The 441,651-nt window shown below is 32.6% G+C and overlaps 21 protein-coding genes and 1 long non-coding RNA gene across 48 annotated transcripts; 10 read left to right on the top strand and 12 right to left on the bottom strand.

The window, feature by feature from the left end:
• The first annotated feature begins 6,633 nt into the window (after positions 1 to 6,633).
• LOC123689136 lies at positions 6,634 to 13,882 on the top strand. The gene is made up of 3 exons (XM_045628002.1): positions 6,634 to 6,921; positions 7,761 to 7,908; positions 13,695 to 13,882. Exons 1-3 carry the CDS (start codon positions 6,634 to 6,636, stop codon positions 13,880 to 13,882), a joined length of 624 nt encoding a protein of 207 aa, XP_045483958.1.
• Positions 13,883 to 43,951: 30,069 nt separating this feature from the next.
• LOC111001295 (glutathione S-transferase theta-4) lies at positions 43,952 to 45,772 on the bottom strand. Its single transcript, XM_022271148.2, has 5 exons — positions 45,548 to 45,772; positions 45,379 to 45,466; positions 44,813 to 44,963; positions 44,566 to 44,746; positions 43,952 to 44,205 (listed from the first exon to the last, which is right to left on the bottom strand). The coding sequence occupies exons 1-5, from the start codon at positions 45,657 to 45,659 to the stop codon at positions 44,042 to 44,044; spliced, it is 696 nt and encodes a 231-aa protein (XP_022126840.2). The 5' UTR covers positions 45,660 to 45,772; the 3' UTR covers positions 43,952 to 44,041.
• Positions 45,773 to 48,728: 2,956 nt separating this feature from the next.
• LOC111001296 (glutathione S-transferase theta-1) lies at positions 48,729 to 50,181 on the bottom strand. Its single transcript, XM_022271150.2, has 5 exons — positions 49,759 to 50,181; positions 49,584 to 49,671; positions 49,317 to 49,467; positions 48,987 to 49,167; positions 48,729 to 48,914 (listed from the first exon to the last, which is right to left on the bottom strand). Exons 1-5 carry the CDS (start codon positions 49,868 to 49,870, stop codon positions 48,772 to 48,774), a joined length of 675 nt encoding a protein of 224 aa, XP_022126842.2. The 5' UTR covers positions 49,871 to 50,181; the 3' UTR covers positions 48,729 to 48,771.
• A 6,826-nt stretch (positions 50,182 to 57,007) lies between these two features.
• LOC111001036 (ubiquitin carboxyl-terminal hydrolase 5) lies at positions 57,008 to 71,727 on the top strand. The gene is made up of 18 exons (XM_045634815.1): positions 57,008 to 57,246; positions 59,395 to 59,514; positions 60,189 to 60,386; positions 60,960 to 61,066; positions 61,368 to 61,533; positions 62,154 to 62,321; positions 63,061 to 63,222; positions 63,884 to 63,987; positions 64,514 to 64,697; positions 65,127 to 65,338; positions 65,982 to 66,104; positions 66,706 to 66,820; positions 67,377 to 67,490; positions 68,044 to 68,191; positions 68,331 to 68,537; positions 69,156 to 69,265; positions 70,017 to 70,124; positions 70,789 to 71,727. The coding sequence occupies exons 1-17, from the start codon at positions 57,118 to 57,120 to the stop codon at positions 70,083 to 70,085; spliced, it is 2,436 nt and encodes an 811-aa protein (XP_045490771.1). The 5' UTR covers positions 57,008 to 57,117; the 3' UTR covers positions 70,086 to 70,124; positions 70,789 to 71,727.
• LOC111001037 (28S ribosomal protein S18a, mitochondrial) lies at positions 71,509 to 72,965 on the bottom strand. Its single transcript, XM_022270705.2, has 3 exons — positions 72,787 to 72,965; positions 72,420 to 72,713; positions 71,509 to 72,258 (listed from the first exon to the last, which is right to left on the bottom strand). The coding sequence occupies exons 1-3, from the start codon at positions 72,887 to 72,889 to the stop codon at positions 72,116 to 72,118; spliced, it is 540 nt and encodes a 179-aa protein (XP_022126397.2). The 5' UTR covers positions 72,890 to 72,965; the 3' UTR covers positions 71,509 to 72,115.
• A 1,821-nt stretch (positions 72,966 to 74,786) lies between these two features.
• Positions 74,787 to 99,295, bottom strand: LOC111001043 (perilipin-4). Of its 19 annotated transcripts, XM_022270713.2 has the most exons (26): positions 99,170 to 99,294; positions 99,042 to 99,084; positions 86,537 to 86,716; positions 84,853 to 84,987; positions 83,665 to 83,730; positions 82,876 to 82,962; positions 82,444 to 82,530; positions 80,615 to 80,701; positions 80,301 to 80,399; positions 80,146 to 80,232; positions 80,013 to 80,078; positions 79,563 to 79,649; positions 79,398 to 79,496; positions 79,241 to 79,327; positions 79,074 to 79,172; positions 78,855 to 79,007; positions 78,683 to 78,769; positions 78,509 to 78,607; positions 78,346 to 78,432; positions 77,886 to 77,984; positions 77,733 to 77,819; positions 77,563 to 77,661; positions 77,385 to 77,420; positions 76,628 to 76,735; positions 75,977 to 76,170; positions 74,787 to 75,250 (listed from the first exon to the last, which is right to left on the bottom strand). In XM_022270713.2, the coding sequence occupies exons 2-26, from the start codon at positions 99,058 to 99,060 to the stop codon at positions 75,161 to 75,163; spliced, it is 2,424 nt and encodes an 807-aa protein (XP_022126405.2). In that variant the 5' UTR covers positions 99,061 to 99,084; positions 99,170 to 99,294; the 3' UTR covers positions 74,787 to 75,160. The 19 variants fall into 19 exon arrangements, with proteins under 19 accessions (XP_022126405.2, XP_022126413.2, XP_045484070.1 ...); XM_022270721.2 differs by lacking the exon at positions 77,563 to 77,661 and having other exon boundaries at positions 99,170 to 99,295; XM_045628114.1 differs by lacking the exon at positions 77,385 to 77,420.
• Positions 99,296 to 99,602: 307 nt separating this feature from the next.
• On the top strand, positions 99,603 to 111,570 carry LOC111001048 (centrosomal protein of 131 kDa). Of its 2 annotated transcripts, none has more exons than XM_045628078.1 (16): positions 99,603 to 99,853; positions 99,968 to 100,076; positions 100,468 to 102,475; positions 103,089 to 103,178; positions 103,644 to 103,773; positions 104,559 to 104,666; positions 104,849 to 105,007; positions 105,673 to 105,717; positions 106,791 to 106,996; positions 107,404 to 107,540; positions 108,317 to 108,405; positions 108,610 to 108,821; positions 109,473 to 109,585; positions 110,213 to 110,271; positions 110,526 to 110,668; positions 111,352 to 111,570. In XM_045628078.1, the coding sequence occupies exons 1-16, from the start codon at positions 99,683 to 99,685 to the stop codon at positions 111,485 to 111,487; spliced, it is 3,915 nt and encodes a 1,304-aa protein (XP_045484034.1). In that variant the 5' UTR covers positions 99,603 to 99,682; the 3' UTR covers positions 111,488 to 111,570. The 2 variants fall into 2 exon arrangements, with proteins under 2 accessions (XP_045484034.1, XP_045484033.1); XM_045628077.1 differs by having other exon boundaries at positions 99,968 to 100,079.
• Positions 111,571 to 112,348: 778 nt separating this feature from the next.
• On the bottom strand, positions 112,349 to 114,125 carry LOC111001040 (hairy/enhancer-of-split related with YRPW motif protein 1-like). The gene is made up of 3 exons (XM_022270709.2): positions 113,997 to 114,125; positions 113,756 to 113,851; positions 112,349 to 113,511 (listed from the first exon to the last, which is right to left on the bottom strand). The coding sequence occupies exons 1-3, from the start codon at positions 114,075 to 114,077 to the stop codon at positions 112,513 to 112,515; spliced, it is 1,176 nt and encodes a 391-aa protein (XP_022126401.2). The 5' UTR covers positions 114,078 to 114,125; the 3' UTR covers positions 112,349 to 112,512.
• Positions 114,126 to 122,303: 8,178 nt separating this feature from the next.
• Positions 122,304 to 133,401, bottom strand: LOC111001038 (centromere protein F). Of its 2 annotated transcripts, XM_022270706.2 has the most exons (11): positions 133,167 to 133,401; positions 132,967 to 133,078; positions 132,728 to 132,859; positions 132,428 to 132,486; positions 130,776 to 130,932; positions 130,051 to 130,219; positions 129,113 to 129,295; positions 128,290 to 128,437; positions 126,984 to 128,066; positions 125,248 to 125,335; positions 122,304 to 124,724 (listed from the first exon to the last, which is right to left on the bottom strand). In XM_022270706.2, exons 1-11 carry the CDS (start codon positions 133,195 to 133,197, stop codon positions 124,535 to 124,537), a joined length of 2,352 nt encoding a protein of 783 aa, XP_022126398.2. In that variant the 5' UTR covers positions 133,198 to 133,401; the 3' UTR covers positions 122,304 to 124,534. The 2 variants fall into 2 exon arrangements, with proteins under 2 accessions (XP_022126398.2, XP_022126399.2); XM_022270707.2 differs by lacking the exons at positions 132,428 to 132,486; positions 132,728 to 132,859; positions 132,967 to 133,078; positions 133,167 to 133,401 and adding an exon at positions 131,390 to 131,464.
• A 627-nt stretch (positions 133,402 to 134,028) lies between these two features.
• Positions 134,029 to 142,477, bottom strand: LOC111001047. Of its 2 annotated transcripts, XM_022270747.2 has the most exons (13): positions 142,304 to 142,477; positions 141,974 to 142,132; positions 141,396 to 141,508; positions 140,417 to 140,561; positions 140,082 to 140,270; positions 138,308 to 138,434; positions 137,948 to 138,057; positions 137,403 to 137,600; positions 136,737 to 136,923; positions 136,084 to 136,199; positions 135,304 to 135,483; positions 134,511 to 134,615; positions 134,029 to 134,216 (listed from the first exon to the last, which is right to left on the bottom strand). In XM_022270747.2, the coding sequence occupies exons 1-13, from the start codon at positions 142,370 to 142,372 to the stop codon at positions 134,118 to 134,120; spliced, it is 1,797 nt and encodes a 598-aa protein (XP_022126439.2). In that variant the 5' UTR covers positions 142,373 to 142,477; the 3' UTR covers positions 134,029 to 134,117. The 2 variants fall into 2 exon arrangements, with proteins under 2 accessions (XP_022126439.2, XP_022126440.2); XM_022270748.2 differs by lacking the exons at positions 140,082 to 140,270; positions 140,417 to 140,561; positions 141,396 to 141,508; positions 141,974 to 142,132; positions 142,304 to 142,477 and adding an exon at positions 138,555 to 139,252.
• A 259-nt stretch (positions 142,478 to 142,736) lies between these two features.
• Positions 142,737 to 150,005, bottom strand: LOC111001035 (arginine-glutamic acid dipeptide repeats protein). Its single transcript, XM_022270702.2, has one exon. It carries the CDS (start codon positions 149,608 to 149,610, stop codon positions 144,118 to 144,120), a length of 5,493 nt encoding a protein of 1,830 aa, XP_022126394.2. The 5' UTR covers positions 149,611 to 150,005; the 3' UTR covers positions 142,737 to 144,117.
• Positions 150,006 to 150,822: 817 nt separating this feature from the next.
• LOC111001041 (zinc finger protein 568) lies at positions 150,823 to 160,856 on the top strand. The gene is made up of 10 exons (XM_022270710.2): positions 150,823 to 151,415; positions 151,836 to 153,087; positions 153,561 to 153,782; positions 155,046 to 155,218; positions 156,368 to 156,527; positions 157,495 to 157,688; positions 158,234 to 158,334; positions 158,995 to 159,105; positions 159,716 to 159,870; positions 160,198 to 160,856. The coding sequence occupies exons 1-10, from the start codon at positions 151,084 to 151,086 to the stop codon at positions 160,663 to 160,665; spliced, it is 3,168 nt and encodes a 1,055-aa protein (XP_022126402.2). The 5' UTR covers positions 150,823 to 151,083; the 3' UTR covers positions 160,666 to 160,856.
• A 5,935-nt stretch (positions 160,857 to 166,791) lies between these two features.
• Positions 166,792 to 195,789, top strand: LOC110995584 (von Willebrand factor A domain-containing protein 8). Its single transcript, XM_045627927.1, has 21 exons — positions 166,792 to 167,115; positions 167,316 to 167,439; positions 167,885 to 168,020; positions 168,235 to 168,402; positions 169,135 to 169,299; positions 182,655 to 182,813; positions 183,907 to 184,246; positions 184,515 to 184,761; positions 185,511 to 185,651; positions 186,057 to 186,192; positions 186,597 to 187,488; positions 187,945 to 188,150; positions 188,809 to 188,996; positions 189,715 to 189,874; positions 190,113 to 190,268; positions 190,501 to 190,609; positions 191,342 to 191,462; positions 192,489 to 192,669; positions 193,792 to 193,937; positions 194,665 to 194,766; positions 195,678 to 195,789. The coding sequence occupies exons 1-21, from the start codon at positions 166,926 to 166,928 to the stop codon at positions 195,784 to 195,786; spliced, it is 4,176 nt and encodes a 1,391-aa protein (XP_045483883.1). The 5' UTR covers positions 166,792 to 166,925; the 3' UTR covers positions 195,787 to 195,789.
• LOC111001042 lies at positions 169,714 to 171,695 on the bottom strand. The gene is made up of 2 exons (XM_022270712.2): positions 171,606 to 171,695; positions 169,714 to 170,829 (listed from the first exon to the last, which is right to left on the bottom strand). Exon 2 carries the CDS (start codon positions 170,744 to 170,746, stop codon positions 169,805 to 169,807), a length of 942 nt encoding a protein of 313 aa, XP_022126404.2. The 5' UTR covers positions 170,747 to 170,829; positions 171,606 to 171,695; the 3' UTR covers positions 169,714 to 169,804.
• LOC123689121 lies at positions 173,558 to 177,672 on the bottom strand. The gene has a single exon (XM_045627928.1). The coding sequence runs from the start codon at positions 177,327 to 177,329 to the stop codon at positions 176,565 to 176,567; it is 765 nt and encodes a 254-aa protein (XP_045483884.1). The 5' UTR covers positions 177,330 to 177,672; the 3' UTR covers positions 173,558 to 176,564.
• A 10,742-nt stretch (positions 195,790 to 206,531) lies between the features above and the next one.
• On the top strand, positions 206,532 to 339,920 carry LOC111004123 (calmodulin-A). Of its 5 annotated transcripts, none has more exons than XM_045627912.1 (9): positions 296,274 to 296,403; positions 301,974 to 302,015; positions 322,128 to 322,212; positions 324,126 to 324,283; positions 330,605 to 330,638; positions 331,329 to 331,430; positions 335,370 to 335,505; positions 335,896 to 336,044; positions 336,783 to 339,920. In XM_045627912.1, exons 1-9 carry the CDS (start codon positions 296,314 to 296,316, stop codon positions 336,812 to 336,814), a joined length of 828 nt encoding a protein of 275 aa, XP_045483868.1. In that variant the 5' UTR covers positions 296,274 to 296,313; the 3' UTR covers positions 336,815 to 339,920. The 5 variants fall into 5 exon arrangements, with proteins under 5 accessions (XP_045483870.1, XP_045483868.1, XP_045483867.1 ...); XM_045627911.1 differs by having other exon boundaries at positions 324,114 to 324,283; XM_045627914.1 differs by lacking the exons at positions 296,274 to 296,403; positions 301,974 to 302,015 and adding an exon at positions 206,532 to 206,665 and having other exon boundaries at positions 324,114 to 324,283.
• On the bottom strand, positions 304,401 to 315,799 carry LOC111004124 (troponin C). The gene is made up of 6 exons (XM_022274985.2): positions 315,693 to 315,799; positions 315,598 to 315,628; positions 314,726 to 314,869; positions 310,310 to 310,426; positions 305,582 to 305,713; positions 304,401 to 305,001 (listed from the first exon to the last, which is right to left on the bottom strand). Exons 1-6 carry the CDS (start codon positions 315,693 to 315,695, stop codon positions 304,973 to 304,975), a joined length of 456 nt encoding a protein of 151 aa, XP_022130677.1. The 5' UTR covers positions 315,696 to 315,799; the 3' UTR covers positions 304,401 to 304,972.
• An 11,559-nt stretch (positions 339,921 to 351,479) lies between the features above and the next one.
• Positions 351,480 to 377,644, top strand: LOC111004122 (membrane-bound alkaline phosphatase). Of its 2 annotated transcripts, none has more exons than XM_022274982.2 (8): positions 351,480 to 351,552; positions 359,173 to 359,474; positions 365,877 to 366,069; positions 370,076 to 370,245; positions 372,885 to 373,055; positions 373,781 to 373,946; positions 374,453 to 374,773; positions 375,551 to 377,644. In XM_022274982.2, exons 1-8 carry the CDS (start codon positions 351,504 to 351,506, stop codon positions 375,850 to 375,852), a joined length of 1,674 nt encoding a protein of 557 aa, XP_022130674.2. In that variant the 5' UTR covers positions 351,480 to 351,503; the 3' UTR covers positions 375,853 to 377,644. The 2 variants fall into 2 exon arrangements, with proteins under 2 accessions (XP_022130674.2, XP_022130673.2); XM_022274981.2 differs by lacking the exon at positions 351,480 to 351,552 and adding an exon at positions 353,712 to 353,829.
• Positions 377,645 to 382,210: 4,566 nt separating this feature from the next.
• LOC111004135 (membrane-bound alkaline phosphatase-like) lies at positions 382,211 to 393,620 on the top strand. The gene is made up of 9 exons (XM_022275001.2): positions 382,211 to 382,348; positions 385,087 to 385,166; positions 386,311 to 386,484; positions 387,136 to 387,328; positions 388,835 to 388,998; positions 389,745 to 390,078; positions 390,945 to 391,150; positions 391,625 to 391,733; positions 392,197 to 393,620. Exons 1-9 carry the CDS (start codon positions 382,279 to 382,281, stop codon positions 392,382 to 392,384), a joined length of 1,518 nt encoding a protein of 505 aa, XP_022130693.2. The 5' UTR covers positions 382,211 to 382,278; the 3' UTR covers positions 392,385 to 393,620.
• Positions 393,621 to 395,000: 1,380 nt separating this feature from the next.
• On the bottom strand, positions 395,001 to 403,685 carry LOC123689154. The gene is made up of 2 exons (XR_006750194.1): positions 403,419 to 403,685; positions 395,001 to 396,065 (listed from the first exon to the last, which is right to left on the bottom strand). It is a non-coding gene; the product is annotated as an uncharacterized LOC123689154 (long non-coding RNA).
• A 4,835-nt stretch (positions 403,686 to 408,520) lies between these two features.
• Positions 408,521 to 410,311, top strand: LOC123689156. The gene has a single exon (XM_045628083.1). The coding sequence runs from the start codon at positions 408,662 to 408,664 to the stop codon at positions 410,309 to 410,311; it is 1,650 nt and encodes a 549-aa protein (XP_045484039.1). The 5' UTR covers positions 408,521 to 408,661.
• A 3,743-nt stretch (positions 410,312 to 414,054) lies between these two features.
• Positions 414,055 to 440,891, top strand: LOC111004131 (receptor-type guanylate cyclase gcy-1). Its single transcript, XM_022274996.2, has 16 exons — positions 414,055 to 414,058; positions 416,177 to 416,373; positions 418,447 to 418,544; positions 419,337 to 419,471; positions 424,607 to 424,729; positions 428,085 to 428,198; positions 428,957 to 429,082; positions 430,944 to 431,072; positions 432,714 to 432,843; positions 434,869 to 434,991; positions 435,593 to 435,682; positions 437,249 to 437,372; positions 438,326 to 438,414; positions 439,288 to 439,417; positions 439,727 to 439,818; positions 440,362 to 440,891. The coding sequence occupies exons 1-16, from the start codon at positions 414,055 to 414,057 to the stop codon at positions 440,515 to 440,517; spliced, it is 1,860 nt and encodes a 619-aa protein (XP_022130688.2). The 3' UTR covers positions 440,518 to 440,891.
• The last annotated feature ends 760 nt before the right edge of the window (positions 440,892 to 441,651 follow it).

Here is a 441,651-nt window from a genome sequence, read left to right as displayed (position 1 = left end):
TAAACTTTAAGCTGGAGCCAGAGCTTAAGCAAAGAACTTAGTCTTAGTTGAAATCCTTCAAAAACATAAACTTTAGTTAAAGCATATCTGGCAAATTACTTTTAAATATTATGAATAGTACAAATATTGTGAAAAAGGTATTTTACCAAAAGATCTGCAAGTAATTATGTAAGTGTCGTTAAAGTAAACATACATTTTGCGTATTAAGACAATTATTTATTTATTAACACTTCTTTACATTACATAAAAATTGAAGATAGTTAAATAAAAAGGAGAGCAACTGGCGACCTTACTGCTTTCGAGCGATCTCTTCCAGGCAACGACTGTAAGTGAAGAAAAAAAATGTATTAAATTACATAACTACCAAATGCAAGAAGTGCAAAAATACATATAAAGAAGAAACTAAACAGGAACAAAAAAAACAAAATAAACTAAACTATAACTGATATAATAAACTGTCTATGCTTGAAAACTGCTTTAACGAGGATTTCTACAAAAAATGAATACGTTTCGGGCAAAGAATCAGCCTAGCTATTCAAAGGGGGAAAGCTTCCAGTACTTCTGTTCAGGTCTTCGGAGCCTTGCCAAAAGAGACTCCTTTTAATAATACATTTTAGTCATGATATTATATTTTTTAGTTGTAGGGTTTGTTTGTACATTGTTTGAACAATGTTAGATTAGAACCTTGACTATGAAAAGATAAATATAAAAGTAGTTTATATTTTATTATATAACAGTATTGTATCGTACAGCCCGGACATACAATGACCACTATTTAAGCCTTGACTTGTTTAGGCTATCGCGGAATGTGGTTAAAAAGGGTATTCAGAATATCCATAGCGCAAAATACACACCATCACACAACACAACCAAATTAGGCTTAGTTAAATAAATTGAAACACAATTAGTTTGTTGAAATTGTATTGAATACTTTTTGTTTGTTTGTTCCCTTTTGTAAATCTTTGAACCTTTTTGTAGTAAAATAATGTATTCCATCTTTGGCTATATTTTCAGTGTATTTGTTTGTATATATATATATATATAATTTATGTAAGCTGTAGGATTACGAAATAAATAAATTTTACATATAAAAATCTTATAATATAAACGTAGACACTCAGACTAATTAGGGTGCTTCCAAGAATTCATAAACGAGCTTAACAATGTTGAAGATTTCATAGAATAAAAGCTTTTATCGGCTCATGTTATCGAGATAAGTAGCTTTGAAGCAACAAGTATCCGTAATTGTTTATTGAGTGTTTTCTATATCAATATTTTGATTTATATTTACAAATATATGTATATATACTAGCTGACCCGGCAAAAGTTGTTTTTCCATGTTTTTGTGCCAAAAACTTAAAGTATAAACTTTATTTTATTTAATTAACAAAAAAACATAAGAGATGATTGTAGAGGGGTGAAAATGTAGGGTTGCATGTATTTTTGTATGGTGTATCGTAAAAAATAAAAACGAAAAATTTTGTCAAAAAAATAAATAAAAAATTTAGGGGTGGACCACCCTTAACATTTAGGGGGATAAAAAATAGATGTTGTTTGATTCTCAGACCTACCCAATACGCACACAAAATTTCATGAGAATCGGTCGAGCCGATTCGGAGGAGTTCGGTTACTAACCCCGTGACACAAGAATTTTATATATAAGATTTAAATAGCATTTTTCTTATTAGATAGGCCAAGCATCTGCAATCATAAATTTTTAGATCTAACGTATTCACGATATGTTCCTTGATTGAAATACACCGCAGCTTCTAAGTTTAGAGTCGCTCATAGATGGCGCTACAACATTTTTAGGTTTGATCCTCCGATTTCCGTATTTGTTCCATGATCATTTGTTAATCTAAAAGCAAGTAGGTGATCGGCCTCCAGTGCCTGACACACGCCGTTCACGTTATGAGTCTAAAGGTCTGTTTCACAATGTCCGGATAAGTTCCAAATAAGTTATTTATTACTTATTGGTAGGATAAACAGTATTTTTGCGTTTCACGACTGTCAGATAGCGCTATTTGTCATGAAATACGAACTATCTTATTCGGAACTTTTATCTTACGAATAATTTATGTGTTGCATAGCTATTTGGTACTTTATCCATACATTGTGAAACAGGCCCTTAGAATAGTTTTCTCACGATATTTTGCCTTCACTGTTAATAATAATAATAATAATAATAGCCTTTATTTCCAAAAAACTATAAAATTTAGGGATGATAAAACGTAATTCAGTTAAGTTTTGGTTTGTCCACCGTTGGACATAGGCCTCCTCCTTCCGGTTCCACTCGCGTCAGTCGCGGGCCAGGCGCGGCATATTCATTTATCATATCTCTTATTTTTTAAGTTATAATATAGTTATTTCTCTTTATCCCTGGTCTTGTTGGTAAATTTCGATACTGGTTTTAATTCGATGTATAATATTATTATATTGTTCTTGGATATTCTTAGATTTTTCAGTGTGTTGAACCGAAAAAATATTCTTTAGTGTTTCCTTGTTCTAGTGGGTTCAGTCCTGATTGTCTGCCTTTAAATTGTTTTTTACTTTTATTTTTTGCTGAAATTTTCACTGTTGCCCGAACCATACGGTGGTCTGTTGGGTGGGTGGTATTAATTATATCTATATTTTCGACGGTATGATGATAGGGCCTTTAATAATAAAAAAGTCTATTTCATTAGCGGTTCGAGTACCTGGTGATAACCATGTCCATTTATTTTTGGTGTTTTTTTTTTCTTGAAATAAGAGTTCACAATAAACAGTTGTTTTTCTAAACAAAAGTCAATAAGTCGTTTGTCTCGCTCGCTTCTCTTACCGTGTCCCCATAAACCCATAACCAACTTTTCATCTGGAGTGGCTCGGCCTATTTGTGCGTTACAATCTCCAAGCACAATTGTATATGGGAGAGAATCTACTAGTGCATTATTTAAGCTATCATAAAAAAATATCTATGTTTTCTTGGCTTGACTTCGTTGTGGGGGCATAGACTTCAATTATGTTAATCTTATAATTATTAAAGGACATTTAAACTTTTGTTTTATTCTTTGTAAAAATTCGTGTGTCTTGAATATGGCGAGAGTGTTTTTCTATTTTTTCGGTGGAGGGTGGTGGTCTACTGCCCCCACGGGGACCAGCCGTATTGGGGGAGATTGTTCTTATTATTTTATTTGTTTTCTGGGTACCAACACATGGTTGCTATGATCTTTTATCAGAGGAAGAAGGTTTAGAAAGAGAGTTCGATCTGGCCCTCATCATGTCAAAAGCACTTGTTCGATTAGTTTTAGACGAAAGAAGTGCCTGTTGTTTTTTTGGTTGAGCCATATGTTCAGCTTGTGGAGAAGCTGATAATTCTCTCTTCCTTTTGTCTGTGTTAGAAACATTTTCCTTGACTATAAGTTGGTCGTATTTTAAATATGCAATCTTGCCATTCTTTAGTTCTTCTATTAATTTTAGTTTCAATAATTTTCTTTTTTCTAACACTTCTTTGGAAAAGTCTTCAGAAATAAACAATTGCTTGAACTTTCTCTTATTTTTTAAGATTTCCTTCACTGTTAGCTAATGATAAATATATAGATATAAAGGAAGTCCATTGGTGCATAGCCGGGGATCGAACCTACGACCTTAGTAATGTGAGTCGCTCTCTAAAACCGCTCAAAACTAGGTCTATACCATAATTAATATTTAATAAACCAGCGGCCTATCCCGCCTTCGCACATTCGAACATTTATTTTTCAATTTTTTTTTGAGAATATGTTCTTTAATATTGTGAAACATATTTTGTTCTATGATCAATAGTTTTCGCAGCGCATGCGATGAAATATTTTATAGACTTATTTTTACACCTTGGGTAACATTATTATAGTTTTAGTATCCTTATTTCATGGACCCTTATTTTTTCTTGCAACAAAAATAACTTATATTCATCAGTGATAATGTAGCATTCAAGTGGTGAAAGAATTATTAAAATCCGTCAAATACTTTTTGAGCCAATTCGATGCAAACATACTTACACACAAATCTTTCCCCTATTATATTAGTATAAATAGATTATCATTTTACTAGTGCCGTTATTCTGTTACAATTATTTAATATATGTACTGAAAAACCTTCACAGCTTAATGCTTAACTTAGCGTAAAATTCGGTCCGTTTCTAAATAAAATATTTTCGGATTTATCGGAACGCTATTCACTCGGCATACAATTATGAATGTAACAGAAATAGAAATGTGCCACAAGCAATCTGAATATCAAATAATACATTAACTTACGCCGAATTAAATCTGCCCACGGCTTCAGACTTTTATTACTGAATACTGAATGATTTCGTTAACAAAGGATTTTCACATGTATAGGTGTTTTATAACGCCCAAACCCAATAAATCTCAATACATTTTTGATCATCTAATATAGACATCTTAATCCAAATATTGATAAAGGTGTGCCAATAACCAATCGACGGATTGTAATAGCCATCTATATAAGCTATCCATAGATCGGATCGGTGTAACTTTTTATGATAATCTTAAGATTTTAACTTTCAACAGATTTTTTTAAATCAATTAAAAAGTTATTTGATATGCTTTAAACAAGTACATGAATATTTTAATATTATTTGTACGGTATTATTTACTTTATTTGGTTCATATTGTTTATCAAATATGAGTGTAAAGAGCGAAGAGATTGCATTCTATCCGTCGCCAAAAATGGATTGTCTTCGTAGGGTTTGGTTATTGGGATGCAGATAGGATTCGATCGACTGTCACGGTCTGATAATTTAAAAGATTGATAACAATCTGAGATTGTTAATTAATTATTGGGTTCGGGCGTAAATCTTTTACAGAAAGGGATAGACAGAATTCATCTTATGATCATTATACCGCTTCATGCACATCAATTTCTTGTGTTCGCTTGTCGATGCACTAGCTAATCTAATAAATACGCAAGTAAAATCTCTGAACCGTTTTAAGCACTCCGTAAAATATTAAATTTTAATTGAGTAAACATGGAGAGTCTAGACTTGCCATTTGATAAATTTGATACAATTTTGACACACGGAATTTGTCTTTGAATATTACCAATATCAACGATCTTCAATTGTTTGTTTCGATTTCAAGAACTTGTGAGTTGAATATTTAAATTACTTTCCATTTATCGAATAATTATTATAACACTGCGGAAATAACATTGGTATATGCTGGCACAGGTCATAGTGGATATGATATATATATATATATATACCGGCAACGCACTAGCGAGCCCTTTAGCATTAAGAGTCCATATCACTAACATCACGTGAATGTCCTGCCGTCTCTGGTTCTATATAACACAATGTGTCAGGTGTTAGGTATGTACCCTAACATAAGTTAGGTTACATTTATGTATTTGAGTTAATAATAAGAAGTGCCACGTTGGCGTAGGCTTCAACGTACGACTCTCATCCGTGAGGTCGTAGATTCGATCTCCGGCTGTACACCAAACTTCTTTCTATGTGCGCATTTAACATCCGCTCGAATGGTGAAAATATCCTATGGAAATCGGCTTGCCTTGAAATCGACGGCGTGTAACAAGGATAGAAGGCTAATAACCTACTTGCCTATTTTATTCAAAATAATTAAAAACTTAGGGTCCTTCAAGAAAAGAGCGTACCAATTTTTTAAATGGTACGCTCTATGGGCGGCGGTATCACCCCTCCAACAATCGCCAACGAAACAGGCGTGAAAGTTAAAAAGAAAGCCTGATTAGTTTGTAATTTGAGTAATCTTTTCATAATCACTATTACTTCTGTGCATCGTTTATAATTTCATTTCTAAAGGAAATACAGGTATTATTAAAAAATGGATTGAAATTACAATATAAATTGTTTGTAGATCCTTTGTTTTAAAAACACAACTTCAAATTTTCCTGAATTTTCTTTCAACGTCGACGGAGGACGTCAATGTTAATGTTCTGTATGAGGTTCTGACTGTTCTGTAGTTGACCGCTTAACAATTTGGATATGAACCGGCTCCAACATCTCCGATCTTAGATATTTATACATTTGATAGTGCAACTTATAAGAATGATAGTTGGACATTAACAGTAAACTTTAAATATAGATTAAAAGGCCAATTCTTAAAAGGCCGGCAACGCACTCGCGAGCCCTCTGGCATTGAGAGTGTCCATGGGCGGCGGTATCACTTAACATCAGGTGAGCCTCCTGCCCGTATGCCCCCTGTTCTATAAAAAAAAAGATTATTATATTATTTTTTTACAGCATATGGAGTTATAAATATGGAATACTGTTCAAATGCGTTACCAAACAACTCGGTGAACGAATTGCATATAAAACAATTAACTGACGAAAATCTCCAATGTGATGTAAACGTAATATGTAATAATACAGAAATTTGCGCTATACGGGAAGAAGGAGAAGGATACAGAGTTAAAAGATTTCCAAATAGATGTGAGCTGCATAAACATAACTGCAAAACGAATAACAAATATACAGAGACAGAGCTATTCATTTGTGAATCCGCACATATAGATAAACAAATTAAAAATATAGATAATAGGGAAAAGCAAATTAATGATATAAATAATAGAGAAAACCAAATTAATGATATTAATAATAGAGAAAACCAAATTAATGATATGAATAATGGAGAAAAGCAAATTAATGATATAAAGAACTTAGTTATAATCAATGGTGGTATGTTAGGCACAGATAATGTCAATGAAAGCATAGATAGCTTCTTCGCTGCTACCCATGTATTTGATTTGCCTGTGAAAGAAATGGATCCGTTTAACACAAGGAGACGTCTAATAAAGAATGCTGGCCCAGTAAAAATCTTCGTACCATTGATTGTGATACCGAAAGAGAAGAAAAATGACACCTATCATCGTCCAACACTTTCTACCTGCTATCATACTTGTCCTACTGTAAGTAACCTGATAAGACATAATTATAAATTTGTATGACGTAGAATATTTATATAACTCGACGTTTGAATGGTTAAATTTCGAAGATAGAAATTTTATGATTAAAATTTTACAATCTTATCATCCCTGAACCCTGAAGCTCTTTTTTTCACCTGATTTTAAGTGATGGACTCTGGGGATAAGGGACTCATCAGTGCATTTCCAGCATTTTAAGAATTAGTACGTTCTTTTCTTGAAAGACTTTAAGTCGAGTTGGTTCTGTGTGCAGCTGGTTCCACATACAGAAACTGCCTTTAAAACAAGTTCCGGGTCATCTGAACACTCGGTGATATTGCAATTCGTTAGTTAGTATTTTGGATGTTATTTTCTAAAAAAAAAACATTGCCATAAAGTAATTCTTCGGTCTCAAGCCATGAATCAATAACGCACATTAATAATTTCAAATTCAAACGAATCTATAGTTAAAAGAAACTTCAAACATCTTAGGAATCACGATTGAATCGGCCATTTCTTTAATTACCACGTCTTCAAAAAGTATGTTCTTCGTCAAAAGATTCCGAATTAATCGTATTAAATTCTAAATATAGAAATGAGACCAGATATCATCCTACGTAAAATACCTTTCAGCACCGACAATTCAAACATCTATACTATATTACATGCTCCACCATACTCAGACTACATTGTTATTCTAAAAAGGCCGGCAACGCACTTGCGAGCCTTCTGTCAAAGTCCGTGGGCTATCACTAAATATCAGGTGAAAAAGAAGACTATAACAATAATGGTTGCATGATCAGAATAAAACAAATTTAAATCCAGTGATACGATTTCTGTTCCAGAAATGTCCAGATACCTATGCTCCCGTGTGTGGTGTAGCCGGCATAATGGCCAGGGAACCAGCCCTGATGTTCAAAAACCACTGTTTCATGGATGTCGCGCAGTGTAAGATGTTTTGGGAGAACAAAAGTAGTACTTCACACAGCTCCTGTAAGTATCATGTTATGTCAAATGAAAACCATAGGCTATCTAGATCTAATAAAATTCTCGTGTCACGGTGTTTGCAATTAAACTAGTCCGATAGGGCTCCACTTGTGTGAAATTTTGTGTGCATATCTGCGAAAAGGACCATATCGTAATCTCTTTTTCATTCAAATTTTTATTATTATTATTTAGACAATTTTTATTTAATATTTGATACAGCATACTAAAATACATACAACCCTTATAAGCCCTATCTATTATTTGTTAATAAACCAATTACTTGAACCCTAAGGTTCATATTGTGAAAAATTCAAAAAGAAAAACCGATCAGTCCCTGGGTAAGCATAGCAAAATGTTCCATATTGGTATGTACTAAAAAGGTAGACGCGGGGGCAGCTAGAAGCTGACTAGTATACTACAGTACATATGGGTGAATTACAAATATATTTAAAGGATTTAAAAGCAAATATTTATCTCGAAGTTTTGATTACAATTGTCAGGTAATGGCAAAAACAAGAACATTACTCGCGACAAAAAAAAACATTAAAAACTCGATTTGGAACTGTAAAAGAATAAATTTGATTCATTGATTACTGTACAAATTCACTTTACCTATATATAGAAAGGACAGTTTTATTTTTAAATTCTCTTAAAATATTATTCTTGGTAATAACGCTCTCAAAGGAAAGCTGACTAGTTTTTAAAGGCGAATCTGCTATTACTAGGAAATTCTTTTATTCCAAGTTTATTTCTTTATAGGAATAAACTTCTATATTTTTGTACACGTGTCTCTAATAAGCCATCATGGAAAATTACGATCTAGCCAAACTTAAGGGCCTGTTTCACAATGTCCGGGTAAATTATATACTATTTACTGGAAATAAATAAATAAAATAAATAAATAAATAAAAAGTTCCAAATAAGCTATTTATTACTAATTGGTACTATAAGCAGTATTTTTGCGTTTCACAACTGTCAGATAGCTCTATTCGTTATGAAATGCCAAGTACCTTATTTGAAACTTTTATCTTTCGAATAATTTATGTGTTGTATAGCTATTTGGTACTTTATCCATACATTGTGAAACAGTCAACCTAATTTACTAATAAAGATTTTTATCTTAAGGAAGTGCCAATGACACTGCTAAAGGAAAGACACTCTGTTCTTGTGTTCTACTTTTTCACCCACAACTCTCATAAATAATATAATTGTTTTATTATATTTAGATATTTGCATGCTGAACCCTTTCTTATATACAATATTCAGCTGAAATAAAATGTTATTATTAATGCAATTTCACTCATTTATTTGACTCAAGACTATCTACCTATCTACTACTACTAAACCTATCTTTGACAAAGCCTAGGCGTATTTAAATGATGAGGCCGTGTCTATATCGTCGGTTAAAATGCCGGCAACATAGCGATGTTTTAAATTATCTTAATAATCGATGCTGATAAAACTACATATAAAAATATAATAAAATAAAAATATGTGTTTATAATGAAACATAAGATAGACAGGTATCACTTATTCCACGTCATTAAATTTGTACCTGTGGGCATCCCTACTTACGGCAAAGAAGAGGGTAGGCCGAGAGAAAAAGCCGGCGTAAAAAACTCTCGGTACTCTTTTATATATTATAGACATTTCTCTTTATACTATAAATATAAAGTATAGCACACGTTAGTCATGGATAATGGACAAAGAAATAAAGCCGTTGTTTACAAGAAATAGGACAATTAAATGAAAAACAAAACAAATGACACTAATTTTTTCTATAGCAATCAGTTCTGTCGTCAAGATGTCTTCTGATATATGCCTTTAATTTCCCAATTTCTACACATTCTGTAAACAGACATAAAAATAATTGAATTGAAAGAAATTCAGATTAAGGTATTGAAACATATTTAATAACCTCTAATGTTTCTCTATTTCAGTTAAAGTTTTGAAAACCTACAAATGTCATTATTTAGTCTCAACAGTAATTAAAGGTTCTTTAAACAATATTTAGTCCACACCTTTTTGCACCTTTATCACAAACAATTTCAAAGAATTAATGACATTATAACAATAAGCGTGGCGTGACAACCCTATTTTGCTGACCATGATCAGCCTTCCGTACCTGACACATGTTCTCAATTTTGAGTTTTGAGATATGCCGACAATAAGTGTTAATTGCGCATACAGAAAATTAGATTAGTGCAACGTGTTCGAACACGCAGTTCAAGGGGGCGCTGCGAACCACTAGGACAACACAACTGATAACATAACACTATCACTACATATTATAAAACAAAGTCGCTTTCTCTGTCCCTATGTCCCTTTGTATGCTTAAATCTTTGAAACTACGCAACGGATTTTGATGCGGTTTTTTTAAATAGAGAGAATGATTCAAGAGGAAGTTTATAAGTATAATAACATCCATTAAATAGTGGAGAAGTACTGTTATTTTTGAGGTTTCTAATGTGATGTCGTAAAAAATTACATTTTTTCCGCTTACATTGCAAACGCAGGCTGAACCCTACGAGTTTTATCAAAATAATGCACTAAGTATTGTACACATTGAAAAGGTCTACAGAAAAGTCCATGATGGTATAATATGTCTATCTCTTATGGATAACCCACATTTTTATATACAACGTTCACAGATTTTCTGTAATGTATTTAGTATCAGCATTGCACCCGTGCGAAGCCGGGGCGGGTCGCTAGTATAACAATAATTCAATAGAATACGTGGTAATAAAGACGAATTATACCGCGTAGGCGGTTCAAGGTTCTGAAAAGGAAAATAATAAGTAACAAGACGTCAAAATCTTCGCAAATTTTCTTACAAATCAATACTGTAGGTGGATAGTGGGTCGCTTATTTAGGCTGGCAGCATACGTACGGTTTCCTCATTAGGTTTCCTGATCCGAAATTCCGATTCGGAGACACGAATGCATACCTTACATACAAAATATTCTACTCGGCGCAAATGTTCTTGTTTAGCGCCAATAAAAGTGCTATGTAAAGTGATTCCGGATCAAGAAACCTAATGAGCAAACCGTACGTATGCCGCCAGCCTTAAAGGAGTCGCTTTATTAAGAGATGATTATTTATTGCGCAATTATCAAGTGAAGACCTATTTGCGTCTAATTCGTTTATATTTTGAGAGACGGCTTTGTATGACACGAAACTAGTACGGTAAAAAAGCTGGTAAAATGAAATGTGAAACCACTGATTCATGAAGGTGGTTATTAGGTAGCATCATCAAAGGACAAACAGAAAAAATCCATCACAACTTTTTTTTGGCTACATGCAGGGGTGCAAACATATAGCTATGATCTTATATCTCAAAGCCGTATGATACAAAAATATATAAGGTATGCCAAAGTATAAATTAATTAATATTGTCAAAACCGTGTACGACGACATCGTTTATAACAACAGCTGCTGAATTCTATTGTTTTAATAACAACAACATCGGCTGTTATAATGGTTTTTTACGACCACATATGAGTAATCCCTTCGATGTCGTTATATCAAACTATGACGTTTTTTTATCTTATTTTAAGCTTTAAATTATTTCCTGATCCACTTATATCAGTTTCATCTATGTGTTAGTAAATATTTTTAACAGTTAGTATGTATCAGTAACCTTCTCCGGTAAAGGCCTGCTCCAAGGCTTGCCATCATTCTTTATCCCGAGCTATTTGCATCCATTGGGGACCTGCAATTTCTTTATATCATCATCCCATCGAGCGTAAGGTCTGCCTCTCTACCGTTTACCTGGTGGGCCTCTCCATGTTACTGTTTTCGTCCACCTGTGCGCTACATGACCCGCCCACTTCCACTTCAGTTCTTTGGGTGGTTTAGAGAATCAATTGCTTTGGTCTCTGATCTTATTTTATTATATAGGTAATATAAAATATAATAATAAACGAAGAAAACGTGTTTTTAACAAACAAACTTAAAAACATTTTTAAACTAATAGATTAATTAAGTTAAGTCATATGTGTTAAAGTAAATGTTAAATATTAATAATAATTTTGTGATGTAGGCTTTTCCAATATAATTGTATAAATAATCTAATAATCTTTCTTCTTTCATAAAGCTTTCAACATAGATTACGTTCGTAACGAACACTTCTGATTCCGTTGTTCTATCCGCCAATTGCATGTAATTAGTAGTACCCTCTCATACCATTTGTATATCCCCCATGCCATTACACGATACTGTGCCCGAAGGCAAAGCCCTGTTGACACATCGTTCAATCCCAGCTCGCTGTAACATGTCAACGTCAAACGTGGAATATCGGATATTAATTTGACACATCGATAACTATAGTAACATCAAACGTTCGATAACAAATATAAGCTGATATTGACCACTATATGTTATGATTGGTTGTTTTGTTGTTACGCCAATATTAAATGTTTGTTTGTTAATGTTTATTTGTTATTTAAGTATAGATTTGGAATTTTTACATTACAGTTCTTATATCGCTGTTAAAATGGTGGGTTATAGAGAAAATTAATAAAGAAATTAAAAAAACCGAAACGATTGTTGGAAATATTGTTGATGAGAATTTTATATATGTATATTGATTGATAGTTTCTCCAATACTACTTGCATTGTTTTAATAATTTTACTAACATAGTTATAAGTCTTATAAGTTTTACTATACTAACAACATATGGACTTGTTGATTGGTCTGAAATATATGTTTTTGTTATGTATTGTTACAAAATGAAATAGGTCTATAATTTGCAAATATAGGACTGTATAAATTAAAGGAAATTACTAATTTGAACTTGTAAGTGATCTGTTCTAGGCACAGGGCCTGATTAACCCTAGGCTAATTAGACAGCAGGTTAGGGCGCAACGATCTATGGGGGCACGGGCGAGCTAAATCGCGTCTTTGCTAGCATCATCACCTGCATATTTCAACTAGACCGAGACAATGAATGAGTTGTGAACTGGATCTACAAGAAGATGGTTAAGTATCCAAATTAGATAAAGAATCGACGTAACTAAAAATTCTGTAAAAACTCGAAAAAACCAAATTGAATACACCAAAATAGAACAACTATTTGTAACTGATTGAGAAGAAATCTTTGCAGAAGTATGCTTCCATTTGGCGCAGTTTTTAAAATCCGACACTGAGGCCAAGCATTATATTTCTGCCAGAGGGTTTGGTTAATGAAACGGTTTAATATTTCATGCATGCTCCCGAATGCGGAGATTATATTAAGATTTTTTTTGCCAATGAGTGTTATTGGCGAAAGGTTTTTCAGCACTTAAAAGAGTAATAAGTTACTTAAGCTCCACATTCCGCCAGCAAGAACTTGCATCGCTCTCGCTTATAAGTATACATAGGAAGTGATTTTTACAAACTTTAAATTTGAAGAAAATAATAGGGGCGCATCCTGATAAAAGCCTAAAACGGTCAGAACTTTCGATCAGTCCCTGTCAAGGCTACAAATAAAGGAATCTCAGGAGGACATATTGGTTCCAATAAGAGAACCCTAGTGTTTGAACCACAACAATTTTAACATGATAAATAATCTTTATGACGGCAGTTCTTTCTGTCCATATTACCTACACGATTTCCGAAGCTAACTTAACTAACAAAGCTCGATGGTATCGAATATGCCTCAATTTCTATTATATATTATTATTAATATTAAAATATTTAACGATATATAAATATAATATCGGCCTTTACTAAAGATTTAATTTAATAGTATTGTTAAATTAAGACTAGGGCAATGTTTAGACAAATTATTATTGTTAACACTTGTTTTCAGCCTACATCGAATCCTCCTTCCTATTCTGTATGGGAGACGAAATGAATGCCTTATACAGATTCTTGCCGGCAATACGTACTCTCCAACGCATGGGTCGACTGAAGAAGAAAGGGAAATTTCGTTTGAAAATGAAAAACTTTAGATTTATAAGCGAATTTCGTTCTGGACGTCCTAATTTTATGGGATAAATGTATTTCTGATACGAAATTGTTATTATATAACTTTTTTTTTAATTTTCCACTTCTGTTCTATTTTAATAACGTCAAAATCAATTAATTAAATGGACATTGTGGGTGACATCCAGTAATTATTTTGGGATGGCAACTGGTAAATTAATGTAGGCATTCGTCGAACTTATTAAAACCATACAAAGCAAAATTGATGTGATTTTCACGTGAATTTTCACGAAGCGGAACCTGCATAAAACACAAAGGACAGCTTTCCTGGAAATCCGTTTACAAAGAGGAATATTGAATTAGTATTTGTTGGAAATTCATTGTACTAGGGTTTTTAATAAAGGCGTATTCGCTTTTTGGAATTTCTCAAATTACAGAGTCATCTATCGACAACAGCATTTAATTATGTTATCTTCCTAGCGTTATTACTGAAACTTACACTCATCTATAGATACAAATATATCTGTCAAGTTTATATTTTGTCTATGGTATACCTCAGTTGTTATACTATAGTCTGTGGAGGGCGTGTAATAAAAGCGTGTACCTTCCTAAAGAAGTTCGCTAAGAAAAAAGGGTGTAGTTAAAACTGCTGAACTGAATCAGCATTTGCAAAGTTACTCCGCGCGCTTAGGAGTTTTTTATACTGGGGAAAATTGCATTATGTTATGTGATACTCGCGATTTTGCTTATAAACCTTGCGACTGCCTCTCTACGCCTGTTGTTAGTTTGTGCAGATTATTTTTTTACGTAATAGGAAGTTAGGATAATGTTAAAGATAACGCCGCACATGGACACCCACATTGCCAGAAGAATCGCAAATGCCTTGCCGGCCTTTAAAGAATTAGTCATTGATACGTATATAAGGATATCATTCAACCTTAGCTACTGAGGCCTGAATCAATGTTTAAGCTTTAAGTTTAATCTTTATGTGTTTAGGTTAATCTTTAGTTTTATATATCTTTATGACTCTTTGTACCATCTGTTGTAGACAAAATTTTCAAGAAAATGTTTTTGTTGAGATAAGAAAAAAGTAAAAAAAAATTCATCAACAAAATATTTGTTTAGAAAACAAAATAGAATCGTTAATTAATTAAGGTGAACGGGAGATCACTTTTACAGGCGAAGACATAAAAGTATTTTCAAATCCTCTTATAATTGGCGCGTTGGTGTTCAATCGATGTAAAAAATTCTTTGATTTGTTAAAAATAGGATATATCCTTACAAATTAGAAAAAATTCCTGCGTAGCGACTGGCTATAAACGTCATTATAATCGAACACTTAATTAATAGATTTTAGTATAGTTACATTCATATAATATAGTGTGATTTCTGATATATGCAAACGTGTATAATTCAATTTGGTTTTATGTAAATTGACTGAAAGTTACAATTTTTGTTGAAGAGGTTGCAGGAAATCTTACATTATGATATGAAATGATATCGTTTATATGCTGTGGTACATTTAGATATATTAATTATCCTAAAAATCCGCACAATCAGCATGCAAATGTCACATTAATTTTATAATGTCATATAATAAGAACATTAACATAATGTCATTATAATAGGGTCAGTTATTTAGAATTACTGTCAAAGTTATGATCTAAACTATATTTAACAATAATAAATAACGATAAAATACACGAGAACATGGAGGGTAAGGGCGGAATCTTGTTAAATGCATATGGAAGATATAAAATCTTATTTGTCAATAAATTTGTAACCTACGGAATAGGAATAGTTTTAATCTCCGGCCAACGGATGGTGCCTTTTAGATGTATTTTCTTGACAAAAATAATATTTCATAACCATCACAAACACACTGGAAGGATTGGCGATATGAATCATATATTATGTAGCGATTTTACTACACTAATAATAAAACGACTTTGCGCCAAAATCACTCTTTTTTTACATAGATACGAGTTGAATAGTCTGTGAATTTGATGTGTCAGTTTATATTTATATAAAAATGTTTAAACGTTTATATTTTACTATAAAGGTTTTAACTAAAAACTCCTTTTAAAACTTTAAATAATACTTAAATACTTAGAACTTTATAATAATAATTAAATATTTCAAGAAAACAAAATACAGAATCAGTAAATAGTAATGATTGTGAAACTGATACAATATTACTAGTCTGTGCAATTGACAAATGTCACATTACAATTTTGCATGAAATCAAAGTGAGAAACTTAAACTAATAGAGGTCTGACGATATGCGATCGAAGTTTAAGATGTAAAATAGGCTTATGTAGTACGATACAGGGCTAAGAAAGAAAATTTGAAGTTCTTCTTTTCGCAATATTTTAACGATGCGGTCGCTCATCGTCACAAAAAACCGACACCCGAAGTTAGTTATATTGTGAACGTTTTAGTTTTTTGTGATATTTAAATAAACTTAATTTTATATTTAAGTTTATTTTCTACTGTTAGTGTCGCTTTTCTATACATGGAGAATATTTTTTACGTAGGCACACGTTTTTTTAACAATATTAAACCAAGAGTCCTCAATCTGTCAGCCGCTTACCTCAAGATAAAATATTAATTATATAATCTGTATCTAAAAATTATTTCAAACAACATATCAATAATATTTAGCGATAAAATATAATTGTAACCTGGAGTTTTCACTCTGTAAAGCAGATAATACTTCGCAATGTATTATTTAATTAATTGATCGTAACATTTTAATTAAAAGCAATTAACAATATAAAATTTATTTTAAAATAATTGTTGATTCACAAGTGCGCAACCATAAATTGAAAGCTTGGTTGTACTAGCAGTATGTACCGGATTCACACGGCTTTTTGTTTTTTTATTAATGTAATTAGTAATATAGCTAATGTAGTATTCTATTATTATGTACTAACGGTAAAAAAATGCTTGAAATCGTCTTTACTGGCCTTTTCCAGATTATCCATTAGCAACAAAAAAAAATTCGTATGTTTGTACCTAATTAGTAAGTCCCGTTAGGAAATGATAGGGTTGACCCTATATGCATTATTATATACTATCCAAAGGATCATTTTTGAGTTATAGTTATGTTAAAATTTACAAAATGTATATGTGTATTTTTTTGTGATTTAAAAAACGATTAAACACTGGCCTTTACCAACATTAACTGTATTATTAACGAAAAGCGACATTATTTCAATATTTTTTGGGATTTCTTAATAAAAACCTTAAAAACAAAAATGTTATGAAACTTAACTTGTTCGACTAAGGTCTCCAACAATACACAACTAAGAACTTATTTCTAAGAAACTGAAAGAGGAGGAAAGTCGTATTCGAACTAAACTTACCTTAAGTTCCCTCTAGTTTACAACGTCTCGCTTGTATTCCGCGGAACAACTCAAAACAAGAATTATTAACGGAGCAAATGCGATGCGGATTATTTTGAAATAAACATTTGTTATTGTTTTTAATTAATTTGGTAGAAATATTAAATTTTCAAAGTATAATGCCAATAGATTATATAAAGTAAACAACTCTCGAGTCACTGACAATATTTACAAAAACTTTTTCAAAGCAATATTGTAACTTTGTAAAATTCATGTTGCAAAAATTTAAATGCTTTTTACACAAGCGTACATGTCTCATTATTGGTACAAAGTGTAGCCTTTGCTAGGCAGCTATGAAACACGCGAATGTCAAATAATTGCTAATGGCCTAAATATTAAATACCAAATTCTAACATAAAATCAATGAGTTCTATTTATCTAATATTTCTAGGCTGTATGAAATTATATATCTGGCAACCTCGATGAAACATAAAAAATGGTTTAATTTACAAAAATCCTGTATGTATGTATGTTGTATGCAATATGTAAAAATTTTAGCACTTTCTCAAGGTTGGGAAACGTATATTTCCAATTCTCTTTGAAGGAAATAGTAAAAAGGTTAGTAGACAGGAGACCGAAGAGCTGGCAGCTACCTCGGACAAAGAATTAGTCTAGCTATTCAAAGGGGAAACGCTGCCAGTATCTTCTCAATCTTGCTTAACTCCTTCTTATAATACATTTTAGTTATTATATAATGTTGTTTAAGGTTTTTTATTTCAGGTTAATTTTTCTAGTATTGTTATAAGTGTACTTAAAAACAACTAGACGTAATATGTTGAAAGAATTTCTCTTTTTTATCGCAGGAACCAGACATCAGACAGAGATATAAAAAATGCTAAATCGCGCGCTCCATAGCTTTGCCGGGGTGTTACTGTGTTGAACTGGACCAGCTTATGATATTTCATTTCATAATTGAGATATCAGCTACCCTTTCCTGTAAATCCACCCCACGCTTTGTGCCTTTGTAAAGTGAGTTTCAATTTACTCTCGCGAATGCAATATTTGAACTCTAATGAGGATAAAACTGTTTGTTACGTGTAAGGAATGCTTTCACAAAATACATGTGGTTTTGTAAAAAGTTTCTACAACATTCTTCTTAATCGAATATTTCTTTTTTTTTTTCCAGCCAGCTACATTCCTTGCGATTCCGAATTCAATATCGGGTTTTTGTACCGCGTATTTTCTTGTGACACCTTATATTAGAAGAATTATATCGACATTGTTAGTGAGGTTCATTGTTATTGTGATTGACACTCGGCCATTAACTAATTAGTCATCATTAAAGCTGGTATTAAGTTACACCGATACAGAGTATGTAACGCCCACGTGAAATACGTCAAATATGATATAACAAGGCGCAAAGACAGCAGGGACGCTGCAAAGAACTGATTAAACTTAGTAGGTTTCAAATCCGTTTTATTAAAAGTCATTCGTTTTCCAATCTCCTTTGTGAGAAGTCATCATTTAGCGTGCCCCATTTAATTCACTGCTTACTTTTTACTTACTCAAAATAATTAACTTATAAGCGGCGTTTATCGAAAAAAAAATCATTTTTACGTTATTGTAAACCTCCTTATGCCAATAATTTGCCTCTAAAAAATCGTATCTATATACAAAGAAATATATAATATTACATATGATAATGATGATTTTTTGAGCGTATATACACAAATATATAATTATTTCAATAAGTTTTAAGCGTTGCACGATGCAAATATGCCATACTATGTGCGAGCCATGACTTAATTAATTGACTGGATTTTAGCTGACGCCGACGAGATCACCATCGGACATAATCTAAATGGACCATGCGCGCCACACCCGCGAGCGAAAAGAATAATTGACTTATCATGTCGGCTAATTGGAAGTGAAATTCGAATTTCAATTTAGCTTTTTTTCTGGTCAGGTGTAGGTTGCTAGTGACGTGAGTGTATGAGCTGTGTAAATGATGGGCAACCCATAGATAATTGTTATAGAGTCTGTTACACTATGAATAAAATCATGGCGGATGGAATTTGATGGTAACATATGGAAATTTGAAATTTGTATGCAATTGTATGTATGAAATATGTATCTGAATTTATAAGCCTACATTGTATTCTGTAAACTGTCGCAAGTGTAGTACATGTCTTGAAACTATTTGTAAGGTAATAAATAAAAGAAGCCTGGATTTTTTGTCTCGCTGTTTATTTATTTCAAAACAATTATGACAAATGTCGATCACAAACTATCACGTAAATGGTTGCAAAATATATTAATTTTTACAACAGTTGAAAGAAAGAGGTGTAAAAAACAGTTTAAAAAAAATTACATGAAAATAAATTATTTTTCTTTGTGTAATGTAAGAGTTTTGAAGCGAACAATCTTGTAGCTAATCAAAATTACCTTCCCTTAGCAATCTGTCTTAGCTTCCTGCTTATAGAGGCCATAATTAAATTTCTTTGCCTTTGATAATGATATTTTATACAATATCCTAATATTCCGTACAAAAACTATGTTTCATTTGCTTTTTATTACGTATATTATGTAATAAAGTTATTATGTGTTTGAGTTAATAAACACAAACACATTATAACTTAATTCATATAGGCAACCTGACAAAATTCCACCTTGCTCAAAATTCTATTAACAAAATGTTTATGAAATTAAACTCTATTCTGATGTCTAACTCATACACGTTGTATATAAAAATTCGAGAGTATTTTATACGACGAACTATAGAATTTTCTTTGTGCGTAACAAAGGAAATGCTGAAAAAGGATGACGCCGTAAGCAAACCTGCCTAGACATCGAAAAATGGGCGACGTATGTCTGGCATCTGATCTACTGACCTTTTAAGAAATTATTATAGATACATCATTGGTAGAAAATTATAAAGAGATAGAATTATTATGTGATACTACCCGGTGTTCGCAGGAGAATGTAAGTGCGTGTTCATATTTGACCATGCCTATTGCTGATAGAGAACAAATCTTTGTTTTGTGACTAAAAATAGTTAAAACATTCTAATTACTACTAACATGGTTAATAATTGCAGCTACTTACAAGCATTATGTAATACAAAAAACTAGGCGATCAAAAAGAGTGCCAGAGAGTTTATTGCCAGTTCTTCTCTTCCGTTCTACGCTCTTGATTTGAGAACTGGCAGTAACTGTTAAATAAGAAGCATTTAGCGTTTATTGTTTTATTTCTTTATTGGCGTTCATAAGTGTACATTGTGTTACTTATTTTGACTTCGACTGAAAGATTTCTGTATCAGTGTGTCTGGAAGACCGCGATATATTTTTGGTTAGTAAATATACATACGGTTTTCACGAATAAAAGCGTGATTTAATAATTCAGAATTATAGCTGAAGATGTCGCTTATTATCTTGAAGTACACAAACGCGGGCTTAATATCAGTGAACACTACATGGAATCAATTCTAATTAAAAGAAAATCCCCTCGCTCCATACGTTCACAAAAAAATTACATCGCGTAGTACAGTACGCAATATTGATTTAGTATACACTCGCCGCATTCTGTATTCCATTTGTTTACACAACTACCACATATCTAGTTTATTTGTTTCGTTACTTTAGTATTAGCCGAGTACATCAAACATCAAACTTTATATTTAAGCTCCATACCAACAAGCCGAAATAACAATGTTTTGCTTTCATAGAATTAATGTTTTGTCATATTAATTGCATATGTATACAAATAAACTGCTTACGTCTTGTTTGATAATTTTTTTTAATATATATAATTGATGAGTTTTTGATATATAAATTTGCCACCTTGTAATTTATTTTTATATTAGCTATATTTTACAACTTTCTTGACTTAATTAATATATGTACATGCACTTCAAAGCTCCAGAACAGTTCTTTTCTTTGTCAACTGGAAACAAAAAAATAATTACTTAAACGAAAACGATCTTCCAAACACTAATGGATAAATTGTTGTATTCATTATCGTTAGAACAAGGATTAATAAAGGAATAGAAAGACTTGAGATCTTCGAAATAAAAAAAATAATAAATGGAATTAAAAGTGCCCTTGAGTAGTTTCAGACTAAAAAATACAAAATAGTTATCAATCCTTCGTAATATCGAATTTATTGTCAACATTAATGAAATGTTTAATTTCCCCAATACTCTGAAATGAATTTATCAGTTCCGGTAAACTTTAATAACGTCATTGACATACCCCGAAACTCCAGTGCAAATATTAAGCTATACAAAGGTATTCATCAAATACAATATTGAACAGTACTAATGTACGTAAAATTGGTAACTTGAATACTTGCAGGGAAAAATAACCTTAATGACTAAACAATAAAGGTGAGTCTGGCATGTAGGCAATGTTGTAATGGAGGATTACGGATGTGCACCTAACTACATCCAGGGTTCCTAGAAGCAGGGAGGCAGGTACGCTCGCAGCCTGGAGTTGCCATGGTAACAGCTGGGATGCATTTCCCGGTCACCTTGTGAGCGGGTGAGCTCACTCTATTAATAAAATTGTAAACTCCATTATTGAATATGAATTTTGTGCGATATTTAAAGGAAAATATTTTCAATATTTTCATTTCACGTCTCTGCTTCAACGCATTTGTATAATAACTTATATGAGATAAAGAATTGATGTTTTGATTAAAGTATTGTTTACATGTAAATTCAATATGGAGTTTTTAGTAATTAAATGTTATTTCAATAAAAGCATTTCATACATTATATCCATAGATACAAACGTACCTGGAAAACTAAAAAAAAAACCATCAACTTCAGGATTACATGATATTTCGTGAGCTTGAAGAACTTTTCTTTAAAGTAACTCGCGGATGGTATTTCGCTGATTACAAAAATATAAGGGTCATTATTATGATTGTATGCTGTAGTAATGTAAGATAGCATACATATATATAAGAAAAGTGAAAACATATGTCACTCGTCACACATGATCAAAGTCTATCTACCAAAAACCCTCGGAACGTGTCCCATTCAAATTTCTCGTACCTCAATTCTATTGTAGACTCGTTCTAAAATAAGTTTTACTTTTGCCACCCTATTCGGTACTGGTTTTTGTGCATTTGATTAGTTTTGCTGGCTACTTATTTAATGTTAACAGAATGACACTAATATTATCTTCTTAATATATATAAATCTCGTGTCACAATGTTTGCCCTCAATGGACTCCTAAACCACTTAACCGATTGTAATAAAATTCGCACACCATGTGCAGTTCGATCCAACTTGAGAGATTAGTATAACAACAATACGTAAGTTTAAATCTCAAATTATAGTCGCAATTTTATTTTATTGTAAATTATTTGTTTATTATATGATACAATTCTAACAGATGGCGCTGTGTTAAACGTACCAATGTTTGACATAATTTCTCCTACCGTTTCCCTTAAAGAGTTTACTTCTATGTAATACATATAACAAAAACCTTAGCCACAGCAACGCTTGGCCGAGTCTGCTAGTAAATAAATAAATAAAGCCTTTATTGACAATCTTGTATTTATCAAACATGTCAGTATCAAACATTATCAACATTTTATCTTATTCCCTTTATATGCTACATTAATATTAAATGTATTTAAAACCTAAAGAAATCAAATATACAGTATTAACAATTATCTTAATCTACTTAATAAATAGAAAATTACAACAAATTTAACAAGTTTCGCAGGATTTCCTCGCTGTATTGCTATACTTATTCGTTGAGCGAAGAAAGCATCAGTGTCAAAGTAACATTTTCATTAGCTTTAAGTCTTTGTGTTATAATACAGATTGGCTACACAAATAAACGAATACGAGACTCCCTTCTCATAACATGTTTTACATGTCTAGATATGGTTCGACAATCGATCGGCATTCAATGACTAGTGCCGTCAGCTACGGATCGCAACGCCTACGCCACAAACCCCACGAAGGCCAAATAACCGAAATTAATTAATGATAATTTTGCAATTTGTTTTACCATGTGAGGGGTATTGTTACAAAGAAACTGTAGGCTAGTAAAAATTTAATTTAACATATATGGTAGATATAATATAATTTAATTTGCAGCTAAGTCAGTTTAATTTATGTTTAATTTTAGATTGCGGACATGCGGACGTTACTTGCAATTAATATTGAATAGCAGTGTCAGTTTAGTAATTAAGCCTGTAATTGTCAACTCTAAGGGCGGGCGATCAATTTCCGGGTATGCAACAATATCTTGCTATCTAACTATGAAAATATATAAGCTGGAATATCTTCAGCCATAAACTTAATTTTGCTTGACGTATGCCGTATCCTTTTGTCTGTTATGGTTTTTAAACATCAATAAATGTAAAATGCTTGTGCCACAGTATTTTAGAAATATTTGTATGGTATACTATATAGTTTGCTTATACTCCAAAACGGTGATTTTTACATTCCTCACGTAATTTTTTTGACGATGTGTTTCTGCATTAATAAATACATATCATATAATCCTGACTTTCACCTCTACCCCAACCCCGCTTTGTATTAGTAGTGTTCCGCTTCCTAGTAATCGTTTATGAGTTACCCAGTCATTGATTGCTAGTAAAACACAATTTGCTATAGAAGTAGAAAACTAACTTTGCTGTAGGTGGGATACTCAAGTAAACCTTATATATACTACGTATCTTTAGTATAATTTGTTTTTTATTATATATAAGTTAGCTCGCATAGAGCTCATTAAAATAAGACGCCATTAACTCGCTAGAATTGAGAATGCCGAGACCACGTAGTGAAATTGTCTAACCAGTTTCCTGTAAAATTGATAGCGTAATGCGATCATGTGATATAGACGCACACATCCTGCGTATTACAAGCCAGACAGAAATTTACCTTTCTTTCTATTGATACATTTTTTAGCTACGACAATCTTGTAGTATTCTGTATGAAATTATTATACTCTGTATGTATTAGCGTTTCAGCGCACGACTTACATCGCTGATGTCGTAAGTTCGAATCCCAGCTGAGACCGCTAGTACGATGAAAAAAAATCGTGAAATCGACATGTTTAGGATCAAAAAAGTCGTGTGTGGGGCACAGAAAGCTGATCTACTTGTCTCTTAAGAAAAATAAACGATCCTTACGAATACAGAAACCAGCTTTATTTCACTTGAGACTAGATATTAAAGTATGTAACAACAAAAAATCACTCTATATTAACTTAATTCGAATTGGAAAATTATGACTGTATCACTAGAACCGTGGATCGTTGAACAATGTTGTTGAAACAACCCCAAGTCCCAACCGATTTTGCCAAATTTAAAAAAATAAACCACAAAGCTTCAAGTTTTGATATAAGATAGTAATAGGAAACGAAAATAATATAGACGTCAAATTAAATTAATTTATTCCTCGTAATTACATGTTTGTGACAATATAATATAATAACTAACGTGATATTATTTTTAATAGCCCGCTGTGTGATGGCAGGTTTCTTCATTCATGAAATAAGCGCGTTCAACTAAAACAAAAGTGTGGAATACGTTTTCAAATAATATAGAACATGGAAGGGTGTTTGTGCGGAGAATTGTACAGGGCTGTGAAAAAAATGGACACGCGGGATTTTTTAATCAAATAAATATATTTATTCTATTTCAACAAGCTATTAGTATACGCTGAAAATAAACATACAAGAAACACGTATCATTCGTGCTGGTAGGTTTCCATACAGTACGTAACATTAAAGAAATCTCCAAGATCATCAGAGCTGGTGCGTCTTGTGATGCGGCTGAAACATCTAAAGCCTGCAAATACAGGGGTTTAGGCTCCGAATATGATTTTGTCTCATTCGGTGGCGAGACCCTTGGTCCGTAGGGTCCCAGCGCTATAAGGCTTTTTAGGGAAGTATCAAAAAGGATAGTCGACATCTTTGGAGACCGAAAAACTGGCAGCTACCTCGCACAAAGAATTAGTCTAGCTATTCAAAGGGGGAACGCTGCCAGTATCTTCGGAACCATGCCCAATGGGACTCCTTTTAATAATATATTATAGTTATTACATTTTAAGGTAGTTATTATATTAGAATTAATTATAGATCATCTTAACATGATCATGATATCGGGTTGTATCAAGCAAAATTGAAAAAGTATCGATGGAACGGAGAGCTAAGCTAAGATCCTTTGAAGTTAAAAATATATAAACATTTCTACAATTAAACTACTAAACTTAACTAAGAAAAATGCAACGAACAAATTGAAGAAGCCATACTAAAATCCAAGCTTAAATCTTTTTGCCCCGTGAATTCCCTGGTAAAGTTTATATCAACAGGTGCCGTTTGCCACCCTTCCGCCCCCTGGGTGGTTTTGCCGGTACAGCGAGGCTACTTGAAATGTTTTGACGGCTAGTAAAATGTTTTTAAAGCTTCCGCCGGAGGCTTCACAGCAAAAGTGAATCATATCCTGTAATAATAAGCATCCTGTGCTGAAAGCGTAGTACTGGGGAAGAATTGAGTTCTAAAATTTTTATTTTTTTTTATAGAAACGGGCAGGAGGCTCACCTGATGTTAAGTGATACCGCCGCCCATGAACACTCTCGATGCTAGAGGGGTCGCGAGTGCGTTGCCTTTTAAGAATTTCAATTTTATGTCACTATTTTTATCAATGTCTAAATAATAAATGTTCAATAAAGGATTTCAGGTCCACGTAGGATCATATATCATTAAATATATTTGTTATTAAATAATTTTAAGTGATTGTTCTCTACACATGATATTTTATGTAAAATAGACTGACTTATTAACATAGCTTTTACACAATTAAAGAAACAACTCAGAGGAAATAAATACAGATAATACAACTTTTACAGCTGTGATACTTTTTTGACATTCAACACTGACATCCTTCAGTCACCGTGACCACGCACAAACAGTCGACGTCGTGTGTCAGGCACAGGTGGCTGATCACTATTCCTATTAGATTGACAAAAGATAATGAAACAGATACAGAAATCTCAGGAGTTATAGGCACCACTGGTTTAATTTTTTTACTAATAATTAGTTGCTAGTATCAAAATCATAGCTTATCGGAAATCTTTTTTTTTATAGAACAGGGGGCAAACGGGCAGGAAGCTCACCTAATGTTAATCTAACTACTATTGTTGCTTGGTTGATTTAATAATTAGTCATATAACTCTTTTCGACTAATTATCCATTAAATCCGGACCCAATTACGACAAAATCTTAAATTTGGCTTATTCCAAGTCAATTATCGAGATAAAAAGTACTGGAAATTGCTGGCTATTAGAACGCGATTGATTCTCAGTGGTAAACTGAGATGTGTGGGTGATACTGAGGTAGGAGGTAGGTACAGACAAATTACTATTTGTGGTGGTTTAGGGTGAGAATCCACGAGGCGGAAGCCGATCATACGATTCACGCAGACACTTGCATACACATACATATCACACGGACTCAAATTTATGTCTGTATATTAATGTAATAGTAAATGTTTATTTAAACCTAAACATAGAAATCAAATCATATAGTATAATAAATAATATATATGTTAATAAAATTGTGTAAGTTGTAGGATGTTGGTATTCGCTTTGTGGTTGCAATACATTTTGAACTTGTAAAATCAAAAAAAAAATGCAATTAATAAATGTATAAATTAACATGTATTTTTACTTTAAGTTTTTAACACTTAACTTCACTACAGTTATCATATACAATATCAGGTAAGTAAGTGGTCTACCCAACACGGAAAAACATGGCAAGGAGTCTAAGACACAAAAAAGTTTGGGAAACACAGAACTAAAGCGAAATAGGAAGGACTGTATATAGGTATTCGAGATGTTTATTAATATCCGCCTGCTCAGCGGCCCCAAAGTTTATTTACTTGTTCGCGGGAGATAAGACAAGAAAGTATTTATATTTGCTTTTCTTTTACTGTTTATTTTTAAGTATTAATTCATTAATTGTGAATGTTTTACAGCCTGTAAAACAATACAATAATAGTAGACTTTAGTTTTTTATTTCAATCCGTCCATTGTTTACCTCTCTACTAACTCAAACTCAAACACAAAATATCTTTATTCATATAGGTAAACAAGTACACTTTTGAACGTCAAAAAAAATTCAATTAATTGTAAATTTACATATAAATATACATTTATTTTTATAATGTTAGTATAGATTCAATAAGCCTTTTTTTAATTAAATCCTGCATACCTGTGCCCAATACCATATATGGGCCATATATACCATATAGATTTAATTGGCATGTTTTTCAGACTTCGACAGACAGTTTCAAACATTTTGTTTTTTTTTTTTCAAATAAAAATATATTCGTCAAACCAGATACTAGATTTATTAAACTTATTTGATCAGTGTTCGTTAATGACATTTTCAACCAAGTTAAAGTATTAAATCATAACATAAAAAAGTACGCATGTCAGAAGTAAAACTTCTTTTTAAATTAATTAATACTAAGGTAAAAGCCCCAATATATGACCACTCCATGTATTTGTATATCCATATTCACACTTTTTACACACTGTATACGTGCTAATGATAATATAAATAAATTAGACTTCATTGACTGCACAAGACGCTATGCGACAAAATTGCTATCTAAAGTTCTAATACCTCCTAAACGATTACATCAACCAATATGTGTATTTTTTATCGATTCTCCCTTTCTCACTCTATCTCAATTGGTCTCAATCGGTCTCTCCTTTTTCTTCGAAAAAAAAAACGCTGCACATGTTCGTGACGTTTCATCCGCAAAAAACATACTCTCATGCGTCTGAAGAAGTTTCACTCATATTAAGGCAAAACGAAATTCGCGAGGAAAGTTAGTGGGTGCAAAAAATAATAATAAAACAATTTTTGTTTACAACCATTTATTGTTATATTGACATATAATAGATTACAATTTTATTATAATCAGACCGTCACAGATAAAAACAAGAGCAAAAATTCTTTAATCTATGTTCCTAAAATAACAGAATTCCAGGTTTATATTTTAATTATTATTACTGTTCTAGATTCACAGACATGTTTAATAAAAATTACAATATTTGCATACATTAAAGGTAAGTGTGAGTTCTCACAACAACATTCATTATTTCTTTCACAGACTACAATGTCCGTAAGTAAGGATTAAAATTGCGATATTTTAAATAGCTATTCTAGATCTTTCAATTTTGTACTGACGACACCAAATTGTTGACGGTTGCTATAGATTGATCGCTAACGCCCAAACCCAATAACCTATGTCAATCCATTTTTGACCATCTGAGATAGACGTCTTAATCCAAATATTGATAAAAGTGTGCTAATAACCAATCGATGGATAGCCATCTGTTGATACAAGCTATCCATGGTACGTCGGATCTGTATGAATATGACAGTTCAATTTCAGATTAATTATTGGGTTCGGGCGTAAGTCTGTGTAGCGTTCCGTTTCAATAATAAAATAAGAATAAATTTACAATGTTTTTTTACTATAAATAGTAATTTTCAAAATAAACTATGTTTACTCCTAATAATCACAACCTAATAATAATATATTAGTTCAATTTGTGTCTCACTATTGATACAAATAAATCGCAAATATTTCCAATTACATTTTAGACTAGATGTAGGCAACGCAAAACTTTAAAAGTCCTCGTTGATTTTATTAATTATGCACAATGATAAAGGAGAATGTAGATATTAATTTCTTTGACGATAACAGTATTACAATTACACACAACACATAAATTACAATTACTTCTATTAAATATACCAATCAGAGCCTGTTTAAATATGGCAATATTTCATGTTTTATGAGAATAGAATAACAATTTATCAAATTTTATCATTCTGAAGGAGTCAAATATTTGTATATCTTTATTATGCGAACCCTAACACAGATAGATAGACGAAGACACATATACCAGAGGCACTTTAACCTTTCGTCTCAGTATCGAGATTACGGTATTATCAGATTACAATTCTCTTGACTTGGTTTAAAGGCAAGTTAAGCTCTGAAACACGTCTCGTTTTTTGAGTCTTAGGGTGCGTCCACATCTGGCAAATATGCCGCGAATGTACAGCTCGCGAGCAGTTTGCGAGCGCGTGTGCGTTTTTATTTTAGCGCCGGCGGTGCGCAATTTGCTTGCAAACTAAGCGCCGTACCCCGCCCACGCCAGTAAACGGAACTATAAGCGCGAGAATTGAGTGCGCGCCGCACGAACGCCTGAGTTGTGCTAAAGCGGCGCAGCAAACTATTGCCGTGACTGCACGCGCGCAAATCACAAACGGCTCGCGAGCTGCACATTCGCCAGATGTGGACATACCCTAACAAATGTTTTTCAAGATGAGGTGTAAACGTAGCGACTCAAAGTTCTTAACCTTACGCGCGCAAATCACAAACGGCTCGCGACCTGCACATTCGCCAGATGTGGACATACCCTAACAAATGTTTTTCAAGATGAGGTGTAAACGTAGCGACTCAAAGTTCTTAACCTTACGCGCGCAAATCACAAACGGCTCGCGACCTGCACATTCGCCAGATGTGGAAATACCCTTACAAATGTTTTTCAAGCGTGGAATCTATTGAGTACAGATGAGGTGTAAACGTAGCGACTCAAAGTTCTTAACCTTGTAGTAGGTCACTGTACAATAATTTAATTCCACCTTAATTGGTAAAAAACTGTATTAACCGTATTTCGATTAGGATAACTTTACAATTTTGAACCTAAAATAATCATCAAAAGGCATCCAGGCATCAAACATATTCTAATATTTCGAATTCATTTTGTAGCTTTTTGTTCAGAAGAAGCCGAAATATGTAGTTAATTTTGGTAGCTTTATTTTAATTTTTAAACATGTTAATAATCTTAAGTAAAGCCACAGATGGCTAGATTTCTAATAATTGACTACAGGGCGTTATCTAAAATATTGCTAAAGGTAGCACAGATATTCGAGTAAAATATTGATTACGCTGTAAATTATACGCGTTAATTTTTGGTAATCTGTGGAACAAATTATTTTATAACTGGGATTTTTATACACTAAAATAATGATTTTTCTAAACAATAGATACAAGTGGTATTTTATTAGCATAAACTTTTTTAGGCCATTCATTTCAGGATTAGAGCACGCTCCGTCCACTAAGACTTTTATACGATTAAAGAGATCACAGATTATACTACTTAACTTTTGCCGCTTTGACATTTATTATTTATCTAGATCTACTCCTAATGGACCAAAGAATGTGAGCTTAGCGAAGTTAGAACTAATATTTTAATTATCACTTAATAGTTCTAGGCAGTGCTTAAGGGATTGGCTAGTTGTAATTTAAAATATCCTATTTTATTTTTATATACATCTACACTAATCGTTTTACGATTTACAAATATCGACAAGCATTTTTATATGTGCCAACATACTATCTACGGCTGACGGATATACTGCGTTTTAGACAACTACATACAGATACTGAAGTACTCCAAAAGTTATAACATACATTTCATCGAATAAATTATATGTAATAGTTTGAATTATTTTGAAACTTCGCACCTTGTTATTATGGATTCAGGTACCGTGTGGCTTATTATTTCGGTCGTACAATGCGCAGAGATAATAACAACTTGAAGAAACGGATCAGAGTTCGTAACACAGAAGACAAAAGATCACGTGGTTGTACACTAACCAGATGGACCGATCAAGTAAAAAGCTCATCGTCCTCAAAACTCTACATTGCCATAAAGGAGGCGCTAAACAGAAACCGATCATACATGAGCTGCCGAATAAAGAGTAACTGTAAGACGCATAACTCTGCCATTGATAATAGATCTTTATATAGGACTTCAAAAAAGAAGGTTATTAGTCTCACCTGTATGTGATAATGTTGGATTTGAATGCTTTGAATTGTTCTCCTGGTACACGAACCTTTTGTAAGTCTACTATGTTTATCAGAAAATTTGACTTAAAGTAAAATTCATTTCAAAATGATTATTTATGATTTAAATATTAATACTCGCGGAATAGCTTTTTATAGGTGGCAAACGGGCAGGAGGCTCACCTGATGTCTAGTGATACCGCCGCTCATGGACACTCTCAATTCCAGAGGACTCGCGAGTGCGTTGCCGGCCTAAACTCGGTTCAGTAGTTTTTAATTAATTACGACCTTAACATTACTTTCAATTGATTCGATTGATCTTGGACTATGACTTACGACTTTTAAAGTGTAAGCGCAAGAGTGCAGAAAAATTTTGGTCCTCGCGAACCGCTACCGATGAGTCATACTCAGAATAAAATCTTAAGCAAAGCAACGCTTAAATTAACTTTAAGCTTATACAAAGTTGAAAACCCTGTTAATCCTTAACTTTATTTACACAATTAATTTATTAATTTGATCCAATGCGCAGCCAAATTTAAATCTACGATGAGTGTAAGTTATTTACACACACATAGGAACTATTCTTATAGTTTAGCTTTCGTGAAAATGATTTATACAAGCTTTCATCCTCCTCAATACAAACACTGTTTACGACAAGACTTACATGCACGTTCTATTTATCACTAACCTATTCCTACCCATCAGCAATTTTAATGAGAATTGGAAACACGTTAAAAAACATATAAATACAAATGATTATAAACGAAAATATGCCCAAATCCATTATAAAAAAAAATATATGTATATATATCGCGTTTAATACGTTTAATAATTTAGTTTATCTACACTAATATTATAAAGAGGAAAACTTTGTTTGTTTGATTGTTATGAATAGGCTCATAAACTACTGGACCGATTTTAAAAATTCCTTCACCATTCGAAAGCTACATTATCCACGAGTAATATAGGCTATATTTAATTTTGAACAAAAATAGGGTTCCATAAGATATTAGGGTTTTTCGGACACAAGGTGTAAAAAATCAACCAAAAAAATAAAATAAGGGGGTAGCATAGCAAAATGTTCCATGTTGGCATGTACTAAAAAGGTAGGCTTAAGGAGAAACGAAGTTTGCGGAAGCAGCTAGTTATATATATTTTAATTAAATAATTATGTATTTAATTCTCATTAAAATTGGTGGAGAGCCCCAGCCTCGCCCTCCACAGTGAACCCCATCCATAAACACTACGAAGAGTCCTCCTCAATACAATCTTAAGCTACTCCCTTAAACATGCCAAGCTTTTTTTTTTCTTTTTTTTAATTATTTATCTAATGAAAAGCAGAATGTTATTATCCTATTTTTTACATTTATTTACAATAACTTTTCATGCACTGACTCCCGACTGATTTACATGCACGTTATATTTATCACTAACCTATCCTATCTATCAGCAATTTTAATGAGAATTAGAAACACGATAAAAAAAATAATAAAAATACAATGAATTTTAAATAAAAATGTATAAAGAAAAGCATTATATGCCCAAATTTATTATTTTTTGATATATATCGCGTAAAAAAACATTAATGATTTAGTATATAATATATATTTTAATTAAATAATTATACATTTAATTCTCATTAAACTTGGTAGAGAGCCCCAGCCTCGCCCTCCACAGTGAACCCCATCCATAAACACTACGTAGAGTCCTCCTCAATACAAACTTAATCTACTCCCTTAAACATGCCAAGCTTTTTTTTCTTTTTTTATTATTATTCTAATGAAAAGCAGAATGTTATTATCCTATTTTTTACATTTATTTACAATATCCTTTCATGCACTGTTTGCGACAAGGCTTACGTGCATGTTCTAATTATCACTAACCTATTCCTATCTATCAGCAATTTTAATGAGAATTAGAAACACGATTAAAAAAAAATATAAAATATACAATGTATTTTAAATTAAACGCAATATATGCCCAAATCTATTATTAAAATATATATATATATATATATATATATATCGCGTTAAAAACCTTTAATAATTAAGTTTATAATATATATATTTAATAAAATAAGTGTGAATTTAATTCTCATTAAACTTGGTAGAAAGCCCCAGCCTCGCTCTCCACAGTGAACCCCATCCATAAACACTACGAAGAGTCCTCCTCAATGCTAACTAAACAATGCCAAGCTTTTTTTTTATTTATTTTTTATTAATACATTATGAGTAGCAAGAGTGCTATTTTTGGGATTTTTTAAAATTTTATAATCAAAATCTAATGTATTATACGATTATTACAGTGTTAGTATATTACACTTTGTTGACTAGATTTAATATAAAATAAAACGTATGTACACTGGAAGTTAAAATATAATTAATTAATTTAACTATATTGAAATCAGATAAACCTAAATAGGGTCAGAAAAAATTAACAATTTTTAATAACGGATAAAATTCGATATCACAGATTTTTTAACTTTAGATAAATGATTAAGCTATACTTAATTTTATTATGTACAAGATTATTACAATTTAATAAATGGCAATTATTTACACGTTAATTTCTACTATAGCTCAAATTCATTAATTCATATGAGGGTTGTAATAATCGCTCTTCACGGTGAACTTCAACCAAACGACTAGTGTACGACTAGTGTGAGTTATTGAGCCAGGCAAAAAATATGCCAAAAATTAATATTTTATTTATTGTTTTGTCCTTCACGTCGCAACTGTGTTAATCTCATGAAATTATTACAGCTTAAAACCACGTATGCAAAGCTGGAATTAGGTGGAATATTGAATCTAAAGATTAAGATTTTTTTTAATTTTTCTTTTGTATTTTTTTTGTTTTTTTTTTTATATTTTTTTCTGTCAGTTTATCTACTATAAACGCTAATCTTATTTAAACTAATATATATTTTCTCTAATAAATTTTACTATAAATCACAATTTTAATTCAAACGCTTATTATTAAGACTGAAAATATTCTACTGTTATTTACAAGTGACCTTATTTACACCACCTTCTCATGAACTCAATATAAAGAGCTCATGAAAAGTTTTAGGAAGCTCCTTCCCCGCTTCCTAACGTGGGCTTCAACCATAAATTAAGCCCCCCGGCAATATTGGACACTTTTAACATCTATAGAGCGGTTTTTGCAATATTATATTCAAGATAGCTTATAACTTCTACTCATTATATTTTTTCGTCGAACTTTGTTAGAACTACAAAATTATTAATTGTGTTTAATATTTATAAAACTCAATCAATTCAGTCATTGTATGAAATTTAAAATAAAACCAATACAATTTAAATTTAAAATTTTAAGTCTAATTTTGCATTTTTTTTTTATTGGGCTCCGAATGTTCAGACACTGTTATTAAAGTAGAAACGGCTATTACGTAAACGCAGATTTAACCTGGTTTTAAAAAAAAGGAAACTTTGAACATTACTCGATTGTGACTCGTCAATCATCTCCCAATTACGCAACATGGCCAGTCGTTACGTTTCGCATCTTTACAATTTTAGTGCGAGGTGGTGAATTAAAAAAGAACTGTCGATCGACTGACAGTGACGTAATAAAGGTGAAATCGTCATGATATAAATTTTATTAGATCTCAAAGAGTATTCAAAGTAGCTTTTCCCCCTTTTTTTTAATATAAAAGTTATTTTGTAAATTATATATTTAGTATGTAATTTGTTTTGGTAAATTATATCTTTAGTATGTAATTTGTTTTTTGTTATCTATGTATAATTTATGATACGAAAAATAATTAAGATCTTTAAATTCTTTAAATTCGTACAGAAGAACATGAACCGTAACGCGTAGTTCAGTTTAAGTATGGCGTTAGATCATTTTTAATACTTACATGTTTTTTTATTGATTTTTGTGATTTTGATTTTTTGTAATTTTTTTTATTTTTTAATTTTCATATACATATTTTTATTTTATTTTATTTTATGTTTTTTTTTGTTTTGTCATTTTCATTATTTTTATTTTTTTGTCTTTTTTATTTTTTATTATTTTTTGTCATTTTTATTTTGTTTTTTTTTAATGTAGTGAACACATCTGGTGATAATCTATTATTTTACAAATCTATTGTAACTTACAGCATCTTAATTATATGATACCTAAACAAAATTAAAGCTTGACCATTTTAATTTTTATTTACATTTACAACATTATTTACTGTCAAACTAACAATCATATACACAATAGTTAAAAAATTTAACTTGAATCAATTTCTTTTATTAAATCGGTTATGGGTATATGTTATCGAAGCTCGTTTATTTCCTCTTGCCACACAGCAATTAATTTGTATTCTTTAAAAATAAGGAAACTTTGAACATTACTCGATTGTGACTTGTCCATCATCTCCCTATCACGCAACACGGCCAGTCGTTACGTTTCGCAAATATACAATTTCAGTGCGAGGTGGTGAATTAAAAACGAGTGTAAAACGACAGACAGCGAAGTAATAAGGTTGAATGGGTATAAAAATTTAATTAGATCTCAAAGCGTATATTCAAAGTAGCTTTTCCCCAATTAATTCAACAATATTATAGTTATTTTGGTAATAAAATAAATAAAAATTTAAATTGTTAATGTATACCGTAGATGTGTGATCTGAGTTAAATTTTAAGCCAGATTTGTACTTATCGAAAATAGGTTATCACTACTGTTGCTGTTAATTTGACGTATAATCCTTGTATTACATTGTCAATTGTACCAAAAAGAACACGAGAAAAAAACCTTTTTAAATAAATAATATTCCTAACAAGTACGTTATAACTCTCAATAGCAGCACCAAATTCGATTTTGAATTTTTTACCGCGATATTTGTTAATCGCTACGCAAATGGAACGCGCGAATTCAACGTGGCTATACGAAGTTACAATGTACGTGCATGCATTTATACAAAGCCTAATCTTTAAGAATTTACGAGGTACATAATTTTATTATAGAGAATCACAGCCAAATGATAATGATTTTTCAGACATTTATTCAATACATTCACAACCTACAGCCTTCGAGTGCACATACATACTAACACAGGGCAAGTTATACATATGTTAATCCTGACATATACGTATGCTTGCTAAATTATTTGGTTTAGAGTTTACAATATTTATGCACATTTTTGTTTGATTATTGGTCGGAAAATACTTGCTTTTTTGAAACTTTATTAACGAATATAAACCCGAAATGATTACATAACATAACTCAATATTTCATGTGGTGTTAAAAAATTGTTGTCAACGAGAGTCTTATGTTAATAACAAATTCGCGATTGTATCCTTTAATAAGTATTTAAAACTGCTATTTGTTACAAGTAAAATTCTTTCATATAATATAGTACAGTTTATAGTTAATAATAGTTTATGTCATATGTCGATTTTTTTTAATATACTTTTGTGATTTTTCGTCGTCTTACGGTAGGGTATATATTTTTTTGTTTTCTCCTAAAAATTACATAGCCTTGTAGATTTAGCGTGCGTGTAGCTCTCAATCTTAAGATCGTATATTCCATTCCCGGATGTGCATCAATTGTCTTAGGGCCCGTACACGTATGACGTAAGCCCTATAAGGGGCAGGGGGTTCTTTGATTTACTTATTTGGTGATGACGTCAACAGTAATTATTTACTTTTTCACACATATTACCCGCACATTGTCTATGCTTGAAAATGAAGTGTATTTTCGAGAGTTCCTACAAAAAAATAAAACGTTTATGTACTTTTTTAGAGAACTTCCTTACTTTTGCTGACAAGAGCAAGGGGCGGGGTAAAATGCAGTAAATCTTCTTATATGTAATACTTTAACGGCCCCTTAGAGTCAAATGTTACTTCTATTAGCCTATTAGAAAAATTACAACGAAACAGACAGAAATATGATTATCCAAATCTAAAAGCTTAGAGAGAGCAATTGGTTTTAATTTAAAAGAAATTACAAACTGAAGTCATTAAATGTCATTAAAAAATGAATTGTCTGTATTTAGCTAGCACAGTGAATGTCAGGATTAATTTATTTTCTAATTAATGTGACATTAGCTAATGGAGTCTTATATTAAATATAATTTAAAGATTAATTATTTATAATTTAATAGCACGTGACTTTATTTACATACCTATTCAATTTGAGCAAGTAACTGTAAAGATGATTTTTGGTTCTGATAAAGATTGAAGTGATTTGGTACTTTTTGGTATTGATATTCTTGTCCTAATATCTTTTTTGAACTTAATTTTTTTAATCTTTTATTTTTTATTTCACTATTAAACATTGTTATATGAATTAATACTGTTATTGTAAAGTTGGTATTGCACAGCTAAACTCGTGTATATGGTAATTTTTATGTGTCCAATTCTTTAGTAAATGATGCTTGAAGAGTAAATTTTAGAAATAGAGCAGGAGTGGAAATATTTTTAGCGTTAAATAGATTAAGGATACAAATGCCAGTCTATAATTTAATAATACACTGGCAAAAAAGCATGAGCACCATAAGATATACTCTTAAGTGTCTTATATACAATTCACAACTATATTAATATACAATATGCGAAAATAAGATTCTATTAAACTATTATTGTTATTAATTTAATTAGAAAAACAAATATATTGAAGACGTCATTATATTTCTCTACGCTTTTATGCTACGGCGTAGCGCGTAGCATAGGCGTATTATAATGCCGTAGTTAAGAAAGCTTTGTGTGGCTAAAAAATAATGTATGTAGAAATAAAATATAACAATTAATATTGTAGCAGTTTTTAAATAACATTTATTTTTCTCTTGGTCGTTTGGATTATTTTTTTTATAATTGACAAATATTATTTTTGAATTTCCAAAGAAAAGTTTTGTATTTTGTGACGAAGAACACAAACTTAAGGATCGAATTTTTTAATAAGCTTGCTCACCTTTGCATCAAAATATTAAAAATAATACAAAGATGGGGCTATAAATAATTAAAACTAATTTTATAAATTAAATTGTTAAACGGAGTAACGATATTCTAGTATATCTAGATTTACATATACAATGCACGACTTACACATGCGTCTACACTACTATAGCTCCCGTATTTTCCCGTATTATGTATTGTACATATATTTACTCATAATATTTTCTTTAATTTCCTTAATTATTGTGGACGTGTTATTACCGAATAAGGTTATCACTCAAGACTATTAACCATTTAAAAATTCATGACCTAAATCAAAGATGCCTGGAATTGCCATATTGTTTCTGCCAAGCTAATTAAATTAATGATCTGTTTAATTGCCATAATATCCTGTTATATTCAATGTTCTTGACTACATTTTTAACCTGGCACAGTGTTAGTGGATAAGCATGTCATACTAATAAATTTTAGTGTCTATATATGCAATTTGTTCGCGTACGGCGCGGGATGCGTTTAAAAACCGAAAATTTACGACTAGATCACAGCTTACCTTGCTTTTACATGAGCTTGATAATTGAGACCCACAAAAACGGTTATAGAGCCTCTGTATATATTTTTTTAATACAGACCAAACGCCTAGTCTATTTATAAAAGATTTTCACTGTCTAATAAAAAAGTAAATTTGTCTCGGAAGTCAGATTTTTTATAGAATAGAAATACAAAAATTCATTCGTCATTTTATAAATGTTTGATAAAAGATAGGCTCTGATTGGTATATACAGACACACTCATAGCATAGATCTTACATCTTTAGTTTCAATTTTAGCCAATAAAATATATGTATGCGCAAGCGCACCTCCTAATTAAACGGCTAATATAGACACATATTTTGAAATACATTTGCTGTGACATACGATAAGAAAAATTCTAAGTTTAAACAATAAAAAATTGTTTTCCATCTAATTACCACATATTGTTTTTTAATTACAAAAATCTAAACATTAAAAAATTTGGATTATTTAAATTAAAATTCCTTCTTCCTGATGTTGAACTCGACGTTCTTGGGTTTTAACGAAAATAAACATGCGTACTGACCTGATTTCTTCTGTCATTGTTTACCTGTAAAATTCTAATATGTTAATTATATATATTAATAATTTACTACATTATTATTAAGTATTTCCGAACCAATTCGACTTATGGTCCTGCAAAAAAGAGGGTACCAATTTTTAAAAGGCCGGCGACGCACTCGCGAGCCCTCTGGCATTGAGAGTGTCCATGGGCGGCGGTATTACTTAACATCAGATGAGCCTCCTGCCCGTTAGCTCCCTGTTCTATATAAAAAATATATAAATATATTTTTGTAACACGCAATAAAACTTCCGTCTAACAAACTTACAGTTTTGTAATGTTCCCGTTAATGTAATAACAATTTTTTATTATATTTTGTAGTATGAAACGAAGAAATTACTATTTTTAATAATATTAAAAAGGTTTTATATATAATATTTTTTAAACTTACCGTATGGTTAAATTTTCGTTTATACTGTCGTTCAATGTGTTATTTATATATTGAATTAAATAGATCGTTAGCCGCTTCGCTATACGATGCAACAGTCCCAAACCAGTAGTCTGGTAGAAGACGGTCGCAAAGACTTTTATGTACCAAGACAAAATGTCGAATCTATTACGCTCCATCCTTGGCAGCCGCCTGTAAGAATACATAGGGTCATATACTAATGAAAAACGTTGTAAAAAAATCTATTTTCGCCATGGTCTAAAAACATTTGAAACACGAAATCATGTTTTGACGAGAACCAAACGCGTATTACCGAGTCAAAGAAGATTTTTGAAAATATTATGTGTGAACAGTTAGCCGGTTTGATTTCTGTGAATGCTTTGTTAAATTTTTTATTTGATGATCGATCGATATTTTTTAGTTCATTTTGCTGATATTTAATCATTAAGTGATCGCAAGAACATAAAATCATGAAAAAATTATAAAAGACGGATACAAAAATCTAAATATATTATAAATTTGAGGCAAGATTTTTTTAATTCACTGAAATTTAATCCACTAATTTATAACTTTCTTAACGTTTTGTCGGGAACTGAACCCAACTTTTGAGTTTTACGCGCCGAGCCACAATCGTTTTACCGAGTCAAAGAAGATTAAAAAAAAAATATTTGTGAATAGATTTTTGATTTGTGTGAATTAATAAACTTTTTATTTTATGATCTTTGGATATATTTTTATTAAATTTTGCTGATAGTTACTCCTTAACTATGATTTTTAATCGCAAGAACAATTATCGTTACAAATGTATAAAAGACGGATACAAAAATCTAAATATAATATAAATTTGAGGAAAGCTTTTTTCATTTCGATTACGGTAATGAATATAATAATATCTTGATTAAAAGCCTCATCACTTAAATAGAACTACATATAAATATTCTACATTATACACATTTATAATTATACTTATTTAAAAAAACACTACACAAATTTAAAAGAAACGAAACACAAAGCTTCATTATTCGCTCAGAGCAACGCAAAATACTAAACTAAACATTTAACAAAGTTTACTATTAAAATAATATATACAGTTGAAAAATTAAGGGATTAAATTAATGGCTGTAGTTAAAAAAGTAATAATTTTATAAGCTATTAATTAAAAGAAAGAAGGGAAATGGCACTAAGGGAATGAACAAAATTTAAAATATTAAAAAAAATAAAGCAATGTAAAATACTTACTGCTCGATCCCAGGAACTCTTTTCACCAAAGCTACGCAAGATAAATTTTGGAAATTGTACGCCGTAAAATTAAAATGGCTTTAAATTCAAAATAATATCAGCTCAATACCAAAAAATAATATTCACTGGATAGAAAGTTTGCAACAAAGGAGACTTATTCAGAGAAATACTTGTTCGTAGTCTGAGGAGCTGTGATAGACTGGCGGGAAACCGGGCAAACCTAGCTTTTATAGGTGCATCTACACAGGGATGACGTAATTACACGCCCAACCTGTAGCATTGCACCCAGATTTTAGGGAGGCCACCCTTTTACACCCACTGGACTTTAGCTAGCTAGGGTTGCTAGTCATCATTTAAAAATTCGATAATTTCTGTAAATTTAAATTTCTCTAACCAAATAAATCTAAAGTTACAATATTAGCATTTTCGTCAATATTTTGTTGATTGATCGCTTAATCGATCGAACTGGCAGTAAATGTAAAATTAGATTCATTTAAATTTTTTTTGACGTTTTTAAGTGTACATTATGTTACCTATATGAAAAAATGAATTTTGACTTTTTTAATGGACTTTAAATAGAAAGTATACTTACATAATATATATCGTTGTATATCTTATGTATAAGTTACGAAAAGTATAATTATTAATAATGACGCTTTGCGAGATAGGAATACCTTTGACATATAATTTGTTGTACAATACTACTGACTGTAAATATAATAAAATTTATTGATCTAAACTTATTTCTCTCTTTTTACCTGTGGTAAATTGTCTCAAACTTTAAACATTTATTAAAAAATATATCTAAAACAGATAGAGTCAAAACAATCATAGTATTGATTACTTATTTTTAACACAACAACAGCAAAATATTTAACGATAATGGCGACTAGCTAATTAGTAGGGATTACATCACCATGGTTACGGAACGTGTCAGATTGGGAAAAGGAAAAAGTATTGTATAAACAAATCACCTATACATCACGTGTATTTTGGAAGGGTCGTTGTACGAAAATCTTTTCAAGGGTATAATATACCTTTTAATCGTTTCTGAGATATATTGATTGGCTTGAGGGTTTTACTAAATATAACTGAGTATTCTATAAAACCAAGTACGAATATATGGGATATTATTTTGTTACATCTAATGCATGTAAATATATTAATAAAATATATCATTCATACCGTTGTCGACAAGACGTTTTGCACTCAGCACAATGTTCACGTATTGCAGCGACCATTAATTTATCTTGACAGATTAACTGATCATCTTCGAGCTTTACAAGAAATACAGTAATATATAATATGCAACAACCCTTAAATAAATAACGATATACCAACTGCGCCATTAATTGATTTTTGGTTATTATTGTAAGCATTTCTTGGTTAAAGTTTACAGATATACGTATAAAACACTTTTCAGATTGTGAAAATCTACATGTAGGCGTGGCTAGCTACCACGCCCATTCAAAGACCACGCCTCTTACACCCAACCCATTCCAAGATTTTTTTTATTTTGAATTTAGATTTAGATGCGATCGTAAACAATTAATTTCAATAGAATTACAAAAAAGCCAGAGTGAGCTTAAATAAATTGAACATATGGCTTTGACAGTTGAAGAATAGATAGCCAAGTCCACATTTCAAGGATCGTCATGCTCTCTTAAATGTCATTGCATGTGGCGGCGTCCATGCGTCGGGTTGTGTATCTCCCTAAAATATGGCAAGGGGGCCGATGGCTGGCCATGCGTCATACTCGTGAACGGGTTCTAATTGTGGTGATTGGTCGTACTTGACTTCGTGTATGCGGTGGTATTAGTTGTTTCTACTACGTATTTGCGTGTTATTACCACGATTATGTAAGTGCGTGCTCCTATTTCACCATGCCTCCTGCTGATAGAGGAAAAATCTTTGTTTTTAATTTATTATTCTTTACTACTCAAGATGTCATATGGAACATGGTGTTATGGTTACAGCTCCTAACAAACGTTGTGTAAAAGAAAAAACTTGGCGATTAAAAAGAGTAGCGGAGTTTATTGCCCGTTCTTCTTTTCCGTTCTACGCCCTTGATTTGAGAACTCGCAGTAAATGTAAAATTAGAAGCATTTAATGTATATTTCATATCTTGACGTTTATAAGTGTACATCATTTTACCTACATGAATAAATGATTTTTGAATTTGAATTTGATACTATTATAGCCTCATAATATTATTCTCAATCCTTGATAAAAGATTATCAGCAATCTTATAAGAAATTACTACAGGAACTAATTACTGTATGTATATATAAATCTAAAGTGGTTTCTTATATACTTGTCGTTAAATAAAATATATATTTAAACTTAGTTTTTAATTTAGTTATTACTGATATAATCATGAAACTCCATACGTTTGTAATACAATGATAATAGACATACTGACCCAATGAACACCGTTGACCTAGTGGCATAATGCGTCTCTGAATTCGAAGGTCATGCGAGTTTTCTATCTATATCCACAAGTAATATTTATTTAGGCAAACACGAACGAAAACTGTCTTGTACTAAAACTAAAATATGTGTCAGGCATAAATAACTGATAATTTTAATCCAAATGAATTAAATAATAGATACAATCCGTTTGTTCACATCCAAGGCGTAGGCTGGCTAACTTGTAATAACTACTCAAACATGAAAATAGTAACGAACTTTTTCGTAGCGCACATCGTAGCACGTCAACGACACGTAGGTAATTTATAATTTTTGGATTTGATTATAGATTAACAGTAGTTGTGTCTCTTTTTATTCCTCTCTACTCTATTCCACTATTTGAATTAAGGCAATTTAAATGTCAGTCTTATTTTAAAATATTGTAATTAAAAAACTTAATTGGTAGGTCAGCGACCAATATCAATCTAATAAAATTATCATCATTAGTATGCAATAAAATCTAGTCTTGCTTACATTTAAAAGATTTTTGGTCGTGGCTATAAAACGACACCCTAGCTAGCTAGGGAGTTGGCGAAAAAATAATTATTAAACCCGCCGGCGGATTAAAGTTAATCAATGAAACACAAAAATGTGTCAAACCTCTTGGTCTGACAGTTCGCGAAACTAGATTTATGTTTGTTTGACCTATTAGATTGCGGGCAGGACTATTTTTGCAATCTAACAAAAGCAATTTTATGTATTGCATTTTTGTAACAGAAAATTGTAGAGGACAACTACAATCTTAGTTATGTTTCAAATTAAAAACGATTCAATCCCAAAAACTTTAATAAAATATATAACATTAAAAAAATATATTACATTATATCAATATATAATCGATCTATCTCTTTTAACAGGTCATTGTGTATTTTTGTTCACCTTAGAAGCATTTGACTTAATAACTTTATGTAAAACAACATGTGCTTCTTCATAACACGGATTAAAATGCTCCCGAACTTTAGGCCACCATTTTGCTATGTTCGGAAAGTCCGCCGCCGGATCGAAATTGAATTCGGGTAGTTCTGTAAAAAAAAAAAAAAATAATACCTACAGTAAGCAGGTGTAACTGAATCTATTAACTATTTTCATCAACTGACAAAAAAAAACATTAGATATTAAAGAACTAATAAAATCAGTAGTCCTTCAAACATATTACAACTTGAGCTCAAATAGCATCACATTCTTTGATAACTTAAATTTTTATAGACAAGTAACCTGATTATTCTACAAGTGTAAATCGGATTCAAAAGACTAAAGGAATATGAACACAAAAGTTCATGACTGAGATTTGTATGCTTAAAACACTAACCTTTACTTTAAAAATCTTTTTGTGACTAAGTCTGCTATTAACCCAAAATGTATAGTTCTATTCTGCGACTTACTTAGTTGTTCTAGGTCCACTGCAGCAAAGAGGTCAGCAACATTAATAGTGTCACCTGTTACAAACTTATTATATCCAAGCCATAGCCTATCAATCTCCTCTAAGGCATTTATCACTTTCTGTTTGTAGCTGTCTACTTGCTTGGGGTCCGGACTTTTTCCAGTCATAAGAGGGTTTATAAACTAAAAAATGGAACAAATAAAAAGAAGCCAATACATAAAATGTATTGAAATAATTCAAATGTATACCGTAGTCATAAAGAACAGGATACTAGGTAATTTTAAACCAACGTGTTGCCATGCTAAATATTCATCCACTCTTGCTTGTGCTTTGCTGTCTTCTGAATATAAAGTTTTGGGTATCATTTTCTCTCTAGCAAGATATTTTGTTATGGCAACACTGTAATAAATTATTTAAGAATACTATTAGTAGTAAAACATTCCAGAAGTCTAATAAGCTGATGCATGTCAGCAGATTAGACAAATCTGTCTGACAAATTTATAACCATCTAGTTATAAATATATAGGTAGTCATTTAGTTCTAACCTATTAATATGGCAGTTACATATGTTTGATTATTTTGACTTCAAATGTGCCTTTTAAGAGGCCTAATTGAAATGGATTTGACTTCGAATTCTTTCTCTGAAATCACTTTCTTTGGAAACAGGGACTCTATTAGGCTTAGTCTAAAAGAGGCTTAATAAGTTTCATCAAATCATCATATTAATAGAAATTAATATTTTTTATCCAAATTGCAAGCTGCTTATTAAATAATGAAAAGCAAAAAAATTATATTAATATATAAGAAAAAATACCTTTCCATTAAAATAAAGCCATTGTGATCAATAGCAGGAATCTTTTTGAATCGGTTTATCGCTCCATATTCAGGCCTTAATTGATGTCCTTAATACAAAAATTAGAGTTTTTTATTTCTTTATTAATTAATTTTAATTAAATTATATTTTTATATTATATTCTGATTACCTTTTCCCATGTCTACCAACTTCGGTTCAAAATTACACTTCGATGTTTTTAACAAAATATATAGAGCCCTACAGGGTGGTGACATAGAATCATAATACAATTTTAAACTCATTTTATATTAACTATTGTAAAACTAAAAAAAAATTAATGCAGTTGGAAGGTTATAGAACTAAGTTCAAACTTTTGAAGATGGAAGTTGGAGCAATGAACTATGGAGTATGGACTTAAAATCATTGTAAATTAGAACCACAGATATAGGTTGTCATGTGTAAGTTGGCGTGTGGCAGAAAAAGGTACTAATTTTGACAGTTGTGTTGACAGTTCTAACAGCTTGGTAGCCTCACGTGTGTCGGTGCTAATAATTTGTGTTTTAAAGTGTAAAAATCATTACGAAACATGCCAAAAGTAGTGCGGAGTGCAGCTAGAGAAATTATTCTAGCTGTAAAACGTTTTTGTGAAGAGGAGAAACGTAACAATGGGCCGATTATTCCATTTCAACAAGTGAATGCTCGAACAGCGGCTTTGACAGGTAAAGTATTGCCAGTTAAAAGTGATATTTATATCCCCAAATTTAGGGAAAAATAATAATTGCTTTTGAAAGTAAATGTGATTGATGGATAACTTAAAATATTTTTTGTTTTATTTAAGGTGTTTCTGAAAGAACCGTGAACCGTATAGTTTCAGAGGGAAAAATCATGGAAAGTAATTTTACAGCGAGAACTGAAGTCCCTAATCAAGCAAGAATTAATTGATGAAATATTAAAGAAACATGGTCATAAGGCTGTAAGACTTCCGCCTTATCATTGTGACTTTAATGCAATAGAATTCATTTGGAGTTCGTTCAAAAGAATATTTGCAGACACAAATGTTACTGGCCTCTCTGAAAACATGGAACAGAGAATCCATAGTGCATTTTCCAAAATAACTGCTGAAGAATGGCAGAAACACTGTAATCACGTTATAAATGTTGAAAATAATTATCGTATGACAGACAACCGCCTTGAAACAGTAATGGAACCATTTTTAATTGATTTGAATAGCAGCGACTCAGATTCTTCTGACACAGATGACTCTGAAGAATTCATGGAAGGAATAATGCCTCTAACAGACCATAATTACTTTAAAAAATAATTTTTTGTTATTGAGTTTTTTATTTACCTTTAATGTAATATCTAAGAATATCCATCAATCCAAACTAAACAAAAAAAGTGGCAACACAGAGGGTTGTAGGAGGCGCCGCCACTGGAACGCCAACTTATACTTGACAGTCTATACTTAATATTTTTTTATAACAATCAGTTGTTTTTTTATAGATAATATTAATAACTACTTATAAATATTTATATATAGACTACAGATAGGCAAGTTATTTGAAGGAATTATTATAAATTCCAATTAAATATAATGAGAACACTAAACAGATATCCCTTGCGTTATATTAGCAATAAACATAATTAATTATATATATCAGCGTACAATTATGTAGATTGTAACTCGCTACTTAAAAAATATAGCTATTATTATTATGAAAAGAGAGAGAACTGAGATTATGAGATATTATTAGTAGGTACTTTAGAAATTAGAAGAGATTAAATTTGTAAAGCAAAAATTAACTTAAGTCCATTAAGTTATTATTGTGTTAGTTATTATATTGTCCTAAATCCTATTTTTTTACCGTTCAAGTACAGTCCATTTCAATTAGGTCAATCTAGATTTCCCGCAATTACCGCCAGCATGTTGCTAGGGCTAGCGAAGGAGCCTGACCAATACTACAGCTCGCTTGCGCATATTTGAGTGGGATAGTCCACACCTGAAGAACCAAACATTGTTGACGCACTGCAATATCGAGGGAGTCCCATCAACATCCGGCACGCATTATTGAACTGAACAAGAAGGTCAATTTATGCTTTTTTGTACGCTCTAGCTCAACCAATAGTTCCTGAAAGAGTGAAGAAAGTAACACCGCCTAAAGATCTCCAATCATACAGACATATTAAATATCTTAAGTCGCTAATGGGAGTGTTGTGTCAAATCTGGTAATAATGAAAGCTAGGTGTCGAATAAAAATTATTTGAATGCTTTCATCTCATTCGCAACGTGATCGCATATAATGGATTCCGTATAATACTGCTATATTCAAGATGACTGCGGACCAGAGCGTTAAACAAAATTGTTTTAGTCATGCGGATGTGGTGACTACTCCATTAACTTGAGATAAAAACGTTAACTTTTTGGGCTGCAGCGTTAAGCCGCCAGTCTCCACAGAAAACAATAGGCGATATTTTAAATTAAAAAATTATTGTCCAATCATAAAGTTGTAATCCCCGAGATTAACAAACCCATAAAGATGCGCATCTATAGAACGAAACGGGGAATTCCCCGTCGTTTGTTTTAGGTGGGTATTGTTACGCGCGTGCGTCTATTACGGAGAAGTGCCCCATTATAGAATATTCAATATACTATATAGCCCAGAACCTCACAAATGATTCACCATCCGCCCATGCCCAAGATTTTTTTCTTGTTTATTTAATATGAAAGCACTTGTTTATATTGAGGATCATGCCATTTAATAAGCACCAATGTTTTATACCATTAAGGTCACTTTAAACAAGAGCAGCACCACTAACAGTAATAATAATAACTTTATTAATTTTTAAATCTTCAGCATATAATATATCTTTAATAATCAGTATAAAGTGGAGGCATGTTACCTCTTCTGGTCTGTGAGTTTATAGACTGACTTTTTTACCAATGTATCAGCCATATAGCTCTCACATATTTTCTGGTGAAGTCCACAGACCTTGGCACTCAAAAGCACCATGTCCCTAGTATAGCTTATATTATTGAAACAAATAACATCTATGTAACAGCCGACATCCTGAGCTCTGATCAATAGGTCTCTTAATATACAGATTGCACAAGGAGTGAGAACCAAAACATCCCGCTCCCCTGTCTCTCTTCACATGCTAATCTAAGTGAGTCCTTAGCAGTAAGGTCAACTGCCATAACATGTGCACTTACTAAGGAGATTTATGATTCCGTAAACTATAGTAACTTGCAACATTCTTATATTAACTTGCCATTTACAAAGGGGTAAATTAAAAATGCATTATTCAACAACCATTATATATAAATTTTGTACAAATTGATTACACCTGAATCATAAAAAAATAATTAATAATTTCTTACATACCTAATGGAATTTAAAAATTAGTTTATACTTATTACAATTTAGACATATTTTTCTGCACAATTTTATTTAAAATAACATGTGCTTCATCATAATATGGATTATAATACTGTTTAACTTTTGGCCACCATTTTGCTATGTTGGGGTAGTGAGCAGCTGGTTCAAAACCCGCCATTCCTATAAAATAAAATATATTGTCATAAGTTTAAACTTGCAAAGTTAATTAGTCAGTTTTCACATAATACTTACTTGGTTGCTCTAATTCAACTGCTGCAAAAAGATCTGCAACAGTTATATTGTCTCCTGTTACAAACTGATTCCGTCCTAGCCATAGAGTATCAAACTCTTCAAGAGCATTCAGCATTCTCTCTTCATAGCTCTTAACTTGTTTGGACTCTGGCTGTTTGCCTGAGAATATTGGGTTTAAGTACTAAAAAAATTAAAATTGAATAAGCTCAGAACTAAAAAAGTATATACTTATATCTCTATATCAATGTACAATACAAATATCAAATAATTCTTGACTCCAAAAAATAAGAATAAAGAAATATGATATTTATTTTTATTTTTGTTATTTACCTTAACCCTGAAAAACATGGCACAATGTAATCTTAATCCAATTTGATGCCATTCTAAGTATTCATCAACTCTTGCTTGCTCTTTGTTATCTTGAGGATATAATATTCTTGGTATAACATTTTCATTTGCTAGGTACCGTATTATTGCCACACTGCAAACATAATTATATAGCTAATGTTTATATTACATGTAGTGATCATTGAATTTATTATCAAAATCGTAAAGTAATAAGTATTTTGAATAATATACATTTTTCCTTTTTGTTACCTTTCTGTTAGTACAAAGCCATTATGATCAATAACAGGAACTTTTTGGAATCGATTTATAGCTTGATATTCATCTGTGAAGTGCTCGCCTAAAATACGTGTTGTTTATATAGTTCAATTTATTAAACATATTTTCGATACATTTAGTACAATACAACCTGTTTTTTAAACGTTACCTTGTCGCAGATCTAAACATTTTGGTTCAAAATTACACTCCGATGTTTTTAATAAAATATACAAAGCCCTTGATGGTTGTGACATAAGATCATAGTACAACTTTAATTTCATTATATTGTATTTGTGTTTAATGGTTTGCTTTACTTTACTTAAATTATTATTTATCTTATTACTTAGAAAAAGCTAAAGTAGAAGCACAGGTAAGAATTAAAAACACAGCTTAGAAACTTTACTACTACTTCGTCAGACACCGCGGTAAAATAGTAATAAAGATAATAATTTTCTATTGCTGTAAAAACAAGATAAAACTATGCTTTATCTAGTTTTAACAGAGTTGTTCCAAATTACGTATAATCCATGCTACGAGTAATACAAAAGTCATAGTCATCCCGCTGATAAGTGATATTGATGTCACAGCCAACTAGCTTAATTAGCCGTTTAATTAACAGTCTAGCCGTTTAACGAAACGGCGCCGTTTAACTAGCAGCCGAAAACTTGAAAGATGTTGTGGGTAGTTGCAAGTCTTAAAAAATAAGATAAACAGGAGTAGGTAAGCTAGTTCAAACTTTTTCATAAATTGTTAACATGTTACTAAGCTGAAAAAAAAGTAGTCGGCTGCATCGTGGGGAGGGGATTATATTATGTTAGCTGCTCGCATTAACTAGTGTAAAAAAAAGAATAAAGTTATAGTACGCCGGATGAAACTAGATCACTGCTCTAATAATTGAAAATACGAAAATGGTAGTCATCTAAGTGGGTAGAGGTGAAAAGACCGTCACCTCATGCAGTCAAGATTAAAAATATGATATAATATTTCTATTATATTTCCTTTTAAACACAAGTTTTGAGATAGATGAGACTTTTTCAGCTCGGAAACAAACGCTCAACTATTGGATGTAGACGCCTGTTTTGAAAATATAAATTTTGAGGTATCATCAATTTGTGCTAAGACCAAAGACAAACAAGACAACATAGACATACTAGACCGAGAGATAGTGACACAAAATATTGGGTCATTTGTACCAGAATTGCTTTTTTTCTGGGGTCTTATTACGCAATGAAAAGGAAGAAAATAGATAGTCATAGCGCTGGTACCGGCATACCAATCGCGTGGGCATTAGTCGAACTCGTCGGATTTAGTACGAGTGTCAATCAATTTATTCCATAAAAATTTAAGTATTAACGATACTCCATAAAAAATAAGAGGCGGTAGTTTTTCAATTACGGCAGTACTTTTTCCTCCTACTAGAAATATGGTACCTAAATATAATAACGGTCACATTTTATCAAATACTTAAAAAATTGCTGATTTGCGGCGGTATGCCGGTACCAGCGCTATGACCATAATTTTTCATTTTTTCATTGCGTAATAAGACCCTGAAGAACAGCCACACTGGTACAAAATATGACCCAATATTTTGTGTCACTAATTACTATCTTTCGGTCTATACCGAATGACGTTCACGTCACCTGACGCTTGGTTCACTTGTTAGTCAGATGAGATTTATTGATAATGATGGCAATCGATCGACGTCAAAACATTGGCTAAATCATATCTCCCCCACTAGTAGCGTATTACGTGAACATTTTTTATTCAGACGATAGCGATAACTACTATTTTAATCTCAGAATTGGTATATAGATTTGGGTAATAAAACAAACATATTAAGAGAAAGCAATATAAATTGTCGTAATACATAAACCTTAGTACTTTGTTCTCCTAAATTGATTTAATATTAATTCTTTATGATGAATGTTATCTTAAACAATTCTTAATAACTCATTTTTATCTTTTAATTTCTGAATGGGTATGTGGGGATTGCACTTAAAATAAAGTATATTTACCGGATTTAGAATTAAATTTCTGAACAGCATCCATTATAGAATATGATAATTTATTAGGTAAAGTTTCTTGAATAAAAATGTTCAGTTCTCTATTGATTTAGTGAAATTAAGTAAGGTTTAATCTGTTTAAACCTTCTTTTGACTTACTGATGGAAGTATTAGTTGTTTCCGCTTTAGTTTGTATTGAAGCATTACGTTAATAAAAATAATTTATTAATATAAGCAGACATTATAATTTTGTATGGTTTATTATTGTGTTAGTTACAATATTGTTCTAAATATAGAATATACAGAATAGTTTTGTGTTAACGCATATTCAGTCATAAAAATAAAAAATCTCCCGCACAAATATACGCAATATACCGTACTTTCACCGTATAGGAACATGACGTTTATTGCCTTGACCCATGTAAGGGTAAGGTAGCCTTCCCGCTATTGGCGCCAGCTTGCTATAAAGGTTCGTCCACACGCGCCTCGTCGGTGATGTAGCTCGCTTGCGCATTGTGACATAAAAACAGGACTGGACAACCAATCAAAAAAAAAACAAAGGGATTGTACTTTTGAAGTGAACTTGATCTTTTTGAAGTGAATTTTTTTGTGAAAATCCGTGTTTTATAGAATAAAAGAGAGAGAGAGAGAGCGATTGATAAAGAGTGAGAAAGGGCGAACGTAGTATTAAGCCATGGAGCGAGAAAGTAGGGAGCAAGGGAGAAAGATCGAGAGAGTGAGTGAGATAGAGCGAACGTTACACTATGCCAAAGAGTGAGAGGTGGACAGAGCTATATTGACAAAGATTGAAACAGAGTAAGGGAGAGCGAGAAAAAAACACGTTATTGATAGATGTTTTCGTTTAATAGTTACATATTAGAACTTTAGATGGCAATTCTGTCGCATAACGTCTTGTTCAGTAAGCGCAGATTTATTATATTATCATGCAAGTATACAGTGTGTAAACATTATAAATATATATAAAGAGTTGATATATACTAGTACATAATCATCTCTTGGGGATTTTACCTTAGAAATACATAATTAATTTACAAAGATGTTTCACTTCTGACACGTGTACTTTGTACGCACGCACTTGACACGACAACAGGCTACAGGCGTAAAACGATGTACAATATTATGTTCTTAAAAGAGTGACTTACTTCTCACGAATACCGTGCAAGCCGCCGAATGACTAACACACAGCAACTAGAGGTAACAAAAAAGGCCAGGGACTTTATTCACCAAAAAGGTTAATTCTTCTCAAAATCATGTCTCATTCACCCAACACCTGTCATGGCCCGTTTGGAGCGTATGGAATAGCGACCATCTTTATCTTACACGGTTTATATGGTTAAAATTTGGTTCATTTAAAAGTTTCCTGAAGCTTGGCGCTTTCTTCGTGTAATATGTCCACAGAACATTCAGATCGGTTAGGGTTGTTTGTCGCTAAGACCATAAGTACTTGACACAAGCACCGACTATGTATTTGACACATTACAAATGACAATTTTGTTTTCTGACACACTTAAAATTAGTGATGTGTCGATCAAAATCGAATTTGGGGTAAAGTCGATTGAAATTTACTTACAAAGATGTATAGTATATTATGCAATTTTAATTTAGGTACGACGATAACCAAATCTTAATTATTTTTTTATGTTATAGAAGGCAAATGGGCAGGAAACTCACTTGATGTTAAGGGATACCGCCGCCTATGGGCACTCTTATTTCCAGAAGGCTCGCAAGTGCGTTGTCGGCCAAAAGTGGCTTTCATATACAAAGGTTTGTATATGTATTTATATTAAATATTAGTTTATAAATACATAAACTACCAGTTTGTAAATCAAAGGCATAGAGTCAGCAATATATATATATAAAAGAGTGAAATTCTCCATTTGACAAGAAACTCTCCGCTAGTCATTGCCAAATTTTTGGAATAGAAAAGATTTTGGAAGAAACTGCGACTATTGTACCATATTATTCCATCTGATATCAGAGATTTGTTGCATGCCTCCTGAATGTTGATGATAAGGTTTCAATAAATAGTTGATCAGGCACACTCACATTACGACCGCGACGTATGAGCAGCGACAATGACAGTTTAGTCAGCATGACGACCCATGTGTGAACTGTTCACGCTATAGACAAACGAATAAAATAATATTTACAGCATTTGCTGAACGACAGCCAGCATCAATAAATTACTTAGCAATATGAACAAAATAGTTAAAGAGCCTTGCGAAGTAAATTAACTTGTACATTATTATCAATTTATCAAAAACACCAAAATTAAATATTGATTATAATAGATTAATCATTTAATACAAAATAATCACAGAATAGTCAAATCAACGATGAGATAGCATACTTGTAGAAAATATGTTTCGTCTGTTTAGTCTAAAAATCATTTTTCGAGTTTTATATATCGGAATGTATTATAAATTGTGAATGATTTAATTTAAAACAGACCCATGCATCACTTGATCTTTAAGTTTACAGGCTTGGTACGTCTTAGGAACCGGTGCTTAGGGCAGGGTTTTGGTGAATTCATGAAAATTTATTCAATGATAATTCCTTAACTTTTGCTTAAAAAGCGTATACTTAGATAAAGTTTCCCTAGAAGGAGTAAAACAGGACTCTATATGAAAGGCACCTACCTAAGTTACTTGAGGGTCGCTGACGCCTTTGCTTTGAGAAGGTAGTAGATGTAACATTAGAAGCATTTAATATTATATCTTTTTTTTTGACGTTCATAAGTTTTATTTAAGTCTAAATGAATAAATGAAATGAAATGATACTTCTGTCAGAGACAGTCAACGAGATACAATTTATGATATTATAATCTCTACAACAAGCGAGTGCGGAAGTAGGATTGGAGATGAATCTAACGAAGACAAAAAATAATGAATAACGCACGAATAAGACCTATAACCTATAACTATCAATGGTAACCCTTTAGAATATGTAAAAACTAAACTTACCTAGGAAAAAGAATAAGTTTCGAGAAAAACAGCCACATTTTAACAATAGAGAGAAGGGTCCTACAACCCTAGTATAGGACCGACAACAATGGGCATCTTTGGAGGGGGCCTTTACCCAAACCGGGATTCCTGTTAATTTGTAAATAAATAATATATATAGATATTACTAACATAATCTAAGCTAACGTACTAACAAAATATTTTTTTTTTTAGTTACTGTAAGATAACTACCAACCAAAAAAGGCTTATTATTATTATTATAGAAGGATTAGTTCATCTTTTGAAGCCCTGTTGGACGTAATTTTTGCTTAGTGTTTTCCGTGTATTATCTATACAGGTGAAAGTCTAAAAAAGTTTTAAAATCGTTTCTATTTTCTGTACATATACTTATACATACATATATATATATATATATAAATATATATATATAAAGCTTTATATAAATACAAATATGTATCATCGCTGCAGAGTTTAAATTCAAATGACTCTATGTGTAAAAAATAACAAAAAACTCTTTGACAAAAACATAAGTTTTCTTTTTGTCAAAGAGTTTAGTTTGTTTTATTAATGGTAGGGGAGCCCACGATGCTAAATGGGGATTTATCGAGCGTCGTGGAGACCTATTGGGTTGCAAAGCTTAGATGATAAGAAGAAAAAAATGTTATATGATATATACCTTTTCAGCGGTGGGGAAAGCGGCTATAGATGTTTAAATATGTAAAAAAAAACTGTTGCATGGACATACTCGAGCGCGTCAGATATTGATAGCATCAATGTCCTACGTATTTTTAATAATGTACGTATGTTAATCTGATCATTTGCATGATGGGGGTGGTTGTACGTAAGGGTTAAAAATGAAAAAAAAAATTTAATCGAGCGCGTCAGGTTTTCTAAGGGGGTGTTAAGTGCACCAAAAAAAAAGCTCTCATTCAATAATCTGACGATTTCGATCTGACGCAAACTCGCAGCCATTATTATAATGTGCAAAAAAATTCGCCATTTTGAAATACTCGAGCGCGTCAGATTAAGATATATATGGTTCAGATTTATATTCTAAGCATACTGTCTCATAATCTGACGATTATCTAGAGGGATTTGCCTGATCTGACAAAAAAAAATATTAGAAAAACGGTTCACCCTAAAGGCCATCCCTGCAATTCCATTCCTGGGCGCTTAAAATTGTACTTATGAGCTCGCTGAGTTCAAAGAAATAATATTTCTATGCGTTTTAGTTCTCCCAGCTCGAAAGTCTGATAGAAGTTTCATAGAACACTATTTTTGAAATTTTCAAACCCCAATTACTTTTGAATGGATCAAGCAATTTTCCCGCGGTTGACGGCGATCGACGCATTTTTTAAGCTCTAATTATTTAATTTCATCAAAAACGATAATCCGATATGAAATGTCGAAGTTATGTGATAGAAATACTTTTTTCGGTTTTCTTTCGTTCACGATATCTCTCGAACGAATCAACCGATTTTGACCAATTTGGTGGCGATCGACGTCGTTTTTCAAGCTTAAAGGTGGATTTTTTGAAGTTGATGGATAAAGCCGTTTAAAAGTTATTGCAAAAAAACACTTTCAAAAAAACAAATTGTTATTTTTTTAGATTTTTCAAAATTTCTCAAAATCTATCGGTCCGAATCGGTTCAAATTCACATGAAATCTAATTTTGAGGGAAACGCGGAGAAGGAAATGTGTGCATCACGCAGCTGCACGCGTTTATCGCACGAACTTTATCGACGAAATTTTGTTATTTCGGCTTGCGGAAATCGTCAGATTATATATTTTTCAATATTCTTGAATTATTTCATTCAAAATAAAAAAAAAATTAGCTAAGCTCGAGAATGTCAAGATGACGTTTTTTTTTACAACTTTGCTGCCCTCCCCTCTCTTTACGTCACTCTCAAATTGTCAGATTAGTGGAATATACACTTTTTAGGATGTGATTAACTCACACTACCTTAATCTGACGCGCTCGAGAATGTCTGATGACCAATTTTTTTACTAATCTGATCCTGTATCCTTCACGGGCGGCCTTATATATGGGCCTCATATTTGGTAGAGGTACTTAACCGGGTACAAGGTATCCCCCTGTATATTAATCTGCCGCGCTTGAGTAAATCCCGAAATCCCCTCTTGGGCTCCCCTACTATAAAGATTAGCGCAATGAAGCTTCACAATATAAATTATAAACCTAATGACTGACTTTTATTTATTACTGATGTATAATATTATAGTTTATTATAATAATACATTATTACAAAACTAAATATATTATATCTGATTGTATTGTACAGCCTACAGATAAGCAATGTTTAAACCACTTATTTGTAATTCATCAGCTCAGTTTGTATGGATACGATCCAACCTGAAATCTGGTTTTGATCATACATCACTATGCGAAATTTGTTTATTGTCACTAATCACTTGTGTCTTGTATATACTGTCAAATTTGAATTCTAATTCACAAATTAGATTTACTGTATTCTTATTTCTTATTGTTAATTAATATTACCATTATTACTCTTGATTTGGCCTATGCATGAATCTTGTGAAGAAAGGATGGTGCCAATAGAACTTTTAACGCCGCATTTGTCCACAATAAAAATACCAACATCGCAACAATTAGTCTATAAAGATGAATGTGTTCTTTCGTTCGACAACCCGGTGAGTTGCATTTTGTTTCTAACCTCCTTAGATTTAGTTTTATAAACAAATTACAATATTGAAATACATTAGTATCTCCCGAGGCATACTGTTTTAAGAATTAGATAAACCAAAGCAAAACTTCAATTGTGTTAATATGAAAAAATACATCTTTATTTCCTATAAATATTTATAATACTACATTAAATTTGTACTGTAAATTGTGCATTTGTTATGCCGGAACTATGGTGTTATCGTTAAAATGTTTAGTGTTCATAAAATTTTTCACTGCTTGATAGAAATTGGCAGCTGTACTAAATATAGAAGTCCTGGTACCTTGCATTGAAAATGAACATAATATCAATGACAAAAATGTATCAAACATCACTGGTGACCAAAAAAGCACATTATATAGTATATCTTGAGTCACATATTTTTTTACTGCACCTTTCTTTACATTCATTGTATGTATTTTGGTCAAAATTACTAATGATAAAGTTATTGGAACAAAAAAGCATATAAAGGATATGATTACCATATATAAAAGAATATTCTTGTTATTAATTATACAAATTTTCATGCAGTCATCAGATTTTGGAATTCTTGCTGATTTAGTTTGTGCATAGTAAAAATCTGAGTTGTTATTGTAGTTGTTTAATATGTTGAACACATTATTTAATACTACTTCTATTTCATCTGTTGTATTTTTGTTAAACTTCAGATCCAGCACCTCTGAAATGTTTGGTCTTAGTATATATTTATGAATAGGTAGAGTAAAGTTTGATTCACAGTCTCCATTTCTTAGGTCCAATAATGCAATACAGTTATCATGCAGGTTTCTCATTTTATTGAGAGATACCTCATGAACATTCATTGGGTACAACATTAATGCTGTCATTATTGGCAGAATCCATTGTATGAATATTGTTATGTAGGTATAATTAGACTTCACAAATGACATCACTGCATTTAAATTTGTGTTTTGGTTTCTTGAATCTTCTCTTAAATCCTGAACACTATCTCTACTCTTTTCTTCTTTAACATTTTGATAATGCATATAGTTATCAATTACAAGGCTCAAAAAACTATTCACCAGAGATGTAACCAAAGGTCCATAGCCAAGTAATAAAACAGAAAATCCACACGGGATTTTTTCAGTATGTGGCTTCAGAACTCTTGTATCAAATTCTTCCATGTTCAAACTTGCTGGTTCAAGAGAAAAGACTGCACGGCATAAAAATGCTAATCCAATACAGATAAGAATAATATTTTGTGACAGTAACACATTGTAAAATTTACCATTCCGACTTAACACTCTTCTTAAATTCAATAAGGCAATACCAAAACCACTTACAATAAGAAGTATTCCTAAATATAAGTCAACAGATTGAAACATGTTGGTAATGTGACGGCTTGTTTAAATGTGCCGACAGTGGCCCCCATAGCTTGCAAAGTTTCTTGCCAGTGATAGCTTATCAGTATGCAAATTATAGGGGCTTTTTTGAATCATCAAGTAACTTTTTCTACTTGAATATCTAATACTGTTATGGAACTTGTGTGGTAAAAGTTGTTGTTGTTCTGAATTTGATTAAAATGGATTAGTTTTTTTTTGTTAGTTAAAAAAAAATATTGAGATGATCAAGGTATCACTTATTCGACGTCATTAACGGTTAGTTAGTTGGCATGAGTATATTAGGCCACTCAATTTTCAATTGGAGTTTGTCTTATTGTATAAGTTCCCTTAATAACGATACTTTTTAATTACATCAAATATCTAATGGGACAGATACAGATCTCCATCTATTTTATTGATAATTTATATGCGATCATTGCCAAATCAAGGCAGTTTCATCACTGTTTACCTTCACCATATGGGCAAGTGTTATTTGCTCATATACAAAGAAAATCTACTGACATACAGTCAGAGTTCAACTGATAGGTTTAAGCGTTGTTAACTTTACCACTGGCTAACATTACTGGTCTTCTATTCTGTGAATTTTATTTTAACCTCGGCTCTGTTTTTGTTATGATATTAATTATGATAATCCAGATTTATATGTTATTTATCATGTATTTAATATTGGCCAAATTTTTAAAAATTCAGTCTCAGAACAACATAATCTTAGGCTATCATTATATTATTTTTGTCTCAAATTTCTATGATTTCAGGAGTCCGAAACAGGACTTTACGTGTCACTGACATCTTTCCTTGGCCTTGGTCGTAATTATGTGGATCTTTACTATCAGAAGACGAAAAATGCTGTCTTCTTACATATCACGAGAAGCAAAGTAAGTAACATAACAAACTCAATTTGTGTAACAATATTTTTTTTATGATTAGGGTACCATGGGGCTTAAACACATGTTGATTAAAATCTTCGATTCGATTTTTCCACCTCTATCTATAGTTTTAATGTCTTATATTACATACATAAGAAGACATCATTAAAACAACTAATTCACATCTATAAACTGTCAATTTGTTTTGTTATTTCAATGCGTGTCAGCTGGATTTTTGGATTTCTGCTGAAAAGATATTTATTTATAATCTGAAAATATATATATAATATAATAGCAAGTCAAAAATACATTAAATGCCTCTAGTTTTACGTTTACTGCCAGTTCTGAAATGAAGGGCGTAGAACGGAAGAGAAGTATAAACTCTACGCCACTCTTTTTAATCGCTAAGGTTTTTTTTTCTTTTACACAACGTTTGTAAGGAACTGCAACCATTACATGTTCCTCATGACATCTTAAGTAATAAATAATAATAATATAAATTAAAAACGAAGATTTGTCTCAGATTGTCAAAGATGCTCTATCAGAAATAACTTACAACACCGCATACACGAATTCAAGTACGACCAGTCACCACAAGTAGCACCTCTTCACGAGTACGACGCATGGCCAGCCCTCAGCTACCGTCACCACGAGATACCAGACTGAAATTAATATTTTTACAGGCTTTAGCAGCTCACGAGGATGCAGAGGAAACCGGCGATGGACCTGAGAAGAAAATTACTCGACTTGCGATTGGAGTTGAAGGCGGCTTCGATCCCGAATATGGAAAACGGAAATACATATACACAGACCACTATAATGTGGTGGTGTTACCCGACTACCACTCGTTCCCGTGGCCTAATGATGCATTACCAGAAGTGGTGAGTTGGAATAAAGGAAGGACTACGTTTGTTTTAGTAGAAAAAAAAAATCATATGTTGAGGTCGTGGATTTGTTGTATTCTCTCAAGTCGGTATAGAATTAGTTTAACATTGTCTGGTCAATATATTCTACAAGCCTTGTTGTCTGTACAAAAAAAAATAAAGTAGTATAATAATCGAAACAACAAATCTAAGGGTGTGCTCGCAGATCGCAAACGGCTCGCGAGTTACACATTCGTGGCGCATTCGCCAGATGTGGACGCACCCTAAGAGTATAACCAACCACTCACTGTATTCATTTTCACAACAAACTCCCAATTGAAATTACACAATTATCACTATATAACTTTAAAGCTATTAAACCTAATTTAATCTATAAAGCTTTTTATACATTTGAGGATTATTTAAATCTTAATACAAATTGAACTGGATCAAATCTGTCCCAAGGATTAGGATCAATCATATACATATACAACTGTAATAGTGTTCTCCTTTTTAAAATAACTATGTGACATAAGTACTTGGAAAATCAAAATATGTTTGGACGGCATAAATACTAAAAGTAATCTCCAGGTCAAGATGTCGGTTCAAGGCATCATAGATGCGCAATCTCCCTTCAAAATAGCCGAAATGGCTGCTTTACAAGGCACCTGGGATGGAGAGAAAAGAGAAGTTTCCGTGTAAGTCAATAAAGTTTTTTTAGGGATAACTGGTTACGGATTGAACAACTTATATCCTGCTTGGAAGACTATATGCTGTATAGAATAAGGAATGAATATGACCATTAAATAAATGTGTGTACGATGCAATTGTGAACTTAAAATGTCCTTAATCCTTTTATACACAGCATACTCCTCCCGGCAAGAAATTTTGAGTCAGATTAAATAACTCTTTCTATATATACATTTTTATTATATACATAATTCGGCCACATCGTTGCCAATTATGGCGATTCCGCGTCATCTAATATTTCAATTCCAGACACTCGGTCAATCTCAAACAGCTGGATAATGGCGTGAAGGTCCCACCGTCTGGTTGGAAGTGTGAAAAATGTGACCTCACCACCAATTTATGGCTGAATCTCACTGATGGATCTATTCTGTGTGGCCGAAGATTTTTCGACGGTTCCGGCGGAAATGATCACGCAGTGAGTTTTGACGCTAAGCGGTTATTACGTAATTAAATTAGGGGGGGGGGGGTCTTGTAAGCGTAACGGCGCGTTACAGGGGTAAGGGGCTTTGAACTACTCGTTACGCAACATTGGTTTTAATTATAACGACGGTCAATTATGCCTCAGATTTGAGATATTAGGTAAAAATGGTGAGTTAGGTAACGATCTATAATAAATGGATCTACCCTCCATTATCCAAGCCTCTTTTTTTATTAAATAATTTGTCAAACAATTTAGTCAAATTGAATTTCTTTGGCATCACAGTTGGGTACTCAGGATTTATATGGGGTGAATTTTTTTTTCTTCAACTACTAAACTGGACCTAATAAAAAACTCTTCTGGCATTTTAAAGTCTTTAAAAGTTTTGTGTTTCTTGAAATAATACAATCAGGATAAAAGCATTTTGATTCAACGTTTTCCGCGTGGATCTTATATTTTTTTCAAACTGTCAAACTTCACAGAGCATAGAGATTGCACAATTCACAGATTATAACAAACAATAGTAACCATAGAAGAAATTTAAAAACTTATTCACTAAACACAATTGAACTTGTTAGCGATTTCCTTATAAATATTAAGTTTTTATAATTAAACAGGTGGAGCATTATCGAAAGACGGGCTACCCTCTAGCGGTGAAATTGGGAACTATAACCATAGATGGCAAGGGGGATGTGTTTTCATATGCTGAAGACGATATGGTGGAAGATCCCTACTTGGCTGATCATTTAAAACACTTCGGAATTAATGTGCAACAATTGCAGAAGGTATGCTGGAATTAATTTAAATAACAAATTATTAATATTCAATAGTCACATATATATTTTGTAAAATCAATTCGACCTACCTTTTCTTTGTAAATAATACTGTACATATTGTTCGAAACTAATATTTTATAAAATTTATTTCGTTTTTTTTTAACTTAACTTTTTTTAAAACCTACATTTTCTCGCTAAATTAATATAATTCTTTGAGAAATTAAGTATCTTTGAACCGAACCATAGTCGTCATTAGATATGCCCGTATACTGCTATATTCTTTAAACTTGAAGATTCTCGGCCAGTATCTAAATAAAGTATAAAATACTAATTACTTAATTAATAACACTTATGAATTTAGAAAATATGTGAAATTTTCTAAATTAAGGCTTACTACCAGTTTGCAAGTCAAGGGCGTTGAGCGGGCAAAAACTGGCAAGAAACTCCCTGCCACTTTTAATCGCCAATCGATTCCAAGGATAAGAATCATTCAAATAATCGTCAATAATTTTAAACTAGCAACCCACTTTGGAGCCCTCTGATATTAAGTGGCCATGGGCGGTGGTATCGCTTATATATATACTTAATATAACGTGATTCCGTTTGATTGAAAATAATTGTTAAAAAAGGGATTGAAATTGATACTTTTTTCTTTAATTTGAAAATAAAAAAACAACTGAAAAATACACAATAACATAATGCATAATATGTACTTGTCTATATTAAGATATTTACGTTTTCTGTTTAGACTGAGAAATCAATGGTGGAATTGGAATTAGAATTGAACCAGAAAACCGGTGAATGGAATACGCTTCAAGAGAGTGGGAGTGAACTGCAACCTTTGAATGGGCCAGCTCTAACCGGATTGAATAATCTGGGAAATTCGTGTTATATCAACTGTGTGATGCAGGTGAGTGAACGAATTATACAAACGATAAGGTTTTTATTTATTTTATGAATTAAATTTACGATATTGAAAAAACAAAGAACTGTGTTTGGCCAACGCTTGATATGACTGTAACACAAACACACTGCACGATCATAACATCTTTCAGCTACACTCTCAATTCAATTACATGCGCATACACACCCATTCAGACTCACTCGTTCACTCATTCTTAATTTTTAACTCTAAAATTATTATTTTGATACTAAGTACTTTATTTAAAACTGTTTTAAACATGTACATGTACCACGGAATAATGTCTTCTAGTTACCCACGACACAGGGCCTCCCTAGTGTGGAGACTAGCGATATACAAACCTTTGGGGAGCGATAAAGTTTTACGTCACGCCATTTTTGGGAACCCCCCCCCCCCATGTAACGCGCCGTAGCCCGTAACGTTCTTCTGTACCAAATAGTAAAACGTTTCGTTACCATCCAGGTACTTATTACATACCTTAAAGTTACCATCGGATTGTGTAAAGTAGCGCATAATTCCATCCCCGCCCCGCATCTTAACGTTTTATCCCAATCCCCCCCCCCCCCAAATTCGTTACGTAATACCGGTACGCTCCTGATAAATAAAGTTGATAAATAAAGTTTTTTATTTATTTCTCATTAAATTCCAGGTTTTATTCCGGATGCCAGATTTCGTCCGACATTTCGTGGATGGCGTTGGGGATATTTTCCTAAATCTCCCCGAAGATCCGGTCAACGACTTCAACGTACAGACGTTAGTTATTTTTCACCTAGAAATATAGCTTAAGTTATGAAATATAGTCATAGGCATAGTCATAATATCTTTATTGATTTAGGTAAACATGTACACTTATGAACGTCAAGGAAAACAAATTAAATTAATCGTAAATTTACATTTACCACCAGTTCACAAGAACTTATAACTTTATTTAATACTTATATTATGAAGATATGATTTGAAACAGTTGGTTCATTAGAAACGATATGAATGAGTTACACATAGAAATAGCAATATTATTAACGAATCACACACACACAAACACGAAATAATAACAAAATGTTATGGAAAAAAAACCCGGAAAAATGTGTGTATGTGTGTGTGTGTGTGGTTGTAACTGCATTTGTGTTACTCAGCATTATGCTGTGGGGCAGACGTTCCTCAGCCATATTCCTTCCATATCACAACACGAGTTTAGGAGTAATTATAGACAAACATTCACATTTTTTTTTCAATTCCGACAATATCACTTTGGAGGTTAATGATGATGGGCACTCTCTAGGGCAAAAGTTGGCGTAGGCCTGATATCTGGGCGGTATTCGTTTCCCGGGGATGATAGCGGGTTTCAGCCGGGAATATCTCTCCATATGTTCAGACAGCTTATTGGCAAAGGTCACCCTGAGTTTATGACCAAGAGGCAACAGGATGCGCACGAGTTCTACCTGCATTTCCTTACTCTATTGGAGGTAAGACCACAGACAATTATTTCCAATTTAGAGAACGATTTACTAAAAATGAACCTAAATTCACTTTTCGACTATACCACGACTAATTTTTTTTATTTATTTATTTTTTTTTATTTTTTTTTTAAATTTGGAAAAATAAATTTTTATTTGACATTAGCTACTGTCACGCTCTTACCTGAGCAAGAAAAGTATGTGGCACTGTATAATATATTTTGTCTTTTCAAGTATAAACAATCACATACTACCACGCTATACCTAGATTCTTTTTTAATTTGTCAATCTGGCTTCAAATCGATTCAGAATATTAGATAATTCATAAACTAAATTCTCAATAAAAATAAATCTATTACTTTTTGTCTGTACTTGCAAAATGCTAATAAATTTTTTTCCGAAATAAAACTGTTATCTAATTTTATACTGATTTTTCAGCGCAACAGCAGGCACAAACCAAACCCCTCCGACTGTCTCAAGTTAGTCGTCGAGGAACGTATACAATGTACAGAGTCCCTCAACGTGAAGTACGTTAGAAGACCGGAACATTATTTGCCTTTGCCGGTTCCGGTCGCGGCGGCCACTAATGCCGCTCAAGTTAGAGAATACGAGGCAAGACGGGTGGAGGCAGAAGCTAGTGGACAGAGATTGTAAGCAAACTTTGAATTTTTTATAAATTCGATTTTCATATGGGCGTTTAAAACTCTTTAATCTTTGTTTACTTTATGGATAATGAGCGTAAACGACATTATTTTTTGACATGTCAGAGCATATTTCAATATCAATACATCTAAACATTTGAGCCAATACATACATTTTATTTGTTAGTGACTGTATCCATTTTATTAAGTGCGGGGCTTAACATTAAAAGTGGGCGAGTTATAATTAGCAGCCTTTTATCACAAACAGTAAAAAAAGCACAAGTTAAGGTAACATTTTTAAAAAAGGTTCACATAATGTAGTACAGGCAGTAGTAGGAAGTGATGCCAGCTAAATAATAAAATAAATAATAAAGTTTATTCCATATATTATATTAGTTCGTGATATTGAAATATTTGTCATTTTAGTAAATTGAGTAACTAAATATTGAAATTTACCTTTTTGTAGGTAAAACATAAATACTTAACATTTAATTATTTATTGCTCTCAAATGGGTCAAATTTTTCCCCTTTTTTCGGTGAATTTTTTTAGTAGCAACACTCATCAAATGTCAGAATTGTATGGAATAAAAAATCAGAGTACAATCTACAAATCCTTCGATCTGACCTTTGACGTGTACGAATAAACTTTCAGAGACCCATCACAAACAGTCCGTCCGAACATCCCATTCAAGGCTTGCCTCGACAGTTTCATGAGGGAAGAGTCCATTGATCAATTCTTCAGTTCCGCTGTTAACAAGAAGGTCACGGCTAAGAAGTAAGTAGATTATCAGGCAAACAGAAACATAAAATTTAATTTGATTTTAATAATGATAAGCTTTTATCCACAGCTTATTTACTTATAAAAACTCTTTTCTTGTAAGAATTACTAATTCTTATAAGGCCGGCAGTGTGAGTGTCCATGGGTGGTGGTATCATTTAACGCCAGGTGAGCTTCGTACACTCACGCAGAAGTTATACTTCTTTGACGTAACACGATAAAAATGTTTTCAAAAATATTATTTTTCGCCTTATTCTAACAATAGAAAAAAGGTATTTAACGAATGTTTTATTATAACCCTTTATCTAGTGAAATAAAGTTAATTTAAATATCAAAAATACTAAAATGTTGACTATAGCTGACTTCAGGGCATATAGCTTGTCCGTTTCGTGCGCGCGCGTATTGTAAAAATTTTATCTCATCATTTTTCATGCATTAACGCGCCAAAAGAAGTATAACTTCAAAAATGTATGTCATACAAAAATAAATATTTACATTTTTTTTTGTCAATTTTGGCCCTTTCATCGCATCGCGCCCATCGGTCTTTTGGTCTATCCTTGTCATCAGGATCAAAATTTTAATTATAAATTTCTTTCAGGATCACACGTTTAGGGACTTTCCCGGACTTCTTGTGGATTCAGCTGAAGAAATTCACCATCAAAGAAGACTGGACGCCCGCAAAGCTTGATGTTGAAGTGGATATGCCGTGGGAGGTAATTTTTACTTTTATTTTTACATGCTGTTTGTTTGTCTCGATAAAGCTCAGAAATGGCTGGATAATGATGATCTTGAAATATTTTATTTTTATAAATATCAAAATAAAAAAATATATATTAAAAACAACAAATGAATGTTCCTATAAATACTTTTCTCAGCTAGGAAATAATAAAAAATTAAAATGTTGTATTTCATAGCTATAGTATTGAGGTCCGATCACTTTGGTGTGTTATAAAAAAATGCATTAAGTTTTGACACAAATATATGTTTGTGACGCAAAGTTCACAGTGTCATCTAGTTATATGTTACGGATTACTTTTAATGCAGCAAAAGTATTATAATATTTACAAACTAATATTTTTGTATGGCAAGTCCATACAAAAATAGTGTGGTATTTGTTGCTGATATTATTAGACCTTTTGATTTTAATTCTAGTCATTTTAGGCGAATTCCTAATAACTATTTTTTTGCTTATAAAGTAACAAATACTGTTCAAAGGTTAGTTAGTCTAAGTTGCCTAGAATTTTGGATAATTACCTTGTATCATTTTAGATAGACCTAAAGAGTTTACGAGGTCATGGACCACAACCTGATGAGACGCTTTTACCGGAATCAAGTCCAGACACTCCCGCGCCGGTCTACGATGAAGCTTTGCTGGCACAGTTAGTGAGTATGAAGAACTTTAGTGATAGCAGCAGATTTGTCCCCCCCCCCCCTCCTCTTTTCAGCAAAACTAAGCTCATTTATTAACACTATGTTGCATTACAATATACAAACTAAACATAATTAAATGAAAAGGAGGGCAACTGGCGGCATTATCGCTTTCGAGTGATATCTTCCAGGCAACTACGAGTAAAGAAAAAAATGTATTAAATTACATATATATATATATTTAATAATAGTACATAAACATCTTAATGTTTAGAAATCCTCGAAATCGCATTTCTTTTTCAAGCATAGACAATGTGTGTGAAAAAGTAATTAATTGAATAATATAAATATAATTAATAAAATAAATAATAATACTGTTGATGTAATCACCAAATACGAAACGTAAACGTACGTACGTAAAACTTTGACAGTCCCCAAACAGAGGTTTTCACTTGAAGTGGAATATGGGCTTAAAAAATACGGGCTACATTTTTTACTTACATTTAAATTTAGTACCGCCATATTTTTTTTTAATTTTATGATTTAAATGTGCGAATCTTATTTGTAGTTAGACATGGGTTTCCCAATAGAGGCATGTAAGAAGTCGCTCTACTATACAAATAACTCCGGCATGGAGGCTGCGTCTAACTGGCTCATGGAACATATGACTGACTGGGACTTTGCCAACAAGTTTGAGCCGCCCGGATTTAAATCAGGTAATATGGCAATAAATAAAAAAATTTTTTTTGTATACCTGCTAGGAAAATATTATTTTTCTTTTTTTTTTTTGCGTAATAACCTTTATTTACAAACTTTTTTTTTTAAAAAAAAACGTTTTTTTTGTACTTCCCATAGACAATGCGGTGACAGTAGACCCAGCAAGCGTGGAACAGATAACTGGCATGGGTTTCACAGCAGCCCAAGCGGCCAAAGCTCTCCAGGCCACGGAAGGGGATGTTGGCAGAGCCCTGGACTGGATCTTCAGCCGGGCAGAACAACTGGATGTTGACGAAGAAAGTGTTCCGAAAGACAATAATTTCGGATGCAGGGATGGTGAAGCGAGTAAGAATCTTTCTTTTAAAAACTAAGGTTTATTTCTTATTAGTCTTAAGTCAGGCTTCAAAAAATTGTGAACTTAATTTTTTTACTAATATTATTGTTGGCTGTGGTTATTACTTAATCCTTCTGTGCCTGTTCGTGACTTTTTGGCTCTAAGGAAACCCGGTGTTCTCATGATATTTTTCTTCAATGTAAGAGATTTAGATGACAAGGGTAGATGCCAACACGGCATTAATGTAATGAATTACATTTCTTAATAAAATGAGAAATTTTGCTAAAAATTAAACCAGAGTAGTGATCATGAACAAAATCTTAAATCATAAAAAATATTATTAAATAATATTTTTTTTCCAAATGATAAAAAGTCTATTTTTAAAAACATTAATCGGAAGATCTTTTAATGATAAATTCCAGATAAATTTTTGGCATAGCCAATTTCTCCCCATGTCTATTTCAACAGATTTTTAGACCCGTTGACTTAAAATATGTATGTTTTTGAGAACGAATAAATTATATATGAATTAACTGACCTATATAAATAAACAATATTTTGATTTTTATTAATTATTTTAACTGACGACTCTTTTTGCACTGACTATATGTTACTAATATATCTTTTAGGGTACAAGCTGGTGGCGTTTATATCTCACATGGGCACATCGACAACAGTGGGCCATTATGTATGTCACATATTACGTCAAGACGCATGGGTCATATATAATGACAATAAGGTAAGTTTTGGCCAGTTTAAACATTATATTGACAAGATGTTGAAAGATATGTCTAGTTATAATGAAAGCAAGGTCAGACGGTTGTATGTTATTTAAAAAAAGTATTTACATGTGACCCTTAAGTAAAAACTATCTATAATATCTAAAATAAAAAAATTCATTAATAATTAAACTATAGACTTATTAGTAATTAAGCTACACCACATTCTAATTGAGAAAAGTTATGAAAAGGAAATAATTTTTTAGATTTTTTTTCTTATTAGCTCCTATTCATAGCCATGTTAAATAAAGTTATCATTTTCATTTATCATCAGTTTTAGTGAAAGAATATTTTAAAATTTGTTTTAGTTTGTCTTTTAAAAATAAATTTATATTAATAATGTAGATCAGCAAATAATAGTGATTTAGGTCAATTGAACATCGCCGCTGCCTATTCCCATAATTTAAATAAATAGTCAATCAACAATTATATAAGATGGGTTATCCCACACAGCCATATTTATGTTCTCACCCGACCTAAAGGGTACAAAAACACTAACCTGGGACTACATGTAGGTGAATAAGACAGTTAATCTAGTAGTAGTCGCATTTCTAATATTGTTTCACTAAGTATTTCATCTGCAGCCATAAGTATATATCTGAGAAAGTTATTTACAACTATTCTAAAAACATATTTTAATAAATCAATCCAGGGAAAATTATAAATTTGATTTGTTGAGAACAGATTTTTTAATTATATTTCCTTCACCAGGTGGAGTTGTCACTGAATGCACCAAAAAATCTTGGATATCTTTATCTATACCAGCGTATTGAGCCTTAAGTTAAGTGATATGACATGAGCGAATACTTTATTTGAATATAAGAGCTAGCGCGCACCGGTGACTTTTGTCAACATGACAAAAAAGTTTTTGTCGCTGTCACGTCACGCCTCCAAAGCGAGGTGCGCTCACGAAAGGTGACAGTGACAATTTTTTTTTAAAGCTTCATTTGGATTTCGACCGTCTCGGTCGTCATCTGTGAGCTTATAAGGAAACTCAAAAGAGAAAAAAAGCGAAAAGAATTTTAACCATGTTTCATAAACTTCGGGAACATCCAAAGAAATTTATTGGGTATTTTCGCATGAGTGTTAGAAGTTTTGATGAATTAATTCGCAACTTTGGACCTGCGTTGATATACGAAAATACAAACATGAGATTGTCATTATCATTATCGATATCCTCTTCATGCACTTTCACGTTTTGCGTAGACGTTGACGCCATTTTTCGTGCGCTAAAGACGACGATCCGAATGCAAATGGCGGAAGAACTACGTGTTGAGTGACAATTTTGTTGCCCGTGCGCGCGCTGCTATAAAAACCTACCGGCGCGGTGACAGTTTCGTCACGGGCTTGTCCGCCGGTCGGCGGACAAAAATGTCACCCAATTGTTACGTCGTAACGTGCGCGCACCTCCATACATACTCATAGACTTGATGTGAGTGACGAAACAGTCACGGTGACAAAAGTCACCAGTGCGCGCTAGCCCTAACTTAAACGGGCAAAAATGTGAATTTATTTTTTGAAGTTGTCTATCTGTAGACAATTGCTTTGTCAAGTTTTCTTAAAATGTCATAATTCAATTGACATAAAATTCAGTGTTGCAATAAATGTAAAAATAAATTTAACTTGACGCTGCCAAAAAGTATTTTAATATTTATAAATCTACTTGCAGTGCTATGATACAAAACATACATGCAAAGAATTGTCTCTGATTTTGCAAAAAAAAACTTTTTTACTATGTGTATAAGAAACCCCAGATGACTTATCTAAATCATAATGCATTTGTGTATTAAAATAAAAATACTAATAAATTCTAGTGTTTTTTTTTCTCTAGAGTCACGCACTGCTTTGTTACTTGCATTTAATTGAAATAACAGTCCCAATAATTTATTTAACTTATTGGACAAAAATCTTTAATATATATATATATATATATATATTTTATTCATTTTTGGACTGTGCTGCCAATGCCTTCACAATAATATATTTACATGTATTCATAAATACAAAATCAGTATACTGTACGTATTTAAATAAAGTATCATTTTGCAACACATTTTTTTGTAATCACAATGTGAAAGAAAGGGATTCAACTAATTACTAGATTGTGTGACCAAAGTAATATATTTCTACTGTTTCTATCCCTTTGCTGTTATGTGTATGTACTTATTAAAGTAAAATAAAATATTTTTTTTCATTCATGCAAAAAATGTAGTAGTAGCAGTAGCATAGATCTATATGTTTTTTACAAAAGTTGGCAATTAAATTAAATAAAAAAATAAGGGATACTTATTGTCAACAAGTTTTGAGCTTATAAATAATAATACTAACATAATTGCATAACTGTACTTTTTTAGGTTTATCAGTTCACCTTTGTTAATTCCAGAATCTTGTGTAAAAACAACAAATAAATTATTGTCTAGAATTTGTTTTTTTTTATTTTATTTACAAACAAATCTTATATATATATGTAAATCTTTAAATTATTATAAGTAATATTTAAGTGGGAATACACTTTTATGGCTCAGATGTCTGTATGTAATGGGGGATGATCACTTCTGAACTGAGACACATCTTCTATCTGATCTTTGACTTGCCAGTTCTCTATTTTTATTTGATTGACCAAGCAAGTGTTAATTGTGCATTTAGAAAATTTATTTTGCACCCATAGGCAAATGCCTGACCTTGGTTGACTGTTTACTTCAAACAGTTTCTTTAAGGCTGCCAATGACACATAACAAACTTTTTTATATTTTTTGCATAATTTATTTCCTAATTAACTACATATTTCTTACATACAATAATTTCTATACTCAACGCTTAAACCTGTCATTTTGGTTTGGAATTCTCTTCCAAAAAATGGTCTTCTCATCATAGTAAGTATTAAACTTCTTATAACCATACCTTTTCCTTGGGTCTTTTTTACAATAAGATGGTGTAAGGTTAATCATAAGACCTGAAAAAAACATATTAAGTAAAATACAATGTCTGCTGATCACTATATATGTATAGAATTATTTGTCTGTATTTACCTTAGAAAAACAATTTTTTTTAATTTTATTTATAATAATATTTTATTTTTTAAAAACGTTTAATTTTAATTAATTTAAAACAAACCTGCTTTTTGAGCCATTGTAACCATTTTGCCAACTTTTTTCTGCTGCATACGACATAACCCTGTAATTCGACGCGGTAACATACATCCATCACTGCGAACGAACTGGCTTAGTATCAGAACATCTGTGTGTTTAACATCCAGATCTAATTGACACAAGTAACACAAGGATTTTTCACAGTCTTTGGTTGGTACTAAATCTGGAATCTTCTCTGCTCTAACTAACAATTCTGATCTTGGTGACGGCAAGCTTACACCTTCAATAATTAATTTATTTCCCTCTTTGTATTCACGTACTGCAAGAAACAAAAAGTATAAGGTTATAATTTACTACACAAATACATAGGTTTTTCATTTTTTCTAACTTACTTTCTTTTATATTTAAGTTACTAGTTACTGATAATGCTCGAATGTAGGGAGTAGTCACTGCATTTTTAAGAATAGAAAATGCTTTAGTTGATAGTAAAGACATTATCACCAATATAAAATAAAAATTACAGAGCAAGATTATCAGATCCAAAATCTCAAATTCAAGTCAAATGAGTCAAATCATAAATGATGATTACGGACTGTCATAGTCATATCGCTTATCGTATCTGTGGTTTATTATTGTAACTGACGTTTGACTAGAGAGTCCGTACCACTAGACCCGCAGCGAAAAATATACTAAATTTAAAAGATCGCGAGTAAAATCGCTGAGTTTCTTAAATAGTTAGTAAACATATCCACGCGGTCGTAAAATGACTGTCGTATCATTGCGAGGCAAGATGCAAAAATAATCTTACATTAACGGAAGCCAGTTTAAAAAAAATTCAACCTAGAGACCACTTTTTTTGCTACTTTTTCTAACGCCATCCTAAGCAATTAAAACATGTGGACGAATATTAAATAAAAATATGGTTAATCCATTTGTAGTTTCGACAGAAATCGACAGCAAAGCAGATTCTGACAAAAATGAGTATAGTGACTGCAGTATATCTGGAATTAAACCGTTAAGAGACCATAACTATTGTAAATTTTAAATTATAGCTTGCTCTACTCGAGACAGCAAATTTTAGTAAACCACTAGTTTTTTTTAATCGAAAACTTATTATGGGTAGAAAATTGATGCGAATTATGTTGGCAACATTTTGCTTTGTGCTTTACTTAGTGAATAATTAATAAGCCCATGGAGCTCTTCTTAATGTTTTACCAAGTTAATATTCTATAAAGAGGCTATTCTTTTTCCGTATCGATCCATCCCTTATTATTTAGAGACTAGGTTGAAATAATTCATTATGCAAAATACCCCTATAGTTTTTTTTCTTAACAGCAACATATGTAAGAGTTTGAAAGATCTATTTTTATTTATCGCTTATCTAGCGTAAACAACTACTGTTCGAATTAAAAAAAAGTAGTTTTCACTTAGCGATACTTCAAAACAATTCTTTTTTAGTGGTGGTGCGTGGCAAAAACTGCGTTACTATGTGAGCGTTCACAATTATGTTAAGTTATGTAATCAAGGTGTTTTTTTTAAAATTAATTATTAAATTTTAAACCAAATCCCCTGACATCATTTTAAATTAAGACCTTAGGAAATATATTTTATTTAAAATCTCGGCAACGAACACAGGAATTTATCAAAATAATTATATACACAAATAAAACCAAATTGGGATGACAATGATTTATTCAACAACAAAGATCAATGTAATTTGCTTAACTAATCTTAAATAATTTCCAATAAAATATATAACATAGAAATTTAACATAAGATACATAATTGTATGCATAAATTGTAAAATACAGACGCATATAGGTAATATTATATAGTTTGCGTAAATGAATGAAAAATTAATTGTTCATAATTAAGGCATGAAACAGTAATTTAGCATTTAGCTTATTTTTCAATATTTTGTAATTTATATGTTATGACTATTGTGCAAGTATCGGGAAGGCATCATTGGACGGCATTTCTTAAGCCAAGCAAATTTATAAAATGCATACAAATGCTTACAGGTCCTTATAACTAGCTTAAAATATGACTTGACAGCGTGTAATCGTCAATATGTTAGGCAAAACTGAGTAACTAATGTTAAACACCTAAGAGATTAAATTAACTGAGACACAAAGGGAAATCTAACAAATTGCAACCCCATTTAAATTGCCTAAACTTGAACAGTTAATAAATTATTATAAAGGTTTTGTGCTTCGTCGAAGGCTTTAGCAAGAACAATACGCAATTTCTAACTTCTAGAGAATTTAAGACTTGATCGGTTTGAGAGGTAATTTAAAATATGCATTAAAAATCCATTGAAATAGTATAAAATAGCTGTTATTTGATTTTGTAATAGCCTTAATATTTCAATTATAGCTACGCTTGGAGTTAAGTTTCGTTTATGTTTGGGTGGTTCATAATATAAACTACATAGAATCGTACATAACACCTGGACATCTTGATTCCCTTGATTTGGTAGAAAAACCCGCAGGTTGGCAACATTAACGCAAAATCGAAAAGCTATTGAGAATAAACTACAAATTCCATACTTGACGCTGGCTAATGCACAAACCGTGTTAGAGCCAAAAAAAAAACTACAAATTGTATGAACGATTTCGAGCTGTCAGAAACTGACATTATCATATTGACGTAACGTTCGTGCTAGGGCCTCTGTGGTTTATATAGTCTGTGTATAATTATTTTTATTTACAATGCAGTCTGTCAGTTTCCCGAATGAATACAGCAAAGGAGTACATGTAATAAGATTTACTTAGAGAATTGAGTCAGCCCTTTGCTAAGAAGACCGGCTGCCGCGTCAGCGCCATCTTTTGCTGTTGATGACAAGTTTGAGACCAGCTGTAATAGGAAATGTAAAGTTTGCGTTAAAGTCGACATTTATAGTATATATATTATTTACAAGCTTTTGGTGTTTTAATTTATCAACTGATGTTTTTTTATAAGCCAGCAGCGCCAACCCGAAACAATTAAAACACCGGATTATAAAAAACGCGGTTTAGTATAAAGAAAGTTAAAAATATTAAACAATTTTTATTATATAAATATTTAAATTATTGAAGTTATATATATACTTGTTTTGGCGCGATGGAGTAAAATGATGAGAGAATTTTTACGAGGCGCGCGCACACCAACACCTTACTTCGACATCGTAAAGTTAGGTCTAGGTGGCATGGAAATCGATAACTATGTTCAAGTTGTATATTCTAGTATTTTTATATTAAGAACACATGTTTCTTAACAGTACAATTAAACAGTGTGAATAAATAAATATTATTTTGGTGTTTTTAAATCAATTTCATATACGACGGTGATAGTATTTACTAATAATTTATTTATTTAAATAAAATCTTTTGATTAATTTAAATATTTATTATTAATCACTACTGCATTTTATTTATTTTTCCATACGCCAAAGAAGTATAACTTCTAACGCTTGTAAATAAGTACACACATTCTTTTTATAAGGTAGCACATTATAAGGAAATCTCTCATAATTAGTTTCCCTATAGAACCTCTTATATAGGAACGAAGGCTTTTAACGTCCGTCATACATTTGATACTTACATTTTCACGTTTCTCATTGAGGTACTTGTCGGCATCCTTAATTTTTTCATCAACGACGTGGCCAGCATTCTTCAGGCCTTCATCAGCGGCTCCTTCCATACGTTTTAATGTGTTGTCCACGGTACTGTGAACAGCATTGCTTGCATCTGCTGCAGCCTTTTCTGCTGCCTTCTTGGATTCCTCTACTGCTGCATCTGGTTGAATGTTATTAGTTTTATAATTGTCTCGTGTGAGTAGAAGTGCTAGCAGATGTTATACAAGGGACGAATAGATAACTTGTTTCTATATTATCTTCACACATTTAGACAACAATAGTTGAGTTTTAGCGCTAAGTTAAGTGTGTCAAATTAGCGGATCAAAAATTTGTCATATATTTTAAAAACCTATGGACAAAATAGCTGAAAAAAAATTTCAAACTTTATAGACAAAAAAATTTGTTGACAGCGACTAGTTTGTCGTTAGGTGAACAGAAGATTTATTTCATAATGCACTATCGGTTAAACAAGTATTAAGCAGACGGGCTTTGAATTTGTAATATACAATAAATTTGGGCATGTTATGGTTATTTCATTAACATATTGTAAGAAACAAATTTAAATAAAATGACCATTTCCAGAAAATTCTAGATCATTGTTAGCACATAAAACTTACTGGCAGCTCGTTTAGCCTCTTCCTTTGCTGCCTCCGCAGCCAACCTTGCCTTCTCTTTTGCTTCCTCAGCAGCCTTCTTGGTGTGATCTACCGTCGTGTTAATTGTATCTATTGAACGTCACAAAATTTCAGCTACATGTAAAGCGACGATTATTTCTCCCAAATACACAAACACATACAATGTTAGAAGTAAAACACAATCGGTATTAAATAAAACCATATAGATTTCCTTTATATTGACATTAAAAGTTGTTAATGTTTACTACGGTACTACTCATACTTAAACTCAAAATCATATATTACGTAATAATAACTTTAACAATAACAATATTTTAATTATATTATTATACAATTACAAACTAAAAATATATCTAATAACTAACCTTAAAATTTAATTATTAAAAAATATTATTAAAAGGAGTCCCTTTAGGCAAGGTTCCGAAGATACTAGCAGCGTTCCCCCTTTGAATAGCTAGACTAATTCTTTGTGCGAGGTAGCTGCCAGCTCTTCGTTCTCCTGTGATGTCGACTAACCTTTTTGATAATTCCCTAAAAAACTTTAAAGCGCTAGGACACCACGGACCAAGGGTCTCGACACCGAATGGGATTTCCTTTTACTTTGATATTCCTATACTAAGCGTACCTCGACACATTTTTAGAGACACTAATTCCACAACAAAATTCACACAAATCGGGTTAGACACTTTAAAGCCTACAGCGACACCTGTCTTAATGCATTTAAAACCCAAAACCTTACCATTGGAATCACCCGACACCAAACTTGACACCGTATCTATAAAAAGTTAGCATAAATTAAAAAAAAGTTAGCATGCAAAAGAATAATAAAATAAATGAAAGGAGAAGAAATGTTTAAGAACTAAGTTTATGCGTGCAAAGTGGGGGAATAAAACCTGATAACGATTTCAAAGAAATACCTTTTGCACCCGTAACTAGTGACGCACTCTTGTCGTAAACTGCGCTAGCTACATTTTTCGTAGTGTCTACTGTATTTTGGACTGTGCTTGATACTGAATCTATAAAATAATTATATGGTTTTTATTGAGCTAATTAAAAAAGATTTAACGATTTAACGCAATTTGGATACCTTTTGCACTACCAACTAAAGAAGAGCCCTTTTCTACTGCCGATGACGCTACGTTTTTTGTTGTATCAAGAGTGCTTGCTACCGTATCTACAAATGAATTAACTAATGAGCATACGATAGAAAAAATATACGACGTACGAAATGTTCAGCTACCTTTTGCTGTCTCTACTAATGAGGATCCCTTTTCATACACGCATGAAGCCACATTCTTACTAGCATCTACTGTACCGTACAATGTATTTGTAACTGAATCTACAAAAATGATAAAAGTGAAATAAAAATACATGCGCGTACTTATGTACACACGTTAGAAGTTATACTTCTTTGGCGTATGGCTAAAGAAATTTAATTATATCTTTCGCCTAATTATACGTTTATTTGATTTTTTTATTTAGTTGTTTTGTTATAACGCACTATCTAGTTAAATAAAGTTTATTTAAATATCACAAAAAAATTTTTTCTAGATAATTGAAGAAATGGGACGGAGTTCGCGCGAATCGTAAAAATTTACTGTCATACATTTTTCATTTCATATAAGTTTTCCCTGAGGCGCCAAAAGAAGTATAACTTCAAAAATATAAATAAAAAATAACGAAATTTGTAAAATATCTACCTTTAGCACTTCCTACTATAGAAACTCCTTTATCGACAGCTGACGCTGCTACATTTTTAGTACTATCTATCGTGCTAGATACTGTGTCTAAAATTAATGACAATACATAAATAAATAAATATTGTTAAGAATATAATGTAATCTTTAACATAACTGAGTGTACCTTTCGCCGAGTTAACGTAAGAAGTTCCTTTATCATACGCAGATGTTGCTACTGATTTAGAAGTATCAACAGTAGAATTGACTGAATTTGTAACTGTTTCTACAAATAAATTCAAAGTATAAATAATTGATAAATCAATAATAAAATAAGAAAAACCAAAAATGTAATCTGTACCTTTAGCACTATTCATTAAGCCAAATCCTTTATCAGCTGCTGATGCTGCTACATTTTTGGTAGAATCAACAGTGCTTGCTACGGTGTCTACAAATTAATAATAATACTTATTGCTTTGGCAAAATAAATGTATTTTGAAACAACAAAAACATAGATAAGCGCACACGAATACCTTTAGCAGTGCCTACTAATGATGTACCCTTTTCTACAATATTTTGTGCCACAGATTTGGTCGTGTCCACTGCACTTTGTGCTGCAGTTTTAGTTGAGTCAACTGCACCTTGTGCGACAGACTTTGTCGTATCTACAGCATTTACTACGGAGTCTAAAAGCGAACATAAAATGTTAGGGGCTAGCGAACGAGTCTAATCAAACGCACGCAAAAAAATACCTTTAGCGGTGCCTACAAGAGCAGTGCCTTTTTCAACAGCGGCTTGAGCAACATTCTTTGTAACATCTAATGTGCTTTGTACGGTATTAGTCACAGTATCTAAAATGAAGATGTGATGAAGCGTAACGAACAATTTGCTAAATACAATTAATTTACGTCAAGTCTACCTTTGGCTGCACCAATGTAGGATGACCCAGTATCGACAACTGACGTGGCAGTATTTTTGGTATAATCTACAGTGTTGGTGACAGAGTCTATAAAAATTAATTTATATTTAATTTCTAATTTTAATACGGCAACTACATGATCATCTTTTCTATTTACCTTTAGCTGTATCGATGTAAGATTTTCCAGTTTCAACAACAGAATTGGCTGTGCTTTTGGCTGTATCTATTGTGCTCTTTAATGTGCTTTGAACGGTATCTATGAGACATAAATTGATTAGCTGCCAGCTTTTGTAAGTTACAAGATACTAAGTATGTGAAATACCTTTAGCAGAGTCGACATAAGATTTTCCGGTTTCCATTGTACTTTGAGCAGTTTTCTTTGTACTATCAACAGTGCTAGTAACAGTATCTAAAGGCAACATAAAAAATAATATCTCTAAGAATTGCCAAAGAAAATGTAACAAAATTAATTGCAAAATATGAAACTATATGCGAAAAAACACTCAAGGTTATTTACAAGAACAACAATGATTGGATTGGTTGTTTATTTTATAAATTTTTAATGTTAGAAAGAAATCCTAAATGAGTTTAGCGTTGATGTAGACTCCAACTGCGTTGATATGCAATGGAATTAGATTAAAGATTAGAAGAAAAAGATGTCAAAAAAATAGCACAACAAACTCTATTCTATACTCGTTCCATCCACATGTTAAGATTAATCTAAAAAATATTACGTTAAATTCAATGGACTACATTTCACATTCAACAGTACCTTTCGCAGAATCTATATAGGCTTTGCTTGCTTCGACGCTTGCATTTTTGTTGACCTCTACGGTTTCTTTAAAAGATTATCGATTATTATAAACAAAACGATTTTGTTTACTAACTCATTAATATTTAATTACCTTTAGCAGTATCTACGTAACTCTTTCCATTATCAAAAGCAGATTGTGCTGATTTTTGTGCAGCTTCTACTGTGCTTGATAATGTATCTAAAATAACATAATTACTTAGATATGTTATCGTTTTATTACTATTTTTCGATAGGTGAAATAACTACCTTTGGCACTAGTGACATACGATTTTCCCGTATCAACAGCTGATTGAGCAGTTTGCTTTGTCGTGTCTACAGTTGATTGAATAGTATTTGTAACAGAGTCTAAAAAATATTAATTTTGTTTAATTCAACTATTCCAATTTTTCTAATTTCCAAGTAAGTTTTTGTGTGCGATAGCTAAGTTTATAAGCTCACATTAATCTTAGTACTGGGTATTGTACACTTCTAACTGGATATAAAAAAATCAGTTAAAGTGGAAGGCACATCGCCATAGTAGAAAAAGAATGTGTCTCGCACGAAAATAGCATTTATGTTACCTTTTGTTAAATCGACGTACGATTTTCCTGTTTCTAAGGTACTTTGTGCAGCCTTCATTGTGCTGTCTACAGTACTTGATACAGAATCTATGGAGCGATAGAAGAATCATTTTGAACAGTTAACATTGACGGTCATAGTGAGAAAACGCTTAACATAAATAACCGTATTAGGATGGGGTAGTATGAGTATAAAGCACGCGTGAGGAATACATAAAGACACAGAATTTTGTTATTAGCACAGTACAGCACAAACATTTATCAAATATTTTTTTTCGTTTTGGAAATAAGAATATTGCACCGTACCGTTAATAATACATCATTTTGGCACAAAACGAATATTTCTGTCGATCGGCCTATTATTAATCTTCAAAATTACAAGTATCGTTCGATGATTTAACTTTCACTATTGAAAACAATTATTTAACATCGAGGTTCCAAATTATCGCTACTGTTACAATATTTATTAACGTATAAGCTACAAATAATAAAATAACGTTTTGCCGTGTTGATATTTCGTGTCATGCCAATGAAAGGAAAATCATCTTCAACTTTTATCATTTGCATTAATTTGACTATTACCTATACTAACTATATAAAATTTACTTGTATCATATACTGATGAAACTGTTCTGAACAAAATATATATTCAATAATGTATCTAAAATAATAAAAAAAGAATTAATTATATTTAAAAAGGCTTTAAATAACTTTCCAAGTTTACCTTTCGCGCTATCTAAGCAACCTTTGCCACTGTTATCCTCCTTAACTGTTACAATAAATATATTTTATTATATTTAATTAACATTAATGGTAACTTCGAAAACATTGTTTGTTTATATACCTTTAACCGCGACTACCCGTCTGTCTGTGTCTTTATCATCGTTTCTAAAAATAATTATATGATAAGAGTCGTATTTCTGTTGCTAATGGTCAATGTGTTTACCTTTAGCAGTATGAAAGTAACTTTTACTACCATCCTTAGTGTTTTCCATTGTATTTGATGTATCATCAACTAAATATATTTTACTAGTATCAAAAGCGGAGTGAGCAGTTTTTTGGACAACTGTGCTGTGCTTGATAAAGACACATTTTTATTACCTTTCACATTATTAAGGTAGCTTTTGCTGCTATGCACACCTGTTTTTATAAATAAACCTGTTTTTTTACCAGTGACAATTTGTTTTTTAATAAGAAAAATACGTTTATTTTGAAACAAAAGATCATCAAGGTATCACTTATTCCAAGTCATTAAATTCGAACCTGTAGGCAACCCTACTCATCGTCAATAAAGACAGAGGGTGTAGGCCGAGAGAAAAAGTCGGCGTAACAAACTCTTGGTACTCTTAAAAAAGCAAATCATCAAACTATATCAAACGATTATATAAACATTAAATATTAAGAAATTAAATGTATTCAATATTGTTAGTAAAGTTCTGTGTTGATAATAAATACATTAAATATGTATTAAGACTTGTAATGTTTTATACTTTTTTCAATAATCCCGGTTTGGTTTGTGCTTGATTTTTTTTATTTGCAATTGCATCTAAAATATTTATAAATATCGATTTGTTCGTAAAAACTTCATATAAAACTGACGTAAAAGAAGTATTTAGTTCTACACAAAAATGTTGGTATAATTTATACAGCATTACAAATTTTTAATGTGTGTTAAAGAAAATACTTTGAAAAGTTTAGACGGATGGAAATGGCTATCTGAAGACATTGAAATCTGTGGCTTTCTTTCATTAATATTACTTTTTACTACACTTTTTAATTATATATACTAGATATTATAAAGTTGCGGTAATCAATTATTATTTCTATCTTACCTTTTACACTAGAGACATATTGTTTAGTTGTCTCTAAAAACGAATCACCACTTTCCTTGGACATTTCTAATGAATTATCAAAGTTTTCTACAATAAAAAAAACAAATTAAAATAATCTAACGACCGATCGTTACGAAACTTAAATATTGATTGCCAAACGAGATTTTTTTCGATTAAGATAATAACGATAAAAACAGATTATTCTGTAATCAATGCTTAATTCAGTAGACAGTAGAACTATCTGATTAAAAACTATACGTAATATTTAAAAAAATGTTTACTGTACTGTGCTAATTTCAAATTTGGAAGAATAAAAATAAAAAAAATAATAGAGTCATGCAAGTTGTAGAAATGTTTGTAAGCCATAACCATTTGAAAATAGAACTTTAAACAAAGAGTTTGTATATAAAGCATAATTAGTTTTAAAAATACCTTTAGCCCCAGATGCGTAACTCTTTCCCGTATCCACCACAGACTGTGCTGTGCTCTTAGTAGCGTCTACTGTACTACTGAGCGTACCTACAATACATGCATTGTTTTAAGGTCCTATATGATAAACAAGGTTAAAAAGCGCTAACTTTTCAAGGTCTGTAAACAAATATAAATTTAGCGGAAAATATCGTTATCTATATGAACTTATTTTTAACATTTTGTCATCACAATTAAAATCTCAACACCACTGAGCCAAATATATCTGTAACTTTCCTATGTTTTTGACTGATATATATTTTTATAGGGATTTGACTGTAAAATATAAACTTTAATTCGATGTTGAATTGGTCGACCGCGTCAATTAGTAAAAGAAAGGTTTTATTTGCGATATTTTTTTTATAGAAGGGATGGGACGATAAAAAAAATGCTTAGGAATTTTGACATATTTGATATCGAAACCAGATTGTGACTTGAGATACTAATTAGGACATGGGCCTAAGTTGCTGTTGATAATAATAATAAATGTATAGATTTATACTAAATATTAATTATTCAGGCATATTTATTTTATTAATCATGTAATTTAAGATGAATCAATTGGCTTTATTTAGTATTATTAACAGTTTATAGCAATACATGGTTTTATACGGAATTATACTGAATGGGGGAGTTAATTTATAGGTGACCCGAATAGTCTTCTCTCTTACTAAAAATGTTCTAGAAATTTACTATATAAAAATAAATATTCCTAAAAGATAGCGCTTTTTAAATAATATCTTAAGTACTTACCTTTTGCTGTGTTCAGTGCTGTTTCCGCTGCTTTCTTTGTGTTATCAACTGTCGTAGCTAACGTATCTAAGGAAGAAAATAAGCGAAATAAAAAACTACATAACTGGTGCATGGGAAATATAAGTTGTAGAAAAAAAACCTTGAATAAAATGATTCACTCAATAGTGTGGTAATAGCATAATAAGACAAAGCATAAAAAAACATTCTACAAATTTTTACCTTGATTAAATAAATTGATTTACCAATCGATTTAATCGTCAGCATCTGGTTTCTGGACCATGGTTATGCTATTTAAATTAAGTAATAAATAGTATCAAACATTACAAATATAGGGAATTGTATAATCTCACTGGTACCTATCAAATGTAATTCCTGTAAAAAGCCGTCAGATGTCGCTCTAGGTATTCTACCCTAAGTTAAGATTCTACCAGTGAGCTGCACAAATGTTTGGGTCGACTCATTTAAGCGAACGAAAAAAAATTGTTCTCGAATATTCCAGCACAGTTCGCTCACAACTGTAAACTTGTGTGCGTTCGTAGTTGGCTCGTGTTGAAGCACACACTCGTCTGATTCTTGCTTCCGCAAAAACAGCAGCATTTAATTGTGCGCGCACTATGTCTAATATTTTTTTAATGATCAAGAATATATTAGGGGAAGCCCAGTCAAGACGCTATGTTTGTTTATAGGCTCGTGAACAATTGTGCGCTCACAAAAGTCAGACACAGCATTGCCGAAGACAGAAGGAGTAGTTCTACTATTGTTTTGCACATAATGTTTGTAACAAATGTGCTATACGCTTTTTGTAGAATCCTACCTGTTTACCCAGAGAAATAATTTAGCCTCTTTTCTCCAGGACCACAACAACTTCAACCTGCGATCTGATCGAATATGTATATACTCCAGGAGTGACAAACCCTCGAGAAACTGTTTAGCTACTGTCCCATTGTTTTACTTTATTTTTTGTCGTAAAGTAATAAGCGAGAACATCTTAAAGTTTATATATTAAACATCCACATACCAGTATAACAATATATAATCATTTTCACAATACTTCAGCTGTTTCTTCACACAATTTAACCCATCAACCGTTGGTTTAGAGAAATAAATATTCTTTCGTTTGATGATGTGATGTTTCTATTACATAAGATATAAACATTAGAATGTATTTCAACCTACAATCTATATTACCTTTGGTGGTTTCAACGACCTTCTTTCCGTCAGCTACAGCCTTCGTTGCAGCATCCTTTGCCTCACCAGCAGCCAGGGACACCTTCGACAGCTCCTTGTCAAGAGCATCGATCGCCGATTGCTTCGTTTCAGTTGCTGGAAATGGTTGTAATTAGCACGTCTGTCTGTCTACCTTATCAGATGTATTTATTCCATAATCATTTTTTAAAATGACGGTAATGCTATTAATAACTCGGTTGCGCTCTTATGACTTGGTCACTAGGATATGGCATTTAAAAAACTGTCATCGTCTGTGTGTGTTTTTACCGCTACCAACTCGTTCAAATAATTATACTGGGTAAAATGTAGGGAAAACGGCGTACTAGAAGGCAATAATCATGGCTTCGTAACATTAGGTTACTGGTATTGCGACCCAGGGTTGAGACTCGAACGCTGAAGACACTAGGCCAACTCTGCTCTTTTAAATTTAATAATATTGTTAAATATTTATTTCTTTACAACATTGAAGATAATGAAAATACGTACTATTTTACTATAACCAAAGACATTGTTTCATAGATAATTTTGTTTCTCATTTGTTATATTAGTAATATGAATATAAAAACTAATGTTAATATACTTCTTCATTATCATAATGTTTGGTGTGACCGATAATTGCCCTACATTAGTTAATCGTTACGAAATAATTATGGAATAATACAGCCATAGATAGCGTAGACAGTATTTATGATAGTATGTTTAATAATAAACAAAACTATCATTAGAACTTCATATGTACAGTACACTTTTTGAAGTTATCCTTATTTTAGGGCGTTAGGGAAAAAATATGAGAGTTAGGGCCTGTTTCACAATGTCCGGATAAGTTCCAAATAAGCTATTTATTACTTATTGGTAGGATAAATAGTATTTTTGCGTTTCACGACTGTCAGATAGCGCTATACAAGTGACACACTTGACACCCTGAAGTTAGCTATTATATAGTCAACATTATAGATTTTCTATTTTTAGTGTCGGTTTTTCTACCAAGTTTTTACATTTTTTAAAGAGTATACATATATATATATAATATATATATTAATTTACATTACTACTTTTAGCAATCTTTGTGTGCTAATAAATAAATTGTGAGACTTTTAGTTGAATCCAAAATTGTATTTAAAACAAAAAAAAAACTTGTATTTAAAAAAAATATATTTAGTTCAAAATTGCTTATCCATGAATATCAATAACTGCGTATAATAAATAACGGTTTATTTTTTAAATGTATTATCTATATTATATCTATTAAATTAAAAATTAAACACATTTGCTGTATATTATTGTTACACGACGTGGAGGAGGGCCTGATGCAACTGAAAGCCAGAACAAAAAATCCTACCGAACAGGAAGCAGTAAATGTTCCTCGTTTCAGGCCAGGACACATTTTTGGTCAAACAACCAGAGGATCTTATCAGACAACAAAATTGAATGCAGGTGAAGTTTTGCAGTAACTTTTTTTTTATAGGACAGTGGGCAAACGGGCAGGAGGCCCCCTGTTCTATCACCTGATGTTAAGTGATACCAAAGCCCATGGACACTCAATGCCATGGGCCTCGCGAGTTTGTTGCCAGCCTTTTAAGAATTGGTACTTTTACTTCGAGATAAATATAATCTTTGTATGGAAATATTACATTACTAAAAATACCTGAGTTAGCAGCATCATTAGCGCTCTTCTCAGCACCAGCGACCAGTTCACCTGTTTTTTTCACCTGCTCCTCGACAACGTGGGCGGCCTCAGCTACTTTCTCTTGGGCGAGCTGCTCGGCATCCTTCTTCTTCCTCTCGAAGAGTGATGCTGTTTTCTCTCCGATGCTTCGGAACGCGCCTAGAAATTGACAGTATGATGAAACAAGTATGTATCGAAATATTTTTTTTGTATACTATTTATTTTTAAACCTAATAATAATTATATCCTTATTTGTATATATATATATATATATATATATTTGTAATGATATAAAATAAGCATAATAAATGCGTACAATTACGATTATATTTCTCATATTAACTAATTGCTGCCTCCGCGAACTTCGTTTCGCCTTAACATGTTTAATAGCATACCTTTTTGTAGCTGCTACATACCTACCGAAATGTGAAACATTTTGCTACCCCATACAGACTGTGCTCTTTTCCGAAATAAAGGCTTAATAAAAATATTAAGTTCGTTTGAGCTCATTGGTGCCCAGTCGGAAATCGAAACCTTTCTGTATATGTGTGGTTTTTACACTCGCTGAAGTACGGTTTACGGTGAAGGAAAACATCGTGAGGTACATGCCTTATACCCAAAAAGACGACGATCTATGCAAAGAAGGTTAGTCACTTTGCCTTTAAGAAAAGATCACGGAGCAAATACAGAAATCTGAGGCTCAAACCGAATAGGTTGTATTTATAAAGTCCAGGGTAAACGGCGTCATGTTAGAAAATCATGGCTTCGTAACAGGGAGTGAACGGGTATTGGGACTGCAAAAGATTTGCTGCATCTGGTACGCCAAAACACGAGACGTCCAATTTCCAGTTATGGACAACCAAAAGAAGTTACTCGCAATAAAATATGATCAACAATCATAATAATAAACCTATAAGTATATGAGTCTCCCAGACAGCCAGTGCCAGGGTTATCGATTACCTCAAGCGGTCAAGGTGATCGGCTTGCGATTGCCAGTAAAAACAGGCATTACGAACTCGCTACTGACTTTAAAAGGCTTCGTGTATCAAAAATGTATTTTGGGACACTCTATTATATAGGTAATAAAGTAAGGAGTTGATAGATTTTATCATCCGTACTGCTGTGGCACCTGTAATGCGATCTCAAGGGTTTAAGATGCGGTAATGTTCATACGTTTTTTGAGTTATTTTTTGTATCTTTTCAAATGTATTTCATGCCAAAGAAGAGGGAAGTACTGTCAACCCGTACCAGCTCGATGAAACCCTTTATGAGTATTCGATCCTGAGTTCCTGTTTTTGTGACAACGTGACGCACTAACTGTATAGGAATGAAAGTTCACTGAGTGTTCGAACACGTCTGGCGTCACGCTTATTGCAAAAAAAATTCTATCAGGCTCAGTCGTAGTCATGCGGGTAAGATTCAGAAATTAGACTTAAAACAAAAAAATATATGTTTAGTATGGAACATAAGATAGACAGGTATCATTCATTCCACGTCATTAAATTTGAACCTGTAGGCATCCCTACTCATCGGCAAAGAAGACAGAGGGTGTAGGCCGAGGAAAGGTACTTATTTTCCTAGAGATTACCTGCATTTTAAATTATAGATTGCACGAATAACCCTCTTCTGCAGGATGTATAATATAATATATGTAGAGCTAAGCCTCCCGTGCGACAAAATTGTATTGGAGTTTGTTTTAAGTAATAGGAGGTATACGGAAAGGAGGCCCACCAAATTAAGTGATACTACTGCCCATGGACAATCACAGTGCCAGAAGGATCGCGCCCTCCAATATTTGGTACGCCCTTTTTTGAAGGACCGTCAGTCGAATTGGTTCGAAAATACTATAAATTGACTGAAGTCATACTTTCGTATAGAATCTCGCACTTATGGGTCCAGGCTTTTGATATGACTTAATATCAACGTATTAGCCCTTATTTTATTTTATTAACATCCGAAGATGCATAGATTATATATTCTATTTGAGTTCTAGTTCTTGTATCATGTATAAACAATTTCGAATTCATAAGAAACAGGTTTCATGCGTACGCTAATATGGTTTCATTATAAATCTATTTCGTTTAGTTGAAACAGGAAATAATGTTACCCAACATAATTATTTTCAAGGTTTACGCTACGAATTGGTGGTAAACAAGGAGACAAACAAATTAAATACTGGTTATGGCACTCACCAAGGTTCTTGTCTGTCAGCATTGTAACATAGAAAATATAATTGAAATATATTCTTATTATGTCTACTTAACTACCATGCCATATGAATCATGCTACAGTATCTACATTGTGAGAATTATGATAAAGTAGCAACTACGTGATTAAGTACGACTTGTCTAACGGAATATCTTCTAAGTGACAGAGATTTAAGCTTGATACTCAAATTCATCCACGAAGAAAGAAATTTTACTGAAATACCTTAAATATTTTAACAAAAAAATTGTATAAATAATCTCGTAAAGTATTTTTGATGGTCGAAGTATTTTTTATAGAACAGGGGGAAAAGCTACCAGGAGGCTCATCTGATGATAAGTGATACAGCTGCAGCGGCTGTATGGGCGTTCAAATTCTTAGAAGACCGGTCTAATAATTTGTACGTTCTTTTCTTGGTGGACTTTAGCTGGTTCCACATGATTCCGTGGGGGGGGGGGGGGGGGAAAAATGCTTAAAAAACGCTCAGTTCTGGAAGGACGGTTCGTCTGCTATGGTATCTCCATACTATGAATGTTTTTTCAAGTATTTTTCCAGATTTTTCCATCTCAATCAGATTACTACGGGCTTATGATTAGGTGAGTTTAATATATGAAGAATGATTTGTAACTAATCTAACTAACAATAAAACTACTCAATAATTATTACTCCTAGTAAATTTCAATATGTAAATATTATTTAAAAAAATAATAATATAAATGTATTTTTCTTAGATATGGATATAAAAGCATGCAACGATAGTCGATACTATTTAAATTTTTTATTGAGTTTATTGTGTTCAAATAGCATAAAAAACGTAACAGATGCAAACCTCATATAAAAATAGAATGTCCGAGTAAATAATTACGGAAATGCAAATAATTAGCAATTGCGGTGTTTCGATGAGATTAAAGTAAAATATCATTTATTTATTTACACTTATGAGCATAAAAAGTAGTTTAAATTTATATTTACTGCCACTTCTCAAATTAAGGGGATAGAAGACGAAACTGCAACCACCCTAAAAGGTACACTTTATATTTACATAGTCCAACCAGAGCTACGCCTATGGCTATTCATAAACTATAAAGTTTAGTGTAGATGATGACTAACTAACACTAAACTTTATAGTTTAGTGTATATTCTCTCCCGATATTATTATCGGAAGAGTATATACAGGCGTTTATACATCACTATTTTTAAGCTGTTGCATAGATTTTATCGCGGGATTTCTTGATTCGGAAATTGAAGCGAGTGTTTTTCATTAAAAATTCCAATCTTTTCCCACTCTCAATGCCAGAGGGCTCGCGCGTGCATTTCTCTTTTCTTGAAGGACCCTAAGTCGAATTGGTTCGGAAATACTTCAGTGGGCAGCTGGTTCCTTTTTGGCTTGCCCACTCTTATTTTTCCGCGTTCCATTGTGTCGTCTTTAATGATACAAGACAAGCCCATTGCCAAATTTCAAGCCTAAGGTTTGATAGGACTTAACGTAAAACAAAAAGTTTTTGATACAATTGCATTCTTGCCGCTCGACGATAATGTAAAACACAGATTGAAAATCTTTTTTTTATAAAAGTTAAATCAGGTTATTTGTATTTTAAAACAGCGCAAGATTCTTGGCTGTGATATTAGATTTTATTGGTTTCTTCCTATTGCACCTACGCCGATCACTATGGACCAGTGACCGGTCATACTAGTGCAATGATCTAGATTGTCTTGGTTAAAATAGATCAATCTAATTTAATAACTGTTGTAAATAATTTCCGTATCAAAGATATTAAAATAGGGTTAGGCATTTTAATAAAAAAACTCTGAAACTTTTAAAACATGTTTAAGTTCAGTACAGATTTGAAGTTGGTTTAATCCCAAGAACTAAAGATAATATTCGAGGTATTCGATTTACAAGCCCTGAAGATGCGGTGACAGGGTACAAAAATGCCAAAGAAGAGACCCCTAAGGAAGAATGGGCCCACTTATTTTCTCAATAGTTCCATCGAATGGGACGATGTGTAGAGAGGAACGGAGATTGCTTCGAAAAACAATAAAAGTATTGGCAACTTTTAGACCAGGGTCGAAAATTTTTAAAACCAAAAAAAATAATAGTGGGATGAAACCCATTAGAAAAGGAAGGGAATATTATAAAAATGAAAGGAAAAATAAATTACGGGCGATCTGAGATCGGTAAGGCGATGGGTTATTTCTACATTAAGCCGTTTGTCATTTTCTAAACATTTTCAGTGTTACCTATTATTGTTTATCTATGTAATCTTTTTTGGCTTCGTATATTGTCTAATTGTTTTGTTTTATATGTAGGTTAGGTGTAAGATAAATTGACAAATTTACAATGATTATAATAATCTATCATAATCAGTTTTTCGTAATCCGACCTTGATTTTAGCTCAGATTACTCAGAAAATATACAAGATAAGCATAATTTGGCGGGACGTGGTGGCCAAGCCATGACCTTACAGATTTTGTACTATATTCTTGTAATAAATTATTATTATTATTAAAGCCATACTCAAATCTCATAACATTTTTGACATTGAAAGATATTATAAAAAATGTGTAGTGTCCCTTTTTGTCTTATTGAATGAACGCTGTAATAAACAGAGACGCATACTTCATACGGGGCTATTAGATTTATTTTTGAAGTTACTTTTTGTGCGTTAGGGAAATATGATGAGAGTATTTTTTTAAGATGCGCGCGCACACCGTCACAAAAAACCGACACCCTGAAATTACCATAGTTAACATTTTAAAATAAATAATGTACATTTCTTGAATTATGTAGAAACATTTTTGTGATATATAAATAAAATTTATTTATTATTACGCATTATCTAGCGTAAAACTTTGAATGCATATATTGTTTTATTTATTGTATTTTCAATGTATTTAATACCTTTTTTCTATTGTAAATGTCGTGTTTTTATCATTTTATCTTCGTACGCCAAAGAAGTATAACTTCTAACGCGTGTACATAAGTTTTATGAACAAGGAGTATTTTAGGCGAATTAATAACTATACTATTCTTGGCGAGTGTTTAGTAAGGAGGTGTTCAATATTGAATACAATTGTGGCGTATAGCTATGAAGCAGTGTTTCACAACGCGCCACAAGGGGGAATTTGATTGTTAAGGGGGGCAATCGAAAACAGCTGGATCATAACAACGTGGTGATTTCAGATTGAAACTTGGAACGTAATATTAAATCTCTAAGCAACAGGCATCAAGCGATAGAATCTCACTAAATAAACATTAAAAAATCTTTATTAAAATTATTTGGAATTTGATTTATGTTTTGATATTTTAGTTATAATGACAATTTTCTAGTCATTTTTTACTTAAACCCATCATTTAAATTAATTAGTAAAAAAAGTATTAAGTGAATAATTCAATTTAAACGGTTATAATCGTAATTATATATGATAGTAGTCCGTCTTGGCTTAGTGGTTTCGGCGTGCGACTCTCATCACTGCGGTCGTAGGTTCAATCGGCTGTGGACTTTCTATGTTAAATTAGCATTCGACTAGTGAACATCGTGAGGAAACCCATGCCTTAGACTCAAAGAATCGTAGCGTGTATCAGGCAAATAAGAGTGATCACCTACTTGTCTATAAGAAAATACTAATCACGGAAACATAAATCTGAGGCCCAAATCTCAAAGGTTTGAGTTACCAATAAGATAGGTCTTCAGTCGTCATCAGTATCTTTTTTAATTTATTGATTTTTTTTAACAATCACAGTCATAATGTCTGTTATATAACATATGCCCGAATACTCAAACGCCACTCGAACTATACTATAAATACAGCCGGCTCATTTCATTGGAATGTATACAGGAACATTGTAAGTTCCTAAACATTGTATTTTGCGTAAACAGAATGCTTGTTTTTTTTGTATTGTACGATTCCTGGGTCTTTGGGGTACTTCAAATAATAAAGGCTTTTTTTATTATAGGCAAGCAAGCCTGCGGGTCGCCCAAAAAGTGCAGTCATCGCAACCCATTTTTAGTGGGTGCGTTGCCGACCTTTGAGGGATAAGTACGCTACAATTTTGAATTGTTGGATGTCATATCCCTCAGGGACGACCGCCACCGGGAGTCGATTCCACAGTTCACTAGTTCGCAAAAGAAAATGCCTTGTAAAACGGACTGTGAAAGATATCCAGCCATCAAGGCGATGTTGGTGAAATTTAGAATTCATACGGCTCGTACGATTGTGAAACGAGGCAGGAGGGATCACCCCAAACAATTCTTCCGAACAATCACCGTGGTACATTTTATAGAAAACGCAGAGACGCAATGCATATTATGTATATATTCGCGTACAATAGAATATAAGCGCATAAATGTAGGAAGAATAAGACTGAAGAATGTGCAGGCAATGCAGCATATTATCGATACTTAGCTACCTGCGCACGCTGGGTCGATGAGTCAACGTGACCTTCATTTTTGAAGAACTAAGAAATATAGCTAAAATATATAAAAACGGCCCTTTTCAGGGCTACAATACGGTATATACAGTTCCCTATGATTCCGTCAAATCAAACATTTTATTACAAATTAAAAAAAATCATTTCTAATCCAATTAATACTTGAGAGAATTTAGGATATCGATCGTATCTATGATAGAGATGCAACTCTACAATTGTAACGCTATTCACTAGACCTTTCCAGAAGGCCTACAAGTGCGAGCGAGACAGATACATATGAGTTATGACCGAAAGCCTCGGTTCTTAATGTGTCGTCTTTAGGACTAAATCATTATGAATAAGGCTATCAAAGATTTATTAGGGATTATGGCGTCGTTACTTGATTGTACACTGGGACAGTTTTGATATAACTTAATATTTTCATAATAAACTTACAATAAAGGGAGCGTTGAAGTATTTTTAATTTTTTTTTAAATTTTTTTTTTTAAAGAACAGGGGGCAAACGGGTAGGAGGCTCACCGGGTGCATTGCCGATGTTTTATGAATTGGTACGCTCTTTTTTTGAAGGACTCTAAGTCGAATTGGTTCGGAAAAACTTCAGTTGGCAGCTGGTTCCACAAAGTGGTGGTGCGCTGAAACTGCCTTGAAAAACACGTAGTTTTCTATTTGGTGATTACGTCAACAGTAATTATTAACTTTTTTACACATAGTACCCGCACATTGTCTATTTTAAATTCATTGTCATTGTCTATATCTATTTGAAAACGAAACCCATTTTGGAGGATTCCTACAAAAAATTAATACGTTTATGTACTATTGTTTTTCAGTGCTTTTCTTACTTTTGCTGACAAGAGGAGGGGGGGGGGGGGAGGATAAACAGTAAACCTGCTTACGTAATACTTGAACGGCTCCAAAGTTTGCCAAATGTTAAATACAGAAACTTTATAAATCTAATTATAATCTAGTTAAATGAAAGTTTATAAATAAAATAGTCGAAGGTCATACAATGCAAAACAGTGTATAAGCTAACATATTGTGTGTAAAATGATACCAGAGTTCCTGTTTCAACAATTGATACATTTCACATACATGAAAATTCTTTGAATAAATGATTAACCCACAAGTTATCGTTCAGCGTTAGATTATTTGTAGGTGAAACTAAATGAGTTGAAAAGTTAATTTAGTTAAAAAATCCATTGCGCCATTATTAAGATGTCCTAAGCCTCGCTGCCGAACTTCAAAGTTGTATGATAAAACAAAAAATTGTTTAACGGTTATATATTCACAATAATAACACTAATCATACACAACACAAACATATATGCTGCCCAAAAAACCTTCGCCCAACGCTTTCTCTTTCAGGAGCCCTTTCATCTTTAACTACTTCCTAAAAACCTTAATAGATTCAGTCACAATCATCAGGAACATCTTCTCAACCTATCCTATGCTGAAAAAGTATTCTTCTTGTCCAACACTAGTATAAATATATGTATGTATTTGTAAGGGTCATTTATAACGTCTAGTAGGTAAATCATTAATATATCAAATGGAAAAGACTAGCTGTCCACGACGCAGGAAATCCTAGAGGGGGGAGGTGCATTTTCTCTTTAAACTACACATCTCTTTTTATTATCTGTAGTTGATTTTTTTTTGCTTACAGTTGGTTATACGCGTTTGATTCATTCACATGCCTACTCGGTAATGACATTGTCAATTGTACTTTAACTAGCATGCAACTGTCAAAACATAATTAAAAACTTTTAATGATACTTTGTATGTCAAATTTGGAATGGCTACTTCCAAAAAAAAAAAAACAGGATAAGAAGAGCAAACGACAAGAACAGCGTTTAGCCTTATTTATCAGATTAAAGAAAAAAACGATTCGTTATTCAATTGTTTTTAGCAGTATCGAGAAAAAACAATCCGATATTCAATTGTTTATAGCAGCATAAATAAAAACAATTCGTTATTCAATTGTTTCTGAAGCGAAAGTTCTCAAATTGTGCCGTCACCTTGTCTGGCGATTTTATGACCCAGTTGGTCTAGTTCCAATATCGATCGTGTTTCCTCAGTTCTAGGAATTCCACGGCATACCTATGTTAACTATGTTGCAAATATAGTACATATAACATAAATACTTCTAGTGACTATTCTATCGCAATGTAAAATGAATTCTACAGTTTTCATTAAAAACATAACATGTCTCTATACATACATTTTGACAGAAAGAAAATTAGTAATTAAGTTACTCTTAATAAAGTTTAAAACACACGTTTATATAAAATACAAGTGTGAAACCCTATCAACAGAGAAATATAACGTTTATAAATGTGTCCAAATTCCGCAGGCACCTGGAGTGGCTACCTATTCGACTCAGACGCGATGCTCATCTTCTTCACCACCTCCAACTCCCACTTCACACCACCCGTTGCTTTCTTAATATTTTTTATGTATTGTATTTTTAGTTTTTTTTTATGAAGTTTTGTATATTATATATTCTTTACCTTTAGTATCATTATTTTTTGTTATATATAATTAGTTAGTCGTAGAAGCAAGAATGTAATAAATGACAAGAAACACTTTAGTTTAATAAATAGTGACTACACATGAATGATGTCATTCCGCCATTAGGAATCCCGGTTCGCCTACTGCGTAATTGTGTATAAACGAAGAAAAAGAAAATAAAGAAAAAGTACAGCAGAAATGTTGGCATAGCGCAGTGTTATCCAACATGGGGCGCACGCCCCACAGGGGGGCAATTTTATTATTAAGGGGGGCGATAGATATCAGCTGAATATAACACAACGTAGAGGCTACAGACTGAATTTTGAATTTCAATTTACGTTTTTCATTACGTATTGCTTCGTTAAGTGAATAATTCAATTTTAATACATTATTTCCTTTAAATTCGTCTGTAAATTGTATGCCCATAGCTTTTTCAGAGTTATACTTGTCGTATGCATACATTGGACAGTGGATCAGAACATGTAACACCTTCTCGAAGAGCAAGGGTTTTAGCGGCACTATTTTTTAATAATAACACAATACAGCACTATCAGATGGGCATAATACATTGTTTCTTAATAATGCCATGGTACCATGCACCACGGAATAATTGTTTTCTTGTTTCCCGCAACACACGCTAGGAGGTAGCGTGGTGACTGGTGAGCGACATATGAATCTTGTCACAACCCTTTCGTCATAAATATTTATTATTATTTTATTATTAATACTTCCATATTAACCTATTTAAGTAATTGCAGCTATAATAGGCGCATTAGAAAAGACACTACTATCGCGACGACATGAATCATTAATGTTCTAGATTTTTCCAGGTATTCGTATAAAAATAAATACTTAAATCATTATGTATCACTACAACCTTTTAAGGGCATCAGATTTATGTATCGGTTTCATGATCATATGTTAATCTAATAGGCAAGTAGGTGATCCTTCTGTGCCTGACACAGCCGTCGAGATTTCGGGTCTATGGCAAGCCGGTTTCCTCACGATATTTTCCTTCGCCGTTCGAGCGAATAGTAAATGAAAATTAAATCACTTATTAACGAAGCAACGCTATCCAAACTATGCTAAATAGAATTTGCTTATTTTAAATGTCAATAGCCTTAATAATGTTTTGTTACATTTATTAATATAGAAGAGTGATAAGGAAAAACACTGTTTATGTACGTTAATTGAAGTAATTTTTTAGGGATGAAACGTCACGAAGATGTGCAGCGTGTTTGTCTAAGAAAAGGGAGAGAGCGATTGAGAGAGTGAGAAAGTGAGATCGAGAAAAAATGCACGCTATTAGTTGATGTATACGTTTAGTAGTTACATATTAAAACTTTAGATGGCAATTCTGTCGCATAACGTTTTGTGCAGTAAATGCAGATTTTTTATTTATTTATAAAACCATTAGCACGTAAACAGTTAAAATAAAGGAATACAAATACATGGAGTGATCATATATTAGGATTTTTACTTAACCAATAATTAATTAACAAAGAAGTTTCTTCTGACATGTGTGCTTTGTACGCACGCACTTTTCTCATTGTAGTTCTCTTACCCAACGAGGTGTTAAATTAAGTATTGCACTGTATTAAAAAAACACGTCTAATGTAGCCAAGGATGTATATAATCTAAGGCCCAAGATCTACTAAGGTCGTAGTCAGCTGCTAAAATAATTCTGAGTCACCTGCGACCAATAAAGACTATAAGCACGCGAATGAAAATTACAGATTACAAATCTAGTACCTATGTAATTAATTGTTTTATTTTGTACGTTTTTCTAGAAACTTCTACTAACTATTTTTATGAAAATCCTTTGTTTACTAGGGAAAACTGCTAAAAATTGCACTAACATCACAGTTAGTTGACACGAGAACCGCATGCAGATACGCCGAGTCAAGAATGTTCGGTTATAGGTTACATTCCAGCTAACGACCTGTTAATGATTAACATGAACTGTAAAGTATGGAGTATACATGACGAACCTAATAATGAATAGGCCCATCTCGTTCTTACACTATAAATTCGAAAAGGATATAGCTATCTGATTCATAGACTGGGCGACCTTGGCGTTACCTCACTCAGATTACTGTGTAGTCCAATATTTTGATTTTAAATAGCAATACAGTAATTGTTTAAAATTACCTAAGAAAAAACGATGAAATTATTAATTTTCCCAAACGTCATGTTATATTATTATAACTAAGGTAAATATTTCGGTGAATTAATGTGGAAATATTTTTATATGAAATTTTATTATGTAAAACTATTTTAAGATTATTTATAAATAAAATGTACGAATGGTTATCGAAGCAATATTTAATTATTAACGTTTACGTGTATTTTTTGATATAAACATATTAATTGTATTTTTACTGCGCAAATGCGTTATTGCGTTTCAGAATCACAAAGCTCGCGTCTGTAGGAACCGAAATTATTTTCAAGGATCACTCCACTCACTAAACGTAAAAATAGACGCAACATATTTACATTTTGCGTAATTGTTTATATAAAGGAATAAGAGCTAAACTGAAATTGTATCACAGCCGATGGGTAAACAAAACAATTACCGTAAATTAATGTACAGATAAAAAAATTCTATAACAAAGAAAAACCTAAACATAAAATTATTTCATGTATTTATTTATAGAATTCCAGATGTGTTAGTATGAATCCACGCTTTATCTCTATAATGAGTATGATGGTATAATAATAAAATTATTTATAAACATCGTAAATATCAATTAATTAATAGTTTGTTTGTCACGTTAACTGGGCATGTTAGTTTGATCTACCTATTAAAACTTAATTACCGATAAGATGATTTTTAATGGCTGTTCACGAATTTGTCTGCGTAGAAGATAGAACTCGTACATAGAAATGTAAATAAGAAGAAGATATATACATAATACTAAAATGAGAGCTTTAGAAATTATAGCTAATACTTTTGTTAGGAATGTTTAGTTTCGTAGGTATTTGTTTAACTCTTCTCTTCTCAGTAGGACGCAGTTTACGAAATGTCTTAAAATCTTGCTTATTTCAATGTTAAAATTCGTTACAATTGTAATAAAAGGTATAATAGTTATTTGCGATAACAAAATAGTGTCTGCATACAGTAACTACATGGCATCGTCATTATTATATATTTACATATTTTACTTACATGCTTTCCAAACTTTAAAAATGTTTGCTACTTCTAAAGTTATAACTACCATTAATTACTATAATTAACTACGTATCTGTATTAAAAAAAACATGCTAACTCACCGTTTTAATCATTATTTGCATGAAATACAATTTAATCGAGAAAACAATATTAAAATTAAATTTTCTCACCTGCGATTCCGCTGAACATTTTTCTAGTTTTAAAGAATCGTGCCTGGGCAAAAAATCACAATCAACACAAATTAAATATAAGTTATAATAAAGTCCTAGTTAAGATTTGACCAAAATAAATCCCTAACCTTCAGAGTATGGAATTCGAGCACAATTTGTTCACTGACTGAGTAACACACAGACCACAAGGACGAGCCGGGCAAGTTGAGCAAGTACCAAGATGATCAATTCCAGTTATTTTTATCTCTGACGTCATTCCTAAAAACGTTTCGTTTTAACGTTTAAAATAACTATTGTCATTTAAATCAAACCACTAAATAAATAGTAGTATGATAAAGTAGCTCATAGTAAGATTTTAAGTAATAATTTGTATTGAACTTAGGACTGAATATGATATGCTGAAAATTTTAAATTCTATGTACGGCGTAACGAAACGTAAATCTAAACTAAGTATCAAAATATATCAGCTTTGATTAGAGGTTTGACAGTTCACATTTTAAAGTGATAATGTGTTCTGTCATCTGTGAACGGTTGCTTAGCAACTAAATATTTTACTTCGATAAACACCAAACAAATGAAATATAAAATCGTTACTTTGGCTTTTGTGAACAATTTGTAAAAAACACTTATTGAATATGTGAATGGTGAATATTTTATTAAATAAAGATTTAGAGTTTGTAATGTCGAAAGAAAATAATAATTTGCGGTTACTTGGTTCACCTGTTAATTTATCATATAGAAATAAAAAGCGAGAAGATAAGAAAAATAATAAAGGCCGGCCCCGTTCAGCTCTACAAAATTCCTCTGTTTCGGTAAATAAATAATGCTATTATATCCGACGAATTATCTCTTTAAACACTTTGAGTTAATTAAATTTTAGTCACCTCAATGTAATGCCATGTGTTATTAATTAATTTCTTTTACAGGATAACCAGGATCATTACAAGAGACCTTTCTCTGCTGACACAAAGGACAGAGCACCAACAACTAGGTCTTTTTTCAAGGCTTTTAGTGCTGAACTGCTTCAGTCCTACAGTAGTAAGTTTTTAAAGTTTAATTTAAAAAAACACTAATAAATTAATTTTTTTTTTTGTTAAAGATTATTTATTTTTCCAATAACATTTGCTATGAAACTCAAAGATACCTTAATTTAAGTAAGCTTTCTAAAAAGGATTTTTTCATGACTATATTTTTACTGTAAACCATCTGTTTTTGGAATTATTTTTTATCCAGAACAGCAATTGAATGAACTGATTTGATTTATTGAATTGCATGCTTTGAAGCAATATATGTTGTCCCGTCAAAAAAATCTAAATATATAAGTTAGTATAGTATAAGTTTTGCTGTCATAAAATAATTATAGGTATCTGTTGAGAGTACCTTATATTTATGTACATTATTTATGTTACTTTCTATTCCTTTTCAGATTCACCACTGACTGTAAAAGTGTTGCCACCAACAGAGCAATTGCTAGGAACTTCTAAAACATGTGAAAAAAATGCTTTTAAAAAGAATAAAGAAATATGTAGCAATGCCTCGGATATTGGTTCAGAGGATACATTTATAAGCTTAGGTACTAAAATTAAAGCCAAAGCACAATCAGGACCAAAGAACAGAAATTCGAATCCAAAGAATGCTTTAAGATACAGAAGCATAGCTAAGAGAAACAAAAAAAATATAGATGACACAAATCATTGTTTGACTAATGACAATTATGGAATGGAAATAACTATTACAGAACGGCCAAGATCTACATCACCTATTAGATATAGGGATATATATCAACATAGATCATTTTCACCTCCTTTAAAAAACCAATATGAATCATATTTTTTAGCCTTCAATGAAAACTATAAAAACACTAACGTGCCTAACTATACGTCTTCCCTGAGTGTAGATGAGGCTAATGCATTGGATGTTTTTGACCGTCGGCAGCTGCAAACAAAACCACAACTGTCTTTAGTGGAGGAAGAATCTACACAAGATCTCGATAGTAATGTTTCACAAAATATGATTAGCTTGCCACGTGACAGTAGTTGTCTAGATAATAAGGATTTAAAACAAAATGACACTAATGGTTTTAAATTAACAACAAACTATTTAGAGAATAGCAATAAAGAGAAAGAAGATTTTACAAGTGAATTACAAACTTACAGAACATTTTTAAATGATTTCCATACAAATTTAATGGACAAAAGTAAAACAAGCTCAAGAGTTCACACAGATTCTTCTTCTAAGGATTCTGGTTACCCAGAGAGTGCTGTAAAAGAAGATAAACAGTATCATCAAAATCATTCACTGCCTTCGACATCCTTCAATATAATATCACATGAAAGCAAAGAACCAAGAAGCTTTGATAGTGCATCATCTCAAGATAATAATAAAGAAAATTCAGATAAATGGGTGGAACCCTTAAACCACAGTAGATTACTATACAAAGATTTTTTTCTTAAGAAAGAAGGCAATTTAGCGTTACCACCACAAAATACACCTAAAAACGATAAGACACCGAGTACCAGTGAAGATTCTGCCAGCTCAAAATTTGATGATAATGTTAATTTAGAATATCCATCATATCTCCTCAATAGTTCTACTAAGGCATACACTTCTAAGGTTATTGAAGATTACAAAAAAGAAATAGCTGCTATAAATACATTGCACGAGCTTACTTTAAAAGATATAAAAACCGACGCAATTTCGCCTACACCTCTCAACATCAATGAAATGTTTGACCAATATTCTACCACAAACGACAAATCAACCTCTAATAATGACGATTCTAAAGTAATTGATAAGACGTTAGACGCAAAGAACAGCGATATATCAAAGGTTTCAACTAAGGAGTTAATACAAAATTACCTGAAGGTGAAGAGTGATTATAAACCAGAAAACCTTGTAAGGAATACAAAAAAGTTTGATAAGAAATTTAACAATATACAGTCTAAGAATGAAGAAAATTCGGGATACAAAAGATTTTGGAATAACAGAAATGCAAAGAACGTAGAGAAAAATGTATCAGCAAATACACAAAGCAATGCTTTTACAACACGCACTCCATTAAGTGCGCGTATAGACAGTGTTCAAACAGACAAAGATATAGAATCTTGGATGTCACTGTCTGCTTCATCTCCGAGACTCCTAGAGCTAGATAAAGAGGATACAATAGATATAACACAGAAAAAAGAACTAGCACAAATTCCAAACAGTCCACTACCCAAAGAAATTGAAACAGAAAAGACTGAAACTCCAATTAATACTGATATTGAAAAGTCAAAGGAATTAAGTGCTAATTCCACAGTACTTGATATTTATTCAATGCTTAAAGAAATAGAGAGTTATGGTGACAATCCAGTCACTTCTATAGCTGATACGCAAATGTCTAAATCAGAATCTAAAGAAGAAGAAATAAGTTTCAGTCCAAAGGATAATTTTATGTAAGTTCTTGCTTTTTTCCGCTTTACTATTGAAGGAAACTTAGTGGTCTGAGATCCCATTACCCGATTGAGCAGCTATCTGTTTTTGCCTTAACAGTAATGTAGGTAGAATGTCGAAAAACTAAATTTGTACCTAAATGACAGTTCTTGTCGACAGATTTTCATATAAATGTAGTAGCGAGAATCGTTTATTGAAAGCATAGCAACCTCTGCGGCCATTTCAAGTGTCAACCATTATATATAGGATATATAATATTTAATATAAATAAAAAATTCAAATGATATACCTGGAAAACGATGCGGCTGACATGCGGCAATCATATTTTTTCAATTCTTTTAAAATTACGTAAGTTTAAAAAAAATAGGAGAATTGAGCAGTGGGATTATGTACTACCTATAGGGACATGGGTATGTTTGCTAGTTTATTTTAAGTTGCTTTTTATATGTTTTTTTCTATACTTATTATTACTTATCATCAAATAACTTAAGTTATTAATATTTATGTTATGTTTATTGTTCTCTGCCCAAATATTTCCTTATTCAACACTATATCATAAAAGAGATATAGTGCCCATTTCGTTCAAAGATTCTTATGGTAATTTTATGCTTTTAGGGAAATATTCCAGTTTTTGGAGAAAGTGGAACAAAGTGCGAACGACGCGTTATCGGTAGTTACAACGACAACACCTCAGACAATGCCTAAGTAAGTATTTTTTTATTAAATTTTAATTATTAACGTAAAACCTTTTTTAAACAAAAGAATTTAGATTCAGTGTACAGTTTTAACTAAAACACTTATTGCCTCTTTTATCACAGTGTAAACACAATTTGACAGAAAGAGACAGAAGGAGTTTTATCGGAGTCCATACTTATTTTGACGATCTCCCGTCAAACGTTTTTATTATAGAACAGAGGGAAACTTTTAGAATAGTATCCTTAAAAAACTACCTAACAATGGTTAAAACTCATTTCTAGCCTTCTGGCAGTGTGAGTATTCATGGGTGGCGGTTTCTCATTAGGTGTACGTGGGCGTGTGCGCGTTCCCTATATTCTATAAAAGCATATGAAAGATAAAAAAAAGAAAGGCTAATAAAAATGTTCAGTACAAAGACGTCACTTTTAGTCTTGTCTCAGAAACCTTCATTGTGGAATACTTGAATCTTTCCAGACTGGAATCACTACTAAAGTTGCCACAAACGGAGCTCGCTCAGCGCTTAGTGACGGCCTCTTTACAGTTGGAAGAGAGGTCTTGTTGTATTGCCCTCTTGCAGGAGAGCCTTACGAATCATAAAGAACAGGTGCGCAGGATGAGTAGAGTATTAGCGTGGCGATAATGTGACCTTAATTGATTTTAATAAAGCATACTTTTAATTTTCACAAGTATCAAATGATACAGTCGAAGTATAATGACGTAGGGTTGTCATCATAAAAAGTTATTTAACACGCGCCCAAATGTCGCGATGCTTGTTCAGCATAGATTCTTATTGACTTTTCAATATTTCAAATTAATTTAATATGCCAATAATGTTTTTTTTGTGGCTTTAATTTGTGCCAACTGGGAGTAGTTTTGTTTCACCACATTGATTAAAAGTAAACTGTAATAATGTCTTTTTTTTGTCAACTTTAGATCCACTTTTCGTGTCAAATAATTTTTCCCTAAAGAAATAAATTGATTCTATGTTTGATGATTGTTTATATTCATTCGCTTTTATCATTGTTTTGGTGTCTATGGAGCTAACTGACAGATGTCAAACGTATTGTAATCTTTTAAATAATCTTTCGTGTCTGCTGAATTGTTTTCACGCAGGTGAAAATATACAAGCTTAGACTTGTTGTTTAGTTGCCAAGAGGTGGCGTTGATTTCAACTTAAAATATGTTTAGTGAATTAATATTAACGTTAACAATAATGTAACTAATCAATATTCCGAATATTATTGTTAATTTTCCTCACGCGTAAGCCTATAGGACTATTTGGCTTTTTCGACTTTGCATAATTTTTATTTACATATATACATTTCGCGTTAAAGTAATAAATAAATAAACTACTTACTGATTTTATTGATTTTATCATTTTATTGACAGATGATTTCGAAAATAAGTAATCTTGAAAAGCAGTCGCATCGTAATATTGGTAAGGTTAAGCAGGAGTGTGAAGAGACCATCAAAAGGCACCAGAATTTTATTGATCAGGTTATACTCTTTTTTATTATTCAAATGTATGTAATTAAAAAATTCAAGTGACTCACTTGAAAATAAAAATAAATACTTTTTAAACAATTAATTCAATTATTTCATTATTAAAAAATTTAATAGGTATAATCTGGGAAAGATTCCCTTCTAAGAGTATTAAATAAAAAAATCTGAATTTTCAGTTGATAAACGACAAGAAAACACTAAACCACAGAATAGAGGAGTTGGTTAACGAGCGAAGATCTTTAGAGGAAAGGTGGAAGAGATCTGCGCAAACACTCGAAGAGAGATATAAACTGGAACTAAAAAATCAACACGACAAAATGGCCGCTGCACAACAGGTAAAGCGGGAAATAATTACGTGTCTAATGGAGTCAAGAAGTTCAAAAACACTAATGGAACTTCTTCGTCCTTCAAGAAATGGATATTAATTCTTGAAAGGCCAGCAATGCAACGAGCCGACTGGCTTTGTGTCCATGGGCGGTATCACTTAAGATCTAATGATTCTATCTGTTCTTTATTTATTAATTAAAGTACACCACATCATAACTAATTATTCTAAAATAGATGACCATTACGGTGAATATAAATTTTACCGAAAAATAATAAAAACTTCCAATTTTTTTTTACTAGTAATTTATTACTTATTCGCTTAAAAATGCGAGTTTGATACGCGATAGGTGCTTACAATAACAATAAAAAAAATAAACTAAAATGTAAATGGGCTGGGCAAGAGGAATAGAAAAGTGCAAAAAGTACTAGACCAAGACAAAAACTAACCAAGTACAAAAAAAAGAAGAAAACAACTTAGACCAAAGGTGGGTAGACCAAAAATTCTAGAAAAGTAGCGTTTATTCTAATTCTAATACATTGAAATGAACGATACTTAACGCGAAGAAGTTTCTATAACGCAAAAAAGCTCTTGAGGTCCAAGGTGTACCTGGTAAATCAATTTTCATGATTGTTATTAGACATTACCAACTAATAACTGAAATTTTTTTTTCAGGTCGCCAGACAACGCTGGGTTCGGCAGAAAGCGGAAAAAATCAAGGTAAGAATTTCCATATAAAATATCCGATAAAAATGATAACTTTATATTAATTGGCAGGGGGTAATTGGGCTGCAGTGAAGTGATACCGACGCCCATAGTCATTTAGCTGGCTAGAATGTCTTATAAGTACATGTTTTCTTAAAGGGTAGTCTTTTTTTTCGGGAATACTTCAGTGAATATTGTGATAGATAAAAAAAACAATATTAAATCGGGTTTCCCACAAAATTGATTTATTTCTTCTCTCTAATATATAAAATTCTTGTGTCACGGGGTTAGTAACCGAACTCCTCCGAAACGGCTCGACCGATTCTCATGAAATTTTGTGTGCGTATTGGGTAGGTCTGAGAATCGAACAAGATCTATTTTTCATCCCCCTAAATGTTAAGGGTGGTCCGGTCCACCCCTAAATTTTTTTATTAATTTTTTTGACAAAATTTTTCGTTTTTATTTTTTTTACAATACACCATACAAAAATACTTGCAACCCTAAATTTTCACCCCTCTACAATCATCCCTTATGTTTTTTTTTTGTTAATTATAAACTTTAATTTTTTGGCACAAAAACATGGCAAAACAACGTTTGCCGGGTCAGCTAGTAAATTATATAAAATCTAACAACATCTTGAACACGAAGAGCATTATAGTAGTTAATACGATAATTATATTAAAACTACAAGCTAGAGGCGTAAAATTATGTTACACGCATAAGTCAAATAGGCACCTCTCCAAGTGTCATTATCGCCTAATCAGGTGCCAAGTTGATTTGTGCGTGTAGTACAAAATGCTCTGAGAACAGTGAGCATAGAGTTTTAATAGAAAATAAGTGGTTGTCTGGAAGAAAACGCTCTAAAGCGATAAGGCCGCCAGTTGCTTTTCATTAAATTATGTTTAATATTTTCCTTTTATGAAATGCAACGAAGTGTTAATATATAATTAAAAAAAAATCATTCAACCAGTAACATCTGAATTAAAATCGGAAATATTTTTCCGATTATTTCTTGATATTATATATTATATATTATTCTTTGATATGGCAACGGTAAGCCATCTGACAGTTAAATAATTTACTTTCAGGAGCTAACTGTAAAAGGTTTAGAGGGGGAATTACGAGAAATGGCGGAGAGGCAACAAAAAGAAGTGTCGGATTTGAAGATGTTTCATGCGGAACAAATTGGCAAGCTTAAAGCGCAATGTGCGAACGAGATGGAAGAACTCAGGCGTACTCTTGAGAGAGAGAAGGAAGAGGCCCTCGTTAAAGAGAGACAGCTAGCTAGTACTAGGTTCGTATTTTTTTTATATATCAGGGGGCAAGCGGGCAATGGGCTGTATAATAGGCAGGTTCAGTTATAACGCCGCCCATGGACACGCCCATGGAAGAAATGGCACGCTCTTTCTTTGGCCTTAATTCCTGGTCCGGACATCCTTCAGTGGGACGCCAATTCCACATAGTGATATTGAACGACGGACATCGAGGTGATACGGATGAAATTTCGTATTTTGCCTCAACGTCCGATGTAGAAACTCACTTGCAAGTACTAATCCGAAAAGTGGCGTTGTTGATCACTAATGCAGTAAAAGATACAGAGTGACCCCACTCCCTCACATCTCTATTCATTTATATTTCCTTTGAACGTTAAAATATTGACAGTTAATAGGGTTTTAATCTGTGTTTTTGATGTCTTAAAAGAATGGAGAAACAAATACTGGAATTGGAAATGACGTATCAAGAGCAAAGAACGAGATTAATCGCGGAACTGCGCGCTGAGAACGAACGAGTTGCGCACGAGTTGAGTGAAAGAGATAAACTGCAGAAAGAGGAGTTTGGTGAGTTGAAGTAGATATAAGGACAGATGGGGCATGGGGCAGAGAGGGAAGGTTTAAATGGTGGGAAACGTAATAATAATTTTAAAAAATACTAAAAACGACAATAGGATTTTCCAATAAACTGTTCCTAGCTGGAAAATATTGATATTTGGAAATGAATAATTTTCACTTGGTTTCTTCAGATTTATTCAGAAATTTGTGTTTCTGAAGTCTTTGTGTTAGCTCTAGTATGAGGTCCGATCTCTTTGGTGTGTTATAAAATATGTATTGAGGTTTGACCACCAAAATAATCTTGAAACAGATTCAGAGATTTGGCGTTTTATTCCAACTTATCTCTGCATAAATTCTAAGAGTTAAGGGAATAAATAAAAACAAATTACTCCAAACGTATAATTGATCCAAACTTCTTCGATGTTAGCGCTTAGTATGAAATGTTTTGAGATTAATTTTTACTTAAGATATACCGAAAACAGATTCGTGTCAATAGATGGCGTTAATTTGTATTTTTAGCAATCGAATAGTTATGTCAACTTTAAGCGACAATATCTCACTGAATTAATTCGATCGAAAATAAGACTTGGCTGTATGGATTAAAGTCCTTTGTCTTTCCCATAAGGGATAAATTGAAAAAAAAAATATAATAATAATAATTCGATCGAACCCTTTTGTTTATTTCTTTACGCTTTTTGTTTTTTCGACAGTGCTTTTTTTCATGGCTTATAATCGCAGTCTTGAATATTTAACTAAATTGATTGTTGGTTGTAATTTTTTTTAAGAAAAATGGCGAGAGGAGCAAGAGCGTTTATTGGAAATCCAAAAGCAAAATATTGAACTTGAAATAAAGAAGGAAAAAGAAAAACTTGAGGTAAATATATTTTTTTTATTTAATATCACTCTTTACAGAAGTAGTATTTCGTCCCTTTCTGTCAATATGTGATTATGCTGTGGTGAAAAAAGACAGATGATGACTGTATTATTTTTGGACCTGCACCTGTCATTTCTATAAATTAATGCTTCAGACTGAATTTTAACGTCTCTGAAGTGTCAAAAATCATTTTCATAATTTCAGGAACAAATGAACGAGAAACGCTTAGAACTGGACGCTGATTTTGAGAAACACAAAAGAGAGTTCGAAGCAGAACAGCAAGTATTGTTCAAGAGGAGAGTGACAGAGCTATCGGCGCAACACAAGTTGGAGAGAGATAGAGAGATTGAGAAGGCCATAGAGAGTTTGGAAGCGGAGGCTCAGACGGGAAGGAAGGAGTTGCAAGATGCATTAAGGTAATTGAAAAATTTATTTTTTATTATTTATTTACACTTTATTACCTTTATAGAAAACAAATAATATAACACATTAAAATTATAAGGGATGGAACAGGCGGCCTTATCACTTACAAGCGAATCTCTTCCAGGCAACCCTAGCAAAGGGAAAAAACAGAAATATGATGGGTAACCGCATTGCTCTACTGCTTTATTTAAATGCAAATTTTGTGTTGACATGTTTTGTTTTCTTTTGTTTTTCATATATACTTTGAATTCGAGTGGAACTTGACTATAAATATTTGATTTATTTTTTATTTGAGCCTTTTTAATGAATCCATACAACAATTGGTTAGTATGGTAAACATTTTTTAATATGAGTCAGAGTCGTTTTAGTATTAAGTTATAAATTTTTATTGGTCTAGTATTGGCCCCTTTTACGGCCAAAGCCTTCTCCATATTTTTCTATTTCTCTTTCTCTCTTTCTTTTTTCTTCTCTGTTTTTGCGTTGAAAGTGCGTAATTTTAATTATTGTCATGTTCTTCGTATTACATATTATGTAATGGAGGGTGGAGAATTGGAAAATATTATGTTTACGTAATAATTTTTTATTAGTTTAATTAATTATCAGACCGCAAACTAAGAGTGAACTCATACAAATCTTTTTTGTAGGAGAAACAAAGAGCACTATGAGACTGAATTGAAGGAATTGGCAGAGACTGAAGCAGCGACGTTGAAGCGTTATCAGGATGCCCAAGCCAGGGTTAGATTGCAGGAAGATAAATGTCAGTTATAATCAAATTAAATATATCTCTGAATCTATCTATAACGCTACATTTGAGACACCTCTAATTTATATCCCCCTTTTTTTAATAAACATATAATTTTTTTGTTGCTCACTGAAGTATTTCCGAACCAATTCGACTTAGGGTCCATCGAGATAAAATTCCATTTTTTTTTAAGACTGGCAACTGACACTCTCATGTCCATGGGCGGTGGTATCACTTAGCATCAGATGAGCCTGCCCTCCATTTTCGATTTATTAATTTAAGTACACCCCATCTTATAAACTTAATTTTCTACAGTATATGTTGCAATCTATCTCAGACAGAATTTCCATCTAAAGTTTTAATATCTAAATACTTAACATCATAAAAAATAATGAGGGTATATTTTTTCTTGATCTCCCTTTCTCACTCTCTCTCAATTGGTCTCAATCGCTCTCTCTCTTTTCTTCTACAAAAACGCTGCACATCTTCGTGACGTTTCGTAAAAAAATTACCCTCAAGCTCCTAAAGAAGTTTCACTAAAAAAAAATAGTAATAAGTTTTTAATCTCAAAAAATTGTTTTTAAATACTTGACTATTAAAACACAGGATCTTTAACGTTTCATTATTCTCGTTTGGTTTTAGGTGCAGAGCTGGAAGTGAAAATAAGCCAATTGGAAACCAGAAATAGAGTTTTAACAGAGGTATGAAATTATTAATTAATCTTCGCTTCCTTCACAGAAATTCACCGAAATTTGTTAAGCGTAAATAATGTTGTATTGTTATTTGTATGAAATTATAAAATAATCGCATCTTTTTTTAATTCAATTATAAATAGGTGCCTTTATAATTTTTATAGTGTAAAAAAAATTGTAAAAAAAAATTTGATTTTATTTTGGCGGTTAAGTTTTCGAAGGTTCAAAGATTGTATTTTTTAATACTTTTTTTTTATTTCTAGAAAAATATACAATTGGAAGGACGCGCTGAAGAAATAAAGTCGAGCTGCGAAGAGGCTTGGAAGAATAAAGTTGAAGCATTGCAGAGAGAGATAGAAGAGATGAAGAAGACACACGAAGAGCAGATGCATCAGCTCTATGCCAAGTTAGTTTTTAATATCGGATTTTTTTGTTAACAATGTTTAAAAATTATGGTCGATAAAGTTTATTTCCTGATATATCGTTCTATTTATAATCATGCCATGTTTTTATATTTTTGTCGGGAAAGTTTTTCTATGCTTAGGGCCTGTTTCACAATGTCCGGATAAGTTCCAAATAAGCTATTTGTTACTTATTTGTAGGATAAACAGTATTTTTGCGTTTCACGACTGTCAGATAGCGCTATTTGTCATGAAATGCCAAGTATCTTATTCGGAACTTTTATCTTTCGAATAATTTATCGAATTATAAGATAATTGTACTTTATCCATACATTGTGAAACAGGCCCTTAATGTTATATGTTGTATAAGAATATAAAACACACAGTTTACTGTGCCTGGAAGACTGAAATGAGTGGCGGAGACTTTCTTGCCATTTATTCTTGCTTGCCCTTGACTTGCGAATTGGTAGTGAATGTAAATTTAGAATCTTTTCTGTTGACGTTCATAAGTGTACTTGTTTACCTATATGAATAAAGTAACTTTAGGTTTGAGTTTCATTGACTATAGACGCGTCCTATTAGATATCCTAAAAAATAAAAATCCTAAAACCAACTAAGTTTTAGGATTAACAGAATAAGATAAATTTGGTTATTGTTCCTTCCCCATTTATGAGAAATCTTTTTGCAGGGTGAAGGTAGCAGTTGCCAGAAAAGACTCGGCGATCCAGGCCTTAACCCGAGAAAGTGCTAAATATCAGGAGAAGGTGACTCTACTGGAACAAAAATTACAACAACAGAGGAAGGATTTTCTCAAATCTAAATAAATATGAAATTATATTATTCCGTCCGAAACTAAGTGTGAATATTGTGTGAAGTAATTTATTAAGTTCTTCGGTTATAATTTTAATAAAGCTTTTGAATATTATTTTGCATTATTTTAAATAAGTGAGACATCTTTGATTATTTAATCTTAATAGCAAATGATTTTTCAGAATGTTTCAATATGTTGTCAGTAGCTTTGTTCATAAAATTCGAAACAGGTTTAAGCTTGGTTTTGGCAATACTTGGTTTAAGCGAAACTGTTATAGCAGTATATTTTATATTAATCACAAAATAAGCTAAGCGCAAGACAGCAGACTAATTAGATTTTTTTTTATTCCTTGAATTCTGGGGTGTTTTTATAAAAAAATTTAAATATAGTTTTTATTATCTACGGGGTAACCAAATTTCTTCATATGTTGGTATGTTAACACTAAAAAGCTAGGCTGTGTAAAAAAATATTAAGTCGAATTTAAGTTTGTGGGGGCTGGTAGGTACAGCATTAAGATATTTAAAAATCCTTTTTGAGTTCAATTAAATCATATCACAAAAAACCCTGCAGTTAACTATAGTCAACATTTTAATTTTTTGAAGTTATTCTATGGCGCGTAAGGGAAAAATTATGAGAGTACATTTTTACAAAGCGCGCGCATACCGTAACAAGAAATCAACACCCTGAAGTTAGCTATACTCAAGATTAAATTTTTTTCTATTGTTAGTGTCGTTTTTTCTATAAACATAGAATATATTTTTTTTAAAGATTTTATCTTGCTACGCCAAAGAAATATAACTTCTAACGCGTGTACAAACTACGCACGTTTTTTAAAGAATAATTTGATTGGTGTCATCCATTAAAAATGCAAACAATAAAAATAATATCTTTATTAAGAATACCACATAGGTAAATTCTCGCTCTATATAAATTCTAACTATATATATATACATTAAAGCTTGTATGTTACAAGTAAACAGCACCACATATAACGACCATATTTGTACACCATTCCAATTGGAATCATATTATCACAGTTCACCAAGGTCGCCACATTTCAGTACTCGTCCCTTGAACGGGAGATTTTGAACTTGTATCTGCTTCTGCCTTATCTTTTACCATCTTACTCGTGCTAGACTGTGCCAAGGATTTTGCAGTATGGCTTATAACCGATCGGCTTTGCGATGGCACCTCCATCGGTACAGGGATACTTTGCGGAAGCGATAACTTTTTTTCAGTATGCAATATCCTTTCTGGTACTCTTCTGAACGATTCTAGCGTGACGTGTTCTTCTTTCTTTTGTGGCGTAATTGACTTCTCATCCAACCGTAAGACTTTAGCTGATGGTCCTAAGCTGTCAGCGTGGCGTTTGTATTTGTGTCTGATTGAGTAGTCCACCGCGCGTTTTGGCGATGCATCTATCCCGATTTTGTAGTTCTCAACATCTATAACTATTGATAGTGGTTCCATAACCTTCTTATTTCTCAAGGCTTCTTGTTTGAGCATTTCTGGAGAAATTGTAGTTGAGGAGACCGTTGCTTTTTGTTCAGGACTTGTGTCCTGGTCTGACGCCGAATGGCTTGGTGGTGTTGGGAAAGGATATGTTTTAACTGGCCGAGGAGGAGTTTCTAGTTCTGTTGAGGAGTCGCATGCTGAGTCACACGATAGTGGGCTTAGTGGTGGGCTGGTTGGTCTCGTGGATTTGACATAGTGGAAGGCGCTGGGTCTTTCGTCGTCGAGTCTTAAAGGGTCTGGTACCAGGTGCGCGTATTCTGAGGGATGTAGGTGTTCAATTCCGGAGATACATGAGTTGAGATGGTTTCCTAGTCGGTAGCGGAGTCCAGTTGGAACGCTTGCTAGTCTTGAAAGGTATCTTCGTACTTCCACTGCGCAGTCTCCGAAGCCGGCTTTAAAGCGATGGAGGACTCCTGGGTCGGCTGCTATTGCTGCGGCGAGCTGCTGTCTTTGAAGAGTCTGAAGATGCTTCACTGTCATTTCTAAAATATCTGCTTTTTCTAATTTTGAATGGCGTGCCGGCTGAAAAAAACAAAATCATTTTGTTAATTTATGGTATACTTTGTAATTTTTTTAATTGTATTTAATCACACAACAGTTAAAATTATATTATAAGGCAACCAATGATAAAGTCAAAAGTTAATTTCAACTACATATACAAAAAAATAAAATTTGCATTTCTTTTAATGTATTTTAAACAAATAGCTGTTAGAAATATAAATAATATTATCAACGAAAATTTAATTTAAAAAAGACAAATACTTACGTCTTTGTCCATAGAGTCCAATAATAAATCCTTCAGTTCATTGAGGCAATTGTTGATGCGCGCGCGCCGCTTCTTTTCCATTATTGGCTTATTTGTCTGTAAAAAATAGCCTATAAATAACACTGACCTTCACATAATCTTTCTAATTTATTTTAAAATTTTATGGATTTTTGTTGTCGCACATTTTTTAAACATTTAATATTCCCGTATTTTTTTTAATTATCACAATTTAAACACACACCTTCCTCAACTCTGCCTTAGATAATCCTTGAGTCGTTTCTGAAAAACCATTTTGGGAGTCGTCGTCTTCACTGTACTGCATTTTAGGTCACTTTACACACGACCTTCCTTGACAACGTCGAATTACTTTATGAACTCACACCGTACTCGACTCAGGAGCAAGACCCTATGTCCTTTTTCATCCTGCTTTAAAGTTGTACTGACAACTCGTTCTATCTCGCTCCAACTAAGGGTTTTAAGTGGTGGGAAATGTATCGGAATGTTTTGTTTTGGTGCTGTCTCTGTCGCTCGCAAACCTGTACTTTGATATTAGTGAATGAACGCGGCTTGGCTGGTGATTAATGGATTTGGTAGTTTTTGGTTCGACCATTCTTAAGAGGCTGTGAAAAATCTTTTTTATGTATAAAATGAATTAAGTACGCGAATATCTTAAATGTGGACTTTTACTTTTTCTTAGCAATTTTTCAAAGGCAACATAACATTATTAAACACTGTCGAAATATTTACCCAAACAATACATACTATTTTCTTAAATAAATTAATATAAATAAAAGGCCGGCAACGCACTTGCGAGCCGTCTGGCAATGTGAGTGTTCATGAGCGGCGGTATAACATCAGATGAGCCTCCTGCCCAAATGTCTCCTATTACATAAGAAAAAAAAATCACTATACTGTAACCTTATATTTTAATTAAAATAAATAATTTCCCCGATATATTCTAATTATTTACCTAGATAAACTATAAAACAACCCCACTCCATGAGAATGTGCTCTTTAAAAATTGTATAAAACATTTTTCATAAAGTACCACAAACAGCGTCTTAAAGCTACTTGCAATACGATACACAAAACTCGACGCTTCATGCGCGCACCGTACCGTGAAGGCAGTTTTTATGCGTGTTTCGGTCTAGGGTGTGTTTCTCACGATGTGTGGGAATTTCACAAGGTGTAAGGGGTTGCTTTTGTAATTATTTGTTCATACTTGTATGAATATGTACTGTTATTTGAATTTCTAAGGTAGAGGACTTTGATTATATAGTATTTAATTTGGAGGACTCAAGAAATGTATTTTATTTGGCTAGAAATTGTATGAAATTGAATCGTGAAGAAATTTATAAGACAACATTTGAGTTAAAATTACATTACTATTAAAAAATATTTATTTATCAATAAGAATTACATAGAATACAAAATATTAAAAAAAAACTAAATAAATCATATAAGTTCTTAAGTGTCCTTTTCAAATTAAATATATAAGTTTGATAATTTTATATGTTCAGATTAGATAAAAACCTAATTGTGTTATTACATATCTATGTGGATGGACCCTCGGCAGTTCGGATTAAATAATTTCCCGGGCCGTACTTTGTCCGTCTCTGGTCTTGTCGGACATACCTAAGAGGTTATAAAGAAAGGACAAGTTTAAATGTGAATGTCGTGAAGTGGATAGAGAGACAGAAGTTTGTTAGGACGTAGAAAGTGGAGATCTCTACCTACCGCTTTGGAAAAATTATTTAAAAAAAAAACATATAAACACAAAGTTATTATTATTATAAAAAAAGTACCCAAACATATTCAAAAAGCATATCTAAAAGATAACGTTTCAGAGAAAATTATTTTAAAAGTAACATAAACTCCCATATTGTGTTTAATTTATTATCAGTTAATATAAATAAAATATCAACCATCAATAATGACCCTAATTATCATACGTCCCTTGGACCCCAGGTGGGCACTGTTTGTTCCCCACATACCGAAACATGTCCCATTTAATATTCAATTTTCAATTCTCACGGTCTCCCCTATATAACCTAGTTTTCATAAACTTTATTATTTAATCTGTGGAACTGAAATGACCTTCTCGAACGCATCCAAGACTATGTTGGCTTACAAAAAAATCTTGTACTTTGCCACATATTTTCTTGGCCGGTGAGTGAAATTGCTATTTACGTCGCCATTTTGGTGCGTCAATAAATAAATTTACCATATACCAACATCTAATAAAAATTCAACTAAAATGTATTTATCTTTTTTCCTTGCATTATTAATTACACTGGCAAAGTTTGTGTCACATTTATTGAAGCCTAGAACTGTATTTTGTAGATACTAAGCATATCAAAGCGAAACTTTTCGCCACTGGGAACCTTTATAATAAACAATTTGGGTTAGTTTATTTTTATCCTAGGCTATTTTAATCATAAGATCTCTTTTAAGTCGCAAAACTCCTCTTAAAATCTATTGAAACAATTTTTTGATAATCGTTAAACAAAGAAACGGACCCGATATTTTTTGTGCCTAAAACGTAACTCCACAGTGATTGACACCGTATACCTTGGGAATAACAAAAAAATACGTAACACGATCTCTTTCTCTTACGATTTTGAATAGAATTTTCGTTCATTGAAGCAACGGACACACGCAATCGCGTGATGAAATCGCAAAAGGTTAACGAACCGACATATGTCGTTGACGTGCTAATGGGATGGGAATATTCTAAAATTAATTATGAGATAAAATTTTAAATTGGGGTAGGTTTGAATCATCCCACTAATTTGGACTCGCAGAAAATATAGAAAGTGAAATTTTTTAATTATTAATATGTTTGGTAATTGATTATAGTATCGATTCGTGATCCAGCTACACTATTGCATGAGCCCAGTGAATATCGTAAAAAATTAAAATCATTATATTGAACCTTATTTATTTGCAATTGAAATTCATCCCTTTACAATACGTACTTGCTGTAGACACAACATAAACTATATTTAAAATATATATATTGCTGAATGCTTTAGATTTTTACGTATAACTTTACTATAAAGAAACCGAAGAGCCTCTAGATATCACAATTATAATATACCTTCAATGATCGTCTAAAACAACCATTCCAAGTCAAGAAAAGAAATATTATGACTTTTATACGTTAAGAAAGATGTCACAAAATCACGTCATATTTAAATTAATTAAAGAACGGAAACAAAAACAATAATAAAAAGCATCCTGCGTCGTATAATCGAAAATGCAAGTTGTTATAAAAACAATTTCTCACAATATATCTTACAAGGGTCGTGTGAACCGGACAGATCGAACTAATCTCGCCCTAGTTCTTCCGGACTACTGTAGGGCGACAATACAATCAAAAGTAATACGACAAGGCTTTCGATTTATACTTGCAACCACTCAAATTATGCGCATTTTTTAAGTATGTAAATAAAAGACTTCCAGTTTAAATTATTTTTTCATACAGTTATTTGTAAACTTATTCGACCGCCATTGTTTCATGTGAAAATGTTCCTGCTTTCCTTGACTATAGCCGAGTTCACATGTCAAGAATGCATGTAGGCTAATTACATGAAAAAAATTAACTTATCTCATACATACAAACTTCTTACATATAAAATAATAAAAATGTACAACAACACTAGACTTTGTCTTATAAAACTAGAATACTATTTTTGAACAAATATCCTAATTAATAACAATTTTTTACTAAAAAAAATTCAAGTCGTAACCGAATTATGCGTTTACTGAATAATTTAGTCGATAAATTCTATCTTAATGAGCATAACGTAAATTAGTATAATAATGTTTGTGATACGTATTAAAAATGACAATTTTCAAAATATCACAGAAGCGTCAAAAGCGTGGATACTGTAGTGACAGACTGAAGATTTATAAACCCTTGGATTTGCAATCGCTTAAGAGCGATTTCTTTTAAGCTATAAAAATACATCTTCGACAGACTTTGATTTAAGGTGATCACAAAATTGCGATAAAATCAGAGCCATTTTTATTACGTGATAATGTATAAGATTTGTGGCTTATTGTTTCACATGTAATTATTTAAGTCATTTTTGTTCCTATTTCATTTAATAACACATAAATAATAGTGAAGTAAGATAGTAATACAAATTAGAAGTTAGAAACTAAAACAAATTTTAACAATTTGGTACCTATACCAGCTTTAATACAGCATCCTTGCTGCATTGCGATAGGTACTTGTTAGTTGAGCGAGGAAAGCACTAGCTCTGTGGCAACCAGTCTATGAAGTCTTTACTCAAAAGGCAGTTGTTTAACAGCTCAAACATCGAACCACAGACTACACATGTACTTTATTTAACTAATATAATAGATAAAATACATATGTCATTATACTGTCCGTTTGTTTCTCTTAGTATATTAAACGCTGTACGTAAATAGTTTGAAAAGTGTATTACAAAAAATATAATTTTATTACTACGATTTCTTATCGCACTCAAGGACTCCATATGTCCGCATAGTTACACTTTATCGTTTTATTTACAAATATTGATTGTATTGAAGCTATCCGGAAGCCATCCCCGGATGTAACTGCGGATACGATGTTATAAAAACGAGTTGATAGGGCGCTAGTTTTTGTAAACACCTGTTTCTATGGGAACTATGGGATTTACAAAAAATAATGAGATGAATAAAAGTAAGAGAGGGGTTTGGAGATGTTTTTTGTTCATTAAATCTCTGTTTCTCGACTACAGAAGACGACTTTTTACATGGTGAATTTCATCTTTTTTTACATACGTACGTTTTTAAATAAGTTTTTACTACGACTAATTAATATTGTCGGAAAGACATTATTATCGCCGCTCCTTCTTAACTATAGCAGTCGGTAGCAATATCAGGGTAACTTCCATGTTACCCAGATATTGCTACCGACTATCTATATGAAAGACTTGATGGCTTAGTGCTTAGTGATCAAAAATATTCTAGAAATTTTACTTGCCATATTTTTTTATTAACTAACAGTAGACATAGACATAACATTTATAATTAACAAAAATATACATAATGAAAATAATGAGAGATAAGAATTTTATTTTCCTTTAAAGAACCAGGTACGTTTTATGTCTATAATGCGTGTGTGTGTGGTTGTAATTGGACCTCGCTCAGCATTCTGCTGAGGAGCAGACTTTTCCACAGCGCTGGTCATCAGTAAGTGCTTGCTCCTATTTCACCATGCTGATACAGGACAAATCTAAGTTTTTTATTATTAACATGAACAGGGTGTAATGGTTACAGCTACTTACAAGAATTTTGTAAAATAAAAAGCTTGGCGATTAAAAACAGTGGCGGAGAGATTATTGCCAGTTCTTCTTTTCCCCTCTACGCCCTTGATGTCAGAACTGGGAGTAAATGTAAAATTAGTATTTCTTTATTGACGTTCATTAGTATACATTACAGTTACTTAAATTAGGTAATAAATGTTTTTGAATTTTGAGCCTCGATAATGCCCCGTTTTGTAACATAATATGAATAAAGGTTATATGAGGCAAAAGTTCATATCAAATATATTTTTTTGCATATAAATTAAAAACTATTCATACTAATAAGGTGTTTCCCGTTAAGCAATACGTCATACGTATTTATTAAATCAAACGGCTCCTTCCTCCCAGGACTAGGGCCCTATATTCTCACGGTCGACTGTGGACGACAGGTGGGCTTTTGAGTAAAATAAAACGCGAAATTGAACCTTAATTCAATTGAATAGGGCATGCAATTTTTATTGCGTGATGGAATGACCTCTTTTCTGCATTTCGATAGTTTTATTTTAATAGAGCCGTGTGAATTTTTGCGACGAATTTAATTTTAAACCGACGCACGTTATTAACTGACCGATCGTTGTTGAACGTTACAAAAATGTATGTAGTTAGTATTATTTATCTATTAATAGAAATCAAAGTTAAATCATTTATTTCAATTTGACCACCTAAAATGGCACTTTTGAACGTTAAATAAAATATAAAGAGGATTCTAGTTGCCCCTTCCAAAAGGTTTCGTGTGGAGAAGAATGGGCAAGAAACTCCACGCTCGTTTACTTTTCTACTCCTTGAATAAAACTACTAAATAAGTAAATTATTTATTTGTTGTTGTTATGTAATGTTTTTCACATATTTACCAATAAATTTAAATTTCCCAGCGATATAATAATTGTGTGTTATTAGAAAGAGAAGGCTGATTCGTTCTTAATACAATGAAAATCACATAAAATTGTTTGCTTATAACAGCTTAGCTACAACTCTTATTACGGAAAATTTTAGAAACATTCAACAACCATCTATTTAATGGTCATTGAAAGAACATTTACGTCGTCATAATTTTAATAGACTGATCAATCAATAGAATTCATAGCTAATCTTGTTTGGATTGACCATAAAAATAGAAAAAAAAAGTGCAATCTTGTGGGAAGCTTTTGGCGAATCTTTTCTCATTGGGCCATTGTAATCTTACCACCTTGACTTCGTAAAGGTCTTTTGTTATGGGGATTACATTTTTTACGGTCACTTTTAGTGAAACTTTAATACGTAGTAGACATAATACCCTAGTAATACATGGGCGCGAGTTTGTTATCACTATTAAAAAGTTGAATGCCATCAACAACGTAAAAAAATGATTTAAAGAAAGATTCAAGCTGAAGTTTCATTCACAACGAGGTTATACGGGGCCAAAGAAACTGTTTCGAGAAAAGGAAAAGAAAGTTATGGCCATGCCGCTGTTCTGCTAGATTTGGCCGGGGATTCATAAATTAATTTTAGAAAACCTTATTATTTTACGTTTATGTAGGTGGTTATTTCGTTAGTCTCTTTATCTTTACTCAGTATAAGGGTGTACTTTTAAATATACCTACGTATCAGTGGCGAAGGGTGAAATATTGGCAAAGGGAAGCCGGTCCAAAAAAATGTTGAACAGCACTCTATATGAATTAAAGCCATAATAACAAACAAAATCCATAGTATTTAACCAAATCTGCGATTAAATTACCTTACAGAATCAGTCACAGTTTAAATAACACAAATATTAAAATATAACAAACGAAATTATCACGCACCAGTGGTATAGGAACACATGTCACATACTAAAAATAATCTATTTTCAACCAAACGAAATGGAACGCGAAAATATGCCAAAATAAAAAGAATATGACTTGCGAAGGATTTCATTATAACGCTAATTCTTTTTAATTTTGTCGTATTTTCTTTCTCCCGTGCCGTGGTTCAATAACAATAATTTCTTTGTCTCTTTCTAATAGAGGAGAGGAGAGAACTGCAAGCCGGTCGCGATCAGCCTTATATTTCTTTAAATTTTACGTACAGTTAGCGAGCATTAGAAAGAGATGGTTTGACACGCTCTGTCTCTTTTCGCCTCATAGTAAAACGTTGGCCGAGATAAGCTGTAATTCGTCGAGTTACCTTTAATGTAATTTAGGTACGAAAAATTGACGCGCTGATTAATTTACGACTATAAAATGAAATGTGATACTTAGGGTATTGCTAAGAATTACTATTGCTATTGTAAATCGCGCAGGCATTTAATTAATAATACTTTGTTAATGAAATAGAATGTAAATACTTTTGTATGAATATGGAACTGATTTTTGAAAGGTAACCCGGTGGGAATCGGCTTGTATGGACTCTTCGCCACTGCTACGTATTGTTTCACGTCATTAATGCGATTAGGGCTGGTACTAAATAACTCCAATAGCCATCCTAATATAGGGGTTTTAATCCGCGACATTTAATTTTTTTGTTTTCGAAAGATTTACAGTTTATAACTAACTTACTAAGGGTTTGTTTCACAATGTTTGGATAAAGTACCAAATAGCACTATAAGACGCTATTCGTTATAAAACGCGAAGTTTCTTTTTCGGAACTTTTATCTTCCGAATAATTTAAGTGTTGCATAGCTATTTGGTACAATATCCATACATTGTGAAACAGACCCTTAGAGTAGTATAACTAATACACTATTTATTCCACTTAGAAACTCAGATGTCACAGCTCTCGTTGATACCACACTAGAGTCGAACATGTCTATATGACCAGTTTGTTAAACTTACCCGCCTCCCTAACCATAGGTATAAATGTACCCTCTGTAATTGGTGTTGACTTTTGGTGTATACAAAAGGTACAACTTTTTTAGTCTCATCGTCACTCCATGTATCAGTCGTTAATATTTGGAACTTACAACTAAAATAAAAAACTACTTAAAATATTTTGTTTATTAAAATGTTCGAATAAATGAATTATACAATTAAACAATTATAGATTTAACATTAAAATAATTCCACATTTAAATTAAATTAAGAAAAATAGTTCACAAATTGCTTTAAAATGTACCTCGACTTTATGCTTACTGGGTTATGAGATAGAGACCCGATGGAGGCTATCGTTAGTCGTTACATTGTCATTGGTCAACAGTATATGCAGTCCACAGACATGAACTGTATTTGGCCAATCACAACTGGTTACCCCACAGATAAAAAAGTGTATAAAAATTTTTGCGATGCAGTAAGTTTATCTACAAATTTAAACACTGGCATAATCTTGTCCCATTAATAGAGCTACTTGCTAGTTAAATTTAAAAAGGCACCAATGTATTATAATCAACATAAAATATTAATTTCAACATTACAAACATCACAACCTATATCTATTAAAAATAAATGCAAAATCATCATCGTGACTGATAAAAGGAAGACATTTTAAAACATAAATTACAGAAGTATTTGGCATAACCTTTATGTATAATCTATGTATTTTCTAACGTCAAAATCTGTAACTGCCAAACTGTAGTCTATTGACATAAGTATTGTTACAATATTTTATATTAATAATGACTGAATTTTAATATTTACTTTTCGTTGCGATGATATTTAGAAAGTCAGTCTAAGAGTACTCAGAAACGAGATTTAGCGATAAATAACATTTAAATCGCGTTAATTTAGAGCCGAAGCAAACAAGCAACATTTTTGCGACTACAAAAAAATTATTCCTAGAAAACATTTTAATAGAAGAAAATGAAACTTAGTATGTTAGAGTCAACTTAAAGTATTTTTGGTATCAACTTAATACTTTTTAACCTAAAATTATAGTCTAGATTTACCTACAATTATTTTTAACAAATTTCCTTTGTATTAGACCGAGATGTTTTTGCCTGTCCAATCCTATTACTGTCTGGGAAACATATTCTTATTTGTATCTCAAGTCACTGTCAAATGTCAAACTTCACACGGACACTTTTTGACAGCTCTTGAGATTAATTGACGTTCCATAATACCGTAGTTTTATTCCGTCGGAGATTGTTATTGATAGAAAAATATATAACATATAAAAAATGATGCAGTCCATATGACTGGTGCAACGCCATTTCGACTAGAGAAGTGTTTTGGCAGGTTCTTGTATTATGTTTATTTTAATGTCTTTACAGAATTATTAATTTGTGAAGATTGAAGTATTTATATTACATCTGAAATCTGATCTGAATCTTGACAAGTAAGACTATTGCGATTTGCGACCATATTGGAAAAAAATGTCCCCAGAATTGTATTATGGTAAAACATTGAAAACTTTTAAAAACCCTAGTTATTTTCGGATATAAAAATAATTGTAGGCCCTTAAGTTTATAGTCAAAGTAAGGCAAGAAATAGATGAAATACACAAAGCCCAGACAAACCACATTCAAATATTTAACCACAGAATTAAATGCAAATGAGATTCAACTTTGAATGTCTGCATTTGGTATTATTGTTTTATTAAAATAATGTATTACAAGCTGCTCGAAATTCTACTTAATATATACCGTCTCTTTTCGTCGTAGCATCTACACTGCGATCGAAAGAGATATTAAATGGGATTTTGCCATAAATTTTCTTAACTTTTTCACAAATTTATCAATTTGCAACGTTTTGTAATTTTATAAACAGACGGATATTCACTCGTAAGACCCGAAACGGTTAGGTTAGCGACTTATTAAACAAATTAGAGCGCACATGCCGTTTGCTTATGGCTGACTGATTATTTAAAGTGAGAGATCGGTAAGTTTATTAATTTCCTAGGCACTTTATAAACTTGCGGATTTCGTTACATATACACATACACTACTCATTTCTTTTCCCTTAGCGTTTTGTATTAAGTATTTTCGTAATCATCAGAACAAAATCGGTCCAGCCGTTTTGAGGATTCGAAATATGCTTACCAAATAAATGGTACGTTTAGTATATTTTTACTTTTACTGTAATATTAATCAGAAGAGATATTACTGGCGATTGATCTTTATTAATGTAACTGGCACTAGTTTATCACAGAATAGTAATCTGTACTATTTTTGTATGCAAAATTTGAGCGAGAATTTGGAAAACCGAACATTCATAGTTAACAATACATATTGTATGGTAAATGGATGCCAGTCGAACCAAAAATTGATTTTTTTTTAAAGTATTCATTCAAGTCTGTTAATATAAATTAAAGGAAACAAACGCGTTTAAATCGATAATTTGGATAAAAAATCTCAATTTTGGTTACGCAACCAAACTGAAATAGATAAAAAACGCACTTTCTTCCCTCGTATTAAGGTGCATTTTGGATTAAAAAACCTAAAACTAACTAACATCGCTAGTGCGCCCGTAATCTAAACACAAACTTCACTAACAACAATGACAGTTGACAGTTGACATTTGACAATTGACAATATTTCACCATATATTTACCAATTACAACAAAACTAAGTCTACATAGGTACATCAGCTATATACTCGATACGGAAGAACAGATCCATGAAATCGTGAGGCTGCAGCCAGCTCCATGGTGCCAGGGGAGCGCACGGAGATTGCCAACGCCTACTGACGCCGTATAACGCGGAGAGTGCGAATATAAAGCAGATGACAGCGAACGCTTGGAAGAGACACTTCAACGGGTCCCTGGAAATAGGCTGAATGAGAGCTTTAAGCATATTTTGGACCTACCTAATAGATAAATATACTCCTATAAATAATAAGATTAAATTTACTACGCATTTAAATTGCTTTTTTGTTGAAAATATGAAAGATGGAGATTTTTTATCGAAACTATTCGAATCCATCCTACAATAAGGGAATGTAGCGATTTTTAAAATGCCGGCAACGCATTTGCGAGCCCTTTGACATTGATAGTATCCATTTGCGGTATCACTTATGAATTGAGCTTCCCAGGTAAAGGGTGGGAAGCACACAAAATGGCTATGTAATTAAAGACATTTATCACAACACAATTAACGTTAAAAACATAGAGTTTACAAGGAAAACCGTTATTTAAAGTTATATTTATGTACTTTTTTAAATACATTTTTAACTTAATATGTTTTCCCGCGGAAATAAATGATGTGATTAAGGCTGGTTTAGTGATAAGTATTTTGCTAGAAGGGAGGAAAATAAAAAAAAATAAATTAACTATAAAAATACTCACCAAAGATACCTCCTTAAGCGATGAGCTCCGTTCCGTTTAACGCAATTGGAACAAGGCAAATCTGTTTGTGAATACGTTGACACTTGTTCTGAAAAATAAAATATTATTTAATAACAGTTGGGTATGGAAGTATAATATATATAAGGCAAATATAGAATATAGAACGAAGAATATATAAGGCAAAAAATAGTTTTAATGTTGTCTGAATTCAATGAAATCGTGACTATAATTTGAAACTTACAACTTTGATTTGTGTAGAATACACAATTGTCATTTTTTTTACTTTTAAAAGGACATTTTTCACAATATTTTCCATTTAACGAATTTAGAATTATAAAATCCAACAAATAGATAACCAACAATGCAGGTCATGCAAAATTCCTTGATATTAATAAAATATCCTTGTTTCTTCAAGATATTGAAAGTTGGCTAGCTGTCTTAATTTTTTTATAATCATTATCTCTTTGAGACTAACATAAGACTATTCAATAATTTAAACATAGCCTAATTCACTTAAAAAGATATTAAATAAAAGAAAGCGTCCAAAAACACTACTTACTATTTTAGCTATATCAAATCAGGACGAACATTACTTCTAACATCAAAACTTATGGTTAATAAACTTTACGTACTACTACTAAGAGTTGTAACTACAATATACACTCAATCCCATTCATAAACGTACCATAAACTTTGTAATACATACATATTGATAATTATAAAATAAGCTTCCTCCGCGTTTGTCACTTTGTATTACACGATAAATTCAAAAATTCCCAACGAATTACTGTTCCAATAAATAGTGACTTTGAGAAAGGTTAAAGTGTTAAATATTATGATTTTTTTAAATATAATTATACCAAAAGATTGTCAGCTGTTAGGAAAAGGGTACAAATTATGGGAACAATAAGAAGGGTAGACTGAAATACTATATTTTCAGTACTAACTGATAATTTACGGTTAAATATTTCACCAAAATTCACACAACAATTACTAAATAATTTTTCCCGTAAATAAACTGAGGGCGTAACTTACAAATAAAATTGGCAAAATCCAATAATATTCAAGTACGTTTAGCATAACCTAAGCGAAACAAAAAGTAAAAACGTATTTCTAACATTATTTATATACTAGCGGTACCGACAGAAGTCCGGTACACACGTCTTAAATACAAAATAATACCTAAAAATGTAAATAATTCTCGACTTCACTTGAAGTCATAAGATTTCATCAAAATCTGTCCAGCCGTTTCAAAGTTTAATTACGAACTCATGTGATTTCAATCGAAACCATCCAGGGCGCCACCCAAACGTATACATAAAACTTTAATCAAATCGGTCCAGGCATTTCATTGGAGTCCAATGTGTGTATGTCAATACACACGTACAGTAGTGAAGTACTGTGTGAAGTGTACCTTATTAAAGTAATTAGTCACACTATTTTGTTTTGTGTTTAATAAGTGAATTCCGGTTAATAAGTGTTTTCAAATTCCTTATTAACTTATTTAGAAATAAAACCTTGAAGTAATTCTACGGCATTTTATATCCGATTCCCTCATAACAATATATATAAAGATACGTTTATAAATAAGACGTGCAAATTAATCTATTACCTACAAGTTTCTACATTGGACAACACAGGACGCTCACAATACTACATTTTCAACACAAAAACTACGATATTTAATTAAATATGAACAAATTAACCTCAAACCTCCTACAGATACTAAAACATACCAAATTCAGTTTGCACTTCAATTGAAGACACAGAACAAGATAGTTTCTCTATTTCTTCATTTTGTTTAGAACATGCCGCTTCTAAAACGCTCAAATTCCCTCTCAACCCATCGACAACAGATTTCAAATAGATATTCCTATCATTTCCCTCGTCAACAATGTTTTTAAGGACATTTAAATTATTCTCATATTTCTCGATTTCATTTTTCACATCTAACAGCATGATACGGGAATTGTTATAGTCTTTTTCCAATTGAATTGTATATTTATCGAATTTATCGCATTCCAAACACTTGTTGACATTATTATTCGTATTTATATCTGTTTGTATCGCTGCGTCTTTCTTTGTTCGCCTTGTTGATTTTATAGGAATTTTAAAATTTCGAATTTTTGCTTTGTTTTCCGTATTTTTTGGTTTCATTTCAGTTTGTGTTTCAACATCGATGGTAAGAGTTCTAGTGTCATTTGTTTGTACTTCAGAATTAACTAACTTATTTGCGAGATCAGTTTGTACTTCGGCATTTCTAGTTTCATTTTGTTCTATAATTGTTTGGCTTACGACATCACTTGTTTGATTAGACACTTGAATTGTTTCTATTTCAGCGTTTTTAAAGTAATTTTGTTCTTCGCTGGTTTGTGTTTCAACACTTTTAAAGTAATTTTGTTCAACAATGGTTTGTGTTTCAACATTTTTCAATTCACATTGTTTCAATTTATTTTGTGTTTCACCATTACTTCTTGACATAAACCCTTCAAAAGTTTGTATTTCAGCATTTAAGTCATTATGTTCTAAATTTGTTTGTGATTCAGCATCACTTGTTCGCTTATACTCATTAATATCAGTTTGTACTTCAATATTAATATATTCCTTATCAATAACACTATCTTTTTCGTTATCTGTACTGTCCGTCTGTGTAGCGATCTCAGAGTTAGAATTATCAAGATCTTTATCATTCGTACAAATATCAGTCATATTATGATGGGACATGTTACAAAAGCTAAGTCTAATTTCGTCAAAGAGAGACATATTAGTTGTTCGGCCTTCGTCTTTGAAAGTAAATGAGTCATCTACAATCCGTTTATCTATGAAAAATAGTTTTAAATAATGTCAGAACGCATATGAGAACCATTCTCTAGATAAAGCTTAGTACACAAAGCGATTATTTTTTAAAAGATCATCAATCGGATCACAACAACCGAACGGATTAATTTAGATTTAGATCTTTAAAACTAAATTATACAAAACAATAAAGAACATATAATAAAAAGATAGGAAAATAAATCGAAATCATTCCAAAATACTCACCGGTACAGAACCTGCTATCAGCATTAAGACTGTCCAGTGCGGTCAAAATCTGATCCTCGGTGTAGCTGATGTCGAAGGAGCGGTCCAACCTCAGCTGTGTCTGGTTTGTTTTATTTAACATCTCCTTCAACTCCATCTCCAATTGAATCTAATGACATATACGGTTATATTCTTGTTAATATGAACACATATACAATTATTGAAAAATAGTATTTTTGGTGATTCGTTGATAGCTGGACCAATACAAGTACTTTTCCTTGACCTCTGAACAAGGTTTTCATATATTGGTAAAATATTAATTAATAAAAATATAAAATTTAAGTTTTATTAAGTACTTAGGTTTTTATTCTGGATAAGCAAACAGTATTTTAGTAGTAATATATGTATATTACCCCATATAATATACATAAAAAGGTAGGCTAAGGGTCTGTTTCGCAATGTATGGATAAAGTACCAAATTGCTATTCAACACATACATTATTCGAAAGATAAAAGTTCCGAATAAGATACTTCGAATTTCATGACGAAAAACCATCACTTTTCGTAATTTTTAAAAACAATAAATTACAAAATAAAAAAACAATTTTTTATAAAATCATGTTCGTATTTTAAAAATAATGTGCACTGGCACATTATGACAGAACTTTGGTACCAACTACGTATATTAAATTCAAAATATCTTATGGCAAGAATAATCTTACGAGAAATTGTGTTAATTGGGTTGAAATGCATTGCAAAAAAATCTGTAAAATCTCTAATAAGTTTTAAAATAGAATATTAAATATTTTTTAGCAGATGAATATATCACATATAAATCTGTTACCTTTTCCTTTGAGAGGGTCTTCATGACCTCATCATGGTCTTGCAGCCTTACGCTCAGGTCAGCATGTTCGCTTCGCAGGCGCTCGTTTTGCTCCAACAACGCACTTTGTCTACTCGCGTATCTGTCATTTATACGGTGACATTCCTCCTTTGATTTCGCGAGAAGCTCGGTCAGTGTCAGTTTCTGCAAATATCATTAGAAAAATTAATGTAAAATAACCTAAAAATATTAATTATAAAAATATATTAGATTGCTCCAGTCTGCTTCGTTATAACTTCAATTAGAACAAATTTAATTTAAACACTAGATTTTTGAAGCCCATACTAAATATATATATACAAAACAGATTTGAAGGTCTATAAGCGATATAAATGTTTTGTCAACTTCAATTTTAAGACACTATAGAAAAGAATACAGTTAGATGTAACATTACAGCATTATAAGAAAACTTGTCATTTCAAAACAATTTCAATATGAATGTCGCAGTAAAGTAGTTAAACCAGAGAGTTAATTGAATCTCTAGACAGTTAATTAAAGATCACCTTGTTTTACATTATTAATCAACACACTGGCTTTCGGTCAGACAGATTGTTAAACGTTTCCGACGCTGTTTTGTTTAAATCAAAATGCTTGCGACTTGATTGAATATCGATCTTTAATTAACTGTCTAGAGATTTAATTTACTCTCTGATTAAACTACTTAAATGCGACATGTATTTAAAGAAAACTTGGGAAAAACTCTCCATAAATTAAACTTAACAAAAGACATATAATCCTTAACTTTCATCTTTCTACATCAATGTTTGCCAGTCAAATAGTCATACTATGTTGAATTAAGGAATATTTTGTAATATATATTATCAAGTCAAAACTGTATACTGATCTACATACAGAGAAATACAACAGAATGAATACATTAAAGTATAAAAATTCAGTACCTCGGTCTCAAGTGTAGAAACTTGTTGGGTCATCACTCGTAGCTTCTTCTTGCTACTCTCAACCTGCCTTTTAACATCATCCAATGCCCGTTCACTATTACATAATCGCTCACATACGTCTTCATAGTCGCGTCTGACGTGCGTTAATATCATATTCTCCTCGCGAAGCCTGTAATATGTAATAATAAGTATAAATTAAAAATAATAGGCCATAAATTCATGCTTGTTTAGTCTGTGGTAGAAAATAAAGCAATAGAAAGCTAGGGTAGCTTCTGAATATTTGCTTTATAAAGATTAATTATAGGGAAATAAAAACTTTGTGGAGCAAGTATGTATAATGTTTCTTCTACTTAAAGGCAGCTCCCTCAACCAATGTTACCATTGACTGGCCTGAAAGCCTCATTGACAAAACCGAGATGTATATACAATAAACATCCTTTAACTTTAATTTAATAGGAGACGAGCGAGCAGGAGGCTCATATGATGTTAGTGATACCGTCGCACACACACATTGCCAGAATACTCGCAAGTGCGTTGTCGGCCTTTCAAATTCGAAATACTTCAGTGTGTAGTGTGTATGCCATATAGCGGTGGTGAGGGCAAAAACTGCCTTAAAAAAGCTCAGTTTTCATTCAACCCTTAGCGGAATAACTTCGTAAGTACGTCTTCGTAGTGATTCGTAGACACAGATTGTAAATGTCGCTAGATTTTTTAACAGAACTTACATATTAAGATGCGATCGTAGGGAATCCCGCTCGGCAGAGAGAGCAGAGACCGCTTCTTCGTGCTGCCTGTCCGTGAAATCTAGTTGGCTGCGCAGCTGATGTACCAAATGGGATTTTTCTCTTAGCTCGCATTGTAACTCCTCTATAAGTTGAAAACCTGCAACATTTATTACATACTCTATCAGACAAGAAGAATATGCTAGTTTTGTATTAGTTGAACATTCAAATTATAATATCGAAGAAATGTAAGGGTGCGTGCTGTTTTCTTTCTTTCTTTCACTAATTTCCTGAGCTAAAGATGTGAGCTTGAAAAAGATTTGTAGTTTAAAAAGTAATAACAAAAGTATTTATAGTGATTATTTGCACCATATAAATACAGCAACTTGCAAATTACTAATAAAGACTACATATATTTTAATTACTCTCTCGTAAAATGCGCAATTATTTGCGCATTATTTATAAATTCACAAAATAATCTACTGATGCAAACTGGGGCTTGAACATACCAAACATTTTAAAATCACAGTATTGATATGCACAAATCTTTGCCAGAATAACAAATTAGTTTTGTATTTACCATAACTACATAACACAAAAAACTTATTCTTACATACCATAGTAAATAAACAAATCCATCAAATAAATATAATAACTAACAGCATTCCAAAAAACATATTTAAACACAAAAACACTTGTAACTTTCGCCATTTTTCAAATATTGCCACTTTGGCCCACAAACAAATTTACTGCACTTGCTTATCACCAAATAAAATTAATATTTGTTTTTCGATAACAGTTGTGCATACAGATGTGTCCCAAATCTACATATGTTTGTAATATAATATGTTAAGATATATCTATAATATAAATGTGAGCATCAATTAGTTAAGTAATTTTAAAGGTTAAAAGAGGTCACAAGAACATTCATTTAAAAATTTTAACTAATTAAATAAATATATAAAGGTAAATAAAAACAAATTAATGTTAATACAAATTTACTAAAAAAACTTATGAATATTTATTCAATTTTTTATTCATACTGTGGTAGTAGGGTCAACAAAAAAACAAATGAGCAAGAGTAATATTATGGCTCATTTGTTTATAGTAAAAAATTGGAAGTATGATTAGAGCAGAAATTTAATTTCTAAGAAAGAAGGAGAAAACATTCGCAAGAGGTTATATTAAAATATTTATCAAAGACTCAACTGCTGTCCTAATTTTTATTGACTTTACACCCGACTCTTTAAAATAAACTCAACAGCCTGGAACTTCCTTATCTCAATTATAATCTAAATAATTTAAAATACAAGGTCACTTGATAACCTGTAGACAAGAGATGAAGTCATCTCATTAATAATAATTATCCTTACTTATTAACTGTGAATATATGCTTATTACGGTTTAACACTTGGTGTATGACTTGGTTCTTTGTCTTTTGTTCTTTGGTTCTCAATAAATTTTGTAAAATAACTACTAATACTAGTGTTCCAAACGCAAGAAGTCTAATCAGGGGCTAAGACAATAATACTTTAACCTGCTATCATAGTATAATATTTTAAGGCAAGCTTACAAATTTATTTGGGATTCATGGATCACCCGTCACAGGTTTCTGTCTAGTTACTGTTCAATAATTAAATAATTGGCATATTTACCATCAGTTGAAATTCCAGAGTCTGAATCATGTGGAGCCTGTCCATTTCTCAAATTAAAGCTGCAAGAAATGTATGATTATTAATATTAAGTATTTATCTTTACTGAAACTAGGAATTACTGTAATGTTATTGATAACTATTATAACTTTACCTTAACTGATTCTAGATTTATTATAGAGAACTTTAATTTAGTTCTAAAGCAGTGGAGGCCTAGAACTATTTTAATTTTATTAAAAAAATATATTTAAGCTACATTCCAACTCTTAATACCCTTATAAATACCTAACATAAAAACCTTACCTTTCTTCCAGATCCACCTTAACTTTTTGGCTTTCACTGTACTTATTCAAACTTTCAGCCAATTTGGTAACTGTTATTTCTGGATTATTTTGATCTGGATCTAACAATGACTTCAGGTAACTGTATTCAGATCTAAAAATAATTTTTACGATATTATTATAAATTCTTTACAATAAATAAGTGTTGGACTTCTGTGGAGTTCGATTCATTATAATTTTTGACATTCTGAAAATACTTACTTGTTAGTTTTAACGAAAGGCGCGAATTTGTCCATAAGGGCATCCACCCGTAACGAGCTAGAACTATCGGCTCCACAATACTCGAAAATTTGAAGGGCTGTGACAGCGTATTCTAAAAGTACAAATAATGCTTTAAATAGGTGAACCAGGAAACATACCAACGCGGTGAATTATAATTGAACCAATTAAATAACACGAACCGTCCTGGATTCCATCTCCTTCAAGGCTCATTTTACTTTTCTGTGTTAAACTGAAAAGTTATTTATGATTGTTAGATCACGTTAACGGCCTCGGTTGTTTGTTTATAAATATGAAATGAATGAATTCTCATTTAACTCGTTACATGCTACGACCGGCTAAAAATAGTATTTTACAATCGTTTTTTTTAATTTTCAAGCAAGAAACACAAAACTTGAATTAAAACGGTCGAACCGTGACAGATGGTAGAATAGAGAAATAGTCATTGTCAAATTGACAATGTAATAAGAAATGTCAACAATTGTCATGCGATTAATTAATTTTTTTTTAATTTATTTATTAGCCGGATACAAAGTCCATTGGCACAATGTCATGCGATTGTTGTTTTAGTGTTGCCAATGCCAAGTGCCAACTAGTTGGAAAATTTGAGTAATTTGGCAAATGATGCTTAAAAGAGTCCTTTTCAAATAAGTACAAGCATAAGTTCTTGTGTCTTAAAGCACATTTAAACACTGACGGTAGTAATAGATTTATAGGCTCAATCAATAATTTATTAAAAATTACTGTGAGGAATCCTCGATTAATCTGCCACACTAGCCCTAAAGGGCCAATAGCTATGGTCGAGAAGTTTTATATAATATCCTTAGCTGCCTGAATAACTTGCGAGTTTTAGAGTATGACATGATCGCGGTCATTTGTTATTATATTAGAGCTTAGTCTCTGTGTTTTCAATGTCTTAACACTGATTGTCCATTCATCACATTCTATTTTTTATTCACATCACATTATTCATTTTGGCAGTTTAAAAAATCTAATTCATACAGTGTCTTTAGTTTGGAAATTAAACCAAAACATGTTTGTAGTCAATATTTAATAGAAAACTTATGTACATGCCTATAAAATACTTTATTCAATAAGCTAAATCAAAATAAAAACAACATTCTTATAATTCACTAACGCCTGCATATTGTGTTCAGAATTTCTGCTAATCCTGGGTGAATTTTCAGGTTGATAATTTTTGTCTCCACCATTGAAAAATCGCTGAGCTCCATCTGAAATAATGAACATAATTATTACATTTTAAGAGTCTATTGACCAAAATAAATTTTTGACTTAAGGATACGGCATTTCTTCTCTTTACATTTCATTTTATTCTTGTATGTGCTTAATACGGTCAAAAATATAATAGAATAGCGAACCCCATAGACGTTGTCCAGCATGATATTACAAGCTATTAGAATATTATATAACATAAGTATGAAAGTACCGACTGCAGCGAAATCGTTTAAGTAGTTAAAGAGTCCATAGTGGACAAGCAACAATAACAACAATATTAAGATAATTACCCCGTCTGGAGAGTCTTTGTCTTTAGGAGGAAAGCGACCATACATCCGTTCACAGACGGCACATAGTCCGCACCAAGTTCTATACTTTATTGTATTAACATCCACCTGTCACAAGAAAAATCAATCAATTCTTATTATATCATTATTAAAATGTGTCATTACGTTAATAGGAGGAACTATAACTCCCGTTATGTCAATATGACATGTTTTTGACATACGGGAGTTACGTTCAGAGATTCTTATTATATCATTATTAAAATGTGTCATTACGTTAATAGGAGGAACTATAACTCCCGTTATGTCAATATGACATGTTTTTGACATACGGGAGTTACGTTCAGAGCTAAGTCGCGTTTCTAATATCAGCTTCGGTATCGTCAACATTAAAAATGACAGCAGATAAATCTAACGTTTATTAATTGAATTTAGTATGTAATTATATGAAATTAAAATATATTATACACCTTACACATACAGTAATTAATCCCCCCCTTCCTTTTGTCACCAGAAGTAAGCAAAGCTCTCTATAGTTATAGTACTTAAATAAAAAATAATAGTCTTAAATTTTTGTAGGAATCCTCAAATATGCATTTTTTTCTCAATAATCAGTCACAACCACCAAATAAAAAAATAAAAGAAACGCCCCCCTCCCTCTATAGTGCGTATTACTTGAATATTGCCCTAGTTAATAGACTAGAAATACCACGACCTTACGTTTTTATATAGTAAAATACATAAAAAAGGGAGGCAGTCTGTCTATAATTGCTTACGGGGTGTTATACGATAAAGTTACCTCTCCATCACCACCTCCGCTATGCCTTCTATAGCCTGTGTCGAGCAGCGTCAGTTTGATTTCATCTGGAAAATTCTCTTCGTCTTCATAGTGATCCCACTCCATGATAGTTTGAAAATGACTCACTTGTTCATTGGTTAGAACACCACCCATCATGAGTTTTAGACCTTCGGGGATATCCTTGAACGAAATTGTGAACTCTTTTTTACTTAATACTGTCATATTTTGGTATTTTCATGCCTGATTCCAAGCAAGCTGCTTTAGAGCCAAATAATCGTTGCGTTAAAAAAGATCAAGAAACACACAGAGGTCAAGAGCAAGGGTTGCGGGCAGCTTTTTTGGTATTTTTACAGGGTTATTGGTAATTCGACCATTTACCCCCATATGCATGCAAATCATTTTTGAGTTATAATGCGTATTAGCTTTTATCAAAATAATTAAAAAAAGCAGCATCAAAATATTTAAAAGCTGTATAATTTTTTATTGAATTTTTTCTCTTATAAAAACGATTAAACACGTAATTTTTCATAAAATTTAATTTTAGCTTGCAGATTATTTATAAATAAACTTATTTTACATTGGGTATTGTTGTTAGGTAATTAATTTTGTGGAAATTGAATAGAACCACTAATTTAGTTCAAATACCTATTACCATTTGCGTCCTCTCTGTTAATTTGTTGTTTATGAACAAAAATCGCATTCGACACTATATCTATATCTAATGTAACAATTAAAGAACTTATGTTGGCAGAAATAAAGAAATTTACAACAACACCTTACCTTCAACGGAATCCTGTAACCATTTGGCTTGAATTTGCGTAACACGGTTAAATAAAGCAACTGTTTCGACTTTTTGATAATTACGAACCTGGCTGCGTACTGCATTGGAGTAAGTGCTAAAAAAGTATATTTTTATTTCAGAAAGAAGACATTATCTTTACAGCCTATGCCAATACGATAATGTCAAAAAACATTTAATAAAATATAATAAAGAACATAAAAATTAAATACATAATATACAGAATATCGCTACTGTGAAGAAGAATCCCTGTATACTCTTTGAACTTTATAAGATATGTGGAGGAAGGAAGGTATATTATTTATAAAGGTATATAACATGACATTTTCTCGAACGGTGAAGGAAAACACCGTGATGAAACCAGCTTGCCCTAGACCCAAGAAGTCGGTTTCTGTCAGGCACTGGAGGCTAACCAACTACTTTCCTATAAAACTAATGATCATGACAGAGATGCAGACTGCTTTCAAGACCTAAAAATATTGTAGCAACACTGATGTATTTATTTAGAATATTGAATTGCAGAGGGGCTCCAAAAATTCAAAAGACTACTGGCGGCAAAGGTCCCGCTAACGACTGGTTTTATGAAAATGCTAAAATTATTTTAAATACAAAAAAATGATAAATAGTTTCTCACTCTCAAGATCATTAGTATCAATAGGCAATTGGAATTGCGCGTTCTGCCTTGAAAACACTCGTGGTATGTGCAACCAATCACCCAAGCTGACTGCTGGGACTCGCATTTCGCGAAGTAGGTTTTGCATTTCCTCGCCGTAGGGACGCTCTGGACGCGTTCGTAGTGCCTCTTCTAAGACGTAACGACGCTTAAATAATACACAAATCATAGATAAAAACTTCTATAAAACTGTTTTTTACAACAATAAACACTCACAATGCAAGAAGCCTTGCGTGTGTTGCCAGCCTTTGAATAATTGGTATATTTTTGACGTATGGGTTCGGAAATACTTTCATAACATAAGATACATTAGGTTCCACATAATCACGGCAATTTTTAGAATTATAATCACATTAGTCATTTAAAAAAAACTATTTTTTATGGCTCCATTGGCATAAGTATGGAGACCGAATGGCGAATACATTAGCTCTACAGGAGCAATTCGCGGAGAGAGTGCCCATGGGCGGTGGTATCACTTAAGATCAGTGATACTCCAGACCGTTTGCTCTTGTAGAATAAACAAAAGATTTCTTCTTTGATTTGACCGTGCAAAGAGCGCGCTTGGGAACGTATAAAAATAATATTATTATTACAAAAATTCTGCAGCTTAAACAATAAAACGCATACTTTAACGTCAAATTCAGTTTCGATAGCCTCTTCATCGACCTCTCTGTGGAGATATTTGAGCATGTCATCATCGAGGAACGAATCCGTTTTCCTCGTGACTCCAGTTTTGACAACCGGAAGTATAATGTCAACGTCATTTATCGGCGCTATTGATGCGCGGGAGCTTGGGTTTTGCGAATCTGTTCCTATTCCCGCGATCTGTGTAAAAAATATTAGCAAGAGTTATACAGAATATAAACAGAAAAGTAATTTAGGTACTAAAGATAAACTACATTTATAAATTTGTAGGATAGATAAAGAGATTTTTTAGTAAGAAAAAGAGTTTCAGGAATACATACGAAATTATTTTTAAATAATAAATATTTGCAATTTAATCTATATTTCCAGGTATTTAAAATCTTTTGAAGCATCCCATTTTCTTATATAGCAAACAAATATTATACATATAAATGACGAAACCGTAGGTATTAAATGACATATATGTCACGACTATGTTTTCAAAACTCACACAAATACTCTAAAAAATATCTTAAAAAATATAGGACCTGTGTTTCAGGGTCTTGTTGCGTCTGCGCCGCGAGACCAGCAGACGTGAGGCGATCACTACCGCGGCCCTTACGCCGACGTTTGCCACGCCTACGCATTTCCAATCCCCCTAAAAAAGGTTTGAATATAAACATTGTAAGCCCCTTTCCGGTTTACTAGATGACTGCAAAATTTTATTAATGACCAAGATGAATATCACTTTAAGCTTGTAATAAGATTCATACATGTATCAATAAAGAGAGAATTACAATGTAGTTAAAATCATTAAAAGTAGGTAAGTCTATGGGCAACTTCTTACAAACGAAAGAAGTAAAGTGAGTATCTGATGAAAAGGATACATAAATAAATATAAGCTTTACCGTCATCCATTGGTGGCATCTCATCAGGATTATCAGCATCCTTCTCGCTCTTTGATCGTTGGGATGGGGGTGCATCATTCTTTTTGTTTCTTGGAGTTTTGCCAATATTCAAAGCTTTCAGTTGGTTCTGTAAAATTTATGTATTTAAAATTTAACAAAGTTACATACTCAGAGGTCGTGTATAATTTCTCAATTAAAAACAATTATATTTGGTCGGACATTTTTTTAAAAATTGTGATAAAAATACCTCTAACTTCATAAAAAATTCCTCACTATTACAACATTCGTTAATAGATTTGGTTTTCTTTTTCTTGGCAACAGTTTTAACGCTAGGCAACCTCATCCGTTTTTTCTGTCCAGTGCCCCACGTCACAGAAAGGACTATATTTGATGCGTCTCTTTTTCTGCTTTTTGGGGCATAGCTAACAACGATCCGGGTGACATGCATTAAAGAACAATCACAAGATGGCGCTATAATCGACGGAAGTGCTAGCAATTTCCGTTTCACGCGTTTAGATTTGATAGATGCCAAATTTTCGCGCGAAATAACGATATTTTTTATCTGTGCATCCCTCTTTGAATCTTCTTTACGCTTTGGTTTTAAATGAAAATCTATCGGCTTATCTCTTTTGATTTGTTGTAACTTAGATTTTGAGATTATTATCGGAAACATGTTTAATTTACGGCGACAACAAAGTGACTGGCATTTACGTGTTTTATTGATTAGGTCTTATCGTGTAATCTGTTGATAGCCGTCTAGTTGGATTTGAAGTGGATAGTAATAAGCTTAATTGATAAGAGATAAAGGTATATTGATTACGATGATATTATACAATGTACATCAGCGTTTTTTAAACAACTTCGATCTCCATAGTAAGAAAAAAAGTGCGTGCGTACAGAGAATACATGTCAAAACTCAAAAGTAAAACTTCTTTGTAAATTAATTATTACTAAGGAAAAAGCTCCAATAGATCACGTACCAGTATATGATCACTCCATGAATTTCAATTTAGTGATCATATATGTAAATAAAAATCTGCGTTGACTTCACAAGACGTTAAGCGACAGAATTGCCATCTAAAATTCTAATATGTAAGTAGTAACTACTACACAAATACATCAAACCACAGCGTGTATTGTTTCACGATCTCCCTTACTCTTTCTCTCTTAGTTTTTCTCCCTGTATCTCTCTCCCACCTCTCGCTTCATGGCACTGCGTGATGCGACGTTCGCTCTATCTCACTCTGTCTCTCTAAATCTTTCTTCACTTGCTTGATTCATCCGTAAATTTTTTATCCTCATGCGCCGCGATTCACGAATTTTTGTACAAACCAAATATTCAATACAACACATGCATTAGTATTGAATTTAGACAAATACATAAATTCTTATTCAACATGTCGCCATTCGATAACATATGTTTTATACTTATATCGCGTGATCCCATTACCGGCTTGAAAAATCACAAGTGAAATGACCGATTTATTAATCAAAATATCTTTATCTAAAGGATTTAAATTTTTATCAATTTTCTTGAGAACTTAAAAATTATGACTTAATATATATACTAATCACTAGTTAACTTACTAATAACTATATCACTATTTTATTAAATTCTCTAATGTTAAGCTTTGGTTTACCTAAGTACTATTGGTTAGACTAAGAAACATAAGATATACCTAACTTTTCCAAATACAGTAAATAGTTCCTACAAATTCTATTCCTATATTAAAGAGTACTATGATGAATGATTATATATTTGTTTAAACCCTACCTTTTTAGCGGGTTCTCGGACATCTCTTTTAGATAACACAAGGGGAGAAGCTAATGGGGGTAATTGCTCACATTGCCCCTTTAAAAGTTTATGAGCACTTTCAGATAGGTTAAGAGAGGGAAGTGACCTCTCATTGGTGGCTGCTGCGGTAACCTCTGAGGTTGTATAGCCATGATAATAAAGGGTTTCCTGTAAATTAAAAAAAAGGTTTAATTTTCATATTATCATTGTTTAGAGATAAGACGTATGAGAAAGATTAAAATTTATTTTAATTTGCATTTTCTTCTTTTTCTTTCATGTACTTAACATTGTATGGGTCTCGCTTTGATGGATACCTGACTATGACTCCTGCGCAGGTCTAAAACAATGGTAGTCTTCTGCCTAGGCTGGTCTGGGGTCAGGCACCTTCTAGACCCTCGGGACTTGCCACTCGCTAAGGTAGGAGCTGGAGTCAGTGGTCGAGAATCAGTTTCGGTGTATCTAAAACGTTATGCAAATTAAAAATAATAATTTATTCGAGAGATTCGTTAACACTTGGACACAGTCACGTGATTTCTGTCCCTTTATCATAAATGTTATATATTAAACTAGCTGCTTCCGCGAACTTTGTTTCTCCTTAATGCCTAGCCTACCTTTTTAGTACATGCCAACATGGAACATTTTGCTATGCTACCCCCTTTTTTTAGTTTTTTGGTTGATTTTTTACACCTTGTGTCCGAAAAACCCTAATATCTTACGGAACCCTATTTTTGTTCAAAATTAAATATTACTCGTGGATAATGTAGCTTTTGAATGGTGAAAGAATTTTTAAAATCGATCCAGTAGTTTATGAGCTTATTCATTACAAACAAACAAAGTTTTCCTCTTTATAATATTAGTGTAGATTAGTTGAAGCTTCTCGCTTCTTTGCCGTCAGTGATAACTTTAAAAAAATACGATTCAAATTTCATTAAATTGTCGTGAATATTTACCACTAAAAGGCAATAGCTATTGGCAAAAAGATATTTTTTTGTTATATGAATCATAAAATATTAAGGACTATTTTATTTTTACAATTCGATGAGTATATCTAGTCTCCCGTCTTCCATAAGTTTGTTACCAAAGGATCTCGTTCTTCTTTGGACTACAACAACTTGGTCTCCAAGTAGCTTGCTTGCTAGCTTGTGGTGAAATGCACGAGACCCCAAAGCCGATCCCCTAGTCTCTGGACCGACCACGTAAAGGTTCGTTCAGATCTTCGACACGTACTTCAGTAACAAAGAACGCGAGAGAGAAAAAATTAAATTTGAGTAAAAATGTATTATCGAAACTTGCCTTCTAAACATTTCCTCTGTGACAATATCATGCGGTGTTCTAGTCTTCTCTTTATCCTGATCTTGAAACTTGGACAAGTCCTCTTGGAAGTGATGTCCTTTTCCTTCCAAAACCTGAATATTGTGTATTGATGTCTTACGATTAAATATGTATGACAAATTATATTTCGTATTGTAGCATTATGTGAATAAAAAAATATAAAATAAAAGGCTTAATTTCGGACAAGCCCTCCCTTTGGGATGAGAAAGGGCAAAATGGAATACAGATATATAGGCAAATTTAAATCGCAACGCAATTGATTTCAAATTCAAAAATTATTTATCAATTAAAGTAACGAACGTCAATAAAGAAGTATACATTGAATGCTTCTAATTTTACATTTACGACCAATTTTCAAATCAAGGGCGTAGAACAGACGAGAAGAACTGACAATAAACTCTCCGCCACTCTTCTTAATCGCCAAGTTTTTTTAGGACTGATGAAGCTTTAATCAGCACTTAGCACTCTTGGTCATGGATAAACTTTATTTGACATCATAGTAATTGAATTTAAATTTCTTAAAATTGTATGAATCTTACCCATGCATCCTTCGCTCGTTTGACGAATTCTTTTGTGGTAGTGTCAGCGGGATGGTTGCAGAGCACGGAACACGTATTGGAGAATGGATTGTATAGGCCTGCATATGGCCTCAGCATGAATGGGGCAGCTGTCACTTCGCATCGTAACTCTATTGTACTCTGTAAAATATAAGACTACCATTAAACTTTTGTAAGAGAACTTATAAGGTTAAACTTACATCTTAACCGTTCAATTGATTTTAATGCATTGTTTATATGCAAGACTCCAATAGTAAAAAACTTTCGACTCGACGCGTCTCGACTTGACCGCAGATTTAAGAAGTTACTTACCCGGTCTTTGAGTAATGTAATCTTCTGTGGAGAACTAGCGAGCAATCCTGTGTGACTTGTGAGACCCATGACTCTAGTTTAGTGTGTAGTAAAAGTAAATAAACATAAAACGTGAGGCGAGTCTCATAGAAAAACTTGCGACATGAAACCTATAAATTCTTTATTGATCAATCTATCACATAGATACGTCAATCAAATTTTGAATCTTGCGTTTGTTTTTATCTTCTCTGCGAAGGCTGAACTATATAAGTAGTATAGAAAAATCGTAAGAAAATCAATTCAATAATGCATACTCGATGTATTGATACCAATCTTTTACTAGAAATTATTAATATTAATTTAAGTACCCACTCGAAATTCAAAATTAGAACAAATAAGTCATTACAAGCGAGTTTTTGTTAAGGTATGACGTGTTAATGAAACAAGAACAAGATGAATTTTTCCACATATATTATTCAAAAAAATTTACACAAAAGCACTAAGACATCCATTTACCTTATTGTCTAAATAAATGACGTTTTAAATCGACACGCAACTTCTTAAAGATATAATTTGTATCTAAAAATAATACTCATTTCTCTTTTTAAATATCAGAAGTAACTATGGCATTATAAACATAACACCTACAAAGCATTGTTAATTTATTACAAACTATGATAATCTTTAATAACTCTAACAGTTCTATATTTCGTTAGAAATGGATTTTTTTACAATGCAGTGCATTAAATTACTTGAAAGTGTACATTGGGCGAGAACAAGATTTACAAAAAAAAAATTACATCATCGTTATTATCTAAAGACTACTTACACATGACAGAAAACTAAGGATCAAGAAAATTATCGAGCCATGTGTCTTAGCCTTTAGTAAATAGCTAATGTTAATTCGGACTATGCAACTTATCTTTTATATTGTTTCATACTTGTTCGTGTCTATATGAAAAAATTCAAATAGTTTGTACTCGTTCTAAATATCCACGCCGTTTCAACACTACTCTACACTATAAAATATAATTACAATAGAAATTCACATAAGTATCGCGTTACACATTAACTGGGTCTATTATAATTAACAATAAATTATTATTCAAAACAATTTGCATTAATAGTCTCATTAAAATTATGTTTCTGTTAGTGTGTCATTATCAAATTTAATGAGCGTTGTACCCACAGACAAAGAATTTAATATAAAATTAAGTAACAAATAGGATAGAATTTTATGCTCTTTTTCTACTTCATTTATTCGACACAAATTTCAAATTGATATGTAAATATAAATATTTAAATTAGTAGCCAACTTGAAGTTAACAAATTGTAGAAATATTGAAAGTTACTCGCACTTTACAGTTTGTTAAAAAATATATTTGCGTCATGAACGTAATCATGTTGAGATTATTAATTATATAACTGCATGGTCCATTCGCATGTATGCTGCCAAGCACCTTTACTGTTACATAGTACGTCTAAAATGTATAAAACAATAAAATAATAATTTAAAACTAACAGCACTCTGTTATTAATAGTAATGTGTGACTCATTTATCTGTCTACAAATAATATTTAATTATGACTAGGAGATATAATATATAGATTTGAGCATGGAAAAGAAGATACTGTACTGCCATGCTATAAAAATATAAACTTATGTGTGATTTAATTACAGATATCGCCACACTTTAAAATTAAATAGTTCGGTCCTCAATCCCGTATCACTACCGCGTGAACACTTGACAATATTTATACAAGGCATTTGCGTCTGTTGAGCGTCCTTTACTCGATCAAGACTACGTCGTTGTCGGGCTTAGGGCGCGCGGCGTACTAAGGGCGGGACGCTCTAGCGGCTTCTTCGAGCGCCCGCACCTTCAGCTCCCTCTCTCTTTGCTGTCGTAAAAAGTCTTCATGATGCGCAGGATGTAAAAAGCCTCGCTCACGCTCCAAAAGCAATTGTCGCTGGAGTTGCTCATGAGCTGCTGCTTGTTGGGCCAATTGCTCAGCATAGGGCCTCCCGAGTAAGTCGGGATGTGGCAGCGGTCGGTATGGGCCGCTTCCTCCGAGCCCAAGACTTAAAGCATCTTGCTGCGCTTGTGCCGCTGCTTGCTGTCCAGGATGTAGGTGTAAATGTGTGTGCGAATGTGCATGGGTATGGGCGTGCGTGTGCGCATGGTATTCAGGATTGATACCCGCCATTTGCAAGCGCACCATTGGATCGGCAGCTAGAGCTAGCCTCTCAGCAGCTTCCAGTTGGGCTGCAGCGACCCCGGGATGAGGATGGTGCGGATGATGAGGGGGCGCACCACTAACGGGCACATTTTGTGGTGGCCCGCCTGCACCCCCTGGAGGAATACCCAGTCTTTCCAGTCGTTCTCGTTCTAATTGGGATAATGCACCCGGTCCATGACCTGGCGGATATAGTCCAAATTGAACTGGTATCGCACCTTGAGGAGGAGGTGGAGGCATCCCGTATCTTCGATGCATCTCCAACCAATGAGGATCTAAAGCTCTCGGTCCTACATTATTTTTCAGTAGCTCTTCTTTTAGCCTGTCGTTCAATTCTCTTTCTCGTAACTCTCTTATTTCTCTATCTCGTTTTTCTCTTTCAAGGTGTTCCAACTCGAGCCGCTCTCGCGCCCCAGCCGCACCATACATTGAACTAAATTGGTATTGAAGCATAGGATCCATACAATGTCGAGGAAGATTTCCAGGGCTAAATCCAGCGTGCGGTCGAGCATATTCAGATAACTGCCTTAAAGATGGCGAATCAGGGTACCCAGGTGGGCGAGGAAATCTGTCATATGGAGAAGATATTGTTTCTATAGCCCCTCGTGAAGGCGGTTTTGTGTCAGGTTTTTCAGGTGTTGCTATTTTTCTGTGCGCTTGTTGAGCAATTTTTTCTCGTTCTTCTCGATCTCTTTCTGCCTGTTTTCGCAAACGCTCTTCCCGCTTGCGTGCAAGCTTTGACTCAGGCACCGGCTTAAATATAAGGTCAGTCCGTGTACACGAATTATAATCACCACGATTCCAGTGTCGTAAGAATATAGCTGACTGTGATCTATGACACTCAGTATCTTCAATTTTAGGTTCTGGGCTGGGGCCATGAGAAATATGGGCTGGGCTTGGAATTTCTTCTTCTTCTGGTACTGATTGAGTTTCTAATTTTAATTCTGGGTTATCTTCAGGCATTGGTCGTGGAGGCCCTCTTAAGTGTGGATGTCCTGGGCCAAGTTGATGGGGAGATCCAGATCTAGCATGAGCTGCTTGTAGCCCAGCTGCAGCCTGAGCATGCAGCCTCAAGCTTTCGATCGAGCTAGGTCCCGGGCCTGGTGGAAGTGCTAAGCTCATAGGGTGGCCCATAGATGGAGGTGGAATCATTAAGTGGTTTGGATTGCCTGGAAGCATCTTAGGGTGGTGCCTTAAGAGCATAGAATCTGCTGGAGAGAGCCTTTCGGGATGGTGAGCTAAGTGATGTGAGTGGTGATGTGTGTGATTATTCGACACATTAACACTTGAAGATGAACTTGTTGTTTGTGACAGACTTGCCGCCAGATGATGGGGCGAACTTGAATGGGCACTACTTTTTTGTTGAGTGTTTATTTTATGTTGTATAGACTGCGAAGAACTGCTTGATGTTGAATGTGAAATCGAAAGAGTATGATTTGTTCCACCACCCACATGACTAGGCTGTTTTTCTGTACTCGTATGCACTGCACTATGGTGACTTGTAGAATGATGATGTGTCATAGTAGTTTCATGCAACTGATGCCTTTCTGTAGTTGCATTTGGATTTCTAGGATCTTCTGATGACTCTGATATCTCCCGCAAGGACCGCGTTGTAACAGATGAACTGGTACTATGATGAGCACTTAACATTGTTGTTGATTCAATTGTACTTGGTTTTATTGGTTCATGCCGCCCTGGAGTACTTGCCGAAGGGTGCATGGGAGGTATGGGATGTGGTTGAGGAAGTGGCCCATATGGATATGGGTAGGGCATTGAATATCCAGGATGTGGGTGTGGGTAATAGGGATGCATTGCATGAGCTGCAGCAGCAGCTGATAATTGAAATATTGATGATGGATGTAGTAAAGGGTGGTGGGGATGATGAAGGTGAGATGCAAATGGATGTGGTGGGCCATGTTGCTGACTTGAGTGTATAACTGGACCTGCCATTGTAGATGGAATGGACAATGGTGTTGGATTCATCAGACTTAAAGCTGAATGTGAAACTGGTGTATTTGGCTGCACAGGAGATGCCGATATTTGTCTTGGCTGAGAAGGGCTTGTAAGATGTCTGGAGAATGGTGATGTAGTAGCAGAGGGATGGGGATGATTGGGTGTTCCATTATGGCCTGACTGACTCTTAATTGGTGTTGGAGTGTGAGGACTCTTCACAGGAGGAATGGCACTAGCGGAATCTGAGCTGCTCCCTTGATGTGAGGAAACTGGCGTTATATGAGGCTGATGGAGGAAATCTGGTTCTTTTTTTATGCTCTCTATTCTTGGTCCCAAGAATGCACTCTGCATACTTGAATTATCATTTGTAGGTTGACTTGAAGGTCTGCTATTGTTTTCAACACTTGACATCGAATCTCTATCCCTTTCAGAACTTAAATGTTGTGCTATCGAACTTCCAATGGGATACCCAGGCACTTTTACTTCTTTAAGTGATTGTAAGGGATCTGTGACATTTTGTGTTGAAAGATTAGCTGGCATGTTATCTGGCACTTCCTGTTTTATTTTCAAGTCTTGTGGCATTGAAGGATCATTCTGATTGGATTGAGATTGCATTAAACTAGATCCAGCTAAGCTATGTGATGGAGGCATTTGTTGCATAAGAGGTGGCAAGGAATTTGGTTTTTCTAATCCGGGATGTCCATATAATCCCGCTGGCATAAATCCGTAAGGTCCAACATTAGTTGCACCTCCACTAACTGAAATTAGAGGACCAGGAGGTAGCAGGCCAGATATTGAGGGCTGACTTAATGGTGGTGGCATACTCTGTCCAGACACAGGTACAGTTGGTGCTTCTGAAGGCCTTAATCCCAAATTTTCTGGTCTTATTGGTGCAGGGAACATAGGTGGTCTAGTATTAATATTTTGGCTTTCATTTTTAGGCATTGGTTGAGTTTTTAAGTCAGTAGGCTGTTTTTCATCTGGATCTGATTCTTGTGCTTTCATTTCTTGTGTGTTAGCCGGAGAAATGGGTTCTGTGTTGATTCCTGAAGGATGTTCTATATGAGGTGGTGATGATCCACGGGCACTTGTTGGAGATGGACTTATCCTTGACAAAGAATCAAGTCGAGGTATATTTGGAGAATCAACTTTATTCGCAGATATTGTTGCAGTAAATATTTCAGGTGTATTCTGGTTTTTCATTTCAGATGCTTCATCTCTGGGTTCTAATTTTATAACTGTTTTTAAGGGGTTGATTAATTGATTGTGTTTATTGGGATCATTAGCAAAATTTATATTTGGAGGGTATGAGAATGGAGGCATACCACTTGAAAAGTCTTTAGCACTTCTAATAATAGAATTACTATCTTTTGTGATGTTAACAGGGTTGAATATTGAATTTGAAACAGGCTCTATTTTGATGTTATGGCTAAGTTTAGGATTGTAAATATGACTATCTTTCACAAAGAAGTTTGTGTGCTCTAGATTAAGAGGCTTGTTCACTTGATTTATTGAATGTGGTGGATAATTTTGAGCAAGAGGGTCTTTTTGGAATTCTTCCTTTTGTAAGTTTAGAGACTGTTCATCTGTATCGATCTCTTCCTTGATTTTTATCTTCTCCATACTCTCTGTCGGCATATTGACTTTAGGTATAATAAGTTCAGTCTTTGGAAACACTGTGAGTGGTCGAGGCTCTATGTTCTCAAGAGGTTTAACTAAATTTGAATCTGTTTTAAGATCTAAAGCGCTTCTATCTTTGTCGGAAACAGTTTTAAATGCAGAAGGCAAGGACTCTTTCTCCATTTTTATAACAGGCTCAACATTAGGTTCTACTTTGACTTGTGCATCTACAGGTTTAATTGATTGTTCTACTTCAGCCTCCTTATTTTGCTCAATATTCTCTTTATCATTTTTGTTAAAGCTATAATCACAGGCTTCAGGTTCAGCCTCAGGAGTTTCCGTTTCATCCATAGCTGGGAAGCTGTCATTAGTGAGACTCTCAGATGGACTTTCAGGAGGTTCAGCTGCTTTCTTTTTCTTCATTTGCACATCACCATCCATAATTCCTTCGATCTTAGAATCATCAGGAAGTCTCTTCTTAACTTTAGAAACATCCACCTTTCCATTTGAAACCTTTTTCTTCAGATCTTTACTAACTGGTGAAGGTGGAACTTTTTCAGGTGGATTAATTATTATATTTGTTATCTGCGCACTTGGTTGATGATTTGTCGATTTGGTTGGTTTTTTAACTTTGACATCAGTATCACTTTCCTCTTGACTCTTTTTATTGGGTGTTGTTTGTTCCTTTGACTTATTCCTTGTCCTCATTCTACTGGGAGAATCTTCAGGGTTATCCCCACTTCTACCACTATCAGCTTTGGCAAGATCACCTGCATCTCTTGAGTCACTGTCATCCTCGGAGTTTTCATCTTCTGTTACTGAACTCATTTCACCACCCTCTTTTGGATTTGGAGATGGACGAGAACCATTTGTTTCTGGTATTGGAGGTGTGGTTTCTGGTGTTTGTTCTTTAGGAGTTCCAGCTCTAGAATTTCTAGTATTCCGAACTCGTCTCAAAGCCTGGCGTCTTCTCCTATGAGGTCTATTACTGCTAGCACCTGGGGTCTTTTTCCACAAATAATAAAATTCCACTAACTCTGCAGTATCTTTATGGGGTAACAAATCTTTTTTTATTTTAAAAAAGTTCTTACCAAATTGTCTGATACCTTTAACAAACCTTTTTGATTCTTCTTCAGACCATTTTTTCTCAATTCCTTTAGGAACCGGACATTTCACCAGCGCTTGTAAAGCCCGACCTGGGTCGTACCCAGAATCATGGAGTACGTCAAGTGCGTTAATAGTAGTATCATCGCGACTGGCAGCTACGCAGCCATCATCGGGTGAACCGCCGTCACACATACCAGCAAATGCTGCCATAGAACGTGCAGCTCTTAAATACATAACCAAGTCTCTATCAGTAGCCTGCGCAGGCAACCATCGCAATTCTTCACCACCAGGACACGGTTCATCTGGTCCCAAAGGACCATTGGTTCGTATATCAGGTAGGCAAGCATAAATATCCTTGTCTTTATTAACGGGTTGATTCGGTGTGACCTGAATCTCCCCTTGATTCTGGGCCATCGTAAGGAGACTATTTACACTGAACTATAATCACTTACACAACGCCGAGTAATTGTATATTTACATTGTGTTTGATCTTGCAAAAAATAAATGCACAACACTTAACTCTTAGTCAGTTATTTGGCAAGTAGTACACCAATAATATCCATAATTATTATTGCTTATAATGGCCACCATTACACGATGCATTTGAACTTCATCTTACAAAGATATCTTATATCACTGTATGCTTAACATTGACATTAATTAAAATGTGGATTAAAATTATGCATTGGTAGTTAAAATTAATTATTATTTAACTAATAATTTAGTAAATGTTATCTACATTCTAGCCTTTTGTTTAGCTTCACCTTTCTTTGGATTTGCCATAGACAATTTCGTTTCTATAAAATGGACACCGCGACAAGATATTTTTGCAAAACGTTCCATTTCACACAAAAAACTAAACAGATCATGAATCACAAACAGTAAAGTGTTAACAATAATTTTCTTCATTGGAACTGAAAAAGTATTATCTGATAATTCCTGACATCTTATATATATATATACAGAGCTAAATTATATATCTATAATGTATTTTTATAATAAAGTGTTCTTTGTTATTGTCATTGTCACATTCGAAATAAATATTTTCACATTTCGAAACAATTTTTTTATTAATTTTTCCCTAAATGTAATATATTAATTCTAACAATAACTAAATAATTATTTGTTCGATTATACATAAAAATACCTGGGTTGTGTGTTTGTACTTTAATATTTTTTATGATATACTAGGTAGAATAACTATAAATATATTACATTTTAGTCTGTGTTTAAACATAGACGGTAAACAAGATCAAAGGATTTTCCCCTAGATTTAGGGGTTTCTCAACCGAATTAAGGCTAGAATAGGTGAAAAAAATATTTGGGTTTGTTTAGGCGAAATTTCAAATACACACCAATACAGTTTTTTTGCTTTTGTGTCACGTTCCTGATTTTGGTACCAAATCTGATTTTCAAAAGATTATTCTGAAAATTTTCAACAACGTACTTCTTTATCATTAATTTTAGCTCCCTAACCCAAAACAGAGATGCCAAGTGCCAACTTGGAATTTCCCCCCTCAATATAAGAGAGTCAAGATGTCTTATTAGGTACATTTATACGAGATTTTTATTTTTTGAAACACAACTATACAATTAAGCCTAGAAGCCAACTAAATACAAACTCAGCAACTAAACAAATATTTAAAGTGGATTCTAGAATAGTGAAAAATATTCTGTAGGAGCTGGCATCACTCAATAGAAACAAGAAACATATCCGGCAGCCGGCTAATAAATAAATTAAAAAAAAAAAGAGAAACATAAATGGATAAAAGTTTTTAATATGCATTAAAGTAGTGGCGTATTTTATTAATACCCTTATTTGATGTTATGAGGTTCATTAAAATATATTTGTTTCATAGTGTTATTCACATTTAAAAAGTCACAACTATGTTAGATTCCGATGAATCCGATGATGAGCCACTGTCTGTTTTGGCATCGAAGAAGTTGAATCCAGCTACTATTTTAAACGAAGGGGTATGTGAAGAAGACACTAAGACCGTGCTAATAAAAAATATTGCCTTAAAAACAAAATTAAGCCGTAATTCTTCTGCGACGCCAATTGTTGTGCAGAGACCTTTGGATGTGTGGCTATATTTAAAAGATTTTAATACCACTGGCCCATTTAGTTGTTTATTATGCCCAGATTGGTTTATAAACAGACCAAAAGTTATATTACACTATGTCCTAAATCATAAGAAGGATTTTTGCGGCATATGCAGGTTAGTGCACTAGACATACATATTAGTTTTTCCATGGTTTGATTTTAGACATTGTCAAGAATCAGATAAAGCTGGATAAAATCTAGCTTTATCTCATACTAGACAATGAAAGTAAATAAAGAAATAATATTCAGACAAATAATTGAGTTGATGGTATTTTGATTGATGAATGTATATAGATATATATATTGATGAATTTATATTGATATTTATATATATAGTTGTGACTTCTACCTATTTTGGATGTTACTAATACTGCATGTGCATATTTAAGCATTTATTGGTAATTTATCTATAACATGAGAGATATCATCAACTTCAGAAAATATTATTAAATAAGAGTGAAAGGAACTGGGTACCCTGTATCTATATTCAAACTACTATTGTGTTTTTATCTGTTAATTTAAATTTGATTTCCAGATATTTTGTACCAGATAGACAATCTTGGATAGAACATGAAAAGTTTCATGTCCCTTGGCCTTGTTCACAATGTGTATCATCTTTTCAAAGTGAAGATTTATTGCGTGACCATTTTAGAAGTGAACACAATCTTGTTCACTGTCGACTTTGCCATTTTAGAGTTTCTGCAGATACTAATTATGATGCCCATCTCCTTCAAAAGCATAATGTTACAAATGGGTCAAGTGTTTATGGAACCTTGTGGGAATTGGACCCAGATGATGCTATTTTTTCTTGTGTTCTTTGTTCAAAAACAGAAAATCTCTTGACTGCCTTCTTCAGTCATTATATGGGCTACCATCACTTTACACTGAAATGCCTCGCTAGCTTAGTATCTGGGAAAGACTCACCATTTACTGTAAAAGGTGTAGACATAAGTTCACAATTTCTGGATTCGGAATTAAGTGGTCAAACTAGATATGGCTATGTCGATTTGGAAGCTCCAATGCCACAACAAAATGAAGAGGTAGAAGAAACCCAAATCCAGTTATCTGATCTTGTACCAGAAATAAAAACGGAAACACACAGTGATGATGAAGATATTAAAGTCCTTCAAGAAGCTAGTAAGGAGGAAAACCAAAGTGGAAGCTTAAATGAAAGTCAAAATGAAGAGTGTATTGACTATCGTGGAGAAATAGATTTCGATATTACCTTAACTGAAATTCTCCTATTAGATAATGCTTATTTCGACTATATCTCAAAAGTTTATAAAAATATAGATGAGGGAGTGGTACCTGACTTTTCAAGTGTAGATTATGGTTGCAAATCAGATTTTACCGACTTAGAATGTAAATTATGTAAAGTGATTTTTGAAGATGCACCAACATTTACCATGCACATGACAAAGATGCATTCTGTAAAAACTGAGCAGTTATACTCCTGTAGGGTATGTTTAGCATCATTTGACACAAATTATGCGTTAATAGCACATACTCTTCAAGAGTTGGGTGATTTCGAAGATCTGTGGATATGTCAGTTTTGTGACAAGGAATTTAATAACAGGGAACTGACTAGACAGCATCTAACTGATCATTGGGACCAATTAGAGTTTGAAAACTGCTTTAGCCCACATCTTGGTTTTAAATGCAGACTATGTCCAATGTTATTCTGGAATGAACAAGACAGAGAATTGCACCAGATAAATTCACATTTTGAAAAATATAAAGAAAGTTTTTATAAGTGTGAGGATTGTTCATTAATTTTTGGGGATAAGGTATGTTATGGTATGTTTAAGAAATGTTAGAGCAACAAGTTTTATTTGTCCATTTCTTTAATTTTGACTATGAACATGAAGTTGTACAAATTTAAAAAAAAAACTATAAGCAATGTTAGCTTGTAGTATTAAATTATTATTCACAGTATATTCTTACTTCTAAAGCTAAGTGAATCCTAATGTATATATTAAATTATGTACATTAACAATTGCATTTGAGTAAACACAATCTGACTGACATATAGTTTGTGAGTTAATAGCAAGCAAAAGTGAAAGGCTGGCAAAGCACCCAGTAAAAATGTGTCTTGATTTGTGTGTATGAGTGACTTTTTGTCCTCCATGCTTGTTAAGTATTCTACAAAAATGGCAATTCTATTGATTTAGTTTATGAATATTGTTTGTATAAACCAGTATTTAAAATAAGAAATGGTTTAAGACTGAAGTTTTACTTAAACATGAATGTTTATTTTTAGGTGTGGTTTGTATACCATTACATCCAAAAGCATATTAATGAACAGACCCGAGCGACCTACTTATTGAAATGTTGTTTGTGTTGCCTTGTTATTTCTAATATTGAAGACATGAGGAATCATTTTGAAGAATATCACCCTGAGGCTAAGAAGTTATATTGTTCACTAGACACTTGTGTGTTCCGACCGTTGAGTCAGAAGAAATCTTTAAAGGTTCATGTTAAGGTAAATATTTAGTTAGAGCCACTTATTAACAAGGAGATATATATTACAGTGTATATTTATTATTTCGTAATCCTACAGCATCACGTCCTGTGCAGTAAAGGCAAATTTTTTATTTTTACTATCATTTGCATGTATGTGAGCGAATGAGTGCATTGTGTATGAAAAATGAATGAATTTATTTATTATGTTAAATGCAAATTTACACTGTTAAAAATAAATTTACTTAAATAATATTTTTTATAACATTGTTATTGTATTTTATTTATTTATTATATTTTTATTTCATTAATATAACGAAAATGTATCCTTTACAAAATCAAAAATTAATCAAATTCATTCAAAAATTTCTTCTGTTTTTTGGGTGATTACTTATATAACAAGGTCAACACTTCTCTCTCCATATATCCCCTAACAAAAAATGAGTGCAAGAAGACGGTTACACTGTGGCTATTGGACTTAAACTATGAGGTTACCGAGAATGCTTATCATAACTAAATAGTTGAGCATAAAGTTTGACACAAATTTTATGTAAATTTTAGTAAATAATTATTTGGAGTATAATTGTGCAATATTTTTACGTCAATTATTCAGAACACACACATACACAGACACACATACACAAACACACACATACACAAACACACACGCATACACCATGTGGTTTCCTTATAATTAATATAATTGTCTATTCTTTACATAATATAATCATTTTGTCGATCCGAAGTGGTGGAGGCCTGATGACCTGTAACACAGGTGCACAACCTTTAACAGGCATCAGTCTCACTTAAGCAATAGCAGTGATCCAAATAAGAATGACAATTATTGTATATGTTTTTATATGTTTTTGTTTTTGTGAGAAAATAAATAAATATATTATTATTATTATTATTAATCAATTAAACATTTTGTATATTCTGTTATTTTTTTATAACATTTAATTTGTTAAGTAAAATTAATATTTACCCCACTTCTAGAATGTACTATTGCTCTGGGCTAAATCTATATTTTTTTAAATTCTTTATAGATAGGCTTACAAATTTTGTGAACTTGTTTGCATATGAGGTATTTTATATATGTTTGATTTTACGAGATTGGAATCTACTAGTCTCATTTCGATAAAGATTTTATTTTTGACCTCATATTACAACCATTTTTTCATATTAATCATAATTATTATTCTTAATGATTATTCGATCAGAGTTTCTTGTTTAATCTTCAACTGAATGCATTTTATTAATATAACATTGCTTTATTAATTTTCAGACGGTACATTCAACGAATCGTGATCAGAAACCGAAGGTCTTCAGCTGTCATGTCTGTCAGCGACGATTTCCGAACTCTAGATCCTGCAATACCCATATCACTGCTGCCCATGGCACGGCTGGCAAGTTCAAATGCAAACTGTGCAAAGATATGTTACAGACTGCGGATGAACGGTATGAACTGTTTTTATATTTGTCGATGAGTTCTAAATATAAATATTTAAATTACAAATGGACTTCCGGTTATCTGTCAAACTAAGAGTCGGGGATTTTAAAAAAGGAGTTTTTATATAAACTGAAATATTAATAATAATAGGATTCTAAATTAGAAATCATTGTATGTTTTTCAGTTATTTTCGTTCATTTTAATCGGGTCACGCTTGCCCTGAAGCAATTTGTCTATGGTCTCTGATAACTACTGGTTTATCTCATAAAGTCTGAAAACACCTTTTCATCTTGCTGTAAACGTCTCTAACTGGTGGGAAAAATCGAGAAACATTTCCGTCCACCTACCTTCGCAACAATATTTAAAGTAACACAAAAGCGCTACTTTTGTATTAAAACATTTGGAATTTAATGTTTTACCGATTTTAAACCAAACTATATAGAAAATAATGTTGCTTATATAGAAGTACTAGCCCTATTCCATTCACTAATTTACTTGACATCAGACCTAGAAATATCCCGATTTTATTTTTTCCGTAAAGTCATTAAGTAAAATTAATATTTAATATTGAAAATATGCAATTGATTGACATTTAATATTTTACAGATTTTAAATCAAATCATAGAAAAAAATCTATCGCTAGTACCCACACTAGGGAAGCCCTGTGTTTTATTTTATTTATTTTATTTTCACATTTAGGTACAAAAACAGAAAACAGATTGATTACATACATAAAATTATTACACACTAAACAACATTTAAAAATCTGACTTGCAATTATATCTGTATACAGCATTTACACTAAATATCAACTAAACAACATACACATATCAAACCGAATTACAAAAAAAAATAAAAGAAAAAATATATATATACATAGGGGCCATAAATATATATATAAACGGCGAACGTCACGCTGCCCTATACCCCCCCTCCCCCTTGTCACATCTTGTCACACTCGGCCAGACCCCTCCCCCCCCCCCTTTGTATGCGAACGTAGTTTATGAACGGCCCCATACACACACACACATGTATATATACATATACATTAATCAATTAGGTTTAAGTTAAGTTGTGGGTAACTAGAAAACAATTATTCCATGGTACATGTTTAAAACAGTTAAAATCTACTGCTTATTTTAAATCGTAATTTTCAGGAAACTCCATTACCTACTTCGGCACCCCGGTCGTCATCCTTTCGAATGCTCGGAGTGCGGGAAGTCTTTCCAATACAAATCATCGTTGTACATGCACAAGCAGGACCACCAACCTAACAAGCAAAGTTACACGTGTGATTATTGCGGGAAAATATTTGCCGTATGTATAACTTACGATTTTTTATAAACTCAGCCATAGACAACACATGTAGAGTAATATCGTCTATGGACGCTCAAATTGACTGAAGCCTCTCAAAGGCGGGCATTTTAATTATGTTCACTGGTTTCTCGAACGAAACTTTATGTGTATGTTTATTTACTGGTTTTTATTCAGAACCCTAAAGCTAACATAAATTATTAATTTAAAGAAAACACTTTCTCTTTATTAAAAACTTAAACATAATTTTTAATTTATCTGACGTTTCGCGGGCTTTACAGCGTGCGTGACGCGTAGAAAAAGTTATATTATTTTATAATTATATTATATGTATTTTTTCTCCGGAGTTGATATCTAGATGGTTTATATTAATACATAGCTTCAATCCGTTGAAAAAGTGTTTTATTTAAATGTGTTAAAGTTATGTTAATAAAAGACAATACTATAAATAAATATTAAGAAACAATTATATTAAAGATATAGCCAAAGACGAAATACCTAATATTAAAAAAATGATTCAAAATGTAAACGAAAGAAAAAATAAACAATTAAATTTATTCAACACATTTTACTTAAGTCGGCTGTGTTGTGTGTAAATAGTAAATATGTATTAGTACATATACATATTTACTATTTACAATAAAATAATTAATAATTATGGCTAGTTATAGGTAAGATTTTAAGAACAATAGATATTTGATTTTCAATAGATATTGGAGTCTGACTTTCAATCCTAGCCTCATTATTATGAATATTATTAATCATAAGTTCCTGAACAACATGCTTTAAAAACATAAGAAAATATGTAAGATCGATAAATTACAATCAAAAACACCTTAATCAAATTTGAAGTAAATAATACTGTTGCTGAAATAGTTGAACTATTCCATTCACTAACTGGCGTCCCTTGATATCAGACTCAGAAATATCTATATTTTATCTTTTCCGTAAAATCTTTTACGAATTGCAGAAGAAAGACTCGTTCCGCGAGCACGTACAAATACACGAAGGCCCGCGTCACGCGTGCTCGTACTGTCCGATGCGGTTCGTGCAACGCTCGAACATGTTGCGTCACGAGCGACGTCACACGGGCGAGAGGCCGTATACGTGCCCGCATTGCCCTAAGACTTTCGCCGATAAGGGGGCGTGTACGTCACATTCCAGGTTAGTATTGAACCGGACAAGGAACATATGAAACGATTTTGGGTGGGGGTACCCTCTTCCATTGGGTGACGTAATATTTGAACGCCTAAGGTAAAAATGGTCATTTAGTTCTTTAAAGTAAAGCGTCTAAACATGATTGGATGGTGCAACAACTTTTTCTGTACAAAATGTATATGGACAGGAGGCTCACTTGATGCCCATGGACAATTGAGAAGGCGTTGCCTGCTTTTTAAAAATTGGTACGCTCATTTCTTGAAGGACCCTATGTCGTATTGGTTTGGAAATTCATCGTGTGAAAACCGGAATTTCTACCAAAAATCGCTTTCAGGCACATACCTCCTTCTTTATTACAGGATTTTATAGATAAAAATGAAAAAAATAATAAAAGCTTTCACCTAAGAGTATGGGAGTTTTTATGTTTCCTTCATAATTTCTAAGTGAGTTATTATGCCTTTAAAAGCCTTAAACAATAGAGAAGTTTTCTTGGTCGCTGAAGTGTGTTTAAATTAAGGTAATTATTTTTTAAAGCTGATTTTTTTTTTCAGAACACATTCAAAGGATAGATCTTACGTTTGCCTATATTGTGGCCAAACATTCCTACAAAAGTCCAAACTCACCTATCACATAAGGAGACATACTGGAGAAAGTAAGTACCTGGAGTTTCTAGCAAAGTTCAGGAGTTTCTTAAAACAATTTGTATTAAAATCTGGGCGATTAAAAAGAGTGGCGGAAAGTTTCTTGCCAGTTCTTCTTGCCCGCTCTACTTGCCTTGCGAACTTGTAGTAAATGTAAATTTAAAATTAATTTAATTTTCTTTGACGTTCATAAGTGTACTTGTTTACCTAGATGAATAAAGATATTTTGATTTGATTGGATTTGAATAGTTGAACATGATTTAATACTTGGAAATAATTTAACTGACGATAATTATTTATTTATACTCTGTCTATGTCTAATATTCGATTTTTTATTAAAGCTTTAAAAGCTACAGGCAATGGTAAATCGTCACAAACCAGACAACTAAATGGCTATATTCCAAATTTTTCTTAATTAGTGTATATATTTATTATTTGTACATAGATTTGTCACGTGACAAGAAAAGTATTTATTTCCATTAAATCACGGGTCACGCTAAAGCAACTTGTCTATGGTTCCTACTACACACTATTTTTTTTTTAAATTTAATTACGCCAACTGTCAGGAGTTAAATGATTGACATTGCCAGAATGCTCGCAAGTGTGTAGCCGGGCTTTCAAGAATCACATGCCATTAAAATTAATTAAGCTATGTTTATTTTATTTTATAGATTTGGAGACATGCACAGTTTGCTCAAAGTTGTTCACTAGTGCTTGTTCACTTCGTGAGCACATGAAGACTCATGCGGCGAAAAATATTAAAGTCAAATGCCTCGTATGTGGTAAGATAATATTTTTTATTTTATTTTATGTCATATCATCAGTTAAATCGTAAGATTTTTAAGATTATAATAATAATTTAAAGATTAATAAACAAAAAATAATCAAAAATTATTATTATTATATATTATCTGTATATATAAAGTTCTTGATTTTAATAAATTTTCAATTTTTTCACGTAAACAATAAAATATATTCTGTTACAAAGAAAATATTTGTCCAATCTATATACATTAATTGGAATTTTAGTTAGGTATATATTACTTAGAAAGCTGTGTTGGCCTAGTGGCTTCAGCGTGCGACTCTCATACCTGAGGTCGTAGGTTCAATCCCCGGCTGTGCACCAATGGAGTTTCTTTCTATGTCCGCATTTAACATTTGCTCGAACGGTGAAGGAAGACATCGTGAGGAAACCGACATGTCTTAGACCCAAAAAGACGACGGCGTGTGTCAGGCACTGGTGGCTGATCAACTACTTGCCTATTAGATTTAAAATGATTATGAAACAGATTCAGAAATCTGCGGTCAAGACCTAAAGAGGTTGTAGTGCCACTGATTTTTTTAAATATGTACTACACTTCTAAATAAATATTTAAAAAAATCTTTTTCCAGATAAAAAATACCATGATGAGCGATATATGTTACGTCATATGCGTACAATACACGGTAACAGACAATTGACATGTCCCCTTTGCCCCAAACTGGTGTCGAGTATGGCAGCACTGCGGTACCACGTTTTGACACATAGCAACCTTAATACATTTAATGTAAGTGTTTATTAAATTCTATATAAAATATAGTTTGTATTGACAATATACAAACACATAGATAAATTCTTCTATAATAAAAAAAAAATAGTATATTGTAATATTTAACGTGGATACAAGTCTATTAGCCAAATTCTTTGTAACAGTCTGTGGAGAGAGAGTCAAGGTGGCTATGAGAACTAATATAATTTATTTACAAAAGTTTAATTTTGTCATGATATATCATATATTTTATCAGATTGATTACAGAACTATGTTGGTGTAACAGTGTTAAACATAAAATATCTGCCTGAAATCTCAAAAGCCATAAAAAAAATATTTTTTCAGTGTAAATGCTGCAAGAAGTCATATATGGTCCGACGCACTATTGTGAAGCACCTTCGCAAACGTCACGGTTTAAATGCCGCCGAAGTCAACATAAAGGAGTATTATTCAAAATTGGAGCCCAGACAATGCAATCTGAAGATAGATGAGACTACTATGACCAGAATTTTTGGACCTCCGAAGAAAGAGTCTCCAAATGTGGTTGGAGACTTTGTAACATTCACAAAGAGACTGAAATTAGCCGAGAATCTCGATCAAAATACTGATGATACTGAAGAAGCAGATCAGATGTCAGAAGAGGAGAAGGAGCCAGAGAAAGAGACTGAAACTGAAACTCCAAAAGAGAAACCACATTTCACGCAAGTGGTGTGTAAGGAAGAGGTGGTTGATCCGGAATATGATCTGGAACCCACTGATTTTGTTAGTGTTAAGATTGAACCAGTCGAGGAAGAACCTCAAGAGAATAATTAGAATTTAAATATTAGAAGAAAATACGTTTTTAGAAATTGCACATAAGTAGGTTTAATCATGTACATCTGTACTACATATGAGTATTACCATTGATGTATATCAAATATTAAGTTATTAAAATTATTATTTTGTTTGTTGTCAGAACTACTGTATAAAAATTCATATACATAGTAAGTTAAAAAATAGAGATATATATGTATGTGAAAAATAGTTTTTTTTATTTATCCTTAATAAATTATTGTGTTAACATTTTTATTTCTTACAATCTCTATAAATAGAGTTTCACTCTGTTTACAATTATCAAATTATTGATGTGCCTCCGGAAAACATACAGCATTGTATATTGAAGAAGCAATGTATGCTTCCTACCCCTAAGGACCTTAAAAAAATATAATGACATAGTAAAGGTCCTTACCTCTAGCTTGTTATATCCTACCATACCCAAGACAAACAAAGTTGGATAGATTAGGGTACATTCCATACAACCTCATGTAAATGTATCTCGTAAATTTATTTTAAATACGCTCTACCATTTGAGAATTTTTTTCGTCAAAAAAACCAATAGGTGACATTTTAGCACGGGGTAATTGGAATTCTTCAAACAAGTTATTTAATTATTACTGCCGCGAGATAGACTCCCGTACAGAAGACTGCAGTTCTTTCTTTAATACATTTGCATTATCGTAAATATAGAAATACCTTATTATGATTATAGCAAGTTTATATTATTATGTTAATTGTAAATCTCAATCAAAATAGTTGTATTTGTACCGTAAGCAAGCATATATTGTATTTAAGAGGAACTATTTCACTCGGTATGTATCGCACTTCATGGCTAAGTATACATTGCTTCTTCTATATACAATACAAAGTATAATATGACTATTATACTTGATTTCCTTTCATAAATGAATTGTTTTTTATTATGCCTTTTAATCGTACTTAAGATCCGCTACGAAGCACGTAAAGTTTTTGCATGAGTTCCGCTTTAAGCCGGCCTCAAAAAGTTAAAAGTAACCTTTTGAAAAGTAGTGTTGCTTTGCTTGAATAAATCTTTAAAAAAAAATGTACTTTTTAAACACAATCAACACACTTTTTGTAATTGATCATCAATTGTCATTAATCTGCATAAATACATTTCTGTCCAATATTTTATTGCTAATGCTTGTAGCGTATCGTAGATACGCACTAAAAATGTACATACTGTTTGGTGAAGTAGTTTCTATACGATTATGATATATGTGTCAACATAAATACAGGACACTAAGAAAAGAAGAAAAGAGACGTCACTCAGAACAGACTTTTAAGATGAGTGAACATGTATTTTTCCTATGAGCCTTTCTATAAGAATATAAATTAATTACCGTTGTTTGTGAAGAAATATATACATTTAACAAAGATAAAAATGGGTTGTGATTTATAAACATATAGAACATCCCATAAATGGTGACCCCGACGTGATCTTTTTTCCGACGTGATCTTTTTTCCGACGTGATGCATAAATGGTGACCCCGACGTGATCATAAATTTTTTTTCGGAAGTGAATTTTCCGACATGATGAACAACGAAGAGCTCGTATCCCAAGTGGAAACTTTAAAACTACAAGTTTCGAACTTAGCACAGCCATCAACAATAGGGGCTGTTAATGTCAAACTTCCAAGCTTTTGGGCAGATAAGCCAAAAGTGTGGTTCGCCCAAGCCGAGGCGCAATTCGAAATTGCTGGCATTCATCAAGATTACACGAAATATGGCTACATCTTGTCTATGCTGGATACCAGGATTGCCGAAGAAGTGGAGGATGTTATTACTAACCCACCTGCAGAGGGGCGTTATTTACATTTAAAAACCGAGCTTATTAAAAAGCTTTCTGTTTCCAGGGCCCAACAAGTAAGACAACTTTTAAGTAGCGAACATCTAGGAGATAGAAAACCATCCTTGTTTCTTCGTCATCTACGTTCCCTGGCTGGGGACGCAATGGGAGATGAAACAATTTTGAGGGAATTGTGGATGCGGAGACTTCCTCAAGAAGTTCAACGAATTCTAATTGCACAAAAAGATCTTGCATTAGATAAGGTAGCAGAAATAGCCGATGCTATTGTTGAGAATTCTTCTCCGGGTCCTACATCTGTCCACGCAGTTGGTATCAGCCGATCTGTTACAGACTCACCATCTGAGCTCTCAAAATTATTAAAGTCTATTGAACAATTAACAAAAACTGTTGAAGAGCTTGCAACCAGGAATGCTAGATCTCGTTCTCGAGGCCCTCCTCAACATCGCTCCAGATCTTCTTCTGGTACCAAACTATGTTGGTATCATGGAAGGTTTTCTGAAAATGCCAGGAAATGTATTGCTCCATGCTCTTGGACCGCTAGGAACAACCAGGGAAACGCACAGAGCAATCAGTAGAGGCGGCATCTGATTGTGCAATCCACGGCCGCCGACTCTTCGTGGTTGATTCCAGGACAGGACATCGATTTTTAATTGATACTGGTTCTGACATTAGTTGTTTCCCGCGCAGTTTGCTCAAGGGCCACTATAGCTCCACGAACTTTGATGTACGCGCCGCCAATGATAGTGCAATTAAAACTTACGGTACCAATCCCATGCGATTAAATATAGGTTTACGCCGGGACTTTATTTGGCATTTTGTTATAGCCGATGTAAGCACGCCGATTATTGGTTCCGATTTTTTAGCTCACTACAACCTTATGCCAGATTGCCACAACCGCCGCATTATAGATGGTAGTACTAATCTAATAGCACCTGCTACTATCTCTCACGTGGATCAGGCGAGCATCAAGACAATTGTCGCTAAATCGCCATTCAGTACGATCCTGCAGGAGTTTCCGGATATTACTCGTCTTCCTGGACTCCCAAGACTGGTAAAACATTCCACACAGCACCATATAGTCACGACCGAGGGCCCCCCAGTTTCATGTCGACCACGAAGACTAGCACCGCAAAAACTCTTAGCAGCTAAGAAAGAGTTTGAAGAAATGGTATCCTGTGGTACAGCTCGACCTTCAAACAGCCCCTGGGCGTCACCACTTCACATGGCGCGAAAAGGGCAGAACGGGTGGCGACCTTGTGGCGATTTTCGTGCTTTAAATGCCAGGACTATTCCGGACCGCTATCCCGTCCGCCACATTGCCGATTTTAGTCAGAACCTTATAGGATCGTCTATTTACAGCAAAATCGATTTGGTCAAGGCTTACCAGCAAATTCCAGTTCATGAGGGTGATATCTGCAAAACAGCGATTACTACTCCTTTTGGAATGTTCGAGTTTCCCTTTATGACATTTGGTCTACGGAATGCTGGACAGACTTTTCAGCGTTTTATGGACGAAGTTGTGCAAGGTTTTAATTTCTGTTACGCTTACATTGATGATGTTTTGGTCTTTTCCAAAACTCCTGAGGAGCATGCTGAGCACCTTCGCTCATTGTTCCGAAGATTCTCAGAATATGGCGTCGTCGTTAATTCATCGAAGTGCATATTTGGTGCCGAGGAGGTAATTTTTTTAGGATTTCTCATCTCTAAAGATGGCACTCGCCCACCTCTAGACAAAATTGAAGCTTTGCGGAATTATCCTCTTCCTAAAACAGTCGAAGGCCTCCGTAGGTTTCTCGGAATGGTCAATTTTTTTCGACGATTTCTGCCACAAGCGGCTGAATTCCAAGCGCCTCTAATTAACGTTTTGGCAGAAACAAATTTAAAAGGCGCTAAACCAGTGCCATGGACGCCAGAATTAGAACTAGCTTTTAAACGATGCAAAGATCATCTTGCGACAGCTACTCTATTGGCTCATCCTGTAGTTGACGCACCTTTAGGACTGTTTACAGATGCATCTTCAAGTCACGTAGGTGCATGTCTTAAGCAGCTGGTTGGAGATAATTGGCAGCCACTCGCTTTCTTTAGCAAGAAATTAACAACACAACAGTCAGTTTGGCCAGCATTTCACCGTGAACTGCTTGGTGTGTATGAAGCGATCCAACATTTTCGACATATTCTTGAAGCACAACATGCCACCATTTATACGGATCATAAGCCGTTGATTTATGCATTTTCCCAGCGCCGAGAAAAACTTTCCCCGGTACAACTCAATCAGCTTTCGTTTATTTCTCAATTCACTACTGATATCAGACATGTAAATGGAAAAGAAAATGTAGTTGCTGACGCGATGTCACGCATAGAGGCAATATCGATTGAACAAGATTTTGAAGCTCTTTTAAAGTCCCAAGAGTCTGATCCAGAGCTGTCTACCATCTTAGTTTCAACTGACTCAGGTCTTCAACTTTCTAAGGTAAATATTCCTGGAACACATATCTCTATTATTTGTGATGTCTCAACTGGGAAAACGCGTCCCTATTTAACACCTCCATTTCGCCGCGCTGTTTTTGACAAGTTTCATAATTTGAGTCATCCCGGCGTTAGAGCAACCACTACGCTAGTAACCGATCGATACGTATGGCCATCAGTTAGAAAGGACTGCAGAGAGTGGACTCGTTCATGCATGGCATGTCAGCGCAGTAAAATTACGCGACACGTATCGGCGCCGACAGGAGAGTTTAAGTTGCCGTCTGGTCGATTTTTGCATGTGCACATTGACATCGTTGGACCTCTACCTGTCAGTAACGGGTACCGTTACCTCCTCACAGCTATAGATAGAGTGACCAGATGGCCTGAAGCTTGGCCTATGCATTCAATCACCGCTGAGGAAGTAGCTGAAACGTTCACCCGTGAATGGATTCCACGCTTCGGTGTCCCAGCTGTTTTGACAACCGACCAGGGCACGCAGTTCGAGTCGGATCTTTTCCATCGTCTGATGTTAAGGTTTGCCACAAGGCGTAAAAGAACCACTTCTTATCATCCCTGCGCAAACGGCATGATTGAGCGAGTTCATCGGCAACTTAAAGCCGCCCTAACTTGTCACGATGACACGTGGACTAGAGCGTTACCATTGGTATTGCTGGGTATGCGGTCAGCACTTAAGGAAGACCTGAATTGCTCAGTTGCAGAAATGACATATGGAGAACCATTACGTCTACCAGGACAACTCCTTGTCCCAGATGAACAGCCAACTTTAGCAATGGAAAACCCGGCTGATTTCGTTGTACGTCTTCGACGGAAAATGGCTGAAGTACAACCAACACCAGCATCGCGACATGGCAACAAACGACCCTTCGTATTTAAAGAGCTACCTGGAGCGACGCACATATTTTTGCGTGACGATACCGTCAGACGTCCTCTGCAGCCACCATACACAGGTCCATTTAAAGTATTAAAGTACGCCACTGATGGTAAAACTTTGAATATCGATTTAAAGGGGAAGGACATCACTGTAAGTGTCGAACGCGTTAAACCAGCGTTCGTCGAGCAGTTTGCCTTTCCTTCAGCTCGCACACCTGGTCCTGCACCCGCTGGCCCTGAACCGCCGTCATTACTTTCGCCTACTGTGGAAAATATTCCTCCCATTTCTGCCCCTAATCCTGTGGTTACCAGGTCAGGCAGAAGGGTTAGATTTAAGACTAGATTAGATTTATAATGCTCTAGTATTTCTTTGTAATGTAAAATTTTTTGTTGTGTAGGTAATATTTTAAGTACCTTTTATTTTATTGTTACATACTATCATTTGTCTACTTAGCTTTTCTGTCTCCGTAGGGGGGTGATGTAGCGTATCGTAGATACGCACTAAAAATGTACATACTGTTTGGTGAAGTAGTTTCTATACGATTATGATATATGTGTCAACATAAATACAGGACACTAAGAAAAGAAGAAAAGAGACGTCACTCAGAACAGACTTTTAAGATGAGTGAACATGTATTTTTCCTATGAGCCTTTCTATAAGAATATAAATTAATTACCGTTGTTTGTGAAGAAATATATACATTTAACAAAGATAAAAATGGGTTGTGATTTATAAACATATAGAACATCCCATATGCTTAAATATTAATATCTAGTATTAGGAGTCAACAACCTTTATGTATTCTCGTAAGGAATAAATTTATATTATTAATTTGTCCGTTAACATTTCTAGATTAGATATAGCGCGCAAAATATATTCGCAAAACTGTTGATTTGTCATAAGTAGTTGTCAGTTGTCATACAAAAAGTAAACTTTGGACTGCGGAAATGTTTTTATCAATAAATTAATAAATATCTAACTCATAATTACCTATCTCACAAGTTTAAATCATGTGAGAAAAGAAATTAATAGAAATTCTTACTATAATATTTTCGGAATTTCAATTTAAAAATGGTATTTAATCCGGCAGTTACTGTGCGAAGAATAGATGTTTTGATTCGTATATTAAATGGTCGTAAAACACATAAATTGCAACCAAATTTTGTGCGCGCTTACTCGGACGAAGGAAAGGTGACTATAGGAAATGTTAGTAAAGAGATTAGATCGCCTAAAAAAATAGAATATGTACCTAGGAAGTATTGTAAGTATCGCATGTTTGGGTACCAAACATCTGTTATTATTAAACTTATTTTCAATTTTAAGTTTAATTAAATCATTCCCCTAATCTCTGATACTTGTTAGACTATAAATTTTTTGGAAACTTAATCCATTTCTGTTTTCATGTTTCACTAAACCTGACTTTTATATTAGTTAAAATAATATTGCTGTGATTGATTACAGTGACTGTAGAGAGTTCTGAATTAAGAAATCTATCACAAAGTGCTCTTCGGAACCTAAGATGGATGATGCAAAAAGATTTACTTGGTCAAGACATGTTTCTTTTGGGACGACCTGGACCAAGCAGGTAAGAAAGTTTCAGGCGGTCTAAATTTATAATAATGACACTCTACATACATCATCTTTAGATGGTTGCCATATCATCTTATGATAGTAACCATAACAATTGAAATCTTGTGTTGCTGTAGAGTACAGTCAAAATCTGTTATAACAACATCGAAGGGACTACTCATTTGGTCATAAAAACCAATAATGGTAACAGCAGATGATGTTGTTATTAACTACATATTGAATTCAGCGGGGCCCTGGATTTTTGTTAATATTTAATAACCGTTATGTTCTAAAATCTAAATTATGTAAAAATTTCACAAGATACTCAACTTTGCACTATAAAAATGTTGATATAAAAGTTTGAGAAATTATGAAATTTCTTAATCTTTGAGCTTTGAATCGCTTATAATAAAATTATCAATGGAATTGTGAGAGGTTTTAATGTAATTGTTTATATCTAGACGAAAAGTAGCTCTGCAGTACTTGGAGTTAACACAGAGAGAGTTGGAATATGTGGCTCTCTCTCGAGACACCACAGAAGCTGATCTGAAACAAAGAAGGGAAATTCAAAATTCAACTGCTAAATATTTTGATCAGGTAGTTATTAATACAAATTCTTCCTTTTAATTTAGTATTTAATTTTTCCCTACACACAATAAAAATATGTTTTTACAGAAACCAAACCCTGGATTTATACAGTAAACTCACTAAGTATATTTTTTATAAGCTGAACTGAGCTATAAAGTTGGCTAATTATTTAGATGTTATGGGGTACTTCACATTATTGAATATATATTGTTTTCCTCATCAGAGTGCAGTCCGTGCAGCTACAGAAGGAAGAATTCTTGTTATAGAAGGCATAGAGAAAGCTGAACGAAATGTGTTGCCAGTCTTAAATAATTTGTTAGAAAACAGAGAAATGCATCTTGAGGATGGCAGGTTTTTAATACCATCGTCAAGATATGATAAATTACTAGAGGTAAGTATTTTTAATAAATTGGGGTAAATGTTTGTGTTATGTTTGCATTAGTTTAGTAGTATGTGGGTGTAATTTTTCTGTTTCTAGTATGTATTGCTCCCTAGCTCATTAAAGTATTTGATTATTGTGAAATGGACTTTAATTACAGATAATAATAATATAAGCCATTATTTAGACAAGAATTATACTTAAGCTAGAATAAATCTTGTCTGTTTTTTTTTTTTGTTGGCGAAGGCCTCCTCCTATTGCCACAATAGATTTCTGACCTGGGCAGTTTGAGTCCATGTGCCCATGGTTGTCCCATGGTTCCTATTTGATCAACCCACTTTAGGAATGGTCTACCCCTATTTCTCTTCATGTGACCTTTGTACCAATGCTTGACTTGCCCCATTTTGACGGCCCTCTGATTGTTTCTCTTGTAACCTTTATACCAATGTATTAATGACTTGATCTATTTTGACTGTCCTCTGATAATATGCACAGCCCACTTCCATTTTAGTTTTTTAATCGTAATAATACCCGATAATAGTACCCTCCAATTTTTTTTTATCATACAATCAGTCTTTGCGACTATAAGTAGATTCGTTAAGTGCTTTTTTATATATATTTTGTATATATGAATAAGCCATTCAACATAAAAAAAACAATTAATCTTGATTCTTAGCTAAACAAAAACCTACAAAAAAAATTGATTGTAACAAAAACTTATCTAATGTTATTTATGTTACATAGGAGCATGGACCTGAAGAAATATCAAAATGGCGTTTAGTTCGAGTTGATGAAAACTTTAGAGTTATTGCCTTGGGGCTTCCGGTGCCTCGGTATACAGGGCAACCACTTGATCCTCCACTCAGGTCAAGATTTCAGGGAAGAGATGTTGCTACAGTTGGGTTTGGGGTAAGTAGAGCTTTTTGTGTAATTTAACATAATCACAAAAGATTATTTGTGTTGCCTGGAAGAGATACCTTAAAACTGTTGGACTATGCAATATTATCTTTTTGTTTGAATCTTGAAAAATAGGTTTTATGTAATAACTAAAGAAGGTAAAGAATGAATTAGTGAATGTTGGTTTGGAATGTAAATTAAATGTATATAAAAATAACTATGTTAAACAAATCTGCTAAATCATACTTAAATACACAAATAACTAGTTTTCAGTACTTGTTATGTAATATGTACTTCCCTGAATTTTACCTTGTGATAAATAATTTTAGTAGGTATATAATTGATTAAAACTGCGAAAAAGTAAATACATTATATTGCAAAAAACATTTAAATCTTGAACATTGATATTAGATAACAATGCGCGAAGTTGAATATTTTATATCTACTAATATACAAAATTGAATGAAAAAGTGGCAAATTACATTTATATGAAAAATTGGAAAATTTCTGTGTCTCACTAAAGTTTCTGTGAAAGTAGACTTTGCGTTCTGCTTGTTATCATCGAATCATTACGCTTTGGAAGAGCTTCGGGCATGAATATATGTACTTGTTTTTTGACTTTTCCAATATCCGGTATTAATTTTTTACTAACCAACTCGGCATACTGTTTCTCTACTGCATTTCTCTCGGTCGCCACTTTAAGTCGAGTTTCGGCGATGTTTGCCTTCACGTCTTTAACCTTTCTCTCCCTCACTTTGGCATCCTGTCGCGTTTTCGCATTTCGTGACTGGCGTGCGTAGTTCTCGATCGTATTTGTTGTCACGTAAATATCGTGTCGATCGATTGGGCCACTTTTTTGCTCTGTATGCTTCGATTCTCTCGCTTTTAAATCCGCTGATGTTTTCGATTTGATTAAATTACGTTTTTGGATTTCGGGCCAACTGTGACGTGGCTGAGCCATTCGTTCAACGCTGTCGTCTTTTAGGAGTTCAACTTTTCCCGCTAAATCCAGCCATTGTAGAACTCTGTCACACAGTTCGGTGTCTTCTTTGACGTCGGTTCTCGCTGTGCGGTTACTTCTTATAGCTTTCATATTATCGAATGGAGCTGTATCGGCTTCGGTTAACGGTTGTGGTATTGGATTTCTTAGCTCGTCTTCGGGATCATCCACGTCTGATAGATGTAGATTTTCTACAGTAGATTCATCCACATTTCTTTCGTTTGTGACGATTAGCTGCAATTTTCTCAAGCAGTCTTCTAGCTCGTCGTTGGTCGGACTGAGTCGGGAGTGTCGTGATGTTGTATGCTTCTGCGTGCTGGCTGTTGAATAAGGCCTTCGCTTTGCGCTCAATCTGAGGTAGCAGGGATCGTCGTGGGTTAGTATCGCGTGGCGGAAACCGTCAACCCACACAGTCCTAATGTACATAGGTCGCTGAGACGCTTGCCAGAGCGCTGGCATATTACACCGCCCGGCATTAACAGCATCTATACACGCGATACTGAAGAAGTGAACCAATTTCTATTGGATACATTGATTTGTTCCTGTGAATTTGAGATGCATAGTAAGTTTAAATTAGTATTGTCTTTTAACATAACTTTTACACATTTAAAGAAAATACTTTTTTAACGAATTGAAGCTATGTGTTATTATATATAAACTTATAATTATTTTACATAATTTTAAATTTTCTCCTACGTTTCGCGGGCTTTACAGCGTGCGTGGTCACGGTGACTGAAGACAAAGGGTGTGGAATGTCAAAAAGTATTACAGCTATAGAAAAACTTATATTATCTGTAATATTTCCACGGATTTCTGCAAAACCCCTTCATCTTTTAGTCGATATCAATGCCGGGGAAATAAATACAGATAATATAGCTTTGTCTTCAGTCCCCGTGACAACGCACGCTATAAAGTACGCGAAACGTCTGGAAAAATTTAAAATTATCTAAAATATAAGTTTATAATAATACATGGATTCAATCCGTTAAACAGTGTGTTCTTTAAATAAGTTTCAATTAATAAATTTCAGGCGGGAACCTGTCTGCAAAATAATGAACTCAGCAACGACCTCGTTTACATTGTGGTATTTCAGTTGGAGGTTTTAATGAGGGAAACGGGTCTAATTGATTGCCGCCTGTTGCTTTTACGATTAATTGATATGAACAACGTGACAATGCATTGCGTTTCAACCTTTACTCAATTGGGGGATTGGAATTTTTTGTAATGTAACTTAATGTAATGAGATTTTTTCATTTGGTTTTTTTTTTGGTTTCAAAGTATTGCAAGAACTAAGCGGTTTTTATAAAAAATAACTTACAGTTAACAAAGGCATGTATCCTATAATTTTTGTTAGCATTTTTTATATATTGTCTTTTGAAAATATTAACTCGTGTTTTCTAGTTTCGCGGTGAGTAGAGAGAGTTCTTTTATAAAACGACTGTATGGAACTCCTTGTGGTATGTAACTGATCGTTGTGCCCTGCCTGGGTTTGTCGTAAACATTCACGTAAAGTTTATGGTACAGTGAGACCTAGCTAAAAAATTTGATTTTTCAAAAATTTGTTCTTAAAACAATGTAAACTTGAAAAGTAAATTTTAAATGTGTAAAACGTGGGACTAACATCTGTATATTAATATATACATTAATAAGCTACCAAATAATTATCTATTTATAAATAAGTAATAAGTTCAGAAAATAAAAAGGTGTTTGTTTTTTCATTATAATGTGTAAGATTTGGGAAGCCTTTTTCGTAAATAATACCTGTGACACAGTTCCCACCTCTTTCATAACAAACTTAAATTCAGTTAAGTTTCATAACAATATTTTTGAAGTGAAACTTCTTTAGGCGCATAATAGTAAAATTTTTACGCACCATTTTACGGAAAAAATTTGACCCTCATGCGGTCTCACATCGGTCAGGCGTGATCGGTGACGTAGTGCACGTGCATTAGAGTGGGACAGAACGCATACTGCGTATTCACATCTCTCTTATCAGAGTGGTAGATTGAATTAATATCAAAGAAAAAACTTGAATCAATATAAAAAAAATACTGCATAAATAAAATATAATTATAATTGCATAAGTTGATAAAAAATGCTATGCAATCGCTTAATCGCATCTGATCCCGAGTGGCCACATGGTTTTTTTTTATTTCTGCGACATTTGCGCTCATTGTATACCAAGTTTTATCTTATATTTCAGTTGGATTGGATCATGCAAGCTTGCACTAAGTTTAAAGTAAAACGACAATTATAAGTTCAGTGAACGAATTTATTTTCGTAGCTGTGACATTTTGTGCGGATATTAAGACGGAAATCAAAGGATTTATATTGATTTCTTTGTTCGCTTACGGGCAGGAGGCTCACCTGATGTTAAGTGATACCGCCCTCATGGACACTCGATGCTAGAGGGCTCGCGGTGCGTTGCCGGCCTTTTAAGAATTTAAGACTTATGTCCTTCAAGAAAAGAGCAGATGAAGACCAGGGTTAAGTTTACTTGCCGGTAAACTCTACCCTGGTCTTCACCTGGGACCTCCAGAATGAATAGAAGTCTAGTCAGTGGATCAATTATTTCAATGGTTGGCGACTCATAAGATTACTTTGTAAAAGTAATTAATCACAACGTCGAAATTCGGTTGAATGTTGTATAATTTAATCCGGCGTAAAATGGCGTCCTTTGGGGAGAACGCTATTGCGACAGGGGAATATAATGGGCCATTAATATTTCGCGACGCGCAAAGTTTTTGGGAACGAAAGTAGGTCATTATTATTCTTAGATTTGATTTTTGAAATAGTGTTCTGTTGGAAGATTATGACACGTTTTTCCAGTGTACCCGCTGTGAAATATAAGAATGGAATTGGTGTAAAGTATACACCAATGGCTACGGGTTGACATGCGAAATGTCGGGATAGTTTAATAATAATAATATAAGTCTTATTCACACAAGATACAATTTCTAAATTGTAAAAATTTAATAGTTTAATTTTATATAATTGTAAATGCGAGGGATAAAAACGTTTTTATATGTAAAGCTTGTTTTCTGTGTATATACTAACCTTACAATTAATCGCAGGGTAAAATAAAAGTTCCTCATATGACCATACCTTACATTATATAAAAAAACAATATTATGGAACGTAAGATATCATTTATTAATAAATAAATAAATAAAATAAAATAGCCTTTATTGCTGAACTTATTTTTACAGTAATTTTTCTTACAAATACGTTTATAACTTTTAACAGTTTCTTTTCTTTTCATAAATCAGGTATCGGTAAACGGTCGTTTCTACATTTCAGCTTGTCTTTCGACATAGGCCTCCTCTAAAGATTTCCACTCTGTTCTATTTTTCGCTATGCGCGTCCATATTGGGCCCGCCACTTTTTTGATGTCGTCCTCCCATCTTCTAGTCTGTCTGCCTCTGTTTCTTTTACTATCTCGTGGTTGCCATTCAGTTATTATTCTCGTCCATTTCTCCTTCTTCTCTCTTATCATATGCCCAGCCCACCTCCACTTTAAGCACCTGTGTGTTGTGTATGCATTCTTAAATTTTGTTTTGTTTTTGATACATTTTAGTTTAACTCGGTCTTTTCTTTTAATTCCTATTGTGCTTCTCTCCATTCCATTCTGACAAACTTTTATTTTCCTTGCTTGTTCTTCTGTCAATGCCCATGTTTGGCACCCATATAGTAAGCATGGTAAGATACACATATTGTATATTCTCCTCTTGTTCCTCATAGACATATCCTGGTTCTTCATGACTTCACTGAGTGACCAATATCTCTTCCAAGTATTAGTTATTCTTCTTTCTATTTCTTTTTGCATACATTCCTCAGTAGATATTAACTGTCCCAAATACACATACTCCTTTACATACTCTATTTCTTCATCATTTACTGTTATGGACTCTGTTTGTGAGGAGTTAGACATTACTTTTGTTTTCGTTAAGTTCATTGACAGGCCTGCCTTCTCACTTTCTTCCGCTAACTGTTGCAACATTTCCTTTAGGGTTTTCGGGTTTTCCGAAAATAAGATTAGGTCGTCTGCAAAGCGTAGGTGACTCAGATTTTCGCCATTTATATTTAGTCCTTTATTCGTCCAATCCAGATTTCTGAATATCATTTCCAGAACTGCTGCAAATATTTTTGGTGAAATTGGGTCTCCCTGGCGTACACCTCTCTCAACCGGAAATTCTTCGCCTATAGATTCTAATTTTACTTGTGTGGTGCTTTTTGTGTATACGTTTTTCAGTATCCGTATGTATTTTGCATGTACGCCTTGATCTTTTAGTGCGTCCCAGATAAATCTATGTTCAAGTGTGTCGAATGCTTTGTTGAAATCCACGAACCCTATGTAGTAAATTTTGTTATATTCTTTAAATTTCTGGAGTATTTGTCTAAGGGCGTGTATGTGGTCTATTGTTGAAAAATGTCTACGGAATCCAGCTTGTTCTTTGGGTTGATTTTCTTCAAGTGTGTTTGTGATTCTAGATAATATTATTTTTGAAAACACTTTGTAAATATTGGACATTAAACTGATTGGTCTGTAATTTGCTATATCTCCTTTGTCACCTTTTTTATGTAGTAGTATAATTGTAGATTTTGTCCAATCCTCTGGAATGTTTTCCGTATTGATAATTTCATTAAATATATCTGTAAGTCTTGGAGCGATTACTGGTAACGTTGCTTTTAGAAGTTCGTTTGTAACAAGATCAGATCCAGGGGCTTTATCGAGTTTTTGTGTATTTATTGCTTTTATGGTTTCTTCCTTCATTATTTCCGGTATATATTCTTCATTAGTTATTTCGTCGTTTTCTTTTATAGTGTCTTTCTCTTTTTGACTTCGGTATAAGTTTCGGTAGAATTCTGTAGCGATTTTTAATATTTCGAGTCTTTTACCTGTACTATTACCATCTTTCTTTCTCATACTTGGTATCCAGTCCTTTTTGTAGTTTAACTCCTTCAATGCCTTTTTTATTCCTCCTGTCTTTTCTATGTAACTTTTCATTGTATTAGATCTTTTAGTTTTTCTTTCTTTCCTAAGTTGTTCACTGATCTTTTTGCTTACTTCTGTTACTCTTTGGCGGTTTCCTTTAATTTCCTTTTGTCGTAAAAGTTCTTTTCGTTCTTGTAATAATTGTTTGATTGTAAGTGAGACTTCTTTCTTGATACTTTTGTTTGTTTTTCTGGTTACTGTTTTTAGTTGATTTAGTAATAGGTTGTACTTTTCTTGTATCGATGGATATTCTTTCTTCTCTAATTCCGCGGCATCTAGAGATGTTTGAAGATTATTAAGTAATAGTTTAGGGTCACCTGAGTATTGTACCGCTAATTGTTTATTTTGAAATCGTCTTGTTTTCTTGAACATTCCTGACATCGCAACTCGAACCATCCTATGGTCTGTGTGGAAGTTTAAATTGTTTATGATCGAAATGTTCTTGAAGGCTTTTCTATTATTAGACATAATAAAATCGATTTCATTCTTATATTGTCCATTGGGTGAGATCCATGTCCATTTTTTTGATGGTTTCCTTTTATAAAAACTGTTTAGAATACTTAATCTGTTTTCCAGTGCAAAGTTTACTAGTCTTGTTCCGTTTTTGCTTCTATTTCCATACCCATAGTTTCCTATGGTATTTTCTTCCCCACTATTTTGAATCCCAATTTGTCCATTAAAGTCTCCCATCACGATGACGTTTTTGTGTGCGTTATCAATAGCGTTTTGGAGATTTTCATAGAATTCCTCAATTGTTTTTACGTCCTCTTTTTTATCAGATTCAGTTGGTGAATATGCCTGTATAATAGACCATCTCTCTTCTTTATCTCCGTTCACGGGCAGTTTTATATTAAGGATTGCAATACGTTCCGAGAATCCACTAAGTTCTTCTATGTTGTTGACTAGATTTACTTTCACCATGAATCCAACTCCATACAGCCCGGGCGTCTCCCCTTTATAATGTAGTACGTATTTGCCATGGTTTTCTATACCTTCTCCAAATCTGCGCATTTCGCTAATACCTATAATATCCCACTTTAACTCTTCTATTGCCAGCTCTAGTTCTTGGAGTTTTTCAGGTGTTCTAAGAGATCGACAGTTAATAGTTGCTATGTGGATGTCATTTACTTTGTTTTTCATGTTAGTGTTATTTTTTTCCTTTAGAGGGTCGTGGTCATTTTTCCCCACGATGACCAGTCGGCTTGGGGAAGTATTTTGTTTTGTTATTTTATGTTGGTTCATGTTGAGCTGTTTATTTTTCCGTTTACCGACAGTTAATTGTTATTCTTTGTTAGTTGTTGTCTTAGCGGGAAGAGACGAAAGAGAATTAGCTCTAATCCTCATTACGTCGAAAGCATTTGGTCTATTGTTAATCGGCGGCATTAGAGTTTGTTGTTTCCTTGGTTGAGCATTGTTTTGTGGGGATGATGATGTTTCTCTTTTGCGCTTTTCCTTATTTATGTTAGTATTTTTTCCTTTTACTACTAGTTTGTCAAATTTCAGGTACGCGATATTTCCCTTTTCTCTCTCCTCTTTTAGCTGCGCCTGCAACATTTTCCTTTTCTCTATTACTTCCTTTGTGTAGTCTTCTGTAACATATACATTTTTGAAGTTTTTCTTCTTTCCCATAACTTCATTCTTCTTCCATTCGCTCGTAAAGGAAATCAGAATTGGTCTTGGTTTTCCAGAAGACTTTCCCTTTCCTAGACGATATATTTTGTTTATCTCATGTTCTTGTAATTGTATGTCAAGGTCAGTTTTGAAAATATGTATTGTATTTTGTATTAATTCTTGTGTAGACCTTTCGCCTTCATTTACTCCAAACATTATCAAATTGTTTTGCTTCTTTCCTCTTTTTAAACTTTCTACTTCCTTTTCGAGATTTTCTACTTTTATTTTTAAGTTTCTATTTTCTGTTATAATAGGTTGAAGTTTTTCGTCTAATCTCTCCATTATATTATTTGTTATCGAATCTTTCAATTCTATTGTTTGGTTCAAGATTTCATTCTTCATTTTATCAAACAATAGTTGAAACTGATCCTCCATTCTTGTAAACTAAATCTGCGTGTTATGGAACGTAATTAGTGGTAGTTTTTATTTACTTGCTCTGGCAACACTAGTTAGCTGTTACTGTGACAAGTGTCAATGTCATTGATCTTTTGTCTATGCTCAATATGATTGGTGGATTTCTAACCTCTAATTATCACTTTTTGGAGATACTTTTGTTGAAATTCAAGAACTTACGTGATATTGTGTGAAATCGGTAGTTCCACTACACGGACGACACTTCAATTTGTGTTTTGTGACGTCGCAGTCTCAAGAACAGTGTACGAAATTATTTTTTTAGCACTCAATAATACGGAGCTACACAATTACGATGCTTACAGTATGACAGCCCAGTTAAAACTATCATTATCATTTATTAAACGTCATTAAATTTGAATCTGTAGGCCTCCCAACTCATCGGCAAAGAAGACATGCAAGGCAAGACGGTACATGGTATTATAATAATACTTAAGCACAAAACAGATTAAAGCTCTGTTTATAAAAAGATCCAAAATGAACCTCTCAAAAGCATTAAACGCTTACAACTTACCACAAACTTGGCTAGTGTAAACTTTTACGTAAATTTGGAAAAGCAAACTACTATTTCGCACGGAACATTAAGTTTTATTGAGCCCAAATTAGTAGTTTCCGATTTTCGAAGTTTGCTCAGTTAATAGTAAGCGATAGCATCTTTGTGGAAAATTAGACACAAATACAAAAATAGAAAACGTTACGTTGTAAAATAAAGGGAGGACTGTTATTTATTATAGTTCAAATGATTTTATAATTTTAAATACAATATTAGAATAATGTTGGCATAATGGTCTAAGATCCAGCCCTAAATCGTCCTGCACCGAGGTGATTAATGAACGAAACATATTTTAAATGAAATTTAAAATATTAAAAAATAAATAAACAATGGGTTCGCTGAAAAAATCCTGGACAGGCTGTATTAAATTATTAATTAAAAAATGTTTTTTTATTGAAAATTGTACTGATGAGATTAATAAGAAAATCTTATACCAGCTGAAAGTATGAGACTTGCAGAATGTGCAATTGTTAGGTTCTTTATTTTTTTCCTGGACGGACACAAGGTTCACAGGTATACACAGGTATATTAATAGTAGGTTTTTACACTGAAATGATTAATCAATAAATTTTATATCAATGTGAGCGCTGTTTTATTGCAAACACGTTGATATAAGGTTCACTGCAAAAATGTTGGTCCTAAGTGCGGTTCGCGAATTTTGAAAATTTGAATTTTAGTCCGGCTGGGAACAGGCCGACAAAGAATTCCGAGCTGTGTATCTCATGGGACAGAAAAAGATGCAACAATAATGCACGGGTGTTATCAAGCGTGTTCGTTTGTTTTTTTTTTTGAATGGAATCTCGCTGTTGGCCTTAAGGGCCTTTACAGCTCAGCACGGGCTGTTTGGCTAGCTTAGCTCAGCCTGAATGGGTGGGGTTCCCGCGACTCGCGCAAGGGCGTCTCCTGTGAGACTCGAACCTCGGCTTGGGCCGTCGCGGGGTGGTCAATCGCCTGAAGGGCAGGACGGAAGCTTGTTCGTTTGATAACACCCGTGCGGTAACCTAAGTAAAAACATAAATTAAAAAACAGGTTCTTGCATTAAGTACAAAAATTTTAATTTAAATGAAAAAAAAAAGTTTTCATTAATATTTTCTATTCAATATCTGACTCATCGGAAGTAAAATCTTGATTTTCGAATTCATTAGATTCAGCAGAATCTTCTTCATTTTCCGTCATTTCCACAATGTCCTGGATTTTCAAAGGAGTTTGGTCCCCAATAAACCCCGTTGGTTTCAAATAATCATCAAAATGCCACCCGTATTTTTCAGGGTTGGATTTTGCACAGGTAGAGTCGGTCGCATTAAGCCACATAGAATTTACATATATAGTTCTAAAAAAATTTTGTAGTAGTGAAATCCAGCATGGTGGTATAGTGTTTGAATCAAATGTTTTTTTTTTAATTGTTCGCTGTTTTCCTTTACACCGTAGTTTTTAATAAGAATACGATTTCTTGCATCATTAACACTCTTGCAGTAATTAACGCCATACATTTTTGCCGTAAACTCTTGAACAATATCCATTTTTTCATTAATGACAATATCAGCTTCATCAGTTAGTGATGTAAAAATAAAAAAAATTTAAATGGTCTCACTTTTCCTTTATTATAAAATGCAGCAGTATAATCAGACCCTGTGATTGCGTGGAAAGCAGGTAGACTTTTACACAATTTTGTGCTAAGTCGATGCAGTTAATGCAATCAAGGTGTTGGTTTGGTTGTTTCTTATTCGCTGATTATTATTATTGTTGCATCTTTTTCTGTCCCATGAGATACTCAGCTCGGACTTCTTTGTCGGCCTGTTCCCAGCCGGACTAAAATTCAAATTTTCAAAATTCGCGAACCGCACTTAGGACCAACATTTTTGCAGTGAACCTTATATCAACGTGTTTGCAATAAAACAGCGCTCACATTGATATAAAATTTATTGATTAATCATTTCAGTGTAAAAACCTACTATTAATATACCTGTGTATACCTGTGAACCTTGTGTCCGTCCAGGAAAAAAATAAAGAACCTAACAATTGCACATTCTGCAAGTCTCATACTTTCAGCTGGTATAACATTTTCTTATTAATCTCATCAGTACAATTTTCAATAAAAAAACATTTTTTAATTAATAATTTAATACAGCCTGTCCAGGATTTTTTCAGCGAACCCATTGTTTATTTATTTTTTAATATTTTAAATTTCATTTAAAATATGTTTCGTTCATTAATCACCTCGGTGTAGGACGATCTTAGGCTGGATCTCCAACTATAAGCGTGCAAATGTCATCTTATATAGAACAGGGTTCTAAATATAAGATGACTCGCAAGTGCGTTTTAGATATTTGTTTCCATAGTACGAGACAAATAGTGCCTTAAAGAGTTCTCAGTTGACGCAGAATACCTACAACCTCGACGTCCGATGATGAAACTCAGATACAGGCACTAATCTGAACAAATGTTAAACGTGGTAGAAGATGCAGATGCCATCACACGTATCAAAGAAAGCGTAAATGAAATGAAATCGTTTATTTGCTGTATAGTGGTACAATACGATAGACTAATTTTAAAAATACGCACATGATAAATAGACATGCAAATGTCATATTAATTTTTATAATGTCATATAATACAAATATTTGTGTCAAACTTATGATCTATATACTCGCACACGCTATAACGGCACCTTGCCTAAAAAAATTGAATCACCTTCTTACTTTTCTCATAAAAATGATTACAATTTGAAGCCAAAACCCATGTAAGGTTTTGACGTCACTGGATTATTAGAATCCACCTAATATATGATAGGTTAGGTAGGGAGGAGTGATGGCAGGAGATGTCGGGGTCGATCGCCTACAATCAACAAATAAAGACAATTATGGGTCTAAACAATGCACTAAGAAAAACCCATGTGGCGTGAAGGCTGCAAAATGGATCGGTTAGGGCTTTTCAACACAGGCTTGACCTACAATAATGAAGACTATGTAAAAGAAGAATAAACGATATACGTTTATACTTAAATGCTACCCTAGTTTCACTTACCTCAGCTATAAATGCAAATCTGAATAGAAAATCTATTTTCGTGGACTAGTTGTACTAGTTACGTATTCAAGATCGCAATCTTGCTTTGTGTCGGGTAGTTTATGGCCTGTGTACGAGTGTAGGTTTTCGGTCATAAATTCGCGGTAAATACATATCTGCTATCGCTTCGAACTAATGTGTCGTCGTAAAATATTTACGTCATATAAAATATATTTTAATATAAAACTAAAATAACTATGGCCTATCTAAGATACTTTAAATGTATGCCGTGGATTGTCGTGAAGATAATCAGCGTATATACGTAATAAAAACTGTTAACCATACCATACGGTATTAGTTGCTTATCATGTATATCTTTCATCTATACTCAGATATGGAATTACATTATGGGGGAATTCAGTCAATGTAAATATTTAACGCTCATAATTAATGTATTAGAGCAATTTTTTTATATAATAGACAACCATTTTTTAGAAGTATTAGAAGCAGACATGTAGCATTAGAAGTAGACATTGGCTATGCCAAAATCAATATTTTGGCATAGCCAATGTCGATTCACGGCTCTGCCTTCAAATCTTTTTTCTAGATATATTCATCACTCGGTAACATCTAGAAATGCGTTTAGACGAAATACAGAATTTTAGCAAAATTTTTAATTTCAAAGAAAATTGTGGACAAACGCCAATTTGGAAGACTAAATCATATTCATTTTTAATAATGCTACGAATATTTATTTTGTATTATTTATGCTGTATTTAACAAAAACAATTACATGAAATTTTGACATTTTCGACTAACAATTAAAAGTAACTATTACTTATTATTTAAAATATTTTAGATAAACTGCCCTAATCATAGTTATTTTCCTAAATGCCTTATACGCTAAAATATTAAAAAAAAACCCGAATTGTACACGAAAAACTTTTTACAACAATTTTTAATTACAAAGCTAAGAAATCATGCAAACAACCCATTATTGCGCACGGAAACAATTTAGCCGCAATTATCCCGCGGTTATTAAACCAAACATTCCCTTCATTAACGAGTAATGTTTAAAACACACGAACTCTAAAATTATCCTTTAGGAAAATTTGTGTTAAATGTAGGGTAAAAATGGTACACAAGAACTTAGTGTTTAACCCCTAATAACTTGAAGTTGTGTTATTTGACACTTTCTCATGTGTAATATCCTTTTTAGCAAATTAGGTTATTTTGAAATTATTATCTTAAGTTTGACTAGATCTTAATGTTAAATTGTCTCTTTGTGCAGAGACAATTTATAAAAAGTAGCGTTATTAAAAAAATATGGGTGCAATGTAAAATGTAATAATCTATGATTGATAAAAAAACAATATTATTTTTGCGAAGCATTGGCGCAAGCTGCCATTGTCATAGTCAAAGAGCACAACAACCTCTAACTACTTACCTCTACTCCTCTCTTAAAGGCCGCCAAGGAACGCATTAAAAATGGGTCTCTATCGGATGCGATGACTGCCTTTTTGGGCTTCCCGCAGGCTCGTTTGCGTTTGTATTTAAAAAAAAGCGTAAAGGTTTTGTTAACGGGGATCAAATTTGGTATGAATCTCTCTAAAGACAATTCTACAGACGATTAGTTTCCTACTACAAACTTTCGATAGAAGGTCATTACAAACACTACAAAGTGTTCCGGGCTATTACTATAATAATTCTTAACAATATAATTCTATTTCCAGGAGCATTTAGCTACATTAAAGGAAGAAGTGCCCGGTGTGGACACAACTAAGTTGGAACAGGTTATGTCGGCTGCCTATGCGCTCATCAGCCCTGAATTACAGGAAGTCAGCTTACCAGACTTCCCGATAGACAACCTTCATGCTGCAGCCCTAATTCTGGTATATTACTTAATACTACAAAATAAGTTGTAATCATAAGTTGTCAAGGATGATAAATCTATGGCTATTACCAAAGATAGCAACTTATAATTCTTTGCGTTGTTATTAATGTTAGTAAATCAATAAGAAGTGGTTTTTATTTGTCTTTTTGATGGATTTTATGAGTTGCGTGTTGTTACGTGTCCTTGAAACTATTATATTATCGTGTGTGTGTTATTTGGTTAGGCTTAGAATGGAAACGTTATTTATTAAAAATCTATAAGTATATAAACCCTTAATACCTATGTGAATTTAAATTTCGCAGTCTGTATAGGTACTTTCTTACTTTGACCTAATAACGAGAATGAACTTCTTTTTTCTGTCTTCTTTTCTGTAATTATTTAATTACCGTCTAAAATTCGTAATATTAGCGCGTTGAATAGAATATAATGAGCCTAGACTAAAATTGGGACGGCTGACTATTTCTTTCGTGTCGTAGCAAAGTTGTTAAATCAGAGAGTTAATTGAATCTCTAGACAGTTAATTCAAGATAAATATTTAATCAAGTCGCTAAAGTTACGTCGGACACCACCACCAATAACAAATGAAATAATCATGGAAGAGTCGACTTAGATTATTTCATTTGTTATTGTTATTCTCATGTTGTCGACAACATGCTTTCAATTTCACCAAAGACCACAATTTGTAACATATATCACCCATACAACAAACCGACGTTGCACAACGTTTGCCAAAAGAAATACTCTAAAAGTAAACAGCTGTTGTCGTGACCGCCATCTTGTTTTACATTATTAATCAACACGCTGACTTTCGGTCAGACAGATAGTTAAACGTTTTCGACACTGCTTTATTTAAATCAAAATGCTAGTGACTTGAATATCTAATATTAATTCACTACGTTGTTTAACTACTTTAATGCGTACATATTAAGTTTTTTATGTAAATCAATAATTTATTAATTTATTTTGTGTAATAGAGTTCTTATTATAATAGAGAACTTTATTATTAATTATATATAATTAATAATAAAGTTCTTTAAATACTTTTCCCAAAATCACAGCTTGAATCTTTCTGTTCGTGTTTTTTTTTTCAGAAAGATAACCCAAACATCCCACCACATACACTTCTATACTTATTATATCCATACAAGACCTTCATATCCAAAGAACACGCTAAAAACGTTGAGACAGTATTAGATAATCTTAACATAGAAACGAAACCAAAGTGGAATATTAGTTTACAATGTGTAGAAGTTAAAGAAAAACAGGCTTTAGTTAGTATGGAGATTAATGGTGCTAAGAGCGAATTTACCGTGCCCTGTGGTGACCGTAGAAGTAGGAGAGAAGAGAAAGGAATTGTAAAAACAGAGTATCAGAGTCGGCTTCTGAACGAACTGCTTTTGAGTCATAGTGCTGGTGATTTTTGTGTTATTGGTAAGTGTGAATTGATTGTAAATTGCGGCACACCGGCACAAAAATCGGCAACGCACTCGCGAGCCCTCTGGCATCGAGAGTGTCAATAGGCGGTGGTATCACTTAACAACAGGCGAGCCTCCTGCCCGTTTGCCCCATAAAAAATATTAAGTTGTTTGCGTGTTTAATTCTTTTTACTGGCAATACTATGACAGCCACGCTCTCACCGAAAAGTATGTGGCATTGTAAAAATATGTAAAAGGACGCCGTAATTTTTTTTAAATTGCAGGACCAAAAGGCTGTGGTAAAAGCCTTCTGATCAGCCAACTCGCTTCCTTATTAGGCTATACAATAGAGCCTATAGTCCTATACCAGGATATGACGGCGAGAGATTTGATTCAACAGCGTACTACATTGGCAAATGGCGATACTGTGTGGAGGAATTCTGCCCTCGTTGAAGCGGCTTTAAAAGGCCGATTGGCAGTGTTGGACGGATTACATAGAATACACGCTAGCACGCTTGCAGTTTTGCATAGGTTGCATTTTTATTTGGACTACCTAATACAAACACTATACAAACTAATTGATGTATATAAAAACTTTGATAATGCATATTTTTATTGAGTAAGAGTGGCGCGGTATATGATTTTTTTGAACAGGCTTGTAGGCACTAAATGCCACAGGGCTGGCGAATGTTGTCGGCTCTTTTAATTAATTATAATTTGTCTTTGCAATAAAAGGACCGCTTTTTATTATGAATAATTAATAAAGGTGAAGATTTTAAGTTATTTATATATAATTTCTTGGAATGGAAATATTTTTTTTTGGAAACAGTGTGCACTTAGACAACGTATTTCAGTGTTAGAACGTGACTTGAGACATTGTTTTACCAAGTATTTTATTCATTTATTTTTGGAGACGATTATCAATATATAAATTCTTACGTACAAACATAACCAGCCTTCGTATGCCTAACTTTGGTACTAAGTAATGTCTAAACTGATCGAAAATTATCCTGAATTTGAAAAATTAATTATCATGCGCAAAGTACACTAATTTTGTCCTTTTTTAAATCTTGGTCTTATTACAGTTTACATAAGTTTTAATTGATTTGTTTTGTTCCATTAGTTTTGTTTGTACACCCTTATCTAACCTCATTTTTTTCAGTGGTTGCCTGGAAGAGATCGCTTGAAAGCGATAAGGCCGCTAGTGGCCTATTTCATTTAATTATGCCAATTGTGTTATATTTCTGCAACGAAGTGTTAATAAATAAATAATGTTCCAGATTAGTCCACGATAGAGAGTTGCAGTTACACGATGGAACTCGTCTGATCCGCCATGACAGATATGATGAGCTCATCGCGTCAGGAATGTCTCCTAAACAATTAGAGGAAAGTGGGGTCAAGAGGATACATCCCGCTTTTAGGTAATTTCTTTCGTGTGGCTTTTTATAATATTTTTATAGAACCGAAACCGGCAGAAGGCCGCCTATATTTATACTCAATGCTAGATCGCGAGTGCGATGCCGGCCTTTTAAGAACCTTTCTTGAAGGAATTCGAATTGGTTCGGAAATACTTCAGTGGGCAGCTGGTTCCAAAAACTTCCAGAAATACGCACAGTTGAGGAACAAATTGTAATATCTCTAACTCTTTTTTTTGCAGAACCTCCTATTCAATCACTATGACCTATTTTATGTTACCTTAGAAAATTTATTAATTGTTTTTCGTAGAACTCTTCTAGGTAATCCTGATAATATGAATATGAAGTGCAAAAATAAAAAAAATATAATATAATACAAGAAAAAAAATAAAAAAAACATTTTTATTACAGGATAGTAGCACTAGCAGAGCCACCAGTACTCGGTCGTGGCCCTCACTGGCTGTCACCGGAGATACTCAGCCTCTTCATATTCCACGAGATGAGAAATCTTAGCAAAAATGAAGAAATATTTATTATCGATTCCTTGGTATGTTTAAAATGTTTTATTTATTTATTAACAGTGGTTAAACAATACAGTTACATTGGAAAAATAAACAGAAATATAAATTTCCTTTGCATTACAACGAAAAACGGCAGGTTGTGTGACTCAAAATTAAAAAGATTGGTGGAGAGTTTCTTGCCAGTTGTTCTAATCCGGTCTAACCCTTGACTTGCGAACTTGTAGTAAATGTAAATTTAAAATCAATATCTTTGCGAAATTGGAAAGGCTCTTCTGTATCTGCATGAATCTGCTTTCCGCTGAATTGATTTTACTTAGGGTCCTTCAAGAAAAGAAGTTGCGATATCATTTAACATCAGATGAGCCTCCTACTCCTTTGCCTCCTATTACATAGGAAAAAATATAGCGTTAATCTTGACTTAATTTTTCAGTATGGAGACATATCAGAACCTCTTCATTTCATAATAGATTTAGCAGACCAACTACGATACTCCAATGACACAACACTGAGTAATCTCGCATCTTCACTCTCCACTCGACAACTGTTAAGAATCGCGAGTAGAATGTCCCATTACCCAACAGATTCCGCATACGAAACAATTCAAAGGACATTTTTGGCTAAATTCCTCCCTAACTTAGCGCGGCGAGCGCTAGATGGCGCCAGTCAAAAGATCGGCATCGAACAACCGCGACATTTCGGAAAGTTTAATGAGAAAAAAGTGAAGTGCTCAACACAAAATGGCGTCCTCACCATCGGGGATACAACCACGGAGGTATACAAAACGGATGCCCTGACAAAAGTACCAGACATTTTGTTCTATGACGTCCCACAGCACGTGAGATTATTGGAGTGGTTGTTACAAGACTTCCTGCTGGGAAATCATTTGCTTCTAGTGGGGAATCAAGGCGTGGGGAAGAATAAAATCGCAGATAGATTATTGCAGCTCCTAAATCGGCCTAGGGAGTATATTCAGCTCCACAGAGATACCACGGTTCAGTCCTTGACGGTGCAACCCACGGTGCGAGATGGGGTCGTCATATATGAAGACTCGCCCCTGGTGAAGGCGGTCAAAAACGGACATATCCTGGTGGTGGATGAAGCGGATAAGGCACCCACGCATGTGACGTGTATCTTGAAGACCTTGGTGGAGAATGGGGAGATGATTTTGAGCGATGGCAGGAGGATTGTGCCAAAGGATATGATTGATAGCTCGGGCGGTGATGTGGCGAGTTTCATTCCGGTACATGATGACTTTAGGATGATAGTGTTGGCGAATCGACCAGGTTTTCCGTTTTTGGGGAACGACTTCTTTGCTTCTCTCGGTAAGTTTTTACCACATATGCAAATTTCTTTCTTAACTAAATATTAGCAACAATGACTAAGGAGAAAAAAAACCTTACAAAGCTGTCACATGTCAAAAGTGAAACTTCTTTTTAAATTATTACTAAGGCAAAAGCCCCAAAAGATGATCATGCATAATATGATTTATTTATCTACACTGTATAACTCGCGTCAGTCTGACAAAATCGTTGATAATAGAGCTTTAGATGTTTTGCAAAATTAAACTTTGTAGTATTGACTAAAGGTCCATGTATCTTAAGAAAGAGACAAATGAATTAAAACCTAACTATATAGGACGAAGGTTCATAATCCTTTAAAAAAAATCCGTGTTTTTTGTCCTGACGCGAGTGAAACATTTTTTACGCATTCCATAAAAGTGTACAAGGCCGCTAAAGAAGTTTTCACTTGAACATTTTAAACAATTTCAACATTCTTAGGGGATCTATTCTCGTGTCACGCGGTGGACAATCCCTCAATAGAATCGGAATTAGAATTACTGAGGTCGTATGGACCAAACGTACCCGAAGACGTTATGAAGAAATTGGTGCAAGCTTTCGCGTTACTGAGGAACATGGCAGACCAGGGCCAGCTGACGTATCCTTACTCCACAAGAGAGCTGGTTAATATTGTCAGGCATTTGCAGGTATGTATTTTAAACATATCACTTTATTAAAGCCGGCAACGCAATCGCGAGCCTTCTGGCAATGTGATTATTTAACATCAGTTTGCCTTTAAAAAAAAAAAAATTTTAGCACATATCACAAGATCGTCTTGCTGTCAAATGTGACAGCTGTTGAATTAAATTCGATCGATGTTTTGAAACATGGGCCTTAGTAAGCCCGGAAGTGAGTACTACCGAGAAGAATCGGCAAATAACTAGATGAGATGATCTGAGACTGCCAGTTGCCCTCCTGTAACATAAAAAATATATTTAAAATTTGGAAGCCAAATATAGTATAAAATTTATTAATAACGCCCTTACTGAAAAGGTATTTTTATGATAATTGTTTATAACATTCTCTCTTGGACCTGGCTTTTATCTCGAAGGAATTCGCGAATCACGGGTCTTCCAAGACTGACATAATATCAAGAGACACGTATAGGATATTTAGCGAAGTGTAGAATCAAATCGGCGGGGATCTTCCCTGAGAGATACGACCTCCAAATATTCAAAATTCGAGCGTTCCTCCCTTAAAGGCCGGCAACGCACCCACTAAAAATGGGTGTCTATGGCGACGACTGTCTTTCTGGGCGTCCAGCAAAGAGTTAACGTTTGTCATATATTTCTTCCGAATTTGCAGAAATATCCAGACGAGGATCTGGCTACGGCGATTGGTAATGTGTTCGATTTCGATCGATACAGCAAAGACATGTCCGACACGTTACTAGAGGTTCTACATTCGAGTGGTCTCCCCACCGAAGGAGTGCTGGAAGGCAGATCTAAAGATGCCTTGAAGAAGATTCAGCTTACTGTCGAGAGGACTAGTGGGTGAGATGATTGAATTATGCCTCATATATTATTATATCAGTGATTTGAAGTATCTAATGAAACCTTTTCCATCTTCTATCGCATTTAACATGGAGACTTCAGAGCAGTTTCATCATCGGACGACGAGGCAGAATACGAAATTCCATCCGTTTGTCCTGACCGTTTCTCTGAAGTATTTAGACTAAGGGTCAAGGGCAGGCAATGCACTCCCGAGCCCTCTGGCATTGAGTGTTCATGGGCTTGTACTACTTTAATATCAATATTTAATTATACAAACTAAAATAAAAGCGAAACGAAAAGCGACCATAAAAAGAGATAAATACATACATTCATAAGATTTAACGTGGGAGAAAATGAGATAGAGAACGAGAAGAACTGGCTATTAACTTTCCGTCACTCTTGTAAATCGTCAAGGTGTTTTGTTTGTGTATAACAAAATATCTAAGGGGTAAAGGGTTATATATGTCAGAGATTATGTTATAAAAGAACACGATGTCATTTGTTTTATTAGGATGGTAACACCACGCAATATCATAGACAACTTACAGGTTGTAAGATGTCAATGTGCTAATTGTCAAAGTCAATTTATCAGTAGTGCGTAGAATCGGTCGTAGAGTACTTGAGTTGCTTTCAAATCGGCAGATAAATTCCATTTTTCTAGTTATATTGTTTCTTTTTACGAAAATTTTACCGACAATTTAATTGTCTTATTTTACAGGCAAGATGTATCATCACCAAAACATGGAAAGGAAGATCCCAAAAATGAGCCACACGTAGGTGGGAACACTTGGGCGGGTGGAACTGGTGGGAGGGATACAGCTGGCTTGGGCGGCAAGGGCGGACCGTACAGGTTGGATAAGGGGCATGATGTTCATCAGGTATTGTTGTATTTTTGTTTATATGATTTTACCGTGAATACAAATGGCTACGTTTAAAAAATTCTAGATATTAATTTTTTTATAGTACAGGGGCAAACGGGCCAAACTATCAATGCCAGCTCGCGAGTGCGTTGCCGGCCTTTAAATGATTATATTTTTTATATACACGAAATGTTTTTCTATCCGAGCTAAAAGACTCATTTGAAACTCGATATTATGGGGGAAAATGTTCTTGCAGTTGTCAGATGCCGAAAAAGATGACATTCCGGATCACGTGAAGGATGCTGCGCGTGCGATGAACAGAAAAGCCTTTGCGGAGCGTCTCAAGGAGATCAATATGAGTGAATACGATGCGAAATTGTATGGACAGTTCTTAAGAGCTGTTCAACCACAGGTATTTAGTTAATTCGTCCAGTTAGACATTGTTTTTGGTCCTGTAACTGAAATTAAAATATTATAGTAATAAGAGTCTTTGTAATTCTATGTAAAAGAAAAGAAACTAAACGAACCAAAACCTATTAATTTTGATGCTTTAGAGTGCTCATCGTTATATCAAGGACCGTTTCATGGAGGTTAAACTGCTGTAATCAATATATTAATATAGCTTAAATAAAAATCTATTTCAGATAAGTGCTTTAAGGGGTGTATTGGCGGAGTTGCAAGCGAAGAAAAAGGAGAGACAATGGAGTAGACACCAAACTAGTGGGGAATTGGACGATGGCAAAATTATCGAAGGTGCTTATTATATTTATGTTTTTAGATGAACTAAGTGCATCTAGGCAATTGTTGTGTACATTTAGCACGAATAGTAACAAAATATGTATCTGATTTTTAAATTTTGAGGAATTCTGACAGGTGTCATTTTGTGACATGTCACAGATGTTTTTTGGCCGGACACAATTTTCAATTTCAATACGAGTTTGAACAGAGTCTATACATACATTTTATGTGTTAGTATGTATCCATTTTATTAAGTGCGGTGCTCCACATTAAAAGCGGTTTTACGGCGAGTGATATTTACGTCCCTTTTCAAAAACAGTAAAAAACGCACAAGTAAAGTAAACATTTTTTTTTTTAAAGATTCACAGAACCTGGAATCAGTAGGCAGAGTTGCCAGCTAAATAATAAAATAGTCATTAAAGTTAATTCGATATATTGTTCGTGATATTTAGTGAGTACTCTTAGCGGTCAGTGCAAATAAATTAATTTATTTCTGTTTTATTTGTTTAGTTATTTATAAGCATTTATTTATATGTGGTTAAATTTTAGCCGTTCATAAATTTATTTAAACAAATTAGTAGTAATAGTTTCAGATGCTTGGCCTTATATGTATAAGTTTAAATTAAAAAAAAATAGGTAACATTTTCAATCGTACATTTTTAAAATACGTATTTTTGACCGTAATTAGATAAATTCAATGGTTGGCTATGTAGAACAATTGTTCAAACAAAAATATTTTTTTTTTAGGTATTACAGGTGAGAAATCAATTTATAGGCGTCGGACTGAACAAGATCCGCCCCCGGGTTCTCCCCCGGAGAAGCCGAAGCGGTTAAGAGTTGTTCTAGATGTTTCTGGCAGTATGTATAGGTATGTTTTATCACTTTCAAAAAAGCGATTTAAAAAAGTTAATTTTAATAATTTCAATCACCAGTCAGAATACACTAAATATTTTATTTATTTATTTATTCACACTTCGTTGCAAACACAATTAACGCAATACATAAAAATTACAAGGGATGCAACGGGCGGCCTTATCGCTAATAAGCGATCTTCCAGGCAACCCTAGTAAAAAAAAAAATGATGAGTGCGAGAAGTGCATACATAACCAGAAATATATAAAAAAAAACTAAATTTTTTAACCTGTATCCCAGAATGATATTTAATATCCATTAATTTTGTGTATAATTAAACATTATAATTTACATGATCACACCCTTTTATTACAAGTTTTCTCGTTTAAAAATGGTATCAAACACTTGGTATCAAAGTCCACGTTTTATAAGGACGAAAGTGTTTGTCTTTTTTCCATAGCTTCTAAACCAATGAATCGATTATGATGTAGTTTTATTAGAAAGATGACGTGATCGAGTTATGTTCAAGTTTCTCAACAGATCTTTTTGCCTTTTGTTACTAAAAAAATAATTTTAAATAAAAATATAATTTAATGATATCTTATATCTTCAATAACGAGCAATTCTTGTATATATATATATATATATATATATAATTGGAATCTCGGGATCGGCTCCAATGATTTTCATGAAATTTAGTATACGGGGGGTTTCGGGGGCGATAAATCGATCTAGCTTAGGAATAAATGATAGAAAATAACAAAAAGGTGGTGTTTGAGTAGTCCCAATTGAAACTGAAAAATGAATCTTCCTGACATCTATCGGCGAATAATAATACTATTTCTTTAAATTGCTTTAACGACACAACAACACTAAAGCTATTCCAGCATATATAATCTATATTGTTCATATTTCATCATTTTATTAGTATGTAATTCGTACTTATATATAATTTCCAAAAACACAATTTATAAAAAAATAAAAATACCGAGCAAAGCTCGGCCATCCAGAAATGTAAAATGATTTTACTATTTTTGACTAGGTTCAATTCGTTAGACGGACGTCTGGAACGTTCGATGGAGGCTGTAGTTCTCCTAACGGAGGCTCTGAAGGGGTACGAGACCCGAATAAGATATGACATGTTTGGGCATTCCGGGGAGGAACACGCCCTGGAGTTGATACGAGTGGACAGACCGCCCCAGAACGAAAAAGAAAGGTTGCAGGTTAGAAGATTTCTTTGATGATTATTTATTTTATTTAAGATTAGCTGGAATCTCGGCTTCATTGCTGGCAGCTGAGTATCAATATCGAGGCAGAACACGACATTATCACCTCGATGTTATGCAATTGAGAGTTTTAGCACCACTAAGTGGAATCTACTCATTGAAGTATTTCTGAACCCAAAAGCTCACCAAATCTTTAAAAGGTCGGCATCGCACTGGCGAGCCTTTTAGCTATCTATCATTTAACTCCAAAGTTCTTTAATAAAATCAAATTAAGAATAAAAAAAATCTTTAATAAAATCAAATTAAGAATTAAGAAAAAAACTTTAGTAAAATCAAATTAAGAATTAAAAAAAAATCTTTAATAAAATCAAATTGAATTACATAGACAAATGTAATATACAACTCTTTCATCTCCAACGTTTTCAAAAGAAAGTTAGTTGTACCTGAAACTTTTTCAATGTTAAGTCTCTATAATAACATATCTTAATATATATATTTCTTGTGTGCGTGTGTATGTGACTGAACTCCTCCTAAACGACTGGACCGATTTAGACGAAATTTTTTGTGTGTGTTCAAGGGGATCTGGGAATGGTTTAGATTCACAATTTTGTCCGCTGGACAATGTTTTTTTAATTAATTTTCAATTTATTAGTTGTTGTTGATTTTGGAATGTTTTACATTGGATCCGACAGACGGCGCTACCATCGCAGTGTCAAATTTTAAATAATATTCGAATTTTAATTTTAGTCTGTCCCGAAATTTAAAAAAAGTTTTGTTATCATTGTGTTATATCGTGTGTGACCATGTGCTGGATCGTTAGATATTGTCATAACATTTGAATAATAATTTTCATCAAAATGGCTTATTAAAAATTGAAATTTTGAAATTAAAGACGTGTAGACAGGACAACGTCTGTCGGATCCGCTAGTATTAGTATAACAATGGGAATTGTTGGGGTAAAGATTATATTTTTTAATTGTATCGTGAACTCTAGCTGGAGAAATCAATATGTGAATATTAATTTTCTTCACTCTTTTCTTTTTCTTTTCTTCACTCTTTTCTTTTTCTTTTCTTCACTTTTTTCTTTTCTTCACTCTTTTCTTTTTCTTTTCTTCACAGATAATCCGCACGATGCATGCGCATGCGCAGTTCTGCTGGTCGGGAGACAACACGTTGTCAGCCGCTAGTCACGCAATCTCTACGTTGGCAAATGAAGACACCGATGAATCTATTGTTCTTATATTATCTGATGCCAATCTACGCAGGTATTTATTTAATTTCACTACATTAACTACAACATCTTAACAGTAACTACTAATACGATAGAATTCCAAAATAACTCCCACACCAACTATTCTACATAAAAGCATTAAAAAATTAAACTTATATTCCTAAATCTCATAACTAACAATATAGCAAGCGACTCTTGTGAACTCAGCCAGTGTACAAACAAACAGGTCCACTTTAATATAAACTCTATTGACTACATATATATGCGTGTGTGTATATTACCTACCTTTTTGGTATCTTATTAAAGAGTCAGATAGTATTGAACAAAATCATTCTACTTTAATTAAAATGAAGGTGTTTTTCTCTCGTTCTATTAAACTATGTTTAGGCTGTGATAGAAAGAGATAGCAGATATCCATCTTAACTTTTATAGAAGTAAAAAAATGGAACTTTTTACTACCCCGTAGAGACTATTCACTTTTCTGGACCAAAAATAAAAAAAGCCTACCAATTCTTAAAAAGCCGGCAACGCACTTGCACTAGAAAGCCTTTTAGCAGTGAGTGTCTATGGACGGCTGTATTAAATAGCATCAGGTGAACCTGCTGCCCGCTTGACTCCTTTTACTAAAAAAATCCTTTCCAACATTTCTCGGCTTCCTCAGAGTTCATAAATAAATTAGAAATCTCCCTGGTTTTCTCGAGTTTTGAGCTCAGCAAAATATTTTTCGAATCATCTTTATTTAAAGGAAACTTTATTTACAGATATGGCATCCCACCAGAGAAATTGGGAAGTATCGTGACGTCAGATCCCAGAGTTCAAGCTCACGTTATCTTCATCGGTGGTCTCGGGAATGAGGCTGATATGTAAGTATACTTAATCATTGGTCTTTTTCTAGTTGAACCCCTCCATAGTCTTTCAGGCACGTGATCAGGCAGATCTATGGCCGAGAAGAAAGGCTGCAGGGGAGTGACAAATCACCCCTTTCCTCAAATGGATTTTTATTTGTTTTAACTTAAGCCTTGGAGTTTGGCCTCAAATTGTAACATTTCAATTCGAAGCTTAAACTCGAGTTTGTGGGGTTAACGCCCTTGGCCCCCGGCCGCCATCTTGGAAAAGGGGGGAAAACACGATTTTGCTTATATCTCCTAAACTAACCATCGCACAAAAAAATTGTAATGACATATTTCGTATCAAATCCTTTTGCCTACAATTATGTCTATATGACATTTATCATATATCCAAAATTAAAAAGTGAACAAGTTTCATTTAAAAAATCCTTTTCTGCTTAATAACTTTTTCTTTTGATTTTATCCAAAAATGTTGTTAGAGTCATTTTTGTAGAGAATCCCTTTTGAAGATTTTCCTCTATATTTTATTTAAATTTCGTTAATATGAAACACCATTACACCGCTCTAGAATTGGCCAGGTTCGTCAATGCTCATGACATAATATGATTTAGCGCCTCATTTTAGATCAGTGTTCCCCACGCCCCGCAGGGGGATAAATTGAAAATGTATTAATATTATTTGAATTATAACCTATCATTTATATTTATTTTCTTAAGTAAACAGTTATATTATTTAATACTTAAAATTATATGTTGTATGTTTCGCCCTACATGATAATTTTAGAAATTTAATGTAAAGGCATATCACAAAAACGGATGGAAACACTGGTTTCGATGGTTTTATTTAGTTATAAATATTAACTTAAAATAATTTCTTGGTGCAACAGATGACTACTATACTGTACATGCTATTTTCTTGTGTTTCAGGATTCGACGTAAATTGCCGGCGGGTCATGCGCACATATGCTTGGATGTCGCATCACTGCCACAGATAATGCAACAAATATTTGCTTCGTCATTACTACAAAATTCATGATTTTTTAAATAAAATATTCCGTAAAATTTGTATACCTCACATTGTGATAAAGACGACGATGTAATTTGACGATTTAGTGAAAATAGTTTGACTTTTTTAAATATGATGATATTCATTAATAATGTATGTGATGTATGCATTATTCTATGTATAAGATAAACGAAATTTAATAGACAATATTTTTAGTACAAATGTCCTATTATTGTTGATTTTAAATAAATATATATTTGTTGATCTTTTGTTTTTTTACCATCCAAGAAAGGTAACCCAATATTACAGTATATATATCAAAAACTTATCCGCATAGTTCCTTTCAATTATATCTGCCAATTAAAAGCTGGGGTGTGATTAAATTATTTTTTTATCTGACTCAAATTTATGTTATATGTTGAGTAATAGTGCGGGCCATGGACATTACAATACCAGAAAGACTCAATCGCGTTGCCATTCTTTGTCTTCCTAGCGTCAACAGGCATCCTCACTTCCACGTAAACTAAGCCCCCCGCATTGGTGAAGTTCGAAGAAGAAGAGGGGCCGTGCAAAGTTTGCTTCGTCTGCCCCGAAGAGCCCATACGTTCACCACCAGATTCTGACTTTCCTGTTTCTTCTGCACCTTTATATTTCTTAGGGAGTGGGAGAGGGGTCATCACGTAGCCCCAAAATACCTATTACATTTAAAGTATTATTCGTTGTGAGTCATAAAAAAAGCTATTTTATTTTACTATTTAAAAAACCGTTACCATAATCCCTGTAGAGATAACCTACTTAATTACTCGTTAAATATTAAAGATGTCTTCAATTTCAGGCTTTCGGCTATAAATTAGATTGTTTGCGTAAGCGAATCCAAACATTCTGTGCCAGAGTCTCCTACTCGGGATTATACTCTCGTAAGATAAATAAAGGAATTTAAGCTCGGATCAAGAAAATCCGATTGACTAAATTAAATTGTACAGACTACGAGTAGATGAAATCTTAAATTGTCTAAGCATATAAGTTTGATTAATTTCTAAGATAGGTTTTTATTTATTTTACAGTTCGTACTTTAATTCAGATACCTACGTATTCTTTTATATACCTTCTTAATTCTATTGTTTATTATCAAATTCAAATTCAAAAATCATTTATTCATCTAGGTAACATAATGTACTTATGAACGTCAAAAAAGAAGTATACAATGCTTCTAATTTTACATTTAATTCTCAAATCAAGGGCGTAGAATGCAAGAGAAGAACTGGCAATAAACTCTCCGCCACTCATTTTAATCGCCAAGTTTTCTTTTACACAACGGTTGTAAGGAGCTGCAATCATTACACCATATTCCATATGACATCTTAAGTAATAATCATTTTAGTTAATTTATCTTACGTAGATCTATCGTGTATTCTTTAAGTCATAAGGAACAAGCAAATGTTGATGTGATGATTAAAGGTATTTTGGCGAATGAAGACTTAATCGTATAAACATTCGATAACAAATTACACTGTAGGCCAGTATTTCCCAACGTACGCCAATTCCCTTTTTAATTATGTGACTTACTTACTGTTTTTCACAAACAATTTCCGAGGAATTCCGTCATAAAACCTTTAAGTTTCCTTAGTGAAAATCATGTATAAAATTATGTATGTTAAATATGTGATTTGTAAAAGGATAAGGTTATGGCACAAAAAAAATAGGAATCACTGCTGTAGGCACTCATACAATTTTTAATTTAATTTTATAATAAGCAAAAAGTGCAATTTAATCAAATAAAGAGGGAATATAACATACATAAATACAAAAAAAATAAATACAGTCTTGGTACACAGTAACATCCTAAATTGTATTTGTAATACCTTTTTTGTATCTTCAATTGTTTCGCATGCAGTACAGTATTAAAAAATAGTTATAGTTTTTTTGATTACATATACTATGTATTTCACTTTTTTGTAGTTTGTATAACATTGTGTTTCTTTGTCCCTTTTTACGAATGTAATACTCATTACTTACATTACATGCTTAAGAAAGATAAACTTATCTTCCATGCTAGTAATATATGTCGTTTTATTGACTGAAGCTGAAATTTTATCGCTGAAATACGTGACTCGTGAAAATTGAGGGGATATTGTAGGCGCGAAATACGTAAATACAAGGATTAGACTGAATACTGATGAGATATTTTAGGAGTGTTGGTTTAGAGATCGACTCTCTTCCGTAAGAAACCGATCGAATGATTATTATGCGCATTTATAAATTACTAAAGCTATAAAAATATCTGATACTATACCTAATTCAGAATAGTTATGATATTATTTTTATATTATATATGGCGTTCAGGTATTACCTTCACCCAACCACAGAAGCTTGCCGAAGACAGGACATTATGCGGCGTACGTGCAATTATGACGGACTCCGAGAAGATAGCTTTATTTACATATTGTTCTAGTTTGATTTTCACCATCGTTAGTAAGATATCTATTTGACTTTAAAGAAAAAATATCAATAAAACAGTTCCATTTAAAAAGACAGCAAAGTGAAAAGGACAAAAGATTGACTAGTTATTTAAGGCTTTTAAACGAAGATATTTAATCGTTGGAATGAATGACGCATTTAAAATCTTAACTAAAACGTTATTGAAGAAATCATCTGTTCTATACATAAGACAAGCGTAAAGTAAAAGATAATACTCATTACCACTGTATTTCATTTAATACTTAAAATATTATCTAGTATAAAGTTCGTACTCACGTTGCGGCATAAATTAAGAAAATGCGCGATTTATTTTAGAGACGTTGACAGAATCGATCGTAAGCAGTTGATTGCCTATTAAATTTTATAATTGGGGAAAAATATCGAGTGATACGGGCCAGATTTTAAATCAAAATGGGGATAGATCTATAGTTTACAGCTTTACAGTTTTTGTATAATATTTACAGCAAAAAGGCCGGCAACGCACTTGCGAGCCTTGTGGCAATGTGAGAGTTCATGGTGGCATTTATTATTTAACATCAGGTGAGCCTCCTGCTCCTTTGTCTCATAAAGGCACATAAAAAAACAAATTTTATAAAGAAGACTCAGAAGGATTTATTTACAAGACTTTGAAGATAGTCTCCTTTCGTTCGTACTTGTACTTAATACACTTTTTATCTTTTATTGGAAGATTATTGTGTGCAAAGAACCACATATAAAATTAACTGATTAGCCTTTAAAAGCCGACTTTACCTTTTATTAAATTTTAGCCTTAATTATCAACTGTTTACATCATGTTACGCTTCGCAACACAGTAATTACTAACACGAATTTTAGCGTGTTAATATATTTGCCTGCCTTCTGGGAGTGTCACGACTCTTACTTTAACTATTACATTTCATTTAGATTTTTATACAAAAAATAAAAATAAATTTAATAGGTTACTGTATTATTGGTCAATCTAATCACAAGTAGGTGATCGTGCCTGCGTCTTAGATACGCCATCGAATTTTTGTTTCTAAGCCAAGCCGGTTCCCTCCAAATGTTTTCTGAATCCTCTAGGCCAATGTTGCATTAGTAAATTTGTATATAATAGGAAATAGACAGCAAATGACTGAAACAGGTTTTGAAGCAGTTTTTATAGGTGAGGTAAAGTGATATCTTTGATTTCCATTCTGAAACTCAAAGTTCTGAAATCATGCCTCAAATCAGGATTTTCTTAACGGCCACCGTAGATTGTCAAGGAGACGTTTGTGCAACATGCGGTCTTCTATGACCAGCGTTGACAATAACGTCAATTACTCACGTCCGTAAGACACCTGATTCATCAAAAACATGATTTTGATATGATTTTCCGAGAAAATTGTGGTAAATATTATGTTATATTTGCTAAAATTTTCTCAATCATTTACGCTAACTATCATACTTGGAATAGATTATACTCACATATTATCTGATCCCTAACATACAAACAGGTCAAACTGATAACCTACTATTTGAGGTCAGTTAAAAAACGAGCATTTTAAGAACTTACACTCTTCAACACGTAACCTCGCTTTAGAAACTTAACGTTATTATAACGAAGTGATTGTCCACGCCGTAAGGCATTTAAACATATGATATGAGTTACAGACTTAATGTCCTATAACCCCTAAATGGGGCCGCGGACGTCCACACTGAGTCTCCATCGCGTTCAGTCTTTCACATCGTATTTGACTACGCTCCAAGTTTTCAAGTTTCCAATCTTTTTTCTCTTTGCCATATCTGCAATTGTTAGACGCCAGGTTTGTTATTGGGTTCCAATCAAGCGCCTGCTTGGGGATATAATATAATAAGGATAAAGATATTATAAATTGCTTGCCTTAAATAAATAAAAATAGTCTCTTTTATTATCTTTATATATATTGTATATAATTCTACCGTACATAATATACACGTCCGTCACTAAACTCCTTTTAAATGGCTGGACTGATATGAATGAATTTTTGGTTTGGTTGCCGACCTGGATGGTTTATATTCACAAATCAGCCCGGAAGATAGCACTGCAGTCGGTAACTAGGTTATTTATTTATAAATAAATACAGTAATACCCCGGACTTACGCGATAGGTGGGACTGAGCGCTATCCGCGTAAGTCGAATTCGCGTAAGTCGGGGTACAAATTTGCATATAAAGACATACAAAGTATGTTTAATTGGGACTGGAGACTAAATAAAACAATAATTTAGGAAATAATTAGATATTCGAGAGAGAATGAGATATTCTAGATAATATGACAAACTATTAATAGAGTGTACAAACGCAATCCGAAGTTAGTTTGATGTAGAAGGTTTCATAAATTGTAATTACAAAGTCGTTTTCTTCTCCAGTATATCTCCTCGCAGCATCCTAGTAATTTTTAATTCCATGTTTTGTAACAAAAATGCGCTCTTCATTGGAGTCTATGCTTTCCAAAATTGTTAACCCTTTTTCAATCAAACTGAGGGCTTCTGTCAAGTTTCCAACTGTCATTTGATCTTCCAATTGAACTGGATCCAAAGAATCATGATTATCAATTTCTTCCTCTTGTTCACGCATTGATATGAGCTCATCATTTGTGACCTCCTCATTGTGTGAATCCACAAGCTCTTGAACATCATCACTATCCTACACAGTTTACATCACTACACTTCTGTGCCTGTTGTAAACTAAACGAATAATAATGCGGGCGGGGGGAGTCAGAAACAAACGCCGCCGCTTGACTTTAACTGAGCGGCGTTCAAACAAAAAACGAATAGACGAGAAAAAAAATCGCGTAACTCCGAATTCGCGTAAGTCGAGGTAGCGTAAGTCGGGGTATTACTGTAATAAGCTGGTATATTGTAAGTATTAAACGCAATTAAACTCCTAAACAGCTGGAACGATTTTGATGAATTTTTTTGTGTCTTCAACTATAGTCGAGAATGATTTACATTATTAGTACTTTTATGTATGTAAAACGTGTGTACAGGATAAAGTCTATCGAATCCCCCAATTGTATGTAAAATAGTATATAATAATATGTCATCGCGTAAAGGACAAAGCTTATAAAATTGTGTTTTTCATGAGTTTTTTATGAATAATAGAAAAAAAAATTGTTAAATCATATAATTTTCCAAATGAGCGCCTCTTATATTTTTTATCTTGTACTATATACCAAAAGCTCGTAAGTAGCGGAAATGAGAATAAATAGGAAAATTTATCGTCTTCTTAATTCTTAAGCGTATAAAATTAAATTATAATTATCATAATATAATTTCAAACCGCCGCGCCGGGAGTTATATAAATTGCAAATTACTAAGAAATGAACGGCCATATTTATTTCAATAGGGTAGCGTGATAGTATTCCCAGTGGATGAAAATAGATGACCTAATAGCTAAGGCGTTCCGCGAATAATTGCAAATATATTTCATTGTAAACTACGCTTCAAGGTGACTTTGCCACTTTGCCAATATACTATTTTACTATGAATATATTGTAATGTGACTATCTATTATAATCTTATCCTTACATCGGAGCTTGTTGTTAGGTACACGAAATTTAATTCCTGATAAGTAAACGACAGGTTTAAGTCTCAAAGGGGCAGCTAAAAGTCATTGTACATTCACGCTCCCAGTGAAATAAATTATTTGCTGTAATTTTCGCAATCTTTTTGAATCAAATTCGATTTTTAAGCTAAATTAAATCTATGTAAAAGTGTCTCTAAATATTTCTGATAAATATTTAATTGAATATTATTTTTTTTAAACCAGAAATATTAAAAAAATATATAAAGTTTTTATGTCTAAAGAGGCATACGGGCAGGACGCTCACCTGTTGTTATGTATGTTAAATGATACGGCCGCCCATGGACACTGTTAGAAGGCGATTCCAGCCTTTAAAGTATTGGTACAATCTTTTCTTGAAGGACCCCAAGTCGAATTGGTTCGAAAATACTTCAGTGGGCAGCTGGTTCCGCATAGTGACGGTACGCAGTAATAACTGCCTTAGATTATGCTCAGATGTAGAATGACGGACTTTAAGGTGATACGGATGGTAATTTATCTTCTGCCTTAACGTCCGATGAAACTCAGCTAACTATACCGTGTTTAGTGATCGTAAAATTTAAACTAATTTTAAATTGGAGGAGACGCGGTTTAATAATAGTATTTTTACAAGCAAAATCTCAGTTATCAACTGAGCGAAAAGTAAGATATAATACCTTATACGTTGCCTGATAATATTGATATTTTGCGCGCGAACAACTGGAGTAATGAGCATATTGTGATACCACATTTACTACTATTTATCGAGCTCACTTTTGTACCGAAATAATGACAATGTACGATGATAATTTATTTCTTCGTATTTGTTACAAGGATCTTATTTCATACGCAATTACTGAACTTAATGATATTGTAATATAATGCCCTTTCATGTGTAATTTGACAATATTGATTACTACCCACTAAACAGTTAAGGTGAAGTCATAGTCAAAATAACTTTATTCATATAAGTAAACTTATGAACGTCAGAAAACTTAAATTAATTCTAATTTTACATTTACCACCAGTTCAAAAAGGCAAGAAGAACTTAAGTTTGATACAAATTGTTTGAGCTAGAGCAAGACAATTCCAAGGATTAGGATAATTTAAATATTCGTCATATTTATAAAAACCTTTATTTATTAGTTTAGTAAAAATTCCCTAATTTCGCTTGGCAGTTTGTTGTAAAAACGAATTCAATTTCCATTAAACAATTCAATTGCAGTAAACTCTCCGCCAATTTTTTTAATCGCCAAGTTTATTCTTCTTGGTCCAAGTCATTTGCCTAGCTGCTTAATCAACTGGCTGAATACCTTTCAGGCCGTTAGTTAAACGGCTAGGCTGTTAATTGAACGGCTAATTAGGCTAGTTAACTGCGACATATAAATATGTATATAAAGAAATTGTTTAATCTAGACAATTGATAATAAATAATAATAGAAAATAGTTTCTGACATAGAGCATTCATGGAGTTACACTAAAAGAATTTGTTACGAAAAGACGGCTATGCTTTATAGTTGGATATCGTGACATACACTATTTAGGATAACCGCAATATCAAACATTTGTATACGCAAACTTGCCAATACTTCGCTTCGAATAAATGATATGAAAACATCTAACATATCTTATGTGAATGGTAAATAATGCAAATTATCCTTTGTATGTTGATGAGCGCTACGATGCTACGGCGTAGCAATTTTTAAATGTACAGAAATCGTAGAAGGCACTGCAGTTTCGTTGATTTAAAATGCATTACATTGATACAATTCGTGTTATTTTTATATGAAAGATATAATGCTAACGAATACCAACAAGAAATTATTTGTTAATTTTTTTTCATATTTCCGGTAGCATACTGGTACGTAGAACAATTGCGTAAAATAATTTAGATTAGAGAGTTGAAATATATTAATTAGAATAGAACTAAATATATAATATAATCATTGTATCAAGTATTTTTAAAAGATTTATGTAATGTCATATTACGAAGACCTTGCGAGACATTTTCTTATGAGACAGGAGGAAAGCGAGTTGCAGGCATCAACATCTGCAACGCCAGTAACTTACCGGTGTGTTGCCAGCCCTTAAAAATATGGAACGCTTCTTTCTTGAAGGCTCAAGTCAAATCCGGATATTTGTATGATATTGTATATATTTGACATGGCTTTTTACAAGTTTTATATTATATTATAATAGTAGCCATGCAGCAACCCTAATATTTGATCTAATATTTAAAAAAAATATTACGCCGGTAATTTTCCATAAAAAAAATAACTTTCCGTCTCACAAAGTTTCTCTTCAATTCCGAATACCCTTCATTTCGGGCGAAATAAACCGAGGAAAGTCGTACAAACTTTCAGCTTTATGTAGTTTCTACAAATATCAATTTTCGACTATGGTTATGCAAATGATAGTGTAACTTTATATTTCCTCAAAAAAGACATTTTTTAACTTCTACAGATTTAAAAAGACATCATTTAACGGTTCGTTTAGTACCCATTTTATCTGTTTTATTCCACTATGTGGCACCGGCTGCCCACTGAAGTATTTTCATACCAATTCGGGGCCTTCAAGAAAAGAGGCCTTAAAAGGCCGGCAGCTCGCTTGCGAGCCTTCTGGCAGTGTGAGTGTCCATGGGCGGTGATATCACTTATCATCAGATGAGCCGCCTGAGCTATTTGCCTTGTGTAACATACAAAAAGGAGGTGGATCATTCTGTCATAGTGTAGTTTTCTTTTTTCGTATAAAAATATATTTTTTTAAACTTCCATTCGTTTAAGTAGGTACATGGTACCCACAGAAATTCTTGTTAGATTTTACGGAAATTTAGAACTTGTAGTTTAGAACTCCTTTTTATGTTTTTTTATAGAACAGCTAAACAGTAAATCTGCCGATGGACAATCACACTGTCAGATTGTACGCAAGTGCCTTTTAAGAATTAGTACACTACTTTCTTAAAGAATCCTTCGCGGCATTGTATCACAAATAATTCAGCGGGCAGCTTGTTTCGAGCGAGCTTTGCTGGAATCTGAGACTAATCTCCTCTTTTTACTACTTAATTGGTTTTTCAGAACGTATCCAAGGACTGAGGATTTACAAACGTGTGGCGAACCTTTAAGTACTAACCTCAGTAATAAGAATAAGATCAATTTAACCGGTTTCTATAAGCATTAGTGTCCCAAGCCCTGGCGTCGACAATTAGAGATGAGGCGAAGAACGGAAGGACATGGATCAAGGTGAATTACGAGGCCTGAGACCGAACGCGATGAAGACTCGCTGTGGGGCGTCCGGCCCATCTAGGGTTTATAGGTCATTAAACCAAGTCAATATAAATATAAACTTCCATCTCTCTGATTCTAACTTTTCGATTCGGCAAACAAGAACGAGAAAGAAATTACCCATCAAACATTTGCATCTCATTTCCAGTCGTATTCGCTTCAGAAGATTTTAATTACTAGTAATCATTCTTGTTTTACGGACATTAATAGTGAAACATGTGCTGATTGAATAAAAAAGAAGCTATTGAATGCTAGACTTCAATCAGGCTCCACTGTTCTATTGGACAAAGTGATTACGAATCTAGTGGAAGCAAACATCTAAATTCTCATTAATACCTAAGCCGACCTGATAGATGCTCTAAACACGTAAATAAAAAAATATGTAATTATAAATCTAGACAATTCTCATATCCACTTGGCTGGTGAATATCGTAATTTATTTTAACCCAAGTGATACATTTGCACATGCCAATTTCTTTTTTAGCCTCTGAACAAAGTATTTTTTATTATGATTTGGTATTAGAAGTATAAAATATAACCCTTAATTTCGCCCGATTTTACTCTTCCATTACCAATTAAAGTTTAATAGCAATATTAGTACTGAAATATCTTTAAGTATTTCCTTTTTTGTGTTTTAACTTATAAACATCAAGAAAGACATAGGTAGGTGGGTAATTAAGGTAGAATTAACTCAAATATAGCAGAAAGAATTTAATTTAGGTTTAATATTAAAAAAGTACCCTTAATAAGTATACTTAATTTTATAAGGTAACAATTAAATGATAAAAACATTCAAAAATAAATAAAATAATTACATATAAAATATACAGGTTACATGTAGACTTTATACCAAACAAATATTTAATCAGAAAAGTAATAAATTCAATATTCTTAAATAATATAAAATTGCTGCAATAAACATTATCGTTATTTAAATTGTACATCATTAAGAAAGTTTAGCTTTAAACTCTTCCTCTAACGACGAAAACCTTGTGCCACAGAGCTTTGTAGTCAATGGCAAATACTGACCTTTGCACTATATACTGACATAGCATTCATTATCCAATGCCATTTTCTTTGTTCAAGCCTCAATAAATCCCGTTTCAAACGAGTAATGGATGCAATAGCGAGGAAAATTCCGCTCTTTACAAGGCTAGACGTTCTTCAGCACAGGAATAAATTCAATTCATCCTGTATCTATGTTTTGTCCAACCCCGTTCATGCGGGAACGAGAGGGAAGAAATATCCTTTAAAGGCTCTGGTTGACACACAATCGAAAGTGACCTTTAAATGGTAGACATAGAGAAGATTTTACATTGGCAGCGTTGTACATACGACAGTTTGGACGGTCGGACGTTTATCCTTTTCACCCCGCCGGCATAGGGCGAAATATTAGTTGCGTTTATGCCGTCCTGAGAATCGCCCGCTTCGTTTCCAAAACACAAAACTAATTAATAATAAAAAAAAATACATTATATTTTATATGTATATTTGCACTATTCTGCACTAAAAAAGGCACTGCGAGCCGCCGCGTTTTATTTATAAAGTGTGTGATAATTAAAAAAAATAAATATGAAAACATCGTCGTTTTCTCTTCGTGTTATGCGAAGGGTAAGTATGTAGATATAAGTAAAACATTTAATGAGTTTAAGGACGTAATAGCCAACAGGTGCGCTCGCCTACTCAGGGGCTCAAGGCTCCACAGGTTGGAGGCTTTTATCATCGACTTTCACGGCCACACCCCTAGGCTTTATATCCTTAATAAATATGTTCACTCGATATTTGATTTATTTTAAATTACATTAATTAAAAATCAAAAACTTATAAGCACAGGAATTTAACGCTAAAAATTATGGAAAATATTGAATAGACTGAATCAAATTAAACTAGCTTTCTAAAGAAAATTTATATTTCATTTTTGAAATGCTCCAGTATTCAATAGGAATGAGCATTTACGTTACTTTATATTATTTTTTAAACCGTCAATGTTACTATAGACCAGTGTCGATAATTTTTGAAACCAAAAAAAATTACAGTAGGATGAAACCCATTAGAAATGCAGGGGAATATGATCAAAATGAAAGGAAAAATAAATTACGGTCGATCCGAGTTCGGGAAGTGGGAGGGGGGTGACTTTTAAGGGGGAAAAATTGTTTATCTTGATTTCCGGCGAAACTACCAGTCCTATGGAAAAAAGTTACATGGCAAAGTTGTAGGTCATAAAAAGATCTACAACTTTGGTATTTTCAAATTTTTTCACATAACCTCAAAATTTAGGTGAAAAATTCAAAAAACCAAGTTTTTAGTTTTTTATTTATATCTTTTTTAAAAAGTTTTTTTTTTCTACGAAATTTGGTGAAAACTTACCTTATTATGTCCCAAATATACTGTAATTTATTTGATTTAAAATATTTATTTTTTCGCCTCATTTTAACTTAATATCAAAAAAGCACCCTAATTTTCAATCGAAAATTCTGACGTCAAAATTTCAGCTTTTTTCAAAAAGTTTGGGGGCTTTTTGTTCGTTGAAATATCTACTTTCTGATGGTGTAAAAAAAAATATACATTACTATAGGAAATATTATTAGAAAATGCAAAAAATTGAAAAAACCTCAAATTCGAAAATTTTCTTTTAATTATGTACAATTTTGAGGTATTTATTAAAATTTACACTTTAATTACTCAAAAAACGTAAGATTTCATGCTTCATTGATAAACGAAAAAATTGCAAATTAAAATATACTTCTATAATTAACAAACAAATAAGTTAATAAAGTTAATATTTAATAAGACATCTACAATATTTTGAAAAAGTTGTAGAATCTTCTGTAAATAATATTTGTAGATGCCTATTTATTGCTGTTTTAAGATAATTTATATACCTGAGTGACCTTCGGTGAATTTTGAATTTTTCTTTGAATAAAGTAAATTTCTCGCAAATCACTTAGAGTAACTCAGCCTGCAGGTGTATTTTTAAAAACGATGTTGTACACTACTCTGTATCTCGAATACTGGCTAACGGTTTTTACAGCTGCTACGAAATAGCAGATAGCAGTAAGGCCCAGACCCTCCTAGGTCCATCCCCACTTCTCAATGAAATAACTTACACTGGGCTAAAATTCACCGAAGGTCACTCAGGTATATAAATTATCTTAAAACAGCAATAAATAGGCATCTACAAATATTATTTACAGAAGATTCTACAACTTTTTCAAAATATTGTAGATGTCTTATTAAATATTAACTTTATTAACTTATTTGTTTGTTAATTATGGAAGTATATTTTAATTTGCAATTTTTTCGTTTATCAATGAAGCATGAAATCTTACGTTTTTTGAGTAATTAAAGTGTAAATTTTAATAAATACCTCAAAATTGTACATAATTAAAAGAAAATTTTCGAATTTGAGGTTTTTTCAATTTTTTGCATTTTCTAATAATATTTCCTATAGTAATGTATATTTTTTTTTACACCATCAGAAAGTAGATATTTCAACGAACAAAAAGCCCCCAAACTTTTTGAAAAAAGCTGAAATTTTGACGTCAGAATTTTCGATTGAAAATTAGGGTGCTTTTTTGATATTAAGTTAAAATGAGGCGAAAAAATAAATATTTTAAATCAAATAAATTACAGTATATTTGGGACATAATAAGGTAAGTTTTCACCAAATTTCGTAGAAAAAAAAAACTTTTTAAAAAAGATATAAATAAAAAACTAAAAACTTGGTTTTTTGAATTTTTCACCTAAATTTTGAGGTTATGTGAAAAAATTGTAAATACCAAAGTTGTAGATCTTTTTATGACCTACAACTTTGCCATTTAACTTTTTTCCATAGGACTGGTAGTTTCGCCGGAAATCAAGATAAACAATTTTTCCCCCTTAAAAGTCACCCCCTCCCACTTCCCGAACTCGGATCGACCGTAATTTATTTTTCCTTTCATTTTGATCATATTCCCCTGCATTTCTAATGGGTTTCATCCTACTGTAATTTTTTTTCGTTTTTTACTATTTTTGAAGGCTTCGGCACTGGTCTACTAGTCAAATCAGATAAATACTGAAAATAAGAATAGGCTTAACCTAAAATAACAAATCAGGATAATAAACAATGCACAATGTCTCAATTCAAAATCACTCATAGAAATTACAATATATCTATCGCTTTTATGTAAATACCTTTATTTTGTTTTCATATCAATTCCGCATTCAGAAACTATAATAATCCTTTCTCTATTAGTACTTTTGCCTTTTAATTTTTGTAGACTGATTTTGTATTAACGTCTAGAAAAGAAAGTACCAATTCTAGAAAGGCCGGCCTCAACGAGCCTTTTGGCTCACTTAACATCGGATGAGCCTCCTGCTAGTTTGATAATATTAAAAAAAATTATAACAGGAATTGGTTTTTGTTTTATATCTCAGCGTATTAAATGAAATCACAATTAAACCTTGCAATTCGATTGAAAGTCAAATAATTGTATATTAATAAAAATCCATAAATTCTTATGATATTTTCTCATACAATGTATGTGTAAAATATGTTAATAACTGGTAAAGGTTTACGTATTCATACGAAACAGTGTAAAAAAGTGGTAATGGTAAGCAAGCAGATACGTTCTCAACCCTAAAATTGTAGGTTCAATAGTTATAATAATAATTCTATACTTCGTTTCTACGTTTTACAGCTTATTCTTGGAAATAGGTCTCTTTTAAAAGCTAGTAGGTACTCTTCTTGGTGTTAAGGTTTACATAGCCACATAAGACCAGCTGCTCTCAAATTCTTCTTTATTTCTCTTCCTCGTTTTCTTTTGTCATAGCGAGGAAGATTTCTCTTTTACTAGAATAAACCGCATTTCTTACACACACATTGTCTTTCTTCTAGTTTTACTCTATTTTTCAATTTCAAAAATAGAACACACCTTTCGATATTTTTTGACATACATAGAGTTTGTTATTTGTTTATCAGTTAGAAACCAGGTTTCATGCGTATATCTGGCACGGTAGTATATAGGCATCAAAGACTTTTATCTTGTAGATTATTTGCAAAAATTAGAATCTATAAATACACGTAATTTTTGGTCGTCGAGGTATGCAATATGTCTGTGTCAGAACTTAAAACATTCGACAGTTTGTGGTCACAGGCTGACTATAACGTATATACCACAATATCTATAAATGTTTGGCAAAATTCTGAAGAATATTCTATTGATTGTTTTTTTTTTAATTTATGGCACGCACGGTTTGTGCATTGTGGCCCAGGGTGAAAACAGGGAAACGGGTAAAAAAAAAATCAGATGGAACGGAATTAAGGAATGGAAAATAATCTATAAAATAAAAAATCAATTCTTATAGAGATATATATTAAAGGAGTGTAAGAAAAGATATTTACATATACATTTATAAATGTAATAGATGTTTGTTATTAGAATATTACAATTATTAGCCATTAATGAGATGGAGGCAGATAATCGTTTTGATGATTAAAATGACCCTAGTATTGTCTTTTTTTAACATAGCTTTTACATATTTAAAGACCACGTAACCACGCACGCTGTAAAGCAACGCGAAACGTCGGATAAATTTAAAATTATGTTAATTAATTATAAGTTTACATTAATACATAGTTTCAATCCGGTAAAAAGTGTTTTCTTTAAAACGACCCTGTTAAAGATACAGAACATTAAAAATATAGTAAAGTAACATATAATGTTCTACATAAAGTATACCAAGGAATATTATTCCACTTTTAGAACTCCGGAATACCCGATTTCCTCCCAAGAGCAATCAATCTAGACACTTTTATAAGTCCAGCATTCATTTGAACTTTCAAGAAGTTCGCTTATATAAAGAAAACGTTAGTATACAATCCATTATATCTTTATATATATAACTCTACTGTATGTGTATGTCAGTGAACGCATCTTAAACGGCTGGAACGGTTTGAATCAATTTTGTACGTGTTTCGGTAGGATGCCGGGATAATTTGTGCCACAAATTAGCCCTGCATATGGAGCTGCAGTCGGTTCTTTCTTATCAAATCAAATAAAATCAAAAGAACCAGTACAACGTCCATCGGGTCCACTAGTACATTATAGCTTGTTAACAAAATGTCTGCAAAATCTGCATATTCTGAACGAAAAATTCATATATGTTTGAGATAAACATAAAGCGACAAACATGTGAGTTGGAAACCCGAATATCTGAAGTTTAATAGGAAGGTTCCACATACGTGACTAGATTGTTAATTTTTTAAATTTGGTTATATGTAGTAATATACAAAGATAAGGAACTCAATGTTTGTAATTTGTATGTAATCATTATGTATATTTAACCTCAAAACACGCCAAGCCACAAAGAGTAGATTAAAATCTATATGTTTTCAATCATAATAAGATCAATGTAATTAAGTATATATAATGTATTAAATGAGAGCACTATTGGCCTTAGGCTGCATGCGAATCTGATCCCTGAGGTCGCAAGTTCGATCCCTGTGAACTTATGGACTTTCTTTCTATGTACTCATTTACCTATCGCCTTAATAGTAAAGAAAAATAGTCAGAAAACGGGCTGGCCGACCCAAAAAGTCGACGGCGTACAGGCATAGAAGGCTAATCACCTACTTGCCTTTTACATTGAAGTATGATCATAAAACGGTTACAGAAATGTGACGGCCAGACCTAAGGCGGTATATTTAATTTTATAATTTTATGAGTAAAACCGCGTTTAAGAGCAGGTACATGAATAAAAACATCCAATTCCATTAGTCTTATCGGCCATTGATTGACTCTGACGGGCTGCACTGCCCGACAATAAACTTTCATTTCATTGCATTCATTTCACTAGTTTTAAAACCTGTATATATATATAAATATGTGGCTAATACAATGATAAATTTAGTTGCAGACGTTGCCATTTGCAATATTTGTAAGAAAATTAGTATTATCTACACTTTAGTAACAGTAACAAATAAGAATAAATATTATTTAAAATTTACATATAATCCCACTTATAACACTCTAAATAGGTTCCGCGTTATGGAAAACGCGTTATTCTGGCAAGTTCTGTTTGAACTTTATACCGCCTTATGTAAATGATTCACATTTGTATATTAACAAACATGTGCGTGCAAATCATATAAATATAAAACGGGCAATCCCCGCGTTATTTGGGGGAATATTAGTGTTATACGGACTGAAATCGCGTAATAAGAAAATACGGTTACAAGAGTAGGGGTTTATAAGGGGAGTTTCCTGTACTCCCTTCCAAGTGTAAAACGAACTGGAAGAACTGCCAAGACACACTTTTTTAAAACATATTTTTTTATAGAACAGGAGGCAAACGGGCAGGAGGCTCACCTGATGTTAAGTGATACCGCCGCCCATGGGCACTCAATTTGAAAGGTTTAGTCAATTAAACATTTTTTTTATAGAACAGGGGGCAAACGGGCAGGAGGCTGACCTGATGAAACATTAGTGATGGATAGGAGATTGAAGAGACAACCTGAACCCGAAAATGATACAATTGTATAAATATCGATTATAAAGAGTACACCTAAAAAGAGATACATAATATAACAATAAAACCGAATACAGTAGTAGTAGTAGAATCCGTGGCATAGAAATGTCGCGTAAAATTAAACATGCAGCAACGCTATAAAATAATACTCGAGACAAAATCGAGCTTTCCAACGAAGGTTTAAATGCTTTGATAAAGAAAAGCACCATTTTAAAATTATCACTTCAAAGCGCTCTTGCTCATTAATTAGGCACAAATTTCACAAAAGGTTCAAAACGAAACTTTATTGATATAACGAAACAAAGTTAAATTAAATTCACTACAGATTTACGCATTAATTAATATATTTTGAGTTGGGAAATACATTTAAATTTTAGAATTGTTTTTTTAAATTGATACGCCCGTAATTTTAACTTCATAATTAGTTTTATCTTTGTTTGTATTGTTTGTATGTTTCAGTTAGGTTAGTTGAGAGTCTTTAATATTTATTATCAAAATAATTTAAAAACAAAAGCCTTTATCTAGACAATACTGTTAGGTCATCTAGATATATTGATTTTATTGGTCTGAGCAACTCTATAGAATTTTATATATATCTATACATATAAAATTCTCGTGCCACTTGTATGTTAGTTCCCAGACTCCTCTAAAATGGATCGACTGATTCTTATGAAATTTATTATGCATATTCAATAGGTCTGAGATTCGGCTACTATCTATCTTTCGAACCCCTAAGCGATAAGGGGTGTCCAGCCCAATAGGTTTTTTGGACAATTCTTTTTTTGTTCTTATTTTTTTACGATGAAGGGTTGTATATATTTTTATATGCTGTATATAAAAATACATACAACCCTTCCTTTTCATCACTCTATCCCCTATGTTTTATTAAAGTAGATAGTAATTTTTATAGAAAAAATAAAAAAATATTTCCTTGAAATAATATACATGGCAAAACGACGTTTGCCGGGTCAGATATATTATAAAATCTTCCTTCAAGTGCCGTTAGGCTCACGTTGTCTATACTGGACTAATAATTAGATCTTAATCGCTTACAGAGGCTTAAACCAATAAAAATAGCAGGCTATGAAGGAATGCTTATTATTCGTTAAGTTTATAGTACATATAAACAAAATAGCACACTGTAAAATCTGCTTGGGAAAAACCTTCATTAACCAGTTTAAATATGACCGATTTTGAAATATTATTTGTTATTGTCGCCTGAAAGAAATCGCTCGAAAGGCCGCCACTCCTTTTATTTTCTTTATGTGCATTGTATTATATTTCTGTGTGCATCAGTGTTAAATAAAATAAACACTGTACACTCGAGAGATAGCTTTTGTTTCTAAATTATTTTGAGAAAAAACCTTCCCTAGATATCACTCAACTAATCTTAACTTTAGTATAATTTTTAATAAAAAAAATATTACGATTTCTTATCAAAGAGGGATGCAGATTTCTGAACGTAGCTAATTTATATTTAGCACACTATGATGAAAAATGCTGATCTGAAGAGGACTTAAGTCAACAAAAGCTTCTTAGACCATCTATTTGATAGCCTTGACCGAGCATTCTGGCCTTAGGAAGCTTTCAAGGCATTTTAATTTTATTACTTAAGAACTAGTTAACAGCCAAGCCCTTGAGTGATGAGTGGCATTTGTGTCATTGTTGCAAGTTAACTACTTTTACTAGATAACTCTTTTGTTTTCACTTCGGTAGCATTTCCATTACAGCTCATGATACATTTATTTATTAACTTAAATTTAGAACATAATATAAACAAAAAAATAAAACATAAAACCTTAACCTTTTTTATAAAGCAAGAAAAAAAATGTAAACTTATCAATTTGGGTTTCAATGAAGACCTATATGCAAGTAAGTCACGACGCACTTTGAGATAAATTTGTTTTAGGGACACGCCAGAACTCGGAGAATTTTGCAATTAGAACAGTAATTTCATTCAGAAAATAATTGTAAATCTTTATTATTTTTAGTAACCAGTGTTCAGCCCCAAGTCAAAGTAAAAAATCATTTATTCATGTAAGTAACACAATTGTTAAAAAGGAAATACTATATTTATATAATATAGATAATGAACTCGAAAAAATATGTGAAATAGCGCAAAATCGGAACAAGTTTTTAAAATAACTAATAATAATAATACATTCAAATAATTAAAAAGTTTTAAAACAATCAAATTTTCTGGTAAGAGTAGTTATAGCCAAACTAGTTATATAGTTTGATTTGATCCATTAACTTGTGTTATATAAGGATTTATACTCTAATAAATGTGCTATTTGGTAAGATTTTAAAATAGAACCTATACAGAATAACATTCTTTTATTCTATGACTTTAAAAACTCCAATTAAACATTGATAATTTAATTAAAAAATCAGTTTTGTATCGCGCAGCTTGAACATACAACGACCACTATTTAGGCCTCGATTTGTTTCAGCTATTGCTGCTAAAAAGAGAATCAATCATATCGCTGAATCATGCATCATGTGCACACCCCACTTACACACCCTAACTAAAATTTTAATTATTTTTATTGAAGTATTTGGCTAATATGTAAAAATAATTAATAATAATAATATAATAACTAACATTAATATAATTACTAATATATAAAATATTATTTTAAAAGGAGTCCCTTTAGGCAAGTTTTCAAAAATACTGGAAGCTAGCTTTAAATAGCTCGAATAATTCTTTGTCCGAGGTGGCTGCCAGCTCTTCGGTCTCCTGTGATGCCGTCGAACCAAAAATCTGTTGATAATTAAATAATTTTTCGATTAAAAACAGTCTCCGATAAAATTAATCTCCGAGATAGTCTGACTGGCAGGCAAAGACGATTTTGTGTGTAACTGACGTTTAGACATCAATATTTTTTAATTTCCGTTTTTTAAATATATTGATGTTGTTTAGCCATGTTTGCTCAGTAACGATATTTTATACTATCAAAAAGCCTATTAATTTATTTATTGAAGTCTACTACATTACACATAACTTCTATGGTATATGTCACAGCTATCTTATCTAAAACACATGACAATATCAGAAAAATGTTGTATTGTTATAAAAAAATTACAAAATTGGTATATAGTTTTGATATATTTTTGCTCATTATTAAGCAAAAAAATATCAAAACGTGGTGTGAGATATGCATTTGCTTACAAGATGACTTATATACTTATACATGAACAATGCTTTCTTTAAAATTGATAATGCCTTCAGAAAAGTACTGTTTAATCCTTTACAATCACGAAGACTTAGAGTAAGAGGTACCCACTCCTAGGTTGGTTTTTGCAGACGGAATTTGGAAAATCCCGCTGTTATCCTTACTAATGAATAAGGGACGAGGAAAATACTGTAGGAGTCTATTGTATTATATCCTAGAAATGGGAGTATTTAATTATAAAACTCAATTACTAGGTAATCACACCTTCATGCGATAAGTATATAAATTATGAAATGTTACCGGTTACCGATCCATTAGCAGAACACCGCTCCAATTACCAACATATGGGTCAATGTTAATGCAGGCTTTGACGGACGTACTATTTAATTGCCTTATGTAAGTCCTTTAAACCGAAAATATTCAATCCTTACATTTATGGAAGCCAAATTTAGTTTCGAATCTACGGAATGACTACGTATTTTGCTATGACTGAGGTTGTAAAAAACTAACACAGCACACGCATATACATGCAGCTACTACTACTAAGTAATCATATCCAGAGCAGTGACCTTTTAAAGGATGTTAAAATTATCCCTAGGTCTAAAATCAGCTAAATTTTCCAAATTACTTATGCACACACCAACCTAAGAGTTCAGGCACTACTCGTTCGAATTCTTCGCGATTTTAACAGATTAAACACAACTTATCCGGAGCTGGATATACTGGATATATTCGGTAGTGGGCTGTTTAGAGAAAGCATTGTTAGGTGCCTTTCTCAAACCTAATTTTCTGTTTTGCTGATGATTTTTTTTCTACTTTAAGTACCAACAATTTCTGGTGATTTTATTGTGTGCTTATCTTATATATGTTTTAATTGCATTTTTTAATTTTTTTTTTTGTAAAATTTATGTTTACCATTCTTGTCATATATTTTATACGTAAGATTTTGTAAAATAATCAGTAGACTTAGAATTACATATGATGTCGTAACCTCAATAAATAAATACATTCTCAAATACTCACTGACACACTCATAAACAAAATCATACACGCATACTTAATATCTTATACGACTTGTGTTTGATTAGTTGGAACGCTAAAACTCTTAAAAAATTGTTTTAAATATGCACAATGTACTGAATAATTGTTATTTACCCACACTGTTGTGCAGACTAGCGATAGTTAAATGTTCTCATAATCATGTTTCTGTTATAAATAAAGTTTTTACTAAACTGTCCAAGCAAAATAAAAACAAAACGATGCATTTATTCTAAATCTGCCTTCTTTGTATGGTCACAGAGTACGTGTCGAAGCACGTAATAATATGTAAAGGGGTTACAGTTCTACAATACGTTATAGACACTTGGAAGTCATACTTAGCGCAGTCTAGACTCTGAATATCACCCATCTTAGGGTCAATATAGCGACCGGGCATGAAAACATTACAGTTTGTAATGTTTTCATGTTCGCTATTCTAGATCCAACCAGTGTACTTATCGCTCGTAATAAATAATACCTGGATGACCGAGCCTAGCTCGGTATTTTTTATTTTTATAAATTTTGTTTTTTGGAAATTATATTTAAATACGAATTACATACTTATAAAATGATGAAATATGAATATACTTAATTATCGAATAAAGATTATATTCATATTTAAGTTTTTACTTGACTGACATCTTTAGACGAGCAATTCTATGTTTAAGTTGATAAAACACGATTAAAATGACATTTTCTAGAAATGATTCCTAGATCTAGATCTAGCTAGATCGATTTATCGCCCGAGAAACCTCCCGTAAACTAAATTTCATGAAAATCGTTGGAGCCGATTACGAGATCCCAATTATATATATATATATATACAAGAATTGCTCGTTTAAAGATATAATATTAAAGATATAAGATATATTAAAGATGCATGTTAGAGTGAACATTAGGACGGCTAATGGCGACGTGTATACATATAAAGTTTCTCATGTGAATAAAATTCAATTTTTGTAATGAGAAATAAAGTTCTTTAAACAAGCATTACATATTTATACACTGATTTTCATTAAAGTACGACAAAGGTAGGACATAACTAATATTGACTTCATCCGTCCTACAAAGTTCTAATAAGTATAAATGATATAATTTTAAAATATTTAGGAACTAAATATAGTCTGAGGGATAATGTAGCATTTTAACTTAGAAAGAATTTCAGAAATCAGAGAAATCTGTGCATTGCTTTTTAAGTTCTATTGTTCTGATTGAGACTTAGATCGATACTATGCCTAATTGGAGGTTATGAAAAAAAAATGTATTTAACAAAATATATTTTGTTTTCATCTCTAATCATTCATCACAAGCTTTCATAAACCTACATCAAAGAAACAAAATCACCCTCGCGACCTTTTTCACCCTTTCATGAAATGTAAAAAAGATAATTTTTGAAGTATTTATATTTTAATATCTTCATTTATTTGCAACGCCATTGTCTTCAAAAGGTTAAATTAAATATGTAGTAATTTAATTTGCATTTATTGCACCTTATTTAATATTTATGATTTATGCGTTCAACTCCTGAAAGATTATTTTTAATCTTATAATTGTATTGATTTCTAAACGAATTCTCTTTGAGGGATCAAATATTATCGATGCTCGTAATTATTTAAATATTAAAAAAACTATTACTGGTATACTCTTTAACGTCTCCTACAACCTCATTTTAGATTTATCTCTTTATAATCATCGATAATCATATATACAACCATATCTCTAGATTAAAGTGGAGTACGGCAGAAAAATTCACATAAACTGCATACGCACATCGAGTTGTTGCTATTACATGAATTTGAATAGATGTTGTCATTGGGGGCCGATTCACTATACTTATCCTGCTACACCCTTTATGGATATTACGTAACTCATTATCATGTTGAGATCAAAATAATTAATTAATATTAACTGTATCGGGAAACGTTTTGATAATCAATCATTATATTTATACCAAGATTTTTGTTATTGTTTTGGAAGAACGAAAGTTGTAGACAGTGTGTGGTTTGTAGAAAAAGTAATTTCATTAAATAAACCGTTAAAATTTGTTCTAAGAAAAATCATAATGACGATTTTCTGCCTGACATACATTACGTTGTTGTGTGTATTTTTTAAACTCTTTTATATATTTTTAGGTAAATATGGCAGATATGTTTGTGAGAGATGTTTGACACAAAAGGTCAAACTGCCGAGTTTCTAGTTCAGTCGGGTTTGTCAACTCTTTCATTTGCAAAATTCATACTTTCAGTTACAACTGTTGCATTTTTCTTTGACCTACATTGTTAAAACAGCATTTTCATTGAAACAATTTGTTGTATACATGTTATTTTTATATATGACATATTTACGTTATCGCTTTCAAGTGAGTTCTTTTCGCAAATATGTATAATTCGTATTGAAAATAAAATATATTAAATATTTTAAAATAAATTTTCAATTGTTTATATGTTAAATACAGTTTGACAGAGTATTAAACGGTAATGTTTACACTGCGTCACCAATCAATTCGAAAATACTTACAGGTTTTGCGATAATTTTTCACATTTTTCATTTTTGAGGCAGATTAGCTTAGCTTTTGCCACGTGATAGATTACAAAAATAAGTTCAAATAATGTGATAAAAAATAAAATACGTTTATTATAGACCATAAGATAGACAGGTATCACTTATTCCACTTCGGCAAAGAAGACAGAGTTAAGGGAATTAAAAATAAATTAATATATAAATATATTTATGACAAAAATAATATAACTATGTTTGTATTTTTTTCTTCAAATAAATACCGAGCCGAAATGACAATAATTGTTTTCCCGGTGTTGAATTCAGAAACGGAGGCGCGCGAACTTTGACACTTCAAAATTGACAGTTGACGAATACACGAATTGTCAAACTTCGATGGATATTTTTTATCGGCTTTCAATATAAGTTGTTTTTCCGTATTGACTGGGGAATTCCAAAATGTCATCTTATTTATTTGCTATATTCACTGAAAATAACTGTAATACTAAATAGTAGCGATAAGTTGCACTAAACATATGTAAAATAAACAATAATAAAAGATCCTAAAGAAATGATTGGCTTCTGCAAGTACCAGTCTGAAATGTACGTCAATATATTATGAATCATAAGTTTTTGACGTTCATTATTACACTATATATATTTTATTTTTTGAAAGCTTAACAAAAGTGTACATTGGGGTGTGTATTGAAAAAACATAATTTTTCATGCGCCACAAATGTACTTCAGTAATATTTATTGTATATTTGATTAAAATTAATCCCAACACTAAGCAGTGTTGTTGCGAAAACACATCTCATCTGTGTATGATAAAGATACAGAATTATATATAGATAGGTAATGGAACAATCGAAATTCATCTTTAAGTTTGTGTAAACGAATGTAAAATATAATAGCTATATAAATAGCTTCAGAGTGCATTCTCATTCCTAAGATAAACATTTCTGTATGTTCACTTGTTTTTTCGCTCGCATATATCTTAGATATAAAAAGTTGACCGCGTCTGTCAGGCACAGATGCCTGATCTTCTTGCCTGTCAGAAAAATACAATTGTCATGGAACATACGTAGACATAGTATCACTTATCATGGTCGGTTAAAGGTAACACAAAATAGTTTCATAATTCGTGATAAGGCATTATTTAATGTGAATTTAAAATACAGTTGCGGCCTGCATGCGCGTGTTTATATATTGTGACTGAGGCTTATGCCGCACTGCGGAAAACCCGCTTCGTTTATCGCTTTAACATATTTCCACTTATGCCACAATTGGTCTATAGAGAGGGCAGTTAACAAAAGCTAGATTATTATTATAATATAATTTTTATCTGAACCACATAATATTGTAATTATTAATCGTGATTGAAATTGGATAACGCTATACAGTACGGTTGAATCCATGTCCGATATTATCGCTTAATTGAACATCAGATGGGCCTCTTGTTCAATTAAAATAAAAGTCAAAATAACCTTTTTCGATATTACTAAACAATTTTGATTACTTAATATTAATTCCACCCGTATAACCTCGACGTCCGCCGTTCCACAACAGCGCGTTTTCCTTGGCAGTTTTTTCCGATTCCGAAGATAAGAGCGTACCGATTCTCTACGGCAACGGTTTAACCGACAACGCACTCGTGAGCGCTCTGGCATTGAGAGTGTCCATGGGCGCCTGGAATGGATTAGTTCTGCAACTAATATAGCTAATCTATCGAAAATGCCTCTCAATTACCTATGTTTCTTACCAAAAACCCAACTACAATCATTCATCTACCTATACATACATCTACATAACTTCTAATTCTGTTAATTTTAGATATCTGAAATTAAGTGTGGAATAGAGTTTAATTTTTTGTTCTCCATTTATTATTTTTAGGTTTTCCTTGATATATTGTTTTTTATTCTTTTCAATTACTAAATTGCCGTTAACCTCACGGTGACTGCGGTTTATATCGATAAACATATAAAATAGCTGATCGCCTAATGAATAGTTCTGTGACTTTCATTTGTTTTAAAAGCTAATAATAATCCCGCAAATTGATGTTAATCCCACTTTTGAGGTAATTGTTCATTTCAAACAATATTGCGGTTAAGCGCTCGCAGGTATAGGCGTAGTGCGGTCATGTGATTGTATATATACCGGAAATATATAACAGTTGTTTACATAAGGTTGAGGTCGCTTGTTAAACGAATTAAGTGTAGCAATAATATTTTCTTTGTAACTATACGTCCATCGTTCCACAACTGTGAGTTTTTAAGGCAAATTATGTTGACCACTATGTTGAACCAGCTGCCCACTTAAGTATTTCCGAACCAATTCAACTTAAGGTCCTTCAAGACAAGATAGTACCAACTCTTAAAAGGCCGGTGATTGCGGGTACCCTGACATGGAGAGTGTCCATGGGCGACACAAGGAAACCTACCGTGTGCTCTAGTGCACTTCCTCTTTTAAGTATACATTCATTTTTAATATGAGTACTAAATTTTATGTTTTTTTTATTTTCGGTTGGAAGACTGGTAGTTAGAGTTAGTAAGAAGCTACATAGATAAATTCATACAATCAATTGTTGCTTCTTGAAGGTATAACCAGAATTATAAAATATGGCAGTATATTATTTATAAAGTATCAAAAATATTAACATCGATTAAAAATTGATAAATAGAAAATTACCACAGTCCAAAGTCCGTTTCACAAGGCATTTTCTTTTGCGAACTGTGGAATGGACTACCGGCGTGGGTCTTCCCTGAGAGATACCTCCAAAAATTCAAAATTCGAGCGTACTCTACCATAGACACCCACTAAAAACACACAGTCTATGGGCTGCGATGACTGCCTTTTCGGGCGTCCCGCGGGCTCGTTTGTCTCCCTATTATATATAAAAAAAAATTAAAACTAATTTTAAAAAGTTTGGTCCCCGTGGCAGTGTACCTTTAATACTGCATTCCTCGCATTCCATACAGTCCTTAATTATAAACTTAACAAAACTGTTGTCAACCAAATATGGAGGCTTGATAAAACAAAATGTAACAGCCTTCGCACCTGCGGTTTTAACCTTTGTGTTTGCGGCTTAACACCTAGCGGCCCTTGTATTAATATTTATGCTACTTTGCCTAATTGGGTGGTATAATTCCATCAACGGTTATTAAACTTTTTACCGCTAGCGGTTTGAAACATTTTCAAGATATTTGTCAGTCTTTAAATATTCTATGTATGTTTATATCGAATAATAGAAATATATTTCTTTACTATAGATTTACGAGCTGTTCATTAAATTAATAATTAATTTATTTATTATTTATTTATTTTTCTCCCTTAAACATTAACAATAATAATTCATAATATAGTGACAGTATTGGGAGACTGGTTTCCAAACTAGGTAAGAACCTGTAATATGGATAAAAATTTAAATTGACTTTAAATTAAGTATTAGCCTTAGAAATATTTTATATGAAGACTTCTCAGAAGCTAAGGTTGTTCTATACACAACTCTCCTCCTTACCTGGTCCTGGGTTGTTAGGAAGAAGGACGAGTTCTCCTTATTGTCTTGTGGTGTCTGTTTCAAATGATTGAATACAGAATAGCGGATGACAGAACGGCAAGGTCCTTACTGAACTCGCAACCTGGTGGCAAGCGAAACCTGGTAGACCGATACTGCAGTGGCATAGCTATCTTGGGTGGCATCCGGTGCGGAAGTTGGCGGTGTTACGAAAAGTTAAAAGCAAAAGGGACGGGAAATACCCCAAGTCAGCATCAGGCTCTTCTTGAATCCCCGAATTCTACATAGAGCTGAGCTAGTGCTAGTGGAGGAATCCCTAAAAAATAAACTTTTATGCTAGTACTTGTCCTTAAAATTGGGAGACCGATTGGGTGTCACCCCAAAAAAGGTGACAGCCGGTGCGAACCGCTATTATAAATTTGCTACGGCACTGCACGAGTGTGTTGGTAGGATGGAGTTGTCGTCCATCATAACTGGTGTTCGAAGTTGAACGCAAGAACCAAGAATTAGAATGCGATGCTTAAAAAAACTTGCGGAGGCTAAGGCTCACAAGGGGCTGTATAGCTATTGATAATAATTTTAAACTTTATTTATAAAGGCAAAGTCTTCCCGCTTCCTAAACTGATGATGATAAGCTAGACTGTAAAATAGCAGTAAAATTAAAACTAAAGTTTTCTTGACAATTTAGTACACATTGAAAAGACAATGTTAAAGTAAAACAGTTTATTAAGAATTAATTTTTTATTAATATACGGATTAATATTTTCTCTATATATTTCTTTAATTGGTACAACTAAACTCCGTCTTATAAAATGTTTTGTTGTTTTGGAAATTTGATGAAAGTAATAATTTTCTTCGTAACTCATTTTATTGTAGACGAGGGGTGAAGCCAGACGAAATGAATATCGTGATGTCTTGAGAATCATATGAATAATTTATAAAATCACAAATAAAGGACTAATGATAAAGCCACTATGACTTACGCTACCGAATAATGATTTAGCCTACTTAATAAAACAACTTAAAAACACAACGTTTTCATCAAAATCGCAATTAGAATTCTGTATCTTTTTCGTGATATTTTTATCTCTCTCTGTGACACACGCCGTTGATTTGATTCACCTTACGACTGAGTGTTAAATGCGCACATTTCTTATATAAGTATATATCGGGAATCGAACTAACCATAATATGGTATATATTATATACTATATAACTGATATTATCAGGGATGCAAGACGCACGCACAAGCCACTTCACAACACATCTTGAGTTTTTATAGTCGCTCTAAAATTAGATAATCAGTACATAAAATACATAGACATTGATATAAATACAGTTAATGTATCGCGGGATTAGCTTAAAAGGAGAATTAAGTATATATTTCTACAGCGCAAAACCACTTGCATACATACATACATTCACGTACAATTACACATAACACTGCCAAATGAGGTTACCACTTAATTAAATGTATTGATTAATTTTTATTGTTTGTTGTCCAATTTTTGAACTTTTTTGTACTTAAATATTGTGTATTCAATCTCTGGTTAATTTTAAGTTTAATTGTTTGTTTATAATTTTTGTTAGCTTTTACAAAATAAATAAATATGTTTATACCACTGTCTAATAACTTAATTTAAAAGATTAATTACAATGTACTGCCGTTTAAGTAAATAATTCAATTCCAAATTCCAGCTTATAATATAAAGATAACAAATTTTAAATGGATAAAATTGTGTTATCTTTTGTCATTATATCATTTTTATTCGAACTTCAGTGGGTCGTGCAAACACCGATGTTAATCTTTGTTTATCGTAAACACCCGACGTCGAAGCTACCAAAATGGGACACGCAAGCCTATGGCTTATCCCATTATGTTTTGTCAATATTTACGAAATGATGATAAATTCCATAATCCATAATAGGGCAGACATTTTGCCACCAGACCTTTAACCTAACAACTCTGGGTAACTACGAACTAATTAACACTAGCGTGAAATTAAAATTACAGTATTGAAAACTTTATTATTATTTTATTAGTTAATTATTTCACCTTCATATCCACATTATCAAATACAAGCTGAAATACATATTTAAGAAAAAATAATATACTATAAATTATAATTAAAACTTGATTCAAAAGCGAACTGATATTCATTGCCCATTCAACAACAATAACGTTGCCCAATTTAAAAAAAAAATGGAATTATCTAAACATATTTAAACGCAATGTTTGTAACGTCTTCCTGATTAAAAATTAGTCTTTGTCAGTCTTCATAGTCATAGTCATAATATCTTTATTCATTTAGGTAAACATGTACACTTATGAACGTCATATAATCAGCAATACTAATACAAAATTATTAATTATTATATTACTGGATTCGACTTATGCTCTTATTATTGTTTAATCAATCTTGCTCCAACTTCTTGAAAGTTTGGAAAACTGAGATTGTTTCTGTTAAGATCGGATCGTCCAGGATTAATATGTAACAATTTCTTTCTTAATTTGTATTGATTAATATTTCTGATGTTTAAGTGTTAATCCTAATAACATAAAACATAGTAAACAATTCTTAACAAATTCATATATCGGTTCATATCGTAATACATATTAACTCTCAATAATATTTATTGAAGTGACACTTCTTTAGGCGCATGAGAGTAAAATTTTTACGGATGTAACGTCACGAAGATGTGCAACGTTTTCGCCGAAGAAAAGGGAGAGCGATTAAGACCAATAGGGAGAGAGTTTGAAAGGGAGATCGTGAAAAAAAATACACGCTATTGGATATATAGTGTCTAAACAGTGTGAATATAGATAACAAATACATGGAGTGATCATACATGAAGTGATTATATACACTTCATACATGATCATTTATTGGGGCTTTTACCTTAGTAATAATTAATTTACAAAGAAATTTCACTTCTGACATGTATACTTTGTACGCACGCACTTTTTCTGGATTCCTGGATACGTACATACCTGAATCAGGTATGTACGATAATATCTTCGGAACATTTTAGGCTTAAATCATTTTTAAACCACATATAATTTTCGTAATGTCGCTCTCAAGTGTTGATTTACCTGCTCCGTTTTAATATCAAGCTGAGATATTTATCACCGCGCGAACTTCAATATTATCGATTATAATGAACACGTTCCGTACGCAAATAAATGACTTTCCTTTTAAAAAACGATTGCTTCTTCATTGTTATATCAAATGTCCGGACTGTACCTAACAGTATTTATTTTTATCTTTCCAAGGACATTGTGTCACACTATCGCTATTTATAGGAATAGGATATTAAAAGAAAGTGTCCTATAGTAGTTACAGTCACTGTGAAGGAGAAGATACTCTGTTCTTGTGATCTATTAGTTCCCCTTAGTTTAGCATATAACAATAACAAGCAAATACTTATTTACTTCGTAAAATTCCATTTCAATCTTCACAGTAGGCCCGTTATGTCAAGAAAGAGCGTTTCTTAATACAATTTCTGACGTGTATCACCAGTTGCCCACTGAAGTAATTCTTTCAAGGCTGGCAGCGAGCTTGCGAGCCTTCTAGCAGTGCGACTGTCCATGGGCGGCGGTATCACTTAATATCAGATGAGCCTTCTGCCCGTCTGCCTCCAGAAACGAGTTTCCAACAAATCAGTTAAAAGGTAAATGCTGAGCAATTTCAAGCACTCGTAAAGGAGGTTCAGATCTTTCAGAATCTTACTGTAACTATTAGCGGGATTTGCGAGAGAGCGTAATTGGAGCAATAGCTATATCAGTCCTCACACAAGTTTCCATAATAATAGAAAAGTTTATACAAAGACTACCAGCATTCGGTGGTGAACACACAGGATGCCCTTCGTATTGTGGGTAACTCTCCTTTCCGAACCAACTTTCCGAACGACTTAGGGTCCTTCAAGAAAAGAGCGTACCAACGCTCTTGCGAGGCCACTGGCATTGAGAGAGTCTATGGGTGGCAATGTGACTTAACATCAGGTAAGCTGCCCACTGCCCATTCTATAAGAAAAACGTCTGGGAGATCTGGGAATTGAAATAAAAATTATGCCTGTTCAACCGCCAATATTTTTACCGGAAAACCCACCCAAAGATTGCACGTAAAAGGAATTCTGTCCTGTATGTGCTATAATATGACCTATATTAAATTTATTTCGATAAATATGAAAGCAGTCTACATGATACAGTAAAATCGATTTCTATTCTCATTGAAAGGTAGCGGGCGTGAAATTGACATATTGAAGGTTATTTTGGACTCAGTTGATAGATGGTGAAATAGTCGTAGGTACATTCCTGTGGTTTACGCAAGATTGCTTTGTCGACTGATTGTGCTACTAGTCCAACCTAAATTGTAACTGTGGTAACACGGTACTACCTCTCACGTTTTAATATAAGACGATCTGTATATAATATATAAAACTAGCGACCCGCCCCGGCTTCGCACGGGTGCAATGCCGATACTAAATACACTACAGATAATATGTGAACGTTGTATATAAAAATGTGGGTTATCCCTAAGAGATAGACATATACCATCACGGACTTTTCTGTAGACCTTTTTGAATGTGTACAATACTTAGTACATTATTTTGATAAAACTCGTAGGGTTCAGCCTGCGTTTGCAATGTAAGCGGAAAAAATGTAATTATTTACGACATCACATTAGAAACCTTAAAAATAACATTACTTTTCCACTGTTATTATACATATAAACCTTCCTCTTGAATCACTCTATCTATTAAATCCGCATCCGCATCAAAATCCGTTGCGTAGTTTCAAAGATTTAAGCATACAAAGGGACATAGGGACAGAGAAAGCGACTTTGTTTTATACTACGTAGTGATATTTATTTAAAATAGATTATATTAAAATAATTGCCAAAGGTTTGCAAAGCATTTTGACTGCATCTCATTTAGCTGCCCACTGAAGTATTTCCAAACCATTAGTGAACGTTAGTAAATCGACTTTATAGACAACCGATTTATTTTATAGAACAGGTCGCAAACTGGCAAGAGGGTCACCTGATGTTATGTGATACCCATGGACAGTCACTGCCAAAGGAGTTTATGTGCCGGCCTTTTAAGAATTGGTTCTCTCCTCAAAAGAATACTATATATATATAACGCGGTAAACCCAGACCGAGTTATAGAAAAGCGCGTTTTTGAGTATTCTCGTAAAACAGTTATTTTTAAAAACTTGTAAACTATAAGGGAACATGAATTCAATATTTTATCACAACACAATTGAAACAGATGCAAAAGTACGCAAAATTAATTATGGACTTGACTAATCACCGCGATACACGAAACACCGCGTCATATGGCGGACGGAAATCGTGTTATACCAAAACATGTTAAAAATTGAGATCGCTTGTTAGCGATAAGGTCGCCCGTTGCATCCCTTGTAATTTATATATATATATATATATTGTGTTATTTGTGTTTCTTTCTAGCAACGAAGTGTGAATAAATAAATAAATAAATAAAAATCGCCTCGCTTATGATCTTAAGTCATATGTCATATTAATCCTTCCATCACGCGATGCGGTACTGCATTGAGTGATTTCTGTATCGCTTTTGGATAGATTGCCAATTCTAAGTCTCACACTAATATTGAAAATAGATATTTAAAAAGGCTATTATGCTTTTAATATAATTTATGTGAGACATGGAAAAACTTGTTTTAATTAACGATGATTGGGTTTATGTGGGTAGGACTCATCTTGGTTTTTTAGCTTTGAATTTGAAAATTGTTTTTGTGGTTTTTAATTGAATTAGTGGGAAATTATATGAGCAAATTTTATTAAAATTAAGTTAATAAATAAATTGAAAAGAATAAGGTAATAAATAATAAAATATAAATAAAATTAAGGTAATAAATAAGTAAAAGAAAATCCTGGATTATATTGTTCCGGGTCGCTAAGCACGGCTGATCGTGATAAGCACCTACTTATCTATAAAGTCAATCAAAACTAAATTGAAATTAACAGACAACAGGTTAGGCAAGTAAAGAAACGTCATCATAATCCAAGTCATCTGCCTAGCTGTTTGATCAACTAGCTGAATATATTTCAGTCCGCTAGTTAAGCAGCGCTGTTTAGTTAATTGGACGGCTAATTAAACTAGTTGGCTATGACAGATATGCCTTGTTGATTTGAAACCTTCATTCAAATACATTCAATATGAGGGTAGATTATACCGTATCAAGTGTTTTACAGTTACGAAACCCATGAACTACATACAAAATGTACTGTCACATATTATTTTTATTTTATTTTGCTCTTCAGAACGGACTAATACAACCAATCAAAGACCATGAAAATCATTCTAAGTTCAATTCAATAATAAGTTCTAAGTTAGTTTAGTCTATTAAAAAGATTAGATTTATTATTACTATTATTATTTAGGGTCTATTTTTCGATAAACAAAAGTTTTCCAACAAAACTTTGTAATTGTATTGTCAGTTGTCAAATGATAACGTGAAAATAATTTATTAGGGTGCGTGATGAACATTCATTAACGTGTGTTATCCTTTCAGTTTCAAAATACGAATTGAATAATAAAAGAAAACACCTTTTTACCGGATTGAAACTATGTATTATTATAAACTTATAATTATTTAATATAACTTTAAATTTTTCCGACGTTTCGCGTGCTCAAAAATAATGTAACTTTTTCTACAGCTGTGATACTTTTTGTCATTTAACACCTTTTGTCTTTTAGCTTTAGTTTGAAAATTGGCTACACGAGTATGAAAGTATGTTTATTAAGCCTGCGACTCACAACCATTAGGCCATGTGTTCAAACCAGGCTGTGTATCAATTGATTTGCCTTATGTAAGCTACACGTAACATTTGTGTTTAGGATGACAGAGAAAACGAAGGAAACCCATATGAAAAGGCTAGGCAGAGTACAGAATACTATCACAGCGTTATGTCGTACGGTATTCTACTGTGGGCTGCAGAGGTTCAATCCATATTTGTGTTGCAGAAGCGGGCTGTTCGGGGTATTTGTTGTGTTTCCCCGAGGGAGTCGGTACGGAATAGATTTAAGGAACTAAATATTATGACATTATCCGGTCAATATATTCTTGAAGCCTTGTTGTATATACAAAAAAAAAACACAAACGATTAACAAAAATACAAACGATTTTAAAACAAATGGTGACTTTCACCAGTATAATACGCGTAATAGAACTAATTTGAGTGTGCGACCAACCAGGCTTCAGAAGATAAACCACTCCTTATATGGAAATTGTATTCGTTTTTACAACAAACTCCCAAGCGAAATTAGAGAACTGTCACTAAATAAATTCAAAGCCCTTGTTAAAAGTGAATTAATTAATAAAGCCTTTTATAAATATGACGAATACCTAAATGATCCTAATCCTTGAGATTGATTTGCTCCAGTTCAAACAATTTGTATTAAAAACTTGGCGATTGAAAAAAGTGGCGGAAAGTTTCTTGCCAGTTCTTACCCGCTCTACGCCCTTGACTTGCGAACTGGTGGTAAATGTAAATTTACGATTAATTTAATTTGTTTTCCTTGACGTTCATAAGTGTACATGTTTACCTAAATGAATAAAGATATTATGACTATGACTATGACTATCCGTATCACCACAACGTCTGTCGTTCCACAACGGAACGTTTTCTAAGGCAGTTTTTGCCAGGCACCACCGCTGGTTACACCAGCTGCCCACTGAAGTATTTACGAATCAATTTGACTTACGATCCTTAATGAATCTTAATAGTGTGACAGAGTATTTAGACCATAACTTTTGACATTGGCATGCCTATTTTTATATGTCTGATTGTACTATTATTAGGGTTGCCTGGAAGAAATCGCTTGTAAGCGATAAGGCCGCCCTTTGCCTTATAACTTTTGTAACTTTTTTTTATTTTTGTTATGTGTGTTTTTGTATAAGGCGATAAAGGATAAATAAATAAATAAAAATAAATAAATAAATATTATAATTAATCGATCTGCCTTTTCAAATAAACGATTTATTTATTTACATTCCCGGATACTTTATACTAAAAGCTGTATGTAAGGAAAAGTCGACTTTTCCATCTGACCAACTCGATTTACTTGGGAAACCTTCAACTTTCACACATCTACGTAAAGTATTAAACTAGTTAGAAATGTTATCCAACCCTAAAGTAAAGCTTTTGTAAGCTAAGCACGTTCTTTCTGAATATGCGATTTTGTACGATCTATTATTACAAGTACTAATTCTAAACGGTGACGTAATGTATTTTTACTGATTATATTAATTTATAGAGTAGTGATTTGCAATGAGAACATACTTGCAGTTTTTGCCGCGCACCATCACTTCGTGGAACCAGCTGCCTACTGTAGTATTTCCGAACCAATTCGACTTAGGGTCCTTCAAGAAAAGAGCGTACCAATTCTTAAAAGGCCGGCAACGCACTCGCGAGTCCTCTGGCATTCAGAGTGTCCATGGGCGGCGGTATCACTTAACATCAGGTGAGCCTTCTGCCCGTTTGCCCCCTGTTCTATAAAACACAAAAATACTTGACCGATTTCAAACATAATTTCTAAAATAAAGCGTGTGTGTATGTGTGTTATATACACGCGTTAGAAGTTATACTTCTTTGGTGTATGGAAAAAAATAACTAAAATGCAGTAGTAATTAACGATAAATATTAAAATTAATAATTTTTTTTTTGAGTCCATGTATAAATTACATTTATGTGTAACTAAGTTCACGGAGGTTTTAAACTTAAAATTATAATTAATATACTTGGATCCTATAAAGCCTTATTGTTTGAAGCCTTTAAGCTCAAGTGGTTCTAGAATTGCTCAGACGTCTACAATTTCTACGTCATATGTCAGTGTGTCGTATGTAGCAATGAAACAGAATTGTATTCCTTTGTTCTGCAACAAGTGGCTATTGTTTTAGAGTTTAACAATAGAAATAGCCATACATATTGACAAAATAGTATTTAGAAACTATATTTAATATTTCATACGATTTTATTCATTGCGTAAGATTGACGAATTTTTAAGGTGGTGGAAAAGATCGTGACAAAACTGTCTCATAGTTAAAAACACCTCGTTTGTTTGGTAGCACAGTAGGCTTATATCTTTTATTATTTTTTATATATGTTTTGTATATAAATAACATTAATTTATGATTAAAGAAACAATGGTAGTCAAACTGTGGGTTTTGGCTGTAGATTACTAATAAAAAAAATCAGTGGCGCTACAACCTCTTTTAGGTCTTGGCCTCAGATTTTTGAATCTGTTTCATGATCATTTTAAATTAGGCGAGTATATAGGTAATCAGTGCCTGACACACGCCGTCGACTTTTTGGGTCTAAGACATGTCGGTTCCCTCACGATGTTTTCCTTCACCGTTCGAGCAAATGTTAAATGCGCACATAAGTCCATTGGTGCATAGTCCGGGATCGAACCTACGACCTCAGCTATGAGAGTCACACTCTGAAGTCACTAAGCCAACACTTACTCTATAGATTACAAAGCTAGCTTTTATTTGGTAGCCAGTATATGAAAGCAAGTCTAATCTAATATATTTAATTATTGCTGCACGGTATTAAAGAAGATAATATTTATCCAATTCCATCCATCCAATCATTTCAACAATGCATTGTTTGTTCTGAGTCCTAATTTGATGGAATGTATCGCTAGTAGCTAGTAATAGTGCTCTGTTTGTGCTGTTGAGCAACTTGAATGTAATAAAAATTATCTCTACTTTTGTATTTTTATTAACAATACTAACAAAGCAATCAAGACTACTTCGCTACTAACCCATAGAATTAAGTATGGATCTGAAATAAATAACGATTATTAATATAAGGTCCCTTTAAGAAAAGAGAGTACCAATTATTAAAAGGCAAAACAATCCTGTGGGCATTCAATGTGTCCATGGGTGGCGATATCATTTAACATCAGACAACACTTTAGCCGTGAAAAAAACCACACACACATAGGCACACATTGTCTACCATTTACGCATCTTTACCGTAGATGTTACAAAAGAGTTCCTCCCCATCATAAGTCATTTGTTTTATTATGTATTATAGATATTGGGTAAAGTTTAATTTTATATGCCATAAAATAACCAATTTAGTTATTTTGTATTAATATTATGTTTCTTTGGTGCCTTATCTCATTTTTCTGGAACGAGTTGACAGAGTTGTGACCAAAACCCCTCACCACAAGATTTTTCTTCTCATGGTGTTTGTGAACAGTTATTATTATAAAAATGTGGCACAAAAAAATTAAAAATACATTTAATTTTGTTCTTAATAAAAGAACGGCGCCAACAAATTTTATATTCCATAGATAATAGAAGCTCGCCGCCATGACAAAGAAATAATATACTTGAAGGATAAACTTTCTGCAATTTATAATTTGATCTGTAATTTTGTTATGTGTATAAAGAATATAACCGTAGATGGAGTCAGTAATTTTCAACACACAAATACACAGTATATATTTACAATAGTTTTCAATTGCTATTATTACAATGTAACCTACATTGTAATAATAGCAATTGTTATAATTATAAAAAAATTAAAAAGTTTGGTATTTATACCAGAGAGAAATGGTATAGATTACAACATTGAACATTACAAGAGTCTCTACTCCGAAGAGAACATAATCAAAGTGACAGAAAAGTATCTTATATTTGAGGCATTTACCATACATTAGTTTTTCTGTAATTAAAATATATTCACGAATGAATATGTTCAAATATATGTTAAATGAAACTCTGTGATGAAGCTAGGTGTAACACTGGGTTAATCGTATAAAAATCGGTTACCGTCATGTTTGCACTTCTTATTATGAACTAAAATATATATATGTAACTAATGTTAGGTTACATATATATAGATAAAAGTATTTTAATACTCCAGTACAACTTGTTCTGTATGGCATACGATCGAAACTATATTATATACGAAGTTGCTCGAACTTGAAATTTGGGATGCAGTACACATAGTTGCGTAACTGGACTTGAATATGAGCTTCGCTGGGGTGTCTTACTTTGACTTACTAGGGAGGCCTCAATTTGAACTTTATGTATAATAGCTAAATAAATATTTTTTATACTAAATATTAACACTTTTCATTCGAAACCTTTTTCTTTTAATTAATCTCTAATCGCAAGTTAGATGTATCATAAAAAAATATAGTAATATCTTTATTGAAACTTATTTTTGCATCTAATTCTAGGCGTAAACATAAATTTGACTCAACGATAAATACATGATGGAACTATTTAATTAGATCAAAGTTGCATTTGTATTTTTGTGGCAGTAGTTTAAACTTTATACCGTAGTGTTATTTTACATGCGTTGAATCGTTTAAAATCCGTAAAAAGCATTTAATTGTTGTCTTAAGACTATTAGACCATATAATTGTTGCTGAAACTAAGATTTTCCTGTGTTTTGGGCGCTGTGGCTTCACCTTATCGAGGTATAAGAAAAAGAGATTAAACATTATTACTTAAAAATATTTAGGAAAAAAAATGTTGGGTGCTTATGCACACACGCTCACATGCACCACCCACACACTCGTGCAAGCAATACACACTAAAGTACTCGTAAGCTCTATGCACTTTGAGTGTCCATGGGCGGCGAGACATTAGGTGAGCCCTTTGCTCTATAAAAAATATCTTATTACTGACTATAAACATAAATAATGGATTCATATTTAACATGTATATGAAAGTAATAAAAACTCTTATAAATATACCGTAATACAATATCTAGGTTCAGTCGTATAAGTGGACCCACTTTACGAGAAAACTGTAATATACCATATGTTTATAAAAATATGTTGGCCGAGGGAAATGTCGTAAATTTGCGGCGGGTTGTAAAAGGCTTATTTAGCGTTATGATTAGGTTTTTCCGTTGGAATTTTACTCGCATGGCCTTGCGGAATATATCCCTTAAGTATAATTGCGCCACGCGGTTATTAGGTCTGCATGAATAAGTTACAAGATTTTGTTTCGAAGATATATTTGAAATATTCTCAAAGTCGATTTTGTCAAGAAATAAGTTACGAATATATAACTTATTTATTAAGATGAGGATAATATTTATTCAAGTTTACCACATCATAGATACTAACTACTTTAATATGAAATGTATGACCATTTAGGTAAATATAAATATAACAATGATATTTAAAATATATGAAAGATAAAGTAATAATACTTACCAGAAATTAATATTAAGCAGAAAAAAATACCAACAGAACAGCACATTACGGATGAGATGGGCACTTAATAATGTTTTTTTTTAAATTGATCAGCCAACTACCGACTTTTCAGCTCCGAATAAATACAGTTTATTTCGATATAATCGTGAAGAATTCGAATATTTATAAAAAAAAAAAAAACTAATAACAAATCCCTTTTCAAGATAAGTATTCATTGTATTGTTTATATTAGTTCCACTGACCACGATTTTCTTAGTTAAATATTATCATTCATGAGGAGTTAATTAGTATAGACAGGCAATAATTAAAATAATTTAAGACTCCTTTCTCATAGTATTATTTATTTATTAAGTCTACAGCATATTACGAAATGTACTGATAATTTTATAAAATCTTCTATCTATTATGTACGACAATATATGTAAACATAAGTTTTGCTAAAAATAGGAATAAAAAAAATACAGCTAAAAACATAAACAAGATAAGACAATAGTTACACAATAAAATAAATTAAAATAAAATTACCAAATACCTATTAATGAAATAAATAGAAATTCAGAGCGAAGCTACCCACTCAATGTAATGAAAAAGCAAATGAAATGTAAGCTCGTTCTCCTATTTCACCATTCCTAGTGCTGATGGAGAATAAATCTTTTTTTAAATAATTATTTAATTGTTAATTAGCAAGACGTCACGTGGAAAATGGTGTAATGGTTTCAGCTTCTTACAAACATCGCATAAACCAAAAAACTTGGCAAATTAAAAGAGTGGCGAAGAGTTTATTGCCAGTTCTTCTCGTTATCAGCCCTTGGTTTGAGTAAATGGAAAATCATTTAGTGTTTAAGAAGTATTTCCTTTTTTGACGTTTACGTGAAACAAACATGTAAATTGTGTTACCTTAATGAAGAAATGATTTTTATGTATATAGTATACTGGAAGTAGCGTTTAATTTTATGACATAACTATATATATTTACGGCAGATGAATTGTTGTTTCACCGGTAAAAAATCTCAGATATTATGCATTGAAAAACCTAATTGAGGTAAGACGGGATTGGTTTGAAGCTTTCCTATCTAGTTAGGTACAATTTTGCATCACTTACGTAAACTTAAATCTCATCTACGGGGAAACATACATTTTAGAATTAAACTCGAAAAATATCTTTACATACAAAATCGTAAATTCTGACGCAATTCATGCATTTCCTTTCATAGAAAACGCTTACTAGCTAGATATTATTGAGTATGTAAAGAAAATGATTTCTGTATAAAGTTAGATTTGTGAAGATTGTCTATGGTTACAAAATTTGCCAACTCGTTTCGTTACAGTTGGTTTTTTTTTGTTTTTTTTGTACAGCGTTAAGCTAGATATAGATACGCTAGACAAGATACAATGCTATATCTTAGGTTCAAGTGATACTTCTTTCTAGTTCGTTTTCTTACAAAGTCAAGGGAAGGGTTTTTTAAATAATACAACGAGAGTCTTAAAGTAGACGTTTCTGGACCCTCGTCATATACCCGCTTCGGTCATAGTTTCTTTATGTATGGTAATATAATGTATGTGCATTTAACTGTGTGGTATTCCTATTGGCTTAGCTATTCCTTTCACAACCATTTTTTGGAAATGGACTCTCGCTGTTGGCCCGAAGGACCTTGACAACCACCACAAAAGCATAACGTTACGTTAGAGAATGTAAAACAAAAGACGAGCGGATAGCGTAGTCATTTGTCTGTCATTGATCCAAATGAAAGTTTTTTTTTTATAGAACAGGGGGCAAACGGGCAGGAAGCTCACCGAGGGAGGTTAAGTGATACCGCCGCCAATGGATTCTTAATGCCAGAGGGCTTGCGAGTGCGTTCCCGGCCTTTTAAGAATTCGTACGCTCTTTTCTTGAAGTTGAGATGCATATCTGTGAGTGAACTAGAAATGCTGTTGTCCACTCACTATATACTTACAGTTTCTTTAAGAATCCTTTCGCTGTATGCGATAAGATAATTACAAGAATTCTATACCCCACATTAATTGCGTAATTCGGGAGTTTTTGCTAAAGTCACTACCTAATTGTTTTATATTTTCTGTTATTATATATATTATATATTTTGTTTGATAATGTTTTGGATTTAGTATCTAATAATTTTTATAAATAAATAAACTCTCTGGAAATAAGTAATATTGTTTAATAGAGAGAAGTTAGCAATTTTAGCTGTCTGCGTACATTATTTATTTTCTTTGAATTCACTTTCAACTACCTCATATTTCACGTCTTATCCAATAATAACATTTAATCTATATATATAAAAGAAAGTCGTGTTAGTTACACCACTTATAACTCAAGAACGAAAGAACAGATTTGAGTGAAAATTGGTATGGAGGTAGCTTAGAGCCAGGAGACGGACATAGGATACTTTTTATCCCGTTCGACAGCGTTCCCGTGGGACTTGACATGAAACGTCAGTCACTATAAAAAGTGGTATAACAAATAAGAATCAGACTTGGAATAATAAAACGCAAATGATAGCTATGTAATTGACGTATAATGACAGCTATGTAATGACGTATATATGACAATTTGATATTTGTAAGATATCAATATTCAAAATATTTCTATTAAATAAATACGTTTAATTATTTTTACAATTTACAATTTAATTATAATGATAGTGCTATTGCCCATTCGTATAAACAGTGAAGAGAACTATAAAACTCGGTATTGTCGTATGTATACAGTTCATCCAAAGAATGATGAATGTTTCTATTTGTTGTTGTTGTCGAATGACGCATTTAATCGAGTATTGGAACGGGAACGTGAATATGATCACCAGGAATTAGATTTAGTAGTTCCAACGAATGTACCCCTGTTGAAATACCAACAAAAGGAAGTTTATGATACTTTAATGAAGGCAAACGATGATGAAAATGGTGGTTTATATTTCCTAGATGCCCTTGGTGGAACTGGCAAGACATTCCTCATGTCATTAGTTTTAGCAACTGTTCGGGCGAGATCCAACATAGCGGTTGCAGTTGCTTCTTCTGAAATAGCAGCCACATTGTAAGAAGGATGCCGTACGGCTCATTCAGAATTAAAATTACCGTTAAATCTTCAAACTATTGGAGAACCAACATGTAATATTGCAAAACACTCAGCAATGGCCAAAGTTTTAGCGGCATCGAAAATCATCATCTGGGACGAATGCACAATGGCGCATAAACGTGCATTGGAAGCACTTAACCGAACATTAAAAGATTTACGCAATGAATCGAGATGTTTTGGAGGAGCAATGATTTTACTGTCTGGCGATTTCCGCCAAATACTGCCAGTAATTCCAAGATCTACGGCTGTCGACGAAATAAACCCTTGCCTCAAATCGTCAAATCTATGGCGCTATGTGACGAAACTGCAGCTGACAACAAACATGAGAGTTACATTGCTTACTGATAAAAAAGAAGAAAAAGAATAAAGATGTAGATGACCTGAACTACATAATGGTATGCGTTTGGTGGTTAGAAAATTGAAGAACAATGTAATTTACGCTACGATAATGATAGGAAAATTCAAAGGTGAGGAAGTTCTTATTCCGAGGATCCCGATGATCCCAACCGATATGCCGTTTGAATTTAAAAGACTTCAATTTCCGATACGTCTTGCATTTGCCATGACCATCAACAAATCACAAGGCCAATCCTTAAAAGTTTGTGGTTTAAATCTAGAACATTCATGTTTTTCCCATGGTCAATTATACGTGGCATGTTCACGGGTCGGAAGACCATCAGCGTTGTTTGTTTTTGCGCCTGATAATAAAACAAAAAATGAAAAAATGTGTATCACAAGGTACTTAAGTGAAGAGCAACCTATGTACTAAAATACAGAAATAATAATGAATGATTAATGTAGGTATTTAATTTTTTTGTATTTTTTCCAATAAAAAAATCCAAACTGCTTATTTATTGCCATTAAGGCGGAACAAAGTTCGCCAGGTCAGCTAGTATACGTATAAATTGACATAAAATTGTATTGACATTAAATTTTTTATTACAAGTCAGGAAAGTAATAAAATTTGTGGCTCAAAGGCACGGTAATTCAATTTATTGCGAAGGCTTTAATGTTGGATTTGCCGAGTTCGAGTTATATATTCTATATGAATTATGCTTAACTCGCCTGAAAGCCTTAATATGTAACGAAAAGTTTTTGGGAATTACCATTTTGTCGTCCTTACTAATATTATTAAGCTGAGAAGTTGTTTCAATATGATTGATGTTCGAATTTTGAAAAATATTACGTTCCATAGTCCTTTTATCGAGCTATAGGACATCACACTACGATCGATTTTTTTTGTAGTTTTTAGATGATTCTAGTAATGGGTTGGGTAGAGCTAATACGCCAAGTGCACAGGAAAAAATCATGTTCAATGCATAGACATATTCATGTTTTCTAGAGATTCGGATTGTCAAATCAGACCCACAGGACCAGGTAACCTGTATATCACCGTAGGAGACATGAACGTCTCGCGCCGCAGCGCTTTGTAGTTCTAGACTGTCAGTCACTTCATGCTTCCAAAAGAAGTCCATCTTCCAAGCAATTGACTAAACCTTTTCATTTATATAAACCAGGGATGATTAACCGATATGGACAGTCCTTTCTTTGCCAAGCCCATCCCAAATTATTAATGGTGTAGTACAAAGTTTAACGTAATATGACGTGTCGTTGAGGAGAACCAATAGACGTAACCAAATCAGATGCCTCTAGGCCTACATTATGTTCATAACTTGATAAAATCCCTGTTATCTAGTAAAGGATGCGATTCTGAAATTTCCCTTGAGAAATGTTTTAAGCGGAGGTTCTTGATATTTTCTCGTTATAAAAGAATTTTCTTTTGAGAGAAAAACATGCAGAAAGCAGTTAAAGTTATAGTTTTCTCTAAAAGATTGTACGCAAATACTTATTCCGAGTTTAAGAACTTTCCTAGTAAACATTTTAAGTTGAGTAAAATAAGATTTTTCGAGAACAACCGTTTGTATTAGTTTCACGACAACACGCAAATAGCGCTGAATAAATGAATTTCGTAATGTTAAGTTCAATTCCGGAAATAATGAGTATTTTAAAAGCCAAAAGATCATTGAAAATTGTTCAATTATATATAAAATGCTTCACAGGAATCAAGAAACAATTAAGTTGAAGATCAATGCCAACACTTAATTTGGCCATTTTTATTGAATTAATAACGAATTTCTGCCAACGACCACAAATATTTTAATCAAAACTTGCGTAAAATGTGGTTAGAAATAAAAACAGTTTATGCAAAAAATAGTACGGGTATGAAAAGTTAAAATATTTATAGAGAGATGTGTAATTGTGAATGAGAAAGAATAAATCAGTTTCAGAGGAAAATTTATAGACTCACGGACGCGGAAAGAACTAGGCTGGCTTAATTAGCCAGGACTTTACGCACAAGGAACCATTTGAGCCTCTAAGTACGGAAATTGAGTCCATACTACATTACGTCCCCGGTAATGGCAGAGCTAGAAATCTAATCTAAATCCAATAAAAATAATTATTAATTTAACAAAGCCTTGGAATGTCACTCGAGCATCCCATATTTCTTTTGTTCGTTCCAAATTTAAATTTGACAAAACAAAAGAAAAATATTGTTGCGAATAGTTGAAACGATTTTTCATTTCTTTCATTACATTACATTAACTACTTTCTGATAAGACTGTCAAGGCGGTAACGGCCGGTAATCTGGTGACGTGGAAGTGTGCATGCAAGAAGTTTCCGTCGTTTAGATTGGCCAGCTTGAAGACCTGACCTAAATCTAATTGAGCATATCTGGAATGTTCTAAAGATTTACTGGTCTCTTTGATCAGTGCAAACTGTTCCACGGGGATCTAATAAGAGTCATTTCAGAAGAGTGGGTACGTGTAGGCATGCTTTTCACGATGTTTTTAATGTAGTAAAGGATTCAGGCTGTGCTGGCAACTTCTTATCTTATTGTTTATCAGTGTTTAAATGGCCAATTTACTTCACGCGATTATAAGCACAGACTACGTAAGACAATTTGATTTCTTTGAATTTAATCGGTGGAGTAAGTAAATTTCCTTAGGTGCCCGATTTTTTCGGAAAAGAAGTATAGAAGAACCAACATACTCGGCCAAGCGTTGCTGAGGCTAAAGTTTTTATTATATTACATAGTAGTAAACTATTCAAGGGAAACGTTAGAAGAACTTATGTCAAAGGTAGGTAAGTAGTAACTTTTAACACAGCGCTATCTGTTAGAATTGTCTCAAATAATAAACAAATATTTGCAATAAAATAAAATTGCGACTATAATTAACATCTAAGCTATCCTATCTCTTAAGTTGGACCAGACTGCTCACGGTGTGCCAATTTAATTTAAAATCGGCTAAGTAGTTTAGGAGTCCATCGCGGACAAACATCGTGACTAATAAATGTTTTTTTAAATTGATATGTATTAAATGATAGGATTATCTGGAAATTATATGTATAAGCTGCACTAGATAACTTATATGGGCTGGATAAATTATGGGCTTGAAGATGTCTTTGCCGCTGAGAAGCAAGAAATTGATAAGACTATTGAAATAGTTATGGAACAACAACTGAAATATTTTCTGTATCGCGCGTATATTTAAATTGAGAACAGACATGTTAGCCGTGTCAGCAGTTAGTCAATGTTCAAATGAAATTGAACTGAACAATTATTTCTGGATTTTTCGAAAATCGGTTCAACATATTAAACCGATTTTCTTGCATTAAAACAGGTTTCGTTTTTAATGAGATAGCTTTAAAGTTACATAATGCAACTCCACTATTATTAAATACATATTCAAATTTAAAAATCATTTATTCATGTAGGTATCACAATGTAGACTTATGAACGTTAAAAAAAAGAAATATACATTAAATGCTTCTAATTATACATTTATACACACACTCAAAATGTGTAATATAACATTCTTATTTCCGATAATGTTTAAACTGTCCAATACACTTTAAATAAAGTGTTACTTAGATTTAAGAATCCTTGGATAAGCCAGTTTAGTTTTTGAAGTTACACTTCTTTATCAGTGTTGGAAAAAAAAATACCCGTCACATTTGTTGTCCCTACGACGGTCGATTCGAAGAGATTCGAAGCCATTACCAACAAAAATATATAATAACAATAACAATGATAGTAGTAATTATATTACAATTAATGAAATTCTGCAATAATCTTAGCAGTAATAACTTAAAATCAAGTAATTGTATTCATGTCTATGATAATGAACGCGTTTTGTCATACTTTATCTACCTAATTTACCTTTATTTAACCAACTGCTGTAAAGTAGATCATTTTTCTTAAAATAAGAGTTTCACTTCCTACGTGTGTTCACGCACATATTTTTTGTCAGCATCACAATGCCACTATCACTTACTCTAAATTAGTTATAAGCTCATATTTTAAACTATTAAATTCAGTTGACAACTTCAAACCATTTTAGCATATCAACAACAACCGCCACCGAACTGAACTCGCGTTTCGCATAAATTATTAAATTTAAGGAATTTAAATACACTTGAATACCGCTGATACTACATACTGGAGTAGGACCTGCTGAAGCTGAAAGCCCTTTACCTAGCGGAAAATAGCGCAGGCCTGTGGCCAGGAAGGGGGCCACATTTCGGAAGAGAAGGCATGTTTTCAGTCAGCGGAGTGAGTGTGTATGAATTGCATGTAAACAATAACGTATAACGGGCCAAATGTGTGTCTTAGTGAGAAAACTGTCCACCCTATCTATTACTGTACATCACAAACAAAAACAAAAATCTTTACTCGCGCTGCTTAACGAAGGCCAATGTTTAGCAATATGTACAATAGGATTCAGATTGAGGCCTCCCTAGTAAGTCGAAGACCTGTAATAGGAAAGCTTTACTTCGCTTCGTAAATCTATAAAAATGAAGTTTATTTGTAACGCTATAACTCAAGATTTGATTATAATATATGATGTTGAAATATTTGTGGAAGTTCAGGGAAGGTGGAAAACCTAAATTGCTGCTAGCTGCAAAATATTGTCATTGGCATTTTAGAAATACAAAGTGGAGATTTGTCATATGTTTATATGCCTGCAGAAATTTTTATTTTATTGATATATGAAAGTGTGTATTAAGTATTGACACAAATATCGGTGATACGAAGTACACGAGGTCATTTCTCTCAACAAAAAAAAAAAATAGTTCGTCACAGAAACTTTTTAGTTGAAAAATAACAAAAGATCGAACCGTTAAAAAATATCTTCTAAACGACTTTCAACGAAAAATAACGACGTTATGTAAAGCCTCATAATACTCAGACGAGCCAGAACAGCGATAAAATTTATGTCAAGCGTCAAAAGTTATTATCGAAATTCGTGTTACCAGTAAATAAGTTTCGGGAGGCTTCACAATAAACAGTAATGAAATGTTAATAGCATTCCCCAAATAACGGCACTCGAAATGACGGGAAGTTTTGATTAACTTAATGATTTTTCATAAGATATTTATTTAGCTTATGTATGACCAAATTTCTAACTAATAATAATAATAATCTTAATTTCTTCTCTCACATATACAAGGTTATTATGATTAAATCAAGATGATAAGATTTGGAAGAAGTGCGAGACTGGTCTCTGTAACAGGAGACCTGAGTGACCCAAAACCAGCTTCTCCACCACCAGACCGGAACATGTACAATCAGATCATCGTCATAAGATACAATAGAAGAAAATTAGTAAATGCTAAAAGAAAACATTGCAAACGGAGTCATAAAAATAAATTTGGTGTGTGTGTGTGTGCGCGTGTGTGTAAACTAAAATTATAGCAAACTTTAAACTGATTTTAATGCAATTCATAAAATAACAGAATACCTCTGCTATTAAAAATAAATTAAATACATTTTTATTTCATACTATTAACTATATTACCACATTCGCTTCACAGATAGGCCGCTTTCCGGAGAGTCGAGAAAACTTTTAAGATAAGTAACAGGGGAATGGGAGTTGATGACGACAGGGTTATACTTCCGGTAGTGGAAATAATTGTCTGAAACGTACAATCTCATGATCTCTCCCAGCAAGTATGAGTTATCGGTTTCATTATCCTGAAACCAAATTTGATAAAGGCTATCAATCTATAATCTCTACGAAGTTCTAGTGATTCATACCCTAAAATCACCATCAAGAACTTCGACATAGAAGTTGTACTTACTAACACAGTCATTTCCAATACTGATTGTGACGTATACGATGATTTTGTGCGTGAAATTTTAATTAGATTCTTTCAGTATCCCAAGCGTTGGTCTTTCGCAACCTAACAATAACTATAACTAATAACTAAAGTGTAAATCTACATTAAAATCACGTTAACTATCTCTTTTTGAAGTTAGTTCAGGTGCACAATGTGTAAATGATCTTAAAATGTCAATAATATTTTGAATCTTATTTACACAAATATTGTCAATGCTAAAAAGCACCAAATCAGCAACAAGAGGTAACTTAAGCTCTCACCCATAGTAATTTAAAGTTTATTTTTAAATTTAAAGTCTTTTAGATTTATTCAAAGTCCTCTTGACCGGGGCAGCTTGGTTTATAGTGCACCATATTTTCAAGAAATCACCCTAGAATCAAAGAGAGACATCATGTTTATGTGTGAGTTATTGTTGCCACATAACAAATCATCATCATTATTCATGTGTTATCTGTATGATGAAACCTTATTTATCGAAAAGATATTAGTCTACATGTTCTGTAACATCTCAGGAAGTGGAAATGAGTGGGTGTCTCTCCCGCTTCCACCCCCCTCAACCCAGGGGAAATAACGGAGTTATTGAACACTACTGATCTATTGAACAGGTAAATTATATCTGAGCTATAAGAGATATGTATGAATAATAAGGGTCTGTTTCCAAATAAGCTATTTATTACTTATTGGTAGGATAAACTAGTATTTGTTTCGTTTCACAACTGTCAGATAGCGCTATTCGTCATGAAACGCTAAGTTTCTTATTTGAAACTTTTATCTTTCGAATAATTTATGTATTGCATAGCTATTTGGTACTTTATCCATACATTGTGAAACACACACAACAGTCTTATTAATTAATTAAAGAGATGAGCAGGACTTAACAAGAACACGCAGTTTGTCAAGGTAAAATCGATCGATATCAGTGATAAATAATCTCTAATAATAACTATTCTTCTTCTAATAATAATCTAATGAGGAAATTAATTTATCTATATCTATATCTTTTGTCCTCCTGTACTTGCTGGATCGACCAGACCATCACCCAGGCACAGAGGCTTGCCGAAGACAGCAAGGAGTTGTTCGGTGCCAATAACAAGAAGATAACAAGAAGATACCTTACACGTAGACTGTGCGTAGCTCTCCGTAGATAACTTACGTAGACCATGGTTAAGATACCTCTACGATCGAGCTAAGCTATTTTCCACAATAGCTACAAGTGTTTCTTGTGTATTTGTTAGTGCCATTTAGCGTATAATATGTACATAGGATAAAAGTAAATTACCATGAAAATTTATGTATTTATTCTCATTTCAAAGTCAGAATTAGTTATTTAAATAACCTAAAAAACAATTCTACTCCATTTTATACGATACACTTTCCTTGAAAACTTTATATGATCTATTCTTTTATGGAAACGTTAAACTTTTTATTTATCGATCATTGAGTCGTCTCGATTGCGAATCGTTAATTGTATAAAGAAATAGAATGGTGGAGGCGGATCGTATATGTCGGCGCGAAGGGCGTCTGTAAATAACGAATCCAGATTTATTAAAGCTGTCATTAAATTATTGAAGATAATGACGTCAGTAATACTGGTGTCATAGATTAGTTTGTTGGCATCTGCCATTTAATTTCGACATTAGAGTCTACACTTTAAAGGCTTCTGCTTGGTTCGACCGCTCAATCGAACTGAGGCTCGCACCAATCAGTTCCTGTATTTATAACAACCAGAATTTGTAATAAACAAGCTTCGTAACATTTCGGGTACTCGTTCCACGACCGAACCCGAATAGACCACAGAGTCAAACAGAGTCATAAGAACGAGTGTCAAAGATAACTTTAATATTTATTGTTATCTAGTCTCCAATATTTAAAATTATGATAAATAACTTTCCATAATAATAATTATGACTATGGAGTCAGAATTATTATCGATCATTGAATAGTGATTAATTATAAGATCTAACAACATTGACAAGTTAAATGAACTAGTCATATTAACGGTTTTAAAGAGATTTGACTTCGATGTCATTAAATGATAATGACAGTGGCAGCTGACACTAACACGCCATTGCTGTAACATAAATAATAAAGAATATAAAATTACTACAGACTATCATAAAATATGAATCCCAAACATTATTAATATTTTTCGTAACAATATATAAATTTGCGCCGATACGGCCATACTGACTCCAGCGCGTCCCTTGCGCTGCTTTACATTGCAACAACTTTAAACAAGGCATCACTCATGACGAGATCTAGCCCACACAAGGCATCACCCATCCTGGGTTCAGCCATCAAGACCAGGATCAAGGATACGCATGGTGGCCAGCCAGCGTTTTAGGAAGGATATTGGATAGGAAAACAAAAGGCATCACTCATTACGAGATCTAGCCCACACACAAGGCATCACTCATTACGAGATCTAGCCCACACATAAGGCATCACTCATTACGAGATCTACCCCACACAAGGCATCACTCATTACGAGATCTAGCCCACACAAGGCATCACTCATTACGAGATCTAGCCCACACATAAGGCATCACTCATTTAGAGATCTAGCCCACACACAAGGCATCACTCATTTAGAGATCTAGCCCACACACAAGGCATCACTCATTTAGAGATCTAGCCCACACAAGGCATCACCCATCCTGGGTTCAGCCAACAAGACCAGGATCAAGGATACGCATGGTGGCCAGCCAGCGTTTTAGGAAGGATATTGGATAGGTAAAACACATTTTTATTTTTTCATAAACATGTCAATGCATATACATAAAATAATTATTACCTTTAATTAGATTAGTTATTCAGTAATTCAATGCAATTACCTAGATCCAAAAACGTCAGTAGAAGAGGTCGAGGCCTCCTCACATAAAACTCTCCGACAAATCTTCCGCCGATACGGTCAATTCGACTGAAGTATAAACTCATGGCGTTCAAAGAATTGCTCCAATTGGTTACTCAACCAACCACAACATGTAAACCGCCTCGGCCTGCTGACATCTAGACTAAGAATTATAAAGCAGTTCTTCTCAAAAGCAGTCTAATGACAGAATATACCGATACCCGTTCTCTTTAAAAAAAGATATATTAAAAATTAAAACCCACAGTAAAATGGTATCACAAAATACTTGATATATTTTTTTTTGTCATCACACTATTATCACATTAGTTATTCACATCAAATTACATTCATGCACCCGATGTTCGTCAAAAATATTAGAAGGTTTAATTTTACAATTACTTTTACAGTTACATTTACAACTTAAATTCAAATCTTAATTACTCATATCTGTAACGTATGGAATGTTTCGCTTATGATGGTTGATATAAAATGCACACTTAAGTTTTTAGTAATGGGCCAAACCCAGCAAAATAGAATAAGAACGAAAAGTGGGTAGAACGAATACGCAACGTACGGTAGACAAAAATCACTGCATTTTGATGTGTAGAATGTAACTGAGCTGAAGAGAAAGCGTTTTGGATTGAGTATTCATACAAAGTTGATATTTGTCATGACAACTATGAATAAAATTAAAATAAAACACGTTCACTTTGGAACACAAGATCGTCAAGGTATCACATTTTCCACGCCACCAAATTCGATCCCGTAGGCATCCCCACTCATTGGCAAAGAAGACAGGGTGCAGGCCGAGAGAAAAAGCCGACGTAAAAAACTCTCGGTAATTTTTAAAATAAAATAAGTCATCAAACAATACTACAACGCTCATAGCAAATTAATTAGAAGCAGCCCGCCCAGCACCAGTCCTAGGCCCTTTCATCAACTAGACAATCGCCGACTCCACAGTAAGCCCCCCTACACAGCTCCTCTCTTTAATACATTTCCCAAATTTATTAAAAGACAGAGATACAAGAGCATCCGGGACCCCATATTAAAGAAGAGAATCCCTTTTCCCAAAAAGAATTAGTAACTAAACCACTCAAATCAAATTTAATTTTTTTTTTGTGAGCAGTTAACGTCTCCAAATATTTGAATGTTCAAATTTATATTTACAACTTTGATTTGGATTTTACTTTGCCATATGTGCAAAATATTAGAGAATGTTTATAATGACCGATATAAAATTCTCTTTTCACTTTCAGCGATGACGAAAAGTAAAAATACATAAATTTACCGAAAGACATACGTAAATATTAAACACAAAAGCTGTTTTTTTTAAATAGTGTCATCTGATTTGGGAATTCCGTGAAAGCCAGATGCTATATCTAAGCATCTGTAATATCGGGCTCTGCCTAATCTCTAAATTTGGTCTGCTAATATCTCTAACCGCACTTGAATTCAACACGCAAAGATCAACGCAAAGTTGGTTCGTCCCGTTCTTTTTCTCGATTCATAAAATTCATATCTTATTATGACTTTCTCGAATTAATTGTCAATTTTAATAGTTTTAAAAAGTCTTATACCTTTCTTTAAACAATTAATTACATATTTTGTTGTAGTAAGTTTAATAAATGAACAATACTTAATAGTTTAATTTAGCGAGTTACATTCGTCATTTTGACGGTAGTAGCAATTTTACTCTAGATGACCCACACAACGGCAGAAATCTCATTTAATAAACTGTGCCATGAAAACCGGTATTGTTGTTACTGAATTATGACGAAATAACGTTATGCTTAGACGAATTTCTCACTTTGCAGTCCCGGTAACACGACAACGACAAACGACCCGGTTTAAGAAAGTGAAACGAACGAATTGATATTTTGAAGATACCATAACACGGGATCTTTGTTATATCATTATATTTACTCTACTTTCGATTTTACGCCTACGAAATATTATAAGAACTGATAAGAATTTATTTAGTGAATCGGAGGTAATTCTCAGTTACTCAGATCGAAAAAACTCAGGGTAAATACCTGTGATCACCGCAACCATTACCTCGGCGTCGGCGTCGGTAGCATATGGTCGAATCCTCTTAAAAAAACGTCCGTGCCATTGTAGCATACTCTGCGTAACGGCTCGCTTGGTCCGAAGTGTAGTTGCGCCATTTCGGCACGTCAATCGAGTACCGAAACTCTACACGTCACTTACGTATGGATCAGCTCTCCCGAAGTCTCTTGGAGATGTGTGATCCCGCCGCTGCTGTCGGCGCGAAGGGCGTCTGTAAATAACGAATCCAGATTTATTAAAGCTGTCATTAAATTATTGAAGATAATGACGTCAGTAATACTGGTGTCATAGATTAGTTTGTTGGCATCTGCCATTTAATTTCGACATTAGAGTCTACACTTTAAAGGCTTCTGCTTGGTTCGACCGCTCAATCGAACTGAGGCTCGCACCAATCAGTTCCTGTATTTATAACAACCCGCATTTGTAATAAACAAGCTTCGTAACATTTCGGGTACTCGTTCCACGACCGAACCCGAATAGACCACAGAGTCAAACAGAGTCATAAGAACGAGTGTCAAAGATAACTTTAATATTTATTGTTATCTAGTCTCCAATATTTAAAATTATGATAAATAACTTTCCATAATAATAATTATGACTATGGAGTCAGAATTATTATCGATCATTGAATAGTGATTAATTATAAGATCTAACAACATTGACAAGTTAAATGAACTAGTCATATTAACGGTTTTAAAGAGATTTGACTTCGATGTCATTAAATGATAATGACAGTGGCAGCTGACACTAACACGCCATTGCTGTAACATAAATAATAAAGAATATAAAATTACTACAGACTATCATAAAATATGAATCCCAAACATTATTAATATTTTTCGTAACAATATATAAATTTGCGCCGATATATACCTTCTGATGGGTTTACAAGTATCTTCGTTATTACTGAAAAGCAGTCGGAAGTTGTAATGGACTAAATTTGTCTTTATATTCGTCAATTTCATGGTTATTTCAATCCTGTATGTCAAAACTGGCTACGATTTAAAAATTAGACACAGCCTACGTTGGTGTTATAAACGTTTGGCGAAGTGCCAAGCAGTAGAAATCTGATGTTTACTTATTTAGTTTTCACTATGATATATTGTTTTAACGTTTTATTATACTAAATACGGATTAGTTGGTCATACAAAAAAATTTTCAATCATTTAACTATAGAGCTGCTAAATATTCTTACAAAATGAAATTTATTACTTTCCAGTACAAATATAGATCATTAAAACTTTAGTAATTATTTCACTGATAACCACGCAGCATAAATTGAAACTTATCTACCAGAAATAACACTGAATTTCTAGGGCCGCATTAACATCGCGCATTAGGCTAAGAAAATTCATGATTCGCTTCTTTCACGGCCCGGTGATGGGTGAAACAAACGTATGCCTAAAGTACGCGTGACATGAGACGGAAAATATAGTGTTTCGAGGAAAAAAATTAAGTAAACGCCAAATGTTTTTCATTTACATAACTCGTAAAATATACGATATTTAATCAAATCGCTAGTAACAGGTCTGGGCGAAACTAATGTACTGTTTCAATTATTATTTGCCTCCATAATACTCGCCATGGTTAAACAATAAGGAGTTTAGGCAAAAGTTAGTGGTGAGTTTGTGTTTTTTGTACGCAGGAATTTATAAATTATAGTGATGAATCAATAAATATTGATTGATTTTAATTCAAGCATCACAAACTTGGATAAAATCGCTTTTAAAATGTCGCGCCTTTTAATTGTCATTATAAAAATCTTTACATGTTTTCCACCGCCGCGCCGTACGGGTAGTATGGTAATAATTTTTTTTTATTAATTTTATAGTATTCAACTATATTATATATATACTTTTTCGAACGAAATTACTATTCTACTTCAATATAAAAAAAGGGATATTTATTTCCAACACACATAATCTACAAGAAAATTACAACAAATACATAATTCAATTAGCTTTGTAGATAAATAAAGTAAAAGAGTTTTTATAAAATTCAGGTGATGTGTCTGAGATGTAAAATAATATATAAAACGATATATTAACGAGAGATAAATATTAAATTATTGGTACATCATAGCATCGTAGTATAAAGGAAATGTATTCCGCTTAAAACCTTTTTTTATCTGCCCTAATTTTTTCTACCTTAATTCAAATTAATTAATGCAGAGGCCACTTCAATTGAGCATTAGCTGTTCAGCCCAAAATGTTATTGAATGTAAATGACCAAGCAAACACGAGGTAATAAGATGGCTGACGGTGAAAGAAAATTACTTTCCGTTCCGGGTGAGAGCTCGGGGATTTTATTAGATTTACGAGCTCACGTTGGAATTGGTAGATTACTTCTGTACATATACGGCTGCGCAAATTAATTAATTGTTTTATAAGAAATAAAAATGTTGTGTGGTTTTATGAAACCGCGGTAAAAGTGAATCTTTTTTTACATTATAGACATTTATATTATTATTAATATTCCATTAAGGGTATAAAATCGCTTTATCAATCTTAATTTTATACTTGGATAATTGGAATTATAATGGGACTAATAAAAGTAGACTAAGTCTCCAACTAATATTGTAGTAGAGTACATACATAATACTTAACAATTATTTAGATTATATACACATAATAAAATAGCGTCGAGCACAGGCACAAATAAATAATAGTCTATTCATTACACGGTCAGCTGCTGCGAATTATGTGCGCCGCCATATTGGCCTTGGCTGCTATGACGAGCGCCATTTACTTTATCCCTACCCCACGGCCGACCGTCACGTGACATGCGCCACACAGACCAAAAAGTTTGAGACGAGTTACTAAAAGATTCAGTTTAAAAACTCTGATGCATTAAAGGCATTAATAATATTACAGAAAATCTGTCTTCAAAATCCCCAAAGGTTGTCGTGTAGTGTACTTTTCAATGCAAAATTCCAATGCATTAGGATCGAGCGTGTTTGTGTCTCTATCTAAAACATTAGCTACTTGGAACCAAATGCATCTTATTTTTGTCGTCTTTTTTTTCTTTTACCGGACCTCACAGAATTCGTCCTAATTTAGGGTTAAGAATCGTTTCTAAAAAAAAATAGATATGAAAAAAAAATCATATCTATTTTGTTGACATTCATAAATGTACTTGGTTACTTATATGAATAAATTCGAATGAATTCTAGAAACACGCGAGATCTAGGATTGAAGCCCGCTCTGGCGTTATCTAATCGGATCATGCAAATTAGATTTATTGTGAAATGTCGACATGCATTGGAGTGCTCCGAAGACATTATTATGTTACTGTTAACGATCTTAATATTAACATAGTTATATACAGCCATGAAGGTTGATGCACTTAAAAAAAGCCTTACTATAAAGTTAGCGATTATCTAGTTGATAAAAGGGCCTGGGACTAGTGCTGGACAGGCTACTTATAATTAATTTGCTAGATTTGTTTTAAATACTGTAGTATAATTTTGATGATTTGCTTTTTTAAAAGAGTATCGAGAGTTTTTTACGTCGGCTTTTTCTCTCGGCCTACACTTCTTCTTCTTTGCCAGTGAGTAGAGATGCCTACGGCTTCAAATTTAATGACGTAGAATAAATGATACCTTGATGATCTTATGTTCCAAAAATAACGATTTTTTTTATTTTATACAAATCCTGTAATATATAACACGGAATTGTTTGTTACGAAAATTAAGGCAAACTTTTAAAGTTTTTTCAAAATATTTTAATGATTGTCCAGCCGAAATACTAGTTGATGTTTGAAGGATAATTTATAAAAATAATACAATGACGCAAGATGACAGTATTAGCCGCAGTTTGAATTTAATATTTGATAATTTTTATTCTATAGGATCCATATTTCAATTAGGTCACCATTTTGGGTCCTTGGCTGGCAAGGCATTGCATATAGTCGTGTCGGGTGGAATAATCTACGTTATAATGAACTCACCACTTAAACTAGGTTTAGCGCCATCTAGTTTTAGTGCAGAGCATTCATATAGCTACGAAACACATTCCGGGTTGCGATGTGTCTGCATACTCTAGATACGCCCAATTTAACCTTCTGTATACTAAAAGCGAGGCTAGAGGGCAGGTTTTTGGTTTTTAAATAGTTTTCTTAACATTTTAAACCAAACAATACTTTTTACTTGTCTATATAACTAAGTAATTATATTAAGCAAGTCGGGTTCTTAAGAGTTTTTTTATAAAAATAGACTATTAACGAATTTTTAAAAACCTGTTAGAGGCGCAGGGATTATGCTAGTTTTAAATAACTTTGTAATTCATTATCCTATTTCTGTTTGAAAAGTATAAATGCCAATTGAAAGTTAATTATAATATTTTTTTGGTGCTTTATGATTATTTGATCATTGAAATGAAACTTTATCGGCGTTGGAAAAAAAAACCGTCACATTTTTCAGTTTTGCGCCATTTTTTTCATGGTCCCTAACACAGTTGATTCGAAGAAATTCGAAGCCATTAATAACCAAAACAAAACGATAACAATAATAGTTATAATTATATTACAATTACTGAAATTCTGTAATAATTGTAGTAGTAATAAAAAAAAATGAAATAATTGTATTATTTGTATTCATGTCTATGATGATAAAAAGCCTGTTATTAAACTTTATCTACTTTAATTTAATTAACCAATTTCTGTAAAGTTCCATATAGTAGATCAGATAGATAGATTTTTATAAAAATAAGGTCAAAAGAAGTTTCACTTCTTACATGTTACACGCACATGCATAAGTATGTGTGGATGCATTTGAGTGAGTGAAATGTGTTAGGTGTTTATAAAGCAGTCCTTTTATCGTATTAAATCAATTTGTATTATAAGCCTTTTAAAAGTAACTTACAGTATTTTTTTTACTTTAGAATTGTTTATTTTGTAAAAATTTAAAAAATTTTTAATACTATACTAACATCAAATTTTGTTTTACAGGTAAGTCTTCAGAATTAAACAATTACATCAAAATTAAGTAATTATGTAAGTATAAATGTTGTTACTTCAATATTACTAACAAATATCTAACTTGTTCACAAAGTCTTTAGCATTCTCGTTGTACAAACATTCTTATTGTATGTTGTATTAACATTCTACGACGAGAAAAAAAATATATTTATTAGATTTATAAAAAAAATATATTTATATTATTAAATTAACTTTAAGTGTAAGAGAAGGAAACGATTATTGTCCGTAGGTCCTTTTACAAGATGTCTTTCCAACTAAAGCATACTGACTCACGTTCGACGTCTAGAGATGTTAACAAAGTCGGCTGTTTAACGAAGCATTATCAGTAAAGCATCCATCGACATAAACATACAACTTTAGTTGTAGCCTGCAACGCACTCGCGAGCCCTCTGGCATTGAGAGTACCCATGGGCGGCGTTATCTTTAGGACTTAACATCAGGTGATTCTCCTGCTCGTTTGCTCGTTTTGAAGATTCAATTTTGAACACTTGCTCTTCTGAAATCCAGTCAAAGATAAATTATTTATTTTAATTTGGCCTATTAAAAAAGCGAATGAATGTCTATATGTTCAATTTGTTCAAATACATTTATACAATATTACTTCACCAACAAGCATATTGAAATCTAATAAATGTGATTATATTAAATCTTATCTCATTTATACAGTTATTTTTCTATGAAAAGCCACGAAATTAACTTTAAAAGTTGTGTTTTCCACAATGTTCTTATTACAACGTTTTAACGCTTAAACTATTCAATAATTAAAGCTTCAAAAGCTTTAAGATTCCGCCTCGACAGAAGTTTAATATTTTGTTTGATTCTATATATACTAAATTATAAATATACTTTATACTATAATACATAAATGAAATACGTCTAAATTATATACGAGCGATAAAGAAAAGTTTTGGAAACCTTTTCAATATTTCAAGTTACAATATGACCTTACGCATAAATGGGTCACACTGCTAAAGGCACTGGCACACAAGTTGGTCCTTTTATATTTATTTATGTGAGGAATTGTTTTAGGAAGCGGGAGGACGATTTATTTATTTTTGTTTTTTTACCTTTTTAGATGTATGTATGTAGTTTTATTTATTATTACAATCGAATAAACAGTATTTACAATTCTCTCAACCTACACAGTTATAACAGAAATAATTAAAAATTACTCAAAAAACAATTTTGAAAATTTTATGCGCTGTGGCGGTGTACCTTTACCGCTGGCATTTCTCAGTTATTCGTTGAGCGAAGAGAGCACCAGGTCTGAGCTCACTAGATTTACTTTTTACTTTAGCATTATTACCAATTTCTTCTTCCTTTAAAATATTAAGTTGTAGTATGCTTAATCTTTGACTAATGTTTTCTGTTTTGTATATTTTGTTTAAAAATCTAATCGGCTTTGGCCTTTTATATCGCCTAAATGTTTCCCTCTTTTATAATATGTATAAGATTACTTATAAAAACATAAAATTCTAATATCGATGATGAAAACTTTTTTTGGATGTAATTTGTAAATAACATCAAGCGTAAATAATGAAAATATACGTTTACAATTTTATAATAATAATAATTTTCAGAAAGCAGTTAAAACTGCTTATAATGTTCTAATCATTTTTAAATATGTCTAATTCTAAGGGAATTAAAGTTATGAAATATCAATAAAAATTTGTTTATTTATTTGTTAACGATTCAAGAAATGTCAATGATTTGGAAACCCTTTTTAGTAAAAAATACATGCGTCAGGGTTCCCAGCTCTTCCATTACTTAATTTTAATCTTAATTACTTAAAATAATAACATTATTTAATTTTATTTATACAAACCTATATAACCATACATTGTTATGTATACAACATGTCTTACCATGGCTTTGTCAGGCAAGTGTAAAGACACCTTTATATCGAGATTGTTTACGCAAGACGCAGTTTGTTCCAATAAATTAGCGGTTAAACGTTTGTTTGTGTGGCACAGGAATTTTATTTACTGTATTATTTTAGTTTTGAAAACTGTATGATTTATGAGAATGCTATGAATTATAATAAATTCAATTGTTTTATGAATTTACTTGACTAATTATTTACTTAAATTGAATTTGATTAATAATAATATAACCCTTTTCCCGGGTAACAGTCTTAAAGCAGAATTACGAATGTTTTCAAATTTTTGACTTTCTTGGGTGATGTAATTTTTTCAGATTTTTTTCAAAAGAATTAATTAAAAAAAACACGAAAATATCTTTATTTTACGGAAATTAATTTGTCCACAATGCGCAGGTAGCCTAATCGTTTACGCTTCTGTGACTTAATTAGTTAAATCATAATTTCATACATTTCTGTATTTGCAGATTGATACATTAATAAGAGGGGATTTTCTGACAACTTCTTTTAAGGAATAAATTGTGTGTACAAAAATTGTACTAACTAGTTTATCAATCAAAACACTAAAAGATTCTTGTTTTAATTTTAAAAAGTTAGATAGATTTTATTCTTTTTTTACTTTTCAATTTAAGAAATAAAAGTATATATAAGTATATGCACAGATAAACCGATTCAATTTAGGGAGAGAATCATCAGAGATATTTGAAACCATTTTAAGTTTATCATAAATAAACGAGTTTCTTTAATAAATTGAAGCTTTTAACGTACTTACAAGTTTACAAAATGACTGGCTTTTACTAAAACATTACTTTAAAGTATTTAAAACTTAAAAAAAAACTCTCAAATCAAAACCCAACTCAATCGCAAACGATCCTTTGCCAAGTAATTAAACTTAACGCACCTTATGCGCTCAAAAGTTACACCTACGTAATAAAATTGACGCAGGTCGCTGCGCGCGCAGGGTCTGCCATGAGGTCCTATTTCGCCGGCAGTGGCCAGCCGGGCTGCACGTAGTCCCTTCTCACATAAACAAAACAAAACACGGGCAACCCTGGCTGGTGTCTTACAACTGACAGTTGACATAATTTCGCGCCAACTCTTTTTAACGAAGCAATAAATTTGTGCTATAGTGTAAGGTGGTTCGACGTGTTTATTATATAATTATATTTGTGCTATTTAAATTAATTCGGCGTGAAGTGAGTATAGTAGTGGCTTACGTAAGTTGAGCGTTTTTAGCCAGGACATAATGTAATGTCTTCTTTGGTTCTTGGTTTACGTAGACGAATTTAAATTATATAATGATAAATATTATTGGTTACACAAAATTTGTATTTTTCAGTGTTAGTATTTTACAACTTATAAATAAAAATGAATGTACAATCATTGTTTATTGTTAAGCAAAACATAACTTAACTAAAGATAGTTTTAAATAGATTTAAAAACGCCCTCTTAATTATTATAAAATATCAGTTTTAACCTTAAATAAATCGAAATTTATAAGAAAACAAACCAAATATTAACGTCACCAATCACTAGTTATTGACAATTCTTTCAATTAGTTCTTAATTTTTAGTACTACATATAATAAGTACTTAACAAAAATATATTAACATTAAATACAGTTTATTTCCATTTTCTTGGGCTTGAAGTAATCCAACAGATTTAATAGGCGGAGTCATGCTGAGTTCGTAACGCAAATACCGCTTTGCTTGTAAGGTTCTAGATTCGATTTCTTGCATAACAATATATTCTGCGGAAATAATTAAATACGTTTTAATATTATATAATTAGAGTGTTAATATTAGCTGATGTTACGAAGTTTCTTATTATGTATATTTATTGCTTGAGTTAATGTCCTTTAACCCCTAGCTGTGTGTCAAAAGGCGTTTATAGTAAGTCTCCATCGCGTTCGTTTATATTTCCTAACATTTAAGAAAATTATTTTATTTCGAAGGCATTTTTATTTATCAGTATTCTTATAGCCACTTATTATAGAATATCGAAACAATTACAATATACATAAAGCCAAAAACGGAATATACACTCAAACATAGACAGATAACACGGTTCACAATTATAACCTTAGTTATTACTTAAACAATAAATATAATAATAATAAATTGTAAGATGCATTGATAATTTTTATATATTACATATGAAAGAGGAATAATAAACATGGTGCTAATAAGCCTGAATTGATACTGATAATGATGATGATGACGATGACAAAATGCGCTCTCAAATCGTCCCTTATAGCTTATTAGCTTTTAGCTTATTATTTATAATTAATCGTAAACATAAATTGCTACTAATTCCAATTCGTGTCTCTTTAAAAATAATTTCCATAATTTGATAAACCCTTATCACACTGCTCCAGTAATTACACTATCTAGTGGTGAAAAACGCGGAGCATTTCTGTAGTTTTGAGTTTAACGCATTGATACAGGCAGATATACCCGGGGATACTATCTAATGAACAACACAATTTAGTATTTAAATGCTCCCTAAATACCTTAACTATCCGTTAAATTTTAAGTAACGTATCTGAGTATATCTGTTCTTGTACCGAAAACACTCATGGTGGTTTCATGTATCGGAGCATCATTTAATAAATGTGTATTAATTTCCATGAAATCTCGTTAAAATAAAACCTACTTTTTACCATTAATTAATGTAATTTACGAGGAATAATATCGTTTGCATGTGGCACGAAGTTTTATTTATCGGATTCAGTATTGATAAGCACAGAATTTCGTCAGTAATAAACAGAGGTAATCTTAATAATATTAAAAGTTACTGCTTATAAACTGAATAAAATAAAAGTGATTTATAAGTTATTAGCCAACGGGCGACTTACAAAGTATAAAGTACAAGAAGTATACAAATTAATAATTAACAAAAATTCATAAAATAAAATCTAACGAAAAATAAAATAATAATATATTATAATTAATTGATTGGTAAAAAATTAATTGGTATAAACAAAAATATGAAAGCTTATCCAATAATTTAGGCACTAAATACTTATAGTATAAGTAGTAGTATTTGTTTAATAAGAGGAAAAGTTAGTGTCTTGTATCTGTTATTAAATATGAATATTATAATCACCCATGTAACTCCCAATAGGTTTTGACATTCGTACCCCATAAAGACAGACAAGAGTAGCTAAAATATTTTCTAAACAAACGAAAATTTGTGATGCATTTAAGTTTCCTCACGTATTCCGATACCGTATCAGCGAGTGTTGCACACATAGAAAGATATATGCGTTGATGAGAGTCGGTTCTTTGAACGCCCAACCTCACTTGATAAACGCGTTTATATTTTCATAATACATTAACGGGTCCGGGTTTTGAAGAGGATTTAGGACACAAAAGAACATAATAAAATAGAGACGTCGTTGCATGTTTTATATTCCAATTAATAAACACTGGTAAACTTTTCTTTTGATATATACATATAAATTTGTTAAATACTAAAAAAAATATATTTTAATTTCTAAAATAATTTGGGGCCACAGGGCCTTCACCCCTTTGTTCCCCGAGGCTTCTACATCCGACCGTAAAGTTAAAAAAACGAACTTTATCCGATTATTAACGGAATGAAGCTATGTATTATTACAATCTTATAATTTATTTATATAATTAAAAAAAAAATCCCGGCGTTACGCGTGCTTCTCAGCGTGCGTGGTCACAGTGACTGAAGACAAACAGTGTTGTATGTCAAAATGTATAACAGCTGTAAAAAAAGTTATATAATCTGTATTCATTCCCCGGATTGAAGTGTTGATTAACAATTTGCTATATTTTATAATATAAAGACTATGAATTGCGTTTTAATGTCAATTTATAATACTATGCTTTGATTGTTGCTCTGTCTCGTATCAATAGTTTAACCCTACCATGAAGTTGAATGATTAGAAGATGAAAAAAAATGGAAATGGTTATTTTTAATAACGCGATGTTAAAGCTTGTTAAAAGTGTTCATAGCGTACACATATTAAATTCTCTTAAAAAGTCTTGAAAAATATTTTCCGTTAAAAGAACTTTTTTCCTCAGGATATGTTATTATTTTAACCTAGATTTTTCAAGTGGCTGAGATTCTAAAGACAGCCTTTTCTGAGTCTTAACTGGAGCATGGCAATTAAGAAAAAGGAATTTAAAAGCTCACGAGTTAGTCCAGCTTGGGCTTAAATACTTACAATTAATGGCGATACTCAGGGTCAAGTGTGGATGACATTTAGAGTCAAATGTGGATGACATTCAGAGTCATGTGAGCCATAAGTATGACGATTGCAAAAACGTCTAAGATTCGGGGTCTTCCTGTATCTTCTACCGCATTAAGCACGGAGAGTGTTCAGAGGAATTTGCAGCTGAGTTTCATCATCGGACGTCGAGGCAGAATACGATATTCCACCCGTATCACCTCGACGTACGTGGCTTTACAATTGAGCGTTTTTAAAGGCAGTTTTTGCCGGGCACCAACACTATGGAACCAGCAGCCCATTGGACTATTTGCGAACTAATTTCACTTAAGATTCTTTAAGAAAAGAACTAACCAATTCTTTAAAGGCAAGTAATGTACTCGCGAGTGTAGCCTCAACCAAACCGTCTGGCATTGAGAGTGTCCATAGGTATCGATATTACAGGACAGTTTGCTTCTTGTTCTTTAAAAAATGGGTAATGCACCGATAGTCAGCCATCAATCATAACTACGTTAAGGCACCTAATCGGCCTTTTAATTCGTAACGCCGCACCCTTCTTCTGACATATTATTATTAATCTATCATTAAAGAAACTTCAACAGAATAGGAGACTCTATAGCCCTTAAGTAGTACATACTCATAAAAAACCGGCATAGAATAGACACATATCTGTCACCGGTTTTCTGGTTTTACTACCAGTAAAGACCCTTTTGATTTCGTCCATCTCCACATGACTGAGCAATGAACGCGGTTCACACATCTTTATTTTTCAGATACGGAAAAAACATAACGATTATAAATTATTACATTTTGTACAATGAGAAATAAAAGAGAGAGATGTCAAGAAGTACTTGGAGAAGCGGGAAGACTCTGATTTTTTTAAGTAGTTTTAAATTCTTAGTATTATTTGTTGCTTTTAAATGTCAAATTTCAGTTTTTTAATTTTATTCTTTTGTTTTTTTTAATGTATCTTTGTCATTTAATGCGCTTGCTTGTTTTCTGTTTTTTACATAAATTGTTTATCTATGTAATCATTTTTGGCTTACTGTATTGGCTTAGTATTTTGTACTATAATATGTATAAGTATAAGCTGATAAATTCCTTATTATTAAATAAATAAATAATCAATAAAAAAAGAAGATACCTCAATCGAGTGTTTTCATCGAACAAACGCTTTTTGTTGTCATGTTTTTCCTTGATTGTCCTTAATTAAATTTTGTAATTGAGTTTGAATACAGCAATGAGATATTGAGTTTATGCAAATACGTTAACGCCCGTGAACAAAAAGTTTTTTATTTGCAAAAAAACGGAGCATTCTAAATATATTTTTAATTAAATTGTATATAGGTCAACATTCTAAAGAGTTTTACATTCTAGATACTATTATTGAGTACTTACCTGGTATATTTATTATAGGTGTATTTTATTTTATTTATTTTATTATAAGTAATCTTACATCTAATATACATATCATAAAACAAAACAACAATACAAAAAGGCCAAAACAATGTACATAGATAAACAATATATATGAAACAGAAAGCAAAGTAAGTAAATAGACAAGAATATATTTAAAAAATCCACAGCAAATTGAAATTTTACATTTATATAAAAAAAATATTTCAAATGACTACTTAAACAAAATCGGAGTCTTCCCGCCTCTTCAAATAATTCCTCACATCTTTTGGTGTGGATATCAAAAAACCCGAAACATTGGCGAATTATGCAGGTAATTTGAGTTCGTACAAGGCACATTGAAAAATTTTGTGTATCTTGTCGCATGAGGAGGAATTTTATGAGAAATTAACGACAGCAAATAGCGGCTATCTATCTGCCCATTAAGAATAGCGTGATCAATTATTTATTTCCGACAAACATGTAAATACCACTACTATCACACCTACCGGCTTAATTACCATTAATATACATGAAAATGTCGAAACAATATCCGATTAAACGCAAGTATAATATTTATTAATTCCTAGAAATAATTATATCTTCACAGTCATAATTAATTTGATAGAACAATACTTAGAGGATTCTAAACAAAAAAACCATCACTAAATCATTTTTTATATAAGAGTCAACGTAACCACTTATATATATATGTATATATATATATATTTAAACTACAAGAAACCTTAAGCATTACAGTTTTATATAACAGTTGTAGTATAGGTACTTTTACAAAATTCTCCGATTTCTCCATGTGACATGAATGGCTAATAATTTCAGTAGATCGACCTATTTTACCAAAAACGTCGTTGAATCGCGAAGGCTTGACACGTAAGATAAATCTAACTGAATCAGTATAAGAAAATGGCATTTTAATCTTATCCTTCCTTCTAAAAATAATTTTAGTATTTTTGTACGCTTTTAAGTTTTATTAATACAAACCACCGTGGTTTTCTAATGTAATATATTGTGATATACTATATTATTTTGTAAAATAAAGAGAAAAAAAATGTATAATATTATTGATTACTTTAATGATTATTTATGTCATGTTAGGTAAGGATGTAGCCGTAGTCAAAGCAATCACCACATTTTTATACAACAAACAAACATATTTAGATAATATAACTAGATCGTATCTTTATAAAGGACTAAAATACGTGAATGTACGGTGCGATAACCATAAAATGGTTACTATGGTAACTAAATTTTTTAGGGATGCTACGGGCGGTCTTATTTGCAACTTACTCTTTCAAATTACCGTAGAAATCATAAATAACAAAAAAAAATTACAAGTAACACTGAATACAATTATCAAACCTACTACAAAAATATATATAACTAGCGGATCCGACAGACATTGTCCTGTCTATACGTCTTTAATTTGAAAATTTCAAACTTTTTTTAATAAGCTAAAACATTCTGGACCATTTTGATGAAAATTATTATTCAAATGTTATGACAATATCTAACGATCCAGCACATGGTCTACAATAACACAATGATAACAAAACTTTTTTTTAATTTGATCGCAGCGCTAACTGTCGGGACAGACTAAAATTAAAATTCGAATATTATTTAAAATTTGACAGTGCGATGGTAGCGCCGTCTGTCGGATCCAATGTAAAACATTCCAAAATCAACAACTACTAATTAATTAAAAAGAAACATTGTCCAGCGGACAAAATTGTGAATCTAAACCATTCTCGAATCTCCACGAACACACACAAAAAATTTCATCAAAATTGGTCCAGTCGTTTAGGAGGAGTTCAGTCACATACACACGCACACAAGAAATATATATATTAAGATATGTATATACCTTTCATCATATAATCTTTTTTGCCTTCATCAATAATAAATTTAGTGGACTGTTTTTTCAGTATGTAAAAGAAGCAACGTAAAAATTTGTATGTGTATTTTTCTGGTTTAAGCTTTCACATTATATTGAACCGTCTTTGGCATGACGACGGCATGGATTATTCAAATCTATGGCCAGTTTTCATTTAGGTCATTCTACACTATTGTTATGATATTTCCAACTAGTTCTGCAACTTCGTTTTTAACATTTCAAATCAAATTAAAATCATTTATTCATTTAGGTAACTCATATGAACATCAGAAAGAAATATTGCTGGGCAGGCTACATCTAATTAATATGCTATATTTGTTTTAAATATTGTAGTATTGGTTCATGATTTGCTTTTTAAAAGAGTACCGAGAGTTTTTTACGCCGGCTTTTTCTCTCGACCTACACCCTTTGTCATCTGTGGAATAAGTGATACCTTGATGATCTTATGTTCCAAAACAAATGTATTTTTTTTTAAATGATTTCAATTTTACATTACTCTCAGTTCCCAAATCAAGGGCATAGAACGAAGAGAGGAACGGGCATATTAAATGTTAGTGAAAATTTAATGCTTTAATAATCATAACTAATCTCTTCAAAGATTTGTAATATTTCTAGCAATCGAAGAAGGACACTGTATATAAAAATAATCGTCAAATCTCTATTTTCCTACAATTAAAGTTCACAAATGATAATGTAACTTTACATGAATAATTACAATCTACATCTACACAATGATTAAAATTATATTGTCTTAATGTTCTACAGTATGTATTCGTAAATAGCTTAAACTACGGTAATGTTTATGTTTTGACACATGTATGTTAGAGTCTATAATAAAGATTGTAAAATCTTTATTATGCTTTTATTGAGACTAATTTATAGAAAAAAATAAAAAGAAGACTATAAATATACAGACATTTGTGACTTAAATCAAACGTTTTCCTTACAAGCAAGGTTACGTACTGAATACTAATTGTTTCTTTAGCGAATGACCAATATCGATTTCGCCCAGTGAATGCATCAATAGCTTGGATAGATACTCGTACATTGACTGGAAAATGTTTGATTAAAGTTTTACATATAATGGCAAATAAGATTGTCACTCTCTTTCTGAGTGTGATTAATGGTAATGGTATTATGGTCAACAACTATTTACACATATTATTATAAATCCTTTTTTTAACAAAAATACACCCGTGTAAAAATGCTCTAAAATTAGAAAACTAGAAATAAATTTTCTAGTAATAAAATAAATATATATAATATATAATAATAAAAATAAATTTTCTTTAAATAAATTTTCTAGTTTTCTAATTAATTCTCTGAATTCGTTTGAATTAATTAATTTATTTATTGAAAAAGAGGTTTTAAATAAATTCGCGCAATACAATAAAAGTTTATTTATATATTTATTAGTAATCTTACATGCATATTATATAAAACAGAAAACAGAAGTATGTACATTAATAGACACAAAGAAATTTAACATAGAACAAAGAAAATAATTAATACTTAATATTTCAAAGACTAAATTGTTACTGCATAATAAAGACATAGTCTTTACGTCTAGGAGTATAAAAATAACCACAAAAGTTATTTCATCCTTTCATACATAGAATAATACTTAATAACCATTTCTAACTAATAGCAATCTTACATTTAGGCTATTTTGTGAAAGTCAAGTCAGAAAAGGGCTTTGTTTGAAAATACAAATTCAAAGCAATAAGAAAAAACATCCACATCTAATGTTTTTTTGAAGTGGGTTAAAAATACTCATTTTTCTAACTCGTATTGTATGTCACACATTTCTATTATTGACATAAAATGAATTAAATTTTATTAATTATTACAATGTGTAATTGTAACAAATGAATTGTAATAAACAAAAGGAACTGAAAAATGCGTTTTTTTTATATTGGTCAGCAAATTCAAAGTTTAAAGAAGGACCATAATATAATATTTAATTTCGTTAAATTGAGATGCCCAAAAGTAATGTTTACAAATCAAATATATATAGTTTCGTTCAAGTAGTAATAGATTTCTACTACTACTTGAACGAAACTATATATATTTGATTTGTAAACAGTCACTCGCTCGACGCGAACCGGAACGCACCTAACGGCATTGCGCGCGCGCACATTATTCATCATCATGGTTAAATGTTTTAAGTGCGCGAAGACAGTTACCAAAAAAAGCCCAGGAGTGCAGTGTGGAAAGTGTAGTAAATGGATACATGGCGCTTGTGCATCCATAACTACGGAACAACTAAGCGCGCTCGTGGCTACTGACTCAGTAGACTGGAAATGTCGAAATTGTGCGGGTGGTGTCAAACCTAAACGTCTATCCTGCATCCTACCTGATGCCGATGAAGAGGATATTACGGATAACGAATCCGTATCTAATTTGGCGCAAAACAAAGTTACACAACAGATTCTTCACGATATACGGCGAGAGGTCAGAGAAATAATTACTTCGGAGCTGCAATCTACCCTACAATTCTACTCGGATAAAATTGACGAGTATGAGGAAAAAATTGCATTGTACGAATCCAGCATCAAAATTGTTGAAAACCAATGCCAAGACCTGAAAAATTGTTTAAAAAATTCAATGCTCAAACATGAGACCTTGGAACAAAGAATCAATACTATGGAGCAATTACAAATGTCAAACCAAATTGAAATATGCGGAATCAAAGAAGCGGCAGACGAGGATCCCGTGGACATATCCAGTAAAATCTGCTCCAAGCTGCAACAAAATCCTAAAGTAATAATTAAAGCTTATAGGAAGGCGGGAAGAAAAAACCGGGCCGCTACCACCGACAAAGAACCCTCCCCCCCGATAGTGGTTGTCATGCAAGATGGAAGCCGAGATAAGTGGCTGGAGGCTGCACGGACAATCCAGCTCAACTGTACAGACCTAAGAAGAGAGGATACATCCAAGATCTTCATACGGGAAGCCCTAACTCCCAACTCAGCATTTCTATTATGGAAAGCTAAAAAAGAGCTAAAGGAGACTAATATGTATAGATTTATCTGGTTTAAAAATGGCCAAATATTAGCAAAAAAGGAAGAAAAGGAAAAAACTAATGTAATTCGATCGCTCAACGACATTGAAAGGTTAAAAGAGAAATCGGTAAAGTAAGTAAGAGTACAATTCTACAACTGCCGTATCAATAACATGCATTGATTTATGTACTAAAAATGGCTGAATATATCATCAAATCTATTCATGAATTAAATAACACGTCATGGAATGAGTTTATTCAAGATATAAAATTAACTCGAGACAAAGAACAATTAATTGCATTAAGTGTAAACATCAGATCCCTTATCAAAAACTTCGCGCAACTAGAATTAATAGTGACGAGCAGTAGCAGCACCGTACACGTCGTCGTGATCACAGAGGCGAATATCACTGATACATCCAAAACATTATTTCAACTTCAAGACTATGAAATGTACTCCGAACTGCGCCACGCCAAAAAGGGAGGCGGCATCCTAGTGTATGTGCATAAAAGCGTGTCATTTACAAGATTCAAAATAAGCAACCTCAGCTACGAGTGTATTTTTGGTGAAATTAAGACGTGTTATAATTATAAGATTGGTTTGTGTGCTATTTATAGACCTCCAGACAGGAACAAAAACATTTTTATTAAGGAAATTAAAAGAATGATATCAAAATATCCTGAAAAATATAACTTTGTAATATTAGGCGACATTAACATAGATATCAAGATGTCAAACCCACACGTACAACAATATTTAAACCTGATGTATGAATCAGGCTTAGAGTGCGGCATTAGTCAGTACACTCGGGTAGAAACCAAATGTAACATAATTACAAGGTCGTGTATAGATCATATCTTCTTACGTAATGTAAATAGTAGTAACACAAAAACATCCGTTATCCAAAATGCACTGGCTGATCATTACATTACCGGTTTATCTATTGTGAATAACAACCACCGCACACAACCACAAAACACTTATAAATTAATAACTCAACAAGACAATAAAAAAATACAACACGAACTATATAACATAGACTGGACCGCAGGCTTAGCCCACACAAACCCAGTTGATATTCTAAACTTCATTATAAAGAAATTTACAAACGTATACAATAATTGCAAAAAAGTAGTTAAATTTAAAGTAGGAAAAAGACATCAATGTGTATGGATGACAAACAAAATAAATTGTATGTGCGCTCAAAGACGTAAACTATTTCTAATTTGGAAAGGGGATGAAAGTAACTTAAAAAATAGACTATTATATAATATTTACAGAAATAAAACTAATAAATATATTAACAACGTTAAAAACCATTACTATAAGAAAGAAATAACAGAAAATTTTAAAAACCCCAAAAAACAGTGGGAAATTATAAATGCAATATGCGGCAAAATAACTAAATCAATCGATGAAATAATAATGAATTCATTTGATAACATAAACTTAACAAGTCTGGTAAACAACTTTGCTACAGAATTTCAAAATAATGTTATAAAAATCTGTACATACTGTGATAAACCATTATTAGACGTCAATTCCTACGCAACGCAACCAAATATAACAATAAGATTGAAAAAAGCAAGCAATCACATTATTTACTCCATAATAAAGCACATGAATGAAAAAAAAAGTCCTGGAATCGACGGAATCAGAATGAAAGATTTAAAGTTCATAAACGGACAAATAACACCCTTAATAACTCATTTAATAAACTCCTGTATTGCATATTCTCTATTTCCAGACAAACTAAAAGTCGGCTGTGTACGACCTGTATACAAAAAAGGGTCGAAAAACGAAATAAACAATTATAGACCAATAACAATATTACCCTGCATAGATAAAATAATAGAGAGGTACCTTGGTAACGAATTAAATAAATTTATCAAAGAAAATAAGATTATAAACGATAAACAATTTGGCTTCCAAAAACAAAAGAACACTTCTCAACTTTTGTTTCAATTTACCAACGAGATCAACAAGCACATGAATGATCGTCGTCATGTGCTCGCTGTCTTCGTTGACTTTAGCAAAGCCTTTGAAACACTAAATCATACAACCCTATTCTTAAAACTACGCCAAAATGGCATACAGGGACCATTCCTAGAACTTTTAAAAAACTATCACATGAACAGATTTACTGCGGTTAACATAGGCGGGGCCTTCAGCCAGCTGATCCGTACCGAAGAGGGCGTCGCCCAGGGGTCAATAACCGGGCCGACTGAATACCTCTTATATGTTAACGACATGCCTAACATATTTACCGAAGCGAGTGTCTATCAATTTGCAGACGATACTTGTCTACTTACTGCACACAAAGACATCTCCGTAGCTCAAAAACAACTCCAGCACAACTTCAACCAACTATGCAAATGGGCACACGATTCAGGCCTCATCATTAACGCACAAAAAACGAAATTACTACACATCCACTCACCATACTTGCGCACGGGATTAAGGCCATCCATCACAGCTCACTCACACCAATGCTTTCATTCATCGAACTATACAAATTGTAATTGCATTAAACTAGAACTAGTTAAACAACATACCTATTTAGGTTTGATTATAGACAATAACTTCAATTGGAAACCTCACATCGAACATATTTGTAACAAACTTAGAGCAATAATGTCCCGTTTGCATATCATTAAATATAAATTACCATACAATACATTAAGGATGTTGTACCTCTCACTAGCAGACTCCATTATAAACTATTGTCTGAGTAGTTATGGCCGCACACACAAAACAAGCATAAATAAAATTTTTAATTTACAATATAGACTTTTAAAGACAATTGTACCACCAAAGGTAAAACAGAAATTGAATCTGAAGGGAAAAGCCTTGTTTCACTATTGTAAGATACTCAATATATATGATAAAATTGAATTATCTATTGTGTGTGAGGCTCACGGTCATATAGATTCGTTAGTAAAAAAAGAAAGACATAACAATCTACGTGTTTTGCCCTACTCACCTAACTACATAATACCCAACTTTAAAAATTCATACGGTCAACGGACCTGGGAGTACATGCTTCCTAGCATCTTAAATAATATACCGAACCAAACCTTGAATAGTGTACTAAATAATATAAACAAAAGTAAATTTATACTCAAAGCCCACTATTTGTCCCGTTATGCTTAAAAAATATACAGATAAGAATAGATCATAACTGTGTAAAAAACTCGATAAAAAATTGTAGCCTAAGTGTTATTCTGTTGTACAAGCTATATCATTGCAAGGATCCATTAAAATTCATTAAGACTGAATTGATATTGTGTAACAAAATGAACGTAATAATATTATCATTAAAGTTGTATAGACATATTTCCGGCACTTTGTTTGTATCTATAAATGTTGGCGTATGACTGTACTTTATGCTATAAAATAAGATACTATGTAAGTGTTAAATTAATTATGTAATCAAACAGTCGAGTAGCAGCGACCACACCATGCCGCACTTAAATCTGTTGGTTTCAGCGCATGGTTATTTGCATGTACCCTCATGTATTTTTTTATCACATGTATTGAATAAATAAAAAAAAAAAAAAAAAAAATTTGAAATACTTATTAAATTTATTTTCGATCGTAACTGCCAAGTTTGAGAACAATTTGTTCCAAATAAGCTTTAAGCTCGCGCGAAAATAGAATTATATTGTAATTTTGCACTTTATTGAAATCAAGCTTTTACCTTCATGCCCCTTCTGAAAGCAAAACGAATTACTAAAAACACTTTTGCATTTGTCATTTGGAAATAATTTTATTAAAAATAACAATTCAGAAGCAGTACAAGGTAATAGGAGTCTTAGATTCCAATATCAACGGTAATTAATATCATATTAAATACGAACAAGTAGCCTTTTGTAATCTGATTATATCTCTAATGTTAATTTTTTTTGGCTCTAATTCATATCTTACACTAACGATGTTTGCCTACATTGTAACTCATACTCAAAAATCTTTATTCATATAGGTAAACATGTACACTTATAAACTTACAAAAACTTACAAAACTTACAAAAAAAAAACAATTTAAATTAATTGTAAATTTACATTTACAGCCAGTTCGCAAGTCAAGGGCGTAGAGCGGGTAAGACAATCCAACAGATGTAATATAAATAGAAATAAAAATCTATTGCTCTCCTCACACACTCCTCACAGGCTTGATCGTCACACCCCAAGTGTGTTCTTTATCTGTATGCTCTGCGTGAAGCTAAAAAAAAAAAACAAAATAAATCCCTGTATGTTGAGAAATTTTTGAATACTTCAAGAAAGGTTTCTTTGAGGAGCTCTGTTTCGGGGCCTCGGGAACCCACTGTCGAAAGACGGGTTGTCTGTTGTATTGTCTTTCAGTCTGTATTGTAGTCGATATTGTCTGCACTGTACTGGAAAATGGACTAATTCTTCCGAATGGTTTTGTCTTAATATTTTTTTTAACTTTTTACCGAAATACTGAGATCTTTCTTCATCATAGTAGTTAGTTAATAATAATTTTAGTAAATTATTGTACAAAACAATCTTTTCAATTTTTTGCTATTTTCTAATTTTGTTTTGATATTTTATTAGTGTATTACTTTCACCAATTTCTACCATTTTATACAATTGCCAACTTCGCTAAAGTAACTTATATTATAAAATTTAAGCCTGAATCATTTCATACTATAAAATGCTATATTTTACCAGAAATTTAAATTTAAAAATCCGAGAGATACACAGAAAAGTGTTCCACAATGTATGTCTTGGTCTTTTGTCTATTATCAGCAGATTACGGGCTCTCTACATCTCTTCAGATATTGTGGTCTCTGCGAGCTTTGTCCGACATTCTCATTTTGAATAATAAAACAAAAAAATACAAAAGCTTTTAACAATCCTCTGTGGTAACATGTATGCCAAAAATGAGCTCTATATTTTGTGAAAGTTTTTTCACTTAGGCTCTAAAACTAGTTAAATAGAGATTCTATATTACAGATTTTAATCTTAATATATATATTTCTTGTGTGCGTGTGTATGTGACTGAACTCCTCCTAAACGACTGGACCGATTTAGACGAAATTTTTTGTGTGTGTTCAAGGGGATCTGGGAATGGTTTAGATTCACAATTTTGTCTGCTGGACAATGTTTTTTTAATTAATTTTCAATTTATTAGTTGTTGTTGATTTTGGAATGTTTTACATTGGATCCGACAGACGGCGCTACCATCGCAGTGTCAAATTTTAAATAATATTCGAATTTTAATTTTAGTCTGTCCCGAAATTTAAAAAAAGTTTTGTTATCATTGTGTTATATCGTGTGTGACCATGTGCTGGATCGTTAGATATTGTCATAACATTTGAATAATAATTTTCATTAAAATGGCTTATTAAAAATTGAAATTTTGAAATTAAAGACGTGTAGACAACGTCTGTCGGATCCGCTAGTATTATATAAATTTTGTAGACTGTATTTTCAAAAATATATCTTCGGTTCGCAAAAGTCGTAAGCGTAATCAAAATGTCACAGAGTCAGTACTCCAACTAAAGAGTGCAATTAGACGGATTTTGTTTCATAATGGGATTTATTTTTCGTAATACTCAAGACTTTCAGCTAAATTCATAAACGTCCCTTCACTCTCAATTAGACGCAACGTTTAGACCTTTAATATCAGTCAAAAATGTTCACTACGTCTATGAAAAATAAATCATAAATAGAGGTACGTAGATCGCGTACCACTACATAGTATAAAACAAAGTCGCTTTCTCTGTCCCTTTGTATGCTTAAATCTTTAAAACTACGCAACGGATTTTGATGCGGTTTTTTTAATAGATAGAATAATTTAAGAGGAAGGTTTATATGTGTATAATAACATCCATTAAATAGTGGAGAAGTACTGTTATTTTTGAGGTTTCTAATGTGATGTCGTAAATAATTACATTTTTTCCGCTTACATTGCAAACGCAGGCTGAACCCTACGAGTTTTATCAAAATAATGTACTAAGTATTGTACACATTGAAAAGGTCTACAGAAAAGTCCTATATATGATGATATAATATAAGAGATAGAGATGGTATATCTCTATCTCTTATGGATAACCCACAATAACTTTTTTTGTCATTTACTTTTTACGACAAATAATGGATAATTTTCGAAGCGATTTCTTTTCTATTGGTTAACCAATACAGCATTAATCCTTAACCAATGAAATACCTTGAATACATTGTTCATTTAATATAGATCTATACAGCCCATTACAGCTTATTTAGCAGCGATCGAACGCGTATATTATCGGAGCTTTCCAGCGACGGAAATAACAATACATAATAAAAACCTGCTTTTCATCAGCATTGCACCCGTGCGAAGCTGGGGCGGGTCGCTAGTGAAAAATAAATCATAAATTGAGGTACGTAGATCGCGTATATTTAATATATGACAGCTATTTATTACAAATACCAAATTTAAACCCGCAGCCCAAATGACGATATATTGTGCCACAATTGCGTGAATACAATTTCACGCGGTTTTCAATCTATTAATTTTGTACGTGAGCTTAATTCGGTATAATTTGTTATCAAATTATTTCTCTTAAAATAATACTCTTAAAATATTTAAAATATACTACAAAAATATGTAAAGTATTTTTTTTTTGAGATTATAATATACGTATTTGAAAAAACTGTATCATATTTCAAAAAAAAAATTCTTCGAATAGAATTGTTGATATTTAATTCTCAATTCATCGATAACCACGATGCATATCAAAAAACGTGATACCGAATTTATCCTTATCCCGCTGCACTAAAAAAAAATAAAGATCCAACTATGAGAAGCTTAAAAGCTGTCATGCGAGAGTGGGGGTTTTATTTGAAAGGGGTTTATTTTGGACCATAGTAGTGCTGTTCGACAAAATAAAGTCAAACTATCAGATACTAATATATACTCTAGAACTTTTAAAAGATAGAAGTGACAAGTAAAAAGAAAAGAAAGAAACTTGTCTTTACAAGTTGTTGACTTGTGAAGAAAATAGTGTAATAAAAGTATTAACATAGCTTTTACTAATTTAAAGAAAACATTTTTTTACTGCATTGAAGCTATGTATTATTGCAAACTTGTTATTATTTAACATAATTTTAAAATTTTCCGACGTTACGCGTGCTTTACAGCGTGCGTGGTCACGGTGACACCAAATTATGTTAAATAATTTTAAGTTTACAATAATTAAATTAAAAGAAAATTGTTTTAAATTAGTTGTTTGTATTTGTTTTTATTAAGACTATTCAATTCCGTATTTAGGAACTAATTTCATTTTTCCTTTCATTGTTTGATGCTTTCCAAACAATCGTTTCCGAAATTAATTCGTCAACGTGCAAGTTGCTTAATAAAGCAAGTTGGATATCTGCCAGATGCACAGTATAAATACAGCAGTTGGGACTGATAAACACGACGAAATTGTTTAAATGATGTTCTTTACGCATTTTAAGATGTTTTATATTCTATACTCAAACGGTTGCTAAATAGTTTAGATATTTATTTATTTTTATTTTTATCTTGAATATGAAATGGAGAAAAAGCGAGGACTGCATCATATTTGCTCAGTCTACTTATAATTTGATAGAAATTGATAAATGTGACTATTTTTTTATTTATTTTACATAATAATATAGTTCAATCATAATATGTTAGATTAGAAAACCGCAGTGGTTTAAATAAATTTAAACATAGGAGTCTTGTTTTGGAACGCAACGAATCCATATAATAAAAAGTTATATGTTTACTTTCTATGTATAACTTACGGATATCAAATAATTTACCAGGTAGTCCATTTATTTATTTGAATTTTTTTTATTGCCGTGTTAACAAATACCTCAAAGTTCTTTCACCATACGACTAGAAGAATTGTTTAATAGTAATTTTATGATTATAAAATACAAATTATGTATTATTATAAATGCCATATCCCTTATATATATAGGTAGGCAGGATAATATCATTTTATGTCTTATTCCAAGGTTTCGATATTTGGTGAGTTAGTCAGTAATCTGTTTGCGTAAATATGGCGTATCAAGATACTGTTTCTATTACACTCTGGATCAACGTGACTTGCATTTTTATTTGAGCTATTTTATTTCTTCTATTTTGTGTGTTATTGTCGCTGTCGTACAGTAGGTACAGCTTTTATTCAGCGCTTTTAAGGCTTTAAATAAACAATTTCTAAGTAGAATCACACACCGCCATTTCGAAAAACCTTTTTAATTTTACCGACTTAAGACGGGACTTATACAGTGCCAGATTAGCTACGTACCGTAGCAAATGCTACAAACCCCGCTATTACCAGCAATAAAACCTGTAACCGTAGTAAAAAGATTAATTACATAGAATCTAAACCTCAATTTTCTCACGTTAAATTGTAAAAACTAATCAGGTATTTTACAAATTTTGTTGAATAAATATCATTATCTGCTTAAATATGTCTAAAGCCTTAATTGATTGCCTGATACCCTTATATAAACTAGTACATTACAACGTATTCTTAATAAACTGTACCTAATCTTCTATCTTGTGCTAGTAAATAACTTTTTTCAGTTAGGATGTTAGCACTCTACGGCAGTCATCTTTATTTTATTGTAAAGCCATAGTTAATAAAATTTTAGTGCAACATTCATCATTCATGGAATCATGAACATACATAGTTGACATGCACTGTAACAAATTGTATGGAAGGCGAAAAATTCGAACTGTCAGAAATTAAATTTATCGTATACGTCAACCATGGTATAATTGATTAGTCCACCAAAATGTGGGTGCGTGTGACTCGATACTTTGTTTCCTTATAGCTTTTTCACACACTATATTTAGGTAACGATTTTCGTGTCAATCACTCAACTAAAGAAGGTAATTTCTCGTTTGCGTTACTTTTTAGACGAATGTTAAAGAGAATATATAAACACACTACTCGTGCGAACAGATTAGTTAGAGTTAGAGAAATAGAACTAGAATTAGAGAAATAAGTCATAATAATTCTGTAATTTTTTGATTAATATTTATTATTTAGAGATAACCAGAATATAGAAGAAAATGTGTTCTATTATTCAAAGAAAAATAAAAATATATTGATTACTAACGCATTTATTTTTATTTATTTACACTTCGTTACATTTATATAAAAACAAATAATAACACAAATAGTGATGCCTCGGGTGGCATTATCGCTAACAAGCGTTTTCAGGCAAACTTAATAAATAGGCTGAAAAAAGTGCATAACCAAATCTTATAAAAAACTAATAAAGACATACCAGCCTTAATCTAAAATAATACAAAAAATATTATAAAATAAACTAATAACTAAAAAGCTAATCTCACGGATTTGTGAATGTTAATGTCATTTACACAATGTTTTAATAAAAATCTGAGGCGCTACAACCAGAGGGCCTCAGATTTCTGAATTTTCCTCATGATTATTTGTCAATCTAATAGGAAATTAGGTGATCAGCCTCATGTGCCTGACACACGCCTTAGACTGAGGCAAGCCGGTTTCCTCACGATGTTTTCCTTCAACGTTCGAGCGAATGTTAAATACGCACATAGAAAGAAAGTCCATTAGTGCCAGGGTTCGAACCTACGATCTGAATGTTAAGAGTCGCACGCTGAAGCCACTAGGACAACATTGCTCTGCAGATATTAAAAAAATGTGAAGCAATTTACTTAATAAATGTTATTACAATTGAAACGCGCTTAAGACATAGTTGTAAGCATTTTCAATTTTGTTATACGAAGTCAACATATACTTTTACTTTAAATAATACTCAGGAGAACTTTATCCTTGGAATGGTTCCAAGTGCATTGGAATTTCGCCCCACTGAACGCTGATATAGAGTCCTGATAAACCGGGGAAAATATTAAAATTATGAGGCAATATTTTAAGAACATTTTCGTTGAAATACATTTTTAAAATTTTAAAGTTTCCATACGATTCATTATTTTTCTTCATTTATGTCTGTAATATTATTATTTTTTTTATAGAACAGGGGGAAAACGGGCAGGAGGCTCACCGGATGTTAGGTGATACCGCCGCCCATGTATACTCTCAATGCCAGAGGGCTCACGAGTGCGTTGCCGGCATTTTAAAAATTGATACGCTCTTTTCTTGAAGGACCCTCAGTCGAATTGGTTCGGAAATATTTCAGTCGGCAGCTGGTTACACAAAGTGGTGGTGCGCGGCAAAAACTGCCTAATAAAAAATATTTATTTCAAAATAATAATATAATAAATATAAAACTAGTAATTGAACCATATCCTATCCCGCTCAATCGTGACTTTTGCAATTCATGTATTTGTTATTCTTTTGTATTGCATCGAAATTCATGCATCTGTGAATCCTTTTTAGTTTATATAATTTTAAAAAATTGTGTTATTTTAGATAAAGGTTGGTTTTTATAGGATTATGTTATGCGCTTCTTGCACGTTACCCTTTAGATTTCTTTTTAAGTTTTTTTCCTTACCAGGGTTGCCTGAAAGAAATCGTTTCTTAGTCAAAAGGATGCCCGTTGTATACCTTATAATTTATGTATTATGTTATTTGATTTCTATAAATGTAGCTTATGTAACGAAGTGTAAATAAATAAATTAACCTAAAGAAAGATTAATTCTTGGTAATGTTTTAAGTTACAGAATTTGCGGTAGTGGTTAGTGAATAGTTTTTGATTTCCAACAAAACCATACTAATAAGACTCAAACATAGGATATGTTATTTGTCTATATTATAAAGGGAATATTGCATCTTAATTTATTAAAAACTACGTTTCCTGAGTTAAAGCAAAAACATTGTATGAATAACCAACTTCATATTTCCAGAGAATATACTTTAAAGGAACACTGCTTTATCTGTGTCATAGAAAAATGACGCAAAGGTTATGTTGCACATGCAATTTACTAAAAGCCTCAAGCAGGATTTATTGTCGTCATAACGAAAGCATAGTAGCGGCCAGTATCCATTTTTATGGAGAATAAAGTTTATATATCATTTTTTCCTGAGCAAAGCAATTTTTTGCCCAAATACTGCTTTATATGCCAAATATGTTTTATACTCTCTATTTTTATCTTAGAACGCTGGCTGGAAGAGATTTCTTTCATACATTTCTATTACTATACAAATATATTTAACGGTATTTTTTAGAAAACCGCTTACCATTTAAACATTGCAATTTTATTTATAAAAAGTACCCTACTTTATTCACAAGCAAGATTTACGCCGTTAAAGTTAAGTGACAATGACACACAATGAAACGAGGTGGGTTGTTCAGAAGCGTTCATTACGTACGTATTTTTTTTAATTACGATTTATTTCCTTATACATATACATACATTTAAAAGTAGTTTATACAAGTTATTAGACCACGTTCGGTTTTATCGCTAAGAAGCGATTTCTTTCAGTTATCCCGAGAATGGAATAATAGAAAATAAACAAGTACAGAGGGTAACCTACAAAAATAATTAACAAAAAAAGAATATGAAATACACAATATTTATATTGATTTAATAAAGCTATTCCCGAATTTATTATGATTCCTTATTAGAGTGGTCTTCTGAAATATCATTAAAAGTATTTCCCTTCCAGTGAGATCCTTAAGGCTTAAGAGGGCTTAGTGTTCAAGAGAGTCGTAACATCCTCTTAGAACCTTCATTGTTATTTCTATATTCACGTTTGTGAAGCTTATTATTATAATAACAGTGCAAGAGTTTCATTGCAGAATTTTAATATATTTTAATATTACTTAATTTTATGAGCAGTTTTTGTATAGTCGCAGAGTGCGACTCTTATCTTTGAGGTCGTAGATTCGATCCCCGACTATGCACCAACTTTCTTTTTATGTGCGAAATTATCGTGAGGAAACCGATATTTCTTAGACCCAAAAAGTCGACAGTATGTGTCAGGCACAGGAGGCTGATCAGCTAGTTGCCTTCTAGATTGTTATATCATCATGTAAAAGATACATAAATCTGAGGCCCAGATCTAAAAAGGCTGTATAGCGCCACTTATATATTTTTTTAATTTTATGTAATCTAATGTTTACCCAGTAAAGGGCCAATTTTGTAAGTGTTAGAGTTTTAAGACCTTTGTGCCTAAATATTTTTTTTTCATAAATATGTTTTTTTAATCATAAGATAATAATAATTGGTTTTTGCTTAAAAAAAGTCCCGACAAAAAATCACTTCATGCTTATGATTTTTTAAATTCAATTATTAAAGCGATATACAAGAAAAAGCATGTGTACCTAATTCAAATAGCATCAAAAATACTACCACGGGCCTACTGATAAAATTGAAAATCACAAAACCATTAGAAATCGTTAGTGTGAGTGTATGTTAGTCTTAAATGCTAAAAGTGGTAGGTGTAAAAATAAAACACAAGAAGAGAGTGTCTTTAGAGTGTCCTTTAACAGAGACTGTAACTTGTTAGTAGTGTTAGTCGAAACTTTACAGTAAGTTCATTTTAAATTACTAATTAGTCTTAGGTTAAGGCTAGATCGTAACGTTAAATGTCTTTGTGCAGAGACAATTTATTAAAAAAACTTGGTCAGTATGTTGTGTTTAATATCAATAAAAATATCTCTACAATCTATTAATATATCACTCTGTCACGATAATTATATATTTCACGAATTTTTACAGTAAAAGTTGCGTGGTTATCAACTATTAATATTATAACAAGGCCAACGAAATAAAAATTAAACATGCTTCGCAAGAACACTTTGTATTAAATGAAAATTTGATTTTAAAATATATAGATATTGATTCTATAATGTATTTTATTTAAGTAGAACAGTGTTAATGCAATAGAACAAATCCATTTGTTCACAGCTGGCACTTGAAAGCATGCGACCTAGAATTAAATAAGAACTTTGAATATACAAAAAATATGTACATTAAAATGAATATGCGTAAAATACGTCTCGTATTTGAAGTAACTAAAATATATATACTATATAACAAATAAAATTTCGTTTTTAAATTAAGGTTTAAATTCTTTTTTTTTCTTACTAGGGTTGCCTAGAAGGCATGATGTGTTAGTGATAAGGCGGCCTCTTGCATCCCTTGTAATTTTTATTTGTAGTATTTGTGTTTCTTTGCAACGAAATAATTAAATAAATAAAATCAAATTAAATTTTATTGCTTGAGTTGAATTGAGAGTGAATATTTAGTTTAAAAAAAATAAAGAATAACAGAAAAAACATTAAACGAAATGCCTCTGTTAGGATGAAAGAAAGTAAGTAAACATTATTAAAGTAAAGTGCACGTGTATGCCCTGTGCTGCGGATAGCCAGTCCCTTCCTCTTAACATATGAACTGTAATTTACTTCCTGATTTCTACAAAACACAAATTTATTATTAAACTATTTTTGCACAATAAAAATATTAACTGTATTTTTTGGGAGTGTTTGTTTTCAAAAACGCCTGCATTTTTGTTATGTAACAGGAGGCGGAGTTAAGTGACATCGTCGCCCATGGACACTCGCACTGCCAGAAGGTTCGCAAGCGGCTGCCTTTTAGGAATTGGTTCGCTCTTTTCTTGAAGGACCCTAAGTCGAATTGGTTCGGAAATACTTCAGTAGGCAGCTGGTATGGATGGTATTGTGCCTTGAATAAAAAATACCATTTATATTATACTGTATTTTATATTGCTATTAAGTATAATTGTCTAACATTTTTGATGGCTTATGTTCTGTTAGGTTGGTGTTTTTCCAAATCACTAGATGAATAACATGGCTGGCTAGTTTTCATCATATTGTTAATTTGCCCCTAAAGAAAAGCTTGTGTAATACTGTTTACTACGTAATTTAGACCCATTCTTGCTAAATAATAACCAACAATGAACAACGTTGCCTCTTAATGGCGTTCTTTAGAGGACAATTCAGGATTTATTTGTAACGATTAGTTGCACGTTTTTTACGTCGCGTTAAAATATCGCTGCTTTATCAGATGTGACATATATTGCTTTTAGTTTGGGTGAAGTTTTCTGAAAAGTTAACCGAATAACATGTTTGTTTGGGGCACAGACATTTGTCATATACCTTATATTTAATTCGAAGATGATCTTTTGTGCATTAAAACCCAAAAAATAATAGTTTAGTAAGGTTTAGATGCATATGGATCGAAACATTAATTGAGCCGTATCGTGTTGTAGAACTTAATTTTATGTTTACCTTGGATTTTGTTAATTAAATGCAATGGTAGATATAGCTAACGGAATCGGTTTAATTAATCATCATTTAAACAAACTTTGGTGCCTTTAAATATTTTATTTACAGCAAATCAACTTGAATCGGTTATTTAAATTATTTATATATGTCATATAACATAACATTTGTAATAAATTATTAACAAGTCCATGTCTGAGTGACATGATGTGAATCCCACAGATAATGACCCTACCATTATCTGCGGGAATAGTTTTATAAGTATTTGTTTGGCCTGAAATATCGACTTCGATTCGATATTGGAATCTTAGAAATTTCGTTACACTAATGGAAGAAACTTGTCTGGCCCACCATTACGGAATGAATGTAATTAAAATACTTTTATTGGACGGGACTTAAAAAGTTATATATCGGTTCAAGAATTCTTTATTCCTCAAAGAATTACAGTCATTAAGTGAAAATTTTTATAGGTTAGTAATCTGTGTTACGAAATTATTTAAAAATAAAAATATTAGTAGCGGTCAGTATTTTCTACAAAAGTATATCAATATGACATTTTTTCTCTAAAAGCCGACTTTCAATGAATTTAATACCTTTTTTCTATTATTAGTGTCGTTTTTTCCAATAAATTTTTGTAAAGATTTTTATCTGCTGTTACTCCAAAAAGTATAACTTCTAACGCGCGTACATACACACACCCCAATCCGCAACTAAGAGCTACAGCAACAACTAATTTTGTAAAAAAAAACAAAGTATAGGCTTAAATATAGTATAGGTATATTCTAAAACGTATCCACTAATGTATTAGGACAATGAGTCTGTTATACAAGACTTGCTCTTTGACTAAAGACTCAGTGTTATAACAGCAGTTTTTTTTTAATATTCTAAATATATTTTTTTAAATCTACATAAGGAGTCTTCGTGTTCAGGTACGCTATAATAGCTAGTTTAAAACAAACAATCAATCATAAAGGTTTATTTCCCACTTAATATCGGCTTCATACATCATCGTTAATATTTCGCTGACTCATCCAGAATATTATTAATAACACTTATGTAATATGAAGATAATAACGCTTAATGATCGTGTTTCCCATTTTTTATTCTTCTCACTCAATATTGTGATAGATTTCCATGTTAATTATCTTGAAAAAGGTACAAGTATTGATATTTATAATAGCAATACTGCATTTATAAATAGGTATTTGTTTTGGATCGTAGAGTACAATGTTCTCTTCCTTCTATTCCATTTTAAAACAGCTCATCAAACAGGGTACAACTCATCTTTGTATGTACCAGGTTCTTTGCTACAGGTCTGAGTAGGAAAGTGTGAGTCTAACGATCATCAATATCTTTTGCATTTCTATACTGTTTAAAGTTTGACTAGTCTCCTAGTTTTGGGTGTAATCAGGGAGTTTACAATTAGAAACTTACTGGAATAAAGACTGGGATTTACAATCTTAGGGCAAGCCATTTTTTTTTGCTTCAGTGAAACTTCGTTAGGCATTTGACATTCCGTAAAAAAATTACACTCATGCACGAGGTTATGCAGGGTTTTTGTCAAAGACAAGAGACCGATTGAGACCGATTGAGAGAGAGTGAGAAAGGGTGATCGAGAATATTTACGCTGTTGGTTGATGTTTTCGTTTAGTAGTTACATATTATAACTTTAGATGGAAATTCTGTCGCATAACATCTTGTTCATTAAATGCAGAATTTTATTTGTTTATTTATATTATCATTAGCACTTATACAGTGTAAATATAGATATAGAAATACATGGAGTGATCATATACTGGTACATGATCTATTCTACCTATCGGGGCTTTTACCTTTGTAATAATTAATTTACAAAGAAGTTTCACTTCTGACATGTGTACTTTGTACGACCGCACTTTTTTAAATGTCTAATTGACATTTCTAGCTACATATAAAATCAGAGTAAGAAATATTTTTTATCAAAATGCTCCATTCTCATAAAAATACTTTTGCTCTTCACTAGAACCACGAAGTCTGATACAACTAAGCTTTTTCGTAAATCCTTTCCGATTGTTTCCAATATGCCTTAATGCAAATGTTCCTTCTAGAAGACGACTAGTATAAACCATCTTGAACTTTAAGCGTAGTGTTTTACAGTACAAAATGCTTTATTCTTTTATATAGGTCACTGTATTTCGGACTTTATTTGAACTGGCTTAGGTTCGGTGTTTCTTTTTATGTTATATACTTATTCTATATACAATATACATACGATTACTACACCGATTAAAATTAGAGAGCTTCTTTATTCTTATATGATGAATGAGATGGGCAGGGTATGTAGGAAGACTATCTGACGATCGATGGACCATTAGGGAGACCAGGTGGCGCCCTATTGAGAAACAAAACAAGGAGTCTGACTTCGCTCACGAGATGGGTGGAGGACATTACTAAAACCGCAGGCTTCAGTTGGATGTAACTCAACCAAAACCGAGATACAGATACCGGCAAACTTCGTGAGCAATAAACAAGCGAGTGGGGAAATTTTGCGCCTCGTATTGCAGCACGGGACACAAACGTCAACTGATTTACCAATCACGCGATCGAAACATCACTCTCCCAAGTGAAGTGTAATATAACAAGTAGGCTAGGAAATTTTGTTTAAGATGTTTGCAGGTACCTGAAGTTTATTGGAAAGGGTTGTTGCAAAATAATTAGGGATAGACATATAAATACGAAAAAAATGGTGTAATTTTTTGAAATATTTATAAGTTTACTTTATACTTTTGCAAGAAATAAAACACTTTTTTATTTTATTATACAATACCCATAAAGTTTAATGGTTTATTATAATTAAATATTTAATAATTCTCATAATATAAGCCTATTATTAATAAACTTGGGTGTTAGGAAGTTCGCGTAGTAAATTTTCATGAGTAATTGTGCGCTTCCTATGTAAATGACCAGCCATATATATTGGCTGCTGTGGCATGCTTTATCTGGGAAATTTTGAAGTTTATTTTCATGAATTGGTTTTAGGTATTAATCCGAAATTTAAATTTCAAAAGCTAATGCTAAGCAATAACAATTCAAAAATTGATCATAATATATTTTATTGGCTAATATCTATATATACAATACTGTCGTCGGCGGTATTGAATGTGCAATTGTTTAAGTACTTATTTCTGTTTTGTTAAATTGACAGCAAACTTTGCCTCTTAAATTTTGGTTCAACAGTATATCTTTGAAGTTTATTTCTGACATAGACATAACTATTATTACTTACAAAACATACACACAATACAATTACGTACGTACAAGGTACGTTTTAAGTATGTAATGCGTGTGTGCTGTGGTTGTAATTGGCCCTGGCTCAGCATTACGCTGAGGAGCAGGCTGCCACACACCACGTACCACCAACCACACACTGAAACCACAGCGCTGGTTTCTGTTAAGCTTATTCCTATAATTTGTTCGGTGCTGTACCATTGTTGGCTAATATTGGACATAGTCATTCGAGACATTTACTACCGTCTTTGTATTACAAAACTTAAATTCCACACACAATCGTAATAACTACTTTAATGTAGCTTCAAATTAACGCCGAATGGCTGAATGTAATTTCATTAAAATGCTTCCTTTTTTGAAATTAGAAAAGTTGCAAATATTTCAGGAGCGACAAGGCGTACAGTCGCGTAGTCAAATGCAGAACCTTTGGCACCGATTTCTCTAGTTTAATTGGCAATTACGACACGAAACCACAACGCAGCCTTTCATAATTCGCTTTTTTCAAGTCATATTAACATTGGCAAAGTGACGCAATAGATACCGCTATTAACGTGAGAAAAACTGTTAAACTACTGGTTATTTATTTCAAACTCAAAAAACTATTTGATTCAATACTTGTTTGTAAGGCAAATCAATCATAAATATTTATAAAGTGGTGGAAATCATTCCCAATGATTACAATGATGACAATGTTAATCATTAATATAATCGTCTTTATATAAAGATTTAGATTAATTGGCGTTTAACGAGAGTTTTGAATTTATTTAGAGATAATTCTCTTGGGATTTTGTTGTAAAAACGAATACGATTTCCATACAAGGAGTGCTTTATATTCAATGTTTCTTACATTACGATCAGGATATAGGATGAATTGTTACTAAATTTACTTTTATTACTCAAAGTTAATTCATTTAAGTCAAAATTCCACATGATACCTAATTTATGACGTTCTTTACTAACTATTTACATAAGAAGACTTGATAATATAACTAGCTTTTTCGCGTTCGAGTTCCTTTGCGATTACGAGAGAAAAGCTCACAAGATAAGGAATAGACGGCGCGAAACGTAGTCTTATACTATGTGCTTAAAAATATACGACAAGACGAAAAGCGAAGAGAAAATATTTAATGCCAATTTATTTTATTAAAGTTAAGCGATTTATAGAAGTCAAGTTGAAATGACAAAATTATTCGCAAATTGGTGAAATACATGATGTAACATTACTCAAATACAAACGCATAAATTAACTTACGCTAATCATTAATTAAGTTAATTAAAATCGAGGCCATGCAGGCCACATTTAGCAAAACAAACTGTATGCGTAAATTGAATCATTTATAAGGATTTCCGTCCCACAATTTATCACATTCATCTATCTAAGCCAGTCTTGGTCGACCATTTTTCACGTGTTTTTGGGAACAAAATGCAGTTAAATCGGTCACATAAGGTGATTTGTATTCGCCGCTTTAGGGTTATAAATGATCTGGTGAATTACCAAAGTGTTATCAAAGAATTCGAACTGTAAAATCCCTCATCATTTTGCTGTTCGCTGTAGTAGGTACTATGTGGTCGGCGAATGCGTGTGACTGGAGGTTCGAGGTTCGAATCGTGCAAGTGCACAGATACAGTCAAAATCTGGACACCGAAGGATTAACAACTCATATTTGTTTGTATTTGTTGTAAAAGCCGATATTCGTAATACAGACGTTGTTAATATGTACCTAATACAAAACAATTCAGCCGGGACGTTTGATTTTGGTCAATATAACCGGTATGTAACTAAACGATGGCATCGGTTTTGACTGTAATTTTATTATAACTACGTGGAAATATTATTGAGTCGGTCAACCAGTTTTATTTTCTACTTTGTATGTTAAGCCCTACAAGCAATCAAAGTGTATGTTGGATTAAAACATAATATCGCTTCTGGATAGGTAGATAGCGGTATGAGGGATCAGCTGCCAATAGCATCTGACGGCTTTGTGCGACTAAATTGATTCCGACTCGCTTCGCAACTGCGGCATCAGCGTATACCACAAAACTTTGAAATTGTAGTTAAGAGTGAAATATTCTAACTAGAATGTTTAATAAAATAAATTGTTTTCGAAATTTTACTATTCGCCAAATATGCCTATCGATTGATGGAAATATTTTTCCTATTGATCCGCGACAAAAATTACAAACATAATTTTTTTTTAATGTAATATTTAAATTTTTGACTTGCCGTAAATATTAATTATAAACACTTTACGCCAAATATAATATTATATGTAATATTATTAAAATTAAAGACAATTTTATTTCTTCTGTATATCCGCGGAAATAATCAGAAACTTTATTTTAGTGCTAGTTTATCTCGAAAGGGCTAAGTATTTACGTCTTAAAAATCTCCTTTATTTCACCAGCACTGGCTTAAAAATAGCTAACTACAGTTCCTATGAAGGCATATACAATGAATCGATATAAAATTTCGATGCTAGAGATCATTCTTCTAAGTTGGCACATTGTCAATCATTGGTGATTGTCATCATACGGACAGAAGGCTCACCTGATGTTAAGTGATACCGCCGCCCATGGACACTCGATGCCAGAGGGCTCGCGAGTGAGTTGCTGGCCTTTTTAGAATTAGTACGCTCTTTTCTTGAAAGACCCTAAGTATATGTATACCATATTTATCAGTTCCCAATGCGATAGGACATTACTAGATAGCGGCCCCCGCGAACTTCGTTTCGCCTTAATTTGCCTTAATGTGATTTTTTACTTAGGCTATTTGTTCAGTAGCTACATATGGCACGTTTGCTATGCTAGAATCATCACCGAATGTTTTTAGAGTTCGCTTTTCTAACCTAAAGTACCTAATAAATAAAAATAATTAATCGTAAAAAAGAGTTCAAGATATAAAAAAAATACTTGAATTTTTCCAGTCCTTTCTGAATTTTGCGCTGCGTAACATATTCTGCGACTTATTATAAAAATAAAACATTTGGGGACGTGTCGGCGTGCGTTTGTAATGTCCTATCGTCTTATTATATGAAGTAATAATATCCAATTGCTAATATTCAAGGATAGGTCAGTTTATTACCAATAATGTTGATTGGCTGTCGAGTAGACGAAGTGTTAATGGGTTGTGATAAATTATACTATATATTTCATATTGGTATCGTAGAATGTTCCCATTTAATTCGTTGGTTTAGGGGATTTTTACTTCTCTAAGTTATGCTTATGTGATACCAGATGACGTGTTTTCGAGGATTCCTACAAGAATTAATACGTTTATGTACCTACTATTATTTATACTTTTGCTGATAATAGGTATGGATAGGGTAGGATAAATCACAGTAGATCTGGTTACGTCATACTTAAACGGCCCCTCAGACTATCGATTTAAATCCTTAATACTCGAAATGTATTCGAAATTCAAAAATTTATGCAACGTTTTTACTGCCAAAAACAAGTAGGTTTAAAATTCACGTGTATTGTTGTATTTAATTTACTTTAATGTTTTCTCATCGTTGGTAATTAAAATCATTAAAAATATTGCAATCTAATTTTAAATTCAGTATATAATATTCTAATCATCCTAAAACTATAAACCACAATATGCACAAAACAGAACTTTGTTCAATACAAGAATGTATGTAAATTTAAATATCAAAATGGTATAAATGATAAATTTTAATAACATAAGATACATATAAATATGAGTCTTCAGAGCTTAAGTCTCTAAAAATATAAATTGTAAACTTCATTGTTAATATGAAAAATAATATTTTTTTGTAATAATAACATAATAAATATATACCAAAAACATCTGGATAGAAAAATAAATGATTTAAATTTAAAATAATCTAGTCAATCAAATTTGTTTTTGACAAATGAACTACATTTATTTAGTATCAAGGCTTAAATGTTGACTAAAAATATTATAAAACTTATCAACGTTAATTGTACGTAAAATTAAGTTAATATTCTTGTTTGTATTTCTATGCAATTAGGTATTTTAATAGCTTTATTAACACCTTAACTACACAAAAGGTAGATATTGTGAATAGAACACGTGATACTAGCGCTCGATATTACCGGTGGAGAATCGAGGAGTTTGCAAATATAGGGCACGAACAAACACGGAAAGTGTCTCTCAATTGCCCACTTATTTTAAAGTTCCCTCTTTTTAGCCAAGTTTTCTATAAATAAACTAATTATAGAAAACTTGATTAATTGATATTAGATGATTTGATTCGATAAAGTGCGTACAAAGTACACACGCCAAAAGTCAAACTTTGTAAATTATTACTAAGGTAAAAGCCCCAATAGATGATCATGTTCCAGTATATGATCACTCCATGTATATGTATATCTATACTCACACTGTTTATACACTGTATACGTGTTTTTGATAATATAAATGAATAAAAATTCTGCGTTTACTGCCCAAGACGTTAGCGACAGAATTGACATCTAAAGTTCTAATATATAGTAAACGAATATGTCAACCAATAGCGTGTATTTTTTCTCGATCTCCCTTACTCTCTTCCTCAGTCTTTCTCACTTGCTTGCTTACTACTCTCGCTCCCTTTCTCACTCTCTCGCAATCGATCTCAATCGTCTCTCCCTTTTCTTCGACAAAAACGCTTCACATCTTTGTGACGCTATTATAATTATTATTTCGTTTTATCCGCTAAAGTTATACCTTCATCCGCCAAAAAAAAGTAAAGGGCAAGTAGGCTTTTTGAGTCTTAGGCAAGCTGGATTGCTCACGATGTTTTTCTTCAGCATTAGAATGAATAAATGCGCACATGGAAAGAAAGGCTATTGATGCGCTTTTGGGAAGCGAACCTACGACCTCAGAGATGCGAATCGCAATCTCAAGGCATTAAGCCAACATTAGGTAATGTAAGCCTTATGTTAAATTATTCAACAATTTATTTTATGCCCATGCAGTTTAAAAGCGATGAGTGAAATTTGAAACGCAATATTTAAAATATGTAATAAATAACGATTATTGTTCACACTGAACATATCTTATATTCTGATGAGATGTTTATAATTTTAAAACTAATTAAGTTATCGTTTTGCATCGTTAGAGACGAAAGCCGGGTGGGACGTTGTCAACGACATCCAACCCGGCTCTCTTCCAAGAGATCAACGACTCGTTGATCCCTTGGAGATAGGATGAGCTTTGGTATGGAATGCTACTTGTGGATATGTATCCACATATTAGCCCCGTCTCACCTCCCTCGGCAAAGCAAAGAATCTGAGGTGACCGTAAAGCAGACGGAAAATAATAAACTTCAATTTTGCTCCATTTGGAGACTCTTGGGCCGTGGGGTTCAAGCGCAAAGGCTTAAATAAAGTTGGTACCGGTGATCCTAGAGCTTGTGCTATCCTCGTTCAACGAATAAGTCTCGTAATATGGCGAGGAAATGCTACCAGTGTTAAATCTAAACCTACATAGTTATAATTAAAATTTAAAAGAAAATTAAAACACATTTAAAAAGTTTGGTCTCTGTGGCAGTGTACTTTAAATGCTGGCAGCATTTCCACGCTGTATTGCAGTATGTACTCCATGTAATCGACTCCTAGGGGTCCTCCTCCCTGAGAGATACGACCTGCAACTGTTCAAAATTCGAGTGTACCTCAAAAACCGGAACGCACCCACAAAAATGGGTGTCGATGGGCTGCGATGACGGCCCTTTTTGTCCTTCCCGCAGGCTCGTTTGACCCCTTCTCGAGCCAAGATAGTCCATGTTCCAACTCCACACAAAAATATTGGGAACACTATTTTGGTTAAGGATTCTTAATGAATGTAATAAATTCGCGTATATATCTGATAACGAAGTTTAAAAATAATTTAATTATATTCAGAACTTAAATTAATATTTATAATTTATTCAATTAAATGTCTTGCATAATGTCCTCAACGTTTTGTGTTCATTGCAATTCAATTATTGCTATCCATTCCTGCAACTACGAATGAAATGAAACAGAATTTTAATTTTCGAACGGAAAACTTCGTGTAATTGACTTTCCTTTTAACCAGTTACTGGCCAGAATGATGAGTTTATTTCGTTATATATTAACTATACATTCATACAAAAGCACGCCAAATTATTTGTTAATTAGCAGGGAATTGTTTATGTATAAATAGCAATTTTACAATCACATACTTAAATAAATAGTAATAAAATCCTTTATTTACACAAGATAAATGAATTTAAAAACCACATACGGAGTCAAAATATAGTTAGAAACAGTAGTAATATAATTTAACAGGCATAAATAATACAGTAGCATTAATATTTTTCATGTTGTATTTGGGTCAGTAAAATTATTAATAAATTAAAGATATACTTAAAACCCAACCAATTTTCAACAAGGATTTTGTTACATTGGGTACATAAGATGGGTTCTTGGAATGGGATGGGATCTGCAAATCATAGATTCATTAATACATACTAAGCCACTGTAAAATTATTAAATCCAAGTTGGTTAGGGTTAAAATGGCGGGCACATAGAAATTTCAATACAATAGAGTTCGGAACAATTTTTCACGCCACTGTGTCAACTACGAGCGCTCTATATTGGATTTTGAGTCGCTTTTCGATTGTTTTACATAACTTTCGATTTGCCTTTTGGGGTGGAATCGTTATTCAGATAGAAAATCGTATAGATATTGACGATAAAAGATTTTATGAAGGGTTACTTTTAGATGAAAAATATTGTATTGTTTTTTTTAGATATTTTGTTTAGACCTTGTTAAGAATAGATATTTTGGAGAAATAGCGTTACTGACAGTTGTCATTGTCCTTATATGGAAATTGTCAAAGTTAAATCAGTCAAAAACCTCTACGCACTGTGCCACTGTGCAGTGGTCGGCAGCTGAAATTGGTACTACTGGTAATTGGTATTTTATATTTTTTTTGGTACGAATAATAAATAATAAATAGTTTTAATATCAACCAACATCTACAAAAATCCAACTATAATGTATTTATTTTTACTCCTTGAATTATTAATTACAATTGCAAAGTTTTAATTATCAGTCGGTTGCTAGGTATGTTAAAAGATATTACATTAATAGTAGAGGTAAGAAAACCTATCATATCAGTTCATACGTTCCTAAGTCTGTGTCACATTTATATATATTTTTTATTTTCCATGACAGCGATGCTCTTACTGGATAAGAAAAGTATGAGGCATACGCGTTTATTTAATTTGCAAATAAGAAGATCGATAATAGGTATTCAGTTTTTGACAGTAACTAAAAAATATCATTGTTCATGACATTCATAAATGTCATTTTTATTTTAAAAATAGAAGTCCTGTGTTAATTAAAATAATTTGCTGTTAATAGTAACAAATTACTCTTGGCAGATGTATTCCTATATTATTGATGTTTATGTATTAACTTTTCTTTGTAATTTTAATTAATAATTTTAAATAAGCTTTGTGCTGATAAGTTCCACTCTCAACCCTGCCTTGGAATCCCGGCTGTACCATTATCTTTCTAAGATGGAATATATCCGCACGCAAATATCAAAAAAACTAAATCGACTTACATATAAAAAATACCAATGAAACAGATGCAATAATCTCAAATGTATAGGCTTTTTGCATCACTGGATTTGAAAGGCTGTTGTGAAATGGTTTGAGATTTTTGCGTAGGTAGTTTGCAACCTCTAATAGCGATGAAAATCTAGATTCAGATACAGTAAATAATTTCGATATAGTTGACTTAATATCCGTTGCGCAATGTCGTAATTTTGGGATCGCGCGGTACAAAGGATTGTTATTGGCAGCTGTATCTAACTTTCGATCACCTTCTCATTATAAGCCATCTGTGTTGACAGTTTTCATTATTTTTATTATTTGATATAAAAGATGACCTGTCATTATGGCATAAGAAGGATTGTCGCAACTTCACAAGTATTTTTGTTTCTATTAGAGTTGCATTAATAAATGAGCCGATTGGCAGTTCTCCAGCTCGGTCTTATGTGGTGTAGACAACGAGGCGACTCTTTATTGTGCTTTCCTGTGGTTTCGACAATCCTCGTTTCTCGCAATAGTCTATATTACAGTTGAGATCAATCGTTCTCGGTTAACTTGTTAAAACCATGCTTCGTCTAGTGGCTTAAATATCTTAAGGACCTATCCGGTCGCCAAACTACAAAGAAGTACATTGTTTCTTTCTATTTTTTGTCATTGTTTGTTTCTTAAAGTAGGGCGAATGGAAAAAATATTGTCTATGTATCCATTTTGAAAGATCGATTTGAAGAATATTTGAAACATCGACGATCGAAACATCCAGACAAGACAATTTCGACACTTTGAATTCATTTCAAGATTTTGAAATTTACACGATATATTTTATGACAAGCCATGTAATCCATGCCAGAAAAATAATTGGAAAAATTACATTAATTTAATATTTTACATGATTAATTGTTATTACCAGCGCCGCAATGCTTTCAATTGCGCACCGAGTCCACCCCGAGACACTGACACAATTCACACAGCAATTCACGGTGGGATAGGGCCTTAAGATCATCCATTCATTCTACGTATTATATGGCGTTTTTCTTTCTACGTGCGCAATAAACGCTACAACCGTTAAGGAAAAATCGTGAGAAAACCAGAATGTCTTGTACCCTACAAATGACATGAATCAGACACAAAACGCTGATCACCATCAGTCTATAATAAAATGACTAGAGAAATAGATGCAATCCGATGCCCATATGAATTTGCACTCCATTATTATAGGCCAAAGAAGGGATAGTGATCCATCCCTGGAATGTTTTTTATAGATCAGGGGCAAACGGGCAGGATGCTAACCTGATGTTAAGTGATACCGCCACCCATGGACACTCTCAATGCCAGAGGCTCGCGAGTGCGGTGCTGGCTTTTTAGAAATTGGTACGCAGAAAAAATACTGGAGCCGATTTCCACTAGCTATATCTAAAAGCGGATGGCTCGTTCTGTGAAGGATACTTACTGTGTCAAGTAACTTCCCAAATGACAATAGGCATGGAAAGGCGGACCGCAACCGCATCTGCATCTCATGTCGGCAAGCGGATAAGGCTCTACTGCTACTGCATCCCACCTAAAGCGATTACTGGTGGCGCCTTGGGGCTTTATGCACAATCGCAAGTCCACCACACCCTCATTACCCACATTGTCCCCACATTACCCTCCCGCACTAAGCAAAGTAAAAAAATATCGATTTGTTAAAAATTATTTGTATCAAGTTGGGATTCATTAAAGAAAATAATTTCTATTATGGTTAACGCATTTTTACGACCCAAAACGCCTTCACGGGCCTTTGGGTCTGCCTGTTCACTGTCAGTACGATGGATATTTTTTTTAATGTTGACTATGCTATCTACAGGGTGTCGGTTTTTGATAACTTTTTATTTATCGTAACATTTACTCTCATCATTTTTCTCCAACACGCCAAAAGAAGTATATCTTCAAAAAGTACTATTAAAAATTACAATTAAAAAAATTTTAGGAGTCAAAACACATGTGGGCAAAAATCAATATTCAGTAATAAAACGTATATAGTTTGATCGGTATATCAGATACTTGTATGAGATTGTGTTAGATTACCGCACTAAATACTGCTTGACAAGACCTTGACTAGTTAGTATCGCTATCGGCACACGTAGGCACGTTTTATCGCTCATCGTATTTAAAGATCTGTTGAGGGCTTGGCAGCAAAATGAGAACTTTGTTAGCAACTACTAGTACCATCGTTGTGGAGTTCCCTCAACCCGTAAATAGGTTATGGGGCAGACATCTCACTCTAAAATAATCTAATAATGTAATTAACTAATAAGGTAAAATGAAATAATTGTATTATTTGTATTTAAGTCTATGATCAAAGCCTTTTGTTAAACTTTATCTAATTTAACTTTATTTAACCAATTTTGTTTTATTTTATAGCAGCGATATGATTTTGGAAAGAAGATTGTTTTTCTGTCAAAAATCTATATTAAATAGTAATCTTGCGGTAGCGATGTCAAAGGTAATTTTTGGTTATGGTATTTAGTTTGCATTCCAATACACAAAATATACAAATCATTAAAAAACCCTCAAGGGCCTCATTCCCCTTTGCATTGTTCTCTGCCGTATAGATAATCCAAGGTTTCAACATGAAAGAGGTATTAATCCAATATAAAGCATCGAAATAAAAATATTAAAAGTGTTATTCAGTAAATTCAGTTTGATTGAGTGTGAACGCGTAACAAAGAGTAAAGTCAAGAGTGCTCCGTCACGTCAGTTAGGGGAAGCTGTCGTTTTAATATAAAATGTACTCTATGCCATAGTCATAAAGTTGTATTTTGATTGATGTCTCGTATGCCAGATTTACTGCGAGGTTTTTCACTAGATATCCCGGTGCTATGCTGGTTATATTTTTAAACCTGATTCCTCGATAAATAACTATAGTTTAATCATTTATATTTTGGGGTTAAAATTTGATATCGTGATTATTTTTGACGTTCATATGTTACCTATATGAATAAATGATTTTTTTGATTTGATTTAAATGAAACAATTTCTAAACGTTATTTGTTAAATAGGAAAATATTTCAGCGGTTCCAAAAATAGACAAACACAAGCTTTTTGTGTTGTATTTTCTAATGCGCATACTACTTGTTACTTACATATACATACTGATATATGTATAAATGAAAAGCTTTTTTTAAAAATTTACCTCTACATTTTTCAGTTACGCGTCACATTTTTCGGTTACGCGTCACATTTTCCCGTTACGCGCCATCTTTTTCTTGTCCAGACCACGGTTGATTCGAAGAGATTCGAAGCCATTATTAACAAAAATATATAAAAACGATAACAATGATAGTAGAAATTCTATTATAAATAACGAAATTCTGTAATAATCTCAACCATCAATCATCAACCAAGAATATATACTAACATCACAATAATACATTCAGTTCATAAGCATAGTATTCACAAATACCTTGTTTCTAAACAATGTTTCGTCGCGTTTACAATTTAATATTTGTCGTAGCTACCCTGATTTAACAGACTGGTCTAAATCCTTTGTTTACGCTTTGGGAATTTAGTTCTAGTTTACAAATTCAAAGATATTTACTGGGGTTTGCTTTGCACTTAGTTACACAAATATATGGTTCAGACAATTATTTTATAACACGTACAATGGTTTGCCATTTAATTGGTCAATTTTTTGCAAGGAAGAACGTGTTTAGGTTATTGAAGTGAAAACTTCTATAGCGGCGTGGTACACACAAAAAATGATAAACTCGTGTCATAACACGTGACCTGATCGAAAATTCGTAAGACGGATGGAGAGTAGACAGCTGGCGCGTCGTATTTAGGGCCTGTTTCACAATATATGGATAAAGTGCCAAATAGCTATGTAACACATAAATTATTCGAAAGATAAAAGTTCCGAATAAGAACTCGGCATTTCATGACAAATAGCGCTATCTGACAGTCGTGAAACGCAAAAATACTATTTACATACCAATAAGTAACAAATAGCTTATTTGGAACTTATCCGGACATTGTGAAACAGGCCCTAATACTGATAATTAAAGCAGTTCGTGCAACATTATTCCCTAACCATTCCGAAATATCAAAAATACATGCTGTCTGCACTCCCGAAGTGCCCGTCGTTTTTTTTACACGATTCATAAAAACATTCACATCAAAGTAGAAATCGCGAAATCTAAAAAGTCATTGTCTTATGGGGCGCAAATGAGCAGGTGGGTCACTGTGTGTGTGTTCACCACCAACACCACAATAGAGTGCGACTGCACATGGCATACAACGCCAGGCTTACGGCTGGTGATCTAGTCTTTAATAGTCCAGTTCAATTGATAATCGTCTAAAATTTCAACCACATAATTCGTATATTAAGAGGCATTGTCATTTGTCATTTTAATAACTTTTCTGTAATCATATTTTGTATGTATATTATTATTATTTAACGGTGCAACTTCATAAGTGTCTAATTAATACATTATAATGTACTGTACATTTTTAACATCTTTAACTTTAACGGCTTTCCCCAAACATTAGCTATATTTAAACACGTTCATTTTTTAAATAATTGCTAAATTGTATTTAGTGGCCATTACAATCGCAACATAGTAACATAATATATAATATCTCACGTTGAACCACCAGTTAAATCTAAATTAAACAACGAATGAGGCAATAATATTAAAAATAAGTCAATTTTATTCAAGTCTGTGATAAGACAAGTGCTGTGTTCAATTACAAAATGGCGTTCGCAGCGGCTCGTATGATCCTGAAAGACAAGAGACGGAAGGCTTCTAAAGAGGACTTCAGGGACCCGAGAAATAGAAGCAAGGTATTTAGAAATATATACTGACCTTCACAGTGTTTGTTTCATATAAACAATGTAATTAACAGTATAAATCTGTTTTAATGTCGATAAAAACTTAACTAAGCCCCATATAACATTGTTAAGACGGCCTTTGTATGAAGCATAAAATAACTGTTTAATGTTTTGTGTATGTATATCAAAGATAATTTCAGGTTAGGCTTACTTTTATTAAAGTTAAAATTATGTCTTTACGACTGGTGACATGGTGAGTTTATAATTATTTTTATTTAAGTAAGACACTAGTAGCGGCTTGGAAAATCTGCTTTAATCGTTTATTCAGGGGTTATGAAAAGGGTACTTGTGAGAGAGAGTTATCTCTGATTGCTGCCAATATATATAATATGTATAAAGACGACTGAACACATATCCAAATATACGTAAGCGCAATAATGCAAAAGCTCTTGATAGCTTTCGTAAAACCCGCATGTTATTGTCGTTAAGACTCTAAAATGCAGACAGAAGTTACAGATATTAAATAGTTTTGAGTGAAGATAATATTTCTTTGATAGCATGCACAACATACAAATTACAGATAGGGAACTTTTGCATAATGTAAATTTTAATTGCACAGAACTCTAAATTTTGGTAAGATATTTAAATGTATGTAAATACATTCGAAAGACTTGGTTCTTGGAAAATAATAGTTATTCCAAGGAAAAGATTTTTCGCTAAGTGGGGATTGTATAAAAGTGATATTTAGAACAGTTCATTAGAGTTTGCAAGGAAATTGCTCATTAAGTCGCTGCTACATTATGTGATTAAGGTCCGCCATATACACAGAAGCGAGCTTTGAAGTCTTTCAAAAAATTAAGTTTTGGTTTACGTAATACGGATTTTATGGATTTTTCTAGTTAGTTTTTTACAGTTATTGATGACAAAAACATATTTGAGAATCAATTTAGTATTAATTTAGTTCTTGTTTGCATAGTAACTGGATTTTACAAGTTAGTTTTTTACTTTATAGCCTATTTTGTAAATTCGTAACTGATTACTGTATTAAATTATTATTTTGGTTATTTACATTTGTTTACTATTTTCGGCGCTAGCCGGCGAGTATGCAAATGAACACATCATTAGTTCAGTAAAGATATTTTAGTAAATACAATATATTGTTGTTACAGATTACACTTCATAGTAAAATATTCCGTCATACGTTGAGCTATTTCCGGTTGTGGGCTGACTGGTTTGCATTTAATGAGTTTTTCTTTTACACTTTCTGTTTGTTTTTTAAACTGAGCGCTTATTAATTGCGAAAAAGAAGTAAAAGTCTTTTATACAGTATTTAATTCAGTTACGGTGTAATAAAACTATTTAGATATGTTAAAACGTAAGCGAAAAAAAAAATAAAAAGGTTCCGTACAAGAGAAATCATCATCATCATTAGCCTCTTTTTTTGGGATTTCTCGATGGCCTTCTCCAGCTACCTCCGGTAAGCCCTGCACTGGCCTCTCTTCTTCCACTAAGAGCGACCTTCCGTCCTTCCAGTACTCCTAGTCGGTGGGCGTCCGCGCTGTCTTTTATTCGGTCGAGGTCTCCATTCAAGGAGCCTGCAAGAAATTAGTTCTTCTCCATGCGAAATGTAGCCGGCTCATCACCACTTAGATGTTGCCCAGCCCTTACTCTTACGATCGTTTCAAGAATGGCTTCATTTCGTAAGCTATCGCCATCGGAGATGTAAACCATTGCACGCTTCATGAGAGTAATAATGACTTTTCCCTAGAGGCACGCCAATGAGAGTGATTGAGTGGTGAACTTTTCGAAACATTTTCGTAGCTTAATTATTCAAAATTTTGAACTACATGTTTGTAATTAAAATACTATTTCAAAAGCTTAATTACTAAAATACCTCGCTTTTTGGATGTAACATTTTATACTAGTAACATAACCCAAGCTCACAAAGGGTATGTCACAAATTACTTGGTATTTTAGTTATATTTACCTAAATCCGTATAATCGACTTTAACCCCAAAATGTGGGGCATTAGGGGTCATCCCGCCCTACCCGGGGTTTAAACTTAAATCTTGACTCGAATAATCGTTACTTTCATTTGAATTCAATACCTATATGTAGGTATTTGGTAATTGAAGGTTCACAATGCGGGAATTAACTATTGTTAGACTTTTGTAGTAATTATATATATTACTGTAATTTTAAATGGTTGGCAGAAAGTATGGGGTCATATGTGTTAAATTTTTAGTTTAAGTGTTTCACGCCTATATCGGCATACCTTTTCTTAATTGTAATTGTAAAAACAGTTAAGCCTGTCATTAACTTATTAATTCTTTCCAAACCATTGGTTAACGATATTGAATGAACATTGTTGATGTCTGGCAGTTTTCATCTTTACACATTGCACATTTACCAGCAGAGGTATTTATTATCCATAGTTTCAGGGGAAACAACTCATTTATAAGCATATCTCCATAGAAAACATGCACATATTGTTTTTTCGTGTTCTAGTTACAGTTATGAGCCAAAAGTTATACTGATATTTTAAAACATTATTTGGTCAAAAGTGTTCGTTTCTAAATTCGATTTAATGCATACAATACATTCTACTGTTTTTTAATTAAAAGAGATAAACATACGGCTATTAATTTCGAGTAGATCGTAAATAGGCCTCACGTCAGCTAGACCGGAAGTGGCTCACAGAGAGGAAATTGGTATACGCTGTCGCTACATCCTCGTTTCAGGCTATTGTTATTTCGCTGTTACGGAAAAAGGTTTTTGCGACTACATGCTTGTTGTTTGTCTATTAATTTTCTTTTAGAAAATGGGAAAACTACCTTGATTATATAGTTTTTAACAAATTTTATTTACAAAAGGGTCCTGTCTTAAGTCAATTTTTGTTTTATCAGTATTTTTTGTGTCGTCTTAAAATTACAAAAAATTCAAAAATAAAAGATAATCTAATTGTTACTTGAATAACTCGAAAAGATGTCATCTAATTCGGTCCAGCCGAATTAGATGACATCTTTTCCATAAAGAGTTTAATTACAAACGCCCAGATATATTCATATAAAGATTTTGTTTGTACTCACTCGCGAACCCTCTGGCATTGAGAGTGTCCATGGGCGGCGGTATCACTTAACATCAGGTGAGCCTCCTGCCCGTTTGCCCCCTGTTCTATAAAAAAAACTAATACTACAAAAAATCCCATAGTATAATTAATATTTAGTCATTAATTTTATTAGTTTGATCAATATTTGGTCATTGTCTTTTCTCCAAGTAAAGAAATGACCAAATATTGATTTATTTAAGCTTAATTTAAATCTGAAACTGTTCGAGTTCTGTGCAATTAAATTTAAAAAAGGGAAATTTATTTTGTATTCTCGTAGCATAAACAGCTTAGCGAAGGCCTTTTCCAGGAAGAGGAAAAACAAGTATCATAAATGTAGCGAACAGGAAAACGAGGGATAATTTATTTTAGTTCCTGTAATATGAACCCACTCACATGCAACGAAATTGATTGCTTTATTATTCTACTTGTACCAAATTAATTTCATGCTTAATTCGTGTTTTGTATACAATTGCGTTGCGTTTCATGTGAATATTAATAATGAAAATCACTAAATTAAAAAATATAATACGAAATTTTACATAACGCTGAAATGTGTTTTACACTCTAATTATATCATTACTAAACCAACTTGTGATCATTTTTATTACAGGTTTATTTTACAATGCACAATAATTCGAAGTTATTCTTGGTATACCAACTATCACCGTACTTATAATTAAATTTGATAAGACAATGAAATATATCCAGATATTTGTATTGTGTAACATGTTCGAGAACCTTCAGCACAAGTAATACATACAATTCACTTAATAACAGCTCTTAATATTAAGTCCTGACTACTTTACCCAGTAATTTGTGCCTACAAGTCGACACCCACTCTTGTACAACTGAATACTTAAATAGCACTGTTTATGGATGTGTGAAACTGCTTTAAATGTAGCTTTTATTGGTGTAAGTGGTACTAACAGCTATTAAAAATGTTTTTATCGTGCTAACGGTTATTTGTATAGCTTAAAGTGAGTGCTCTTTGCATTATGAATAATGAAGTAAGAGCCGTGCCAGCACGACAATTGAACTATACGACGCGATAATTGGGATGATATACACAAAGATTTGGTGGTAGTCTTGAAGGTTTATGGAACATTATTTCGTTCACATGATCGTCACTTCTTGGCAAACCCATTTCAATTAGCGCTACAACCGTATTCGGACCTCAGATGTTAGAAAGTGTTTCGTGATCGTTTACCAATATAATAGGCAAGTAGTTGATCAGCCTCCTGTGCCTGACATGCTGTCGACTTTTTGGTTCTTAGTCAAGCCGGTTTACTCACGATGACTTGCACAGCCGCGGTTCGAACCTACGACCTCAAGGATGAGAGTCGCACGTGAAAGCCACTAGTCCACTACTGAATTAAGAACATTTAATAATCAAGAAGACTGGTTTAAGAGCTGGTTAAACAGAATATTGCAAGCGGGCACTACCACTTTTCCTGAGTACCAAAAACTGTAAGTAATATTCTCCATATCAAGAAGCTTTTGTATGAGATGTAAAAATAATACTCTGTTGTAATTTAACTTCCGCTAAATTGTTATCGTGTCGTATAGTTCACTACAACGTCACAAAAGACGTGTTCCGAGGTATGCAACTTCTTTCTGGCTTTCCTCTTGTCAATGGTTTCAACACGGATATGCTTGCATTTACCTGTTTTGTGTGTTTGAAAGTTCACTTGACGGATAAAAATACAGCTGTCAAATGGAATTTCAATATAATCTGTGCATTTGTATATACTGTGTAATGGGCCTATAAGGTAGATATGCTGCACGGAAATCTTTCCTTTCTGCTCTGCACCCTTTTGCACCAAGGTCACATCACTTTAAATATCTTTTTTGTCTTTACCTTCCTTAAATTTCAGAATTAAATAGCATTTAGAAATTCTTCGAAATGTTTTCATGACATAATAAATTTTCGAATCCTTATTGCTTTACATTAGAAACAATGATATAGGAATATCAAAAACATGGGTTAAAAACTTAAATCTATGGAAAATTTTCACATTTTTCATTTCCACGATCTGCATCCAATTTTCTCAAACGCCAAAGCAGTATGCGTGAAATCGTGGGACATAAATCAATAGATTCGACTTTGTTCCGATTCTCACTGAGTTAAGAACTACATATTTAAAGTATACAATGTTTTATATTTTATACTATATTTCACATTAAGCGCCATCTCTTGAGTAATTAAATAAAAATACGATGAAAATCTATTATTGTACTATATGATATATAATTATCAAAATGTATGTACTTCACAGTTTATCATAAAAACATTATTAATGTTTTTTTACAGTACGCCAATTAAATAATAGCTAAATATAAGCTTCAGTTCTCGGATATAATTGCGACCAACAATATGTATGGGAAAGATTTCTGTACATAGAAGTGTGGCATGTCGGCCTGGGCTATGATGCTATATGTGCTTGGTGTATAGGACAAATGTTTCTTCTTGCAGGCCCGGAGCGCTAGCACCAGTAGCTTTAGGAGTGTAAGTCAGGTAATGACGACGCTTGATCATGCCTGAACATTTACATTTTATTGTTTTATTTAGCCGTTTGTTACCTACTTGATTTTCATGTCAGTCACCTGCATGTAGTGCAGTAGAAGTAGATGAAGGTAAGTTTAAAATGTATGAGAGACATTTGATAAAATTCACAGCAAAATAGTAAAAAAAAAACGTCGTCATACGCACCTGTTCCGGTGTTAAGTAAGATATAATAAAAAAAAATTCGTACAAAATTAATTCTTAAAATACATACAATACACATTTCATATTACAAAAGAAGTAAATTTTTTCATAGCGTTCATGTAACAGTCCTCTAAATTGATTCTAGTTTCGATGAATACTGGCCATTTACGTGGGAATCATTACGCAAAACAACCGCAGGCGCAAATAACACTATTCTATAGCTCTATGAGCCCTATGCTGATACTACTGGAGTATGGTAAGATAAGGACACAGTACAGATCGGATTATTTGTTCATCCAAGGCGCAAAGTTTTCAATCATTGCCAACATGCAATTTTTCCACTTCACTAGATTCGAATCGGAAATCTCATTACTAGAATTACTAACTTGACCTCTGCGTGGGCTTATAAATATACTTAATAGACATACCTCAATGAAGCTTCTGCTACCTTTAACATAGTATCTATCTTTTTCTGTTAAGTTATATGTTTCTTCCCTTCCCACATAATATACATAAATCCCGCTATCGTTTATCGTATTACCTAAAAAATCAATATACACTTTTCGTTCTGAAGAAAAAACTCGATAAGATCGTACATTGAAAAGATTTTAGAACATAATAAAGAGTTCTTACTCTTGCACTTTACTAATTAATAATTAATTTGTTAATTAAACTTATTTTTTAACAGATACCGCCCGTGGACACTCACAGTACCAGAATAATCGGGAAAGTCTTAGTACGTTAAGAAATGGAACGCTCATGGTCAAAATGATTTGGAAAAACTTTCATTAGTCCTGATTCCAGTGTAAAAAATGTGCATCAAAAGCGTGTTTTAAAACAATGGGCACTTGTTTTTATAAACAATATAATAAAATCCTTTTTACTATTGTTTGAAGAACTCGCAGTTTTGTTTTGCGATTTGGCTGAGATCGAAATCGCGTCCTTTGACCTACAAACCTATTTAATTCAAGCCCCAGGATGGTGTTCTACGCTTAAACTTTAGTTTGTAAAACCGATTGCATTTATCGTCATATAAATCACCCGGTAGTGTTTGCCAACCTATTTTCGACAATTCCGTCTAATAAATATATCTAATTAGATTTAAAGAATCATTTTATTTATAAATTTTGGCACAGAACTTGACACGGTAAATATAAATTGTAATTATGTAACATATTTGATAATAATAACCTATAGTTATTGCTATAGAATAAATTTGATTTGATACATGGTTTTTAGGATTTCGATCAATGTTAAACAAAGAAAGGGGATGAGTAGTTTTAACGAAACGAATACGTGTTTCGCTTGTTTGTGATTGGTCAACAGCATCTTCAGTTATACGTGACATGATATGTCATATTCGTTTGTAACGTTCAATTTATTCTCTGCTCCCAGAATCGAGTCGAAAACCAAATACAGGCTTTAGTTCCTGATCTCATATTTAACATTACTTTGTTTTAGAACGCAATGTTGATTTGACAATGTACTCTCGATGCTTATATGTGTATTACTTTACGCATTGTAACAAAATTAAAATACGTTTACTATGGAATATAAGATACTGGTATTATGTATATTGGTAGACATCCCTACTTATCGGCAAAGATGGCAGAGGTGTACGCCGAGAGAAAGACCCGGCGAGAAAAAACTCGTTACTCTTTTAAAATATCAAATCATCAAACTAACTAAAATAATATATTTAAAAAGAATACAACAAAAAAGCAGCGGCACAATCTCTTGGCCTTAGATTTAATTAGATATTTCTTTTTGTAAGGCAAGTAGATCAAAATGGATCATGGATCGAACGTATGTCGTCACCATATTTTCCTTTACAGTTCGTGCGATGGTGAGTACGTCTAGAAAGAATCATACTATCAAGCCAACACGGCCTTTAGTGAAATTACATATTAAAAATAAATAGCTTTAAATACCAAACGCTCTTTCGGCTAGAAATAAAAATGCACCTGCACATGAGATTAAATTAAAGAAACCCGTCACTGGTTTAGTGCAAAGCTCTGCCAGAAAAATCCTGTTTAAATGAATTTTTTACATTACTTTGGGCGTGGCTTTGGTTAGGCAACTTTTTTATTTCGCTTCGGAAATTATATATTTTATACAGATAGGTGAGAATAGAAAAAATAGTTAATATGATTGTTAGACTTAAAGTCGATAGAAATGATAGAATGCTCTATAAACATCTAATAATTTTATTTATTAACACTTTCTTGCGTACAGAAATATAATACAATTGATATAATAAAAAGAAACGATAGGCAATCAGTGGCTTTATCGATTTCGAGCGATCTCTTCCAGGCGACAACCGTGAGAAAAAATAGATAAGGTAAGAAAGAAGTGCATACATAATACATATTTTATTACTAGTTATTTAGACAAAACTAGAACGTGAACAAAAATCTAAACTAAAAACTAAAAAATGGATAGTGGAAAAAAAATCACATGAATATCGATAATTTTAGATCAGTTCCACATACGTTGGTGCGAAAGTACGATGTGGACAGAAAGTGTTTTTAGATCAGAGATGTAATGGAAGATTTAGCTGAGCGAATTTAATTTTTATCCAATCCAAGTTTCACATACATAGTAAAATACTGAATTAAATACGATTTCATTATTATTAAGTTGTAAAAAACACATATAAAAATAACAAAATATTTATTGCAACAATACAATATTTTTAGTATGTATTAGGTAGACATATCATAATATGTTAAACTTTTTCTTTATGTTACTATCTATCGCTTGTCTTAGTCACCAGTCATCATTTCCATGAATTCTGAAAAAATATAACTTATTATTTAACATACGGCGAAAACTATATTATTACAGTTTTGAAATAGTTCAAATGATTATGTTATATTTTTGAATAATAATCAGATTATTACGTTTTGCATATCACAAACTTTTTTTTATTAGATGTAGTATTTTTATTTTAGAATTATTTAAACTTGTATCGGTTTTCGTTTTCAAAAAACGGCCATACACTTCAATCAGAAGCGTATATATATATATACGCACATTGATATAAAGACACATAAAGCAAATATCCATGAAACACACGAAATATAAAATTTCAAGCATCAATACTTTTTTTTTATTCGAGAACAACTATTCTTAATGCAGTGCTATAGACTTTATAGACATTGCATCGAAAAGGAAGAAGTGAAACTTATTAAAAATGCTAACCGACGCCCATAGACAACCATAATGTTGCTAACATTTGAAAATATTACTATGAGATGACTACTTATGGCGTGGTCTTTAAATTTCTTAAGCGCCTTATTTAGTAGATTCCGGTTTTCACTGACGTATCCAAAAAAGGCCATGGGTTTACTCTTAAAAAGCTCAATACGAACCATCAAAGTCCACGGTGCCTGATGAGTCTGTATCGATTTCAGCTATCATTTCATTGAGTTGGTCTGACGTCAGCTGATCGTCCAACGCTGCAAGGATCTCGCGGAGACTTGATGTAGGAATATATCCATTACCTAAATTATTTAAAAACTATTAGTAAAATTCAAGGTCAAGCAATGTTTCGGCCTAAGACAATTGTTAGACAAGAAAAAAGATTCAGTGCATTTCTACCTTTTTAGTTCTGTGTCAAATTTCTTTATCTGTTTCATGATAATTTGTCAATCTAAAAGGCAAGTGATCAGTCATCTGTGTTTGACACATGACTGACTTTTGTGTCTAAGGCAAGCCGGTTTCCGCTCGATATTTTCCTTCACCGTTCAAGCGATTGTTAAATGCATACATATATATGTATACGTATGTCTTTAATTTCAAAATTTCAATTTTTAATAAGCCATTTTGATGAAAATTATTATTCAAATGTTATGACAATATCTAACGATCCAGCACATGGTCACACACGGTATAGCACAATGATAACAAAACTTTTTTTAAATTTCGGGACAGACTAAATTTAAAATTCGAATATTATTTAAAATTTGACACTGCGATGGTAGCGCCGTCTGTCCGATCCAATGTAAAACATTCCAAAATCAACAACAACTAATAAATTGAAAATTAATTAAAAAAACATTGTCCAGCGGACAAAATTGTGAATCTAAACCATTCCCAGATCCCCTTGAACACACACAAAAAATTTCGTCTAAATCGGTCCAGTCGTTTAGCAGGAGTTCAGTCACATACACACGCACACAAGAAATATATATATTAAGATGTAGTAGGGATGTCTGAGATTTTTGATTGAAATTTAATGACGTGGAATAAGTGATACCTGTATCTAATATTCCAAAATAAAAATATTTTATTTTCATGGAAAGAAAGTCCATAGGAGGGGTCCATATAATCCCCGGAGGATTGAAGCTGCTGAGCCTACTGATCCGTAAAACAAATGAATATCTATTTATTGTATGAGATGAGAATTTAAGACGAGCGTGAACTTTAATAACAAGTTAGGTATGAAACCTACAGTCATGGACAAGAAGGAAAGAAAGTTAAAGATAAAGATAAAAACGTTATCTATAGGTAAGCTGCACCACGTCATTCCCGACTGCCGGAATTTAATTCATAAGCACATTGTTGAATGATGCAGATCGCTAATGTATTTGCTCGATACATTGGCTAAAAGCTCATGCTGAAAGTAAAAATTAGGCGCTAAAACATTTATGCTAAGACCTAATGGTGCATTTGTTGGATTATTTAAACTTCGAATGCCGAAACAAAAAATTAACTTGTCTAAATTAACATTATTGTGTTCATGTTTCAGCCGTTTTTAATTGAACTTTTTCAATCATTATTATGCACATTAAAGCTCATTTTTAACATACATACATAGTCGTCATGGTGCAGTTGTTGAAACAATTAAAAAAAACATTGGTGCTACAACCTTTTTTTAAGTATTAGGCTTCAGTTTTCTGTATTTGTTTGACAGACAGACAGATATAACATTTTTACAAACATAACACATAAACATATCCCCACAAAATTACAATAATCAAAGAAAAAAAATTCAAATGAGATATCCAAAACAATAAAAAGATAAAATAATTAGAATACAATTTATTTTCTCATTCGGCTCGTTTCAAATGTGTTATACATGTGTGCGGTGGCTGTAATTAGCCCTGGCTTAGCATTATGCTGAGAAGCAGCCACAGCGGTGGTGATTCTGCCAGATACCACAGCAGCTAGTTTCATGATTTATGAATATAATAGGCATCAGTCCCCCGTGTTTGAAAAGCCAGTTTCCTCTCGATGTTTCACTTCGACGTTCGAGTGATTTATAAATGCGCACATAGAAAGTCCATGATGCACAGCCAGGGATTGAACCGACGACCTAATTAATGAGATTCGTACTCTGAAGCCACGAGGCCAGTACTCAGAGTCGTACTCAGTACAGAGAGTCGTACTCTTAAAAAACAATTTACTATCATACAAAGTGAGTTATCTAACCTTAGTATATTATTTCGCAATTTAAGCTGTTTTTAACCTACTTCAAAAAACCAAAAGATGTTTCTATTTCGACGTTTATTTTTTATTCTATTATTATTTGTAGATTTATAAACTTGGTATTTCCCGTAAACGTAACAGGTAAACGTTGGATTTATCGTATCGTATATTAAATTCCCAATAGACAAACATATATTTCGCCATGATTTTAAGATAATTTGGATCGTCACTTGTTTTATCAGAGCGTTTTGTGGTCTCAATTAATTAAAAAAACTTCGCGTTATACAATAGAGCCACAACTGCGTACTGCGTATAACATTTTTTTTTATTCCGACTCATCATAAGTATTAAAAATACATTGTATTCAGTAAGATAAAACACCGCCGCAATATTAAAATACTTCGTACAACAAAGGCTATCAAAGGAATCGTAATAAAAATAAACTTTACTCAGCGAACTATGAAGAGAAAGTCATATTGTTTCAAATGAAAATGTATTTCTTTAGATTAGATGGTTTTAAATATAACTTTATTTGTATGAGTTAGTACAAAACAATAGGCTTATAACATAATGTACCATTTAGATAATGTTACATTATGTTCGAATAAAAATTATTTTCATAACTCTATATAACGACACTGACTGAGGGAGTGTGCATATTATGGTGTTATAGAGAGATGTCGTTAAATGGAAAGAAGAAAACCCATTAATCCTACTTATTAGTCATGGTCAACAACAGTCTACACGTGTAAACTCAATTCGTAAACAAATAAACGATTTTCTTAGAAAGTTCGTATGCATGATGCCGACAGTCGAGTTCAGTGGGGGTAGGTGTGACAAAAAAACGTACACAATCTTTATTAATTTTTGCAACTTAAAAAGTACTTTATTACTCAATTGATGTCGCTATTGAGAATTGGTGTAATGCTATGTATAATGTGTCATTGTATGGAAAAGCTAAACAAACCAAAAGCTTGAATTCGTCGCTTTAAGAAGTTAGTCGTTATAGCTGGGAACGTTACATGGAGAATATGATGTGTAAATCTTATTTTTTTTTATTGTTTCAATGGAAATATTTTCGGGCAGTGTATTAAATATGATATATGAAACAATTATACTTTCGGTACATAAGGTATCAATAATATTAAATGAAATTAATAAAATGAGGTGAAAATGTGCTTACGCAAGCCCACGCCATTCATGTTGAGCTTGACGCGGGGACTACGGGGCGTGGTCAACACTTAAAGCCTTCTGGTATTCAGAGGGTTTTGGGCAAAAGCCTTGTGTAAGAAATAATTCATAGAGCATCATGCATGTTCTGTGAATTTGTCTCTGTATAAAACAAATACATAAATATAGGAGTTAATTGTAGAGGGGTGAAAATTAAGGGTAATGTAATGTATGTATTTTCTATGCTGTTTTATAAAAAAAAAACAATAACATTCGTCTAAAAAATATAATTATTGGGCCGGACACCTTTTATCGCTTAGTAGTTAGAAAGATAGATAGTATACGATTCTCAGACCTACTGAATATGCATAATAAATTCTATAAGAATCGGTCGAGCCTTCAGAGGAGTATGGGAACTAACATTGTGACACAAGAATTTTATATATACATAGATATTAAACCTTTTGTTAAGACCTCGAAGAAAACGAATTTCATTGGCTTAAATTTGCCCACGCGGCAATAATGTGAAATAAAATTGCTAGTTTCATTATTATTTATTAGTAGTAATATCACTAAATCACTTTAATTTTATAGTTCAAATGTTGCTATTGGATATATAATAACCAGTATATATTTTAGACATAACTATGTTCATTGATGTTTAGAAATGTGCTTTTATTTGTGTGTAGTATACATTGTTGTGTCACGTTATCTAGGAGATTTTTATCTCCATAATGTACAAAACCATTATGACCAGTCGAATACTTTAATTTCAAGTTCGGCGCTGTACATCGAGAGCATACAACGTATATGACGACAGAACGTTGCGGTATTTGTTACCGCGGCTAATAAATAGTCTACCCAATCAGATATTAGATAGCCTAACACTAACCAACATAAACTCTAAATTAAAAACTACTTCTATATTCATTTGTCGCGCTCCTAAACAAGACTGCTATGGTTACATTAATACAAACCACAGCGGTTTTCTAATGTAACATACTGTGATATAAGTACTATATTATTTTGTAAAATAAATAATAAAAAAATTAATAATATTTAAACAAGTTACTAAAGAAAATAAATATAGAACCGCTTCACTCAGCAGATGCAGGTTCTTGCAGGCAACCTGCTAACGCTTAAAATGAACTAAAATTCAAACTTCGTAAAGATTGTCACATAATAATAATAAGTTATTTTAAAATATTATACATATTATTGGCTTTTATTAACATCACTTTTACCCATTATAAGAGAACACTTTAACGGATTGAAGCTATGTGTTATTATAAATTTATAATTATTTTACATAATTTAAATTTTTTCCCCGACGTATCAACTGCTTAATAAGCCGCTTAAGCATATTCACAATACAATAATACATAGCTTTAATCCGTTAAAAAAGTGTTTTCATTAAATATTATACATATTAACAACTTTATTAAAAATGGCTACAAATATTTTATAGTAACCATAAAGATAACTTTAAATATACAGACCCTCTTTGTCATATAATCTGAAAGCTTCTTTAAGCTCCTTTTGTAGAGCTTCGTCGTCCTCATCCAAGAAGTGGGTCGCAACTCGGACAAATGAGTCGAAATTCAGCTTGCCTGATCCTGAAATTACGTAATGCAGTTGCAGGCTTAAAATAGATTTAATCCATTAATGGGTTTCACAGAGAACAATCGCAATTTATTTCTTACGGATTTATGGTTAGAGGGTTCAGATGATTTCCGTATAATTTCGTGTGTTTATATAAACTCAGAATAGTAAGCTAACGAAAAAGGCACGTAGAATAAAATTCTTATTTCCGAGATATACATGAATATTACCAGGTGGAATGATAGTTTAGAGACTTATTAAATGATATATAAACAGGTTAACTAACATAATAGTTTGTGTCGCAAATTAATTGGTATAATACACATAATTAATAGTAAAACTTTTGATTGTGTTTTTTTATATACTTTTTATATAAGGTTATTAAGGTGTTAAAAGTAGTGTTGACCTTGTGGCTTCAGCGTTTAATTATCAATCCTGAGGCCGTAGGTTCGATGCCCGGCTGTGCATCAATGGACTTTTTTCAATGTAGGCTTTAAAAATTCACTCGGAAGGTTAAAGAAAACATCGTGAGAAAACTGCCTTGCCTTAGAGCCAAAAAGCCGACGAAATGTGTCAGGTACAGGCTGATCAACTAATTGGCTATTAACACATACAGAAATCTGAAAGTTTGCAGCGTCACTGATTTATTGATTTTATTTTAAATTACACATTTCATTATCTGGCCTTTTCGCAATAATTGCAAAAATAACAAATGAAATCCAAATACATCAATTTGTTCTGGTATTGCACTTTTGCAAACAAACAATCATTATATTAAACCTTTATAAAAAGCATATATTTACTTGTTTATGTTGCCGTTTTTGTTTATTACCTGAATAAATAAGATATGTGATGTCAATTGTCAACAATTGTTCGGACTGACAGTTACATTAATATTCGCCATTTATATTTAACAAATAGGTCTTGGCAATATTCGAGCAGGATTTACAGAGGTATAATTTTTAAGCCATATCAAATTGTTGTAAGTGTTATTACTACATTTTAATACTTTCTTTGTAAGACATTGGAAAATGATATTTGAACAGAGTAACAGAAATAAATTTGTGTTTGTGTCAATAATACATTGATATAATACATTATTAGTAATAGTGAAACGGCTGATTGTTTTTTTATTTATTATGGGGATATAAATTCGATGGCGTGTCAGACACAGGTGGCTAATCACCATCTTGCCTATTAGATTGACAAATGGTCATGAATAATTTGTGTATTATACACAAATCTATTGAAAACCAAAATAGGCTGTAATCTATTGAAAACTATTGTAAACAGATTTTTAGTAAACCAACTAAATGTTTATATACTATGACCTAATATTGTTTTTCCATTGTCTCTTAATGAGGCCCAGAGGATAATGGATTATTTTTCCCACAAATATACAAACGTGAACCAAAATCCGTATATTTAGGCAACAAAGACATTCGTAAATTAAGCCCTCTTCCGGTAGAGACTTAAGACCGTGAAGTATTTTCGTTTCTACATGAAAATGAAACGCTACATTTCAATTATAAACTTGAACTTTTGACTGGGGGTTGGCTTATAACAATAGTGTCAAATAGTTCGACACAATTAGGTTGAAATTTATTGAAATTACATTAAAACCTAGTAATAACAATGTTACGAGAATTTGTTTTATCTAAAGCTCCGATGGGAATCCATACCAGTTATCTAGCTGCTATTTGGGATAATTTATTAGTAATTTAACACACATATCCACGTTATAAAAGAAAACACTTATAGAATATATATATATTCTGTCAAAGTCAATGTAGTACGTTAATAGATATAAAAAGAAAATTTAAATTGCACATAAAAAAGACAACTTAATCTTTTAATGAATTAGATTAGAATATTATTACTGCTTAATTAAGTTTTCCAGCTTCGTAAAATATTTCTTCACACCCTCTTGGTTAGGTGGATATATATGTATATATATAATTTTACATAAATGGTATTGTAGTTAAATAAAACCCAAATAACTTAGTTTAATTCACTGTGTGAGGAATAAACAATTATATTGTGTTTATGAGTAACGCTTTAACGTAAATATGAACAAAGCTTTTCTGAAGCTTAGACATGTAAATACTACGTTTATGTGAACTTATCATGTTGAGCAAGTTTGCTGAAGTTTCTATGAAAGTGATTGTGACAGTTGGGAATTGTCAGACGTGATAAAATCTCATGTAAGTTTAATACACTCGCCACATTCCGACTGACTACGAATTTTGCTATCTCTATAATGTAGAAATGGTAAATTTAATAATCCTTTTATAAGGGATGAGTATTACAATTTTAAAATTTAATTTAATTTCAACTATATTTACTATTATTAACTACTATATTTAATATTATATAACTGTTTTATGATTTTTAAAAGTAATTCTATTATTCATTAACCCCCTTATAAGTTTGATATTCAAATCTTTGACTGGGAAAATTCTTAAAAAGCGGAGAAAAATATATTGAGTTAAATTATAAATGAAATCCACTGAAAAATTATTAAAATTATCTTTATCCATGTTATCTCTGTTTCATGATCATTTGTAAATGTAAAAGGCAAGTATTATGGGTGATCAGCCTTCAGAGCCTGATACACGCCGTCAACTTTTTGGTTCTACGGCATGTCGGTTTCCTCACGATGTTTTCCTTCACCGTTCCAGTGAATGTTACATGCGTGCATAAAGGAAGTCCAGTGGTGCACAGCCGGGTATCGAAACTACGACCTCAGTGATGTCGCCCGCCACTAGGCCAACACTACACGGCTAAATGCAAAATAAAGCCTTTTATTTTATTCATAAATCATACTTAAATAGATTATGCAAAGTAAGGACTGGTTGACCGATCGAAAACGATGCATTTGAATTTTGAAACACCATTTTCTGTGCGCACAACACCTGCTCATACGGAGATGGAAAATATATAGTACGGATTAATAAATTTTCAAGTATTTTTGTTTAATTTTCAAGTGCGTATACAATTTTCATCTAGAATATTTTTCAATTAATACTACAGACTATATAAAGCTATTTTTATTAACAGAAGCACCGATGAAACACTTGTAAAACTGTCCCATGTCCCATTTCAAGAGACCTTGAGCTGTTATGAAATTTACAATCAGTCAAAACCATATTTTATGTGTTTGGTTACCGTTTACGTATCAGTTAAACTTGTAAACACTTTACGATTTTATGAGCGTGTCTGGGACAGTTTTAGTTTGCTTTGATGTTTTACAAAATAGCTTCGTTGAAATTACCTTGACGCTTCAGTGCCATACAGGATCACCATCAGCTGATTTTAACGACAATTCAGTGCAACAAGAAGATTAAAATACACGATACCGAATTACCTATGAACATGTTAGAAGGGATAGCTAAAACTAATATTTTTAATAAAAAATATTATACGGAATTAATGAAATCAAATCAACATCATTTATTCATGTAGGTAACACTATGTACACTTATGAACGTCAAAAAATAATTACAAATTATATGCTTCTAATTTTACATTTACTGCCAGTTCTCAAATCAAGGGTAAGTAAAACGGAAGAGAAGAACTGGCAGTAACTCTCCGCCACTCTTTTCTATCGCCAAGTTGTTTGGTTTACACAATGTTTGTAAGGAGCTGCATTACATCATGTTCCACATGACATCTTGTAGTAATAATACAGTCATTGTGAAAGGGCTTAGAATTTTATATATGTTTAAAGTAAATGTGTTCTCAAGGAAAGAGGAGAACGAACAAAAAAGTACTAATTAAAGCAAATTCCGAATAAATAATTGCAAGTATGAAATTTGTGCAAAGCCTGGATCTGAACAGAAGTCTTTGCCCATAGATTAGAAATATAACATAGGATCTATTTCACAATGTCCGGATAAGTTCCAAATAAGCTATTTATTACTTATTGGTAGGATAATCAATATTCTTGCGTTTCACGACTGTCAGGTAGCGCGAAATTTGTTCGGAACTTTTATCTTTCGAATAATTTATGTGTTGCATAGCTATGGTATGGCTAGGATATAGCTAGGCTATAGCTAGGAGCGAGCAATATTTTCCTGGTAAGAACATCTCTTCAGATTTCAAGCACCATAGTATACGTGATCAGATTCCGTCCATAGGAAGTATTGTAACACTTTAAAAATCCATTGGTGCAAAAACTGGCTCCATACTTACATATATACTGGGTCCATAACGAAAGCATGCACCCATAGATCTGATGCGCGGATTCTCACCTAGTAACTCCATAGTAAAAAACTATTAGTTTGAATCAAAGAAAAATGTACAAGTCATACCGTCAACATCTTCTGCATCCAGCATCTTATCCAAATCATTATCATCGTAGTTGTGCACCATCGTATTGAGAATCGTACGTACTTTCTCTTTCTCGATTTTGCCTTGTTTGCTGGAATCGAACATGCTGAATGCCCGTCGTAGCACTGAACAAAAGATAAAAAGATATCATGTTACAATTTTTTTATAATATGCACGAAATAATGTGACCAAATTTTATCAAACAGATTTTGACTAACTAGAAGAAAAAAATAGTCCTAGCTGAGGCTTATTACACAAATATACAGTATTTACAATACTATACTATATAGTGATCGTTTACATATTTTATAATTTAATGTGCAGGGTTTAGGTTCAGGTGTGACAGGGGTAACCATTTTTAATATCCCGAAGAAAATATTATTTAATAATACATTTTTGATATGATAATTCAAAAATGGTTCATGTTACATGCGTATGGAGGTTAAAATTATCGCAAATCGCATAACGAGAAGACAGTGAAACACAAATTACCCCATATTAATTATGTACTATAGAAATATAGAGAAATGATAATTGGAGGGAATCTGCGTTTAAATGCGGTAATTAAAACTACCGTCTTACGAGTGTATTATAATTCCTTTTCATAGAATTATTAATCAGTACTTAAATATAATTACATTTATGCAGTAATGTTTTTAGACCAGCATAAAGTAAAACTTAATCAAAAAAACATATTTTTAAATGGTCAAATGTAATAATAAATGATGATAACAAAAAAATAAATGAAGTTCACCTATCATAAAGTTGTAACTATTGCCATAAAAAAATCACCTATGCAGGCTTTGCAATTCGTACGATTTATATTTATATAAAAAGTTAAATTAAAACGTACTTGCAATTTGTTCTTCGTCCAATTGATTCGTCTGCAACACAAAAATATTTTTCAGTAAAATTATTTAACAAAAAGCAAAATAATTTTGAACACACCATTTTTAACTTTGACGGGAAAGAATGAAGGAAAATGCGCGGGATGCTTTCCGTTCACGCGCTGAGATCAACTGGTTAACAAAGAGGCAACCATGAGAAGTGAGAACCACAGACAAAAAACCATTGCTGGATAATTTGGCTGTAGTTTTTATGTGTTTATAAATATTTGAGCTGCCTCTATGGTAGTTCGCACGTAGAGAATAACTCGTTATATTATAAGAAAGAAATTTTTTCAAAAATATCTTCATAACAGGGGTAAATCCACATTTATAAAATTTGATAAGACTTCAAAGTCTTATCAAATTTTATATATATACATTGAAAATTTTAAATCATAACATTCTTGCGATTTCTTGGTACAACTTCTTTATATAAAAAAAATTAAATAACACAAGCCTTTAGTCTTTGGAATAAATTCGGAATTCAAATGTTGAATAGTTCTCAAATTTCGAATATCGAACGATATTTGCTGAATATCACTCAAAATGTCTTGTGAAAATGTAATATTTTTTTTGGAATAAATTCGAATTTCGAATACTTCTCAATTTTCAAATATCGAACGATATTCGCTAAAAATCACTCAAAATTTCTTGTGTAAATGTAATAAAATTGTTAATAAGTTTTTAGTACATTTTAGTACGTTTTATTTTCGGACGTTTGGGCCAAAACGTAGCGAGATTTGTATCTGAATTGTCCTAGGCTTATTTCCCTGGAGTGAAGAGAAATAAGAAGTCAGTTCTATCCAGTCGGCGCTGCATTATATAAGTCTCTTTTAAAAGTACAATCCAAAATATCGTTGTAAATTGTTTTAATACATAGCACTACAATGTTAGAGGTGGTTTTTATGAGAACCATCAGTTCCTCTACCCTGAGCTATACCACATTAAATCCTTTGACTTATAGCAAATACTGCAATGTAGAATATACCCCATCCCTCTCTGTGTATATATCTATAACCTGTTTTTATTTTACCTATGCATATCTACTATGGAAGTATTGAGACTTTTTTCAATGACATTCTCTCTCATATGTACCTAGGTAAGCCCTAGGAAATAATCCAAATATTTAAGAAAAGACAATAGTCGCCGCTTAACGGCTGACAACCACTAAAATGGGTCTCCAAGCGTCACGTAGACTCGGTTACCCCCCCCCCCCCCTTCCTTATAGAAAACGATAATTGATTAAGGCGGCTGAAGCTCGCTCGGCACCAACGTGTTAAAAAAAACCCCGTTCTTGCTTTGTGTTCAATGTATTAAAAAACCTTTTTAATCTTGGGTACCGTATCATGTTCGTCATGTAGGCTATAGAGAATGTGGCGAAATGCCAAAAATAAAATAATGTGCGTTTCATTGTGTTTAGTTAACAGGTCGTGACCATGACGCATCACGCGTACGCGTGTCCAACAGACGCCGAAGATGTTGCTGACCAATGACGATTAAAAGATATGTTTTTAATTCCATTGATCTGATGTTGGTAGGTATAAACCTCGCTTATGAGAGTCTCTGGCGGTTATTACAAAATTTTAATGCTAGTCAATAATCTGTAGCAGTAGTAGTTTTGAATTTAGAACATATTCGCTGCATTTAGAAAGACAAAAAACTTCTTTGTAAATTAATTATTACTAAGGTAAAAGCCCTCGTGTACCAGTATATGATCACTTCATGTATATGTATATCTACATATGTATAAATAAATAAAATATCTGCGTTTGCGATCTAAATTTCTAATATGCTAACTACTAAACGAATACAACAACCAATAGCGTGTATTTTTTCACGATCTCCCTTTCTCACTCTCTCTCAATCGGTCTCAAGCGCTATCTTCCTTCGACAAAAACGCTGCACATCTTCGTGGCGTTTCATCCATAAACAATAACCCTCATGCACCTAAAGAAGTTTCATTTCAAAAAAGCATACTTTTCTTATTTCAAAATTGGAATAAATTGTCCATAAATAATAGCTGTAATTTTAATTTCAAAGATAAAGCAAGTTTAATTAACCTCAATGAAACGTCACGTTCCGGAGCTCCGCATTAATTGAACGACTCTCAAGTTTGTCGCATCACTTTAAGTGCTTTACTAGAATTAGCTAAAGCTTTTCACAATAAAGAAATATGCTAATGTTATGCAAATCTTCTGAAAGCCTTGCAGTTATTTTGTATAGCCACCAATTATGTTCCATTAATACAAATATGGTTTAAATTTATTATAAAGTTCAAGAAATTAAACAAAAAATTATAAGAAAATTGTAATAAAATAAATTGAAAATTGTGTTCTTCTATGTATTATTCTACCACTTCATCGGTCTTTTTTCGCACTCCTCTACTTCTTAAGAATAGTTTAAAACAACAATTAATGTCCTAAACATTATATCTTACTTCTTTATTATTGATACTAGTATATTTGTCGTTCTTCTGACGTATACATTTTGAGTTGTACAGATGTATCTGTTTTGTTTCCTAAATAAATAAGTAATATAACAATCAAATTGCCTATGAGGTGTGGGGAAACATTGCTTTAGACTCTGGTCCCGATTACACAGACTTTATCCGTATTTATATGCAAAATTGAGCTCTGAATTACGCAAATTCGACTTACAAGGCTATCGCTGTACGTTTTAGACATGAAAGAAAAATGGCTTATTGATTGTGATCTGATGTAATATCACTTTCGTACAGGTATTTTGTATTATTTTTCATCAAATCATGGTTATAGAAAGCCTTCTTACAATAATGTTTAAAAAACGATGCTCCATAAATATGACATAAACTGGAGCCGTAAGAAAGTTATTTAGATGTCAAATTATAGCTGATTTCAAGTGTCAGTCTAAACCGCTAGACTTTTTAACGTTTGTGTGGATAATAAAAGACAGGAATGTGAGACATTAAAACATTTGGTTAATAAAAGCACACGCAATAAAACAACATATTAAGATACTATAAATACTGTTTATACGGTTAGGTAGTCCGTTGAAGACCGTGTTCATCAATTATATTCTATTTACGACTAGTTGGTACGCGAAGAAAAATTACGGTAGAAATCCGATGATTCAATTGACGAATGACAGCACATCCCCTTGCCTAAAAGGGAAACTGAAGAAATTGGTGCATATGGGCCGGAGGTTCATGTGATGTTAAGTGATGCACGTGGACTCTCACGAATGCGTTGCCGGCCGCATAAGAAATGAGAAAGTTTTGATTTAATTTCATAAAATTTTTGTTATTGATATTACTTTCTACTTTCAGCATATTATACTAATGTAGGCAACTGTGGTTGTATTAACTATATGTACTTATTATGTTCCAAATCATGCCGAAATAGTTTTTGAATGATAGACGAATGTCTAAGTAGACGAGTCTCTAAATGTTAAGGGCCTGTTTCACAATGTATGGATAAAGTACCAAATAGCTATGCAACACATAAATTATTCGAAAGATAAAAGTTCCGAATAAAATACTTCGCATTTCATGACGAATAGCGCTATCTGACAGTCGTGAAACGCAAAAATTGTTTATCCTACCAATAAGTAATAAATAGCTTATTTGGAACTTATCCGGACATTGTGAAAGAGACCCTTTATTAACTAAAAATGGCGTAATATTCAATAAATTGTAATTTTGCGTTTAGATTAAATGAAATCTTGGATTAAGAAATTCTGAAAAGGGTTTTTAAAAATATCGTTATCGTGAATATGTAAGCTACGTATTTCTTTTGTATTGGCATATAGTATAATAGATTCCCTTTTCCTCAGCAATATTTCATACATTACAATTGTTAACATCTTATTGTGCGGACATGTTCAGGAAATTGTCCAGAAGACGTTATTCAACTTCGCTCGTGTGAATCAATACTACGCTGGGAATATTTTTATCAAAATCTTTGTAATTCGTGAGATATTTCCACTTATATGATTCGGGAGAAATTTCGTATTTAGCCTCGACCTCCATTCCACACGTGATAGTTTTAAAGGCACTATTTGCCTATAATATAATATAATATAATATAATATAATATAATACACTGCCCTATATTCGCATCGTCCAGGCACGACCTGGAGCAACAAATACGGACGACTGTAGACCGTAACGGCCTACAGGACATATTAATAAAGCACAGACCGTGCCTGGAACGGTTCTGTGAAAAAATAGTTGTATATATAAAGGCGGCAAATAAAACAGAAAGAGCGGGTCTCGCGGGGAATTGCGCCCCGGCTCGCCCATGAATATTGTTAATAAGAATATTACCGATGTAGTCGGGGCGTAATTCCCGACGCGTTAAATAATATTAGTGAAATATAAAGTCCCTGGACACTATGGCAGGGGAGTAGAGTGAAAATTATTATAAAAAAAAAAAAAAAAAAAAAAAAATATAATATAATATAATATAATATAATATAATATAATATAATATAATATAATATAATATAATATAATATAATATAATATAATATAATAGCGTCAAAAGACTTGCAACGCATTTGCGAGACTTCTGTTAGTGTCCATGGTCTGCGGTTTTACTTATCATCAGACACCCTGCCCATGTAACCGTATTTATAAATATAAAACATGGCTAAGTTTACAATATGTATAGAGAACAATGACAAGTATAGAGAATATGACATACTAAGACCGAGAGAGAGAGATTGCGACATCGTCTGCGCGGGATTAGTATTTCGAGTAGCTTATACTAGCGTGGGGTAGAAAAAAACTACTGAAGTCATCAACTACTTAAGATAAACATTTCTGTCATACATTACATATGCCTAATACAGGTTTCGGCAGCGCACACCAGAATAGTTTGCAGATGGTAAATTTTTTCCTACCTGATATTTTGAACAATTCACACAATATCCTTATAAATTGTAGCCAATGTGCTATTCTGTTGTATAAGCTATATTATTTAAAGTTTAATAACAATCTATTTAGTAGTTTTTAAGCGAAAGAGTTCCAAACATCCATCCATAATTACAATTATTATACAAAATATAACAATTTTAATGTAATATACTACTGTTTGTAACACTCGCTTAGATATGACGAAGGTCTATAGGATTTCCTGACACTAAATTATCATGATCGTTTATAACCACTATGTTAGAGTCTATGATTAATATTTAGAATTAACATAGATATGACATAATAATTTGATTTTAACTTACGCATATGTAAAATTGAACTTAGTGATTAATAAGAGTGGCGTAAAGTTTCTAGCCAGTTCTTCTTGTAGTAAATAAAAATTTAAAATTTAATTTCTTTTGTGTCATTCATAACTGTACTTGTTTACCTATATAAATAAAGTTATTTTGACTTTGACTTTGAACTACAAAAATGATTACTGTGACATCTACTTTTCTCCAGTGGCGTTTCGAATTAAAGTTGACAACATATGAAAATAGGCTAGCGTATTTTAAGATTAGACTTGTAGAAAATTAATTAATGCATCGTTTGCATTTAGGATATTTAACAATGAGGTCCATTGCCCCAATCTTTCGACCGAATTTAAATTTCGTATACCCTCCAGATACCTACCCTAGCCATCCCATGATTTCATTTGTACCTTTCCCGAGAAAGCGTTTTGGTGAAAACTCATCAATGTCCACATTCAGCATTTTGATAAACGAGCTGGGTCTGGATATCCATCCATCCCCTCACAGTTTAAAATCGATTTTCGTTTAGATTTGTTGTTTAATTCCTTTATAGTATCTCTTCGTGTATGTTATGTCTGCTTATTTTGCTTGTCACATTAAAAAAATATTTTATTGTTCTTGTACCAATGTATGAGTATGCCGAGCGTTGGCAAGCTTTTTTAAGCTTTAATTAAAGAGTTACAATAATATGTACTTTTTCTCCTACTTATATACTTACGAGGTTGTGTCTCTTGTTGTTTTAATAAAGTTTTTATTCGAAAAGCGCAAAAGCCTATCCAAAGTCTCCACGAAGGCGGTTGCGGGCATCAGGTTGACGATTCATGTTTTTTATCGTCATAATAACACATAGTACTTATTATTTACACTAGTATGGAACTGAACATCGAAACCAGCATGTTAATAAAATCAATAATCTGTCACAGCTGTGGCTTTGCGTGATTATTTACCAAATAACAGTTTTCAAAAACTCTTTATGAAAATCAATTAAAATGAACTGGTACGATTTAGCTGAACTTTTGATTTCTAGAATGCGTTTGATATAGTAGTTCATGGTGATATCAACTGTTCCATATGTCGTTTTTCAGTATTAGTAGAAACATACATATGCGTATATGTTTTTGTAAGATGTTAGTTTTTTGTTTATTTCAGGACTTTTGCTAAAGCAGCGGAAATATTTCCTATTGTGATTTCTAATTTAATTGAATATTATTAAATTTAAAATGTAATGTTTAAAGATTACAAACATTTTAATAGATCCATTATAAACAATAAAAAAATCATATCTTTTCAGGCAAGAAACAAGCCTGCAGATGGCGGTGGACACGTCAATCAGAAAAACGCCGCGGGACAGAAGGTCACTTCTGGTGGTCAAAAAGGTATCCAATTTCAGTAATTTACTCTTGTTTACAGACAAGAGTACTACCGCTATTGTAATATCTAAGAAATGGTGTAATTAAGTTACGATTACGAACTTTTAAATTAACTTTTTTAAAATTTGATTTAACCATATTTTAAAACACTTCTACCATTTCTCAACCATGTCCTATCATGGTCAATCGTGACATTTGTAATTCCTGTATTTATATTTTGTATTGCAATTTATGAATCCGCGATTACCTTTTCAGTTTTTAGTTTAATTCTATATAATAAGTTTTAAGTGGTGGTCTATATTTTTTAAAAGATTTGTTTATGCACTTCTTTCACATTAAATATTATATTTCTTGTTTTAGTTTTCCCTTACTAGGGTTGCCTGGAAGAGATCGCTTGTTAGCCATAAGGCAGCCCGTTGCATCCCTTATAACTTTTATGGATTGTGTTATTGGTTTATCTATAAAAGTAACGAATAAATAAATATATATTAGTAAATTATTTACATCTTTACTTGCTTAAGTTGTACTTACAACTGTCACGTAGCGCAGGTAGTAAGTGAGCGGGATAATGGGTTACTCAAACTGTCAGAATAGAAACACAATAGGGCTTTAAGCGTATTATTTAGGAACAATTGTGAACATTTTTTGCATATATTCAATAGGATATATTCTTTTTCATGTAACTGGAGGCAAATGGGCAGAAGGCTTATCTGTTGTTAAGTGATACCGCCGCCCATGGACACTTACATTACCAGAAGGTTTGCGAGTACATAGCTGACCTTTTACTCTTTTTATGAGCTTTGTATATTTCGGATCTTATTATGTTTTGCTATCCCTCGGATCACAAAACAAAGACTTGTGGTCCCCAACTGGCCCGAAGAACCTGGACCATTACGAGATTTTGTTTATGTGTTCAGCGGTTTGAATAACTTTGACATTACGATTTAGAACGTGATGCAGTTGCATGATGCAGTGGTTTTTGTTATTTCTCCGTTAATTAAAAAGAACGTTAAATAAATTGTTTTCTAATAATACAAACAAAGTATGTTATTTAATACTAATTTCAAATTCAATTCGAATTCAAACTAAGAAAAGCATATGAAATGCTTCTAATTTTTAATTTAATGTCAGTTCTCAATCGAAAGCGTAGAATGTCGCAACGTCTGTAAGAAGCTGCAACCATAACACCATGTTCCACATGAAATCTTAATAAATTAATAATAATAAAATAAATTAGAAACAAAGATTTGCCCTCTTTCAGCAGGAGGCATGGTGAAATAGGAGTACGCACTTACATTCTCATGAGAATAACATGTGAAAACGTAGTCGAAATACATATTTCAAAGTATTTTATAATACTCTGTGTCATCTAATTCTAATTTATACAAAACCTTTGAAATATTCATTTAAATATGCGAGATATGTGTGCAAATGGCAAGTGGAAAATAAAAATGGAAAAAGTTTTAAAATGACTCAGTCTCTTGGGAGTGTTTGGATAGTGTAGCTTTATTGGAAACTGCAACTTTGCTAAGTAGGTTCATTGCCTTGATACGCAAGGGATAGTCCCGAATTCATTTGTTATGAACCCGAACCAAGGCGGCAAGAAAATAATTTTAATTATTTATTTATAAGTTCTAAAACAATATGCATGCGGCTAAGCGAGCCCTCTGGCATTGAGTGTCCATGGGCGGTATCACATAACATTAAGTGAGCCTGCTGTCCGTTTGCCTAAATGTGGAATAAAAAATGTGGTTTCCTCGTGATGTTTTTCTTCTGTCGAAATATGGCTTCTGCCTTCTCATATCTGCCTTGTTAAAAACATGAAGCAGATTCTCCCTCCCTTTACGGCACACAAATAAAGATTGATTTAAAGTGTTGTATATTTTTAATAAGATACTCAATAATAGGTGGGGCGAAAGGCGGACCAAAGACACCGGTGAAACCATCAGCGCAGAAGGGTTCGGTGAAGACAGCGCCTCCTAAGCAGGCAGCGGCGGCAGCAGTAAAGACACCACAGGGCAAGAAGAAGAAAGGTCACAAACACCAACAATATGAACTTATCGTTACTATTAATTTGGTAAGTATATGTCTTATGAAACATCTATATCTTTATAACATATATTTAGGATCCCGCTATTCCTACTAAATGGTCTCGTTCCTACCTACATATAGATATTTTAATATATAATTGAATTAAAAAAACTATACATTTATTCATATCGGTCAATGTCATTAAGAAATTATGTATTTATTAGAAAAAGAAGTATTCAGAAAAAGAAAAACATAGAATAGACGGGAAGAACTAGAAATTAAATATCCATCACTCTTTTTACAACGCCACGTTACAGAAGATACAAACAGTACATCAATTAATAAATATTTTAAACTGTATATAGATAACATATAAAATCGATTTTGTTAGTTTGTCTAGCTAAAACTTGAGAATGGCTGTACGAATAGGATCTTGAAATATATGTGGAATTTCAGGGAAGGTTTAAACATGAATAATAAGTAGAGAAAATAACTATAAATGAAAATGAAAAATCTTTAACGTATTAATAGAAATAAAAAAATCCCACTTGTTTGTTATATTATCTTTATAGATGCCTTGAGAAAATTGTTTCATAGCAGTAGTACGAGGTTCGTTTTCTTTGGTTTGTTTTGAAAAATTTGTATCAAGTTTAAACACAAATATATGTATACGAAGTTCACCGGTTTATCGTTTAAAAACTAATAAACAAATGATTAATATCCGATCTAATCTCTTTAATTTCGACTAGTCGCTTCAAGTAGCACCCGTTCACGAGTACGATGCATGGCCAACGATGCCCTCTCGTCATATTGTAGACGGTGTTGCCAAATAGAAAACTTTGAATTTATTATTTATTTGAGAATTCCCAATAATTGATATATAAGTATTTTAAAAAGTGCACAGGCACGAATCAAAAATTTAATGTGGCGCAAACTTATTTAATTTGTTACGAACAATCACATATTATTATTACTATACATGTTAGGGATATTGTTAATACTTTGTGTTATAAATAATTATAAAAATAAATATGAATAAATCTATATACATAAAAATTAATCCCTATACCTTGGTCACGATATGATGTGAACGACTGGACCAATTTCGCTAATTCTTCTTTTGTTGTGCTTGTTATGAAATATTTAAAAAAATGCGCGTAAGATTAGACAATTTAGGAATACTTTACCACCATATTAAGTAATGCCCCTGAATGGTTTAGATTCCTAAATCAGCACGGCAGATGGCGCTGCAGTCGGTATCTAAGTTATTTATTTATAGCTAAACATCAGGTTGTTTAATATAATGCAGTACAACGTCTGTCGGGTCCACTAGTTGTAAATAAATATTTAAAATATCTTATAACATAAAATTACTTAATAATGACACAATCCCGAAAGCCCGAAGAATATAAAGGATCATAAAATGATGCCTTCAGGGCACACTTAAGTTATAATACGCCTTTGAGTTGAATATCGTAAATCTTAATCTTTATTGCCATTTATAAGGCGCAAGTGTAACTGAACTGTTAGTTTTTAAAATAGAAATGATTAGCCATTTATTTATTTTAGTATGAATTTAACAGCTTATACTTATACATATTATAATACAAAATACTAAGATAATACAGAAAGCCAAAACAGAGTTTAAGCCAAAGCTTTGGTATTTAAAAAAATGTATATAAAATTTATTAAGTAGATGAAATTTATACGTACATATATTTTTTAATAAGCTTTGTTATTCATTAAAAAACTTAAGTTTTTAGTTCTTAGATGCAGATTTCTTAGTCTGTTATAAATTACTTAAAATACGTGATAAATTTGCTCATAATTGCCATCTGGTTGATGAGGCTTCTATATATTTTGATTTCTGGGTCTAAAGCATGCCAGTTTCCTTACTATGTTTTGCTTCAGCGTACGCGAGCGAGTCTTCGCACACTCTTAAAAAATTACGTCTACAATCAACTATAATAATCCGAAAATAGGCGTACTGAAGATCGGCTGGTACAGCGGCCCTTTGAAATGAAGTGTTTTATGAAGACGCTATAAATGTTGTCCCCCACTTCGGAAGTGTTATTCTGGACAACTACTCAACTCATAAACGATCATATAAGAATCGCTTTAAGCGAATCTGAAATACGTGTCATAATGTCATTCCGCAAAGTAAACCACGGAAATCACTTGAATGCAATACTAATAATCAATAATATAATGACATTATTAATAAATTTTTTAAATATTTTGTTATTTCTATGTTTTATGTCTTACATGTTATCATGACAATATACGATTTATATTGTTATTCATAAATTAAATGCGATGTGTAGTTGTAACAATAACTTGTATGAGAAGTTTTGTCCAAGTTTAAACCTTCTTGCCAAATCAAATATTGTACTAAAAAAACATATGTTTTACATACCATACGTATAAGAAAATTACTTTTTTTTAATATTTAACTTTTTAAATAATTATGTTAACTGAAATATTTGTATTTAACTTTTTAAATAATTATGTTAACTGAAATATTTGTATTTCATTGACATACTTTGAGCTGTCGTGAGACACTTTCATTTCTTTCGGGACTTTGATGGTTAAGGCAAAGGCACTTGGGGCAAAATTTTACTCCTAATGCAATTGTTAGCTTCGTTAATTGACAGGAATACGCATCACAGTGTTTACTAGCTCCAGCCGTTTTCGTTACGATTCTGTTATTAGAATAAGTCCGTGACTATAACGACACAAACGACACGCCGGCGTCGAGGTGTGAACAGCTAACAAGCTGGCATTTTCATTAAATCACTCAATTTAACGGTGTTGCCCGCTTTTATTAGAACATGTCACTTTGTATCCTACTGTCCTAAATTTTGTAAGAAAAAATAAAATTGATATCATAATAATTATTTTATTAATCCCAAAAAACTGTAATATTTATTTTATTTTTGAAGTGAAACTTCTTTAGGCGTATGAGGTAATTTTTTTAAATAACATCACGAAGATCTGCAGTACATGAAAACAGTGTGAATATAGACATAAAAATACATGGAGTAATTATATACTGGGACATGATCATTGATCATCTATTGGCACCTTAGTATTAATAATTTACAAAGAAGTTTCATTTCTGAACTGTGTATTTTATATACACGCACTTTTTTATTTAACTGTGTGTTGTTTCCCTCGCTCAACGAATGAGTAACGCAATTCACCGAGGAAATATTGTGTACAAGCGTTAAAGGTACCAAACAATTTAAATTAGTTTTAATTTTCTTTTTATGAATTTTCAAATTCGTTTTATAGCCAATCTAGCGACCCGTCCCGCCTTCGCACGGGTGCAATGCTGATACTAAATACACTAGAAAATCTGTGAACGCTGTATATAAAAATGTGGGTTATCCATAAAAGATAGACATATACCATCAGGGACTTTTATGTAGACCTTTTCAATGTGTACAATACTTAGTACATTATTTTGATAAAACTCGTAGGGTTCAGCCTGCGTTTGAAATGTAAGCGGAAATAATGTAATTATTTACGACATCACATTAGAAACCTCAAAAATAACAGTACTTCTCCACTATTTATTGGATGTTATTATACATATAATAAACCTTCAATAATAAACCTTCCTCTTGAATCACTCTATCTTTTAAAAAACCGCATCAAAGTCCGTTGCGTAGTTTCAAAGATTTAAGCATACAAAGGGACATAGGGACAGAGAAAGCGACTTTGTTTTATACTATGTAGTGATAATAATAAGTTATTTGTAACCAAGTCAATTTACATATAACTAATTGGTTGAGGTGTATGTGGGAATATATGTAAAGGAGTGTAAGAGTGTGAGTGTGTAATTATATTTAGTGATATTCTTCAAATATAATTATTGCTAAATACTTATTATAATAATTACAATAATTGTCACTAATCCCATATAATTTAGTAGATTTTCCACATCATGAGTTAAATTTTTGAGGCTTCGGGACGTGACGACCCTGTCATCTTCTTATGAAACAGACAAACAAAAAATGCACTACTATTACCAAGTAATCATAATTAGTCAACTATTTATAACAAGTTTACAATTTGTTTATCTACAATTTTGACGCCCAGCGTGTTACATCGCAAATTGCCTTGCCGTGCCAAGATGACGGAACTATTTCTGTATTCTATAATGACCGCAGATTTGTTTATACAAATATAATGAAATGATCTGAAGTGTTTGCTCTTTTTCAAATTGATAATATAGACGATTTATTCATATTATTTTTTCAATTAATTTCATAAATCAACTCGTTAAACCAAAGGCCACTAGTTAAGCCAAAAAATCCTGAATATATGCTAGTGCTCTTTATAGTATATCTTAAGGATTGTTTTCGGTATCAAAACATACAAAATATTTTAACTGCATTTAATTTTTTTATTTATCTACCGCTCCAATGACACAGCACAGTTGCACAGTTTTGCGACCAATATAGAACGCCTCTTGTCAGCATAGCAAAAATCCAATTTAAATTTAGAATGTACATGTATTTGAGCTGTCACTCTCTACTCGCGCGTGTCACTGGCAATCTTTAATAGCCGATAAAAAAGGAATAGTGAAATGTCAATGCAAAAGTGGCGTAATAAAAAGTGGCGGGAAATCTAATGAAGTTAAATTAAAATTAAAGTGCTTTTCGTTGCGGAGGAGTAATTAAAAAGTCAACAAAGCATGAAATTGTGAAAACTAAAGCTAAAGTCGCAATTTTGCTGCCGTTTGAAAAATTATTCAGCGCTTTTTGCTTTATGAGTTGAATTTTAAATGTGGAGTTTTGATAGTTGAAATTACAGGTTATGTGATTTGACAGTGTTTTATTAATATTGCAAATTGTTTTTAACTACAATCTGTGACGATAAAAGTAAATTCTCTTTAACTTGTCAGTGAATATTGGAAAAAGTTTTCTTCCATATTAGTTTGAGCAAGTTGTTGTCGTAAAAGTTGTATAATATGTACCTTTACAAATGGCGGAACGGAAAGATGAAATTTATAATAAAGAATACAGAAGAATAAGGCGAATAACCACAGATCTTGCTACACGGCAGATTTCTGTAGGTATTTATATATCTTTATAAGGATCAAATATAATCAATAATTGCGTCAGGTTCATCATCAGCGCCTAAATTTCATCACCCATATTTTATAGAACTAGATATTGCTTAGGTGTCTTCAAAAGCCCTTAAAGCCGGCAACGCACTTGCTAGCCAGTTTGGTGGGCAGTGGTTATGTTAAGAAAAGGCCGAGAGCGTAATAATTATATACATTAATCAAAATTCAAATAAAAAGTTTTGGTTTCTGGCTAATACTTTGTATCCATTGTTTAAGCATACAATATGTTAATCTAATTTCATGTAATTACTATAACTACGTACATCGCATAGATGTAATCTAAACATATAAAATAAAGTCGTGTTATGTATACCACTTACAACATAAGATGCTGGACCGATGTTACTGATTTCTTTTTTGGTAATTCTTCTCGGCCCCAAATAGCAGAATAAGTAATAAAATGTCGGATAAGTAGTCGAATAACAATAATTTAATTAATTAATTTAACGAATGCAAACAGCATGTGTTGCAATACAGCATGATAAAGCACTTTCTGATATACAACATTTTTTGATGCGGTACCACATGTATTCGATCAAGATACAAATCATTCACCTTAATATAGGAATTTCTTAAACTGTCACGAATTCGACGTAAAATGATGCGTAGTTTTGTCAGCAGATGGCGCCACATGCAATTGAGCTAAAACACTTTTTAGGTCGGAGCCTCAGATTTCTGTATCTGTTTCATGATCATTTGTCAATCTAATCGGCATGTTGATCAGCGTCCTGTTCCTGACACACGACGTCAACTTTTTAGGTCTAAGCCAAGCCGGTTTCCTTACAATGTTTTACTTTACCGTTCGAGCGAATGTTAAATGCGCACAAAGGAAGTCCATTGGTGCACAGCCGGGAATCGAATCTACGACCTCATGAGAGTGTACGCTGAAGCTGAACACTGATTAGTGGTCCAAGTATAATTAGCCTTTTAATAAAGTTTAGCAAACCGTCATTTAGGGCTGAATATATTTTCATCGCTTCCATTGTTGAATCTACCAGCTGTAGCAACAGCTGTTTTGATGGTTTTGTATGCGATTTTGGTAGTTCTTCTAAAGGCAATCGCATTGGAAATCTTGGTATTCTATAAAATATTATTATATCAATTAGATTAGGTGTCGCGTGTTACTAAATTGGCACAACTTTGATTCACTGACATCTGTCGTTTCAATAGGTCAGACTTAAAATGCGATATTGTTTTGTATTGTATTATAAATAATATTATCTTTTTCAGTCAGAATATGGCCTCACAGAAGAACAAGTAGCAGGTGTGTATAAATTAATTTAATAAACTTTTACCACAATTTATTCATTTATACAGAATATAATCGAAATTGATTTATGTAAAAAAACAAAATATACATAATTATGTGTGTTTATATTGTGAATATAATATTGTAAATTCTGCATTAAATTATTCATAAAATTATATAATATAGTTTCATTCGAATAGAATAAGTATGGTTTTTGTATTTTTCATGGCAATAGATTTTTTGTATTTGTCTAAGGAACATGAGTTTGATATTGACCAGTATTTACCGATGTGGGGACCACGCCCCATATGGGGAATGTTAAGGGAAACTATTTACGAAAATTTATTTGGAATTTGAATTATTTCAATGTTTCATTATACGTTTTGAAAATTTACTTACTGTATTTCAATCCTAAGAAAACTTAAAATAAATCAATATTTTAATATTAAAAATGTATGTTGTAAAATAATTTAAATAGGCTAATATGATGCATGGCACAAAAAGGTTGGGAAACACTGATATATAGGAAACAAGGCTGCATTGTTTTGTAAGATTATGATAAACCATTTATTTATCAAAAATTGACGCGATAAATTATAATCTATTCAGATATTTAAGATTTTGTTACTTGCGACAGAAATGTTCTGGTATAACATTTATATCGGTCATACACTCGTATACCTACTGAAGTGATTATTTTTCCAGAGTTCAAAGAAGCCTTCATGTTGTTCGACAAGGATGAAGACGGGACCATCACAATGGCAGAGCTTGGGGTTGTAATGCGGTCATTAGGACAGAGACCTTCAGGTATCTATTTGTATCTGCATACAAGTATATTCATATATTAATTCTGTTCTTCCAAAGGGGTGGTCTGTAACCGCGCAGCACCTTCGGACATATCCGTCTCGCGTTATCCACTATCATGACATTCATGAGTACTTATTACTATATTACTGGATCTAAATGAATTTCATGTTTGATGGGATGTCGTCGATTCCTTGGATGATAGGACGGGCTTATCGGGTGCTACTTGGAGAATGTTTGCCCCCCCTCCCCCCCCCTCCCTCGGACACAAGCAAAAAAGCTGACGCAGCCGCAGTGCAGGCGGAAAATAATAAACAGTTCAAATATAAGTCTTTCCTCCATCTTCGATTTTAATCCCTTTCGAGTAAATACTTCTGGGGTCCAAGTGCATTTAGAATTTAATTTGGCACCTGGTAGATAGTACCGGTGACCCCAGAGTGGTGCTTTCCTCGCTCAACGAATGTGTGTAGCAATGAAGAGTGGAAATATTGCCATCGTTAAAGGAACTCTGCCACAAGGGCCAACCTATTTAATTTTTTTTTAATTTTACTATATAGGTAAAAAAATTGTAATATACTGTATACTCGATTGTCATCTATATATATATTTATATATATATATATTTGTATTATTATCATACGCAAAACATTTACCTGTGTTAATTTAAATACCTGTAAAACTGCTATAAATGTAATATCAAAATTGTTATTATCATTGTGGGTACTGTACATTAATTTCAAAGATACAAAAATTTAACGTAAAATAATATTTATAAATTAATTTTTATACTTTTCATAAAACAGTCTTAATTTAACAGTTTTCTCTACGGAAGCGAACATTAAATTTATGTAGGTTTAAACAGTTAAAAATAACTAATTATAGTTGTTTGAAAATACTATAAAAAATGTTCAAACAAGATTAATTGTTCATGTAATATTTTTGTGAAAGCTGGTTACCCAACCCAAAACCTACCCCTTCAATTATAACCATAAATAGATTATCAAGTATAATGGAATTGGAACTGATGTGGTGAATAAATGAATACGGTTTGTAATAGATGTTTCAATTTTCGACCAGCGATGACTGTGCTTAATGAATTTTTACTGAGAATCGACCAATATAACGTGGTCCCTTCATTCCGAAAGCTTACTTCTTTAATCCGACTTCAAAATAAAAAATTTCAAAGTGTGGAAATTGATTTTATCTATATCTATAAAACTCAAACTCAAATCTTTATTGCATTCCTTATGTTCATATTTTACACGTGAAATGTTATAATTTATTATAATAAGGACCTTGGTTAGGCACAGCAATGTTGTGAGAGGGCATGCTCCACCATCTCTCTTTAGTCGGCAGTTCATGTCTGAGTGTCGTGGTCAGCAACGAAGCATCTAGAGCGGACTATCTGCTTCCACCGGTTTCTCTCCAGCGCTGTCCCTCATGACACTGTGTAGCTTTGAAGACGATGAGTCTTTCACTTCCATCTGGTTGGTGAATGGCCACGTGATCTTTTGCCTTCTGTGTTACCAACCACGATCAGTTTCTCCAAGTTCTCATGCTCCACCATAGTTATCACATTCATATTCTTACAAGATACATTATTTATTTGGTATACTTGCAAAGCACACATTGCGAAAAGGAGAAGGTTATTAATAAACTTAACTTTTATAAAGGAAATTAAAGTCCTGAAGGTCAGACACTCTGTAACAGAGTAATAACATTTCTAATAATTCTAAACAATTTTTTCAAAGATTTGGTTAACCTCCAATTATTTGCCTCACTCAAACTTTCCGGTAATTTGTTGCATATTTTTATTGTGGAGATCAATGATTGATTGATGCAATCCCTATCTGGACGTAGGTGGAACCAGTTGACCTTTACGGGGGCTCTCAGAGAGTAAAGAGCCTTTGTATCCCTTTTTTTTCAAATATCAGGATATTTACGAATAAATTTACATGCTTCCAGTATATTTATGCTAGGTAGGGGTAAGGATATTGTTACGAATGAATTGAGGCTTGCATGAGTCAGTATTTCCTATATTAACTAAAATTCTCATAAGCTTTTTTTCGCTTGTAAATATGACACTTACCCCATAACACTAACATAAGTAGCTCTCCTAAAAACAACTATAATTAAATTTTATATATCAATAATCAGTTCAACAAGGAGCCATTCTATAAATACATAAACGTATTATGAAATGTCTGATTTGTTGGATGCTGTTTCTTTAAAACGGTGCAATATTATCCAGCGTAGCTCACCTCATATTTGCTTTCATTTTAAAGCATTTATGTTCCTAGAGTTAGTTTTTAGTTGCAAGAATAAAAGTAAAAACTAACTAGAAAAGAAAGATTTTTTCCTCTTAGCTAATGTGGGTTCCTACGCTAAATTGATTGGCTAGTTTATTCGCTTTTATATATTACGTTTTTAGTAATGCTTTAGTAATATTTTCTTTGCAACTTATTAATTGTAAGCATTATGTTTGTGCACGCAGTCCGCACCTATTATCGAGGCTACACATTTGTTATATACTTTGTCCCTCCTATATTTCGTCTTCTCTGTTTTATGCGCGGCCTTGTTGTAAATAAATAAAAGTGATGTAATACAAAGTACTCAAGCATGGTAAATATCAGTAGATGATTATAAAACACACACATTATATTAATAAATATATCGCTAATTCTAAGATTCAGAAATTACACATTTCGGAGATACGTCATTCATAGACTAGTAGTGTTGACCTAGAGCCTTCAGTAAGCGTCTTATTCCGAGATAGTATGTGCGATTCCCGCACACCAATGGACTTTCTTTCTATATGGGCATTTAACATTTGATCAAACGGTGCAGGAAAACATCGTAAGGAAACCGCCTTAGGCCCAAAAAGATAATAGTCTGTGACAGGTACTGTGGCTGATCACCTACTTGGCTATTAGATTCATACATGTGAAGCCCCTATTTTAAATAGAGGAAAAACCACTCTGAATGGAACATTTTATACGACCAATATAAAATGATCCCTTCATTCCGACAGCTTAGTCGTATGATTAAAGTAGGAAATAAAAATCGGATGAAGATAGCGTTTAATATTAAATTCTCGTTATGAACGAAATTTCAAACACTTTTGAAATAGAAAAACTTTTCGCCTGCTTTTAGTTTGGAACGTGTATGATAAAGTTTTTAGTGATATCTGCTTTTGGTAGTATGTTTATAGCACATTGGGATTAAAATTTAAAAATGTAGGTACTTCAATTTAAAATAAAAATTTGTGTTAAGTGCATGCATTCGTTGTATTTATCGTTTGTATGGCGAAGGAAGGCATCGTGAAAAAACCGCCATGCTTTAAAGACATGATTTCAATAAAGGTACCCAAGATCAGAGTTTGTAAGGTCACTGATTTTATAATTTCAGCATTTATATCTCTGTATGCCTAAAGACCTCTAAAATAAATGCAATTACCTCACACCAGGAATAATTATATTTCGTAATCTGATAAATGAAATAGTCTAGCCACACTGTTCCAAATTCAAAATAACTAAAGAGTTGAAAAATGAAGTTTTTTAGTTGAATTTTTATACGTAGTTTATGCTACCAACGAACCCATCTATACATGTGTATTGTTAATTAACTTAATTAACTTTTTCCTCGTGATTATTATTATTTTTTCTTAAACTTCTAATAAATAAATTAATGAATTAATGTTTAATGTAATCTATGTTTATATGTGTACCTAAAAATTTGATCTGAATGAAAGGCTATTTTATTATTATTATTTAATTTTTATTTATTTATGTATTTATTGTATAAATAATCTTAAATTGTAGAAGTTGGTATGGTGGAAACATAAACTGGACACAGTTTTTCTGTCCACCGACGACGAAAATATTTAGTTAATTATAATTAACTTAATAAAATAATGAACTTATAAAGATCTAAATTTTTCAGAGACTGAGCTAAGAGATATGGTAAAAGAAGTGGACCAAGATGGCAACGGAACTATTGAGTTCAACGAATTCCTTCAGATGATGTCCAAGAAGATGCGAGGGGCAGATGGTGAAGATGAGCTTAGAGAAGCATTTAGGTATGTAACATCTCGATGGACTTCCACGTTCCGATTGACAAGGCACTTTTGGTAACCAGCGAACTGTGGAATCAACTCCCTCTGTCTTTCTTGGGAGATACGATGTTCAACGACTCAAAGTTCTCAGACTCAAGACTCCTCCCGCAAAAGCCGGCAACGCACCCACTAAAAATGGGTGTCCTTTGGCTGCGATTTGCTGTATAAAAATATAACTATTCAAAAAATTTGCATTTCCTTTAACTGCTATTAAACATTTCGTTTCGTACATAAAAATCTATTTTGAAAAAAGGTCACCTTATTTATAATGTTCTTTTTATGTGCGATCAATTATTTCAATTGATTATAACGTCCAGATTTGTATACTAAGCTATGTATTGAATAATATTTCAGAGTGTTCGACAAAAATAACGATGGGTTGATATCTTCAGTCGAGCTGCGGCATGTTATGACGAACCTGGGTGAACGACTGAGTGAAGAAGAGGTGGATGACATGATCCGTGAAGCAGACCTTGATGGTGACGGCATGGTCAATTACGATGGTAGGTCAACTAGACCCTATAGCGCGGGAGACCATTCCTATGTGTCTTTAACTATTATTATTAGTACAGGGTAAAGCTACGACTCTCTTCTGTGATATCGTGGGTAAAGCTAATCACCTCATTTTATCTGATAGAGAAAAAAATATTTATTTATTTATTAACACTTCGTTGCATTACATAAAAGAAAAAAAATTAAATATAATTTAATTAAAAGCAACTCTTAACCTTATCGCTTTCGAGCGATTTCTTCAATAAGAAGGAAAAAACATACTTAACAGAAACAAAAAAAAAACTAATCTGATATAGGATACATTATTTCGAAACAGATGTAGAAATCTGATAGCAAATGGTTGTAACATCATTGGATTTTAATATTTTTCATAGGAAGCTAAACATTCTTGTCTGTTGTTTAAAATTCAAAATCGTTTATTCATATTGGTAACACAATGTAGGTACTCAAAAGTAAAACGGGAATATAAATGCTTCTAATTTTACATTTACTGCAAGTTCTTAAATTAAGGGCGTAGAAATGAAGAGAAGAACTGGCACTAACCTCTCCGCCACTCTTTTTAGTCGCCAAGGTTTTTGTTTTACCCAAACATTTCTAAGGAGCTGCAACCATTACACTATGTTCCACATGACATCTTAAGTAAATAATAATAATAAAATAAATCCAAAAACAAAGATTTGTCCTCTATCAGCAGCAAGTATGGAATATACTATTTATCTTTTTTTCAGAATTTGTGACAATACTGACGTCGAAAAACTAGTATGCAGAAAAACCTAAAAGAGATCTGCCCCCCGAGGGACCGTCCCCATATCCCCACAGGGAGCTGTCACAACTGGGGGGTAAAGAAACTCTCATATAGCTCGTTCAGTGCGAACAGTGATGTGTTTTATAATGCTTTGCTGAGTATACGTTGGTGTGTAGATGATTAGACTGAGTGGTTTCTTTAAGAACATACTAATACTGTATTTGCTTATTTTTTATGTGACTAGAAAGCCTCATGTGAAGCTGGGAGCTTAAGAATGATGGAGGACTTAAAGAGGTTCACAGTCAAAGCCAGTAGAATTTTTCTTCAGATATAATTCTATATAAAAACCGATAAAAACTCTGTTTTTTATATTTAGTTAGTAAATGGTCCTTCGGGACGGAAAACTACTTTTTGCCGTATTGAACTGTTAAATTTTTACATACCTGTATCGCAGATACTTGTTTTTTATTTTGACATCTGTATCTACCATTGTGAAACTAACTTAGTTTACGGTCCTCCGAGCCGGAACTCTATCTAATCATTTACTTTCAATTTATCTCTATTTGGGGAAGAGAAGTTGTACTATTAAAGAAAACACTTAGTACAATCAAAGTATAAATATTTAGACGTGTGTTCGTAGTAACTATGTTATGTACAATCGGCTCTAATTGCTTTTTATCTGTAAATAACTTTTAACGAACTAATAAAAAATATGTAACAATTTAAATTAATTTGAAAAATCTATTTTAATGAATGAAACTTTAATTATTATATAATTACTTTACAAGCTAAGTATTTTTAATTTAGTCTTCTTACAAAAAAAAAACAGTTAATTAGTTAAGAGCTGATTGTACGACAAAGACGCTTAGAGTGTGTGCAAGCATAGTGTTAAGCTAAGTGTATAAGAAAGTGTTCAAATAAATGGATAAAAAATTTATAATAAGCATTTTCTTTATGTAACAAGATAAGATTGTTATACAAATCGGTGTAAACATTTGCCTATGACACAATTAAAGACGTCTATGAAGCTACTCTATGAGAAAATGTCCTTCGACTACCGAGTCCTTGTGGACTACCTATACCCAGGACATAAGATAGATATAGAATAGAACCGTATCAGCTTGATGGAGTGAGTTGGAGTCGGAATCAAATGACTTTTATTCCTACAGTAGAACTATTATGGTATAAGATATTAAATGTAATGCAACGTCTAGGTTGAGTACTTGTTTGAAAATATTATCTAAATTGCTGATGCTAAATGACGTCATCTATATTGGAACTGCTAAGTTTACATGGCAAGTTATGTAAAGTACATTTTTTGTATAGAGTAGCTTCTTTCCATTAGAAAAGAGAATAAAAATTGCACATAATGTTTAATTTCTTCTTCATGAAAACCTTTTTATCGTTTGCTTAAAAGGTTTTTGGAAAGCGTGAAAATAGACAAGACGATTGCAATTTTATTATTTTTCGAATAATTCGTAATTCTTTTTATCAGGAATTAATGTTTTAGATATAAAGAGAATTTATAGATAACATATTAAATGATCCTACGTCATTGTCAATAGCAAATAATGTTGCCTGTCTCTTATAAGTAAAATTCTTTGCTTATTTCACATGTAATAATACCATGAATAAAATTTTTCATGTATTACATAAAATTCAAATACGCCTATTTTAGCCTTTGATTTAGATTTGGTTTTCCGAGTAACAAAAATTTATTATTTGAATTTTGTATCCGTTTCGTTTTACAAATATCGGCCAGGAACAATGCTATATAAGTTACTTATAATTTTAGTCTTCCGGGGGAATAATGAATTGGCCAAAAGTTCATTAGGGTACAATGTGTAATATTAACATTAGCTTAGGACTGCGTGTGTCATAGCTTACTTAATTTGTATGTTAACAAAAAGGGTAAATATGTTAAATTGTTAATGAAATGTAAAATATAATGTTTAAAGAAAAGAGATTTGGGTATTGAGAATGTCATACATTTTTGATATGTAGATCTCTTTTTGTATACCCACTCTAACTAAACATTTAAATCTCTTGCGTTATATAAATGTTAATTGTATAAATGTTGATGCTTTAGCCAATGTATTCTGTTTCAGGCCTACTTGCCGTTAGTTTATTATTTCCAATTAAAAACTGTTGTGTGACAAATATCTAGAGAAAAAGAATCAGAATTTAATCAAATCTCACTTTATTCGTTCAATTTCTCTACATTGTACATAAAAATAAACGCACATATAATATTTGTATATGGCAAATTTTGCGAAAGAAAATAAAGTGTAAGTTAGATAAATAATCTTATTTTGTATGGAATTGAAATAGGCAAACTAGAAAATCGTCTCTAACACGGAATGTTTGAAAGGGAAATATGATCATGCCGCAAATATAAAAAAGCAAATATTGCTTATGATTCTAATAAGTCAATGTGACCTTATACAATAATCGACTACCGCAAATATATCTAGTCCGTGGTTCAATAAGTAAAAGTATTGTCATTTATTGTTTTAATATTATTAATAAACATGTATCTCTCTCACGAACTTATATGCAGAATTTCTTCTTCTTCAAATGCCTCTCCATTACTGGAGGTTGGCCGTCAGTTTCCTGAAACGCGTCTCGTTCTGCGCCAGATGTAGCTACTCTTCCGCATTTGCAAATCGTCCACTCCCTAAGGTTGCGAAGCCATGACTTCTTCCTTCGTCCAACACGCCGTTTACCCTGGATTTTACCCATTATTATTAGTTAATTGAGGTGGTAGCGATCATGGCGCAACACGTGGCCCAGGTACGCAACTTTCCGCTGCTTAATATTGCAATATGCAGAATTTAGTATCCGATTATCCCATCAGTGTTAGCGTCGTGGGTTCAGTGTGCGAATCTCATCCCTGAGGCCGCAGGTTCGATCTGCATTAATGAACTTGTGGCTTGCTTCCAGACACAGGCTGCTCTTGCCAATTAGGTTGACAAAATCAACATGAAACAGATACAGAAATCTGTAGCCGAGAGCTAAAAATCGATAGGATTGATTTAATTGAAAATATCATCATCATAAACACACTACAACCTTAGCCTGGGCAAGAACCTTTAGTCAGCTGTGGGCTTTTAACGACCGTTATTATTAATAAAAAATTAAAATAATGGTTATAACACTGAAATGTTAGAAAAACAGTTCACCGCCGTTTTAGGCGTACATTTACGACTTTTTTTTACTTGGGGAGATACATTGCGCATGCCATACCGCGGCACGACTGCTTGGTGCAGGGTTATGTGGGATTCGCTATTGTGCATACCCACTAAAACCCCAAGGCGCCACCATCAATCGCCTTATGCGGAATGCGGCAACAACTGAGCCTTATCCGCTTCCCGACATGCGATGACATTTAAACCTTACAACATTAGGTTATAGAGCTAAAGCAGTTTTATAAAGTTTTTTTAACAATACGGAAAAATACTCTTTTAGTTCAATGTTCTATTTTTTCTATTGAACTTTAACCTTATCTCTCGTGTCCTTCTTTAAAATACGTTTAAAAACAAACACCACTAATAATAGTTGCTTTTTAAATTCACATTATAAGTTTCCGAAAATCCGTATTTAGCGAACGCTGTTTCGAATAGAAATTTGTTGGAGAATCCACCTGGAAATCATATAAGTTCGTGGCGATTTATTTAATAGGTATGTAATGATAATATTTTACATAGACGTGTTTAGTGGTAGAAAATGGTTAGAACCAGAAAAAGCTTAGTACGCGAGGGCTTCCTTTTGGCTTAAAATATTATTATTATATCACTTAACGACAATAAGTTAGTCATGTCGTCAATTTAAACAGCGATTGTATTTTGTAACTTCCAATGGCGGTAGCGAGTTCGATGTCAAGATTATAATCTTTACATCTTACATTACATACTATTTGATCCCTGATAAATTGAAATAACTAGATATTGGAGAATAGTGTTGGTTTTAAGCATTCGATTCGTCAATACTTATACAACACAATACTTCCTTCTATGTGCTTTAAACACTTGCATACGATAGACTCTCTTTTACTATACTAGCAGTGTAGTTTCAGAGTGCGTATCTCATCCCTGAAGTTGAAGGTTCGATTCCTGACGGTGCACCAATGGACTTTCTATATGGAATTTAACATTCGCTCGAACGGTATACGAAAACATCGTAAAGAAACCCAAAACCTCAACGGTTAGGCGCAAGAGGCTGATAACATATTTCGCTATAAGAAACTACTAGTATAAGAGCCAATATATGATTGAGTCAGACAAAGGCTTTGTGTGTGTCTATCAAATAAAAATAATCAAAGCAACGGATGCAATTAGAGGCTTAGATCAATATAGGGTCTTTGCTTCACTAAATTATTGTTATTATATTATATATTAAAATAATATTGGGTACGAGAGCTTTTTATTTAAGTCATTGCTATCGGAAGTTACAGATATACTGGTGTTCATTTTATTTAATATTAAGAATATATTTTGTTATTATATTCGCATATCACAAGCAATAACAAATTGAAATTTTATTTACATTTTAAATATTTACAATAAACATATGTTATAATTATTTAACAAAGATCTATTTATAGCTTATTAAAAAGATAATTTAAATAAAAATATATCAGAATTATAAATGTATAGTTTTATCGAAATACCGTATCAATTTTATTTAAGAAAAATGGAAAAACCACTAAATCACTAAATCTGTTATCCGAAAACTGTTATCTGTCAATTATCAAAGTGTAAAAGGTTTCATATCTCTAGAGAGCAGATTTCGGCAGAATATTGCTTTTGTACGACGCGGTCGTAATGGTGCGACATCAGAGCTCAAGAGTTATGATTAATTAAATGTTGTTTCATGATATAAGTGTAAAGACACATTTCGATGAAACTATATTTTAACATTTATAGTAAATTAAGCGAGTACAAAATTGAATTAATATACCCAACATCGATTTTCTTTTTGTCTGGGAGAAATTGTAATATTATTGTATAGATATGAGATGTAATATGCGTTAGACAATTGATGTATCTAGATGAATATACAAGCTTCATATGGGAAAAGAAAATTTTAATAAAATTGGTTTGTGAAATGTGTTTTTTTTATTTGTCATTTAGTTAAAGAGGAGGTTATTGCCTCCAACCTGTTGGAGGAGTAAGAAAAGGTAGATCAGTTAAATAACTGACCATCTGGCCCGACGGACCAAAATTTTATTTAAATGCTATGTGTGTACTTTGCCAAAAAGACCAAGATTTTATTTGCGTTCAGGGTATATTGTAGCCGGAGATTGTATTTATTGTTACAAATTCTGCTGCCTATGACCTCCAATGCCATACACACAACCCTGGGCAGAATTGAGTGTCGCTCCTGTGGACCCACATTTCCCAAGGCTGCGCGCTGCGAGTTGATCCATCTATATCCTTGCGCGCTACAACCTTCATTAAGGGCTCTAAAAAGCCCGCGTCCATACAACTCTGTATGAGCAAGATACCACCCGAATGGGTCATACGCAACTAACATGTCTAAATACTTCACTCGCGACGGAGGGTGTAACATGAACAACGAATTTATTGCCATAACGATCCCGAGCACGTTGACTACCTGTTAGTCACTTATTTATTTTACGTAAATCATGAGAACTTATAGTTATATTTTTAATTTAAACATCCCTATCTAATCCACATCTAATGTTATAATGATGAACTTACTACTGCCTTACTTATGTTTATCACTACATAGTATAAAACAAAATCGCTTTCTCTGTCCCTATGTCCCTTTGAATGCTTAAATCTTTGAAACTACGCAACGGATTTTGATGTGGTTTTTTTAATAGATAAAGTGATTCAAGAGGAAGGTTTATATGTCTTATAACATCCATTAAATAGTGGAGAAGTACTGTTATTTTTGAGGTTTCTAATGTGATGTCCTAAATAATTTCATTTTTTCCGCTTACATTGCAAACGCAGGCTGATCCCTACGAGTTTTATCAAAGTAATGTACTAAGTATTGTACACATTGAAAAGGTCTACAGAAAAGTTCTTGATGGTAAGTGTCTATTTCTTATGGATAACCCACATTTTTACATACAACGTTCACAGATTTTCTGTAGTGTATTTATGTCAGCATTGCACCCGTGCGAAGCCGGGGCGGGTCGCTAGTTTGGCATAAAAGGCTGCCTAACAATTGGATAATTGAACTCGTGGCCATGGGAGGCCATATCTAACCCATTTAGCATATTTGGTATATAGATAAGACTATCAGAAGTCGAAACGTCAGACACACGTATCTAAATTCGGGCAGCCAATAAAAACCCGAGAAACATCACACGCCTGTCACGCGTCATGCGCCTGTGATGTGTAGTGGCTAATTTATATGGAAGCATAGTTTATTGTTAAACTTAGTATTTACATTGGAACCAAACGCAAACTTCTCAAAAATTATTTTTAACTACTAACTAAAAACTTAGCATAAATTTCATAGAACCTTCTAAAATGCTATTCACTGAAACACTCACAGAACCAAAAATCCTTCAACTATGGACTATCCAGTTTTCTGTCGGTAGCCATCTAGTTAGCATCTAGTAAGTATGAAATAGTTATCCACTATGTGGTAGCTGCCCACTGAAGTATTTCCGAACCAATTTGACTTAGAGTCCATCAAGTAAAGAGCGTCCAATTATTAAAAGGCCGGCAAAACCCTTGGGAGCCGTCTGGCAATGTGAGTGCACATGGGCAGCGGTATCACTTAACATCAGGTGTTGCCTCCTACAGTAAAAAAATCCTACCTACATTGCTTTTAAATATATTATATCTTAAAGGATTCATTTTTAAAATAAAAGAGGCGACCGTCTGTTAAAGAAGCGGTGCTATATGGGAATACATTAAAGAAGAACTGGTTCCCCATAGTGGTGGTGCTCTGCAAAAACTGACTTTTTTAAAAGGTTGCCTAAGTTTTGAAACGACGGACCGTCGGGCGTTCAAGCAATACTGCTTAAACAATGGATACAAAGGAATAGTCGGAAACCAAAATTTTTATGGAGAATTTTGTGTAAATAAATATAAATGTTTGAAAATATGTATGAATGTCGAATACTCGGATCCTAGAGTTAGGGATGACAATGGTTTAAAAAAATGAACGGGACGCACGCACTGATTCAAGTAGGCGGCACCGCTACTATGTCCCCGTTCCACTCGGATCCGAGAAAAGAAGACTTAATTTGTTAATATTAGTTTTCTAGAGCCATTTATTATAACCGTTACAGATGAAAAGCCACTTCCATAACAATTAGCTACATATTATTATACTTTAGATATACATAACATAATAAAACAATAAACAAAGTGAAACGTTTTAATGTTTTTATAACCTTGTTAATCTTACACTTAGTATATCTTCGCTTACTACCGGATAATATCAGCTTCAAAATTGCAGTCAATATAACAACAATTATCTTAATATGTTTGTCCGCGATGGCTCCTTAACTACTTAACCGATTTTAAACTAAATTGGCACACCATGAGCAGTCTGGTCCAACTTAAGAGATAGGATAGCTTGGATCTTAATTATAGTGCCAATTTCATTTTATTACAAATTATTTTTTTATTATTTGATACAATTCTAACAGATGGCGCTGTGTTAAAAGTACCAACGTTTCACATAAGCTATCTACTTTTCGCATCAGTTCTCCTACAGTTTCCCTTCAATAGCTTACTACTATGTAATATAACAAAAACCTTAGCCACAGCCACACTTGGCCGTGTCTGCTAGTTTTATTATATTTATCAATCATTTTATTTCACCATGGAGCTGTGTTGGCCTAGTGATTCAGTAGGCGACTGTCATCTGATTATTCGGAGGTCGTAACTTCGATTCCCGGCCGTGTCTCTGTCTAGGTGCTTGAAACACTCGTAAGGTTGATGAAAACTACCTGATATTATCGTCAAAGTTGCAATCAATTTTCAAAGACAATGTCAAAAATCATTTATTCATGTACTTAACACAATGTACACATATGATCGTCAAAAAAGAAATATACGTTGAATGCTTCTAATTTTAGATTTACTGCCAGTTCTCAAATCAAGGGCGTAGAACGGAACAGAAGAACTGGCAATAATCTCTGCCTCTCTTTTAAATCACCATGCTTTTTCTTTTACACAACACAACACAAATTTATTTATCTATAAATCTTTTTATTCCAGCATGGAGTGGTCTAGACTCTAGGCGCAACGTCCAAAAAACCATGTCATGTGAATCATAAACAGAAAGCTCATCAGTTTGTCTATAAAATATAAGAAACGTTTACAATCTGAGGCATATAACAGACAGGCAATAAATCACATAATTTTAATAGACATGACGATATACAAATAATAAGTAATGAGATAGTAAAAAACTATCATTATTGTGATATCATAAAGTTTCCTTCCTCTAAACAACTATAATTACCGTTACACAAAGGACCTTGACGCGAATTATATTAATTGCTAGCTGCCCCCGCGAACTTCGTTTCTCCTTCTTGCCTAGTCTACGTTTTTAGTAAACATTTTGCTATGGTAGTATTGGTATGGATTATAAGTTCAGAGTTCAAATTATAGGTTCTTAAATAACAAATAGGAAATGTAGAGGGTAAATGAAAAATAAGAGTTGTATGTATGTACGCATAAGAATCGACCCGTTTTGGAGGAGTATGGGAACAAACATGAGAATTTTATATATGTAGAGATTTATGACACTGGCGCCTATGGACACCTATAGAGGCAACTGCGTCGCTAGCCTTTAAATATTGGTCGCTCTGTTCTTAAAAGACCCTTAGTTGAATTGGTTCGGAAATACTTCAGTGGTCACCTGGTTTCATATAGTGGTGGTGAGGGAGAAACTGCCTTCAGAAACGCTCATCTGTGGAACGACAGACGTCAAAAGTATTATAACAATATTGTAATGAATGTCGATGCCTAGATGGATGGAGATTGTGGCCAATTTATGTTTCGCACACATTGTATATAAATGAAAAATAAATAAAAAGGTGATTTATTGAGTTTTAAGACAATTAAGTATAATTTTAATCAATTGATAAGTTACATCAGAATATATTTAATTGAAAATAAGATATTTAATGTGCAGACATCGCTTCCTGTTGCGATACGGAGTCCCGACGTTTTTGTCCCATCTCGATCTTTCAATATCTCTCTGACGTCGTATGTTACCGCGTACAAAAACTCGACGAATATGAAATGTATATCTCTACTGAAAGTTACAAAGTTCAAGTAAACCACAGATATAATAGAACAGTCAGATTATCTATAATCCATTAATGTGTTAATAAAGATAATTCTTCAAAGCAAACATTATACATCGTACCATTATTCGATCACTGTTTGATCACGGGTATAACCGCAGAACAGTTGCGGTCTTTTTATCGTTCTAAGCAAATATCATAGAATTTAGACAATGTGTAATAACTTTATTACATATTGTCTAAATTACATTGCTTACCTTTATTTTTCATTGTATTACCTTTAATAAAACATTGTTAAAATAAAGAGTTTTTATACAAACAAACAAAACAATATGCATTCGATTTCCGGCGATACTAGTTGATTTGTCTTTAAATGTTTTAAAAAAACATCTGACTAAAGAAATCGACTATTTATAATTTATACAACTAAACATGCTGATAAGAACGCCCAAAATATTGTAAATATGATAAGGGTGATACGATAATTCAATCACTGGTATCATATTTAAAGGCCTGTAACGCACCCGCGATGTTTCATATTCAGATGTCAGATGGCAATTTCAATCAACATTGTTTAAGCCAATAGGTAAGTATTTTAGTGTAAAGACGGAGGCTGGCTATTCCTGCTTTTAATCAAAAATTTTTTTTATAGAACAGCGGGCAAACGGGCAGGAGGCTCACCTGATGTTAAGTGATACCGCCGCCCATGGACACTCTCAATGCCAGAGGGCTGGCAAGTGCGTTGCCAGCCTTTTAAGAATTGGTACGCTCTTTTCTTGAAGGACCCTAAGTCGAATTGGTTCGGAATTACTTCAGTCGGCAGCTGGTTCCACAAAATTACTCATTAAATATAACCCAGTATTCCCTGGATGTCTGATCCATCTATCCATCCAATCATGAGGCGAAGACCGTATGGATCCTTGACCTCCTGAAATATATCAAAATATCAATTGGATATATTTGTTCGCCCTTTGTGATATTGTGTAGGCGTCATTCATCCTAAGAAGGATGTGTGTCATTTGTGCAAAGTATTGTGATTGTATTGCATACGGAGATACGAAGATCATTTAACTAATGGGACAGATTAAATAATAATACCTGTAGTCTGTTATAGTATCAGTATGTCTCATAATACATGGCTGCAATCAAAGAACTATAACATTATTACTTTTTTTCTTCATTTTTTCCTCCCAGATTTTAAGGAATAAATAAATATACTATATTAAATCACTTTATTATAATAAGCAACAATTTATGTTACAATTTTAAAATAAAATCAATGATATATTCCACAGACTGATATAATGCACTAAAATATTTATCTATTTCCTTATATTTCCCTTTAAAGAATATCCTTTTTTTACAGTTACTTAATACTAATACATCAGAAGACATATGAATGTAAAAATTAAACTAATAACAATATAAAATTAAAACATAAACATTTTCATAACTAGGGGCCCGTCCCGGCTTCGCACGGGTGGACGGTTACTTTATATCCAAATTGTATTCATATCTATTTTATGTTATGTAAATAGGATGTGGAAAAATAATGGCTTATTATAATTATATTAAAAAGAGTCCGGTTAGGCAAGGTTCCGAAATGCTGGCAGCGTTCCCCCTTTGAATAGCTAGACTAATTCTTTGTCCTAGGTAGCTGCCAGCTCTTCGGTAATTTCATGTTTTATATGACACTATATTGCAACCTATTATGTTACAAAATGATTATATTATGACAAGATTGACGTAAAGCTGATTGAACCGTTAACAAGACATTCTTCAATCACAATTTCAATTTAGACTTTAATATATGAAAGCAAATGTTGACCTCACGTTTCAAAGTGGCCGCGAAGTCGACTTTGACCCGATACACTTTACATGAAGATAAACGAATCAATGTCCAAAACTTTACGATAGTATTTTTATTTATTAATTTAGTAAACCACTGATAAATACCTAGACCTGGAAAGCCCGAGGTATGATTAATAGAAATACATACATTATCCTTACGGATGCCAATACGATAATGTCCAGAAACATTAAATAAAATATAATATTAAACGCAGTATCGCTACTGCAAATCCACTCTGCGAACATACAAATATGTCGATAGTGTCGGTGATAGGATACAGTAGACGCCACGTCCTGAATAACATATCCCATAGGTGCTGAGAGATAAATTTAAGGAAATTATTATACTTACCTTTCCCTCGCAATATATTTATGAAAATATTATGTATGTATACAGAAATAGTGATAAATATACTAGAATAGAACATACGCACAATATCAATACTCGGAACAAACGCAAGCTGCAATTTCCCCGTACTAGACTGTCTAAAGTTAGTAATTCTTTTTTGGAAAAAGGGATAGTCTTCTTTAATAAAATCCCAAAGGCTCTTTTATCTCTGTCTTTTATTAAATTTAAGAAATGTATTAAAGAAAAGCTGTGTAAAAAGGCTTACTATAAAGTTAGGTATTATCTAGTAAATAAAAGGGCCTGGGACTAGTGCTGGGCAGGCTACTTCTAATTAATTTGCTATATTTGTTTTCAATATTGTAGGATTGTTTGATGATTTTCTTTTTTTTTAAAAGAGTACCGAGAGTTTTTTACGCCGGCCTTATTCTCTCGGCCAACACCCTCTGTCTTCTTTGCCGATGAGTAGGGATGCCAACAGGCTCGAATTTAGTGACGTGGAATAAGTGATACCATCATGATCCTTTGTTCCAAAATAAACGTATTTTTTTTAAGAAACCCAACTCTTGGAGTACACTTGGGTTGCACACTACACCCCTCAAGACTGTCAGTACGTAATAGGCCGACTAAGTATATATTTATATAGACCAATCTGGTATATCCTTTTAAGTCTGGGCCTCAGATTTCTGTATCAGTTCCATGACCATAGATAATAATAGGCAAGTTGGTGATAAACCTTCCACTATCTTTTCCTTCACCGTACGAGCGAATGTTATATGTTAATTAGTACACAGCCGGAATCTAGACCTATATATAACATAATACGCATATATTTTGTATTACACATAACTAAAGAAGATATTTATAAACCAATTTTCTTTTTTGTTTCTTCGAAGAATCAAACCTAATGATAAGTCTAATACGATATTGTCATGAAATTGCGTAATCTATGCTTATCAAATGTTTCTTAATATGATAATTACATCTTTTATATTTATCGGTTCGTGCGAGGTTAATACAATGAAATTGCTATTTTATTTCTTATTATTAATAGAAAATTCAAACAAGGTAATGTAGATATAAAAAATAAATTGTAATTTATAAATATAAATAATTGCAATGACTATTGAAATAAATTATAATGTTATAAAGAAACATAATTTTATAAGTAAATTAACTAAAGCGAATGGAGAATTTTTAAACGTTTTTTGTAGATTGATATATTCTTAAAATTGTGGAACATTTTTGTGTTTTATAATCAATAGTTTTCGCAGCGCATGCGTTGAAAGATATTTTTCACACGTTGAGCATTGTATTTTTAGTAGGGTACCTTTTTTATTAATTTTATATTAATCAGTGATAATGTAGCATTCAAATTGTGTTTTTTTTAAATCAGTCCAGTACTTTTTGAGCCTAAATAATATATATATATATATATTACAAACATACATGCACACAAATCATTCCTCTTTATAATATTAGTATAGATAAAAGTTCAATTTGTTTCGAAAACAGAGTAAGAAGTGTTGAAGAAAAAATGAGTTGAGCACTACTACTAGTTGAGTGGAGGTATCAATTCAGTACAGTAGAGTATGTTAATTAAAATAAAACAGCGGCGCTACCTTTTTAGGTCTGGGCCTCTCTCCTTCTGTATATGTTTCATGATCATTTGTTAATCTTATAGGCTAGTAGCCTCAATCTGCTGTGCTTCCTCCTCAATGTTTTCACCATACGGGCGCACATAGAAAGTAAGTTCACTGTGGCAACGCTGGGGATTGAACCTACGACCTCAGGGATTAAATGCTGCTGTTGAAATGTAAATGCTGAAGCATTTAATAAGGAAGGAAATTGGTCAAATTTGGTATCAGTATCATCGTACATATATATATAGGTGTACGAATACTGATGAGCAGATTACTAAATAATACTATGAAGATAACATCCCTGTAGGTGGTACGAAGATAATATTATTTTAAATATGTTATTGTCGAATTGTACATTATAATCTATCTCGCGATATTGTTGACTGTTTGGAAATTATCGGATGCATATTGCGCGCAGTTTAAATTTTTTCATTTGATTTTTACCGGCCGTCATTTCGAGAAACGATGTATGACAGCCCTAAATGTTTTTAGCTAAAAAAAATGCATAAAATCGCGCTAAAATTGCGTACTACACATATGTTGGTCCTTTACTTTCTAATGCGTAAAAAAAAGATAAAATAATGTTTGTCACTTTATATTTATACAAGCTAACTCAAGTATTTGTTGGGTTGGCCTTCTATTGTATGAAGAAGGGGTGGGAAACAGTAAAGAGACAATAAGATAGGACATTCAAGTAAAAAGTATTCTAGTGTAATTATTTTGCCATTGAAATAAAAAAATATTAAGATTAATTACTAATCTTTGCTAATAAAAATAATTAAACCTCGAATCTTTTAATAACACATGGTTAAAAATATTTAAATTATGTCAGATAACAGTTTACGTCAGCGGCCTATCCGTATAATGCCCACGGGAGTTTAGCGTGGTGATATTTTATATACAGAGTGTTCAAGTAATCTTTATATAATTAGTATAATTAAATATTTAAATAAAACTTAAATATGAATAAAAATTTTGTACATAGCTCAACGTTAACGTTAACAGTAGTCATTAACATTCTGATTAAGGATCCTTTAAATTTTAAATCATCATCCTTAATTTAAAAATCACTAGACACTATTCGAAATAAAAATACTAATATGTATACGTATTACTATGTATACGTATTACTATGTACATATATATGTATATATGTTCATAAATAGGTTATTAACGTATTATTATGTGAATAGCTTTCACAATTTGTATAATAACAGCAGAATTCATAATAAAAGTATTTTGACATAAATCTGAAGAAAAAAACGAGTTCCATTTTTGTGTACTTGTACTAAACTAATTTCACATAATCAGCAAGATAAATGTGAAATTATTTTGGATTCCTAATATTGTGCATCAATATGTAGTTCATAACGTTTTCCATGTGTCTTTATATTTATGGTTTTTGAATCAATAACAATATATGTTATAAGTATACCTATTTTTGTTTTCAAATTTATTTTTTGTTTTTAACAGGACGAATGCTTTATAGAATATGTTGATAATGCGGTCAAAGGTGTTCGTTTAACAATTATCATCCTGTTTATAATTATCTTAAGTATTAAAGCGGTGGTGAGTTGAGATAACATTCAGTACAAGACCACGCCCACATTCGACATGTCTTGGCTCTTATTTTTCGTACTCGTGCCGGTATTAGGCTTTTATGGTATGTACATATTTAACGGTTAGGTTATTTTACGAATTACTAGACGTTTTTTTATCACGCCTTTTTCCCGCGATTTAGCGTGTGTTATTATAGAAACGGCCCAGATTATTTTTCCGCGCGCAAAGTTAATTCGCAAATTTGAGAATTAGTCTGAAGCAGAAATATATAAAGTTATTATCTATAGACTCAATCCTTTTGTCAAAATATTTTTACATCTCATCTATAATATTATACATATTTAATTTTTCGATACAAACTTTACTGACAAATTTATTAAAATGATTGCTTTATGATAAAAATGTGGAGGATTATTTTTAATAATTTCTATTCACTCTTCCCTATGTAATGATCAGAGTAATATATACTTACATAGAGGAAAGAATTTTGTTTGTCTGAAACAAATGATTTCAAAATCTACACGACATTATGCCCATAAAAGTATTTATATATTTCCAAAAAAATAATATTATCAACGTAGGATACAAAAAATGCTTACTGCAAATGGAAAAACAACTAGTTTTCCTCAAACAAGTTAATTCTTTTAAGCCACATATAAACATGATAATTACACATTAAATTAATTTATGAGAAACCTTTTTTCGTTAGATAAAATTAAAATGTAATTTGTAATATCTCTCTCCACCGATTAAGGCAAACAATGTTATAAATACTCCTCTATTAAGGTCTTTTTTAAAACTATAGTATAACGAACTATTAAAATAAAAATATAGTTAGACAAAAATCATCAAATCAAAGAACATTTTTTGTAATCATCGAAATATCTGTTAAGGTATTTATATTATCATATATTACAGATAGTTATAATATATTTATTTATATAATTAAATATACACACATCGGACATGTTGACATGTTAAATTCCTTATTTATCTTTATGCACGAGAGAATCACGTGTTTGTATCAACTGACATGCAAAAACAGATGTGGAAAAAAATCTTAAATTGAATAAATTCACAAATGATGTTCTCACAAGTACCTACCTTTCTGTTAAATCAAAGCAATCTTATTAGGCGTTAAACCTTGTCTTAGCTATCAGTAAGCTATCAGTGTTTACGTTATAGTTACTTGAATTAAGCAACTCAAAGCAATGAAGTGAAAAAAAAAATTTTTTTTTGGACTTACTGGAAATAGGATTATTACTTATAGTACGTGGTAGTAACCTTAATATTAAATTCGGAATCAGATTAATGGGTGTAAAAGAAACGATGTGTCAATTAATAATCGACTTAAAAAATGTATTTTTAAAACTTTGATAAAAGGCGCTCTGCACATATATATAAGAAGATATAAAACTTCCTACTAACTGAACTAAACCAATCGATATAATAAAACAATATTTTTAGTTAAACATATTTCATAGTATGTATATTTCTTTTACATATTATTCATGAGTTTTACAAAATCATATTTTTTTATAAATAGCGTATTACAGTTTTGCAGGGAAATTGTATAAACAATGTATTTAGGAACTATGTAGCATTGTATTAATTAAAGTTTTCTTAAATCCAGTAGTTATCCGGAGAATAATACAAATATTTTTATTAATATTGGTACATATTATATTCTTTATTAAGGTACAAGTGCTATATCTCTAAAATAATTTTAATTACATTTAATCCAATTTATTAATACAATGATGAAGAAAATCTGTGTTTACAATAAGGCAATTATCATATGTAAGCAGATAAAGTCGATAAGATGCGGCACGTGTGAAACAACTATACGGAGATCCATTCTTTAGGATTTTATTCTATATTATCTATATATATAATATAATATGATTGTTTAAAAAAATGTTCCACCTCCTTGGTTTAGTGGTTAATTAATAACGAAAAACGGGTTTCAACGGGTACCAATATTAGGGACATAAATAAGTAAATAATAAATAAATAACACATAAATCCTTTGTTATTTACAGAAATGTGGACAATTCTTGGTCTTATTATAATTACTCGTATACGTGTCTCTTGTAATTTCAAGGACTTCAAATTATCTTATAAATTAAAATTAATTAATTCTTTAATTTGTTATTATTATTATAATAATCTACTTTTGTATCGTTGCTAATTAAAATGGAAAATCGAATGGTAATATTAGGTAATTAAAATGTAATATCTTAGCGAGTTAAGGTAATGCGCAGGAGTCAACGAAATAAGGTGTAGTACAATAATTCGTGCGCCGGCGCACGGACGCAAACGAAAATGTTGCTCGCGAGTGTTTTTATACAAATTGTATTTATTTATACAGTTTATTCAGGTAGGTTATATTTTATACAATTCATGTAAAATATATAAATGGCGAAATTTAATTATCCGCTTTTATTTCCAAAATGTAAAGTAAATGTTAAATTTGTATACGTTCCCTTTTAAAACAACTTTATTATTATCGATTAAAGGTAACAGGTTTTGTCGCTGCTATTTTATATGCCAATACATATGTCTTGATAGTAAATATTCTTAAAGAATTACTACCAAGGTGTTTTTTTTTTTTTTTTTTTTAATAATTTTCACTCTACTCCCCTGCCATAGTGTCCAGGGACTTTATATTTCACTGATATTATTTAACGCGTCGGGAATTACGCCCCGACTACATCGGTAATATTTTTATTAACAATATTCATGGGCGAGCCGGGGCGCAATTCCCCGCGAGACCCGCTCTTTCTGTTTTATTTGCCGCCTTTATATATACAACTATTTTTTCACAGAACCGTTCCAGGCACGGTCTGTGCTTTATTAATATGTCCTGCAGGCCGTTACGGTCTACAGTCATCTGTATTTGTTGCTCCAGGTCGTGCCTGGACGATGCGAATATAGGGCAGTGTAGAAGCACATGTTCCACTGTTTGCTCTTCATTACTGCAGGCACATGTTGGGCTTGTCCTAATTTTAAATCTGTGCAGGTAATATGCAAAGGCTCCGTGCCCCGTTAGAATTTGCGCCATCTGGGGTGTGAAACGCTTCTCTTTTACCAATTTATACGCAGTTTTAACATTGCCTATAAATAATTTTGTAGTTCCAGCTGTTTCACCCCCCAGGTAGCGCTCATTCCATACCTCCAGAGTCCTTTGCCTTATCTGATGTTTAATATATGACAGGGGGTATGCAGCGTATTCAGGTTCTGACCTTAGTTTTTCCGACGCTTCTTTTGCTAATGTGTCCGCTCTCTCGTTCCCCGGCGTACCAACGTGCGCCTTTATCCAGAAGAGGCTTATATGAGTTCCTGTTCTCCGGCACTCTTCCAGGCTCCGGCGGATCTCGGCTACCTGGGGATCGAGAGATCGTCCACTCACTATAGCATCTAGTGCTGACTTTGAGTCACTGTATATTTTAACGTCGCGCTTGTTTTTATCCACGTGGCTAGTCGCGTTCCGTAGTGCCATCAGTTCGGCTTGAAATACTGTGCAGTGGGGCGCCATCTTCATTTTCTTGCTGTTTATTTCCATTCCATCTTTCCATTCTGTCCAAGCGGCGCCCACTCCTGTACTTGTTTTGCTGCCGTCCGTATAGATTTGTGTGCCGCCGTGTCTTGCGATTTCTTCCGGATTTGTGAGCATCTTATAGTCAAGTTTTGTTTGTTTCGCCGGGTGTGGGAGATCCACATATCGCACTCTCTTCTCTAATTCCTCGCCCTCCTTCAGTATTTCCGTGCTGACTCCCCTTTTTATCTCGTATAAGGCAGCGGCTTCTTGAATACGTAGGTCTAGAGGAAGTATCCCGGCCAGTAGGGTTGCCGCGTGTAACGATGTCGTCCTATAAGTTTTGGCAATTTTTTGGGCAAAGCCCCTTTGCAGATGGTTTAGTTTTTTCCGTACACAGATTTTATTTGTCGCGGGAGCCCACACCGCGGCCGCATACATTACGATTGGTTCAATAACGGCAGTGTACGTGGTCGCGATAACCTCCTGGTTTAGTCCCCATTCGATCTTCGCGGCTTTAGCCAGCTGTTTATATATCTGAATGGCTTTCCGGCATACTCTCTCCACATGTCTGTTGAATGTGAGTCTAGAATCCAGATCAACTCCGAGGATTCGGATGTGGTTATCCATCTGTATCGGTACATTATTCATATTTAGCCGTGGGGTGTCATATTTTAGTTTGCGAGTCACCACCATGGCTTTGGTCTTGTGTGGCGCAAATTTCAGTTTGTTTAGGATACCCCATCTATGTATCCGGTTCAATGTTAGGTTGAGTTTCTGCTGGATCTCGCTACCGGTTTCTCCTTCCGCTATCAAAACGATGTCATCCGCAAAAGCCTGGACGTACTCACCACTATTTTGCAAGTCCTGGAGGAGCGGGTCCAATATTAGATTCCACATTGTTGGTCCCCCTATTGAACCCTGAACGCAGCCTTTGTTAGTAACTTTTTCAACCGTGTGTCCAGCGTAGGTTAATTTAATTTGTCTTTCATGTAAGTAACTATCCATAACTTTCCTTAGTTTTAATGGGCATTGTTCTTCTGCCAGGCGGACTCTAATTTGCGGCCACCAAGCGCTGTCAAAGGCGCCCTCTATATCGAGTGATACGATGGTTAGTATCTTCTTTTGTTTCAGCTTTGCGCGTATATGTGTGACTGCGTCATATAGGGCGTCCTCAGTGCTCCGCTGGGGCATGAATCCGTATTGGATTTTCGAGGTTTTCGGGACTAGATGCCACTTTAACCGAACGATTAGCATCTTTTCGTATACTTTACCTAGAAGAGGTAGTAAGCCTATGGGTCGATAAGACTTCGGGTTTGAATAATCGGCCTTACCCGGTTTGCGCAATACAATTATTGTAGCAATTTTCCACAATTTGGGGAAGTACCCTAGCTCCAGGCATTTGTTTAGGACGGTGAGGAATAAGTTAGGCGCCGCGTTTATCGCGTGCCAACTTATGTCCGCCGTTATGCCATCTTCTCCGGGGGCCTTTCTGGGGTTGAAACTGAGAGCGGCAGTTTCGAGTTCAGTCATTGTGAAAGGGGTATCATAGACTAAGTTATGTTCCTCTTTGTTTACTGTGTTTGCTCTTCTTCTTACCAATTCGTGGTCTTCAGTTTCATCCTCACTAGTATCTTCCGGGAAGAAAGTTCTTGCCAGGGTCTCCGCTGACTCCCTTTCACTAACATATCTACCGTCCCTGCAAAGTGGTATATCCTGGACTCTGGTCACTGTCCCTCTTATCACTCTATATATACCTTCCCACATTGTCTCTTTTTCCTGTTTCTCACAGAACTTCTTCCAGCTCTCAGTTTGGGCTTGTTTGATCCGGTTTTCATACTCTTGTTTTAATGTAAGGTATTCACCTACGACCTCTGGCCTTCTGCGTGCTGCGGCACATCTTATCCTCCTCTTTCTAGTCTCAACCTGTTTCTTGAGCACCTGTAGTTCTTCGGTCCACCAAGCCATTTTAGTTTTCTTCCCGGTTTTAATTTTTGGAAGGTGTTATAGTTACCCACCAGAATAGTAAGCCGCACCTGCCTGCCTTCTGGCTATATGAGGGTAGGTGGTTGAGCCTCCAGCCTCCTCTAATATAAAAAAAAGAAATTGAAAGACAGAGGAGACAATACGCGCAACGCGAAGTTTATAATTGTAACATTACTTAATTGTTCATTAATAAAGGGAAATAATAATAATACTCAATCATCAATACTATGTAATTAATTAATATTTCTCCAATAAATAACTTTAACATATTTTATTTTTGAAAAATATATTTTTTATTCGGAAGCTTTAAAAAAAATATATATATATATATATATATTATATATCCTTTTTGAGGAAACCACAATGCATTTTAATCTACTAAAAATATCATATTCGAAGCCGACGAATTTACTAAACTTCATTGCACAAAATAATATGATGAAAAAGGAAGTGCATAATGTTGCTACTAATCGAATTTTTCTAGGCAACCCAATAACAGACAAACATAAAAATCACAAAGAAATGCAAGATCGCGAAACGTATAATACGGAAACATTTTTAAATGGTGATAATTAATTTAAACTAATTAAGACTAAGTACATCAAAATACTTAATTAGTTTTTTTAAACATTAGCTCGTATTTAATTACTACAGTTAAAACGAATTAATTTTCTATTCCATAAATAGCATTACATAGGACATTTCTGTGCATACTTGTTCAGTAATCGAAACATCAGTATTTTCTCATTAAAAGACTATACTAGTAGTAACTCATTAAAATAAATTTGCATAATTTATTCTACAGATTAAAGTAATTGCTTAATAATCTAGAATAACATTAATGATATATAAAAAAATACACAGAAATTCATTGAACCATAATTAATGTAAAACCTATTTTAGATAAAAAATACATATTGATTGCTCCAATGCGTCGTAATAAATGTTAATAAATTTGTATGTAGTGTCCTTACTCTAATGACACAACCATTAATGATTTTTAAAACATACATTTCTAAAGACCAGTAGCGTACTCGCGATGGATACGAGCTTCCGAAAATACAGTATCGATTGATAACGTTAGATTTCTATTTACAAAATATTTTTTTATTTAAGATCTATTTTTTTGAAAATATGAAACATTTTAGTTACTTTAAAAGATATACATATAAATTACTTTGATAAACAAATACCTAATTTTTATATTTAAATATAAAAAGCGACAGGAACCTACGATCTCACAACTTTTTTGGTAGAAGTTGCGAGACTGATTTTTACAAGTTACATTTTTGATAGCATGAATTATACTTTTGTCGAATTTGTATTTTCTTAGAATATTAAAGGTAATAAAACTTTATTCATCAAACTTTATCATAAATCGGCTAGTATAAACATAATAGCCGATTTACGGCCATTTTATAACTAATCGGTCTTAGAGATGTGTATGAAAACAAGTATGTGATACAGAAGTCTCTCTCTCATTCTCCGATTGCAGACGACAAGAAGAAGACGACGATAGGACCGACAGCTATTCTCACGATCTCTTCTTTCGCCTCACTCGATTTTCGCAATATTTCTTAAATTATCCTTAAAATATTGAGGAAAATATATTTCTAGTACTTCGACAACAATTTGTTCAATAATCGACAACTTATTAGTTATACAAATCACTTCATTATGAGGATAACATTTGTAAAGGAACGTGCCGATATCTTAAACATCGAATGGTGAAACAGATAAAATTTATCTCTGTATTGGTACATTGTACAACATTGTATGATTCAGTATTTTTCTTAACATGAATATGTTTTTAAATATAATAAATTAACATATTTAGTTATGTTTGGCCCAAAATTGGATAATCCAAATAAACAGTAAACTTTACTTTGCACTCTACTGTATGCCTAAATAATATTTACGAATATATTTTAATAAAGCAATATTCTATACATACATATAGAATTGCCATCAAAAGTTCTTATATGTAACTACTAAACGAATACATCAACCAGCGTTTTTTTTTCTCGATCTCCCTCTCTCACTCTCTCTCAATCGGTCTCAATCGCTCTGTTCCTTTTCTTCAACAAAAACGCAGTACATATTCGTGACGTTTTATCCGTATAAATTTTACCCTCTTTTTGTACAAAAATTTCACTTATATTATAATAAATTAAAGGAAATTCAATATTATGTTTACAGAAGATGCCGTCTCGACGCCGAAGCCCAAGAAAATCCTGGACACCATCATGAGCCCATCCTACATTCCAGCAGAGGAGAAACACGGGTCTTACTGGAAAAAATCTGCAGCCGACACCCTTAAAGCTAAGCTGAAAGAGAAAATAAATACCAACAAAGCCAAAAATGGTATACTTTTCATCGGCGATGGTATGTCACTGGCGACTGTGATGGCTGCGAGAACTTTTGGTGGACAAATGGAGAGAAACTTAGGAGAAGACAATACACTGGAATTCGAAAAGTTTCCGGTGTCTGGATTGGCCCGGGTAAGTCTTACAATTCTTTGATTTAGAAACTAATTCAAATGCAAATCCTCCTACAACTTATCTGCTCATAGTCAGAAGACTGATTGCACGATGCGCTCTTTAAAATATAAGAAATTTAAACTAATTCAGACGCCTTAGAAACGTCAATCTTTCACTAAACTAACTACTCCTGTCTGGTGTACTAAATGGTACCTAACGCACCGAATAGTCTAGAAGTCCTACTAATACTTTCCTATGTCAAAACACTGCATACATAATACTTTGACGTTCGGTATTCAGAATTATCACGAATTATAAAATAATGTTATTAATAGCTTATCATTAATTTAAACTAAAGCAATAATTAACAAAAAATATCTTTAGCGACGTGCCTTTATCCATTGAAAACACCAAGACTTGTTTTTTTATAAAATTTAGTTTAATGTATACACATACCATACCTAAATCGATACACATCTGATTAAATAATAATACAATAAACACCGCTGAAAAAAGAGGACTGTGAACTGGCTGCGAACAATAGAAGTTATGATGCGATTTTGTTTGTTAAAAAGCTGTCATGATAAAGCTGGTTCTTAGCTATAATTGATTAGATCTGATCTGGTATTTCAAGGTCATCAAGTCTTGATGAATTTACTGTTTTTGAACGTATTTTTGAATCACATTTAAGAAAAAGTATAGTACCTCTGAGATACTTTGATGTGGCAAAAACACTGGGAGTTACATAATTATTTCTTGTTTTTAATATTTTTTTTATTATTTATTATTTACTGCCATCGTGTCCAGGGACTTTTTCTATGTCACATTTTATTTCCAAAAAAACAAGAAATACATTTCACCGCTTCCAATACACTATTTCACAAATGACGTGTTACGCGTCGGGTGTTTTTAATATTAACTTTATTTGGTGCTTGCCTTAGCGTAGACATTTTTTAACAAATATCCTTATTCACAACTGCATATTTAAAATCCGACAGAAAGGTCACACAATACCGGTCGGCAGGTTTTTACCCGTTTATGAATACGATTGAACTGTTGAGGAAAATTTAACAAGTGACAAGTGTCTTTAGATTAGCATATCGGTTTTCTTAGAGCTATTTGTTTTAGCAACATGACTTATTTGCATTGATAACTGCAATGACAATTAAAAAATACATTGTCTTAATCAAAAATAGGCAAAACTCAGCTTTCCAATTATCAGGATTCTGATGGGGAGATTCGAATTCCAGTCGGGTATTTTAATATTACGCAAATATAAAGAGAATTTACAGTATCCTTAACCTGCATAGTAATAATAATAACAGCCACACCTAACAAGAAACTATCGCATATTGTCGTTGATGATTGGCACACTTTTATCAATATTTGGATATGTTATGTATGATGTCTATCTCAGATGGTCATAAATGGATTAAGGTTATTGGGGTTAGCCGGCAAACATTTCAATACGAACTAGTTGGCCACGTCGCCATGGCGTCTCGGTAATGGTGGATGGTAAACCTCATGTTTCCGTTGGCGAGTACGTACTAGGTATATACGTTAAAAGAAGGATTTTGGGCTAACAAAGTTCAACTCTTATTGAAAAATCCTTATTATAGTATTGTCTTTTATTAACATAACTTTTACACATTTAAAGAAAAACACTTTTTTAACGGATTGTAGTTATGTATTATTGTAAACTGACCACATGACCACGCACGCTGTAAAGTACGCGAAACGTCGGTTAAATTTAAAATTATGTTTAAATAATTATAAGTTTACAATAATACAATAACTTCAATCCGTTAAAAAAGTGTTTATCTAAATCCTTATCATATTAATATAGCTTTTAAAAATAAAGGTCCTGACACAATAATAAATTGGCAGTTACGTTAAATTCAAATCCAGTTGTTGTCAAACAAGATATTTAAAATCGTCACACTGTTTCGCCGAATCATGTAATCGTCGAATCGGTACCAATTTTTTGCAGATTTTTTGGCCGTGTCAACGACTGATTGATGTCACAATCTTTCGTTTCATAATCCGAAAGTTGCCAATACCGGTTTATAACTGTACTAAAATATATTCTTTGAATTGTTAAGAGCGTGAAGGATGCAGTTTTGTACAGCTTTTTACGAACGTGTATAATGAAAACATGGTAAGACAAACATTGTGTTCCTTGAAAATTTGTCTAAACTGTATTGTCGTCGGAAGTATTCAATTACTTATGTACATAATTCAGTAAATAGCATTGGTAACTAGGATGATAAAGCACTAGTTATTTCTTAGAACAACTGTATAATATTTACAGCAAATTTATTATATATATTTATCAAAAAATTTTTACCACATCATACATAGTACCATTTGTATGGCATATGTTACAATTTTTATCTTAAATGTATGACAATTTAAGATGTAACATAAATGTTAACAAAGAAAATTTAATTAAAACATATAAAATATTTTTAAAAAATAAAAAAAACCCCCATCAAAACAGCAGATTAGGTACGAGGCACTTAACAACGTTTTATTTAAAACTGATCACCCCATTACCGAATATATCTACGACCGAATATTGTTCAACATTATTTCTTTTAAGTTAATAATTTGTTCAGTGTTAGGTATATGTCGTAATAGTAACTATAATTAATAGTCAAATATGTAGTCATAATTTTGTATCACAATATATATTGTGCATGACATGATGTTCATGGAACTAGATTTTATACGGTTTGGCAACGATTGGAAGATTAGCGTACTTTTATACGGTTTGTTGTGTTAACTAAATTGTTCAAAATTCATTAAATTTATCTCTAAACAAGTTTATGCTGTAATGTTACTAAATATACTTTTAGTGATACCTAGGGCTTTTCTACATATAAGGAGTGATTTAAAGTAAAACAAAACAAAAGTAGGTAATTAATATATAAACTAAATAAAAGGAACTAAGACTAATGGAAAACAATTCTAAGAAAACTGTCTAAATAGTTTTAGCTAGTTCAATAGCATTAACATAAATAAATAAGATGTACGATGTTTACTTCTAATTGGAAAAATTAAATCACAAACCGATAATAAAACAAAACGTGGTCCATTCTAAAACCAATAAATACAAGTCGATGTCACAAAAAAAACCAAATAATTCAAAAGCGCTACAAACTCTTTAGGTCTGGGCCTCAGATTTCTGTATCAATTTCATGATTATTTGCATATGAAATAGTGGAGTTGTTTATCAGCCTTCTGTGCCTGACACGCCGCCGACTTTTTGGGTCTAATGCAAGCCGGTTTCCTCATGAGGTTTTCCTTCACCACTCGAGTGAATGTTTAATGCGCTCATAGAAAGAAAGTCAATTGTTACATAGCCGTGAATCGAATCTACTAGATCAGGGATGAGAGTCGCTCGCTGAAGCCACTAGGCCATTGCTCTTATAAAAGGAATGAACGCAACTTAAATTAAATAATTTCATACAAAGTATTTTGAAGGAACTATTTCTTCAGATAGGTTGATCTACTACTCTCATCATGTGATCGTAGATGCCTGGCTGTGCACCAATAGACCTGCTGTCTTGTGCCTTTAACAGGTTCGAACGGTGAAGGAAAACATCGTTAACTGCATGCCCAATAAGTAAATAATAATAAACCCAAACACGTCGGCGTCTATCACAGCATCACTACTTGTCTGTTAGAAAAAAAAACACGTGTGGCACTTGGGGACTGCCGCTGTAAAGCATAGTATTTATAGTCAACTTATGCAATTATAATCATTTATTTACTTTTTATTTATGCAGTATTTTTTCTTTGATATTAATTCAATCTACCACTCTACCAAACAAACACGCCTATATAGTCTGTGTCACTCTAACGCGTACCGGCTGCACCTAATATACACGATAACGTTATCGTGTTAGGTTTTTTTCGTTACGGAATTTCTTGATTCAGTCGCCGCGCTCAAAGCCCGCGATAAAATCTATGCAATAGCTTAAAATGTTCCCCACAACCAGACCTACGAGGTGGTAGCAGTACCGGTTCAATAGTTTTTTTTATTCTGCGTATATATATTGAAATGTATAGTACGTTGTACAAACAACGAGTCTAATTCTACGCTGACTAGTAATAGTATAAACGATAATTAATGAAAAGCAGCCAACCGCAACCAGCGGTGTCACGGACTGAACCGTCATGTCACGTCCAAGGTAATCTTAAAGGCCGCACGTATTCTTCCGTACATTATAAAACCCCCCCAAATAATTGACGGCTTTTGTCAATGGGACCTTGTTTATAAAGGTTTTTTTCGACTGTTCAACTATTAAACATATCCCATCAAATACAAAGAAAAAATAAAAGTCAAAGTGATTTAAAAGTATGGACTTTTTAATGTCCCATGGGCTATACTAGTCGTGTTAGACCTCTTATATAAATATTAGGAACGCTTTTTGTGCTAATCTAAATCACGTTATTTCTCTCTGCCATGTGCGTTAAACAATGTGATATGTAAGCATCAATGGTGCTGTAACAATTTCTCAAATCGATTCGACTTCCAAAAATATTAATAGGCAATTCCAAATTGAACTTATAGAAACGTAAAATGTTACCTTTTTATACGTTTACTGTTAACGTAAACGTAACGTAAACGTAACGTGTTGTTAACGTAAAATCGTTAACAATCTATTTCGCGATTGAGTTCTAATTTAGTATTTTTTATGAAGGATACAGGGGCAGGATTTCACCTGATTAATTGTGTTAAGTAAGTAAGATAAGTGATACCGCCACCCATGGACACTCACATCACCAGAAAGCTTGTTGCTATCCCTTGAAGAATCGGACGCTTTTATGAAAAAGGACCCTAAGTCAAATTGGTTCAAAAATACTTCAGTGTGCCACCAATTGATTTCACATAATTTTGGTAACAAAATAATAATAATAATAATCTTTTTGCTAGGCTTTATTCAAATTAGATTTTTATGGTCAATAATAAAGCTCGCAAGTGCGTTGCCATCCTTTGAAAAATCGGACGCTTATCTAGAAGGACCCTAAGTCAAATTGGTTCAGATATACTTCAGACGGCATAGTGACTGAATTCACATAATATTGGTGCGGATAACAAAATAATAATAATAATAATCATTTTGTAAGGCTTTATTTAAATTAGTTATTTGTGGTCAATAATAAAACCAACAGGATAATATTATAATCATATATATCGTAACTTAACAATGCCATTGAAAGGAAGGAAATTGACTAGGAAATCAAAACAATACATTTCCCAAGGTTGAAGGAACAATGTCTCTGACATCTACCTGTCGAGATGTCAACTATTTTTGACATTCGGACACTATTTGCTCTCATAGTGATGGACATTTATTCTAAAAGCAAATATACGTGAATTATCAGCATTTTAAATATTGTTTTTCTATGGTTTCTTCTTTGGTTAATGATAATTTTCAAGGTTAAACTTTTTATATAGATTTTAAATGTCTCTGTTATATATACCATTTTATTTCATAGCAATATTTTAAACTTCATTCGCTATTAAAATTGTCTTACATCACGTTAGTACTATTAAATATTTTTATATTTAAACGTGAATTTATAACTATTAATGTAGAAACGATTTTTTAACGTTTCGAAATTGAAAATTTATGTAAACAAAGTTGTATACATACTATTTTATAGTAAGTACTACTATAATATTGTTACAAACAAACTTTAAAATTTTTCAATAACTCTGTCCATAGTAGCTAATCTATCAAAAATCAAAAACACAACTACACGCAATTCTCTAAAATTCGCAATATTGGTGTGTTTGACAAATTCAAAAAGGCATTAAAGATGCATATTAGTGTGAACATAGACTAAAATTGAGACGGCTAATGGCGACATGTATCTCACTCGTGTTTATATCTTTATTAATATTAAGTTTCTCATGTAAATAAAATATTTTTTTTGTAATGAGAAATAAAGTTCTTTAAACATAAACTTAACAAGCAAACCGATAGCAAAAATGATTCCTGTAATTATTAAAAGCCGTAAGAAAATGTAAATAAATATACCAGTACAGTTCTATATTTTGTTCATTTGTGCTAATATTATTTGTACAATATAACCAACCCTTTGATGATCTACAGTTTTATATTATACTACAGTATAATATAAAAACTTGGCGATTAAAAAGAGAGGCGGAGAGTTTATTGCCAGTTCTTATCTTCCATTCATCATATTTACCTTGATTTGAGAACTGGCAGTAAATGTAAAATTAGATTCATTTAATATTTCTTTTTTGTGACGTTCATAAGTGTACATTATGTTACCTATATGAATAAATAAATTTTGACTTTGACTTTTACTATAAGGAATGATTTAAATAGATAGTTCTCGTCATTTATGTAGCTTGCACATTTAACAATCAAATATTACTTTCAGACATACTGCATTGATGCTCAAGTGGCTGACTCTGCTTGCACAGCCACGTCTTACCTCACTGGAGTGAAGACCAAATATGGAGTGATCGGTCTTGATGGAAACGTCACAAGAGGGTCCTGTTTCTCCCAGCTCCATAAAGGCAACTGGGCGCCATCTATCGGCCAATGGGCTTTGGCCAGTGGATTGGATGTTGGTAAGTGTAAGATAGCATTAAAGTTCAAAGATAAAATTCAAAGTTTGACCTTTTTTTTCTATCTAAGAAGGATAATATTTTTCTTCAGTGCTTTCTTAAATAAGTCGTTATATCGGACTCTATAAAACTCAGGGTATTGGTACTATATAAAAAACTTCCAATAACGATGCTTGAGGCATAAAAATCCAGTTCCAATACATTTTCAATGTTTGAGTAACACGCGATCCCAATTTTGCGACAGCAGAGCTACAGATATCGAAATTGCATACAAAGATTTTTAATTAACATATCCGTTATTCGTGCTTCGTTTACTTCGTACTTCATGTTACTTCGTATTTCACTCACTCCAGTGAGCTTCCGTCCTGCCCTTCAGGCGATTGACAACCCCGCGACGTCCCAAGCTGAGGTTCAAATCTCACAGGAGACGCCCTGCGCTAGTCGCGTGAAAAACTCTCATTCAGGCCTTGCTTCGCTCGCCAAAACTGCCTGTAAAGGCCCTTAAGTAGTGGCGTAGGAAAGGGGGGGCAGCAGGTCGGTCCGCATCTGGTGTTACCATTTTTCTCAGCTCTATGTAGAATTCGGGGATTCCCGTAAAAGAGCCTGACGCTGTCGTGGGGGATTCCCCGTCTCATAATCGCGATCTTTTAACAAATGATACTTTATCATATAAAATTTATTGCTTTTTACTTTCTATGGGGTGAAACCACCAACTTTCGTACCGGGTGCCACCCAAGGTAGCTACGCCACTTCTCTTCACGCCAGCAACGAGAAGGAAATTTTTTCATTAAAAGGAATATCTATCCGTATGCAATAGTGAATCATTTATTTAATTAATCCAATGGTCACGTGACCAAATAAATTCGATTGGCGATAGCTGCCGTTGAGAATTAAGCGATATAGAATATTGTTTAACATACAGTGATTTTCAAAACCGTGACTACGACGGCGAAAGTTTTACCTATAAACATGCAGATATGATATTTTAAATCGTTATTTAACTCGTGTAAAATTCGTTTTCTCCTGTTGACAAAAATACTTAAAATTATCGCGCATCACCTGTGTACTAACGATGCAAGGAAATTGGCTTCCTGCAATTATATTAAAGAGGTATGCATTTCATAATTGTGTTTGAGTCAGACGTGTGACAAATTAAAACTAAAATCCACGTTCAGTGCCATGTACTTTTCTTGGACGGTAAGAGCGTCGTTGCCATGGTTATTAGTATTGCCAGTAAACAAAATTAACCATTATAACTTGGGGAATAATTAGAAGTCATGCAGGCAAACTTAATATTTTTTTAAATATCCTAATAATTCTAGTGTATAGAAACAGTTCTAGGCTTAAATAAATGTGACACAAAACTTAGGAACAACTGATTTGATAGGTTTCCTGTACTTATGATGTCTTTTAAGACACCTATCAATCTATAAAACTTATAAAAATATATATTTAAGTTGGATTTTTGTTAGATAGTAAAATTATGTACTGTGCGCACTAAGAAATGACGGTAAATAAACAATGTCAGTCTGACATTTAAAAATGTCAGTATCAATTTCAGCCGCGGGCCAAGAAAAGTATGCGGCACTGTAAAGATGGAAGTTAAAATGTCTTCTAAGTATCGATCATTCTGCGCCTGAGCATCATAGTAGTAGGTTATTTGAGACTATTATCTTTCACAAATAGTTTCAAAATTAATCTTGTCAACTTTAGGATTGCTAGTATAAGATAATCATTATCAGATTCATATGAAATGTAAGTCAGGGTTTTACCTTTATCAGATATGTAACCAAAATCTTACCTGTTATATTTGGTAGTTCTTCTGACGACGTCAGATTACGAGGTAGGTAGCACCCGATCATATCTCAGTACAATCGGCAGGGGTCAAGGCTTAATGCATTTTTGACATATAAAAAAATATTTCTATAAAAAATCTTATTTAAAGTAACAGAGGTGTAAGATTTAACGTTACTTACGTTTTAACACCATCGCGGCAACAATTTAATGGTTAGCGTGGACAACGTTAACCTAATATATTTGTATTTATTAACATAATATAAGGGTTGAAATAGTGTAATAAAACTAAGAAATGTTAAGAAGTTTTATTAAATAATATACAACATGTTTTGTTAAATCAGTTTTTCTATTAATATTTCAAATATTAATGTGTAGACTGTGTTACTAGAATTTTCTTTAAAACAATAGAAGAATTTTCCTCATAAGACAATGTGATATTAAAGACGAAAACAGTCAAAAAGTAATTAATTTTCATTGGTAATGACGGCATCCTAGGATTACAAATGAGAATAATAAATTGTATTGTATGAGTATGATGTGTTTTTGAAAAAAAAAAATCTTAGAACAAAGTTTTAAAGACAATTGAATTTAATTCCAATGATAATTAAATTCATTTTAATTGAAATTAATAATGATGCAATATAATAATAAATTTTTTAAGCAATCATTTTAGTTGATAATTCCGGATTTGTCAGTCTTTCACAAAATTAATAAATACATTTTAGAGCAGTGTTGACCTAGTGGATGCAGTAAGATTCTTATTCCTGAGGTCGTAGGTACGATTCCGGGCTGTGCAAAAATGAACTTTCGTTCTATGTGCGCACTTATCATTCGCTCGAGTTTCTTGCCCGTTCTTCTCAGAACAAGGCCTCCTGGTAGTTTTGTGAACGGATTGCGTAGTTTTGCTCTTTCGCGAATTTTGTAAACGTTTTTGACATTCATAATCATGCCCTAACACGCATCTAAACTAAAAAAATGAAATTTGATTTGATTGAACGGTTCAATCAAATCAAATATCCTGAGGAAACCGCGCGGAAATCTTGATCCCAAAAAGTTGACTGCGTGTGTCAGGCACTGTAGGCTTTTCACCTACTTGTCTATTAAACTGATAAATGATTATTAAATAGATTCAGAAATCTGATTCTAAGACTAAAGGTTTTAACGCCACCACGATTATTATTAATACTAAACTTTAATACTATATAAAGATTAACGATTTATATTTTCTATGTTTTTAACAAATTCACAGACTACTGGATACATATCAAGCTTCATACAAAATTTCAATAGTAAATAATATGGCCATGTTAATTTTCATATAAACTACTACGATTGAGATTGGCCGCCATTTTAACTTAGTATGTTTAAAATGTATCATAATTGCAGTGCCATAACGTTGCTTCTCAATTTGGTATTAAAAACCAAGTTGAAATTCTTGAACCTTTGCTTCGTTAATCGCGTAACTGGAGCGGTTTCTGCTATGTAGCCACTTTTTATAAGAAATTACCTAAAAATATTTCTGCATTTTTAGGCTAAGACTGTTTCTATGTAGAACTAACGCCACGCCCAGATCATCAACACGTTACGATAAATTATTTAAATTTAATTTAAAGTAATCATCCAACTATACATAGTTACAATTATAAAAGAAAACTCGATATACGAAGCCAAAACTAATTACATTACAAATGTACGAAACAGATAACATAGTAATTAAGTACACTAAAAAATTAATTGTCACTAATGTATATATTAAGAAAAAATTCAGGTCAGACGGATGCCTATATCTTCAAAAATGTTAGTAGCCCAATACATTGGCAAATTACGTAGATAATACGTGTTCATACTAGACACATGGTACATCCCGGTAGAATGCCACAGCTACCCCAGACCCTCTGTAACGCGGCTTTGTAAGAACTTCTCGAGATGGTTTTAGTGTGTATTCACTCAGTCTCCTGTAGCAGATAGCGGATTTTGGTGTAGGTCGAGTCCAACATACCCCTGCAACTTTTTAGGGGATGCGCAAATATTTCCACCTCGTATATCAAAAAAAAAAGCAACTGGAACTGAATTTATACTTAAGCCTTTCTCGTCAAACTTTATCTATTAGCGAAAATAGAGGCAAGGGAAACTACATAAAAATCCGTGATTTTGACTGTTATCATTGTTTTATAATCACTAGTGATAACAAGCATTATTTAATTTTTATTAGGCTTTGTGACGACTACCCGAGTAACCCACGCCTCTCCTGCCGGCATGTTCGCTCACACATCTGAGAGGAATTGGGAGTCTGATGCTGACGTACCAGATGAATGCATCAGCTTGGGTTGCCAGGATATCGCTAGTCAACTGATAATGGCGAACCCAGGAAGACAGTTTAAGGTATGTATTGTTCGAAATTTGAATAGGTTTTAGAAACAAATGAATGTCCATTACGCTCTTGTCTTTTGTTTCTACACATCAAACATGAATTATTATTTTTAAGGAAAATGTAATTAAAAAAAACAAATTATGTGTGTTTTTTAATATCTGTACACATAACCGGCTTTAGTTTGAACCCTAAAAATAATTAGCTTAGCCATATAATATCAAATTGTTACTGTACGGACTTTTCTTTGATTTAAAATGATATTGAGTCGGTTGATACGCAACCTTGATAGATTTTGTTTAGATCTGTGTTAAAATAAATTATATCTGCGATCACTTCAGAAAAATAACAATACCACATCTAACTTGTACCATTGGTATTTTCCATAAAAACGCTGCTGTTTTCAAAAGTGGATTGACGAACTCATTAACTGTGTCGAAAAGTAAAGAATAAAAACTCGTTTATACTAATTTAAATATTTCAAATAATTTTCAGTAATTTACGTTAATGTATTGAAATTTTGTTTTCATGGCCGTTCAAGGCAGCTTATGTCATGGTGTATTAAAGATATTGTTAACATTTCAATATAATCGTGACTGATATGCTACTGTATACTATATTATATACTAGCTGACCCGGCAAACGTTGTTTTGTCATGTATGTTATTAGGTATTGAATCGTAATAATTATTATGTTTCTTTAAACCCATGACTTTTAAAGGCTCGTAATGTATTTTTTATTTTACTTAGTTAACACTGAAAATATTTAGAAAATGAAAAACGGCTTAATGTAGAAAGTTGCAACCAATTCACAAAAACAAATGACAAATGAATGCAATATACCACATTAGGTTACCAAAGAGTTCTTAATTCGAAATTCAAAAAACTTTTAATATTTAAAATTCTAATATGTAACTACTAAACGAATACTTCAACCAATGGCGTGTATTCTTTCGATCTCCCTTTCTCACTCTCTCTCTCAATCGGTCTCAATCGCTCTGTGCCATTTCTTCGATATTATCGCTGCACATATTCGTGACGTTTTAAAAATAAAGCTAATATTTCACGATGAATAAAAAAAAACATTTATTACAAAAGTCACAATTGAACAAAGAGTTTAAAAGTGTTATAGACGACTTTTATAAGATGTAATTACATTTATTATTTATAAATACCTAAATTGTAGCTTCATTTAAATTGTATAATATTCCAAGAGAACATTTGTTTAAATAAGTCAGAACAATACCTAACTTAAACATAATATAATACGCTATATCGTCATCGTTATGTGTTGTCCGTATCTCAATAATTGAAATCTTATGTACTGAATCCTGAATTAGTTAAATAATATTTTGTCCTGTTCTATCTTTACAAAGTCTCATAAGAGTTAAGATAGCTAATGCTAAAACATTTGATCTATATTGCTTTTAAATAAGGTTTTTTATTATATTGTTGGGTGATTTAGTTAAAAACATACCACGTGGTATTAAAATAAAAGAATTTCTGAAGAACTTTTCTTTTATTTCTATTAATACGTTTGCAAATGAATAATTAATTTATTAATTTTACATTCTGCTTTTTTAAAAGTCAATATCATACCTACTTTTATATTAAATCGGCTGCTTTATCACTAATAAATTGAACAACCAAGGTTACAAAATGAATCACTTTATTATTTACTTTACGGAAATTTTTTAAATAAACGAAATGTAAATTCTTTAAATTGATTTGACTAAGACAATACATTATTTATTTACGTTTTATATATCCTATCTTCTTCGATGTAGTTCAATTCTTGTATATAATTAATAACATTTCAAGACATAAGGATAATTAATGAACTAATTTTAGAGAAAGCATTGTTGGTTGCCTTTTTCGAATCTAATTCGCTGTTTTGCTGATGATTTCTTTTTTCTTTAAGTACCAAAAATTCTTGGTAATTTTATTTTATTGTGTGTTTGTCGCATCGTGTATATGTTTTTCGAAGGATTTCGTAGCGAACCAATTCTTAACTCGGCAACGAACTAACGATCCCTTACAGTGCCCCTCAACACTTTTAAGTATAAATACTTATCACTTCACATCAGGAGATCGTACTGCCCCTTTGTTCTGTAATAGCCTCCAGCCTTCTAGATCAACCTCAGGCACAGAGTAAAACGCTATAGGACAAAATACTGATTAAAATTCTGATAGTCAATTTAATAGCTATTAGAATTTTATAGCTTTTTGAAAAGGCAATGCCATGATACGTATTATCATTATGAGGTGATTAAACAAAATTACAATACCACGATGCGCGTTTAAGGTATATGCTATTTTTTAAATTTAGACATAGAAATATTATTTTTTTCAAACAAAACACACACACACAAAATAACAATGATCAAAGAGAAAAAATTTAATAAAAGATATTATGAGAGGTATATAATTTTTTTCCTTTTTCCAGTAGGCAATGGATAAACGTTTGATTTATCAATGGCCGATAAATGTCTATGTAAGATATTAAAAATACAGCCAGTACAGTTAAATTGTTTAACGTTTCTTAAAAATGGAGCCGGACACATTTATATGTCTATGATAAAGATAAATAGCTATCATAGTATTTGATCACAGAATTTTTATTTGCGGAGAAAGTATATTTCAAAAAATTCCAGGTTATTCTTGGAGGTGGCAGACGAGAGTTCCTACCTAATATTACAACTCCTTTGAACAATTATACCGGAAGACGCAGAGATGGTATTGATTTAACAGACATGTGGCATGTTGATAAGATGGAGAAGAATGCCACTCATCAATACGTGACAGATAGAAATGAACTTATGAAGGTATGTGATTGTTTATTTTGCGATTGTCATGTGTTTTTGTGTCTCAATGTGCTTGGGAAGGCTTTCCGAAGGAATTATTTAAACACTAGGAGTATTAGTAGAGTGTCTTTGAATTCTAAACACAATAATGTAATATAATAGAGTTCTTTTAAATTATGCTATATTTTGGTAAGTTATTTAACGGGATCTGGAATCTTGTACTTCTAATTTATTTTGCATCAAAAATTTATTTAGTATGTTTGATTTAAGTGTAATTTAATTAATTAAATTCGACTTATATTACAAATATAGAAATAAGTCGATTTAAATTATGACTGCAATCTTGCTATATAAATTATAACAGGCGCAAAAAAATATACATATTATATCAAAGAATTATAGAACATTTGCTTCTGTGATAGTCTTTTACCGAGTGTAACGCATAATTTCTGTATTATTTATTTTAATAGCTTTTTAAAGTAGGACAATGTCAAACGATTTTCATGCACTGTTCTATAAAAAAAGGAGAGAAGCTTTAGAAATCCCAAGGTAGGAGAGTTTTGATGGACGAAGGAGATCCAAGACTATACCGGAAAAACTAATTTATATTATTTCTTATTCTTATTTAACGTTTTACTAGAAGCTCAACTTTTAAATTGATATAAGATGTTTTAAATCAAGATCATAACTGATCTGTTAAGACGTAAGATTTTTAAGGAAAGTAGTAAAGCAATTAATATTTCCAGGTGTTCAATTCAGACGACCTTCCAGAATATCTGTTAGGCCTCTTCCAAGATGACCACATGGATTACCACCTACAGGCATCCAATCAGCCGACATTGGAAGAGATGGTGGAGGTTGCGATAAAAATGCTTAATCGCAGTGAGAAAGGATATTTCCTGTTTGTTGAAGGTACTATCTTTTTATTTCCCTGAATGGTTTAGATTCACAAATCAGATGGCCGGCAGATGGCGCTGCATTTGTCACTTTCATACTTTGTTCAATATCCTAATCACTTGTAACATGCAGGACAACGTCTGATGAGTGCGTTAGTTTACAATATATTATAAACAAAAGCATATACATTTTTAAATGAAAGTTATTCACTCTCAAATATATGTGTTTTTAACGAGACATCTACTTACGATATGTTACTAAATCTGTTGAAATAGATCAATCAACCAATCTAAAAAATCAATCAATTCTAACTATTTTTTGCATTTGCATAATATATTTTAAATTCTATTAACGCTATCTATTGTAATGTTAATAAATACAATTGCGTAGTGTTAAAAGCGCTGAAGGTTAAAAATATTAAACAATAAGGCATATGAAAAGTCTTCACCGTGACCAATAGAAGACAACTTATCATGGGAAAATAAAACAACCAATTTTAACATTAATTTTGTGCGTTTCAGGCGGCCGCATCGATCACGCACACCACGACAGTTACGCACATTTAGCACTCGACGAAACAGTGGAATATGCGAAAGCAGTGAAAAAAGCCAAGAGCCTAACTAACCCCCAAGATACGCTGATAGTGGTCAGTTCTGACCATGCCCACACTATGACAGTGGCTGGCTATCCCTCACGAGGAAATGACATATTAGGAGTAGTTGATACAGCGAGAGGCATGGACGGAAAGCCTTATACTACGATAAGTTATGCCAATGGGAAGGCCAAGTCGTTGGAGGAAAGCGGCAGAGTGGACGTAACGCTTCATAGTGAATTTTCTAGTAGTAAGTATATTAATAATAATTTATATATTTGCAAGAATATGGTAAAAAAACAATCTAAACTTCTTATATTCTGTCACTCATGAATTTTACGTAGTAGTTACATATTACATTACATTATCATATAATCATATCACTATGTAATGACATTAAAATATATTATAATATAATCAAAATAATATAGATAAATAACATATATAAATGTGATAAAAAAATCTTATAAATGTTTTTAGTAAATTAATAGAAACCATGATTGTCTGTTTATAAAAAAAATAGCAATTTGACATTAGAAATGACATCGATACATAGTTAAAAATAAATCAATCTTATTGCACCATTTGAAATCAAGTACTATTCCTTATCTGTCTCTATTCACGACAGCGTAAACACACTTTGACAGAAAGAGATTGCTTCGGTTAATTTGCGCAAAAATACGGATTTATCTTTTATTAATAATAGAGTTAGTCTCCACGATTAAAAGGTGATATCAAGCCTTAAATAGCATTCTTAAATGCTGGACACCAAATAGTAATTAACAGTTTTGTGTGTCAAAGTGACAGTTGACACATTAAACGACAATTAGCATTCTTTGACTATTTGCTTTTTATACGTTTTTGAACATGGCCATGTACATGATGAAAATATTAATATTATCTTACCTGTCGGCAATTAACAGAAAAATTCTTTCGTTCTTATCAAATAACATACAACATTAAATTATTTAGTTTCAATAAATACTATTAAAAATCCTTTATATTTAAAAAATACTTTTAATTACAGAAGCATTAGACTACTCCTACCCGAGCCTGGTTCCCCTTGACTCCGAGACTCATGGAGGTGAAGACGTACCAGTTTACGCATCAGGACCATGGCAACACCTCTTCACGGCCAGCTATGAACAATCCGTCGTTCCGCATTTTATGGCATACGCTATGTGTATTGGTGAAGTAAAACATGAAAACTGCGAACCAAGAATGAGTCATAGGTCCTTTTGGACCTCTGACAGTATAGCGAATAAACCAAATAAGTATTTTGTAATTTTAACTTGTGTGATACTTGGCTGTGTTAGATTATTAGGTTAGATTAGACAACGCCATCTAGATCTTATAAGGGTACGATTCTGACACATTGCACAAACTATTTTGACACGTTTTTGACATAGGTACGCGAGTGACAGGTATAGGCTCTTTTCCCTTAGTTTACAACATAGACTAAGTATATACTGGCGTATATACGCCATAGACTTAGTATATACTCCAGTATATACTAAGTCTATGGTTTACGAAAAGTTTTGTTAAGTATTGCTAGGAACTCTAAGGTTTCATGAAGAAAGATCAAACAATAGTTAATAATTATAATCTTCGACCAATTTCACGATTGGTCAAAACAAATTGTTGATTCTTTACTTAAAGAATCAACAATTTGTTTTAGTAACTTAAAACACTTGAACAATCAATAACACGCCGATCCTGCAGTAATTACTTTGTTATACATATTATATTAAGTAATCGATACTTTACTTGAAAATCGCGATCCAATAAATGATACGATCGTTTTATATAACTTGACGATGCGGCATAATATATTATTGTACTTAAATCTCGAATACATTTAGCGTAAGTATATATAATGTTAATTTAGGCTATAAACTTAATTTATTGTTAGAACTGTATAATAGTATGACATGAAAATAGCATTTACAACGCGTTTTCAACAACTAAATTGTTGATTATAAAATAATGTTAGAGCGAACTAAATTTTTCTCAAAATCTTTTAAATGTCTTCATCTCTAGAGAGTAAGAAATTTCCTAATATAATATATTTCTATCCCTATTCCTATACATTCATAGGGGATCCACCGTCTCGTAGGTCCCGCCCCTACGCTTTTGTTTCAGTTGCGATCTGAAGCTGGATTTCTATGATGCTCTTGTAGGTAACACATGTCTGACCTGATTTCAGGTTAAACCTGCAGCTATACAAGATAGGTTGTCCTAACATTTACTGCAATGACATTTAACACTTATTCAAACTATTTTGAAGACTTTGACAATGCTATAAATAAACGCATAATTATTTACAAATAAACGCGTTTTAAATGTTCTTTTTTAAACAATATATTAGCAAGATTTTATCCTTATTTGTTTAGTAAATAAAATTTATTTTACCAAAACACATAACTGGGTAGCCGAGTTGAATTTTGAAAACTCGAGTCTGCGTATGCATACATTCGTTTGGTGCAACTCGCTTTGAGACGAAATTAAAACGTTTCCAGTCCAATTCATTGATATGTCTAGGTAATCCAGGATGTATACTATTTTCACCAGGAAATCAGGAGTACGCGGGGTTTTTGTAGCACACACTCGCACACACTCGCACGCACTTGCACGTCCAAAACTTTTAAATAAGTTCTGGCTGATATACTATTTATTTGACTAAAAGTTGGAATATTAAAAATATATATATATATATATATATATAAAGTTATAATATTATTATTGTAGAATTAAGTCGGTGCTGAAATTGTAAATATCTAAATGATCCAAACCAACAATAAGATGACTAAATTATCTTTTAATTTGACTAAAATGAAATTGTATACAAAATTCATAATCAGGATTTAAATAATGTATTAAATAGTAATAGTTAATAAAATATATTTTAAGAAACACCTTTTTCTATTTTACTGAAGAACCATTTGAAAGATTATTATATTTTGATTGAAACAGCCTTCTAATTATGTAAGCATATTTTTGAAATGAATGAACACTAAATAGGGAATTTTTATACTGACCCGTGATTTTACATTTAGGCAAATTAAAGTAAAATTAGGCATAACTGTTCAAAGATAGGATCTGATTATAGCGCCCTCTAGTATTAATAGTGCAAATCATAATATATTCTTCAAATATCATATCTGTGGTTTCATATAGTGATCCCAGTCTTTCATAGATATCGCTTCTTACATGTATATTTTTATTTCACATTAAATAAATTTTCTAAAAAGAATGTGCACCATCTACTATATAAAATAAAAAGGCTAAATATACTTATTGCATAAAAAGAATTGTTGGCCTTAAAAGCAGTGTTGGCCTAGTGGCAGCGTGCTACTCTCATCGTAAGGTCATCAACATTAACTCATACTGAGATCCGATCCCCAGTTGGGTACCATTGGACTTTCTGTCTATCGGGGCATCTAGTACGGCGTGTACACCATCGAGCGGAAACCTGTTAAATAAAAGAAAACCATGTATGTTCTGGTCACCTACTTGTCATGGAAATAAAAATAATGAATGAATCAAAGTAACATATAGGATTATAGCTCAATTAAAATATTATTTACATATATAACAGGAGTAAACGGGCAGGCCTGTGTGGCTTCATTTGATGGAAAGTGATACCCATGGACAGCCGCATTGCCAAAAGCCTCACAAGTTCGTTTCTGACATTCTAAGTATTGGTACGAACTTTTCTTTACCCTTGTATTTGCTAGGAGAAAAAAGATTTTGCCGCCGTTTTTGACGTGATGACGTCTTATAGTTCCATGGAGCTGGCTGCACGCACGAAAAACCATAACTGATGCAGCGTTACCTTGCGGCGCGGCGTTACCTCGCGGCGCGTCGTTACCTCGCGGCGCGTTACCTCTGATGCGTTCCAATTAAAGCTTGAAGTGCAAGCGTATTTATGCGTACAAATAAATTCAACTTGTCCATTCAATTGTGATTTCCAGCGTGGAGGACAATTCGCTATAACCATTACAAAATATCTATCAAACAAATAAAATTAATATTTTCTTTTGAAAAATGCAACCATTCTATCAGTATTTTCTTATGACGTTGTCACGTTCTACTATTGCCAGTAAGCCGACTTTACAGACAACCGATTTTTTTTATAGAAAAGAAGTTGATGTGGTTGAAATACAAACTGGACAGTTTTTCTGTCCACCAGGACGTCGAACTTATTTAAATAATTTACGTATATACTAAGACCAGTGACATACTATAACATTATAACCATTGAACCATTAAATTGCACGTAAAACGTCATAAACAAATTGAAAGATTGACTCCATAGATAGCCGATGCGAGAAACCATGTTTGATTAACGACTTTACTTGTAAGTAAATACTTCGATTGTAGAGATTTTTGAAAGGAAAATACACCTGATAATGTAATGTTTCGTAGTCACTTATCAAATAAGTTTACAGAAAGAATGCAGGCAGGCAGGACTCAAAGGCAATTTAAATAAATGACTCTTTAACGAATAATTAGTTAATCTTCTGCCATTCTCTATTAACGACCCCTATTGATATGAACTGATGTCAAAAGCTGTTTGGTATAGTATAGTTAAAATCCTTACACATGTCTAAGATCTGGGACACAGAGCACGTATTGTTTTACTTAAAAGGGTCCCCAAATCTTACACATTACGATGAAATACTGTAAAAAAACACGTTTTAATTAATTTTATTATTGTTGTAAGAATACAAAATATATTCATTATAACTATTGTTTTTCTTAATATATGATAATCGATTCTGTGTGCCTACTAGCAAAGGCCTCCCCCATTGTCCTCCATTTTTCTTTATTGTACACTAATCTCGTCCAGGCCAGCCCATTACAATTTTAAAGGTAACGTCAGCAAACCTTATTTTATCTCTTAAATTCTTTGAGTACTTACCAAAGCACGATGTGAAAGATTAGGCGTAACCCAGAGAGCAATGGAAAGAAGTATTATTTTATCAATTCTTCTTTTATTTAATTATGAAGAAAGTAATAAGAATAATTTTATTATACTTATATGTGATTCATAACACATTTCTGACGCTATGTATATATACTTTACATGATATCGTACATTCAAACTCCGGTTGGGGATTTTTAACTTAAATAAATATATACTTTCTCATATGGTGAAGAAAACCTTGAGAGGTCAGACAAATATCAACTCAGTATCTGCGTGCCAGGCACAGTAATCCACTTACTTTTGATAAGTAATAAAGTAAAGATACAGACATGTTAGGCCTGGCAATCTATTAATTTACAAGGTCGTAGGTTCGATCCCCGATTGTTCACCAATGTTCTAAAACCCTCGGCCTCTGACGGAGTGAGGTCCTCGTCCAAACTCTTCCACTTTTTATTCCCCGCGACAATTTTCCATATTTTAAATAAATTAAACACTCAACGGTAAAAAAAAAATCGTTAGATAACCGGCAAACCCTATGAGTCGATGGCGCGTGTCAGGCACAAATGATGAAACAGATGCAGAAATATGCGTGCCAGACCTTATAGATTCTGGGGTCACGTTTTTTAGGTAGAATGAATTTATTTCTATTTAATAGGAGGCAAACGGGCAACATCACCCGATCTTAAGACATGTCCATCGACACTCAAATTGCCAGAAACCTGGTAAGTACGTTGCTGGCCTTTAAAACATAATTTACATTGGTAATTACGAACGTCAACATTAAATATCCCGTTTTCCTAAGTATTAGTAATCAGGTAAATTTAAATTTATTGTTGGTCTTACATATACTATGCTAGAATAGAAATGTAAAGAAAAAAATTTTAGTAGCATGTGATTTTTCCTCTAATCGTTGTTTGTAAAAAACTGCTCTTAGCACTAATACCACCCTTTTATATATTTTTTCTTTCTTTCTACCTGTTTTGTGGTGTAATTATTATTAATTAAAATATATGTGTTACGATCGGGATAATATTATTATTAGCTGTTTAATCACTATTTCATATCACGAATACCGTTAATAAATAATTTCTACCATTAACAGTGTTAGACACTGTTATCCCAGTGTTAAGACGTCAAGGCTTGATAGTTAAGAGCCAAACGCTTACCAATAGGCCGACAATGTTCGAGGTTTTATGTATGGACTGATTAATGTAAGTACAAAAATATAATAATTTATTTATTTATCCTTTATTACCTTAAACAAAAACATACACATAACAAAAAAAACAGTTTACAAAAGATATAAGAAAAATGTAGTGAATTAAATAAATAAATAAATAAATAAGGGCAAAGGGCGGCCTTATCACTTACAAGCGATTTCTTCCAGGCCACCCTAAATTTACTACCACACACCACCGCAGAACTAATTTTTATACATATTCTACCTCTGTACGGCCAGTCAGCAAATGAATTTAACCGTGTTAATTCATTAAATATTTTGTCACATGCATAAAATATAATGAATTAAACTAATTATAAATTGTATGGAGTGGACTTAATATTTTTTTTAATTATACTTTAACCAACAACATCCTTGTTCACTCGGTTCAATTTAAAATTTACGTCTTTACAGCGTAACTAAAATCTCGTTACAATTTACGATTTTTAAACATGCATGCGTCACTTAATAATAAGTGATAAAACTAGATTAGTACTGTTTATTATTAAAAAAAAAATTTTTCTGGATATAGAAAAAAGTCATAAATACTTGACGTGGGAGAAATTACAACAATCGGATTATTACTATTATATAACAGGGAGCAAATGGACGCTCATCTCATGTTAAATATTTTCCAACGTGGGGCCCACGCCCCACAGGGGGAAAATTGATTGTTAAGAGGGCTTTTAAAAAAAAAAAATTTAATACTTATATGTAATTTCATTTATTCATTATATGTCAAAATCTACGCTAGTTAAATTCGTGCCAACAACATTTTAGTTTCTTAAATAATGTTAATATTCAATGTATAGTATTTCCATTATAGATAATAAAAATTAAGTATGTTCCATTGTTGCACTGTTGCACAAGAGGAACACAGGAAAAAAGTACAACTGCTAATGAAATGCGACATATACAAAGATGAAGTATAAAACAAAAAAATTCAGTTTTTATTGACATTTAGTAACCCAGGTCAAGTATTTAATAGTTTTAAATATCATTGCGTAAATCAACATTTTACTTGCTATTATTTAACTTTAAAATAAAGGACATGAAAAAAGGCGCACCACCACTTTGTGGAACCAGCTGCCCACTGAAATATTTCCGAACCAATTCGACTTAGGGTCCTTCAAGAAAAGAGCGTACCAATTCTTAAAAGGCCGGCAACGCACTCGCGAGCCCTTTGGTATTGAGAGTGTTCATGGGTGGCGGTATCACTTAACATCAGGTGAGCCCGTTTGTCCTAGAACGGGTTCTTTATATAAAAAAATAAAAGGTTTCTATGTGTCTGGAGACACTTGCTATATTATCAATTGGTAGGGCATATTCCAATTCCCGGTTCGGTTCCCCAATCGCCCCAGTGTGGTGATTTCTTTACTTTTCAAGGTTTCTTAAGTAATAACAATAATAATGGATTTTAATTAACCTTACCCTACAATATTTATTTGCGTAATAACAACTCCATGCCCGTCGCTGTTCTACCAAAATGGTATTAAGAGAATATGAAAAGATCAATGTCGTCAGTGTTATGTCAACCACTGCTCTGTTAAGATATAAATAAAGATATATATAATAATAAGATATACCTGTCAGTTTTGTGTTTAAAATGAATCTGTGTGTGTGTTTAGTTATTTTAAGTTTTAACTGTGTGAAATCAAGAAGTATTTCGGAGAAAAGTAAGTATAATTAATAGACGGTAGTATTTTTATAAATTTTGTAACTAAACATGTACAATTTTAAATTAATATTTTTATGTTTATATTAAATACACCTATTTATGACGCTGTTAGCCTGTATTCAGAATTATTATTATTATTACAAATTGTTATATGAGGATTTTTAGGGGAGTTTTAGGGGAGCAAACGGAAAGAAAACTTTTGATGTTAAGTCATATTTTGATTTTATTTGAATGAAATGATACCACCTACCCATGGCCTACCTTCTCAATGCCAGAGTGCTCGCGAGTGCGTTGCCGGCTTTTTAAGAATAGATACGCTCTTTTCTTGCAGGACCCTAAGTCGACTTATAATAATTTGTAGACTCTGTTTCTAAGTTATAAACGCTTGTCACTTGTTTTATAATTATTATATAATACGTCTGTATAGCATATGTATTAGTTAAGCACTACTAAAAGGGTATCTGTGTGGGTCCAAATGCTGCTTTTTCACTAGAATACTAAATTATTAAACACAATATATTATATAAAAAAATATAACAATATATTTTCTATTGCTTTTGAATATTTTTGTTAAATTTATGAAGTACCGTCATACGTTATACGAAATGAAACCGTTCTTTATTTCCCTCACACGAAATTGATAAATAAATTATCAAAATTATACCAATAGTACAAAATAAAATCAAGTAAATAAAAGTAAGATCAAATAACGTAATTTTTTTTCTTTATTATTGTTATGTATGTATAACTATGCTAAAATATTAATACACATTTTAATTTTGAAAAGAATCGGTTTTTTTTTTTGTGTGTGAGTCTACCAACTAATTTCATCAAACAATTTACAGATCTGTACATTATATTTCATGAACCCCCGACTTCAAATCACTGAAGGGACTAATTAACATTGATTTTTTTCAATTAATCGAGTATTTTTCAGAGAGAAAATTCAAATTATCCAGAGATTACATTGACTGGTGTCAAATTATCGATAGTACTTACAGTAGCTTTTTTTTCAAAGTCAATTAAAACTATTGACCACCCGTAGCATTTACGGATCGTAATTTGAATAGAGACAGTAACGATTGTTTGGTAAATTGTTTTATTGACCCTTTAGGACAAGGCTCCTCTGATTGGAAACATGTAATGTTGCGAAATAATCGTGCAGGTATACTGTAGAAAGCTAACCTCGACCTAGGAATCATAATGAATTCTCACGGCTATTTTTGATACTTAATTATCTAATTATTATACGCAATATACATAATAACTGTAGGTATTGTATTGGATTCCCATTTTTGTGTTCATGTGATTGATGTTTTTTTAAAACATGTTTTAGTTATAAAGAGAAAGCGTACATTAGCATTTTGATTGTATTCGTGAATTAATACCACAAAAATAAAGTATTCATATTCATATACAGAGAGAAAATACTGCCAGCAGGATACAACAAAGTCTAAATAAAAAAAAACATTTTTTAATAATTAATATTCTGTTAGGTAACTAATACATATAACAATGTATACTATATGTATCTATAATTACTGCTTTTTTAATGAATAACTCAACGATATAAATGGATTTCGAGAGTCTTTCGATTTTATACATTTGTGTAACTGTTTTGTGCTGATTATGATGGTGGACAAAACGATAGGAACTATTGATACTTTGTTTGGGTCTACATATCTTGAATGTCATTTTTAAGATCCGTGTATTTGAGGTTATTATTGTTCCTATGTAAGTTGTTATTGGAATTTTTTTCTTTAGTTTAAATAAACATATATAATTTATATATTATTTGTGTCAAAAGAAAATATGTTCACGTGCAATCACGGTACTTATGTGACCAACTTAAAACAATATCTTCATTCAAAATGTTTTTGCACCATTGTTTCAATATTGCTTTGAGAAACTTATCGGTTAATAAAATTTAAACAATTCAATTTGGCAACTACAAATATACACACGAAATATTATCTAAGAACTTTAATATGTGTTGGGCTTTGTTACCAATAAAATGTAAATTTATTCAGACATTGTGTTGAACTTGCCACGCTGTCAGTCCTACCCCTAATACTATCATAACATTTTCCAGTAGTATTAACATCGACCCTATCTGTTTTAAGGCAGGGCTTACGCAGTGATCTACTGTGTAGCTCTATTAAAGATCATATGCTTGAACGCTAGCATCATTAGACGACAAAATCAAACTCAAAATATCTTTATTCATATAGGTAAACAAGTACACTTATGAACGTCAAAACACAAAATAAAGCAATTGTAAATTTAAAATAACTACCAGTTCGCAAGTCAAGGGCGTAGAGCGGGCAAGAAGAGCTGGCGAGAAACTTTCCGGCAATCTTTATAATCGTTAAGTTTTGAGTCATACAAATTGTTTGAAGTGGATCAAATCAATCCCAAGGATTAGGATCATTTCAGTATTCGTCCAATTTATAAATGCCTATTGATTAATTTACTTTTAACGAGGGCTTTGAATTAATTTAGTGATAATTTTTTAATTTCGTTTGGGAGTCTATTGTAAAAACGAATACAATTTCCATATAGGGATTACATTATTTCCTGGGCATTTCCTGTTGCGAACTAGCTAACTGTGTAAGATATATTACAGAATGATTTAATCCAAAGACGGCAACGTATCCCTAACCAAATGGTTATCTGCCTTTGATGGCCGTCTCGTAGTTCTCCCCTTATCGTGTAACAAACGTATTCATATTACAGATCCTATACCAAAAAAGATATTTGACGAAAAGAATAAAGATCACTGGAGGCAGCAAGCACAATGGACTTTACGGGCAAAGGTATTTATATATGTTTTTATTTAAATGATAGGACCCTTAATAGCCTATCAGGCCGATCAGGCAGAGATCTGTGGCCGAGAAGCCAGGCAGTGTTAAACGTCCCTTTTCCTGAAAACGGTCTTTATTTGCATAAACGTCAATCACTCACTCACTCACTCACTCACTTAGAGCTAACTCTGGAGGGGTTGACGTCTTGCGCCGGGTTTAGGTGGAAATTACACCGGTAATATCCTATCCGGACCCATGTTACTTCTTGTGCAAATCATCTTACTGACATATGTGACAATTCTATGGCAGATTATTTCTAGCTGCAATCTGTACTCGACCAACATGTCGGGTAGCCCATCCAGGGATTCCCTCGTTACATAGTACTATGTAACCACTTGCTATATGCTATGATTGTATGCTTTTTTATTTGTAATCACTCCGCGATAGATGTCACCTGTTCGATATTATCTTTGTTGACAATTTTTTTAATAGTTTGGTAGATTTACCAATTGTTTTAAGTCAAGTGAACCTACTCTTAAAGTGGAACACAAAAAACACATCAGGCCTTCACGTTCGGGCAGACGGACCAACGTATTTTGTATTGCTCCTTTAAACAGATATCTATGATCAGTAAACGATCCTTTGACTACATGCAAAGGAGATCCATTTAATGACAGTCTCCATGTCTTTAGGCGTAAGATGCTGCAGTCACTGCTGATCAATCAATAATAATAACAATTGCATTGTAGAAATATATTAAGTTGCATTTGTATTTCTTAATCTAGTTTATTGTCTTCTATTTTTATTGTATAATTTATTTTCTCTTTTATCATTGTTATTTTTCCCTGTAACAGTTGTGACACACTCGTCATTGATGCACTTGCATTTATTGTGTTTTTGTATGTCGTGTGTTCTCTTTATTTGTATGTGTTTCGTTGGTGTGCCTTTTTAAAATAAATAAATGATTTTACTAAGAAACTACATATTAATAGTAAAAAAAACTTTTTTTATTTCTAAACAAATGTGTGTTAATTGCGTTTTTCACAAAATTACTTTCAAATTATACCCTACCCTATAATATAACTAGAACTATACAAAAAAATCTACGTAAGCCTCTGTTTTTGCAGCGATATAATCTCAACCCACTTATTTTCAGCTCTCAAAGCCGCAAAACACAAAAGTAGCAAAGAACGTAATACTATTTCTGGGTGATGGTATGAGTATCACCACACTAGCAGCCACCAGGGTATATTTGGGACGAAAGTATGGATTTACAGGAGAAGAGGTCAAATTGAGTTTTGAATCGTTTCCTCATACTGGATTGGCGAAGGTAATATTTTATACATCATTAAATATTGAATTATTTAAAATCACTTTATAACATTTAAATAATATATAAAGTAATCCTGCAAGGAGCGTTGGGTGGAGGTATTTTACCTATGCTTTACTAGTAAATAGAAGAGAACCAAATTCATTTTAGTTAAAACAATTAACTAACGCCTAGAAATAAATTTACATAGGCGACATCTTATATATTACTATCATATATTATAGCTTTTCACAAGGCAACTCGAAACAAAAAAGTTGCCTACATACGAAACACGGCTTTAATAATATGTTTTCTTTGGAATATCGTAGAAAATTAATTGATACATTTGCATGTAGGATATTTAACGATCAAGTCGATTTCCCCAACCCATGAACGAAATATAAAAATCGTGTACCTTTTAGATACCCCCAGAGTGGTTAATGCTACATCCTCCCTCGCGAGGGGGAAGTTTGGGCCCCTTCGGGGCATATGCGGGTGGTGTGTTGGTTCGCGCCCTGCTGATATAGGGTAGTATGGGGCGGGAATATAGCCCTTGTCGGGGGCTGCACCCCGCGAGGAGGAAATAGGCTCGACTCGCTGCGAATGATTATAATGATAATCATACAAAGTTTAATCAATTTGCTAATTTAAGGTTGAAAAAATATTTTTCAGACATACTGCGTAGACAGCAATGTAGCTGACTCTGCTTGCAGCGGAACAGCCTACCTAACAGGTGTAAAGGCGAACAGTGGGACCGTGGGGCTTAGTGGAGCTGTCAAGCGTGGAGACTGCGAAGGTCAGCGCGATACGGCAAATACTGTTACTGGGTTGGTGGACTGGGCGCAGAAGTCTGGAAAAGCTACAGGTAATTCAGCATTGTATTCATATTAATATCAGCGCACCGAACAAAAGAACCCATCATACTACCCTCATACACCAATATGCCATACTGGATAATGAAAACTGTACGCAAATACCAAAAATATACAACTTACTATGTTATCAATACAGAGTTTAGATATTTTAATAGCGATGTTTTAAGACTGTACTACTGTACTGACTTTCTGAAACAGTCAGAGTTTTTTTAAACGAAAACTATTATAGGATATAAACGTTTATAGGAAGCGAAGATATGGCTTGTAAAAAATAGGCCTTCCTAGGACGTTGTGTGTTTCTTTAAAAACTTCGTGATTCATTTCGTATTAAAATATAATTTATTCATAAATAATAAACTAGATTTAACTTGGCGCCTGGTAGTTTAGGAGCGGTGACTCCATTGCTGGAACTTTTCTCGCACAACGAATAATTATAGCAATACAGCGGGGAAATGAGTTAGGGACAAGAAAAGGAATGAAAAAGGAACTAAGACGCCATAGGGCTATACTTTTAAAATTTGTTTACATTTTTTTTTAATTATTTATACTATTACTGTGTATGTTAAGACAATTATTATCGTTATTATTGTTAAATAATGTTTTATTTATGATTTGAGATATAAATAAAAATAACAATACTTACTAATTATTTATTTATATAGGTTTGATTGTGTATAAAAAAAATTAAACATGAAATAGAAACGTGATAATAGCTGGTCGCAAAATATATAAATTTATTTGAGGTTTAGCGCATCAATACAATTTTATTAATTTTTATTTTCCTAGCACTCCGCCTTGACACTAAAATATTAATTGAAAGAAAACTCGGTCAAGAATGGCCATTAAATATTAGTTCCAGTGAAACGTTTCCTTTATACAAATTAATTAATGAACATAACAATGAGATTGGTTTTAGTGCAAAAAGTAACTCTGTACTTAAACCTATTTTACCATTGTTTGTGATGGTTTCGATTGATACACATAATTACTATAACTAAGCTCTTCTGCTTTAAACAATAATCTAACACAAAATACGCTGTAACTAATGAATGCTAAACTTGTATACAAAACATTTAGGTTTAAAAAATATTCTCACATACTCAGATACATGTTATATGAGAATAAAAATATAAAAAAAAAAACAAAAAATATAAATAAAAATTCTATTGGCTCAAAATAATATGTTGTTATATATTATAATATCTGATTATGTGGCCTCATAGTCTAGGGATCTTGATCTCCTATTGCATTTCTGTCTGGGTCAGGCATATGTCTGGCACATGTTTTGTAGTGTAGACGATAGGATTTCTCACGATATCATTACTGTTGGCAAATAGTTATTGCGAACATTTTCACTTAAGTACCAAGGTTGGCCATAGGACAGAGACCATTTATATATAAAATTACGTCTTTTATACATTTAAAAGAATATTGAAGACCTATTTTACTTATGTTCTTCTAGTTATTTCTATATCTATAACGATTGCGTACTTCAGGGATAGTGACAACAACACGCGTGACACATGCGACACCGGCCGCTGCGTACGCGCATTCAGCCGACCGGAAGTGGGAAGCGGATACTGATTTACCGAAGCACGGCCTTCGGTGTGACGACATTGCCAGTCAGCTGGTGAGAGGCGGCGTGGGCAGGCGCATTGATGTATGTTTCCTGTTTCATATGATTAAGCTGTATGACAATGATTCGACTCCAAAAACAACCAGCATTTCTTGATATTTAATATTTCAAAAAAAATCTGAAGATTCCCAGAAAAACATTTGGTAAAAAATCATAGGCCGGCCTAAATAGCAAGTTGTGTTGATATTTAGGCAGGCTTAAGATTCAAACCTAAAATACTCACAAAGTATAGAAAATGGTTGGATATATTTTCCCAACGAGCTGGTTTTATATAATATATAATATTTAAAAGTTGCATTAGTGTAAACTTAAGGATGCGTATGCAATTTCCCCGTACAAAAATACCTAAAGTTAGTAATTCTTTTTTGGGAAAAGGGATAGTCTTCTTTAATAAAATCCCTGAGGCTCTTTTATCTCTGCCTTTTATTAAATTTAAGAAATGTATTAAAGAAAAGCTGTGTTAAAAGGCTTACCTACTACAAAGTTAGCGTATTATATATTTGTTTTAAAAGAAGTATTCTTTGATGATTTGCTTTTTTTAAAGAATACCGAGGTTTTATACGCCGGCTTTTCTCTCGGCCAACACCCTCTGTCTTCTTTGCCGATGAGTAGGGATGCCAACAGGCTCGAATTTAATGACGTGGAATAAGTGATACCTTGATGATCATAATATGTTCCAAAATAAACGTATTTTTTTTATAAAGTTTTCTTTTTGTATCCACACATTCACTCGCTCACTCCAAACTGAAATATTAATAACATAATTTCAGGTTGTTTTAGGAGGTGGAAGAAAGAACTTCCTTCCACGCTCTGAAAAAGATTCAAGAGGCAAACCAGCAGGATACAGACGAGACAAAAATAATCTCATTCGAGAATGGCTTTTAAGCAAAGAATCTTTGGGACAAACCCCCAAATATGTATACAACAAAAAAGATCTGTTAAATCTCGATACAAAGTACAATAGTGTGTTAGGATTATTTTCATATGATCACATGCCATATCACTTGGAGGCAGATGAAGATGATCCAAGTTTAAGTGACATGACGCGGAAGGCGATCGAAATTTTATCCAGAAATTCGAATGGATATTTCCTGTTTGTTGAAGGTTTGTATAATAATTAATATTACTTGTTAGTATAATATTTGTATTAATTTCCAACACACAAATAACCAACTCTCAAAGTAATAATAAATAAAAAAGCGCGTGTCACATGTCAGAAGTGAAACTTCTTTGTGAATTAATTATCTCGATCTCCCTTTCCTACTCTCACTCAATCGATCTCAATCGCTCTCTCCCTTTTCTTCGACAAAAACGCTGCACATCTTTGTGACGTTCCGTAAAAAATACCCTATTGCGGCTATGGAGTCGTTGTAAGCTTAGTTAATCAGAGATTAAAATGCCAAGTGGTATTATCGACATATCTAACTTATAATGTTATATCAAAGGATTTCATTGAATGAATTGACCTTTTTAGATCCGGGCCTCAGATTTAGAGATCTGTTTCATAATCATTTGGTAATCTTATAAACAAGAAGGTGATCAGTCTCCTGTTGAGACACAGGGTCTAAGGAGAGACGATGTTTTTCTTCAGCATTAGAGCGCACATAGGAAGAAAGTCCAGTGGTGCACAAACTGGGATCCATTTAATGACTCGAGGGATGAGCGAGAGAATGAGTAGATGATGAAGCCACTAGGCCCACACGGCTGGATAGATGACAAAGGATTATCCTTTGAAAAATCATTATTTGGCATACAAATATAATAAAAAACATACCCTTACACACTGTATATTATTTGACATTACACTTAATTCTAATGTAATGTATGCCAAATATTGGTTAATGTTTCAGCCTTCTATTATTTTATAATACACCTGTTCCCCCATTTATATTAAAAACAAACTATTTGTAAGTAAAATGTGTTTGCGTTAACATTTGGTTCTCTGAATGTAATAACCTAACCTAACTTAGGAGGGAGAATCGACACCGCCCACCACGAGACCAAGGCCCGCAAGGCTCTGGATGAGACAGCAGAGTTCGCAAAGGCTGTGGAAGCAGCTCTCCGACTTATAAACACTGAAGATACCCTTGTTGTTGTAACAGCGGACCACAGTCATACAATGACGTATAGTGGCTATAGTGAAAGAGGATCCGATATATTGGGATTTGGAACTAAGGTATGACGAACTCTTGACGTGCTTATTCGTATTGTGCGGCAATAGAATGCAGGAATCTTTATTATACCTCTGTAGCTACACTACACTGTTATAGACGTCGATGGTGTAATGGTTGCAGCTCCTTAGAAACATTGTATAAAACAAAAAAATTGAAAGAGTGGCGGAGACTTTATTGCCAGGTCTTCTCTTCTGTTCGACACCCTTCATATGAGAACTGGCAGTGAATGTAAAATTAGAATTATACATTTATAATACATTTCATATATTTTTTGACGGTTATAGGTGTACATTTTGCTACCTATATGATTTTTTTTTTAAATTTGAGTGTACCGATAGAGTATGTACTATAAATAGTAAATATCGATGGAAATAATACTACATATATATATAATAATAATGAAATGTTTTTCTACGAGTAGCAAACTATTTTTTCCTTTTTGTACTGCATACTTACTCACACCTTGTTATTTTCAGATCAACGCGTCTGATGAACTCCCCTACACCACTTTGAGTTACGCAAACGGGCCAGGGTATAGGCCGCACCAGGATTTCAGAAGAGCTAATGTTATGTTAGACGATTTGTGTAAGTAATTCGAATGATATTAATTCATATATGATATGATACATAAGCTTTAACACTATAGGTTTCGACGTAATTAAGGAAAAATTATGAAAGCAGTTGTTTCTTACTTTTCTTTGTACCAAACACTCACGCGCTTTTTACGTAAGTCATATTTGCCCAATTTTTTTTTAAATGTTGTATTTGCTAAGTCAGGGTAAATTGCTTAGTTAATTGTTACCAGACTCAGCTCCGCTATCAAAAGAGTTTAAATAATTCCTTAAAAATAGTTTCCCGTCGATTTCCATACAGTGATGTATATCATTAGGTGCAGATTTTTTGCTGACAAATTTTGCTGTATCTAACAGTGTAAAATTCAGTGTAAAATCTTTTCGTTTTTCATTTTTTATAGACAAAAAACAGTCAAAAAACCAGTTTTTACCAAATTAAAAATACTTACAATTTGAATGATGATTTAATATTACAGCTAGCCTAAACTTCACGTACCCCGCCCTCGTACCAATAGTACGGGAGACGCATGGTGGAGAAGACGTAGCTGTGTTTGCGACCGGCCCTTGGTCTCACCTGTTCAGCGGGAACTATGAGCAGAACTTTATTCCACATGCGATCGCCTATGCCGCCTGTCTGGGCACAGGACTGACCGTTTGTTCATAATATAAAAGTTCTGTTGTGTGACACTAGATGGCGTTAAAATAAATATGAGTTTTAGCTCTTTTATAGAAAAGTTTAGAGTGGATTTTTGAAGTGTACTGAACTTTCTTAAATGAAAAGAGAAACTGCATCTAACATTGTGATTTCTGTCGAATTGATTTGCTATTTCATTGAATATCCCTTATTTGATGTATCATAAAATATATGGTTTAGGTTGTTAATTAAGATTATAAACAAAATATGCAATAATTAATAGTATTAGTTATGTTTAGTGAGATTTACAATCTCAAGTATTATATATTAACAATTTCTCATCATTTTACGTATCACTCGAGCGAGTCATAAGATATTGAAGAATTAATACGTAAAAATTAAGATTTCATACACACTGTCTTAAGTTACGTGGTAATGTGATATTATTAATAATAAGAGTTATCTATAAGAAATTTAAAAAACCGACGATACATTATGTTTTTTATTAGAGTATGTATTTTTATAGTATTGTAAGAACTAAATAATAAGAATTTTAGTAAGCCTGCATGTCTAATTTAGTTACCGTAAACAAGAGTTTTGTGAGTCCGGATTCTAGGAAAACAATTTTGTCTGAACGTTAACAAACATTTTCCTTTACTCGTAAACTTCTCTTTTAATTGAAAATCAACCTGTAAATATTTCTGCCAACACCAATACGATTTGAGAAATGAAATTCTACAGAAATAACTTCATCAATGTTGTTCAAGTTTATTAGTTGAATGACACTTATGTAAGAAATCGGGCAATAGTTAGTGTGTAAGAGTAATGTTAGTTCGTATTAAATAGATTGTTACGTACAGGCAAAAAAAACATTAATACAGTTAATGATTTTTTTTGCTGGTGCGTAACAATTGATATTATCAAAATTTAATTTAATGAAGTTATTATATTTAAGGTTTTTAGATCGTAAGAAGATTTTTCAGTATTAAATCTCTTAAAAAGTTGTTTTTCTAACATTGAACCCTTGTATCTGACACGTCTATATAGGTATAAAAATTAATTGTTCTTCATTTGTCTCGCTAATCGAGAATGGCTGGACTGATTTGGCCAAGTTGATCTTGAACTATTTCTGAAAGTTCAGGGAAGGTTTATACATTAATACTAGCAATAACATAGGCATACATTATTTAATTTTCCAATACAATCGTTACTAGCTTTTAAACACTTGATGTCTTTTGTTTTTTGAAATAAAAAAATATAAGTCTACTGGCGTGTTTGTAATTCAGTTTAACATAAACGTCCTTTTGTTTGTGAACACACTTACAGAAATTGGTTAAGATAAATCTAAAGTAATAAATTTACAATTAGATGTTATATTTGTAAACTTAATTTTAATTTTTTGTTTTAATAGGTTTTTAATGGCTGGCAGTTTTGTGCCTGTCCATTTTTCTTTTGCCGAAGATTAACTTAACATTCCCAGCTTATCCACCATGTACTTTAGCGACTAAACCAATGATAAACTATTCCTGGATACCAATATCAATCTAATCATATAATTCATTTTAAATATGATTCATATCTGAATCATGAATTCAGGTCTGAAAATCGTCTTAACTGACCACATTATGATAGTTCAATGACTAATATGATTGATGGGGAGTTTTGTTATCGGGTGACTAAAGTCATGACAGATTTGTCAAGGTCAAGGTGTCAATAAATTAAGTATTTTTTTACCAAAACTGAATGAGAATGATGTCTCCGTTACACACTATTCAACCCTGATGTCAGATTTTTTTTATAAAACAGTGGGTAGAAGGCTCATGCGATGTTAATTAATATCATCCATGTATTCAATCAATGTTGTATTGAGTATTGTAATGGACTAGCGAATATTTCTTAATCCATTTTTTTTATTTACATCATCAAAAAGACGAAACATCTATATTACACTGTTAATTTTGAATGTTACGCTTTATTATTATTACTACATTATTTTTCTTTGTTTGTGACTGGGGCGTAAATTAGCTGTTGTAGTCTCTAGTAGAATGACCAGTGCTGCTACTCAGTATAACGCTGAGCCAGGGCCAGTTACAACCACAACACACATATATTTCACACTTTAAATACATTTAAAGTGTGTAATGTGTGTACTCACATAAGAAGTGAAACTTCTGTATGACCTTATTTTTCGAAAAATGATCTACTATATGCAACTTTACAGAAATTGGTTAAATAAAGTTAAATTAGAGATGTTCTAAATTAAACTACATATAAATTGTGAAATATATTAAATATTTTTTGTAAATTAATTAAATAATTTTTACAGAATTAGAATTATTAAGAATATATTTTTGTTATTAATGGCTTAGAATTTCTTCAAATCAACCATGGCAGTGACAAGAAAAAGATGTCGCGTAACGGAATAATGTGACGCGTAACCGAAAAATGTGACGGCAAATTTTTGTCGATGCCGATGATGAAATTTCACTTCAAAAAAAAATTTTTTCTTCCATTTCTTTTTTGTTTATTATAATTTTGTGTGCTTCGTTACTAATAAATGTTATGTCTATTAATATGTTGTTAGCCAATTTTCATTAATATTTAAAATTCAACAGCAGTTTTTTAATTCGATAATAAAAGACAATATTACTTTTATATTTGTATTTCAAATGACAATTGAAACCTATTATATTAGCTACTGTCAGCTACTATGTCAGATGGTACATGATTAACTGGTAAATATATTAACTTACACTTCCATATGACTCACAAATACATGAAATAAAATATACAAAGTATTATTGAAGCTACACATATTGTTTCTAGAATTCGGATTACAAATTTCTGTTACATTTTAACTAGTCTTTCAAAACGTTTATTAAAAAATATCTTTGGTTTAAACCTACATAGCAATGGAAATGAATTTAAACAAACAATAATGTGTAGAAATTGAAATATTATATGATCCATATTATAGATATTCTTTAGTTAACATAGACTTATATGAGACTATCCGTAATTAAATACATACTTTTTTCGTCATCGTCATCGCACAAACACATAGTTAAGTGTTTTGTTAATGGATTTTGAGAATTAGTGAGGCTTAGGTGATAGTAACAAATATCTTTTATACATAGATTTGTGCCCGTTTTGGCGACAAAACTGCTTTAAGATGTATTGACAATAGCTTTGACAGCTATTTATTTTCACTGACACTGCTGCGCTAGACATAGTACAAAAATACATACAATCAAATACTATGAAAATACAGCGCCACCCGTGGTCTTATTTGGAACTACATCAATAATATACGTAAACAATAGTTCCTCAAAGTATATAAGTAAATAGCTATTATGATAACAACATTTAAACTTTAAGTACATACAATATAGATAAGAATCAGTGCAAGTAAAATACGAAGCGAAGTTTATATGAAATTTTAATAAATTTATCAATTAATATCAAAAGGGGCAATGTTGCCCCTAAATAGATATGTATGTAAATAAATATTGGGTTTAAAAGTAAGTAGTATAAAAACTATAATCTCTAAGGCGTTTATGCTACCGGAAAGTTATATAACAGCGCTGATCAATAGGAGCTCTAAAAATAGAGAGTGCAGTGAATCCTTCAGAAAACGCTATTCTGCACCTCATAGAGGGCATAAGACTCTCTTCTTGACTCTTCTAGGTCAACAGTTGAAAAGAAGTGTACCTGGAACAAAAATGTATTTTAACTTCTCAACAAGGACTACTTTTTTTAATTAGTCTTAATTTAATATTTATCAATTTGTTAGTATTATTATGTAGATTAAAACTAATGAAAGCACTGCATATGGCTATGACATGAAATAACATATTGCGGTAATGACATAATATTCAGTTTGACACTAACAGAGGCACAATGTATGCAAGAGTTGCATTGTCCATTATTATTAATGGTAATAACTTTCTGCTCTTCTATGAAATTAGAATACACAATGGATTATTAAAAAATATGATAGAAAATAAGGTTAAATAAATAATGTGGCCGCAATCCTCCGTAATACAAATAAAATTATGAATTCCTATAAGAAAACTGTATATTAAGTTATGGTAGTTACATATATATATTGACTGTTTCGTTGAAATTTTTGGACTTGCTCTTGACGATCGTTTAAATGAAGGAATTACTCTTTTTGCATTTAAATTTATTGTTATTAAAATTTGCCTCTTTTTATATTGTATTCTTCCATGTACACACAAAACTAGTCACGTCTTAATAATATCAATTAATTGCAAGCTGAGATTATTATGCACCTTGATGATATTGCTCCATATGTATATACTTTGTAGTCAAAGAACAAAAGAGTATAGTTCTTATATTTTATAGTGATAATTGATTTATTTCCGAAAAGTACTTAGGAATAGTAGTAATAGTAACTAGTAGGAATAAATATAGTATCGTAATACAACTGAATAGACCATACGTGTTATAAACAACCTTTACTTATAAACAAGTATTTCAGAATTCATTTTAATTTTAGTGGCTTCAGTGTACGACTCTCATACCCCAGGTCGTAGGTTCGATCCCCAGCTGTGCACCAATGGTATTTTTTTCTATATACGCATATAATATTTGCTTGAACGGTGAAGGAAAACATCGTAATTAAATCGGCTTGCCTTAGACCCAAAAAGTTGACGGCGTGTGTCTATTTGTCTATTAGATTGTGATATAAAACAGATATATAAATCTGAGGCCCAAGCCTAATATGTGTGCAGCGCCACTGATTTTTAACAAAGAACACTTAGGTCAGTAAACTTACGATTATAATAAAAAATTCAGATGTCAGAGCTCTCTCGCACTACGCAGAACTGTTTTTATATCAGTAAATTGTCATAAATATTACGTACTGTATTCTAATTGATGAATACATAAATTTGATGGATCTATAAAAAGGAATAGGTAATAAAAGATGGCACCCGAGCTGCGCCTCATTCCTTCACACTTTCGAGGGTCAATACCACGTGCTTACACACTGTGCAATTATAATAAATATCAGTTCACATTTAAGCCGCTGACAGAAGATTTGGTGAACATCAATCTGAGTTTATTTATATTGTCCCACCGAGAATATATACCTTTAATTTACTTCATTAATATAGATCGAAACCTTGAAAAAAATATTATATAGTTTACTGTATAATCATCATCAATACGGCCCCTTACCGACCTTGGTATCCGCAAAAATCTTCCCCATCACGAACTAGCTTCTGCTTCCTGCGTCCGACTTCAAACATCTATTATTTCAACGTCCTTCAACAACATCCCACCAATATCGTCCAATTCATAAAATAAAATAGGGTCAAGTGGTCGGCACATGTATACCAAATGTCGGACGACAGATGCCCAAGGTCCTAACTGAACTCGCAACCCAAACTCGGTGGCAAAGGAAAACCCGGTAGAATGAGGCTTCGGTGATGGGATGGCCTTTACAATGACCTCGAAACAACCAGAAAGCACTGGATAGATTGCGATAGCAAAGTGTACTGTGGAGGCTAAACCCACCAGAGACTATATGCCTTTGCTGATGATGATGATGACGTGCACAGTGTGTAAACGTGACGTAAAATAAAAGTATATGAAAGTTTATGCATTATCTATATTTGATTTGAGGTAAAATCTATTTTCAAATATTTGTTCATTTTCCAAAGATAATAGAAATTCACGCTGATAATGTTTTGCAAGACTGGAAGGTTAATTCATTATATATACGTAACAAAGGGTTAGTTACACCATTTATAATTTCACCGCTTTTTTATTTATATATTTTATAGAAATATATAATAAAATCATAATATATTACATTAGAAAACCGCTGTAGTTTATATAAAAGTAGTTATATATTTACTTCTTATGTTGATTACCGTAAGGCTATCTTATAAGTGACTGAGTAGTTAATTTATAAGTCGCGGTAGCAAATCTCTTTACGTTCTTTTGCCGTAGACGTTATTTGTTCTCGATGTATAAAGTCCAGCTTGCCCAAGTCATGCTCAAATCGCTTTTTATGTCATCTCGAAAACAATGCTCGACTAGAAGACATATATTTACTTTTCTTGCCAGTTCTTGCCCGCTGTACGCCCTTGACTTGCTAACTTGTAGTACATGTAAATTTAGAATTAATGTATCTTCTTTTCTGACGTTCATATGTGGATTTGTTTACGTATAAGTGAAAGATTGAGAGAGAGAGTAAGGGAGATCGAGAAAAATACACGCTATTGGTTAATGTATTTGTTTGTAGTGACATATTAGAAATTTAGATGGCAATTATGTCGCAAAACGTCTTCTGCAGTAAAGTCAGATTTTTTATTTATTTATACGCATACTAGCGGATCCGACAGACGTTGTCCTGTCTACACGTCTTTAATTTGAAAATTTCAATTTTTAATAAGCCATTTTGATGAAAATTATTATTCAAATGTTATGACAATATCTAACGATCCAGCACATGGTCACACACGATATAACACAATGATAACAAAACTTTTTTTAAATTTCGGGACAGACTAAAATTAAAATTCGAATATTATTTAAAATTTGACACTGCGATGGTAGCGCCGTCTGTCGGATCCAATGTAAAACATTCCAAAATCAACAACAACTAATAAATTGAAAATTAATTAAAAAAACATTGTCCAGCGGACAAAATTGTGAATCTAAACCATTCCCAGATCCCCTTGAACACACACAAAAAATTTCGTCTAAATCGGTCCAGTCGTTTAGGAGGAGCTCAGTCACATACACACGCACACAAGAAATATATATATTAAGATTATCCTAAGCACAGTTTGTAAACAGTGAAAATATAGATATACAAATACATGAAGTGGTCATATACTGGTTCATTTTCTTTAATTGTATTTAATTATTACATAATAATACAGACGTAATAAATCCCGATATTTGATATAACTCTTATATACTTGAGTTTCCCCCTAGTGGTTATTAAACGCTTGTTATTTTGAACTCTTGGTAATTTGAAATTTATCTCTGGTCCTGAGACTCAAATTATAGAGAGTCGACTGTAATTTGACGCGACCCAATCAACTTTCTTGTTCATTAACGGCTCAAAAACAAGAGTCACAATCGAGTTGCATTCTTAGTCACAATGTAAACATGCACTTCCTCTAACGGGACATTAAAAGCTGCAGAACGAGTCACTTTGAATGATTATGATTCGTAATTCTATGCATGTTCTTAATTTAAATTTCAAACTTGATATGGATGATAAAAAATTTAGTTTTAATTTTTTTTAATAATTCGTCAATAAACAATGAACTTTAATTTATCTATACTAGTTGACCCGGCTAACCTTTTTCCGCCTTAAGGTCTAATAATATCGTGTTATCTTAAAATTAATCTAGGGCTTCATTAAGGTAATAACATTTTTTTTGCAAATACAGCAATGTTTTGTATCTTACCATTGCGAAAGATAAATGGCAGTTTTACAAATTAGGCCTCTTCTCTCTAGTGCCAATATTGCGATACTGCATATTAAATAAAGCACCTTCTGATATACAAGATTTTTTGATGAGGAAACACATGTCTTCGATCAAGATCAAAGCCTGGTTATGCAACTCCTCATTCACCTCAAGACTGGAATTTCTTGGACTGACACGAATTCGGTGTAAAATAATGCGTAGTTTTGTAAATAGACGGCAAAAGGACTGTTTGCATTCGTACAATTAATTAATTAATTTATTGTTATTCGATATTTTATTACTTATTCTGCTATTCGGAGCGGAGAAGAATCCACCAAAAGATATAACTGACACCGGTACAGCCGGCTTTGTGTTGTAAATGGTATAACTAACACGACTTTGTTTTATATAATTATATTTTAAACATAAAGTAATTCTAGAATACAGTTTCTTTGGCCTCTAGTTATTTCATTTATATAGACCCTATGTCAAGAACGAAAGAAAAGAGAACAATGTCCCATCTGCCGCAATAGACACATATTTTACAGCATATAATATCTTCTTTCATATAAACTCTACTAAACTATTTTACAAAAATGCCTTCAAACAAAAAAGTGTTATCAAAGCAATCATTGTTGAAACAAGATACAGCAACATAATACGTAAGCAGGATTCATTATGATACAACCTTTAAACTAAACAATCATAACATTACATAAACATTGCGTTAATTGTGCATTGTCTTTATAACTAAGTGTCAGTTAATAAAAAAAGTAAAATATCTAGATGGCCACGGCACTTTCTGTCTATTATCATTGGCTAGTTACGCAGAAGTTCTATCAGTTATCCTTGAGATTGAAGGTTCTATCACCGCCTATTTAACTAACTTTCTGTCGATGTGCGCGTAATAATCCATGGTGAAGGAAAACATCCTAAGAAAACCACCAAAGAAGAATTATCTTACCATCTTCTGTTCTCTGAAATAATAATGATCAAAGTAACGGCCAACTGAGGCCAACAAAGACCCATACTACGAGTATATAGCGCCGCTGCACAATATGTGCAGATACAACAACAATACAACACCATGAAACGTCATTAGATGAAACGTCAAACTCCGTAACGAAAATACTCGACTTAGGTTCGCGTAGTTTATATAGAAGATAACATCTGTTTCAACTGTTACAACACAGTAATGAAATCTTTATTCAAATCTATATTTTTATTTAAATATTGCGATAAAACACGTGTTAAAAAGTGCGTGGTTAGATTTAAAAACGAATTCCTAGAATTAAATAGGTTTACTTTCTCTGTGGTTGTAATTATTTAAATTGCAAATGTCAACTTAAAACCTGTTATATGATCATGTTTGCAGTCACTGGCCTTTCGCCTTGATATTACTTTGAATTTTATTTTTTTGAGGGCATGCGACTAGTTATTTGTATAAGTGTTCAATTTTAACTTGGAGATATAAGATAATAGAGAATTTTCTGCCATAGAAAGTTTTGATATAAAGGAAGTTCATATTTAGTTGATCGATTAAATATGTAAATCGTGTATCAAAAAGGTGTTTATTTATTATTAAAGTACACATTATGGGAATGTATGTATTAAAAATAAAACCGTCCAAATGTAGACGTTGCGATCGCGGCAAAATCGAACAATAAAATTACTTATGACGACTCGGCAGTTGAACTCGGTGATGGCTGCCATTTCGTCACGGATATTTTCTTTCAATTGCGCCAGAGAAGTCGGCTTATTGGCGTAGACTTTAGATTTAAGATAACCCTATTAAAAACCCTGTGTTAAACCTGGACTGTGTGGAGGCCAATTTATATTATCTCTCCTGGAGACCAATTTGCCTGAGACGTGGCAGAGACGTATTGGACGTGTGTAACCTGTCCTGTTGGAACCATTTTCTTTGATTATAGCCAGGAAACTTTTGAAGTTCAGGCACCAAGAAGTCGTCTAACATATTTACATAACGCTAAATAAATAAACTTTCTTTTGAGACCTGTTATAAACCCTTACATGCACGTGTCAGTACAAAATGCATGATGCTGAGTCATGCGTTTTGTACTAAGATGAAACTTTATTAGAAATGCAATTATTTAGTTAAGTTACATACTATTGTTATACATATTATATAGATGACGGTAGGTGTTCTGCCTGGGTTGAGAAGAAACTAAAATATTACCAAATTTTTGCTCACGATAATAATAAAAGAATTATAAAAAAAAATTAAGAATTATAAAAATTAAATGCGCACATAGAAAGCAAATTCATTTGGCTCGGAAGGCGGGATCGAACCTACGATCTCAGGGATGAGAGTCACACCTTATATCCACTAGACCAACACTGCTTCAAAATGAAATATTGACTGCAATATTTTATAATAACGCGATGAAGGTCGACAAGTCTATGCAAACATCTAATTTAAAATGTTACAACTTTTCTGGTTTGACATTGTTGCTTCAGCGTGTCAGGGTTCGATATACGTGTATAGAAATAGTAAATACATAATGATTCTATTTACTTTTACCGTCTTCAAATACCATATTTAACCTTTGCGTTTGACAATACCATAATTATTTATTACAATCTACAACAGCTGTATGTTTGCATGTTTCTGTATTAGTGTTTGATATTTGTTTTTAAAGAGCGGACCGTATCTTCGTCCTTCTAGTTACTTCTATCTATGTTTCCCATAGACTTTATATGCTGTTTTGATTCTTTAAAAGAGTACGGGCTACCGAGAGTTATTACGCCGGCTTCTTCTACCTACACCTTCTTCAGTTCCTTGCCGATGAATATGGCTACCGATACAAATTTAATGACGTAGAATAACTGATACACGTATCTTATATTATATATTATATAATAAACATGTATGAAGAGTTTCAGCTGAGGCTTTTAATTATATGTCTCTTTGTATCATCCTTTATATACTCTTAATTAAAGCGCCCATTTCTATGTATCTTTTTTCATTTATATGATTAAGTGCTTTTCTTTCAATTTCTGGGTGGTACTCGCGGGTTGCATGATATAAGCAAAAAAAGTATATGTTTCATTTAAAGAAAAACACTTTTTAACGGATTATAGTTATGTATTATTGTATTTAAACTTATAATTATTTGTACATAATTTTAAATTTAAACCGACGTTTCGACGTTTTGACGTCACCGTGACCACGCACGCTGTAAAGCACGCGAAACGTCGGTTTAAATTTAAAATTATGTAAAAATAATTATAAGTTTAAATACAATAATATATAACTATAATCCGTTAAAAAGTGTTTTTCTTTAAATGTGTAAAAGTTATGTTAATAAAAGACAATACTATATGTTTCATTATTATAATCTGGATATGATGGAGACTACTATGGGTACCAGGCAAAAACCTGAGCCGGAAACTCTCAACTTTTAGATGTACCACACACTCCAACTTGGTTATGGAAGCGCCATCAAGGGAGACCTATATTTTTGTAGACTGGCTGTTATAAGTTCTAGGTATTTATGTATATTTTTTTGTTTTCTAAGTGTGGGATTATGGTCATTATTGTGTAGTTCTGTCGCATTAGTAGTAAGTGTTAAAATATAATACTTACTTTTTCTATTGCACACGTGGTGATATTTGCAAACAGAATGCATTTCTTGTGTGCGGTATGAAAATCCGTCGATATCCCACGGGACACTTCGCATCATTAATAAAACTGCGTTTCGATCTTACACTGTTATTTTGCACTCCACTGACGATAGACTGACCGATCGGATAAGTTTCCACCTTGGCCACTCGGCAATGAACACATAATATGAGCAAATAAATAATGTATATAATATGCATCTTGACTCGAAGGCTGTTACTAACATACTGAACTCAGCTCAGGCCTCAGGTGTCGTGATAATAAAATAACAACGCGTGAGTCATTGGTGATTGGTGAAGGTGGATCCTCGTTACGTGGCTATTGGGTTATATATATACATATAATCCAAATCCTATATATAATCCTAAATATGTATATTAAAAAAAAAGTTTTTTTATGTGACCCAAAACAAATACCACACCAATACAATTACACATATTACAACATTCATTGTGGTCAACCTTATATATATATCTAAAACCTTATATATCCACACTAACTTCCATTTTGGAATATAAATTTATGAAAGAAGAAAGTTGTTGTTTATCTATTGTATAATTTTTGAAAGATAAGTAGTTAAATGTGTTTGCAACGATTTGGATTTTTGCAAGGTAATGTACCGACTTAAAAAAATATTTCACCATTTGTATGGTGGTATCGGTTAAAAAAATAGGAAATGTAAAACTAAAATCATTTCATATATATTTATTTTGAAACGTTCATAAGTGTATATTTTGTTACCTATATGAATAAATGATTTTTGAATTTTTTTCTTGGTATAATTGGTACATGGCAGTGAGAAATGGCGGGATACAGATACCTAAAAGAATATTGAAATATAAACGACTAGTAGACTCGGCCAAGCGTAGCTGTGGCTAAGGTTTTGTTATATTACATAATAGTAAACTATTCAAGGGAAACGGTAGGAGAACTTATGGGAAACGTTGGTACTTTTAACACAGCGCCATCTGTTAGAATTATATCAAATTAAAAACAAATAATTTGCAATAAAATAAAATTGCGACTATTATTTGCGATTTAAACTATCCTATCTCTCAAGTTGGATAGAACTGCACATGGTGTGCGAATTTTATTATAATTGGTTAAGTGGTTTAGGAGTCCATTGAGGACAAACATTGTGACACGAGATTTGTATATATTAAGATTTTAAATTTAAAAGAATCTGAATTAAAGACTAATATTATTATTATTTAAGCAAAACAATACAAAATAACCGACCCGTTTTTAGTACATACATACATTTTTTAGAACTATCCGTTATGCCATATAAAATAAATTCTAGAATATTGGTAACATTTTCAATGAAATCATATTGATTTGGTAATAGCCCGTGAAGCGCGAATGAAGGAAATACATTCTTAAGATTAGATGGTGTCGTCATATACCTACATTCTTGAAGGCTTAGTAACACGTCGATAAACCTTATTATCGAACCGCTTTTCAAAATCAATATAAAATTCATAATTGGTAATATATATATTTACTAGCGGCTCCGGCAGATGTAGTCCTTACACACAAAAAAAACTCATAAGTTATATCATTCTTGACTTGACTTGAACACACAAAATTTCGTCAATATCTATCCAGCTGTTTAAGAGTTTAAGCACACATGCAAATATTTATAGATGCCGTCACAGCCTGTTTGAAAACTGGCACTAAGCATAATAATATCTACAAGTAATAAAGACATTTTTTTTTCTTTTTTGCTACTAGTGACTCCAAATAAAGGTAAAATGCACATAACATTTATAGATTCCTTCAAAACCTTAATGATTTGTAATATCTACAAATAATGTATAATAGACTTTTTTTTAAATTTTATTTGCGAGAAAAAATTGGGACTTGACTACTAAAGGTAAAATGCATCGAATCTTTATAGATTCTTTCACAACTTTAATTGTTTGTAATATCTACAAATAAAGTATAATAGACACATTTTATTATTTTTTTGCGAGAAAAATTGGTACTAGTGACTTCTCCGTTTTTTTGTTTAGCAAGTTTTATTTATGTCTAAAACCATTAAAATTCGAAGAAAATTAATATGTAATGATTCACATATCAAATCAGTAGCTGAAAATCTTGGTATGACTGTGTTTCCGGTACTATATATCGATATTATCGTCATGTGATAAGTCGTAACTAAGAATATACCCCAACATACAAGAAACATAACTTCTTCTAACAAATTGACCTTAGAACTTAGGTTCGATTTCTGACAAAAAAGTTTGTAACATAACCCTAAATTTAATTATTTATAAAAATGATTTAGAAATGTGACGAACATACAATCAATGCGATTATATTAGCTTATTTATATAATTACTAGCGGATCCGACAGACGTTGTCCTCACATACACGTATTATATACAAAAACTATCTAATAATGAATATTATAAATCTCGAATCGAGTTACAAAAAAAATCATCGAAATCAGCCCATCCGTTTAGGAGTTAAATTACGAACACACGCACAGAACATTTATTCTGTATATATAAATACCTAGATACCGACTACAGCGCCATCTGCCAGAATTTGAGAATCTAAACCGTCTAGGGGACCACCTAAACGCATACAAAGAAAATCATTCGACTCGATCCAGCCGCTTAAGAGATTGTGATTTTTTAGTTCATTATAAATAAATAAAATAAATCAGTGGCGCTACAACTTCTTTAGGTCCTGGCCTCAGATTTCTGAATCTGTTTCATGATCACTTTTAAATCTAATAGGCAAGTAGGTGATCAGCCTCCGCAGCCTGACACACGTCGTCGTCTTTTTGGGTCTAAGACATGTCGGTTTCCTCACGATATTTTCCTTCACCGTTCGAGCAAATGTTAAATGCGCACATAGAAAGAAAGTCCATTGGTGCACTTGATTATTCTATTTTAGTTCAAACCAACATAGAATTTTTTTGGGTTTTTCTACGAATATTTCTCTACATAAATAAACCTTTTAAGTTATAAGTTTTTAATTAACAAATAAATAAATATTGACCGTGGAGAGGAGAAAATTAAGGGTTGTATGTATTTTTGTGTGTACCATATAAAAATAAAAACAAAAAAAAATTGTTTAATAAAATATTCTGTCCATTTCGCAGACCTAAATTAGCACACAATATTTTACGAAAATTGGTCGAACCATTTAGGAGGATTTTGATTACAAAAAGTATTTTAAATATTATTAGATATATTAATTTAGTTGAAGGTATAAATAAAGTAAATTATAAATATAGTAATTCTATAGCCGAGTTTAATTACTGATAAAGCTCTAGTGTCAACAAATACAGTATTAAAAGAAATATATATTAATATCGTACGTATTTATTTTGCCCCGCCTATGTGTACAAATAATAATTGATTCATATTTGTATCCGTATTATGTAACAGTTATATTTGGATAATAAGTAATGTTATTATTCTTTTACTATTTTTTTTAGATTGCTCCCAAAATGTTCCGCCGGCCACCAGGCTCCAACTCGTCCATAAATAACATAAGGATATTTCCGGAGTAGTTGTCGCCCGGCCACAGCGGGAGACGCCAAGCCTTTTAAGCAAATAAAGTTCCTTTTTAGGAAAGGGGAGATTTGATACTCCATGCTTCCTAGCTTCTTGGTCCCAGATCTGCCTGATCGCGTTTTGATAGGGTTGAAGTACAATTAAAATACTAAAATTAATTATTTCTTTACGCTCTGGAAAAATCTTTAATATTATTAAGTATTTCAAAAATACAAAACTTTTGAGACTTCTAAATGGGGCTCTTTGATCAAGCTTAATTGATTTCGGAAATTTACTTACCTTCAGGAAAAGAGCGTACGAATTCGTAAAAGGCCTGCTACGCACTTGAACCTTTTGGTAATGTGATGTCCATGAGTGTCAATGTATCACTTAGGATCAGGTGAGCATTTTGCTCGTTTGCGTCCGATGTCATAAAAATATAACATACTTAAGAAAATTTACTAAAATTTTTATGATTTTTTTTTAAATCAAAATCGTCCATCCATCCAGGCAAATGACCACCAACTTCTTTTAGATTTTATAAGTTTTAAACAGTTGTATGATGACTAAGTCATAGCAACAAAAATTTGGCGTCGCGACATTCCGATAACCGATTTTTTATGTCGAATTAATAGCAGGCGCCAGAGATATTACTTATCAGTTTTTAAATCAACATTTATGAATCACCATCAATTTAAAAACAAGTTGCCAAATGTTAACCTGTTTTAACTTTCACGTGTTCAATATAATAAGTAATTATTTTTTATTAATTATAAATCTTACAGCTAATATACATATAACAAATCACTTAAACAATATACAATATAATATATGAAACAGATAAGTATATACATTATTAGACAAAAAAAATTAACATTAAACAACCGACCGTTAAAAAACTAGAGTGTTACTGCTAAACAAAGTCAAAGTCTTCCCGTATCTTCAAATATCCTCACAATTAGTTCCATAGATAAACCCAAAATATTGGTCAAATATGCAGGTAATTCATGTTCGTACGAGTCAAATGGATTGTCGCATACTTCTTAGACAAATTAACGACAGCAAATAATGTTATACACTGAAGTATTTCCGAACAAATTCGACTTAGGGTCCTTCAAGAAAAGAGCGTACCAATTCTTAAAAGGCCGGCAACGCACCCGCGAGCCCTCGGCATTCAGAGTGTCCATGGGCGGCGGTATCACTTAACATCAGGTGAGCCTCCTGCCCGTTTGCTACTTGTTCTATGTAAAAAAAATATTATTTCTATTATCAATGGTTTCAATTCAAAATTTTGAACGGTCCTCTTTGTTTACAAAATCTTTATAATCCGCAGAGTTTGTTTGCTCACTTGGGCGCGATAGTCTTTCGAGCTTTGGTTCAAATTGAAAAATTTTGATTGTATTGGATTTTCTATTTATTGAGGAAATGTAAATAAGTTCGTCTCGTCGTTTCTCTCGTCGAAATGTAATAATATTCTTGCAGTTTATAACAACATAATATACATTTAAAGAAAAACACTTTTTTAACGGATTATAGATATGTATTATTATACGGCAAGACATCTCGTGCATACTGCGATCGAGCAAACCGCCAAAAAGAAACCTCACCTTCGCTGAAACAAAGGCTCTCGCGGATCTAAAGGCGAACGAAGATTTGGTAGTACTCCGAGCTGACAAAGGGAACGCAACCGTTGTTATGGATACGTCGGAATATGAAAGCAAGATGGCTCTCCTCTTAAACGATGTCAATACTTATAAAAAAGTCGATAAAGATCCCACAAACAAGGTAATAAAACAAACATCCAGCCTTCTTACTAAATATTCTAAAACACTATCACTAGATGTTAAATCCTTAGCAACAGCCTGTGTAAAACCTCCAAAAATGTATGGATTGCCAAAAATACACAAACTCAACAATCCTTTAAGACCAATAGTCAGTCATATCGACTCACCCACATACAAATTAGCCAAACACTTAGCATCAATATTATCCCCTCTCAGGGGGCACACTAGTGCTTATGTCAAGGACTCTTACCATTTTGTGGAAACATGTAGAGATCTCAAATTACTCCACAACGAAACTATGGTGAGTTTTGACGTTGAGTCACTATTTACAAACTTACCACTAAATGACTGCCTAGATATAATTTCAAAAAGACTTAAGGAACAGAACATGTCACCAGATTATGTAGATATTGTAAAACACTGTCTCACATCAGGGTACTTAATGTGGAAAGATGAGTTCTATGTGCAGGTTGATGGAGTAGCCATGGGTTCTCCGGTGTCACCTATAGTCGCTGACATCTTCATGGAGGACTTTGAGGAGAGAGCTTTGGCCAATGCCCCGGTTAAACCTAGACTGTACAAGAGATATGTCGATGACACATTTGTAGTACTCCCCAATGACAAAATATCTACATTTCTAACGCATTTAAATTCAATACACAAGAACATTAAATTTACTGTTGAAAAAGAAAACAACAACTGTCTGCCCTTTTTGGACATTTTAATTATACGCAAAGCAGATGGCACACTAGGTCACACAATACACAGAAAGGCAACCCACACAGATAGGTACCTCAATGGTGAATCCCACCACCACCCGTCACAACTGCTCTCTGTCGGTAAATGTTTGTTTCAGAGAGCCCAACGTCTTTGTGATGCGGCCCACCTCAAGGAGGAACTACAGCATGTCAAACAGGTGCTACACCGAAACAAGTTGCGCATCCCCCGGCTGCATCACAGAAACAAAAACAAGACACAAACAGTTCCTCGCCAGCCAGCTTACCTGCCATATGTGAAGGGAGTTACAGATAGAATTAGCCGGGTCCTAAAACGAGCTTCCATTAATACAATTTTCAAGCCGCACAAGAAGATTCAGCAATTCCTAAGACCAATCAAAAGTAACACCCCATTGCAAGATGCAGGTATATACAAACTGGATTGCGACTGTGGCCTGTCTTACATAGGGCAAACTAAACGCAATATGTCCAGCAGACTCAAGGAACACATCGCGGACATAAGACATAGACGACACACAAAATCAGCAGTCTGTGAACACACACTAGATAGGCCTAATCACTACATACGCTTTGACCAACCGAAAGTACTTGCGAAAGAAAAAAGATTCTTCCCAAGATTGGTACGCGAAGCCATTGAAATCAAAAAACACGCCAATTTCAATAGAGAGGACGGCCTAAAATTATCAAACACCTGGGATCCAATAATATCCAAATTAAAATCTCAAAATAAACAACCCGCGAAAATGGAGGACACCGTGAGCAATTTCTGCAAAAACCCTACATCTTTTAGTCGATACCAACTCCGGGGAAATAAATACAGATAACACAACATTTTCTGCAGCTGTAATACTTTTTGACATTTAACACCTTTGTCTTCAGTCACCGTGACCACGCACGCTGTAAAGCACGCGAAACGTCGGTTTAAATTTAAAATTATGTACAAATAATTATAAGTTTAAATATAATAATACATATCTATAATCCGTTAAAAAAGTGTTTTCCTTTAAATGTGTAAAAGTTATGTAAATAAAAGACAATACTAAACATAATATACAATCTAAAGAGCTAAAATTCATAGTGGTATAGAATACCTATACCTAGTATATACTATAGGTAATCCGGAAAGAGTTATTTTTTTATTGTCAAACATACTGTGACGGTACGGCACGGTGTAGACATTAGTCATCGCTCAACCATATGTGGTAATTTAAATCTTTGCATTTAAGACATACATACTGGTTCATAATTCGAAAGCATAACCTCACGATGGGAGTCCACTCTAAGTATTGCTAAGAAATATTACACGATAGAACCTGAAACGTAAAACTCAAATACACTTAATGGGTATTGCATTAGTTTGATCTGTTATAGGATTATATGTATGGCTTAGAATCCCCATAGAACAATGAGGAAGTTTAATCCGGAAACGGAAACTACGCTAATCTTCACTTTTGTTTATCAAAGTCGCAAATTGCCAAGTGAATGTTTCTCTAATGACTCTGCTGACCTACTTCAACTCTACACGTTCTGGAGAAAATTTTATATGCTGTGTCCTAAAAATATGTAACAGTAGACATATAACATTCACTGTATATGTTTTTTTACAGCACAAAGAATAATTAGAAGCTTAAACTTATCGGTTTTTTGACAGAACCAACTTTATATTCTAAAAGCAATTATTCTCTTTTCAAGAAAACACTTTTACCGGATTGAAGCTATGTATTATTGTAAACTTATAATTATGTAACATAATTTTTAAAATATCCGTGGACACCGTGAGCAATTTCTGCAGAAACCCTTCATCTTTTAGTCGATACCAACTCTTGGGAAATAAATATAGATAGTACAACTTTTTCTATAGCTGTGATACGTTTTGACATTCAACACCTTGTGTCTTCAGTCACCGCACCGACCACTCACGCTGTAAAGTACGCGATACCTTTAACGAGTTTCCTAAACGTACCTAGGAAACAAGACTAACCTAATCTAACCATTTACAATAAAAAGTTCGTGTGTCAAATAAAAAGTGATCGCCATCCTATTTTACATTATTAATCAACACGCTGGCTTTCTAAATAAATAAAAAAATAAAAATACGTTTATTTTGGAACATAAGATCTTCTAGGTATCACTTATTCCACGTCAATCAATTCAAACTTGTAGGCATCCCTACTCATCGGCAAAGACAGAGGGTGTAGGCCGAGAGAAAAAGCCGGCGTAAAAAACTCTCGGTACTCTTTTAAAAAAGCAAATCATCAAACAATATTTAAAACAAACATATCAAATTAATTAGAGGCAGCCTGCCCAGCACTAGTCCCAGGCCCTTTTATCAACTAGATAATCAATAACTTTATAGTAAGCCTTTTTACACAGCTTTTCTTTAATACATTTCTTAAATTTATTAAAAGGCAGAGATAAAAGAGCCTCTGGGATTTTATTAAAGAAGAGTATCCCTTTCCCCAAAAAAGAATTACTAACTTTACACAGTCTAGTACGGGGAAATTGCAGCCTGCGTTTGTTCCGAGTATTGACATTGTGCGTATGTTCTAATCTAGTATATTTATCACTATTTTTGTATACAAACATAATATTTTCATAAATATATTGCGAGGGAAAGGTAAGTATATTAATTTCCTTGAATTTATCTCTGAGAGATTCCCTACATTTTAAATTATAGATTGCACGAATAGCCCTCTTCTGCAGAATGAAAACAGATTCGACATCAGCAGCGTGACCCCATAACAATAAGCCATAAGTCATTAGGCTGTGAAAGTAACTAAAATAAACAAGTTTAGCTGTATCGACATCAGTCAGTGAGCGAATTTTTTTAACCGCGTAAGCTGCAGAACTAAGTCTCTTCGCCAATCCGTTGATATGAGGGGACCACTGAAGTTTTGAATCCAAGGTGATCCCAAGAAATACAGTTGTATCATCCAGATTCAATTCTTCATTATTTATAGTTGGTCTAGTACTCATAACCCTCGCATTTCTTGCACAAAATTTAATGCATTTCGTTTTCTTAGCATTAAGCAGAAGGTTATTCATACTAAACCAATGGACAATCGAAGAGAGAGCGTTGTTCACATCGTCAAAATTGGTTATTTGTCTTTTGATTCTTTTTGATTTTTTTCAGTCAGACAGATAGTTAAACGTTTTCGACTTTGATTTATTTAAATCCAAATGACTGAATATTGATCTTAAATTAACTGTCTAGGGATTTAATTTACTCTCTGATTTAACTACTTTACTGCAACATCTATTAGACTCATATCCACCTACCTATAAGTTATATATCAATGCCGTGTAATTCTTTTAAGGGGAAAGTCATTTAATTTTAACAGCAAGGTGCCTTTATAGCGTGGAAGAGTATTTAGACCGTAAGTCTTGACATTATTTATAAAAAAACTTAACAGTTCTTATTGTTAAGACATTATATAGATATTATATAATTAATTTGAAATTGCATGCCTATTTTTATATGGGCGATTGTGTGGTCTTTAATAATTAAACAATCAGAAGGTACATTTTTACTTAATTAAAAAAAAAACCCATTTAATTTTTTTATCCTTTTTTTTTTACAAACAAACAACAAAAAGGGTTAGAGTGGCCATAGAAACGACAGAATGGAGAAGATTAAAGGAGGCCTTTGCCACCTGGCAAACGGACACGTAAAAGTGGACGAAAAGAACAATCTAAAAATAAATAATAATAATAATAATACATATCAATAATAATAATGTTATGTCCGACAAAAGGCTATTATATAATTAAACAAAATTATTTAAATATTGTATTTCAAATGCACACTAAATGAAAATTTAAATGGCGTAGTGCCATCGACCCCAGAGCTGATAGCTTATTCCTCACTCAACGAATGAGTATCGCAATACAGCGAGGAAATGCTGACAGCGTTAAAAGTACACTGCCACATGGATAAATTTTAACTACTTTTTAGTTTTTTATCTAATTTTAACAACATATAATAACAATAAATAAAATATTAATGTTTAATATCTGTGCTTTATGTGTTAGTCGGTTTGATTACGATTATGATCTGTAATTATAATTTCATAAAATAAAATTAATATATTAATCTGATAAATTTAAATTCAATATTACAAAAATCGATTTATATTTACTACCAGAACAAGAAGAAGAAGTCAAATCAAGAGAGTGAGAAGAACTGGCAAGAAATACTCTTTCACTGTTTTTAATACAGGCCGGTACACAGTTAACTGTTATTTATAATAATTGCTAAGCGGTTAAGCATTCATTCAACATACATACATAACAATGTATACAACATTTGTATACATTAGTTAAATAATTATATATATGCAGATGTAGTCCCAGAATAAAATTACTTCCTTCCCTTCTATATAACTCCAGGTCTTGGAGGCCAGATATGTATCGCCCGTCTGAATTAATTCTATGGCTCAACAAGTGCATTTTCCACGTGGGGAAAACATTTTCACTAACATCCCTTACCAGTAGCTTTGCAACCCTCGCGAGGGCCGCACGCTTTACAAATTTTGTCATCTAATTATCCTGTTACTGAAGAACGACTATGGGTAAGTAATTTACAGATTATTATTATTATATCTAAATTACTCCGAGATGAGATTTTTTGTTTGGTCACGAAAAGTCTACGTAGACTAATAAATTAAATATTTAAATATTTTTTTATAATTTTACTAACATAGTTATAAGTTTTACTATATTAACAACATATGGACTTATTAATTGGTCTGAAATAATGATTTTATTTTTTAAAAGTATCTAAAGGGGTATTTAATATAATCTAGCCAAATGTAGTCTGTTATGCATAAGTTTAAAATATCTACACTAAATATTAATCAGTTTTTTTGTTGTTCAATGTTTGGTTTACCGCTGTAATCTTAGGCCTAGATTGAGATGAAGTTTGTATAGGATAGTTAATTAAATCTGGCTGTGTTTATTTTAACCGAATTAATACGAAACTAGCATTATAGTTGATAAATACTTATTCGAAAGGCTTACTTGGAATAAATAGGAATTCATCAATGTAATTAAGTCCGAAAGCTAAATTTATGCTTAAATATGAGGGATTCAATTCCCCTCATTTTTCTTTCATTTATATACTGCTAAATATAAAAATAAAATATTTATTTTTAGTGATAACTTTTTAGTATTTCCTATGTTTATCTAATATGTTAATACAGCAATATAGGCTTTATTATTATTATTTACAAAATGTAAAAAAAATCGAAAAATTTATAACATTTAGGTATATAATTTTGGTAATCTATACAATTATTATAAAGAGGAAAGGTGTTTATTATGTTTGTAACGAATATACTTAAAAGCTGCTGGAGTATAAATCTAAACTATTGCTTAGGAAGGCTACATTTATATACAAATATATATATAAAAAATATATTTATTCATAAAAATCTAAACTATATATTTTTACTTACATACTTTCCCAGTTATTTCTTCGTACGTTTTACAGCTACTATAATAATAATGGCACCAGTAAAAAGCATCGTAAGTTATATGATATAGTAATATAGTAAATGTAATCAAAGACATATTGCAAACTCAAAGGGAGATGTCCGATTCAATTCGTTAATTACGCTGTCAATCCGAGTTTATTGTGTTTTAAAAGTTATTCAAATCCTACCAATTAAATTAAAAATTTGAGTAATTCTTGAAAATACTTAAGAGTTTGTTTGCTTCTTGACTTTATGTTATTTAAAAATATGTTAAAAATGTTATTAGTTTTTCCTAACATACCTACAAAAATTCTGGGGGAGAAAACGTTATAAGTAAATAAAAAATATTATTTATGGACATTTGTACACTGATTAAGTAGATTTAAAAAATATTATTCTGTTACTACTGTTCTGTAGGTTTGTTAAGCGCCATTTATAAAAAATATTTGTAATTCATCCATGTTATGTATAATGTTCATGACAAACAAAGAATTATTAATATCGTAGGAAACAATAAACATTTTTCCAAAGTAATAAAATTTAAGTTAATTACTACTTAATCTATATAATATAAAAAATAATCAGTATTTCCCTTGGTCACGACCTCACACTAACACTATGCATTAGGAAGATAGATCATATCCCCGAGAAAGGATTCCCAGATATAAAATTAAGTACGTCAATTAACGACAAAAAATGTTAAATTAATTCAGATTACAAACAGTACCAACATTTCTTTTAAAAAGGCAAAGTAAAAATACATATTTTTAATATATCAAAATTGAAAACTTATAGATTAGTAAAAATATGTAATGATACGGGTTACTTTATCAAAACAAATCAAATCAAAAATCATTTATTCATATAGGTAACATAATGTACACTTAATGAACGACAAAAAAGAAATATACATTAAATGCTTCTAATTTTACATTTACTGCCAGTTCTCAAATCAAGGCCGTAGAAGCGAAGAGAATAACTGGCAATAAACTCTCCGCCACTCTTTTTAATCGCCAAGTTTTTTTCTTTTACGCAACGTTTGTAAGGAGCTGCAACCATTACACCATGTTTATGTTTCTATACTTCTAATTTTTAACGCCTGACAAATTATGCCATGACGTTCCTCGTTCCGTCTGCTGCTATGCTGTTTTGGGAACTAAGGGACGTTAAGCAAAGACTTTTCTTTCGTGTTTTTTAATTAGTAATTTGTTCCAGACTCCGCGGTAGTCAAGAGCGAAGAGAGTCTGCAATGTAGACCCAAGTTTCGAGCCTGGTGTCAAACCCGACGCTGTCAACTCTGGCGTCTTCTCCTACTGCCTTTCATACCTATTCTGGCTCTGATCGTTCAGACAACTCTATCACTCAAGAACAGTCTTACTAATGGATTGGAGGTAGCCGATGTTGAGGAACAGGTATGCAACTAAATATGTAGCAACTTCAATCAGCAGGTCCGAGGTCTGAATAAATCGAATTATATTTAAAAAAAACACGTCCTTTATACACTTATTATGATTTTCAAATAAAGTGAGTGGATAGTAGATTTTAATAAATACAATAATTAAATGGAATTTTAAATTATTAATCACAAAGGTTAAACTAAAACGTATTTTTGCTCGATTTCAATATACAAGATAATAGAATGAGATTTGTCTATTAATGTTTTATTTAAACACGAAATCAAATCTTTTTATAAAACAGGGGGCAAACTGGCGAGAGGCTCACCACCTGTTGTTAAGTGATTATTCACCGCCCATGGACACTCTCAATGCCAGAGGCGAGTGCGTTGCCGGCTTTTTAAGAATTAAATAATTTTTTTTAAGAAATAGAAAATATATGAAAATTTCTAAGCACAGAGCGACATTTCTGTAAATGCGTAAGACTAATTTTTGTGTGAAGGAGCCTTTTTTTGAAACACGTGGTAGCTTTTTGCCTTAACACAATATGCCGGTCTCCGTGCCAATTCGTCCCCAGACAAAATTTTTATTCTGATGAATTTGTATGGTTATGAAGGGAGAATAAGAGAAAAGGCTCAATTTTATACATCACGAAGTTTATTAAACTTGAATCTAATTAAAGATAAGTTTCTGAGGCTTCTTGGCAAAAATATAAATTAAATAAAACAATGCTGTACAAAAACAAGGGAATTTAATAAATACCAAAGTTTTTGAAAACTGATCGAGAGTTGGCCGACTGTATTTTTTTATTCACTTTATCTACAAGTCATAAACGTATTAAAAATTAGTACATAATGGTTTTCTTTTTAAAAATTCTAATAACGTGATCTAAAGTTGTTTTTCCGTGGAAAAATGTTTCACGTCAGCTTCTGTTAGACTGACAGTTTAACATGAAGAATAAATTATAGTCGGAAGGCACGAATTGTTTTCTTTTTATTATGTCGTCTGTAAACTATGAATAGACGTTATTTAAAATTACGTATAAAAACAAAACATCTAATCGAATATAAGTACTCAACTGAAATATTATATTCCCAATTTTTTAATAATTTAGTGTACATATTACTCGCGAGCCCTGTAGCATCGAGAGTGTCCATGGGCGGAGGTATCACTTAACATCAGGTGAGCCTCCTGCCCGTTTGCCCCCTGTTCTAAAAAAAATCTGACATATTAATTGACACATAAAACTATGACAGCCCCGCCAGAACATGAGAAACAACTGATGGCTAAAATCCCTAAAAATAAAAATGTAATAGTAATTACTGGAACGAAAACTCTGTAATGTTTTTAAATGAAGCTTCAATGTCACATCGTCGTGATCGTGTATATAGAGGTTCATGAAAATTTATAACATCAATACTATTTCCATTGAACTTTTCTTGATTAGAAACTTTTAATTTCACCCCTGATTGCTCAGCAATATATTGCTCGGAATTTTTATTGCGAGATTCTTTGATATCTAACTAAAATGAGTCACAATTTAATACGTGATTTTTGCGTTTATATTGCTCTATTATTAGTTCATTGCTCTCGTATATAGTGGTTGACGAACTTAACCTATAACCCCCGACTTTTGTGACCATCAACCCGATACCTGATAATAACTAAATTCTAAACAGCTTGCAATTCGATGACAGATTGTGATTGTCTTCTAGGCTAAAGCGTTATGGGACTTTTATAATCAATAATTGTATTAAGACCATGTTCTTATTTAAAAAAAAATCAGTTGCGCTACAACATCTTTAGGTCTTGGATTTTTAAATCTGTTACATGATCGTTTTTTTTTTAATTCTAATAGGCAAGTAGGTGATCAGCCTCCAGTGCCTGACACATGCCGTCAACTTTTTGGGTCTAAGACATATCGGTTTCCTCACGATGTTTTCCTGCAAATGCCAATGTTAAATGCGCACATAGAAAGAAAGTCCATTGGTGCACAGCCGGGTACTCACGGGTATCGAACCTACGATCTCAGGTGTGTAATTTTATATTTTTTGTTTACAATCCATAATTAAACAGTTTTACTGTGTACAGGTCAGCAGAGCAACTGAGTTAGGAAAGTTGGTGACGAGATTGCAACAAGAGAGGTCTGAAGTTGCGTTCTTCATCTTCACCAATGGAAGTACATTAAGGTGCGACTTATTTAAGTACATCATTATCTTCACATTTTTACTCCAAGAAAATCCGGGAGTAAAAATGTGAAGATAATGATGACGCTTTTTCTTGACATATACCAATATATTGTCATACAATCACAGACATGTACACGATCAATCTTTTTGTTTTACTAAACACAAACGTTTTTGAGGTATCTATGACTTATAGACTGGCGTCACTGGTTCCTGGCCTACCCCCCTATTCTTTAAAACTTAAAATAGCAAAGGACGCAGTGGAGAGCTGATTCGCACTACCCCATAATGACAATTAGTTATGTAAAACATTAAATTAATATCACATCTTTTTTTATAATATTCGATAAAATATATCGTGCAAATTTCAAAATCATGTCCATGTAAATTTTTGTTATAAAATGAATTCAAAGTTTCAAAAATTGGCTATGTTTGGATTTTTTTGCTATCGAGTGAAGTTATTTAAATATTTTTGAAATATTTCTAATATATTATGATATTTTATAAAAATTAATAAATTAAAAAAAATCTGTTTCTATTCATTTTCGTTATCGATTTTGTCAAAATCAGGATGTATTGTATTAAAATTGTTTTACTTCTACTTGTGATAGTATTATTTTTTTTTCTCTTACCGTGAGATTTCACCATAAGAGAAGAGTAGAAAAGTCGCGCAAAATCCCAGAACTAAAAACGTAAGAATAAAGTTTTCCATATAATACAAATTTATGGGCCAAATTTTGGTTCATATGTTTGAACAAAGAAAAGAATTCCGACAGATTATATGTATTTGTACAGATCGAACCTCACACAGCGTTTTGCGGCGACGGATAACGCACTTCTACAAATGGGCGACTTACCACCTCTAGTATTCAAGAACAGACTGAAACCGATAGATGGCGCTGCATTTTTGCAAGAATTATCGGAACTAAGGTAACTTAGTTATATATACATAGTAAATTGTCATTGTCAACTTCCTTACTCGTATTTTAAGTAAACCAATGCTTTCACTAGATTGGATGCTATAAAATCTAGGTGCCAGAGATCAATTCCACTTAATACAAATCCCGCTATTAGTTACAATCACGGAAAACACAAACAAAGTGCCGTAGAAATTAGCTCATTTATAGACCTTTGAGGTTTTAAAACACAATTTTTTTCACAATACTAAGATGTTTTGAGTAGAATTTAAGGATGTAGTATTTTGTAAAGAACTCTATGGCTTAGTGGTTGACGCATATTGCGTATAAAGTCTTTTAGTCCTGAAAAGGGTTTCAACCAGATATTCGTATCACCTCGACATCCGCAGTTCCTCAACTGCGTTAAGGCTTAAAGTTTTTGCTGTACTCACTATATGGAACCAGCTTCCCACTGAAGTATTTCCGAACCATTTCCACTAAGAGTCCTTCAAGGAAAAAACGTACCAATTCTTAAATTCCAGAAATATAAAACATCTCCAATTATGTAAATCTTTCTTGACATACATAAAAAATGTCATCAAAAACATGCACAGAAGATTTATTTATATACTAGCTGTGCACGTGTTTAGTTATATACGACTGTGGCGACATCCGTAGCTCTGATTTATGAATCTAAACCATCAAGAACTCAAACGCATACAAAAATCATTTAAGTCTCCTCCAAAACAGGAAAAAAATTAAATTATATTGCATACCTGATGTTATTTAAAACATTTTTATTCTTTACTCACAGTGGTTGCCTGAAAGAGATCGCTTGAAAGCGATAAGGCCGCCAGTTGCCCTCCTTTGCATTTAATTAAGTGCAATTTTCATATTGTAATGAAGCTGAAAATATTGTAAAGCACAAAATCACGCTGTATAATAATTATACAGCGTGATTTTGTGCTAACTTAATTCTTGTAATAAGATAATTATTATCTTATTACAAGAATTAAGTTCGTTGGCGGTTTTTGTAAGATGTTTTAATAAAACTCTGAAGCTAGGTATCGACTTTAATGGTTAAAAATATGAGGGGTGGCGACACTTATCTAAGGGTTCATAAATCTAAATGACACTAATGTTATTGGAAACGATAATGTTAAAATACAATTTATAAATGTGGTAAAACTAAAGGGCTCAATGTTGGCTTCGAGTGTACGATGATTATTCACATTTACGCTTCTAATAAATATTTTAAGTAATAATTATTAATACCTTGAAAATTTATGTGTAACGTAACTAAAATTAAGTTAATATATTTTATTTTATAGAATAGGGGCAAACGGGCAGGAATCACCTTATGCTAAGTGACACCGTCGCCCATAGACACTCTTAATACCAGAGGGCTCGCGAGTGCGTTGCCGGCCTATTAATATTTGGTTCGGAAATACTTTAGTCAGCAGTTGGTGTACGTCAAAGAGGATATAAACTATTAATTATTATAAAACGATTTATTAAAATAAATAGTTAAAATAGAGTTAAAATTCAATCTTACTAATCACCAATAAACTCAGATACAGTACTAATAAAGATCGAGCGATACAAACTTTGCAGTGACGTAGACTGATCACCGCGCGGGAAAAATTTTGATTAATTTCAAATCGTATTAAGTTTCCATTAGCACCTGTGGACTTGTGTATTATATTTAAATTAGCTCTATCTTGCTAATATCAGTATATTAGGCTCAGTGAGCCTAGTTAACGAAAATGTATACTGTATATAGGAATCGTCAGTGAGTACAAATCTTATAAATATTCTCAGTATAGCTATTTGAGCTATTGAGAAACAATTTAGTAAAATATTCCGTCAAAAATTAATTAAAAATCTCGACAAATTGCAAACAGTTAGTACAAAAATAATTTCATTTATTTACACATTGCTGGTGTAAATTAGAATGTTTTGTTTTGTTCACAAATATAATAAATAAATATTATAGATATTAATCGAAACGTACGCTTTTTTTCTTGGCCTAAATGACAAAGCCTTTTGACCAAGTCTTACAAATTTTGTACGTTTCGCGTGAACCAATTCATAAACCGATGTAAACACTCGCAAGTTCTTTCTTAGCTATTAGGAGTATGAATGGACGGATTTAACATCAGGTGAGATACAAAAAATCAACAATCACTGTTTGTTTAAAGGAATCTTTTATTTTAACTATGTTACGGTAGACATCATACACAAGAAGAAAAATACAAAAGAACGTGCAATATTTTATTGAGAACACGGCATCGGCTCATAAAACCTTCATTATAGGTTTTATTGGATATTTATAGGAGAAATCGTAAAAAATCTGTAGCTAAAACCTGTAATGGGGCGCACCTTGAGAATAATTTACTTTTTTAATTGAACTAGATTTCAATTATTTCCGATAAGCATTTTTGTTTTAACTGCGAGGCAGTTAAATGTTTTAAGTTGATTGGCCGACGTGAAAATGATAAATATTTTGACAAATCCAAAAGAATAATTTCTCAAACAATTATTTTGTATAAGAAAATTTCATACTATTTAAACAGTGAAATTATTTTATACACAGCTTACATATTTATTTATTTACAGAAATACATACATTATATTTACAGACTGTCCGAATACAATAATTTTACTTTGTTAATTTTTTATTTATTCACACTTCGTTATATTTAAAAAAAGTTTATTAAAAAACCGTTTATATCAAAAAAAGTTTTTATTAAAAAAAATCAAAAATTATTAGGCTAACATCGTTAACAATATGGAATGGAAAAATAAAGAACGCCAACTGATGGTTTGAACACCAATTGTTAATTCATCATATACCATCACATATGAACGTCATAAAAAAGAAATATATATTAAATGTTTCTAATTGTAGATTAACTATCAGATCTAATCATCATTTATAGACGGCTAGTCTGATATCTAAAGGTAAGTAATGATTCATTAAACAAAAAAAAATTGGTGACTCAATGCATAAACAAGTTCTTCTCGCAGTTTTCATCGTACTCATCATAAATGTATGTCGGCCACTTAGCGGTTAGCAATTTAGGATATTTTAACTTTTTATTTGATCGGATAAAATTATGGGACATTTTATTTATCATAAAAACTTTGCGGTTGTCACAATCATTCCTTTAAGTAAATACGCAGTCTCCCAATTGAAAAATTCAGTCCTAATGATTAAAAGTTGTTAAAAAAATAAATGACCAGTATTAATCAAGTGGTTTTAGGGTGTCTCTGAGGTGAGGAATTTTATTGTATGAGTCGCATTTAACATTCGCTCGACGGGTGAAGGAAATCGTGAAAAAACCAGCTAGCTTTAGTTCCAAAAAATCGATGTTGTCAGGCACGGAAAGATGATGAAGTCATGGACGATTCAATACGGGAAAAAGATTCGTTGAAGTTCCGGTGCTGGACAAAAATGCTTCGCATACCATTGACCACTAAAAGATCTAAACTATCAAACTTGGATCAATTCAGAGTTCATACGAGACTCTCAACAACATGCTATAGAAGATCTTACTTTGGTCATTCCGTCCCGAAAACTTGGACAAGATGGTTGTTGTCCGCAAGTTCGAAGGCAATAGTGGCAGATCCCGTTGGTGTAACCAAGTGACGATTCTCACGCATCTCCCCATAATAACTGCGCTAATGGAACCTATGGACCGAACAAAGTGGAGAGATATAACTAGCAGGGTTGTATAAGTAATAATAATTACTCAGTTGAAACTTCATCAAATCCACGGTGATAATAATTAAGTATTTCATATATTTTTGTCACTAATTATTGAAGAATATTTTATTTTAATTGGGTTTTCTGGAATAACAACTTATCTGTTTAATAAAATAAATATATGTGTTAAAAAAAACATTGCATTTGTCTTTGTCATGATTGTATTTTTATCTTTAAATTCTTAATTAAGTAAATAATTATATCAAAGAAACCAACTTTTTTTTTAATTTGATCGCAGCGCTAACTGTCGGGACAGACTAAAATTAAAATTCGATTTGACAGAATTGAAATTGAAATTTGACAGTGCGATGGTAGCGCCGTCTGTCGGATCCAATGTAAAACATTCCAAAATCAACAACTACTAATTAATTAAAAAAAACATTGTCCAGCGGACAAAATTGTGAATCTAAACCATTCTCGAATCTCCACGAACACACACAAAAAATTTCATCAAAATTGGTCCAGTCGTTTAGGAGGAGTTCAGTCACATACACACGCACACAAGAAATATATATATATTAAGATAGGGAATCATCATGCTTATAAAACTAAGAAAGCCTGTGTGAGCAAAATGCAGCCTTGGCTCGTAAAAACAGTTACTTTTCAAATTATGACCCGAGCCCAATGGTAATTAAAACTTCATCAGAAAAATTTCCGAGTTTGTTTACCTCGTTAGTAATTTGACCTACGTTCACAGGTGACACACCCAGCGTTCAATTTATATTGGAACCATGTACATTGACATAGATGAACTTTGTTGAGGTTTAAAACTTAAAGTTCAACGCCAAATTACGTGAATATGCTATCAAGTTATTTCCAAATTAATATGAATATGCACTATAGCAAAACTAGACGAATTGTTTTTGAATTGTGTTTTATATGTAAATTCTAATAGTTAGGTAAAAAGATCACATTCGCCAAACGTCTCCATGAGTGGCGGTATCATGTAAGCCTGTTTGCCCTTTGTACTATTAAAAATAAGATCATTTCCGGAGTTAATAAAAGACATTGAATATAGATATAAACTTTTATTACTAACGAAACAAACGCACAGAATCACAAAAAGAAAAATAAAAAACCATTATATTTAAAATAATACGGTACATTGTAAGTGTGTAGTATCTGTGTGTGTTGTGGTTGTAACTCGCCCTGGCTCAGCATTATGCTGATGAGCAGACGTGTCCACAATGCTGATAATTCTCCAATTCTGAACATAGCAGTAAGAAAAAGGCATTTTTTCGATACAGTAGATAAGAAAAATTTGAGCCCAAATCGGAAAGAATTTAAGAAAACTATTGTATATAACCACAAAATTAAATAAAAAAAATCTAAAAATACCTTCGATACCAAGCCAATTGGCGTTTCAAGAATAATGTTATACACACACATTTCTGTTTCAGAGCGAGCATAAACCCCAGCACCCCGATGTCGGAAGTGGTGGAGTGGTATACAAGTGCCAATGCAGTATTTTTGGCACACCTCACAAAGGAGATCAAGGACACCGATAGCAGCACAATTTGGAGGTACAATATTATTATTCGCATACTTCGTAATACAATCTAAGAACGCATTTGCTAAAATTGTCCTGTGACTAATATCAGACATGTAATCACCAAAACATTGACATTGACGACCCTAACTAATTCCCAAGGATAAAAATCAGAATCACGCACCACTGTTTTGAATTCTGCGCGAATATAACAGATTAAACGCTACTTAAAGTTTAATATAGTGCCTATCTATTTATGTTTTATATGTGTTACCTAATCCGCTGTTTCAGTAGTAATTTTAATATATTATAATAATAATAAGCAAGAAAGTATCTATATGGAACCTAAAATTGAATTTTTTTTTTATTGTATTTTTTTGTCATGTATTTCAGAAAAGATAGTCTGTAATATAATCTGTAGATGAGAGAGACAGTAGATGAGTAGAGACATTATTCATAACATAAATAAATAAGGCCTACTGCAGGTAACATTAACACACATTCAGATTTGAACATAAACATGAAACTTCTGTTTCAAAAATTTTTGCAAATCAATTCAATTCAATTCAAAATCTTTCATGTAGGGAACTTAATGTACACTTATGAACGCAAGTCGCTTTATTTAAAGATTATGTTATATGTACTATAACTTAAAATAACTTATTACACTTGTGTTTCTCAGAGAAATGACCTCATAACATCTTACTATCGATTACCTTGTTTGTTGAAATAGTTTTCCAATAAACGCTTCTGAAACTTTAATCGTTCCTTCGCACTCCTAGTCCCTTGTCTTTGTAATCATCTTATTCACATTTACACTGTGATAAGATCATTGCTTTACTTCAGTGTCTCATAAAAGCATTTTTATTACTGGTCGGGTATTATGTTGTTTTTGATTTAGATTATATCAAACAAACAAAACATTAACGCTTAGGGCATTCTTCAAAATCTATATATAGTAAAAATATATGGTTTTTCTTTACCACTTAATAAATTAAATATGTCAGTGGCGCTACAAGGTTCTGAGGTCTGGGCCTCAGATAGCTGTACCTTTCTCATGATCATTTGTCAATCATTAGGCAAAAGCTGATCAGCCTCATGTGCTAAGGCTTAGGCAACCCGGTTTCCTAATGATGTTTTGCTTCACCGTTGTTGCGAATGTTAAATGCTGACAGTCCAGTGGTTCACGGATCGAACCTACGACCTCAGGGATGAGAGTCGCATGCTAAAGCCACTAGGCCAATACCGCTTACTACTTTATAAAATAGAATATATTTAAGTGATATTCAATGGTTCTAATACTATTATAATAATAATTTGTGAATAGTTTCTTACAATAAATTAAACATTCCATGATATGATGAGAATGACAAACACATATCGAAGTCTACATTGACAAAACGTTAAGGGTTGACGATCTGATAACGACAAATACATCCTTGTCATACTTTAACTAAAAAAAAGATATTCAAATGGTTAAGTATTTAGGTTAATTAATGTCGATAGTGCAACCCTTGATTATTATAATTAAGTGCAAATAGGTCGCATGCAATGAGTCGTGTTGACATTCCTGTCATTAGTGTCAAGTTACTTTTGATTGATGTTTCCATTAGCTTATTGACAGTGACACTTCGATTATCGAAGCTCAGAGCTTTAGTAATTATTGGATAAAACAAAGATTCAAATAGAATTAAATTTAAAGTTTCGCGTGAAATAAATTATCAAATACTAGCGGATCCGACAGACGTTGTCCTGTCTACACGTCTTTAATTTCAAAATTTCAATTTTTAATAAGCCATTTTGATGAAAATTATTATTCAAATGTTATGACAATATCTAACGATCTAGCACATGGTCACACACGATATAACACAATGATAACAAAACTTTTTTTAAATTTCGGGACAGACTAAAAATAAAATTCGAATATTATTTAAAATTTGACACTGCTATGGTAGCGCCGTCTGTCGGATCCAATGTAAAACATTCCAAAATCAACAACAACTAATAAATTGAAAATTAATTAAAAAAACATTGTCCAGCGGACAAAATTATGAATCTAAACCATTCCCAGATCCCCTTGAACACACACAAAAAATTTCGTCTAAATCGGTCCAGTCGTTTAGGAGGAGTTCAGTCACATACACACGCACACAAGAAATATATATATTAAGATTACTAAATAGCTAAGCTATCGCACAGTTAATTATTTCTTTAATGAGGATCGCGTTGAGTCAGTTTCATTGAGTCATTACTTTTCGCTTGTATGAGAAATGTCACACAGATTGGTTAAATTAATTTTTTTATGAGCAAACCAATAAAATTGATGAATACGTGTGAATGACTCAAGCGAGTAACTAGGTATAGTGACTTTGTCATATACTGTACGTCATAGAGTCTATGGCATAGACCGTAGTAAGTACGTTTAAGAACCGACGATTATATTTTATTTTTATATAAATAAAAGCAAAAAGAATTACATGGTTTTACAAACCTTTTGTATCTATACCTACCATCCACGGCTACAATCACTGCGTTAAACCTTGATACAATTTCTAAACCTTACCTTTGCGGCATCCTTTCTTGAGGTGGGCGGAATAGCACCTTTAGCTTTACAGTTTATATTATGTATTTAATAGACGTACGCGCATAACGTTTTACCCAATAATGCTAGAACGATAAATAAAAAATAAAACGTTGCACACGTCACACGTGGTAGAAGTGAAACCTTCCAAAAATTTGGTTTTAAGATAATGAGACGAATATTACGACGAGTTATCTTGGAATCTCGGGATCGGCTCCAACGATTTTCATGAAATTTAGTATACGGGGGGTATCGGGGGCGATAAATCGATCGTTCTAGGAATAAATGATAGAAAATAACAAAAAGGTGGTGTTTGAATAGTCCCAATTTAAATTGAAAAATGAATTCCTGACATCTATCGGCGAATAATAATACTATTTTTTTTAAATTGCTTTAACGACAAAACAACACTCAAGCTATTACAACATATATATATGTTCTATATTGTTCATATGTCATCATTTTAGTAGTATGTAATTCGTACTTAAATATAATTTCCAAAAACACAATTTATAAATAAATAAATTACCGAGCAAAGCCGGCCATCCAGGTACTTTTAATTTAAACTTAAACATTATTAATTTAAAAAGTTTTTATAATTAAATTTAAAGTTTATACACTGAACAATGCTTTCTATTTTATTTTCTTCCGCATTATATGTCTCTTTTTCCACAAAACACAAAAAAGGTGGTGTGTGTACCTTGATGCCACCGATACCAATATTAAAATACTTTTTAGCCATTTTGACTATTATCTGATTCCCAAGTCAGTTAAGGCTTTAACTAGTAGCATTTTTATATTATAGATATTTAGTGGGCTTCAAGAACCTCCTTCGAAGTATAGAGTGCAAGGGCATAGGATCAGTTCTTGGGATTAATTACTTCGCTCGCGGCTATCTTCAGGGCAGAGCTCATGAGAGGTAAGATTATTATTATTATTATTAAAGCCTTATTAATCCATACGTCAATTGGTTAGTTTACGTTCCTTAACATCCTTAACATACTAATGTATAAGTTGTTTTAGTATAAGTTAAAAAAAATATGTTTTTGTATGGCGCCATTTAGGGTTAAATCCACCTTTAAATTTTTTTGAGAGAGGTATGATATCGTTTTGTATACTGGTTATACTGGTTGTACAACACAATCTGGGCGCCATTTTGAAAATCATTAAACTATTCCTATGATGAAGCTTTCATATCAAGTAGAAGCTTTGGCATGTTGATTGCACATTTTAGTTTCTATGAACGAAAGTAAAAATATAATTTCTACTATAAATAAAATAAATTCGTTCATAGAAATGCTTTAAAAACACGTCAACTATATTTTTTCTAATATAATGCGAAAGCTTCCATGGTCTATTAATAAAAATACATTTTATTCCAACAAAGATTAGAAATCGAAATCGAAAACGCAAACTCTTCTTATGATCTAAATTAATTAATATCCTCTGTAAAATATAGGTTTACAAGTCTGTTTTTTAAAACTTACAGACTTACAAACTTACTACTTACAGGAGAGAACCGCTTTACCCCTAATGATGTAAAATTAAAACGTATATAACAAGAGACGCTGCAAGTGAATTTATTATTATTTGTAATGAGCCAATTGTTATAAAACCTTTTTAGTTTATTAAACATTTTAACGTTTTATATAATTTGATGATTATTTATTGATTTAGGTATATAGCTCACATGGTGCTAGGCCGTGATCTCTTGGACAATACGCTTAATCTGGTGCCTTCCTTGATTCCTCTTCACAAGGACATAAAAGAAGATAGTCCAGAATACAAAGTATTAGAGAAAAAGTAAGTACACATTTATTTGCTTTTGTATTAATGCAATATTAAATATACTTAAATAACATTTCAATATAAAGTAATATCATTTTTAATTATATAAAATTTTACACAATGTATTGAAAAACAAGAGAAAACCGGTATTCTCATGAACATATCATCTTTTACATTACCATGACCCACCAAATGTATTTATACTACTATACCGCTTCTGTTTAGTGCCTACAGCACTATGCAATATGAGAGATATTGTCCTCGTACGGTAAAACAATATTTTTCTCCCTCCAATATTTTTCTTTTTGGAAAATTACACGATTTCTAACGGTAAAAAGAATGAAATTCAAAGCCTCGACTCCAGTTTTCTTAAGCTTTTTTTTCTATCCAGCTAGTACGCATTTAGTCGAAATGACTTATTTACCGAAACCACATACATATAAATACATACATGACAAAACAACCGAGGTGATTAAAGGCGTTACAAAAACATGGCTTGCACGTGGAAAACGGCTCCAGCGTTCTGTAAAAACTCATTAACAAGTGATGTGAGCAAATTGGATTTTACAATTAAAATGTCGTTACGTGACTGACTGAGGGGTGTTTTTATACAGTAGTGTGTATTCTAAAAAAATATTTTTTCGTAATTATATAACTAACTTATTTTATATAACAAAAAAACAAATATACTACAGATATAGCCAAAGATATACTGTAAATACAAAAAGATAAAAACATTTACGAAACTGAGTGTAAAAGTAAGGGTATGTTCGTGTATATTTGAGAATATATACTTTTTTAATATTATAAAATGATTTCTAGTTGTAAATCTATAAAACAGAATTGCACAAAATAAAATCATTTGTTTTCAGTACGTTTTTATCAATGTCTGATGTACTCTTGAAACGAATTGAGATCGTTAAGAAATCCACACATTTTCACATTCATAATCTTACCTATTATATTAGCTGTTTGTAGCGTGGACTGAATTAATGTGTTTACATCCTAGCATTTACGAAATAAAATACGCGATGGAAAACTCGTATGAATTGAAAATGTGTGTATAAAACTGCAATTTTCTATTGCATGGCGCCAATACCTTTATAGGTATAAATTGCTTCGTGTTTATCCTGTCGTGACCCGATTATACAATTGCTTCACAATATGAAGTGTATAGCCAATTGGGTCACTGGTTGATACATTTCAGCTTTATTATATTTATATTCAGCCTTCAGCAGTAAAACGTACGGATTTTTCAGCAATTCTCCTAATCGTTTGTCCTCACAATATTTTCTACACTGATCGAATAAGTATTCGTGGAAAGAAATACCCATAGGTGCATACTTCAAACATACGGTACAGCTAAAGTAACCTGCTTAGTATGGTATTAATTAACTAAAGGTGCTCAAATGACTAAGTCTAGTGCATAGAAATGCACGACGACTAAATCTTTTAAGCCAAAAACTGTTAGTTTTATGACTATCAAACTATTTAATGTCCTTCCTAGAAATTATAGATGCCGTCTAATAATTTAAATGGGAAGGTGATAAAATTTGTAAAGGCAAGCTGCTTTTAAAGAGTGGGCGAGTATTAAGACCACAATTGTGTTTGACAACAATTTAAAATAACTCATTATGACATTATTTTAATGTTATTATTATAAGTCGTTATCAAAATTAATATGATTATTTAATCGGCCCGATATGAGGTCCACTATAACTTATTGTTATTTGAGAATTTGACCGTTCCAATGTGAGGTATCCGATCAAAGCTGTTGGTATATGTTGTCGGCTTTCTTTTTTGATGGTGTTGTCAGAGTCACAACAGGTCTTGTACATAATATGTAACAAGTCTATTAAAAATTTATTGTTTTCAGGAATCAACAAATAGTTGACAATAAACAGCAAGCGGGCAGTGTATCTGATGCTATCGAGTATTTCGACCAAACGGCAACTTTATTAGGAAAGTTGAGGGCGGTTCAAAAGCAACTAAGAGAATATATAAGGTAAGTTAAACTGTTATAGATTACCACGTAGGTGTCGGTAAAATGTAAATGCTATACTAGGAGCGTCCGATACAGTTGTGTGAACATCCCACGCTGGTTTTATTGAGAGCAGAGTGACGTCAAATCACATACATCCCTTGTGTTATGTTTGCATAAGAAGAAATATTTACGAATATACCCCAATTAAAAACAAAGTAATATATAAATTAGTGGTGCTACCACAATTTCAAGTCTGGGCTTTGGTTTTCTGATTCATAAATATTTGTCAATCTAATAGGTGATTCCCTCACGATGTTTTGCGATAGATAGGTCCATTGGTCCGTTGAAGCCACAAACCAACACTGCTTAAAACTGCTTAAAAAATGTATTGTACAATTGAATACAATAAATAACAATTCGTTATTTAATTTAAAGAAACTTTAAGACTAATACTAAGAAAAAAGTAACGTATAACGTAACGTACAATTAATATCTTTGATAAAAGCAATAGTATCGTAATATTAAATTTCGCGCCTTTTTTTCCACTGACTTGAGTTGTATTTTATGTCAAGTCTGTTACTCGTTTGTTTTTGCCCTTCTCTACTCTATGAACTAGCCGATGTATTGTTTTTTCAAATTAAATATCGTCTACGTTTTTTCCACATATAAACCAACTTGTTTCCATGCAATCTTAACAAATAGATTAAAACAGACATTATATCCTAACCTACCACAACATACGCAATTTACGTCATTATTATTTGAATTCGCGTGCCACATGTATTTAATTTATGCTTAACTTACGTAACAAAGGATTGGAATTTACTTGACAAAATATTCACGCGTCATACTTGCGACGCCACTTTTGCATAATGGGTACTAATAAAGCAATATTTTCAGTTCAAACATACTATATATAATACTATATTATTTATTAAAACAACTTCTTCATGTCCCTCTCTGTTTTATGTATTTCACAGTGATTTTTTATGTAATATTAGTAGAGATTTTCAAATTCAAAAACCATTTATTCATGTGGGTTACATTATGAACACTAATGAATGTCAAAAAAGAGATAAACATTGAATGCTTCTAATTTTACATTTACTGCCAGTTCTCAAATCAAGTTACCTGATTCACCTGACGTTACGTGATATTTCCCACCACCCTAACCAAGGCAAGTGCGTTGCCGGCCTATCAAGAATTGATACGTTCTTTAAAGACCATAACTTATTGGTTCGGAAATATTTCAGTGGGCAGTTGTTGTATTAACTTTGCCTAGCGGCAAACAATAGTTATTATAATAATTATATTAAAAATAATAAATACAATATTTGCTTTCTCGGGAATCAAACCCGTATAATAAGCGCGTAGTACATACGTATATGAGAGTATGAGATGACCTCAAAGGAGCCTCGGTTAAAAGAGTTGTATCTTATCAATGAAACTTAAATAAAACATTTATTATTATAATAATTTATTTTTGCCTTCTCCTGCCGTATCAAGTTAGTTCGCTAGGAGCGATTGAAATGTATCAGATTGGTGATTTGAGATACAATCAATGGATACGTGCCTTTAGACTGTAATTTTGGTTTAGTATTCAACATGGATCTTTTCATTGATAACCAAGCCATGAATCTCAGACAGATGTTTTCTTTTCAGAGATGGCGTGAATGAAAACTTACGAGAAGCTAGGCAAAGTGAGGCTGTGTGCGCAGCCATACTTGTATTGGTGTGTGTGATATCTCCAATTATCATAGTCCTTGTTCGGAATGCTGTTAATACAATACAGGTAACATATATTAATTACTTTAAAAGATGTTTACAGGAGTCCATCCGTGTCATATTCTTTAGAATTTCATTTGACTGTAAGACGTGGCAATGCGTTATTATATATATTTCAGCACTCATCAAAAGGATATCATATCGTCTAGGTTAAAGAGATTTAAGAAACACATGATAGTAATCAATTCATAATATTCATAACAACATTAACAGTTTTCTTAACCTCTATGTAGGTAAAGAAACCTGTGGAAGAAAGACGAATATATAAATATAAATTTCTCTTTAATCCATCTTTTCATGCACACTTTCGCTAAGATTAGCTTCGTCTTTCACACAGACAATTACATCATCATATTTTTATTACTTTTACAGTACCCTCGTTTTAAAACACTTACTCACTGTGTTGGTTACCCTTTTTGAATATTTGTAAATTTAAAGAAGAGCGAAGCGTTCCTGTCATTGGTTTCTGACTTACTAGAGAGGCCTCAATCTGAATTCTATTGTACATATAGTACATTATACTAAACAATTAAATGTTTAGATTTTTTTTAAATCACTACTACATAGTATAAAACAAAGTCGCTTTCTCTGTCCCTATGTCCCTTTGTATGCTTAAATCTTTGAAACTACGCAACGGAATTTGATGCAGTTTTTTAAATAGATAGAGTGATTCAAGAGGAAGGTTTATATGTATAATAACATCCATTAAATAGTGGAGAAGTCTTGTTATTTTTGAGGTTTCTAATGTGATGTCGTAAATGATTACATTTTTTCCGCTTACATTGCAATCGCAGGCTGAACCCTACGAGTTTTATCAAAAAAATGTACTAAGTAATGTACACATTGAAAAGGTCATACATACATATACCCACACAGAAAAGTCCGTGATGGTATATGTCTATATCGGATAACCCACATTTTTATATACAACGTTCACAGTTTTTCTGTAGTGTATTTAGTATCAGCATGGCACCCGGGCGGGTCGCTAGTATATGTATAATACTTTTATAGCTATAAATAATTCAGTGACAACGCTATTAGTTATTTACGATAAATAACTCGTCTGAGGACTTCAGTTTTGAATGAAGTTGAGGTTTGCGGTTTTATCGCCATAAACGTAACCAGTGACGTTGCCATTCAACTTATATACTAGAAGACGCGTGCGCCATTAATTACGTACTCACCAAGGATATACAAGTTCCTACGAAGTTAATTGATAAATTTCCCGGCGTGTTTTAATTGTTTACGTCAAATAATTATTATATGTTACTGATTCGTTTCTCCTTAATGCCCAGCCAAACTTTTTAGTACATTCTAGAAGGAAAATAATTAGGTTGTTCTGTGATTTTTTTGGCTATGAAACTCAGAGTTTAAATGTAAGCTTTTAATTAACAAATAAAAAATTGGGAGTTAATTGTAGGGGGGTGAAAATTAAGGGTTGTGTGTATTTTTGTATGCCGTATTATTAAACAAGAAAACAAAAAAATAATTATTGGGCTGGACAGTGGACACCCCTTATCACTTAGGGGTTCGAAAGATAGATAGTAGCCGATTCTCAGACCTACTGCATATGCAGAATTCATTTCGTAGGAATCGGAGGGGTTTTGGAACTAACATTGTGACACGGAAAGGAAATATTTAAAAGAAAATATTCAAGCGTATGTATTTATTATCGCCCGAAGTTGCCCACGTGATTTCTTTTGCAAAATTTAAATCCGAATGAAAACTGACCGCTTGTCTTAGAAAAAAAAATGTTTTTTTAGATACGTTAAAATAAGAAAAAAAGGGCAACTGCAAAAATTAACGGTCCACAAATCTATGATTTGTTTCTCCTATCACGCATGGCATTGCTTCTTACTTATGGATATATATTGTGTCCATACTTTGATCGATGACATTAATTGGAAATTGTAAAATTAAAATTATTAATTTTTAATTTCCTAAAAGGATACAGTTTTGTCATGAGATTGATGATTTGCCGTCCTGTATTGTCTCAATATTCCACATCTAAAACCTTAACTATTTTTTCCAGGTATATGCTCGCAATTTATCAGAAAAGGCAACAGAATTAGAATATGAGAAGGAGTTGAGCGATTCTCTTCTGTATCAGATGCTACCTGCTAGTGTGGCGAAACAGCTGAAGCAAACACAACAGGTATTAATTTATTTTTCTTTTAATTAATTGTTTATAAAGTTTTATTTTAAACACCTGCTTATATGGAAAGTGTATTGGTCTTTACAACAAACTCCCAAGCGAAATTAGAGAATTATCAATGAATTCAAAGCCCTCGTTAAAAGTAAATTAATCAATAAAGCTTTTTATAAATTTTACGCATATTTAAATGATCCTAATCCTTGGGATTGATTTGCTCCAGTTTAAACAATTTGTATGACTCAAAACTTAGCGATTAAAAAGAGTGCTGGAAAGTTCCTTGCCTGTTCTTCTTCCCCGCTATACGCCCTTGATTTGCGAACTGGAAGTAAATGTAAATTTACAATTAATTTAATTTTTATTTGACGTTCATAAGTGTACTTGTTTACCTATATGAATAAAGATATTTTTAATTTGAGTTTGCCAATCTATCTAGCTAAATTTTATTTTGGAGTATGTATTGGAGTGAGATACCACTATGTCTGACCACTTTAATACCGCTTAACATAGTTAATACAATAAATTATCTCAATCCATATAATGATAATGTCAAATAAAAATGCTATTAAAGAACTTCTTGAAATCATTCTCTCAATTATTTCAGGTCCCAGCTGAATTCTTCGCTTCGGTGACTGTATACTTCAGTGATATTGTTGGTTTTACAGCAATCGCAGCTGTGTCGACGCCCTATCAGGTAGATAATGTTCTGGTTTCTAAGAGTGGTGTGCATTTGTGTACATATCAGGGGATACCGTCGCAAGAACTCATAGTAATAAGTTTCTATAATCCAAACGATGGGTGTTCATAGTTGCTCCTCTCACATTTTGAAATCAACTTACTTTTAGTTTTATAATTTAACTAGCGGACCTGACAGACGTTGTCCTGTCTTTATTCTTCTTTATAACTCATTATACCGTGACCAAGGGAAATAAAGATTCATTGTATATAGAATTTTTGGTTTATTTTTGAAATGAAACTTCTTTAGAATCGTGATTTCAAACCGGATGCAACGTAAAAAGCGACAGTAAAAAGAGACAGAAAAATGAATTCCTAAGATTTGACGTGAGAGAAAATGAGATAGATAGATAAACTTCTTCAGAATCGTTGTGATTATGAACCGGATGCAACGGAAAAAGCGACAGTAAAAAGAGACAGAAACATAAATTCATAACATTTAACGTGGGAGAAAATGAGATAGGAGGCATTATACAGCTTCTCTTTACGACTGCTTTGTCATTTGATCGAATTTCAAACTTTCGTTGTTTTAGTTTTAAAGCCAAATTAAAGACTTATATTTTATATTTATATTTTAATTATACATTTTAATGTGTTTTTAAAGAACACACACATTTAGATAGTGGAAAATGTTTAATTTAGATATAATTAATTAAAAAAACTTTGTTTTTGAAGGTTTCACTTCAACCACGTGTGAATTGCACATATGATTTTTTTATTGTTTGCACACAAGTGTTTGTCACATTCAAAATTATATTTTATGTTTCTTGTATAAGTGTGCTGAGTGTTGGCAAGCAAAGTTCAAACGGGCTTCCAACTGTTAATAGGTACTATAATATTGTTGGAGTCTTTTTAACTTCAAATTATATATGTTATTCTGTTTAGTAACATATATAATTTTAAGGTAAACAAAAAAAGTATCTGTAGCCTAAACGATGTAATTGTTTCCACGAAATTCGCTTCACCGTATTCTGGCTGATTATATGTTAAGTGAACTCAACATATTATAATCAGCCAGAAATCAGAATACACCGTAAACGCAATTTGAAGTTTTCGTTATATATTTTGTCATGTAAGTGAATGTTTTTTTATTGACTAATTAAATTAACTTTAAAATAAATATCTTAAGCCCTGAATTGGAATAATTGTAAAAAAATTACGCACACTTTGAACACAGCTGTACACCAATACATTTTCCTACCAACACACAGTTGTTAGCAAACTACCTTTAAAATAAAACAAATTATATTTATACTCGTATTTACAATTTTCTTAACAATAATAATAATAATTTAGTTTCATTTTACATTTAATTATATGTTTCGTATTTGTGAGTTGTTTATTCACTTTTTGTACTAGTGTTGCCTGTAAGAAATCGCTAGTTAGCGATAAGGCCGCCCGTTGCTTAATGTAATGAAACCTATTTTTATATGTTTAAGGTAACATAGTATAAATAAATAAATGTATATTCTCATAATATTTTAAAGGTGACTTAGAATTTTTTCATTTACATTACTTTTTTCAGGTGATTAGCTTTTTGAACTCGGTGTACAAACTCTTCGATGAAAGAATTGAATGTTACGACGTGTATAAGATAGAAACAATTGGTGATTCGTATATGGTCGCATCTGGACTACCCGTGAGAAATGGTATGTAAATGTGGCAACGGGGTACACATATAGCTTGACTTATATATACTTACTAGCAGACTCGGCCAAGCGTTGCTGTGGCTAAGGTTTTTGTTATATTACATAGTAGTAAATTAATCAAGGGAAACCGTAGGAGAACTTATGTGAAACGTTGGTACCACGACACGGACCTAAACTAAACTACCTTTAACTCAGCGCCATCTGTTAGAATTGTATCAAATAATAAACAAATGTTAATGTTATCGTAATTTTAGTAAGGATGCCTATTTTTTTGAAAATAAAATATAGCCTATGTCACTCAGGAATGATGTAGCTTTCCAACAGTGAAAGAATTTTTCAAATCTGCCAAGTAGTTTCGGAGCCTATTCAATTCATACAAACAAACAAACAAACAAAAAATCAAACCTTTCCTCTTTATAATATTAGTATAGATATATGTAGCCTTCTATGCCATGTAACTCTAAAGCCAGGATTAAAGAAAAAAAATAATAAGGCTACGTATTTAAACTACGAAATAAAGTACAATAAAATAAAAAATCCGTACAAGAACTCATTTTTTAAAGCCGTATCTCGTCCAGGTAAAGTTGATTTTATTAACGAACGTAAAAACAAATATATATGCACAAATAAAATAAATATTTGAGCACCATAATATATACATAATCTACATAGTTTTTTATAACACCATGTGCATTGTGCCTATTTTGTTTTAGTATAGTAGTTATTTAATTTTTTTCTGGGTATATGGTCTTTACATATCGATTATTCCATCCATACTCATAGTAATTTTTTAAAATATTTATAACTTGTAATTTTAATATTCAAAAGTGCCTTTTTAATAGGCTCTATAGGCCTAATTGAAATAAACGTCATGACTTTTGACTTTAACAATAAACGCTGACTGTATCTTCCCTAAACGGTAACAATTCTTTAATGAATAGTTTTTTTTTCAGGCAACAGACACGCCACGGAAATAGCTAGTATGGCTTTAGAATTACTTGAAGCTACGTCAATGTGCAGACTTCCGCACCGCCCTGATCAGGTAACTTAGGTAATAAATGTTGTTGCTTCTTGCCTAATTAAATTTTACTTGTGCTTTATTGCTCTTGTACTGTACTGTGTTGTAATTCGAAATTCAAAGTTTATATATGTACTAGCAGACTCGGCCAAGCGTTGCTAAGGTTTTTGTTATATTACATAGTAGTAAACTATTCAAGGGAAACGGTAGGAGAACTTATGTGAAAGGTAGATAGCTTATGTGAAACGTTGGTACTTTTAACACAGCGCCATCTGTTAGAATTGTATCAAATAGTAAACAAATATTTGCAATAAAATAATATTGAGGGTATCAATTGTGATGTAAGCTATCCTATCTCTCAAGTTAGATCAAACTGCATACGGTTTGCAAATTTGATTGATATCGGTTCGGTAGCTTAGGAGTCCATAGCGGACCAACAACGTGACACGTTTTTTATATATATTAAAATGTACAACGAATATTTATTTTCTTTATGCTCCCATTTTTGTATGATTTGGCGTAGAAGAGGCTTTATTAAGGGCAATTGTAGGCCTACTGGCTAGTTGGCTCGAACGGTGAAGGAAAACGTCGTGAGACTGGCTTGCCTTAAAAAGTCTTGAGGTGTGTCAGGCGCAGGACGCTAATCACCTACTTGTCTGTTAGATTGATAAACGGTCATGAGACAGATACACAAATCTGAAGCCCAGACCTAAAAGGGTTGTAAAAAAAGTACAAGTATACAACAGCATCACCTTGATGGCTGGAAGATTTCCACTCCTCCTCTTCTCTCGAGTCTTCCCTTGAATATACAACTCCAATTGTCAATAATAACAGTTACACAACACAAAAAGAAGCAAAGAAATTAGGAAGTGAATTTTAAAAAGTTTTCTCTTTCAGATGTTGTGTATGAGAAGTGGGATCCATACGGGTCCATGCGTCGCAGGTATTGTAGGGACCAAGATGCCACGATATTGCCTGTTTGGGGACACCATCAACACTGCCAGTCGTATGGAAAGTACTGGCGAACGTGAGTAAAATTTATATATTAACTGCTAAGGGCGAATGTATCGGCTATTTAAAACGTCTAAACAGTTAACTTGTATGAAGGAGGAATGGTGGACCTTGTTAATGAAATATAATAAAATATCACCCTTGTTAGTGGACCAAAATTGACTCTATTGTAGATCCCTAAATCAAATGGGTTTGGTAATACTTCAGGGCAGTTAATTTGCGGCAAAAAAGAATTGTTTAATGAATACAACTCCATTCTTCTGAGCATGCAGCATGGCAGTTTTAAACATCATTGAAGCTTTCTAAGTATGTTGATGTATTACAGCAATGAAGATACAGATATCGGAAGACGTGAAGCGTGCTTTGGACAGAACCGGACTTTTTGTAACCAGCCCGAGAGGAATGATAGAAGTCAAGGTAATTATACTATAATAAATACATTTAATGTACAAAAAACTATATTTAGTTTCGTCTTGTCAAGTGATATGTTAATCAATTCGCCGAATTAAATCAATACGCAATGAGGATACTTAAAGATTTTACCATATATGTTATATTAGGAAATATGTATGCAATTGATAATTTAAATCCATATTTAGATGTTAAGTACATTATATTTTCATTAAAACTTTCCAACAGCTTGGTCATGTGTTGACAGGTTAAACAATTGCAGTAAGGTGGCACATCAGACCATAAGAGTTTAGTAATTTTGTACACTTTAACAGTAAATTGCTGCTTCATGATGAGTTTATTTAAACTCAGGCTGTGTATTTGTTTTTTTTTATATTTTACTCTACTCCCTGCCATGACCAGGGACTTTATCTATCTCACAATTTTTTTATTTTTGTGTATTTATTTATTAACCTAACTTTAAAGCTAAAAACTCCACTTTAAAAAGTTCATTCAGTTTTCAAATTAGAATACGGCTTAGAAATGATAAATTAAAGTGCATTTTTTCAGGGTAAAGGCGAAATGATGACACACTGGTTGGAAGGACGAACTGGTCCTTCGCCTGCCCGTCCGACGGCATCCCTGGATTGCACGCCCAGCTTCCTCACCCGGATCCACTCCCATGGTCGAGCCTCGCCACGCTACCAGCCAGACATACGATCTTAAATATTACTTTTATTATAACAATGTTTATATTATCGATATTGCTTTAAAATAATTTAATTTATACTTGGATGGATTCTATGACTACTTCTTAAAATCCAATTTTTCAATTTTCAATTTTTCAATACAAAAAATAAATATTAAAATCGAAATCCCTTCGAAGTGTCAGTGAAACCTGCTTAAGGGTATCCCGTATTACGCTAAAAAAGAATATATTTAAAAAAATATTTTTGTCGAGATGTGAGTTTTAACATAAAATATGTTATATATCTAATGTTATTCTTAACTAGTATAAGTTTATTTAATTCACGAAACGCAACGCAAATAAAAACATATATACAGCTTTCGCCTTCGTGATAAGAGTCATTTAAGTGTGTTAAAGTTTAAGAAATTAATAAATATAAAACTATTCTAGTAAGAGATATAATTATCCTTATTTAATATTAAAATTAATGGCTCTTAATAGCAAATGATGTTTTCCTTTTACTTTGAACGACCTAACATATATTATCTTGAATGTAATATAACCTTATTTAAGAAAACTTGCATGTTTCATTTTCAGTTTATTAAATACAAATGTTTTTCTGTCCGTTATGTTATAAAATATTAATATTAGATGTGACTACAGCGTTTTTTTTTGAAAGCCTTATTAAAATATTATTTAAAGTACTACAGGACCGATAGCCCTGGCTTCGATGTCTGGATAATAATCATTACGAAGATTACGAGCCAAACACATCTCTAAGAATTCAGCTTTATCACGATGTTTCCTTAAGGACGAGCAAAATTGGATATGTCGATAGAGAAATCCTTTGATAACCGGGATTCAAACGCATGCTAATACCATTAAAATAAGATGTGGAGTCAAATATAACTACTCTGTCTAAATATTTTAAGATTTGATTTAAATAGAAATATTTTTCATTAGTTTTTCAGTCGATGACGAAATGAGTGAGTAAATCTTTACTCATGAGTCATACATGATGAATAGAAATGAAAATTAATATCAATATCATTGCGTCAATTTGAATGAATCTCTAGAGTTTTTAAAATGTTGCTATATTTAAAATTCTTTCCCAGTCAAGGCAGGTTTTTTTATATGTTAAATCTAATTACTATCTATGTTAAATCGCCTGG

Source organism: Pieris rapae, chromosome 4, assembly GCF_905147795.1.
Source record: "Pieris rapae chromosome 4, ilPieRapa1.1, whole genome shotgun sequence".
NCBI lineage: Eukaryota > Metazoa > Arthropoda > Insecta > Lepidoptera > Pieridae > Pieris > Pieris rapae.
The sequence above is the reverse complement of the archived record's forward strand: the minus strand, read 5'-3'. Positions and strand labels throughout refer to the sequence as shown.

Excerpts from the sequence above, each read along its gene's own strand:
- LOC111001040 (XM_022270709.2), bottom strand. The coding sequence starts at position 114,077 with ATGCAGTACAGTGAAGACGACGACTCCCAAAATGGTTTTTCAGAAACG. Across the intron at positions 113,852-113,996 it reads CTAAGGCAGAGTTGAGGAAG|ACAAATAAGCCAATAATGGA; the intron begins GTGTGTGTTTAA and ends TATTTTTTACAG. Across the intron at positions 113,512-113,755 it reads TGGACTCTATGGACAAAGAC|CCGGCACGCCATTCAAAATT; the intron begins GTAAGTATTTGT and ends TGTTTTTTTCAG.
- LOC111001042 (XM_022270712.2), bottom strand. The coding sequence starts at position 170,746 with ATGCCAGCGCTCTGGCAAGCGTCTCAGCGACCTATGTACATTAGGACT.
- LOC111001038 (XM_022270706.2), bottom strand. The coding sequence starts at position 133,197 with ATGAGCCTTGAAGGAGATGGAATCCAGGACG. Across the intron at positions 132,860-132,966 it reads CCTTTCGTTAAAACTAACAA|ATCTGAATACAGTTACCTGA; the intron begins GTAAGTATTTTC and ends AATTATTTTTAG. Across the intron at positions 130,933-132,427 it reads CTCTGGAATTTCAACTGATG|GTTTTCAACTTATAGAGGAG; the intron begins GTAAATATGCCA and ends TAAATGTTGCAG.
- LOC111001041 (XM_022270710.2), top strand. The coding sequence starts at position 151,084 with ATGTTAGATTCCGATGAATCCGATGATGAGCCACTGTCTGTTTTGGCA. Across the intron at positions 157,689-158,233 it reads GCGTGTACGTCACATTCCAG|AACACATTCAAAGGATAGAT; the intron begins GTTAGTATTGAA and ends TTTTTTTTTCAG. Across the intron at positions 159,871-160,197 it reads GCAACCTTAATACATTTAAT|TGTAAATGCTGCAAGAAGTC; the intron begins GTAAGTGTTTAT and ends ATATTTTTTCAG.
- LOC123689156 (XM_045628083.1), top strand. The coding sequence starts at position 408,662 with ATGGATACGTCGGAATATGAAAGCAAGATGGCTCTCCTCTTAAACGAT.
- LOC111001036 (XM_045634815.1), top strand. The coding sequence starts at position 57,118 with ATGCATGAATCTTGTGAAGAAAGGATGGTGCCAATAGAACTTTTAACG. Across the intron at positions 63,223-63,883 it reads ATATCAACTGTGTGATGCAG|GTTTTATTCCGGATGCCAGA; the intron begins GTGAGTGAACGA and ends ATTAAATTCCAG. Across the intron at positions 66,821-67,376 it reads AAGTGGATATGCCGTGGGAG|ATAGACCTAAAGAGTTTACG; the intron begins GTAATTTTTACT and ends GTATCATTTTAG.
- LOC111004135 (XM_022275001.2), top strand. The coding sequence starts at position 382,279 with ATGAATCTGTGTGTGTGTTTAGTTATTTTAAGTTTTAACTGTGTGAAA. Across the intron at positions 387,329-388,834 it reads GAAGTCTGGAAAAGCTACAG|GGATAGTGACAACAACACGC; the intron begins GTAATTCAGCAT and ends TGCGTACTTCAG. Across the intron at positions 388,999-389,744 it reads GCGTGGGCAGGCGCATTGAT|GTTGTTTTAGGAGGTGGAAG; the intron begins GTATGTTTCCTG and ends ACATAATTTCAG.
- LOC111004131 (XM_022274996.2), top strand. Across the intron at positions 424,730-428,084 it reads GATAGCAGCACAATTTGGAG|ATATTTAGTGGGCTTCAAGA; the intron begins GTACAATATTAT and ends TTTATATTATAG. Across the intron at positions 434,992-435,592 it reads AGCTGAAGCAAACACAACAG|GTCCCAGCTGAATTCTTCGC; the intron begins GTATTAATTTAT and ends CAATTATTTCAG.
- LOC110995584 (XM_045627927.1), top strand. The coding sequence starts at position 166,926 with ATGGTATTTAATCCGGCAGTTACTGTGCGAAGAATAGATGTTTTGATT. Across the intron at positions 192,670-193,791 it reads ACGAAAAAGAAAGGTTGCAG|ATAATCCGCACGATGCATGC; the intron begins GTTAGAAGATTT and ends TTTTCTTCACAG. Across the intron at positions 194,767-195,677 it reads CTCGGGAATGAGGCTGATAT|GATTCGACGTAAATTGCCGG; the intron begins GTAAGTATACTT and ends CTTGTGTTTCAG.
- LOC111001048 (XM_045628077.1), top strand. The coding sequence starts at position 99,683 with ATGGTGAATATTTTATTAAATAAAGATTTAGAGTTTGTAATGTCGAAA. Across the intron at positions 105,008-105,672 it reads AAATGGCCGCTGCACAACAG|GTCGCCAGACAACGCTGGGT; the intron begins GTAAAGCGGGAA and ends TTTTTTTTTCAG. Across the intron at positions 110,272-110,525 it reads GAAATAGAGTTTTAACAGAG|AAAAATATACAATTGGAAGG; the intron begins GTATGAAATTAT and ends TTTTATTTCTAG.
- LOC111004123 (XM_045627911.1), top strand. The coding sequence starts at position 296,314 with ATGGCGTTCGCAGCGGCTCGTATGATCCTGAAAGACAAGAGACGGAAG. Across the intron at positions 296,404-301,973 it reads ACCCGAGAAATAGAAGCAAG|GCCCGGAGCGCTAGCACCAG; the intron begins GTATTTAGAAAT and ends TTCTTCTTGCAG. Across the intron at positions 324,284-330,604 it reads TTATCGTTACTATTAATTTG|TCAGAATATGGCCTCACAGA; the intron begins GTAAGTATATGT and ends TATCTTTTTCAG.
- LOC111001035 (XM_022270702.2), bottom strand. The coding sequence starts at position 149,610 with ATGGCCCAGAATCAAGGGGAGATTCAGGTCACACCGAATCAACCCGTT.
- LOC111004124 (XM_022274985.2), bottom strand. Across the intron at positions 314,870-315,597 it reads GGACGAAGAACAAATTGCAA|TGCTACGACGGGCATTCAGC; the intron begins GTACGTTTTAAT and ends TCTTTTGTTCAG. Across the intron at positions 305,714-310,309 it reads CAGATTATATGACAAAGAGG|GTAATGGATATATTCCTACA; the intron begins GTCTGTATATTT and ends TAAATAATTTAG.
- LOC111004122 (XM_022274981.2), top strand. The coding sequence starts at position 353,775 with ATGTTGCTCGCGAGTGTTTTTATACAAATTGTATTTATTTATACAGTT. Across the intron at positions 373,056-373,780 it reads ATAGAAATGAACTTATGAAG|GTGTTCAATTCAGACGACCT; the intron begins GTATGTGATTGT and ends TAATATTTCCAG. Across the intron at positions 373,947-374,452 it reads ATATTTCCTGTTTGTTGAAG|GCGGCCGCATCGATCACGCA; the intron begins GTACTATCTTTT and ends TGTGCGTTTCAG.
- LOC111001037 (XM_022270705.2), bottom strand. The coding sequence starts at position 72,889 with ATGTCTTTACTATCAACTAAAGCATTTTCTATTCTTAAAAATGCAGTG. Across the intron at positions 72,714-72,786 it reads TAACTTAAATATAAAAGAAA|TACGTGAATACAAAGAGGGA; the intron begins GTAAGTTAGAAA and ends TGTTTCTTGCAG. Across the intron at positions 72,259-72,419 it reads TACAATGGCTCAAAAAGCAG|GTCTTATGATTAACCTTACA; the intron begins GTTTGTTTTAAA and ends TGTTTTTTTCAG.
- LOC111001047 (XM_022270747.2), bottom strand. The coding sequence starts at position 142,372 with ATGGGTCTCACAAGTCACACAGGATTGCTCGCTAGTTCTCCACAGAAG. Across the intron at positions 141,509-141,973 it reads AACGAGCGAAGGATGCATGG|GTTTTGGAAGGAAAAGGACA; the intron begins GTAAGATTCATA and ends CACAATATTCAG. Across the intron at positions 138,058-138,307 it reads GATGCCACCAATGGATGACG|GGGGATTGGAAATGCGTAGG; the intron begins GTAAAGCTTATA and ends AACCTTTTTTAG.
- LOC123689136 (XM_045628002.1), top strand. The coding sequence starts at position 6,634 with ATGAATAATGGAGAAAAGCAAATTAATGATATAAAGAACTTAGTTATA. Across the intron at positions 6,922-7,760 it reads GCTATCATACTTGTCCTACT|AAATGTCCAGATACCTATGC; the intron begins GTAAGTAACCTG and ends TTTCTGTTCCAG. Across the intron at positions 7,909-13,694 it reads TAGTACTTCACACAGCTCCT|CCTACATCGAATCCTCCTTC; the intron begins GTAAGTATCATG and ends ACTTGTTTTCAG.
- LOC123689121 (XM_045627928.1), bottom strand. The coding sequence starts at position 177,329 with ATGGAGGATCAGTTTCAACTATTGTTTGATAAAATGAAGAATGAAATC.
- LOC111001295 (XM_022271148.2), bottom strand. The coding sequence starts at position 45,659 with ATGAGTTTAAAATTGTATTATGATTCTATGTCACCACCCTGTAGGGCT. Across the intron at positions 45,467-45,547 it reads GTTGGTAGACATGGGAAAAG|GACATCAATTAAGGCCTGAA; the intron begins GTAATCAGAATA and ends TTTTGTATTAAG. Across the intron at positions 44,747-44,812 it reads TCCTGTTCTTTATGACTACG|TTTATAAACCCTCTTATGAC; the intron begins GTATACATTTGA and ends TCCATTTTTTAG.
- LOC111001043 (XM_022270713.2), bottom strand. Across the intron at positions 78,608-78,682 it reads CTTAATGAATAGTGCTAAAG|AAACAGTTACAAATTCAGTC; the intron begins GTACAGATTACA and ends ATTTATTTGTAG. Across the intron at positions 78,433-78,508 it reads TTACGTTAACTCGGCGAAAG|ACACAGTATCTAGCACGATA; the intron begins GTACACTCAGTT and ends CATTAATTTTAG.
- LOC111001296 (XM_022271150.2), bottom strand. The coding sequence starts at position 49,870 with ATGAAATTAAAGTTGTACTATGATCTTATGTCACAACCATCAAGGGCT. Across the intron at positions 49,672-49,758 it reads ATGTTTAGATCTGCGACAAG|GCGAGCACTTCACAGATGAA; the intron begins GTAACGTTTAAA and ends CACGTATTTTAG. Across the intron at positions 49,168-49,316 it reads CCATGTTTTTCAGGGTTAAG|TACTTAAACCCAATATTCTC; the intron begins GTAAATAACAAA and ends TAATTTTTTTAG.